The 460,133-nt window shown below is 40.7% G+C and overlaps 3 protein-coding genes and 1 long non-coding RNA gene across 12 annotated transcripts; 2 read left to right on the top strand and 2 right to left on the bottom strand.

Annotated features, from left to right (window-relative positions):
* Positions 1-13,598: 13,598 nt before the first annotated feature.
* Positions 13,599-79,457, bottom strand: immp1l (inner mitochondrial membrane peptidase subunit 1). 2 transcript variants are annotated; one of them, XM_055649263.1, is made up of 6 exons: positions 79,324-79,457; positions 48,967-49,106; positions 44,636-44,724; positions 44,365-44,491; positions 13,988-14,098; positions 13,599-13,800 (listed from the first exon to the last, which is right to left on the bottom strand). In XM_055649263.1, exons 2-6 carry the CDS (start codon positions 49,069-49,071, stop codon positions 13,738-13,740), a joined length of 495 nt encoding a protein of 164 aa, XP_055505238.1. In that variant the 5' UTR covers positions 49,072-49,106; positions 79,324-79,457; the 3' UTR covers positions 13,599-13,737. The 2 variants fall into 2 exon arrangements, with proteins under 2 accessions (XP_055505238.1, XP_055505239.1); XM_055649264.1 differs by having other exon boundaries at positions 79,377-79,422.
* A 106-nt stretch (positions 79,458-79,563) lies between these two features.
* On the top strand, positions 79,564-249,359 carry elp4 (elongator acetyltransferase complex subunit 4). Of its 3 annotated transcripts, XM_055649260.1 has the most exons (11): positions 79,664-79,753; positions 82,971-83,006; positions 87,817-87,984; positions 104,094-104,215; positions 117,897-118,046; positions 123,031-123,173; positions 145,241-145,325; positions 146,870-147,058; positions 166,332-166,440; positions 167,466-167,572; positions 248,858-249,359. In XM_055649260.1, the coding sequence occupies exons 3-11, from the start codon at positions 87,840-87,842 to the stop codon at positions 248,987-248,989; spliced, it is 1,182 nt and encodes a 393-aa protein (XP_055505235.1). In that variant the 5' UTR covers positions 79,664-79,753; positions 82,971-83,006; positions 87,817-87,839; the 3' UTR covers positions 248,990-249,359. The 3 variants fall into 3 exon arrangements, with proteins under 3 accessions (XP_055505234.1, XP_055505235.1, XP_055505236.1); XM_055649259.1 differs by lacking the exon at positions 87,817-87,984 and having other exon boundaries at positions 79,564-79,753; XM_055649261.1 differs by lacking the exons at positions 79,664-79,753; positions 87,817-87,984 and adding an exon at positions 80,060-80,126.
* A 22,517-nt stretch (positions 249,360-271,876) lies between these two features.
* Positions 271,877-306,254, bottom strand: pax6b (paired box 6b). Of its 6 annotated transcripts, none has more exons than XM_055649255.1 (12): positions 304,785-306,254; positions 293,586-293,649; positions 293,256-293,310; positions 290,540-290,670; positions 290,097-290,138; positions 289,752-289,967; positions 288,818-288,983; positions 279,719-279,877; positions 276,650-276,732; positions 275,763-275,913; positions 273,252-273,617; positions 271,877-272,079 (listed from the first exon to the last, which is right to left on the bottom strand). In XM_055649255.1, exons 3-12 carry the CDS (start codon positions 293,263-293,265, stop codon positions 271,994-271,996), a joined length of 1,410 nt encoding a protein of 469 aa, XP_055505230.1. In that variant the 5' UTR covers positions 293,266-293,310; positions 293,586-293,649; positions 304,785-306,254; the 3' UTR covers positions 271,877-271,993. The 6 variants fall into 6 exon arrangements, with proteins under 6 accessions (XP_055505230.1, XP_055505229.1, XP_055505231.1 ...); XM_055649254.1 differs by lacking the exon at positions 304,785-306,254 and adding an exon at positions 297,444-297,732; XM_055649256.1 differs by lacking the exons at positions 293,586-293,649; positions 304,785-306,254 and adding an exon at positions 297,444-297,730 and having other exon boundaries at positions 273,252-273,402; positions 273,502-273,617.
* A 10,033-nt stretch (positions 306,255-316,287) lies between these two features.
* LOC129705622 (uncharacterized) lies at positions 316,288-345,746 on the top strand. Its single transcript, XR_008724926.1, has 3 exons — positions 316,288-317,436; positions 340,934-341,011; positions 342,841-345,746. It is a non-coding gene; the product is annotated as an uncharacterized LOC129705622 (long non-coding RNA).
* The last annotated feature ends 114,387 nt before the right edge of the window (positions 345,747-460,133 follow it).

Genomic DNA, 460,133 nt, shown 5'->3' with positions numbered 1-460,133 from the left:
ACTGTGACCCCCCCCTTGTCCTGGACTTCCCCAACATCAGGAACAATCTTCCTGCATCTAGCCTGTCCAACCCCTTAAGAATTTTGTAAGTTTCTATAAGATCCCCCCTCAATCTTCTAAATTCTAGCGAGTACAAGCCGAGTCTATCCAGTCTTTCTTCATATGAAAGTCCTGACATCCCAGGAATCAGTCTATGCCTGTCTTCTATGGTAAGCCAGTTCTGAATCCAAACTCTGAAGTCACCTTGGATCGTAGGCATCAATCTATATCAGCCTACTGCAAGGGAATTTGTCAAATGCCATTCTAAAGTCCATGTCAACAATATCCACTGCCATACCACATCAATCATCTTTGTCATCTCCTCAGAAATCCTCAAAGACAAAAAAAAATTTGGAAAGATGTTCTAATCCACTGTCACCCACTCTTTTTACCCATCAAAGCTGCAACAATTGATTTGCCTTTGCATAAGAAAAATTAATCAAAATTGAACGATCTGAAAAAAATATAATGTGATGAAGTCATTCAAATTATCTCATGCTGTATCCATATTATGCCAATATCAATTCAGCCTACTAATTACTGACTCACTGATCCGGAGAATTCATATTCCGGAATCTGTCCTGTTGGGAAAAGTAAGAACTAAGCTCACGAAAAGCCGCCCTCAAATCATTTCACATATTCAAATTGTCTCTTGAAATGTGCAACGTAGACTGTTACATAGATTACAACAATACAAATTTAATTTCCCTTATATCGTATAGGCTAGTTACAGCAGTATTTTACAAGATTAGATATGGCTGAATGTGTTTCATAGCCAATTAAAATTTTGAGCAGTACACCAGGTAATGTAATGAAATAAGATAGCCTGTGTGTGCAGCGAACAGTGCAATACACAGCAAGAACAAAGGAGCAGCCGTTACCTTTTTTCAATGTTGAATATAAAAGTTGGGATATTCTGATACAACTTGAACATGCCTTTGCAAAGATTTATCTTAATCCTCTGCATCATCTAAATATTACCTTTTAAACTAATTTCCGATTAAAGTTTAGCCCATTTACCCTCACTATTTTGCTATCTATATGCCTATACTGATTCTACATCTTGATCTTTTGAACTAATATCACTCCACACCAATGCTGTATTCTCATTTTCTGATTCATTATTAAAATGCTTAGGATATTAAGATCTTCAGAAGTCTTTAATGTATTCAATAATCAGCCTGCCTTTTCCTTGTGTATATTTTAAACAATAATGAAGGAATTTTGAAAATTTTAAATAAACCATCAAAATCATTAAGATTGCATTGACACTAATTAATACCTTTACATAATGGTTTTGCTTCACACTGGTACAATTACAGCACACACCTGGCCTGATGGCTGAGGAAACGTGAATTGAAACTGCTTTTGCATCAGTATGAATTGAAACTACATTGCAGTTTAGTTTAGAGATACAGCATGGAAACAGGCCCTTCGGTCCGCCGGGTCTTATAACCATATAACAATTACAGCACGGAAACAGGCCATCTCGGCCCTACAAGTCCATGCCGAACAATTTTTTTTCCCTTAGTCCCACCTGCCTGCACTCGTACCATAACCCTCCATTCCCTTCTCATCCATATGCCTATCCAATTTATTTTTAAATGATACCAATGAACCTGCCTCCACCACTTCCACTGGGAGCTCATTCCACACCGCCACCACTCTCTGCGTAAAGAAGTTCCCCCTCATATTACCCCTAAACTTCTGTCCCTTAATTCTCAAGTCATGTCCTCTTGTTTGAATCTTCCCTATTCTCAAAGGGAAAAGCTTGTCCATATCAACTCTGTCTATCCCTCTCATCATTGTAAATACCTCTATCAGGTCCCCCCTTAACCTTCTGCGCTCCAGAGAATAAAGACCTAACTTATTCAACCTATCTCTGTAACTTAGTTGTTGAAACCCAGGCAACATTCTAGTAAATCTCCTCTGTACTCTCTCTATTTTGTTGACATCCTTCCTATAATTTGGCGACCAAAATTGTACCCCATACTCCAGATTTGGTCTCACCAATGCCTTGTACAATTTTAACATTACATCCCAGCTTCTATACTCAATGCTCTGATTTATAAAGGCTAGCATACCAAAAGCTTTCTTTACCACCCTATCTATATGAGATTCCACCTTCAAGGCCAGTTGCCCAGTCACACTAGCTCTTTGTCATCCCACTTTCCCACCACTGTCCAACACACTAGGAATGATTTACAGACCCCAATTAACCTACAAACCCATATGTCTTTTGAGATGTGGGTAGAAACAGGAGCAGCCAGAGGAAACCCATGCAGTCACAGGGAGAACTTGCAAACTTCACACACGCAGCTCCCGAGGACAGGATCAAATCCAGGTCTGGTGCTGTGAGATAATCCACCTAGTGCATCTATTTAAATAAAAAATCATGTTTTGAAATATTTTACAAGTTTTGTTTGGGTTTTGGCTTTTATCATTATTAAGTGGTAAACACAATCAGTTGCATTTGTTGAAGCCTGAAGAATTGTCTTGAAATGCACTTTATCATGTAAAAATGCAATCAGTTTTTGTATTTCTATGATTCTTGGATTTGTGTGGCACAACTCTTTTTCAAGACATATTTAATTATAGAAGTAGACACAAGTAGGTCAGTCTTTCAAAGATCTGTTTAATGATTTATTTCTAAAAATATAATCAGACTTTACATTTATGTGGTAATTCCACATTTTATTTTCTCTGGTACATTAGGACATTACAGTAACATGAAAATCCATTCACATTTGGATGGTTTAAGTATTCAATTATTTAAAAAAAACATCCATTTGGGGAATTTTGTTCTTATATCATAAATTTTAATATGTAAAATCTTATTCATAAGATTTGAATATGTATCCTGACATCTGAGCTGTTGGCGAGCTATAAAAATTAGAAAAGGGTGTAAAATGTGGATGCAAGTAAAGCGTCTGTGCAGCATCTTCAAGGTTGAAGTCCAACTGAGGACCAGTCAGTAATGTGGAAAGAGCGGCAACCCTGGATTGATTGCTTTGAGGAAATGGAATCTATTGCGATCAACCTGCCAACTCCATATATACCAGGAGGTGCAGATCCAGAGCCTGTAGGATCATGAAAGACCCCTACCACCCCAGCAACGGACTGTTCCGGTTGTTGCAGTCAGGCAAGCTCCTCCCCTGTCACTCAGCAAAAACAGAGAGGCTGAGATGGAGTTTCTTCCCACCGGCCATCAGGTCTGTAAACTCTGATCTCACCAGGGCGTAAACACTGTTGCGTCTTTTTTAAATGTAAATACTGGTTCTGTACTGTTGTTTTGCACAATCCCGCAAGCATTGCGACTTTCATTTCACTGTACATCTTGTATGTGTATGTGACAAGTAAAATTGACTTGACTTGGTTTACACCGAAGATAGATATAAAATGCTGGAGTAACTCAGAGGGGTGGGCAACATCTCTGGAGTAAAGGAATAGGTGAGGTTTCCTGTCAAGACCCTTCAGCTCAACGGGTCAGGCAGCATCTCTGGAGAATAGCAATAGGTGACATTTTTCGGGGTCGAGATCCTTCTTCAGACTGAAGGTCTTGACCCGAAACGACACCTATTCCTTTTCTCCAGAGATGCTGCCTGACCCACTGAGTTACTCCAGCATGTTGTGTCTATGCTCATTCCGATTATCCGGACAATTTATTTCAATTTGCTTGTTATCCCTAATCTCTAGTATAAAAAACAGATATTAGGTTTTTATTCAGTTGGGCTAAAATATTAGATACTTATCATATTATGTAAATTATATTATGTATATTATAAATATATATTGCATTATATATACAAATATTGTATATTATGTAAATACTGTTCTTGTCAAGTACACAATTTAATCAAGTTATGTATATCATATTTAAATCAATCTCATGGATTTAACTGATAATATTGTACTCTTGAACTTTGCCACCACATCCAACTTCAGTGGCAGACGGTAGGAAGAAGGTTAATAGATGCTGTGCAGCACCAGATTGTCATGGCTACACTGCTATCTCTCAAAATCCTGTGGGATTATGCTAGTAAAGCCTGTCGATTGGCTGGAAGCTTTCACTGTCAGTCTCTCCTGAAGTGGCCCTTTGCTCAAAATTAATCTAAAGGGAAATAATTTGATTCCATCAACAGCTTTGGTGCTTGTGACAGATCAAACACATCTCCCTCAGCAACTTTGATCTGTGCTTGTTCCTTACTCTATTAACATCTGGGTGCAATTTGTCAGGTAGTAATAGATGAATGCTCGTCAAAGGAGTTAATTAATGGAGTGTGTACTGTTTGTAAGCATTATGTGAAAGAGGAGTGGTTTAGAAATAAAACCACCCACATCCTTGGATATATTCACAATACAGTTCATTTTAATTAGACAAAAGATAATAATTTGAAGAGTTTAAGTCTGCCTTCTCGATGTTTCATGAAATAACATGGACATAACAATAAAGGTAATTCTAAACAACTGAAATTATTATTTTTTCATCACTTAACTATTACTAATGATAAAGGGGAAACAGAATAGATGAGACTTACATTATATTTTTGCATGGACAGCACTAGATTTTGGCAAGCAGCAGGTAACTAAGCAGAGTGACAACTGATTTATATTCTTGTCTGAATGCCTTTGTGGATTATGAACATCAAGTGCAGAGTTAGCCACTGGTGCTGCTAATGGGTAACGAGAGTCCTGAGTCAAGAGTGTTTAATTGTCATATGTACCAGCAATGGAAAAATAAAATACTTACTTGCTGCAGCACAACGGGCCCATTAATGCAATGACACACAAATGAATATATAATAAGCACTAATACAATCAATTAATAATCAGAAATAGTAGGAGCCCAGACCATAATAGTTCAAAAGCGAAGTCCAGAGTAGATCATTGTTGCTGAGCCAGTGATTAGTGCTGTGCAGTGTTCAAGAGTCTGATGGCTGCCAGGATGAAACTACTCTTGAACCTGGAGGTTCTCAGGCTCCTGTGCATCTTCCCAATGGTAGTAGTGAGATGAGAGCAAAGCCAGTGTGGTATAGATCTTTGATGACAATAGCTGCTTTTTTGAGACAGCACTTCCTGTAGAGCAGCTCAATGTTAGGCAGGTCTGTCCCTTTGATAGATCTGGCAACGTTTACCAATCTTTGCAGCCTCCTTTGTCTCTGGGCTTTCGAGTTACTAGACCATGGTGCAACCAATCAATATCCATGTTCACCAGAGAAGCAGTCTGACACACTGAGTTACTCCAGGACCTTGTATCTTTTTTGTTACCATTTGCTCTCATTTAGTTTATCAGTCTCTTGTGTTGCAACATATGAAGCCTTCTCAAAGTCTACATAACATTGGTTACTACTAGGTTGTTCTCCTTTATCTATTCTGCCAGTTCAAGCTCAAAATTCGTTAACAGGTTTATGTGACACGATTTCTCTTTCATATATCTCTGTTCTTCTGCGGAGGTTGGCGAATCTCTGGAATTTTTTATCCCAGTGGAGGCATAATCATTGGGGGTACTGAAAGTGGTAGATAATTATTTGAAATATCAGAGAAGTGAGGGTTATTGGAACTGGCACAGAAGAGGAGTTGATGCCAATGAGCTTATTCCTGTTCCTTTTATTCTCGTTTGTGTTCTACCCAATGCTATTATTATTTTCTGAAGTGCACTCTTAATAATTAATTCCAGCCTTTTCCCTGCTCACTGGTCTGTAGTTTCCCATCTATTCTCTTGACCCTTTCTTGAACTGGGGTTCCAATGCTTCTTCCAATCTTCAGGAATTGTTGAATTTCTAGAATTTTGAAAGATGCCAACCACTCTGAAACTGCCACCCCCACCCCAAGTTTTAGAATGGTGATCACATGGTTCCCTTTCAGTCCCTTTTCATCCTCAAATGCCAGTACATCCTGACATTCATCTCTTTGATGGTCCACATTTACACCAGACCTGCAGCTCTTCACTATTTTCTGCGGACACAAAATATGCGATTGATTTTCTTGCCAATTTCTTATTTCCCAATAAAAAAATTCTTGTCTCAGTCTTTAAAGGACCCATATTAACTTTAGTTAATCTTTATACTTTTGCATATGTGTTGAAATGTTAGTCTTTATGTTTCTCATTAGCATACTTCCTCATTGTGCTCTCCCTTTTCTTATGAGTGCTGCGGTCCACCTTTTTTAAATTCTGAGATTTTCCTGTCCTCAGGCTTTTTCCTTTGATCTGATACTAATTTCATCATCTCGATACCCAGTAGAAACCTTTACATTTAAATACAAAGGAAGTATGAAATAACAATAGAAAATGCTGAGAATATACAGATTCTGTTTGCAGTCCATTTCCTATGAGTGATGAATTCAGAATTAGGTACTCCCAACCATGAATGTTATTCTCAGGACTCTCAGCTTGATGAGGGTGTTAAAGATTAAAATGAAGATAACGGCTCAAAACTGAGCCAGAAATGTATTAATAAAGGTTCCACTTTATTCGGTGGCTCTCTTGTGAAAAATACAAGTTTTTCAATAACTGAAATGTTATTTTGCTGTAACTTAACGTGTTAGGAATTTATAAGCAATAAAAAGGTAGTGATTGTTAACAAACGCCCTGGTGTTATATCACTCAGCTACAACATCTGTTTTATAGTGTCGATTGGAAGGCCGTCAAAGATGCATGAGGTGCAACAAAATAAGCGTGGGTTATCGGAAAAGATCAAGTACATACCTAAAGTAGCATCTTTGCAGACTAATCTGTGCAATCTTAGTATATGAAGAAAGGTCTCGACCCAAAATGTCACCCATTCATTCTTTCCTGAGATGCTGCCTGTCTAGCTGAGTTACTCCAGCATTTTGTGTCTATCTTCCGTATAACCAGCATCTGCAGTTCTTTGTTACACATATTCTTAGTATTTTCTATTTTTATTTCAAATTTTCTTTGTACTTAATTGTACAACAAGCAACTGGCGTATCATCACATTTACTTGAATTGTTTGATGACCTACAAAATGCATTCTGTAGTCAAGAGAATTAAAGGAAATGGCAATTTACTTATAGAGAAGCATGAAGACTTGTTCTAAATATTTATTAACAAAGTAATTTCTCCGTCCCTTCCCCACCCTAGTTCCCCGACTAGTTTCACTGTCTTCCTGATTAAGTTTACTATTTGTATGCCTTGTTGCCACCTTCCCATCGGCCAACAATGAGCCATTGTACATTTCCTTGATCAGCGTCTGCTTTCATCTGAACTTTTCACACCTTATATGCTTTGTACCCTTCCATATCTCTAGTTTCTCTCTCCCCTGACACTCAGTCTGAAGAAGGGTCTCGACCCGAAACATCACCAGATTCCTTCTCTCCAGAGTTACTGCCTGTCCCGCTGAGTTACTCCAGCATTCTGTGTCTATTTTTCTAAATGGCTGCTTGTGTTTCATATAATTCTTAAATCACTAGCGAATGACAGGTACGCACAGCTTAAGTGCTAAGAGCTCAGTATTTGGTTTGTTAGCAAAACATACATGCCAGTTCCATGGTATTGCTTCAGTTTTATTTGCCTTCTGCTGGCCTAAACGTTTTAGATGGAGGCACACAGGCAACATATGACAATATTACAGGGACATGCGATGCGATCCATTTTGGGAGGTCAAATGCACAAAAAAATGTAGATTAAATGACAGGAACTTTGGGAGATATGAGGAGTTTCTGTGTGCAAATCTATAGGTCCTTAAAAGTGGCAACACAAGTGGATAGGGTGGAAAAGAGGATGCAGTAAATGTCATTCATATCCAATAGGAAAACTAACCAAAGGATTCCCCCGGAAGCCAAGAGAAAACTTAGTACAACAAATCATCAGAATGGCAAGTGTGCTCAGTTAGATTACCAAAGCTATAACGATTATATAATCATTGGTGATTTTGTTTTTAAAATGTGTAAAATAATAAAGCATATTGCAGTTAAACAATATCTTCACAGCTGTCGTTTTCAACTGTACCTTGCACCCCAGAGTATTCATCTCTCTGTTCTCCCTCAGAATCCACAATTCTGACATCATTAACCTTTAAGTCAGCCTTGTATTAACACTTACAGTAGGAAATGATCTTGCCATCGAATTAAACTCGAGGGAGGTTACAACATCAGGATTGTTCAAGTTCACACCTATGTATTAATTAACACACTGCTTCCAATCGAAACTCTGTTTCACATATACTAAGAACTTAAGTGCTAGTCTGAGTGTTGACTGTATGACTAATATGAGGATTTAAAGACTGATAAAACATACAATTAATGTCGTATTAATATATACTACATGTAATTCTTGAAGATCAGTTTATTACCAGGGCTTTAAATATTTTAAATGGGATGTGTACATTTTGGCAAAACATTATTGAAATTTACCTGGACCTTTTCAAAATGAACTTGAACATTTCAGTTAAGTAGTACCTAAAAGTGTACGTAAGATATTCAGATTCAGATACAGATTCAACTTTAATTGTCATTGTCAGTGTACAGTACAGAGACAACAAAATGCAGTTAGCATCTCCCTGGAAGAGCGACATAGAATATGATTTCAATAGACATATTCTTATTGTTTAATTTCTGTTTTTGGTAAAAAAGTGAGTTAATTTGAAAGATTGAATAGAATGGCGAGTTCCATTCTGTCACACCTTACACAGGAATTACATTGCAAATAAGAGTCTTGGCAAGTATGTGGATCAAGCACCGTACATTTCTTCAACTAATTTGCTTTGTTCATTTCAAACCTTGTGTAATGCATGAAGTGCTATTCCGTCTTGAATTGAGTATAATGGACACAGGCCCTATTCCCCAGAAAACCAACGGAGAGGGGTACCAAAATGGGCGTACAAATTTGATTGGGTAATCCTAAAGATGTTATCTCCACATGGTTGGTGGGGGAGCAAATTAAGGGCTATAAATTTAAGATGGCACTAAATAAATCAAATAATTTGGAAAATGCTGCTTTTCCCAATGTGCGCTTAAAATGTGAGCAGTCCCCCCACATGAAATGATGGAGGCAAATAGTGCAACTGAGTTTATAAGGAGGACATGCAAGCATATGATATGGGCATAAATATTAGCATGAACAGTTGAGGAATTACCTTGTTTGTAGCACGCATCCAGTGTGAGAAAAAGCATTTTCAAACCATAAAAACTGAACAGAAATTAACCATTCAGAAATATCAGAATTAACCATGTTCTTTGTTACCTTTCAGAGGTGTCAATGACACAGAAATGGCCAGTTGATGCTCAAGTCCTTTTGGAAGACATGAGTTGGATTGAAGGTAAAGATTAATGTCAGGGCTATTTTGGTTCGGTTGGTTGCACTGTTATTCCTGAATTAGAGGAACATAACCAAAGATGACAATCAAGCTGATTATTGGGCGATATTGAAGTTATCTGATGGACAATAACTTGATAGGAAAAAAAACAAATGCTGGGGTAAATCAGATTAGGCAGCGTTTCTGGAGGACATGGATAGGTGATTTGGGTCAGCCGCTTCTTCAGACCGATTTTTGTGGGAGGGGAGGTGGAAAAATGGGAAAAATGGTGGGGCGGGACAAAGCCTGGGAAGTGATGGTGTCATTGCAAGAGGCAGGTTAGGAAGAGGTGTAGTCCTGATAACTGCGAGTCAGTGTGTTTATCGTAGACGTTAGACCATAGTCTGTCCCCTGTGATGAAGAGAGGTCGAGTAAGGGAAGAGAGGCGTTAGAGATAGTCTGTGAATTTGTGGACAGGGTGGAAATTGGTAGTAAATTTGATTACATTTATGTCACGGAGAAGGAGTTGGGGGGATAATGCCAGTGAATGTTTGGAACATGGACTCTTCGAAGTAACCAACAAAAGGGCAGGGTCAGCTTGGGCCAATGCAAGTGCCCATGGCTACACCTTTAACTTGTTAAAATGAGAGGAGTCGATAGAGAAGTTCTAGAAGCAGGGCCAAGCATTTTAGCAGCAGTCAAAGTACACAATTGTGCAGATTGAGAGATTATTGTTGGTAAAAAGCACACCAAGGCTGTGAATATTTAGTTTAGACAGAAGTCTTAATGAAGATTGTGTGGTGAAAACAATATACTGCAGTTCAATTTAATTAATGAGATACACATCTTTATTATAACCATATAATTCAGCTATGTTATCTAATATGCTGCCTTTCTTTCACATCTATAACTTTTGAGATATTATAAATATTGATCTTTTGATCCTTAATTTAATCACTCCACTATTGGCCATGCTTTCATCTGCCGAACCCTCTGCTCCAACACACATGTTTCCTAAACTTCTGTGACTCTACATCTATTTTCTGTTATGCTCCTTTCCTTCCTTCAAAATGATCCTTTTAAAACCTGCTTCTTTGACTACGCTTTTGGGCATTTGCCTTAAAGTTTTATTTAATTTATTTAGTTTTTTCAGTGAAGGACTTTGGAACATTTTAGTTTGTAAAGAAGTACAAGTGGCTATTATATATATATATATTTTTCAAAAAAAGGTATTGCAAATGCACTTCCAAAAATGCTTATTACTTATTTTTGTCTTTTCAAGCTGACCAAAGCTACACCTACAGTTGCCGATGCGGTGGTGATTACATTCTTCCTGTAGAAGAGGCAGAAGAAAATATGTTTCTCGTCTGTTGCAACACTTGTTCTCTAAGCATAGAGATCTTGAACAGAATTTGAAATCTCTTTTCACTGGTGCTTTTCTTTTTTTAAACTATTTATGCGGAAGATAAATGGCCATAGAATTTTCAGCAGCTATGGAAAAGAATGGACACTAGCAAAGCAAACTGTGATTAAATGAACTACCAAGCTGCCCAGCTGAATTACATTTTACATGGTTCATTCAGTCAAATCAAAACTAGATTGCAAGATTCAATACAATGGCAGCTTATGAAGTTAGAATGATGTATATCCGTCCGTGCTTGTTCCATGGAAGGTTATGAGAGCTTTCCTGCCAAACACTGAATTAATTGCAGCAGCCCTTTTTTTTTGTTCAATATTTTTACTTTCTGAAGAACACACAGTGAATGTGCACATAGACTCTCCTTGGAAAAGAGGTGGAGCGAGGGACAAAAAGAGCTGGAAGTTCTTGGAGACAGGAGGAGTACTCCTGCCTGTACCCTTCATCCTCCAACCAACCAACTCCAAAGTCAATAATTTAATACTGAATAAATGTATACATTGCTATTGATTGAAGGATAAGTGATACTATTTGTTTTTTTTATTTGTTGGATGTTAAAAGCATCATTCTTTTTAAAAGATCCGCATTTTGTTACTATAGCCTTAATTCACAATGGAGCTTCCTGGTTTGGAGGTTCTCAGATGTTCAAGACTGTCCTAATCACTGTCGATCTACCTGTTAGGTAGATTAGAACATTTATGACCCTCATTTCAGGACTATACATAAATCACAAACTGAAAATCAGATCTGTTTTCGAGCTGTTCTGTGCAAGACAATAGTACTTACTACTACTTTTCTCCTCATTGCATTTCCTTGCTTCCCCTTCTGCCACGACCAAGAACTAACTCTAACTCTAGCTCACACTACACCCACGTAAAGAAGTTGTAGCATCACTTGATTTACCCTCCTTAACGTAATCAATGTAAAATTCACCATAGTTGAGTGAGGCCATGTTTGACAATTCATCTGAGTGGATAGATTGTTGAAATATTTTATTATGGTAAAACAATATGTTTTGATAAAATATATGAATACAAAATGAAATAGTTACTCTGACTCCACTCCATTATCAAAAGTAAAGTAGTATAAATAGCATTAGCCATTCAACATCTTATCTAGCCCTATATGATAATTCCTAAGCTGTTTCTTTTGAACATTTATCCATCAGCTTCAACTGAGCAGCTATGGTACAGTGCAGTACTGCATGAGTGACCTGAAGCATTCCAGAACAAGTTCTTTTAAGGACTGTGAGCTGCTATTTCTATTTGGAGCTTCAATCTACAACATTTGCAAGAAACGATTATGAGAACCTAATTTGGCATTCATACCATAATATTACTTCATCTGGCAACAGATTTCTCTCTCTACCAAGTAAATGAAGTTAACCCAGGACCAAAGCTGATAATTAGGAGATCCACTAAGTTAGAAATGGCTTGAGGTAGCCCATTCAACTCAGCACTAACCTCTGTATGATACTTTATCTGATACCTGCACGGGTTTCAGCCAATCCTGTAAAGTTCAGCGTGGAAAAGTGAATCTTCCACTTGCAAGTTATCAGTATGGTGTTGAATTCACTTTAGATTAAGGTACCTGTATATTCAACATGGCAGAATTGGAATAAAAGAAGAAAATGCTTTGCCGAGCATCAAAATAAGAGAATGATCAATTTAAACGTAAACCATTATTTTGTTGATCTCTGCTTTGATGCCTTGAATAGCAGTGGCATTTTTAAAGTGAATGCAATGGTTTAAATGTAATTGAACCAGAGGTCCCACACGTGGACTAATTAATTATTCAAAGAATATAAATTCAAATTCCACTACTGCTGTGAATTTGAGTTCGGTTTAATAAACAAATTCAGAAAATAAGGTGTTTTCAAAATTCATGACCATGAATCTTTCAAACTTTCATTAAAAAAAAAAACAGGTTCACTGGAGCCCCTTCCACTGCCCTTACACTGATCTGGTATGGATCAGGCTGGTAATTCAAATGCTCAAGTACAAAAAAATCTTGAACTGCAGAAGATGGTGAACCTTACCACTATCAAAAGGAAGTGCTGCTTCAAGAAGCTAATATTATCAGACTCACACCACCCAGACCATGTTCTCTTCTTGCTACTATCATCAGGAAGGTGGTACGGAAGAGAATCATTACCTCCAGGTTCAAGAACAGCTTCTTCTCATGAATTGGTGTAACTACTCTACTTTGTACCATTATGGTGCTGTATGTACTTTGTTTTTTTGCACTATCATAGGCTGGTTTACCTAGAATAACTGATAATATCTATTGTGTAGGAAAAAGCTGCAGATGCTGGTTTAAATCGAAGGTAGACACAAAATGCTGGAGTAACTCAGCGGGACAGTCGGCATTTCTGGAGAGAAGGAATGGGTGACATTTCGGGTCTGAAGAAGGGCCTCAACCCGAAACGTCACCCATTCCTTCTCTCCAGAGATGCTGCCTGTCCTGCTGATAATATATATTTATTGCAGTTACGTGTTTTTGCTTGTAAAGCTCCAGCATGTAAGAATTTAATTGTTCCAAATCATATCGAGTGCAGATGGCAACTAAACACCTTGATGATATAACTTGTTCCTCAACTGAACTTTTCATTGTTGCCTTACAAATTATGAGATAAGAGGCATACAGAAACTATGGGCATTCACCACCCTTGCCTACACTCTGAGCATCAATACTACTTGTGATAGCATTATTTAGCATTCCTACTGACTGGCTGAGATTATCTCAATCATGTTCATCTTACTACTAGATTTGACAACCTGGCTGTGTGACTTCATCTTTCTTCAGATTTGCATTTCCCGAATTCATGACCACAAAGACCTCAACATCCCTTCTGTAAATTATTATTGGAAACATTACAGAATATTGTACCTTGTTTGAAAAAAATAACTTTATTTATCCACAAAGTACTTGTAAAGTCTCTCATTGCAAAACACCTTCTGGTCTTGAGTTGGATTAAAATTAAAAAGTCAGTATGACTAAGAATCAATCTGTTGCTGCACACTTCCATCATCGGGAGGAAGTATGATTTGGACTTTCTTGCAGGTACCCAAAATCACGTGGAGGCCAAATCTAGAAAATACAGATCCATATTAGTGTAATGACTCACAATGTTATTATTCATCAGTTTAGCTTTACTACTTCAGTATAACCAGTGTAAGATTACAACTCTATGCGATTCACCAATGAAAAATATGGAGATTATAATTGGAAAGAGCTATTCTAATGCAAGCAAAATGTCTTCACATAACAAGTTTACCTTTAAGCATACTCGTCCCCGAATCAGTGCATAAGGAACAGGTCCATAATTCCTCGAATCTGTGGAATTCAGCAAGTTGTCACCTTCTAACCAAACATGGCCTTTTGGCACCTGAAATAAATATTTAAAAAATATTTTTGGAGGGTTTAAGATGCTCAAGAAACAAAAGTCAGGCAAGAAAATAAAAGGACCTTATTATTTTTTAAACACTATTATAACACCTTTAACACCAAATTGATCCTTACAATTGTCTCACAACTGGCTGGCAAAAGGTGTATTCTCAAGCAGAGGAAGTTATGGCATGTCCAAATTAACTGCACACATTAGTGCTATCTGCCTGCAAAATAATAGCCTATATTGCTGATACAACAGAACTCTCTGATGAAACGGCTGTCGAATGTGTCAAGGAGGTTACTCTAAAAACCATTTAATTCTCGAGGAGCTTCTGCCCTTTTTTAAATGAGTGTAAAACCTTTCCGGTTATTCCCAATGAAGGTGTTTCATTTGCAGGCCACTCAGTATCGACTAACTTGTCATCAGTTTTTAATCTTCTACATCTAGGAAGGATTTTGCACTGAAATGTTTTCTTCAAAAATTGCTAAAGTTTCTTAAGATATAACAAGGAGTAAATGTCCAGCCATGCTAGTATATTGATGTGATTTTATTTTCAATGCTTGAGTAAACATATATACCCTTTAATTTCAAAATAATGCAGTCCATTCAAGCTTAACGTTGTTAAAATCAAATCATGTAAAGATAGAAAATGCTGGAAATTTTCAGTAAACTAGACAACATCAGTTGAGAAAGAACCACAATTAGGTTTCAGGTTACTGATGATTAGCCCTAGAATGATGATTAACCAACTAGAAAATTGTTACTTGACTTTCTAGATATAATTTGCATCGTTTTTTCTTCCTTTGTCCCTGTCAAAGTGAGACCATCTGAAATCACTTAATCAAAGTTACTATGTGGAATTGCCTGGATATATAGGGAAACAGATTTCCTGCTGCTTAGGGAATCTAACGACAATTAGAGACGCATTTAGAGCAATGATAGTGTGAACAATATTCAAAGAATGATAAAAGTTTGACCCAATTCTGCAAACAGATAAAAGTTGAGTTAATAATTAATTTAAATTAAATTAAAATTTGATACAAATAGTTTTTTTAAACAGAATCCTTTAGGGATACTTAGACAAGCCATAACATCACAAAAACAACCGAGCAGGTTCAAGGGGATAAATTATCTAGAACAGTTCTTATGTTTCTCTTGTTTGGAACACAACCCTTTGACTTACTCTGATAATTTCAAAAGCATCAGCATGGATAAACTAAAAGAATGGAAAAGTAATTTATATCTTTGTGCAGTGACTTTGCAATTTATTTTTCAGTGGAACAAGTTACTGGCAATTATTTATCTCAATCTGAAGCTATAAGACAACAGATGGGGTAATTTTTCGTATGGTGGGTACCACTTTCACATGAAGATGTAAACTTTAAAAACATCTACATAGAACCAGCAGCCTAAAAAATGTGATTTGTTATATATCTATCTATATATTACTAAAACTTTCATCTTGCGTGTGAGTTTGCCTGTTTGTTTACATGCTCATCATGATCTGACTACACCAAAACGGTACACGATAGCGCCACAATTTTTGAACCACCTTATTCTGTTGTGTAGTGTATAAAGTTTTGTTCAGATAGATGTTATATTTTACAAGTTATTTCACATTTTCAACTTTAAAAAAATAGCAATTTGAGAAAGATTTCTTCCCTTTGAAGCTATGACTTCACAATAGGACTGTAGCCATCCCAGATTACAGTGTTGTTATCCCAGGACACCCAGTCCTGCCAGCCCTAGCAAGTGCAATTGTAAGCAAAGATCCTATAGCGGAGCAAGATAGACCACTCCTGCAAAATCTAATAGACTGACATGTAATACGCAATTGAGCGTAACTTCCGCCATTTCAGTAACCCCAGCCCTATCCTTGACCCAACCCGACTTCAGTTATGCGTTCAGTTAAAACGGCACATACCTTGTACAGGGAGGAACTTGAGATGCTGGTTTAAACCAAGGCTGGAGTAACTCAGCAGATCAGGCAGCATCTCTGGAGAGAAGGAATAGGTGATATTTCGGGTCGACTTTTTCGATAGCAGCCATGACCCGTTACTGAGCGATTTCACCCTCCTCCCTCCTTTACTACAAAAACATAAACACTTTAATTTCCCCGGACGGGTGGCGGGGGGGCCCGAATGCTGCAAAAAATGTAATCTTTTGTTGCGTGTTTTAAAACATTGCGGGACCAGGGTTTGTTTTTAATATAATGCTGGAGTTACTCAGCGTGACAGGCAGCATATCTGGAGAGAAGGAATGGGTGGCGTTTCGGGCCGAGACCCTTCTTCAGACACTTTATTTTTAGAAAACTGTGTTTGACCTACAAAATAAATGCAACATTCCTGTGAAGGGGGAATAAACCGAGATGTACAAGTGTCGGGATCTCTCTCTCTCTCTCTCTCGCAAACACATCCTGTGCTTGATTTCGCAGCTTTATCCTGCGCTACTTAATCCAAGGGCGAGCGAACGGCTGGACAGACGGACGAAAGCAAAAATCATAGAGCGGAATAGATGAAATTTCGGGTCAAGACCCGTCTTCAGACTGAGTCAGGGGAAAGATGAACAAGAGATAGAGACGGTACCAAGGACAAATGAATGGAAGATTATGCCTATATCTCCCGTTTCCCTTTCCCTTGACTGTCAGACCCAAAATGTCACCGAATCCGCTCTATGACCGTTGCTTTCGTCCATCTGTCCTCGCGTTCGCTCGCTCTTGGTGCCGGCGCATCTCACCTCAGACTCCGCCGAACAAACATACACTTGTTGGAACCAAATTACAACATGTTTTAAAATCTTTAATTTAATCCCAAAAGTGATTTTTAAAAATCGGAGAATTTTCAAAGACGTTTATCGCATTATATCTATGCAGGAATGCTGATGCAACCGGTTGAGAGTATTAAGAAATAAAACTAAGTAAGTAAGTTTATTGGCCAAGTATTCACATACAAGGAATTTGCCTTGGTGTAACATGTTTAAATGCAAACATGCTTAAATCCAAAGGGCAAATGTTAACGATGATCTCAGAATGTTCATCACAGTTAAAATTGATGTTACACGGACTGAGGCAGGGAATTTCAGCAGTAATTAAATGAAAAGAGTGTGCCTTGGGTGATGCGTTGTGTTAGTGCTTTGACAAGCAGCATTTTGGCCTGCATGAACTGAGTTCTCAGTTATAGACAGTCCCATTTTCACCTATGATGGCCAGTGGAGATATCAAACAAAAGTAAACCCACAGCATTTTTGCTTGGCTGTTGATTCAAAGTCTTGCTCCAGGTCACCTGAGTGTCTTGTCAGCCAAGGAACTGTTTGTGTCAAAGCAAGAGTTTGGGAAGGAGGGAGTTTGGAACCAATTTGAGGGAATAAAAGTCGGAATATCTAAACTATAATTTCATAACAGGAAATTATTGCAAGAAGGATATGATTTGGTAACATTTAAATGTTTTCAACAAGTGTTCCATTTTAAATTTGTTAATAGCCATGTTAAAAGAACAGGTTATAGGGTCTTGAGTTCCTATAGGAGTCCACCATTATTGTTGCCAACAATACCATCTACTTTTTTCAACAAAACACAGAGTGCTGGAGTGACTCAGTGGATCAGGTAGCATCTGTAGAGGGAATGGATAGAAAGTCAGAACGTCCCAACTAAAACATCGCCCATCCATTCCCTTCATAGATGCTGCTTGACCCAATAAGTTACTCCAGCATTTTGTGTTTTGTTCAATCCAGCATCTGCAGTTCCTTGTGTTGCCATTTACTTTTTTTTTTTAATGTTTTAAGAATGTAAAATAAAATATTTGAAAAGCAGATTCAAATTAGGCCTTGGTGTGATATTCTATAAGCAGAATTCTATTTACAATTTGTTATAGGACCAAGACATGATTTTTTTCTAGTGGAATGTGTAAAGCTTATTACAGATTTTTATCCCAATAAATTTCAGTTCAGTATTTAATAAACTTGATCGGGAACATGCTTCTGTTAAATTGGCCTAAAACTGTAGGGCAATGGAACAGCGGTTAATTTACCAGACCAGTGGTTCGGAGACCTAAGCATCCAGAGAGCTGAATCCAAATTCTACCACAACAGGCGTAAAATTGATCTTAAACTGATAATTTGAATTGTCAAAGAAACACCAACCGGCCTCGGTAAAAACCTAGCTCCTAAAAACCTGACATCAGTCTGGACAGATTGATACGTATGTCATCTCTCTGAGAGAGACTGTGAATAAAGTGGTGCGGTGAATAAGGGAATGGAATAGTGACTGTCTACCTGAATTCACTCAATTCTGGTACAGTGTTAGCAGACTGATTGAGATGCAGATTAGTTTGTTATGATATACACCAGTGTGCAATGAAATTCCTTGTTCACATGAAGCCCAGAGTAATCAGTAATGACAAATGCAACAATAAATGAAATGAGTGCAAAAGATCAAAACTAGGCAAGATTGCAGTGCAAGGTCTCAATGCCAGCCGATTGAAAGGGAACAAACATAACTTGTATCTGTGAAAGGACAGAGAAAAAAAAAACTACACACTAGTTAATATGGCACATTGGTACAAACGTGTTGCTCATAGATTTCTGAGCATTCACACAAATAAATGGTAAATAGCTAGGACTTCCACCTAGCTGCATGTTGAATGTACACACCACCCCCTCATCCCTCCTCAACTAAAGGGCCGGTCCCACTGTACAAGGTAATTCAAGAGTTCTCCCGAGTTCTCCCCTGATTCGAGCTTGTGTAATGTACATAGCGGGTATGTAGGAGCTCGTGGATGTCACGTAGCGGCTTGTACGAGTAACGGTAGGTATTCGGGAAATCTGGTAAACTCGTGACGTTTTTTCAACACTGAAAAATGTCCATGAGTAAAAAAAATACTCGTGATGAAAAAAATTGTTACTTTTTACTCGTACGAGCCCCCTACGTACCCGACACGTATATTACATGAGCTCGAATCAGGGGAGAACTCGGGAGAACTCTTGAATTACCTCGGATAGTGGGACAGGCCCTTAACTCATGCAATCCATTGCCAAGTATTGTCCTAGTGCCAAAGAGAAAAATGTAACCCTTGCCTTTTCAGGTATTTTAATATATCCAAGAACGTATATGCAAATGGGTGTAGATATCTCCAACATATTTCTTTTGGGTAAGAGATGTTGATCATTATAACCCTCTTCAAATATATACAGCCTCTTTTATCTTATATGCAGATACCATTTTCTGCATCATATTGTCTCCATGTCATGTTAATTGCACAGCAAAACAGAAGGGAAAATACTATTTGACATAAGCATAAACTGCAAACCGTGCTTGTACTTTTAAGGTAGCAGAAAATTTAAAAAATCACATATTCCAAACTAAATGCCTGAAAGTTTGCACTTTTTAAATAATAATAAAAATTACATCTGTTGGAAATTAGCAAATGCTTTGCATTCTAAAATAAGCCATCGTGTTTCACTGATGTTGCCACTGTTTCTGGTGCCGGCTAAGAATCACGCTGTGATATCTGCACCAGATTTTATTGATAATTTACGCCTGTGAAAGTGGGAAGGCTGAGCCTCATTTTGTCATTAATGTGCACTCGCAGGCTTCTGAAGTGTTTGCTGCAAATCATACTGCACACATTAGAAGTTTTGCATCTGAACAGAAATAAAATCATTTGAATATTTCTAATTAATATATCGGAGACAAATTCATCGTGGAAAGGATCAATTGGTTTGGACACTTCTGCAGCTGTAATTAGAAAAAAAATGTTAGTGTGTCCAAGAGTCTGAGAATCAATATTTGCATCATTGCTCAGTACTGCAGCACACAAGAGTGATGTTAGTTAATGCAGTAAACTGTGACTAAACAAAAACAGCAGGGATGCAATTCTGAACTGCATGCCACAGAGTTCTATATTGGCACAGTTGGATGCTTCCAGTAGCAAAATGCGCGGCACTTATCCCATTTAACACTCCAAGCATTTTGTAGTCTTTTCAAATACTTTCAAACGCTACATGTTTAAATTAACAATATAAGGGTCCTGTTCAACTAAAATGGACAACAAAGAGACCATTCGGTGCAACAACGCCACCATATTTATGCACATCTTACCCTCTACCTGCTCTTGACTCTAACTTCACCGTTGAACTGAGAAACACTGCGCTGTTGGACGTGCTATGTTTCAGATAAGGCATTTAACCAAGCGTTGTCAACTCTTTTGGAGGAACATAACACTATTTCAAATACGATTAGGGAGAGATTTCCCCCTTGTCCTGGGTATTATTTACTCAACAAATATTTTTAGAACAGATTATCTGGACATTATTACAGCGCCTTTAATGAGAGTTTGTTATGCACAAATTGACCTCTTCACTTCCTACATTACATCATGCTTCCTTGGGTGTAAAGACATTGGACATCTTGATAAGAATGTGACAGCTGATACATAATGTAAGTCTTTATTTCGTCCCTTTCTTTCAACTAATCTTGTCAACACATCCTACCAAGAGCTACCCCTGCTGATTCACTGTTCCATGGACACAGATTTGGTCCTGACCTAGTGTGCTATTTGGAGTATGCACATCTTCCTTGGATTTTTGAAGGTGCTCTGGTTTTCTCCTACATTGGCAATTCCCATTAAGTTAACAGGCTACTGCAACTCACTCCTTAGGAAAGTGGTACAAAGAATCAAAGGGGACTTAAGTGGAAAGTGAGAGAGAATAAGTTGCAGGACTATGGAAGAGGAGGAAATGAGACTTATGGGGAATTTGCTCTGCTAGGGGCCGGCATGGATTCCATGGGTGGAATGTCCCCTCCCCCCCCGTGCTCCTCAAGTACTTATGTACCTAGTCCTTAACTTCATCTATGCTCATTACCTCAACCAGTCATGTGGCAGCAAGTTGCACATTCTCACCATTCTATGGGTGCCCAAATTCCTTATTAGACTAATAGCAACTAATCTTGTATTGTGAACCAATCTATAGTTCTGGAATCTTCCCCAGCTCACGGTGGTGCAGCAGTAGAGTTGCTGCCTTACAGCGAATGCAGCGCCGACCCGGGTTCGATCCCGATTACGGGTGCTGTCTGTACGGAGTTTGTACTTTCTCCCCGTGACCTGCGTGGGTTTTCTCCGAGTGGTTTGGTTTCCTCCCACATTCCAAAGACGTACAGGTTTGTAGGATAATGGGCTTGGTATAAATGTAAAAATTGCCCCTAGTGGGTGTAGGATAGTGTTACAGTGCGGGGATCGCTGGTCGGCACGGACCCGGTGGGCCAAAGGACCTGCTCCCGTGCAGTATCTCTAAACTAAACTAAAAACTAAACTGTTCTTAATGTACCCAATATGTCATAAGTTCTGTTGTCAGGGTTCCACAGTTCTGTTGTAAGTTGGATTCCAGCAGATCTGTCAGCACAAGTTGACCCCCATATTTATCTCACTAGGTATAGCTCCATTTGCCTTATGGGAGGCATGTATTTCAACTAGGTTTCGGGTATACGACTGCCACTGGGATAAGGGAGCTGGATTTGGTCTAAGATGAGTGTCAAAATGTGGAAGCCATTCCTCATATTCCAATGAGAACAAGGTCAATAATAAAAGAGTCTTTGAGTGTTTATGTAGTTATATTTGTATTCCCTTATCAAACATTCTTGTTTATTAACAATTAACAGTCTAGAGTAGGCTCCGACAATGAGAATACGTCGCATCTGCTTGCTCTGTCCTACGGAAAGCTAGTTAATGAAAAAGTTTCCAAGATGAAGCATCAAGGGTTAGAGCAAGATGACAAGGTCATTCATTTATTAGACTTCAAAAGGGGGTCATTAGAATGTTCATGAAAGATCTGGCCTGCTGTCACAGGCTCAGCATGAACGGGGCAGCCATATAATGATCAGAATCCTGGGGCTTGCACCAAGGCTAGACCTGCCAGTGGGCCTGTGAAGAACCAAATGGTAATTGATTCTGACATCAATTATGAATAATCTCATCACTTTATCAGCTTAGGCTTGTCACAGCTCTAATTAAGCCACAGTTCTCCATACATGAATACAGGAACAACGCATTATATTCTAATAATGGCCATCAAGAACCAGCAATAGTCTATTTTCGTGTTCTGCAACTTAATGATCTAGACTTACAAATGACAAGGACCTCTAATTACCTATATGTGATGTATATTATCATTGCTACAAATCAGAGGTTAAATACTGCAAAAAAATTGAGCGATGAATTGGGTCCAAAGGGTAGCACCACTGTTAGTATTAGACAGTAGCCTCGGGCTCAGATGTAGAACAAAATACAGTAGCTTTAACTTAATGGGAATGCTGTAATATAAAAAAAGGTTTCTTATCCAATCATTCCTATTAAGAACGCAGCACTAATTGTCCATGTATTGATTGGTGTAATGTATGCAAAGTACCTGAGAAATTAAATAATTTGCCCATCTTCAATATAAAGTATTCACTGTGGTAAGTGGACATATACTGTCTTATTGAGGTCGGGGGCAGGGATCTACTCTATGGTAATGAGGGAGTAAGGACTTCCCTCTCGATCATTCTAATCATGAATCCTATCTCTCCAGGAATTTATTCAGTGCCAATTGCAAAAGATCACACTGAGATTAACCATAACAATAACTTCAATCGATAAAGCATCCTTAAATTAGTAAAATGCACGGAAGTGTAATATGGGCATCACCATTACCATGTACAACATAGGTATATAATAGGACAATAAGCTTCAGTTGATGGGTTGCTTTGGGGAAGAAATAGTAGAAACACACAGAGCTGAACATATTGGGATTGATCATGGAGGAACAGATATATTGGAAGGATAGTATAGCTGGGAGTTGTAAAGCGAGGCAAGAACGTGGAGGAATTTCATGAGAAGTGTGTAAAGTTTTACTGCCTCATAAGAACATTATTATTTGCAAACTTGTTATTGCAAGATAAAGTTATTAAAATAAAATGTGAGTTGTGGATACATTGAAACTACTTTCAGTTTTCCTTAATAACCTTATCATTACTGATCCTTATGGCACCCATCATTAATTGTCTTCCAATCTAAAAATGACCTGTTTATCTCTATTGCCTGTCATTTAATCAATCCTCTGTCATTACTAAGATGTCAGCCTGATCTTGTTTGTCCAGAATCTAAGTCTTCTGTGTGGTACTTTATCAAACGGCTTTTGAACATCCAAATACACCACCCAAATTGAGGGATGACCTTACAGAGGTTTGTAAAGGTTATTAGTGACCTGTATATAAGATAGAATATTTTTCCCCAGGGCAGGAATGTCTAGGAATAGAGCACATAGATTTAAAGTGAGTTGAGAGAAATCTAAAAGGGATCCGAGGAATATTCTTAAGCATAATAGAGAGTATAGAATGTAGAACAGTACAATACAGGAACAGGCCCTTCAGCCAATTATGTCTATGCCAACCATGATGCCAATCTAAACTAATCTTATCTGCCTGCAGATGGTCCATATCCCACTATTTCCTGCCTGTTCACGTGTTTGATTTAATTCCTCTTAAATGTTGCTTAAATGCTGTTTCTACACCTCCCCTAGCAATATATACAGGTACCTACTACGCTGAGTGTAAAAAAAAATTTGCCTTGCAAATCTCCTTTAAGCTTTCCTCCTTGCATCTTAAAGCTATGACCTTTAGAATGTAACATATTAGTTGACTATGACTGTAAACTCTAACTATGCCTCGCATAATCGTATATCCTTCTCACCTCTCAGCCACCAAAGAAAAGAATCCAAGTTTATCCAGCCTTTCCTTATAGCTAATACAGAATCCAGACATCATCCTGGTGAACCTCTTAAACAGAGTCAGAGTCAGAGTCAGAGTCAATTTAATTGTCATTTGGACCCCTGGAGGTCCAAACGAAATGCCGTTTCTGCAGCCATACATTACACACAAATAGACCCCAGACACAACATAATTACATTTTACATAAACATCCATCACATAGCTGTGATGGAAGGCCAAACATCCACTCCAAAGGCTCCACATCCTTCCTATAATGTGGCAACTGTAACTGCACTAAATATTGCAAATGTGGACTAATCAACGTTTTGTACAGCAACAACACGACTTCCTAACTTTTATATTTAATGCCCAAGCCAACAAAGACATTCATGTTGTACTCCTTCTTTATCAACCTATTCACTTGTGTAGCACTTTCAAGGAGTTATGAACATGCAGGATTGTGAATATCTTGAAGGAGCTGACAGAGGAAGTGATGGAGGCAGATACATTTACAACATTTAAAAGATGCTTGGACAGGAACTTGGATAAGTAGGGCATTTAGAGATATGGGTTTTGTGCTGGTAAATGGGATTAGTTTAAATAAGTATTAAAGCAGTAATGGTCTATTTCCGTGGTACGATTCCATGATTTTTAAATAACGCTAGAAATGCAAACATCCTCTCAGCATCCACCCTGTCAATTCACCTCAGGATCCTGTTTGTTTCAGTAAGATCAATTCTCAATTCTCAAAAAATATGAGTAATATTGATTCATAATGAGATGGTACATAATACATATTTTGAGTGAACATAGCACAGCGCATGAACAGTCCCGTCAGCCCACAATATCTGTGCCAAATTAAACTAATTTTGTCTGCCCTCCCATGAACCATTTCCTGCATATTCATATGCCGATCTAACAGTCTCTTGAATGTGCAAACCAAAATACTGGCCATCTACATGATTGCAGTTAATTTATTACTGCTTTGAGAAAAAAATCCCAAGATTAATTTGTGAAGAACCTTTGATACATTGTGCTTTATTATTAATCTGCATGAAAGCCAGGTTTTAAAGTAGTTACACAGACTTAAACCAAAAGTAAACAATGTCCAAGGACAATGTTGACAGGTGCTTGAGAAATGATTGTTCAATAAGTGTTGAGTGCTATATTTTCCTGTGAATTGAAACTCAGTGTGTTTAATTGGTGCCCTAAAATCTGCTACCACTTGGAGCAATCTTCATCTTTCTTTGTTCACATCCGAGGCAATTTTACAATAAGTAATGGAGTACACTTAACAAATAAAGCAGATTCAAGAGCAGAGGTAGGTAGCTTTGACTGAAGGAGAAAAACTGCTTATTTCGCAGAACATAGAGGATAGTTTCTGTATTGGGTTTCAGCTTTCTACATACTTGTAATGATTTATTAATATTTTTATGCATTCATCGTTTTAGGGAAAAAAATGCAGACATTAAATCTGAAAATTTTAAAAGTACTGTCAGAATTTGTTAGGTCATAATTTGTTAGGTGTAAACCACGAGGGTTTCTTGAAACAGTATGTGGGTAGTTTGCATACTGTTAGAGAAGGGACTATACTGGACCTTGTATTGGGAAACAAGCCTGACCAGGTGACTGAGCGAGAATTTTGGGAAGAGTGAGTGCAACCCCATACGTTTTAAGATAGCTATGGATAAGAAAAAGTCTGGTTTTGCAGGTAAGTACAAGGGCAAATTACAACATTATTAGGCAAGAGCTAGGAAGAGTAAATTGGGATCAGCTGTCATTGACTCAGTCTACATCTGACATGTGGGAGACAATTAGAGACCAGCTGATCAGAGTGCAGGACTGGCATGTCCCAGTCAGGAAGAGAAACAAGGATGTCAAGGTAAGCTCACCTAGGTTGATGAGAGAAATTATGAATTTGGTGACGAAGAAAAAGGAAAGAGATGTATGAAAAATTAAAAAATGTATATGAAATGACTGAGCTGCCAGCCCACCAGGCCTGAGTGACTGAGCTGCCAGCCGACCAGGCCTGAGTGACTGAGCTACCAGCCCAAGAATCCATTCAGTCCATAATGTCCACACTAGCCCTCTGGAAACCAGTCCCTTGGGTCCACAACACCTATACTTGTGCTCCAGAATGCCCCCTCCTCCACTAACCACCAATATTGGAATTGGTGGAGAGTTGGAATATTGCTTTGGGGGACCTGCCCTCCAATTTGAACATGGGACCCAACGAGTCCCACTTAGTCTAGTCTATATACTAAAGAATGGATTCCAGTATTAGCTCAAATTACTTGCCTACTGTTTCTTGCTTTCTGTCTCTCTTCTTGCATAGGGTGGTTACATTTGCAGTTTTCTAATCCATTTGGACCCATCCTAAATCTATGGATTTTTGGAAGAAAACAATGAATACATGATTGATTCTCTGCAGCTATGTGTTTTAAACCCCAAAGCAGGCCATGCAGGGAATTGTCAGCCTTTAATTCCATTAGTTTACCCTGTACTTTTACAATATTGATGATTGTTTAAACTCCCCTCTTGTATTATCCTCCAGATTTCTCATGATTTAGTAATCATGCATTGTACATTCTCATCCAAATCATTGTAATAAGCAGCAGTGAGCCCAGCACTGATCTCTGAAACACACGCCGAGTCACATGTCTCAAGCCGAAAAAACAACCTTCCACAATCACCCTCTGCTTCCTTCCAAGAAGGCAATTCTCTATCCAGTCGGCTAGTTCTCCCTGGATCCCATGCAATCCAACCTTCCAGAGCAGCTTCCAATGTGGAACCTGATCAAATGCCTTGCTGAAGTCCAAATAGGGTTTGCCCTCGTTAACCTTTTTGGTTACATGTTTAAAAAACTCTCAGATACCAAAGACGGTGCCGGATCGGCCGCGGAGTTTGAAATTCGGAAAAAAAAAAAAATGATCCGCTATCAAATTTCTCCACTATCATTTATTGCTATCAGGCCATCCACACTAATCCCCTCCGTCCACACAAGGTTTGCATCCTTCTGTGCATTGCATATTTAACAACCTGTCTGAATATTTCGTAAATGTAATGAGTGAATCTGATTCCACTATCTTCTCTGACATCGAGTTCCAGATAACGACCACTCTGTGTTAAATTACTTTTACCTCTAATCTGCTTTATAACTGTTCTCTCATCTTAAACCCATGTCCTCAAATTTTTGATACTCCTACCATGCAAAAAAGATTTAATCTAACCTCTCTATGGCTCTTATCATTCTATATACCTTTGCCATGTCACCATTCGGCCTCCTTCGCACAAGGGAAAATAAACTCCGCTTAAATGAATAATTAATAAAGTATCCCCTGAAACCACATTAAGGATTCCCTACATATATAATGCAAAAGCAGCACCACCTTGCTGGCCAATTTATTGGGGTGCACCCTGCTCAATTTAAATTCAAGTTATATCTGTGATTTCAACCTGCATCCTGATATAGGAACATAATAATCCATCACCAAAATGTAAGGTGACATTGCTTAAATAACTGAGCTCTTAATCACATAAACACACACGTGAGGCTTCATCACTGCTTCCTGGAAGCTATTACTACTTCAGCAGTTTCCACCCACGCAGACAACAATAGTTCATTTTTTATGTTTCACTCATTCAAATGTACAACATAATTACAGTTAGGCTACAACAAAGATTTGCATGCTCGTGGCAACAATTGAATCAGCATCTGAATGATAGATACAGTGGTTTATCAAACAGGTAAAATAAAAGCATAAATTACACATGTTTAATATATTTCTTTGTTTTACTTGTATTATCCCCCTATAACTGTGTGTGTACACTTAGAATAAATTAGAATTTACAACACAAGAACAACCGTTCTATCGCAAGGGTCTCTGCCAACACTTAGGCTTTATAGAAGCTATGTTCCCCCAACTTCTTGCTACATGTTATATTAAAGAGACCAGATGATGCAGGATTCACAAATGTCACATCTCAGATGCATCTTAAACTTGTGGGTAAAGACACGTACCATTTTTTTTTTAACATCACAATAGGAAGGCCACAGAAACATATGCATAAAAAGAGTGTTCTATTATCATTTACTATTTCCAACTATTGTATCACATGCAAAAAATAAATAAATGTTATTTTTTGTGGATGGCAGTTCTCCAAGTTCTTGGTGCAGAATTATTCCTGTGGATTTCCAGAAAATAATGATATTATTATTATTACATCTACATATAGTAAAGGTCTTACCCCCATGTTCATACTCTGTCACCGTTTTTATTATAAATTCCTTTGCCTACATTTATCATGAAAATCACTGATGTAAATGTCAGACTGTAATTACACCCTTCCACCAACTGTGATGCTGTGCCATCTCCATTTGACTGATGTTGCGTTCTGTTGACATATTCCAGCAAAGAGCTTCTATCACATATAAAGAAGCTTGCAGTTACCAGTAGGGTTGCCAACTGTGCCGCATTAACCAGGCCATCCCGTATATTGGGCTAAATTGGTTTGTCCCATACAGGACCGCCCTTGCCCCGTAGTTGACAGCTACTACTCGGGTCGAGTGGACTGTCGTGTCGGAGTGCCGAGTCTGGCCCCGCCTCACCCGTCCTGACATGGTGCAGCCCATGGAGTGCAGCAGCAGCACCTCGCCCGTCGCCCCATCGGTTGGCAGCCCGGCCAGCTTCTGACCCTCGGACCTTCGCTCACTGCCAACACCACCACCCCTCCTTCTCATGGCCGATCATCGGTTCATGAGTTGGATGGGGTGCCGGAGCCCAGCCAAAATCCTCCGCTGGCCCTCGGGCTGGGCTTTGTGTGCAATCCAGCACCCATGCCAACTCACTATTCACCCAGTCAGTCAACGAATTGCCGTCGGGAATTTATCCCTTATTTTGACCTTTTGTCCCTTATTTGGGAGTGAGAAAGTCGTCAACCCTAGTTACCAGTTGTCTTAATAAATCTCTCAAATATTTCAAAGCATTTAGCATTCAGTGAATCTCATTGTGGAATACTGTTAAGGAATAACTAAGAGAGGCATTTTGAACAGAGGCCTCTGCTGTCCTTTACACAGCAACTCAGGGAATTTATTTTTGGTGGGAATGTTGAGGAAATAATGTTGGCCAGGATCAATGAGAATTTTGTACCTTTCTTGAAATACTGTCACGTGAACTTTTAAATACCAGAATAGATAAGTTGGGACACCATTTAAAAAACTTCATTTAATGCAACAACTCTTTCGGGTTTGCTTGAAGAGTTATACATAGTATAAGCTTAATCAGCAGGTTTTCAGTCCACAATTTACTTAGACGATGGCAATACCCACTGATCATACCTGGTGTAATCAGCAAGTGTATCATTGATTGATAGATAATTCTTACCTTTTCATTTATTTCACTTCAAATATAATTTACTCTTCCTGATACTTGTTTTTTGTTCAATTACATCTTTTTAAAAAGAAAAAATACTTAATAGCATGCAGATTTGTATAGACCACTGGTTATAAATCAATTAACTTTCAAAGTAGTTTTATTCACTGAACCTGTCTATAGAACCAAGATTTATTGTTTCAGTAATAAAATTAGGAAGATGCTCCATGAAATCAAAGAGATTTGTTTACATAACATAACATTAAATAAAGGACAGGAATAGGCCATAAGAATCCTGAAATTTGTTTGCTCTTCAATCAGACCATCATCTCAAGTCCACAATCCCGCTAGTCCTCTTCATGTCTGATTTCCTTGAATCTATCTTAAAGTTGAAAGTAAATCATTACTCTGCCTCAGTAGGTGTCGAGCCTAAAAATTCCAAAGATTCACAACCTTTTAAGAAAGGTCTTTCTCACCTCATCTTAAATCAGCATGAACCTGGTTCCAGATTTCCCTCAGCTGAGAAGGTATCTCAGCATCCAGCCTGCAAAGCCCCCTCGGGTTCATATGTTTCAATAGGATCACCCCTTAGTCTTCTGAACTCCAGAGAGGATGAGCCTAATGTGCTTAACATTTCCTCATGAGTTAACCCATTCATAACTGGAATCAATTTCGTAAAGGATCTCCACGCTGCCTTCAAGACAAACATATTATTTTTTTAAATAAAGAAACCAAACTATAGGAATTAATCCAACTATGGTCTGACTAAAATTTTTGCGCAGCTGCAGATAAACACCTCTGGCAATACAAGAAAAAAAAACTTATTTTTTTTTCTCAATTATTTGCTATAGTTGCATCCAAATATTCTGTGTTTCTTTTACAATAACAAAATCTCTCTGAATACTAGGATTCAACATTTAATATACTTTCTATCCCTACAAAAGTGGATAATCTCACATTTCTCAACTTTATATTCTATCTTTCATTGTTCTGTCCACATGTTTAACTCTTTATATCCCTTTGCAGATGCATTCCCTTACTTCTGTCATTGACATTTTTTAATAGAATACATTTGGTACCTTAATATAAATCACTAATATGCACTAACAGTTGTGGCCAATCCGGTCGCCCCTCCCCCACTCTGCCACTGGATCGTTGACTTTCTGATTCACAGACCACAATCAGTGATGATAGGTGACAACACATCCTCCACAATAATTCTCAACACTGGTGCCCTGCAGGATGCGTTCTCAGTCCCCTCCTATACGCTCATGACTGTGCAGCCAAGTTTGCTCTAACTCCATACACAAATTAGCAGATGATACCACTGCAGTGGTTCGGATGATGAACAATGTCGAGACCGAGTTCAGGAATGAGATAGAGAACTTAGTAACAGGACATCTCCATGTATATTAATGCTTTGGACGAGGGGATTGAAGGCTTTATGACCAAGTTTGTGGATGATACGGAAATAGGTGGAAGGGCAGGTAGTGTAGAGACTTGGTCAGGTTTGGAGAGTGGGCAGAGAAGTGGCAGGTGGAATATAGTGTAGCAAAGTGAGGAGTCGTGCATTTTGGTAGTAGGAATAAAGGCAAATACTTTTTTCTAAATGGGAGAGAGATCGGAGGTGCAGGATTCCCCCAAAGTTAATCTGCAAGTCTAATCAGTAGTAAAGAAAGCAAACTCAATGCTAGCATTTATTTCAAGAGGGCTTGTGTACAAAAACAAGGATGTAATGCTGAGGCTCTATAGGGCGCTGGTAAGGCCACATTTGGCATTATGTGCGCAAATTTGGGCACCATATCTGAGGAAGGATGTGCTGGCTCTGGAGAGAGTCCGGAGGAGGTTTACAAGAATGATCCCAGGAATGAGTAGGTTAACTTATGATGAGCGTTTGTAGGCACTGGGTCTGTACTCGCTGGAGTTTAGAAGAATGAGGGGGGACCTCATTGAAACATAAAGAACAGTGAAAGGCTTCGATTGAGTGGATGTGGCGAGGATGTTTCCACTAGTCAAGAGTCAAGAGTGTTTTATTGTCATATGTCCCAGATAGAACCATGAAATTCTTACTTGCTGCAGCACAACAGAATATGCATAGTATGATATGTCAATGATTAGTGATGTACAGCACTTTGTTGCAGCTATGTTTGTTTTTAAAGTGCTCTATAAATAAAATTATTATTATTATTATTATTATTATATGACAAACGAGAGCAAAGAAAAGCTTAGTGTGTGTATATATATGCACACTCACAACACACATATATATATATAGATATATATATACACACACACACACATACATACTCAAAAAAACAAACAGAACAATGCAACAATAATAATAGTCTATTGTTGTTCAGAGTCTATATGAGGTTGTAGTGTTTAATAGCCTGATGGCTGTAGGGAAGAAACTGTTCCTGAACCGGGACGTTACAGTTTTCAGGCTCCTGTACATTCTTCCCGATGGCCGTGATTAAATTAATGCGAGGCCAACCTGGTGTGGGTATCTGATGATGTTGGCTGCCTTTTTGAGGCAGCGACTACGATAAATCCCTTTGATGGTGGGGAGGTCAGAGACGGTGATGGATTGTGCAGTGTTCATAACCTTTTGCAGTCTTTTCCGATCCTTTTCCAGTGGGAGAGTCTTGGACGAGAGGTCATAGCCTCAGAATTAAAGGATGTTCTTTTTGGCAGGATACGAGGATAAATTTAGTTAGTCAGAGGGCAGTGAATCTGTGGAATTCTTTGCCACAGAAGGCTGTGGAGGCCAAGTTAGTGGATATTTTTAAAGGCAGAGATAGATAGATTCTTGATTGGTACAGGTGCATGAGGTTATGGTACTACCAAATGCCTAACTTCCTTGCAATTATTATTCAAAATTCTCCTTAACTTCATCTCTCCCAATTTGTGTAACTTCCTCCAATCCTGGTATCAAGTACTAAATTTAAGCAATCCATCACTGGTGGCCATTCTCCCAAATGCCAGTCCTAAAATTTACATTCTTTCCACTTTTTTACTGCTCGCCGGTCCTTTACTCCATAAAACATCCTTTCCTGATCCACTAGTTTGGTCATTTTCGGAATATGCCCTCATATGTTTCATTATTTCAAAAAATATGTGAATAAAATAAATTTTATACAAAAGTGATTACTGCTGCTCTAAATTTGATGAATCATTTCAAATAATTTACCTTCATTCTCATGAAACAATTAAAATCTTCGAGTGCTGGATTTAAAATTAAAATCTGGAGCAATTTCAATTCCAGCAAATATGGTGAAAATTCAGAAATTCACCATTCTGGCAGATTAATTCTTAAATACTCATCACCAATTCTTGCAGCAGACAATTTTGGCAATCATTGGTAATCAGTTGATATAGATTCTGAAGCCTAACATTACTACTGTTCATTTGCAAGCACTGTTGGGCAATAAGATGTTTTAACCATAAAATCTGCCTAGACTGGTTGTCTTATTTTTGGACCTACTAAATAAAATGGTGAACTATGCATGATTTTGGAGAGAGTACAAACATCAGCAGCTGAAGAAACCAAATAGAATTTGCCAACTTTCACAGACTATCAACAAGTTGAGCCTTTTTGATTAAACTAATCTCTTCCTTCTTTAGCGCCATTTTTTGCTCACCTTTTATAGTTTTATGCTTTGGTTTCAAGAACAGTACTCATACGGTGAATTCATCTGTATTTTTTTAATTAAGTAAAATTGCAGCATTATTGCCTGAAGCAATTTTCTGAAAATGTTAGATTACTAAAAAATTAAGATGTAATTATCGAGATTAAGTGTAAGAAAACTAGTAGTTACTTTGCTGAGTGTGTCGTCTCAAATGTTGTGATGGTTTTTTTCTCTGTGAACTGAGAACCAGCCATATTTTAATTTCAATGCCGTTCTTCAGAGCTTATCCTGTGGTTTATATTGCGAGCAAATTTGAAACTCAATCACTAGCTAAGCTGGCCTACAAATAGTATAAATCAAATACAAATCTGATCAATTTATAGTAGGTTCTTTCACAGATGCTGCACCAGTCATCTTCAGGTAACTGATGGCAGAAAATCAAGTTAAACTCGGGCATGTTCTTATACAACAAAACATAATCTCTAAGCATAAGAAAGGAAAATGCTCCCCTTTCATGGTTATCACCACTGAGATCTGAGACAGTGCCTTCTACTTTGGTACAACACCACAAATGTAATTGCTTTATTGCTTGTGGGTGTTCTTTGAACAAAGGAAAGATTTGTTTCACCCATTAAAGAACAGGTAACTGAAGTAAGCAAAATAATGAAAGGAATTAAAATAACAAACAATGTGACTATACCAGAATGAAATTCATGCCTTTGACTAATTAAATGACAGCTAATTTTAAGAAAAAAATGTGATCAGTCCATTGAAATGTACTGTATTCCAGTAAAACTATCTTCCGTAGACATGATTGTATTTCAATGTGCCACATAGTTCATAGACTTGTGCAGCAGGGGAGCAATGTGGGCCATTGATACTGCAGTGGTTCTAGCAAACACCAATTCAGTTAGTCCACACCAATGATCTTTCTCCAGCAGATATAACAGTATAATTATTTTCTTTTGAGTATTTAGCTAATTCTATTTTGAAGGTGAGTGTTGAATCTGTAAACACCATGCTATCAGACATTGCATCTGAACTCTAACCACTCACAGAAGAAAATCCTGTCTTCAAGCTGTCTCTAATTTTTTTGTGAATCACCTTAAACCAGTGTCGTTGGTATTTGGCTCTTCAGCAAATTTTTATTTATTTGCAGTTTTTAAACTGTTCATGTTTTAAGTACTTTTCTTAAATCTCCTCAATGCTTTCTGTGCTCTAAGGCGACACATCCATACTGTTATAAATAACTACTTTTCCTTCCACCCCAACCTTTCCCATGCCTCATCTTGATTGAAATAAGTCTCCTCAAGATATCACCATTCCATTTCATGCCTGACAAACAGGGAATTCAAAATTCTGCAGACAGTAGCTTGATTTATACCAAGTCACATTCACTTATTATCTCAGGACTTGCTCCCAGTTAAGGAACACTTTACTTTTCCATTGCCTCATATTTTTCCAAAGCCCTTTCTGGCTACAGCCTTCTGTGAAACATCTAATGCTACAACCCTCATGGATATCTTCATTCTACCATTTCCATCTCCAAATGTAATCAAGCTACAGTTAAGCAGGTGTGCCTTCAGTTTTAAACTCTCGGATTCCCTTCCTAAACCTCTCCACGCTTTTCCATAAGAACCTAATGGTCTTATAGAAAAGAACCATACACAATGTGGTATCAAGTTTACAGCAAAATACAAAGTGTGCAAGAACTCAGTGGGTCACGCAGCATTTGTGGAGGGAAGTGGAAAGGTGACGTTTCCAGTCGGTACCTTTCACATCTGAAGAACTTCCATCCCTATCATCATTATCGACAAATACCAAATTATCATTTATGACATTGGAGCAGTTAACAAATACCTAAACTACTCTTAAGAAGATTAGATTTAATGACACAACAGAAAATAGAGACTAACCGTTTGAGGACCTGCATACAATAAAATTTACTATATCACTCTATCACATCTGGCATAGATTCTTTTGCCAGATTATTTGAAAAGTGATGTTGATTTTAAATGCAGAAATTTACATTTAAAATATTTCATTATTCATGATAAAAGTAAATTTTCTCACAAATACTGGACTATAATATGACGTTTGGAGCCTGCAACTTGAAAATTATGCTGTGATACTTGCCTGTGAACACTTAATGCATTCATATCAAATTCTCTTGTCTGCTTTTTTAATGGCAGTGTTAACAATATTGCACAGTCTAATTTCCAGGTTTAGGAATCACATTTTTCGTATTATCCATATGGCGCCTTCCAGTGACACTCAGAATAAGTATCTTCACTCATATCAAGATACTGATCCACTGTGATATCATAGGGTTAGCCTGTCAGACTCACAGCAGACATTTAAAAGAATTGCACATATTATCATATAATTGCAAATATATCAATGGAAAATAAATCATTTAAAGAGAAAAATACTTCCAGAAAGAATGCATCTATTGACTATTACCAACAACTCATCAACAGTGCTTAAAGAACTACAAAGCTTTTTTATTATTTTTTTCATATCTTAAACTAAGTCTGGATCTGCTGTCCAGTGGATATAAAAGATCTCATTTGAAGAACAGAGAGACCTCCCCGCGCCCTTTGTATTATTTATCCCTTAAACTCATAGCTAAAGCAAATTATCGCTTTTGTGTGCAATTTTGGCTGTCATATTTCCCACATTACAATAGTCTCTATACTCTGATAGTATTTAATTGACTGTAAAGCACTTTGGAATGTTCTTCAATCGTGAAATATACTATATAAATGTGTCTCTATTTTGGAAACAAATATTTCATTTCTCTTTGTAATTTTATTTATTATTTTGCATTCATTTTTAAAATCTGTTTATTGTTTTACCATATTATTATTTTTAATACATTCTATTCTTTTCTTTGAGATTACACTTGTATTCTCTTCTCTCTCTCCTGATTTCTTTCATTTGTGTTAGCTTAGTTTATAAATACAGCTTAGAAACTGGCCCTTCGGCCCTCTGAGTGCAGGCCAACCTTTGACCACCTCTTCATACTAGTTTTATGTTATCCCACTATCTCATCCACTCCTTACACACTCGGGGCAATTAACAGAGGCCAATTAACCTACAGTCCCGCATGTCTTTGGAATGTGGGAAGAAACTGGAGAACCCCGAGGAAACCCGCGCAGTCACAGGGAGAGCATACGGTGGCGATGGGGGTAATGCTAGGTTCGGCAGTGACCACACCGACACTTGCAGTAGGGTAAACACATATGGTATATTTTATTTACAGTGGTAAGAAAGTCCAAGACCACATGGTGGCACTGCCCCACGCCATCAGGGCGCATGTGCGGAGGCTCTGCTATTTTGGACTTTCCCAGCAGCTTAGTCATTCCAGGTCTTGAAGGAATAGGCAGGCATAGCGATCTCGGACTTCCCCCTGCAGTTCACCCTTGCCTCAAAAGGAGACGCTAGCAATCTCAGGTTTATCGTGGTGACTCAGCTTTGGGCTCGAAGAGGCGGAGTTGGCAGTCTTTGGATTATCCTGGCAGCTCAGTCTCTCGTTGTCTGTGGGCAGGAAGAGGCACTAGGGCCTCAGGCTTCCTTTGGCCACTCAGTCTTAGCCCCAGTAGAGGTGCTGGCTACCTAGGGCTTCCTCCTGGCAGTCTTGACTACATGGTGACACTGGTGGTCTCGGGCTCTTCCCAGTGGTCAGTCTTCCTCAAACCTGCACAGGGGAACACAGCTCCCCACTTTCTCTCCTTTCCACTCTCTCCCTGATTTCTTCCTTCTTCCTTCCTTCCTCCCTGTCTTCCTCTTTCTCTTCTGCATCTCCCCTCTCCCATCTTCCTTCTGGCTAGAGTGCCTGGGGTTCATTGGGAGTAGGCTGACACGGTTTAGGTAGCCAAATCAATAGCAGCTAATTGGACCCAGCATTGGACCAATGATTTTGGGAATTGGCCTCTCCTAGCCTGTCAGCCATTGATAGTGATTAGAGTGACATCCAAGGGAGGGTACGTGTCACAGTGCAAATTCCATACAGACAGCACCCAAGGTATGTTGCTGTGAGGCAACGACTCTACCAGCTAAGCCACTTTACTGCTTGATGCATGCTGAAGATTAAAAACAAAGACTGTCAGTCTGGGAAATTCAATGATTCAGGAAATTAAATTTGTTCCTTATTCTGCATGTTATGCTATAATGAGCTGTAGAACATCCATAAGAAGCAGAAATAGAGATAAACTATTCAGCCTCTAACAGGAGCTGGGGTAGACCATCCAATTTGTTTCCGTTTGATTGATTAGCATTCCCCATGCTCACTTTCCTACCCTTACGCAAAATCCCTGGATTCCTTCACTGATTAGAATGATTAAATATAACCAGAATCTCTGCCCCAAAGCTCTCCATCGCAAAAACTCTTATTCTCTGAGAGAATAAATACAGCTTCTTCTCATTCTTAAATGGGCAATCCTAGACCATGCAATTTGTTGGTAGACAAAAATGTGGAGAAACTCAGCGGGTGAGGCAGCATCTATGGAGCCCAAAACGTTGCCTATTTCCTGCGCTCCAAAGATGCTGCCTCACCCGCTCAGTTTCTCCAGCATTTTTGTCTACCTTCGATTTTCCAGCATCTGCAGTTCCTTCTTAAACACCATGCAATTTGTTTCTGGACTCAAGATAGATACAAAAATACTGGTGTAATTCAGCAAGTCAGACAGTATCACTGGAGAAAAGGAATAGGAAGAAGGGTCTCGACCTTAAACATCACCTATTCCTTTTCTCCAGAGATGCTGTCTGACCCACTGAGTTACTCCAGCTTTTTATTTCTATCTTCAGCTTAAGCCAGCATCTGCAGTTCCTTCCTACGCATTGTTTCTGGACTCTCCTTATAGAGAAAACATCCTCTCTGCACTTACCTTGTCTCGCCTGAGAATCCTATGTTTGAATAAGATCATCTCTCTTTCTTATAAACTCCAATGAACAGAGAATAAATCTATTTAACTTACCCTCACATTACAACTTCTCCATGCAAGGTCAACATTCCATTAACCTATCTGCTGCAATTGTCTGTTATCATTTTGTCTTTTATGAATGAGTACCCTAAATCCTTTTATGCAACAGCTTTCTCCATTTAAATAACGTTCTGTTCTTTCAATCTTCCTATCATAATGAACAACTTTACATTTTCCAACAAAACACTCCATTTGTTAACTGTTTGCCACTTCAACTAATCTATATCTCCATAAACTATTTAAATCTGATCAATGGTATATATCAAAAACCATAAGAAGCATTGCAACTCAAATGCACTGAGAAGTATAAATATCAGAAACCAACGTAGAAGAATAACATTTGGTTCCTTATGTCTTCTCTGCCATTCAATAACATTGTGTTGATCCTATTTCTTGTCCACATCATGAGAGGGTGCTGAGAAGACCGCCAGACCAAAGGACATAGGAGCAGAATTAGCCATATCAGCCCATCGAGCCTGCTTTAGAATCAACCAATTATTAGATGATCTGCAAGTCCTCTCTATCTTTGACTCAAAGAATGGCATCCTCATGTGTCATGTTCCACTGGGTCTTCCCCTTCCCCTTAAAGCATGTGACCCCAACTCCTCCCCACCCACACTATTGTCCTCATACCCCCTCCTTCCTGATCACCCACCCACCCCCTACCAGACATCGCCTCAGCCTCTGTCCACTCACCTGCCTCCGGCCCCAACCTCCATCGTTCACCATCCTCTCTGATATCAAATGGTCTATCCTCAACAGAGACCTCACCTTTGTTCTCCTCTGTCCCCACCTCAATGAGTTCCAGGTCCGCCACGATGTAGAGCTCTTCTTCCGTCACCTCCGCATCCAAGCTTTTTTCATGGGAAGGAGTCCTCATCCCCTAGTGATGACTCCTTCTCCCATCTCCAACGGACCCCCTCCTCTTGGACTCCCCCTCATGGCCATCTACCTGCTTTAGACCTTTTTATTTTAAACTGCCGGTGGGACATCAACCACCTCAACTTCTCCACTCCCCTTTCTCACTCTAACTTAGGTGCCAACTCTCAGACACCTCCTCCTACTTATCCTTGGACCATGACCCCCCAGACGAGCACCAGACCATTATCTCAAACACCATCACAGGCTTCATCACTTCCGGCACCCTGCCCCCCAATCCCGCAGCCTCCAACCTCATCGTTCCCCAGCCCCGCAAGGCCTGATTTTACCTTGTCCCCAAAATCCACAAACCTGACTGTCCTGGCAGATCCATTGTTTTTGCTTGTTCTTGTCCCACCGAACTTATTTCCACATACCTCGACTCCACCCTATCCCCCCCTGGTCAAATGCCTCCCTACCTATGTCCAAGACACCTCACATGCTCTTCGTCTCCTCCATGACTTCCGTTTTCCAGGCCCCCATTCCCTCATCTTCACCATGGATGTCCAGTCATTCTACACCTCCATCCCCCATCAGGAGGGTCTTAAAGCCCTCCGTTTCTTCCTCGACCGCAGAACCAAGCAATCCCCGTCTACAAATACTCTCCTCCGCCTAGTCCTGGTCGATGCGCTGGTCCTTACCCTCAACAACCTTTCCTTTGACTCCTCCCATTTCCTTAAAATCCAAGGCGTCGCTATGGGCACGCGCATGGGCCCCAGCTATGCCTGCCTCTTTGGTGGGTACATCGAACAATCCTTGTTCGAGGCATACCGTGATCCTATCCCCGAACTCTATCTCCGCTACATTGACGGCTGCATTGGTGATACCTCCAGCACGCATGCAGAACTCACTGACTTCATCCATTTCACCACTGACTTCCATCCGGCACTCAAATTCACCTGGACCATTTCCGACATCTCCCTACCATTTCTAGACCTCACTATCTTCATCGCAGGTAACAGACTACTGACCGACATCTACTACAAACCCACTGATTCCCATGGCTATCTGGACTATACTTCTTCCTACCCTGCTTCCTGTAAGGACTCTATCCCCTACTCCCAATTCCTCTGTCTACACCGCACCCAGGATGAGGTGTTCCAAACCAGGGCATCGGAGATGTCCTCATTCTTTAGGGAACAGGGGTTCCCCTCTTTGACTATAGATGAGGCTCTCTCCAGGGTCTCCTCTATATCCCGTAGGTCCGCTCTCACTCCCCATACTCCCACAGAGTCCCCCTGTCCTCACCTTCCACCCCACCAGCCGTCACATACAACAGATAATCCTCTGACATTTTCGCCACCTTCAATGGGATCCCACCACTGGCCACATCTTCCCATCTCCTCCCCTTTCGGCATTCTGCAGAGACCGCTCCCTCCGTAACTCCCGGGTCAATTCGTCCCTTCCCACCCAAATTGGAGGAACAGCACCTCATATTTCGCTTGGGCAGTTTACACTTCAGCGGTATGAACATTGACTTCTCCAATTTCAGGTAGTCCTTGCTTTCTCTCTCCTTCCCCTCCCATTCCCAGCTCTCCCACAGACTACCGTCTCTGCCTCTTCCTTTCTTCTTCCCGCCGCTCCCCCCCCCTCCCTCCACATCAGTCTGAAGAAGGGTCTCGACCCAAAACGTCACCTATTCCTTCGCTCTATAGATGCTGCCTCACCCGCTGAGTTTCTCCAGATTTTTGTCTGTCCTCATGTGTCTTAATCACTTGTTTTGAGCATTTTGAATAAAACTCTTAGAAGTGGTAAAACTGATTGCTAACGGAAATAGAATAAGCTGAAACAATTCGTTAAGCAATTAATCTGTTGGCACGATGTTGCAGATTGTAGAAATATAATTAATATAAGGTAATGGTAAATCATGTATATGACGTATGAAGTAAACCAATCAAAAGAATGGTTTTAATCCATTACGGGTGTCTCAACATATCCAATTACACTTGCTGACAAGCAGGGTGTATGTACGATTTGTATTAACTGATATGCACATCAACACAGCACTCTAAGCTGTAAACACCACAGGCAGCTGCTTTGTTTGATATGGAAAATGCTTCAGGGTTAAGCACTATGTATAACCCTTGCTATCCTCCTGCTGCATTCCTCACATCCAACCCCAAAAACTAACAAAGTAACTCATCTCCATATACAATTATATTGGCGACAGAAAATCAGAATGAATGAACTGTGCCATCTCGGCAATGAATTCTACTTTAGTACAAGAATAAACAAACTTCTCCCACATCAGCGAGTGCTAGGGCATTAGCAATTTGCAATGATTGTGAAGAAAGTATTGCTGTGAAACAGATGTGTAACTCAAGCTTTTATCACTTTGAGTGACAAGGCAGACAATTTTGTGTTTACAGATCCTAGATGAATAAAGTGACATTAGGCACTCCTCCTGTTTAAGTGACATGCAGGCTTATTCCACCAGCAGTTTATGATGCCGGGAGTAACTTAATCTGGTGACTCTGAATGAAAATGGGAAAATGAACCTGAACCTTTGCAACATTGACCATATGGCTCAACACGGCCTAAAGCCAAAGCAAATGGTATTAAAAGCGAGGGCAAATAGAAGCAATGTGTTTGGACAAGAAGGATTTTAATTATAATCCCTGATTAAATATCAGTGCTTTTAAAGCCAATAATATACTGATAGCAATAGATTCTCAAATTAAATATTAACCCCATCTGGCTGCTTCAAATAACCAGGGTTTCAATTTGATATAATCTATTTACTTGTTGAAGTAAGATTTTAGCATTGAAGGGCCATACAATTAATGACCTGCACTAAGCAACTACAATAAAGACTATAGAAACAGCCTTAAGATCTGTTGCCCAATTACAGCATATTTTGGTATTAAACTGGGATAGGACAGATGCACCTTAAATCTGGTTACTCACCTAATTCATTGTACAATCGTCTTAAAGGTTTCTGAATCTGAATGAACAATCGTCATTGGTGTGCAACATGTAGAAATAGTAATTATTCAAATCAAGATGGTTTGGTTGTTGGAGGTCAATCATCCCAGATCCAGCTGTTGCTGCAGGGGTTCCTCAGGGCCAGGTACAAACATCCTCAATGAATAAAATAGTCCATGCCTGCATGTAGCAAGACCTGGACAGCATTTAGCATTGGCAAAATATTGGCAAGTAACATTCATGCCAAATTACCCTCAGTAATCATCACAGGAGTCACCAGTGACCAGATAATCAACTAGATCAATTGCATAAAAACTCCATCTACAAAAACAGATCAAAGGCATAAGGGGAATAAATCGGGTAGATGCGCAGAATCTCAATCTGAGTGGTAACTTTTCACACAAAGGGTGGTGGGTGCATGGAACAAGCTGCCAGAGGAGGTAGTTGAGGCTGGGACTATCCCAACGTTTAAGAAACTGTTAGACACGTACATGGACAGGGGAAGTTTGGAGGGATATGGACCAAGTGCAGGCAGGTGAGACAAGTGTAGCTGGGACATCTTGGCTGGTGTGGGCAAGTTGGACTGAAGGGTCTGTTTCCACACTGTATCACTCTATGATTCTACTCCTGATATCATAAAACTTTTTCACCAGCTACATGGTACAAATAAGGAGTGAGATGGGACACTTTCTACCTGCTTGGGTGATTATAGTTCTGCAATGTTCAAGAATCCCATGCAGGACATGTAGCCATGTAGCCCTTGGTTGGCATCCCATGTACCATCCTAAACATTCATTCCTTCCACTGCCAGTATAACCTGCCTTCAATGAGCACCATCGACAAAATGCACAGCAGTTACTTGCCAAAGCTACTGTCAGAATTGTCCAAATTCTACAACCTCTACCATCATGACAGTTAGGGATTTCAGGTACAAAGAAAAATTACCACCTGCAGGTTACCCACCAGGTTTCATACCATCCTGACTTGGAAGTATAGAGCCATTCCATCATAGTTGCTGGGACTAACTTGTGGATCTCTTTTCTTAACACCATTATGCAAGTACCTTGCCAGCAGGCTGCAGCAGTTCAAGACGGTCGTTCAGTATCGCCTTCACAAGGAAATGGGTGGTGGGTAATAAATATTTGATGGTCTTGACAGTGATGCCCAAATACAAAATAAATACATAAGAAACCCCGATTAATTAATATTACTTAATATTTAGGTCCAGGATCTTTTATAATTCTGATTTACGTTTTTTGGCGCTTATTTTAAAGAAAGACTTTGAGATGTTCAGTTTTCTTTGAATACGGATATGGATTGACACCAAAGAAGGATAAAATATTCAATATTATAAACAAGTAGAAATAAGTATTGAGTATAATATTATCAATATTATAAACAAAGATGAGGGAAAGATATTAAGAGGTTTACATCTTTAAAAGTAGTTAAAGCAATAGCTCTAAATATATGTTCTTAAAACCCATAAAATTATGTCCCCAATAAAAGGGAAATAAGTACTTTCAGGAGGATGGGTCTTGATGAAGTTATTTCAGGACAACCTGCTTAACATTCAAGATAGACACAAAATGGGAGCAGGAGTGATCCACTGAGACTCAAGCTTGTCCTGCCATTCAATATGCTATTATTGGTCTATACTGGCGCAACTCCTCTTCTATTCCAGGTTTCCACAACCTCAATACTTATTTCTACTTGTTTGTGACTCTCTTACTAGTGAAAGCATTTTAACATCTACCCTGTCAAGCCGCTTCGGGATCTTATATGTCACCGCTTGCTCGTCTAAACTCCGAGGACCAAGCAAAGGGAACACATAATAAATGGAGGAAAACTAACAAAAAGTCGGATCAGTGATTGCATACCCACAAATCCTTTTAAACAGCAGATAAGTAAAGTATCAAGAAGGCATATAGGATACTTGCCTTATTAAGAGTAGGGAAGTCATCCCAGAACTGCTTAATACACTAGTCTGGTCACAAACTAGAATACCAAGTACTGCACAGGCCACTGCATGACTGGAATGATGGGATTATTCTATAGGTATTCATTAGGAAGTTTCCAGTTCTGGAGAAAATTTGTTTTGTTATGAGAGACTGAATAATCAATACTGAAGGGAGTATCAAAACATTATGAGAGGTATGTGCAGGATGAACAAAAATAATTTAATTTCCCTTAACCAAAGACAATAACTAGGAAACATAAATTTAAGGTATAGGAGTAGAGGGGAGTTAGCCAAAAATGTTCACCCAAATAGTGATGGGAGACCTCTGCCTGAAGCAATGGGAGAGGCTAAAATCCTCAACACTTATAAAAGATATCAAAAACACTTATAAAATATATCTGGATTACCACTTCGAGACCTGGGGTTAAAAGATACTGACGAAAAGCTGGGGACCATGGAATAGACCAAATAGTTATTTTAGTCTGAGGAAGAGTCTTTCCCCGAAACGTCGCCCATTCCTTCTCTCCATTGATGCTGCCTCACCCGCTGAGTTACTCCTGCATTTTGTGTCTACCTTCGATTTTACCAGCATCTGCAGTTCTTTCTTACACAAACAGTTATTTTAGATCAGCATAGATTTGATCACTCATTTGTGATAGTGACAAAACAAGATTCAGCTGGGTTCACATACTATCAGTCACAGTATGTTTAGCAAAATAACTCATACATAGTAATACTCACGTATCTGTGACTCTTAAAAGCATCTAGTGGACCACTAGTACACACTTTGTCCCCTTCCAGACCAATCACTCTTTTGCAGATACTCATCTTGGGGTCATTAGGATTTTTAGCAATTATTATATCTCCTCTGCAGACAAATATTGAATGAGGTTAGAGGAAACATTTCATGTGCAGATTCAGAACAGTTAAAGTCAATAAATTGACCCAAAGATAAGGGTTAGAGTTAAAGTGTGCAATATTCAGATATTTTTTAGAAATTCCTGGAGCTTACTTTTCAATGCGAAAAAACTGACGACTAATTTTCTCCGAAATGATCACATCATAGGTCTTAATTGTAGGCTCCATCGAAGGACCAGAACACTGGGAAATGAAAAAGATAATTCCGCTGCTATTTTGTTTAATGTATTTATTTGAACCTAAAGAATCACTCGTAAAACATGAACAAAAATATATTGATAATTAATTACAATTGTGTATGTATTCCTGAAAGCACACGAAAAAAACTTTTATTAATGAAGGAATTAATGTGATGTTCATCTTTTATTATCATTGGAAAAATCGCTCTGCATTTTAAAAAAATGTATCCACAAAAAGATCTTAATCTCCAATCTTCCCCCAATACAGATCTGAAACTGGCCATTAGGTTCATCATGACATTTTCGGAAGATGCTATCCTCAGATCTTCTTTCTACCTTGGTGAAATAATTCATCTGTACCATAGCCTCACAATATTTTATATTTGACAAGCATTTGATAAGGTCCCACATAGGAGATTAGTGGGCAAAATTAGGGCACATGGTATTGGGGGTAGAGTGCTGACATGGATAGAAAATTGGTTGGCACACAGGAAACATAGAGTAGGGATTAACGGGTCCCTTTCAGAATGGCAGGCAGTGACCAGTGAGGTACCGCAAGGCTCAGTGCTGGGACTGCAGCTATTTACAATATATATTAATGATTTAGATGAAGGGTTCACAAGTAACAGCAGCAAATTTGCAGATGACACCAAGCTGGGTGGCTGTGAGGAGGATGCTATGAGAATGCAGGGTGGCTTGGACAGGTTGGGTGAGTGGGCAGATGCAGTTTAATGTGATAAATGTGAGGTTATCCACTTTGGTAGCAAAAACAGGAAGGCAGATTATTATCTAAATGGTGTCAAGTTGGAAAAAGGGAAAATACAACGGGATCTGGGGGTCCTTGTTCATCCGTCAATTAAAGTAAGCATGCAGGTACAGCAGGCAGTGAAGAAAGCGAATGACATGTTGGCCTTTATAACAAGAGGAGTTGGGTATGGGAGCAAAGAGGTCCTACTGCAGTTGTACAGGGCCCTAGTGAGACCACACCTGGAGTATTGTGTGCAGTTTTGATCACCAAATTTGAGGAAGGACATTCTTGCTATTGAGGGAGTGCAACGTAGGTTCACAAGGTTAATTCCCGGGATGGCGGGACTGTCATATGCTGAAAGAATGTAGTGGCTGGGCTTGTATCCTCTGGAATTTAGAATTTAGAAGGGATCTTTCTGAAACATATAAGATTATTAAGGGTTTGGACATGGTAGAGGCAGGAAACATGTTCCCAATGTTGGGGGAGTCCAGAACCAGGGGCCACAGTTTAAGAATAAGGGATAAGCCATTTAGAATGGAGATGAGGAATCACTTTTTCACAGAGAGTTGTGAGTCTGTGGAATTCTCTGCCTCAGAGGGCGGTGGGGGCCGGTTCTCTGGAATCTTTCAAGAGAGTGCTAGATAGGACTCTTGAAGATAGCGGAGTCTGGGGATATGGAGAGAAGGCAGGAACGGGGTACTGATAGTGGATGATCAGCCATGATCACATTGAATGGCTTGAAGGGCCGTATGGCCTACTACTGCACCTATTGTCTATTGTCTAATACAGCGGTTACAATAACTCCTTATTATATTGAAAGATCACTAGCCCAAATATAATTTTGCCTCTGTGGCCTATTAAAATTGACTTTCTTAATTTAAAGGGCAACAATGTGTTCAACATTGACACGGTGATGGACCAATGAAATATTTTGTTTCAGGAAAGGAATTTTTATTTACATTGGCCTTCAAACATCAGGAATTAAGTTAACCTTGCTGAGCGATTAATTTAACCTGCTACAATCCACGTGGTCTCCCGCTGTCCATTTTGAAATCTATTATCTTTACTTCGTCTGTCCTAAATGTGACTCTGAAATGGCGTAGTAACAGATGCAGATTATGGCAGCATAGAATTATGTCCCTGCACTAGTAAACCAGATGTGTTGATCTATGTTCAAGTATTACGTTTAAAATTCATTAATGAAATAAATCTGGATCAAAAAGCTAACATTAGTAGTATCAATGGTACACTAACATCCTATTTGGAAGGAAATCGTCATCCAATCTCTCCCACGCTTAGCCCTTTACCCAATATGGTTGACTCTTAACTGCCTACTAAAAGGCATTAAATCTGGGTTGTGGCTTTATTTTGGCCCATCCATGACATTCCATTATGTTCAGGGCCTTTCTGTCAAATCGTGGATTAAGTGGCAAACAAAATTGCCTTCCACATTGGATTGACATGATTTTGGGCAAGTAGTGATCACAGTCAGTAGCAGCTCATGGCAGGAAAATCCAGCTTTTATTTAAGACTTTTCCATCTTAAAAATTCTGTGCCCTAGCCCTGTAAATTCATAATTCTCAGAACTCTAGTGATAAAATATTGCATATGCCTCTCAAAATTGATTAAAATTGTCCATCAAACAACAATGCAGCTATTTTTCACAAATATTGAGGAAATGCAAGACATTTTGTTCTGAGGTATTAAAATGTTTAATACTGAATAATGTCGGACTATGAATTTGTTATTGCTGCAGTATTAGGTCATATGCCATGAAGGTAAACCTCCTGAACGAGCATAATTCACTGACACTATTTCCAGTATAAGCAGAAAATAATGTTTACACCTGGATTTGTATAATCATTCTTGTATTAGACCAATGCTAATTCTTAAAAAATTAGCTTAATAATGAAAATATTTAAAGTTGAAATTATAAAGAACCATTTGGCCAATCACAAAACTATATTTGGAATCTTCCCAAAGAAATGGAAAAAAATAATGGCTGCAAAAGAATATTAGAAGGATATTTCCATCAGGAAATAGCATGATCACCAAGATGAAGAATAGTTTCTCCCCAACAACTATCAAGCTCTTGAAAACTACACAACACAAACTTCTACTATGAACATATAAGGACTGCCTTTGGTTACACTAAGGACGGCAGGTTTTTCTAATAGTATTGTAATTATTCATTCTTTAGATTTTAAAAAAATTCTATATTATCTGTGTGCATTGCATTTAATGGCCTGTTATGCTGCTGCAAACAAGAATTTCATTGTTCGGTACATATGACAATTGAACACCCTTGACTCTTGATATTTGCCACAACTTCTATAGATACACCACAGAAAGCATACTGTTGGGTTACACCACAGCATCATTTGGGAACAACTCTCTTGAAGACCGCAATAAATTGCAGAGACTTGTGGATGCAGCCCAGTCCATCATACAGACCAGACACCCCACCATTGACTCCATCTACACTTCACCTTGGAAAAGCAATCAGCAAAATTAAATAAGTTTCCCATCTTGGACATTCCTTCTTCCACCCGCTCCCGTGAAGCAGAAGATTCAAAAGCTTGAAAGCGCGCACCACCAGACTCAGAAACAGCTTCTTCCCCTCTGTAATTAGGCTTCTGATCAGTTCTACAAGCTCGGACACTCTCCAATTCAACTCTACCCCATTAAAGACATTGAACATTGTCTCTGGAACTGGTGCACTACAATGTTGGGAACTATATTATGCACTTTGCATCTTCTTTTTGCTCTACCCATTGTACTTGAGTTTGGCTTGATTATTTTTATGTATAGTGTTATCTGATTTGATTGGATAACAAAGCTTTTCACTCTACCTCGGTACACGTGACAATAATAAATCCAAATCCAAAACTAAATCATGTGACTACTATAAGCAAGATTATTCCATTCCCAAGAAAAGTCCAAATGTGCAGACTTTGAAACGGGAAGGTGGTTTATTTACTGATCTTAGCCAGGATAAATCTTTATCAAACACCTAAAAACACCAAAAAGGGCAAGGTAAAAATCTTTACTTCATTCCACACCAGCAAATGTCACATTTAATCGTTTCCCAATCTTATGCCTGCCTTTGACATATTTTTGTAATAGCCCATTGTTAAAGTGTTGGCTGGTGTGGCATGCCGGAGAGAAAATGAAATATCAATCTTCATGATGAAAAAATTAAGTTGCTTTTACCCTTGTAATAATCTAAGCATAATGTTAACATTTCAAGCAAATTATCAACAAAACAAGTACCTGTAATATCAAACTATAATTTAAAACATTTGCTATATTGTCACAAATTGTTTTACAATAATATTTATTTGGTTCAAGCTGCAATTTGTGACTGAGCAATATAAAAAATGTTCTAAAAATAACTTACTAGGCTCTACAAGTGGTGTGATTGATTTTCTGGAAGTCTAGATAAAATATTACATAATATTACAACAGGGATTGCAAAAGAGAGAAAAAAAAACATACCACGACAATTTCTCCTAAGTATTCAAAAGTACAGTGGGCAATACAGCCATACTGAATAGTGAAGCCTGTAAATCCCAAAACTTTGCCAAAGAATCGTCCTAGCATATTAGTTCTCTTCGACAGACGTCCCCCTTAGAATCCTGCAAGAATGAAGACAATGTTGTTATGTCACTGCCAAACATATTTAAAAAATATCAAGTATTAATTGACTTAATTGTTAATGTAAAATTATCTGTAATGCAAAATTGCTTGGTTACAGTATAAAATACATACAATTTCCAATACTAAATGCTAACATTTTAAAGAAAAGAATTACTGATTATATTAAATGAACACACCAGGGTAAATGACTTGCATCAGTGGAATGAATGTATGTATACGTGTGTGTGTGTGTATATGTGTATGTATGCGTTTTTCTACCTTCGTCAAAACGCTACGTGCTAGCGCTTAAATTTTTACATATTCTGACACATTTTTCCACTCCACGTCGTAATCAGGTTCACTTAAGATTTCATCCTATATTTCACAAGTATTTAAAAAAAAGGCAAAAAGCGGTTCTCACACAGCCTTTTCCCATGACTTTCCACTGATGATGTCACAATGCCACTCACAGTGCACCAATCACAATGGCCTCTCAAGCTGCCGATGGCCACAATGACATCACAATGGGACGTGTCACAGCTTCTCACAGACAGCGTTTTTTCCAGGAGCTTCAATAATAATCACAATGGGCTCTCAAGCTGCCGAGTGCCATACCTCTGTTCCCCGGGTTACTCCCCCCTCCCCCCCTCCCCCCCCCCGGGTTATTCACACCCCTCTCCCCCTCCCCTCCCAGGTTATTCACACCACCTGCCCACGGGTTATTCACATCCCACACCTCCTCCCACCCCCGGGTTATTCACACCCCACCCCCTCCCCGGGTTATTTACACCCTGCCCCCTCCCGCCCAGGTTATTTACACCCTGCCCCCGGGGGTTACTCATGATTAAAGTTTCAAAAAAAGTCAAAACCACCTTTTAAAACACCAGCTTCCAGTAACGTTACAATGCCCCCCCCCCCAACGGTACAGTGAAACAGAATATTCCACCACTATCCAGTGACGTCAGGGGGAGGGCCTCATTTCAAAAACAGCTACATCAGCTCCCCAACGGGTCTGCACATACTCTAGACTAGTACATAACAAAAACTCTGATCTTGTGCTCTTCCGGTTTTGCGTTTTTTTCTAATTGCACAAAAGTGGTACAAGATAGCGCTATGAATATTTGCCACCTTACTCACCATTCTCCTGTTCTACAAGAGCAACAAGTTTTGTTCCGATTATGGTATATTTTAAAAGTTCTTCAGGTTTAAAAATCTTAAACATCGCGTATGTGCAGATTGGTCTCCTTTCCTGCGAGTCCCCACCACGCAGATTGGTCTCCTCTCCTGTCAGCTGCCGGGATGGCGACGCCCCTTCCTGCACCATCGCCGCACTGATTGGCCGGGTTCACTGTCTCAAATTAAGTGTCAAAGTCTCATGCTTCCCATACTCCTGATGAAAAATATGTCGCCTGGGTGTCTGAACTGGGAGTTGTAATTGGGACGTGAGAAGATTGTAAGATTACGGAGATTGGTGATCAAAACCAGACTTGGGACAGGGGAAGGGGATGGGGGCAGAGTCAGGTTTTGGGTTGGGGAAGTTGGGGTAAGAAAGAAGTAAGCAAGGATGTAAGTTTTATTGCACACGAGAGGAGACGGCATGTAGACCATACGTGTGACATACCGTTTGTAGTGCTCGATTAAATTTCCTGATTAGTGCAAATCAAGTCAGAAATTATCTTGCACTTCAGAAAAAAGAATCAATATTCAAATGTATAAAACTGGAAATGAAGTTGTGATATGCAATCACATATCTGGGCAATTTGTTTATGATGATTATTGGTGATGTGCTTTGCTCATTTGCCTGCCCCATGTACATACAGTGCCATCCATAATGTTTGGGACAAAGATCATTTATTTATTTGCCTCTGTACTCCACAATTTGAGATTTGTAATAGAAAAAAATCACGTGGTTAAAGTGCACATTGTCAGATTTTAATATAGGCCATTTTTATACATTTATACATTTTATACATACATTAAATTACAGCTGTGTTTATACATAGTCCCCCCATTTCAGGGCACCATAATGTTTGGGGCACATGGCTTCACAGGTGTGTTTAATTTCCTCCTTAATGCAAGTACATGAGAGCTCTTGGCACCTAGTCTTTCCATCACCTTTGGAAACTTTTATTGCTGTTTATCAACGTAAGGACCAAAGTTGTGCCATTGAAAGTCAAAGAACCCATTATGAGGCTCCGTCATCACGTGAGCCTGATGACGGAGCCTCAGCTTAAAAAGACCATGTGCACTGGTAGTCTCTCTCTCTATCTCTCTCGTCCCCCTCAGACTGGTGGCAGCAGTCTGGTGTTGGTTTAGTTTGTTTGATTGCATAGTGTTCTTTATGTAACTCTTCATTTATTAACTTATTTTGCTTGGGAAGGATGGGACTGGCATTATTGTTTTCGTGGTTTTGTTTCAGGTTTATTTTCACACTGAGGCAGGTTTAGAGTCTCTGGTCCGACGGCCCATTGAGTGGTCGGCCAGAGCACCCTTTATCTTTTGTTTGCTAGCCCATCCGACCCCTCTTTGTTTGGTTGATCCAGGTTTAGTTCTTTTTGTTAGTGAAAAATAAATAATTTTTCCATTTGAACCTGGTTTTGTATTATGTTATTGGCCTTTGAGGTATTTGATTTTGGCAGCCGCAACGCACAGCAAGATGCAAGACACTGGTTAGCCGCATATTTATGATGGCCAGGTTACAATTTGCCAAGAAGTACTTAAAAGAGCAACCACTGTTCTGGAAAAAGGTCTTGTGGACAGATGAGACGAAGATTAACTTATATCAGAGTGATAGCAAGAGCAAAGTATGGAGGAGAGAAGAAACTGCCCAAGATCCAAAGCATACCACCTCATCTGTGAAACACGGGGTGGGGGTGTTATGGCCTGGGCATGTATGGCTGCTGAAGGTACAGGCTCACTTCATTTTATTGATGATACAACTGCTGATGGTAGTAGCATAATTAAGTCTGAAGTGTATTGACACATCCCTTCTGCTCAAGTTCAAACAAATGCCTCAAAATGATATTCATTCTACAACGACAATGATCCCAAACATACTGCTAAAGCAACAAAGAGGTTTTTCAAAGCTAAAAAATGGTCAATTCTTCAGTGGCCAAGTCAACCACCTGATCTGAACACAATTAAGCATGCCTTTTATATGCTGAAGAGAAAACTGAAGGGGACTAGCCCCCAAAACAAGCATAAACTAAAGATGGCTGCAATACAAGCCTGGCAGAGCATCACCAGAGAAGACGCCCAGCAACTGGTGATGTCCATGACTTCCACCAGTCATTGCATGTAAAGGATATGCAACAAAATACTAAACATGACTACTTTCATTTACATGACATTGCTGTGTCCCAAACATTATGATGCCCAGAAATGGGGAATTTATGTATAAACACTACTGTAATTTATACATGATGAAACCAAAATGTATAAAAATGGCCTTTATTAAAATCTGACAAAGTGTACTTTAACCATATGTGATTTTATCTATTACAAATCTCAAATGGTGGTGTAAATAGGCAAATAAATAAATGATGGGTCTTTGTCCCAAACATTATGGAGGGCACTGTACATGAATGCTTATAAGATGCATCAAATACATCTATTTCTCTCTCTCTTTCTCTCTCATAGAACATAGAGCAGTACACAGCACAGTACAGACCCTTCTACCCATACGTCTGTGCCGAACATGATGCCAAATTAAACTTCTGCCTACACATGATCCCTATTCTTCCATTCCCTGCATACCCATTCTATGCGCCTCAGTTTTGGTATCCACTGTATTATGTGATACTTTGTCAAACTTTCTTAGAATTTATATTGGCCCACATCTGCTGTTATTCCTTCACCAACTTTCCCAAATACTTCATCAAAAAAATAATCAAATCTGACCTTTTTTTTTTAACATATCTATGGTAGTTAACCATAACTAAATGTCCTCTCCAAACTAGCCCTTTCCATGGTAGTTGCTATTCTGGAACATTACAATTACCAATATTGGATCTCATCTTAATAAAATTAATCATCTTTCAATAAATAGGCTCCACTTCAAATTGTTATATTACATTACAAAACTCCCCTAGACAGTGCTTACATCATGAAAGTCAACTACAATATACAATGTAAAAACAAGGCATTGTAGATGCTGGTTAACAAAAAAAAAGTGCTGGAGTAACTCAGCGGATCAGGGAGCATCTTTGGACATGCATAGCAGACTGAAGAAGGGTCCCGACCCGAAACGTCACCTATCTATCTTCTCCAGAGATACTGTCTAATCCGCTGAGTTATTCCAGCATTTGTGTGTCTTTTTTTGAAATGCTATGACAACATAATCTAAATCTAAGCCACCAGATTGTTCTTTCCCCATAGCCTTGTGTAATTTTCTAACCAAAATAATGATTTGCTCTTCCCTTAAAAGTTGGGGTCTTTATCTCAAATACACCTGAAAGCAAATCCTCCAATAAGTCTCCAACTGCCTTCTGTCACAAGTTTAAATTTCTTTTTCAGGGTATATATGGAAGGATTCTTTTCTCTATCATAATTGTTCACAGTTGCCTCGTGGCTTTGTCGACTCCAGTGAAAATTGCTTTACTAACACATCATTCATATAAATACATTTTCTGACCCTTGATGCTTTACACTTTCTAGGCTTCAATGTTCTTTCAATAATGGGGTGTACAAAACTGTAAACCGGCCAAGGTAAAATTGGTTTTCATCAGAAGAACAAAACAGGCAATTGCAAATATTTTCCAATTTATTTATCCACTAAAATCCACTGAAAAGAAACAGGGCTGCCAATTCATTATCACCAGTTTTGCGTTCCACCAAGTTCTCCTCACGCTCCACATTTAAGCTCAATAATCTAAATGCGGGCTACCTATTCTCTGTACAAACTCATAATTAATTCCAGTTTAAAATGGCAATAACATGTGAATGCATCTCACTCTCCCTCTTCAGTCCCCTATTCCCCTCTTCCATTATCCCCCCCTCTCTCCACCCTCCACTAACCCTCCTCTGCTTCCTTCCCTCACCCACTCCCTCCCTTCCTCTCTATTCCCCCTCCCCTCCTCCATTACCCCGCTATCCCTCTTCCTCACACTCCTCTTCGTCCTTCCTCTTCTTTCCCATTCCCACTCCCTCCCTCTCCTTTCCCATACCCTCAGTCCCCTCTCTCCAATATAACCCCTCATCTCCCTCTATCTCCCTGCCCCCCGTTCCTCACACCCCCTATCCCCCCCCCCCACTCTCCCTCCTCACCTCCCCCCACACACCCCCTCCTTCCCCACTCTGCCTCCTCAACTCCCCCCACTTTCCTCTCCCTCTCTCTCTACTCTCTCCTCCGCCTCAATCCCCCTCTATCCCCACTCTCCCTCCTCACCTCCACCACTTCCCCTCCCTCTCCCCTCTCTACCCTCCCTCTATCCCCCCCCCCCCCCCCCCCCCCCCTCTCCTTCCTCACCTCCCTCACCCCCGCATTCCCCTCTCTCCCCTTCCTACCCCCCTCCTCTCCCTCTATCCTGCTGCTCCCCCACCTACAATGAAAATCGAGATGTTTTTTAAAATGAAACCTCCCCCCTATCCCCCCCACAATGAAAAACGTTTTTTTTAATTAAATTCTCAATTAAAATTGTGTTTTTTCTTTAAAATAAGTCAAACACTAGCAATGTTACAAATTTTTGAGATTTTAAAAATCAAGTCTGCAATTTATCCCATCAGATAAAGCATAAAAAGAAGTTTAATTTGACACCTAATTCACTTTCATATCTCAAGTATTTAAAAAGTTATGGCCATTTTCATACTCAGAAATTAGCATCTTGTTCCCTATTGATTTTCTATGGACATTACAAAAAAGCTGTGATCGTGGACAGTCAAAAGCCCATAACCTTCTTAAAAATTAAGAGAACTGAATGAAATTTTCAGTTATCATAGATTGAAGCATTCTGAAACATATAAAATAATCTTACTTGGATGACCTAAAATTAAAGCATATAATTAGTTAGTTACCCAATTGTAGCTAATTCCAACTTCAATTACTAGATCTAAACATCTATCCATTTCTTAAGAAATGATTAACATTTTTAAATAGCCTAAGTGTCCAAATAATATTCACAAAGAATTCACAATAAAACATGATTTTTAAATCTCATTTACATTAATTTATAGGCCAAATGGAAGGAATTTAGTGTTCAATTGCTGTAAATTAATGGCCATTTAAATCAGCTTTCGAGTGGGATCCTGTGGAACGCGCTGGTTTAGAACGTTCACATTGCGGTAAATTTGTGCCCCCAAATGCCCAGAAAAATACTGCGGGATTTAATGGGGACCCAAATTAGCTACTCGCAACATAAAACTTTGTATCAAGGGATCTTAAGAAGCGCTTTTTAATGTAAAAATAAACAACCTACCTTCCGTTGTCCCCTGTATGAGATCCGACCCGTTGTCGGCGGTCGCGGGTTTAGAGGTTAATTTTTAACTTACTATAATAATTAAATAAACCCGTAAAATGTAAAAATAGCTCCAGCGAGCGAAACTTCAAGCGATTTTTCATCAGCAACTGAGGTAGGCTGAACAAGCTCGATTTGAACAGCCTAGGGAAAATCGCGTTTTAAACCCGCCCCCCTTTAAACGGCGCCATAATCACACACACGGGCTGGGACAGATCAGCAGCGACGCTTAAGGTAGGTTTTGCAACATACCTACAAACACAATATTCGCTGTCAATGAAAACTGAAGCATTTGATTAAAACACAGTTTTTTTTGAAAATCATGATTTTTTTATGTAAATGAGATTCGGGATCCCATTGTGATGTCATTGTGACGTCAAACGGGATTCCATTGTGACGTCTAACGCGGCTTATGGACAGGGCATGTGGAAAAGTGGTTTGAAATGTGATTTTTTTAAAAGTTTAAAATGTCAATAACTTGTAAAATATACCATCAATCTGAACGGAACTTCTTTGATTTACATCACAGGACAATGATGAGTAAGGTAGGCCAAAAATTGTAGCGCTATCATGTACCGTTTTGGCGGGGTTTTGGGATCTCACGCGCACGCATACAAACAAACAAGGTGAGTCTTAGTAATATACAGATTAACTCATTTTTTAGACTATTTCATAAATCTCTAAATGCTATTTGTCTTTTTTATATCTTTATCAATCTGAACATAATTATAGGTAATTATGGATTTTTTTTTCCATCTCCAAATGTTTATTTGTTGTTTCACTATTAAATTACACAAGATATGTGTGTTTTTACAAGTAGCAGAATTACCTTCCACTTCCAACTGCCTCACAGTCTACATCCTCTTGTAAATATTTAACAGTTCTAATAAATAATATTCCCCTTTGGATGCTTAAATATTTTAGAAATAGACCAAAAACGGCATTACAATAAATGCTTGGATGCACCATTTCTAACTCTCTCCAATGCAATTAGTAGGGATCATTAAAACAAATGCTTTATTAAGAAGTTAACATTATTTGTATATTTATGATTCAAGTTGACAAAATGAGAATTAACAGTTTATCTTTTTAACAAATTCTTCAAAAACACATTGAACATATATTTCAAAGACAAGTGCTGATATATATCCAGCCAGCAAGATGCCAAATAACTTTAGAAATCAACCATTTACAGAAGTATTGATTTCTCAAAAAAAAATCAAACCGGATATTAATGTTCCAAGCTAAAGTTGTGCAATGATTTGTATCAGGTGACTTCTCAATTCAAAAACAGCCGCCCATTGAATGAGGCAAGGTTTAACGTTAAAGTAAAAAGCAGAACATGCTAGTAATACTGTGGGACAAGAAACAGAGTTAGCATTTCAGGTTGAAGACTGTCAGAATATTCCTAACCACCTACACTAGGGATGATTTACAGTATCTGAGTTTTGATTATAGTTTTCCAGGTCATTTCTTCTTCAGAAGAGATCTCAAATGGTCTGAAAATCTGAAACCCTGTCTCTTGCACCAACTCCTGACAGACATTCAAATATTTTTATTTATACCTTCATTAACACATGGTGTACTCCGGAGATTACCATCCTCAAGGCCCTGCTTTTTAATATTTTAACTAACTCCCCATATTCACTCCGCAGGATCTCATCCCTTTTCTTTCCCATGTCATTGTGCTAAAGTACACAACAACTTTTGGCTGCTTGAAGTCCCCCTTGAGAATATATTGCAGCCGCTCAGAGACATCTTGGACTCTGGCAGCACACACCATCCTAAAATTTCATTTGCTGCCACAGAATCTCCCGTCTGTCCACCTAACAGATGCATCTCCTATCACTATGGCCGTGTCTGACTTTTCCTTCCTCGCTATGCCTGTCACCAGAGACCTGACCACTGCTGCTCCTCCCGCCTGACCAATCATCCCCAACAGTATCCAAAGGAGCGTGCCTATTGTCAAAGAAAATAGCCCCAGGGGATTCCTTTATTCTCTATCCTGCTGGTCATCCGTCTATGTTTTTCCTGCACCTTGGGCGTGACCACCTCACTATAACTCCTACATAAGGCACTCTCACACACCTGGATAATCTTCAAATGGAAGCTTCAAATTCCAGATTGTTGTATTCTTTAACAATAACATGTTTTATAGCTAGAATCAGAAGGGGTTGGCTTCCCAATCTATATTTCAGTCTCCCATATCTTTGTGTTTAAGAAGGAACTGCAGATGCTGGAAAATCGAAGGTACACAAAAATGCTGGAGAAACTCAGCGGCCCGAAACGTTGCCTATCTCCTTCGCTCCATAGATGCTGCTGCACCCGCTAAGTTTCTCCAGCATTTTTGTGTACCTCCCATATCTTTGTGTTTTTGGAAAAGACTAATGTAGTGCTAACTAACGGTAGTTTTGTGCTAAGCACTTGTATTAGGGAAAATCACGTGTTCAGTGGAGACTAGTGTGTGGGAAGCTTGAAACCCTCATTGTGTCAATATTGTGGATGAAGTTATAACAAATTCTGCTTATCCCACGTGTCAAAAATTGTTATATCTTGAGTTTCTCAATTCTGATGAAATGGGATGAACTGGGATCTTTGGGTCCAATAGTGAAAGACACTGAGAATGGAGTGATTTACATTAGAGACCTTGCTTAGAAATTGATCCCGCATGGATTAAATTAAATTTACTTGTGTAAGCATGTAGTGGCCAGTTATTCTCAATATCTACTGTTTGGTTCCATTTCAGAAACAAACAAGAATGAGCAAATACAAAATAGAAATGAATTGCTAGATATATGAAGGCATATGCAGCTTAGTAAAAGATAGAACTATGGAAGGGGATGACAAAACCCTTGGATGTGTGAAGGGAACTTGAAGGTAGTGTATGCAAAATCATATCACCTTAGTCCTCCCCACGTTGGCCCAATTACATGCCCAATCCTTCTCCACCACCAAATTATGTGACTGACCCCTGATGCTGCCTTTTCTCCCAATTATGCTGCATCCCTTCTCATTTTTTCACCTAATAACGCCCTGTACCCCAATCTCCCTGCACCTGATATTACTTGCTCATGATCAACTCCATCTTATTTACATCCCCAGTAGTCTCGCTCCACATACATTTTTCTGTGATTCTCAGCTTAAGCACAGTATGCATATAATGTCTGTATTCTACTCAAGGGTTTATTAATGATTATTGCATAAAATAAATATATTATGTGCAAAAATACATGTTATCTGCATGCCCCAAGCACAACTCATTACAATTAGAACTTTGGAACCAAACTGGAATTTTTATTTTTAAATTACTCAAACCCAACGTGTACTGAATTAAGTTTTAACCAAAACCACTCCATTCACTATAAGATCCAAAATCGAAAAAAAAATCACTTTGAGCCTCCAACTGTGAGTAAAAAGATGGGAAAGGCTTATTTCCCAGGGCCAAGCAGTGATGTTGCCATGTGGAACCCTATATTGAAGGTGTCATCAATAATCGCATTACATTTCCACTAAATCTTACAGACATCAGAAATGGCACCAAAGCTGCTTTCATCTCATTCCTTCAAAATGACTTACAAGTCGCTTTACCTGAAAGAAATAAAATCCACATGCAGCTGCTACTTTAGCCACCAGTGGATGCAGTGAGAATGGCAAATGTGATCTAATTTCACCGTGCCTATGGCCTCTATTCCCTATCCAATAATACATCTGTTAGAAAATCCTGCAGCGACAAATCATCTTTAATCCTACCAGGGACCTCATGTTGGTCTCGTCTTCTAAACACTGCAGCAGGTTCTGGCTGATTCTGCAACTGATATTTGCAAGTGTCTGGGGATGCTCTCAAATCCCAGTTCCGCCAGGAGGAATAAGCTAAGGATCACAAAGCATGACCCCAAAAACCCTGATATGACTATATTGTGACCCAAGGGCATTCATTCTAGGTGAAGATTAGAACTTTGCATAATAAGATTACACGGCAAGTGAACGATATCAAGGGACAATCCATATGTACTTGTCTTGCTTTGTGTGGCTAGGCTTTGCTACACACTAAAAAAACATGTTTCTTTCTGTTGGAAATGATAAGGATTCACATAAATTAGTTGATCATTTCAAGCTTTAATGCATCTCCAATTATATCTCATTTACTGACCGCTCTTTTGCCAACCAGATCATCGTTCCCTTTTATTACTTCACTGTTGTCATTCTGATTTCAACTTACATTCACAAAGATAAGCTATAAATTTACACCTGAGCTGACTTTACAAAGGATTACAAATGGCTGTGTACACAATGCTGCAGAAAAGCCAATGAGGTCTATTAATCAGAAAACTTGTTTTTCCTAAATTACAATTATTCATTAAAAGTGCTTACACAATTAATTTCCAATACAGAAAATGTAAAGGCAAAATATTTTCAAACAAATTCAATAAAAAAGTATTTCAGAATTTTAAAAATCTTTCTAAAAACACATTGCAGACAACAAATGTGTAACTCGTCTGAAACAAAATACTTTTGCATAAAGAATTGAAATTGATTTTTTTAAATAAATACTCATCATCTCGTAAAGGTTGGATTTAGATATCGCTCCACAGGTCATCAACTTTCCTCAAAATTCATCAAAACCATTACTAAACAAATTTAGTTTCAATCGAATAAAAATCCTTTAAAATAATCATCTAAATTACTTGAGATTCTTTATTTCTTGTAGTTACACTTTCTTTCAGGTCTTCTGTTGAATACGTCCTGAATTGAAGGATAAATATCATACCATAATCATCAATTGGTACTGTGCATTTGCATTCACAGAACAGTACATTACAGGAACAAGCCCTTTGGCCCACAATGTTTTTGCCGAACATAATGGCAGGTTAAACTAATCTCCTCTGCCTGTATATGATCCATATCGCTCCATTTCCTACATATTAATGTACCTATCCAAAAGCCTCTCAAATACCACTGTCATATCTGCCTCTAGCACCACCCCACGTTCCAGGCAACCACCATTCATCATGTATAAATCTTGCCCTACACAACTCCTTTAAACTTTGTTCCTCTCAGCTCAAAGCTTTGTCTTTAGTCATTGGCATTTCCACCCTGGGAAGAAAGTTCTGAATGTCTAGCCTATCTATTTGCAGTACGATCTCTAAACAGTGAATGTCACTCCAATCATTGATACCTGCAGATAGCCATAGTGGAAAAATCGGCATCTTTCAGTACATTTAAGTTAATGGTACTGGTTTTCTTTCATAATTAGAAATCTGAATTGGATTTATTATTAAAAATGGATTTCCACTATTAATCACCGTCCACTATAACTTCCTATTGCAAGTGTGCCTTTGTTTTCCTCAGATGTACAAAACCTAATGCTACTATTGTTCAAGACGTTGGTGATGCTGAATTTGGAGTGAAATTAATTTTGGTCACCCTGCTACAGGAAAGATGCCATTTAACTGGAAAAAAGTGCAGAGAGAAGGACAGCACGGTGGCGTAGCTGATAAAGCTGCTGCCTCATAGCACCAGAGACCCAGGTTCGATCCAGACCTCGGGTGCTGTTTGTGTGGAGTTTGCGTGTTCTCCCTGTGACCACATGAATTTCCTCCGGGTGCTCAGGATTCCTCCCACATTCTAAATACGTGCAGGTTTGTAGGTTAATTAGCCTCTGTAAATTGCCCCTGGTATGCAGGGAATGATCCAAAAGTGGGATAACAGAAAATTAGTGTGAACGGGTAATCAATGCATAGTGTGGACACGGCGGGCTGCAGGGCCTGTTTCCATGCTGTATCAATGTACTAAACTATATTATTGGGTTTCGCTGAGCTGAAGTCAATGTATTCCTTGGATTGCATTATAGCTTAGTTTTTAGTCAGTCAAATACTTCCTTTAAGTAATCTACTTAATCCTGAGTGTCGATCAGCATGTTATTGGTGTTGAGTGCCATCTAACAATACTATCAAATGCACATTTAATCATTTTGCAATCATTGAGAGAATACCAAATATGCAATATTTGAATTCAAAAACATAATGTATTGGTAAAATTCCATTCCAAAAGTTAAAACTTTTTTTGCTAAACTCATGTCATTTTCTAAACTTATATATTTTTCTCATTATTGATTTCATCTATCGATTTTAACACTGATGCTAATACTTTCATGTTTAGCCAAAAATTCAACAAACAGCAGCAATACATGACAGCTTACAAAATTGGACAAATAAGCCTGCAAGTGTCTCAATCCAAGACATTATGTAATAGAATTGTATTCGTGTTACTGATCAGTTATGACAGGGAAGTCTACTGTTTTCCTTCCTCCTTATTTAACAAAAAAAAACCTTTCGTCTCATTCTCATAAACACGAACAGCAATATCTATCCATTTTTAATCCCCAGACTTCAAAACTCATGAATAAAAATTAATCATTTTACTTGAGCATCCAAAATATGCTGAGCCTATTAGACAAGAACAAAAGCATATGCACAAAAGAGTTTTAATAAATTTCAAAGCCTGTCAGAACAGCACTCTCATTTAAATTATAAATTGCAAAATATTCAATGAAGGATCTGGACTGCAGTGCCACTAAGCAGATTACACAAAACCCTGCGTTCAGTATGATAATGTGTTCAAGGCCTCCCAGATGGGAGTCTGAAATAAAAAAGGCTATCACTGTAGCAAGGGAAAACTCCTTGTGATCTCCACTCTCTACACTGCAGATGACAGCCAAATAGTATGTTGATTATTCTGTTTGTGTTGCTTAGCTCATTTAATACAGGATAAAAGTGATGTGATCCATTGTGAATTCAATAGGTTCTGCTGTGTTATTACTCTTAATGTAATTAAGCCTCCGATTTCAACTTTATGATACACCATACTACAATGCTAAGAGAATTTTGGAAAGCAGAAGTAGCATTTAGGCCTGGCACTGACTAAGGACAAATTTGAGAGCGTTTAAGTCTAATGAAAGAGATTGTACAATGTTTATCCAGCAGTAATTGCTAATAAGATGCTGAGGAACAAGATTTGATCATCACAACAATTAAAGCAATTTGGTAAAAAAAAAATTCTTATAAGAAATAAACTTGTTTAACATCTAAATTCTAAATGGTGAGGGTAGACATTGTCATCAAATCATTAAACAATGATTTTTTACTTGATTGGATGAGTCCTAAAATCACTACCAACATATTTCAAAAATTCCACCATCTGTTAAGTGATATACACACAGACCAGACATGAAATATCTCAGTAACCAACTACTGCTAAATCTGAAGTAACAATATCATAATCACTAATCCTATTGTAAAAGCATCATCATGAATTAAGAACATGCAGTCTCAAACTGTCAGTATCAACAATGATAGCTGCTGTTAATTGGAAATAAATTCAGCATGTAAAATAGAAAAAAAACACTCGAAAAATTTAACAGACACTAACTAGAAACTAATTATAAAACTACAAGCACTTCATAGGATTTAAGATATGATTATAAACTAAGCTTGGTAGTTATAATTTAATCTGCACTCAAATTAGATTACTACTCGTAATCATTCACAGATAAATATTTTAACTATATTGTGTGATAATGTTCAATAAGAAAGGCTTGCAAATTCAATTGCAGTGCTTAGTTTTGCTTCCATTATATTTATTTTCGTTGTATCATACAGGATGGAAACAGGTCTTTTGATCTCTTGCCAGCCAACATGCCCATCTAAACAAGTTCCATTTGCTTGCATTTGATACATATTCCTCTAACCCTTTCTTATCATGTACCTATCCAAATGTACTTTAACATGTTTTTATTGTACATGCCTCAACCACATATTAAATCTTCCCCCTCAGTTTAACCCTGAGCTCTCTAGTTCTTGATTCACCAACCCTGAGAATAAGATCCTATCTATGCCTTTTGTGATTTTACACACCTCTGTAAATTCATCTTCTCAGTCCTCTACGTTCCAAGGAATAAAGTCCTCCCCTGCCATCCTCTCCCCATAACTCAGTCACTCAAGTCCTGGCTAAATCCTTGTAAATCTTTTCTGCATCCTTTCCAATTTAATGGCATTTTTCATATAGCATATACAAATCAGAACACATTACTCCAACTGTGGCCTCACCAACATCTAACACAACTGCAGCATAACATTCCCAATTTCTATACCCAATGCCCTGATTGTTGAAGGCCAATGGGCCAAAATACCTTCTTCATTGCTCTGTCTACATGTAATACCACTTTCAGAGAACTATTAACTTGTATTCCAATGTCCCTCTGTTCTACAACTTCCCCAGGGCCCTACTGTTCACAGTGAAAGTTATAACCTCTCATTTCATTATAATTTATTGCAGACTTTAAACATACAGAATTCTCTGTAGCTGCACTTATACAGATCTGCATATGTAATTTGCAGAGTGTTATTTGCACTGCAGTAGTAATCTCCCAGGTAAATACTTTATCTTCACTTTTGCACTTGGGTAAGAGCTTATTTGGACAATATTCTCTATCTTGTAGTAGTTGCAATAAATGGAATTTACTACTGGATAACTGTGGCACTCATGGTTCCCCTGAATGGCAGTCTTTGTCAGGAGAGATTTACATGCAGACAAATATTATGGGGTTAAAATTAAACTCCGAAGTCTCATCTGCTGTTTGACAAAAATACTGTAAAATGCACAGACTGACTTTCCACATTACAAATTATCAAAACAGTGTTAGATATAAAGTCTCATGAAATTTAAACACTGCAAAAATAACAGTGAATATCAAAAGCCATTAACAGTTTTACTTGAATATTGGGTTTACTTTGAAATGGGAATCTGCTATCAGTACCAGTGACACTCACTTCCAGATATAACATACTCTTGGGAAATTTGTTAATTATGATTGAGTTAACAATAAACCATAGTTTATATGGCCTTGAAAATCAGAAGCTTATTGTGGAAGGGTTATCTGTCAATTTCTTTAACCTAGAAAATTTAGAGCTAAAAGCTGTTGTCAAATAATGGAATACATTATTTTTAAAGATATTCTGTGTCAGTTTTAATAATGATTGGCAGGACTTCGAATTTCATGACTGTGCTTGAAGTTCCAACTCCAAGCACCAGATTCTGGTTTATATTACACTGCAATACTGAATGAGCACAACTTTGGAATGGAACACTTTATTGTCACATGGGACAAGGCACAGTGAAATCCTTGCCAGAAATGAAGAGCAGTTTGCTCCTGTTGCTTAAGTGGTATGTGTTTTTTCAAGAACAATCTTTGTGGCAAACAATATTTAATAAATATCGCTGAGATTTGACTAACAAAACATTTTTTAAGAGCCCTACATAATTCAAAAATATCTCTAAAACAAGTGCCTCAGAGCAGGGAACACTAAGTTAGAGAATAGTTTAAAGCTGCAGCAAGTAAGATTTCAATGTTCTTTTCCCGGTAAATATAACAATTAAATACTCTTGACCCATATATCATTTTTTCCACTCACAATCTCACTTAGATTTGTTTCACTGGCAAATTTGGAATTATGATATCTGGTTCTCTCAGCTCAACAGTGATTACATATGAACTGAAAAAATGAACATGGGCACATGAGTATCATGAGCACATTATTTTTTTTACAAACTCCACTCATAAATATATTTTATTTCCCACAGGAAATCCAATATCAAAAGTTCCTACTATTTTCAATTTTAGTAATCATGGTCCTGAGAAACTTTATCAAGGTCTAAATATGCCGTGTTGAAGGTTCTGCAACCCATTTGGTATTTTTAATTCCCAAAGTTAACTTGGATAATCAAATAAGATCTCCTCTTGCTAAAGTCATTGTGAATCAGCCTAAAACTATAGATGGTGGAAATCGGAGATAAAACAGGTAGTCAGCAGGTGATGCAAAATCCAAGCGTCAAGAAGCAAAACTGTCATTTCATACTGATGAAAGAAATATATTTAAAAATGCTAGCAAGGACAGTTGCAGAGAACAAATATAACATTTGTGGAGACCAAGAGGATCCAAGTAACACAAATCATAAGATCATAAGTGATAGGAGTAGAATTAGGCCATTTGGCCCAACGTTTACTCCGCCATTCAATCATGGCTGATCTATCTCCCTCCTAATCCCATTCTGCTGCCTTCTCCCCATAAACTCTGACACCCATACTAATCAAGAATCTATCTATCTCTGCCTTAAATATATCCACTGACTTTGCCTCCACAGACTTCTGTCGCAAAAAAAATCCACAGATTCATCACCGACTAAAGAAATTTCTCCTCATCTCCTTCCTAAAAGAACATTCTTTCATTCTGAGGCTATAACCTCTAGTCCTCAACTCTCCTACTAGTGGAAACATCCGCTCCACATCCACTCTATCCAAGTCTTTCACTATTCTGTACGTTTCACTGAGGTGCCCCCTCATTCTGCTAAACTCCAGCGAATATAGACCCAGTGCCATCAAACAAATGCTTCCTAAGAGAGGGTGGTTAATGCTTGTTAATCAGAGCTGATCTGTCTGGTGAATTTGTGAATGAAGGGTGATCAATGAGTGCAGAAGAGCAGGAAAAAAAGACAAACAAACAATGCTGTAATTGTGAGAAGCAGGTGTAGGCCATTTAACGTAATTAAATAATGTTGCATCTCCTTTGGGTACATCAGAAAATGCCATGAGATGGGGTGTAATTGGTGGAGATGAAGGAGCAGATGGAATTGACACCACAACATTCCAAAATGAAGGGCGGGCAAGTTGAGTCAGGTGGTTGAATTCTATTGAAGGTAATGGAAATTATGAAGAATAATCTGTGGAATATGAAAGCTTGGGTGTTAAAGAAGGGGAACCCAATTCTCACTCTGGGTTGGAGGAGAGGGGGTGAGTTGAGAAGTACAAGGAGTGGAATAGATGTTCCTATTCACTGTCAATACGTTTGACTCTTATAATCAATATCATTATTTTATCAGCTAAAAATGTAAGATTGAATGGCCTGTTGATGAAAAATAAGATTTATTTTGTCTTTCTCTGAATTCCAATTGTTACCTTTTGTCACTCTACTGGGATCTCCTTGGCATTTTGTCCTATCGTACAAATCCAATACATTTCATTTTGATTCCCCTGTACAGGCCTTTCATTAAAGCAATTTAATTAAACCTGGGACAAAATAGACTAGTTGGTTTTGAGATTGTAAAAATGATTCAAACAAGTATCTTTCCATGTCTATCAGAATATTTTTGCAATATTATAACAGAGTATTGTTAACAGCAATTTGAATAGTTAATAGCATTTCCAGAATCACCTTCTGTAGATGGAAGTAACTAGAAGATTAATTGTAGACAAGCAAAGAAAAATACTTCTCTCTTATGATGCTTAACTTTCTTTCCCTTTGTGACCTGAACTGCAATATATCAAGTTTACCTGCAGTTTCATTCTGAAACCACAAGGTGCTGGCCATTCTACATTTTTGTTTGAAAATCATTTGAAGTGCCAGTGACCCTGTTTGCACTACATCTACAGCATCAGATTAAAACAGAAACTGCCTTGCCCATTCTAAAGATTGTGTGAACACACTTTCTGCACCCTCAGATAGATTCCATCTGTCTCCTCTCCAGGTTTGATTTAAGCCTGTTAGTCTATCTACACCCTCTGCCTGCAAGACTACCCTTGTTAATGCAAGGGTGTTACTGTGTGTTTAACTGATGAATAGATTCAAGCAAGAGTTATCTGTTCATCATCAATTACATTCCAAATACAACCCGTTAAGACCCTGCTCTTTTTCTGTTCCCTTTAAAACCTAATTTTTGGCCTTTACATGTACATTTATGAATGGGCTGACAGAAGATGGTGTGTCTGGTACTGAATTTGAAGCAATGGCATATTATTAAGGGGCACATTAGCATTTGGACTTTTTTTTAAATTAATTTCGATTTTCATTGTATAAAGGAAATCCATGTTGTTTGATTGGTACACAATGTTCAATCAAACAATTGCTATCTCGCCTGATTAATTCCACAGAAAAAAAGCTAATTGATGTCTTGGAAGGAAGAAGTACTTATTCTTAGTGTTAGTAATCTCAGAGAAAATGGGCCAACGGAAAGTGGGGTGGAAGTTAAATGCAGCAAGAGGCAATGGCTATGCGATAAAGCAAAACACAGGACTGAAATAAGGTCTGAGAAGGAGAATGATTGTCACTGTGTGAAACGAGACCTGCTGAATGTCATGGCTTTAATGACATTGGCCCAGAGCCTGCTCAGCTAAACAGGAGCTAGTCACAATTTTCACATTTGCTACCAGCCAAGAACCTAGATTAAAAGGTGTTACACTTTTTTTCCATTTTATTAATGTATTGCAGACAAATATTATTAGGAAAATGGATTAACGTACTAAATAAAAAATATAACATATCAAATACAATGGGCAAATGTTATAGTACAATACAGGCCAATTGAGAATAGTATTGACATTTTTAAATTAAGACACCACAAGGCACTGCAAGAAATGGTATATATTTCTGAAAGTAAAGGAGCAAATAAAGAAAGTAGGTTAAATGAACAATGCCATCTGCACACAAATCCTCAAGAACAAAGGATACGTATTAATATTTATCAACATTTTCTCTGTTAAATGCATAAGATATTTTAATTAGCAAAGACAAATTTATAATTTCACGAGATTGATCCCTGGGATAGCAGGACTATCATATGAGGAAAGATTGAAAATATTAGGCTTGTATTCACTGGAGTTTAGAAGGATGAGGGGATATCTTAGATAAGCTAGATGCAGGAAAAATGTTCCCAATGTTGGGCGAGTCCAGAACCAGGGGCCACAGTCTTAGAATAAAGGGGAGACCATTTAAGACTGAAGTGAGAAAAAACTTTTTCACCCAGAGAATTGTGAATTTGTGGAATTCCCTGCCACAGAGGGCAGTGGAGGCCAAATCACTGGATGGATTTAAGAGAGAGTTAGATAGAGCTCTGGGGGCTAGTGGAATCAAGGGATATGGGGAGAAGGCCGGTACGGGTTAATGATTGGGGACGATCAGCCATGATCACAATGAATGGCTGTGCTGGCTCGAAGGGCCGAATGGCCTCCTTCTGCACCTATTTTCTATGTTTCTATGTTTTCTATCTTTCTATAACAGCAAATCAGACTTGTCAGAGTCAGTTGTGGATGATGGTGAACAATTGAATAGCTATTGGGACAAAGTGCCTCTCGAAACAAATATTTTCACTTCCCAAGTGCTATATTGCAATGGCCAGAACTGTATGCAGTATTCAAGAAGTAGAAGGACTCAATGCCGTGTTCATGAAATCCTTCAAATCCACAAATATGCCATTGTTTCTCCGACTACAATTAATCAGTTTTGATGAACACACATCATCTCGTCTGTCAGCAGATCTAGAAGCAAACGCACTACTTTGAGCTCCATCAGAGCAAGCAATTTTTAGGAAGATCAAGAAACATAGCATCCACACTAACTCTTGCAAATCTCCTGCAGAAGGGCTCTTCAAGTGGTTTGAAGCACACGGTAACTCGTCAAGCACCTCAAACATTGTGCTGACACATGAATAAGGTGGTGAATGAAGCATTAATAGTGGAAGAAGCATGCAAGAGCCAATCAATCTTCCCACCCATAACCATAGAAGAAAGTCATTCTCAATGCTGAGTAACTGCCTGTGAGGAGGAAGAAAAATGCATATTGGCAGTGCACATATTAATGGCATCACATGAAGCCTTCAAGGTATAACAGCCAAAATGATTCAACATTTGGTATCTCAACAGAGCAGTAGGGGCATTTCCTAACCAATCATTCAGAATCGGCTATTACAACAAATGCAGGCATCACAAGACAAATTTAAGTTGTTAAACTATTATATTGTTAATAATAGGACTTTATAATTTCTCATAATTATAATTTAAATTGTTAGGACTTTTTTTTCTTGGAGCATAGGAAGCTGAGAGGTTACCTTATAGAGGTACATAAAATCATGAAGGAATGGATAAGGTGAAACGCCTCAATCTTTTCCATGGATAGGAAAGACAAAAACTAGAGGCCATAGTTTAAGGTGACAAAGGAAAGATTTAAAAAGGAACTGAGGGGTGGCCTTTTCACAGACATTAGTGTGTACATGGAACGAGATGACATAGGAAGTGATAAAGGCGGGGACACTTACAACATTTCACTTATGCAGGTTCATCTATTCAAAAGGTTTGGAGGGATATGGGCCAGGGATATCAGCAAGACACAGGCAAGTGGGACAAGCTCGGTTAACCAATTTGGTCAACATGGATGTGTTGGGCAGAACGGCCTGTTTTTGTAGTGTATAGCTCTCTGACTCTATGCAAAGTAGTAGGAGAATGCAGATGAAAAAATAGAATGTCCCAAATTATTAGTTGCGACTAAGCGATCAAAGACATTTTTAGCTTAATTTTTCCAATGAAAATCATGACAGAATACAAATAAATTATAAATCCAGTTTATTAAAACTGTTTTTGATGTCACATCAGTGCAAAGTAATGGAAAGGCAGAACTGGGAATGTATTCATATTCACAATTTATTGATGAGATTGAGTGAATAAATTGCCATTTTGTTGCACTCTAAATTGAATGTTTTTTTAAACTATTTAACAACAATAAGGTTCCAATATCACGCAGATATTTTACCATGAGGCGAATTCCTCAAAAACATTTTAGAGCCTCGATAAACAGATAAACTAAATTTTCACTGTCACTTATGGCACTGCTCCACCTTTTATTAAAGCAATCCAGAATTTTAAAAATGTACATTGAAATTAGAAATAAATTCTAATGTCACTTTAATGGAAAATCACACGGGCCTATTTTGAAACATTCTGTTCTCTTCAGGTTAGATCTTGTATCACTCAAAAATACTCAAGAGCATAACCTTCAACCTTTGTAAAAGGCAACTAATCATCTAAAACATGTCTTGATTTAAGTTGGGAAACAAATCGCTTGCTACAGTTAAATATCGTTATTAGACTTTACATTTTACATTTAACAATTTACATAGCACCTTTAACATAACAGGCCATTGCAAGGTATTTTAGATGAGTATGCAAAACAACATTCGACACCAAACAAACAATAATAAATTAGGCAAGTGGATACAAGGAACTGCAGATGGTGGTTTACAAAATTAGGCAAGATGAGTAAAATCTTCATCAAAGGGATGGGTTTTAATCAATATCTTAAAGCATGAAAGAGATAAAGTATTGTGGAAGGGTTTAGGGAGGCAATTCCAGAGAGAATCCCATTATGAACAGTATAAAGGCGGGGAAAATTGAATCATCTTCTTTGAGATCGTAGTTTCTAACACATGCTGGGAGATACTTCTGAGTATCCCAAGAACCAAAATACTTTGTTTCACTGTGCAGCATGCCACAGAATGAAGTTGGAACACATGATAACCCACTCTACTTTCAGGTGATGCCACAGCTAATCTGATTTACAGAGTATAAAACTTTAATCGGCAGATGCAAATACCATCACATACCAGGAATGAGGAGGAAAAGAGGCTTTGTAGTACAATGGCAGATGCCACTAAGAAGATTAGGAGCACAAATAGCACTGATGGCAGTGTAATTCTTTCCCCTTTAATTATCAATCATTGCAGAGTTAATAGAAGCTTCTCAAAATATATGAGGATTAGGGTATCCATGATATAATGTTTCCAATCATTTATTAGATACATATTCAGCTGAACACTGTAAATACTCATTGTAATTCATGTTATAAACTGGATAGATCATCAAAACATTTTTAATAACTCAACTTGCTGATCCTGACCTATATGTGTGTTTCATGAACATAATTCTTTAATAATGCAGCATTTGCCAGTGACTGTAAAATTCAAAAGGCTTCAAACGCTAAGGCCGTCAACATTCTTTTTTGTTCAGTTTCCAGTGTCCTTGTATGCAATTCAAACCAAGTACCATAGGTTTCAATTTTCTGCCATTTTTCAAAATCACAATCTATGAATGTGAATGAGCTTGTGGGCTGCTGAAGCATTACTGCTACAGCAGTTAGCTATCTGTCATCTGTGGAAATGTTCTCTATTTATTTTCCCACTGTTCTTACTATATTTAAAATTGTCCAACTATTCGTGACAGAGGCACATTATAAAATTCAAAGCTTTTTTGCAATCGCTCGAATTTCTGTCTCAGTGGCTATTCTGCATGCATATTTAGCAAAGCACAGTTGTAGACACATAACTGGATCATTAGTATCTTTCAGAACCAGGGAATGTGGCACGCCTCTCTTTCTTCAGTCCTTTGTCCCACATTTTGGTCTCTTAGGATTAACAATCTTGTCACTACTCCAAAGCTTAAATTGTCATGTAAAGACAACCATCAGCATTTCCTCAATTTTCTCAGCAATCTACCAGAGACACAGGAGCAGCTTTCCAGCCATCCTTTCAGTCAGATATGATTCGTAGTCTGAGAATAAAATAAAGAAAATTACATTAAAATATTGGTCGAGAAGATGATATTGGGAAAGTGGAAATATAACAGAAAATGAAGAAATTCAAGTAATTAAGAATCTCCAGCTTGAATTGCATCTTTTGTTTGGCTAGTAAAGTGTTGATTCTCTGCCATTGTGCTGCATGCTGTGCACTTTCAAATTTGTAGCATGATTTACGTGTCCACCATATTGGAAAGATGACAGCACGTGCAATGTAGAATACGGAAATCTTAATGTCAATCAGTGCACAATGCTGATTTGACACAAGTGCTGCCTAATTGGACCTCAAGGAAGCAGCTAATGTGCTGTTAACCTTGCATGGAGAACCAAATATTTAGCAGCAGGACCGCAATCCCTTTGACACTTCTTTAAAATGATCATCAATTACTTCCAAGTTTGTTGATGATTTATTCAAAATGATGGTTGGAGTAATTTACAGATTAATCTTCCTCTCTGATAATTTGAAATTGTGTGGGTTTTGCTATTAAATAGGTAAATATATTTCTTCTGAAAGGGAGAAATAGTAGCAAGAGATGTCAATTATCATAAAAAAAGCAAAAAGAGTTACCAGAAAATAAATTACACAGGTGCATGACAGCAATAGGCACAACACAATTTTTAAGCAAAGCAGACATAATTGACACCAAATAAGATACAAATCCATAATCAAATACGAGGAATGTGCATAAATCCAAGGTTGCTCCAGTAACGATGGATTTAAGGATCTTCCCTTATTTGATAAACCTCAGTTGTTCTAAATAAAATTATTTCCCTCACTAAAGGAGATGTGCAGGACAACATCTTTCCAGAGTGTGGTGCACACCTGGAATGCACTGTCAGTGATGGTGATGAAGGCAGATACGATGTGACATTTAGGAAGCTTTTAGATAGGTATATAGACATGCAGGAAATAGAGAGATATGGATCAACTGCAGACAGAGGAGATTAGTTTAACTTGGCATCATGTACAGCACAGATATTGTGGGCCGAATGGGCCTGTTCCTATGCCATACTGTTCTATGTACTATGTATGAATAAAGGGAATATCCCAGATAGGATGAGTGTAATGGAGCAGTTAAGGTCAAATTAAGCTTAATTGTCTGTGTGATGTGTTGATTATGGCAAGGCTGCAAAACATTCCTAGCAATCCAGATTCTTATAAAAAAGGGAAGCCAAAATTATGAGGCAGAAATGGCTAGTTCTCATTCAAGCAGAGTGAGTTATCTGAAGTCAGACAATTCCTGCAAGTTGCAAAATGCCTAGACAAAAGATTATTCCTAAAGCTTGCATTCAGCTATGTTTTAACAGAACAGGAGATCAGAGACAGATGAGTCTGGGTGGAAATGGGATGATCAATTATTAAAGTTGCAGGCAACAAGAAGCTCAAGGTTATTCCTGAAGACTGAATGTAGGTGCTCCACAAAGCCATTACCTGATCTGGTTTGGTTTCCCTGATGTAGAAGAGACCACGTTGTGAACTTCAAATATAGGAAAATTAAGAAAGTTATCTTACTGCCAAACATGAATAACAGTATCACGGGAAATATTGAAAAGAAAAACACCAACACGAGAAGGGATAACTATAAGGTGAGAGGGGGAAAATATAGTGGAGATGTGCGGAGCACGTTTTTTTTTACACAGACAATGGTGGAGGCAGATACCATTGTAGCTTTTACGAAGCTGTTAGATAGGCACATGGATTTGCAGGGATTGGAGGGATGTGGATCACTTGCAGGCAGCTAGACATGTTCAGCATAAACATTGTGGGCCGAAGAGCCTGTTCAGGCTATAATGATCTATGTGCTATGTTTGGTCCTTGTTACAAAATAGCAAGAAATAGAAACATAGAAAATAGGTGCAGGAGTAGGCCATTCGGCCCTTCGAGCCTGCATCACCATTCAATATGAATATGTCTGATCATCCAAAATCAGTACCCCGTTCCTGCTTTCTCCACATATCCAAATGTTTAATTGGAAGTAAACTATGATTATTGATTGCCCCTAGCAGTGAAAATGACAGGAATCCAGACTTCCTAGATGAAAATATGAAGCAACATTATATTCCCATTCCCCCATAAAATCCAAATGTATCTGAAGAGAAAAAAAAAAAATCACTCCGTTGCAAACCGCACTGGTTACACTGGAAACTACTGGAGCATCATCTTCTCATTGCTTATTTTGTTTGATCATAAGATGAATAAACATGAACAATTGTTTTTGTTCTGATAAACGTCATATGTGTTTTTCACAATACAAGCGATCAAATTTCTAAGCTGGATATACTTGCCCCCTAAAGGTGCATTTTCACATAGTCAATGTACAACATAATGCAACCTAATGTGGTTCTCTACAGTGCACATTCACTTTTTACAGCCTTTTATTTATGCATTAAGAAAATGGAATTGTCCAGTAATTTGAATTAAGCAGCTGGAATAAACGAGCACTGGAAGCTTTTTTGAGCTTGTTTGAATCATCCAGTGATTCAAATTAAGTGATTTTGAATTGACAAGAGTAGTCTGTATAATGAATTCTAAATGTCATTATCCTTTTGCCTGTGGTTCTGTATTTTTCAATTTACTGTTGACGAGTGACAAGATTAACATCCCTCACCATAATGTACAGAACTATATAATTACAAATGACCTCATTGCAAGTGCCTTGAAACATGTATTATAGCATGTGGTCTAAAGCAATCCACAATTACACAAACTTATTTTATAACGTAAATGATCATTAAAGTAAAATACAATCTTATGAGTTTTACACAATTCTCCTTAATTTTGCCTTATTTGAATATATTGGTTTCCTTGATTCCAATATAATTCCTTTTTCTACCTGCAGTCAGACAAATGGTCATGGGGAAAGTAAATCGCAAGGAACGCCATTTTTTTTTAGAAACTTATAAATGGTCCTTTAATATCTACAGTGCAATTATTAGACACTGTTAATGACTAGGAAGGCGTTGCATGAGACATTGCCTTACTGGTTACTTTACACCTTTTTATAAATGATGAAGGATTTCAACAGAAAAATTGCTGAACACTATGGTCTTCTTCAAACAGTACCATGGAATTGCTTACAAGAATTGTGAAACTGCAAGATAAATTTCAATGTAATGGCTCATGCATGGACAGTGTTATGAAGAAGGTTTAACAGTAAAGGTTTAAACAAATAAGTATAAAGAAAACTGAATACCAAATAATACTTTAATAAATTAGTAGATCTCAAATAGCTCTGCACAATACGAGTTACATCAGAAACTAGACTTGACTAGTCACATAATTAACCTGCCTGAGGGAATCGGAGACTGGATATTCTGTGATGAATGACCAAACACACCCTGACTGGTCACAGTACAGCACAGGAACGTGCACTGTGGGTCACGATTTGTTAATCGTGTTGCTTAAATGGCTTTTTATCTCAGTACAAAATATGGTATTTGAGATGGTTAAAAGGATCAGAATTTTCACCAGGAAAATGGGGACAAAATCAGGCAAAATCAATTGTTCGAGATTGGGCTCACTTGAATGATGTCATCTGCAAACTTGTAAATAGAGTTAAAGCATAATTCCACCGCACAATTCTGAGTGTATAGGTAGTTAGCAGCGGACATTGCAACCTCTCCGGGCACTGGTGTTGAGAACTGTTGGTGATACTAGTACATAGGCACCACTACAAAATTGTCACGTCAACATATGTTTATCGCATAATACAATGGCTGATAAATTATCCAATAGCGTGTTTTTCTACTGTTATTTTCGTTAACTTTAAAATCAGGTTATGGGTCAGTAATGGATTGTCACATAAAAATTGCAAATGTTTGATGGCATATTCAGCTACATGTGCTGGGATCTTTGTTCTTCATAGTGTATATAAATGACTTGGACATAAATAGGGTTAGTTGGTAGGTTTGCAGAAGTCAACAAGATTGCTGTAGTTGCAGTGAGGGAAACTGTCAAAGTATATTTCTTCTCTCCATCCCATTCCTTCGCTCCAGAGATGCTTCCTGACCCGCTGAGTTACTCCAGCATTTTGTGTCTACTTTCAAAGTATACAACGGGATGTAGATCAACTGTAGAAATTGGTGGAGAAATGGCCTATGGAGTTTAATCCAAGCACTTTGGGAGGTCAATTGTAAAGGGAAGCTATGCAGTTGATGGCAGGACTCCTAACAGCATTGATGTGCAGAGAGATATTGGGATCACAGTCCATAGTACCATGAAAGTAGTAACACAAGTAGATAAAATGGTGATCAAAACATATAGTATGCTTGCCCTCATTGGCAAAGGCATTGACTATGAGTCAGGAAGTCATGATGCAGCTGTGTAAGACTTTGGTTAGGCCACATTTGAAGTATTAGATGGAGTTATGGTCTCCCCATTATAGGACGGATGTGGGGTCTTTGGAGAGGGCACAGAAAACGTTTATCAGAATGCTGCTTGGATTAGGTGGGATTACCTGCAAAGATTAGGTGGGATTACCTGCATCCCAACAGGATGTTTTCTACAGTGCATCTGTAGAAGTTTGTAAAAGTCATTTGAGACATGTCGAACATCCTAAGCTTTTGAGGAAAGAGAGGCTTCATGTACTTTTTTGGCCATAGCTTTAATGTGGTTGGTCCATGACAAATTTTTGGTGATACTTACATTGGGAACTTGAAGCTCTCAACCATCTGCACTTCGCCACTATCGATGATGACTGGGGTATGTACACTACCTCAGTTTCTGAATTAACAAAAGTAGTTACTTTGTCTTGCTGACACTGAGGAAGAGGTTGTTGGCTTGATACCTTGCTACTAGGCTCTCTATCTGTATAAATCTGTCTGTATAATCTGTTATCACCTAGCCCACAGCCATCAATAGGCTCCATCTTTCCTTGATCATTGTTATTTCATGAATATCTTTCATTCATTTGTTCTATATCTCTCTATATCACCATCTATATCTCTTATTTCCCTTTCCCCTGACTCCAAGTCTGAAGAAGGGTCTCGACCCAAAACATCAACTATTCCTTTTCTCCAGAGATGCTGCCTGACCTGCTGAGTTACTCCAGTGTTTTGTGTCGATCTCCTTCTCTTCACTGTTTGAGATCGAGCTCACTATAATGATGTCATTTGCAAACTTGTAAATAGAGTTAAAGCAGAATTTGGCTGTACAGTTGTGAGTATATAGATAGTAAGGAGCTGAGATTGTATCCTTGCGGGAAACTGCTGTTGAGAATTATCACAGAGGATATTTTGTCACCTATCCTCGCTATTGATGGTCTATGGATCAAGTCAAGGATCCATATGCAGAGGGGGTGCAGACTCATAGGTCCAGGAGTTTAGAGACCAATTTGGTTAGGATGATGGTGTTGAAGGCAGAGCAAAAGTCAGTTAATAGGAGTTGGGTAAAGTACTTGGGGGGGGGGGGGGGGGGGGGGGGTTAAGTTGGGAAGGGATGAGTGAACCGAGTTGTGGAGGGAATGGTCTCTACAGAATGGGATAGGAACAGGAACTAAACCATCCCCTCCTCAAGTACTTTACCCTGCAAACAGAGGAAATGTAACACCAGTCCCTGTATTTCGTCCTTCACATCCATTAGTGAGACCATGCTGAGATTAACCAACTGTTTTAGTGAAGACTTGTTCATGGTCCGCCTAGATTTGCTGGTTGCTAACCTATTTAATTTCCTTTCACATTCCCATATTGACCCTTCTGTCCTGGGCCTTTTCTATTATCAGTATGCCACCACATACAAAACGAAGGAACAGCATCTCATAATCTGCTTGGGTAGCTTACTACGTAATAATATGAACATTGAATTCTCTAATTTTAGGTAACTCCCCCTCTTATTTTGCTACCTTTCTCTCCTGTGCCCTCCTACCCCAGCCCACATTAATTTCTTCCATTATCCTGCCCTCCCTTTGTTCTCCACTCCCGTTCCCATCCACAAGGCTTTGTCCCACTCTTTTCAGGCTTTCACCCCCCCCACATCCCTCCACCCCCCCCTACACAATAAGTCTGAAGATGGGTCCCAAAACAAAATGTCACCTATCCATTCCCTCCTAGATGCTACCAGACTGGCTGAGTAACTCCAGAAGATTATGTTTTGCACAAGATTCCAGCCTCCGTAGGTCCTTGTGTCTACAGTGGATCAAAGCTCTCTGGGAGATTGGAGTTAATGAGCGCCATATAGTCAGTTATAGAGCATGGAAACAAGCCTTTCAGCCCAACTTGCCTATGCCAACCAGGATGCTTCATCTACACTAATCCCACCTGCCTGCATTTGACCCATATCCTTCTAAACCGTTCCTATTCATGTACTATCCAACTGTATTTTAAATGTTGTTATAATGCCTGCCACAACTACCTCCTCTGTCTGCTCGTTCCATACATCCACCACTGTCCATGTGAAAAAATGATGCTTGGCTTCCTATTAAATCTTTCCTTTCTCACCTTAAACTTATATCCTCCAGTTCTTGATTACACTACTCTAGACAATAGACTGTGTATTCACCAGATCTATTCCTCTCATGATCTTATACAACTCTTTAAGATCACCCAGCCTCCTGCGCTCTAAGGAATAAAGTCTATGCTGCCAAACCTCTCCCTGCAGTTCAAGTCCTCGGGTCTTGGCAACATCCTCAGAAATCTTCTCTGTACTGTTTCCAGCTTAATAAACATCCTTCCTACAGCAGGGTCACCAAAACTGAACATAATATCCCAAATGTAACCTCATCAATAAAATGCATTTCAATACTTTCACAACTGATTAATTTCAGGTGAAAAGACATGCAATTCCATGAAAAATGAGAGATGTTATTAATCTTATTTTTTTTTTAAATTTGCCTTTTAAAGACTGTTGATTTTCCACCACGGACAATAACTAAGTTAATATTCAGTAATAACTTATCTACTTGTTAACGCACATTCAAGCTAAATGTTTAACTATTGTCACTCCACAATTGCCTTAAATTGGCATATTTTCAGACCAGTTCCAAACTATGGCTGTCCAACTTTCAAATACTGAAAGTGAACATTATTACCTATTGCATTTATTTCCAATGGTTTACCAGTCCATGTATTTTCTTATGCACGAAATCTTAATTTTGTGGATTCATTTGAGATTCACATTTGTGCACAGACCGGTGCACTGTGGGATTTGTAGTTCATTAGTATCCCATCATTCATTGCCTCGGGCATGCACAATAGGCCCCGGCCGACCTCCACTGACAGTTCATAACCATTCAGTGCATGGTTCCAACGTATTTAAAGCTGTCACTTGTAAACACACCCAATCACAGTGCTTTCGAACGCTAAAAGAGAGAAAGTACCTTTTCCTCCAATACGTCAGATAAATAATACTTTTAAACAAATTCAACCGTACTTTCCCTGAAAAGACGCCGGCAGTACCGGGCCGGGTGGGGGGGGCGCAGCGACGAATCAGAAGAGAGCTACGATGCGCTACTGACGAGTCCGGTTTGTAAAAGGTGGTCTGATTGGGCGGATTGTTCACGTGACGCTCGGCGGTTCGGTTCTGCCCCCCCCCCCCCCCCCCCCCCCCCCCCCCCCCCCCCGCGGAACCTTTCACCCAGAAGGCAACGGGCGGCGCCAACGGCCGCGGGAAGATGGCGACGCGCGCGGGCACGAGCTTCCAGAGGAGAGCGCGAAGCAAACGGGCGCCGGTGCCGGGAACCCGGCCGTCGCTGCATAACGGGCAGCTGCTGCTCTCCACCGGGGTGCCATCCCTTGACTACCTCATAGGTCAGTGTGCTAGACCAAGCGGCAAATAACCAGAACATGGCACAAAATGCTGGAGTAACTCAGCGGGACAAGCAGCAGTCAGACTGAGTCTGAAGCTCGGTATAGGATCTTTGGTCTGAAGCAAAGATTATACTAGAGCAGAGCTGCTCTATAATCTTTGGTCTGAAGGGTCTCGACCCGAAACGTCACCCACTCCTTCTCTCCAGAGATGCTGCCTGCCCCGTTCCGCTGAATTACTCCAGCAATTTGTGTCCATCTTCGGTGTAAACCAGCATCTACAATTCCTTCATACACAGTTTAGTTTATTGTCGGTACACAAAAATGCTGGAGAAACTCAGCGGGTGCAGCAGCAGCTATGGAGCGAAGGAGATAGGTAACGTTTCGGGCCGAAACCCTTCTTCAGACTGAAGATTTGTTTATTGTCACTTGTACCGAGGTATAGTGAAAAGCTTTGGTAACCTGCTAACCAGTCAGCGGAAAGACAATAAATACTTGGTTACACTCGAGCCGTCCACAGTGTCCAGATGCACGATAAGGGAATAACATGTTGTGCAAGATAAGCCAGCAAAGTCCGATCAAAGTGTTTAAGAGGGAACTGCAGATGCTGGAGAATCGAAGGTTACACAAAAAAGCTGGAGAAACTCAGCGGGTGCAGCAGCATCTATGGAGCGAAGGAAATAGGCAACGTTTCGGTCCGAAACGTTGCCTATTTCCTTCGCTCCATAGATGCTGCTGCACCCGCTGAGTTTCTCCAGCTTTTTTGTGTAAGTCCGATCAAAGCTAGTCTGAGGGTTAGCAATGAGGCACATGCGTTCAGGACTGTTCTCTAGTTGTTGGTAGGATGGTTCAGTTGCCTGAAGACAGCTGTGAATCTGGAGGACATGTGCTTAAACCTAGAAACTCTTAAAGGTTAATGTTGCAGTGAGATTCTGGTGGAACATTCAGAAAAAAGCCATTCAGCCTATTGTAACTCTAGTCTATATATCTGTAATCTCCCTCTCCCCTGACTTTCAGTCTGAAGAAAGGTCTCGACCTGAAACGTCACCCATTCCTTCTTTCCAGAGATGCTGCCTGTCCTGCTGAGTTACTCCATCTTATGTCAATTTTCGGTAACTGGTCCATCATCAGCCCTGCAATGATTAAAGTTCAGCATCGACACAGGATTACGAAGTGGACACAGTATCGAAAGAGGCAATTGGGGCTGAACCAGATCCTCTCTGAGAGGTCGCTCTCAGACTAGAGCAGACAGTTGGCAAACTTTCTAGCATTTGACCCTGAGATGTCATAGACCTCCAGCTATTGACATGATTTCTAAGACTGTCTCCGTAAGACCACTTGATTTTGTTCCTGCATCGTTTCCCGGCATATGTTACTTCTAGCCTTTTATTCCCAGGCATCTTCACAAGCTGTAAAGTTGATTTTATCCTAAACCCTGATGAACCCAAAATTGGCATGCTAGTAAACCATCACCTCGGCATTCACAGACTTTTTAATTCAGTTTTAAGATTTCCATTGTTATTTTCACATCCCTCTTACCTCTAATCTCCTGTGGTCCCACAACCCTCTGATTATTATATATTACAACTCTGGCAGCACAGTGATACAGCTGGTGGAGATGTTGCCTCGAAGCACCAGGGACCAGGTTTGTCCGGAGCTCAGGTGCTGTCTGTGTGGAATTTGACTGTGCCTTTGACTGAGTAGGTTTCCTCCGGGTGCTCTGGTTTCCTCCGACATTCCAAAAAACATGCAGATTAATTGACCTGTATAACCTTGTCCCTGGTGTGTAGAAAGTAGATGAGTAAATAGGATAACATGGAACTAGTGTGAATGCGTGATCAATGGTCGGCATGGAGTTGGTATGCTGAAGGGCCTGTTTCCATGCTGTACCTCTAAACTAATCTACACACTCGTAATCTGGTTCCCTTGGGACTTCTATGATAGCAGACCAACGTATTTTACAGACTACCTAATATTACTCACTTTTTGTGTGCTTCATATTTGAACATTGCATTTTTTAGTGAGTGATTGGATTCAGTAAACGGAATAGGAAATAAAATACTCTGACCTTGGACGTCTCAGTTAGTATATTTCATCTTATTAAAACAAGTTGAAATATACAAGACCCTGGAGGGTCTCAGTGGATCAGGCACCACCTGTGGAGGAAATACAGGTTCAATATTGACTTCACATTCAGATAGTGAACACTTGCCAAAGACTTTGCAAAAGGTATAAAGGTGGTAGCTATGTTATTCCCATATTGAAATCCATTCATTTTTACGATAAAGATCTCCCACATTTACTAGATTACAGACCTTGGTATTTACTTCCTCATCTAATTATTATTTATTCATATTATATTGGTCCTTTTCCAGTAATATTTCTTCTTGTATTGGTTTATTATTGTCACATGTACTGTAAAAAAATAAATATATATATATATTTTGTGCTATCCAGGCAAAACATACCATATGTGAGTACCTTGGGTAATGCAATTGAGAAAACAAATGGAGTGCTGAATATAGTGTTACAACTACAGAAATAACATTAAAAAAAGGAATGCAACATCGTGGATTGGAAGATCAGAGATTCATCCGTAGTGGCCGTTCAAAAGTCTGATGACAGCAGGGAAGAAGCTATTCTTGAATTTGGTGGTTTGCTCTTTCAAGTCTTTGTACCATCTGTGGAATGAGAGAGGGGAGAACAGAGATGACGGGGGTGTGAGTGGTCCTTGATTATGTTGGTTGCTTACTGGAGGCAGTGTGTATTGATGAGTCGGGGGGGGGGGGGGGATTGTTGTAGACTGATTTGTGTTTCTTGCAGTCTTGGGCAGAACAGTTGACATACCAAGCTGTGATGCATCACAATGTAATGCCTTCTATAATGCATCTTTAGAAATTAAGAGCCATTGGAAACACTAAATTTCTTTTGTCTTCTGAGGAAGTAAATGTCTCTGAAGCCTTAGTCTTCTGAGGAAATCAATGTAGTTGAAACAGAACAAATTGTAGTAATATAGTGCCCCATTGTGTATTCTTTTATATTATTTTTTCCCATCAGAAGAAACCTGTGGTATCATTTTTTCTTTACTTTTGACTTCAAATGTAAATATTGTTCCTTCCCATCCATCCTTTGTTCCCCACCTCCCAAATCCACCCCAGTCATGAGACTGAATGTTGAGGGTAAAATTAAATGCATTAATAATTCTAATTTTCTTTTTTAGGAGGAGGCTTGGCTGTTGGAACTCTTCTCCTGGTTGGTAAGTGATATTAGATTTTTTTTTAAAGTATTTCACCGTTATTGCTTTTTTCAAATTATTGGATTGCATAGTATTGAATTGAATGCCTTGCTGGGCACTTTTTTAGCTCAATTAAGAGGCAACAACTTCGGAGTTTTGAGTTGGATATATATACCATATGAGATAAGATTTTCTTCCAATGAATTCCTCAGCTACCGTGGTGAAAGTGGAACTCTCATCTCCAGATCAATGATCATCACCTCTGGCCACTTGTCGCCAGCAATTACTTAAACAATCTTGCAGCCATGTGTCCCTATGTTAAGTTTTGTCACAAGCAACTATTTGTACTTTAAAAATTTTAAGTCATAAAGTATGAACAAACACAATTTGACATTTGGCCACGTACTTAACCAGATATTAGCTGGCCAAACTTTGTCCAAAATTACTTTTTTTAAATAAAGAAATAGTGTGAGGCTTAGCGATAGAATTCCAGAACTTGAGGCTGCAGCGGGTGCAGACTTGGCAGCCTGTAGTCAAACAATGATTGCAACCAATGTTGCATTAAAATGTCATTGACTTTTGGAAATTGGCAGTCCTGAATAAACTGCCATTATTTCTTTTTTCAGATCAATTTTACTCTTTACCATTTGTTGGTATTCGGTGTGCAGTGCATTCAGAAAGTATTCAGACCCCTTCACCGTTTCCCTTTTTTTGACGTTACATCCTTATTTTAAAATTGATTCAATTCATTATTTTTAATCATCAATCTACACACAATACCCCATAATAAAAAAGCGAAAATAGGTGTCTCAAAATGTTTACAAAGTAATTAAATAGAAATAACTGAAATATCACATTAACATAAGTATTCAGATCCTGTACTCAGTAATTTATTGAGGCACCTTTGGCAGCGATTGCAGCCTCAAGTCTTCTTGGGTATGATGCTACAAGCTTGGCACACCTATATTTGGGTAATTTCTCCCATTCTTCTCTGCAGATCTTCTCATGCTCTGTCAGGTTCGATGGGGAGCGTCGATGCACAGCTATTTTCAGGTCCCTCCAGAGATGTTTGATCGGGTTCAAGTCCGGGCTCTGGCTGGGCCACTCAAGGACATTCACAGACTTGTCACAAAGACACTCCTGTGTTGTCATGGCTGTGTGCTTAGGGTTGTTGTCCTGTTGGAAGGTGAACCTCCACCCCAGTCTGAGCTCCGGAACGGTCTGGAGCAGGTTTTCATCAAGAATCTCTCTTTACTTTGCTCCATTCATCTTTCCCTCGATCCTGACTGGTCTGCCAGTTCCTGCCGTTGAAAAACATCCCCACAGCATGATGCTGCTATCATCATGCTTCACCGTAGGTATGGTATTGGCCAGGTGATGAGCGGTGCCTGGTTTCCTCCAGACGTGAAGCTTGGCATTCAGGCCAAAGAGTTCAATCTTGGTTAATCAGACCAGATAATCTTGTTTCCCATGCCTTTTGGCTAACTTCAAGTGTGCTGCACGTGCTTTTACTGAGGACTAGCTTCCGTCTGGCCACTCTACCATAAAGGCCTGATTGGTGGCGTGCTGCGGATATGGTTGTCCTTCTGGACGGTTCTCCCATCTCCACAGAGGAACTCTGGAGCTACGTTAGAGTGACCATCAGGTTCATGGTCACCCCTTGACCAATTCCCTTCTCCCCCAATTGCTCAGTTTGGCCGAGTCCTGGTCGTTCCAAAGTTCTTCCATTTAAGAATGACGGAGGCCACTGTGCTCTTCGGGACCTGCAATGCTGCAGAAATTGTTTTATACCCTTCCCCAGATCTGTGTCTCGACACAATCCTGTCTTGGAGGTCTACGGACAATTCCTTCGTCTTCATGGCTTGGTTTTTGCTCTGCCGTGCACTGTCAACTGTGGCACCTTATGTCGACATGCGTGTGCCTTTCCAAATCATGTCCAATCAAATTAATTTACCATTGATGGACTCCAATCAAGTTATAGAAACATCTCCAGCATAATCAATGGAAACAGGCCCAATTATGAGTGCCATTGCAAAGGGTCTGAATACTTATGTAAATGTGATATTTCAGTTATTTATTTTTAATTACTTTGCAAAAAAATTTAAACACCTGTTTTCGCTTCTTCATTCTGTGGTATTGTGTGTATATTGATGTTTTAAAAAAAAGAATTTAATCCATTTTAAAGTAAGGCTGTAACGCAACAAAATGTGGAAAAAGTGAAGGGGTCTGAATACTTTCTGAATGCACTGTACAGATGCTACATAAGCAGCTTTCTGTTTTATTTTGGAATTCCGGTAACTGCATTATATTATAGCCGACATATGCAGCATTGATTTTTCTGCTCTCTTCTTCCTCCATTTATAGCACCGCTAGAAAGAATGGTCTCCTAATCTGAGGAAAGACATTCTTGTCATAGCGGGAGTACAGAGAAGGTTCACCAGACTGATTCCTGGGATGTCAGGACTTTCATATGAAGAAAGACTGTATAGACTCGGTTTGTACTCGCTAGAATTTAGAAGATTAAGGGGGGATTTTATAGAAACTTACAAAATTCTTAAGGGGTTGGACAGGCTAGATGCAGGATGATTGTTTCCGATGTTGGGGAAGTCCAGAACAAGGGGTCACAGTTTAAGGATAAGGGGGAAATCTTTTAGGACCGAGATGAGAAAAACATTTTTCACACACAGTGGTGAATCTCTGGAATTCTCTGTAACAGAAGGTAGTTGAGGCCAGTTCATTGACTATATTTAAGAGGGAGTTAGATGTGGCCCATGTGGCTAAAGGGATCAGGGGGTATGGAGAGAAGGCAGGTACAGGATACTGAGTTGGATGATCAGCCATGATCATATTGAATGGCGGTGCAGGCTCAAAGGGCCGAATGGCCTACTCCTGCACCTATTTTCTATGTTTCTAATAGGTATGATTAACCACCCTTTCCTAGATAGCACCATCAGCATTAGTATCATCTGGATTTGCTTGGTCTCTGCCTTATTCAATTTATTCTCCACACATCTCCACATTCGCTGCAATATATAATATGCTTGCTTACTTCCTTTTCTAGTTCTGATGAAACAGATACATGGAACATTAGCATTGTTTTCTCTTTCCACAGATGCTGCCTGAGTTGAGTATCTCCAATGTTTTCTGCTTTCATTTCTAAAAAGTACATTGGTTCGCAGTATATGTTTTTAACATTGTTCAGATGAAATTCTTCAAAGGTTTCGTGCTTTTTCGATAACGAATATAAATATTGTATTACTATATTGGCTGCTTTATACTATAGTGGAAAATTATGTTTTCTATTGAAAAAAGAGTCCTCTAGTCACCTATATTCCTAGCGCAATAGAACATTTATAATAGGTCAACTTCACTGTGCCACATAGAAATTTCGTTTGGCCAGCAGACTGTAAAATAAGTGCTGTAATTTCAACTATTGAATTCATCAGGAGAATTAATCCTAAAGTAAAGAAATAATTGTTTAATTTCCAGTTCATTATGTTAATAGTTTGAATAAACGTTGATTGATTGAAAGATACAGCATTGAAACAGGCTCTTCGCTCCACCAAATCCACACTAGTTCTATGGTATCCCACATTCACATCCACTCCCTACACCATTTACAGAGACCAATTAACCTACATAGTCTTTGGGATGTGGGAAGAAATCGAAGCACCCAAAGGAAACCCACTCGATCACCGAGAACATGCACACTCCACACAGATGGCACACAAGGTCAGGATGGAACCCGGGCCTCTGCTGCTGCGAGAGAGCAGCTCTACCAGCTGTGCTTGTACTGTTTTTTTGTAATTTTTCTCTTGCAATTTGTTTTGCATTATACATCATTATTGTAAAGCAGAATTCAAAATATAGCTGCTTGAATAGAAAAAAGACATGCTTACTTTTGGGATTGGTGAGGAGAAATTTAGACAGTTTTGAAAAAAGAATGTAAGCTATTTTTCTGGTGACTGCTAAAAGTTATTTATGCATGTGAATGATCCACAACCCACAGGCACCAAAGTCTCTTTTCCACATGGATGTCAATTGCTGACTTTTGATGCTTTGATAACACATTTATTCTATGGCTGACTGGACTTGATTTTGAATGTGTTTGGAAACACGCCTGGTAGATCAGCCCATTGCTTTAAGTGATTATTCACTGCATTGCAGGCTTTTTAATTCCACTGTAGTGAAGTATTGCATCACTGGCATGTAAAATTGCTTGCAATGTATACGCAAAATCATCCATATTTAATAGGTTCAGTTTATATAAATGAAAAGGGTATCATATCTTCAGTGTTCAACCAACATTCATAGAAAAGCCTTGTGGATTTTACAATTTGCAAATCAATTCTGATGTTGATTTTTAGGTCACTGATTTTGTTTTTAAGAGTTTAATAATGCTGAAACAATATACTCCATCCTTGAGCACTACGGTATAAATTTATGTGGTCCTCCATTTGCTCAGTTACATACCACTGGAAGTAAATGCTGGGTAGAGGTCAATTAATTATTCACAAAACTCCTGAGAAAGAAACTCATATTTTGTAATTCATTGCATTAGTGGGTACTGAGATAGTCCAAAAAGTAGGTCTAGTTCTCTCACAATAAGTGGAAATGAAATAAGCTGGACGAAAGAGGGTTAAATGATGTGACTGATTATGCTGTTCAGTTTGCACCAAATAATCAAAATGAAAAGTAAACCTCAATATTATTGGATGCCCATAAAGTTGAGAAAGAAAGACATGATTCCTTCCAACTTGCAAAAAAAAAGGACAAAAATACCCTGTACATTTTTCACAGAAGTTTGTTGAATCATTTTGTTTTGTCCTAGATTACCAGACTCTTTGAACTTGAATGAACATTAATTATGAATGGTCTCAAACACACCTCGTGTTTTGCTATTCTTGGTGCAATGGCATTCTGCTGTATTGTGAGCTCAGGTGCATTGCAGAAGGTCAGAGGGAGCAATGCTTACCTTTTCATGAAACATTAGACTTTCGTGAGTAAACTTCCTCTTTAATCAATTCCAATATTTGTCAAATTAGTTTCTATGGAGGAATTATTGTGTTCAACCTTCCAAATGCATGAACTAGTTAATTAAATCAAGTAACAGTGAATTTGAGTGTTATTAAAGTTAACTTGCTTGAATACTATAGGGAGTTGTACATATTTAGTTCCGGAATGAATCCAAAATTCAGCATTTTAAAAGCTACATGGTATTTTGAGAATTAGTTTGGCAACATACTTGGTCATTCTCTAATTTATAATCACAGAGAAATACAGCATGAAATCAGGCCCTTCAGGCCCTCAAATATTTCAATGCCATTTACCACATTTGTGCTACCGTTAACCACATTGTGCTACCGTTAACCACCCATCCACACTCATATTTCATTAATGTAATTTTAATTCTCCCCACATCTTTCTCAACTCCCTCCTTATTTTACCACTCAACTACACATTAGGGGACATTTACACTGGCAAAGTAACCTACTATCTTGCACAGGATTTTGGATATAGGAGTAAGCCAAAGCATCATGCAGATTTATTTATTACCATAGCTGGTTAGAATTGGCCTCAATGCATTGTATTGATGGTTACATTTTAACTATGTTATGTGTCTGTTTCACCAACTCTTACTCAATTATTCTAAATGAAATCACCATAATTATAAGATGCCTTCACTGTACCAAAAGCTTATGGTGTGGCAGTTAATATGGTGCATGTTCTTGCACTCATAATTCCAGATGAATGATTGTTGTGGAATTGAGGGGGCCGACAATAGTGAGACAGCAGACTGAAACTTAAAGAAAATTCAAATATTTCAATGCCATCACCAATCAAAATAAAAATTACAGTTCTGTCATATGTTCCTAAGTATCCATTCTCCTGTATCGCATACACTTGTATAATAACATTATAATCAGAATTACTACCACTTTCCCCTCCAATTACTGCTTTAAATCTGTCAGATTCAGGTGCTTTGAAGGAGTACGATTATAGTTTAGCATTAACAATGTCTGTTGTGAACTGAAAGGACAAATTAACTTACTTTCCAAATTCATGAATTAGAAATTTCAATTTCAAGGTTAAACTGGAGAAGCTACGGTGAACCTCCCTGCCCGAGAGCAGAGAAAGTAAAGAGGAGGTTAAGGTATTTCCATTAATAGGTAATTCAAAAATTCAGCCCAAGAAATCCATAGTATGCGCAAGATGCAAGGTTTATTTTTACTTTTAATTTTTTGAGATCTGGGTGGAACTGGCAGGCTAAAATTGATCAGATTATCAGTACAATATTTGATTATGATATGGAAGGAAGCAATTCCAGTTCTTTAAGTACAGAAGAATCCCATTCATCACAAATTTTCCCTGAATATTCCCATTTATATAACATTTTCCCTGAATATTCCCATTTATATAACATTTGCTGGGCATCTGGAGTATTTTTTGCAGTTCCGGCCCCATTACAGGAAGGATATGCAGACTTTGAAGAGGGTGCAGTAGAGTTTTGCCAGAATGCTGCTTGGATTAGAGGGTATTAGACATAGAGGTTGGGCAAACCTGGGTTGTTTTCTCTGAAGCTTCGAAGGTTGAGGTGAGACCTGTTAGAGATAGATACGATACGATAGAATTTTATTTATTCCAGGAGAGAGATTGATCTGCCAACAGTCATAAAAAACACAAAATACATGGTGAAATTAAAGTGATGAGTGGAAATTATTGGGGATGTGCAAAGATTAGGAAGGGGGGAGAAGAGTCAGTCTCGGTCTACCCCAGGGGGAGGAATTATACAATTTGATAGCCACAGGAAAGTAGGATCTCCTGTGGCATTCTGTCCTGCATCTTGGTGGAACCAGTCAGTTGCTGAAGGTACTCCTCTGGTTGACCAGTGTGTCATGGAGGGGGTGAGCTGTATTGTCCAGGATGCTCCGCAGTTTGAGGAGCATCCTCCCTCCAAGATCACCTCCCATGAATCCAACTCCACCCCCCAGGACGGAGCCAGCCTTCCTGATGAGTTTGTTAATCCTATTGGCATCCGCGGCCTTTGTCCTGCTGACCCAGCACACGGCAGCAATGTAGATGGCACTGGCTACCACCGATTAGTAGAACATCTGCAGCATCTTACTGCAGACGTTGACGGAGCGGAGCCTTCTCAAAAAGTAGAGCGGGCTCTGTCCCTTCTTGTACAGGTACTCAACGTTCCTGGACCAATCTAGTTTACTGTCCAGGTACACTCCAAGGTATTTGTATATAAAATTATAAGAAGCAAAGAAAGGGTAGGTAGTTTTTTCCCCGGAGTGATAGTGTCAGAGGGAGAAATTTTAAAGCAGATATACAGGTTAATTTTTGTTGCACAAAGTGGTGGGTGCCTGGAATGAGCTGCCAGGGTGGCAGTGGAAGCAGATCTGAAAGTGCCATTTAAGAGGCCACAATAGAGCAAGCTGCTTTGATCATAAAATTAATGGATTACTGTAAAAGCCCATCTACTTCAGTAATTTCTTTAGGCAAGCAATGATATTGTCAAACCTGATCCTGGCTATTTTATTCCAATGCATTGCAATATGTATCATATGTTTATGAAACAAAAGCTTTTTAAGAGCTAAAGAGACTGCAAAGTTGAAGACTTGTGCATGATAGGATACAATCTAAAAGTTTTAAATTGACTTTTTACAATGCCCATGCAAAAATGCTGCGGGAAGAGCCTCGTGGTTCCCTCCTCGTAATTATACAAGAGTCTTGTGCTTTTTATTTACATTCACAAGCAAGGTTCCTAATTTGACTCCATAAACCAAACATGCACACGCCACCATAGATGTTGGAAAATATTGCAAGTTACTGCATAGAATCAGTTATCAAGCCACATGAGAAATTGTGAGAAAGAAAGTATTAGACTTGAAGCAAACAGACAGGCTGGTAGAATTGACAGTTGGATGCAGATGAAATTTAACACAAAAGCACGTGAAAGCAATATTGTGTTCCACTCAGCAGAATAATATGCAGTATAAACTAAATAATATAATTATGAATGTGACAGACTTCATGAAAGACAACTCGTGTACTCTTAGCCTTATCCAATTCTGGACACCACACTGCAGGAAGGATATGAAGGCTTTGGACGTGATTTACCAGTTTGATTTGAGGAATGAAGGTCTTTACTTACCTAGATAGACTGGAGAAACTGGGATTGTTCTTCAGATGTGAGAGAGAATCTGACAGTTATTTAATATCATCAGATATCTGGAGGGAGGTGACAGAGAAAAACTATCCTAAGTGTACAAGGGTTAAGAACAAGAGGATTTAGAAAGGTGATTGGCAAAAGAAAACAAAAATAATGGAAATAAGTGTTTTGGCAGTGTGTGGCGAGAATCTGGAATGCACTTCCAGGGAGAGTAGGAATACCAATTTAATTGTGTTGCTCAAAAGGTAACAAGATGGAAAGCAGAACATTACATGTCTGTGGGAGATGAAGTGGGGCAAAGGCCTGCTAACATACGATGGCCCTGTTGAGTTAAATAGTTCCAGAACCATTCAAATGAGCATCCACAATTACTTCTCATTGTTTGTCTTTGCAATGTAGAAGAATTTGAGAGAGGGGGTCTGAGTTGACAAAATAGATGTCAAGACATTGGTTCCTTTGTGGAATGTATGAAACAATGGGCATGCCGCCAAGAAGAGAGGTCAGGCATTTCAGATGGCAATGGGAAATATCTTCCTCAAAAGGTTTGTAAATATTTGGAGTGGGGTGGATGCTTAGCTATTGAGTACTTTCAAGGCTGAGGTCAATAAAACTTTGGACATGAGGGGATTAGTAATGTTTTGCTGGTCAGTGGTAGTGTAGGCTTAGCCTTTATATTGTATAGCACGGATGGCTCAGAGGGTTGGATAGCCTCATCATGTTTTATTATTTGTGTCACAGCACTGAATTTCTGTCCCTTAAATATAAATCGAACCCTCTAATCAATCGGTCTGTTTGTGGTTGGGTGTTCCATCAAGAATGATAAGCAATTCATATTTATTTCTGAGAAAGGCACACCTAAATTGTTTTGTTGCATTTTCTTCAATTTATTTTCTTTTTGACCTACAAATCCCAGCTCTACCAATTGGAGGCATTTTCTCCAGTGCTATTGGAGAAGGAGCAGGTGAAAGAACTAGTATGTTTTGACTCCATCTGAAACAGAAACACGATTGTACTTGTAATGACGGCACTCATTGGATTTAATTATTCATAAAGTGTGATGCCATGTTATACAATCATTCCAGTTCACCCTACAGGGTTAGATGGATTGTTTAGAGTAAGAGAGAAGAAAAAAGTGTTGTGTTTTTGTATGATAAGATCAGACATGCAGTAGAGGTTTTAAAAATAATAATAATTCAATTTTTTTATCCAAAAGTTCATTACATGACACCTAGGCTAAATAATCTATGATAATTCTGTGCACATTATTACAATTATTTAAACTGAAAGAAGCAAATAGCTGCAGACTATTTGAAATTAACATAGAAATGCTGGAGAAACTCAACAGATCTAATGAAAGATATTAGTTTAATTTTTCTTTTTGCATAGCTGCTGTCTGATTTATTGAGTACTTTCAGTTTTGCTTTTCACTGTTGTATGTGTATATATATATATATATATATATATATTTATTTATTTATATATATATATAAAATGAAATATTGTCCTACACAGTGTATTGGGAGTTTAAGCAAGAAATCACCATCATAGCCTTGGTTATACAGCTCACCTGTCACGGGTGTATGAGCAATATGAATTAATGATACTGTATTATCACATGTGACATGTCACAATGAAATTCTTTGTTTTGCACATCCAAGGTGTACAAAGAGTGCCACATTAAGGATGCCAAGAAAGTTACAAAGTATTCCCTTTTAACACAAAGTATTTAGTTCTCGGCAGTCTCCCCTCGCCGCATCCTCCTTTGTTTTTCCTCTCGGCAGCCACTCCACGGCAAGTCCTCCTTTGTCCTCCCTCTTAGTGCCCCCCCCCCCATGCCGGGGGTCTCCTTTTGTTCTCCTTTTTGGTGGTTCCCCCACGCCAGGTCCTCCTTTGTTCTCGGCAGCATGTCCAACATCCGGCACCCATGTAACGCATCTGACCTCCGATACCCGCCGCCGACCTGTCCTCAACCTGCCAGTGACCCGTAGTCTCGACCGCCTTCTCCCGACCTCGTCCTCGACTGCCGGCGCCATCCTCGAACCCCGTTTGCCACCAGACCTCGACTTTCCACGACCGCGGACGCCATTCTCAATTACCGCGGATTCACTCCAGACCGCTCCAACTCAGTCTGGCCGCGGGGATCCACCTCCCAGCTTCTCCGCAGCTTCCTGTGTGCAAGTAGAAATAGATACCTGCATAGACTCTGTGCCATGCTCTGAAATAAGATCATGGCTAATCTGATCTAAGCTTCAATTTGACTTTTCCTGCCTGTTCTCCATTATATATTTTGTATATAATATGTCATATATATAAAGTTCCCAAAGCACATTTCTTCTGAAGTATTTCTGGTTTGGGTACTGTTGCGGAATCTACCACACCCAATATGCATGCAACACATTCACACAAACAGTGTGATAATGAGCAGTTAAGAAAAAAATATTGTAGAATAAATAATTGGCCAGAATATTGGAGTAACTCCCATGCTGTTCTTTGAAATAGTACAATAGGATCTTAACCTGAGAGGGACATAATTTCCTCAGTTGCATTGCTGAATTACACTGCCCTTCATAATGTTTGGGACAAAGACCCATCATTTATTTATTTGCCTCTGTACTCCACAATTTGAGATTTGTAATAGAAAAAAATCACATGTGGTTTAAGTGCACATTGTCAGATTTTATTAAAGGGTATTTTTATACATTATGGTTTCACCATGTAGAAATTACAGCTGTGTTTATACATAGTCCCGCCCATTTCAGGGCACCATAATGTTTGGGACACATGGCTTCACAGGTGTTTGTAATAGCTCAGGTGTGTTGAATTCCCACCTTAATGCGGGTAGAAGAGAGCTCTCAGCACCTAATCTTTTTTCCAGTTTTTCCACCTCCTTTGGAAACTTTTATTGCTGTTTATCAACATGAGGACCAAAGCTGTGCCAATGAAAGTTAAAGAAGCCATTATGAGTGAGAAACAAGAATAAAACCTTTAGAGACATCAGCCAAACCTTATGCATATTAAGAAGAAAGAGAGTACTGGTGAGCTTACTACTCACAAAGGGACTGGCAGGCCAAGGAAGACCTCCACAGCTGATGACAGAAGAATTCTCTCTATGATAAAGAAAAATCCCCAAACACCTTTCCGACAGATCAGAAACACTCTTCAGGGGTGGATTTGCCAATGACAACTGGCCGCAGAAGACTTCATGAACAGAAATGCAGAGGCTACACTGCAAGATGCAAACCACTGGTTATCTGCAAAAATAGGATGGCCAGGTTACAGTTTGCCAAGAAGTACTTAAAAGAGCAGCTACAGTTCTGGAATAAAATCTTGTGGACAGATGAGAAGAAGATTAACTTGTATCAGAGTGATGGTAAGAGTAATGTTTGGAAGAGAGAAGGAACTGCCCAAGATCCAAAGCATACCACCTCATCCAGGTGAAATCCAGGTTAGCCGGGAAGTGGTGTTAGGTAAATTGAATGGATTAATGGCCGATAAATCCCCAGGGCCAGATAGGCTGCACCCCAGAGTACTTAAGGAAGTAGCCCCAGAAATAGTGGATGCATTAGTGATAATTTTTCAAAATTCTTTAGATTCTGGAGTAGCTCCTGAGGATTGGAGGGTAGCTAATGTAACCCCGCTTTTTAAAAAGGGAGGGAGAGAGAAAACAGGGAATTACACCAGTTAGTCTAACATCGGTAGTGGTGAAACTGCTAGTCAGTTATTAAAGATGGGATAGCAGCACATTTGGAAAGTGGTGAAATCATTGGACAAAGTCAGCATGGATTTATGAAAGGTAAATCATGTCTGACGAATCTTATAAACTTTTTCCAGGATGTAACTAGTAGAGTGGATAAGGGAGAACCAATGGATGTGTTATATCTGGACTTTCAGAAGGCTTTCGACAAGGTCCCACATAAGAGATTTGTATACAAACTTAAAGCACACGGTATTGGGGGTTCAGTATTGATGTGGATAGAGAACTGGCTGGCAGGAAGCAAAGAGTAGGAGTAAACGGGTCCTTTTCACAATGGCAGGCAGTGACTAGTGGGGAACCGCAAGGCTCAGTGCTGGGACCCCAGCTATTTACAATATATATTAATGATTTGGACGAGGGAATAGAATGCAACATCTCCAAGTTTGCGGATGACACGAAGCTGGGGGGTAGTGTTAGCTGTGAGGAGGATGCTAGGAGGCTGCAAGGTGACTTGGATAGGCTGGGTGAGTGGGGAAATGCATGGCAGATGCAGTATAATGTGGATAAATGTGAGGTTATCCACTTTGGTGGTAAAAACAGGAAAGTAGACTATTATCTGAATGGTGGCCGATTAGGAAAAGGAGAGATGCAACGAGACCTGGGTGCCATGGTACACCAGTCATTGAAAGTAGGCATGCAGGTGCAGCAGGCAGTGAAGAAAGCGAGTGGTATGTTAGCATTCATAGCAAAATGATTTGAGTATAGGAGCAGGGAGGTTCTACTGCAGTTGTACAGGGTCTTGGTGAGATCGCACCTGGAGTATTGCGTACAGTTTTGGTCTCCTAATCTGAGGAAGGACATTCTTGCCATAGAGGGAGTACAGAGAAGGTTCACCAGACTGATTCCTGGGATGTCAGGACTTTCATATGAAGAAAGACTGGATAGACTCGGCTTGTACTTGCTAGAATTTAGAAGATTGAGGGGGGATCTTATAAAAACTTACAAAATTCTTAAGGGGTTGGACAGGCTAGATGCAGGAAGATTGTTCCCAATGTTGGGGAAGTCCAGAACAAGGGGTCACAGTTTAAGGATAAGGGGGAAATCTTTTAGGACCGAGATGAGAATATTTTTTTTTCACACAGAGTGGTTACTCTCTGGAATTCTCTGCTACAGAATGTAGTTGAGGCCAGTTCATTGGCTATATTTAAGAGGGCGTTAGATGTGCCCCTTGTGGCTAAAGGGATCAGGGGGTATGGAGAGAAGGCAGGTACAGGATACTGAGTTGGATTATCAGCCATGATCATATTGAATGGCGGTGCAGGCTCGAAGGGCCAAATGGCCTACTCCTGCACCTATTTTCTATGTTTCTATCTGTGAAACACGGTGGTGGGGGTGTTATGGCCTGGGGGCATGTATGGCTGCTGAAGGTACTGGCTCGTGTATCTTCATTGATGATACAACTGCCGATGGTAGTAGCATAATGAATTTTGAAGGGTATAGACACATCCTATCTGCTCAAGTTCAAACACATGCCTCAAAATTCATTGGCCGGTGGTTCATTCTGCAGCAAGACAATGATCCCAAACATACTGCTAAAGCAACAAAGGAGTTTTTCAAAGCTAAAAAATGGTCAATTCTTGTGGCCGTCAATCACCTGATCTGAACCCAATTAAGCATGCCTTTTATATGCTGATGAGAAAGCTGAAGGGGACTAGCCCCCCAAAACAAGCATAAGCTAAAGATGGCTGCAATACAGGCCTGGCAGAGCATCACCAGAGAAGACATCCAGCAACTGGTGATGTCCATGAATTGCAGACTTCAAACAGTCATTGCATGCAAAGGATATGTAACAAAATATGAAACACGACTACTTTCACTCACATGACATTGCTGTGTCCCAAACATTATGGTGCCCTGAAATGGGGGGGCTATCAGTTTTTTCTCTCCTCCCCCCTCTGCCCCCCTTCCCCCTCCTTTAAATGACTTACCGTACACTGTGCTTTAGCCGTCTTAATTACAGCACTAACCTTCCTGTTCATCGCTGTGTGTGGCTGTATCACCTTGGCTTTGCACCGTGTGAATTTCACTCAGCACTACCCCCGCTTCCCCTGTCCCCCGCCTGCATAACAGGCTGGTGAAGGAAATTATGTGTGGGTGTTCCACTCGGACAGTTGCCGTGTTTTCAGGCGACTGCCTGACAGTCGCCTGAAAAATCGCCTAAATGGGACAGGCCCATAATGTTTATATTGTGCCTTTTGTGCTCCCCAAGTGCTCTGAGGTACATTTGTAGTTCTAGAGTTGGAAATACAGCAGCCAATTTTGTGCCTGGCAAGCTCACACACATCGATTTGAAAATGACCAGATAATCCATTTTGGTAACATAAAGAGTAACAATTCTGGGATAACAGTGAAAACCTTTTACATCTATCTGAGAAGTTGATTTTCTTGGTTTCTAAATCAGCAGATCATGAAGTCAAGCACTGTCAATGATTTTGGCAACAAAATCTAGGTGGCTGTTCTGTGCATTACTGAGGCGGTGCTACTGTATTTTGGATCCAACATTAAACTAAGAAACTAAGAACACAGTCTTAAGTCTGAAGAAGGGTCCCAACCCGAAACGTCACCTATCCATTTTCTCGAGAGATGTTGCCTGGCCCTCTGAATCACTCAAGCATTTTGTGTCTATCTTAAACTAAGACTTCATCCAGCCTCTCAGTTGGATACAATGGGCCCATCATAATCATGTCACATAATTAACGTCAGTCAACATCACTGAAAATATAATGCTTCTGAAATCTGCCTGCATGCAGATCAGTTGCCATCATTCTTGTACTACAGTGATGACTACATTTAAAAATAGCATTTAATTGCATGTAAAGCAATTTGCAATACCCTGAGGTTATAAAGGCTGCTATATAAATGTACACTTTTTTAACTTGCCTTTCAAAGTGGCTGTGTTGACTTACTGCTCTTTGTTTTGTTTTTTTGCTGCATCATTAGGCATGTACCCAAGCTTTTCTTGTCTATGCCAGTTTTTTTAGTTGCCCATGCACGACTATGAATGATTGACAAAGAGTTTGGTACCCAGTCAAGTCCCACTATACGCATTTATTGTAGCAGATAAAGCTGCCAATCTCCTTCATTCACAGATCTCTTGAGTTCTACAGCTCTTGTTCAGTAATTTATTTTTAATTTGGGCAAAGAGCCAACCTCCTACCAGGTCACTGTGGTTCTTGCACTAAGCAATTGCATTGCACAATGATAATTCAGACAGGCTCATACACACTCAGACTTGCGCATTAATGTTTGATCTATTTTTCTTCTCCATGCGCGAAACTGCATGGTGTTCATTTTATTATTTTTTGCTACTGCCAGACTGAGGTGAGGCGCTGCATGCTTGGGAGCTGGAGATGCTAATGTTTGTGCTGCTATTGTCAGATCTTTGAAGTATGCTGTGAAAGTAAAATAGTTGTATATGGTTTGATTATCGTTCTTGTTCTAAATCTGTGCAATTATAGAACTTAGTACAGCACAGCAATGGGCCTTTCAGCCCATGATGTCCATGCTGACCATTATGTCATATTAATGCTGCACATGATCCGTATCCTTCCATTCCGGCATATTCATGTACTTTTCTAAAAGCCTCTTAAACATTGCTATAGTATCTGCTTCCATTACCATTCCTGGAAGCACGTTCCCGACACCTACCACGCTGTTCCCGACACCTACCCTCGTTAAGACCAAAGTTGGATCCGTGAAGACTAAAAAGGGTGAATTTATTATAGGGAACAAGGAAATGGCAGATGAGTTGAAAAGCTACTTTGGATCCGTCTTCACTAAGGAGGACACAAACAAACTTCCTGATGTACTGGTGGCCAGAGGATCTGGGGTGACGGAAAAACTGAAGGAAATCCACATTAGGCAGGAAATGGTGTTGGATAGACTGATGGACTGAAAGCTGATAAATCCCCAGGGCCTGGGTCTGCATCCCAGGGTACTTAAGGAAGTGGCTCGAGAAATTGTGTTCGCATTGGTGATCATTTTCCAATGTTCTATAGATTCAGGATTAGTTCCTGTGGATTGGAGGGTAGCTAATGTTATCCCACTTTTTAAGAAAGGCGGGAGAGAGAAAACAGGGAATTATAGACCAGTTAGACTGACATCGGTGGTGGGAAAGATGCTGGAATCAATCATAAAAGATGAAATAGCGGCACATTTGGATAGCAGTCATAGGATCGGTCTGAGTCAGCATGGATTTACGAAGGGGAAATCATGCTTGACTAATCTGGACTTTTTTGAGGATGTAACAAGGAAAATGGACAAGGGCGAGCCAGTGGATGTAGTGTACATGGACTTTCAGAAAGCATTTGATAAGGTCCCACATAGGAGATTAGTGGGCAAAATTAGGGCACATGGTATTGGGGGTAGAGTGCTGACATGGATAGAAAATTGGTTGGCAGACAGGAAATAAAGAGTAGGGATTAACGGGTCCCTTTCAGAATGGCAAGCAATGACTAGTGGGGTACCGCAAGGCTCAGTGCTGGGACAGCAGCTATTTACAATATATATTAATGATTTAGATGACGGGATTACATAACATTAGCAAATTTATAGATGACACAAAGCTGGGTGGCAATGTGAACTGTGAGGAGAATGCGATGAGAATGCAGGGTGACTTGGATAGGTTGGATGAGTGGGCAGATGCATGGCAGATGCAGTTTAATGTGGATAAATGTGAGGTTATCCACTTTGGTAGCAAAAACAGGAAGGCAGACTATTATCTAAATCGTGTCAAGTTGTGAAAAGGGGAAGTACTATGGGATCTGGGGGGTCCTTGGTCATCAGTCAATGAAAGTAAGCATACAGGTACAACAGGTAGTGAAGAAAGCGAATGGCATGTTGGCCTTCATAACAAGAGGAGTTGAGTATAGGAGCAAAGAGGTTCTTCTGTAGTTGTACAGGGCCCTAGTGAGACCACACCTGGAGTATTGTGTGCTGTTTTAGTCTCCAAATTTGAGGAAGGACATTCTTGCTATTGAGGGAGTGCAGCGTAGGTTCACCAGGTTAATTCCCGGGATGGTAGAACTGTCATATGTTGATAGAATGGGGTGGCTTGTATACATTGGAATTTAGAAAGATGAGGGGGGATCTTATTGAAACATATGATTATTAAGGGTTTGGACACTCTAGAGGCAGGAAGCAAGTTCCCGATGTTGGGGAGTCCAGAACCAGGGGCCACAGTTTAAGAATAAGGGGTAAGCCATTTAGAACAGAGATGAGGAAACACTTTTTCACACAGTTGTGAGTCTGTGGAATTCTCTGCCTCAGAGGGCGGTGGAGGCCGGTTCTCTGGATTCTTTCAAGAGAGAGCTTGATAGGGTTTTTAAAGATAGCGGTCAGGGGATATGGGAAGAAGGCAGGATTGTGGATGAACAGCCATGATCACATTGAATGGCGGTGCTGGCTCGAAGGGCTGAATGGCCTATTCTTGCACCTATTGTCTATTGTCTATTAAAAACATCTAATTAAAACTTGCTTACATCTCCATAAAGCTTTCCACCCTCATCCCAAGCTATATCCAAGTGATACTTCTACTTTATGCGAAAGGTTCTTACCGATTACTCTATCCATGCCTCTCTCAATTTTATAAACTCCCAGGTCTCCACTCAAGCCTCCGATGCTCTGGGGAAACCCTGAAATCTCAGGGTTTGTCCAATCTCCTCTACTCCCCTCTATGATCCACCTGTGCATTGTACTAAACCATCATTTGCAGATGATACAACTGGCCTCTCAGCAACAAAGACTCTACAGGGAGGAGGTCCAGCACTTAGCAGCATGGTGCCTTAACTGGGCCACGCAAAACATTAACGGGACTAGGTGGAAAAGGTTCCTGGGAGTCAACATCTCCGATGACCTCTCTCTTGGACTCACAATAACAGCGTCTCTTCTTCCTGAGGAGACTGAAGAAGGTCCATCTGTCTACATCTGCATCACAGTATGGTATGGCAACTGCCCTGTCTCCGACCGGAAGGCATTGCAGAGGGTGGTGCCCAACGCATCACCGGTTCCACGCTCCCCTCCATTGAGTCTGTCCAAAGCAAGTGCTGTCTGCGGAGGGCGCTCAGCATCGCCAAGGACTGCTCTCACCCCAACCATGGACTGTTTACCCTCCTACCATCCGGGAGGCGCTACAGGTCTCTCCGTTGCCGAACCTGCAGGTCGCGGAACAGCTTCTTTCCGGCGGACTCACTCTACTAAACAACCACTCGGTGACTGCCAATCACCACCCCCCCCCCCCCCCCCCCCCCCCCCCCCCCCCCCCCCCCCCCCCCCCCCCCCCCCCACCCCCCCCCCCCCCCCCCCCCCCCCCCCCCCCGACACGGACACTTATTTTTTTTATTCAAATCGTTTGCTATGTCGCTCTTCAAGGGAGATGCTAAATGCATTTCGTTGTCTCTGTACTGTACACTGACAATGACAATTAAAATTGAATCTGAATCTGAATCTGAAAACCTTTTCTGTGACCACTACAAAGACTCTACATCCTTCCTGTAATGGGCCAATGAAAACTACAAAGAAAACTCCAAATGCATCCTAACTAAAGTTTTATAAAGATGTAACATGATTTCCTAACCCTAACACCCAGTCTCCTGACCTATGAAAGTAAGCATACCATACACCATCTTTACCAGTGAATCTATTTGGGTTGCTACATTAAAGGAATTGTGAACTTGGATCCCAATTTGATGTCCTAGCACAGAAGGTCCATCATTTCTGAGAAGGTTTTTTCTTCACACCCATGATACTCCTCGTCCTCTGAGGATCTTAACTTAGTTTCATTTTCATCCTCATTGTTTTGTACAATAATGTGAATTCTGGTGTACCAATGGAATATATAAATAAATGCCGTTGCCATTTTAAGCTCAGGATTCAACAATTGTTTGTTTGCTTTGATTATAGCTGAGGGAGCAATCTAGACCAGGATTCAAGGGAAACTTATTGCTGTATAAATCATCTCATGTGATCTTCACTGCCCAGTAGCATCTCTGAAATAAACAACTGGCAAATGGTTAATGGAAACAATTGTTTATTTAACAGTGAAAATCTGCTTTAATTCTCAACTAAACCATCAGATGTACCATAAGCGCAAACAGCTAATGGTGAACTGAAAGCCACAATCTCTTGATTGAGTACTGTTAAATAAGCTATGGTAATAACATTACTAAATTCATTAGTACACAGCTTGATAAAGCAATTCTATTACTTTCTTATTGCACCTAGTGTTTCCCCATTTACTAAATTTGGCTCCCTGGCCATCACGAAAAGAAAGCACAGGTTGGGTCTACCATGATTATGTAGGGAATGCTTGGTCCTTCCAATATTCTCTTAATCTCTTGAGTGTCTGTTTTGCCATGCATATTCATCTGCATTGGGCTAAATGCACGTTTACAATATTTAACAGCAACCCCAAAGTAAACTTGCCAAATTTCCTTGTTGATAGGGAGAAAATACGCTCTTTTGTAAACTGATTTTGTGCAATGTAAAAGAAGCAATAGTTTCACTTCTTGTTCCCTGATATAACATTGAATGCTGGTGCTCCCATTGAGTACCGTTGTGCTATTTTCTATTGAATACAAGTAATGTGAATATCACATTGACAATGTCCGATCTAAAACCAAAATGCTCTTTGCAATATACTAAAGTTGCATTTTATCTAAATTGTCGATATGATGTTTGGATTTTTAAAAATCACCCAGATTTGCTATGAATCCTCCAGAGTAATTTGTGGACAAATGGCTTAAGGCAAAGCCCAGTTCTAATTAACTATGTCAAAATATGGCTATATTAAAATATACCTCAATATTTTGATGAGATCAATGTTGAGAACTACAAACATTTAGTTGCAACATTTTTTATGACTCGTAAACTTGTCGACCTTTTTAAAGCAATTGTTGTTTCGTTGAAAGGAATATCTTTAATGCCAGTCTGTAAAAGGAAAGGACTACAGCAGAGCCCTCTAACCCAAAAAAGTGTCAGACCCTTGTAGCAGCTTTCAGTTGTGATCTATTATTGTTAACTTTGATATCTTCAAACGGCCTAAAAGAATACCATCTGAGGGCTTACTTGGTCCTCTGATTTCTAGGTCATTAAACCTTTTTTTAAATTCAATTACTATAGACAATTCATAAAATGACAAATTGTAGAGCTGTCATTTTCTTTATAGAAGCTGCTGACAGTCATCAAAAATATTGTCAGTACGTTTTTGTGGAGTTTATTTTAAAAGATTGACTTTGAGTTGATTGTTAACCTTTCTAATGCAGAAGCAGTGTTCTGTCACACGAGGGGAATGCATCATTTTTAAGCATATTCTGAGTATTCCAAAATAAACAAAAAGTGTGAGGCTTTTGATTTCACTAAATCTGCATTCAGACATTAAACATGTATAAATTTCCAGCTATTTTTTCATGTCGTAATCCAAAAAAATCTGTTTTTAAATTAACAAAGGATATTTGTTGCTCTAATGAAAATTAAATGGAGCATATCTAATGAACAGTTGGGTACAATTTATATTTCACAAATGGAATGACCTGATAACTCGCAAGCAAGTCGGTTTGCACAATTTACCAGACTAAATAAATAAGATAATAGAGATGAGAAATACTTACAAAATTTAATTGTGAATACTGCCAATATCACTTTAAAGTTAATTTTCAATTGAATGATCAACGGTATATAAATGCGGGAGAAAAAGTGTAATCACAGTTTAAATATGTTAGAATTGGTGGAATTACCAAGATTTTAATTGGAGATGAAACAAAAGAAAGAAATACAAGTAAATTTATAATACAAATTAAAATTTTAGACAAAAATTTTATTGACAATCAACTTTACAAAGAAAATGTTTACTTGCTTTTTGACTAGTATTAAATGCCAAATTTACTCTGCAAAATATTGATGAAATCATTCTTGTTGTAAGACTGCTTTCTGTTAGTGTCAGACTTTCTGATAGTCAAATTATGGGAAAGTAGTTTAAAAGTCAGATGTATTGCTGACTTTTTGTTCCAGATAAATTGAACTTGAGCATCTATACCTTACAGAAACTATAAGGCCCAGTTTGACAATTGTTTGGCAAGGAATTATTCAGCTTTTCCAGACACGTATATCTGTAATTTTAATGCTTGGAATTTTATTTATTAATACCTAACCAAATTGTTTTATGTGCTTACACTTACAGAGGAAGACAGATATGAAAGCTACTCACGGATGTTACTGAAGTATTTTGTAGCAGAAGGTATTGTTTGTGGACATTCTCTTCTCATAGCATCTGCCAAAGATCATCCAGAAGAAATATTACAGGTACTGCTTTGGGTAAAAAAATGTTATAAAATAGCATTTAGCTTTGAATATTATGTTAGTATATCTTGCTTCTAAATAATGATGATCAATTTCACTTGGTATCTTTGCATCACCTCGTCTGATTTGAATAGAGTTATCAATAAAATAAACAGGAAGTATGTGAGAAGATGCTGATAGTCAACATTTTAATTCCTCGCTGATAACACACTAGATTTAAAAAAAAACAGTGAGTTGTAAATTAAACAGGAACTTAAATATCACCAAAGAATCAGTAGGTTGGAGCTCAATACCAGCTTATTGAGTTGTACTCTTGAAATAATACTTTTATTAATAAAGCAAAGGGAAACAAGGGATAAAGTAAAATACTTTACCCCATTGTTCGAGAGGAGATGTTTGTTGAGATGTTTGTGAATAATTCTTAAAGCTGGCAACAATATTGTTAAGTAATCCAACAATTTGGGTACCCAATTAGTTATTCCTTTGTTGCTGTTTAGTAAGGTTTACTCATTAGGTTGGATCATATAGATATTTATAAAAGTTCTTTAGAACTTCTTGGATTAATAATTAAAAAAAAATCAAACCTGCACTCTTCCGGGCCAAATATATTAAATGTGGTGCCCTGTGGAATTAAAAAATCATCTTTCACAGCGTCGAGTTTTCCCAGAGCTCTTTAAAGCCATTAAAGTACTTCTAATATGTAGCCAATAGCCTATCTGAAATGTACGTGAAAAAGAGTGTGATAATCATGTTGTTTCATTAGTTAAGGGGTAAAGCTATTCATCAGCATTTTGGGGAATAATTCCACTGCTCTTTCAGATGATGCCGTGTTATCCTTAATGTTCACTTAAAGGGCAGCGGGAACTTCATTTTCCAGTCTCATTTGAAATATGTTGCCCCCAATCAAGCAGCTCTCTGTCTAGAGAGAGAGAGAGAGAGTCATTTTCTGTGTTCAAATATCTAGATGATGATTTAAACCCACATCCTTCTGACGTAGACAAGAGTGCTACCAGCTAATCCACACACACAACTCTCATTTTGTGAGATTATGAAAGTTCCTCATCATGCAGTTCATTTAAATTATACCGTTGATTATAATTGTATAGCATTGATTAGACAGAGAGTGCTTCTTAATTCTTCAATGATACAATTCTGTCATAATACAGCATAATGTCAGGTCCATTGTCAAAAATGTCAGTAATATCATTCATTCTGTTCCTCAAAACCTATACGGTGTCTATTTTTAGATTCAATTAGCCAGTAAGTTATTATAGATGATCCTGGGTGTTGTGCACTGTGACTTTGAATGTGCAATTGCAAAGATCATGTTGCCTCTAAATAGTATCTTTCATGACTCAAGAACATCCGAAAATGCTTTGAGTTTAATGAAGCACGGTCACAGTAATAAGATAGGAATGTTTGCAAATTAATCATCTAATGACATTATGTGCAAGATATTCTCTAACCTCAGTAGCCGTGGAGAAGTTCTTGCTAATCCTCTTAAAGTACTACAGTATGTGTGATTATATTATTCTCATGAGTTAAGTTGGATGATCAAGGATTATGACCCTGTAATAATGTTGAAATAGTGATATATTTTCAAGTCGGGACGATGAGCATTTTGAGAAGAACTTAAAGGTGGCTGTGTTCCCACAAGCCTAAAATATGAAATTCTACATCTTGGAGATTCGAAAGTTCCTGTTAAATAATTAAGGCAAGAATTAACTTGGTCTAGTTTAGAGTTACGGAGCGGAAAAGGCCCTTTGGCCTACCGAGTTCGTGCCGATCAGCGATCCCCACATATTAACACTATCCTACACACACTAGTGACAATTTATAATTATACCAGCCATATGTCTTTGGAATGTGGGAAGAAACCGGAAATCCCAGAGAAAACCCATGCATGTCTGGAGGAGAACGTACAAACTACGTACAGACAGCATAGTCTGGATCGAACGGGTCTCTGGCCCTGTAGGGCAGCAACTCTACCACTGCGCCACCATGCCGCCGCATTTGCAAAGCAGTTTAAGGCAGCATGATATAGCTAAGCCTCTGATTATTGATTATCTGCCAGTATGTTGAGTTTTAGTGGGGTGTGACTTTAAACTGTGGTAACAGAATTTAATGTAAAATGAAACATGAGAGATTGCAGATGCTGGAATATGGAACAAAAATAATCAGCTGAAATAACTTGGATGGTCAGGTAGTTGAGGAGAGAAATAGCAGATGACAGTTGGGACCATTCTTCAGACTCTGAATGTAAAGGGAAAGTTGTTTGCTTTGTTGGAGATGGCCAATATCTGGCACATTCATAATACAGATGGTATTTGTTAACAGGTAAACCTAAATGTTAGTTTAAAGCAGAAAATGCTGGAAATACTCCGCAAGTCAAGGCTCCATCATTGGGAAGAGGAAAAAGATGCAATGTTTCAGGTCAGCGACCCTTTGTCAGAACTGAACAGGAGACAAAGGAAGCTAACAAAGCTGCAGGGAGGGTGGGGCACAGGTATATGATAGGTAAAAACCGTGTGACCATGGGGATAAGTTGTAAACAAATCATCTGATCAAGTAATGAAAAGTTAGAGTGGGAACGTAGAAAAAAGAATAAGATAGTTGAGAGATGCAGAGTGTGACGACAGGCCCAGGGGGTCAGGTTGTCTCTACATCGGAGAAATCAAACACAGATTGGGTAATTGCATTCGGTCTAAGGGCGACCTTGAGCTTCCCGTCACCAGCCACTTTAATTTCCCATCCCATTCCCACACTGACCTACTGATCTGTGGCCTCCTGTTTTGTCATAGCAAATGCTAATGCAAGCTTGAGGAACAGCATCTCGTCTTCTGCCTGGACATGTTGCAGCCTTCTGGGGACCTAATATTGAATTCTATAATTTCAAGTACTTGGGTATCTCAGGCTATGTCAGTCATCCATCTGTAATATTGCTCAGCTTGTTGTTGTCTCGTTCCTTTTATTCTCTGGGAATGGAGGACATGACCATTCTGGCCCTGTCCTCTCACCTAGACAGAAGATGGAGAGAGTTGCAAATGCAATGGTCTTTTGTCTACGTTCCCACTCTCTAACTGCTCCCATTTATTTATTGGCCAAATGACCTATTTTACAACTAATCCTCATGGTCACCCCAGTTATATCCTTTCAGAGACATGCTCTTTCCCAATCTCCCCAAAGCTTTACAAACATATTTATTTTTCAGCTCTGATGTCAGGTCCATAACCTGAAATGTTGACTCCGTTCTTTTCTCAGTAACGACATTTCCAATGTCTCCAAGATGGTATCTTCAAAGTGGCGGCTGTGGATGGTGAAGGGGAAAATTGCCAGCAGCGGACTGTCAGCGGTCACCTCCCAGGAACTCGGAAAAGCACCCCAAAAATCCTGTGATTAGCTCGAGAACTGGGGCCCGACGGACTGTCTTTGTGAACAGAAGCGGAGTGGCGGCTGCTAAAAGAGAAAGAAACCACAGTTACGGTGGTCTGGTTTCGTGATGTTGGTGGAGGCCGCAGAATGCCCTGCAGCAGCCAGATGAGCGGGCAAATCGAGGGCTACTTGCAGCAGATGCACGGAACGGCGATGGAAATAGCTGATGGCATAGTGCTGGGTCAGGCTGACCTCTATTTCATTGTTGCAATGTCCCCATGATGCCAGGATTTAAACTAAGAAAATAAGAATTGCATAGCTCTTAAGGCCACAATTGAATATTTCAGAGACTTGAGACTTGCAAGATGGCGCTGGAACGTGGCTACTCCTGCATGCTGTTCCAGGAGAGGATCTATTGTACTTGTGTAAAGTGTGATTTGATATTATTCTGAACAAGCTTTTCACTGTATTTCAGTACACATGAAATAATAAACAAAACTATATTTCATGTCCTGACCCTTCATCTTCTTCAGAACATTCTTCATAAATGCTGCTGACTTTCCTCGTGCATCCAGCATTTTCTGTGTTTGGTTTATTTTACCAGCATCTGCAGTTGTGTTGGTCCAATCCAATCACTGCTTGTTTGCTGGCTCCACATTCTCCATCCTTATTTATCAGGTACTTAACAAAATCTCACGTCAATTCTCTCTTGATATGTTTTCCAAAGCAACTAACAAGGCTCGTCAGACCAGATTTTACTTTTAAAATCCATACTACCATATATCGTACTCGATTATTTTTGGCTGGGATTCTTTTATTTGTTCTCAGCAGTGCTGAGCTGACTAGTCCATCTCTCCCTCTGGATGTGTATTATGCCCCTTCTTAAATATAGATACTGTGTTGGCTATCAAGTGCATCTCGCACTGTGACTTTTTCTCACGTTTTAAATTTGGCAACAATGCCTGTGCTGACTTTCCATTCTTAATTAATAACTTTTAAAAATAATTAATGCAATCCATCTGCTTACGGTGAAGGATTTACCAGTCTACAAGATTAATAATTGGGAATTCCATTCTGCTGTTGGTTCTGTTCCGCATCATCAGTTGAGTACGCAAATCAATTCTGAAGCCATCCCGTTCAATTTACTGTATAGGAAAGAACTGCAGATGCTGATTTACACTGAAGATAGTGACAAAAAGCTGGAATAACTCCGTGGGTAAGGCAGCATTTCTGGAGAAGGGGAATAGGTGATGTTTTGGGTCAAGACCCTTCTTCAGATTGAAGAAGAGTCTCAACCCAAAGCATCACTTATTCATTTTCTCCAGAAATGGTGCCTGATCTGCTGAGTTACTCCTGCTTTTTATGTCTATCTTCCATTTAACCTACTGACAGTACAACATAGCATGATGGAGAATGGCAACTTGCATATTGGAAGATCACAAATATAAGGAGAAAGGATAAAAACTGGGAACTGCACATCAGTTAGCCTGACATCAGTACCAAGAAAAATGCTAGAATCATTAAGTGGTAGAGGACATTTAGAAAATAATAATTATAGATTATAGAACAGGGCTGGGACAGTGACAAAGAGCTGCTGCCTCACAGCACCAGAGACCTGGGTTCAATCCTGACTATGGATGCTGTCTGTACAATGTTTATACGTTCTCCCTGTGACCCCGTGGGTTTTCTCCGGGTGCTCCAATTTCCTCCCACATTCCAAAGACTTGCAGGTTTGTAAGTTATTTGACCTGTAAATTGCCGTTAGTATGAAGGATGTGAAACTGGGATAACAGAACTGACGTATAGGTGATCGTTGGTCTGCATGTACTCTGTGGGCTGAAGGGCCTGTTTCCACGCTAACTAAAACTAATACTAAAACAGTACAGCACAGGAACGGGCTCCTCGGCCTACAACAGCCCACAAACATGATGTCAAGTTAAACTGATCTATTTGCCTGAATACGATCCATTTCCCTGCATTTTCAATCAATCATAAACCTCTTAAACACCACTATAGTATCTGCTTCAACCACCCCTGGTAGTGCATTCCAGGCCTCTACCACTCATTGTGTACAAAAAAACCTGCCCCTGCATATCTCCATTAAACTTTCCCCATCTCATTTTATAGCTATGCCCTCTAGTGTTGGACATTTCTACCTTGGGCAATAAGGTTCTGACTCTATTGCTACCTCTCGTAATTTTTTATACCTCTATCAAGACTCCGCTTAACCACTGATGTTCCAGAAAAAAACAATTCGAGTCTATTCAACCTCTCCCTGTAGCTGGAACCCTCTAATCAGCATTCTGATAAACCCCTGCTCCTTCTCCAAAGCTTCCACATTTTTCCTGTAATGGGACAACCAGAACTGTGTGCAATACTATAAATGTGGCCGAACAAAAGTCCTGTAGAGATGCATTATGTCATCCTGACTTTTATATTAAATGCCGATAGCAATGAAGGCAAGCATACCATATGCTGCCTTAACCACCCTATCAACTCGTGCTGCCTCTTTCAATGAAGCTATGAACTTGGACGCCAAGATCACCCTGCACGTCAATGCTGTTAAGGGTTTGCCATTAACTGTATACTCTCTCCTTACATTCAACCTCCCAAAGTGCAACACCTTACATGTGATTGTGTTAAACTCAAGCTGCCATTTCTCCACCTATTTCTGCAGCTGGTCTATGTCCCACTTTATCTCCTGACAACATTCCTCACTGACTGCAACTCTTCCAATGTTGGTGTCAGCAGCAAACTTACCAACCCATCTGTTTATAATAGGATTGAGCAGAATCCCCATCAATTTATGAAATGGGAAATCATGTTTGACAAATCTGATAGTTTTTGAGGTTGTGACCAGCAAAATAAATATGATGAGGGCAATGATTCAAGATTCAAGAGATTTTATTGTCATGTGTCCCTGATAGGACAATGAAATTCTTGCTTTGCTTCAACACAACAGAACATAGTAGGCATGACTACAGAACAGATCAGTGCGTCCATATACCATTATATAAATATATACACACATGAATAAATAAACTGATAAAGTGCAAATAAACAGATAATGGGCTATTAATGTTCAGAGTTTTGTCCGAGCCAAGTTTAATAACCTGATGGCTGTGGGGAAGTAGCTTTTCCTGAACCTGGTCGTTGCAGTCTTCAGGCTCCTGTACCTTCTACCTGAAAGTAGTGGGGAGATGAGTGTGTGGCCAGGATGGTGTGGGTCCTTGATGATACTGCCAGCCTTTTTGAGGCAGCAACTGCGATAGATCCCCTCGATGGAAGGGAGGTCAGAGCCGGTGATGGACTGAGCAGTGTTTACTACTTTTTGTAGGCTTTTCTGCTCCAGGGCACCCATGTTGCCAAACCAAGCCACGATGCAACCGGTCAGCATGCTCTCTACTGTGCACCTGTAGAAGTTAGAGAGAGTCCTCCTTGACAAACCGACTCCGAAATCTTCTCAGGAAGTTGAGGCGCTGATGTGGTTTCTTATTAATTGCATCAGATTTCTCTGACCAGGAAAGATCTTCAGAGATGTGCACGCCCAGGAATTTGAAGCTCTTGACCCTTTCAACTATATAAACGGGACTGTGGGTCCCCATCCTACTCCTTCCAAAGTCCACAGTCAGTTCCTTGGTTTGGCTGGTGTTGAGGGCCAGGTTATTGTGCTGGCACCATATGGACAGTCGCTCGATCTCTCTTCTATACTCTCACTCATCCCCATCAGTGATACGTCCCACAACAGTGGTGTCGTCAGCGAACTTGATGATGGAGTTCGCACTATGACCGGCTACGCAGTCATGAGTATGGAGTGACTACAGCAGGAGGCTGACCACGCAGCCTTGAGGTGCTGATTGGTATCGAGGCTGACACATTTCCACCAATACGAACAGACTGTGGTCTGTGAATGAGGAAGTCAAGGATCCAAATGCAGTATATTTGGACATCCAATCCTTTGATTTGCTGAGCACAAAAGATTATTAACCAAAACTAGAGCATGGGAGTTTGGGGATGAGAGGAAGGGTGATATCTTGCCATTAGTTAAGCGACAGAAAATAGAGAATACAAACAAAGGAAGCAGTGGGGTGCCACAGAGATCAGTGCTGGAGACCCAACTTTTCTGAATCAATGTTTAAAGATTTTAATTAGGACAGCCAAGATTGCTGATGATGTAGAGTTATTTGCCAGTGTGGGTTGTGAGGGGAATGCAGAGAGATGATTTAAACAGACAAAGTGAATTGGTGAGGATATAGTAGATGTAGTGTAATGTGCAAAAATGTGAGGTGACCCATTTTGATGGTTAAAAATAGTAAGTTGGTATATTATTGAAATGCTGAGAGACTGGAAAATATTCTGAGCAATCCGGGTGTGCTCGGACGCAAGTCACTAAAATAGGTTCAGCAAGCAATTAGGAATGCCAGATTACTGGTTGACTGCAATTCTAGACATGAGATTGCACCTCAAATATTGCGTAAGAGAGTGCAAGGAGTATTATTGGGAAAGCAGATGAACTTACAGCCTGGATCAGTACTTAGGGCTATGATGTTGCCATTGCAGAAATGTGATTGCGAGAGGGACACAACTAGACAGGGTTTCAACGTTTCAGATGTGAGAGAAGGAAGGGAAAAAAAGGTGAAGCTATTGCTCCACTAACCAGGGAGACTCTCATGGCGGCACTCGAAGAAGACATATAGGAGGGTTCATCTGCTGAGGTGATATAGGTTGAGTTTAAATATAAAAAAATGTGCAAACACTCTAATGGGATAGATTGGCTGCCTAATAGAAATTGGGAGAGAGAGAGAGAGAATAGATATGTAGACAGATTACCAAAGCAACAGGGTTTTCTTTGTGGGTGACTTTAACTTACCCAATATTAACTGGAACTTGCTCAGTGCGAAAGACTTAGATGGGGAGGAATTTGTTAGATGTATCCAGGAGAATTTCTTTAAATAGTGTGTGGACAGTCCAATCCGAGAAAGCAACATACAGGACCTAGTGTTGGGAAATGAGTCTGGCCATGTGACTGCTATTTAAGTGGAAGAGCATTTTGTGATCACAATTCCATATGTTTTAAGATTGTTTTTGATAGGGACCTTGTGGAAAGGTACTAAAATGGAGTAAGGCAAATTATGTTATAAGGCAGGAACTTGAGAGGATACTTTGGGAGCAATTGTTATTGGGTTAGTACACATTTGACATGTGGGAGTCGTTTAAAGACCAGTTGATCAAAGTTCAGGACCGGCATGTTCCAGTAAGGAGGAGGGATAAGTAGGACAGTAAAGGAACCTTGAATGAACAGACATCATAAATTTGGTCAGAAAGGAAGCACATGCAAGGTTTAGGAAGATTATATCAGATACGGTATTTAAGGAATATAAAGCAAGGAGGAAATAACTCGAGCAAATGATTAGAAGGGCCAAAAGACGCCACAAAATTGCTCTGGCGAATCGGGTTCAAGAAAATCACAAGGCTTTTTATATCTGCACTATAAACAAAAGGGTGATGGGGGAGAAGGTTGGACCACAGAGGATAAAGGAGGGAATTTGTGCTGGAATCAGGGAATGTAGGCAGGGTAATAAACAAGTACTTTGTATCTGTTGTCACCAAGGAGAAAGATATGGACGTCAATGAGATCTCTATTGAGAATGGAAGGGCAGTTTGAGATTAAGGAGGAGGAGGTGTTGGGGCTCTTGAAGAACATAAATCTCTATGACTTGATGGAATCCATCCCAGGTTATTGAGAGAGGTAAGAGAGAAAATTGTGGTGTTTTGACAAATATCTTTGCGTCTTCTCTAGCCACGGTCGAGGTCCCGAAGGACTGAAGAGTAGTTAATGTTGTTCCTTTCATTAAGATGGGAAGTAGAAACAATCCAGGGAATTAAATGTCAGTGAGCTTCATGTCAGAGGTAGGGAAACTATTGAATAGTATTTATTGGGATAGGATTTACTCACATTTGAAAAAGAATGGGATTATTAAGAACAGTCAATGTTGCTTTGTATGTGGCAGTTTATGTCATACTAATTTGATCGATTATTTTGTGAATGTGATAAAGGTAGGATGTTGTCTACATGGATTGTATTTGATAAAGTCCCCCATGGTAGGCTGATTCAGATGCACGGGATTAACACTGACTTGATTGTATAGATTCATAACTGGATTACTGACAGAAGACAGGCTGTGTTTGAGAGACAATATTCAGGCTGGAGATCTGTGACGGGTGGTTCCACAGGGATCTGTGCTGGGACCTCTGCTGTTTATGATATATGTATAAATGACTTGGATGTAAATGTAAACGAGTCGGTTAATAAATTTGCAGATGACCCTAAGATTGCTGGGGTCGCGTACTGTAAAAACGGCTGTCGAAGAATGCAGTGGGAATTAGATCAGCTATAGAAATGGGTGGAGAAATGGCAGGTGGAGTTTAATCCAAGCAAGAGTGAGGTGTTGCTCCTTGGGAGGTCAAATATGAGGGGAAAATATGTAAGTAATACCGACCCTTAACAGCATTGAATTTTATAGTGTTTTAGTTTCAGAGATACAGCGTGATAAGAGGCCCTTCGACCCACTGAGTCCAAACCAACCACAGATCATTCGTTCACAACAGTTCTATGTCCTTCACACAAGGGGCAATTTACAGAGGCCAAGTAACCTGTCTCATGTCTGGATTGTGGGAGGTAACAAGAGCACCTGGAGGAAACCTATACGGTCCCAGGGAAAACGTACAAACTCTACACAATGGTTCAATGGTGGTTCATTGGTGCTTTTATTGTCTAACACTGTGCTAACACAGTACAAATCGAGGACCAGAGGACAGATTTAAGGCGAAGAGGAAAAGATTTCATAGGAATCTGAGGGGTAACTTTTTCCGCACAAAGGGTGGTGGGTGTATGGAAGAATCTGCCAGAGGAGGTAGTTGAGGCAGGGACTATCCCAACATTTAAGAAACAGACTGATACATGGATAGGACAGGTTTGGAGGGATATGGACCAAAAGCAGGTAGTGTAGCTGGGATATGTTAGCGGGTGAGAGCTAAATGTAACTGTTTCTTGAAAACATCCAGTGAATTGGCCTCCACTGCCTTCTGTGGCAGATAATTCCACAGATTCACAACTCTCTGGGTGGAGAACGTTTGTCCTCATCTCAGTCCTAAATGGCCAACCCCTTATTCTTAAACTGTGACCCCTGGTTTTGGACTCCCCCAACATTGGGAACATTTTTCCTGCAGTTACAGCAAGTGAAAATCTAGCAGCATGCTCTCTCCAACCACCCCCATTTGAAGGCCACTATCTTCCACCGCTTCTACCTAATGCTTGGTACCTACTTCCAGCTGCCCCCGGTTGTCCTCTAGGATGCACCGAGCCGCTGCCTGGTCCATGCCGCTCACCAGGGTGAATTCGGCACAGAGACTCTCACGGCAGCGGCGCAACGCTTCCGACGCCTCCGACTCTTGCACTGAGGCTGCTCCATGGCCGGAGCTGCGGTGAGCGACTCGCCAGCCCGCCAAACACTCGCCAGCCCCGGCTCCCCGTACACATCTGCCGCCGCTTCTGCTTCCATCCCTCCTTCCACCCCGGCTCTCCAACACCCACGACCAGGTTGCTCAGAGCATAGCAGCGCCTCCCAAAGCCGGAGACATTGAAAGATGTCTAGCCAAAAAGGTGGGGGGGCTGCAGCCCCCCTGGTTCCGCGGCCCATGAATTGGAATGTTCTTCTATCTGGTTTGTGGGTTATCTCACCAAATTCAGGCACAAATTACCAGATGTCAAAACAAGATTGATTTTGCTTGATAAAAAACGAGTTCCACCAGCAGTATGTTTTTCGCTCCAGATTCCAGCATCTGAAGTATCTTGTGTGACGGCTGGGCTTATTGTGTCTCTTGTGTCCAAATCTGATATTCATATTGAGTGGTCAATCTGGTTTTAATCTTGTATTTAACAAAGTATCAGGAATAGAACATTTTTTTATAGTCAATAACTTCTCTGTGCTCTGCCACAAGTGCTCCATCATTTGAAAAAGAGTATTACTTCACTGTAACAAATTTACGATTATTTCAGTTACCCTGACAATATTTTAAGAAACATTTCACATAAAGTATATTTAAATTCCCGAACAGTCATAGTGGAATTTGAACTCTGATTTCTGAACTAATGTAATAATGTAATAATTCTGGAATGAAATTATTGGTGTTTATAATGAAAAAAGCTGATAGCAGAGTTGGATTTTTATTTTGTTCTTGATGGATATCTTTTGAGGGTAGGGAAAACTCATAGAGTTGGTTACACACTAACACAATGTTTCAATGAATTACATTTCAGGAAATGCAAGCATATACTTGTTGAATTTACCTTTATAGAAATCCAACTTGTTTGATTTTTAATAAATTAGCTGCTAATCCCATGCTAAGATTATCATGCAGATCAACTGATGTTTAAAGGTCTTTCATTCATTACTTTGCTGAAAAGCTGTGTGTGACTGAAGATCAAAGTTCTTTTCTCAGTAGTGCTGTTTAAGAATTATGAATTACCCCACTCATAAGCCAGTGATCGAAGTTTAACTGCGACATAATATAATCTTTTCTCCTTTATTGTAAATGGAGTAGAGTGGTATGCAATGTCTTTATTTCACTTAATTCGCAAGCAATTAAGGTAGCTTAGAAGGGTGTGAGGTTAAGCCTCGTTAATTGTGGGGTATTTTAAGTTTTATTAGGCTCTGGAGAATTTTACTTGTAAGAAGGGTCATGTATCGGTAGTGGTGCAATTCTTTCCTGTAAAAACAAAGAAGGCTAATGAAGGAATTCAGATGGGCCATTTAATAAATAGATTTAGTTGTGAAAGATTTGTACAGGAAAGTAAATGCAAAATTAAGTCAACAGCCATATATCAGTCGGGCTAAGATCAACAGTTAGATCTTATAAATGTCATTAAATAAGATTCAGTAAATTATATTCCAGACTGAGCAATGTACTTTGTCAAGAATAAATTTCAGCTAAGACCTGAATATTTTCCTAAATCCAACTGCAAATGCTTAAAATCTGAAATGAAACAACATTTTCTGGAAATGTTCAGCAATTCACGCAGTTTATGTTGACAGGGAAGTAGAGTTAATGTAAAAAAAAAAGTTTAGCAACCTGAAATGTTGTTTTGTGTTCTCTGACATGCTGAGTCTGTCCAGCATTTTCTGTTTTGTACTTTGTAAAAGTACTTTGCAGTGAGCTTTGTTATTTAAAAAAAAAACCAACCCAAAGAATTACATTTGTTATGAAAAGCTACTTTTTTTTTACATTTTGTGTGAGCGCATTTGGATCCATTTTTCATCTAACATGGCTGTGCCATTAATTTTAAGAGAATATAGTCAAATAGCTATTATGTTGGAGTAGATGAATATGTAAGCACATTGAAGTTGATGTACATTGGAAATTATTATAGTGTTGTTGGAGCATTAGGATGCAGGAGCTACATTGTCAGAGGGGTATTGGATTCATCTGTTTGTTATATTGAAGTTGACTAGTGAGAAATAGTTAATTCGCTCTTCAGATTTGTTTGCTGTATGCGTTGGTTTGTTCTGGTGCAGTACAAGGGTACAGCAACAGGTGCCACTGATTATGTCAGTAGCAAAAGCTGAAACAATAGACAGCCCTGGGAGTTAGGTGAATGTTTAAACAGGAATTATCCTAATGATCTTTGCCAGCAAAATGATCTGTAAGGATCACTGATTGGCATTGGATAATCAAGGTTAATGAAGACAACACTGCCTGAAAACGTTGCAGGTGTTGTTAAATTGTGTTATTTTGAAGGCAATGGCTTCTGTTGCCAATGTTTTGTTTTACTGAATTTCAGGGCACGGAAACTTTTTTTAAGACTCTTTGAAATTGAAGAATGCAGTAGATTAAACCAATGCAAAGTTTTTCTCTCCAAAATTCGGAAATGCAGTTCACTGTCTAGTTTTATATATTTATAGATTAGAGTGAGGACTAAAGCAAGAGTGAATATGTTAAATCCTAGAATTACTTCATTTATGAATGTTTCTAATTCACATTACATTCCTAGACCTTTCAGTAATGAGATTAAATTGTGACTGACCTTATTGAGATTGTTTTCAACTTTATTCACGTTCTTCTCTAATATTTCAGGTTGCGAAAAAGATTACCTTTATTTTGGAAGATTGCCCCTCCCCTGGAGATTTTCAAATTATATTGAAATTGTATTGAATTTTCCAATGTATTTAATATAGATAAGTTTGGTTTATATGCGTTTTGCAACAAATATTGTGATTTTTTTTTAATCTTTTTTCATTTTCGGAATTAATAGGAGCTTCCTGCCCCTCTGCTTGATGATGTGATAGAGATTAAAGAATCTAACAAAGAGACAGAGGACAATTTGGCGGATATCACTTCTGCCGCCGGACTCCAAGATTCCATGTCAATAGCATGGCGATACCAAAACTTGCCAGTAGTACAGGTACAGTTTTGATTTCTTTAAACAATGAGCAAATGAAAGAAAGAAATCAAAAGGTGTTGTTAATTGAGTCAACAGGATAAGGGTCTCGACCCGAATTGTCACCTATTCCTTTTCGCCAGAGATGCTGCCTGTCCCGCTGTGTTACGCCAGCATTTTGTGTCTTTCTTCAGTTTAAACCAACGTTCCTTCCCACAAAAGATATGCCATTGCCCCAGGCCCAACATGTGAAAATACCCAAAAACTTATGACTATTCAGATCTGATTTGTTCACTAATTTAGTTATAAATTCCATCATTTTAAACTAATTGAAGGTTTCAAGCTCTACCACCCTTTCAGGCAGTAGGTTCCTGACCCTTATCATTCTTTGGGTGGTTTTTCCTCCCCAGTCCATCCACCGTGCACCCAAGCTTTCAATCTCAGTAAATAGACACAGATCCTCACTCTTTTCTCTGTCAAAGCCTTTTATTTTATGTACCTCAATTGAAATAAATAATAAATCAGTCTCATCTGCACTAAAATTCTACAACCCTCACACTATCTTTGGGAATCTCTTCTGCATCCTCTCTTGTGCTTTTCATGATCTGCGATTGATTCTTTGTTCTGATTAATTTTAAAGAGAAATACCATCTTTCCCTAACTGAAGCACTTTGTGGATTTTGGGTAACTTTTAGAGAGATTGTTTCGTATTTTCTATTGAAACTTTTGATTTAAGCTACTTCAATTGTATACTCAGTCAGTAGATCATAAGTGGGAATTGTTATTGCTAATGTTAGAGCTATACACAAATAATGAAAACTGCCAATTCCACATGACCTATATGAAAAACTGTTAATCTTATAGAATCATTCCCACTGCTGCTGTTCCATACATTTTCGAACCAGCCCTCCCAACATCTTCAAATTTCCTCAACTACTTTGCTCCCTCCCCACCCATTAAAAAAAACTGTGATCAGTCGGGTGAAAGGAAACAATCCCTGGCAAATACCATCTTCCACATATTGAGAAGCTCGACTAGAAATAATCATGGGACAAGTAAGTGAATGTGGATGCCTTTCTTTCCAACTTTAATGTGGCAGCAAACCGGCCCCTTTTCAGGCTGGAACAGAATGAGACACTGTGTTAATGTATTCCACATACTTGAATTAATAATTTAAATTCACTTTACAAGGCATTGTTGTGTTAATAAGATTTAATAAACCAGGTTGTACATTGGTAAGCATTCTTCCAAGGTCAAAGATCAGGATACTAAAAGCCATTATATGACCATTCTCTGGGGGCTGGTGGAGAATAAAACACAACTTTTAAAAATGTTCAAAAATACAGTGCAAGAAGGGCTAGGGCAAGCATAATTTATCTTCAAAATCACATTTCATCCCTGCTTTGTGCTGGCTTTAGTCCATTTCACAGTGTGAAATTACTGGTACATATTTAGCAGAGGAGTACTGCTTCTACAAGCTCTATTCAAATGTAAATTGCTTTTGGTTTCTTGGTGTATTATCAAATAAAGCATACCAACTAAATAATCTGCTTTGTTCAGACCTATTAATATAGCAGCATGTTATAACATTAAAATAAAATGTTTCATCTAAGTTTTTAAGTGAATAAGTTAATTTTTTTTAAAGGTTTATTAACCTCTGAAGCACTCTGATCTTAACTCGAAGGATGCTGGGTGTTTCCACAAGGCTATTGCAAATAATTGAATACATGAAGTTCACTTCAAAACATTCAATACAATTAACAGAGAAATATTTTTACACTGAATTGTCACAGGATCTAAAGAAAAGTGTTTGGCTTTGTCTCAGTGCTTCTCAGAAATGCCTCTTAATTTTACATCATGCTTTCCCTTCACCATCCGTACATTTTTCCATGGAGTGGAACTGGCTGATGTCACCTCAAAAATATGTATTAGATTTTACAGTGTTTATGAGATTATTGTGTCATTATATTTTTCAACTTTGAAGCTAGATCTTTGGTGTTTCACAGTGCACGAGATTACGTAAAGATTTCAACCTAAATGGTTTATATCTTTACCCACTTCATAATAAACTTTGCCCAGCCCACATCTAACTGTTTCATTTAAAAATATTACTTTTTACTACTTCAATACATAATTGTGTCTAATGTTTTGCCAGATATGTACTGTCGAGTCTTCATTTTTTAATTTTTTTCTGGCAAATGTAAGTACTTTTTTTCCTGGTATTTGAAAAAATACCTCATGGAGGTTTTTCGGACACAAGTCATGGGGTTAAAACGTAAAAGGCATATTAGTTTGTATTTATTCCATCTAAAATCCATGTACTGCCACAAGACCACGAAACCCGCTACTGAATCAAATATGGTTGAACAAGATTTGACAGAGGTAGTATGATCTGTCAATTGGAAAGCACTGAATCAAGCAATTGACTTGCTTATCCATGTGCTAAATGAGTAAAGAAAGCACTTGAGAATGTATCAGCTTCATTGTCATAGCAATCTAATCATTGTGAAGATAACGTACTAGTGACATAAAATGACCGCAGGCTCTAGCCCCCTTAAGGCCCACCAGCTAGTTCTCCCACGCTTGTAAGTCCCAGTTATTTCTACAGATAGTTGCACAAATCAGAAGCAATGTCAGGTTTAAAATTTAAATAAGCTCTTGAAACGTGAATGATTCATTGGCATTTATTGCAAAGGCACTGTACTGTTATCTTGCAGATGGCTCCATAATGCAGGGAGAAACATCCACTAGTAGCCTACTCTGCAGGCGCTCTTAAAAACCAAAAAAGTCGTTTTATCTCAGGTTACTAAAGTAACTGCAATTCATCTGTAAACAAAATTGTGGGATGCAAAAGCTTCTCAATGACATGTTTGTGTACTTGGGGCAATATATAAGCTGTCACAGCATGAAATCAATTTTCTGCCTAGGTTCATCTTGAATCTGAGATTTCTAACACATTAGTGTTGCAATTAGAAACATTTAGCAGCAGACAGTAGACTGAAAGCCAGCAGTCTGCTATCTGACAGCTACTGCCTGTTCCTCTCTTCCAGTCTTTCCATGCTGAAGCAGAGGGGGACAAGCACAAGTTGTACTGCCTTTAATAATAAATTTATCAACCTTGCAACTTCTAAGCAAAGAAAAGCTTTGCCGTAGCCATTCAACTAAGCCCGATTACTCGCAGTTAGTTATTTCAGGTAGGCCTTGGCAAGCTTCCCACAGGGCCTGGGAATTTGTAAAGTGAGGCCCATTCACAATTCTCCAACACAGAACATGCTTTTATTACATACTGTTTTATTATAGTAAGTTCTGTCCCCACCCAGCTTGTAGAAGCAGTGCTCTTTATTGTGAATTTAAAAAAAAGAGAGTTATCCTCCACCTTAATCCATATAGTGTTGTGGATTAAGGACATCAGTGTGCCCTGGGATCCTCTGAGTGGGTCCTGGAAATGTTGTTTCTTCTCTTTGCTGTCTTAGAAATCACTACTGGGGCCTCAGTGAGGATTTGCATCTGAAATAGACTACCTGGTGCTTTCCTGAATGAAGACATCAGATCAAGGTTCAGTTAGTCAGGGCCTTGCTAAAATGTTGAGGAGACTAGGATGTACACAATGAAAAGATGAGCTCTAGCAGAGAATGCAATAAAAACATTGTGATGGGTAATCCAGATAAAGGCCAGATTATACAGCCCAAAGGACAACTGCAATATAATTTGTTTTCAGAGCTTGCACTACAATAAGTCAATGTTCACTCTGCCGGGTTGTATATAACAGCATTTCTTGCTGAAAAGCATGGATGTATGTTCTGTATTGATACTGCAATAGTGAAGAAATAAGTATGAATTCAGAAGATAATGTTATTCAGAACCTACTACAGGTAGTAGAATCTACTGGTAGAATTACCATTAAAGTAGTTACTTATTTCTCTTTCACATTATTTTTACTTGAAACACTTAAAACAATACGTATCAATTGATACAAAACATTGCTTGTCGCCTAATGTACGATTTCTGTCTTAAAACTCTGAATATCCAACACAACCAACTATTAGGTTTTGTGATTTTATTTTTGAAGACTTATGCCAGTTGCTTTAAGAAGCTCTCTTGATGCTCAGGGCCGAGTCACATCCGTAACCCATCTTGTTTTGTTGCATTTGAGATGCAGGACAGCAAGTTCCATTAGTTTATTCACCTACACAGGATTGTGTCTCATCTCTGCCCACACTTCTGCCAATGGGTGAACTGGATTCAAGGAAGCTCTTACATTTATATTGCATATTTCACAACCTTATAACATTTCCAAGATTGCTTTGCAGCCAATGAAGTTGTTTCTGTGGTGTAATCATGAAATACTGTCGGAAAGGTGAGAGTTAATTGGTGCACCAGGAGGTGCCATAAACTTACGTCAGGTGAGGATTGGCTATCTAAATTGTTCAAACTCTCTGAATTCATTCCGAATAGTGCTGCAGAATATTTTTCATTCACCTGAAGGGGCAGACCAGCTTCCTTTCATTTCTAATTTAGAAAATCTTTTCTTGGCCAGTTTAATCCAGATTTTTTTGCTTACCGTATATCTATGGAGCAGGCTGTGAACCCACAGTATTCTCTTTCAGGCAAGAATGACATCTTCTAAAATTACACCCATCGTGTTTGGCAGTTGTGTATAACAATCCTCAGTTCAGTGACATAATTTGCATTTTCTGCTCTGGCAGACAGAGTTCTGCTAATTCCACCCAGAATATCACCATTTCTGGTCTCAACCCAATGCAAAGCAATCTCAAGTAAAACCAGTAACTGTTCTACATTGCCATGATTACTATAATGATTATTAGTTTTTTTGTGGTTCTGATATTGTGAAACCAATATTCAACATAATGGAGTATTAGCATTTATACAAATGGCAAGCTAAAAAGGTGCTTCTAAATATTCCATCATGATATTTCCCTCACATTCAATTAACTACATTTTGAATGATTTCCACATGACTTCTAAAGTGTTGCTCTTCACTTGACAGACAGCTTTGACATCCTCCTCAAGATTTGGCCATTATTACGATGTTTCTAAAACAATGAGTCCCGAACTTCAGCACTCAGTCAACTGCCACAGCTTTTTCCGACCTGATGAAGTTCCCCTGGATTTAGCAGCTGCTGAATTTAGGTAGGTGCCTCACTTGAGCTCTGGTGAGAGCTTTATGTTGCCCATTATGTTATTATGTTGCCCAAAATTTTCCAGAGAGTTGATACTTTCAAGATGCTTTTCTTGATACTTTCAAGAGAGAGCTAGATAGGGCTCTTAAAGATAACGGAGTCAGGGGATATGGGGAGATGGCAGGAACGGGGTACTGATTTGGGATGATCAGCCATGATCACATTGAATGGCAGTGCTGGCTCGAAGGGCCGAATTGCCTACTCCTGCACCTAATGTCTAAATCTCTAAATTGATATTAAGTGCAGCAGATATAGTTGTTTCATGACCATGTTATTGCTTTAACACAATTGCATTCAAATATGTCTTTGTACTTGTAAAAGGTTTTTATTGTATAGTAAGTAATCTGTTGTCGATACTCTGGGTATATAGGCCAGATTTTTCATATTACTTTTCTATTGTTTTCTATTTATAGCTTTGATAGAGTTTATAGGACTAAACGGAGTTTGCTTTAAATTTGGAATCCATAACAATGTTAATGTATTTTTAATTAAAGGGAATGTTGTTACAAGAGCTGGTAGTTTTAATGTGAAATGTAACTTTGTAACAAATTACCTGTGCTCTCTTCTGCCAGTCTTAAGAATTGCTTCTTACCTTGTGTGACTGGCCAAGCAAGTAAACAATTATGCCTATCACCAATTTGCTTAATACCAAAGGTCGAGGAACGTTATAATTGTGGATGGCCACGAAGGCGAGCAAAATTGATTTGATGATATCTAGTTTCAAGTGTTAATGGGGAGTAACTTGAGGAAGAATTCTGCTCTAGTGAAGCTGCGATCTTCTGAAGATCCTTACTGGGAGTGACTTGTTTTTAATCTATTTCCTATATACTGAAGTCACATCAGCTACCACTTAACAGTGAGCATAGAAGTAAAATGCTGGAGTAATCTGATGAAGGGTCTCAACCCGAAACGTCACCTATTCCTTTTCTCCAGAGATGCTGCCTGACCGTTGAGTTACTCCAACATTTTGTGTCTATCTTCGGTGTAAACAAGCATCTGCAGTTCTTTCTACCACTTGACAGTGGCAGTTGAGCTTTTTTTTGCCCAATTTATCCTGAGGTCATCCAACTCCCAAATCATTATATATTGAAGGAGGGATTGGGAGGAGAGGAGCAAGCATAGTTGGAAATAGATAACAATTGAGTCACCACTACAATGTTTCACCAGTCCACTTTGCAGTGTACAACTTGATTAGCATGCTCCACAACACTCATTCACTGTCCTTAATTTGCTTGTTGATTTGTGTTTCATCGAATAACCACTGCAACCTGCCTCTTCATTTATCGCCTCTATTTATTAGGAGCCTTTAAGGTTACATCTTCTGCAAATTGGCTGACTGCCAGGAGCTGCCTCAGAGTGCATTTTTCCCAAAAGATGTTTGTTCATTAGTTTTGATGGTATTCAAATTATTCTGTTACCGCTATTATACAGACTCTAAACTGAAATGAGGATGAAGATGATGCAGTGCAAAACCAGAATATTTAATCTATATTGTCATTGCACAATTTTGAAAGTGTATGTTGTGCTCCGCAATTGTGGAAGTAATGTAGCAATAACCTGAATTTGTAGCGCTTCTTCAACCTAGTCAAACATCAAAAGATGCTGAGTTCTTCTGTACATTGATCTATTTCTTTTACCTATGGCCACTTACATGAATTGTCAAACAAACTTAATGCAAGCTGAATGCAGGGCCCGTGCAACCAAAATTCCTAGAAGCAGAGCTCATGGTGAATAATTTCCAAAAGACAAATTGTATACTATTGCAATTTTACTCAAAACAATTCATAAATTACATTTTATCTTTGTGAAGTATACTGAATCGATTATCGTTTAAGAAGGAACTGCAGATGCTGGAAAATCGAAGGTAGACAAAAATGCTGGAGAAACTCAGCGGGTTAGGCAGCATCTATGGAGCGAAGGAAACGGGCAACGTTTTGGGTTGAGACCCTTCTTCAGACTGATGTAAGGTTGGGGGGGTTGGGGCGGGAAGAAGAAAGGAAGAGGCGGAGACAGTGGGCTGAGGGAGAGCTGAGAACGGGAGGAGAAAGCAGGGACTACCTGAAATTAGATAAGTTAATGTTCATACCGCTGGGGTGTAAACTGCTCAAGCGAAATATGAGGTGCGGCTCCTCCAATTTACGGTGGTCCTCACTCTGGCCATGGAGGAGGCCCAGGACAGAAAAGGTCGGATTCGGAATGGGAGGGGGAGTTAAAGTGCTGAGCCACCGGGAAATCAGGTAGGTTAATGCGAACTGAGCAGAGGTGTTGGGCGAAGCGTTCGCTAAGCCTACGCTTGGTCTCACCGATGTAGAGCAGCAGACACCTAGAGCAGCGGATGCAATAAATGAGGTTGGAGGAGGTGCAGGTGAACCTCTGCTGCACCTGGAAAGACTGCTTGGGTCCTTGAATGGAGTGAAGGGGGGAGGTAAAGCGACAAGTGTAGCATTTCCTGCAGTTGCAAAGGAAAATGCCGCGAGAGGGGGCGGTATGGGTGGGAAGGGGCGAATTGACCAGGGATTTACGGAGGGAGCGGTCTCTGTGGAAAGCAGACGGGAGGAGATGGGAAGGTGTGGCCGGTGATGGGATCCCATTGGAGGTGGCGAAAATGTCGGAGGATTATTTGTTGTATGTGACGGCTGGTAGGGTGGAAGGTGATGACAAGGGGGACTCTGCCCTTGTTACGAGTGGGGGGGATGGGGAGTGAGAGCAGAGTTACGGGGTATAGAAGAGACCCTGGTGAGAGCCTCATCTATAGTAGAAGAGGGGAACCCCCGTTCCCTGAAGAATGAGGACATCTCCGATGCCCTGGTGTGGAACACCTCATCCTGGGTGCAGATGCAGTATAGACGGAAGAATTGGGAGTAGGGGATGGAGTCCTTACAGGAAGCAGGGTGGGAAGAACTGTAGTCCAGATACCCATGGGAGTCAGTGGGTTTATAGTGGATGTCGGTCAGTAGTCTATCGCCTGCGATGGAGATAGTGAGGACTAGAAATGGTAGGGAAATGTCGGAAATGGTCCAGGTGTATTTGAGTGTCGGATGGAAGTTAGTGGTGAAATGGATGAAGTCAGTGAGTTGTGTGTGGGTGCAGGAGGTAGCACCAATGCAGTCGTCGATGTAGCGGAGGTAGAGTTTGGGGATAGGGCCCTGGTACGCCTTGTGCGGGGCTGGGGAACATTGAGGTTGAAGGCTTGGGAGGGCAGGGTGCCGGAAGTGATTTAGTCCATGATAGTGCTAGAGATAGTGGCCTGGCGCTCATCTGTGGGATCATGGTCCAAGGATAAGTAGGAGGAGGTGTCTGAGAGTTGGCGAGTGGCCTCAGCCTTGTAGAGATCACCGCGCCAGACTACCACGGCACCTCCCTTGTCGGCAGGTTTGATCACCCAGTCTGGTGAATAGATTATCAGTACTTTTTACAAAGAACACAGAACAGAACAGCACAGTGATAGGATCTTTGGACCATGATGTCTGTACCGAACATAATGTGAAAAGTAATTTCCTTCTGCTTGCACATGATCCATATGTCACCATTCCCTGCACATTCATGTGTTTATCTAAAAGACTCTTTAACGCCAAGATCGTATCTACTTCCACCATCATTCTTGGCAGTGTGTTCCAGGCACCTGCCACCCCTTTTTGTGGAAAAAAAACCTTGCCCCACACATCTTCAAAATTTTCTCCCTCTCTCCTAAAAGCTATGCCCTATAGCATTTGACATTTCCAGCCAGATAAAAAGGCTCTGACTGAAGAAGGGTCTCGACCTGAAACGTCACCCTTTCCTTCTCTCCAGAGATGCTGCCTGTCCCGCTGAGCTACACCAGCTTTTTGTGTCTGACTGATCTTCTGACTGTCTACCCTTTCTATGCCTCCCCGTAATTTCACAAACTTTCATCGGGTCGCCCACTCAACATCTAACACTCCAAAGAAAACAAGTTTGTCCAACCTATCATTATAGCTAATACTCTCTAATCCAGGCAGCATCCTGATAAGCCTTTTCTGCACCCTCCCCAAACTCTCCACATTATTCCTGTAATGGGAGATCTGTACACAATACTCCAAATGTGGCCTAACCAAAGTTTTGCATAATGCAATATGACTGACTGATTCTTATACTCAATACCCTGAATGTAAGCATACCATATGCTTTCTTTACCACTCTATCCACTCGTGTTGCTAGTTTTAGAGAGCTGTGGACTTCGAGCCCACAATCACTCTGTACCCCAATGCTGTCAAGGATCCTACCATTAACTATACGTTCCCCTTACACTAGACGTCCCAAAATGCAACACCTCACAATTGAACTCCATCTGTCATTTCTTCGGCCATATCTGTAACCAATCTACATCCTGCTTTTCCACTGTCCACAACACCACCAATCTTTGTGTTCTCTGCAAACGTATGAATTTAGTCAATTATATCATAAGACTACAATTGTTAACATTTCTGCTCCTTGTTATGTTTATATTATTCATCAGTTAAGTTGACTATGTAAAAAAAAACGCCCAGGAATTAAAAATAAAAATACATTGTAGGATTTAAAAAATAAAAATAATATTCACATATTTGCATTGTTGAATGTATTTGCAGGCAGCCTGGTGACCTCATTCAATGGTGAATCTCTATTCGTCCTTCCTAATTAATTAGTGGACGGCTATGAAACAACAAAATCCTGCTTTGAGTCTGTTTTTTGTTTTTTTGTGATTTAACAAGCAATTTGTTATAGGGAGGTTAATTATTAATTAGGAGCTGGATATTGGTTAGGGATTCAGAAGCAGCTTATGTTTACGTAGTGAAAAATGTCCCAAAACACTTCACGGAGGCATAATCAAAACATAAAGGCTGTCAATGGAAGAGATTTGGGGAGCAGCACCCAAAAGCCTAAGTGGTCCAAGAAATTCTAAGAAAATTGAGTTTTTTTGAGAGGATATTCCAGAGCGTAAAAGTCGGGCTCTGGATGGACTGATATTAATGGTGGTCAAAGGTGATTGGGGTTTCTGAAGATTTGGGAGCCATTAGGTGGTAGGAGGAGATTGGTGGAGAAGGATACCAGCATACATGTGGAGAAATAGTAAAGTCTGGTGAGGGGAAACTACATGCATGATGTTTTCAGAAAAATACTGAGATAAATTAGGTGGACACAAAATGTTGGAGTAACTCAGTTGGTGAGGCAGCATCTCTGGAGAAAAGGAATGGCCGATGTTTTGGGTCGAGACCCTTCTTCAGACTAATTCAGATAAATTAGAATGGATGAGAGAGGGTAGAGAGTAAAAAAATTACTGTCAGTGAAAATGCTTTTTAATGAAGAGGCTATGCAGTCTGCACCCTGCTTAGAAAACAGAAATCATAAGCTGTCTGGTTCAGGGCAAGTGGGGAAAGGATAATGATGAAAGTGTGACTCCATCTGGAGCTTGTTAAGAATTGTTGGTGGCGATTAATTGCTTCAGGATCAATTATTCCATTTAGTTGTCTTGCAATTTTCCTTCCCAGAGGAAAGTTTCTAGTATATCTTTATTTGAAAGAAAGACATCAAGTTTTTCAAAAACAGACTTACTCTCTAATTTTCTGAAGTTTCTTTAAATTACTCTTGAAAATAGATTTTCTGGATTATAGTTTTGTTTAATGGGGAATTTTACTTGTTAAACCTTCATTGGTCAATGTACCCAGTTTGTAGAAACTAAGATTTACTTTTCACTGCAGTATGAATAATGTACGCTGATGTTCATCTGTTTTGGTGCCAACTGTGGCTTGTTAGAAGAATGGTTTAGGAACTGGTACAACACATTGAAGCATCATCCTTTTAACTGTGACCTGTATTCTATCATTCAGCTCAAATAGAAATGAACAGATGATGTTCTCCATCATGGATGTCATGAATAAAAGAACATTAGGCTTTCTCTCAATTCAGCTTACGTAGGCACCAATCCACTGCACAAGAATTGGCAGCAATCTAACAATCTTGTTGATACAAACGGCCAGGATACGAAATCATTTTGATAGAGTAGCTGGATTGTTTTATTCTGAGGTAAAGAGAAAGCAAATAAAACAAATATTTGAAAAGTATTTGAAACAAATATTGAAAATCAATTACAATCACAGAGATTACATTCCCAGTATAAATCTTTATAAACTCGAGTCCTTTTCTGAGGATTGGTATTGTGAGTTTGTCCTGTAAGTGCTTGGAAACTATTCATATTAAATGACTCATGCCATTCTTAACAACAATCCTTATTTAAGTGAGGGGGATAGGAATAAACAGAATCATTATGAGTTCCTTTCACAATTCATTCTTGTGCTAAAATGGCAGAAATTCTGCAGTATTTCAAACTTCATATTGTGCTTTTACTGAGAAAATAATAATTAGAAAGATTCTGTGTGATTTAACATATAGGAAATCATCTGTTCATTGCAAAACTTACATATGTTGGAAATGAATTCTGCCCCTCTCCATTAACACATTTTATCCCATATATTAACACTTAAAATTCTCCGTGGGAATGTGGGGTGGTAATCTAATAAAGAAGGTGATAATTATATAAAATGGAGATGTTTCATTTTGAAAAATTATTCACACTTTTTTTTTACCAAAATGTTAAGGACACATTTATCCTCTAACTATTAACAGTTAACATTCACCAAAAAATTGTCAAATTGCTTTATTGGTGGTTAAAATATATTCAAGTAATTTTGTTTTTCTGGAGGTGAAGTGTGTTCACTGTGGTTTTTGAGGTAAATGTTTGTAATTGTTTGCACACTGCATGTATGTATTTCATAATATTAAAATTGATGGGACCACAAAAATAAAATGTACTGAGAAGATTTAAAAATGAATCAAACAGGGCAGAATTGACATAAGGGAGATTGGCATGAAATCAGAATCTTTTAACAACACGCAGAGCATAAAAGTTAGTCAATGGAACAGAGGAAACAATTAGGGACAACATATAAGATATTGTAATGGAGGCAGAAAGTGTTGCTAATGTGCCAACCAAGCATGTTGCATCTGTCTTAAGTAGAGAAGAGAATATTGCTAATGGAGGAGGTGGTTACAGTATTGGGTAGGATAACAAGGAGGTGCTTAAATGATGTCAAAGGGAGAACAATAATCACTTGGTCTTTTTGGGATACGTCCTATGTAACTTTGGAGAACAATAATAGAAGTTTTGGTTTAAATTTTCTATATCTCTTTTTTATGTTTGGTGATCCTTTTCCCCCCATATATGAAAAAAGAGAGGATTAAACCTGTCAACTGCAGCCTAATGTTGGTAGTATTGTAAATTTTAAAGACCAGAATTGGGATGTGATTTTGGATTAAGATCTTTGATGAAATACTGTAAAGGGCTGATATTTGGATTTACAATGGTAAATTATGGTAAAATAAACCTACTAAAATTAATACCCAAGTAATTAAAGGCATGTGGCAGCATGGATACAAAATTGTCTAGGGTATAGAAATCAGAGAGGAGTTGTGAACTATTGTTTTTCAGACACAAAAAAGGTGTGCTTTGATGTTCCCTCTGGGTCAGTAACGGGGACACTGTTGTTTTTGATTCATTTTAATGATCTGGAAATAATTGAGACTACATTTGGGCATGTAATAAACAATGAGGACAATGATAATTGGCATTAGAAAGACATGGATATAGACTGGTGAAATGGATAAACATATGTCAAATGAAATTCACCAACACTTTAAAGAGAGATTTATTGTTAGAATGAATATGAAAACACAATTTTATGAAAATGATAGTATTTTAAATTGAATGCAGAAACAGAGAGAGCAGGGAACATTTGTGTAGAATTTCCTGTAAAGGCTTTAAAAAAAAAAAGCATGTGAAGTCCAAAGCATTTTTAATGTAGAGAGACAAGGCTTTATAAAAAGGTGATCAGAAGAACCTCAGCTAGAGGTGCATTCAATTATAAGCATCAAACAATAGGAAGACTATTATTTTTTTCTAAAGGGTGTAGATGGAATTTACCAAAGTAGTACAAAGAAGAAAGAGCAAAACACAAAGAACTGGAGACAGTATCTGTGGGAACATTAGGAAATGGGCAGGTCGGGACCCTTCTTCACCTGAAACATCATCTAGGTATTCCCACCACAGATGTTGCCTGACTCAATCTCCAGCACTCATCTTGTGTAGTTGCATGTGAAATATAAAGATACAGCATGGAAACATGCCCTTTGGCCCACTTTTCATCTTTCACCCTATGCACCATTCCCTCTAATTTTCTGAATGTGTTTTTGTCTCAAGTGGCTCTGGTTCTTCAAGTAGAACTTACTCAGTTGATCAGTATACATAAGCCTTAATATTAGCGGTACGGATGGGATTAGGGCAGTAAATTGAAGTTGATGTAGTAGTTCATCAGTGACTAGTAGGGCCGGGTAAGAGGCTGCATGCCTAATGCTATTTTTATGTGTTTGCATTTAGTTGTGGAGCATATATATCTACACACGTGTGTATATATATATATACATACACACGCACACACACACACACGCACACACGCACACACGCACACACACACACACATATATATACATATACATCTACATCTACATTTAACCAGGTGCAAGGCTCAGGGCTTCAGATTCAATTTCTTAAAAAAGGACGTAATTGAATTTGCCACAGAACTTCGAGGGCAGATTTATAACTTCCAATGTGACCATTGATCTTTGCACCACAACAATGAGGAATATATAAAAAAAACAAAGAACTTGTACCTTTTGCAATATCCATGTGACCCAAATCATTTTACAGCCACATGACTATTGCTGTGATTCTTTATGTATAGGAAGAGAGCAATCAACTTGCTTCTGTGCTGGTTCCAAAAACAGGAATGTCCAATTAATAGTTTTTTGTTGTGCGAGTTGAAGGTGAAATTGGACAGGACAATGAAACTTTCTGTCCCTAAAGTCCGTCTCAAATCCGTCAACTTCAAATTAGAGGCAGGGGACATTTGACTTCAAGTAAATACTAAATTGCTTTATATCTTATTACAGGTGAATGGGTGTTTGTTTTATAATCCCCCAAAGAATAGGGGAATTATAGAAATGTATAAAACTTTAAAAATGGAAATGTAGCCGTAGAAAGTGAGGTAAAACCAAAAGGGATGATCTCTGAGAGAGTGGAATGTATAAGAGGATAATCTGGCAAGGTAAAGGACAATGTGAGAATGGGAGGTGTACATATAATTTGAGCCCAATAAAGAGAAAGCTAAATATGACAGTCATCTTAAAATGTTCCTCTCATTTTTAGAAGGCTGTGCACTCCTTTAACAAAAGATAAAGTGCTGTTTAGTGAGATTCCTTGAGCTGTATTAAAATTATTTGGGAGGCCAATGTCTGTTGGACAATAGCAATAGATTGAGCCGCACGAACAATACGAAAGGTACAAGTTCTTTCAATGTCTGAAAGATCATGCTGGGAGTGGGATATCTCATATCACAGCTGAAACATTAAAATTAAGGTGTCCTTCAATGTGTGTTTAGGCTCTCTGGTGTAAAGAAAGCTGCATCATAAGCAGAATATATCTTATTAAAATTGCAAGTAACACAAATAAATATTTGTTTCTGGGGGGAAGTTTAAAAATGGTCAAGTCAAGTCACTTTTATTTCTACAGCACATTTAAAAAACAACTCTCATTTAACGTTTCAATGGTTAAACAATGGAAAGTTGTTCCTGTCTAGGAATAAAACTCAAACATAAGTTAATTTACTTCTGATCACCCATAGTTTAAATAATTATATGAAAAACCATGATAAGATGGTGATGGTCAACACTTTTGTCCCTTTCAAAATACCCAAGATAAAGTAAGCTGAAACCTACACGCAGGAGTAAGCCCTTTGAACATGCTCTACCATTCAGCACGATCATGCTTCATCCTCTTTCTCGGTGCCACATTCCTGCTCTTTCCCCATATTGCTTGACACCTTTTGTGCCCAGAAAACTATTTATCATCATCGTAAATATAATCAGCCCTCATCCTCCTTGAATCAAGACTGTCAAGTCGTGTCAGGAATTTGAACTTTTCCATGAGATCCCCTCTCATTTTCCTAATTTCCAGTGAATACATAACTAGTCGGCTAATCCCACCTCACAAGACAGCCCCACCTCTTAAGAGAGTCATGATATTGCAGGAATCAATCTAGTGAACTACCTGTATGGAGACCAGAAATGTGCCAAATAGTCCATGTGTGTTCTCACCTTTGACGTATATTTGCAGTAAATTATCCTTGATCCTGTAATCAAAGCTGCTTTCTCTAAAGGCCTAAGTTCCATTTGCTATCTTAACTATCTGCTTCATCTGCATGTTCGCATTCAGTGACTGATATACAAGGACATATTAAGTATTTCTCATTTGAGGTTCCCATTCTTTCACTATTTAAACAGGATACAAGAGTTTCAGGAGAGACAGGGGTGGGGGAAAAAGAGGAGGGGGAGGGGGGTTGCATTGTTGGTTAAGGAGGATGTCATGGCTGTGTTCAGAGGTGACATTATGGACACTTCATCTAGTGAGGCTATATGGGTGGAGCTAAGGAACAAGAAAGGGATGATCACCTTGTTGGGGGTGTACTATTCCTGAATAGTCAACGGGAATTAGAAGAACAAATGTGCCGGGAGATTGCAGGTCAAATAAGATAGTTGTAGTAGGGGAAATATAGACTGGGGAAATCATAGCATGAAAGGTTTAGATGGGGTACAATTCCTCAAAAGTGTTCAGGAGAGATTTCTTAAGCAGTATGTGGAGGCCCCCACACGTGAGAGAGCAATGCTGGGTCTAGTATTGGGAAATTGGGAAAGGCAAATTAATGAAGTGTGTGTGGAGGAGCCTTTTGCGACCAGTGACCACAGTTCGATTAGGTTTAAGAAAGTTATGGATGGGGATGGAGCGGGTCCACATGTTAAAATGCTCAACTGGGGTAAGACCAACTTTGAAGGTATGAGAGAAGATCTGGCTCAAGTTGACTGGAGCAGGTTATTTGAGGGGAAAGGAACATCGGTCAAGTGGGCTGTTTATAAAAGAGTACTGAAGAAAGTTCAGGATGTGTACGTCCATGTTAGAGTGAAGGGAAAAGCAGGCAAAAAGTAAGGAAACTTGGCTGACAAGGGAAATTGAGAAGTTAGTCAAAAACAAGAAGAATGCATGGGACAGGTATAGACAGCTGGGTTCAAATGCATCACTGGAGGAGTTTTGGGAACTAAGTGACAGTAAACTATAAAAGGAACTCAGAAGGGCAAAAAGGGGCCAGGAGATAGCTCTGGTGGGGAGCATTAAGGACAATCCCAAAATATTTTATAATCACATAAAGGGGAAAAGGGTTACCAGAGACATAGTGGAACCTCTCAGGAATCAACGCTATCTCTTCTGTGTGGAGCCACAGGAGATGGGTAAGGTCCTAAATGAGTATTTCTCCTCTGTATTTACTGAGGAGAAAGACAGGGAGGAAATTGGAGCAGTTACTGGAAGTGTCTTGAGAGCAGTCAGGGTTACTGTTGAAGAAGTACTGAAGGTACTGTCGTGTGAGGGTAGATAAATCTCCAGGGCCTAATCGGATATATCCGAGGACATAGCGGGGAAACTAGAGAAGAAATTGCGGGAGCCCTGGTTGAAATTTACGAGTCATCCTTAAATACAGGAAAGGTGCCGAAAGACTGGTGTTGTGCCTCTTTTCAAGAAGGGCTGCAGGGAAACTACTGGGAACCATAGGCCGGTGAACTTAAAAATATGTAGTTGGAAGGTACTGGAGAGTATTCTGAGCGATAGGTTGTACAGCCATTTAGATGGGCGAGGGTTGATTAGGGATAGTCAGTATGGTTTTGTACATGGGAGGTCATGTCTCACAAATCTAATTGATTTTTTTGAAGATGTGACCAAAATGTTTGATATGGGCAGAGCTGTAGATGTTGTGTACATGGACTTCAGTGAGGCGTTTGACAAGGTTCTGCATGAGGCAGCTCTGGAAGGTTAAATTGCATGGGATCCAAGGAGAGATAGCTGAATGGATAGCAAATTGGCTCAATGGAAGGAAGCAGAGGGTGATGGTAGAAGGTTGCTTCTCGGACTGGAGGCCTGTGACTCTTGGTGTGCCTCGGGGTTTGGTGCTGAGCCCGTTACTGTTTGCCATCTACATCAATGATTAGGATGAGAACATACAGGGCAAGATTAGCAAGTTTGCTGATGATACAAAAGTTAGTGGTTTTGCAGATAGTGAAGATGGTTGTGAAAGATTGCAGCAGTTGAATAATTGAATAATTGTGTTCAGTTCTGGGCACCGTTTTGGAAAGATATTGTCAAGCTTGACTCCTGATGCATCCACAAAATATCTAGTAGATTTTCAAATCTAATTTATCTTTCATTAATCCATGTTGATTTTGTCGAATCCTGTTAATATTTTCTAAAGTGGCCACGTTCTGAAGAATGGTTTTAGAAATTTTCTCTGAACTTTTACACGTGATTTTGGAGTGTTTATACCTCCATTTCAAGTTAATGTGACAATGGTTTTCTTTGGGAGTTATGACCAAATAATTCTTAACATGCAATCTACAAGTGTGTTTCTATTGCATTGCATTCTATGGCATTGAAACAAGGGCAAAAAATCTAAAACTTTAGTTGTGAATTATATTTCCAATCCAACTTGATCCAATTGAATTATATTTCCAATTCCAGCCAGGTGTAATGCTTTGGAGATGGCCAGGCTTACAAAACATCAATTATACCCAACATTTTTTATAAAATATATCTGCCAAAGCTTTCTGGCAATGTAAGGGCATAGCGATTTTATGGCATCAGATCTTTGCCATTGCAATCTGGAAACTGGTCAGTAACCTCCAATATTTCTAACCTCAGAGTAGCTCCAACTAGAAACACTTCAATTTTAAGTGCGAAATTCTGAGCTAGCATTATACATTTAATTGCACTGTAGCTACAAGTGATTAACAGCTTAATTGTTGGTTATTAAATATTTATAAAGGAGCTTCCATGATCAATTTTCAGCAAAACTGTTGACCTATGAACAATTAGCAAATGTTGCAGTTGTTTGTATTTAAGGAATATTGTTAACTGATTATTGCAGTGTTACAGCAGCTTTTATTAAACGTTAGTTAATTATTTGTAACAGCAATATGAAGATTTTGTTAAACAACTGTTAATTATTTATTATGGTGGTATTGCTGAATATCTTTGTTGAAAGGTAAGGCAGATATGTAATGGAAAATATTAAATATTATTAATTCTGCTAGTCATTTTGAACTGAAATATATATTTTTATGAAATATGTATTTTTATGAAATTTGAAACATATTTCCCTCTCTCACATACAGACAGTGTAATTTGACTTTGTACTACTGACAGGCTTTTAAAATTGTTCCATTTACATTGGATAGCCATCCAAAAGATTGCTTTGTAGCATGAAGTTGGCAATAGTCATATTGTCAATTTCATCCAAACTCCAAAAGCATTTGCCAATGAGATTAAATTTCTAACACTTCTACTTTTAGGCTGGATATTAAAAAAATGAAAGGGCTCAGAATTTCTTGAATCCCAAAATGGTGTAAGTATCACATAGTATCCATTATTAGCACTAAATATCAAAGAAATCTGTGAATAAATAACTTTTATGTTTTATACATTGCTGGTATTTCCTAGATCAGTACTGCTAATTTTGGAATTCCTTCACCTAACCCGTTCATAACCTGGTAATATTATTTATCAATATTAATTTTAAATATGTTTTGTGTAGTATGTACAGAAATATCCAATTCTGCTCAACAAGTTCAAGCTTGTAGTCATGCCCACTCATACGCCCTTCCTCTCCCAACATCTATTTGTATCTTCTTAATTTAGTTTCTCCTTAAACATACCAGGCTATTTCTCTCAACTACTTTCTCGAGTAGTAAATTTCAAGATTCAAGAGAGTTTATTGTCATGTGCCCCGATAGGACAATGAAATTCTTGCTTTGCTTCAACACAACAGAATATAGTAGGCATAAATAAATACAGAACAAATCAGTGTGACCATATACCAATGAATATATATATATATATATATATACACACACATAAATAAACAGATAAAGTGCAATGGGCAATTAATGATCAGAGTTTTGATTGAGTTGAGTTTAATAGCCTGATGGCTGTGGGGGAACAGCAGCTATTCCTGAACCTGGATGTTGCAGATTTCAGGCTCCTTACCTGCAGATAAGACAGGGAATGGATGCTGACATTTCAAAATAAAAAAATCTTGACCCCAAATGCCTTACGTGCATAGCCCCAATATTTCTTAGCAATGTATATAAAGGAGATCCTCATGGGATTGGTGGTAGTGGCCAACCACCTTGATGGAGATAGGTTTAAATTTTTAATTGGGTTGATTCTCAAATGTTCATCAAGTTCATTGCTAATTTCTCTGAGCATGGTTCAAAACATCTGGCAACTGGATGAAATCACATTGATAAGGTATAGCACAGCTTTAAGGAACTGGTACTGATTGCAATCTGCTTCATCCTTTCTCATCTCTTTTATCAATTTCCAATATATTCTTACCAACAAGATTTCCAGTCTCCCTACACCATTAATAATATCAAGAACTTTCTGTATTCAGCCACCCAAACCTCCTCAGATTGCATTATGACACGCAAGGATATTTACCAAACTTTCTGACATTGACTGTCATTTAAAATAATTGGCAAACATAGAATTTTGCTGCAGTTATCTGTAATAAAGCAGATAAGGATATTTTTATATCATAAACAAAGTCCTGCTTGATACACGTCTGAGTTTAAACGGAGAAAAAAACTGGAAAAGGCTCACCAAGGCAGGCAGCATCTGTGAAGAAAGAAAGTACATATGTTTCAGTTTGCATTGAAATTATTCATCTAATCAGTAATTAAAAGTTGGACAGTAGATGGAGAAAGATTTACAATTGTGTAATGGTGGCTTATACATTCATGTTAATGGTTGGATCATAAAAGCGTAATCTTGTCACCATTTAAAGGTCAAACCATATGTGAACTCTGATTAACTTCATTAAATTTGACTTTTTTTGTTCTGTTTTTGTAAGTTTTATTTAAAGAATGTTAAGAACATAATTGGGAGAATTAGATGGGAGGAGCTACCATGCCAAACAGCGAGATAGCTGAATTAAATCTGTAGAAATGCAGTAATTAATTCACGATGCTTCAGTAACCCTGTCATTTTAACTCTCTTGTTTGAGCTTTCTTGTATTGTTGAAAACAGTGACTCCTCCAAGCCATTTGGTCTTAAATGTCATAAGTACTTTCTCATTGAAACAAGTATTTTCAGGAAGAAATCTTGTATTAAAATTAATTCCAATTGTCACTAAAACTACTTGAGAGCTTTCTTCTTGCTATTTTTTCTATAATTCTCCAGAAACTGCTAATTCCTTGGTGGAGCATTACTCTACAAATTTATGTCTCTCTGCACTTCTTTTCCAAGTTTTCTTTTTATATGTGTGGCCCCTGCACATAAATTTTACATGAATTTTGACCATAGAGGCCTCTACAGTTGAGCCCTGACCTCAGCCAAGTTTCACCCTTATGAACCTGCAGCATTGAGCCATTGAATAGTGATAAAGCATGTGCCTAACCTGAAGACGCTGAGGCTAATTGTGGTGCCCCAGCTGGGATTAGTTAAATCAGTACTACTGAAGATCCATCCTAAATTTCTTGGAATGTTTGACACATTGTACAAGTACAGATAGGTCAACCTTGTACAAGTACAGACAGTTTGCAAAACTTTGTTTTGTATTCTATCGAGAAATCATATCAAACAAGCAAATGTTTAGCCATAAATTGCAGTGCTCTTTGTTTTACCTGCCAGTGGTTTAATGTTACACAAATGACCAATGCTACTTGAAACATAATGCATTCATAATAAAATCATGATGCTTTGCAGTGATCTGGTTCTAACATAATGGGATCTCATGCATTAAAAACAATTAGTTTTCTTTTCTTTTGGCAATTACATTGATCATTGCCTCTTGACGACTGGGTCCTTTTGCACTGAATTTGCAACCATCTGCATGATTGTTGACTATTCTGCCCCTTAAATTGAGTTTGTAATACAGATTGTTTTCTATGACATGATTTGGACTGAAAATATTGGAACCATTTTATTTATAAATTGTGTAAAGGTAACTAAAAAGTGTCTTGATTACACCTCAAATTGGTATGGACATAGATTATCATTATAGCCACATCTTAAACTAAAAACAGTTAAATCAGCTAAAAATCTTTCTAATGTGATCTATGAAAAGATAATGACTCTATTTGTCATGTTCTTGATGCTCTGCTTTGGGGAACTGCTTGGAAACAGCATAGTGGAACAGCATAAGACTTGTTTGTTACCAGGATACCAAGCTGCTTGCTGTCGTTTTATCAGTTGACAGTTTACTCAAAATAAAGTGTCACGGTAATTTTTTACAAAAATTTCAGTTATAATTAAAACGAACTGAGCAGCTGAAAGAGTAAATTTTACATTATTGGCAACATTAATCCTATCTGTAAAATTAATATCTTAAAATGTTTCTTTTTCACACAGGTTTGCAAGTTGTCTTCTAACTGTATCTATGTATCGAGTCTTGTGCAATGTGTACATTTCTTTTGTTATAATTTATTGACATTACATAAAATGTATACCCAGAAATTACTTTCTGTCCAACTGGCCTAAACCAATACATTTGCCATCGTAAAGTAATTCTAAGAAACATCCTTTTCATCGTTTACCTCCTGTGTACATCTGCTTTCTCGTAACGTGCCTTTGATAATCACTTCAATTACTGTTTGTATTTGACAGTTTAATATTGTAAGCCATTGCTGGTTAAAAAGATTTCTCACTCCTCAGACTTTTATTTTAAAATAAATTATGCTTCCGTTAATTATGATCGCTAGGTGATCAGCTTTGTAAAATAGGAATCGATATGGATAGTAGGGAGCCTTGGTTCTTGGTTTCCTGGTCCTCCAAAATATTCCAAATGTAATTTAAACTGGAGGTGGTGGAGGGATGACTTAAGCCAGAAAGGGTTCTTGGGAAGGAAGAGCTACCTTAAATTTAGTTGCATCTGGTTGTGTAACAATGGTAGGGTGAAGACTATTCCACACTTTAATTTTTCGGGAGACGAATGAATTGCTGTACACATCTGTCTTGGTAGCTGGTACCTCAATTGGATCGAATGCCCTCGTCTGCTCCTGGTTTGGGTTTGTTGTAGGTTTTGTAATCTATGTCGAGCTGGCCATTTAACATTTTGTAAATACAGGTCAAACGGTATTTTCTAATAATGAGCCAGTCGTTATTAGAAGGTGAATTACAAGTATGGTACTATTATGCATATTATAAGGCAGGTTTTGTACCTTAGGTGTATAATGGAATCAGTACTGAAAGGTTAAAGATAAGAGGGCCACTTTTAAAGGAGATGTGCGGGGCTGTTTTTAGGGTGGATACCTGGAACATGCTGCGCTATGATTTTTCGCCAGCTTACTCACCGTTCTCCTGTGCTGCAAGTGCAACAAGTTTCGTTCCGATCGATGATATATTTAAAAAGTTATATATTTTAAAAGTTATTAATGTTTTAAAATAGTAAAAACTTTGTATGCGCAGATTGCTTTTCGTCACCACCATGCAGATTGGTCTCCTCTCCTGTCAGTCAGGAAGGGGCATTGCTGAACTGATCCTGCAGCACAGCCTCCACTTCCTGTTCTGTGGGCAGCTCTGGCTTGGCCGCCCACTCGCCACCCTCACCCAGTCCCCCGCACAGCGAGCTCGGCTCCGCCAAGGCCCAGGTCCACGAGTGCTTCGGCCACCTACAGCCAGGGCCGGGCGGAGTATGCAAACCAGGCCGAGTTCCAGGCCCTGGCGCTGCTCTACGTCCTGGGTAGGTGCTGGGGCAGGGAATGGGAGTGAGTGGAGGAGGATGAGCAATTTTGAACAATTACTTACAATTTCATTTGATTTCAAACAAATGTAATGGCTTACAACAAATGTGCAACTGATATTCTTTGTTAACCCACTCCAAGGCATCCATTTAAGGATACACTAAATTCACGTGTGATATTAAGTAGATATAGTCTTGTTTTGTAGGTGATGCAATGTGTATTAACAAAGTGGATATCTGTGATGAAGGTAACTATTCTCAGAACAAAGATTGAAAAATAAACATTCAACAAACATAGGTACATATAACATGCAGTTTTCTTAACAGTTTATTTTATCAGAAGACCCGATGGTCATTAATTTAAACAGTTCCCCAGGACTGAGATTAACTTGCTTCCACACCGGTTCTGAAAATGCTGATGGAGCCATTGTGGAACCCTTAATCTATGCCGCAGTTGGTTTAGGAGATGCATGCAGTGTGTGAGGAAAAAACAAATTGCTGGAGGAACACAAGTCAGGCAGCATCTGTGGAGGGAAATGGACAGTCAAAACCCTTCATCTGGACTGAAAGAGTAGGGGGAAGATGAACAGTATAAAGAGGTGGAGGATTTTGCACGAGCTGGCAAACGATTGGTGGATCCAAATGAGGAGAGGTCAATTGGCAAATGGAGTCAGGTGGGGAGGGAAACGTGGAAACACTGACAGAGGCTGGGAGTGGATAATTGAAGACAACAAAGAGCTGCAGATTATGGTGCATAAGAAAGGAAGAGTTGAATGTAATAAGGGAGAAATGGGCAGATTGGAACAATGGACGGAGAGAAGGGGACCTAGTGGGAACAATGTGTAGGTGATGAGTGTAGAGGAGGGGAAATAACCATTGTAAATGGAGGCTGATGGGGTGATTGGAAAGGGCTAAATGGATAGATAAGAAAGACAGAAAGGGAATGAGAGGAATTGGGTTACCTGAAGTTGAAGAATACTTTCTTCATGCCTTTTGATTGTAGACTATCCAGGCAGAGGTGATGAGAACTAGTACCTTACACCACATTTATGCATTGGTTTTCAGTATTATAATGTATTTTTATATTTTCAATAACCATGGGACACAGATTCACAAAGGTTGGTGGGGATGCTATTGCATTTTTGATTAATCATGTTATATGGCAAAACAGACTAAGATGAACATGCATTGTATTTATCAAAGAGTATTATTCTTGGGGGGTTTTTCTCCATGCAGCTGGTAATCTCTTTCCATGATCGTGTTCAGTGTAGACAGTTTCAGAAGCGTGGGTGCCGGATATAGATCAATGGGACCTTCCCTTCAGAATCAAATGCAGTTAGGACCTCAATTCTGGGGATGTTGATCAGGGATAGGATGCTGACATTGGATTGCTTCACATGCCAGTGAAGTTTGACAAGACAGCATTGACGGTATCTTCGGTACCTGCTATAGGTATCCATATCTTAAAGCCACTCAGGAGGACAGATCACTGCTGTCTTCTAGGCTATAGGTTTTGTGCTTGCTTAGAGGTCTTAAACCTCAAACACTCCTTTCCTTATTTGGCCAAAAGCAATGTGAGGGCACTGTTTGTCATCAGTGTCTGAAATCATTGGGAAATGACTCCTACGATATGGGAAGTGTATTTTCAGGGTTTTAGTATGCACCTATATTATTGAAGGGCAATGTTCTACAAATAGGCAGTTCAGTAGAAGATCTTTGTTTTACATATGTTAAGTATAGGACTTATTCTCCTGTATGTTTCAGTGATCCAATTGACAATAACTTGAAGTTTGTGCATAATCCTGCTTTACCTAGTCGCTGCACTTCAGTGACTGAAGTTGGAGTGGCCATGGTTCCGGAGGATAAGTGTTGCAAGGTGAATAGTTTCATGCTAGTCCTCCTCTAAATGGGTTGATTCCCTCCCAACACCTACCCCCACCTTAATATTGTAATTTCCAGATAATCAGTACACAGGCTCAACTCCACTTGATCTCTTGATTTGATTTTCTAATTGGTTAACAGTTTTAAAATAATGATTATCTAATCTAAAGAACCTCAGGATTCTTAACTTGCATTTATTACTTAGCACAGGCTTATTGTACAGTGCAAACCAAGACTTTTGGCACGGTATTTTTAGATCAATTTGAATTGACACTTAAGTTTTCATAACCAAACTGCAGTGGCTGTTCTTTTCTGATCCGACCTCATCTCAATGACATTTTCACAGGTAATTGGAATGTTAGTTATCGTTTGGGTAAATGGAGGTGAAAACATAAACTTCTCAATGATTGATGTTTTTTTCTTGTAAATCCGTTTGAAACATTGCAGCATTATTGTGTCCCTTATGCTCACCTTGGGTCTGTTAATCTTAGTAATACCATCAACTTTTGATATCTGCTTGATGAGTGTGAAGAAGATTGGGGGAGAACATCATTGCCAAGCGAAGGAAAGAGCAGATTTATTTTCCAAGTATGATAAGAGCTAAGCAAATATTTCTGCTATTTCCATATGTTACATGTTACTAACATAGCCTAAACATGTTCACTATTTTCTCTATCCACACATTTGAAGGTTTTAAGTTTCTCTTCACTTCAAAAGAAATGGATAGTTCTTGGGACCTGGAACTGACAAAAATATAATTTTAATTTATGAATGTTAAATTTGTGCCTTTTGTCTGAGCTATTTAATCATTTAGTTACCAATATATATATATTCATTTCATTTACTGTGTTCTATTTAGCATAGATTCTTTGTTTTACACTTTAAAACAATGTGTCATTTGACTTTTGTCATTTATTTTATACATCAGGTTATAATATGTATGTTGTTTAACTTTATACATCTATAATTTTGGAGCATATTTTTCTCCATTTATGTAAATTTTTGTTCCGTTGGCCTTCACCTGGATGTAGTTTAAAATGGATATTTGCATATCACTCTATTTTAATTTTCTTGACTGAAACCTGATAACATATTTTGGCACAAACAAGTTTATTATTGATGGGGGAAAAAAACATTTTGCAAAATGTTTTTATTAAAATTACAAATTTTCAACAAGATAAGCTCAGGTGACTAGGACTTTGATCAGGTGTGCTTGCTGTGGCAGTTCATTAACGATATGTTAATTAATCTATGATTTAACACAGAAATGCTGTAGTGGTTTCATCTTTTAAGTTGCTTCATTAAATCATTAATTTTCTAGGAGGTAAGTGAGCCTGACATAATTAAGGCATCCTTGTCTCTGCAGAATATCCCTTTCATATGGTGTCAGGTCACTGAGGTAGTTAATACAAGCGAATGAATGCTGCCTCCCAGGGTGCATTTTATTTATATGGCTGTGCTGTGAACTCAATTTATTAGTTCGGTTTATTTTTCACTTAAGCAGTTTAGAATGAAATTAAGATTTTGCTCTGGCTTGGGACCACTGATTATAAATAGAACTAGTACTGCAGAAACCTGATGTAAGGCAAAAGACATGTATTTTGTATTGCACTAAAATCTGAGCACTCGTAATTTAGGCAAATCTTCGTAATTAGTCCGCAAGTTAAATAAAAAACACTCCGGCTAGTTTTTCATTTGTTTTTAACAAATCTGTAATAGATTCATATTGGGTCCACGCAAAGTATACCCTCATTTGCATCTAATGGATTGGTGGTTTTCCAATTATAATTGTAACCCAAAGCAAAATATTAATAAAATATTAATAATGTTATGTGCTTATCATAAGTCAGCTATATTGGCATTGAACTGAAAGTTTCTCAGTTTGGATAAATGAAATTCTTCTGGACTAATGTAGACAGGGTAAAGATCACAATTTTCCTTCAGGTTGCTTTGGAGTAAAGACATGCACTTTGATATTAGAGTCATAGAGAGATATGGAACAAAAACAGGCCCTTCAGCCCATTGAATCCACGCCAACCGTCAATCACCCAAACGCACTAATTCTACATTAATCTCATTTTTTTTCTCCCCACATTCTCATCAACTTCCCCCCAGATTCTGTCAATAGAGAATGGCCATGTACAAAGTAGTGGATTGAGTCCCATCGTTCATTAGCATAAAACTACCAACAGGGTGCTAAAGTGATGTTTTAAATTTGTGACTTCCTTTTCACACTTTTTTTTGATAGTAACATGAACTTGGGTTACGTCAAGCTGCTTCGAGCCATACAGAGAGTCATCCGTGAGGAAGGATTTGATGGATCCAGTCCCCAGGTATGGTGCACAAGCCCTTCGTGTCTTCTGTAATCAAGTAACTAATGTTGTTTTCATAGCGCTCTCCAGGGTGCAGCCGGAAGGGCTTGGAATAATCAACAATGAACAAGCTGTTTCTAAGCATAGATGAAGTAAACAAGCATTGCAAAGACAGAGTATGGGTCATATGTTAATATGCATTTGCCTCACGTTTTGAGCTTTCCTCAACTCTATTGGGTACAAGCATTGATGTGCATAAGCAGTGTGCTCTGGCATCATTAGTCACTGAGCACCTAAAAAGGAGCTGTCCATTCGAGAAAGTGGCTTAGCCTGACTTCACATTAAGCTACATTGGGCGTTTTTCATTGATATAATGAAAATATCCATGTTGTAAAACTTGTAGCCTTGACAAAACTATGACCAAGAAAATCTTTGTTTTGTTACAGAGAAAAATCTGATAATTTAAGTTTGTAGGAGGCTGTTCAGTCACCATTTCATCAAAATGTTAACTAAATTGGCTGAGCCCAAGCCTCTGACTGAAGAAAAACTTCATAGCAACTTTAGCTTTACTAATACTTGTGTCTTAATTTAGCTTGTTATTGCTCAGCTCGCAATCTCTACTGAGATTTCGACACAGATCTGGACAGGCTGCCTTTCCCTGTGGAGGCAAAACCCCTTTGGGGAAGTAAATTGGTCCCTGACAGACACCTCTCCCCTTCCCAGTAGTAACCATGGCAACAGGCATGTCTTAACAGTTCCCACAGTACAGTGTGCCGAGCTGTTTCTGTAGCAAGATGACAGGTTTTCCAAAGCAGGGAATGTCAAAAACGGACAGCATATATGGTGAATCCATATGTATGTACACACACACACACACACACACACACACACACACACACACACACACACACACACACACACACACACACACACACACACACACACACACACACACACACACACACACATACATTCTTTCACAAACTCATCTGATTTTCTCAATTATGTGTATTTTATTGGATATATTTTTCAGCAATTAATTTGTGCACATTTCCTTCTGATTTTTATCTCAGTTTGACTCTTTGTCACAACCAGTCGCTTATGATCAAACAAAAATTTGCACAATGCTTTTTGTGTGTCTAGGCAACTGGTCTCTCCATGTAAGTAAAAGTGTAGAATAAGCTATCCTTTTTGGTAGCATGAATCGTTTGTGATACCACAGGCAGCTTTTGTTAACAGAATCCTAGCCCAAACCAGCTGGAAGTCTAGCATACGCTGATCCTTTCTTGGCACTTTGCTAGCAGCTATGTAGGCTTTTGCAAAAGTACAGCTCTTATTAAGGTTCTACTGGTATCCTTCCCTGTTGATATGCCAAGGAAACAAGCTGTTTTATGAGCCGTTAGGCAGCTGGAAAGCAAGTCCAGACAGAAATTTCAAAGACTCGTCACCTGTCCAGTAGCTGTTGTAGATCTTGTAAGTTAGAATGCAAACTGGGTAGGAAGGGTGTCATTTATAAGCAACCCCCTGCTGTTTTGTCACATTCATTTGCACCTCTCTTCCTGCAGACTAAACAGAGGAACATCCTGCGAATAGGAATCCACTCACTTGGCTCAGTGTTATGGGGAGACGATGTTGGCCTTAATGAAAACCCAGAATCTGCATACAGTCTCACGAGATTTCTCTATGCACTCCGTGGACTTCTCAGAACATCTCTTTCTGCCTGTATGATTACTGTGCCAGCATACCTTATTCAGGTTAGACTCCTTAAGTGGAATAGTTATTCAAATTATCTTTTCTGTTTAGTAGGAGTGATAAGACCATATTTCCTTCGAGCAAACTTGCTTATTTCATTTTGAGATTTCTCAGCATGGTTTTCCAGCAACAATGCCTGAGAAAAAGCTAATTATTTCTAGTTTTTTTTTCAAGTTTTATTACCCTGCCGTTTCAAACTGCAAGAAAATGTTGTCACCATTTCATATACTGAATATGTTTCTCAGCAGGGTACGGTGCAAAGACTGAATGTCACTGTTACTGCACAGGATGATGGTGGGACGAGATGAGTCATGTCTGGGGAAAAAAAGGGTAGTTTGAACCAGAGTTGTGAATAACCTTCTGGTCATAATAAACCAGAGTAAACCATGTCCTGCATGGACATTGGTCGAGCAACAAAGTGTGCACTTTATATTTGATACAGCGGAGTAGCTGTAAATTGTTTTTAAATGAACTTTGAAATTAGGGTGATAAAATAAATACACAAAATGCTGGAAGCTCTTAGAGTGCCAGGTCACATCTGTCAGGAGAAACACCAAGTTACAGTTTCAGGCCTAAGACCCTTTGTCAGAACTTTATCATTTTTCCAGCATCTGCAATTTTTTTTAATTTTCACTTTGGAATTGGAGGTTTGTTTACACTGTCCCAAAACTGTTTTTGTGATGATTTAGTGAAGTTCGGTGGATGTCTGATAACAAAGCCTGATTTAAATTGACATTATGGACAAGTGATCTCTTAAGGGCCTGTCCCACTTACACGACCTTTTGCAGACGACTGCCGGCACATGTCGCTGTATGGTCGTGAGAGGTCTCCAAAGAGTCGTAGCGTCTTCCTGGTCGTCGCTGAATTTTCAACATGTTGAAAATTTCGGCGACCTATGACGGGTGCCGGCAGTCGCCTGTATAGGTCGCGTAAGTAGGACAGGCCCTTTATGTTCTCAACCAGGAATGGCACCATTTCCCTGACTTTCTTGCAGCAATAATAAATCAGCGTATCAAAATATCTTTTAAAAAGAAGATACAAATAAGGTGGCTATAATTTTACGTTTTCTGTGGTGGATAACTTGGCTTGGCAATGGCTTCAGAATGGAATAACTTTTTAATTAATTCTATTAACGCATTAATAAGGGAATATGCACATAGCCACCACATTTAATTGTTACAAAGGCTTAATGTAGCAGATAATTATTGAGTATATTCATTTATTTAAAGTCCAGTATGTTCTGGCAGTAAATGTTTTTCAGCTGTCTTTTAAGGTAAATGAACTGTTCAGAAAGTGGAGCACCACCTGATCATTTTTGAGGTGAATTAAAAAAAATCATTCACTTTAAATACTTTGAAAAACACAACAATGTCTTTACTTTGATTGATAGCATTTTATTTTGTCTGTTTTCCATTGAGACAATTTGTTCAAAATATAGACAATACTGATAAGCTCTCATTACTGCTCATCCCTAGTTCTCTGAGAAAGAGCCACCTCTGGAGCCTCAAAGGAATCACTGTATACACATCTCTTGGTTCTCAATTACATGCTGCCCCTGAACAACATCATCCAACAATAATACGACAGGATGGCTCAGTGGCACAGTGGTAGAGTTACTGCCTAACAGTGCCAAAGACCCAGGTTCGATCCTGACTACAGGTGCTGTCTGTATGAAATTTGTACATTCTCCCCATGACCTGCATGGGTTTTCTCCGGGTACTCCGGTTTCCTCCCACACTCCAAAGTCACACAGGTTTGTAGGTTAATTGGCTTGATATAATTGTTAAGTGTCCCCAGTGAGTGTAGGATAACATTAGTGTGCGGGGATTACTGGCTGGCACGGACTCGATGAGCTGAAGGGCCTGTTTCTGCACTGTATCTCTAAACTAAACTAAAAAAACTAAATAATACGACTTGACACTTCAGTTGAGTGCCTGACCCAAATTTTTTACTCCTGAAACCACCAATTTCCATGGTTAAAATATAAGGAAGATGTGGTGGGGCAGACGGGCATTTACTGGCGTATAGGAATCTCTTAGAGTAATTGAGTGTGGAAATAGGCCCTTTGGTCTAACTAGTCATACCAGCCAAGATGCCTTATCTAAACTAGTCCCATTTGCCCAAATGTGGCCCATATCCCTCTAAACCTCTCCTGTCCATTTAACTGTCCAAGTATCTTTTAAATGCTGTTATATGCAGTGAATTGCTGGAATTATCTATGCTAGAGTATTGTGGAGGAAAGCTCATTGGCAATTTTCAAAGAAGAAATAAATACATTTCAGGGAATTCCAGCATATGAGGAACTGGCCCAGAAAGTGTATGCCATTCACTCTTCATGCCTGCTTTGATATTCATTGAGATTGTGACACAATTCTCCTGAATTATCCCTTGGTTTCTTTAATATCTAAAAAATTATCAATCTTGTCCATGAGCATATGCAGCAACTTGGCCTCCTCAGTCATCTCAGCCAGAGATTTCTAAAGATTTATTTCTCCCAGGATAAAAAAAAATATTTTACTGATAAAGAAACTGGTAATCCCAGATTTAGATGCCCTGATCAGTGTAAATATCATTGCCAGTCAAGCTTCCTTTTATAACTAACATGCATAGAATCATAGAGTGGTACATTGTGGAAACAGGCCTTCGGCCCAACTTGCCCACACCGGCCAACAATGTCCCAGCTACCCTAGTCCCACTTGCCTACGCTTAATCCATGTACCTGTCCAACTGTTTCTTAAACAATGGGATAGTCCCAGCCTCAACAACCTCCTCTGGCAGCTTGTTCCATACACCCACAGTGTGAAAAAGTTACCCCTCAATTTCCTATTAAATCTTTTCCCCTTCACCTTGAACCTATGTCCTCTGGTCCTCGATTCTCCTACTCTGGGTAAAAGACTCTGTGCATCTACCCGATATATTCCTCTCATGATTTTGTATACATCTATACAATCTCCCCTCATCCTCCTACGATCCATGGAATAGAGACCAGGCCTACTCAACCTCTCCCTATAGCTCACACCCTCTAGTCCTGGCAACATCCATTAAATCATTTCTGAACCCTTTCAAGCTTGATAATATCTTTCCTATAACATGGTGCCTAGAACTGAACATAATATTCTAAATGCGGTCTCACCAACATCTTATACAACTGCAACATGACCTCCCAACTTCTATACTCAATACTCTGTCTGATGAAGGCCAAAGTGCCAAAAGCCTTTTTGACCACCTTAGCTCGACTTTCAAGGAACCATGCACTAGATCCCTCTGCTCTACCACACTTTCCAGAGGCCTACCATTTACTGTGTAGGTCCTGCCCTTGTTCGACATCCCAAAATGCAACACCTCACACTTCTCTGTATTAAATTCCATCAACCATTCCTCCACCCACCTCGATCCAGATCCTGCTGCAATCGTTCACAACCTTCTTCACTATCTGCAAAACCACTAACGTTTGTATCATCATCATAATGGCACCAAAGGTCTAATTTCTAAAGCTGCCATGATACGAAGAAGGAAAATAAGCTGGGACATAAGGAAGCTGTGGAAGAATATAGTTAAGTAAACAAAAATCTGAAAAAATGACTGTAATGTGAGCATAGTAAATTGTCAATTTTTACATGAATTATTAGAAACAAAAGACATATTCAAATTGAAGAAACATAAAGAGCTCTGAGATAAAGTATAGCATAATTAGAAAACAAGCCAAATCCAGTCCTGTGTGTAGGAAAGAACTGCGGTTGCTGGTTAAATTCGAAGATAGATACAAAATGCTGGAGTAACTCAGCAGGACAGGCAGCATCTCCGGAGAGAAGGAATTCGACCTGAAACATCACCAGAGACTCTCCAGCGACGCTGCCTATCCTGAATTACTCCAGCATATTGTGTCTATCTTCCAAATGCAGTCCTTGCACATATTATTTTCAGACATTGGTCTCACCAAGGTTATATCCAATAAGAACAATATATTTTTGTACTAAAATCCTTTTATGTAAAGCCCAGCATTCATTTTGACCTTGATTCTTTGCTACACATGTGAATTTGCATACAATTTTATACAAAAATACCTATGTCACCTGAATTCAAACTCAGTTCGAACTCTATAGTATGCCTTGGCCACTAATTCCAGTGTAGACTACAACATTTACCATACAACTAATATCAAGTGAACTTGTGTATAGAATCTTGTTTTTAATCTACATCCTTCCTTAAATTGTGGTGTTACATTTGCTGTCTTGCAAGCTGCAGAAGCCAATCTAGATTCATTCATTAGCCATGCCGGATCATTTGAATATGACACTGAATATGACACTGACCACAGTTTGCTGATGACACTGTGGTGGTGGGCCTGATCTCAGACAACGACGAGAAGGCCTACCGGGAGGAGGTGGCTGGTCTAGCACTCTGGTGCCAGGATAACAGCCTCCTCTTGAACATCAAAAAAACGAAGCAGCTGATCATGGACTTTAGGAGGGCACATCATCCGAGGACGTACACTCCATTGGGGATAAATGGGGATCCTGTGGATAGGGTGAACTCTTTTAAATATCTGGGAGTCCACATCTCCGAGGATATGACATGGACATCACACGCTTCAGCACTCGTGAGTAAGGCAAGGCAGCGCCTTTACCACCTCAGGCAATTGAGGAAATTCAGAGTGTCTTCGAGGTTCCTCCAGTATTTCTACGCAGCGGCGGTGGAAAGCATCTTCTCCGGGAATATTACCATCTGGTTTGGGAATTGCTCTGTCAAGGGCAAGAAGGCTCTGCAGAGAGTAGTGCGTTCGGCCAAACGCATTATGGGAACTTCACTTGCCCCCCTGCAGGAACTATACATCAGGAGGTGCAACTCCAGAGCCAACAATATCATGAGAGACCCCTTCCACCCCTGCAACGGACTGTTCCAGCTGCTACGGTCAGGCAAACGCCTCCATTGCCATGCAGTGAGAACGGAGAGGTTGAGAAGGAGTTTCTTCCCAGAGGCCATTCGGACTGTAAACACATATCTCACCAGGGACTAACTCTACTGAACGTTTTTCCTTCCATTATTTATTATGTAAAAGAATATGTGTGTTATGATTGCGTTTATAGTTTGTTTGGTTGTTTGTCTTTTGCACAAAAGTCTGCGAGCATTGCTACTTTCATTTCATTGCACATCTCGTATGTGTATGTGACAAATAAACTTGACTTGACTTGAGTAATGCATTTACTATCTCCTTAAACACCATCTCCTTCAAAATCCGAGGATAAATGCGTCAGGTTTTAATATCATTGAATGGCATTAATTTTCCTTATTAATAAATTTTGAATTTATTTTATTTCCTCATTCCAGAGCTGCTGTTCTCCAGTATTTCCGGGACATTTGTAATGCTGCATTTAAAACCAGACACAAAATATTTGTTTTATTTCTCAACCATTTACTTGTTCCCCAATAGACTGAACAAAATCACTTTCAATTTTTGTAGTAAATTCTGATCATTTTATGATCACGGTGCTTTAAAGGCTCCTTAAATCCATGAATACTAATAAATCCTTGTTCATTATGCTACTCGATTTGAAATAACCCTTTCCTGCATTGGTACCTAACTATCCTGATCTAGAAAATCAGCTCTTTAACAATGATTGAAATTATTCTTCACAATTTTACTGTTCGTTTGGTTTGCCCGATCTAAATTAAAGTCCCCTCTGATTATTGTGTTGTGTTATATGACAAAATTCTTAAGGGGTTGAACAGGCTAGATGCAGGAAGATTGTTCCCGATGTTAGGGAAGTCCAGGACAAGGGGTCACAGCTTAAGGATAAGGGGGAAATCCTTTAAAACCGAGATGAGAAGAACTTTTTTCACACAGAGAGTGGTGAATCTCTGGAACTCTCTGCCACAGAGGGTAGTTGAGGCCAGTTCATTGGCTATATTTAAGAGGGAGTTAGATGTGGCCCTTGTGGCTAAGGGGATCAGGGGGTATGGAGAGAAGGCAGGCACGGGATACTGAGTTGGATGATCAGTCATGATCATATTGAATGGCGGTGCAGGCTCGAAGGGCCGAATGGCCTACTCCTGCACCTAATTTCTATGTTTCTATGCACCTTTAGTTTCTTGATTTATGGTATACTCTGCATTTACACTTTCTTCGGGCCCATATACAACTCCTCTTGCTTCTTCTTGGCTACCAGCAAAGTGATACTTCCTCTTAAATGCCTTTATCTCTTTCATAAATATTTGGGCTATTTCATCTTGCCTGTGCTTTTAAAATGCACTTTTCTGGCCTTTCACTATGCATACAAGTAAACCTGAGCTGTTAGCAAACTCTGCCCATGTAGAGTGCAGCAAATCATTGTGTTCACTGTAAAATCAACACGTTGATTTTAAAGTTCTCCTATCTGTTTTCAAATTCTTCGGTTGCCCTGTTATCCTTTCTCTGTAACTGAATCCACCCCCACAAATCTTTCTAATTTTGTTTGATCCTCCAGGTTGACCTAGCGCATTCCTAATGTCTTTGGCTGCCTAGCTAAATTAGAAATCCCTTCCCTAAACATCTGCATGTCTCACTTTCAATACCTGAAGGCAGAAACCCTTATCACATTTACAAAAGTATATCTATGAGCACCTATGGTCATGAGTAATAGGAGCAGAATTAGGACATTCAATCATGGCGGAAATATCTCTCCGTCCTAACCCCATTCCCCACTCTTGATGTGCTTATAGGGTTGGTGTCAGAAACTAATGAGCAAATCTAATTTAATTTTCAGTCAGCATCGTTACAATGGTCTAAATTGCCCCTTTCTGAGCAGCGTCTCCATAGTTCCTGTTCTCCTTAACACCAATTGCTTTCTCTCTTCCTCAGTTCTGACGAATACTCTTCAATGTAAACCGTTAACTGGCTTCTCTTTTCTCAGGACGAGCATGGGTAGGGCATCATGATTGGCATTGACGAGTTGAGCCAAAGGGCCTCTTTTGTGCAGTATGACAGAAATGCTGCTTAACTGGCTGTGTTTATCCAGAATTTCTGTTTAAAATTCCAGTATTTAAGAGTTTTATTTTTTCTATCACTGTTAAATTCACTGTGGCTTCTCTTCCAGGCATGTCTCCCTTAACGAAGATGTCTTCCTTGCTCCAATTACATTTTTTTTTCTCTTTCCACAGATGCTGAGATCTTCAAACATTTCTGTAATTGTCTCCCTTAAAACCCACCTCTTTTACAAAGGTCTTCGTGCTTTGTGTCAAATTTGTCCTGAATTGTTTTGATGCCTTGTTAACTTACTGCTTCATGCTAACTGCTGTGTACATCCACATTATTGTTGCTGCTGTTTCAATGCTTCTGATGATGATGATGACCCCTTGATGGTATTAGTTCAGAAGTTTCAAGGCATGATGTGTACGTTTCGTAATTGATAGCAATCCAGTGAAATTGGGATTATTGGCATTCTTGATGGGAGATGGGACTGGGATCTACAATAAAAGGAGGGTTAAGCGTCGAAGAAAATCACTTTTTTAGTATAGAATCTGGCCACCCAATTTGAGTCACGTTGGACATGATCCGAGTTGGTGGACTCAGATTAGTATATGGTCTGATAGAACGTTCAGGATTGGATTGGATTTCATTGGTCTATCTGGGACATATGACAATAAAACACTCTTGACTCTTGACTGAGCTGTTAAATATACCTTGTTTGACAGATTGGGATGATTTGCTGAGTATTACCACATGTAACCTGCTTTTAATCAATATTTGGTATTTCATCCTCCTACTGATCAATACAATGTTTGAGATTGTTATTTTTACATTTCAAATGCTCCTTTTCAATAAATCAAGGCCCAACCGGGTAATTAACAGGGCATGCCATAGATTGTCTGTTTCAGGAGTTGAATGACACAGCCAGCCCAACATTGCCGACAAAGAATAACTAAGGTTTTTAATGCTAGGGACGTTAACCAAGGAGAAGATAGTGATTTTCATTTGATTATGTATGTAAATGGTTCATATTTTCCAAGATCTAGCTGTGATTTTTTTTTTAATTGTCAGAGGGCAGTGTGGTACAGTGGGAATTGGTTGATGGGGGATCCTGCTCTCACAGCTGTTGGGTCTAAGGCCCATCGCCTCATATGCGTTAATTAATAATTGGTGAGGATTTTCCTCATTTTTTCACCTCAGTGTTGCATCTTACCTCCAACAAACTTCCCCTTGGGATTTGAGCTGATTTTTCAGAACTATTGGAAACTGTCCAACCAATAGCAACTGCATTCCATTGCCATGGTCATTTGAACCTCAGTAGTCAAAGTGTGATATATAGATGATGTATTTCATCATCTTGTGCATAACTTATTAATAACTCAACGGGTAAACCACCAGGTCTTCTGTGCTATATGGTACGGGATTAAGAGGCTTTTGGATAAGCACAAGGATATGCAGAGAATGTAGCAATATAGATCATGTAGGCAGATGAGATTAGTTTAACTTTATTTATTTATTTTATTATTTATTTCGAACAGAATAAAAAAATAAAAAGCAAGTGTGAAACAGCATACAAAAAACAAAAACAAAAATATTTATAAAGTGTCATAAACAATATCTATAAATAAATGAAATCGTATGTGTCCGAAAAGGAGCAGGAAGAAGCCAAAGCTTATTAATTCCCATCCCTTATTCAACTGCTTGTAATTATCTTATACAAATTTAGCAGCTATATGTACACCATATGTACACCAGCCACTATATGTACACCAAATTATTTACATTTATACACTAATCAAATATTTACAAAGCCATACAAAAAATAAAAAAATTAAAAAAGAAAAGAAAAAACCCTCATATTCTATACAGTATCTTAGTCATATATACAACTCATCACTCTATAATCACCCTTCCCAATACAATCAGTATAACAAATATCCCACTCACAATCACCTATCCTCATCCCAATATCCTTTTAAACAAGTGTTTTTGTACATCTTTTTAAACTGAATTATGCTTGTGCTAAGTTTTATCTCCTGTTCCAGACCATTCCACAAATTCACACCACAGATTGCTATGCACATACTTTTAAGAGTTGTTCTGACATTGAGTTTTTTTTAAATTATGTTCCCCTCTCAAATTATACCCACCCTGTCTTTCCATAAACAGTGTTTGTATATTTCTTGGAAGTAAATTATTTCTTGCTTTGTACAAGATTTGCGCAGTCTTAAATTTAACCAGATCGGTGAACTTCAGTGTATGTGACTTTAAGAATAATAAATTGGTATGTTCAAGATATCCAACGTTAAACTTGGCATCATGTTTGGCCTGTTCCTGTGTTGTACTGTTCTATGTTCTCTCATGTCAAGAGTCATAGTTGCGGTTTCCCATTTCATCCTTTTTACCAATGTTCATAAGGCTATTCGGCCAATCAAGTCTACTCCACCATTCAATCTTTCCCTCACAACCCTGTTCTACTGCCTTCGCCCTGTAACCCCTGACACCCTTACTGATCAAGAATTAATGCTGACATCCCAGATGCTGATTGGTGCTCAAAGAACCATTTGGCAAATACCAAATATGAATGTAAATATTTATACAGTTCATGTTCCTTCCACACTTATTTTGGGATGCTATTGTTGCTTTACCTCGGTGCAGTTACAATCTTCACCCTTTATAAGCAGCTACGTTCTGTAACTTTCTGGGATAATCTACTTTTTCCCCTATAGATGCTTGCCTCCATAGCATTCTGGAAATTTTTGGCGAGAATTGAGACCTGTGCCTGGTGTAGCTTACATTTTAACCAATTACCCTTACATAAACTTAAACTCAGAAGCCAGAACTCATCATTTTCATCTGTTAACACTAATATGAAGATTATTCAAAACATGTCTGAATTAAAATGAGATTCTGAGAATATTCTCCAATAATATTTAACAATGTCATTTTCAATTCATGTCTGCTTCTGAATGTATTAAATCAGCAGTGCATTTGTAAAGGACAAGACTTCAGATTGAAGTCTTTTCCGTAAAATAACATGCCATCTATTAATGTGACATTAGCAATAAGGTGATGTATTTCCTTGCGGCACTGCACTTCACAACAGTCTTCAAGTCAGCCTCTGGGTTCACATTTCTTTCACTGTAAAACAACAACTATGACTTGGGAGATTTTCTATTTTTTTGCATTATCAATTACCAATGTTCATAAACTATTTCCGAGCAGTGAACGCAGTGAATGAGTCTTTGTTCAATTGCAGAATTTACTGGAATTTATAATAGGGCTAATGTGATACTCTTTGACATTCAATGGAAGTTTCATTATCATCATTTTCCAGTTATCCACCAGAATGTTTATGAAACAATGTTCTGCATGAGATAATTACATATAAGACTACCTTGTCTTTTGGCTCTCATAATTTTATACGTTTATATTAGGTCTCCGTTCAGCCTCTGATGTTCCAGAGAAAACAATGCAAGATTGTCCAATCCCTCCTTAGAGCTAATACCTTCAAATCCAGGCAGCATTCTGGTAAACTTCTCCTGCAGCCTCTCCAAAGCCTCCACATCCTCCCTGTAAAGGATCGACCAGAACTGCAGACAATCCAAATACAGATCAACCGCAGATGTATAAAGTTCTCATTGCATTATGACTTCCTGACTTTAAACTCAATGCCCCTACCGATGATACTGTACGCCTTCTTTTCCACTCCATCTACTTGTGTTGCTACATTTTGGAAGCTATTATGGACTTAGACCCCAAGATCCCTGTCACAGTCAGTGCTGTTAAGGGTCCTGCTATCAACTGTATACTTTCCTTTTACATCTGACCTCACAAAGTGCAACATCTCATACTTGCCTGTACTTGAACTATATCTACCATTCTGTGTGTGTCCCCCCATATCTTTAACTGATCTATATTCTGCTGTATCCTTTGACTGCCTTCTTCATTGTCCACAATTCCAATTTTTGTTTCTTCTGCAAACAAGCAAACCAACCCATTTAAGCAGTAATCATAAACCCAGTTAAGGAGAAATACTTTGTGATGTATTCTTTTTTTCTCTTCAGCAAATAGAACTCTAAATAGTTTACGTCTGCCACGCTAGGAAATAACTCAGCAAATTAGTGATTTTTATTTCATAATCTTCTAACATATACCAAGAGGTGACAGTTTTAGATTTGTTCAAGAAAGCACAGTTTCTGTTTCTGCCTTTATTTTGGTATATTTCCATTGTTTCACTGTTATTTTTTTTTTTTTTAAGAAGTTTACATATTTGAAAATTTATTGGGATGGATGATTTTTGAATGGAATTTACATTGAAGTGCAGTCTGTATCTGGGTAAAAGACTTTAGGAGGAGTTTGGACTGCAATGTTGGAATTACATTTCTTTGGATAGGGTAGATGGAATGGCCAAGGTTTCAAATTTACAGGGCAGTCATAACATGGATGAGAAATTTTTTCAAAGGAAAAAAAAGAAACCATGAGGATTGTGGAGGCTCAGTAATCCAGTATACCCTGGGAAAAGATTAGTATATTTGTTTAACATTAAAGGAATCAAGAGGTACAGATTTAGAATGGGAAAATGTCAATGACATAAAAGATCAACCCTAATTTATTGAATGGTGAAGCAGGAAACAGGACCTAAATACCAGACACACACACACAGACACAGACACAGGCACACGCACACACACACACACGCATGCAACAAGTCATGAACTCTACCTGAAATGATTAAATGATTATTTTCGATTGATTGAATTGTTTATATAAATGTAGTCCACTTCACAGAGCTATTTTTTCCAGCAACAATGCAACAACTATTTTCTTGGATAGACAGCATGATCTGTGAACAATTTCTGCCTATTCCGTAATCCAAAAGCAAAACATTGCAGATGATAGGAATCCGAAATAAAAACAAAACTTTGAAAATATTCAGCAGATCATTTCTGATGAAAGACAAAATATTGAATTTGATTTTCATTCACTGTTGTCTATTCTTGTGCATTCCAAGAAAATGGTTCTGTAATAAAAAGGAACTGCAGATGCTGGTTCATACCAAAGACAGACACAAAATACTGGAGTAACTATGTGGGTCAAGCAGTGTCTCTGGAGAAAATGGATCGGTGACGTGTCAGGTTGGGATCCTTCTTCATACTCTGACCCAAAACGTCACCTGTCCATTTTCTCCAGAGATGCTCTCAAAATAATTGAAAAACATTGCAAGTCAGCTAAACGATGTCCCAAGTCTTTGATGACCATGAAACATGTCAAGAGCTTTAAAGAATCTGAACACCCTCAAACACTGGGGGGGAAAAAACAATAAAATACAATTAACAAGAGCACAAAAATCCAATTAATAAGAAGTAGAAAAATGTATTAAAATCCTGGTTCTCATCGGCCATTCTTCTTCATTGGAATTAATGGGCTGTTCCTGCTTCAGGTTTATTAAGCAGATTTCCCAGCATCGCCACTAGGCTATAGCCTCAAGGTTACGCTCCACTGCTGGACCCTGTGGCCAATGTCAAGAGTGCAGTCAAGAGAAACCTCAGCACAGACTGGAAGCCTTCAATGGCTTACAAGGATAATTGCCAACTCTTTTGGCATTACACTTTCTAATATTTTACAACCTGCCCTGGCCTAACATTATGATGTATGCTCAAAACCTGTACTTAGTCTAATATTAATTAAACACATGGCTAACATTCAGCACAGACTGGAAGCCTTATGGCTTACAAGGGTAAAACTATTTTTGGCATTACACTTTCTAATATTTTACAACCTGCCCTGGCCTAACATTATGATGTATGCTCAAAACCTGTACAAAATAATTAGTAATTAAAGTAAAAAAACACCTTAACTTGATGGCTGCTTAGCTTAATATATATATATACAAATAAAGTACATCAGAATTGGACGGTGTTATTTGGTAGTTTCTAAGTTGTGTTCCAATCCTCTCTAAAATTAACTTAGATTCACTTAAGATTCAGTTGATACTACTGTTTGAGTGGCAGTGACTGCACTAATCCTAAGACGTTGAACTGTTTTGGTTCTCATGGGGTTTCTTAGAAATTCAGAGGAAGTGCTCTAATGTTCCTTATGAAGGGAAAAGACATATTGGAGACATGCCAAGCAAATATTGTGAACATTTAATGAGTTCTTTAAGGAGTTTTATTCTATCTGCAAATTATCAAGTTCCTTTTAAAAAAAAAAAAGACAAGAATTCAAAGTATTGTCAAAGTGACTATTGGCAAAGTCAGTGAGAAACTGATGTCCTGGTTACTTGGAGAAATCTGTAACAAATCAAGAAACTACAAGAGTGAATAACCAAATAAAATCCATATAAAGGGACTGTTGATGGGCATTCAAATTTACTTTTGAAAATACGATGGTTGCAGGAACATTCTACATCAAATAATCCATAAATGTTAAGCTAATTTAAATGCACCAAAAATTGAATACTTCAGACTCCAGCTGTGCTCACTATTGGTTGCATGGACAGCTGTTAATGTTGCTGTAAATGTAGATACATTATTAGCCTCAGTAAAAATAACTATTTCTGCATTCCACTGTTGTATCAATGTTTTGAAAGGGCAGATGTATTTGTTAAGAATTACTGTGTTTAGTTTTACAAGCAGAAGTTTCTGATAGGCAGATCTGTTTTGTAAAAAATGGTTAAATTTTCTGACCGTCTCAATCAAACACTAAACTGCAGAGTGAGCTGTCATTAAGTGGAGTGAAGCTGGCAAGAATTTTCATGCAGTCAGTGCTACTCAGTTCCCAGAGTCCCTGCTGTGCAGTTGTTTAACTCTCCAAGAAGCCTGTTAAAGAGTCCCTGAGAGCATGTGTAAAGCCCTCCATGTTAATAGTTAATTGGATAGGATGGCAAGATGAGAGGACAGCTGAACATGTGGGCCTCTCAGTCTCAAGCACTGGTGGACTTTTAGTTTAATAATAGCAGCTGTTCACATTGTTGAACAACTTTGTTTTCTTCAGTTCCACAAATGATGAAAAGAAGAACGATTCCTCAGAAACTTGCCTTTTTATTGGAAAGTAGAGAGCTCCCCTGCTGCTCCTGCTCTGCCACAGCTTCAAACAACATCACGTGCTGCTAATTCTCCAATCATTGGAGACAGTGTGGGATCTCATAACCGTGCATCTAGCATACTGTTTTATTTCCTTTGCAATGATTATGACAGAAAAAAGAAAACATGTAGGGAAGGCGCTATCAGTGTCAACATTATTTGTCATGGAACGTTACTTGAATATAAATGGGAAATTAGTTAAAATAAGTATACCCTTTCAACAGATAGCTTTCTTTATTGCTGGTTACAAGACTAAGCATCTATATCTGGTACACAAAGAGAATTCGCATAACATGAAGTATAGGATTGTTCATTCAAGTACTTACTTCAAAGTGTTGAGAGATATAGATTCCATATTCAACTCTCTTTTGGAACCTGATGGGTGCCCATAGAACTGACAGCAGCAGTTTTGAATGGAATTACTTATCCGAATGGGGTCATAGTCAGATTGCAAGTGTCTGGGACTGATTTCAACCCATGTTTATTTAATATTATTTATTCTGATATGCGGATCAAGTAAATGCAACAACATTATGCTCACTAGATATTGTGTTCCTATTATTCAGTCATTTATTAATTCTTTGAAATTTCCACAATGTTAAAAGTGCAGACATTTTTAGAAGCACCTGTAAAAGATTCCCCGGGATTAAACTTAGTTGTGCAACATCATCCAATTAATTTGTCTAAATATACATAAGTGAAATAGAGTTGGACAAAACATATCTGGGAACAAGGCCTGGTGTTTTAAGGTCCACAACTAAATGATGTAAGCCTGAGTCAGTCAACTTCTCATCATGGTGTGGGAATAGTCATCTGTTCAGGCATATGGAATCTTTGGCTTCCATACTCTACAGTCGGTAATTACACAGAATCTCGGTCATTGGTAAACTATTCAGAACAAAGGGGACAAAACAACCTCTGGATTTGCCCCATTTAGAAACGCAGCCACAAGGCATGTATATGAAATTGTATACATATGGCACTGACTTTCAAGTATTAGGTTTGTTGATTGTGTCTTGTCCGTGTCATCATTATACAACATAATATGGACATACAAATTTTGTTTCTACTGGATATTTGCTTAACCATGAATTGAAAGTCATGATAGATAGGAGCAGGATGAAAATTCTATTTTCTTTGTTTTGCCTGTTTCCATTTTTAACTTTCATTTTAGTATTTTTACTGCACAAGCATGTGGCTTTTTTCACAGGCTGAAGTGTGTATTGCAATATAGAACTCTTGAAATGTGCTTTAGAACGTTTCTCCCCCATCTGAAAGAGAAGAAAGAGCCTGAAAGCTCTTATCTACAAATGCACCACTTTATATTAATATTTAATTAGCAGGCAAATTGTACTGTGTGTCTGAAAGCTTCTGAAGAGTTGTTAGTGCCACAATTGACCTAAAAGTTTAATAATAACTCACTCCATAGAGCAAATGCCAGTTCAACATCGGGAAACACTGCAAGCCAATTCCTTTGAGATGAGAAAGCAAACCAAATGGCAGGCGAGAGTTCCTGGGATGGAACCTTCTGGAAAGCAAGGAGCTGGAGTAACTTTGAAGCCAGGCTTTATATGAAAACAGTGGGGAAAAAGCTGATCCCTCCTGCTCTGGGAGATGCTGGTTTAAGGCCAAAATCTCATGAAACAGAAGTGCAGTTAGATCCTGTAACAGAAGGCACTGGTAGCCCTAATAACCTGGCAAGCAAAGGAGGGGGCAAAGAAAAAGGCTGCTTCTGGGAACAAAAATCAAAGAAATGCTTCATTGTAGCTGTAATTAAGAGCACTCACTTGTATTTTTCCTGTGTCCAATATGCTCTTTGTATCCATCAAAATACAGAAAACTTGCATTACTGTCACATCTGTGTATTATTAGTTTTCACATTCGGCTGACTTGGATGTCTTAATTATCATGCTCATCACTGAATTGGTATAAATCATTGTGGATAATAACATATTACTTAAAGAATTCTTGTGCAGAGATGAAATGATTTATTTAGAAAGTAGTGAATGAGCATCACGGTGGTATTAATGCCCTTTTTAACTTAATTAATAGCAACTTTATCATTTCACATATTGCTGGTAATTAATCCCTAGAAACAGAACATTGACTTAAATGTTAGCTTGATTGAAGGAGTGAAGTGGATGTTTCCACTACAGTAAAGGGCTGTTTTTATCTGAAAGCCTAAAGGAAAGATTTTTTTTTTAATTCCTTCAGACTGGGAGGGGGAAGGGCAGTGCAGAATATTATTTAAAGAATCGTAGAATACTAATATTACTCATGTCAGTGTACACAAGGCTGCTCAAATCATAACAGGTGACAATCTGGCCAGCAGAGGGAGTAGTCTTCTGTATACCAGCACATTCCCATCATTCTTCCCACCTGCCCCCTCTTCCAGCCAGTCTCCCATCTGGACCGAGGCCTGCCTGTCTGCTTCTGATGACAGGCTATAATTTTTCTCCCATCAACGTGCGAACACTTGGTACAGGATTAGTATAAGCTCATTTGGAAGTTTCAGTATCTGTAGCCAGCACCTTCATTACAGGAGTCAGCTGTTTTTATTGCCTCCTAAATTTTGAACAGCTTTTGTGTATTTACTTGCTTACGTTAGTCTGAATATTTTCATCTCACCCTGTTTTGTTTTAACAGTCTTGAGTTTACAAGGTTTAAATAATTGATTTGTCTGTTTATTGACCCATGGTCCATTTAGAGTTATACACTGATGGTACCATCTTGATGGTAATTTTCTGTACATTCACTTAGATCTTGATAACACGGGGAATTGATGACATTAAATTGAAGATGGCATCATCGACTATCTTCATGTTAAGTCATTTCACATAGTTTGATAACATTATTTATGGAGGAACTTTTCCACAGCCCAAGCATAGACTGACAATAAAAAAATCGCTAATCATCGTTGCAAAAGTGGGAAATGTGAAAAGACTCAACCAATTAATTCAGTTGGGAGATTTTGACAATATGAACCCAGAAAATGAATTGTATCTTTTATCATAATTGGTTATCAAGTCAGAGATTTATTGATGACAAATATTCTTCTACTGAATAAATAGAATGTTGATGGTGCATAATATTGGCACTGTGATTGTAAGACTGTAAATCACCTGGGTACCTACAATCTGAAGAGTGTCATAGGATTCACAGATTTATTATGGGGGGTTTTCTCTATTGACTTTTGAATTATGAATCATTTGTGTAAACTATAGATTTTTTTTAACACCGAAGTATAAAGTTTTATTTATTTTCAATGCTTGTGCAACACCCTGAATATTGTCATTTATTGCTAACTCTGCTTTCACCTAAGTACATTAGAGCACGTTAGAATTTTTTTCCCTAAAGAAAAACAACTGCATAATTTTGACTAGCCTTTCAAACAATTAATTTATTTTGGAACATATGATATCCCTCAATAATTTTTGATCTCTCTTAATATAAACCAGAATAAAGGGTAAACTATGTCCTCTTAAAAGGCGATGTAACACTGCCTTTGGGCATGAACTTATTAATAAGGATAGTACGGTATTTTCTGGTAATACAAAATGGTGATTAAGTGAGTAGAATTACATGTATTGCAAGTTGATTATTTTACAAATTGACTTATCAATGTACATGTCTTATCTCCCATCATAATGCACATCCAGCTTTAAGCTATCTTTGTAAATGATGTCCATTTGTACAGCTTTACAGCTTAATGTAGTTGCAGCACTGGATTACGTCAAATACTATAATTCATGACTAACAAAATGTTGTATGTGCCAATATTATATCAGGAATGTGCATTGAAAACATTGTGATTTCCGTTACAAAGTACTAGATGATTATATAACAGAAAAATTAGCTAAACCCATTTTATAACCAAGAATCATTTATCTGCAGACAATTTAAAACCTTGAAAAATTATTGGCTGTGTGAATCTCTTTATATTGAATAAAGCAGATGTTATTTTCCTTTTTTTCGTTTTTTCGATCACCTATATAAATGAAATAGTTTTGTGCATACCTCCTTTTAATGTTCTCGTGTTGACAATATGACCCTAAATTATACTTTAAATTATCTTCTTTAACCATGATAGCCTTGGTCTTTTTGTTAATCAACTCAATGCATAATCTTTCAATACCTCCAACAGCTTTTTCCTGTGCAGGCCTTCCCTCTCTCGGGGACCTTAAGCTTGCCTTCTGCTGTATTCCTGGAGCTCTCACCCTTCAGCTGGGCCTTGCCTACCAATATATTTTGCACATGAGGCACCTCAGTACTGGTTGCCAGCACTGCTGCCTCCAGCCCAGCCTCAGCAATACCATGTCCAGTTAGTTCTCTTATTTCCCTACTTCCCCCAACCTGAGCCAACAGCAACTCAAAAGTCCATGTATAAAATCAAATCATGCTGAAACAATAAAAAAATAAAAAAGATAGGAGCCAAGGCTCAAACAACTTAAATGGAAATAGTATAAGAAATGGGAAACGTTTCGTAAAAACCAAAATAATATAAAGTAGCCTAAAATGTGGTCTGTCTTAATAGATAAAAGGCAGGCACAGCATAAAACAAAAAGGACACAGTAAGAAACAAAACAAGAAACGAATCCTGCGAAATTAAGTTATATTTTAAGATGTCAGCTTTCGTAGAGCCTTCAATTATTTGTACATTTTCTTCCTAATACGTAGCATTACAGGAGAGATAATTTTACATGAACATGAAGATCTTTAGAGATAGATTAGCAATAGCAATCCATCCTAAACAGTAATAATTTAATGCAGGACACTTTGTACGCTTTGTGTTTTCTTTTATTAAAATGCACCAAGAAACGATGCATTGAAGGGCAATGACTTTGCAGCTTTGAAGCTGTTTTCCATTTACAATTGGTGTATAGCAGATGAATTGGCATGAAAGAAAGCATTATGCTGTCCATAAAATCTACTCAATGGAAGCTAACAGTGAAAAAAAACTAACAGCAGTAATGTGACTTTTAATGCAATTGAAATATTTAAGTGTAAAATAATAACTAAGTATTCACTTAATTTCATTACTTCACATAAATCAACATACTATGTATTTGTAACTAAAATATTTTTACCACTAAAATTTTAATCTAAACAAAGATGAATTCGGGAACTATCTAATCATTGATAAGCTTTAAGTTACCTTTATTTATTTATGGGGTTAGCCTCAACTTATTCTGTTCTTCTCCTTTTTTTAAATTCTTTAAATCTATTTTCTTCTATCCTCTACAGAACAAAGCAGTTATAGGCCGTGTGGTAAAATTATCAGATACTGTGATTGGTCTTGAATCATTTAATGCTTCTGAGAGAGAAACCAATCCAATCTACAAGGACTATCATGGTAAGTCTAATTGTGTCCAAAGTACCCAAGTGATTTATAGATATTTAACAGTTTGCTCTTTAATTAGTTTGTCTGCCATAAGGTAGTAATTGATTTCATTTCAGAATCTGCATTTTGACTGTCTCCCAATGTAGCAATCTATTGGTCAGACTGTTTATCTTTTACTGTGCATTAGGACTGTGAAAGTAACATGGCAACTACTCGCATGTTGTCAAGCCAAATTACCAAGACAGTGCTCAATCAGATGTGCATCATTGTAGGCAGGCTTTTGGGAATACTCACGCAGAGGAAGCCAGGCAGCCACTCGGCCAGTGAGCTTACCAATTCCCTTAACCATGACTAGACTGCACCAACTCAGCCAATGTTCCTGTCACAAAAGATCAGCTTAGATTTGAGCTCACACCGCTCGAAGCTAAAAGCAGACCTCATGTATACACCAGTTCCTAACGGTCATAAATGAGCTTCATTTCCAAATATTCATTTATTTTACACATCCATTCTGAATTTTGTGCCCCTTTTAAGGGCTATTTACCACAACAGCATGTGACAATTTGTCAATGGCTGAAGCCTCAAAATACATTTAATTTATAAAAGCTGCAGTCAGTCAAGGTTTCCAACCCATAAGCCATGTTTTTGTGGCTGCTTACTGGTGCATTTAATAAAATAAAGATCATTCAGCAATGCTTTTGGGCAGCAAGCAAGGTGATAGCCACATTTGCTTACTGTAAATATAAGAGAAAATATCACAAATGGGCCTCCGTTTTGACAACCGTCAGAATTCTTTTTGTGGATGTCATATCTGTACCTAAATATAATTAGTTTTACTTGAACAAGGATTTTTGTTTATCTTATTCTGCTTGATTACTTGGGCATAATCACACTGCTTGCTTCATTGCTTCTGATGGCGATCCCTGGTTTAAAAAGGGACAGTGAGGAATGTAATTGTGGAGAGTTCTGCTATCAGCTTGTTTAATTTATGCAGCTGCATGATAGCATGTTTTTTCTTAATTTAAATTTTCCTTAAGGTTTATTCCATGTTCGTCAGCTTCCTCGGCTTAATTGTTTAATCTCTGATGTGCCTGATACAAAGGATCTTGCATTCAAATTGAAACGAAAATTGTTCACTATTGAGGTAGGAAACACTGAGGTTTACTTTATTTTATAAATCTACCAAAGAATAAGTTGTTTTGCAAGTTAATAACAAAATGAGCTATGTCTTACATTTGACTGTGCAGAAAGTTATTTTTCATAGAAGCTATTATCTTCCCAAAAGGAAGAAGCGTTTGGGGTGGGGGAGGGCAAAGAACTCTTTGCTACACTTTCAGTTTGTGGGTCAAGAATTTTTCTGTAACTCTTGTGAATAAACTAAGGCAAGGATGTGCACTATTATATGTCTGCGGGTCATTTGTCAAATTAATTGCTTAGATTGACTGGTACTTTATTCCATCTCTTTGCTGTAGATCTGAATTAAAATATCTTTGCAATAAAATACAGTCTGGCATCATTAATAATTTTTGCTATTCATCATTTGCAATACCTAGCATATGTTGTATTGAACGAAAATAATAGAAATCTCAATGTAGTAATGTTAATATTTACAAATTCCTACTACTGATCACATGCTTGCATTAACTAGGGCATTACACCAGCACTTTGTGTCTTTTTTTGTAAAGCAGCATCTGCAATTCCTCATGTCTACATTCGTTTTTAGAAAATAGTTTAACATGCATTGTGAGCTGAATGATAACAGACATAATATACTGTGAACATATTTTCTGCTGTAAATGCCGCTACAATTATTTTCCTCCGTATTATTAACCTAAATGTGGCTGGCCTGGGAATATTTAAAAAATGATTATAGAGGTTAATTCTCCTGTTCTACCAGATTCAAACTTCAGCAGTGATCCAAGATATTTGTAGTGTTTGTAATCCTGACGTGTTAGGAGTGAAATGAATCCATTCCCTCTTTCCTCTGTTACTAAATAGCAAATGCATACAACTGTTAACCAATTAAGGCTGAAGTATTAATTAACTAAGCATGAAAAGGTGAGTGCGTATTTGAGGAGTGGCTTTTTGTGATGTGATAATTATTTCTTCTCTAGTCCTTGTGTAGAGTCTTCACTGGAGATAAAATAAGTGGGCAGCCCTGACAAACCATATTATTTAATCTCCTGTCAAGTGGAAAGCATTTAAGCAGGCCACTTGTCTTGGCTATTTCAGCTTATACAAGGGAATGCAGCACAAATAAATTAGCATATTTTGTCTTATTCACTCGCTGCTGGTCAATTTGGGTTGGCATCGCTTTGGTGTTTGGTACTTCACCCTGGAGTGACCACTGTGGCCCTTCAATGACCCTCTGGCCTCTTAACTAACCACTTGATAAGGCAACTGTTGTCACCATCCCTCTTTTTCTTTCAGTTTTTCTATCCTTTTTTGCTTTCTATGCTCCCACCTCTACAACCACCCAATCCACCCTTTAAAAAAAATCTATTAATCATTAAATACTCAGTCCACTGACAATTAGGATGCCCTTTTCTTAATTAATGGTCATCAGTGGTTTTCATTATTTAATTGCATTGAGAATGGTTAATAGTTAATCGGGTGGGCAATTGTCTGATTGGGTCACTTTGGGAGCAGTGCTGAAGATGTTTTGATTGGGATTCCTCTCTGTTATACCCACTTAGCAACTCACGTAGCAGTCATAAAATTAAGTGTCTGTCAGGGATAACTCTTTTATTTCTTAACGCATTAATGTAATTTTCCATAAAATTAGGATTCTTAAAGAGTTTCATGTTGAATAACATACATGGGATTTTTTTTTAAGTTGTAACGTGCATTTACCCAGCTTAGTTGAGGTACTGTATTGAATTAATTTATAAAGTTCAAATCAAACATTTGGCTTCTACCTTTATGTCCTACTTGCAAAATTGATTTAAAAAATGCATTTAGGATACTTTAAGGAGTATTTTAAATCTACTTTTTCAGATTTGTTGACATTGCTGAATCTTTATTGTCAGCTTAAATTCCAGTGAAATTATTTAAACAAGACCCCCCCCCCCAAATCATGTGGTTGCCTCAATAAATTTGGTAGGACCAAAAACAAAGGTGACTTAAAGCAAACAGTTGATTAGTCTCTGCACACATCCCAAATGTTGCTGAGTGCAAGTTAATCAGCTACTCTGCTGCACTTCCCCAAACTTACTTTCAATGGAGATATTTCACGCTCAGCAATAAAAACGTTGAAGCATGCTGGTGTTCTCCAGAGGAAAAGGTAAATATTTGAAAGTGTTAATTTATTCTGAATTCCTTTACAAAAATTGCAAATACAATTTGATTATTTATTTCTTTCGCACAAGCTGCAATCTAGATCAAATAAAACTGAATGCTAAAATGCATCCCTCAGTTTACCAATACAAATACAGTTTCCCAACGTACTTATTATTCTATCCATGTAGATTTAAACCTATGGCAAAGTACTAAAAGGGAGTTGTTGACTCATACAGGCCAAAAAATATCATGTATTATAAGAGATGTATCTTATGTTTGTCATTTACGATATCAGGAACCAAAGCGTATTACAGAATCAATTTGTGATGTAGAAAATGAGGCAACCAGTTTGTGCTTAGCAAGCTCCACGACTACAATGCAAATGTAACCAGATAATAGAGCTTTTATTATGAATTTTTTGGGTAGCATCTTAAATAACCATTAACACTCCACTATTAACAATAACACTCCGTTAACAAATAATCCTCCAACATTTTCGCCCAACAAATAATCCTCTGACATTTTTGCCACCTCCAACGGGATCCCACTACTGGCCACATCTTCCCATCTCCTCCCCTTTCAGCTTTCCGCAGAAACCGCTCCCTCCGTAACTCCCTGGTCAATTAGTCCCTTCCCACCTGAACCATCCCCTCTCCTGGTATTTTCCCTTGCAACCACAGGAAATGCTACACTTGTCGCTTTACCTCCCCCCCTTGACTCCATCCAAGGACCCAAGCAGTCTTTCCAGGTGCGGCAGAGGTTCACCTGCACCTCATCCAGTCTCATCTGTTGCATCCCCTGCTCTAGGTGTCAGCTGCTCTACATCGGTGAGACCAAGCGTAGGCTTGGCGATCGCTTCGCCCAACACCTCCGCTCGATTTGCAATAACCAACCTGATCTCCCGGTGGTTCAGCACTTCAACTGCCCCTCCCATTCCGAATCCGACCGTTCTGTCCTGGGCCTCCTCCATGGCCAGAGTGAGGCCTACCGTAAATTGGAGGAGCAGCACCTCATGTTTCGCTTGGGTAGTTTACACCCCCAGCGGTATGAACATTGACTTCTCCAATTTTAGGTAGTCCTTGCTTTCTCCTGCTTTCCCCTCCCCTTCCCAGCCCACTGTCTCTGCCTCGTCCTTTCTTATTACCGCCCCCACCCCCACATCAGTCTGAAGAAGGGTCTCAACCCAAAACGTCGCCTATTTTCTTCGCTCCATAGATGCTACCTCACCCCCTGAGTTTCTCCAGCATTTTTGTCGACCATTAACACTCCACATGTCTTTAAAAACCTATAAATGTTTGCACATTCAACACAGAAGTGCAGTTTTACTTTAGAGAGCTATGCATTACCTCTTTCCATACATTCCACCACATACACTGAAGGCATGTTACTAAAAGGTCCATTTTGTGACTAATGAGCTTTTGTTGTATAACGTTATAAGATCACTGCAAACTAGTTTATTTCACAAGTTTCTATTGCAGACTGCTGTTTTACTAAACATAAGGTTATTAAGGGATTATGCAAGTAGTGCATTTGCATGACGAGAGAAAAGTTTTTGTAAGTTTATTAAAAAAGGGGAATGAAATGTTGAACTAAACATACATAAGTGAACAGAGTATTAAAAGACCGAGGGAAAAACAACAAAAAAGTCTGCCTGTCTAATCCTATTTCTTTCCACTTTGGAATCTTAATTAGGAGGAGATAAAAACCATCATTTGACTAAATTATTGTCTTGAATCTGTAGCAAAAGGTATAATCCGCAATTGGGCCAATTAGTGCACCCTGTAGTTAGCCATGCTGAGGCAGGCAATGTGATTAGAGCTGACACCAGCCTAGTTCCCACTGCTGCTTTGCCAGGTATGATGGTCAGACTTCAAAGGGCTTGAGGCATCAGCAGGGCAAGGTTTGGAGGCCAACTTTTGGTCCGTCTGTTAATCTCCCTGCTAAACTGCAATGCCCCTCGCACAAAACGAGCTTACACGACACAATCATGCGGCATTAAAGTTTCAGTTGAGTTATGCCAATTGCCTTTGATTTTCTGATGATTGACCAAAGGATGCCTATACAGCTAGACACATACTCAAACTTTCCCGATTAGGTAAGCTGAACGCTATCTAAAACATTTTTGCTTTTTTTTTATTATGAAGGCCAAGATAATAGGTTTTACTTGACATCTGTGATGAGATCATCAGGATCCGACTTACCACATTTTTCTTATGATCTTCTAATAATGTTATGGAATACCTTTGGAACTCCTCCTGCCTAGGTTGCTTAATTGTCTCTCACTTTTGTATTTTGTTTCCTGTTTAGTTATTGGTTGGTAATGTCACAATGTTTCCATTTTAAGAACAGCCTACAGCAGCACTGGTGTTGATGTGAACAAGAAAAACTGCCATTCCAATGACTTTCCCTAAGGCTGCTGCAGGCTTCCCTAACTTGTGTCTCTTACACATTCCAACTGGCTTTAAACGGAGCAGAACATGGAAGCTTCTGACACAACCTGACAAAGTAGTCACTGCCATATTACTAATAGAGATTGAATTGTATATATACAGCTATACAAATTTTTGGTGGTAATGAATTTTAGCTGAAAACTTCAAAAAATTGGGCCTTAACCCACAGCTTTGTTCTGATTCGTAATTTAGCTACTTGTATCAATCAGCATATTTGTCACATAACCTTTAATATTTAGAATCCTATTCAAAATCTCCAATGTGGTTTTGTTTGAGACAAAGAGAGCGCAAGCGTGTTAGCTGTATTGAAGTTTTATCGAAAGTTTCTTGAGTTATCAGATGATATGCATTATCTCAGCGTGTTTGCTGGTACGTTTCCTGACATAATGCATATTATTTGATGGACCAAAGGACTTTTGATGCCACAAACAATGCAAACAAGCATACCACTCTCCTTCATGCATAAGCACATACTCGCTCCCTAACTCCTTTGCTTACGTGCGCATGCACACATGCCACATTCTCAGGCGTGTTATTGACGTTTTGACTGAGGTTATAAGTATCCAAGATAATGTGGCACATGTTTGTTGTATTATATCCACAGAATCCTGCCTTCCTCTAAACTCCTCAATATAAACTGGAGTGTTTAGCTATGACGTATGCCATTGTATGTTTTCTAATTACAGAATAGTTAACACATTAGCATCATTCAAGTATCTTCAGAGATCCTGATATAATTTAGGCTGAGCTGCCTATACCACAACTCAGCACCCTTAAGCAGAAGGGGGAGGGTAGTGGAATTGTACCAATTTATAACAGCTCCTTTCTCAGTTTTGTTCACCTATAATTAAGGAAAGAATAGTCATCTTAATAAGGTAACTTTTCTTTTTCTGTATTTTGGTTATTTTATCTTCTGTCATTCATTAGCAGCAAGAGTATATGTTGGTCTGCATAAATGTTCCAAGCTTAAACAGTCATCGCAACACAAAGAATGAGGGAGCAGAATGAGTCAGAAAATGATGGGAGAGTTTGGAAAAATACAGCTATAAACAAAGAGCAGGAAAGTGAACAAACAAAAGAGACGAAGGCAGATAAATAGTTGGATTGAAGTAAGAAACAAGAGTTTAAAGTTTGTAACCAAAAATAAATTCAAGTGACATCTACTCTCAGGTACACATTGACATTTCATCACTGATTTGCAGAGGAAACATCTGAAATGGCATAAAATTGAAAACAAAATTCCTAAAAAAGATTATTTGCCGTACCCCATGCCATCTTTTTCTCAAGTGCAGGATCTTATCCCTTGTTCCTAGTCCTGTAAAATTCTGTCTCTGCTGAGGGCCAGATATACCAAAGATACGCATATTTATTTATGCTTTGACTCTGTTCTCACAGCAGCAAATGTTACCGTATTTTCCCACTTTAGTATTCTAGTTTGCATTTCTATCATGGAGAACCACTGCATTTAATAAGAAAGAAATATTTTCATTCATTATAGAACCTTTCATTACATTTACCACCAATTAGTTACAGTACATATTCAGGTCCTACTCTTTGGAGGCACTGTGTACCATCAACAAAACATTGTTATGGGAGATGGCAATATCTTCCAAACTCCATCAGCACTTCACACAGCTTGAAAAAAACAGCCACCATCGCCGTCCTTGATGGTGGCTTTTTTTTTCAACTTGTGTGTCGATCCGGTCATTCCCTCTTCTCCTCTCTCCCGTCAGGCAGAAGATATAAAAGCTTGAAAGCACATACCACCAGATTCAGGAACAGCTTCTTGCCTGTTATTGAATGGTCCTCCCATAAATTAATCTTCCAACCTACCTGAGTGTGGACCTTGCACTTTTTCTTTGGAACTGTAACGCTTTAATGCTTTGTGTTCTGGTATTTTTCTCTTCACAATACCTGTGATACTTGTGTACAGCTTGATTTTACCATGTATGATATGATTTGCTTGGATAGCATGCAAACAAATCTTTTCATTATATCTTGGTACATGCTAACTCGAGCAGAAACACAGCAGCATTGGATGAGAAATGGTAGACACAAAATGCTGGAGTAACTCAGCGGGACAGGCGGCATCTCTGGAGAGAAGGAATGGGTGAAGTTTCGGTTCGAGACCCTGGATGAGAAATGAGTGAAATAGGGCACAGTGAACAGACTGAACTTCTAGATGAATTTGGACATTATTATGTTTGAGGTCAATGGCATGCATTGAAATGCAGTGGCGTTTGCTAGCCAATAAACATGTGAATCACCACCACTTGATATTTCCAATAATAAGTCTGCGTTGAAATTACACAGCATTATATTTTGGTATCAATTCGGTATGTAGATTGTAAAGAGCCAACGATAACGTACCTGAAAATGTACACCTGATCTAGCATGTGTTGTTGACAGCAGAGTGAGAGGTGATTATCATGATCAATATCACTTTTTTTCCAGTAAAGGAAAGGATAAAATAAAGTAGAGAAATAAAGTTCAGATTTCAGCCCAATATGTATTGTTAGGACTGGAAAATGTTAAAGAAGTAGCAACCAAGTATAGATGCTGGGAAAGTGGTGATGAAGGAGTGGGTAAGAGTAATGCCCCTGCCCCACTTAGGAAACCTGAACGGAAACCTCTGGAGAATTTGTGCCCCACCCAAGGTTTCCGTGTGGTTCCCGGAGGTTTTTGTCAGTCTCCCTACCTGCTTCCACTAACTGCAATCTCCGGGAACCGCACGGAAACCTTGGGTGGGGCGGAAAGTCTCCAGAGGTTTCCGTTCAGGTTTCCTAAGTGGGACAGGGGCATAATAAGGAAAGAATAAAACCTAAGATTTGTATTGCAATAAAACGCAACATTGGTGATTCTAGACTAGCAAACTTTCCAGATTATTGGATGTTACTCCAAATAATACCCTCTATTTTACACAGCCATACAACAAATTTCCCAATGAATCCAATGAACTAAACTGGAGTGATAAATGTACAAGCACTCGAGTCCTTGGCTGTATTTGTAACTAATGGTAGGCCAGAACCAACCCAGCTCCACCCACACACCTTATCCCCAGCCCTGGCTACCCTCCAGACCCTTGGCTTTGGCCATAGACCCTATGCATTCTACGCTTTGGCTTTGGCCATATTCTACCCTATGGCTTTGGCCATAGACCCTATGCAAACCCTATGCATGTATATGCATTCTAGAACCCCAGCTCCATGAGTGAACCAGATGATGGACCATTAGGATTTCCGAATAATCAGATGCCAGATTATCTGATTTCTACTGTAACATGGAAGGTATGAAAGACAAAGAGGACTTTGTTATTGTTGGGATCTTACTGCCAAGGATCATCATTTATTGCCTATCACCAATTGCCCTGGAAAAAGTTCTGAAGTAAGCTGCAATCTTGAACAATTGGGCTGATTCTAATTTAATCACTTTATTTCTATTTATTTTAAACCTGAATGATGTCAAAAATGCTCTCAAACTAAAACTCATTCCATGTATCCAACCATTTCCTAGAAACTAAATCCAAAATTTCCCCTCCTTACTCCTCTGGTTAGTCTTGCTTGGTAATTGGTTTAAAGGGTTCTTCTGTAATCTGCAGCTTCTTGAAACTGTTTACACAGACAGTATCCTGGTTAATATTACGATAAATTAAATTCCCACATGTTACTACCCTAATGTTTTTGCATTTATCAGAAATGTGTTTACAATTTTGTTTTTTTATTTCCTTCAGACTGCTTGCGGTCTGTGGTACATCTTTATTGTTTCCTTTTTCTTGATGGTCGTTGTAACATTCCTGAGATTTGAGATTCTTTATGCAGCCTGGCCTATAGATCACTCTTGACCTGGAGCAATGTGGTTGAGTCTTAAAGGTCCTTTGAAATAACCAGCAAGCGACTCTGTTGGAGGACATTTAAGGTTGAGCAGTACATGCTGACCTTGCCAACGGTACATAGGTCCAGAAAAAAGCATTAAACAAAAATATTGTAATTTCCTTATTCATGACTGCCCTTTGTTGTGCTCTCCTCTGTCACATCTGAAACCTCTGGAACCAGTTACAATAGCTTCCAGTGCTAACCCTCCATCTGCCTCATCTCTATAATAGCTGTGATGTCATACTTCTAAGCAACGTTTAGTGCGCTCATCTGCCTTATTCAGATGCTTTTTGCCATTCTGCGGCACGGTGGCGCAGCGGTAGAGTTGCCGCCTGACAGTGCTTGCTGCGCCAGAGACTCGGGTTCAATCCCGACTACGGGTGCTGTCTCGGTGGAATTTGTATGTTCTCCCCGTGACCGCGCGGGTTGTCTCTGAGATCTTCGGTTTCCTCCCACACTACAAAGACATAAAAGTATTTAGGAAAATTGGCTCTGTATAGGTGTAAATTGTCCCTAGTGTGTGTAGGATAGTGTTAAGGGGCTGTCCCACTGCGGCAACCTAATCTGCGAGTTTAGAAGAGTTTGCCCTCGACTCAAACTCGCAACATGGTTGACACGTGGTCCTAGGAGGTCATTTGAGGTCACTGGAACTCTCTTTCATGCTCAAGGGGAGTTCCCGCATACTCGTGACCTCAGTTTGGTGGAGGAAAATTTTTCAGCATGTTGAAACATTTTCTGTGAGTAAAAATTGGTCGGCATTCTTTTGAACTCGTAGTGCAGTGGAGTGGGGTCGCTATGTAGTTACAGGCAGTCGAGGGCAGCCGTAGGCAATCTCCTTCGCTGACCGTGCATTTTAATTGGCTCATTGGAGTTTTCAGGAACAAGGAAAACCGACCGGTAATTTAAATGCCCGCTAAACTTTATTATGTTGTCTGGCTTCTTAAAAGTGTCTCCACTCCTTTTCTCCCACCCTACTCTCCCCTTCTCTCTCCCTCTCTCTCCTTCTCATTCTCCCCCCCCGCCCGCTCCGTGCTCTCTAAAGGACTTGCGGTACACTGTGCAGCCATCATTTACCTTCCTGAACATCGCGGGTGTGAATTTCAGACAGCGCTCTCCCGCATTCCCTGGCCCCCACCTTTGCTCTGTGTGTGTGTGTGTGTGTGTGTGTGTGTGTGTGTGTGTGTGTGTGTGTGTGTGTGTGTGTGTGTGTGTGTGTGTGTGTGTGTGCGTGCGCGTGCGTGTGCTCGCTCGCTGTTTCATCGCTGACTGTTGATCCAGCTCGAGGTTTTCCAGGCGAGTGCCCTCGAGCTTGAAGGTCGAAGACAGTCGCTGTACATCCGCGTCAGGGGGACGGGCCCTTTAATGTGCGGAGACCTCTGGTTGGTGCGGTCGGTGGACCAAAGGGCCTGTTTCCGCACGGTGTCTCTAAAACTGAACTAAAACAAAAATATTGGCATTAAGCAGATCAGACATCTTTTTTGTTCCTTTTCATTTAAAAATATCGCTTTAGTTTTCAACCTTCCATTTGAATCTTTGCTCAGCTTTCGAATTCCCTTCCCTTTAAATCCAACGTAGCAGTACTGGTAAGATGACGTGATGATATTGGCTCTTACTGGCCTGTACAGATTCCACGTTCCACAGCGCTGGTTCAATTGTCTGGGAATGCAAACCCCACCCACCTGTATTAATTCTCTAGCTATCTGTGTTATTCACCTTTTTTGGTCAAGGCTGGTGCATGGCATGGATCTAGGACTACCTTTAAAGTGCAACTTCTAAATCTCTTTACAAACTCTTTTTTTACCATTGTTTTCAGTATTGATGACAACCCTCACAGCTTAGTTTTCTCCTCCAGAATGAACGTAGAATATAGAATTGTATGACACAAGATAAGACCCATCTGCCCACAATGTCTGTGCCAAACATGATGCCAAGTTAAACTAATCTTATCTGCCTGCACATGATCCATATCTCTCAATTCCCTATGTGAGGGAAAGAGCTGCAGATGCTGGTTTAAATCGAAGGTAGACACAAAATGCTGGAGTAACTCAGTGGGACAGGCAGCATCTCTGGAGAAAAGGAATGGGTGACATTTCAGGCTGAGACCCTTCTTCAAACTGCATGACTTTGTGCCTATTTAAAAAGCCCCTATCACCTGCCTTCACCCCTGGCAGCATGTCCCAGGCACCCGCCACTCTGTGTAATGCCCCACACATCCCCTTTAAACTTTATCCTTCCCGCCTTAAATCAATGCCCTGTAGTCTTTGACATTTCACCCTGGAGAAAAATGTTCTGACTGTCTTCCTATCTATGGCAATTGTAAATTTATATATTTCTATCTGTTCTCCCCTCATCTTCCAATGCTCCAGAACAAACAATCCAAGTCTGTCCAACCTCTGTAGCTAATACCCCCTAATCCAGGCAGCATTCTAGTAAACCTCTTCTGTAATCTCCAAAGTCTCTTCATCCTGTAATGGGGCGACCAGAACAGCACGCAATATTCCAAATGTAGCCAAACCAGTCTTATAGAGCTGCATCACAACATCCTGACATACTCAATATCTCAACTGATAAAGGCAAGCATACCATTCACCTTTTATACCACTCTATCTACTTCTGTTGTCACTTTCAGGAAGCTATGGACTTGAACCCCAAGATACCTCTGCATGTCAATGCTTTTAATGATCTTTAATACTTTCCCCTTGCATTCGACCTCCCGAACTGCAATACCTCAGACTTACTAGGATTAAACTCCATCTGCCATTTCTCCACCTCCATCTGCCATTTCTCCGCCCCATCTACGATTTCTTTGCCATAAAGCCATAATGTTCGACAGATGTGCTGTGATATCCTGATTCTGACATCAAGCAGAAATGCATCATTGTAGAATAACATAAGCTATTACAGAAATGACTGCCTACACCTCTAAGTGCAAAATCCCGTTAACTATTGCTTTCTTGACCTTTTACTTTGCTCCATGTACAACCGATCCACCCATGGCATTATGGCCTTGGCCCTGGCTACATTCCCCAAGGGAATCCTCTCCCCCATCATTATTCATAACTGATTACTGGTTAGAGAGCAAGATGCCCTCAAGGGTCTCCTGAACAACCTGCCTGCTCTTTTTTTTTGTCTGTGGTTGACCACGTATTATTCTGTTTATTCAATGAAAAGGCAGGTGTAGTCAAGAGAGATGTCAACACGAGTTGTTCAACATAAGATCAAATTCAGCCAGGCTGCGCAGGAAGTGAGTGGTGATGGATGCAAGCTAGTCATGCCTTTGTTTGTGGAAAACACATAAACTGTCCTGTTCTGGATGAGGGAAACTGTTGGAGGAGATTATTACTTCTCAGAAACTTTATTTTTTAATGCACGTGGAAGGCATCAGAAAGTTTCAAAGGCTGGAGGGAACTGAACAAGAGGAGAAAAAATAGTTAAGGCGAGAATAATTAAAGTCTGTATTTTAAAAGCAGGCTGACACATTGTGTTTTTCGTAGCAACACTTTTGGTGAATTATCAAAAAAATTAAACTTCAATGTTTGTGTGGAGAGGGGTGGTTGCAGGGACAATGATGTTTGAGGCCTTGGCAACCAGATTTGCTAGAGTAGGTGAAGTCTGACAAAACGATGGCTTAAAGTTCAGTGACCAGAGAATATTAGTGTGTGGTGTTGGGTGTTGGTATTCAGCCTGCTCAACAGATATCTGCTCAACAAATATCAATGTCTTTGTCTGTAATTTTAACAACATTGTCAAGATTGAACCAGAAAGGATATGAAGTATAGCTAATTCAGATGAAATCAGGTCAGAGAGAGGAGGGCACCAAAAAAATTCAGATGGTCAATACCACAGCAGTGTTCCTCGCAGAATGGCATAGAGCATGCACTTGGTATCCTAGTAATGATTAGAAATGTGACTCTATAAATGAAATAATTGGAATGACTACTGGAACATTCTATGTTGAGTGGTTCACTTCCTGGTGAATGTTACCTGTTGCTCAGCTAACTCCCTAAAGCCATTTCACCATGTACAAAGCTTAGACTACACCAGACTGAACCAGTTTGGCATATCAAGGTCAAAGCAGTTTGGCACATCAGGAGTCCAGCTAATATTCAGCATAATGTTAGTTAGCTAACACTGGCTAAAATTTGATATCATCCATCACTGATGTGCTGTTAATACATACTGTACCATATAGTATGTACCCCAGCAAAAAGCATGCAAATGCAAGCTTTGAAAATTGTTAGGGAGCTGATGGGACTCTGTGTTACTGATGGTGGTCATCCCCTGGCACTTAAGAAATAAGGATATTATCTGCCACATTCCAGGCCAGAACTTGCTTCATTAATAGAGGATTTGCAACTGGATAAACACTCATTACAACATCGAAGAAGGCTATTAGTTCCATGCCATCAGTTCCTGCAGAGCGATTTGCTCTTCCCCATGCCATCCTCGACACTTCTCCTTCGTTTTACTGCTTCGCAGATGGTTAAAGGCTGAACTGTTGCAATGCAGGCTGCAATTAACTTCATCAGCTCCATCCGTATTTGTTGAGCAGAGGGTCCTGTGCTCCACAGTTTCCAGGATCTTTATTTTTGGACAATGTTGTACAGCACCAACAGATTACATAGAGCAAACACACTGATCCAGGAGTTTATGAGCATTTCAGTTCAGACACGTCTCAATATTCCATAGAGCAAATCAACTTGGCTGAAGACTAGCATGTAGGAGGTGAGGAGGTCAATTGGAAGACAATATGGATTATCTATCCATTCTGTTTCTGGATGAACTTGGTTACAAACTTGTATCCATTCTTTTATTTTCTCAGTCATTATTTGAAATTCTTTAAGTTGTTGCAGACCAGGAATATTGTCAGTTCCATTCTGAGATTTTTATCTATTGGCAGTGATAGAGGACTTACACTTTATCCCAGAATATCTTTGTAATGAGGATGTAGCTGTTATCAAATATAACTAGGATTCTTATACTTGATAACCATATAAGGACCCTGAATGTCAACCTGAACAAACCATTCATGTCAAGGAAGTTGGTGACCAGATTCAGCCATTATGCTGCAAGGATGATGTATTATTGATGGATAGTCCACAACATTTGGAAGAAGTGAATGCAACTGAAGAAGAGAAAAGCAAATGTAATTTAAAATCTCGTTCATTCTAAAGTGGACCAATAGTTTTTCGGAAAATTAATTTACAGTGGGATGCTGTCAAAATTGTCTAAGAAATGTCATTGTCTCTCGCCCTTAGCTAAGAAATAAATGTAATTAAAGTATGCAAAACAGACAGAATATTTTATAATTGTACATAGAATTCAGGAAACTTTAAAGTTCTTTGTATTGTGAGCTTCCACTGCATTTCATTTTAACACTCCTTACCACTTCCACTTTGACCTGTCTAACCTTGGCCTTCTCTACCGAGAGGCCAAATTGGAAGAAAACTTCATTTTTCATTTGTGCAGCCTATAATCCAATGGTATGAATATTGAATTTTACTATTTCAGGACACCCAGTAGTTCTCTTCAACCTTTGATCATCTCTCCCGTTCTCCTACCTGACTGGTTCCATTTACCCGTCATCCCTTCTCCATCTTGTTCCATCTATCACCTACATTGCCTCTGCCCCAACCTCCATTCTCATAATGCTACCTACCAGCAATATTTTCTCTTCCATTCAGTCCTGATGCATGATCTTCACCTTAATGTCAATTTACACCTCATGCTTCCATGGATACAGCCTAGCCAACTCAGATCTTCCATTGTTCTATTTTATTTAAATTCCACATAGCATGGCCTCTGCAAAAATATTACTGGTTTTGTAGTCCGTGGATCTCAGGGAGGAAACAATGAGCTGTTGTTTCCCCTTCCTTTTGCTTGCACTTCCAAGTGGAAAATGTATTTGAGTGTTAAAGTTAGCATTACTATGGAAGCTGCTGATATTTGGTGCCTGTTGAATGAAAAAGGACCACTTGGAGGAGGTAATGCAAGCTATCAGGAGGCTGTGGGGCATGATTCTGAAAGAAATGTATGCCTTCAGGAAAATGGGAAGTGTGCAGCGACGTGAATGCTGAATTAGCGTGCTAGAGGGAGTCATGAAAATGTAGAGTTAAAAGCATTAACTTTACTCCCTATTGCACATGCTGATTGAGATTCAAGTAACATTGTGACGAGGATCCATTGCAATGTAGGTTGAGTGTTTGAGATATTGTTTGGTACCTGTTTCAAATATTTCAGTTGATTACTGCTTCATATGTTGAATCTTACGATTTATTTGCAAAAGTCTACATTGACTGATGTTAATATTGTGAGCATGTTAGATTTTTTTTGAGGCTTGAAAATTCATCACCCAACCAAAATGAATAACTAGTTATTCTATCATGCCTAGCAAAAGCCCAGTTCTTTGCAGATGATTTCAAACAAGTGCAATTACTGTAGAGCTGTTTAATTATCTGGGCTGGGCTGATACATGGAGGAATGTTCATCCATTCTGTTACAACACTGTAGCCACAGGCTATCTCTGCTTGTCTGCGTTTACATCTGCACAAAAACTATGGCTAGAAATAACTTTCCCACACCTTCGATCTGGGTGTTTCTTTTACTACATTAGAAATTATTTTTGCTGTCAGTCACAAATCAATAATGAATGTTTCATTAAAAAATATGAAACCCAAGAAGTTCAAATTTTAACATGCAATGTGATTTAGACATTATATCTGCCAAAAGTGATTTTGTTGTGGAAGTTGTTCCCGCCTTCTGTTTTGTAGGAGATTTCATGCTCCCCTTGTAAACAGTAGATGATTTAAAACCTGTTTCTAAGATAAACTTTCCCATTGTCATTAATGAGGATGGATAATACTGAGTGACAAGTGCATTTGGAAAAGCACAGAAAGAGCTGCTAGGTTTGTCAAAGCATTTTGCTTCAGGCATTGGACTTAAGGCCTTCTCTGCTTTTGTTAATTTTTAATATGTTTTATTTTTAGAAGACCGAATGCAAAGAGAAAAGAACAATTATTCTGCACAAGCATTTTTTAACCTCATGCAAGAAATATGATTTTTAAAGTGGCAGATGAATTCTGCAGTTGCTTTATTGAAGGATTTTTGCTTTTGAATGAGTAATATAGTACACACTGCTTACTGCATCCATCCTGCCCCTTTGCAACTTCTAGGATCAAGGTGAAAAGAATTAGGGCACTAATGCACTTAATTTACATTCACTCAGTCTAACATCAGTGAGGGGCATTAAAATTGAATGAGTAAAATATTCAACATTTATGATTTTATTTTCCCTCTGAAACAATTCCAAATAACAACATCACTATCCATTTCCTTTTTTAAAACTGCAATTGGTCACTTCTTTTTCGGCATGATTCAACGTTGCCTGGCTGGCAACCAAATTGTGTCTCCGTATGGCTTCTTGACACTAATAATGACTGAGTTTCTGTTCGTTTGCGTGCAAGATTTCCCAAGCGGCAGTTTGGGGCTGGGATAAACTATCTATCATGATTGCATACGACTAATCTGCTTCATCCAACCCACCCAATGATTGAAATTGCATTTGACAAGTCACCTCTCCTTGGCGTGCCTGTGGTGCGCATAGCTGCAGACCATCCCCGGAAGGACATAGCAACTACTCCATATGCTGGGATCGTTTTATTTTTATCAAGAGACCTTTAGCCAACAGAGGCAGAGAAGGAAAAAAAGCAGCCCCATTTGTGGTGCATCATGTCTTTATATTTAAAAAAAAAAGTCACTTGCCCACATGTCACTATAAAATGCCATAAATAAATTCTGAAAGCTGGTTCCAGATTACTGAATCAGAATGTTTAAGGAGGTGACGAAAATCACCCAAATTAGTTTTAGCCTATTAAACCTTTCATGTTCTATATCAGAAGATATAATGTGAAGTGCTGTCTTAGGTTTGCAATACAGAACATGCAAGAATAATTCAGTTTTAAAAGCTTGCAAAGTAAATATTTAGGAAAATGACAAAAAAATGTTCATCCAAGTCTGCCGATTGTAACATGAACTCTAGAATGGTTAGATCACTTGTAGAAATAATTTTTAATGAAACAGTGATATAACAATGCTGTCAGCAGTTTGACTGGCAGTGCATTGTGTTTTTAATTTACTTGATAAAATGAATAAGCTTTGTTTTACATGCATTGAGACTTTAATTTTAACATTGGTTCGAATGCTACTGCTGTGTATTATTCCATAGAGAGCTTGAAATTTAATTATCTATTATATGTTAAAGCATAGTTTTCTCAGTTGTTAACACACACATGTTGAAGCATCATGAAAATAAGAGCAACCTTCTTTATTTTCACTGTTAGTATCATGTTCACCTATGATAATTATGCACGTGTATAGAGTAGAAAATAAAACTGTCATTTAGTGTACTGCAAGATCTCTAAATTAACAGTAACCAGATTACACCGCATCTGTAGGTTGAGAAACAGTGCTAACAATTCAGATTTATGACCTTTTATCAACATTTTAATCATTGTGATGAAAAGTCTTCATCTGGAAAGATCAACAACGTTTCTCTCTTCACAGATGCTGCCTGGACTGCTGAAAACTTACAATTTTCAGTTGTCTGTTGCATCACCATCATTCGCAATGTTTTACGTTTTAATGTCCAATTAATTTATTTGTTGTGAAACCCATGCATCTGTCAGCAATTTCTGATGGATCAAAGGTAAAAAAGATTGTTTTATTCTCCAAACATTATCCTCCCTTTTCATAGAGTGATAAATTACAATTGGCCTGACTGAGATTGATCTATTTTTGTAAAGTGAAGGATGCTAAGAGCTATGGATCAAGGCAGTGTATATAATTAAAAAGTAGAATAAGGTCAAGGAGGCAGAATGGCTCAATTTCTATCTTTCTGGAACCTGGTTTTAGGAAACCTGTTTCCAAAGTAGATTTTTATTTGGCTTTGCAAGCCTCGAGCTATTAGTTGATCTACCTGATTCAGGCATCACTGAACCAATAGAAAATCAGTTTTAATCCTAATCCATGTGCACTCTTTCCTCAATCAGCATAATAGATGTTTTACATTCCTTTTCAGTCAGCGGTGATCAATATAATGAAGTCATAATAACAGAAATAGTTATGCATATTAGCGGCGCAGAAGTAGCAAGTTTCTAAAATGTAAAACAATTGTTAAAGATGAAATGTATCCCAATGGTTGTGACCTGGATTTAGTAGTTATCTTGAAATTGTAGGAAATTGAAATCAACACCTTTATTACCAAAGATAGATACCAAAAGATGGAGTAACTCTTCGAGTTTGGTAGCATCTCTGGAGAAAAAGAATAGGTGGCATTTCAGGTTGGAACCCTTCTTCCAAAGATGGTTCTACCTTCTACCAAATGGGGAGGATTCTCTGAATGGTTTTTCATTAAGCAGATGGTAGATAAGTAATAATGTTACTGCTTTTAGTTGTAAGGATATAGAGAAAGAAGGAACTGGCAATGATATAGCAACAACACATTATCAAGATGTTCCAAGGCTCTTGAATTCTCCTTGGAAAGTGGTTATTGTTCTGATGTCCCGAATCAATTTGACCAAATTGACCAAAACATAAACAGGATTAAAATAAAACGCTTTCCTCGGACGTATAGGGAATTGCTGTTCTGTTTCTCAAATAGTGCCATGTCCACTTGAGAAGAAAGGAATCCAGTTTTATTTTCATATGGAACTGGAACCTACAATATGCATATTGATTGATATACACTTGGTCCTATTACATTCTTTCTCCGAGCTGCAAATGCCATCTTGGGGCCAAACCTACCCTGACACTTGCACCGACAGATCACCATGATCTACTTATGGATGTATCCCTTATTGAGGCTAGAAAATTATGAATATACATTTCTGTATATTAACATATATTACCCCATATTTGTGTACAAAACTCAAAATGATGCATTAATCAGGAAAATGTATGAACACAAATGTGAAGATTCTTATTATTGCCTCAATACTGAAACCAAGAGTGTTTTGGGATTTGTATGTGCTTATGATCAGATGTTTGGACAATCATATAAGTGGTAGTATTCTAACTGGACAAGCATTATGAGACTTGCCAGTGTTCTGAAATGTTAGGATTATGGATGTGGATTGCAATATGGAATTTAGCTTGTTAAACAGCAAGAGTATCCATGCAAACAATTAATGTTCCTGTACCATCAACTTGTGCCTAAAGAAGTGGCATCTTGTGAGTACAGAAGAAGATGTAGAGAGGCATCAAGGAAAAATAGCCAGGCTGACTAATTACGAAGGAACATGCAGATGCAATACAACGTGGAACAACTGCAGTTATCCGTTTTGATGCTTGAACAAGAAAGTAGAGTATTTTTTTAAATGGAGAATGATTGGTTAATTTGATGTTCAAAGGGATTGATATGGTTGTATACAAGTCACTGAAAGAAAACATGTAGCTTCAGCATGCAATCAGAAATACAGATAGTATGTTGGCTTTTTTAAAAAGAGGATGTGAATGCCGGAATACATCAATTTGCAGCTTTTGTGAGACTGCATCACGATGTGTATAGCATTGGTCTCCTTATCTAAAAAAGGACAACTAGTGCATTGACAGAGTTTACTGGGTGATGGTATTGTCATGTTATGAGACATCGATTAGACTAGACATGTATTCTCTACAGGCACAATAAACTGCAGATGCTGGAAACTTGGGGAAACCAATGGTTGAGGAACTCCGCGGGTCAGTCAGAATCTGGGGAGAGAATGGACAGCTGATGTTTTTGGCCTGGACCCTTCTCCAGACTCCTGAAGAAGAAGGGTCTGAAGAAGGGTCCTAATCTGAAAGTCACCTGCCCCTTCCCTCGCTGCTGCCGCTGCTTGTCCTACTGAGTTATTCTAACATTGAATTTTGTTGATATATTCTTTGTGTAGACTTGGAACAATGAGGGATCTCATTGAAATTTACAAAATGTTTACTGCAGCAAAATTGTGTTGTCTAAGAAGATCAGGAGTGATCTTGTTACATTTGGGATTTAAAGGCTCAAAGGAGCAGATGGCCAACTCTTGCCCTATTTCCTATGTTGTTACTTTCTCCCAGTGGGAATATAAGAGAACATGCATTTTATATTAGTCTAACAAAAATGGACCTTAGATTATTTTTTTGGGGGGGCACTTAAATATCCTGAGGTTTTGTGTTTGTCAGTCACCAGCATCATTTGTATTAGGTAGAATGGTGCTCATCTCTTGCTGGAGGTTCCATTGGAAACCATCAGCTATCTCTTCCTTTCTGCTCAGCTTGTTTAGATGTTCAAAGCTAGTGCGATGAAAAACAAAATTCAGAGGTGAGTTGCAGGTTGGGGATCCAGTGTCAGATTTGCCACTGAGTATAGGGACAGAACACATAGGCCATGCATAGCCACTATGCACTTTGGCCTTGCAGGCATACATAGGCAGTCAAATCCATTTGAATAGCATAGCCGACCCTGAGTGAAAAGGTGAGTGCAGGTAAGTGATGTTCTACAGAATTTGCTTTAACATGTGGGGTTTGTTGGAACCATAGCTTTGCAAGATAACAACATAAAATTTTGATATGTGTTGATGTGATATCTAGAAATATCCATTGTGTTTAAGTGAATGGGGAGATTATTTCAGCTTGAATAGTAACATTTCTATTGGCTCCCAGGAGCCAGAATATTGTTGAACTGACATCAGCTCAGTTGACTAGAAGCCACTTAGATGTTGAGCCAATCCCCCGACACTGCTTCCCTGCATGACAATAGCAATAATTATGAAGGTATTTTTACATTTGTGATCAATATTTATTTTGTGAATCTAGCTTGCCGGTTTTCTTCCAAATAAAATTGCTTTATATTGCATGATATCCATGATGATATTCATTCTTTGCCAGGCTATGGTAGGTTGAATAGCTTTATCAGGTTGCTGCCAACTATGCAAGACTTGTGTGTCAGAACAGCAGCAACAGCACTTTACCCAATATAAAAACTACTGTGTGTTCCAGATGTAATAAATTCTTAATGGATATTCTGTAGAACTTCACTTAAACAATGAATATTTTTCATTTCATGCCTTTGGATGCAAGATATTTTGATCATTTTGCTAATTCACATGATAATCTGGGAATCTCTTTTGCACAAATCACAAAAAGTCCACCAGATATTGCAACGTTGTTGATGTGTCAAGTGGCATATTGACTATTACTGCAAGAGAGGTTCGAGTTTAGAAATAGGGAAGTATTGCATTTGGAAACTCAAATGTACTTTTTTTTTTTTCTCATAGGTACAAAAAAGTGGAAACGTGTGGGACCACTTACACAGGGGCTGTCACACTAACGCACGCTTCAGCGACCGACACACACACAGTGGGTGTGTGTGTGTGTGTGTGCGCGTGCGCGTCCGTCCCGCTGGAGCTTTTTCAGGCGAGTGCCCTCGAGCTTGAAGGTCGAAGACAGTCGCTGAGAAGTCGCGCTAGTGGAATGGGCCCTTTAGTGGCATTGAAGGCAGTCTGATAAGATTTACCAGGCTAATGTCTGGGATAAGTGCATTGTTCTTTCACAAGCATCAAATCAAATTTGATCTCATTTTGGAATTTAGAAGATGACAGATGATCTTATTGAAATATGTACAATCCTAACGAGGCATAACAAGATTGATGTCAAGATGTCTCCATTAGTGATAGAATCTTGAATAAGGGGACATGGTTGTAAGTTTAAGAAGCCTCTTTTAAAACAGTGATGTGGGTTATCTCTGTTCCAGGAGATTTGTGGGGGGTAAATCTCAAAGTTATGTAAAGAGGAAGTAGACATTTTTGAAAGGTTAGGGAATCAAGGTCCAATATGAGGAACTGACACAGATGTGGAGATGAGCCTTGGGGTAGAACAGCCATAATCAGATTGAATGGTGGGTTTGGCTAGAATGGCTGAGTAGCCTGCTCTTATTTTCTTATGTCTTCTTATTGTTAATGATTCTGTTATTTTACAGCCTTGCTGGTTACACCTATAATGAGCAGAATTTAAAGTTGTTTACATGAAATTCCGAATGTAATCTAAAAACATGTATCAGTCGTTGTAAATGGGAGTTTCCTGCAATTCCAGATATTATTTGTTTGCCACCAAAGGGTACTCAAAGTAAAAAGTGCCTATTTTGAACTCCTGGCGTTCCTATAGGAAAAGTTTAATAAATATGTTTCCAGATGCAATAGTTTAGTATTGAAGTGGAATGGGCCCTTTAGTGGGAAGCTATTCCCTGGGAAACGTCTTTTCATTTTGCACTGTACAACTGTTGCTTGCAAGATGACAATATAGGTTGATTGATTGATTGAATATGGCAACTTAATGACTGGATGCAAGGATAAGTTTTCTTCTTGTTCTGGTGTCTAGAATGACGGATTAAAGTCTCAGGATATGGGGTAAGACAAAGAGGTGAGTAGAGGAAAGAAAAATTCATGGACAGTTGACAAACCTACACAATGTACTGTCATAGAGAGGTCTGGAAGCCATGTCGCTTATATTTAAGGAGGCAATTAAATTTCTTAACACAAAAAGCGTGAATGGGTATGAAAAAAGATTGGCAACTGAGGTTGCGATAGATGATCTACCATGATTGCATTGAATGATAGACCAGGATTGAAAGACCTATCCCTCCTATTTTTCATTGTGCAAATCTTGAAAAGGAGTAATGCTTACCTTTGGGAAATGTTTCATGTACCAGTGACATAAACTCATCATAAACCAACAATTAGTCACGAGTGTTGCAATCAAGTGGACCACCTGATGGTCTCTGCAAGATCTCCCAGATCAAAGTTTTATGATTGTATCGCAGCTTGAAAATAATCAAAACCTTTTTATTTTGTGCATTATTAATTAGTCATCAGTCTAAATGATACATGAAATGCTGACTTCCTTAATTTAACTGAGTGTCTCAATCTCGCACATGATCAACTCAATTTTATTTGTTTCAATCTTATTTGTTTCATTAGCTAAATAGTAATTACTGGAAGCAGCAGAGGATCTGGAATTTTTTTATATATTTGTGTTTCCTATGATATATTTTAGCTTAGAGTGAGCACTGCATCGAGGTATAACAGGTCTTCTGATTCAGATTGCCAGTTTAATGTCACAAAAGAGCACTTTTCCAGGAAATAGTTTAATTTGTCTTGGGGCAGTGACAGAAAAGGGATATCAGATTGTCAGTCTCGATCAGTGGTTCTCAACCCACAACTCCACCAGCATACAACAACAGCCCAAGTGACATCCTGTTAAAAACATTTTTTAAGTGTGTGTGTGTGTGTGTGTGTGTGCCCTGCATTACGCATTGAGAGTTGATAGTGTGACTCTCTATTTAAATTGATTGAGAGCCACTGGTATAGGTGAAACAATCAGACTCACTAAAACAAAACAATGTTAATTTGACAGTGATCCAGTCATGGATTTTTATGCCTTGAAATACTATTTTACTATCCCTCTCACTTTCCTCCCCCATTCACCCAAACTCTGTGACCTTCCATTCTGCCTAAATTACTTCTAAGTTATTTAACTTTTTCTCCAGAAAAAATAAATTGGGGATGCAAGATTACGGTAACAACAAAAAATGTATAAAATATATATTAATAGGCCTATGTATTTTTCTGTCAGGAGTAAGCTGTGCATAGTCATCACTGATCTCTGAATTAATTCAAAGTTATCTTTGCTTCCCACAGCTAGAACCTATGAAGAAAGGTACCTAGTTCCCGGTGGCAAACATACATTCCATTATGGGGAAGAAGACTAAAAAATATGCATATTTACAGCTGGCTGTAAATATTTTGAATCAGAACATAAGAAATAGGAGCAGGAGTAGACCATTTCAAAATTCATCAATTCTTGCTGATATTCTCCCTCAATGCCATATTCCGGCACTATCAAAAAATCCCCTGATTCATTCAAGATTCCTACAGCGGTCTTGAATGAATTCAATGTGAGAACAATTGGTTTAGAGACTTCCAAAGATTCACCATCCTCTGCATGAAGAAATTTCTTTCAAATCAGCCCTGGCTGGTCTAACCCTCGATCTGACACTGAGTCCCCTGAATCCATTTGTGCGATGTAGGAATTGTGTTTATTTTAGTGAGTTCTCTTCTCAATCTTTTAAAGTCTCAAGAACAAAAGCCTAGACTACTCAATCTCTATCATATGGTAAATCCACCATCCCAGGAATCAATCTAATGAATCTTAACTGCTCTCCCACTTGCGCAATAGTTTTTCTAAAATAAGGAGACCAAACTGTACATACTACTTCAGGTACAGTTTTACCAAGACTCTATATAACAACTATAACTGCGGCCTTAAATTATTCTGTAAAAAAGACCAACCTGTCATTTGTGTTTCCAACAACTTGCGATTACTGAATGTTTATAACATTCAGAAAAATTCTAAAAAGGATCCAAACTATTAATTAGACCAAAAAATTGTGAGAAACAGAATGAAGAGAGCTACTCGGCGACATTCTACAGAAGATATGAATCTGAAATAAAAACAAAAAATTATATAAGTCCGCAGCAATACAGGCAGTGTGTGTGGTGAGAGAAACACAGTTAGCATTTCAGGTCAACAGAGAAAGCAGAAGGCCACCATTAAACATTTTTGAATAAGCTCCTAGAGTAATATAACATCAAAACGGGCTCTACAGCTGAACTTGTCAATGCCAGCCAAGATGCCCATCTAAGCTAGTCCCATTTGCCCACATTAGACCAATATACCTGTTTGCTTTTTGTATCAATGTACCTGCTCAAATGTATTTTCAAAGTTGTTATGGTACCCAGGTCAACCACCTTCTCCGACAGTTTGTTCCATATATGCACCACCACCATGTGAAGAAGTTGACCCTCAGGTCCCTTTTAAATCTTTCCCTTCTCACACTAACCTATACTCTTTAGTTTTGGATTGCCCTTCGCTGAGGAAGGGACTGTATGCATTCCCCTTATCCATGCCACTTATAATGTTATGCACCTCTATAATGTCACCCCTCAATCTCCTACATTTCAAGGACTAAGGCCCTAACCTGGCGAACATCTCCCTACATCTCAGACCCTTGAATCTTGGCAGCAATCTTGTAAATCTTTGCACTCTTTCCAGATTAATGACATCTTCTAGCAGGGTAACTCACTGTGCACAATATTCCAAGTGTGCCTAACCCACTTGTACAACTGCAACGTAACTTCACAACTGTACTCAATGCCCTGATTGATGAAGGCCAACACCTTCACCACCCTGTCTACATGTGATGCCACTTTCAGCAATCGTGTGCTCATACTTCCAGATCCCTCTGATCTGCAACATTCCCCAGGATCTTACCATTCATTCACTGTGAAAGTCCTCACTGCGAAAGTCCTATCCTAGTTTGACTTCACATAACGCACCAACTTTCCATTCCTTGGCACACCCACCCATCTAATCAAGACTATGCTATAATTTTTTTGTCAATCATCGTCACCGTCTACGATACCTCCAATCTGTGTTATCTGCAAACTTACTAATCATGCCTTGTACATTTTCATCCAAATGGTCTAAATAATTGAGGTTCAACAAAGGGCCACAGAGCAATCTCTGGGACACGACTAGTCACAGGTCTCCAATCCTAAAAGCATTCTTCTACCATCACCATCGCCCATTCATCTACCATCACCATCAAGCCAATTTTCCCTGGATACCTTGTAATCTAACATTCTTGACTAGCCTACCATACAGGAACATGTCAAAGGCCTTGCTAATGTCCATATAGATATTGTTCCTTGCTCTGCCTCAATCCTCTTCGCTACCTCAACAAAAAACTCTAATACAACTGAGACGTGATTACCTACACACAATATGACTGTCCCTAGTTAGTCCTTGTTTATCCAAATGCTGGCAGGTCCTGCCCCTCAGAATCCCCATACTGATCTAAGTGGACCGATTCTCTTCCTTAAGAGGATCTGTAATCTCCCTTTATGGGAACTTAATTGACCATACATGCCCACATTCATTTAAACAAGTGAAGGAAAAGGATGAACTTGTTGGCAAAATTATACTAATAAACTTGGGGTTCACCTGTTTTAGCAATATTATTTGAAAACTAAATATTGGCTACATCATCAGGGGCAATTGTACCACATTTCAAATGGTGAGCATTCAATTGTTAAAATATGAATGTTTATTTACCAATCAGTCTGAAGAAGGATCCTGACCCAAAACATCATCTGTCTATTATGTCCACAGATGCTGCGTGACCCAGTGTTTCTCCACCACTTTGTGTTTTGCGCAGGATTCCAGCATTTGCATTTTCTTGTGTCTCCAATTATTTACGATTACTTGATTCCATGAAGAGGCCTGTAATTTTAACCCTCCTCCAATCGTGCATTATCTGTTACTTTCACCCATTAAAGGAATCATCCCTCTCCCTCTCTCCCTCTCCCTCTCCCCCTCCCCCTCCCCCTCCCCCTCTCCCTAGAAATTCTGTAGTCAAATGCAAGGCCGATGAATAGATGGAGCCTTCATTTGCAGCAAAGAGCAAAGGCCAGTCCAATATAATTAGGATTTCATTAGCAGAGATTAATGGAGGATTGGTCATGCTGGAACAAACTCATGGAACTTTCTGAAGAAGTAATAGGATATATAAAGGAAATATAGTTTGTGTGGATTTTTAAGACATGACAATGTTCAAACATCATATCTTCAATTCTTGACTGAAATTGACTCATGGACGTCCTAATGCAAGAAACCTGACCATCCCTTTGTCTCTACAAATGTTGCTTAGCCCACTGAGTTCCTCCAGCTGTTGTTTTATGCGAACTGGTAAAAGAGATTGACCAGATATTATAGAACTTTGCTTTATTTCCTATGAAATCAGTAAAAATAAACAAAACACGAGATTATGCAAGTTGATTGAATATTTGCGAGGATCTATTGAACATACTCTCAAACAAACGATTTGTTGGGTTTGCTGGTTTCGTCAGTTTCTTGAAGAGTGAAATGAATTCATCCACATCTCTGGTTCAATATTGTCATATAATCTCGTTGGGAGAAAATTGCAGATTTTCTGGCGTTTGTAATATTATAAATAGACTGCTACTTTAAATGCATGTTGAAAGGTATTAGACCCTAAAAACTATTCATTGTTACATAAAGCCATATATGCTGCAAATGTACTGCATTTACTGCAGTATGTACTGCATTTACTCTTGTGTATTAGTGAGTTTTTGCAATGCCACATCACCAAGCACAACATTGTTATCAATCCTTCTAAAATCTGTTGTTAGATGATTTGTGAGATAAAGTAAGATGTCTAATTGATAGCAAAGACAGTTATTGCTAATTTTCCCAAAGGAATCTGTCATGAATAACATTACAGATATAATTATGCATTATGATATTAAACAGGAAGATTATCAATGAAAGCAGGCTTTATCTTTGCAACGAACTGGATCAGTAGCACAATTAAGGAGGAATTATCCTTTGCCTATTGAACAAAATCTTATTCTGTGATGGGCAAAGCTTCCTTCAGCATCTAAATATAATTAAAACTCTCATCTTGTTTGATTTGCATGTGTGTGGGGTTGTCCCCAAAACAACGCCAAAACAGTACATGATGGCGCTACAATTTTTGGCCCACCTTACTCACCAATGTCCTGTGATGAAAATGAAACGAGTTTCTTTCAGATTTATGTTATATTTTACAGGTTATGGAAATTTTAAACTTTAAACTTTACAAAAAACACTTTTCCACTTGCCCTGTCCATCAGCTGCGTTACAACGACGTCACAATAGGATCCTGAATCTCATTTACATTAAAAAACGTGATTCTCAAAAAAACCCTCAGTTTTAATCAAATTCTTCCGTTTTCATTAACAGCTAACATTGGGTTAAGGTTATTTTAAAGAAAAAACACGATTTTCATTGAGAATTCCATTTTTTTTTAATTGCAATTTTCATTGTGGGGTGGGGGGGAGCTTAATTTTTTTTTAAAACGTGGTTTTTCATGTGGGGGGGGGTGGGATAGTGGGGGGGGGTTTCATTATTTAAAAATTGCGATTTTCATTGGGGTGGGATTGGGGAGGTGAGGAGTGGGGGAGCAGGGGGGTAGAGGGGGAGAGGAGGGGTGAAGAGGGGATAGAGGGAGATGAGGAGGGTAAGGAGTGGGGGGTAGAGGGAGAGGAGGGCAATGGGGGAGGTGAGGAAGGAGAGTGGGATAGGGGGGAGGAGAAGGGAAGGAAGAAGGGGAGTGAAGAGGAGGGGGAGGGAGTGCTGGGGATGAGGGGGAATGGAGATGGATAGGGGTAGAAAGAAGGATGGCCAGGTAATGGAGGTGGAGGGAGGGGGTGTAATTTTACAAGTTATTGCCATTTTGAACTTTAAAAACGTCGCAGTTGCGCTCCCACTTGCCGGCCGTGCCTGCACAGTTGGAGGAGAGTTTGCCGTGACTCGCGTCACAACGGGGATCTCAGGCGTCACAATAGGAATCCGTCAGCCACGCCTGAGCAGTTGACGGGCAATAGCGTTGCCACCACATGAACAATGCCAATGACTTTCATTGCAAAAGGATTTGAGTATAGGAGCAGAGAGGTTCTACTGCAGTTGTACAGGGTCTTGGTGAGACCACACCTGGAGTATTGCGTACAGTTTTGGTCTCCAAATCTGAGGAAGGACATTATTGCCATAGAGGGAGTGCAGAGACGGTTCACCAGACTGATTCCTGGGATGTCAGGACTGTCTTATGAAGAAAGACTGGATAGACTTGGTTTATACTCTCTAGAATTTAGAAGATTGAGAGGGGATCTTATAGAAACTTACAAAATTCTTAAGGGGTTGGACAGGCTAGATGCAGGAAGATTGTTCCCGATGTTGGGGAAGTCCAGGACAAGGGGTCACAGCTTAAGGATAAAGGGGAAATCCTTTAAAACCGAGATGAGAAGAACTTTTTTCACACAGAGAGTGGTGAACCTCTGGAACTCTCTGCCACAGAGGGTAGTTGAGGCCAGTTCATTGGCTATATTTAAGAGGGAGTTAGATGTGGTCCTTGTGGCTAAGGGGATCAGGGGGTATGGAGAGAAGGCAGGTACGGGATACTGAGTTGGATGATCAGCCATGATCATATTGAATGGCGGTGCAGGCTCGAATGGCCTACTCCTGCACCTAATTTCTATGTTTCTATGTTTCTATGACTTCAGTCATGATTCATATTACATGGGTATAGCAACTTTTTGAATTCATTCACAGGATGTGAGTAATGTTTGTAAAACATACAAAAAAGTGGAACTCAGCCAGACAAGCATCATCTGTGGAGGTTAAAGGTGTCTGTCAATGTTTTGAGATGCAGTGATTCAGCCCAAAATGTTGATCTTGAACTTTTGCCTCCACAGATGCTGATAGACCCATTGAGCTCTTCTAACGTTGCTTTTTGTTCAAGATTCTAGCATTTGCTGTCTCTTTTATCTCTTCTATATTGCTTGACCTGAGTTGCTGCTCAACCTTGTAAGAGGACAGTGAAGTGTCAACATTTTTGTGGATCTGGAGTCACACCTAAGCCAGATTTCTTATCGGTGGCTGATATATTAATAGCATGGCAGGTTTTATTCCCCTCAGGACATCGACAAGGTGCGATTAATTAACTGATTTTGAAATCTCAGCTTCTGTGGTGGGATTTGAAGTCTGCCTTGGGATCATTTATTCAGAAAATCATAAAAACTGCATATGCAGCAAATGCAGAGTAACAAAATATGCCGGAATCACACAGCAGGTCAAGCAGCATCTGGAAGGAGAAGAGGTATTAAAAGGTTCAGTCCATCCCTGTGTATCTTCAGCCTTCTCTAGTTTTATTTTACTAAATTAAGCAATATGTTATTGTACCCTGGGTGATAGGCAGTTTCAACCAAACAAGATATCTTGTTATCAGCATTATATGATATTATAGGTACTGTATAGAAGCCCATTGTTTCCATCACTATATGAGTTCTTAAAGTCACAATGTGCTGAACCTGCTTAAGGTCCTCTGAAATCGCAAAGTTTACATCAAGAATATAAATCAGAAAAATCCTAGTGGTTCTGTTAACTCATCAATCCGAGGGAAAACATGGTGAATGGGGTGGAGGAAGAAAAAGGCTGCGGTTTGACAGGAATGATCAACTGATGAACATGACCAAAAGCGAGGTTCTACGGTATCATTGTGAAATGATTTCTATCACGCCACAGGCAAAATTCAGGGAGGGTAGGGAGGACTGTCAAATAATATTTACAGCTGAGTGATAGGTCATTAGTTAATTAAAGAGGCTAGTTCATAGTTGCCTCATGAGTTTAAGTGTCAATATGTTTTAGCAAAGAATCCAAAGCCAGTTAGATCAGTAATATGTAGGAAAGAGTGCACTAGAAAACAAGCTCCAGCTTTGGACTTAAATGTCCCTCCCAGAGTAAATGTTCTTGGTCAATGCTAAAGTGAAACCCATCTTGGAATTCAGCTTCTATATCTGGAATGTAGAATCATGAGGTTCATTGCCACCATCAGACAGAAAACAATAATCTGTCATTTCAAACACTGCCAAAAGTTTGTCACTGGCATCCTGTCATTTATGGTTTGATTTGTGAGCTGATGAGAGGCGGAAGGGAAGGCGTTCACTACCTTACAAACTACCGATCCACCTGTCTTACCAGTAATCTTGTCCCCTTCTGTGCAAAAGTCTGCCATTCCCACATTGGTCTCATTAGCCCTGACAATCCTTGAACCTGGAGAGAGATCACGTCATCCTCTATCTTGAGAGACCTCCAAATAAAGAATTACGTTGAATGATGTCAACAGTGGCTATAGGCAATTGCAATATTTTCATAAATTTGAAAAAGAGTTTGGCTTGGCACTGCAAAATAGTCTATATCCTTCCCTTTGAATATATGACCAAAAATCTTATGTTTGAGATATTATTGCCACTGCTGTGATCAAGCAAACAAAATAATCTTCCTGATTTTACTGATTATACATGAAACTTTATTAATAGTCAATCCTTTCATGTAATTTAGAATCTGCAAAATGATGTTGTTTATTCGATACTAAAAGGTGAATAAGTGGCAGTATTTTCTCAGTTTATTAGCCGCCCTGATTTAAATGCACTGTTCAAATAGTTTCCAGAAAAATGCTTGAATATTTCGTGAATATATATAGCGTGAAAATGATCTTCAGACGAGCTAACATAATGACCTATGGCCAGCACAGTGGCACTGCTGGTAGAGACCCAGGTTCGATCCTGACCACGGGTGCGGTCTGTGTGGAGTTTGTACTTTCTCACTCTGGCTTCATAGGTTTCCTCTGGGTGCTCTGGTCCCACCCCCCACCCCTCCACATCCTAAAGATGAGGTATACGTAAGTTAATTAGCCTCTGGAAAAAAAGCTCTCAGTGTGCGGGGAGCGGATGGGAAAGTATGATAACGTAGAACTAGTGTGTGCAAGTGATCAATGGTCGGCATGGACTCAGTGGGCCAAAGAGCCTGTTTTTATGCTGTACCTCCAAACTCTAAATAAAAGTAAATAAGAAAAGCATTTTTGAACTAGAATTGTTAATAGTAAAAATTCTGGAAACAAAAGAAAATGGGGAGACAAGGCAGATAATAAGATTTGACTGAAACGAAAACATGGAGCTGAAATGGGGTTTTTATATTATTAATATCTATAAGGTTGTGATTATTCACCAGGAGAAAATAATAGAGACAGTGGCATCTAGTAACAGATTTTTTACTGTTACCCTTCCGATGTTAGACTTCTCTGAATAATATAAAAAAGACACTCCTGGCTAAAACTAAAGGTAGAAACTTATGATTCTGCAAATTTACTCGTTATTGTTGAAACTTATGAAATCCTGATGATGAGTCTTGAGAAAACACTTACTCTTTCGGGACGGCGTAGAACAAGGAATCACCTACCTAAGACACAGATAAGATTCATTTATTTCTCAGAATGTCATGATCCTTTTGGACTCTGCTTCCCCCAACCTTCAAGGGAGAGAGTCATTAAATATTTTAAAGTTAGAGGTAGATAGATTCCTGATAAGCAAATGGTTCAAAGTTTTGTGGGGGGCACATGAACGCAGTATTGAGGTTACAGATAAATCAGGCGAGATCAAATTGAATGGCAAGGCTGGCTTGGAGGACTGAGTAGCCAACTATTGTTCCTAATTTGCATGTTTGTATATAACAGAGTTCTGCAGCACAGAAATAGGCCCTTCATCCCACCACTTACATGCCAGACTTTTTGCCCATCTATATTAAACCCATTTGCCTTTATTTGTACCATTTCCTTTTAGCCTTTACTTCAATGGCATCAATGCTTTCTTTGTTATCACATGTGCCAAAGTACAGTGAGATTCTTTTTTTTGCATACAGATCAGTGAGATTATTGGCATACATAAGTACAATTCCTGGTTAGTACATCATGCAAATTAAATAGCTAACTAAGTCTGTATGCAATTATCACCATGTTTTAGCACCATTTCACAGCCCCACCTGCAGCTGGCAAGAAAGGTATGTTGCAGATGTCACCTCCATTCGGTCATCCCACAAACAGTCGTCCTTCTCCTTGCCCAGCCACCTTCAACCTTCATGCCCTGAGGGGTGCCTTCCGCAGCAAACCTTGAAGGCACAGGAGATAAGACCCCCCTCCCCCCCATAGTTCTTCCAACCATCCCTTGTCTAGCGTCCGCTATTGTCACCGACTACCTCCAACTCGTCTCCAGTTCCAGGGTGTACAGGGGCCGGGCTCGGTGGCTTCCCTCTCCCGGTTCCACGGCAGGCAAGCCAGGCCAGCTGTCGGAGTATGACTGTAGCTCACTAAGGCCTTCAGCGGGCTATCAGCTTATCTATTACATGTCTGTCTAAATTCCTCGTAAATATAGTAATTGCATGCGAATACATCACCTCTTCCGACAGTGCGTTCCAGATATCGTCCACTCCCTGTGTAACATGCTTACAGTTCAGATCCCCTTTAAATCTCCTTCCTCGTATTGTAAACCTGTGCCCCCTTGTATATCATATGCTATTCAAATTGTTTTGAAATTTTAAAACTCCAAGTGATTTCCTCTGCATTTTAAACAAAAATCGTTAACTATACTGCTCTTATAAAAGGTTTTCACATAATTTTTTTTTACTAATTTCACCCTAGCTCATGTAAAGGTTGTGATCGATTTAAGTTAGAAGGAACTACTGATGCTGGTTTAAACCGAAAATAGACTCAAAAAGCTGGAGTAACTCACGGATTAGGCAGCATCTCTGGAGAGAAAGAATGGGTGACGTTTCGGGTCGAGATCCTTCTTAAGACTGGTTAGGGATAAGGGAAACGAGAGATATGGATGGTGATGTGGCGAGATAAAGAACAAGGAATGAAACATATGCAAAAAAGTAACCGAGAGATCAGGTTGGTTCACACGGGCTGAGCGGAGGTGTTCCGCGAAATGATCGCCCAGTCTGCATTTCTGCATTTGGTCTCGCCAATGTATAAGAGTCCATATTTTGAACAACGGATACAGTAGTTAAGGTTGGAGGGAGTGCAAGTGAACCTCTGTCTAGCCTGAAAGGACTGTCAGGGTCCCTGGACAGAGTAGAGGGAGGAGGTATAGTGACAGGTGTTGCATCTTCTGCAGTTGCAGGGGAAAGTACCTGGGGATGGGGTGGTTTGGGTGGCAAGGGAGTTAATCAGGGAGTTGCAGAGGAAACAGTCTCTGCGGAAGGGGGAAACAGGTGGGGATGGGAAAATGTGGCTAGTGGACAGGATCCCGTTGGAGGTGGGGGAAATGTTGGAGGAATATTTGTTGTGTGCGACAGCTGATGGGGTGGAAGATAAGGACTAGGAGGACTCTGTCTCTGTTGCGACCGGGGGAGAGGTAGCAAGGGCGTTGCTGCAGGGTACCAAGGAGACACGAGTGAGGGCCTCATCTATGATGGGAGAGAGGAACCCCTGTTCCCTAAAGAATGAGGCCATCTCAGATGTTCTAGTATGGAACATTTCATCTTGAGTGCAGATGCGGGGTAGACGGAGGAACTGGGAATAGGGGATAGACTCTTTGCAGGAAGCAGGGTGGGAAGAAGTGTAGTCGAGATAGTTGTGGGATAGTTGTGATCAATTTACTTCTGTTGTTCGTAACTCTTAAAATTACTTGTTTCCTTCTAAATCTACACAGAAATAACTTTAGAAATGATTGAATCTCATGAAGAAAAGTGTTTCAGTGACAAACGCAATGCATCATGCTAAATCCTTTATATTACTAAATAGATAGTTTTGTCAAAACAGAAGTGCTTCGCTCCAGATTGAAGCATATCATCACTAGAGGCTGTTCAATACAGTAAGGATGTCATCATGCTGAATGTTTCTAACCAATTTATTAAAAGAATATTCCTACTTTACCATTGACTGTATCACCAACGAGCACTGTCTCAAGTCCATTGAGCCATAGGATTGTTGAGGAAGGTATCTCAGTTATCTAATTGTCGTTAGATTACAGCGATACCATGGAAAATTACAAACTTCTACAGTACCCTGTGGCATTTTGAAAGAAGGCTCAATGATAGGGATCATTTGTGGTACCATATCATTATGATGCCACAAAAAGCTAACCTTTTGAAATGGATATCTATGGATTTGACTTCCTTGACTTATTTAAAGTACTTCTTATACTTGAACTGCACCGGCAGTTTGGCAGTGTTGAGTACAGGTGATTGGTGATGTTGAACTTCTGCAGAAGGAAGTCAGCAAATGCACTTATACAGAGAAAGAAAATCCTATTTACTCTTGATTGAAATATGGGCCGTGCAGTCTTAAACGCCAGAAAATGAAACATTGAGGCACAAATTTTGTTTATTTTTAATTAAAAGAAAGGTTTCAATTTGTTGCCGTTGAATATAAATAACAATGCATAAAATATAAATGCACAAATTCTAAATCTGTGTATGTTGAATTACCTCATCTTTCACCGGCTCCTTGTTGTGCCGAATCACATGGGATTTGACTTTGAGTTCTTGTATGATTGCTATTGTTTAGGGACTGATTATTTCAAAGTCATTCATTGGATGCTTAATACAATATTTGACATTTTGAGTCAGCCACCTGTGTACAGTCTTTATAATGAGTGTAATAAATGCCTTCATTCAAACTGATTGGAAATATAAATGATGATTGTTGGTGATGGGACTTTTCTACATTCCATCTAAATCCTACTGCTAAAGAAAAGACTACGCTTTCCAGACTCGACCCAACAACCTTATGATTTAGGTAACACATTTCCCTTGTACACAGGAACCCACTTACATGCTGTATCTATTTTAAGAAACAAGTGATTTAAAAAATAATAATTCCTTCCCTAATAAAGATTTTCGCATGTGAACTCAGGAGACGTGAGCATTGCTGGAAAAGAACGCAAATAGCGCCCATGAAAGTAAATAAAATCTGCAGGTGCTGGAAATCTGAAATAAAAATAGAAATACTGGAAGGATTCAGCAGGTCAGGCAATATTTCAATTAACGACCCTTTATCTGATTTGGAAAAGTTTTGTCAAAATACAAGGTCTTGATCTTTACAAACGAGTTGTCTAACCTGCTGGATATTTACAACATTTCTGTTTTCATTATTTACCCAATGTCTATGGTGAATTGCCTCCTGCATTGCTGGCAGTTGTGATGTTTCTGGGGCAATAAACAGTGATACGTTTCTAACTCAGATAGTGAGTGAGTGAATTGGATGGATACCTGAAGATGGTCGGAGATTTTGCTGAGTAGCCTTGATCAGTTGCTAATGTGCAACTTTACCAGTATACAACCAAACTTGATCCTAATCGCTCGTAAATTCTATGTGTGAATAATTGCTGCATTGCCGTCATAATGGAATCCCCTTTCTGAGCCTGAAGATCAGAACCATCTTTAACCTGCTGTCGGTTTTGCAGATCAGCAATGGAGAGTACTTATCTTCCACTATTAATATGCTCAAAATATCATAGTTTTCAAAACAAACTTTGTAAACCACGGTGAAGCAGCTAAATGAAATGCTATTTGGTTGACAGTCGACCTTTAATACAGTATCAGTTTTATTTTTGACGTAGTCTTTATGTAAGAAGAAAAGTGGAAGCTAGGGAAAGTTTCATAAGTAGAACCTTTCTAAACACTCCTGTGCTGAAGAATAATCAGTGATCTGGGAATCTGACATTGAGCTGCTGATTGGTCCTGTCCATTTAAGGACATTGCTGGAGTATGATCGAAAAGGGAGATCGCCTAAATCAGTGGTTCCCAACCTTTTTTAGCTCATGGCCCCCTTGGGATCTTTTAATTTTTCTGTGGCCTCCCCTGACATTATTAGCGGAAAAAAAGTACTTCAATATTATAATACCTTCCATAAAAATATCAGTGTCTATTAATTGCACATATATTCTCTTTTATTCTATTCCACAAACATCAAAAATATTTCAACTACGTAGATTTAAATTTATTAGAACTGTAATTTAGGAGGCAACGGTGTGGTACCTCTGTGGCCCCCTTCATTGAACCTGTGGCCCCCTAAATCCCATTTTTTTTCTGTGGCCCCCCTGAAATTTGCCATGGTCCCTTTAGGGCCATATGGCCCCAGGTTGGGAATCACTGGCCTAAATCAGTGCGAAAGTCAGTTTATGGTTTGCCAGATTCTACAAAAGAGGCAAATGTTTTTGCTAGAAAAAAAAAGACACAATTAACGTTTTTGCCTCCTATATATTTTTGTCAACAAGATGGGAGAAATAGGGATCTTAGTAAATTTCTAAAAACATTCAAATAAATGTTGTAATTTAGTTGAAGGCAGGCCTATTCATGTGATTTGGAAATCAGAAAAACTGATTTTGTTAGGGTAGTGTTCGGTTGGAATGCAATTATATATTATTATTATTATTATTGTGGTAACATTTGTTCTGTCCTATTACAAACAGTGCATCTGTCCAATTTTACAAGTATTTCATTGCATGGTGCAACATACTGCTACTGAATATATATACAGAAAGGATTTCCTTGTAAAACTCAATTCAGTTGTTGAAATTTATACCGTTTTCCGCATTATAAAATCGTATTTTATGTAATTAGATTAAAGGATGCCTTCTTTGATTGACTTGGAAAGGTTTCTTTTGAGATTTTTTTGCATGCTTAATGCAGGCCTGTCATTAATCCCTAGTTTAATGGTGAAATATATTGTATTGGCTAACAGTTCTGATTATTTTATTATGCAGTTTCACACAAGATAGTCCATTTGTCTTGCACAGTTTAGTTAGTGATATATAGTAAGCTTTAAATATTTATAGTGAAGCTATCATCGGCTATGTGCAGTGAGATATAACATTTATTGACCTTTTCAACAAAGAATAATGATGGGAAGGATCAGTTTCACTGATTATGGCTCATTTAGCTTGTGGTCTCTGTCGGATAATGGTTTGGAAATGAGTTTTGAAGTGAAATATTAATGGTATGCAGTGTATTAAGCTGATTTAGAAACTTCCTCCCCCTACCTTTTCTTAAATGTCATTGTTCATACTTAATTTAAGCTGCAGTCAGTCCCTTGGCTTTGGTAACTGAGTTCAACAGTTGAGTGTAGTCTTACCCTGAAGGGGAAAAAGATTGAATCACAGAAACCAGAGTTGAATCAGTGGGCAGAAAAGTGGTTATTGAGTTGTAGTTTTCATTTCAATTATTAATAATTACCTGTGTTATTACTCATTGACAAGAAAAAATATTTCTGTAAGCAATGATCTCTGAGGCAGAGTTATTACTCGGGAAATTCTAATTTTCTAAAGGACCTGTCCCACTTTCACGACCTAATTCAATACCTTTTTTACTCGTGGACATTTTTCATCAGGCTAGAAAAAGGCCCCGACCTACTTGATGTTACGAGTACCTACGACCAGCATCACGGCCTACCTACGACCTCCTACGACCTCGTGACGACCATGCTGCGAGTATGAGTCAAGGGCAAACTTGGCAGATGTCATGAATTAGGTCGTGAAAGTGGGACAGGCCCTTAAATAACTCCAAAGAATCGCTACACTCATTGCACGCCTGGTGGAGATAAATAATTTGTAAGTTTAGAACAAGTGTTAAAGATACACTAGACTAGTCACACGGGAGGCCTATTCCCCCAACGCGAGGTGGGGTTCTGGGGGCGGGCCGGGGGGGTGTGGGGGGGCGGGGCGGGGGGTTGTGGTGACATGGGGGGGGGGGGGGGGGGGGGGGGGGGGGGGGGGGGGGGGGGGGGGGGTTTTTAAACCTCGCTAACTTTTACGACATTCAACCGATCGGAATGAAACTCGGTGCAATCGCAGCATGGGAGAACGGTGAGTGAACTGGTGAAAGATTGTAGCGCTATCGCGAACTGTTTTTGCACAAATAGAAAGACCACACAAACTGGAAGATAACAAGATCAGAGTTTTAGTTATGTATAGATAGATAGAGCTTTACAGCATGGAAACTCCCCCTTTGGCCCACCTTTTCCATGCTAACCAAATTGGCATATTGGGCTAGTCCCATTTGGCCCTCTCTGTCCCTATATCTGTACAAGTCTATGGATTTAATTATTATTCTGTTCATTTTTTGACCAAGTATGTCAGCTGTTTACATTTAAATCTATTCGGTAGTCTGTTCCTGTTAAAAATTATCATTGGCTGGGTAACTCGGATGACTTTACCACTGAGTGTAAGATATCACGAAACATACCTAACAATACGTTGACATATTTAATTGGTTTTAATGCGAGCCAGCAGCAAGTTACAACAGACCAGATGCAGCAATGTTTGTAATTTAAGGAAAGGCAGATTCTGTGATTAAAAAAGAGATTTTGCAAGTAAAAATGACATGCTTTTTGAATTGTTACAATTGCATTACCTGTCGAACAACAGTTTTAAACTCTGAATTCATTTAGAAACTATCTTAGTTAGTCTTCATTAATTGTTAGGTCGATGATTACTATTACAGAAACAACCTGTTGATGTTTTAGTATTATAAAACCAACTAGGTTTAATAAAATTGAAGATGTACAACAGATAGCATAATATCTACAGATGTACTTTAAAAAAATTAAACATTTATTTCCCATTTGGAGACATTGGGTGAAATTTTATTTTCAGATTTTGTGATGTCCCTTTTGGAAGTGTGTTTTCATTATCTTACTCCATTTTTTTGTTTTGAACCATGCAGAAAAGTTAGTTTGTTTTGAATTTATGAAATTGACCTGAAATTGACAATTGGAAATTGGAAACTGCCAATCTAATTTGTGTGTAGGACAGTACTTTTGTTCACTTCCTTAGCACCAAAGAAAAAGGTAATGTAACAATGCAGGTGACAGTGATTAAGATGTAAATTCTTTCCAATTAGAATGAAAATTCTTACATTTTAAATTAAGACATCAACTGTCAGTATGCCATATGATATCTTATTCTACTTTGGTTGAATGAAATCTTTAACATGCATTGATAGCAATGAGGCAGTTTAGCAATCCTTTTGTCCTCTGATTCTTGTAATATTCTCCCTTCATGTTCCCTTTTCACATTGCTTTTGTTTATTTTCCCCTGCATTTGATATTGTTGTGCCTGGGGATTTTAAGGAAATTTAGAATGAAAATTGAGTTCATTTGGTGCCAGTATTTTCTTGTGCATCAATTACTTCTGCTGAATTTTCCTGAATGCAAATCAATCTGGTCGCATAAAAGCCGCGCATGTATTTGAAATAATTAATTTTCCTTAAAGTGCTGGATCAAGTCCAATCAACCTGAATATAATCAAAATAATAGGTAAGAAAACTTAATTTAATCAGTACTTTTTTGTTAAATTAGAAATATCATTTAACAGAGCAAGCTACTAATTTGTTTTGTTTTTTAAACCTTAACTCTTGCATAAACTGGGTACATCAGTGTTTAATACCCAGTGTAATTGGATGGTTATATTTCAAATGTGCACAAATTTCAAGCTACATTTTTGTCCATTTTTACCAGGCAGCGATGAATAAATTCTAATGCATTAATTTCATTAATGACATTCTTGCATTAAATATATAATTAGAATTCCATCAATTTTATGATTGTTAGTTACAAGAATGGTTGTATGATTATAGTAAATGCTGAAAAAATATTTCTGCCATTTAAGTGGATTTTAGTGTCCAATGGAAAGGCAGCAGACAATGTGTTACCTTTCACTTTGTATGATGGAGGTTTGTATCAGAAAATATCAATGTTACAATGTCCTTTATGGTTTTTAATGCTCTTAGATTGATATTTTTGTAAAATGAAATGCTTGAAGCCTTCCATCCAATATTTCAGTTACCACACCATAACCTATAAAAAACTCAAATTAAATCAATGCATTACCGATTCACATTTCTGAAATTATCTTCCTAAAAATGTGTTTATTGGCTTCATGTTAAATTGAAATGTATGTAACCTCCAGGGGAAGGGTCACATATTTAATTTTATTGAAAGTTTTGGTGGAAAAGACTAGCCTAGCTTTTTCTCCGACTACATTTGGAATATTACACCACAGAATAAACCTAGGTAAGTGCCTTAAAGGGACAAGCCACTACAGGTAGTTGTCAACCATTGTCACCTTGCACCAGAACTCTGACTAATTGTAAACTGTGACAATGTGCAAAGTAAATGAACTTCATAAAGTGTCATATAGAGACACCACAGTACTGCAAAGTCCGTAGTGAGTCAGTGGTTAGGTTATGCACAGTTGTTCATGGACCACTAGTCACTGTGTGCCATTCTGAAAGGGATCTGTTAATCCCTACTCTTTGTTTCTTGTCTGCCAACCAATTTTCTATCCCTGTCAATACCCTACCTCCAATCCCATGGGCTCTAATTTTTCCCACTAATCTCCTGTGTGGGACCTTATCAAAGGCTTTTTGAAAGTACAGGTACACTCCATCCACTGGCTCTCCCTTGTCCATTTTAGTTGTTACATCCTCAAAAAATTCCAGAAGATTTGTCAAGCATGATTTCCCCTTTGTAAATCCATGCTGACTCGGACCTATCCTGTTACTGCTATCCAAATGCGTGCTATTACATCTATAATAATCGATTCCAGCATCTTCCCCAACACCGATGTCAGGCTAACGGGTCTGTAATTCCCTGCTTTCTCTCTCCCTCCTTCCTTGAAAAGTAGGATAACATTAGCTACCCTTCAATCCACAGGAACTGATCCAGAATCTATAGAACATTGTAGAATGATCACCAATGATCATTGGAGAATGATCATCTGTTTCTGTCTTCAAGGGATCCACATTTGTCTTAACTAATTTTTCCCTCTTCACATACCTAAAGAAGCTTTTACTATCCTCCTTTATATTCTTGGCTAACCTTACCTTCGTACTTCATCTTTTCTCCCCGTATTGCCTTTTTAGTTACCTTCTGTTAATCTTTAAAAGTTGCCCAATTCTCTGTCTTCCCGCTCATCTTTGCTATGTTATACGTCTTCTCTTTTATTTTTATACTGTCCTTGACTTCCCTTGTCAGCCACGGTTGCCTCTTACTCCCCTTAGAATCTTTATTCCTCTTTGGAATGAAATGATCCTGCATCTTCTGGATTATTCCCAGAAATATCTGCCATTGCTGTTCCACCGTCTTCCCTGCTGGGGTTCCTTTCCAGTCAACTTTGGCCAGCTCCTCCCTCATGCCTCCATAGTCCCCTTTGTTCAACTGCAATACTGACACTTCCGATTTTACCTTCTCCCTGTCATATTGCAGATTAAAACTTATCATATTATGATCACTACCTCCTAATGGTTATTTTACCTTGTTCCCTTATCGTGCTGATTTTGCCAGCATCATCTGCTTTGTTCTTCAGCTGTGAAAACCAATAACCGCCCATTACCATCCTAGTATATTTTACATATTTCAGGGAACTTAAATATGCGAGACATATTATTTTATTGAAATAATTAATTCTTTCAAAATGTAAGTTATTAATAGATATCAGCATTTGGCATATATAAATGAAAATTTTGCCAAAATAAATCAATCTGATTGCAGTTTCCTTTAGCAATACATGCTCACAGATGTACATAATATTGTGTTTAGTGCAGAAACAAAAGATAATGACTTTTTAAATACATTAGATTAATGGGAAAGCTAAAGTATTTGTTTCAAACATAAGTACAGGTTTGAGCACAGGAATCTTCGTTTATCTTGATTTCTCACAAGCTTGCAACATTCTAGACAAATTCACAACCAATGAATTACTTTAAATTATGATTACACCTTTAAGATAGTGAAATATGGCAATCAGATTATACACTGCAAGATCTTACAAACAGCAGTTGAATGCATGAGCTACATTTACTTTGCTGAGGATGATAGGGGTCGTTGTTAGCGAGGACATGTATAGGTGTCACTTGCTCTTCTTTTGGTAGCATTAACATTTTATGCACCAGAGAGTTATTTTAGGACTCTGCTGGAAGCCATGTCAAAAATATTAATTTTGTCTTAAGCTTTCTAACAAGCCTAAAGCCCCTATCCCACTTTCACGACCTAATTGGCGACCTCTGCCTAGTTTTCCCTTGACTCATACTCGCAGCATGATTGCCACGAGGTCGTAGGAGGTCTTCGTAACTCTTCCTCATGCTTGTGAGTGGTCTCCGCGTACTCCTGGCTTCAAGTAGGTCGCGTCGTTTTTTCCAGCCTGATAAATAAATGTCCACGAGTAAAAAAGGTCGGCATGGAAAAAAATCATGCTTTTTACTCGTAGGTGGGTTGTAGGTAGGTCGTAGTCGGTGGTGATGGTGGTCGTAGGTAGTCGTCGGTAGTCGTAGGTTGGTATCCAGCCCGAGAAAAAAAATGCAAACATGACATCATTTTATCATGTGATCATTTTCCACTTGTAGCTAGTCATAGTTGGTCTTAGGTGTGGAAGACTGAGGTCGAGGGGGGTTGAAGGAGGTGGTAGACATAGTCGTAGGAGGTACTTGAAAATATGTACTTGAAAACAAAATCAGTTACTTCAGAGTGACATACCAACTGGAATTTAATCATGGAGTTCAGATTTGTTTACATGGAGTTATATTTGTTTCATGGAGTTTATATTTGTGATTTAATGCAAGAGTGTAAGCCTGCAGTAAGTATCCAGAAATAGATTAAAGCAGCAATATGCCCAGAAAGTCCAAGCAAAATAGTGCTTGATGGTTTGTCTAATTTAGATGTAAGACCCTGGAGATTTGGAATGAGTTCTGTAAAATTTGCACCACAGAAGATAAGCCATGCTAACTTTAAATGTACACAAAGCCCTAATTTCTGATAAAACATGACAAGCATCAAATAAAAGGCAGAAGATGTGCAAAGGCGTAATAACCAATCCATTTTGAAGAGTTTACAGTTATATTTCAGAACAGGAGTTTGTTTTTTTCCCCCTGAATTACATCAATTGCATTTGTCTCAAACTTCTTTTACGGTAAAGATTTTCATATATTTACTATTCTCCAGATAAAAAAGTCTTCTGAATCTGTGGTGACTGTATAGACAGATGTAAGACAGATTCACTTCAAATGAGTAACAAAACTTAGCTTTTGACAGTGATTTGTAATTTTAACAACATTTGTGGGATCAGTTATGAGCTATCCCTTTTCCAGACAAGAAAATTATCGCTTTTTCATCCTTTATTGAAAGACACAACCTTGCACTTAAAATCATAGCGTTGTCGAGCACAGAACATGACTATTGGCCCAACTCGTCCACGCCAATCGCGATGCTTACCCACACTACGACAACTAACTTGGCCTGAATCCTTTCCTATCCAAGTACCTGTCCAAATACCTATTAAATATTCAAATTGTATATACCTCTACGACTTTCTCGAGCAGCTGATGATATAAAAGTGAGTGGTTTTGCAGATAGTGAAGATGGTTGTGAACGATTGCAGCAGGATCTGGATCCATTGCCCAGGTGGACGGAGGAATAGTTGATGGAATTTAATACAGAGAAGTGTGAGGTGTTGCATTTTGGGATGTCGAACAAGGGCAGGACCTACACAGTAAATGGTAGGCCTATGGTAATGTTGTAGAGCAGAGGGATCTAGGAGTACAGGTACATGGTTCCTTGAAGGTCGAGTCGCAGGTAGATAAGGTAGTCAAAAAGGCTTTTGGCCTTCAGCAGTCGGTGTATTGAGTATAGAAGTTGGGAGGTGATGGTGCTGTTTGGTTAAGACATTTGTGAGACCACATTTAAAATATTGTGTTCAGTTCTGGCACCATGTTATAGGAAAGAAGTGGACAAAAGTGCTGGAGAAACTCAGCGGGTGAGGCAGCTTCTGTGGAGCGAAGGAATAGGTGACGTTTCTGGGTCGAGACCCTTCTTCAGACTGATGTGTGGGTGGGGAGGCGGGGCGGGAAGAAGAAAGGAAGAGGCGGAGACAGTGGGCTGTGGGAGAGCTGGGAAGGGGAGGGGAAAGAGGGAGAAAACAAGGACTACCTGAAATTGGAGAAGTCAATGTTCATACCACTGCGATGTAAACTACCCAAGCAAAATGTGAGGTGCTGCTCCTCTAATCTGCGGTGGGACTCACTCTGGCCATGGAGGAGGCCCAGGACAGAAAGGTCGGATTCAGAATGGAAGGGGGAGTTGAAGTGCTGAGCCATTGGGAGATCAAGTTGGTTATTGCGAACTGTGTGGAGCTGTTGGGCAAAGTGATCGCCAAGCCTACGCTTGGTCTCACCGATGTAGAGCAGCTGATACCTCGAACAGCGGATGCAATAGATGAGGTCAAAGGAGGTGCAGGTGAACCTCTACCGCACATGGAAAGACCCCACCCCACATCAGTCTGAAGATGGGTCTCGACCAGAAACGTCACCTACTCCTTCGCTCCATAGATGCTGCCTCACCCGCGGAGTTTCTCCAGCACTTTTGTCTATCTTCGATTTTTCCAGAATCTACAGTTCTTTCTTAAACATGTTATAGGAAAGATATTGTCAAGCTTGAAAGGGTTTAGAAAAGATTTATGAGGATGTTGCCAGGACTAGAGGATGTGAGCTATAGGGAGAGGTTGAATAGGCTGGGTCTCTATTCCATGGAGCGCAGGAGGATGAGGGGAGATCTTATAGAGGTATACAAAATCATGAGAGGATTAGATTGGGTGGATGCAGAGTCTCTTGCCCACAGTAGGAGAATCGACGGCCAGAGGACATAGGTTCAAGGTGAAGGGGAAAAAAATGAATAGGAATCCGAAGGGGTAACTTTTTCACACAAAGGGTGGTGGGTGTATGGAACAAGCTGCCAGAGGAGGTAGTTGAGGCTGGGACTATCCCATCTTTTAAGAGAGACAGTTAGATGGTACATGGATAGGGCAGGTTTGGAGGGTTATGGACCAAGCGCAGGTAAGTGGGACTAGTTTAGCTGGGACATTGTTGGCCGGTGTGGGCAAGTTGGGATGAAGGGCCCTGTTTCCACCCTGTATCACTCTATGACTATGACTCATTCCATATAATCATCACCCTTTGCATGAAAAACCTGCCCTGTCTTACTTTAAACCAATGTCTTCTAGTTGTAGACTGCCTCTCCCAAAGAAAACCCCTTACCCTATCTATGCCCCACACAATTTTATAAACCTCTAAGGTCACTTCTGAGCTTCTGACATTCCAGTGAGAATAAACCCAAACTATCCAATCTCTCCTCATAAACCATTCCTGACAACATTTTTGAATCGCGTACCACCATCTACTCCAGCACTACCTCTGAAAGGGATCTGCATAGTAGGTCATCTTTGCGATGTGAGAGGAAACCGGTGAACTCGCAGGGAGTAGGTGCAAACGCCACAAAGACAGCACCCAAAGTCAGGATTGAACTCAGGTCTCTGGCGTTGTGGGGAATTAGCTCCCCCAGCTGCACCTCCAGGCTGTGTGTGGTGATGACGACTAAATGTTTTTCTCAATGTGTTGTTCACACCAGAAAATATAACTTATTAGACTTATCATGGCCAGATTCGTGAGCACCCTCGGGTTGTTTTTGCAAATTTGACATGCAGTAAGTCCATTGAAATAATCTCAGAAGACCCACCCAAAATGGATTTAATTGCAGACAAAATCATCATGCAGGTTTGCTTGTTGTGACTGGACCTGCTGTTTAGTTGGTGGCAGTTATCATATTCACCGGATGCAATCACTCAGATGAGAAGAAAGATTGGCAGTTTCGGCCCTACCCTGCCTTAAAGGCAATAATAATTTAAAGTGCCTTCAACACCTTTCTTATTTAATGCCCTTGATTATTAATTATGTTTTTACAGATGTCAATTCAAATTCATTGTACTACTTACCAAAAACATGTTCTGCTTTGTCATCATTTAACAAAAAAATAGGCATCAATATCAACCACAATAGAAAAGTATAAAATAAGTTATCAATTCTTCACCCCTACATTTTCTTTCTCAGGAGATTGCAAAGCAATCCATTCCATTACATTAAAAGTGACTGCAGTGCACAAACTTACAAAACACTTCTTATAAGTATGGTGCAGCTATCCCCAGAGAGGTCAACAACGGAAACATCATTTCAAGCAATATTAACAAAGGGAATAAGATCCAATTACCAGTTTCTCATCTGCCTTTTTGGATTGCAAGGCATAGTTGTTTTAATTAACACAGCATTGAAACATTTTGCAATATCAATGCTTGAGTCAGTTGCATCTCAGTGAAAATTGACAGCTTTCATGACCTTTATCAACCATTTCCTTGGTGGGATTTCAGCTCTCAGTTCTGGGGTGTTCAGTCAGTACCATGGCTGTTATTAACAATGATGACGACAGGTTGTATAGACTAGTTTTGTATTCCTGTGAGTTTAGAAGATTAAGGGGTAATCTAATTGAGGTGTTTAGAATGATTAAAGGAATTGATGGGATAGATAACGATTTCCTCTGGTGGCAGAGTCCAAAGCAAGGAGCTTAACTTTAAAATTAGAGTTGGCCACTTGGACACAAAGAAGAATTTCACACACAGGTCGTTGGAAATTTGGGGCTCTCTCCGTCTAAAGTGCTGCATATCTTGAAAATGTTCAAAAATGAAACTGCAATATCTTTGTTTATCAATGCTATAGAAGGCTAAAAGACAATGTGTGTAGTTGAAATCAAGGTAAAGATAAAGCAGAGTTGTTTTAATTAATTTTACAGATTACGTAGATCCCTGCAAACCCAGCATTTTTTACTCATCCCCTAATTGCCAATGAGAAGGTGGTAGGAAGTAATTTAAGAGTCAAGAGTGTTTAATTGCCATATGTACAAGAACGCAACAATTAAATTCTTACTTGCAGCAGCATAACAGGTCTCATAGATAAACAATATATGAATGAAAGTTCAAGAAACTTTAAAAATGCCTTAACTGCAATAAACGGCTGAACAAGCTGGAGGTGTTAAATGATCTACACAACTCCATTTCTTATTATCCCGAGACAATAAAACAACATGACAACATTCTTTCTGGAAAGATAGAGATGTTATTCAATAAGACATACCAAGAGACACCAAAACAAACACTTGGACAAACGGAAAAAAACAAAAAAAGTTGAAATAACGAACACGCTGCTGGCAGGGCAGCCGACTCGCAGCGCCCCCAACCGACCAAGATTTCCACATGGTTTCTCTAAGCTAAACTAAACTCAATGAAGCTGCAAAGCGTGCAGAGAAGATTTACGAGTGTCTTGCTGGGACTCGAGTGCCTGACCTAAAGGGAGAGGTTGGGCAGGCTAGGACTTTCGTTCTTGGAGCACAGGAGGCAGAGGGGTGATCTTTTGAGGTGTATAAAATCAATAGGGGAATAGATAGGGTGAAATGATTCAGTTGGGTAAAGGCTAAGCTGACACCAAAGGCAAGGGTGAATTTCATTATCCATTTCTGTCCTTACTGAAAGGTAGTATCCACAATTTTGGAACTAGTTTATGTTTTCAAGAGTATCGCCATGAACTTTAATTGTTGGTGGTAGTGTGATGAAAAATAAGGTGTGAGTGTGTGGGATTACATATGTTGTGTGTGAGAAAGATTAAAATAAGGTTTGGGATAACACAGCCTTGATTAGCTCAAGCCATCACTGCTTGGCTGAGATTATTCGTTTGCATGCCATCATAATACAAGCTGCAGAAAAATTAGTGGTAGTTGCTCTTCTAGACTGTACCTCTTACGTGACCATGTTAAAGTATTTTCTTAGGTTGAGAAGGGCCATTAAAAATGGTTTGTGCTTCTAGTTAAATGGCCAAAGCCATGGAAAATGATAGCTATTCCTCAAATTGGTTTGTTAAGATTTCTTGCACAAAACTGAGAAGGTGGGTAGAACCCAAGTTTATGTTCATTCAAAAGGCAACATTTCCCACAGAGCACCCTCCAGTCTGTGATTAGGTGCACATTCCTTGTTGTGGGCTTTGAAAGTAAGATTTCAACCAATGAGTCAAATCTAATACTTTATTTCGTTTCTTAAACATGGTTGTGTGTCTAGGTTACATCCCATGGTCAGCAGTAGTGTATAATATGCATAATTCCAGCTAAAACTGGTTAAATAATTTATGGTCAATGTTCTGAATATGGAGATTTAGATCTTTTGCCAGACAAATTGGCTTGTCACACTGCATAAAGTAGAATTCTTAATTATTTTTTAATTACTGTATGGACATAAGAAAATGTCTTATGGTTCATAGACTTTAGCCACAGTCAAGCATGTTTTATCTGCTAAAGGATGGAATATTGAACACTTTCAGTGCTGCAGTGTTGTGTAATCCGTAAAAATATTGACTCTGAAGAATCCCGACCCAAAACGTCGCCTATCCATTCCCTCAACAGATGCCGCCTGACCCACTGATTTACTCCAGTATTTGTGCTTAAAACAAGATTCCAACATCTGCTGTTCCACGTATTTGCCGTGCGAATTATTTTGTCTGTTTTACAGTTGATGCTGCAATTTGCACACTAGAATGCCGAAAACTAATGTCTTAGGAATCCTTGCTATTCACAAAACCTTAATGGTATCTTCCGGAAGGCACTTGCTGCATTGTTCTTGTTTTTCACATTAAGTTTAAAATAGGTAAGAATGTGACAGGAGTATTTAATTAGCCAACTCATATCTGACGTCAGTAGTTGATGATCTGGAAAGCAGTGTGTTCTGACATTTGCATCCGGCACAAGTTCTGTCAGGTACATGTGTCAAAAGAGATTATGCAAGACCGCACCTTTCCTGCTACATGCAAAATTGAATAGACAGAAATGACAAGAAAAGTCGACCTGTACCATTCAGCCTGGTCAACTGAGTGACGATTGTAGTGTTGTGACTAAATACTACTTCCATTGGAAGGTGATTCTTATACAAGTATGCGTGTATCATTGAACAGCATATCCTTTAACTTCCCATTTATATGCTGGAGTATTGAGTATTGTGTACAGTTTTGGTCTCCTAATTTGAGGAAGGACATCCTTGTGATTGAGGCAGTGCAACGTTGGTTCATGAGATTGATCCCTGGGATGGCAGGACTGTCATATGAGGAAAGATTGAAAAGACCAGGCTTGTATTCACTGGAGTTTAGAAGGATGAGGGGGTTTCTTATAGAAACATATAAAATTATAAAAGTACTGGACAAGCTAGATGCAGGAAAAATGTTCCCAATGTTGGATGAGTCCAGAACCAGGGCCACAGTCGTAGAATAAAGGGGAGGCCATTTAAGACTAAGGTGAGAAAAAACTTTTTCACCCAGAGAGTTGTGAATTTATGGAATTCCCTGCCACGGAGGGCAGTGGAGGCCAAATCACTGGATGGATTTAAGAGAGAGTTAGATAGAGCTCTAGGGGCTAGTGGAATCAAGGGATATGGGGAGAAGGCAGGCATGGGTTATTGATTGGGGACAATCAGCCATGATCACAATGAATGGCGGTGCTGGCTTGAAGGGCCGAATCGTCTCCTCCTGCACCTATTTTCTATTTTTCTATGTTTTCTATCTTTCTATAACAGCAAATCAGACTTGTCAGAGTCAGTTGTGGATGATGTTGGACAATTGAATAGCTATTGGGACAAAGTGCCTCTCGCGAAACAAATATTTTCCCTTCCCAAGTGCTATATTGCGATGGCCAGAACTGTATGCAGTATTCAAGAAGTAGAAGGACTCAATGCCGTGTTCTATGTTGAAACATTTTTCCAAGGCAGCACATTGGCACAGCTGGTAGACGTGCTGTCTCATAGCACCAGAGACCCAGTTTTGATCCGGAAGTCAGGTGCTGTCTGTGTGGAGTTTGCACGTTCTCCCTTTGACCACGTGGGTTTTCCCCGGGTGCTCCAGTTACCACAAGGATCCCAAAGATATGCTGGTTTGTAGGTTAATTGGCCGCTGTAAAAAAAATTCCCCCATTGTGGAGGAAGTAGATGAGAAATTGACATAACGTGGAACTGGCGTGAATGGGTGATCATTGACTGGTGTGGACTCAATGTGTCTATTTTCATGTTATATCGATGGAGTTTTCTCCTTCAGATTATAGCAACACCCACGTTTTGGTAATGGCAATTCGCCCTCGCAGATTTCGCAAATTACGAGCAAAAAATGAGGGCTACAGAATAGAAAGTTTGCTCCTATGAAAACTATGTGGAGAAAAAAAAGTGAATAAATAAACACAGTTTTTAATTTGCAACTTGCATTTCTCGACACACGCACCGTCAAAACGATAGATTGAATCTGTACTTGACCCTACAGCCTGTCATTTTCTCACAATGTTTTGAAGCCTGCTGATCCAGAGTGTCAAGAGTATGTTTAATTGTCATATGTACTGACGATGGAACAATGAAATTCTTACTTGCAGCAGCTTAACAGGCCCATCTAAGCAGTACAGATAATAATCAAAATAAATTAATAACAATACGAGTTCAAAAGACTTTAATGCAACCAAAGACAGTCCATAGAAGTTCATAGCTGCTGAGGTTAGTGTTCAGGAGTCCGAAGACTGTTGGGAAGAAATTATTCCCAAACCTGATGGCCATAGTTTTCAATCTCCTGTACAACCTTTCCGATAGTGAGAGCGAAATAAGAATGTCGCAAGTGTGGGTCTTTGGTGATACTGGGGGGGTGGGGGATGAGTCAATCTAACCCATGACAGAAGGGGGAAGAGTTGTATAGTTTGATAGCCACAGGGGAAAAGGATCTCCTGTGGCATTCTGTGCTGCTTCTTGGTGGAACCAGTCTGTTGCTGAAGGTGCTCCTCAGTTTGACCAGTGTGTCATGGAGCAGATGAGCTGTATTGTCCAAGATGTTCCACAGTTTGAGGAGCATCCTCCCCTTCAAGACCATTACCAGTGAATCCAACTATGCCCCAGGATGGAGCCAGCCTTCCTAGTGAGCTTGTTGATTCTGTTGGCGTTTGTGGCCTTCGCCCTGCTACCCCAGCACACAACAGGGTAAAAGATGGCTCTGGCCACCACCGATTGATGGAACATCTGCAGCATCCTACTGCAGACGTTGAAAGGGCAGAGCCTCCACAGAAAATACAGATGGCACTGTCCCGTATACAATGCCTCAACATTCCTGACCCAGTCCAGTTTACTGTCCAGGTAAACTCCAAGGTACTTGTACTCCTTTGTAAGCTGCACATCCACACCTTTGATGGAGACAGGGGTGTTCCTCTCCTCCCAAAGTCCACCACTAACTCCTGTTGAAGCATTGCTTCAATAGTGGGGAGGTCAGTGCCTACGATGGACTGGGCATTGAATTTACCACTCTCAAAGCTTCTTCATTCCCAGCTGTTCTAATTGCTGAATCAGGCTGCAATGCATGCAGCCAATATGCTATATATTGTATATCTGTAGAACTTCAATAGTGTATTCATCATCATACCAAATTTTCTCAATCGTCTCAGAAAGTACAGGCTTTGACGAGCTTTTTAAGTAATTGCATCAATGTGCTGAGCCCAGGACGATAATTCTGGTTGACTCTCTCCACCATCGATGTAGGCAGATTCCTGGATTCTTAGATTTTTTTAAAGTGGATTTGCACCCCTTGCCATACCGCACAGTCATAGCAAAGTTCCCGATGTCTAACAATACTCCCAAAAAGTCCAAAAACAAGAGAGAGAAAATCATAATGAGAAGGAGTGGAATTAGAACATTTAATCTGTCATGTGCTTCACCCTCCAGAAATGGAACTGGATAATAATATTGCTTCATCATCAGCCAAGATATGAACCTTGGCTCCTTTTATCTTTAGTTTTATGTTGCATGAGCTTTTAATCTCAGCATTAACCTATGGCTCCTGAGCTGCTAAATGTATCCTTTAGAAGGGGTTTAAATAACAAGTACTTATTGTAGGCACTTTGTAAATATTGTCAATTTAACCTGAATATACCCGCCAAGTCATAATGAATCACCGAGGTTAAAAGTCACTATAAATTGACTCATTATATTTTATGACACATAGTTATGGATTTCAGAGAATCCATTATTGGTGTCAATTAAAATTACATGAAGAAAAGCACAATAGCAAGCTGGTTGTTATTGGACAGGTTTTTTCTGGCAGAATGTCTCTAAGGCTTATACATTGCAATAACAATAACAACCCCTCCTGACCAAGAACATATAGCTGGCCAGAGTAAAATCTGTCTAATCTTACAAAATCATCATTATATTTTGCCACCATTGATGTATTTTTAATAAACTTAATAGGATCTTTATCGTGCACATTTCTGTCTCTCTGAGGTTCCAGTTGTTTTAGGATTGAATGAGTTCATCCCAAAGAATGCAACATTGTGAATTTCTTGAAAAGCCTCTTTTTGGGGTACTTAGGTAAATTTCACTTCTTAGATGGCTTTTAAGTCATTGCACAGACCTCTGTATTTTTCTACCTTTCTAAGTCCATTGTTGAAGAATGGTAATTAGAGACTGACTCACTGAGGCTGAGTGATTATTGAGATCTCTCACGCGTACAAAAGACTCAGACCCGAGCTCCACCTGGGCAAGTGATTAATGGAGATTTCCCTCCGTTCAATATACACTTTCCCAAAGTTATTTTCTGTGTTCTATTATTCTTTGCATAGCTTTTCAAAATTTTTAATTGTAGTCAAAGGCATGAATCTAATGATAGTAATGACATTGACCAGTTCCAATTCAACATTTTGAACTTTTTAAAGTTTTGCCTAGTTCTTTGTATTTGAGATGGGTTAATCTTCTATGGTTTAGATCTATAGTTTAAAATGAAAATTAGCTTTAAATGCTCCTTCTCAAACACCTAGCCTATGAGGTTACATAGAACAATATAACTCAGGAACAGACCTTTCAGCCTACAATGTCTGTGTCGAACATGTTGCCAAATTAAACTAGTCTCCTCTGCCGCCATATGATCCATATCCTTCCATTCCCTGCATATCCAGGTTTGTATCTAAAAGCCGCTATCACTTCTGCCTCCACCACCACCACCAAACATAAATGTGCGTTCCAGGCACCTACAATTCTCAGTGTCAAAAACTTGCCCTGCGCACCTCCTTTAAACTTTCCCCTCTGACTTTAAAGCTCTGCCCTCTTGTATGTGACATTTCCACCCTCAGAGACAGGTTCCGACTACCCTAAACATCAGGATAACATCATGAAAACTCTTGGGAGCATCAACTGTGATATTTATCTAATGTGTGATCACACACCTGAATGAAAAGCTGTAACTCCATTTGGGAATGTTCTGAGCTGACCCTTCCCTTGTGCAGAAATAGTATTTTAGAGCAGTGAAGGAACAGATTATTAAAGCACAGCAGGAGTAAATGATTATAAAGTAATGAGTAAAGGTTATAACAAAATGTTTATTCATCGTTGTTGATAGAATCAGCATTTATATATTGTTGGAAATTTTTCCATGTGTTTGCTTAATTTATACAAGAATGAAGAAAATGACAAATTTTCTAAGAAAAAAGATCAGTTTTTGAAGTTTACTTGATGGATAGAAGGAACCTGAATGTTATTGCAAATTTGAGTCACAGGTTAGATGCATACTTGTAATGTGATGGTGAGTTACATCACTGTCATTTTGCCCTCTAAATTATTCACGGTTATTCTATCATCATCCTTGAAAACTTAATGCAGAGAAATTAAAAATTTATAGTTTGTTGCTGCTTAATGCCATGTTATGCACAATCGGCCTGCTCTTAATGGAAGATTGAACAACTTGTTGCTTTATTAATGTGTGTGGATTCTCTCCTTTTCTCTCATCTCACCCACTGAGATAAAAACCCAGAGGGACCAATGCTTCAATCAAGTAATCACTATTCAGATATGCATTAATAGTGACACAGGGAACTGTAAATGTTGGAATCTTGAGCAAAGTGCTGGAGGAACTCAGTGGGTCTGGCAGTTTTTGACTGTGTTTGTGGTGTTACTCCATACATATGAACAAGCCTGCTGGCCTTGATTGATTCACACCAGTTTAAGTCATATTGGTACTGGTTTATTATTGTTATGTGTACTAAGATACAGTGAAAAACTTAAGGCACTGTCCCACTTTCCCGAATTACTCACGAACTCTCCCGAGTTTCCCCCTTGATTCGAACTCGGAGAATTACAGTAATAGCCGTTCGTAGGTACTCGGGTCTATTCTTTTAACTTGTGGACATTTTTCAACATGTTGAAAAAACGTCCTGACTTACCTGATGCCCCGAGTTCCTATGGCTGGCATTACGAGCCGCTACGAAACATCTATGGACTCCATCAGGCTCCTACGAGCTCGTTACCGACATTACCCGACATTCCCCGAGTTCGAATCAAGGGGAAAACTCGGGAGTTCGTGAGTAACTCGGGAAAGTGGGACAGGGCCATTAGTTTGCGTGCTATGCAGTCAACTCGTGCTATACATGAATACAGTCAACCCATACACAAGGACAGGCAGTACAAAGAGCTAAATATCAGAGTGCAGAATATAGTGTTACTGCGTTATAACGTTACAGCTACAAAAAAAAGTGCAGATATAAAAATCCCAGGACTGCAATGAGGTAGGTTGGGAGATTGGGACCACACCCTGATCTTATGAGAGAGCTGTTCAGTAATCTGATAATAGCATGAAAGAAACTGTTCCAGAATCTCATGGTATGCTCAAGCTATTTTATTCTCTGCCCAACGGGTGAGGGGAAAAGAGAGCATTACCTGGGTGTAAGTGATTCTTCATTATGTGGCTGCTTTGCCGAGGCAACATGAAGTATAGATGGAGGCAATTATGCGGAACTGGTTTGTGTGATGGTCTGGGCCACATTCTTAAGGGGTTGGACAGGCTAGATGCAGGAAGATTGTTCCCGATGTTAGGGAAGTCCAGGACAAAGGGGTCACAGCTTAAGGATAAGGGGGAAATCCTTTAAAACCGAGATGAGAAGAACTTTTTTCACACAGAGAGAGTGGTGAATCTCTGGAACTCTTGCCACAGAGGGTAGTTGAGGCCAGTTCATTGGCTATATTTAAGAGGGAGTTAGATGTGGCCCTTGTGGCTAAGGGGATCAGGGGGTATGGAGAGAAGGCAGGTACGGGATACTGAGTTGGATGATCAGCCATGATCATATTGAATGGCGGTGCAGGCTGAATGGCCTACTCCTGCACCTAATTTCTATGTTTCTATGTAACAACTCTGTAATTTCTTGCCAAACCAACTGTGATGCATTTGACAGAGTTTTCTATTGTGCATCTGCATAAGTTGGTAAGAGTCGTTGGAGACTTGTTGAACTTCCTTAGTCTTCTGTAGAAGTAGATGCGTTGGTTGTTCGGGGTCCCTGGGCCACAGCTTAATGTTTTTAATTCATTTCCATCAGAATTTCTTTTGAAGTAAATGTCTTAACTTTTAATATTTTATGTTAATTCTCTATATCCAAAAACATAAAAGCTGGAGGAGAAAATTCTTATAAAACATAGAACAGTACACCACAGGAAGAGGATCATCAACCTGAACATGATGCCAAATTGAACTAACCTCTGCCCGAACATATGCCATATCCCTCCATTCCATACATATCCGTGCCTATCAATGAGCCTCTTAGGCTGTGTCCTAAGCCCCCTGCTGTTTAGTCTGCTTACACATGACTGTACTGCTAGACTCAGTAACAACAACAAGTTCGCTGATGACACAACAGTGGTGGGTCTCATCAGCGACAATAATGAGTCGGCGTACAGGATGGAGGTGGAGCTGCTCACAGGATGGTGCAGATCCCACAACCTCACTCTCAATGTGGAAAAAACTAAAGAGATGGCGATCGACTTCAGGATGGCGGGAAAACAACATCACACTCCGCTGCATATTGATGGAGCTGCTGTGGAGAGGGTCAGCAGTTTGAAGTTCTTAGGACTCCACCTGGCGGATGACCTGACCTCTACGACCAACACCACAGCAGTGGTCAAAAGAGCCCAGCAGCGGCTCCACCCTCTCCGGAGACTAAGGAAAGCAGGTCTCCCTACTGCTCATCTAAGAACCTTCTACAGGGGCACCATCGAAAGCATAATGACCTACGGCATCACTTCCTGGTTCGGGAGCTGCAAGGCTTACGAACAATATCAACTCAACAGGATAGTGAAGACCCCCAGCAGGATCATTGGTGCCCCACTCCCTTTCCTGTTGGAGATATACAAGAAGCGGAGCATCAGTAGAGCCATCTCCATCATCAAAGACCCCTACCACCCATCACACCACATCTTCTCCATTCTGCCATCTGGGAAGAAGTACAGGAGCATTGGCTGCAAAACCAGCAGGATGCTCCACAGCTTCTTTCGACAGGCAATAAGACTGATTAACGGACTGTGTCCCCTCCCCAAATATCATTCACAAACACATGCAACCTCGTCCATACTTTGATAGTTAGGCACCTGTCAAAGTAAAGCCACTGTCGGTCGGAATGTCTGTTTTTATTCTATTGTAGATTTTAGGCCTACTTTCTGTTTTTAGACATGGTAATTTTAATTTGTTTTTAAAGATCTATGTATTTATCCTTTTTTATTAACTACACTGAATGGAAACTGATCGAGCAACGTTTTTTCGTTTCCTCTGTGTATGCGAGTACTCAGTGAAAATGATATTAAAGAAATACTGAATACTGAATTAAACACTACTATCACATCTGCTTCCACCACAACCTCTGGAAGCACATTCCAGGCATCCACCATCCTCAACGTTTTAAACAAAACTTACCTCACACATCTCCTTTAAACTTTCCTCCTCTCGCCTTAAAGCTCTGCCCTCTAATATTTAGCATCTAAACCTTGGGAAAAATACTCTGACTGTTTATCATATCAATGCTCTTGTAGTTTAATACACTTTTATCAGATCTCCCGTAAGCCTCTGACACTCCTGGGAAAACAATCCGGGTCTTAATATTTAATTAAAAACCAATATTTTTGAGGAATTTTCAATCATTTATGTTTGAATTGAAAGCAAAAGTTTAATTTTGCAACAATTTTATTTGAAGGTAGTGGTGGGGAACTATCTCAGTGCACTGATTGAATTTGTGTCAGCTATTAAGTACTACATGAAGAATAACGTGTAGTTCACAGTGTAGCAGGTAGAATTATAATAGAAACATAGAATATAGGTGCAGGAGGAGGCCATTCGGCCCTTCGAGCCAGCACCGCCATTCATTGTGATCATGGCTGATCGTTCCCAATCAATAACCCTGCCTGCCTTCTCCCCATATCCCTTGATTCCACCAGCCCATAATATTGAATTCAGGTGGATAAAGTGGAGAAATATATTTATGCGGAACTCTGAACTAAATTATCAGATGAGAGAATAATATGCTGTATGAATTGAACTTGCAACATTGTGCCTTAACGTAATCATATGTTAGAAATAATATATTTTTCCTCCCACCCACTTACCCCAAATAAACACTTTGCTCCTTAGCTGAGGATGTTCCTATGCGTAATGAATCATATGAATACTGTTTAAGTGTTGAGATCATTCATGCCACAAAAGATCCTCCTGGTGATATTTGTTGATCTCAGTCTCTCACCTCAGCTTGCTTTAATTTTACTCCTGGACTCCTTTATGCCTCCCTCCCCTCCACTTCATTCATCCATTTCTTATTCCTTGTTCGAGCAATCCATTCATTCCAAAAGTAATCTGCAGTAAACTTACAGGTGTTACTGACACCCCTGCAGTTCCACTCACGGAAATGATCTTCATCATACATTTATACCTGCAAAGCTGAGGAAAAGCAGTAATCTGTTACTAATGAAATGAAGTTGCAATCCGCAAGAGTTAGTATTTTTATATTGCTGCTGTTAATTTGTCATTAAACAAAATTCTGGCTGCAAGTGGATATTCACTAATTTGTGCTTTTAAGAAAAATAATCCCTTGGAAAAGAAAGTTGCTACCCTCTTTAAGAAAGAACTTCAAGCCAATTGTTTGTAGGTTTGAATGGCTGATGGTGCTTTAAAGTGCTTGGAAAAACAAAGCTTCACAAATCGGAGGGAATACGACACTTTTATCTTTATTGTAAATCCCCCTGGATCCCTTTAAAATTACTGTTGACTAACAAGTTGTGGCTCTTTTCTCTGAGGCGGTGGTTACAAGACAACTACTTGAGACAAGAGAGGAACATTTATCCTTAAGGCTTCTCATATTTAGTCAAGCAGAAAGGCTGTGCATGGGGAGAAGGTTCTTTATCAGCATTCCACATATTTTAATGAGCTACCTCACAAATAATATAGGCTTTTCCTTTCTAGCTAAAGCTTCCACTGAAAAAAGGATTTGTCCTAATTAAGTAGGGAATGCTGACAGATAGTTTTAGGAGCGCATATGTTACTGTTCACTTGTTCTCGACCAACTTTTTTTTTCACTGAAAGTTGAAGACTCTGGTTGGACTAGCACTTAACTTTAGAGCAGGGGGTAATAGATTTGCATGCTTTGTTATTTACAAGCTTTAAAAAAAATGTTTATTTCCTTTTTTCAAAGTAATTTGTGGTTTAGACAATGGCCACATGTAAGCACCCACTCGTGTTAATGTTCCTTAGGTGAAACTTGAGCATCTTGGTGTGCAAGACAATGTTCTGATAATGTCTATTTTATACCTAGGTGGACAAACACAATTAAAGACTGGTTACTCATTGTCCCAACACCGTTTGAAATAGTCTCAGAGTACATCTTTTGTACCAAGCTAGCTGAGTGTGCTTAAAGACAACCTTTGAAAGTCTCTACCGAACAGTATAATCTAATGATTTCACTTACACCTCCCTTATTTAACACTGTCATGGAAAGTAAGGAATACGCCATTCATAATTTACATGTCATTTGCTGCTTCATATTGTGTGAAATTTAATTACACAGCTTAAATCGTAGCCAGTGCTCATTTGTCTCAGGGAGAGCTCACAATAAGGCATTGATGTGAGTCCAGCATTCACCCACAGTCCGCCTTTTATCAAATCACCTTCTGGTGCAGCCATCGAGCCCGCACAGTTGTTCTTTTCACTCTTTTGTGAGGAAAATGAGAGAATTTGACCCCCATTTTCATTTAAAAAATCCAGGGCATCATATAAAAGATGCTATTTGAAAAGATTTTATTCAGTGCTTCACCACAATGGAATATACAGATAAATTTTCCGAAGGTGATTATGGAGCCCGGATGGGTCCCTAAAGCAGTAATAGTTTTATAGAACTTCTATTGAATTGGAAAACGTAAAATACTAAAACTCCCCACAGGTGCTGGTTTTATTATATATTTTTTTCAACAAACACTTCTGGTGCAGGGGAACTCCATGTCACAGCTACAAATTACTAATCAAATGTATTATTCACAGTTTTCGTCCATTTCTGAAACTTTACCGTTAAATCAAAAGGACCGCTTTTTAGTAATTGCAGGGCTGTTCGGCCTCCTGATGGGCGCTTCATATAACAGTAATCCACAGCTAGTAAAAGTTGGCTCTCAGCTGGCACCTATCCCATTCTTCAGCACAAGACTGAGAGATTTAAGAGGATGAAGAGGATAATTATTAGATTCAGGAACAGCTCTCCCACCAAAATCTGTGTTGTATTCAGTTAAAATAAAAACTGTTTATATTTCCAGAAGTACCATTATTGTATTAATACAAGGACTGAAAATTTGCAAGGAGCAGATTGCTTTTGCTTATCGTGTGCTCCCGATAAGTGGATTTGCCTATTTGGAAAGTGTACAGCAAAGTTTTAATGTAAACGGTGTCTAAAATAAAACATTTTCTGAGCCTTCCTCAAATTTCTCAAGATTTTATTCAGGAAATGGCTGAGCCAAGCAGATCTGGAAAGCAGCAGATCAAATCCCCACGTTGGTTTGGCATTGGTTCATTCTTGTCGTGTGCACCCAGGTACCGTGAAAAGCGTCTCTACTCAAGTTAGCTAATTACAATCAATAAAGGTGATAGCTGTGCAAGTGGTGATGGATACCTAATTGTGTAGGAAGGAACTTCAGATGCTGGTTTACACTGAAGATAATCACAAAATGCTGGAGTGACTCAGCAGGATAGGCTGCATCTCTGGAGAGAAGGAATGGCTGATGTTTCGGGTCGATGCCCTTCGTCAAACTGAGTCAAGGGAGAGAGAAATTGGATATATGGAAGGGTACAAAGAGAATGTTTGATGTGAAAATGACAGATCAAAGTAAACAATGATCAAGGAAAAATGTAGAACGGTTCATTGTTAGCTATGGGGAAGGTGACAACGAGGCGCACAAACAATAAAATTAATCAGGAGGACATTGTAACTAGTCAGAGAACCAGGGTGGGGGAGGGACAGAGAGAGAGGGAAAGAAAGAGTTACTTGTAGAGAAATCAATATTCTGGGTGGGTGGGTGGGAGGGAGAAAATTGCCATTGTAATTACTTCTTGTCACTTAAAAAAATGTAGAGTTAGCATTATGGATTGATGGAAATGGAATGAGATGCCCATTCCAACCAAATAAAGTACCATACCTCTATGGTAACCTCTAATATTCCATGTGAATAATGGGGCGGGTACTATATTCCAGCAAGGTGAAAAATAAGGAACAGCTTCTTTCTGCTTTTTATCAGACTATTGACCTCTCACAATCAGATTGCCAGACCTCTCACAAGCCAGGGATGTAATCCCAATCTACATTGTTGTAAGGCTTGCATTTTTTAAACTGCAATTTCTCTGTAGTTGTAACACTATATTCTGCAATCTGTTTATTTTCTGTTTGCACTACCTGCTGTACTTGTGTATGTTTGATCGTACTCATACATGGTAATAGTTGCCTGGACAGCGTGCAAGATGAAGTTTTTCACTGGAGAAGTGGCAATAATAAACCAATACTGTTACCGTGGCAAAATAAGGAATTGAGTGAATGCTCTGGTTTTGGGACCAAGAAAAATCACCTAAGGTTCCCAATGTTGGGCGAGTCCAGAACCAGGGGCCACAGTCTTAGAATAAAGGGGAGGTCATTGAAGACTGAGGTGTGAAAAAACATTTTCAACCAGAGAGTTGTGAATTTATGGAATTCCCTGCCACAGAGGGCAGTGGAGGCCAAATCACGAGATGGATTTAAGAGAGAGTTAGATAGAGCTTTAGGGGCTAGTGGAGTCAAGGGATATGAGGAGAAGGCAGGCACGGGTTGTTGATAGGGGACGATCAGCCATGATCACAATGAATGGCAGTGCTGGCTCGAAGGGCCGAATGGGCTCCTCATGCACCTATTTTTTATGTTTCTATGTTCCACAATTTTTAAGAATATCAACAAATTAAGAATTCTTAGTGATACTCTATTGGAAAAATTGCACCTTTTGGTTTTCAAATGTTGCCATTATATATTTTGGTTTGCACTGTTTGCAGGTACTATTGCAACATTTAAGAAATATTTAGACAGATATATGGATAGGAATAGTTCAGGGGTATATGGGCCAAACACACACAGGTGGTACTAGTGTAGATGAGACTGGTTGGTCACTGCAAATTGGGCTGAAGAGCCTGTTTCCATGCTGTGTGGCTATGAGACTGCAATTTATCAATGGTTAAACAGCATTCAAAAGGTCAGATGTTGCTTTGCTATCAACTACCTGTGCTTCAGTACATGGGAAGATAATTTTAGATTAAATTCATTAAGACAAAGTGACGTACACAAGAGAATTTTGTCTTATGGGAAAAGATAGCTTGACTTGCAGAGGTGTTTGCCAATTTGACAAAAGTGCTTCGGCACTCATTTTGAAGCTTTGTGAATCCATAGAGATGACATTGTTACACCTGAGATATCCAGTAACCAAGAAATTATTAACCATCATGCAGAAGACAACACCTAATCAGTGACATCAGAACATTTGATCTCTTGTGTGTCTGCTTACAGCCAAAGAAGGGGGAGACCTTAACTAATAAGGGAAATTTCATAATGAAACATGCGATCAGGGAGGATATGCTAGAACAGTACACATCACTGCTTATCCACAGCCTGAGTGCCTCACCACATTATCGGGAAGAATTGGTTTTGCTGGAGAAGGTATAGAGTAGATTTACTAAGCTGTTGCCAAGACTTGAAAATTTTAGCAATGAGGTAAAATTGGAAAAGCTAAGGTTGTTTTCTTTGAAACAACGATAGCGGAGAAGAGACTTAATGAGGCAAAAATTAAAAGGGGCCAAAAAAGTATCAAAAAACCAATTTACCCAGGCTGAGGTGTAAAAAAAAGGGCATTAATATAAATAATTGGTGTGAAGTATTAAAGGGATGACACCATATCAATGGGAGGTACACAAAAATGTTGGAGAAACTCAGCGGGTGCAGCAGCATCTATGGAGCGAAGGAAATAGGCAACGTTTCAGGCCAAAACCCTTCTTCAGCTCCATAGATGCTGCTGCATCCGCTGAGTTTCTCCAGCATTTTTGTGTACCTTCGATTTTCCAGCATCTGCAGTTCCTTCTTAAACACAATATCAATGGGACTAGGTTGCAGGGAAATATGTGGGGAAATGGAATTGCCAGGATTGCCCTGGGAGCAGCCACACAGTTGATGCAGCCACACAGCTGATGCAGCGGAAGTCTAGTACTTGCTATCTGAAAGAGTGGTAATGACAAGAACCAACGTCCCATTTAAAATTACTGGGATTGTTTTTTTGGTAAGACCATAATCTATCAGCCTCGAGACCGGGTTGGTGTCTAAAGCTTGATAGACCATTTTCTGAATGGTGGCGCAATTGCTCTTTTGTGACAGGTACAGACATGATGGGCCAAATAGCTATGACCTGTTCATGAATTTTCTATGACTCCATAATATTGTTGGTAACATGGGAGAATGCTGCATAGAACTGAATACCTTTCAGAAATCAGTGAAGTGCAGTCATGGTCATTTTGTATTTCCCTACGAAATGAAAGGAGGCCACTCAGCCCATCAATTGTGTAGCTGCTCCAGGGCAAACCTGCAACCTATTCTCTCTCAAATGGACATCAGCCCACCCTTTTTCTGCTCATGCACTTCCATTGGGGTCCATTTGCAATGGTCAATTATCTGACCAGCTGACACATGTGTAGAGTGTGAGTGCAAACCAGAACCCCTAATGAAAACCCTTGCAGTTACAGACTGAATGTGCAAACTCCACACAGGCAGCGCCAGAAGTCAGGATAGAACCCGTGTAGCAGTATTTGAGACAGCGGCACTACCTGCTGCATCATTGTGTCATACATTTGCACCAATTATTGGTTCAATCCATCCAGTTGGTACCATTTTTATTAAAAACTCAAAGGTTCTCTCCAACCAAATGAAGGCACTCATGCAACTGACTTTAAATAACCAATAAAGCGTTGGCTAGTTCTATTCATATCTCTAATGTAGATGGCTGGTTGCAATTTCCCACTCAACTTTACAGGATACCTTTGTTTATTATTCAACACCAACTAAATGTTATCATAAAGTTCTCTGTGCCTGTGTGAACCCAAGGACTTGCACAGATAGAATCCTATAAAGTGGTTCTGCCGCATCCAGTCATCAGTATATTGGGCAAGTAAACCACTAACATGGAGGAAGGTTCAAGACTATAACCAAATGCAAAAGTGATGAAGCCCAACATGAGAATGCCAAAGGTGAGGCTGAAGTATTTGCAGTTATTTTCAGCAAGAATCCCAGAATAGATGATCAATCATTTCTTCCTCTAAAATCCAGCCATTGCACGAGATAGCCTTTAGCCAACTTGATTGTTGCTGCACGATATCAAGAATCAATATAACAACATTGGATGTAATATTGTATTTATGTGGCCATTTGTTTCAATAACCAACTGTACCCTTCTGATTAAGAGGAGTGTGGCTCTTTACCTCCACTCTATCTGTGTGACAGTTTGACAATCATTTCTTGGAAACAGCACACACAAGCAAGAAAATGTGTTCAAGTTGATGGCCTCAGCATGATACAAGTACGAGGAGAGCATTTCTACAGCAAAAAGGATATCCTGAAACACCACTGTGTGGTGATTACACCACTGCAGAACAAGGAACCAAACAAATTCAATATAACCATATAACAATAACAATTACAGCACAGAAACAGGCCATCTCGGCCCTACAAGTCCGTGCCGAACAACTTTTTTCCCCTTAGTCCCACCTGCCTGCACTCATACCATAACCCTCCATTCCCTTCTCATCCATATGCCTATCCAATTTATTTTTAAATGATACCAATGAACCTGCCTCCACCACTTCCACTGGAAGCTCATTCCACACCGCTACCACTCTCTGAGTAAAAAAGTTCCCCCTCATATTACCCCTAAACTTCTGTCCCTTAATTCTGAAGTCATGTCCTCTTGTTTGAATCTTCCCTATTCTCAAAGGGAAAAGCTTGTCCACATCAACTCTGTCTATCCCTCTCATCATTTTAAAGACCTCTATCAAGTCCCCCCTTAACCTTCTGCGCTCCAGAGAATAAAGACCTAACTTATTCAACCTATGTCCTAGGTGCGTTAACACCCATGTAAGGATTATGAGAATGGTGCAATAATTAAAGGGATTATAGTAGATAATAGATAATGGATATTTATAATGTCGTGCTAGATCAGTTGAGGCATGTAAATTTTAATTTTCCAGTGATACGATTAATGTGAGAAGCCGCATTGGTCAATATCAGAGGAAATGTAGGTTATGTACTGATGAGATTATTTTCATTCTGCATCTGCACTTGGTACCCAGTCTAAATTTTAAAAAATCATGCATGGATACACTAGTTCACCATCTCTATTTCTGACAATTGTATGGTGTACAAATTGCCTCCTTTATGAACCATGTCAAAACTGACAAAACCCATTTTAAAGGGGGCCTCGTGCAAGACAAATGGCTTTTTTGATCAACTTAACCTATATTTGAACTTGTAGATGAACCAACAGTTTTTTAATTTATTGTTGCTGTCTGTTCTTTTTGAACAAAAAATGTTTCTCCAAGATTAACATGGAGTTAGGTGTGCGATGATTAGTACATGTTCAAGTAAATACCCTCATATTAGCTGCTCATTTTGCTGTGAGAGTTGAAAAGTTTTTTTAAGACCAAGGTTATCCTCATAAATGTGCAGTATTTCCATTGAATGTGTAATATAATAATTATATTAATACTAAATAGGTTGAATTCTGGTTTCTTAGTAAGATAGAATTGACGGTGGATGTTAATTTTATTAATCTTACAATATTTTGGGTTACTGAGTACAGCCAAACATTCCAAATTTAATTTGCAATTGTAACTCCAAGACATATTGGTGTTTCAAAATAATTTATTAGAGAGAGGTTGCCATAACTTGCCCTTACGTTTCCACTTTTTAGACTGCAGTATATGACTCAAATTCCTGCATGTGGAATGGAAAGTGGAGAGACAAGATTCAATGGGTCATTATGAACATTGAATCGAATGATATATCTCCTTAAGTAATTAAATCAAAGGGAGCATTAACTCCATTAATCGTGCAGACGGCATGAAAATTGGTGGCTACGTTGATAATGAAGAAGGTGGTTTAAGGCTACATCGGGGACATAGATCAGCTGGAAAGTGGAACGGAGCAGTGGCAGATAGAATTAATCCAGATATGTTTGAAGTAATCTGCTCTTGGAAATTAACCTCTGGTAGGACATATAGAGTAAATGGCAGTGATCAAGGGAACATTAACTTAGAGAGGGATCTTGGAGTGCAAATCCAGAGGTCCCTGAAGGAAGCAACGCTAATGGATAGGATAGTGAAAAGGCATGCGATATTACTGTTCAGACATCATGCAATTGCTGTATAAAACATTGAATAGATAGCTCTTAGATTATTTTGTACATTTCTGGTTCACTAGGAAAGTAATAGCTATAGAGAGAGAGTGCTGAACTAGTTCATCAGGATGTTGCCTCAAGTGAAGGGCTGTTATAAGAAGAGATTGGAAGGCTGGGTTTATTCTCATCAGGATGTAGGAGGCTAAAGGGGTGACACGATAGAGGTTTATAAAAATTATGAGAGACACTGATAGAATAGATGGTAGACTATTTTCCCAAGGCAGGGTAATCTAGAACCCGAGGGCACAGGATTAAGATGAGAGAGGAAAGAAATTAAAGAAGATCTAAAGGGAATTTTTCTCACGCAGAAGATGGTAAATATCTGGAACGAGCTGCCAGAGTAGGAAGTGAAAGCGGATACAATTACAATGTTTGAGAAGTGTTTGGATCCTTGGATAGGAAAGGAATGGAGGGCAACAAAACATCGGGATTGGCATGGACATGCAGATTCTGAGTAAACAAGCAGCAGAAAAAAAATGTATAGAATTGTTCAAACAGAAGAAGACCGTTCGGATTTTACCAGCAAAAATGGAACTAAACTATTCTTCATCCAAGCTGTTCCTCCATACCATGTGGGTTTGGCTCTTCAAATGCTTATCCATGCATCTTTCGCAATATGTTGAAGGCTTCTGCGTCCACCCCTCTTTCAAGCACTGAGTTCCAGACCAATTTTTTAAAAAGGTCCCTTATCCTCCTATGATTATATGTAATATTACAAGTCATCTGGCCGTGCCAAATGTCTTCTGGTCATAGTTTGCTGACTTTTTAACCCAATAATAATTGTAGGCGCTGTGAGTTTATCATTGCATTTCCAATTATTTCTGGGCCATTAAGTGTATCAATGTTGCCTGGATTTCCTTACCATCTCGTCATTACCTATCTCTTGCCTCACATTTTGAATGACAGATGAGGCGTTTAAAGTTGTTCGTTAGCTTGATGCAGTTACATGTTACTAGAGACTTCAGTTCTTGATGCAGATGGTTCACAATTTCAACTGTTTGATAATGTAAGAAGCAAAATCATGTCTAAAGGGCCTGTCCCACTTTCACAACCTAATTCACGACCTTTTTTACTCGTGGACATTTTTCATCAGGCTAGAAAAACGCCCCGACCTACTTGATGCCACGAGTACCTACGACTAGCATCATGGCCTGCTATGACCTACCTACGACCTCCTACGACCTCGTGACGACCATGCTGCGAGTATGAGTCAAGGGCAAACGCGGCAGAGGTCGTGAATTAGGTTGTGAAAGTCGGACAGGCCCTTTATTCTTCCTTTCGTTTAAAATATGTGTAGTGCTGCATTTAAATAGAAAAATAAAATATTGGCGTTTTAAACCTAAGGTACTTGTGGCGCTTTTATCATTTATTTGCTAAATGTATTTTGATTTGCAAAATATGTGCATTCAACGTTACTGCAACAGTACTGTTTAAACATGATTTTAAAAATCCTATCTCCTCACACTTATCTGCCTTGCTAAAGTTCAGTTTGCCGGCAAGAAGCTTGGGAATCTTACTGTAGACATCCTGTCAAAAACTGTGGGGCTTCAGCATTTCAGTCCAACCTATTAAAACTGAAAGCACCATTTATATGCATTTTCTGCAGTGTTTTACACTGCCTTACTGTCTTCATGCTACCTCTGGGTAAAATTCAGCTCTGCTGAAAACATTTAAATTAGACAGACTGCTAAAGGGCTGTTTGGGGTTTTTTTTATTTATTTTTTTATTCGTGTATCTCTGCAACTCAAACATAGTCCTGTGTCCTTTGACCTGCTCAACAGAATTTGTCTTAGTACCTTTGGGCTGCTGACCTCCAAAATGAAAATGAATGACTACCAGGAACTAGTGTGATTTCTTTTTTCATTCATTATTGTGTAGTGTATTAACTTTTATTTTTTTGGTAAATTTAAAGATAGCAGAGGATTCTTGATAGCGTATTAAATGTTTAATCAATGCAATAGGTATTAAGTATAATTCATCAAGTTTCTCCATGAGGTTTTCTAAATTGTGACAGGACTTCGACAAAGCACTATGACATTGTTCAGATGCAGGTAAAGAACATAGATTTTTATTTATGTTATTATTCTTTTCCTGTTTTTAAATAGTTCTCCGGGCTCAAGAATCATAAATGTTCATCACATGTTCCCTACACTGCTACATTAGAGTTCCTATTGTTGATAGAAATGATAAACTGGCTGTGCTTCTTTGTAACTAATGGAACTATATGGAAACAATGGGGAAATAACTGCAGCGGGTAGCAGTTGTGCTTCGAGAACATCTTACTTCTCCTTTTAGACAACAGACTTTAGAAATGCCGTGCGGAAACAGGCCCTTCAGTCCACCGAGACCACATGGACTAGTGATCACCCCGTACACTAGCACTATCCTACACTAGGGACAAATTATTATTTTTACAGAAGCCAATTAGCCTAAGAACCTGTACGTCTTGTGGAATGTGGGTGGAAACTGGGACACCTGGAGAAAACACATGAGGTCACAGGGAGAACATGCAAACTTCATACAGGCAGCACCTGTAATCGGGGTCGAATCCAGGTATCTGGTGCTGTAAGGCTGCAACTCCATTGCTGTGCCACCCCAAAACAAGCAGTCCTTGTTCACTGCTAGTATTAAAAATAATGTGCCACCCTTTGAACCATAGCATCTTCATACTTAAGGGGTAGGATGCTTCTAGAATAATAGTTTTCAGTCTTTTGCCAATGACTGATATTTCTGAAATGGAACGGTGGCCTACATGGTGGTTCTGATGCCTTAAAAACATAATGCAATATGAGAGAGACAACTATTTAGCTTATCACTGACAAATTTAAGATCAGACAGTATGTTGTGACTTTGGTGGTTTTATATTTAGCCTTTGATTACCTCAAAGTCCATAGCTCCCTGAAAGTGGCACCACATGTGTTTAGGATTGTGAATGGGACATTTGGAATGTTTTCCTTTTAGGCTGAGGCATGAGATATAAATGTTCGGATGCCATGTTACAGCTGTGCTAAACATTGGTTAGATTGCGCATAGAATATCGTGTACAGTTCTGGTTGCCACACTATCGGAAGGATGTAGTAGCAATAAAGAAAATGCAGAAGAGATTAATCTGGGTGTTATCTGGAATGAAGGGCTATAGTTATAAGGAGACTGGGTTTATACTTTCTGGAGTGTAGGATGTCAGGGGTGACATAATGCAGCAAAAAAATTAATTTTACTTTCAAAGAAATTCATTGCCAAGACGTAAATCACAATTGTATAATGGTTTGTCTTTTGGTACATGGAAAGATTCTAGATCAGTGGATGATTTTGATTCTCCCATAATCTGCTTGGTTAATAACCCAAATAATCATCTTTGCCTTAAGCATTTCATGGAAAAGTTGATCATTTGAAAATATCTGGTCACAAGAGAACATTGTGCAAGACTGAGATGTATGATTCTAACATGATGGTTTAATTGCAACAGATAAACTAAAATATTAATATTCTAAATTCTAAATATTCTAAAAGAGAGTGGTGAGTCTCTGGAACTCTCTGCCGCAGAGGGTAGTCGAGGCCAGTTCATTGGCTATATTTAAGAGGGAGTTAGATGTGGCCCTTGTGGCTAAGGGGATCAGAGGGTATGGAGAGAAGGCAGGTACGGGATACTGAGTTGGATGATCAGCCGTGATCATATTGAATGGCGGTGCAGGCTCGAAGGGCCGAATGGCCTACTCCTGCACCTAATTTCTATGTTTCTATGTTTCTATCAGACTTTGTTATCTTCATGGATATATGAAGTAGACATTTGAAAGAAGAAAACATTTGAGAGCATTTAGATAATTAATGAACTTATGTGATTTGATTTAACTCAATGTAATGCAAGGATGTTTTAATACTTTATTCGTAATAACAATGCCAAAGCAACTTTTCTCTGGAGCATCGAAAGCTGGGGGGGGAGACCTGATAGAGGTATATAAAATTATGAGAGGCTTAGGTAGGGTAGACAGTCGGAGACTTTCTTGTGAGTTCAGCATTGTTTTCTTGTATCTTGCCTCGTCACGATGAATGCAATAGCTCCTTATTTCCAACAAGAAGAATCTCAATGTTCAACCAATTATTTTGTTATGAAACTCTGATCTCAGATTGTCTGTAATAAATGAACAGAATGGGTTGTCAAAGTTGTAGGTACATGGAACTGCAGATGCTGGGAATCTGTTGCAAAAAATAAAGGAGAACATCCAGAAGAAATCAGAGGGTCGGGCAGCATTTGTGGAGGGATATGCCAGTCGAATCCTTCTTCTAAACTGAAAGAGTAGAGGATAATTAGCAAATATAAAGAGGTGGGGAATGGGTGAGGCAAAGGTCAGTAGCCAGGATACAGGTGAGAGCCTTGCTTGGTAGATAATGGTCAGATGGGGGAGTGAAGGGTAGAGATTGCAAAAGAAGCTGTGAGGTGATAAGCTGAGAACAAAAACCTGCAGATTCTGGAATCGGAAATAAAAGGAAGGAGAAAATTGAATTTAAGGAACTGCAGATGCGGGTTTAAACCGGAGAGAGACACAAAAAGATGGAGCAACTAAGCGGGACAGGCAGCATCTCTAGGGAAGGAATGGGTGACGTTTCGGATCGTGATCGTGACCCTTCTTCAGAGGGTGGTGACTGATGGGAACAGTAAACAGAGAGGAGTGGGGACCAGTGGGGGAGGGGGAAAGGAAATCCAGTGGGGGAAGTATCTGGGAAGGAAGAAAATAGAACCAGGTAGTGCAGCAACACGTCCAAATGCAGCTAGCTCCCACACATATTTCCGCTTTTGTAATGTTAACTCGGCACTAATTATTAGTCAGCAAATAAGGCAGATTCTATTGCTGTTTATCCTTTTTGAGAGAGCAGAGGAGACCTTGGTTTAAGGGCAACACTGTCAACAGTACTTCAAACCTGGGCATTGCAGTGAAACGTCTGGCTAGATTTTTTTAATTCAAGTCTCTAGAGTAAAACCTTTAACATTCTGGCTCATATCCAAGAATTCTACCAAATGAGCAAAAACTGGCATATTCCTTCATGAGATTACATATCTTGGCTGAATTTATACTGATAATCCAATATATACAAGGTAGACACAAAATGCTGGAGTAACTCAGTGGGACAGGCAATATCTCTGGAGAGAAGGAATGGGTGACGTTTCGGGTTGAAACCCTTCTTTAGACTGAGCTTTGTCTATATGGATAACACTGAATCAAAGCAGCATGTATATTCCAAACAAATTCTGGCTGATGTTACATTTTTTTTGCAGTTGTATCTATCCAGAATAATGCAGGTCCAGAAATAATGCGGAATACAACTGGAAAGAATGGTCCTAAAGGGTAATAATGAATTTTGGAGCAATTTAAAATCAATTGTCACTTAATACCCTTGTAGTTTGAATCCTACTTCAGCTCTTCTTTAGTGAGTACTTACAGAACAAATGTTCAACATGTAACCTGAAGCAAGAGGGACTTGACGTATTTGAAGGGTTACAAGTTCAGGTATTACGCTTGACTGATTTTCCAAATAAGCCAAGATGCTGTTAGCCTTTTTTTATTACTCAGGGCCTAGAATTCAAGCAGTTTCTGGAAAACAGCACTTAACCATACAAACTAGCAGCAGGTTTTACAATTCGTCATCTGGTTATCTGCTTATTCTGTAGCATAACCGAGTCATTTTTCAGAGAATGATCCATAAGCAGGAGTATACATCTGGCAGTACTGTACCTAAGCTGCTGAGATGGGTGGCACAGATCACACATCCTATCTATCACAGAGCAATGAAAAGGGCCCATTGGCCAACTGTGGTCATGCTGGCAGTCAAATAGTTATCTATTATTAACCCTATTTCCCAGCACTCATTCTGTAGTTCTTACCATTTCAATTGCTCATCCAGACACTAAAGTACTGTGGGAGAATCTGTCTTCATCACCCCATATTCCAGATCTCAACCATCCTTTGGATGTAAAAAAAAATGTTTCTCAAATCCCCTCTGAAGCTCCTACCTTTTTTCTTAAATTTTGCTAAACCTGAAACTAGGAATCTCATATACTTTCTGAATCATCTGATTTACTTGTGCTGCTATCTTCAGAAATTATAGGATCATAAACCTAGGGAACAGGCCCTTCGGCCCGACTCATCCATGCTGACCAAGGTGCCCCATCCATGTTTGGCCATTTCCCCGCACCTGGTCCATATCTCTCTAAACTGTTCATATCCGTATATCTGCCCAAAACTCTTTTAAATATTGTTATTGTGCCTGCCTCAACTTCTCACAACTTGTTCCATATACTCAACAACCTCTGTGTGGAAAAAATGGCCCCTCAGGTTCCTATTAAATCTTTCCCCTCTCACCTTAAACCTGTGCCCTCTAGTTCTTGATTCCTTGAACTATATAGTACACCAAGATCCTTGTGTTCCTTCGTAGTTCCAAGGAATCCATACATTCACTGTTATTAGTCTTATTAGCCCTCCCAAAATGCACCATCTCACATTTTCAGGAAGAAATGCCGTCTGCCATTGTCCCTTTGGCAGAATCATTCTATAGGTGAACACTATTCTCCTTACAGTCAAATTTCATGTTGGCTGTAAACATACACATACACATCATACTTCCTGTGTTTGCATCAAAATATTAATGTTACAAACTACAAGTGTTCCAGCACCTAACTATGCAACATACCACTGTTCCCAAGCTTCCAATAGCAAAAATAAACTTTCCTCATCAAACCTCCACCCAAAGCCTACTCCCAAAACCAAAATAGGGATCCAGTTCTTAGATTCAATGGACCCTTTACCGTTCAGACCAGTTTCCCCATTCAGGTCTTTGCCAGAGGCCTTTTAGCCCAATTCAACCTCACTATCCTCATCAATTCACTTAATTACTGCAAAAACAACAGTCAAATTTGTTGGACACAATCTCCCCGGAACAAAGTAATGTGGACTATCCTCGATTTATCCCTGCTGCTCCGTGCAAATGAATCTTGTCCCTGTATTATTAAATAAAACACACTTATACAGAAAGCTGTTATATTTGTTTGTTGTTCCAAGTGCGTTAATTGTTCCCAGTTGTTCAAGTATACATTTTGTAAATCGCCACGCTTAGTGGAGTTAGCAAGTCACCAATTGTGCTCTATTTTATGCTTTAGAATTGGTCATAGGAAGGAAGGTTTTGTTAAAGCCTCCTCCTTCACGCTCATTAAACAAGGCAGTGAATTGGGATCACTCGCAAGCAAAAACATATAACATTCAAAATAGTGACTTTCAGGTTGTAACCAGTAACCTCACAATAATAATACAAAATACCATAGGAAGAGGTGAATAAGATGTCTCTAAAACATTAGCATTTCTCCATAACTATGAGAATTCTTTACCACAGAAACAGACTATTGACTGACATCTACTACAAACCTACTGACTCACATAGCTATCTTGACTACACTTCTTCCCACCCTGCTTCCTGTAAAGACTCTATCCCCTACTCCCAATTCCTCCGTCTACACCGCATCTGCCCAGGATGAGGTGTTCCATACTAGGGCATGAGAGATGTCCTCATTATTCAGGAAACGGGGGTTCCCCTCTTCCATTATAGATGAGGCTCTCACTAGGGTCTCCTTGATATCCCGCAGCTCCGCTGTGGCTTCCCCCTCCCCCCATTCGTTACAAGGACAGAGTCCCACTTGTCCTCACCTTCCACCCCATCAGCTGTCGCCTACAGCATATAATCCTCCAACATTTTTGCCACCTCCAATGGGATCCACTACTGGCCACATCTCCCCATCTCCACCCCTTTTTGCTTTCCGTAGATACCGATCCTTACGAAACTCCCTGGTCAACTCGTCCCTTCCCACCCAAACCACCCCCTTCCCAGGTACATTACCCTGCAACCGCGGGAGATGCAACACCTGGCCCTTTACCTCCCCCCCTCGATTCCAACCCAAGGATCCAAACAGTATTTTCAGGTGAGGCAGAGGTTCACTTGCACCTCCTCCAACCTCATCTACCATATCCGCTGATCCAGGTGTCAACTTCTGTACATCGGCGAGACCAAGCGCAGGTTCGGCGATCGTCCAGCGGTATGAACATTAACTTCTCTAACTTCAGATAGCCCTTGCTTTCCCTCTCTCCCCATCCCCTCCCCCTTCCCATTTCTCCCACCTGTCTTACTGTCTCCGACTACATTTTATCTTTGTTTCCCCCTCCCCCCCCTCCCCGTCATCAGTCTCAAGAAGGGTCTCGACCCAAAACGTCACCCATTCCTGCGCTCCATGGATGCTGCCTGACCCGCTGAGTTACTCCAGAATTTTGTGTCTACCTCAGAATTCTTTACCAATTGAACGAAGTGTAGTTGCATTTTAAAAGTCTAACTGATGCTGAAAGGCCGTTGAGTGGCATAAATTATGGAATGTTACACCACAGAAAGAATCTTTTTAGTCCCTCGAGTGTGTGTCAGCTACGAGTGGAGCAATCCCATTAGTCTCAAATTAATTTTCCTCGAATACCTACCCTGTTGAAATCCCTGTTTGCTTGGTATGATTCTCTGCATAAATGTTGTTTTGCACTCATCCCTCTAGCATCCTGTGGGTGAAACTTTAAATCTGTGCCGCTGGCCCTGGAAGCATTCACTTTCCTCTGTTTACCTCATCCAAACCAATCACGATTATATTACCTCTAACAAATCTACTTTGCATCAAGGAAATAATGCCTACTTTTCCAATCTCACCTTTTATCTCAAATCTCCCACCCCTGGGATCAATGCAGTGAATCTTTTCTGCAACGTCTACACATCTACATATTTTTCCAAGAATGGTGTGCAGAATTGGATGTGATATTCCAGTCATTGCCTTCATTTCTGTGTTAGATATGTTCTATGTATGAATCCAAGGTTTCCCTGTGGTTTACTAATCACCAGCTCAACATGCCCTATCACCTGCTAAACAAAATGTGTTCAACCATGTTTTTCTTTTCCTGCACAACCCTTGGGAACTTGATATACAGTGCCCTCCATAATGTTTGGGCCAAAGACCCATCGTTTATTTATTTGCCTCTGTACTCCACAATTTGAGATTTGTAATAGAAAAAAATCACGTGGTTAAAATGCACATTGTCCGATTTTATTAAAGAGTATTTTTATACATTTTGGTTTCACCATGTAAAAATTACAGCTGTGTTTATACATAGTCCCCCCATTTCAGGGCACCATAATGTTTGGGACTCATAGCTTCAAAGGTCTTTGAAATTGATCAGGTGTGTTTAATTGCCTCCTTAATGCAGGTATAAGAGAGCTCTCAGCACCTAGTATTTCCTCCAATCTTTCCATCGCCTTTGGAAACTTTTATTGCAACATGAGGATCAAAGTTGTGCCAATGAAAGTAAAATAAGCCATTATGAGACTGAGAAACAAGAATAAAACTGTTAGAGACATCAGTCAAACCTTAGGCTTTCCAAAATCAACTGTTTGGAACGTGATTAAGAAGAAAGAGAGCACTGGTGAGCTTCCTAATCGCAAAGGTACTGGCAGGCCAAGGACGACTTCCACAGGTGATGACGGAAGAATTCTCTCTATAATAAAGAAAAATCCCCAAACACCTTTCCGAAAGATCAGAAACACTCTTCAGCAAACAGGTGTGGACTTGTCAATGACCACTGTTTGCAAAAGACTTCATTGTTGAATACCTGCCAAGGTCTCCAGTTTCATCACCAGGGATACTTTCAATCTCCTGTTGTACCACCAATCATATCTCCGGTAAAGGGAGAAAATGCAGGAATGTACTGTACACTTGCAGGTCGCATCTGAAAGCCCACTCTAAAGTACCCGGGTCATGATTGAGACTGACCATCAACCCCTAATCAGCATTCTGAACAAACCGATGCACGCTTCTCCAGGACGCCTGCAACGTATGTTGCTATAGCTACAGAAGTGTAACATTGTTCTAACCTACAAACATGGCAAGGTCATGCACCTGGATGGCACCCTGTCACGTGCTCCACGGAAGGCCTGGCAGAGCATCACCAGAGAAGACACCAAGCAACTGGTGATGTCCATGAATCGCAGACCTAAAGCAGTCATTGCATGCAAAGGATATGCAACAAAATACTAAACATGACTACTTTCATTGACATGACATTGCTGTCCCAAGCATTATGGTGCCCTGAAATGGGAGGGACTATGTATAAACACTGTTGTAATTTCTACATGGTGAAACCAAAATGTATAATAATGGCCTGTATTCAAATCTGACAATGTGCACTTTAACCACATATGATTTTTTCTATTACAAATCTCAAATTGTGGAGTACAGAGGCAAATAAATAAATGATGGGTCTTTGTCCCAAACATTATGGAGGTCACTGTACCGTCTGTGAATACAGATTTTGATAGTAACTTATTTTTTAAGCTATTTGGGGTCATGGGCAACTGCCAAGACGTTTCCAGTCTGTTTTTTCTCCTCCTTTCTTCAGGAAGCTTAACGCAATGGATACTCTCCTAATGTGGCTGAGGTTGAGTACCACGGATCAGCAGTGGAGATTGATTAGTAAGGGCGTCAAAGGTTAAGGTCAAGGGACAAGGCAGAAGAATGGGGTTGAGAGGGAAAAATAGATCAGCCATGATCAGATGGCAGATTCGATGGGCCGAATGGTCAGATTCTGTGTTCTTATGTCTTATGGTCTTATCAGCAGCTTATCCAAGAGTCAGTGACTCATATCTCAAGTATTTCATTGCACACATACAGGTGGAAATTGGAAGTCTTGTTTAATTTGAACGTCGGCGACTGAAAGTGTATGTAAAGGCACATGTGAGCCGCGGGCTCCTGCAGTGAACTCTGTCATTTGAACTGAACTCTAATTAGAACAAATAAGCAGACCAACTGCAATACTGGACCTTGGTTTGCTACATATTAGGAATAGTTATGTTATGGGTATTATGTCACCACTGTAAGCTGATATTGAGACATGGTGATGAAATTGATAGGTTTCTAATGTGTGAGCTCCTGCCACACCATGCAAGTCAACTAATATATTTTGGCTTAAGCCTTGAGGCTGGAAGTCAAATGATCTTTAAGATATCCACTTGTCAAGTAGCTGTCTTTGTTTTTTTGTAAACAGAAAATGCTTGGAATTCAAACAATGAGGACGTGGCTATGCTTTTATTGAGCTTAAGATAAAAATCAATGTTCAGGGACTAGCATTCCTCCACTTGTGATGCTTAGAGGAAGCTCAGAAAATCAAGCGTATTCATTGGATTCACCAACTAATTACAGGCCTGTTCAGGCTTTAGGGTGCGAGTGATGTGGCGTGATTGTCTACCACTGCCAGAGGGGTCGAACCTGATCGAGTCAACCAATAGTTTTTAAGACTTGTAATATTTTTTATTATTGTATGTTGTGTTGGTAAACTTGTTTTCTTTGGACAGAAATTATGAAGCAATTCAAAGGCGTGCTTCGTGCAAACATGGACGAGTGATGCAATGGACACTGCTTTGTCTATTTTAAAGTGTATTTTCTTCACAGCGATGCATATAGGGTTTATACTCGTGGGTATCAGCCTAATGCCACGTGAAGCCGAGTTAGACCATATTTTTCACATCCATCTAGATGCAAAGGCAATTAAGTTGTACTCACTAAAAATATTTAATACTAGTGAAATGATAAAGCAGGCATAGCCTACATGTGGTATTGCTGAATTTTGAAATCTAGAAACTTCTCAATTTATTTCAATTTTGTCATTTCCGGTAAATCAGAATTTATAATTTTTAATATTGCGTTCACTGTCTAAATGTAAAGAAATGTACAACTCCGTTTTGCAAGGGGCCGATTGAACCAACCAAGCATTTATTGATGAACTACTGGTTATGGCAGGTCTATCACAAACAAAGTTGTTATGGCAGCACTTTGAATTGTTCTATAAATAACACAAAAGGGAATTTTGGCTCAGCTGCCATTTTTCTCCACTGTACAGTCTTGGTATCATCATAAAAGCCTCTTTAGTTTCTTCAATCAAAACATTGTTAAGACCCACCTCTTTTCATCAAGCTTTTGGCCAGCCGCCTTAGCATCACCTTCCAGCCAAGTCACATTTTTTTTGAGATGGAATATGTTGCATCTTAGGACAATTTACTGCAAGGAAAGTGTTGCATAAATACAATTGTTGTTTTGTGTTAATATTCTATATCATTACCACCATTTGATAACACTAATGTTATTGTAAGAAACATTTTTTTTAAATGTTGGATACATTGAGTGGCAGGAAGAAACCTTTTTGTTAGAATAGCCCATTTGTAAGCTGTACTGCATGGAAACGAGCCCTTCAGCCCACCCTGTGCATGCTGACCAAGTTGGCATATTGGACTGGTCCCATTTGCTGTATTTGGCCCATAGCTCTTTAAACCCTTCCTACCCATATATCTGTCCAAAGGTCCCTGCGTCTCAAGATTGTAAGTAAAAGCAATTGTTTAGTTAATCATTTGGAATTGGCGGCACCTCGCGGCAGCGGCCTCTGTAAACCATCTGTCTGTCTTTTTTTTATTTTAGTTCTGTTGAGTGTATAGTTTGGTTATAGTTTATATATTGTTTTTAGGTGTGTATATGTGGTGGGCGGGGGAGAACTTTTAAATCTCTTCCCTGTACGGGGGACCCGACCTTTTCCCTGTCGGGTCCCCGTTGTCGTTGGGGCCTAGCACTGTGGAGCGGCCTCCAACCGGAACGACCTGGGGGCTCCAGTCTCGGTGCCTGCGGACTCACCATCGTGGAGCTGGCCAACTTTGGAGTGTGGAGAGCTGTGGTGGCGCGCGGCTGCGACCCGACTTTGGAGCTTCGGAGGCTCCAGCCGCAGGCCCGGTGGACGGTAACATCGGGAGCTCGCGGGTAAATGGTGGGAGACCGTTTTTCGGAGCTCCCACAATGGCAACTTCTCCCGCCTGAATTGCGGGGTTGAAAATGACCTGGAGCGGTGCCTTACATCGTCCGGCACGGCTTTAACGGCTGCGGGACTTACCATCGCCCACCGAGGGCTCCAACATCAAGACCCGGAGCAGGGTCTTACATCCCCCGGCGCGGCCTTAACGGCCGCGGGACTTGCCATTGCCCGCCGGGGCTTTAACATCGGGAGAAGAATGGAAAACAGGGGAGAGACAATGACTTTGCCTTCCATCACAGTGAGGAGGAGATTCACTGTGATGGATGTTTGTGTAAATTGTGTTAATTGTGTTTCTTGTTAATTGTTTCTTTTTGTTGTATAACTGCAGAAACCAAATTTTGTTTGAACTTCATTTGAGGTTCAAATGACAATAAACAGTATTGTATCGTATTGTATTTACAGGGAATAAACTAGAAATGTTATAGATCAGTGCGTTCTATTTACATTTTGGAAAAGGTACCAGAATGTGAACAAGGCATTAACCTTGGTGGATGGACAAATCTTATATAGTCTTATATATCATCATACACAATATTTTTGGCATATTTTCTTACTTCCCCCAGAAGTTATTCCCACAATTGACCATGTGGAAGGAATGAGGCCCCGCTCAATAATATCCAAGCTATTTACTCATCGACCGACTGATTGCTTAAAATTATGTTTCATTATTCATCTTCTCAGAAAATGGTACGTCAATCTCTGGGATAATTGCATGAAAATAAAAGCAGAAAATGATGCAATTACTCAGCAGGTCGGGCAGCATCTGTGGTGAGAGGAACAGAGTTAAAATTTCAGGTCAATGACCATTCTTTCGAAATAGTGAAGTTCACAAAGCAAATGAGTTTAAGTTATAGGAGCAGAATTAGGCCATTCGGCCCATCAATTCTACTCCACCATTCAATCATGGCTGAAAATGTTTAAAGTAGCAGAGAGGGAAGAGGGTGATGGAAAGAGTAAAGAATAAAAAATATATTTTTATTGAGTCCCCATGACACAAATGATGGTGGTGCATGTTGAGTAACAAGATGAGATGGTGTTCCTCAAGTTTATTTGGAACAGACAAGCAGGTGAGAGTGAGATGAACTTAAATTGAGGATCACTATATGAGCTTGCATGGAGTCATTGTACAAAACCGTAATCTAATCTGCATTTAGTTTGTCCAGTACGGAGGAGAGAACATTGTAAGCACCTAGTGCAGTACAGGAAGTCATAGTTGGTATGGTCCTTCAGAACCTTAAAAGAAGTGGAGTTGGGGAAAGTAATGTGGAGTGTAGTGGGAGAAGATGTGACAGTGTCATTATGCTGAAGGTAGCAGAAACTATGTACATTGAATGTGGAAAAGATTGGAGAAAATAATGAGGGCAAACGGAACCCTATCTTGCTCCTGGTCGAGAAAGAAGGGATAAGGGCAGAAAAGTGCTGAAAATGAAAATGAGTTGGAAACCTTGTGAACTATGGTGGAGAAAAAGAAGGAAACGTATTGGTAGCCATATTGGGAAAGGTGTTATGATCAGCCAACGTGACATCTTTCAGTGACTTTTGGTCCTCATGCTATCACAGATATTCCCTTTGACCCCTCCATCCCTTCTTTGAAACTTTATAATATTTCTATCTAACATTTCCTAGTTCTGATGAAACAGATGCAGCACAACTAAGTGTTTAAGAAGGAACTGCAGATGCTGGAGAATCAAAGGTACACAAAAAAGCTGGAGAAACTCAGCGGGTGCAGCAGCTATGGAGCGAAGGCAACATTTCGGGCCGAAACGTTGCCTATTTCCTTCGCTCCATAGATGCTGCTGCACCCGCTGAGTTTCTCCAGCTTTTTTGTGTACCAGCACAACTAAGTGTTAGGCATACATTTGTGTGTACGTTGGGTGAGTTTGTGTCCACCTTATACCACAGATGAAGACACAAAGTTATTCCATGTTCAAAAGGAAGACTGGTGAATGACTTGGACTATAGATCCTTCCACTCCACTGCAATTCACTGCCTGCCACTTATTTGATCATTGACAAAGATGTATGTCATCTGTCAGTCCTCCTTGATGGGAATTATAGGGTGATTCAAATGAATAAATGAATGTTATAAATATAAACCGATTTGAATTACTGCATGCTCTTTTATGCAGCATTAAGATTTTGTGCTTTATTTTTTCACATGGGGTTTAAAATGTTTATGAATGATTAATTTAGGATCTGCTTAGCCACAAGATTTCATTGCAGAAATGTTCTGCTGTGACAGTCGACAACAAACTCACCTCTCAAACTGGAAGGTCCACATCCCCTTCCAGAGGTTTGAACAGATGATCTAAGCTAATACCAGCAAACTACAGTAAGCACTCTGCAGAGAGTCCTTGCTTCCCTCTCAAGCAAATGTCAAAGATCCTGCAGCATTACTAGAAGAGAAATGTGATTTCCCAGCAGTGACTCAACTGACACACATGTAGTCGTGGGACCTTAAAGCAGAATGATTCACTGGAATATTTCCCCCATTAAAACGATGACTGCACTTCAAAGATACATTGGTTCTTAAGCAAGTGAAATGCAGTGTGTAACTGCAAATTATTACTAGAAAGTGCTATTGCTTTTGTTCTTTGACGTCAACTTTTCTGGAATGAAATTAAATAATCATTGATTTTTCTCTGCAATTCAGATTTTTATTATTATTGTGGTGATTTATCTGAGGTAGCCTTTACAGATTTTAAATAGTCTTTTTCTTCCTTTCTCTCCTTTTAACAGAGACTGCATTTGCCTCCAGACTTGTCAGACACAGTGAGCCGATCAAGCAAACAAGATGTGGCAGAATCAGCCAAACTGCTGAGCTCAGGATGTGGTGGTGTAGCCAGCGGCAATAAGCACCTGGACTTCTAGTGACTTTTGTTGAGCCATTTCACTCTGTATTCTCATCATATGTAAAGTGTTATTATAAATCATTAGTGTATGTAAATAAAAGCAATAAATGTTATTGTTTGGTTCATTAGTAAGCACATTCTCTCCATAACCCTTGTAATTGGCACACATCGCAGTGATAATGAGTTGACCATGTGAAGGATTTTATCAAATAAAACTCCCTCTTGTTTACAAGTGAATCAAAATCAGGCCATAAAATATTTATTTGTGGTCAGAGGACAGAAAATTGCAAAGGAAGCCAGGTTGGATTTGTTGAATTGCTATATGTACAGGATTTTGCAAACCTTTGTCTATGCATTTTGAATAAACAACATCTTTATCTTTGCGCATACACCCATTGCTGCTCATTCTTTGCAAGGCGGATTCTAAGAGATGTGACAAGCTGCTACCTCATTTCAGGTTCTTAAGGAACTATATATGAATATGTGTTAATAACTAAATTATAAAGAAATGAATGTGCAATAAACTCAATCCATTTGGAGCTTCCCAGCACAATGCAAACTTTCTGTCAAGAGAAAACTAATTGAATTCTTACTATAGCAAATTCTGCTCTTCACATAAGGGCTCAAGATATGTTGTGGGAATATTATCAGGCAAAACATAACAGCAAGCCACTGACAGAAATGCTGGGACTAATGAGCCAAATGTTGGTCAAAGACATAGGTTTTAAGAAGACCTATGAAAGTAGGAGAGAACTAGATGTTCAAGGAGGGAATTATTGAGTGTAGAGGTCAGGTAGTAGACTCGCCTCCATAAATATTGTTGATGTATGAACACAGGTTTCGAAAAGAGCAGAGATTTCAGAGAATTCAGAATCATTGTTGATGTATGAAACCCAATGAAAATTCCAGTTCTCCAAGTTCATAGCATAATCAATAAATAACATAACTACACAATAAATACAACGACAAAGCTAAACAGCAGAATGCAGCAATGATTGTGGTACAATCTGAGTAACATATAATAAAATGCCAAAGTGAAGTTGCAGAGAGAAGGTAGAAGAGAGAAAAGGGAATGGCCAGAATGGCAAGCATCCTTGACATTACTTATGGCCTTCCTCATGCAACACACTGTGAAACTGGACTGCATTAACAGAAGTGATGAGCCTGTAATACACTGGGATGTGTTCACTATTTTCTGCTGGTTAAGGAGGTCAAGATCAGAGTAGTTGCCAAACCAAGTTGAGATCCATCCCGCCAAAATATGTTCATAGTGCACCTGTAGAAGTTTTGAGAGAATCCTCCTGGACAAGCTCAATCTTATCAGATGTCTTAGAAGATAAGTCAAAGTCAAAGTAGCCTTTTGTTGCCTTGCAGTCCTACATATAGTACAAAATGACAAAAACACACAATAAACACAAATTAACATCCACCACAGTGAGTTCACCAGGCACATCCTCACTGTGATGGAAGGCAAAAGTCTTAAGTCTTTGTCTCATCCCTTCTTATTCTCCCTCTGCGCCGAGGCGATCCAGGCTTCAGATGTTGTGACCCCGCCGGGCGATGGTAAGTAATGTCCGTCCCGCGGCTGAATCCGAGCTCCGCGAACGGGCCGGTTCAATTCCGTGGCCCGGGGTGGTCGAAGCTGCCGAAGCTGCGGCCCTCCAGTCCAGCGGACGCAGCTGTTGTTGCGGGAGCTCCGGAGAACAGGTCCGCAACCTGTGACCTGCGAGCTCCCGACACTGGGCCCGCGGTTGGGTCAGGTGGCCGCTGCCACCGGAACACTGCCCCAGCTCCGAGGCCGGGTGGCCACTGCTGCTGCCCCAGCTCCGAGGCCGGGTGGCCACTGCCGCTGACCCAGCTCCGAGGCCGGGTGGCCGCTGATGTGCATTCTTGATCCTGCATCAATGTGAAGGAACCAGGTTAGGTTGCTGGTGACATGGGTACCAACAAACTTAAAGTTGTCGACCATTTCTACAGCAGCTTAATTGAAGAGGACAGAATTGTGTTCACCTGTCCTTAGAAGAACAACTAACTCTTTGGTATGCTGGCATTAAGGGCTAGGTTGTTGTTCCGACACCATGACACAGGGTTCTCAATCACTTTCATGTAGTCCATCTCATCGTTGTTGATCCAGCCAAAAACAGTAGTAGCATAGGTTAATGTAAAGATCAATTTGTTGCTCTACTTAGCCACTCAGGTATGGGTGTTCAGGACTAGAACGGAGGTCTGAGAACACAATCCAGAGAGACACCAGTGTTGAGGGTTAAAGTGGAGGAAATGTTATGATCAATTTATAACTTGATCAGGAAGTCCAGAAGCCAGGTGTTGTTGAATGCCTCAAGCCAAGGTCCAGACGTTTAAGGATGAGTTTATACAGTAACATGGTGTTGAAGGCCGAGCTGTAGTCAAAGAAGAGTATCCTGACATAGGGAATCTTACTGTCAAGGTGATCCAGAGCTGAATGTAGTGCAAGGGAGATGGCATCTTCCATAGACTGTATGCAAATTGTCCAGGGGACTGGTGTTGGTGTGGGCCATTACCAATCTTTCTAAGCACTTCATTATGGTTAATGGTGGAGCTACTGTGTGGTTGTCATTAGGACTTGCAGGACTATTGGAGGTGGCATGCAATGAGACAGACAAGGCCACAGATAAATTGATGGCACTAATATTTTAAAGCATTAAGAGCAAAATTATTTAAGTAAAAAGACTAAAATGTTGCAGTTCCATTTCTGAGGATTGACAAGCAATTAAAAATAAATAATTTGTCAACAAAAAAAAATCAGGTCAGAATAAGGTTTGGTTAGTTTATAGGTGCTATGTTACAACTAATACTGAACACGCCGATTCCCGATTAAAACATGAATAGACGTGAATGGATTCAGATTCAGATTCAGGATTTGATACACAAAATAAACTTTATCTGTTTGCTTTGGGATAGCAATGCATACACTTTATGGTATTATCTTGTATGATTTGTTTCCTCTATCTGTTTAACTTCATCCAATGTAATGCTAAATAATAGACTTGTAAAGAGAATTAATACATTTTCAGTTCTGGGATTGAGGATGGAACGAGCAATTTATGCATTAATTATTCATCCTTAATTCCTTTGTACTATGAAGGTAATTAAAAGTCAACCACATTGGTGGGTCCAAAGGTGCATTTTGACTGGACCAGAGGAGGTGGCAAGTTCCCTTCAATGAAGGAAAGTGAGGGGAGGGGTTAGGGGGAGGGGAGATTTATTAGGCACATGATGGGCAACTATTTACACAGAGGGAGGTTGGGTATGTGGAATGGGCTATCAGAGGAAATGGTTGATGCAGATACAATAACAATATTAAAAAGAGGTTTGGACAGGGACAAGGATAGGAAAAGTTTAGAGGGATTTGGGCCAAACATGGGCATGTGGGAGCAGCTAGGATGGGCACATTGGATAAGTTCAGACCTATGGGCCTGTGTCCGTGCTGTATGATCCTAAAGGAAAATAGTGAACTAGAGTGGCAATGGGATAGCAAATTAAAGTTGCAATTAAAATTGAATTAACATTTATCAGAAAAACAATTACCAATCGGCATTTGTATTTTGCATTGTTGAGAAGGACACATTGTGACCACCGATTAATTTAAGCAGAGTGGAAGAGTTGGAAAGACTGGCTCCAACTTGGCAGGAAGGGAAGTGATGAAAGGCGTTGGCTGGGAAAATGTTATTTGATTGTAAATGGTAGGCAGAGGGAGTGGAGAGGACAAGGGAGTCACCAAGGGAGCAATCTAAAACAATGACAGGGAGCAGAGGGATTTGTAAAATCTTAATGGAACTATTTCATGGGATGCTAAATCTGTCAAAGCAGGAGAGATAGAGCAGACTACGCTTATGCACCTTGAATATGGGAAAGTGATTAGTGATGTCTTTAATATATACAACTTAGAGGCCTCAACAGACTAGATATAAGGAGTGTGTTCCCCTTTTTGCCGAGTAGAGAATTAGATGTCACTCTCTCATAAGGAGTAATCTATTTAGGATTGAAATTAGGAAACATCTCCAGTTACAAGAAGGGTTGTGGTGGTTTATCAATAATTGCACTCGAACTAAGATCGATTGATTTCTGCATTTTAGAAAAAATGAGGGATTTGGGGTTAGAGCAGAGAACCTGTGAATTACAGAGCAAGTTTCAAGGTAGAAATGGACTGCTCTTGCTCCCAGCTCTTATATATTTAAATGTTAGTATTAGTAAAAATGATGATCAAGCTGTCCATTTGCTGTAAAGACCCAGATGATTCATTAATAATTCTTTTAGTGAAAGAAACCTGGCACCTTTCCCCCACTGTGACCTTTATGTGACTTCAATCCAACACCAATGTGAGTGACTCAGTGATGCCCTTGCAAGAAATATGGTAATGTCACCAACCTCACAAAGCATCAAGTAATACACAATAAATGCAGAATTTACGAAGGATGCCCATAACTCTGCATATCAATGTAGAAAACAATCAGAGCTCTTTTGCATATATGCATATCAACTCAAACAATTTACCAATGTTGCCGAAATGCAATCCGATGTTACAACATAGAAAGAGTGTTATGGCCAAATCTTTTCCAGTTCTGGTATCATTAAATGATTACCAATGTTATTGCACTGATTAGTTTTCTCTTTGCAGTTAAATTAAGTGAAGTTCGGAGATAAGCCACAATCTAAGTAGCATTTGGATCATTGCAGCAATTTACATTTAAAGTATCAAACTGTCTCAAAACATTTGTATATGTAAATTGGAAAATAAAAATTCTGTTGGTAATAAGTTAGTTATGAATGTTTATCAATCTTCAATCACTCTTTAAGGTATCAACCAAACTAGTGATTGTACTAATGTTAAAACCAAAATTGCTGGCAACACTCAGCATGTCAGGCAGCATCTTTGGGAAGAGAAACGTTTTAGGTTCAAGACGCTGCGACGCTCTGGACTAGTGGAGCTAATTTCTACCCTTTTTTGTGCCCCAGGGATCTGCTTGTGTGTTAAAAGATCTGAACAATGCACTTTTTTTTGTTGCAAATTTATAAATCCAAATTCTTTATTTAATCTTAGTTATTTTCTGGATGGCACTATTTTCTAACAATACAATGCTAGCTATTATCCCAACATCCTTTTTTCTATCTCACCATGTCCTTTATTAGCCTCCTCGAAGACTGAACAGGCATCACTGTCAGCCAGAATCGTCTTCAGATTAGTGTGCTAGCTATAACTGTCATTTACGCTAGAAACCCATGTCAAAACTGTCCATCATTACCTATCCTTAGCTATTTATGTATGCCTCCTAGTGCAGCCTCACATTTATTTTATTTAACAAGAGTTGATGCTCTTGATAAGCTAGTGCAGGTGTTATATCTAAGTGCTGTTTTAGAATTTCATTTTATTTAAATTCAGCAGTAAATGATTAGAGTCAGATTAATGCAATTTCTTTATTGCATTTCAGTTGGCATCTGCTGATTCTTTAAAGGCTATCTGATCATCCCACTCTTTCCCCATTTAAGCATTTAACTAAATGAAAAAATTTCTGAAGAAAATACAGTACACAAATAATCTATAGATGTTCTAAGAACATGAGTGAAGTACGTAACTCAATACACATATAAATTCAGTCTGAGTGATTGCTCTAGGTTAATACACAAGTTTTGTTTGAGAGATTTATAGGCCTCTACATTAAAATAAAATTCAGATCCTTTTCTGTTGTATTTAAGGAAATATCTTTCCAGGATAATGTGAATGTGCCTTTTTTATTTTGCAGATAATGAAAAGAACTATTGTTTAATCAAACAAAGATTACCGAGCTATTCTTAACATCCTCTGCAAACACTGTGTGACTTTAAGTATATTGTACATCTATTTTCTGCATTATCTTTAGAGCTCACCCTTAATTTGCCTCCAGCTGAGAGGATGCTCAAGATGCTAGCTGTTAAGCCAAGTATGGTGATCACAGTCTGCAATGAATTGAGTCATAGAAACATAGAAAATAGGTGCAGGAATAGGCCATTCGGCCCTTCGAGCCTGCACCGCCATTCAATATGATCATGGTTGATCATCAGTGTAAGATGGGCTTCATCTAGAATAATGCAATTGCTCCATACCCGCACACATGTATATATAAATTTCACATCAGAAACAGAATAGCACAGTCTAAGAACACTCCCTTTGTGTTACAATGTCCATGCCAAACGATGCAAAATTAACATAATGTCTTCTGCCAGCACTTCTGATCCATATGCTGGCAGAAGACCATTTGCTGGCTATTCAGAAGCCTTTTAAGTACCACTATCATATATGCCTCCACCACCATCCCTGACAGTGCATTCCAAGCACGCACCACACTGTACAAACTTGCCCAGCACATTTCCTTTAAACTTTGCCACTCTCACCTTAAACCTATGCATTCCATTTTTGACATTTCCACCCTGGGAAAAATGTTCTGACTGTCTAGCGGGTCTATGCCTCTCATAATGTTATATATATAGAAGTGGATACAAATCTAAATTTTAAAATACATTTTGACTGGGTAGGAAGGGTTAAGAGGGAGATGGGACAAATGCAGGAAAATTGAACTATCCCAATGTGCCAAATTGATTGGCATGGACAAGGTGGGCTGAAGGGTCTGTTCCAGTATTGTTGGCTCTATAGTCCTATATGAGAACCTTGTCCATTACCATTGATAGCATTCAAATGGCAAATTGGTACTGATGATTTGGTACCTTATCTGTACAGAGGGCAAAACAAGGACAAACCACAATGAATATTTCTTTGAATAGATGAGGATCAACTACAGGCAAGGAGCAATTAATTCATTTAAGGAGCAATCAAATGAAATTGTGATTGGTAACCTTGTGTCTCGCATTTCCCCTTGCCTTGATTTTCAACTGTTCAGGCTTAAACTTCCACCACAAAATATCACTGCCAGCCTGCCTTCAAGTTTCTTCCAAAAATGATCTCTGACCAAGCTTAGTTCTTAGTTCTTTCCTTACTTCTTCCTTGTGCTTGTTGTCAATAATTAAGCCTTTGTGAAGACATTTGGAGGGTTTTGCTACATTAAAGACATTGTTGAATATCAAGCAATTGTTTTCTGGAAGATTATGGTCAAATGGGATGATGTGCTTTTATCATCTGCACCTTATTAGATGTAAAATACTGTGGGGCATCCTGACAAGAATATAAATGGTACTATATAAATGCAAGCCCTTTTCTCTGCCAGGAGATAAGCAAGTCATTTTAAGACATTTAGTGATGTTCTGACAGACACATTAATATTCCTGCCATGTTTGGCTTTCCTCAAGTCAGTTGCTTGCAATATGGATAATAAGGTTAGAATAAAAGGTTGTAAGTGCCATATTATTTGCTATCCTTTTAAAGTGATTATGACAATGTTACAATTATATAACAGATGCTATTTCAGGGAAATGAGCCGAATAAAAAAACACAGCCAACACTTGAAGTGTCGCTTTTTTATTGAAAGAAACACAAATGCAGTTTGTCATATGACCTTTTGTAAAGAAAATTTAGTGAAACAAAAGATCATCTAGAGCAAACCTAACCACCTGTCTTGGGGAAAATAGTCAAATTTATTGCTGCTTCCACTGTGTATTTAATAGATTTTACACTGCTCCCTAGCAACCAGTTCACCAGATAACATTTTTTTAATATGTAACAACAATAGACTCAAATCTCCTCACAGAGCACTTAGCATCAAAACAGGCAATGTTACAAGAGGAAGGGGTTTGATCATTTAAAAACTTTCCATTCAATTTTACAATTATTTTATTTGTTCACTGCATCAAGATTAGAAAACAACTTATCTAGCACCTGAAACCACTCTCACCTTCCCATAGTTCAGATTCTTTTTTTTTTTTGGCTTAACCTTTGATGTATCTCATAATCTTACTGAGAATGAGGGCTAAATATGAAATTCAGCAGCAAAAGAGTGATACATGCATGATTTCTGCAGTTTTTGGCTTGTGGTTCAGATCCAGCAAGCTTGTTTGCCTGTCATTAGGTTGGTCATCTTACAGCATGTTCCAGCTGGAAAATGAGGCATTTCTTGCCTCAATTCTACGAAAATATTGTCAGAATCTTTCCTTACTCATATTACCGATGAACAGTAAAATTCTCTGAATGACTAGTCTGCACAGGTCAAGTGGGATATTTCTCAACATGGAAGAATATTATCATCATATTTTACTGACGTACATGTGTATATCGAATAACGCAGGAGGTAAAGTTCCTTCTGAATCCTGCACTGTTTGCGTGCTGCAGGTATTACTTTGATACTTCGCACACACCAGACGTATGCACCATAGGGAGATCTTGTTGTCAAGCAGCATGGATGCTGATTTGACACCAGCATTGCCATTTTGGAGCTCAACACTCCAGCTAATGCCTTCTCTTAATCTCACACAGCTGAACACATATTCCACAACAGGAAGGAAGCCCACCAGAGTGATATGGTGAAAAGCAGGTGAGATCAAAAGGCAAAAGACATTAAAGGCATATATTAGGATGCATAACAGTAAAAGATGATCGTACGGGTGTAAATGGGAGCAGTTGAATCTTAAATTGTTGATGAATCCAAAAGCCATCAACAGATACTGACCATCAACTGATTCTGAAACCCCTTGTACCTCAGCCGGGCCTATGAGCTGAGCAATGATCTCAGGCCAGCGGTGATGAGTGCTATCTCATCAATGGGGATAGGAAACCAAAGACATACTCTGCCCTCTTTAGCTTTCTTGCTGTTGCAGACAAGGCAAAGAGCGTTAGTGAATCCATGCGAGGTGTGAATGATGTGGCCATCATGGGTGAAAACTGAATGCTGTGGAATAGGAATGTGAGGCTGGTGACAGTGGGGAAGTGAAGGTGAGCTGAACGTAGAAACATTGGATGTGAATCCTAATTGTTGGAATTCCTTTATGAGAGCAATGGGGGGGTGGTGTGTGGACTGGGTGGCCAATGCCGTCTTCTACAGTGTTGTGTGCTGGGGTAGCAGGACGAAGGCCGCAGATGCCAACAGGATCCACAAACTCATCAGGGAGGCAGATTCCGTCCTGGGAGTGGATTTGGATTAATTGGACCTGGTCTCGGAAAGGAGGCTGCTCCTCAAATTGGACACCTCCTCAACCCCTCCAACACACACTGGTCAACCTGAGCAGCACCTTCAGCACAGACTGGTCCCACCTATGTGCAGCACAGAACACCACAGGAAATACTTTTTCCCTGTGGCTATCAAACTGTGCAACTCCTACCCCTTCTGTCATGGAGTAACCCCCCCCTCCACATCTTTGCACATCCCACATCGTGGAGTTTTCCACTCGATAACTTAATTTCATGTATATGCAATATTACATATGTGCTGTGCAATAACTGGTCACTTATATGTCATTGTTATTATAATGTACATGACACTTTCAATGCTGTGTGTGGTAGCTGTATATTTTGACTGGTGGCAGACCAATTTACCTCCGGGATAAATAAAGTTGTATCGTATTGTATCGTATGTGAGACTAGCGATGTACCATGTGCCTTTACGGCTTTTGAAGATGGTACCTGGGAGTTGAATAAATTAATTTGTGTTGCACTTTGGCCATGTCGAGTGGGACTTGACTCCAGACATTGACCACTAGCCGGAAGAAGTCTGAAAAAACGGGGGTTCCGACTTGAAACATCACCTATCCCTTTTCTCCAGAGATGCTGCCTGACCGGTTGAGTTAGTCCAGCACTTTGTGCCTATCATTGAACACTACAGCCATCTACACCCAAAGTTCTTCTCCTGGAACCCTTTGGATGGGTCTTTCTTTCCACCATTCACCGCTGAAGTACAGTGTTATTCTCCCAAATGATTACATTATTATGTCTTTATCCATGTAAGAGTGGGGTCAACACAATTTTCATCGCATTATCCATTTGCTCGGTCCATCACAGGTACCGACCTCCCCACCATCAAAGGCATCTGAAGGAAGCACCGTCTCAAAATGGCAGCCTATATTATCAAAGTCCCACGCTCTCATTTCATTACTACCATTGGGAAGAAGGTACAAGAGCTTGAAAACCATGACCACCAGATCAGGGTTTTCCGATGAGTCACGCAGCATAAGATGGAACTGGAGGAACTCAGGGGGTCAGGCAGCATTTGTGGAGGGAATCATTTTGTGTTGGAACCCTTCTTCATTAGTCTGACAGCTGTGGGGAAGAAGTTGTATATCAGTCTAAAGAAGGGTCCTGCTCTGAAACATTAGCTATCCATGTTGTCCAGAGATGCTGCCAGACGCTCTGTATTACTCTGGCACTTTGTGTCCTGGTTGTTTTTAAGCCTGGACATCCGAAGTTTCCAGCTACTGTATCTTCTCCCAGAAGATGGAAGAGAGAAAAAGGAAATGGCCAGGGTGGCAGGCATCGTTGATCATACTCCCAGCCTTCCTCAGCTAACGTACCGTGAAGACGGGTTTGATGAAAGGACATAACAAGCCTGTGATGGACTGGGTTAATAGTGTTCACTACTCTCTGCAGGTTCAAGCAGTCACAGGCAAGGTCAAATGGAACTAAAGGGGAATAAATCCCCAGAGCCTGATGTATCCCAGGCTATGACTGGAGGCAAGGAGATTGCTGGATCCCTGACAGATTTTAAAATGTGTAGCCTCCAGGTAACATGCCAGATGTCTGATGGAGTGAGTAAATGTGGTGTTTTTATTCAAAAAAGGCAGCAGGAATAATGCAAATAATCACAGACCTGTAAATTAGTGGTAGGGAAGTTACCATATAACCATAAAACAATTACAGCACGGAAACAGGCCATCTCGGCCCTACAAGTCTGTGCCGAACACTTATTCTCCCCTAGTCCCATCTACCTGCACTCAGACCATAACCCTCCATTCCTTTCCCATCCATATGCCTATCCAATTTATTTTTAAATGATAAAATCGAAACTGCCTCCACCACTTCCACTGGAAGCTCATTCCACACAGCTACCACTCTCTGAGTAAAGAAGTTCCTCCTCATGTTACCCCTAAACCTGTCCCTTACTCCGAGGGATAGAATTTATCTATACTTGGAAAGATCGAGATTAATCACAGATAGACAGCATGGCTTTGTTAGGATTAGATCCCATTTGACTAAACATTTTGAAGAGGTGATGAAAAAAGTATTTTAAAAAAGTATAAAAGTATAAAAGTATCCTTTATTGTCATTCAGACATTTGAATCTGAACAAAATTGTATACCTTGCAGTCATAACATAGAATAAAATAACAAAACACACACTTAACACAGTTTAACATCCACCACAGTGAGTCTACCAGGCACCTCCTCACTGTGATGGAAGGCAAAAGTCTTAAAGTCCTTGTCTCTTCCCTCCTCGTCTCCCTCTGCGTTGAGGCAACCAGGCTTCCAGTGTTGGCCCCCCCCCCCCCCCCCCCCCCCCCCCCCCCCCCCCGCCGGGTGATGGTAAGTCCCGCGGCCGAATCCAAGATCCGCGATCGGGCCAGTTCAAACTCCGCGGCCCGGGTGGTCGAAGCTGCCGAAGCTGCCTTGATAAAGGCAGCCCAGTTGTTGGTGTCTCTATGGATTTAAATAAATTCTTGACAAGCCTCATATGAAAACGGTGAGGGCTCATGAAATCCAAGGCAAGTTACCATACAAGATCTAAATTTGGTTTGCTATTCGCAGGCAGGGAATGGTGGAAGGCTGTTTTAATGACCAGATACCTGTGACCATCAGTGTACTACAGTGATCAAAGCTAGAACCCTGTTGTTATATACATCAGCAATTTGGATAACAACATAGGAGGTGTGATTAACAGGTTTGCAGAGGAAAATTTGTGGTGCTGTTGATAGTGAGGAGATTAGCCAAAGGTTTCAGGGTAATACTGATGGTAATAAAATGGGAAGAGGAATGATGTATGAAATTTAATCCTAGTAACTGTGTCCATGTCTAAGGATACCTCAAGGTGGCAACACAGATAGATAAGCTAGTGAAATAGTATAGTAGTCTTCTTTAGCCAGCGCACAGAATATAAGAATGTGGAGGTTTTGGTACAACATTATAAAATATATGGTAGACAAAAATGCTGGAGAAACTCAGTGGGTGAGGCAGCATCTATGGAACAAAGGAAATAGGTAATGCTGAACCCCTTCATCAGACTGATGTGAGGGTGGGGGGGGGGGGGGGGGGGAGAAGAAAGGAAGAGGAGGAGCCAGTGGGCTGAGGGAGAGCTGAGAAGAGGAGGAGAAAGTAAGGACTACATGAAATTAGAGAAGTCAATGTTCATACCGATAGGGTGTAAACATTATAAAAGAAATGTTAGACCACAACTGTGAACTGTGTGCAGTTCTGGTCACCACACTATGGCAAGATCGCACTGGCGATGGTGCAGAGGAAATTCACCAAGATGAATTTTGGTGCATGTTTCAGTTATACGGAAAGGCTGAGTTTGGAGTGAGGGAGACTGAGGGAAGACCTGATGAAGGTATGTGAGAAATTAAAGTACATGGTAGGATTTTCCCAAACCAGAGGAACCTAAAACTTCAAAACATAGATTGAATGTGAGAGATTTAGAAAGGATCTGAGGGGGAAGTTGAGGGTGGTTGGCACCTGGAATGCACAGCCTGAGCGAATGGTGCAGGCAGGTACTCACACATTTCAGAATTATCCAGACAATGATTACCAAGGCATAGAAGATTGGGACTAAGTGCTGGAAAACAGTAGTCATGCAGACACATACTTGATGGTCAGCCTGGATATGATGGATTGGAGGGCCTATTGACTCGAGAAACGGCTATGCAGTAATGGGCACCAGATATGTCCAAATACACTGGTGGTGAGCATCATTGTGAATCCACCAGTGCCAACATTAAACTCCACTTATTTTGATGGGAAATGAATGTATATCCTGACCTAGGTTTAATTGATAAAGGATCTGTGATCCCAATGATTTAGTGGGGGAAGAAGAAAGCAATGGGAATTGTAAATTCATGACTGTTATTGTATTTTAGCTAGTTTTATTTTTTACTGTTTTAATGCTTTGAATTGCTTATTTCATTTATTTGTTTTATACATTTCTGAATATTTGGAGAGATTTTAAACTGGTGATTTTTAATGTAATATTTAATATAAAATCTGAGCAAGTATGTTATTATGATATCACCAAGTTCTCGAAGAAGAGCACAAGTCTCTCAAAGAACTACAATTAAGATATTGGTCTTTGTAATTATGGATCATTAATGGTTCAGCATTACAAAACCAACCCAAAGGCATCGCAACCTAGAAAAGGTTATGTTTGAGGTTATATTATGGTAATCCTCCCAATTCACTTTTGGTAGAATAGATAGACACAACGTGCTGGAGGAACTCAACGGGTCAGGTGGCATTTCTGGAGAAAAAGGCTGGGTAACGTTTTGGATTGGGATCCTTCTTCAGACTGAAGTACGATATGCACTGCCACATCAAGGAAGAGAAACAAGCTAATTGAAGGAGGTAGCCCCGATCCAGTCATTGATGTAGCGGATAAAGAGATGGAGAATAATGCTGGGGTACGTTTGGAACAAGGACATTGAACAGTTCTTATTCCAAATTTACTCTGGCATGTTTCCCCAACTCTTTCTCCACTACACCGACAACAAAATAGAGAGAGTACAGAGGAGATTTACTCGAATGTTGCCTGGGTTTCAGCAACTAAGTTACAGAGAAAGGTTGAACAAGTTAGGGCTTTATTCTTTGGAGCGCAGGAGGTTAAGGGGGGACTTGATAGAGGTTTTTAAAATGATGAGAGGGATAGACAGAGTTGACGTGGAAAAGCTTTTCCCACTGAGAGTAGGGAAGATTCAAACAAGGGGACATGACTTGAGAATTAAGGGACTGAAGTTTAGGGGTAACATGAGGGGGAACTTCTTTACTCAGAGAGTGGTGGCTGTGTGGAATGAGCTTCCAGTGAAGGTGGTGGAGGCAGGTTCGTTTTTATCATTTAAAAATAAATTGGATAGTTATATGGACGGGAAGGGAATGGAAGGTTATGGTCTGAGCGCAGGTATATGGGATTAGGGGAGAATATGTGTTCGACACGGACTAGAAGGGTCGAGATGGCCTGTTTCCGTGCTGTAAATTGTTATATGGTTATATGGTTATATGGACTGCATCGGGGCTGCTTCCTGCACCTGAACAGAATTTGTTGTTTTTTATCAACTTTACTGCTAACTTCAACACTGCCCTCAAATGCATGTGGACTAACTTTGACACCTCTCTTCCCTTTCTCTATCTATTATCTCCATCATAGGGGACAAACTATTGACGGACAAAGTCTGAGGAAGGATTCTGACCTGAAATGTCATCTGTCCATTTACTCCACAGATGCTGCCCGACTCGTCGAGTTCCTCCAGCACTTTGCTTAAATAAAATAAAATATTTTGTTCTTTGTTTCCTAAAAACTGTGGCATTGAATCTGTAGCTAAGGTAAATAGAATGACTGTGTTTTATTGGATGCATGTGTGGGGAATTTCAATGAAAACGTAGAATTATTATTCGAGTGATTAAATACTTCAAAGTTTCTGTAAGTATTGAAATGACAGATGGTATGGTTCTGATCAATTTGAAGATTGAAATCACATAACACACATGCAGTTAAATCATATGTAAATTTACCACATGGGGTGGGGCCATTCGGCCCATTGTATCTGTCAGGACCCATTGCTAGTCCAATCATAAACTACTTCTCTAAACTATCCCCTTGAAACAAAAATAATCACTAACGTTGAGTTGATGTCAATTAATTTGACAAAGAGCTTGCAAAGTGTTTTTTTAGACAAATTTTATTCATAATTTGATTGACAGGTTTGATTGATTGACAATTATGATTGTTATCAGGCAACGGAATCATCCTACCACGACCAGAGAACAGTGCTAAACGACCATCCACCTCTTTGATCACCGTCAGACTATCCTTGGTCGGGCTTGGCTGCCTTTACATTGCACTAGACGTTATTCCCTTATCATGTATCTATACACTGTAAATGGCTCGATTGTAACCATGGATTGTCTTTCTGCTGACAGGATAGCACACAACAAAAGCTTTTCAATGTACCTCAATACACGTGACAATAAGCTAAACTGATTTCTCAAATTGCTTGATTTAAATTACAAAACAGGGATTGCTACCTCAGGTTGCACATTGTTCACTGGACAAGCAGAGCTTTGGGAAGATGAAGATTAAAAAGGCTGTCAAACAGGAAAATGAATTACAAAAATGCCTTGACAAAATGTGCACACTGGACCATCTAAAGCTGATTGAGTTTTTGATACTCCAGCCAGCTTGCTTCTACATGAACGATGCACCTATTGATATTAAAAATAAAGGTTACGTGCCTCATCTCAAAGTATATTACCACAAAACTGAACTCTGCCAAGTACACAATGTTACCTTACAAGATTGAAATTTAATATTAGTTTGTGATGAACCCAGTTAATGGAGTGAAAATTGATTTTCTTTTTTAACCGAAGTTCAGTGGTAAACAATTGAAGTCATTCAGCAAGTTTTCTTGGTTACTTTTAAGAACTATTGTTGCAAGCTTCATAACCCTGAGTTCTTAATTAATTAATTACATTTGATTGATTGCCTGGTTTGTTCCTGGGGGTTCAAGTTGCTGAACCAGTCGATGATACACCCAGTCAATATGCTATCTACCAATACACCTGTCGAAGTCCTGATTGATTGATGCTGCTAACAACATTCTCATTGTGTTTGAACCTCATGGTACATATGCATATCTCACTAAATTCAACTGGACTTTAAAATCTTGCATTTAGTTTTGTTTTGCATGGATGCAGCATGGAATCAGGTGCTTCGGCCCACCATGGCCACATGGCCATTGAGGAATTCTTCATACTAGTTCTGTGTTATCCCACTTTCTCATTCCACTCCCTACACATTAAGAGCAATATTAGAGAGGCCAATTAAGCTGCGATTCAGCATGTCTTTGTGATGTCAGATGAACCAAGAGAAAACCCACGTGGTCACAGGAAGGATGAGCAAACTCCACACAGACAGCACCCGTGGTCCGGATTATGTCCCCTCAGTGACTGCACGAGTTTCTTCTGGTTGTGTTTCTCCTCAGCACAAGAAGGTGGTGTTTGGTAGGATAATTGGCCGCTGAAAATTGTCCACAATGTGTAGATGGATGGTAGAGTCTGGAGAGGCGGTTATGGGAATTGGGGAGCATAAAGTCAGATCAGTGCAGGATTAGTGTAAAACTTCAACACTGACTCAGTCTATATTACTCCATGAACTATGACGACTGAATAACGTCCACACACTCATATCCACATATCTCCCTCAACAATCAATTCTGTTGCAATTGAAGACTACACTTTGATCTAACCCTCCCAGAACCTTGCCATGGTCATTGTGTATGTACCTGACTTAAGCCTTCCTTGCACCCTCTCACTGTGCCAATTTATTGATGTTCTGAAATGTCTGTTGTTACAATGGAAGCACCAGGAACAGTTGGGTGATGCACACTACACTACAGTGGAGATGTAGAAAGCTTCAGCATCATCCTATTAATACATTTGTTACAATTCCTACCCCCAAAGCGCAACATTATTTTATTAGAATATTGTAGGATATTCATAAAAACTTAGTGTCCCATTTCTACATTTTAACTTAGTCCAGCCAAGCTTAGCCTTCACACACTAAATCTATTTTTGAATAGTAGCCTTATTGGCTACTATTCAGAAATATCATAGAACATAGAACAGTACAGCATAGGACAGGCCCTTCTGCCCACAATATCAGTGCCAAATGATGTATCAAATTAAACTAACCTCCTCTCACTGCACATGATTCACATCCCTCCATTCACTGCCTATTCATGTATCTATCTCAAAACCCCTTATATTCCACTATTGTATCACCCCTGGCATCGTGTTCCAGGCACCCGCCAACCTGTGTGTAAACAACATGCCCCTCACATCTCCTTAAAATGTCCCCGTCTCACCATAAAGTTATACATTCTAGGCTTTGACATTTCCACCCTGGGGACTAGGGTTCTGACTATCTACCCCATCTATGTCTCCATAATTTTATATACTTCTATACAGTATTAGCAATGAAAAGGTAGTAGGCACGATAAAAAGATAAAATTCGAATAAGAAATGCTGGAAATACTCAGCAGGTTAGGCAGTACATGAGGAGAGAAAATAGTGTTAATATTTCACCTTGGTGATATATTAAGGAAATATATTCTTAACCCAAGTACCATAGTTAGATAGGATTTTAAAATGTTTTAATTATTAAGTTAAATTATTTCAGTCAAGTGCGTTCAATGGAAATTTTTCAATTTGAAATTGTAACAAATGTTATTTATATCATTTCAGTGGAATCCACTCAGAATTCTAATTTCCATATGAATTATATTTCAACATGGGAATTTAAAGAAACACAAGCTTTCCTTATTAATTGTTGTTAATGTCTTGCCGACATTAAGGCAAGAGTGTTAAGGCAGGACATGGCAAAGTGCTAATTTAATCTCCCCCCTCTGAATTTTATCCCCCTATTAATCCTTATGGTCCGCACTTTTGTTTATTTAATTGTAATTTTAGTCTGAGAGTGCCTACTCATTGCTTTGTTATTCAAAGAGCATCTAACCGGTTCAATGACTGCCTAGTTTAAGAATTGCATGCTGAGAGTACTAAATTGTCGGTCGTTTTTGGAATTGACTTTCTTCCTGTCTATCTGTCTCTTGTTTATCTGTCTGTTCCTCTCGACACTCCAGCTGTGCTTGTATTATCTCGCTTTAATTTCAAAAATCGCCCAGCACTGTGGTTGCAATCGGGACTCAGATTAACCGAGTGGCTGTAGGTCACATTCCTCTGTTTACTTTTATTAATATAAAATGTAAAGTCTCTTATCCCCCCCCCCCCCCCCCCCCCCCCAAAAAAAAAAAACATGTTGCCCTGACCAATATTGTTGGACATCTCTCAAGCGATGCTGTTATTCTGGTCATTAGCACATTATTGTTTGTGGAGACCTTGTCCCTAACTACAGGTCAAAACTACCTAATTGCTTGTAAATCGCTTTGGAATATTTACATAACCACGCTACATCCAGCATCTTGTTGCAGGAAATATTCGACGAACCGTAACTAACTTCCATGTTCACCCGAGTTGAACTACAGTGCTAATGCAAAGGTCTGTATCCCGGCAGCCAACGTCCTTATGGTAGGCTCAAGGTTTATCCTGCTCCATATTTTAATCCCATTAAAATTGTCACTTTTGTAGTAGACCATTTTTGGAGTAGACTTTCGCAGGTTGACAGAAGAATGGTCCTACCTACCTCCCTTTCCTCCTGTCCCCATCCACCTACATCCCTTCCTCTAGCCTCACAATTCACACTTAATTTCCGTATCTTACAGCCCTTTGTCTCCTTTTCACCACTGGCATTTGTGTACCCATCTGCTGATGTCAGAAGAATGATCTCGACACATATTCCTTTTCTCCAGAAATGCTGCCCGACCCGCTGAGTTGCTCCAGCATTTGGTGTCTATCTTCGCAGTAAATCAGCATCTGTGGTTCCTTCCTACACATGCTAAAGGAGCCCTCCAACTTGCATCCACGTATCATTTGCTGGTTTTGTCCCGCCCCCACCTCTCCTTCGGCTTTCTCGCCACCACTAAAATCAGTCTGAAGAGGGATCCCGACCTACCCAAAGATGATGCCAGGCTGGCTGAGTTACTCCTGAGTTGTGACGCTCTAGTTCCTTCTCGCCCTCAAAACATTACATTTCACCAACCTAATGTATCCGCCCCTTACTCCAACACACGGGGGCCCTCAATGAGACAACATTCTGTGCGACTTGAACGGTGTGTTCGTGATGGCCCTGTCCCACTTAGGAAACCTGAATGGAAACCTCTGGAGACTTTGCGCCCCCACCCAAGGTTTCCGTGCGGTTCCTGGAGGTTGCAGGTGGTTGCCGGAGGTTGCAGGTAGTGGAAGCTGGTAGGGAGACTGACAAAAACCTCCGGGAACCGCACGGAAACCTTGGGTAGGGCGCAAAGTCTCCAGAAGTTTCCGTTCAGGTTTCCTAAGTGGGACAGGGGCATTATTTAGGCCCCAAGATTGGCAGGGTTCAAAACTACCACCCATAACTCAACTTCCAATTTGTCAAACAAAGACTCCCAGCAATGATAAATCCCACCCGGCCTGGACTAGTGGACTTAGGTCGGGATTTTAAACGTTTTCACCCTTTCATTCTAACAAAACCAGGATTAAAACTGGAGGTTATGTAAAACGAAATAAATATCTGGTGTTTATTTATTATTGCCACGTGTACCGAGACACAGTGAAAAACTTTGTGGAGCCCAGGGTGAAGTTTATATTAGTATTTAACGGGAATGGTGGATCTTAAAGTGACCTGCGCCTTCATATTAAATATATTTAAATTTCTGGAGATAAGGTTTGTCCGAAAGCGGTACACAAAAAGGTGATTAAGAAGGAACTGCAGTTGCTGGAAAATCGAAGGTACACAAAAATGCTGGAGAAACTCAGCGGGTGCAGCAGCATCTATGGAGCGAAGGAAATAGGCAACGTTTCGGGTCGAAACGTTGCCTATTTCCTTCGCTCCATAGATGCTGCTGCACCCGCTGAGTTTCTCCAACATTTTTGTGTACCCACAACAAGGTGATTGTCAGTTTCCGGAGTGCCTCCTGCTCAAAAGAGAATCAAATGTAAAATCTTACTCGAGGATACAATCGATATTTATAAACTGAAATCGCTGTAACCAGTCAAGTCAGACTTTGCAGCGAGGGAAAAAAACAAGACTTAATCAAAGTACTGTGTGAAAGTTTTATCCCAAGTATTCACAAACATTGCCTTCCCGCGGGACTTTCAACATTGTCTCTATAATATTTCGATTTCCACTTTCCGCGGGATTGTGTTGGGTTTTTTTTTCCCCCTATGGTTGAGGCATCTCCTGATTCAGCACATTCTGTAACACATAACATTATACATTTGTTTCCATTTAATAATTACCCCCTTTCCGTACGAGTTGAATTGAAAAACATATTTCACGAAAAGAAAAAACCTGAGTAAAAAACAAATTGACCACACAGAAAAAGACCTCATACGCGTTGCCGCGCTTTGGACAAGAAAGCTTTACCTAAGTGACACCTGGACTGCAAAAAATCTTCAATTAATTTCCCATTATGTTTTGCAGTTTTAACATGGTACCTTTCAGGCATTAAAATGCTCATAGTGTTTTACATCTGTTGTTTTACAGTGTATATAACCAACAATTTTAATTTTGTGTTTTAACAAAAATTATCAATTAATAGTATTGATATTGGTTTATTATTGTAAGGTTCACCGACATACAGTGAAAGAAAACTTCGTGTTATATATATATATATATATATAACATTAGGAAGATCAGGGGTACGATCCAGGCTCTTGTTGGTCAATCGAGCGATAGTTACACCATTGTTAACCCTACTTAGACATTTTAGACGTTTTGGACTTTTAGTTGGGTTGCCACTCACCAGATCAATAGATCTGAACAACACTGACTTAAACCGCTCTTGACTTTTGACTAATGCAGGTTTCGAGCAAACTTGTTTCACGCCGAGAGATCTGACCTTCTTTAACTGCTTGAGGTTGGGAATTGGCGAATTTGTTCCCAAGTCAATTGGCTGCGAAAGGGAGAACGTCTTGGAATTAATTGGTGCTGGGCTGGTGCCACTTCACCATCCCGTGGACAGGGTGTCGAGTTGTTGGACCTCAATGGGTCTGCGAGGGTCGAGCGCCCGAATCCCGGGTTGTTCTGCAAATTTCTATAAGATTCAAACACGTTTGTTTCAATTAAAACACGATGGACAAATTGCACCATAATTTCCAGTAACAATTAATGATTTGGCTGGATAGCTAGTGCCGAATATGTTTAATATGCAGCTTACCGGGATAAACAGTCTGCACATTCATCTCGCCAATCCCCATTAGGCACAAGGGAAGGACATTCAGCCTCTCGAACCTATTCCTTTCCATTGAACCATAACTGCCTTTCCTCGGCCTTCATCAATTCCCTTTACCACGGAGACGCAAGGAACTGCAGATGCTGGAATCTTGAGCAAAGTAGAGTGTGCTGGAGGAGCGGGTCAGGCAGCATCTGTGGAGGGAATAGACAAGTGGGCCCGTCCTTCGGGCCTTACTGACACATGTCTATAAGTCACTTTTAAATATTCCTCTTGACCTCGCCTCAACAATTGTTTGGAGAGAAAGTCCCTGACTCGTTTACCTCCTTGTAAACTTTGGCCTGGTTTAGATTTATTGTAATGTTTCAAACCAGAGCATTAATGATTTGGCTGGGTAGCTAGTGCCGAATATGTTTAATATGCAGCTTCCCTCGCATTCAGCCCTCTGATTAATTGTTTACAGGTTAATGGAAAAGTCCGGAGAGGAAACTTGCTCACTTCGCCTAATTTCATCCAGTTAAGAACCTTGCCCGTGTTCCATCCCACAGCAAGTGGATTGAGATCAGACTACAATGACAGCTGACGCCAGCTACTGCATAAAGAACGACATTATTCATAATTGATAATTTAGGGGTGTCACCCTTCAATCGACATTTTAATACTTGTACAAAATATGTACATTTTTACAGGGTTTTTTGTTTCTGCTAGTAGCTGTATTCTGTATGAACAACAAAAAAAATTACAGTATTTAAGCCAGAACTTAAAAAAAAAGCGTACTGCGTCTACAATGTGAATACCACCAGCTACATTTATGAACTCACTCAGCCAAGAATTATTGTAAAAGTCCAACGTCTGATCGGTTTATGAATTCCTTGATAACTCCATTAACATAGCATTTATTTTACTTTCCATAAAAAAAATATCGCTGAACAAGTAAAGATAGCCTTTCCAAAGTAAGGGATCGATTCACTCCCTCTGAATTTATTTAAAAATTAAAAAAAAAATCAACACAATACTGCGTTTAACTAGGAGGCAGGTGATGACTGAAATGTATGCTTTGGTACGGTTTGCAGGTGTCTCTTGATCGAAGCTATGATATGTATCCGACGTAACTGAAACACTTATAATGTTGTAAATCTCTTGGTAACCAGTTTAATTTTGTCGGGAACATCGTTTCACTTGCACGAAATAAACTTTGAACGTGACAGCTACCTATATACAAATATCAGAACAACTAGCTTGCACGGTGTTAACGAAGAAAAAATAGAAAGTTGTTGACTATAATGATGCGTGGGGTGGATGGAAATCATCTCTAGCGTATTCGGGTGAATATAAACGAAATTAACTTTATTATAGAAATCATTCTGGGAGATTTCTAGGGAAGACACATACTTACATTTCGACATAACAAATGGATTATATCGAAGACACAATCTACCTTTATCTACCAAATTGTCCACTTCCTTGAAGTTCTTTTACCTTTGAACATAAACTTATTTGTCAACGACCTTGGGCAAACCCAAACAGATAGAGTTCGCTTATACACAACTAAAGTTGGCTTCCCTTCCCCCGCCCCATCCCTCCCATCCCTCCCTCCCATCCCCAAAATAAAATTGACCAATATTTAGTGTAATGCAATGGTACGAGTTGGTAACATCGAAGTCCATAAATCTAGAAACGTCATGGTAAAAGCACTCGATGGCGGTCTAATTCTTGACTGCTATGTTGTCCATGGCGTCTTGTAATTATCCCATGAGCCACGTATACCAAAGGTCCATCGAGTCACGTTGTTCTTGTTTTAAACATACAGGAATGTCCATTTACAAATAATACACAGAGAGAAGAATTTCGGGAGCCGGGGGGGACAATGAGACGTTTGTTCCATCGACTTCACACGTCCGCTACAAGACGTCGACGTGAGTCTTCTCAAAGTTGAGTGTATTGGTCGCAGTCCCAGAACAAAGATACCTTCAGAGTCACTTCTTGGAAAACAAATACTGCTGGGGGTCCGACTCTCAATAGTCTCTGTCCATCCACCCTGCCCTTTACTGCAGTCGCGGCCAGTATTGGGACATATCCGGCTCACTCCCCGGCACTTGAACAGGAACAGACACACCAGGGGAAATAAGTCCTGCAGGAATCAAATCAAAAACCCACCGTTAAAACAGCACCCAACAACAACAACAACAACAACATCAACAACAACACCTCCCACCTCCCACCTCTTCATTTACGCCTTTTATTCTGCACGCGATGATTGTGTTTTTTTTTCTTCCCATTTTACAATAACAATTGTGTTGTGTAACGGGATAATATTGAAACGCCTCAAAACAAAATCATCAGAAAAACAGAAGTATTTATTATCGGTGCGTCCTTATTCCCCAAATAATTCCATTAAAAAAAACACACAACTTGTTTATTATCTGACTTGAGTGCACCGTCCCTCGGGGGGTTTAAATATAATAATGTTTGCTGCACTTGTGTAGGAGGTTTGCTGCTATTTTAAGTAACAGCGTCGCAATCAAACCGGGCCTTTATTTTGATCTGTGCATTTACTAGGCGTACAGAACCCTGCATGCCCTTCTATCCCCTCCCTTTTACCTTTAATGTTACTGAAGGACATTGTGTGCACTGGCCACACACTTTCCTCCTAAATAAAACTGTTGTGGTACTCCTGTTTTAGATAACCGGTTAACTCTTATATAACCACGCCAGGCAAAACCTCCCCAGAGGAACAGCGCGCCTCATATTCCGCTGGGGTAGCTTATAACTCAAAGGTATGAACAGTGACTTTCCCAAATTTTAGTAACACCCGTTCTCCACACTCTCTTTCCCATGTCACCCTCACCCCATTTTTGCCTTAATTTCCCCACTTATTCCCCCTTCTGCTCCCCCCCCCCCCCCCCCCCATATCAGGTACCTTCCAACCTATCCCCACCCCCCATCCTCGAGCTGTACATATCATTCCTCTTTTCTCCTTTTCTGATCTCTCATTGCCCCCTCTTAATCTCAACCCTTTGTCGATTCATTTACCAATCAACCCCCTCACCTGTATCCACCCATCACATGCCAGGTTTTGTCCCGCCTCTATCCCCTTTCCAACTTTCTCCCCCTTATTACAATCAGTCTGAGTAACACCATTTTGTGTCTGTCTTTGGTATAAACCAGCATCTGCAGTTCCATGTCGTTAAAATTGTGCAGGGATGGGTTCATTGGGAAACGGAGAGGCAGAAAAAGCGCAATTTCATAGACAATGAACCCGTTTATATCTGGGCCAGGTTGAAGGTTGCTGAAGATTCTCACCTGTGGAGGTGGCGCCGGAAGTGCCCATGGTCTGAGGATTCATGTGTGACTGCATGTGAGGCGGCGTGTACGTGTCATAGCTGCGTCCATTGACTGTCGGGCTGGTGGGCAGCATACAGGAATATGACGGCGTTTGGCTGGATACGGGCGACTTGTCGAAAAATAAATGGAAAACACAAGATCCGTTTGTGCATGCCGTAGAGAAAGCATTGAATGGCTCTTGACTCTGTTTGCTCTGCTCCATACTTACTTGCATAGACAGGTTGTTTGCCATGCTGAAAGTGGGCATAGGTGGCAGCGCGCTGTAAGTGTTAGTAAGAGACGTGTCTGCCCGGCCAAGCATTGCGCCCGGGGCAAAAGAGGAAACTGCAAATGGAACAAGAGAACAGGCTAGAATCGGGATACATTCTGTGCCACAGCCACATCAAGCTCTTATCATCCAATGCACGCATTTTATTTAATACACTGAACAGTGGGAAGAGAGGCCCAGTCCATGTCCTCGTCTAGTATATGCGTCTTATCATTTTACTAGTTCCTATTGCCATTCCCCACCCAATCCCTCGGCAGTTTCCCACTTACAAACTCTTTACAACTCCCATTCATAGGAAGATTTGGACAATGGCTGATTTGTCTTTAAACTCAATTTACCTGCTTCGCTTAAAAAAAAATCTCAATTGATTTACGCTACAGTCATCTATCCAAAGATAGACACAAAGTACTGGAGTAACTCAGTGGGTCAGGCAACATCCCCGGAGAAAAAGGATGGCTGATGTTTCGGCTATGGACCCTTCTTCAGATCTATCCACCGCAGTTAGGTCAGTTCCAATTGACCCGCAAACGCGGAAGTTGAATAATTTTCAGGGAGAGTTATTTTTGGGTCAGGGCTAATGGATTTTTTTTTTGCTAGCTCCGTCGTCTGAATTTAAACCTAAATAATCCCCCCTGTCCCTTCTCTCCTCCCCGTTCGTGATCCAGTTCTCCCACTACTGCCAAAGATCTGCTGGAGATTATTTACCCTCTCTCCTTACAAAGAAACGTAGAAAATAGGTGCAAGAGTAGGCCATTCGGCCCTTCGAGGCAGCACCGCCATTCAACACCATGGTTGTTCATCCACAATCAGCACCCCGTTCCTGCCTCCACCTCATACCCTTTGATTTCTCTAGCCATAAGAGCTCTATCTAACTCTTTTGAATGCATCCAGTGAATCCGCCTCCACTGCCTTCTGAGGCACAGAATTCCACAAATTCACAACTCTCTGGGTGAAATGTTTTTCCCGCATCTCTGCGACCTCTAGCCACTAGAGATACATTTAGTTGCAGTTGCTGGAATCTTTAACAAAACACAAAGTGTTGGAAGAACCCAGCGGGTCAGGCAACATTTGTGGAGAGAATGGACAGATGATGTTTCGGGTTGGGAGCCCCAACCCGAGATGCTGCCGGACACGCTGAGTTCCTCTAGCACGTTGTGACTTGCTCTAACCATTGAAAATGCGTTGCCGAACTCGCCTTTGGCAAATGTAATCACAGCCACTAAGTAGACGGGACCGTTCTCCTCACCAAACGCCATTCTTGATTTGACAAATCTCAGCGGGTCAAGTCTGTCCCTTCCTAATAGGACGAGTCCACCGGGTTTGTCTTTTGAACCATGGAGGGGGAATGAATACAGTTTCTCCGACGCATTGTAATAACGCAGTGAAATTTACAACCCTCGCACCATAAATCGCATGGGATTTCAGAGATAATTCCCCATGTAATATTGCGGCACTGTAGATTATTTGATAGTGTGTTCACAATGTGACCCAGTCCTAACTACCTTGATAGAAACAGATTGTCTCCCTTATCAGACAGCTTCCCCATTAAGGACAACTCATCTGTCCCTGGTTTAACACACTGAGAAAAATTCTAGCTTCAACGGAATGTTTCCCATTAGCCCTGACCCAATTAAGGCTACAATTCCATGTAGAACATATTTCTTTTCTTACGATGCCCTCGGGGGGTCTGTGGACAAATGGGCCGCAAAAGCAGATAACATTTTACCATGTTCTCTCATTATAATCACTGCACTTTCCAGATCTTGGGGAATCATAATTACAGGATCTGAATACTCAATTGATTACAAGTGTGTGTGTGTGTGTGTGTGTGTGTGTGTGTGTGTGCGCTGTGTGCGCGCACTTGAAATCTTTAAATTAAATCGACAGTAGTTGGCGGTTTAGAAAATGTTGGCGTTCCTTAAAAGATATTAAACTTGATGTAAAGCTTGCTGATTCTTAAATCATTCGCTACTTTAATGACTTTGCACTGGGGTTTTTTTTTTGCACTTTTTCGTAACTGGATGACTGATGGTGTGGTGTTTAGGTCAATGCAGCTCCAGGGCTGAATTTAGCCGTGGATTGAAGATGGCCACAAAAACACTGGAGTAACTCTGCGGGTCAGGCAGCAACTCTGGAGAAAACGAATAGGTGACGTTTCGAGTTGGAATCCTTCTTGGGTTGAAGGTGACCATTGAACTCACCAGGAGTGGTGGGCTGCGGGATAGGCTGGTAAACACTGGTGTTGAAACTGCTGCTGATGGGGATGTGACTCGGCGTGTTGCTAGCTTGTCGCCTTTGATTCCTCAACTTTTCCTCTCGCCTCCATTTTGCTCGTCTGTTGGAGAACCAAACCTACCAAAACGGAAATGGAACAGAAATCTTAATCAATAGCAATTTGAAGGAAAAAAAATATTAGATACATAGATAGATAGAAAATAGGGCCAGGCGTAGGCCATTCGGCCCTTCGAGCCAGCACCGTCATTCCATGTGATCATGGCTGATCATCCACAATCAGGACCCCGTTCCTGCCTTCTCCCCATATCCCGTGATTCCGCTACCCCTAAGAGCATCTAATTATCTTTTAAATGTGAACCAGCCTCCACTGCCTTCTGAGGCAGAAAATTCCACAAATTCACAACTCTCTGGGTGAAATCGTTTTTCTTCAACTACCCCTTATTCTTAAACTGTGGCCCCTGATTTTGGACTCCCCCAACATCAGGAACATGTTTCCTGCATCTCACGTGTCCAATCCCTTAAACAAAAAAATATATATATTTCTATAAGCTTCCCTCTCATCCTTCTAAAATCCAGTGAATGCAAGCACCGTCGTTCAATTATTTCATCATTTCGGGAATGATGAAAAGTCCCGCTATCCCGGGAATTAACCTGGTGAACCTACCCTGTAGCTTCTATCACTCTAAGACTCCAGATCCACATCAGACAGAAATAAAAGTCCCAGGTCCAAATCCTGGGAAATATTGTCACGACAATTGAAAAGACACTGATTTTTATTTGCATGCAGCATGTTTCAATACCAATGACCATAGTAACAGGCTGGGTCACGGCCAAAAAATAGATTTTGGTGTACCTGTATCCTAGCTTCAGGTAGATCAATTTTGGCTGCTAATCGTTCTCGGGCAAACACATCGGGATAATGAGTTCTTTCAAATTCTGGAAAACAAGATGTTTTTATTTGTTTACAGATCTTGTCAAATATGTGCAAACATATGAACATACAATTAAAGGGCCGGAGTGGGGTGCTATTTCATAAAGTCATGACTGACGTGGCTTTAACATCAATTCCACATTCCAGCCGATCCCTAGCAAACATTTCATCTTATTGCTGATCACGTGCCTGTATAATTCTGTCTTCAAATATTCAGTCTCTTCTTCCATCATCCTTCGAGGAAGAGAATACCAAAGTCTTGTGGCCTTCCAAGAGAACAGGTTTCACATGATCTGTATATTGACTCTGCGTCTCCTTGTTCTGAGATATTGACCCCAGTTTACCATTCTCTCTTGAGAGGAAACAATTCTCTCCACTTATCATGACCTCCATCTTATCTTCAATCAAGTCACCTCCCCCTGTTCTATCCTGTCCAAATGTTCTTTGTAAGACAACATTTGGGGAGGTACATGCATCATCAGCATTAAAACGACATGTGGACAAGTACATGGATAGGAAGGTTTTAGAGGGACCAAAACACGTGTAAATTGGTTTAGCTCAAGGAAGAATCTTGATCAGCATGTCTGCGTTATGCCGAAGGGCCCATTTCCATGCTGTATAACTCCCAGATCTTCCAAATATAAAATAAAACTGGGTGGTAGGGAGCATCAAATATGATTGTTTACTTTTCAAACACCATGCTCCACTTTTCATTTATTCCCTTGTCACTGTCTCTCTCTTTCTCTTTCATACGCAACCTCACTATCTCAAGGTCACATTCTTAGAATGTTCTCTATCAAGTTATTTCATTTTTATGTGCACACCCACACTTCCATGCTCATGATCTTACTCTTTCACTCATACATACTTTCATAAACAATTTGTCTGCTGCAAGTACGAATTTCATTGTTCTATCAGGGACAAATGACAATAAAACACTCTTGTGTCTCGACTCTTGACTCCTATGCTGTCTGATCCACAAACACGCTCACCACCAGTCTCACACTGCTCTTTTGCTAACCCCCCCCCCCTCCCCTCATGCTCTCTGCATTTTTATCTCTCTCGCTTCTCCTTTGAAGTCAAGCTGTGTCTATCCACATGCAACAAGACCTGGGCAACAATGTTTGGGCTGATATTCATTAATAATATTTGTAATGCATAAGGAAAAGGCAGTGATCATCGCCAACAAAAGAAAGCAAATACCACACTATGGCCTTCAGTAGCTGGATCCCCACCAAAATGGATATGCAGGGAATAGAGGGATATGGAGCAAATGCAGGTAGATGAGATTAGATTAATTTGGCATCATGTTCGGCACAGACATTGTATGTCAAAGGGCCTGTTCCTGTTCTGTACTGTTCTATGGTCTACCGTCAAGGGGAGCTCAGCATAGAGAAGAACATTAGTTGCATCAAATATGAAAATACTGAAGCTGTAAGGACATTCAAAAGCTGGTATTCTGCCATGAATGTCACCTGATTGATATAATGTTACCATTTCATACATCGCTTCCTCCATCATCAGCGCTTGTTGCTACTATATGTGCATTAAACATTAAATTAATATATGCACTGCAGCAACCCATCAAAGCTTATATGGCTGCAACTTCCAAAGCTGCCATATACAGTGCATTAAATAAAGGCAGCATGCTCATGGGAATATCACAACCTCTAAATCACACACCATCCTTACTTGGAAATATATAATTGATCTTTCATCACTGTGGGTTTAAGCCCTTATAATTTCTAGCAACGGCACAATGAGAGAGCTTTCATAAGAACATTGAAAAAATGAACAGGAGTTGATCAGTCAAACCTGCCCCTCAACCCCTTTGCTATCAGCCATGCAATGAACCAACAAAATACCTTTAATGTTTTATGTACAACTCAACATACCTTGATTCCCTAAATGTGTAAAAAATCTATCAATTAGCACACAGATTTGGATGTTGGGTATAGATTTGACCACCCAGCAATACGGAAATATGCAATTAATAATAATATTTGCACTTTTAACATAATAGTGCAAATAATATCCAGGACTCAACGGCCTGTGTTGTGGGGAGAGGTTGGGCAGGTTAGGGCTTTATTCAAAACACAACAGGCTGGAGGACCTCAGAGGGTCAGGCAGCATCTGGTGGAATGGACTGACAACATTACAGGATGGTGACCTTCTGACTTCTTTAGACCCTCCTAAAGTAGAACGTTATGCTTTGGAGCTTAGAAGACAGTGGGGTGACCTTATGAACTGTACAAAATAAGGGGGGGGGGGGGGGGGGGGGGCATAGATAAGGTAAATGCATGCAGCCTTTTTCCCCAGTGAAGGACACTCATAAATTAGAGAATTGAAAGGGGAGAGGTTTAAAATGGACCTGAGGGGTAACTTCCTCAAACAGAGGATGGTGGGTATATGGAATGAGCTGCCAGAGAAAGTAGCGGAGGCAGGTAAAATTACAATATTTCAAATACGTTATAAATGTTTAGAAATATATTGGCCAAACACGGGTAAATGGGACTTAAATGGGCATTTTATTCAGCATGGGCGAGTTGGGGCAAAAGAGCGGTTTCCATCCTGTATTTCTCTATGAAACTTTATTACTATATGGTTGTCGTTATCGTGGCCTTCTCAAGGCCAAATAGGGACGGACATTAAATGTTTGCCTGAAAATCTGTGTAGAAATGTAAAAAATCATTCTTATGCACCCTCTCACTCTCTTTCTCTCTCCATCCCGCTCTCTCTCCCTCCCCTCTTTCTCCATCTCTCTCTATCTACCCATCTCCATTTCCTTCTCTCTCTCCCTCTCCCTCTCTCACTCCCTCTCCCCCCTCCCTCCCTCCCTCTCCCTCTCCCCTCCTCCTCTCTCTCACTCACTCACTCTCACTCTCACTCTCACTCTCACTCTTACTCTTACTCTCACTCTCGGTATTAATGTCAAGCATTCACACAATTAGTTTATCCACTGCCCTGTCCCTCCACTCCTCATGGCTTTACCTTTCTCCAGAGCCTCGATCTGTTCCTGGGTGAAAGATGTTCTGTTCCTCTGCAGCTTCCTCTTCAGCTGAAGTCTCATCTGCGCCTCGTCTGAATCATCGCTGTTTGAGTTGATAGAATTGGTATTTTCGCCGCCTCCTTCCTGTTGCTGACATCCATCTGTATTAATAACGGAAGCAAGAATTAAAGCCATTCTTACGTGGTGACTGGAGATATCAGTGTCAATAACGGATCACGACTTAAGTAATAGTCTGTGCAGGAAGGAGCTGCAAATGCTGGTTTACACCAAATACAATACAACGAATTCGACCTATTTACCTATAGTTTTATTATTTCACATTTAAGAATAAAAAAAACACTGGTTAAATAATTCATTATATATTATTTAATCGTTTTTATACATTGTACTATCAATCCTTCGTTCCAATATTGGTTATTCCCATTATCAACACGACTAGATGGACATAATGGCCTTGCCCAATACAACGTACTCTATTACATTCTTAAATCACCAATAAACATGTCATTAGTTGATGAAGCTAACGTAATATTGATGGGAGTGGGGAAATTGCAACTTCAAGCAGGCATGGTCTTTTGCTTTAGAGGTACCAGCATCTCTGTAATATTAGATGGACACAAAAACCTGGAATAACTCAGCGGGTCAGGCAGCAACTCTGGAGAAAAGGACGAAAAACCTTACAGCTGACATAGCGGGTCCAGGCTCTTCTTCAGACGGAGAGTCGGGCGAAACGGAAACGAGAGATGTAAACGGTGACATCGAGAGATGTTAGAACAACTGAACGAAATATTATGCCAAAAAGTAACGATAATCAAGGAAAGGGTCTATTGTTAGCTGTGGGCTGGGTGGAAACTACCCGAAACGTTACCTATTCATTTTCTCCAAAGATGCTGCCCGGCCCGTTGAGGCACTCCAGCTTTTTTTGTGTGTCTTTAACTTTTTTGTTAAACCAGCATCTGCAGTTCCTTTCTACACTCTCTGCATTATTACAGGGATCTGGATGGGAGCCGGCAGTAACCTCATGGGTCAAGAGGGCATCTGATTACTGGAACCAAGTGCGAAACCACTCGCGGTGTTTGGCACCGAACGGGCTACAGGGACAGGTCACGGCAAGACTTTTGGACCTTCTGATAACTTGATAAATTTACCATAGAATCAACCACGATGTTCGGAGTCGCCAGTCCTCGTAACCCTCGGCGTCTCAGCTACACTTTTAGTGAATATAGTATTTGATTGCTGAGCTCCGTGCAACGGCCAGTCCAACTCCAGTCCCAAAATGACACTATCCCGATACTGTAACATGTAGACTACCATTTGAAACGACAATAGCACAGTTTCCTTCTCAAACTAGTATTTCCCATGAATAGAGACAGAAAATGCTGGAGTAACTCAGCGGGTCAGGCAGCATCTCTGTGAGAACAGGAATGTTACGTTTCGGGTCGAGACCCTTCTTCAGACCGAGAGTCTGGGAAAGGGAAACTAGAGTTATGAAAACGGCTCCGATGGCTAAAGAGCCCACAATAGACCTCAAAACGTCAACTATTCCTTTTCCCCAGAGATGCTGCCTGACCCGATGAGTTACTCCAGCATTTTCTGCCTATCTTCGGTGTAAACTAGCATCTGCAGTTCCTTCCTACATACTAGTATTTACCGTATATTTTAATCAAACCTCTCTTCGCCAAGTCACCCAGTAACTTTATAGACGGTACATTCCAGAAGTTCAAACTCCGGAATTTCTCTCTTCGTTGATTTAAGTAGAAGTTTGAAAGCTCATAATCTAGACCTCTCACTGCTGAGCCTGGCGGCAATTATATTATCAGTAATAACAGCCTATAATTTTCTTATATATAGAATAAAGGACAGCTCGTGCATGTGATACATAAGTACTTTTTAAAAAAGGAACAGAATTGTGACGAGCGCTATAATAAATCCAAATTTTAACACTTTGGTTAACTGAAGCGACCCAGATTGCTTAGATTCATATTTGATTGTAATAGGGCAGGACTGTACTCAATGCCTAAAGATCCAAACAAGCGCAGAGAAGTGCATCTGTCAGCACATACCTCACATTATTAAACTCCGGCAACAAAGCAAGCAGAATACTGTAAACATATGTCAATATTACTGCTCAATCACATCTTTGCAAGGTTTATGAGATAACAATTTTCATATGATTCATGGTTGATCGAACCCTTTTAAAGAGCCGTTAAGGCTGAAACACAGCGAGAATTATTGTGTCATGTGGCCATCGAAGTCAATGGTTTACGATGCACCCCGATTTCCACACACACACACACACACACAATCCCTAATTAATAAAATAAAAGTCTATGATTCTTATTCACTTGCATTTTAAACGTAGCCCATTTAGGAGCTCACGAGAACCCGCGTTTCACAAGTCAAGCTACATAAAAATTCCGAGAGTTAAGGAATTTCCTTTAAAATAGAGATTGTCTCTATGTTCTTGACCACCATATGGGCGGTTTTTTAAATGTCTTTTGCAGTGGCCGCCAACTCTTGAATAGCCTTTCAGGCCGACAATGCCAGCATGGGGACGGAAACCATTAAAGTCCCAGGCCAGAAGGTTTGGCAAATTTTCTTGGGGCAGAATTTTGAGAATACAATCGCTAGTTATCGCGGGAAGGCAACAAAAGGATTCTCTTCAGGCGGGCAGTTCTCCACATTGTCACACAAGCATCACAGTCAACAGACTTTTCAGTGAAGTATGTTAACCTTTGTACGGCACTATCATTAATCACTGTCCTCCGATTTGGACTGTTCAACGCGTATACATTCTATAGGAGGAGAATGGGCCAAAGCATTTGGGACAACAGTGTGAATGAGACTCTCTCTCTATGCGCCAGCCTGTTAGCTAACAAGGAAATAAAATCTTCTTTAACCCAGGTTGCAAAATTAACCTTTACATTTATATTAATTGTTGCGTCCCCCAAAACGTTGCAAGGTTGTTCTTGTCATTTGTTTTGGCCGCATTCGGTAATTGAAACTATTCCTCTGGAGTATGTTCACCGGGATGGAATCAACGTTATTTTATGCCTTTGCAGGACGCAATGTGACATTTTTATCGACCCCATTATCCCCTGTTCAATGTCCACATCTATAACACTTTGCACCTGCACAACTTCCCTGGGTGGACTTGCGGCCGACACGATTTTCCCTGTTTGTCTTCAACTTTGCTTTCTATTTTAAGTTTTTTTTTCGCCCTCCCGTTGCTCTAAGTGTAGGAATCTGAACGAACTCGTGTTCTTCAACGAATTTCCAAGCCTCCAAGCCTACACGCCCTACACCCCCCAATTCCCCCCCCCCCCCCCCCCCCCCCCCCCCCCCCCCCCCCCCCCTCACTCCCCACCAAATATCCAGATTCCAGTAACTCGTTCACCTGACCTTCGTTGGCTTTACTGATTTTCTACCACACCCCGGCTACACCTCCTTCCTAACATATCGAAGAGAAAGCTTGGGTTTGTGCACTACAAACCAAGACTGCCGATGAATATCGGTGAATTATGGCGAATGGAATCTGGACTCTGCTGTTAAGCCTCAAATTGAAAAGTAATATATAAGCGCTCCCCACCATCACTACAACATTTCAACTTGCATCTTACATACTATCACCATACTTAAAAATCTACATGCTATAGACCAAGCAATATAGATTAAGCTTTCCATGCCCAATATACACTGTATTTGAATACAGGTGAAGTAAAACACGATAATATTGTCAATGTCTTCGGACATAAACCGATTATTCTCGATTGTCTTTGATATAAAGGCGGCACAGGAATTTAAAAAAACACACACCAAACGGCAGACAATTAAGTCATCTTTCTTTTATATCTCTTTTTTGGGGAGGGCGGTTTGAAATCTCCGAAAGAACCAATTGAATACCGAGGTCCCTGGTGCTGTTACTCCTGAGAGCTAATCCGTAAAAAGAAGGATAAATGTGCGTCCCTTTTATCCCACAGCCAGACCAACTGACGCTGGGGTTAGGATTTGTTTTTTACAATAAGGCTCTGGGAAATAAAATCATTCCTTAGTTTCTCAGTGTCTTAATCATTCACGCGGAAAACAAGCAAGGAGATAGCAAACGGATTGCGGCACTCTTCAGCGCACCAGCACAGATGAGAAACACACTGGCTTTCACTATAAACCTTGTGAAAGAAAAGTGCCTAAATCCTGTAGAAGGCTTTAAGAAAAAAAAAGATTAAGAACAAACTGTCACAGCGATGCTTAAACCCCCTAATTCGCTGGAGAATGTCGCACTCCCTGGACTAAAGGACAGGGTTGATAAAGATGTCTCCCTTAAACTATTAACACACTCGATATTGCTATTATTTTTTCCCCACTGCCGGTTGACATAAATCGTCCTGAAACCATACTCCCTCTCTGAGATCTAACCCTGACTTGTGCTTCGCATAATGGACTTTTAAAAACCTACTCAAACATCGAGGCACGGGTAGGATCTGGAGCATTAAGAAGTAGTGTGGATATTCTTAAAGGAGTCCCGTTTATTATTTGGGGAATACATCTGCTCCGTGTCGCTTTATTGGTCAAAGATACAAAGGTCGTCGTTCAGTTGGATCGAGGGGAACAATTCGTTGGAACTTGGACATTAAAGCAATTATTCCCTCCTCGTGGTCCCTATATTTTTAAAGCGGTATCGAATTAAAAACTACTGTGGATAATATTGCATGCATGGTTGAAATAATCATCAACGCCCGAAATCATGTTTAACTTCATGTAAAAGTTCGTTTGCAACATATTTCCGTAACACGTGGCTTGAAAATAATATTAATCGCCATATTTTTTTCACTAATCGTCGGGTCGCCTGGTCATTGGGAAAGCGTAAAAATAACATTCCTCTGCAAGACTGTAATGAAGGTTCAGACAACTTCGAATACTAGTCGAACCAAGTTGGCCAGAAGGACGGATACTCTATGGAATATTTCATAACGAGGAAGTGAAGCGAACTTGTTTCGTGACTTTATAGGCTAACTTGTTTCCATATTCATGTTTATTTCGTTTATTTTTTATGGATATTCTGTTTTGGGTTCAGTTCCAATATTTTCTCGAGTTATTTTTCAGACGGTGGCTCGTAATCATCTCGGAGAGAGGTGTGATTACAGATTTCCTGTTGGGGTTACAAGTTGCTCTGCTAAGGGAAAGTTAATGGTCGGAATTGATAATGCGATTAAGATTTTTTTTTTTTTTTAATGGCGAAATGTAGAGTTGCCCTAATCCAGCCCAATGATATCTTGTAACAGATGATGGGAAAGCCTTTATCTGCTGAAAACAGCTCGGAGATACAATCGGCTGTCATTGGTAATATAATCCCTCCTCGGTTTAATGTATAATAGAACACGATGATTACACTTCGAGATCAGGGAATGACAAGCTGAGACTAGTATCTGAAGACACATGGAACTGCAGATGCTGGAATCATGAGCAAAACACAAAGTGCTGGAGTAACTCAGCGGGTCAGGCAGCATCTGTGCAGGGAATGGACAGATTGGGTTGGGGCCCTTCTTCAGACTGGTAACTGACGGACTCGCAATATTGTAGTATCTTTCAGATGACCTGCCTGCCTCGACACCAATCAAGTTCTCGTAGACACAAGCAACTGCACATGCTGGTTTACAAATAAAAAAAAGGCGCAACGTGCGGGACTGACTCAGCGGGCCAGGCAGCATCTCCGGAGGACGCGGATAGGCTACGTTTCGGGTCAGGGCCCCTCTCTTGCCAAGAATCTCGCTTGCGATGGCAAATTTGCACAACCAACAGTGCGACAGCGACCGGCCGGCCAATCGATTGTGTTAAAGCGATTGCAATCATGACATTGCATACATTACAATGCTTCAAATAGATAGAAACACGATAGAGGGAAAACATTTTGTTTTGTTTTTACAAAACTATGGGCAGAGTGGAGGCATATCCTTCAGAGAGAACAAATGATATCTCAATCTGAAGAACGGTCTCGACCCGAAACGTCACCCATTCCTTCTCTCCGGAGATTATGCCAGTCACACCGAGTTACTGCAGCATTTTGTGTCCATCTTCAGTGTAAACCAGCATCTGTAGTTCTTTCCTACACATATCTCTCTCTGCTGTCGGCTCTGTTAGTATACGTGGTGTGAGGAATATTTCCGAGTTCCCAAACGTTATGCAGATTTTTGCTCTGTTGAGGCCCGAAGTAGCCCATTAGGTTCTGCCGTGGAGTATATTTATTAAACAGGCAGCCAGGGTTCGAACGGAGAGCAGTCTCCTCTGCTCGGTATGAAATCTCCCCGCGGCCTGCATGGTCCTAACTACTTAAAACAACTGTCAGACAAATCCCACCTCCACCGACATCATTACCGTGTAATTGCAGTAAACAAGTTTGGATTTCCCCAGCTATCCCTGGGGATTCCAATCAACATAATTCACCAAAAATATCCAGACAGCCTTAGCAGTCACTTCGCGTTTATGGCCCACCCTTGCAATCCACGGGAAACACACCATGGGACGGAATAAATGGTGGTAATTACTTATGTCCGTGATGTTAATCTTGACCCATAGAATAACTATTCTATAGTGGTTCCTATATGGCATTAAAAAAAGGAAGTATCTCAAAGTCTCATTTTATTGTAAAAAAAAAAATCGCCTTATCTAGCAATTTATTGAAATTACACCAGGACCAGTGACCCATGACATCCTGCATGTAATTCTCAGCGGGTCGTACAGTAAGCAGCATCGAAACGGGGGTTTAAAACAAAAACCCAAAGTTATAGATTTTTTTTTAAAATTCTTGATCTAACGTGCGTTAGGTTTGCATCGCCTTCTCCCGAATCACCACCCCGACACTTCACATCTACAACTCCACATCTCAAGTTGTTCAGAAGTTTTGGAGTCTGGACTTCTGAAGCGCCCCTGTGTTGCAATACATTGGTTGTATAGTTGCGTCGATGGCTTCATTAAGAGTGCTATAACAAGCTGGGGATATTTTACAGAAAGCAATCCGCTGCTGTGTATCTTTTTAGTGCCCTTCTTATATTGTTTGCTTCTCAGAAAGCTGACACGTCTAATTGGCAAGTGGGGCGATATGGTGTCCAGGGGTCTCACGTGCAACATTTCTACAGCTGTCCCCTAGAACTAGACGCTTATTCATGTTGCTTAATGAGAAACAAAACGCTCTCTAATGAGCAATTACATAGCGACAGAATTGTTCCCATAACAAATTCTTGCGTGTGGCAGAAACATCCTTTGTACAATATATTCCGCACACTGTTGCTGAATCTGTGAACAAAAAGCAGGTTGTGGTCGAAATACCTCCTCCCCGAGCTGATGACTGCCACTCCCAGGCTCACTAATGACACACGGGATATACGGGAAGGGGGGGGGGGGGGGGGGGGGGGGGGGGGGGGATATGTGCCTCACTGGCCGCTCTCCCTTCCCTTCCCCGTTGCCCCCCTCCCCGGCAACATCACATCCAATTACACTGCACAATATCTATCTCGCCGCTATCGCGATAATAAACATCGGCTAACCTTCAACATCAACGGTTGGCATCAGCCGCAGAAAGTTGCGGGCAAAAATGTAAAGTCCAATAACTTGTGAAACTTTGAACAATTGAACCATTGAACTTGTTTCTTACAATGTTTCTCAAAGTATTGGGCAGTAATTAAGTTAAAGGAACGCAATTGCAACATACATTATAGTTTGTTAGAAACTAGTTTTTTTTTGGTTTGCACAATCTCTGGCATTGGAGCAGTTTCGTTCTTCATTGTCTACAGGGTTATTGTGCGACGAGATAAGATTACTTAAATAAATTTGTACCAGGCATTTGGTTTCTGCCAAATGTGATCTATGTTGTTCTTAACCTTCCGGCAAAGTATTCAAGGTTAAGGTCATTCCACAATTAAGATATTTTAAATTAATGTCTTCTTCTATCCTATCCGGGGATATGCTGCCCTCGTACACCCTCGTTATTCTTTCGATTCCCTCTCTGTTAATGGGCTTGAACGTGTTTGTTTCTTATCAGCATTGTCACGCACTTTAAACCTGTTTCTAAATGAAGATTGTTTTTATATTGAAGGGGTAAAAAGATAAAAATGAAGGCGCTCAGTGAGTTAATCAGACCCCTCGTAATAAAATACGTTATAGTTATTTAATGTCAGCGTGAATCTGTTGTTTCTTAGGATTATATATATTTTTAAATTAGGGCAAAAGGAGGAATGTTGCAGCCAAATGAATGGGTCAACTCTGGGCGAAGCAACGCCCTCGGTCATTGGAGATCCCGGGATATGAAGCTACGCCGCTCATAAAATTCTTGTCCGAAATTGTGGAAGGGATGGATAGCAATGGCGACATTATATGAGCGAGTTGATCCGCTCAAGGCAAGGGGCGCGCGTTTACACCAATAAAAGCGCGAAACAGACACAAATTGTTATTCGCATTTACCGGCCCCGCCGCTCAGAACGGGGAGAATAGTCAGTGGGGTCATTTGCTAATTTTATGCGTTGGTCCGTTTCGACGTTCAAAAATCGCCATTGTACGAATTAATCTATGGGTTTGAGGACAATATAGAAAATACATCCTTTGATTTGATTTCTATCACTTGGGTATCCGAGTTTCTCCATTCACATTGACCGAATGTAATACATTTGCTCCTCAAATGAAAGAACAGAAGGTCTCTGCATTCCACTGAGCCTTGGCAATGAGAGCAGCTGAGAAACACATTCCAAAGATGATTTGTCATTAAAGGGCCGTTGAACAAACTTCAACAGTCTGCTTTAGCCTGCACTGAGGTCACCAACTGAGATGTTCATCATATAGCTGAATACTTGGCATTGTATTTCTTTCCTTATCTGTTACACCTGGAGCACCTTGTACTTTGGACTATTTAGCCGCTGATAGGACATAGAGCATTGATCATAGAACAATACAGTGCAGGAACAGACCCTTCAGCCTGCAATGTCCGTGCCGAACACGATGCCAAGATCAAATAGTCACGCCCAGGATCCATCCATATGCATCCGTTCCCTGTTAAAGGTTGGCCTCTACAAGAGAGTCCACGCTGTGTCTCTTACCTTGGTTTGGGTGCCCTGGTACGGAGCTGCCTGGGTACCAGCCCGGTCGGGTACCCCATGCACCTGTCTGCCCGTTCAGCATCCTCAGCTTATCATACATTCCATCTGCTCCCATTTGTTGCTTTTCGCTAGCCAGGTTGCGAAGGACTCGGTTTATCGATGACACCTGAAAGCGAATCAGTCACTCTTGATAAATATCGGTTAAAAAAAAAAAACAGTTTGGGACGGTCAAACATCAACGATGAAGACGATTAATTTGAAGATTTGAACTAAAATTAAAAGATAATTTATATACAAGAATTATTGTTAACTAATCAATATCACTTGATCTATGAAATGCGTTTCATATTAAGAACACAAATTCTTCAGATTTTGTTGTTAAATGAAGCATAATTACTTAACGATTTACGTAACTAGACAGCCATGTATATCCTTTGATATATATATATATATATATTTTTTTTTAATTCGCAATCACCGCTGACCAGGTTTAATTAATGTGCAAAATTATAACTGAATCTACAGCAATTGATTTTGAGTGTTGCACGGTCGGCCTTTTTACGCTCCCTCATCAATTAACTCACAAGTTTAAAACAAATCTTGAAAATAATTACTGAAATCATTATTGTAAAACTATTATAAATTTTGCTATAATATAAAATAAATGCACTCCACGTCTTTGGGTATTTAGCTTTTAAAGAGGATGGTTTTATAAAGATTGGGTTAAAGTGATCTGTGAGGAAAGAAATCAAAAGCATCAATTTCTGTAATAAAACCGACGTCTATGAGATCTCGATTCGTGGTCTCGTTAATGAAATCACACATATACTAAAAAAAAAATCCATGTCAAATAGGGTGTTTTTATGTGTGCACTCGTTAACGGTAATAAATAAACCATTCCCTCCGTTAAAAGTTAATTAAATGTTGTACTCACACTTGGTATATTGTCGTTAGTACAGACCCCCTCAGAGAGCAATCTGTCTCGAATTTCCCAGGCGAAGATCGAGGGGCACTCGCGTTTGTACTGAGCGATCTTAGACACAACTTCAGGAGTTGCTACCCTTGGCTTACTCCCTCCGATTGCCCGAGGTCTGATGGATCCTGTTTCATAGTATCTGCCCAGGATTTTACTGACACAACCGTTGGACACCTATAAGTGCATAAGCATAAATGGAAAGCAAAAACATCAAATAGTGTTTAACACATGAAATGGCTCTTTTAGTTTGATAGTATATATTTATGTAGATATTTAGATATAGTTAAACAATGTTGAGCTTACTTTTCGATTATCCACTACTTGGACTTTTGCATCAGTATGGGTCTACAATACAAAAATATACCTTAAATGGCAATGGGAAACGTACCAATATTGCATCAATTTGGCGTGTGCCAAAGTTATGAAAAAAAGTTTCAAACTTAATTTTGTTTTGCATCAACATTGGGTCTACAATACAAAAATAAACCCTTAAATGGCAGGGGGGAGTATTACCATTTTACGATCAATTCAAGATAATTTCTTGCTCGTTTGCCAATTTCGAAAGAAATTACTTTGAAGGTACGAGTGTAATTTGTAGGAAGCATTTTTGGATTGTAGAATACCCCTTTCTAAAAAAATGTTTCAACAATCTGATTGCATATGCAATAGGAACACTGACATCTCGCATGCAGCTTAGAGCGATATGAAATGACACAAACTACAAACATGACAGATGGAAGGTTTACCTGCAGGATTCTCGAAATATCGCAAGGCCGGGCTCCACTGTGGGCAAGTTCCACTATTTTTTGTCGAGTTGAATCAGGCAGTGGTCTACCATTAACAAACACACCGCCGAGCTGGTTCACTCCACTGTGACCTAAGGGGAAAGCAACAGCGAACATACTCAACGGCCGAGACGATATTCAGCAAAGTTCGCTCCTCACACCGGCCTTGGTTAATCCCGCCAGATATCCCAATTGCAAAACAAAAACTGACCTATAAACGCGCTCTTTCCCTCTGAACACAGAAACTGCCAATCAAAATACCTGACTAGCAAAGAAGGCGTCGATTCAATTGCCCCAAACCGAAAAAAAAAAGCAACATTCTAATCGACCCAAACAGCGCGTTGAAACCAGTGAGCCAACAAAAGCAACATTTTGTTTCGCTAAACCGGACGAGAGAGCACTTAATCGAGCGATGCAACCAACAATTCACCGCAAATTCTCGTTGCAAACTCGTCTCAACCCAACATTGCAAATAGAAGCGCGATTTTCATGAAATCACAAGTGAAATCCAATGCACCGACCGCAAGCCACTGCATTTGCCTATCAGAAACAGAAGTGGGGCAGTAATTGCAAGCCCGTGAAGACTCCGGACCTGGACCTCAGACAGCTACTGTGTCCCTGGAGGAAGCTCGTGGAGAACCTGTTCTTCTCTCCCTAGGAACGCCTGCTAAATTGGTCCAAAAAGCCAAGCCACTTAGCCATAAATAAGCTCCGAATATAGGAGGGAAAATGATGAGCCTTGCTGACATTTGTCTCCAAAATCAAGCTAGCTGCACGTCAACTTTGAGCTTAATTTCTAGAAATAAGCGGAAGTCTCCTTGGATAGCGCACGGAGGATAATTGAAAAGATCAGCCGCAAACACTTGTGGCAGGCATGTCACTTCATGACACGGTTCCACTTTGAAAATCGTATCGTCACGACAAATAGTATCATGATAAAACGTCCCTTTCTGTCCGCATTTGTATATCATTCATAGCGTATTGCACCACGCTCGTTGCCCTGGAAGGACAGCTTCATTTTAAGGTTGCTTTGGGGCAAGGCGCGGTCACGACACCGGGAACGCGCGCCCTACTTAATTTTATGCAGCTTCATGACACAAACACACAAACCATTTTACTTTTTGCAAGGGGACTTCGTAAGATTCGTACAATACCCATTCCTAACTCTTCTGTGCCTTGCATTGATTTGCTACAAATGAACAAAATCCTGCTTTAACGCTTAATCCACCAATATATAGACAATTTCACCAAACAATCAAATGTAGGATACAAATATACAATTATCCTTGGGAAAAACCTATTAAAGTCTAAAGGAACTCCCAGTGACTATTTTCACATACATTGGTAGCACGAGTGTTTTAACGATAATATCGGCAATGAACTCCATAAATAAATAAATAAATAAATCCACAAACCACACAACCAAACTGAACACCAGTTCTGGAAAGACCTTGGCATTCTCAAAGAACAGCAATAGGTGTGAATCTTTCAAACAAAACCGGCAGCCTCAGCTACCTGGGGTACTGACGCCCAGTAACATGTGGGTGTATCCAATTCTCTATCAAAAGACTCTCTGTATATTAAGTGGTATGCCTTACACCGACTAACACATAGCTAAGGCCGTTGCAGTATCTCACTCATTCCCTTCCCCCATACTCCACCTGCTAAGTTCCGGTTTTTATTGTTTTTTCAAAGAAGGGTATATTCGGTTTGTATAAACAGGACATTTTGATTTTTTTTTTAAAGTGCATCTTAATCACAGTATTAATCTCCCTGCTTGGACGGGCAGCAATCGCCCAGTGGCGAAGATAATGCGTCCTGTATTCTATTGCGAGTCATCTAAAACGAAAACATATGGTGGCAATTTGAATGCTATGCAGCATATACACCCAGGAGTTATTAACACAAAGCCCGAAGAGCCCGGCGCGACCTTTAGACAAACTGCAGGCTTCACCCGAACGATATCTACTCAGCGATTCGCACAACAGTTTACTCGATAATACACAAACATCCCATTTCAATTAATCCCATTAAGATTAACCTCAAAAAGTGTCCGGGTTTATTACATTTGCACCTACTTTCTCGGTGGGTATTTCGATGGCACTTTTTGGAGGTTTTCACAACTCGTTTTTATCACCCATACATGAAAATAGTCCGTTTTCCAGGTGGGATGGGATGAAATTTGGAGCAAATATTGGCGATTAAATGTTGTAGATAACTAATGGGACGCGACTGTGATTGGAGTTGAACAAAGAACACACAAGCATTTGAATCTCCCAGTTCCGTCCCATCGTGGAGAAGGAATAAAATAGGAACTCGAGATATCAAATGTCCTTACAAAATAAGTAATCGTAGGCAACTGACGTGATCAAATGTCATTTTCTATTCAATTGGTTGGTAAATTAAGATGGTAAGTTTTGTTGGCGTTTAACAGTACACACATTCACAGCGGATAGTCAGAAACCCTGCACTCACGTTAACTTTACCATAGGTATCCCAACAACGTATACTTTGCCGAGCAGACGAAAGGTCTTTCTGCACAGCAATTTATACAATTGTTATTAATTATGAGAGTCTTTAACCCTTGAGTTGCGAGGAGAGCGGCCTCTTCCACGCATGAACATTAATATTTGATCATTATTGGGTGATTGATAAAGGTTGACGAAGCGTCACTTACTGTTCTGCATGTTGAATTGTTACACCAATGTCCCACGTGGCTTGCTTACAGTGTTCTATTAGTAATAAAAAGTATGTGTTAATCAGTTAATGTCACAAACTCTACAATCGTTCAGAAATCTAATCTAAAAAATGTCCACTCACAGAACAAATGTAAAAGAAAAAAAAAAGCCAAGAGTGCTCACTGTAGAATCAGAAAACGGCAAATTATAAAGTTTGTTTTTTAAGTTTAACGCCAAACGATCGTTTTCTGATATTTAAAAGGTTGCTTGGAAATTTTGCTATTTAAATTCTGCTCGGATAATGAAAATAGTAATCAAGCGAAACGTGCCTCAAAGCTGTGTTGGCAATCAGTGGCCACAGACATCTGTTTACCACTAGTTAAAGTCTTCCCTCTATGGAAAAAGCAAAAAAAAAGTTTGTTATGGCAACCAGGAAGTCGTGTTAATGTAATATAATCGATGCAATTTCACTATTTAAATTTCATTAAAGCACTCGGTGAAAATTCCGCAGTTTATAGGTGTCTGGCCCTGACTATGAGAAGCGTAAAGTTTGTACCGGGGTCTGGCCTTTTTAAGATAGTGTACTATACTTACTGAACGTTTTTTTAAATTTTGAATATTAGGAGGTGCGACGGATTTCCGCTGGAATTCTCCCGTGCACGGGGAACAGTGAAAAGAGCCTTTTTTTTTAATTCAATTCAAGAACCACGACAGATGCACACTCTTAGCCTGCACACACGGGGTTCCTGTTTCTTGATTCCGAGAGCGTTCGGGCCGCACGCTCGGCCTAATGACTTCAATTTGTTGCTGGTGAACCTGCCTGGCGCAATAACATTGTGTAATAACGACACGAGTGTGGGCGGAAAGTGGTCTCATTTTAATACCTTTAAAATATATTTAAACTCAAGTGCTGGCGCCCGGTTTGGAAGGGAAAAGAAACTCCCGAGGGGTTGTGTTACGGACATTATTTACACGTTGGTCCACGCAGTTTGGACAGTCTTGAGTCCTCTGCTTTCTTTGCAACCTCAACAAGAAAAGGCCTTAAGGTACTGTACACCATAACGCACTTTTGAACTTAGTTACTCATGATTAACTTTCTTCCCCGGTCTTTAGATCTTCTTTATACTGAGGTATTCTGACACACGCTGTCTACCTTGCCCGGCTGCTTAAAAAGCAGTAACGGGAGGGGGTCAGAACTGATCGACAAAGACTACAGAATGTGAACAATGCTCTTTATTCTGCTTACAGCCCATACCCATCGAGCATGCACCCGACACCCCCCCCCCCCCCCCCCACCCCCCCCCCCCCCCCCCCCCCCCCCCCCCCCCCCCCCCCCCCCCCCACCCCCCCCCCCCCCCCCCCCCCCCCCCCCCCCCCCCCCCCCCCCCCCCCCCCCCCCCCCCCCCCCCCCCCCCCCCCCCCCCCCCCCCCCCCCCCTCCCCCCCCCCCCCCCCCCCCCCCCCCCCCCCCCCCCCCCACCCCCACCCCCCCCCCCTCCTCCCTCGCTACCCCCTCCAGAAATAAAGCAAGTAATTTCTGTTATGAGTATCTGGAGGTAATTGTGTTGCTGGTACGGGTTGTAAAGGGTTGTAAAAAGATACAACAGCTCCGCGGCGCGCTCAATTGCGCAGAGACAATTATAATAAAGGTCCCATTGAAGGGGTTTGCTAAAAGCGGGGTGCAATAACCAAATGGACCAGCTTTCATTTTTTTTTTTTTTTTGCCTTCTCTTTTCCCAAATACTGAATTCTGTTTCCTTTACCACCCTGAGCATGACGCGCACCCCCCTCCCCCCCCCCCCCCCCCCCATATCCAGCATCCCCACTATTCTATCTCAACTCAAATTCCTAAACCCTCGCTTTTTTCTCCTCCCTCCCCTCTTCTTTCTATTCATTAGAGATCGCTGGAATATAATGTATAGACTAGCTTTGTTATCTATTCCTGCACGCACACACTCACGAGAAAAAAAAAAATAACTTCAAACAAATACTTTCTCCCAGCATGCCGGCTCCCCTGCGTCAATATTTACAACAGCGAAGGGTGACTACCTGATTACCCAGGAAAGTCAGCGAGAAAGCGATGCCCGGCCGCTTAACTTCCCCAACTGAACCCAACAGAAAAACCGTCGTTGACCAGGACACTTCAACAACCTTCATTAGTCTTTCCTCGGTTTAGGAAGTGGTTGGTGCAACATTTGCAACATTTGATCAACATATACACAAATAAATTGCTATCTTTTAACGATGATGGATTTTTCTTACCGCAGGGCTGGAAATGCCTTCCTAATTAGTCGGATTGCAAAAAGCAATTTATCACTCCCCCGAAAATTTCACACGCTGTTTTACAGCCTTATCAAATTGTATTTTTAAAATAATAGAAACCAGCTGATATATTACAGTGTGGTATTTTCAGCCCACTGTTTACTACTGTCGACTCAGTGCAGAGAGAGAGAAAAAAACACAAGTGCTGATCAGGCAATTGTTTATCAAAGGCCCAAATACAGAGCCCCATCCTTACCCCCTTTCATTTTTACGCCGAACTGAGGGCGGCAGTCCACCGATTGTGGTCTTCCTCCGTCTGCCCCGCTGCAAATTTCGACCCAAACAGTAACACTGTTTTGGCTGCCCAGCCGTTCACGGCTGGCCGAGGGTATATGTTATGAACTATTCAATTAAACACCACAAGCGCACTAGAAAAGTCATAAAATCCCCGCGATACCTATTTCCATTTCTAACCTTTTAAAAAAAAAAATCGCTCTTGGAAATTCTGCCAAAGAACAAGGATCCTGGCACTTCGGTTTAGTTTAAACCGGGATTTATTTACCATTTCCACACACGCTGCTATTTTCCTGTTTTGTTTACTGTTAAGACGCATGCACTAGAAATACTTCTACCCATTTACAGATAAACCTGTACTGATCTTTTTACGACGTGTTTATTAGATAGCGCGGCCTGGTGAAGTCCATGTTAATTTATTTGGATAGCGAGTAGTTAGTTCAGAGTGAGATTTGTAAACTCCTGCCCTTTAAATGCTAAATGTCTTCCAGGCGCCTTGCATTGAAACTGAATTTGAAATTATATGTTAGATCTAAATGAGCTCTGAATTTACGACATCCCGAAACAATATATCACAAAATGAGATTGTTTTTTTTTCTTTCGCCGGCCTGTGCTATCTTTTAATTGTCGGCAAATTAATTTCTCTAAATTAAACAAATTTCGCAATACGCAAGTAGCGAAGCGGGCGATATTTATGCAATAATTTCAGGGAGCTGCAATAGAGAAGGGGGACACTTTGTTCGATTTTTTTGCGTTTTAGCAGGCACAAGTGCAGGCTGGTGCTAGCTGGCTGAACAGTAATTCCCAAGATGGGAATGAATAGTAATATCGAGGTTTTAAACAAACCCAAACGTTGGTACAGAGTAAATATGAGTTGGAAACATTGAGGAAGCGGCCCTAATGAATCTGCTGATTGCTTAATTCAAACTGACACAATACATTATCGGGTCATTGCTTCTGCATCAAACAGCTAGCTTTGGCCTAGAGTGAATTATTTTGTTCTTTCTTATCATTAATAAACATAAACTACTTATAAACATGCAGATAAAGTGACGTTAGACAAACCCACGTTATAGTATCTCTGATCCATTGCCGGCACGCTGACAGAGAGCTTGAGTTACATTCGCTGAAGGAGATTTTACTAAATTCTCTGGTTCACCTCTGAGAAATGTATTTATTTTATTGTTCAAATAAACGGATGCGTGGCGGCCGTCCACGGTTAAAATAAATCGCCAGCTATTAGTACAAGCCCAGCAAATGTACACAAATGAATATTTCCTCACGTTGATTGGGAGATTAGGGGGGAATAAAGCACTCCACAAGTTAAGACCGGCGAGCGATTGAACGCCACGGCGGTAAATTGACCTAAATTCCCATTCAATTTCCTACAGATTCCCCAGCTTTTGATATTTCTGCACGAAGAGTGCTCATGTGCCCAAAGCCATATTTCAAAACAAGCTGCCAACGACACAAAGCTGGTTAAAGTGTCAAATATGTTGACTAAATCGAAGTTGTGCAATAAATCGAAGATGGGAACTTACAGGAAATGTATCTTTCCTCGCGATTGAGGATTGTGAAAACAACATATTCAACATTCAATAACCAGCACGCAAGGAGAGCAAGTAAACTCACCTTCATGGGGCATTCCGACTCCTTGTCACCATGTCCTGCAAATAGTTAAGATGATGGGCGACTTTTTTCTAGCCTTGCCAATAAATTATAGTTTCTCCCCCACACACACACACACACACACAGCCAGACACACACAGACACACACACACACACGCGCGCGCACATGCACACACATGCACACGCTCACATACACACACACACAGGAGTAAATTCTTTCGAAAGAATCAGATATTGACAATGAAATCTGCTGTCACGGAGGAGATGGGGAGTTCTTCAGGCACACAGTGGGGGGGGGGGGGGAGAGAAACGAGAGAGAGAGAGGGGGAGAGGGAGAGAGAGAGGGGGAGAGAGAGAGAGAGTGAGAGGAGAGAAGATAAGAAAAGAGAAGCAGTGAGGAGTGTGTGTGTGTGCGTGAGAGAGAGAGAGAGTGAGAGGGAGAAAGAGGGAGGGAGAGAGAGAACACACCTAGCTGATTGCTGATTGTGCTAGTTGTATTAATGTATGTCTGAATTCGGGAGGTGCGCTCGCCTCGCCTCCACTTCACTGGCCCATTAGCAGAGAGTGACCTTTGTCATCATCAGCAAGCCAAACACTTCCTCCCTGCGCCTCTCCAGAGCGGGAAATGCACGCTTTGAAACCCACTAATCACTCCACGCGTTTTTTTTTGCTTTTGCACCACATGCAAATGCACACAAATAAATATTTCCTTATGTCGAGCAAAGCGGACGGCGGTTATGGTTGGCCCTCCTCGCTGTCGCGTTGGTCTCAATAGGAACACTCTATGGAGATAGTTTGTGCGTGTAAAAGTTTTTTGTCACAATATATGGAGAATCCGTGGCAGCGCGTGGCCATTTATATATACAGACAAAAAAATGCCCATCAAAACACAATGTACACATCCCCCGAACAACTGACAAATCCCACCGCGGTATTTTAGACCAATTGAACATTTTTTTCACCCCATTAAAGGGGAAAGTTTTTGTGTGGAACGGAATGATAACTAAAATTATTTTAAATATCAGGAACCAATCGCTTTGACAAGCATGGTTCCTACATGGATAGACTTCATTTAAAAGGATTTCATCTGTACACCAGGGTGACCTTTGTAAAGTAAACACGCTACTTGGCTGTGGGTATATTCTACATGGGCGCTGTTAATTATTATTTCTTTCTTTAAAAGTAATGCATGGATCGATGATGAATTATCACAGACACCTATCTCTGGAAATGTTCTACGCAGGGAGGGGAGAGATCCCAAACCCCCTTGACAGCGCTGATTAAATACACATTTACTTTGTGGATTCGCGACCTGGTAAATAGGCCTTAAGTGTCACCAGAGAAAACACTCACAATCCTCTCCCACGCGCCCTTTGTTAGCTCCGTGCCCGCTATTAGCTTTTCGGTGCCCAGTGGCAAGTTAAACCTCAACTTTTCTGAAGGAGATGGCCAACGTTTCAGTGAGAAAGGGGGGAGCAGCGAGCACATTTACCATTCTCTACAGAGCAGTGTGCCGCCTGTGTTAGAGCTAGCTGTTCACCGCAAGATCTAATAATTTAATTGATTATTTCCAATCGGCTTTTGGAATTTTAACTGGCTGCCAAAAATCTCGGGGAAGGCAAGTAAATGGACAGGACGCTGACCACACACCAGAACTACATTTGTTGAAAGCCCAAGTATTACTGCACACCTCAGTAAACACCAAAGAAACCCCCCCGGCGCCTGGTTTGAGGTTACAGAGGTAACACCAGTCTCGGCTTGGGGTGTCTTCATTATATATCCAATTGCAATGGAGCGAGGAAGAGAGAGTGGGAGAGGCAGAGAGTAGCAGACAGAAGTCCACACACTCAGAGGAGAGAGAGAGAGAGAGGGGGGGGGGGGGGGGGGGGGCAGAGGGAGAATCAGTGTGGGAGAGGGAGAATAAGAGACACAGAGAGAAAGAGAGATAAAAAAACAAGCAAGCAAGAGAGAGAAAAGAGGGCGGGGGTCTTAAAAACGCGGAAAGCATAAAATGAAGTCGTGGACGCATACACTTGACTTCTCTTGACATGTGAAAAGTGCTAAAAGTCAGACCTCATCAATAAAGTATCTTGAAAGTGAATAAGAGCACTGACAACCATTGCATTCCTAACTAAAGTACAATGCGGAGACAAACGACTCTGCCAAATGCTTAGCATGAGTCTGAAAAGGACGCCTCAATGGGATCTAGATAATGAGCTAGCCAGACCGTCATGCACTGTCATCTCGAGTCGTGCCGAGAGCTGCCACTCTCTTAATATGGATCCAACACAGTCTATCTTTCCTCCAATATTGCGGGATACCAGTGTGTGGTGGGGTTTTTTTTGTAAACCACGTCCTTGTCGAGGTAATCTGCGAACTGTTGGCCATCCGGAGAGTGGAAATGAATGAGCTGGGGGTGAACGGAAATGAAAAAAAAAATGTTTTTTTTTTTCAGGAGAGTTATAAGTCACGCTGTGATCGGGTACAGAGTTTGTATGGGAACGTCGTCCTTTTTACAGCGAGAGTGGAATGAGAGACATGGGGGTGGGAGGGGGGTGTTTGTAACTTCTTACAGTGGATCGCCTTCTCCGTTCTATTATGCAAAAGAAAACAGCACTCGTTTCACATTCAAGAATTTCACTCTCTGTAACACAAATATATATATTTGGGTTACACGGCCCCGGTGGCGGAGTTTCCGCGAATCGTTTGCATTCTCCCCCCTGCTAAACTGTAACCAACGCCGAAGAAGGGGAGAAAGATACAGGCGAAAGTATGTTAAAGTTTTGGCACCAGACGCGCAAACAACTGCAGGCGTTGAACAGACAGTAGTAAGAAAAATAAACTTTTGCAATTCAAATCTGCAACAATTCATTCGCCAACCACAGATATCCAGCGATGGAATGAGGGCCTGGCCACAGCGCGCAGAAACTTGCCGGGCTGATAATTTATTCCAGTAACAGACAGAAGTCCACACACTCAAACTCTTCCGAGTTTCGCACCAGACTTCAAACAGAAACTCCACAGTCGCGACAAAATAAATGCACATGACTTTTTGTTAAAATGAAAGAGAGGGTACAAACCCGTTCCTTGTCGATCGGCTGCTGGAATGGGGACAGCTTCGAGATCTTTGCAAATTAGCTGGAAACAATGGTGCATTAGTCAGACTGTGATTATTTGTAGGGTAGAATCCGCCCCGCCGTTCTTTTTAAGACAATTTTAAATTAATCTTCACCTTTTTTGTTTTTAAATTGCGGACGTTTAATAAAAAAATGCTCGCTTCTTCGGTTCTGTAACTTGTTGGGACGAGAGATTTCGTTGCTTCTCAAGAAACAAAAATTAGAAGAAGATAAAGTCGGTTCCTTTCTAAAATCCGCAGGAGACGATGGTGATTTTTTTTCTCTCTCTCTCTCCCTCTTTCGTTGCAAGCTCAATTAGCGCAGTTGGGATTAACACGCACTAATACGGGCGTTATTTCCCCCCGGGGCAAAATGTTCTTTGTGGGCCCCGAAAAAAAAAGTTTTAAACACACACAACACCCACACACACAAAAAAAAATATGCAGAGGGAGAGAAGTGCTGAATGCAACTGACGTCATTCTGTAGGAGAAAGGGACTTATTAAAGCGCATCGGCTACAGAGCCTGGGATACATTGGCTAACATGGATTTATCAAGGAGTTAGAAATAGGCGCTAGCAGCCAATGGGAAAGCACAGTAGACAAGGTTTATCATTACAATAAATCTCCAATTGTTCTGGCTGTACATTTCCTCATTGCCTTTTGTGCGGCGTTTTAAAACATCATCCCTGCAATCATATACACACATACATTTTTTTTTTTAATCAACCAGGCCCGTGTGGCGTGTACAGTTGTTGTATCTGAATAAGGTCCTTCCTCTTAAAATGTGCAGAGATTAAAAAGTTATTACCTGATCCAAAACTCTCCTATCTGTGGGAATGTTGAGGTTGGGTGTGAGGGAGAGGATGGGAGAGGGGGAGAGGGGGAGAAGGGGTGGGGAGGTTGATTCTGGAGAGAAAGAAATCCCCTTCGACTCCCCTCTCTGGAGTTTAGGGGAAGAAACGGAGTGACGCCATTTTACTGAACATGGCTCTCCCCAGCTTTTGGAAGGAGGGAAAAAAATGCAGTTTCAAAAAGTCTGTTATATTGAAATATTCTGAGCTGCTTTACCGCCGAGGAGGCATTTAAATCAAACCATCCAAAGGCATCAGTCGGAAGAAGCACCAATTAATTTTTATGTAAATCGCAGGGGGCTTTAATAAAAGTTAAAATGAGAATCTCACGCGGAAGTTCTGCTTTATTTTTGATGGGGACACCGATTTACAGAAGATAAATCGCCATGCCGACTATTACTTTTGTTATTACTAGGCCGCGGGCTCTAAGTAATAAAGGTCACTTTAATTTTGTTTAAAATTGCCCAAAGTGTACAAGTGGAAAGAGAAACCCGTGGACAAGAAGTATGTCAAAAAAAAAATCCATGCCTTGTTAAGAGCGAGTAATCTAAAAGACGTTCTTCTCTTCACCTAGTCCAGTGAGGAGAAACGGACAAGAAAGTTGCCTAAACTCTGGAAGTAGGAATATACCTCAAACCAAAGTGTTCGAATTTATGTTTGTCTGGTCCTTGAATGAAAAGAAATATGAAACCAACGTTACAAATAGATTCTGTGAAATCCTGCAGTGTGAATATGGGGAGGCCATTGAACGGCGGAAGGGTTATATATTTTTTGCGAGGCCCAGCTATGATTTGAAAGTTTGTCGTAACAGCCACGCTGGGGTCGACCACCCCTTCTCCGTCCGAAAATAAACAGTGTTCCTAATTCATATCCAAATGAATAATGGAATCCATAAGTATGAACACATGCAAGGAAGAGTGAACGGGCACCCTGTTTAAGCATGCCGCTTTGGTACAGAATTAATCAAATATTTGTTTCTTTTTTATGATAGTTGAGACTATTGGTATTTTTTTGTATTTAAAAAAATCAATGAGGATTAAGATGACCACGACTACACAACAAGAGCCTCTTGCCTGCGATTTAATGAAACTCATCATTACCATTAATGCAGGTTGCTGCGATTGAATACCTTTTGGCTGAAAAATAGTGTATAAAATCACCCAATTAAAGTAATTATAATAAAACATGCTTCGCTTATCTATGTAGACATAATGGCAGAGGTTGCGTCAGCTCATAGACTCTACACAAACCCCCCAAAATGACCTTGTCGAAAAGTATATTAAACCATCTGTGCAATGCGTTAGAACAGGTCTTCTGACAATCCAAGTTTGAATCTCGCTAGAATTCAGTGACTTTCTGGTCCATAATATAGTACAAAAACAAAAAAGACTGGGGAGAATTGACTCCCCTCCCAAGGCCTTGATGACAATATATGGTCCCAGCGGAGCTGATAAATTGTTCAAGCAACGTTTTTAACTGTAACCCCCTCCCCTCCTCCTCCGACCCGCGATCCCACTCAACATCAAGAAGTCCAAATCACTTAATGGTTCTAGTACAAAAACTGACCTCGACTCATTGCATTAGCAAACCAATCTACCAAATTCCCTTCACAATCCACAGAATACTTAAAGTCCTCTTGTCTGGTCCACTCGGTAAACCGTGGAGATGTACGATTCTGACAACTTATCGCGGCACCCGTGCCTCGCGGATACTTTATGCCTGCCTGTGTATTGAACACAAAATATTTTCTCAGCTATAACACCGACACACAAAGTGAGATTAAGCCTATTTCTCTGCGCCTATACTCCGGAGAGGCTTGGCCGTCTCTCCCTGCTCAGTTTTCTGGTGTCATTCGAAAAGGCTTCATGAATATTGAAAACAAAGTCGATGTTATCCGACCCCGGGAGGAAAGACACCCCAATATTCCATCAGTCCCGGAAACTTATCATACATGGAAGATCTACGCGTTTCATTAATACCTCGGGAGAAATACTGGATCAGAAATTATCACATGAGGTCAAGGAGAGAGTCTCTTTGAGAACATATTCCCGGAGAAACATATTATGTTTAAATGTGTATTAGTCTCTTTTGGTTATTCGGGCAAAGGGGGCTTATACTCGGGTAATTATGTTACAGGCCTAATCTCGATATGGCAGCTGGATAAACAGTATCTCAGATAAACATCTCTAATTAGGGAGGAGGGTCTGTAATGCAGAACGCTCGATTTATTACCGAGGTATGGCCCACTGCAGTGAGCCCCTTGTACAGTAGCACTTCCATCCAATACCTTGCTCCAGCCGTGTCCACGAGAACGACCCTCGGCTACTTATCTCTCTGAATGATTTATGATCCTTACAAGGGGGGAAAAGTGAGATGAGCACAGCGAGCAAAGTGGAGCCGCTTAAGGTGAGTTGGTCTGTTTTTCTTTTGTTTAACCCTCAACTATACTTCACTGAAGAGTTACTAAAGTTCTAATTTTGATTGCCACAAAAGGGGCAATTAAGAAGTAGAAACCTCCACTTAAACTGGGCTAATGATTTACCTTCTATGACGTTTTCTTTACATTTCCGAATGCACCTTTGATGTGCAACCACGGTTGATGTACACAACTGCTTATGATCACCCGATCTATGGAACTTTGATCTACATCGAGGTAGTACAGAGATTCCCCTAACGTAAACCCGACCCTGAAAGCTGTTAATAATGTTCGGTCCGAACGGAGACCAGGGATCAAGTCCTTTTCTTTAGCTGTCTCTCTCTCTCTCTCCAGGAATTAATTCTCTCGTTAGGCGAGCAAAGCGCATTATTTAGCTTTCCTTACTTTAATTCTGAGGTGTGCTAACACAGGCTGGTCTTTAGAGTACACGGGCCAACCATGTATATCTCCTAGCACGATCTAAGCATTTCAAAGAGCGGGGTGGGTGATGCAAACGGAAGAATTGACAAGGCTAGAGGTTTGTAGCGTCTCCGCGCCACCTGTTAACAGGGGTTGAGACCAACTTTGTTGCCCGTCTCTTCCCTCACTCTCTCCACTCAACCCCTCCCCGAACTGAACGGTTGTAGCTTCCTGAAGCATTACATATTTTAATTATATCCGCCTTGACTGATTGCAAGTGGCACCATGCCCCCTCTGTAAAAGGTCCTGCACTCGCTAATACATCGAAATTTCCTTTTTTTAAAAAAAGGCTCAGAAGTTAAAATCAGCCCCGGTACAGATCTGAACTGGAAAGATGTTAGAGGAAGATTTGTAAACAAAAATAAATACAAGCGATCAAAGGATGGGAACGCACCCTGGCTTAACAGAATGTAGAACAGATAGGGGAGGTACTTGCAACAGCGAGTAGCGGCGAGGTAAAGAGAAGGAAGGTTCACAGTACCTGGATCAATGGCGGTGATCAAAAGGCTCTCATTGTCTTCCGGTGAGGTGGCTTGGAAAGAGTCAGGAAAGGGGGTTTTAGTCGCCTTATTTTTTCAGACCGGGCTCTCGCTCAGAGTTTAAATGTCACGGGGACCACGGATCGGCTTTTCGTTCAACACAAACTTTCCCCCTTAATATCAGTGTCAGCTTGCCGCTGATTGGACCGGGCGCCTGCGTGACGCAATGACACCCTGTGCAGACACAAGGAGCCGGGCTCGTTTTAAGTGGAAACGCGACTGGGTTGAGGAACCGTCCCACCCTTCCCCGCCGCTCCCTCCTCCCGTGTTGTGAAATATGGAAAAGACCGGAAACACTCAGGGAACGCTGATTCCTCTTTTGTGCCAAACTTCTAATGCCCCTTTAAGAAAAGAGCGGCCTCATGCTGTTTCCCCTATATGGCAATTTATTCTAAAGCAACATTGCAAGTAATGACTATAAACTTTTCATACTTCAGAGTACGATTGGTGCTGGTAGACGGGAAGTCAGGAGAATACACTCGTGTTGATGATCATAGAAGTATGATCCGAATTCCATGTTTGACATAGAAACATTAACATCCAGTTCTGCAATAAACACATTGGCAAATCTTCAAATGCCAATTTTCAATACTGTAACGTCGCAATGATCGTATAAGAATCGGCCAAGTTCTGCAGGTGCCTCGTGGCCGATTCCTTTCTCTGTACGTGTCATCCAATTTATTTTGTGGTACACACACGTACCACCGGGTAAAGAAAGTGATGTTTATCTGGTGTGAAGTATGAGACACCAGCCACCATATAACAATTATTCACGCAATTAAGTCCCACTGCCTGACATTAAGTGGGGAAAGATTCGCCAGGGCTAATAATTACTTTATATCATTTATCATTCACCTCAGTTCTACGGCCGGTTTCTCCGTGATTTAGTTCGAAGTCACCAATAAAGTCAACATTGATCTATTGGCGCTCGGTTCTGTTTATTGAAAGGGTTCAGTCAGGTAGAAAAATCAACTTTCTGCGTCTGCCTGGATACCTTCATTAAAACGGTAACTAGCCTCGACTCAATGGAAATAGATCGAACGTGTAAGCCCTCAACCAGCTTACCTGACCCTTCTTCTTAACCACTGCACCGTCTCCACACGGGCCATGAAAATATCTTAAATACTTGTCAACAGCAATGAAATCAGGGCTCACACTTCCTGTCTAATATAATGCGCTGCTAAGTGACTGATGCTTCAGGTTGTATTCCACGGAAGATCACGAAATGCAGGGGACACTGGATAAAGAGCTCCGAGTGTCGCTCACCTCCTTCCAAATCATGACATTTATGGCTCCCCGGTTTGTTACAAAGGAATATCTGAGGTCATTCGGCCTCAACATATAAAAACACAAACACACGTGTCCATACAGATCCAGAGCGCGTGGTCTGTATGTCCTTTAATGTCCGTTTTCATGTACATCTGACACATTGCATGTGCCATGCACATTTCATACATACATGTACATTCTTCCAAATAGACACACGCTCTTATATAGGTACAATTAAGTGTACTGAAGTATCTGTGTGTGTGTGTCCGTCCGCTCAGGGCTTGTCTAATGGGTGTGTATGGGTACATTTGCACATCTTTAACGATTTCTATCAGCCTGTTCGAACATTTAATTACCCAGGCATCTCGTTCAATGCCAGTATAGTTTTTTTTAACTGATTTTCAGATAGGCCATTATTTACACATATTTTGCAGAGTAAATAATTGATTAGGATCTGCCCCCACAAAGCCACGGTTTACCGCTCAGAACTAAACATTCAAAGAAAATAATCTGCACGCCTGCACCGCTTTTCCTTTCTCTATTCCGACTGAGTTCGATTATCAACCCGAAAGTTGCATTGAAGGGTCGGAGAACAAAAATGACCCCTTTGGGTATGTTACCGTGAAACAGGCGATTTGCTTTTTTAACCATACGTACCTTTATCCATCTGTATCTAGATAGTTGTGTGTGTTTTTATACAAAAGGCATTAAGTATATTTTATTTTATATATTTTATTTTATATATAAATAAAATATACACACATACATTAAATAGCAGATATGAATAAAATATACCAGCATGTCTATAGTTGAAGGGGTATTTGTGCAACCGGTTTACGGGGCTTTGCCTGTGGTATACTAACACGCGAATATCCATTTTCCAAATTGGGCAGCAGAATAAGCTATTGTCCACTTCTTTTTATAGAAGGTAGGATGTTTTGTCACGTTGTGGCTTTCTGTTTTATGTCAGACTAAGTGAAGTAATGGGTTTTAAAATAAATGTGTGTGTTTACCATGTCAGGAAGGACACAGGAGCAAGCAGTGTTTACCTCCACTCTGGCGATGACTTGACAATATGTTGGCCAGTATGGCAGGAAGTCAGCGGATAATGTTTCAACAGTTTTATTTTAATGAGAAACTGTAAGCGAAAGGTGCCTTGCTAATGATGCGACCTTTCGCTATTAGGCGCGCTGTGAAACCGTGCAACCGACCAGGGCTCTGAAAGGAGGGGCTGGAAATGGCGTGTTGTCCCCTTATCTGTCCCTCGGCAAAGGTAAACGGAGCTAAAGCAGCCAGGTGTTGCCTCTTCCTCTCCAAACCACACAACTCTTCAAAACGAGTTCATCCGTGAATCAATCTGTGCAGCCTGACCCGTCGCCGAAGCGCAGGGTTGTTTACATGACTTACATCACGAGCATTTGATGAGTTTATTTTTTTTGTGTGTGTGTTTAACTGTGGTTAGTGTCAGAGGGAGTGGATGGTGACTTCGAGTTAATGTGGTGTTCCAAATATGGGTTACTTCATCTGGGCGGCTTTTGTGCCAAGTGACACGATCTGAGGATGGCTGGCATTAGGTGTAACGCGGGGTACATTTGAAGCAAGTATAGACACCAGTGTCTCTAATTAGAGCCTCGCTACACTAGGTGATAGAATACTTTAATATCAGGAACATAAGTAAGATTAGGCCACGTGTTCTTGATAGGAACGTGGTAGATAGGTAATTAACAAATGAGATTTTTCCCCCTTGTTTATTAATTGAAAAAGAAAGGTTTTATGTAGTACAACTTCAAACGGCTCCCAAAAGCAAGTCAGAGCGAAGAGATTTGGAAGTATAGACACCGTTGCTGTGATTAATAAGTTTCTACACTGAAACGTAAACACAAGCCCTCAGACCATAAGGAGTGGAACTTTACTTTTAAGTGGGAGTGTGTTTTTGTGAATTTCATAGTCCCAGAGGGGGGCAATATGTTGAGTAGAAGGTAATTGTCTTCAATTCTGGTAGCATCAAGAATATAAAATATTTGGAGTCAATTGAGTATCATCACTCAATTGCGCAGCTGCGGAAAGCACCTTTATAATACGCCCGTTAAAATATTTACCTATGTGAAACTGCTGAGTTGGTTTTGGGTCCGATTATTAAATAGAAGATATTCAACTGTCAGAATATGATCAGAACTTTAGTAAATAATGCTTAAGATGTCACATTCGTATTTGGAGTTTCTTTATTTGATATCACTTAACTGACAAACATACTAGTTATTCGCTTTGCATTTTACGCGGGATATTGCTATTTTAAAACGCACCCTACATAGACAATGATATCTTCGTTTTCAAAATGTAGGTGTGATCCATTATTGCCCCTGATAATAAATTAATATGCCGCTTGGGTTCATGCGCGATTTCTGACTCCTTGTACAACTTCAAGAAAAAAATAAAGAACTGGAAGTTGTATTAATGGGCTGCTAGGACTGATGTATGTGACCATGCACGATGCTTCTGCTGTGAGGCCAACAAAAGAAAGCCGCTGTCTCTTTAATTATGGCATTCTTAACATGAGGTGCAGCATTCGCTACAGAAATTTAAATAATTAACCTGCCTATTCACGCAGTTTAAGCAACATCGTGAAGCTGGCCCGCGCAAGCTAAAATCGATTGCCAAAGAGCGGGAGATGACTAAACCGCGGACACAAGCACAGAGGGATTTTTTAAACAAAATCCAATTTGCCGGAATAACTATGGAAGCTGGAATTGAACGAAAAGGTGTGACGGGAAGCGAGAAGCGCCACAACGAAATACGGAGCAGGTGAGATAACGTGGATTGAATCCATTGTAAGATTTCATGCCATTGCATCTTTACACAACACAGCGGGCAGCATCCAAACTAAATGAAGGAGCTGATTTACAGCATTGAAAGAACAATTAACTCCATCAGCAGTGTAATCCGCATGCACCCTCTCCCCTTCCCCACCAACATCCCTCACCCCCAACCAGCCCTCGTTTAGCACTCACGACCTTGAATTTGACTGGACTGTTCCTCGCTGGGTGGGGCATTTCTGAAATCCCTCCAGTTAAATAAAGCAAGTAATTTCCCCCCCCCCCCCACCGCCCCGAAAAATAATACTGTAATAGTTATTAATGTAAATATAAACATATTCCGAATAATGGCAACGCTGTTTGTTTCAGAATCATTTAGGCACATAATGAGAAACGTCCTTTAAATAACTTTTCTTTTTCTGCCGATCTATTTAGTTTTCTGAGCTTTAAAACAAAAATTGAGTCCACACAATTACTATTTACTTTCGGGTTGGGAATCCATCCGTTTGCTGCAGACTGTCAGCTGAGGGAATTCGCGGTAGAAATTTCAAAGTGGGGAAGGCGCTTCAGGCACAATGAACACCAGGGCACTTTCTGCGGGGGTCGTGTCCTTCAGGGGGAAGCAAAAACAACACAGCTATAACGAAAAATAAAACGTGGTGACTCCAACTGAACAATTCTCCAAGGTTCTTGGTCGGAGTCGATGCCACTGGTGGGCACATTTGGACACGTCTTACAGTAAGCTGTCTGTCCCCCGTCATTCACAGTTCACCTCACTGTGGCCGCTGCACCAGGCCCGTTTCAAACACGCGTTGCTTTGAATCGGGCGTTTGCAAAGATTTTGATGTCTAACTAGGTGACCCCCCCACACCACCCCTTCCCCCACCCTCTCCCGCTTGTTCCTAATAGCCTCACAAAACGTTTATCAAATGTGAATTCCCCAACGTTTACAGCGCCGATCCGGAGTCTAGACAGCACCGGTTATTTTAATATTAGCAGCCGGCTAGTGGTTACTGGAAATTTATATTAAGCCAAAAGCGCCTGGAAGGATTAGTGTTAGTGTGTACAGCGATCCGGTTACAAAATGCTGCTCCCGATTATCGTTCCAATGTTATACCTTGTAGTTAACTTGGATATACACCGCCCTGTCTGAACAATTCGTCCGAAAAAGGAGAGCTGAAGTGAACCGTTACTCAAGTCCTAAACAAGTTTATTTATTTAGCGATTAATAAAACCCGCTGATTTAATTAAAAAGACACACGTCATGCATAAGCACGTGTCTTTAAAAAACTGCATTCTGTGTGCATGCATGTCAACATAGTATAGTTCTCCCTATTTGTAACTTCGAAAAGGCCAGGAGGACCTGGTTGGCGTTGATGAAACACTCAGAGATTTCTGGGGTTGTCTAGGGTTGCGATATTCCCAGGTTCTTGCTGCGAGTGTGGCTGCGGGTTTAACGTTGTTCCTCTTTTTTTGAGCTGTGGCTTTGAATACGACCCCCCCCCCCCCCCCCCCCCCCCCCCCCCACACACACACACGCAGTAAACAGACGCTGAGAAGTAATTGTACATAGCTGACATATGTCAATCCAATTGGCAAGTCCACGCTAAACAAGCATCGAAAAGATAACGTTTGTGATCGAACGCCGGGGATCCGGGTGATTTACTGCACGGATTCTGGTTCAAACACACATGCACACTCACATAAACACAGGGGCATAGACAAACACATACTGGCAGTCACGGTGGCGCAGCGGTAGAGATGGTGCCTTACAGCAAAAAAATGCAGCGCCGGAGACCCGGGTTCGATCCCGGATACCCAACTCTGTACCGAGTTTGTACGTTCTCCCCGTCACCTGCGTGGGTTTTCTCCGAGATCTTCGGTTTCCTCCCACATTCCAAAGACAAACAGGTTGTCCAGTATATAGTCCCTGGTGGACTCTCCGGAAGGTACACGCACATGGACACATGCAGACACACATATAGACGAGCGCAGACACACATAAACAAATATACACACACACACACATACAGACACACACAAAAACATAAACACTCACGCTAGGAACTCCCATCCACAATACATAGATACATAGATACATAGAAAATAGGTGCAGGAGTAGGCCATTCGGCCCTTCGACCCTGCACCGCCATTCAATATGATCATATAAACCATATATATTAAAATACAATAAATCCCCAACTATCTGAATGACTATTGCAATCCTTAATCTTTATATATTGTTATTAGTCCAAGTGGGGACGCGTTATTCATTTCTATCTAGACTTCGTTTCACGTGGCTCTGCTGTATTAGCTGCATGATGTTTTTATTTCTCCCCCCCCCCTCCCCCCCCCCCCCCCCCCCCCCACCCCCCCCCCCCCCCCCCCCCCCCCCCCCCCCCCCCCCCCCACCCCACTTCACCCCCCACCCCCCTCCCACGCCGAGATTTCGGCCGAAGCATTAGCCGAATTCCCCGGGGCTGATTGAATGCAATTTGCTGTATGTCGACAGCTACGTCCTGTATGTTATAGATTCACTGTTTCCCGACGTGACAAGGGCTGAGTTCGATCTACAATTGTAGTCGAAAGCGCAGTGAGCCGAGACAGAGCCTCCATCATTAAAACCTCCCCCTCCTTTAGGAAATAACAGGATGATTCATTTACACATAAACACTCATAAATATTCCATTAACAACCGGAGAGCACCTGTTTAATGAAAGCCGTGGCGGTCTTCTCCGGGCTTGGAAGAGGCATTTTTTGCTTCCTAACTCGAGTATGATCAAATTTAACTTTGACCATAAATCGGGAATGACAAGTGAGTTGTAACAAGGGGACTTGCACTCAGTCCTTGACCCTTATAATTGGATTAAATATAGACGGAGACACAAAAATATATATACTAAGATTGACACCTGCCAACTGAACTTTCACGTGATTGATAATGATGCTTGGTGTAGGAAACAATAATGAAATAAATTGCATGGATAAAATTACTACATTTGTCATTTCTCTGCCAGGAGAGAGAGGGAGAGAGAGAGAGAGAGAGAGAGAGAGAGAGAGAGAGAGAGAGAGAGAGAGAGAGAGAGAGAGAAAGTGAAGGACGGGATGGGAGAGCGATGAAAGTGAGTGAGAGAGAGTGAGAGAGAGAGAGTGTGTGAGTATGTGTGTGTGAGAGAGAGAGAGAGGAGAGAGAGAGAGTGTGTGAGTGTATGTGTGTGTGTGAGAGAGAGAGAGAGAGAGAGAGAGTGAGAGAGTGAGAGAGAGAGAGAGGTAGAGAGGGGTAGACTGAGCTAGCGTGTTTGGCAGTTGTTACTTGACCAGACAACAAATGAATTAAAAAAAACACTTTAAGCAAAACTTTCAGAAAGCGCTTCAGATTCACTCATTCATTAAGCATCAATGGTAAATAAATTGGCATGTTCTAAACTACCAATTAATTAGACAGCTAATAAAACCTCCCATTCTTCCCCCCCACCCCTGCCCTCCATCCACGTCGCACCCACCGGAACCGGTAAAGCGACAATCTCCCGTTAACGGAAAATGTTTCAACGAGGTGGGTAACTTTAGCTCAGGACCTGTTACTGTGGGTCTATTTGTTCCCGCCACGCTTTCTGGACCGATCCGTTACTTCTACCCACCCGTCGCTCGTTGCCATGACACAGCTCATTGAAAACTATAGATGCCAATAACTTTAGTTTCATTATTTTGACTGTTATGCGGACCGGCATTCCCCACTTCCACCGGACAAATATCTAAAACATTGTTAATAAACATCTATGTCGCCTGTAAATGCATCTAAGACTCTCAATTCCACTAACTGTAGAGTTACAAAAATCGCTGACGCCAACGTAACATAAAGGATCTTCAGTGTATTTGAGTATATATGAGTGAATATTGGCCCCAGAGATACACAAACCTAAGGCAAATAATTGTAATGTGATACTCAAACGATTATTCTGATAACTAAGGCAGACAATACGAAAAACATGTTTTATTGTTAGTGGGAATGGGTGACGTTTCAGGTTGAGACCCTTCTTCATATCCGAAACGTCACCCATTCCTTCTGTCCAGAAATGCTGACTGTCCCGCTGGGTTACTCCAGGATTTTGTCCATCTTCGGTGTAAACAGCTTCAGCAGTTCCTTCCTACACAATTCATTGTTAGTGCGTTAACTTCATATCGCCAGAGTCAACCAAGTCGACTATCTGATACATTGTCTGACGTATTTAAAGTCGGAGGGAAAAGATTGAACAGGAACCTGAGCGGCAAGTTTCCCCACACAGAGGGTGCTGGGTATATGGAACGAGCTGCCGGAAGTAGTAATTGAGGCGGGTAAAACAACAGCAACTTTTAAACGACATTTGGACAGGTACATGAATAGGAAAGGTTTAGGGATAATGGATTCAAAGTGGGCCAAACTTAGATGGGGCATCTTGGTCGACGTGGATAAGTTGGACTGAACGGCCTGTGTCCGTGCTGTATCTTCGTACCGCATGATGTACTGAGAAACATATTGTTCTATTGGATCAAATGCCTCATAGAGAATGGCATTTGAACTAAATCGCTGAGGTTACCAGAGACAGTCACAAAACCATAATAATGTTGTAGCCGACAACCCAACGGTATGAACATTGGATTTCCAATTTCAAGTAATACTTCCTTTCTCTTTAATGTGCATGCAGATCATTTCTCCAACTGACCTGTTGAGTTACTCCAGTTTGTTGTGTCTATCTCCAACTATGTACCATGTCCCCCTCCACCTATCCCCCTTCTCTTTGTTTTTTTGCACTTCACTCTTTTCGCCTTGAAACGTCACCTACTCATTCCCTCCACAGATGCTGTCTGGCCTGTTGAGTTATTCCAGCTCTTTGTGTTTTGCTCAAGATTCAAGCCTATGCAGTTTCTCGTGTCCCACATTATGACCCGGGTGATAGTTGAGAGCGCCTCCCTACAGTATCAAAAGTCAAAATGGAGATGAAAGAACGAAATGTACTGTTGACCACGGGATCAGTTCAAGAATACATTGGGCTTCAATGCAAAAGGGAAGTACGGCCACACACTTTAGCTTGTCAATTTGTCCACGCTGAGATCCATACACACTAATACGAAGAGCAAGACGCCACAGCCCTCAATACTTTTTAGACTCTAGATACCATACAATCGGACACCATGGCTGTTGGATTGAAGTTCCAACGTTCATATTAATTATGCTAGCATTTGGAGTTATATTCATGTCCATAAGTGATAAGAGCAGAATTGGGCCACGGGGCTCATCAAGTCTACTCCTCCATTTCATCATGGCTGATCTATCTAATCTGTGTTGCAATAGTCAGTATATGCTTGCACAATGGGCACAAGAACGTAGGGGGCTGGAGAGAAAACAGTACTTTTTCTGCGACAATTCAATTAGACGATCCAAATACGAAAACTGTTAGAAAAACTACCTTGGGCAAAGTTTCTAGTTTCACATGTATAAAAACAGAAAATGCTGCAAAATGCTCAACAGGTCAGACAGCGCCCGTGGAGAAAGAAAACAATAGTTTATGTTTCAGGTTGAAGTTTCATTCAGCTGAAAGTTTCACGTTGATAATTGTGTTTTAGTTCGTGTTTTCAGCAACTGCAGTGTTGGTTTTCCCCATCGACTCTCCATTGGGTACTGTACTTCAAAACCGTGTCATGTTCAAAACTATACCGCTGATGAAGTTGTGCAGCGGAATGTCTGTAAAATGATATAATGAACAAGAAAGCACTGCAGATGATACAACGGGAGAACGATACCAGAACTGAAAGGGTGCAACAACAGATCATTCGGGCTCTTTATTCTGGGGAAGTGATCTTCTTTTGATCTTGTCGAGGTGTAAAATCACGAGAGGAACAGACCGGGTAGACGCACAGAGTCTTTCGCCCAGGGTAGTGAATCGAGAACCAGAGAATATAGGTTTAAGACGAGAGGGTGGGGGGGGGGGGAGGGGGGGGGGGGGGGGGGGGGGGGGGGTATAATAGGGACCTGAGGGATAACATTTTCACACAAAGGATGGTGAGTGTATGGCAATAGCTGCCGAAGGAGGTAGTTGAGGCAATGTTCAAGAAACATTTAGACAGATACTTGGATAGGACATGTTTAGAGGGATATGGCCCAAACTCAGGAAGGTGGAACGAGTGCAGATGTTGGTCGGTGTGGGCAAGTTGGGCCGAAGGACCTGTTTCCACGCTGTATCATTCTATGACTCTTAGTGGGACTAGATTAGATGGGGCAGCAGAGGGTTTCGGCCAGAAACGTTGCCTATTTCCTTCGCTCTTTAGATGCTGCTGCACCCGCTCAGTTTCTCCAGCACCTTTGTCTAACTTAGATGGGGCATCTTGGTTGGCCAGGTAAATTAGCCGAAGGGGCTGTTTCACTGCTATATGACCGTTTCAGAGGTGATCTAATAGAGCCCATGGTAATTAAACTCCGTTGCGCTGGTGGAGAGGATGTTTCCACTTCCTGGGAAGACCAAACTAGACACTACAGGTATAAGGTTATCATTAATACATGTAATAGTGAATTTGGGGAGACCTGTTTATTTAGAGGCTAGGATGTGAAACTGACTCGCAATGAGAGATTGAGCGAAGACGATTATTGCATTTCGTTCAAATAAGTAGTTTGTGCGGAAAAGAAGGGATAAGATCAAGAAAAAAGGATGGACAATAAGCCACACCTTGCATTAAATTCAAGAGTCAAGTGCTTATTTGTCCTAAATACCGTCAACAGTACAATGCCATTTTTACTTTCAGTATCTTAACAGGCCAGAAAAAGTAACAACACACAGATAATATATAACAATAAAAATGCAATCAATTAATAATTTTCTGTAATTCCATTAAATTTGTACACAAAAATAGTTGGATCAATGAACTGCATCCGGCACGGGCAAGGGGTGCTGACATCACGGACTTGCGACATTAAATTAATGTAATTCGGGTTCAATCTCCCATTTAGCATTGAATGACCTGTTAGTTTTCAAATAGCGTTCCAAAGTTCTCTGCTTTTATCTGAAATTTAAAAATAAAATCCAAGATGGACGATCACGTTATCCCAGAATTTGAAAATAAGAGGCAGACGCGAGGAATATGAAATAAAATCAGAAAATGATGAAGACACCTGGTAGCTCAGGCAGCATCTGTGGAAAGTGAAACAGCGATAAGGTTTTAGGTCGAAGAATTGACGGAGAAATGTTAACTGTTATTGCCCCACCTGCTGAATATTTCCAGCATTTTCTGTTTTGTTTTAATCGAGGAAATATCTCATCCAGTCATTAGATACTAAACCATTAAGGGGTAAAACCGCAGGGAGCAAGGGAGATAAAGATACAAATCAGAGATATATTGTGACAAAAAAAAATAAGGCGTGTATTTGTATAATTTTAAGCGGTAGCAGCCAAATTTCAAATTGGAGATTGCAGATTGCAAATTTCAAATTAGGCCTGTTGTGCTGCTGCAAGTTAGAATTTCATTGTTCGTTTTCAGGATACATGACAACAAAACACTCTTGACCCTTTCACTAGATAATTGTTACTGGTGAGAGTAGACCTTATTGTGGCATGCGATTGCCACATTAATCTGTATCAAGCGAGCAAACCAAGTTCGATGAAGATCTGAAGATAGACACAATGCTCAACGGGTCAGGCAGTACCGCGGAGAAAAGGGATGGGTGACGTTTCGGGTCGGGACCCTTCTTCAGGCTGACTCCTAGTCTGGAGCAGAAGGGTCCTGCCCCGAAATGTCACCCATCCGTGTTCTCCAGAGATGCTGCCTGACCCGCTGTTACTCCAGCACGTTGTGCCTATCTTTGGTACAAACCAACATCTGCAGTTCTAAACCAACAATCCACATTTCGAGGAAGATCTAATCCGGTCAAGACTACTCATTTAGTTAATTACGTTAATTTTTCTGACACAAACACTGCAGCAAGGATAACTTTTTTTTTTGCACTAATCACGTTCGAGAGACGTGTAGGAAGGAAGTGCAGATGCCGGTTGCCACCGTAGACACAAAATGCGGGACAGGCAGAATCTCCGGGTAGAAGGAATGGCCGGGTGACGTATCGGGTCGAGACCCTTCTTCAGGAACGTCACCCATTCCCACTATCCGGAGATACTGCCTGACCCGCCGAGTTACTCCAGCATTTTATGTCTATCACATGAGAGACACTTCAGGTGATTCCGGTACTATTAAAGCGTGAAGGATCGCAGTTAGTATTTAGTGATCCAGATCTAGGGATGCTGCCTGGCCCGCTGAGTTACTGGGGTTTGTGGCATTTAGGGAGCGTTTGATACAGATTAATTCTGGGACAGGCAGTGTCGGGCTGGGGCTGGGGCCGGCGCCGCCCCTCCTCGCTGGCTGCGGGCCTGGGCCGACACTCCCGCGTGCGGGCGTCTGGAGAGAAGACCCTCCTTCACTTCCGACACATTAGACTTTTGCGCCGTGGTTGGGATGGGCCACTCTCACAAAATGCCAGCGTACGACAAGGACGGTAAGAACAGTTCACTCAACGCAAACTTTAGGGCATTTGTTCCTTGCGCCCGCGGAAATCTCGAGACGAGGGAGTTCTGAAGCTGCATTCACTCGATTGAGGACATTTTCTTGACTTTCCAAGAAGCAACGAGCCATGGCTTTACCAGTGGTTGTCTGTCTAACTGAAAACTCTATTCCCCCACCTCTCACCGTCTCTCCCTGTCTCCCACTCGCATCTTCTCCCTCTCTCTCGCTGTTACACCCCGCTCTCCCCGCTTTGTTTATTCTCAAATGACCTTTGAAAAATCCCATGATTCCTTGCGTTTTTCGGAATACCGAACTGGCCTATTCAAATGAATTCCATTGCGTGAATGATTGGCCTGGATATGGCGCTAGGAATGTTTCCTTAGTACGTTAAATGGCGGCCTGTGGAACAACCATAATGTTTCTGTCTACTCAACTAATCAGCTTCCATTTGAGTTTTTTTCGCTATTACTTTTAGTGATTACCGCATGGAAATAAGTCCTTGGCTCACCGAGTCCATGCCGGCCATTGATCACCCGTTCACACTAGTAATGTGTTATCCCACTTTCTCATTCACTCCTTACACCGTAGGGGCAGTTTTACAGAGGCCAATTAATCTGCAGACTCACATGTCTTTGTGATTGATGTATGAGGAAACGTGAACCCCCACACACACACACCAATCCAGCATGCTTCACTCCTATCTGCAAATCCCACCTTTCTCCTCCCCTCTGCTCTCATCTTCCCACATCCCGATGCCTGACCTTACATTCCACTCCTCCTCTTCTTTCCTCGTCATGTACAACCCATCCCAATTCTTGACAATGGTGTCAGTTGCGACTCAGGGAACGCACTATTATCTCTGAGCCAGAAGGTCATTGGCTCAAGTAATCAACCATGGATCTAGCTACATTCTTAGGTAGAACTTCAAAGGAGTGCAGTGAAAATCTTTGCTGTGCTCTGGTCAATAACTATCTTTTAGCCAGTCTCAAAGAGATGTTTTAATATTTACCATATTCATGTTCATGGGACCTTGCTGATAAAAAATAAATACAGCAAAGCTTTCTATATTGCAACAGTTTAAAACTGTTTTTTGGATGTTCTAAGCTCTAGGAAGTTATATGTTCGAAGATGGATTCCGACCCAAATCATTGTCTATCCATTCCCTCCACAGATGCTGCTCAGCCCACTGAGATCCTCTGGAACTTTGCGTTTTACTATACCTTTGTTTGTTTTCTGTAGCTTCCTTGGTCACAGGAGGATAATGATTCAAGTTCCCTTCCAGAGATTCAGAAACAGAAGTTAGGCTCTCATTCCAGTGCAGATGGAAAGAGTTCTGCACCATCTAAAGTGTCACTTTCCACATGAAATATGGATGCAAAACAATTCTTGGGACTATTTTGGACAGCATTGGTCCCCAACCCCATTGCATCAAAGGTTCTACATTGTGCTTCCATTCTCTTCACTCCACGGTTCAGTACTGATTTTGCCAAATGCTCATCCCTCAAAACTTGCTGGTTGGCAGGTTAATTGGCCATTGTAAATTCCCCTTCGCGTGTCGGTGAAATGGTCTAGTCAGGCGAGGAATTGACGGGAACGTGGGGAGAATAAAAAATAGGAATAGTGAAGAATGAGCGCTCGCTAGTTCATGCAGTTTAAGGCCATGTTTCTGTGCGGTGTCTCGTTGACTCAGTATTTGCTGCTAAGTCATCATTGCCAAAAGGAAATAGGTTATCCAGTCATTATCACATCACCCTGTGTTGGATTTGGATGTGTGTGAGTTGATCCCCATATACCATTGTAATTTTGAGCACTCTTCAAAATTACTGCATTGGTTAAGACTGTGAATGACAAATCAGAAATCCAAGTCGTCCTTTCATACTTATTGATTCCTTCAACTACAGGTTTAGTGGGTGTAAGCTATTCTCTCCGGTTGACATCCTTCAGACATCCCCCCCCAGAAACGTTTGTGCGGTAATTGAATAAAGATTACAAGCTTGTGCACTTCAAGTAAAAGCAAACACTTCATATTGTTACCAAAGGATTTTCATATGCTATTCTTTGTAGCATTAATTAGTGCCTTATTTACTCTGTTTAGTTGTTCGTGGAGTGATAGGCATTTCCTCTTCGCTACTGGCAGATGTGCTGTAGTTGTTGATGTACTGGGCTGGTGTTTTGCTATAGATACCCAGTTTCAGACAGGCATCTGGATAATGAAATGCATAAAATGAGGAAATTCTGGAAACACTCAATGTCAGGCACCATCTGTGGAGATAAAAAAAGAGTTAAGGCTTTACGTCACTGATTTTTCATCAGACCCAGAAGAAGTTAGAAATTTATCGAAGGAAGAGATTTTGTGCTCTTTTGTGTATCTCCGTAAATGGTGCCTGACCCGCTGAGTTACTCCAGCACTTTGTGTCCATCAGACACGAACCTCGTTGGTTTTGCTTTCTCATATAATAATGTCCGTTTTGCAGACATCAGAACAGCAATTGGACACCTGGCCCTTTGAGCTGGCTCTGCTATTTATCAAGATTGAAATTGATCTTCCACCTCACTTACCGTCGATATCACCACCTGCCAAACAACCTCACCCCCCCCCCCCCCCCCCCCCCGCCTCCACCCCTCACCTGTACCCACATATCATTGCCAGGCTTTGTGCTGCCACCACCTCTCTTACGTCTTTCTCCCTCCCTCCCCTACCCAAAATGTTACCACTCCATGTTCTCCGGAGATACTGCCCAACCTGCATAGCTGCTCCAACATTTAGTGTCGTTAGTGAACTAGCATCTACAGTTCCTTGTAACCATTTAACCGTATAACCATATAACAATTACAGCACGGAAACAGGCCATCTCGGCCCTACAAGTCCGTGCCGACAACTTTTTTTCCCTTAGTCCCACCTGCCGGCACTCATACCATAACCCTCCATTCCCTTCTCATCCATATGCCTATCCAATTTATTTTTAAATGATACCAACGAACCTGCCTCCACCACTTCCACTGGAAGCTCATTCCACACCGCTACCACTCTCTGAGTAAAGAAGTTCCCCCTCATATTACCCCTTGTAGTACCATTTCATTTGATTTCATGAAAACTTCTCACCTGTCAGGCATTCTCCCGCCCTCACCTCTCTTTTCCAGCATTTTCGTCCAAATTACATTAAGTCTTTTGACTCAAAATGTCACCTGTCCATTCCCTTCACAGATGTGACGAGACCTGCTGAATTCCTCCAGCACCTTTGCTCAAGATTCCAGCATCTGGGTTTTCCTGCTTTTCAAAAAAATGATCTCGGCTTTGACTGAATCCAGCCCCTGACCCTCCAAACCTTTCTGGGATAGAGAATTCCAAGGTTCACCATCTCTGAGTCTGACAATCTTAGTCTAATGAACAGTAATCTCAGTTTTAACCGGCCAACCTCTCATTCTTAACTGGTACTCCTGGATTTGTCAGCCCAGGGAAGACACCCTCCCTCAATCCAGACTTCCAGCTCTTTAACAGATTTATGTTTCCATAAAATGTCCTATCATTCATCTAAGCTCTGGGAGAATACAACCCCAGTTGACTCAGCCTCTCTTACATGGCAATCCCACCACCCTGGAACCAATCCCATCTACATAAACTGCATTCCTTCCATGGCATGTGTATCAGATGAAGAGACCAACATATGTTACCCCAGTTATGGTCTCACCAAGGCCCAATATAATTGCAATAAGTCACCTTTCTGCTGCTGCCAAGCCTTCTCATTATAAAAATGAACAAACTGCTTACTCTCTTCCTCACTGCTGCACCTGCATGTTGGCTTTCAGTGACACAGCCAAGGTACCTTGAACAATAGAACTACCCATTCCCTTACCATTTAACAAATACTCCGTTTAGATTTTAGCGGTTTACAAACAGTTGGTATTTTTCAAAGATAAATTTCACTGACCTCATTGATTTTTGCCGGTTCCAGAATTGGTCCTACAGTTAAATGCAGAATCCACTGAGCACACGGGTGACATTTAACTTATGAACATGGGTCTCTTGCTACACAGTGGATTAGACTCCAATCAACATTCATAACTTTGCCTCCCACACATCTGTGATCTATGGACATCCCAAAGCACATTGCAGCCAGTGAAGTGCTTTTGAGGCATAGGCAGTGTCGACAGTCAGACTCTTCTCCTCAGGGTGGAAATATCAAAGGCTGGAGGGCATTGGTTAAAGGTGAGAAGGGGAAAGTTTATAGGAGATGTGAGGTGTGATTAGAGTGGTGTGTGACTCAAACATACTGTACTTGCAAGGGTGGTGGTGAAGGCATTTAAGAGGCTTTTAAAGAAGTACATGTATATGCAGGGAATAGAGGGATGTAGATAACATGGCCTTAACTTGGTGTCATGTTTGGTACGTTTGCGATCAGAGTCTGTTCATCAGCTATACTGCTCTATGTTCTGTGTTAAGCCCAAGTCTCACAACCAGCAATGAAGTAATTACCAAATAAACTGAATTTTTTGAAAATCATTTAGGGCTCCATATTGGGTAGAGAGCCAGAACTGTCTTGACACATTGTTCGTTGGAACAATGTCATAGGATCTTTTATATACAACTGTTCAGTTTAGTTTAGTTTAGTTTATTGCCATGTGTACCAAGGTGCATTGAAAAGCTTTTGTTGTGTGCTAACCAGTCAGTGAACATCTGAGATGAAGGAACTGCCCAGTGGACAGACTATACATGATTACAATCGAGTCATCCGCAGTGTAACAGACACATGATAAAGGGAATACCATTCAGTGCAAGATTAAGTCCAGTGTGGCCCGATAAAGGTAGTTCGAGAACCTCCAATGAGGTAGATAGCAGCTCAGGACTGCTCTCTAGTTGGTGGTAAGGTGGTTTAGTTGCCTGATAACAGCTGGGAAGAAACTGTCCCTGGATTTTGAGGTGTGCATTTTCACATTTCTGTACCTCTTGCCTGATGGCAGATGGGGAGAAGAGGGAGTAACTGGAGTGAGACACACCCTTGATTATGCTGGTGGCCTTGCCGAGGCAGTGTGAAGTGTAGATGGAGTGAATGGAAGGGAGATTGGTTTGTGTGAGAGAAAGGTTAGGGCACCAATTTCCAATAGATGACACATTCTCATGCCGCACAAGAGAGACAAGCCCAACTGGCTGGAATGACCATTGATTCTGTACCTGAATGGATCTGAGATGAAGGAACTGCCCACTGCTGAAACATGTGGTCTGACAATAACTTGGATCAGATTGCAAACTGGAGTCTAACAGCCATGTTATGCAGTAGGCAGAATGATGGCCTACTGGTAATAAAAAGTGTTATGTCCTTTGAAGCTTCTGGTGTAGGTTGGTAGATTCTGAATGTTCTGGGATTTGGAGGGGAGGATTGCAATTTTCATGCACATACAAAGGTAAAATGAAAGACTCTCAGCACTTTTTTTAAAGCAAGTTCAACAATGTGAAGATGCATATTTGAGGCAGCCTCAAACCTCAAACCTACACAGAGTTTGATGGTTTCTCTGATAGAATATCAAATCATTGCATATTGAAGCCAGATTAGAACTTGATTCTGGTTTTTGACCTGAGTTATACTGTCAGTCTTAGTTGCAGTGAAGAAGAAGTCACGAGATAATGATGCAAAAACTGACATCATAACCACACGCTTGGTGCACTTGCAAAGCAGATTGTCAGTCTCACAGAGAAGGTATATTGACAGATTCACATGAAGAAGCACTCAAAATTGCTTCATATCCTTTCAAAAGTGCCATTTAACTGAAGCCCAGGCACAGCAGTGTATGAATTGGGAGTGTGTGGCCGATGACAGAATGGGGTTGTGGGTTTCAGGTATTAGCTATTATATTAACAGATCCCTGATGACATCGCTCATGGTAAGTTTGTACCATGGTGGAACAGTAGGATGTGACTGTTGGTGGATGGCTTATTGCGTCACTTTGGAAAGAAATTTGCCTTCAGATAATTTCTTTCTTTATTCTTTCCTGAGAATCAAGTAAAAATTGTATCTCATGCTGTTGTTTAATTCATCATCCGGGGTCTGAAGGTAGTTGGGCAAAGCCATATCTCTTGTCCATCCCTAGCTGCCATGAAGATGTTCTACCAAGCCACCTTGAACCATTGCAGTCCTTCAGGTGAATGTACACCCTGAGTAGCGCTGATGGGTAGGGTTAAGGATCCAATTACTGGATTAGATCCACCACTGGGCCTAATCCAGGATTTAGATCCAATGATGGTGAAGGACTGGCGGATATACCTTTTCCTTCTGTTTCAGGCTTTTGAATGGTCCTCCTGTAAGTTACGGTACAGTCCGACTAATCCCTAACCTATTGCGAACATTAGACTTAATCTATGAACTGCTCGCCACAAAGCTGAGAACTATATTTCGCTCTCTGTATTTAGATCCAGTGATGGTGAGGGACTGGCGATGCAGCTTATTCTCCTTATTCCCCTCTGTTATTAGGCTTTTGAATGGTCCTTCCATAAGCTGGGGTACTATCTGATTCATCTCTACACGGACTAAGTCTAATGCTCTTTGTGTCTTCCCCTTTGCGCTACCTATTGTACTTGAGTTTGACCTGATTGCATTTATGTATAGTTTTAGTTGATCTAAACACAAACACAATCAAATCCAACTCAAGTACCATGGGTAAACATAGAAACAGAGAAACATAGAAAATAGGTGCAGGAGTAGGCCATTCGGCCCTTCGAGCCTGCACCACCTTTCAATATGATCATGGCTGATCATCCAACTCAGTATCCTGTACCTGCCTTCTCTCCATACCCCCTGATCTCTTTAGCCACAAGGACCACATCTAACTCCCTCTTAAATATAGCCAATGAACTGGCCTCAACTATATTCTGTGGCCGAGAATTCCAGAGATTCACCACTCTCTGTGTGAAAATCTTTTTTCTCATCTCGGTCCTAAAGGATTTCCCCCTTATCCTTAAACTGTGACCCCTTGTCCTGGACTTCCCCAACATTGGGAACAATCTTCCTGCATCTAGTTTGTCCAACCCCTTAAGAATTTTGTAAGTTTCTATAAGATCCCCCCTCAATCTTCTAAATTCTAACGAGTACAAGCCGAGTCTATCCAGTCTTTCTTCATATGAAATTCCTGACATTCCAGGAATCAGTCTGGTGAACCTTCTCTGTACACCCTCTATGGCAATAGGTATGGTAGTACTCTGGGGAAGATACAGAGAGCAAAATATAGTTCTGATTGCATAGTAGGCAAAAGAAAACCTTTCACTGTATCTCTGTACTTGTGACAATAATAAACCAAAACCTAAACGTAATTCAGGATGGTGTGCATGTTGGAGGGACACCTGCAGATGGTGGTGTTCCCATGTGCCTGCTGCAACAATCCCCGACAATACAAATAAAATCTTAACTTAAAATATGACGCGGAAGGTGGTTTTGATGGAGTCTAAATACTTAAGGCCCTCCTGTGCCACTTTTTTGTGCATTAAACGTGTACAGTGACTCGCACTAACACAATCAGACCGTCCAAAAATATTCTCCAAATTGGGAAATATTATCGAACACAGTAGCAAGGAAAGTTCACAGCTTCAGCGACATGGTTCTTATAATGTGACTGACACCTTTCATTTAAGGAACTGGACAGATTAAGGGTGGCACCCTGGCACAGTGGTAGAGTTGCTGCCTAACAGTGCTGGAGATCCGGATTCGATCCTGACTGCGGGTGCTGTCTGTATGCAGTTTGTACGATCTCCTGTGACCACATAGGCTTTCTCCAGGTTTCTTCACACACTCTAAAGACATACAGGTTTGTAGGTTCATTTGCTTCGGTGAATTTGTAAATTGTCCTGAGTGTATAGAATGGTGTTAGTGTGCAGGGTGATCGCTGGCCGGCGTGGACTCAGTGGGCCAAAGGGCCTATTTGCATGCTGTATCTCTACAGTCTAAAGTAGGTTCCCATGCATTGAGTTGTCCCAAGCCACCATGAAGTGTGGGCTGATTACAGCAAACAAGTCCCATCAATGTTTAAAGGCAGATGTGGTTAATGAAGGAAATGCCATTGATTAGTTCTCCAGAATGCAGAGAGAGCAAGAAATATTGTATGCAAGAGTTGATGTGATGGTGCAGACCCTTTAGTATGCCATCTTGTTTTGGGTGCACAATTCTGCTATTACTTTGTCTGTGAAAAGCGACGGTTGTATTTTGCCGCCTGCTATTAGTGAAGAAAATTTACCCCCCCCCCCCAGAATATGATGTAATCGGGGATGTGAATGACGAAAGGAAAATGTCAGCCATGTTGGGGTGAATCACTACCTTATGTGGCCAGGCCAATTTCCAGATTAATGCGATTTGACCTGGAAATTATCACTGCTACTGTTTAGCCCGAGGAAAATAGATTTTATCTGCAATTCATGCTTAAAAACAAGATGCAGAAATGGGTGCAATTAAGTCCAAAGAAGCATCCCGACCCGAAACATTGCCTATCCTTGTCTTCGAGAGATGCTGCCAGGCTCACCGATTTATTCCAGCATTTTGAGTCTCTTTTTAAATGTGTTTCCTAGGTACCTATGTATCTCTTATTTGAGAAGGGACCAGTGGTAGATTAGAACTGATTTGCACCTAACCCCACGTTGGGTTGGGCATATTTCACGGATCTTTTTAGGAGATCATGTCTAACTAACACTGGTCCACTATGACAAGAGGAATGGTACCAAGGCTCGCTGGGTCATGTGTGTCTGGTCCTGATCTTTAGTTGAGAATAGAATCGGACTGCTCCAGGTATACCAGAACCCACTAAGCACAGCTGGCCAATCGAATAGAGAGCAGACTATCCCCAGCTTAATTTGAAAATCCTTCCCTTCAACTAAACTGATGTCATGTCTGCAAACTTCTGCAAGCCTAAAACTATGTATTCTCACATGCCTTAAGAAATCCCCGTGGATCAACATCTGAGCTCTTCCACCTCAGCTGTCAAAGTACTAAATTCCTATCTCATCCTCTCTACCTTGCTGTACATTCTTTCCCCCCAGGGCCCTACTTAAAAGTGTGACCAAGTTGTTAGTCTTTTCTAAAGCCTTTGTTGGTTTGTATTGATTGAGCTCCTGTAAAGCTTCTTTGAAAGTTTGGTCTTATCGAAGGCATTAAATAAATAGATGCTCAATGGAATTTTCCTTTATATGGATTGTTTTATTTTGCACTAGTATTACTGTTATTAATTTATTGTATTTTTTATTATTTTGTTTATCTGTCTGTACTTCATTTACGGGCCCATTAAGGTGCTGCAAGTCAGAATTTAATTGTTCTGTTTTCCGTACCTTTACCGATTAAACGCTCTTGACTCTTGAGATCAATGGTGAGAATTGTGTGGTGTACCCAAAGCAATGTCACCAAAATATTCCGACAGATTAAGGTACTTCCAAAGTCGATATATATCTCCCCGCTTTCCATAGTGTTTTCTACATATTAAATTGTGGCTGCTTGCCATTCTTTAATAATGATAGAATTTGAAAGACTGAACTACAAGATATATAAATATACTCATGCCATGTTGACTTCACGGGAACTCAAGAAGCATGGTGAAAAAAGAGTGGTGCAGTGTGTGAATTAGATGCCACATTATATATAGGGGTACTATATAGTATAAAATAAACGTTGTAATAACCATATCATGTCTTTGCTTAATTGAGTTGCAATGTGAAATGTATAATCAAAGTCTACATCCACAAACAGAATGCAGATGTGATGAATTTTTTTGCTTTTGTGTCACGTATAGCTGTATTATTATGTTTTTTGCTACCCTTCAATTCGATTCCTTTCTCCTCTAAAGGCAGTGATTTACAATGGGTACAATTCCATCAGTTGTCCCATTACCTAAACTATTGTACCCAAGCATCTTCCTGCAGGTGACTGCATTTTTAGTTTCAGAACGGTTCGTATTAATTCGCAAAACCCGCTTTGAGCTAAACCCGGGACTGTACTCACATAAAGGCCACACATTTACATGTCTGATGGCTGGAATATCAAATTATTTTCCTCTTTCTGTCTCAGAGTCACCAAGGATAATTGTAATTACACAACATCTGACCTGGCTGGGATGAGCCAGCTCAGCTCAAAGCAGGAATCAGTTCTGAGGGCTTCTTGCCTTTGTAGTCAACCACATTTCATGTGATACAGTACCCACTGTGCTATTGGGGAGCTCAGATAATTTGAGGTTTAGATCATTGTGAAACAGCGAGATTAAAGAAACTGAACCAACTCCAACTGTGGATAAAATATGTGGGATGGGAGCCAGATTTTTAAGATAATTAAGGAAATTGCTGAGGCAAACGTAAAGCATTGAAGAGGCATAGGAGAGAATAATAACCCAAGGGAATCAAGAGTTAAACCTAACTTTTAAATAAACTTTCCTTGTAATCACTGACTTATGGAATAGACTGCCACCTAGTGCAATTATAATGAGTCTGGTGATGCATTCTGATGGGAATTGGACTGAAGCGTCAAATAATTGTAACAGATAGATCTGGGCAGAAGGACACAGAGAAGGATATATGAAACCAATCAAGGCAAGAGGCAGAGTTTTGTGTTGAATAAAAGATAAAAGCAGTCACAGAGATTTTTGGGTTGGGATTATTTCATGATGAGAGTTGGACTTGTGAGGCTTGTTTGTTCATAATATATCAATGATGACAATACCCATTTTTTCTAATTAATGCTAACAGACTTCCAGCCAAGAAATACAACCAACCTTTTCAGTTGGATAAAACTTTAGACAACATCATCTGGAACTCATTAACCATTTTTTTCCGTTGTCACTCCATTTTTGATCTTGGTAGTATAAAATATATCAAATCTATGGTTGGATAAGTCTACAAATATTGGAAAATGAAGTTTGCAAATGTAAATACAGATAATATCGACAAATGAAACCACATTTGCTATGCAATCGATAGTGTATCAGTTTGAATTTCTGTTTGAAAGTAAAGCAAGTTACATGTAGTATTAGGTATCTATTTCCTACATTAATACAGATTAGTGCACACTTCCTACATCATCATGCTGAAATGTCTCTCCTTACCAAAGTGCTCCATTCAGACCCATATAATCCATATTGGAACATGTTGAAAGCCTGGTGAAACAGTTTGAGAATGGAGATTACATTAGTGTTACTCCAACATGAACCCAAAACTCATAACAGTAACTGCTATTTTACCTCTACAAATGAATGTTGACGTCATTGCAATTGGTGTATTCAAATTCACCGCAGCATAGCAATATCTACAATATCCATATTATGTTAGTCCTTTGTAAATGATGACTTGATATTCAATGGTGAAGTGTTACAGCAGAGTTATGCCACGATAGTTTTTTGTATCACAGCATAATTTCATGATATAGGAATAGTCAGTACCAGAAGACCATTTTGGTTCCAAAATATAGAATCATTATTAAAGGCTTTTTCCTCCACTTCATTTGTAAAAAGGCAAGATCATTTTGCATCTGTTTACTTTCACCCTCTGCTCTCATTTCAATTTGGATTTTCAAAATCTCTCGCGAGTAGCAAACTGCAGAGACTGCATGAAGCTGAAAGTGAATGATAAGCTTTTGAAAATATCGGAAATAAAAAGAGTACTGAAGCGGTTTACTGAGACATCAGACCCCCCCCCCCCCCCCCCCCCCCCCCCCCCCCCCCCCCCCCCCCCCCCCCCCCCCCCCCCCCCCTGTGGTATTTGCTTATTTACTCATTGACAAAATATCGGGTCATCTGTCCGTACATGTACAGTACCAATGTAGCTGATGTCCAAATTTTGTTTGATAACAGCCAACATAATCAAGGACCAAAGATAGACACTAAGTGCTGGAGGAACTCGATGGGTCAGGCAGTATCTCTGGAGAATAAGGATGGGTGACATTTTGGGTTGGGACCCTTCTTCAGACCACTCACACCCAGGTCATCTACTGATCTCCGCTCTCCCATTGGGCAGTAGGTACCAAAACTTGAAAGCATGTACCATCAGATCCAAAAACAATTTCTTCCTCAATGTTATTAGACTCTTGAGTGGACCTCTTATAAGCTAAGGATGTATTCCTGATCTACCAGTCTACCCCGTTTCAGCCCTTGTGTTCTTTATTTTATTTGCTTTTTCCCTGTTGCTGCCACATTATATTCTGCATGGTTTGATTGTAATCATGTATGGATGATTTACCTGAATAACACACAATGTAATGTTTTTCACTGTATACAAGTTGCAGTAATAAACCAATACCAATAATGCTCTTGCACAATGCCTTGAGAAATTGTACAACACCAAATTTGCTGTATAATGGGAAATTATTCCTGTAAAGTCCAGTTTGTTTTAAAAGTTGAAGCATAAAAGTTCTTAAAATCTTCAACATTGCTTTCAAATTCCCTCCATGGCCCCTCTCTATCCCTTAATCTGTAATGTTCTCCAACCCAGTAAATCTTCCGATACCTATGCTCCTCTTATTCAGACCTTTTGCTCATCCCTGTATTCAATTGTTCCACCATGGTGGTCATGCCTTCAGCTGTCAAACTTGCACAATTCCCTCGCTAAACTGCTTTGCCTTTATTTCCTCCATTAAGATGTTCTTTAGAAATGATTTCTTTGACCAAGCTTTTGGCCAAGCTCCCTAATAGATAATTATGCAGCTGAATGTCAAGTTTTGTTTATCATGGTATCGGGAAGTGTCTTTATAAATCCAAGTGGTTGTTGAGAGAGAGAGATAGAGATAGAGGCAGGGAAACAGACAGACACACATACAGAAAAGGACAAAAGGGGGAGAGAGATAAAGGAGAGAGTCAGGCAGAGAGAGAGAGATAGAGAGAGAGGGGGCATGCAGACAGGGAGGGAAAGAGAGAGAGAGAGACAGAGACAGGGAGAGTGGGAGAGTGAGGGAGAGGAGGGAGAGGGAAGAGAGGGAGAGAGAGAGTAAGAGAGTGGATATTGTGGTTTAGTTCATGCTGTACATTCCTTTTATAGAGGCTACATAAATATTTGCCAGTCACAAATGAGTTCTATTTTATGACCAATGCCAATCATTCCAGATTTGTGAGTTTCTGAGTGGATGATGAGGCCAATACTAGAACCATTACTCTTCCACAGATGGGGCAGGGACATGGCTGAAAGTGCAGTAGGTGGGTAATTTATGAGGTAGTGCAGTCTTTCTTTCATATGTAAGGCTTCTGTGAGGTCCTGCTGCATAAAATGAATGCCCCTTCTCCACTTCAGCATACATGGTTAATGAGGATATTGCCTTTCTTCAAAGAGATTTTTGCCACATCCTTGCATAATTTTCTCCGTTTAGCTGGTAATCTTTTCCCTAGACAGAACGCAGAATAGAGAACGTAATTTATAAATTGTCATCCCTTCTGGTTCTTGTCATTATACATTAGGGAAGCAGTTGACAAAATGTTGCATCCTTCACGACCAAGTTCATGTTGACCGAGCGATATTACAATCTTTTCCTCCAATAAACAGAATGCACTCCCGACGTTTTAGTTCAATGATGCCAGGATGTCGTTCTGTGGCTCCGTAACAATAACCGGGTTTTGCAAATAATAGAAGTAAAAATGTGTAGAAATACCCAGTAGGGTGGCACAGTTGCTCAGCAGCTTGAGTTGTTGCCTTAATGCCCCTGTCCCACTTAGGAAACCTGAACGGAAACCTCTGGAGACTTTGCGCCCCACCCAACGTTTCCGTGCGGTTCCCGGAGGTTTTCGTCGGTCTCCCTACCTGCTCCCACTACCTGCAACTTCCGGCAACCACCTGCAACCTCCGGGAACCGCACGGAAACCTTAGGTGGGGCGCAAAGTCTCCAGAGGTTTCCGTTCAGGTTTCCTAAGTGGGACGGGGGCATTACAGTGCCAGAGACCCAGGTTTGATCCTGACTACACCTGCTGCCTGTACTGAGTTTGCACGTTCTCCCTGCGACCGCTTGGGTTTTCTCCGGGTGCTCCGGTTTTCTTCCCCATTTCAAAGACGTAGGTTAATTGGCTTCTGTAAATTGCCCCTAGTGCGTAGAACAGAATTAGTAGACAGGGGATTGTTGGTCAGCATGGACTCGGTGGGCCGAAGGACCTGTTTCCACACGATACCTCCACACTAAACAAAACAGAAGGTCAGTAGAAACGAGAAACAGAGAAAGAATATTAATATTTCAGTCATAAACACTCAACAACTGCATGTTTTAGTCATGGACTGCATTATCTTAAGGTGAGGGGAGAAAAGTTTAAAGGGGATCTGGGGCAATAAATTGTTACACTGGGAGGGACAGCAGGTACCGCAGCTGGAGCAGAGATGCTGCCTCACAGCGTGAGAGACCAGATTTTGTTCCTGACGTTTGGTGCTGTCTGCATGGAGTTTGCACTTTCTCTCTGTGATAGTGTGGGTTTCTTCTGGGTACTCCTGTTTCCTTCCACATGTCAAAGCTGTGCGGGTTTGTTGGGCAATTGGCCTCGGTAATATTTCCCCTGGGGCATGTAAGGTCTATGTGTAAGGGAGTGATGAGAAAACGGGATAACCCAGAACAAGCGTGAAAGGGTGATTGATGGTCTGTGTGGATTCAATTGGCTTGTTCCATGCTGTTGACGAAATTGAACTAAAATTGATGGGTGCCTGGGAATGCACTGCCAGGGCAGATACGACAGTGGCACTTAAGAGGCGTTTAGCTAGGCACGTGGATATGCAGGGAATGGAGATATGCAGGCAGAGGTCAGTTCAATCTGGCATCATGTTCAGTACAAACAGTGTGAGCCAAAGGGCCTGTTCCTACACTGTAATGTTATATATTCTATGTTCTATGGTATAGTCATAAAAACTCACATACTGCTTATTTTAGTGGAAGCTAAACTCTTTCTTAACTGTCAACATAATATTGGTCGATTTTCAATAATTTCTTGATATCAGCAAATCAATATGAAATACCACCTTCATTGCAGTATATTCAGTCCAATGAATAACCCCAGTTAATTTTCATTTAACACTGTCATCTATTTCTTGCAACAGATTAAATTTAATTTCCTAATATTGTTGCAATTGTTGTGGAGGGTAATATTAAAGTCGAAGAAAGTCTGAGTTTAGCAATATATCTTGTGTATCTTTACACTAGATGTCTTTTTAAATTCAACATTATTTATCATTTTATCCCAATATTGCAGAAAACCACACAAGCCATAATTAGTGAAGCCACAGGAGAGTTTTGACATTTATTCTCATGGCAGTGCAATCCACAAGTACCCCTTGTGTAATATATGCATAGAACATTTTGTCTTTTCAAAGTTGAGATCTATTGTAAGCACAAAGTCCCCTTTGTAGTCTAAATGATCATGTGAGGATTTGGGTTAAATGATTAAATGAATAAATTACCTGAATTATTTTTTGCAGCAAACACAAAACTAATTATAATTTCTATCTTAATTCATTAGTGCCACTAAAACTAAAATGACTCATGCCTTTCAGTGTGAAATGACAGCATAATTCTGAACATTTTGAATAGAAACATGGCACCCTACTGATCAGTCAACATGTTTAGTTTAAGATATTGATCTTCATATTCAAATGTCCAAGTGAACTTACCTCTGTATCCTTCTTCCAGTCGGGGAATCTCTTAATTCATTACGTTTTCAATTCCAGCTGCCTTCACAATCCACTATTTTGTTTACCCGATCAATGTTTGGTTGTGTCTTTAACTGTTTAGTCCCTATGTTCAGAACTTCCCCCCTCTTAAACCTCTCTGCTTCATTACTCTTTTTAAAGATCCCTCTAAATCTTAACCTAGTATTCACTTGAAGTTCAGCCTGATGAAGAGTCCTGACCCGAAAAGTCACCTTTCAGTGTTTTCCAGAGATGTTGCCTGACCTGCTGAGTTACTCCAGCAATGAGTGCCTTATTTTGTAAACCAGCATCTGCAATTCCATGTTTCTACTTCTTAATATTTCCTTAGGTGGCTCTGATTCGATTTTTGATTTGTGATGCCTTTGTCAACTACCTAAAGATGTTTGCCATGTTAAGGAGTTTCTACAAATTAAAATAAAACTGCAGATGCTGAAAATGTGAAATAAAAACTACAAAATACTGTACTCAGCACTTCTGACCAGCATCTTTCGAAATGTAAACAAACGAACAGAAAATGTTAAATATGCTCAGGAGGAATATGAACTCTGTTTTACTTTCGACTGACACTGACTGGACCTATGGTGTGTGTCTACCATTATCAGTTTCTATTGTTTATGAATGGAAGTTATTGTTATAGACTGATAGAGTCATACAGCATGGAAACAGGCCCTCATGCCCAACTCATCCATGCTGACCATGACGGCCCAACTAAGTTAATCCCATTTCCCCAATTATGTTCTTCTAACATTATACATTCTTTTCTATTGTTTATGCAGGAAGATTGTTTGTTATAGACTGATAGAGTCATACAGATAAGGGGGAAACGAGATGAGAAGCCCACATGCTCCAACTCTCTCCATGCTGAGGCCAGTTCATTGGCTATATTTAAGAGGGGAGTTAGATGTGGCCCCTAAGGGGATCAGGAGGTATGGAGAGAAAGTTACGGGATACTGATTGGATGATCCCCATGATCATATTGAATGGCGGTGCAGGCTCGAAGGGCCGAATGGCCTACTCCTGCACCTAATTTCTATCTTCTAACATTTCCTATCCATGTACCTGTCCAAATGTCTTTAAAATGTGGTAATTACACCTGTACAACCACCATGTTAATGACATCTTTCCTATAGGGTGGTGACCAAAACTGAACACAATACTCCAAGTGCAGCTTTACCAACATCATGTTCAACTGTAATATAACTTCCCAACATCTATACTCTGAAGAAGGGTTTTGGCCAGAAACGTTGCCTATTTCCTTCGCTCCATAAATGCTGCTGCACCTGCTGAGTTCCTCCAGCATTTTTGTGTACCTTTGATTTTCCAGCATCTGCAGTTTCTTCTTAAACACATCTATACTCACCACCCTATCTCCTTCAGGGAACTATATACTTGTACTCTTAGACACCCTTGTGTTACAACACTCCCATGGCACTACCATTCACTGCAAAGGACTTGTCCTGGTTTAGTTTCCCCAAATACAAATACTTATTTGAATTAAACTCCATTAGCCATTCCCCGGCCCATTGTTAATGATATATTTTAGTGACATTACAATACTTTGGCACAGAATGTTTTGATTAGGTATTGAATCTGTAGACTTTGCTTGGTTGGGTTCCTTTTCAAAATTCAATTGCATCTGTTTGGTCACTTTTCTCCGTAAGACAATATAGGTTAAGGCATTTATTAAATTAAATTTCACATCCCCTCACAGGTAGCAGGCTGAACCTCTGAGTTGCTGTTGCAGTACTCTCACAATACATTACCATGCAGAGGACCATTGAGCTTTAAAAACAAATATTTTAATATATCACATTTCAGAGTATTTCCACAAGTGCAACCAAGTCTGCAAGGACAATGGTAATGCAAGCCAACTAACATATTTCATTCCTCCTGAGCAGATGTGCACCACATAAAAAGCATTTTCATGAACTGAACTTACACTTTATCCTGTAAAAGACAAAGAGATTCAGAGCCATGTACTATAAACAAATTATGACGATAATTTTCTTATAATGGTGCTGAAGTTACTGACCTGAAATTACCAGGCACCATTTACTGTGCAGCTGCAATTCTTCATGAGTAATTAATTTAAAGGGAAACTCCAATCAGTTCACAAATGATACATACAAAATCGTAATGGAAAAAAATCGACGGATTTTATCCTGAATGCTGAATATTTTGAATGAATTCTTTTTCCTTTTTTCACTTTCAGTGAAGATATTGATTTCACAATGAAACGTTCTCTTTAAACGTTATTAAACATTTTCTTTACAATATATTTATGTATTGGTAATCCATTGCTGATTATGTTTGCCGGACTCAAAAGGGAAATTTTGTATTTATCTAATGCTCTTCACATTGTAAAATATTCCAAACATCCCAGAAATAGAATCAGATTTAAAATTACTATAGAGAAACACATTGAGATATGTGACTGAAAGCTTGGTCAAAGAGGTAGGTTGTAAAGAGTATCTTAAAAGAGAGAAAGGTGGAAATGTTTTCAGAAAATTAATACTTTTCGATTAGATCATTCACAATCTCAGAATATCCCAAAATGTTGTAAAGCAATTTGGTACTTTTTGAAGTGTAATCACCCTTTAAATGTAGGAATTTGCACAAGGCATGCATCCACAAGAGGCGATGTGTCAATGATCAAGTAATCTATTTATTGTAAGTGTGGTTGAAGGATTTAATATTGCATATGATGCTAGCCAGAATGAGTAAATTCTAGGGTCTAGTGGAGGACACTGAGGATGCAAAAGAAGCCAACCTTTTAGGAATAAATTGCTCTGAGTGAGGGGGTTACGGGAAAAATGAGAATATATGCGTGAGCATATTTAAATCAAGGCATTGGAGCATTGGGAGATAGAGTCAATCTTCAAGGATTGGGGAGGAACGAACAGGATTCCATTGAGTTTCAGATACAGGCAGGAGAATTTCAATCTCATGTTTATGGAGGTTGGGAATCCAGCTCGGAAAGAAATGGAATAGTCAATGGAATAGTTTGGAATAATAAAAGTATTAATAAGGGTTTGATCTGCAGGTGAGCTGATGCAGGGGCGGGGATAGATTGTCACTGAAGTGGAAATCAGCAGTCTTTACGATCGAGAGAATACTGGGTCAGATGTACTGCCTATGGTCAAACATAATGCATGCCGCTAAACAGCCTGGCTCAGTTTGAGACAGTAGCCTAGCAATGGATAGACTTGATGGCCGGGAAGGATGGTTCTGTTCTTCCCAGAGATTAACTGGAGGGGACGCAGAGTTGGTGTTGAACAAAGTGAATGAATGAAATGATACGGTGATGTGAGATCCAGGGGAGACAGACATTCACCTGCACCTCTTCCAACCTGGTCTACTGCTTTTGTTACATTGGTGAAACAAAGAGTGGGTAACTGACTGTTTTGAGGAGCAGCTGTATTCTGTCTACAATGGTTATCTCAAGCTTCTGGTTGTCTGTCATTTTAATTCTTCTTCCCACTCCCTCATTGACCTGTCTGTCCTTGCCTTTCTCCCTTGCTTTACAGTTTAGATTACCCAAACTCCCAGTATTCTTCTCTTCCTCACTCACCTGTCCATCTTGTTTTCATCTCCCTTTAATCATGTCTCCCCTTCCCCCCCCAACCTCCATCCTTCCAAACTGGTTCCATCAGCCCATCCAATTCTCATATCTGTTTTCTAAGACTTACCATCCCTCCCCCAACTGGTAGCATCTGCTCATTATCTTCTCCTCATCTCATTCCACCAACTCAATCGCACCACATCCCCTCCCTGTACTGTTATGGACTGGCAATCATCCCTCTTCTCTCTCAGTGTTGATCTCCACTCGATACATTTTACCTCACAGATGCTGCTTGACCCATGGAGTTCTTCCTGTGTTATTTTGTTTTGTTCCAGATTACGACATCTGCAATCACTTTTGTCTTTCAAAGAAGGTTTATTTTATAGTAAAGTAACGCAGTTTTGTGCCGTTATGTTAATATTTTGCAATATTGTGCAATTATCCCTGAGTGCAGGAGGATGAGGGTTGATCTTATGTGGGTGTACAAAATCATGGGAGGAATAGATCGGGTAGATGCACAGAGTCTCTTGCCCAGAGTAGGGGAATCGAGAACCAGAGGACATAGGTTTAAGGTGAGGGGGAAAAGATTTAAAAGTAACCTCAGGGGTAACTTTTTTTACACAAAGGATAGTGGGTGTATGAAATGAGCTGCTGGAGGAGGTAGTTGAAGTGGGTACTATCACAATGTTTAAGAAACATTTGGACAGGTACACGTATAGGACAGATTTAGAGGGACATGGGCCAAATGCAGGCAGGTGGAACGTATGGATGGGATATGTTGGTTGATGTGGGCAAGTAGGGCTGATGGGCCTGCTTTCACGTTGTAGACCCTATAACCCTATGACTCTAACAGGGACCAACACCAAATATTTTATGCTGTTTACATTTTGTAGAGAAACTAAGCTCAAAGTGATATTATGTTCATCTCTCATTCGTATAGTCTGTCCTGTTGGACATATCCTACAGCCCTGCTATCAGGAACACGTAACACAGGCAGAAAAGTATAACTAGAATTGAATTGTCACTTTAACTCATTTGATCTTATCAAATGAGCAAAATCCCCCTTATCCCTCAAACAGATGCATCGCAGATGCAGTATAATATAGATAAATGTGAGGTTATCCGCTTTGGCGGCAAAAACAAGGGGGCAGATTATTATCTCAATGGGGTTAGGTTAGGTAAGGGGGAGGTACAGCGAGACCTGGGCGTCCTTGTACACTGGTCACTGAAAGTTGGCTTACAGGTACAGCAGGCAGTGAAGAAAGCTAATGGAATGTTGGCCTTCATAACAAGAGGATTTCAGTATAGGAGTAAAGAGGTTCTTCTGCAGTTGCAAAGGCTCTGGTAAGACCACATCTGGAGTATTGTGTACAGTTTTGGTCTCCTAATTTGAGGAAGGACATCCTTGTGATTGAGGCAGTGCAGCGTAGGTTCACAAGATTGATCCCATGGGATGGCAGGACTGTCATACGAGGAAAGATTGAAAAGACTAGGCTGGTATTCACTGGAGTTTAGAAGGATGAGGGGGGATCTTATAGAAACATATAAAATTATAAAAGGACTGGACAAGCTCGATGGAGGAAAAATGTTCCCAATGTTGGGCGAGTCCAGAACCAGGGGCCACAGTCTTAGAATAAAGGGGAGGCCATTTAAGACTGTGAGAAAAAAACTTTTTCACCCAGAGAGTTGTGAATTTGTGGAATTCCCTGCCAGAGGGCAGTGGAGGGCAAATCACTGGATGGATTTAAAAGAGAGTTAAATAGAGCTCTAGGGGCTAGTGGGATCAAGGGATATGGGGAGAAGGCAGGCACGGGTTATCGATTGGGGACGATCAGCCATGATCACAATGAATGGTGGTGATGGCTCGAAGTGCCGAATGGCCTCCTCCTGCACCTATTTTCTATGTTTCTATGTAAACACTTTATCTGCTACTGAAAATGATCTTATGCTTAATTTTAATGAAGGATCTCACACATTAAATAATAAACTCTATTTTTCTTTCTGCAGATGCTGCCTGACCAGCTTAGTATTTCCAGCACTGACTAGTTTTACTGTCATTCCTGATTAATTTTACTGTTTGTATTCCTTGTTGTCAGGTTCCCCCCCAGCCAACAATGAACCATTGTACATTTCCTTGAACGTTGTCGGCTTTGATCTGTCCTTTTCACACCTTACATGCTCTTTGTATCCTTCCATATCTCTAGTTTCCTTCTACCTGACTATCATCATGAAAAAGGGTCTCGACCTGAAAGATCACCTATTCCTTCTCTCCAGAGATGCTGCCTGTCCCGCTGAGTTACTTCAGCATTTTGTGTCCATCCTGGTGTAAACCAGCATCAGCAGTGCCTTCTTACACATATTCTGATTTATGTCAGATATGCAGTATCTGCAGTATTTTTCTTTTATTGTTCTGGCAATACACTATATTCTTCCTGAGTTGGGAATTTTCAAATATCTTCAGTCATGACAAATTATATTTTGAGACATTATGAGGTATTGCAATACAGTGTTATTATCCTCCTGACAGGAAAAGTAATAACATAGTCTCAATGTGTAGGAATGAACTGCAGATGCTAGTTTACACCTAACATAGACATAATATGCTGGAGTAACTCAGCGGGACAGGAAGCATCTCTGGATAGAAGGAATGGGTGATGTTTTCGGCCAAGACCCTTCTTCAGACCGCATCAGTCCAGCATTTTATAAATATCTATAACATAGTCTAAAATGTATTTCAACACTGGAGACACAAGATCAGAATAAGGACAAGAACAATGATTGCACATTTAAGTTAAATCATTTAAAATTACAAACTAGAGCATTTTCCGACACATGCAATTGACACTACATCAATAACTTGACATTAGACTTTTTATAGACTTTTTAAATAGACTTTTTAAGACTATTTAGGACAAATAAGACTTTACCAGGGATATTATGAACAAGAACTGGCATGTTTTAAGAAGTATCTTAAATCAAGGTGGGGGAGTAGAGCTTTATGAAGGATATTCTACAGCTGAAGGAATGATCGTCAATAATTGATTTTAAAGAGTTGATCAATAACAAGGATGCAGTCTTAGTAACAAACTGTTGATGGAATAAGGCAACGGCCTGAATAAAATCAATTTCATCTGTTCTGACCAGCCTGGAAGTGCATGTGGGATCATACATTTCCTGAAGGTGTTCTTCCTGCGTTCTCTCCTGGTATTGCTTTTAAAAAAAAACTTATTTGTGTCTATATCCCTGGTTTGCAGAGTATTACTAGGTGTTACGCCTTTGAGCAACGCCTTGGGTCTCCGAGTTATTATATCGCCGTTTTTAGTTCACGAAATATTAAATATTCTAATAGAATGTCATAGGCCGTAAATTATACAATTCATGAACCGAAGCGTTTTCGAGCAGTTTTCGCCTCGTTTTCTCTTAGCCCCGTGAAGGTATAAACTGACGTATGCTTCTGTAAAACAATATTTTTTTTTTAAACCCTCGCCAGCATCCCAGTATCCCAGTGATGTTAATTCTCCGTCTTGTCTTTAATTACAACGGGACCTTCCCACCTTCAAATTAAGCTTCATAAGTAATTTCGAGCGCTGTGGCGAGACAGCCAGGTTACGGTGCACCGAATTAGTTTTAGCTCGCCTGTACTCCCTAGCGAGTACATCTATTAACATTATAATCTCAAACACTGTTTTTCATGTATACACTATTGTCACTAAATCAACTCCTTAGAGTCTACAGAGACACTGACCCATGGCAATTCAGCGAAAGTGTAATTATCTCTGTGTAACTTGGGATAGATTTAAGAGATTACATTTCAACTAAATCTATATCAATGCTAATTTTACAAGACTCCAGGTGCTAGCCACTAGGAGATGGCGTACTTGTCCAACAGCCTGCTTTAGAAACGAAAGGAGCTTGCTGTGTATCGAAGCAAGAGAAATGATGGCCCCTCAAAACAAAAATTACACATATTTTTTTCGCAAAATAGGTTTGTATAATGCAAAGTACAACAAAAGCACGCATGCTGAATTAACATTACACAAAAGATTTCCCCCCCAAATCTCTTCATATTCTCCCACTGCTCAATGTTTAATGGCTAATCGTTAATGATAATCAAAAATAATGGAGCCACTGATCGGAATTAGAAGGTGTGAAATGCTCTAATGCCTCGACAGTTCGCGAATATAATATCTAAAGAGTGTTTCTATTCATTTTTCCCCACAAATGTCTGAATTAAAATGGCTCCTTGTGCGCCTGGATTCAAGCCACAATTCTACATTTGTTCTGTATTATTATTTTTTTCTCTTTCTCCAGAGGGAATTAGAAAGTCTTGCTGTTCTTTTAAGCATAGGCTGGGATTCGACAACTTCGCTTGAAGCCGCGCCGTCCCAGGTGAGTGAATCGTTATGAGCAGGATATTAAAAAAAAAATAGATGATTTGAAAGGATTCAGATCTTTAACACGCCTGTGTATCGACATAATGAATTTTTTTTTTAAAGCCCCAAACCCTTCATTGTAGGTCGAAAGGTTTGGAAACAGCAAGCGACGGCTTTGCAATATATCTAAAAATAACTTGTTACAGTATGAGGCTATGCATTATTTCGGAAATGCATTATTTTCATTTAAAATTATATTTGAATGCCTCCGATGGTCAATAATAACTAATAACGCATTATGTCACAAAAAAAACAAACAAATAGAATGAGATAATACGCGGAGTGAACATTTCATTGACTGGCTAATAGATATCGTGCTGGAAGCACGGGAGGAGAAGGCAAGAGTGCGCCATGCGTGAGTTAGCAGCAGAGATTTATCAGCGCAAAAGGGATTTTTTTTCCCTCTGTATAAATAATTGACGGAATATTTGAAATAATTCAAGAAAGGGAAATAAGACGAAGTAAATCGGGCCAATAACAGCGGCAAATCGCCCGGAAAGAGAAGCCAGGAAGAACAGGCAATTTACATTTTGTGGCTTTTCAACTATATGACAACAATGATAACGGAAATATCGTGAAGATAATTGAAAAGATTACTTCTCGCGTTTTTAAAAGTGAGGCGATGTAAACAAAGCGACAGCAATTGCAAAAATCCGTAGCTGTGTATAATTTAGATTTACATTACACTGTTGGATTGCTTCGCCCTCTCTTCCTTAATCATCATGTTTTCTACAATATTCCGCCACGACAAATTTAGAAGGTTGAACTTATTACATTATTCATCTTAAGTATTGTTCGGGGTCGCACAAAACACGAAGCGGTTGACATAAATGTTTTTGGATGTGGTAATTCAATCGACATTGTATAAAAAAAAGCGATGGGAAATTGACATCCTGGCTTCTTGAGGTAATGGGGACCAATATATATATATTCCTTTAAATCGACTCATGAAATCTTAAATCAGCTCCTGTTTGTCTTAAAATCCCATCCGATAATTGACTTGCTTAAGACCTTCTCTTAATTATGCTTTTAGTTAAGGACAATTTAAGGCACGCTCCATATGAAGGCCAATAATTGCAAATTGCATTACAAAACCAACAGATGTAGCCAGCTTTCAGCTGATAAAGGTATCTGAATGAAAATCAACCAGAAAAAGGAAAGTTGACGATAAATGAGTCAGTGTGTCCAAGTACCTTGAGAATACAGGGGACATTTCATTATGCACAATGTACAGAGACTTTAAGTCTTCTGGCATGATTGTTTTCATATTTCTTTGACATATATTGATTCGGAGGCAGCTGCAAGGCTTTGTCACAAGAGAGAAGGGCAGTCAAAATATATTAGCTTGATGGCATAACTTGAACAGGAATTCTGTAGCCAGATATATGACAGTCAAGCACATGACCAACTCCTGGCCATCCTACAGAAGCGAGGATTGGGAAAGCAAATCCCTTTTCTTTGTATCTCTGAAGAAGTGCATTGTGCTTTTCCATTAAAAAATATATACGATATCCTGAAATGTCAACATATCGATGTAATCTTCTCGGATGGGGAAGCCTTGAGTTTTCTTTGCAGATTCAAATACTCGTAATTTAAAAATATATAACATATTCAATAGAAGGAGGTGCCGGCACCTTGTTAGAGGTAGTGCATTACTCCCACTCTGTCACTCGCTAACCTTAAAGATGTCTCCTTCCCCCTAACTCTTGCAAATAGCACTTGTAAATTTTATACAATTAGTCTACGCTTACTGTCTGTTGTTTTTGTTTCTTCTCTCTCTTAAAGGAAGAACATTTTGAAAAGCACTCGATTGAACAACGCGAGGGGAACACTTGCCAAGAGACTGACCAGTTTGGCACAAGAGAACGTGAAGAGCAATAATTGCAAAACAGATTGCCCAACCAACAGATGTAGACGGTATCTGTCGGGAAAGGAGAAACAAAAGCCTTCTGAATGAAACATGGGGGGGAATGGGTTCAAATAGATCATAACGAAAATTAGACAGTGTGCCAAATTACCCAATCGGAAAACCGATGCCAGGACATGGATTTCCATTCCGATGCAAACGTACTTCAAATCTAGGTTGTGTAGGAAGGAACTTCAGGTGATGGTGTATATCGAAGATAAGCATTCTGCGTCTATCTTCGGTTAAAATCCGGGTTATGGGTTTACACGAATTATTCTCGCAACACAAGGAACAGCGGATATTGTTTGTCAAACAATTAGTAAACGTTTAGTTTATTTGTCATTTGGGGATTCTGTGCTGTTTTGCACGTGCATTGGTATATACAATATTCATAGAATTGATGGGGATGTCTTTCACATATCAATGCGGTGTACACATTGTCCATGGCGTGTGCGAATATTGCACTGTAGTTATCTGTAAAACATCTGAATAAACCAAGTGCATCTAAATTATTTTTCAACCATTTCATAGAGCACGGATAACTGAAACATCAACCCCCATCTCCGAAAAGTGAAACCTGTGCAATTTATTTTTGCCACCCACAGCGATGCACCTTGTTCGTTTCTTCCATTTCACAATTGTTAGGAGGCGATATTGCAAAACAATAGTTCGCTTCTTGCATTTAATGTCAATCTATGTTGAAATTGCCGTGTCTGTCACGTTAAAAACACCACACACACAATAGCTGGCCAAAGAGATCCGAAGTGCCCCAATAATGTGAACATTCCTTTGATAGCGTGGTCATTTTCTGGAAAGCTCCGGAGGTGATGATGAAAGGTAGCTTTCTTCCAGTGGCTTGTTTTGGTTCGGGATTCAAGCTGACACAATAGTGCACGGTCTAACAGGGAATGAAATCTCAGTTTGATAGTCATGCTGCAGAGGTATTGCGATGAAATGCAATTTAACATCCAAAACCAATTCTGTGTCGGAAACACAGAACTAATCGTCGCCGCCCTGCAGCCCACTTGAGCAGGAGCCTTGAAGAAAACTCAGGCGGAAACTTTTGAATCAGTTTTCACTCGTTTACTTTTCCCGACGTAGCGAATTTGAGATTTGGGCATGTTATATCTATATTGAATGTTGACTTTTCAATTTCACATATCACTGCCAAACTTAAAGTGATGCATTGAAAGTATTGGTTATGTTTTAGGCACCAGATCTCGTTTCGAAACGCTTGGATTAGGAAGTTAGTTAACAAATGATATGTGCAAATCGAATTACTGTTCTTCGTCATAATCAAAGTGATACTTTTCAGAGAGACTAGAAGGCGAATAACATGACTCCCATCACCCTACTAACATTATACAATTTCAAATCTTATGTCAATGTTAACACCCTAGTAACATAAAACAGTTTCAAACTGATACTGTACCTAGTGTTAACATTCAGTTCTTAGTTTTCAATGAAGACTTTAACCATTAGTAGTCCATTAGCGAAGTGTTTCTATTGATTTTTTAAATGAACTCTCAGGCTAATCCCAACATTGCAATATGACACTCCAAGGGATGAATTCAGGTCTCAGAATTATTAGTTGATGGAAATGTGGGAAAGGGAATTTTTTTAAATACTGAGACTTTACATTCCACGTGTACACGCCTTAGACATTTCTAAGCAGAGGACACAGATCTGTGAAACCTTAATTTAGTGATCTCGTTTTACTTTGGTCGTTTCAAGTTACAGTAAAAACACATTGAACACTAAAGATTGGTTGGGATTGAACAGGTTGGGAATTTTATTACACAAAATACATTATATAATGACATTGTTTCCATAATAGGGCGAAGGGAAAACACCACCGATCACAAATCTTGAAGGTGGCACAGTATCACACTTTGTGTGGTGTGACGGTCAGGAAGTTTTCTTGACAATGATCACAATTAATTTGCTATTTCTCGTCGTTGGTCACAGTGACTGCTCGGACCTCACAGATACAAACGGGGAGAACTCAGAACAAACCTCAAAATGACGAGCCGTCCGTTATTGGCTCACTTGACAGGGGAAAAAACGACCCTATTATCTGTCACATTACCTTCAAAATGAGCTAATATCATTCTTTGCTTTGGAGCTGAAATAAGCAGTGGGGTACCAGAAGTGGTCACAAAAAAACTATTTTGATTGCATAACAGTGGTCTCTCTTTTTTTTTGCTTGCGCTGATTCGCATACAATGACGAAGGACATTGAACTTAACCATAGAACATCGAGATGTTGCTTGTTAATGCCTGTCAGGTTTACTAAACACATCTTTTCATTCATTATGAACACGAATTTAACGCACCGCGGCCGTGTTCTGTGGCCTTTTATTTCAGTCCGGTTACATTTCCAGTGAATGGCAAGGAAGTGTAAAATTCTGCCTGCGATAATTAAACTGTTGCTGTCTCAAATAAACTGTCGATATTTAACCATGATAGACGCCATGGATGTTGATTTAACATACGATCATATGGTGGTTACATTCATGGCGATTTGCGTTATTCCAGGTATTAATGCAGTAATTACTTTATAAACACTTGATCCCAAATCCCTTTATAATATTATCCACCACTCATTATAAACAGCGACATAGATAAGAACACGGCTTATTGTATGAAACAGCTACGAAAGTAACTCAAACTGAAATCTGTAAAATAAAACACGTCATATTAACTTTAATTCACCAATTTACCATACAATATGTATTTTGAGCAGACTCTACGATCGGAGCTCTCAAACGCCAAAATTATCGAGTATTCTACTTCGCAAAAAAATGCCTTAGCGCGAAAAGGCAGAAATATTTCCAAGAAAATTAAATGTTTTAAAACCAAAATCGTTTTTTTTTTAAATTATATTTGAGTTTGTGATAGTTGCTGTTCTTCCTAAGTATAGGACCCTCGCATTCTATCTTTAAACACGATTTAATTGCGATCTGTAAGAGCACTTATCTTCCATATAAACTTTCGTGCCCGAATACAATGCAACATTTTTAAAGTTGCAATGCGCTTAAGTTCGAAAATGCAATATCAATGTGGGGACGAAAGTGGATCGGTTAAATGCTGTTGGAAGGTGTGCTTCCCGAAGCCGAGCATCAGGTTATTGTGCTGGGGGGGGGGGGGGGAGGGGGGAGGGGTTCAGAGGGAGTGGAGCGAAAGAGGGAAACAATTGATCCCAAATATGAGCGAACGAGCTGGGTTTATTGTGAACGGATTGCTTTAATCTCCGCGCTCTCTCATTCCTTTCACCCGCTGACGCTGCTGAAACTGTACACCTCGCTGGAATGTCGAGATCGGAGCGAATTCACAGGATCTCGCACTAAACAAACACTCAGAGATTCTGGAATTGGTAACATGTTGATTTGAGTAAACGCTATTCCATGTGTACAGTGCTTGGCGTTACATATTGCCTTTCAAATGTGCAGTCTTGCACACCATACATTGGCATCGAGGAGATCATTTATTTACACGGTTGCAGAAAACATTTAAACCATAAGTGGAGTCCCAGTGAGCGGAGAGGTGGTTACCGTAGTTTTAAATAAACTGCACCACTTAAAAAAAAAACATTGATTACATTCTGAAGACTAATCATTCTTTCTTAACTTCTTGCCCCCACCCCCCACCCCCCACCTAACTTCCACGCAACATTTGTCACGAAAGTTTCTGCGGCTGTTATGATACACAATCCATTCCCCATGACATTCTGAGAGTGAAAGAATTATCTCGCAGAGAGGGAGAGAGAGAGGATTGTCGATGATACGCAAATGTTAGGCTGTAAAAGTCACATCTTCGCTCTCTCGTGTCTTCTGTTCCGAGTGTGGGTAACAGATGGCAAAGTCAGCCACTGACAATCTTGAACACATTGTGACTTGCAACCGAGAGTGAAATATTCAGTGGCATTTAAAATTAAATAGACTCTAATGCTTTCGGTAATACTAATTACGTTTTCATTCAACTTTCGCTCAATAAATCAACATTTAAAGATGGGATGATACTCCATTGGTAAAAAGAGGGCTATTCCGCCCTTTGTGAGTCGATGCAAACAATGCTTCCATTCTCCCTCACACACACAAAACACGATAAGACTCCGAAACATCTGTCCAGCTTGCCATTTGAACGAAAGCCAAACCAAAGGACACTCGCCTCCCCTTTTATTTCGCCATTGCAACCAGGTTTTTTTTTTGTTTCTTTTCTTACAATGTGAACTTTAAAGAGAGGGCGAGATAGAGGGAAAGAGAAATCCAGAATCCATATTCCCCAACGGGAATGGGCATAGTTTATTTATCCTCGCCACTCTTCGCGACCGCACTTGGCAAACGACGGGAGGACTAGCGAACGTGTTATTACTGAGTTCTTTCCCGGGAGCTGCAGTTTTTTCTATACCATGCCACGTTGTGTTGGTGAGCCACTATACAACGGGATGCAGCCGCACTATTTTTGTTCTCTCTCTGAAAGCCACAGGGAAATGGACTCCATGCTTGACTAACAACAGTTTTTTTTTCTTCCCACTATACATATGTAAAGGAAAGCCCAATAAAACGCACGGATAAAGGCTTTCGATGCTAAGAAACCTCGTCCAGACAAAAAGCTCCACTTGTGATTCTTCAAAGCTTCCCCCAAAGCTACCAGTACACTAAAGAACTCCACAGTCAATACCTCTGATTGGAAAATAAATAGCTTGTGGATAAAAAAAAAACAGCCCCATTGTCACGCCGTGAATGTGGGTTTACATACAACAGCTTTGCTGGGGTAGGAAGGCTGAGAGTGAGTCGAGAAAAAAACAACACAATTCTTGGTTAGGACGGGCCTAAAGCAAGATAAGTTGCACATTTTTTCGGAAATAGAATTGGAACACCCCAGAATTTTTTTTTCCAGTGTCCCTCTGCCGACCCTTAACGTAAATACAACAAGTTGTTAGTTGTTAAAAGTTTAAGCGGTATTGTTGTGGACGGCTGACACTGTTACAAGCAGGATCTTTTTTTAAAGCGGCCGATATATCCAGGATGTTTAAGAAGGAACTGCAAATGCTAGAACATCGAAGGAGGATAAAAATGCTGGAGAAACTCAGCGGGTGCAGCAGCATCTATGGTGCGAAGGAAATAGGCAACGTTTCGGGCCGAAATCCTTCTTCAGACTCATATCCAGGAGACTGGATTAACTTTTCTTGGAACTTTTTAATAGCTTTGAGCATTCACGTACAGTTAAAAGCTCACAGCTCCTCGGGTGCATCACTGCCAACGAGTCAGTTGCACCGTGGCTACTGGTTCAGAAATTTGCCTCGCCCGGTTCATATTGTAAACTACTCTAACGCAGGCATTTGTTAATGAAGCTACATAGGTTTGTTTTGATTTGCAAGATTTTACAAGTAAAAATGATGAACTGTTTTTGCTCCCTAAAACCCAGCCATCTCCTGCATGCCATTAGCATATAAATTAGTTGCACTTGCAGACACTGCTATCTCTCATAAAAAAGTATCTGGAAACGTAAAAAAATATAATCAGAAATTGCTTGCATCTTTAACAACCTTCCAGGACTGAAAGGCTGCCGGTTTGTTAATGAACACCCTTAATGAGTTAATCCTTAATTCATCCCTGACGTTGAACAAGACCAAATGAAACCATTTTGTCTGTCACACTGAGAATTTTCCTTTTTGCCAACCAGCTATAGTTCATAGATAACAACTCCAAGCGGATTATAATAAGACAATTTAATTGGTATCCTGTAAAAGACATCACCCCGTTTTATGTGATTTCAAAGCCAAGGATAGCATTGTTTAACCCGGCCACATGCAATTTATAGTTCTTTTAACACTGTCTTTATTAGTGCAGTCAGGGCCATTTCCACAGCTGCAGCCCGAACCGCTAATTGAATCTAAAGAGAGTTGTAGTTTGGTATTTGCATCTTCAAACTCTTTTTTTCTCTCTGCCTTTAATTCACACAAGTAGTTCTAACAATATGCGGGTCAAGGACTATGGTGGTGCTTCAAGCCCGTTTAGTTAAAGACATGCTAATTGAAGCACACCTGTCATTGAACACGATTGAGTTTTGGACAAACTCCTCCCGCTTTCAGCTCGGCCAAATGATTAGCACAATTTAAACTAACGTGGGTTTTTTTTTCTTTCTAGCAAAGCTGGTAACTCACCCAATCACTCCGGTGGGCGAGAGGTTGTCACGCAGTTTAGCATGGAGTGGGCGAGACGCCCTCTTGCGGCCCACCATGTTACCAGCAGATGTAAATAAATCGGAATTAGAATCCTAAAAAAGTTAGAGGATTTCGCACTGGGAAAGTAGGAAATAGACGATCATATTGCAACACAAAATGCTTTGATTAAAAAATAAAGAAACGTTTAGCTCTCAGTAGATTGACAAATTCAGTTGAAATAGTTCAACCATGCTTTGTTATGTGAAGACACTCAAGTTTGTACATAGAACCAGGAACAAGACCCTTCGGCCCACAATATCCGTGCTGAACTTGATGCCAAGTCAAAATTAAGTTTTAACTCGGAAGATAGACACAAAATGCAGGAGTAACTCAACGGGTCAGACAGCATCTATGGAGAAGAGAATAAGTGACATTTCGGGCTGAGACCTTTCTTCAGACTGCATCGAGAGAGGGTGTTGCGGAACTCCAATCGGAGAGAGGGGAACGAACGTCTTCAAAGTAGGCATACCTTGAGGAGATTTCGCAGTGGAGCAGACAATTGGAAAGAACTGCAAATGCTGGTTTACGCCGACCGGCTGAGTTACTTCAGCATTTTGTGTGTATCTTCGGTGTAAACCAGCATCTGCAGTTCCTTCCTACACGTTAAATATTAACTCGATTGATCCAAACGCGGATCAAACTACACTCGGATAGCATGCATCTTCAATGATGAGTTCAACGTCATTGACTCGTGGTACTTTATTCTTATATCGATTGATTTATTGAAAGATGCCACGTGGAACCAGGCTCTTCTACACACCGAGTTAACACTGACCCGTTCACATTAGTTCTATGTGTTTAAGAAGGAACTGCAGTTGCTGGAAAATCGAAGGTACACAAAAATGCTGGAAAACTCAGCGGGTGCAGCAGCATCTACGGAGCGAAGGAAATAGGCAACGTTGCAACAGCATCGCTTCATAGATGCTGCTGCACCCGCTGAGTTTCTCCAGCATTTTTGTGCACATTAGTTCTATCCTAGACCATTTTCTGCCTATATGCTAGGCCAAATAACCTACAAATCTGCACATCTTTGGGATGTGGGAGGAAACCGGAGCACCCAGAGGAAACCCACTCCACACATCAGCACCCGAGATCGGGTTCGAACCCGGGTCTCTGCCGCCGTGAGGCAGCGTCTCTACCAGCTGCGCAATCCATATTATCACAATGATGGCAAAACTTTTGCTTACTTGAGACAATCACCATCTTGTGGAAAAACTGAGAAACATTTTCAGTGGATTCGCCCCAACAAGTCTTGTTCATTTTGTTTATTGACTTCCCTCTATCATCTTTACTATGGATGTCCAGTCCCACTCCCTCATCTTTACTATGGATGTCCAGTCACTCTACACCTCAATTTCTCACCAGGTTGGTGTTAAATCCCTCATTTTCTTCCTCGACTGCAGAACCAGCCAAATTCCATCTACCAACACACTCCTCCACCTAGCGGAGCTGGTTGTTACTCTTACCAACTTATCATTCGACTCCTCGCACTTCCTCCAAATCCAAGGCATAGCTATGGGCACTCGCATGGGCCCCAGCTATGGCTGCCTCTTTGTAGGGTACATCAAACAATCACTGATCCAGGCATACACTGGCCCTATCCTCGAACTCTACCTCCGCTACATGACGACTGCATTGGTGCTACCTCCTGCACCCATGCAGAACTCACTGACTATCAACTTCACCACTATTTTCCATCCTGCACTCAAATTCACTTGGACCATCTCCGACAACTCTCTACCATTTCTTTATCTCACTATCTCCATCACAGGAGACACACTATTGACTGACATCTATTACAAACCCACTGGCTCCCATAGCTATCTAGACTACACTTCTTCCCACCCCCTGCTTCCACCCCTACTCCCAATTCCTCCATCTACGCCACATCTGTGCCCAGGATGAGGTTTTCCATACCAGGTCATCGGAGATGTCCTCATTCTTTAAGCACTGGGGGTTCCCTCTTCCATTATAGATGAGGCTCTCACTAGGGTCTCCTCGATATCCCACAGCTCCGCTCTTGCTCCCCCTCCCCCCAGTCGTAACAAGGACAGAGTCTCCCTTGACCTCACCTTCCACCCACCAACCATCGCATACAACATATAATCCTCTGACATTTTCGCCACCTCCAACGGGATCCCACTACTGTCCACATCTTCCCATCTCCACCCCTTTCTGCTTTCCGCAGAGACCGTTCCCTCCGAAACTCCCTGGCCAACTCATCCCTTCCCATCCAAACCACCCCCTCCCCACGTACTTTCCGCTGATACAACACCTATACCTTTACCTCCCACCAATCCCCCCCCCCCCCCCCCCCAATCCATCCAGGGACCACAACAGTTTTTTCAGGTGTGGCAGAGGTTCACTTGCACCTCCTCCAACCTCATCTACTGTATCCGCTGTTCCAGGTGTCAACTTCTCTACATCGACGAGACCAAGCGCAGACTCGGCGATCGTTTCGCTGAACACCTCCACTCAGTCCGCCTTAACCTACCTGATCTCCCGGTTGCTCAGCACTTTATCTCCCCCTCTCATTCCCAATCTGACCTTTCTGTCCTGGGTCGTTCAGTCTGAAGAAGGGTCTCGACCCGAAACATCACCCATTCCTTCTCTCCAGAGATGCTGCCTGTCCCGCTGAGTTACTCCAACATTTTTGTGTCTACCTTCGATTTAAACCAGCATCTGCAGTTGTTTCCTACACATACCTTCTGTCCTGGGCCTCCTCCATTGTCAGAGTGAGGCCCAGCGCAAATTGGAGGAACAGCGTCTCATATTTCGCTTGGGTAGTTAACACTCCAGCGGTATGAACATTGACTTCTCTAACTTCAGGTAGCCCTTGTTTTTCCCCTCTCTCTCCATCCCCCCCCTTCCCAGTTCTCCCATCAGTCTTACAGTCTCCGGCCTCATTCTATCTCGTCCCACTCACTCTCCTGACATCAGTCTGAAGAAGGGTCTCGACCCGAAACGTCACCCATTCCTTCTCTCCAGAGATGCTGCCTGTCCCGCTGAGTTACTCCAACATTTTGTGTCTACCTTCGTTTATTGACTTGCAGGTCGGATCGTGCCCAGCAATTAATTCTAAACAATTTCTTACTTTGGACTCGCCAATCTCTCTTTATTTACATCACTGGGTCAGATTTTGACGTTTGTTTCGAACCGGTGGGATCGATGACATGGACGCGCTAAAATGACTTTCCTCGCGTTTCCTTAATTGCAATAAAAAATACATGTTATGAAAAATTCGGTGGGATCTATGACACGGAAGGTCGGGGTATGTTGAAATTACTAAAATATGTTTGCAGACCTTATTTTCAAAACTAAAAAAAAGACTACAGGCATAGCTTAAGTGAGGGAAGCATGCAGCTGTTAAATAATCCACGTCTAAGCGAAACATCGGTGTGGAAAAGCTTTCAATTGTCAGAGTAACAGCCGATGGAACAGTTATTAATGCAGTTGTAACAGGGGGAGGCCGCGCCGCGTTTTGAACAGGGACATGAGATAATCTGCGCAGAAATACAGGCTCCGCAGGCAATTAAAACAAAGCAGCGAAATGATTGGGGGAATGATTAATTATTAATGTTTGGCATAATTACACAGAAATGATGCAGCTTTAGTGAGTCGCACGGTTAGACCGACCTAACAAGGTGCAATTGACATTAAATTGCTCTACGGTGCAATACTCGGGCGCTGGGATATTTCTGAAAGTCGCCATCAATGTCCGTCTTCAAGCACAAATTAATCGTAACATTGGATAGACACTAAATGCTGGAGTAATTCAGCTTTCTTCAGACCCGATCCGAAACGTCACCCATTCCTTCTCTCCAGAGATGCTGCCTGTCCCGCTGAGTTACTCCAGCATTTTGTGCCTCTGTTCGGTTTAAACCAGCATCTGCTGTTCCTTTCTACACATTAATCGTGGCATTAGTTGGTTGTTCAGCCATTGTGAAATCGTTTCTGAGTTATCTATTGTCCATTCTTCTAGATAGGTTTCGGTATTAAGTGCGGCCGCTATTGAAATGAAACTGCCGAGAGTTTATGTGTAGGAAGGACCTGCAGTTGCTGGTTTAAACTGAAGATCTTTGCACTGAATGCTGCACCCTTTAATCTGTGCATTGTGGACGGCTTGATCATATTCATGTATAACATTTTCTTTGACTGGATATCTAGCAAAAAAAAGTTTTTCTCCGTACCTCAATACAAGTGACTATAATAAACTAAACTAAACTGAACTATCTTGCACCAAACTCCAGTTACGGAGGGACCAACATGACCAATGGATGAATTTTAGTCCACCAGCTCATGAATCATTTTGTAATTGCAAATTATTCCACTTTGCTCTAATAGTATTATTTCAAAAGTGGCAACGCTTATCTGGAACTGATCAAACAAATTCATTGTGGGATTCAGGTAGGGCTGGTCAGTATGAGCTACCTTGTCAAATGGAGTGGTCATATTCCTGAAGAAACAAGGAATTGAGGATGCTGGTTTACAAAAAAGGGTTGGAGTAACTCAACGGGTCAGGCAGCATCTCCGGGGAATATGGACAAGGGGATTTGTCACTCAGTTTGAAACGTCACTTATCCATGTTCTCCAGAGATGGTGCCTGACCCACTGAGTTAGTCCAGCATGTTGCGTTTTCTAAAGTGCTTAATTCTTCATTCGAAACTGCATTCTGCTAAGTGCAAGGAATTTTGGTTCTTTATCACCGAATGATTGCTTCTAATGACCTGAAGTACATACATAAGGTCAATGTATCAGAGAGTGAGCAGTGAGACAAGGTCTCACAGAACCCCTGACAAGGAGAGGTGGGGGCATACTTTGAGGAGATTTTGCAGTGGGACTGTAAAATTGAGTTACGAGAGACTGTCAATGCTGGAATTTTGAGCAAAACACAAAGTGGGAAACCCAGTGTGTCAGGCAGCATCTGTGAAGAGAATGGACTGATGACATTTTGAGTTGGGACCTTTCTTCAGACTGGTGTCAGTGGATCTCAATCCTGGAACTCCCTATGCAACAGCACTGTGGAAGCACCAACAGCAGAATTACCCACACAGCTCAATGTGGTTGCTCACCAACATCTTCTAGGGATTGGCAATAAATGTTGGCCTGGCCAGTAATGGCCAGTCACTGAAAATGAATAAATAGTATAAAAATTATAACTGGAATGGATTTGGTAGGTGTTATAATAGTTTACTTCTAAATTAAGATTTGAAAAGCACTGTTAATAAGTAGCATGGCTATTACAATGAAGACTTTTAAAAGGTAATTAAAAGGATATTACACTTTACCTTCCTCTGAGAGCAATTAAACAGACGAGATTCTCTAAATTAAACCAAATGAAACAAATGATATACTGAGTCAGCTATGATAACAAGAACTCTTGAGATACCGATTGCCAGCTTTAGATTTCACCTTGAAGAATCCTTGGGGCTGCAAAACTGCAGACGCTGGATATACGAACCAAAACCAGAAAATGCCAGCAAGATACAGTGGTTTCAGGATGTTGGTGGCATCCGTGAAGAGAGAAACAGCCTCAACGTTTCAGGTTAATGGCCCTTCACCAGAACAGGAAAAGTAAAAAAAAAAGACATTTTTCAGTTGCAGAAAGATGGAGGGGTGAAGAGAACAGAAGGAGTGTTTGTGATGGATTGCTGATATTCATTACTTTCAACACCATTAATAATTAAAGATAGAGAAAGTAAAAGTTTGCATCCCTTTGGATGCAAACTGAAAATGCAACATTAAAGCTGCTTACCCGATATTGTTAAATCCAAAGATAGCCACAAAGTGCTGGAGTAACTCAACGGGTCAGGTAGAATCTCTGGAGAAAAAGGATAGGTGACGTATCCGGTCCAGACCCTTCTTCAGACTGAAAGTGTAGGGAAGGGAACTGGAGTTAGGAAAAGCCAGAACAAAAAACGGTCGGCAACAGATGACCAATGAAGGTTGGTGCCCATAATGGCTCGTTACATAGAAACGTAGAAACATAGAAAATAGGTGCATGAGGAGGCCATTCGGCCCTTCTAGCCACCACCGCCATTCATTGTGATCATGGCTGATCGTCCCCTATCAATAACCCGTGCCTGCCTTCTCCCCATATTCCTTGACTCCACTAGCCCCTAAAACTCTATCTAACGCTCTCTTAAATCCATCCAGTGACTTGGCCTCCACTGCCCTCTATGGCAGGGAATTCCATAAATACACAACTCTTTGGGTGGAAAAGTTTTTTCTCACCTCAGTCTTAAATGACCTCCCCTTTATTCGAAGACTGTGGCCCCTGGTTCTGGACTCGCCCAACATTGGGAACATTTTTCCTGCATCGTTCTTGGATGGGGAAGAGATGAGAATGAAGGGATACAAGGATGTGAACAGTGGAACTAGTAGGACGTCCAGGGTGGGTGTGGGGAAGGAGGGAGGGAATGCAGGGGTTGCTTGAAATGAGAGGTCAAAGTTCTTGCTGCTGTGTTATAAGCTGCCCAAGTGAAATATACGAGATATAAAATAAATTCAACACTGAGTCGCAAATGTTAGTATGTGCTCAGACGGAAGACGAGGTGTTATTTCTCTGTCATTCTGTTTGGTAATTTCCGAGTTTTCCCTGTGTGGTTATCCAAGATTTTGATGTGATATTCATTGCAGAGCTCACAGGGCACCATTCAAGCTCCTGGGGAATAAGGCCCAACATCCTCATCCATCACATGAATATGGCATCTAATTTTTGTATCTTGACTTTCATGGAATCAACACACAAGATACCATTTGGACTCCCTTTGGATGTAAACTGCACAAGTTCTGCAAGAGAGTGAAAAAGTAAAAAAGATTGTGAAATAAGCAAGCAAGACATTTATGCAAAACATAATTTAAAAAAATGGTGTATTGATGGTGTTTTATTTGTAAATCTACAAAAAAGGTGAAAATCTTTTGACACAAAATGCTGGAGTAAGACATGACCCATGTGTTATCCAACTGTTTAAACGTCTCTAAAACTATAAAATATTTAATAAACTAAAATTTAATCTTTACAAAAAGTATAAAAGCAATAAATGAACTAAGACGTTTAACATCGAGGAAAACATTAAAATATTTAAAAGCGTTTAATAAAGCCGTTAATTTTAGTTAATAATATACTGTTATATACTTACAAAATCTCCTCTCATTTAAATCTATGAAGTTGTTACTCCTGCACTATATCTAATCCGGTACTTGTACATGCGGAAGATAGACACAAAGTGCTGAAGTAACTCAGTGGGTCACACAGTATCTCTGGAGAAAAAGGATGGGCGGTGATTCGGGTTTGGGGCACTTCTTCAGACAGAAAGTAGAACAGGTGGAATTTAGGTAGGAAATGGTTGGAACAAAGCAGGGCCGGCAACAGATGACCAAGGATGTGTGGAACCCATAGTGGCCCATTGTTGGTTGGGGAAGAGGGGATAAGAAAGGATGCAAACATTGGAACTAGTAGGCTACCTAGGGTGAGAGAGGGGGGGAGGGAATCTTGGAGTTACTTGAAATTATGAAAATCAACGTTCATACTGCTGGGTTGTAAGCTGCCCAAGCAAACTATCCTTTTCTCCCAAGATACTGCCTGACCAGTTGAGTTACTCCAGCACTTTGTGTCTATTTTCCGTATAAACCACAATTCTACAGTTCCTTTCTACACACCTGTACATGTGGATTGTTTTACTTCTTAACTTCTGTGAAGTTGCAGAAACCTTGAGCTTCCTGCCCAGGGATGTAATAATGGAGGCAAATGTAAGTTCAGGATTTTCACCTTTGTTTATGGTAGTAGATCCATCTAGATAGTAGATCTGGAATTATCTAATAGTAGATTCATCTAGGTAGACTAGCATCAAATGATTCATCAAACACATTTTTCTTTCTAGAAAACTTTAGTAGCATCATATCCCAGAATGTGTATTTCCTTCTGTGAGTGCTTGCAGATTATATGCTTGAGTAATGAAGTTGTGGAGGGGATCTCTTTGACTTGCAAAAAACATTTAAAGGACTGGGTACATGTCGATTGGCCAACTATTCCAGTGGAACAGGTTAGATAGTATTGGCAATATAAGTTTAAACATTTTAAGACTGGGACAAAATTACGTCATATGATTATTTAGTTTTAGTTTAGGTTAGTTTCAGTATCTTTGGTCCCTTCACGCAAGTCATTAATATAGATTGTAGGCAGCACTGATTCCTTTGGTACCCCACCAATTACTGATTGCTAATCCAAAATGATCCATTTATCCTGACTGTTGGCTATTCCTCTAGTTATGTCAATATCTCCATCTCCAAACTCATGACCTCATATCTTGTGCAATAACTTTTTTTTGCAGGGCCATATAGTTGTCTTTTGGAAATCCAACTATAATACATATATTGGTTGTCCTCTATCTACCATTTTGTTACATCCTCAAAAAACGTTAACTAGTTTGTCACACATGATTTCCCATTCAGGAAACCATTATAACTTTTCTTAATTGTGTTATGATTTTCTAAATGCTCTGTTATTATTTCCGAAATGAAGAACTCCAGCATTTTCTCAATGGCAAGGTTAGGATTACTGGCTTATGTGTTTTTTTTTATTTCTCTCCTTTCATCGATAGGAGCATCACATCTGCTTTGCAAAGAAGCATCAATGCACTCAGCGATATTTGTGTTCTTGGATGCCCAAGGCAGACAAAACATCATCATACATTTTTTTGGAAAATTTCTTTAATGGTAGATCTATTTTGTTGGGAATAAGAACTTCGATCATTGTGGATCGAGGATGGAGATCACAGGATGGAGATCTTGTTTTTTCATCAGCAGAGAAATCCACAGCTCGATTTGCATTCAGTAACAGAATTACTTACATTGGGTCTCTTTGTCGGAGCAACCTTCACTGATGGACTGACTCCAGGCTTTCTTAACAAGCAGCATTATACATATAAGAGTTAACAAGTTAATCTGTGCAAGAGCCATCTAATTATCTCAAGTATGCAGTGGTCTCACCAAGTGTGTCATCTCCCAATGACTGTGGTCAGCACGTTCTTTCCGACCATATTTACAGTTTTATTGTACTTGTTTATTGTAACTATCAACAACTGGGGAAATTGTTTTTTTTTTTTTTTTTTTTAATCTCAGATTTGAGTCAAATTAATGAAACAAAAATATAATGACTTTATAGACTAGATTTAAAAAACACTGAAGAAAATCTCATTTTCTATTCTATTCTATTCTATTCTATTCTATTGTGAGTCCATCGTTTTTTTTAATTAGTAGCCAAACATAAGATGGTGGCAGGGAAGACTAAAGGCTTGAGACTTTCATTACAGTTTTCCCACTTTTATTGTATTGCTAGATGATTGAATCAGAAGATGGGTTGAATGTTTGGTTCATTGAATCTTAAGATGGGGAAGTATGTCTTTAGAGGAGAGGCTGAGCAGACTCGGCCTATCTAAGATTCAGGAAAAATGTGAACTAATTTCATTAGAACATAGAATATAGAATAGAATAGTCTCTTTATTGTCATTGTAACATGAACAATGTACAACGAAATTTAAAAATGTCAGCCAGTCAGTGCACCATTCAAACATTTCTAAAAGCTAACGATACATACAAGATACAATATTAAAAGATAAACAACTAAAATAAATATCATGAAAATAGTACGCATAAACACCCAACCCTCCATCCTTCTGTCGATGGATGGAGGGTTGGAGAAATAGACAATTCTTAGGGGGCTAAGTGTAGGCATGATAATTCTGCTGGGTTTGGTGTCTGGAACCTGGGTTCACAACCTCAGAACAAGGTTCAATAGTACAGGGTACTTCAATGGCAGTTTATTGTAACATTTACTGGGGTACAGCAAAATTCCTTTTTTTGCATACAGTTCAGTAAAATGTATTACCAGACCTCAGCACAATCTTAGTTAAGTACAAATAGTACACTGAGACAAGGGTTGCCACGTTCTGGCACAAATTCTCCATGATTCAAGTCCAGGTTGTTATAAATGTAGAGTTCTTAACTTGGTCATAAAGGCTCCTTGACCTGGCGTGTAGTAAGGTGTTGGTCATTCAGGGCTGAATAGCAACATTTTTTCATCCAGAGAATAGTGAGAATTATCTCCTCAAAGGTATGGGTTTTTAGTTTATTGATGTGTATAAAAGACAGATATTGTAAGATTTTTGGATATTTAGGAATCAATAATTATGAAGTTGGTGCAAGAAAATGAAATTACGGTAAACAATATTCTTATTGAGTGACGGACAAGTGGCAAGGAGCCAAATGTTCGACTGATATATTACTTCAGATGGAATTATGTTCCTTTGTGAATAAACCAATGTGACAAAAATGCTGGATTTAAAATGCCCTGTTTTTGTTTCCATTTCATGACAATATGTTCATGATTGCCTTGACTTGACACCATTCCACTAACTGGCACATATAAATTTCATAAATGGTTGATGTTCAGCAAGCTCAGTGCATTGTAAGCTAACAGATAATATAAATATAATACTAATAGCAAGGATTTATAATTATAACCGCTATCACTTTGATACGAGTCTGAGGATGTTATAACTTTAGTTGTTTGTTACTACATACTATAATTAAGTATTGGTGTATATAACATTTACAGTGTTTGTTCTGATGCATTATGTTGTGTGTCAGAGCATCAGCCTGCTTTATTTTCCACTATTTCGTTGTCAGACAATTGTGCCATTTTACATCTGATATTAGGACATAGAACAAACAGTGTGGCACAAGAACAGACTCCTTGGCTGACAATGTCCGTACCGAACATAATGCCAAGTTAAACTAATCTTCTCTGCCTGCACATGATCCCTATCCTTCCATTCCTGGAATACCCATGTACTTTGAAAAGTCCCTTAAATGGCCTTATCTTATCTGCCTCCATCATCATGCCTGGCAGCATGTTCCAGACACCTACATCTCTATGTGTAAAATACTTTCCCGCACATCTAGTCTAAGTCTAAAATCTAAAGACATCTCCTATAAACTTTGCCCAACTCATCTTAAAGCAATGCCCTCTAGTCTTTGGCATTTCCGCACTGGGAAAAAAAGGTTTTGACTGTCTACCTTAACTATGCCTCTCATAACTATATATAGTTCTACCAGGTCTCTCCTTAGCCTCTCAAGCACCAGAGAAAACAATCCTAGTTTAGTCCATCTCTCCTTATAGCTCATGCCATGCAACCCAGGCAGCATAGTGGTAAACCTCTTCCACACCTTCTCGAAAGCCTCCTCATCCTCCCTGTAATGGGGGAAACCAGAACTGTACACAATTCTCCAAAATAAGTACAAGAAACCTGAATATCACAAAGAAAGAAAATAGCTTTCATTGCTAACACAATCCCAGGATGTTCAATACACATTGCAGTCAGCAAAACAAAGTTCCCAATATGTTTATGATGTGATGAAGCATAAATACTATCAGTCCAGGAATTTAGTTGCTTTCAGTAAAATGTGCATGAAACCTCCAAAATATAGTGTAGTTAAAACCATGGACAAGGAAATAAAACAGCCAACCTGCTCACGGCTATGAGATAATTACCAGATTATCCTTGTTTCTTTCTCCATTGGTGATGGTTGAGGGATAATTGATGGTCTTGATACTGCAGAGAATGTCCAAACCTTTTCCTAATAATGAGGGATCTTTGGCCTTTACCCAAGAGGACTGGAAGCAATTTAACGGAAAACAGATCATGTCACAAATTGAAGGGTGGTGTGGATAATGCAGATTACAATGGTCAATGGCTTCTCAACCGATGCCATCTTCAAAATCTCATGTATGAATTGAATTCTCTTATTACAGTAAATTCTGACCAAAACGCTGAGCAACGCAGCAAAAACAGTTAATTGTATTAGTAACGTTTTCCTATGCTATAAGGTAGTTAATACCCAAATGTTCAGTTTCTTCAAAAGCTTGAAATATCTAATTATAAAGCATTCCTGAACATTATCAAATTAATTGAAACAGAAACATAAATAATAGAAGCCTATGGCCCCTTTAATCTGCTCTCTCCTTCAATAAGATTCAAGATAGATCAGCCACGATTGAATGGCCGAGTAGACTTGATGGGCCGAATGGCCTAATTCTGCTCATGGATCTTATGAAGATTTTGGTTTCTTCTATATCTCATTCATTCAGATATCAATAAAGCAGCTGAATAAGGCACATTTAATTCATAATGTTTTCTTCTTAAGAATGTAAATGTGTTTACAGCTTAACATTTATTTGTGTGCTAGCAAAGAAAAGGAATGTAACCTAATTGTCTCATTGCATTTAACCGGATGACATATTTCAACACTGTTTCACCCATATGAATTTTACGATATAAAATTCTTAGTATTCAACACTATTTTAATCGTGGTGAGCATTTGTTTAAAACGTTCCTAATCATGGCAAATTTTAAATAGAGTGTTTCTATTATTATGGAACTTGTGACTATCTTCCAGTTCAGTTAACTCAATCCGTTAAGCTGGATCTAATGATTTCACAATATAGCAGACACGTGCTTTCTTAAATGCCAGACCAAGTTGAGGGTTCATTGATGCCCATCAGAGCCACCAGTGTTCCATTTACAGATACTGCTTGCACATTCAACATTGACAAAAGTGTTCAACGTGAAATATGTTCTTCCTGACAGGTCACGGTTGCCTGTAACCCCAGGAGTACTTGGACAGGGGTGGGCATTGATATGTGTAAGAACAAGCAAGCCTCATGTCAATGTCATTAGGTTTTATAACGAAGGAATCAAACTGATTGTAATATGTGTTTTTTTTCTGTCTGTATGTAAGCGTTACGTATAATACATTATCTCTTACATACTGAAAACAGAGCAGTGACGTATAGAGACTCCATATGTCATGTTTATGATGCATAGGAAGGAACTGCAGATGCTGGTTTAAACTGAAGATAGACATAAAAAGCTGGAGTAACTCAGTGGGTCAGACATCATCTCACCTGATGTCACCTATTCCTTTTCTCCAGAGATGATGTCTGGCCCACTGAATTACTCCAGCTTTTTGTGTCTATCTTCATGTTTATGATGCAATTAAGCATAAAAAAAAACAAATTCAAAATTAAAAAATACAAATTCCAAAAATACAAAATTTATTTTATTTCGGTAAAATGTCTACAAAAATTTCAAATTTTTATCAATGCATCTTTGTTCAGTCAGGTGGACAAAATACCTGTAATTAAAAAAAACATGAACAAAGGAATCAATTGAGCTGCATATTATCGATCATCTAGCATTCAGTAAAGCCTAGACACAGTTAAGGGCATGAGGGGGAGGGAACAGAAATGTGTTATTTAGGTGAGATGACGTTTGGGAATGGGGGGAAAATGGGAGGTTTGTGTCAAATACACAAAGAGGCACAGGCCCAATTTTGTCCTATATACGTTTGTGTTGTGTACAGTATTGTGTACAGTTTTGGTCTCCTAATCTAAGGAAAGACATACTTGCCATAGAGGGTTCATACAGAGAAGGTTCACCAGACTGATTCCAGGGATGTCAGGACTTTCATATGAAGAAAGACTGGATAGACTCGGCTTGTACTCGCTAGAATTTAGACGATTGAGGGGGGATCTTATAGAAACTTACAAAATTCTTAAGGGGTTGGACAGGCTAGATGCAGGAAGATTGTTCCCGATGTTGGGGAAGTCCAGAACAAGGGGTCACAGTTTAAGGATAAGGGGGAAATCTTTTAGGACCGAGATGAGAAAAACATTTTTCACACAGAGAGTGGTGAATCTGTAGAATTCTCTGCCACAGAAGGTAGTTGAGGCCAGTTCATTGGCTATATTTAAGAGGGATTTAGATGTGGCCTTTGTGGCTAAAGGGATCAGGGGGTATGGAAAAAAGGTTCCTGAGGAGGATACTGAGTTGGATGATCAGCCATGATCATATTGAATGGCGGTGCAGGTTCAAAGGGCCGAATGGCCTACTCCTGCACCTATTTTCTATGTTTCTATGTTCTATGTACTTCATGTCAACAAAGTCAAAGAAGGTCAATGGATAACAACATACTGGAGTAACTCAACAGGTCAGATAGCATCTCTGGAGAAAATGGATAGGTGATGTTTTGGGTCAGGACCATTCTTCACGTCTGTTACTGTGCTGTATGGCTCAATTACACTAATCCTGTAACTTGGAACTCTAATGCCCTTTATACTGTAGTTTAGTTTAGTTCAATTTAAGTTCATTTTTCATGAGTTGTTATTGAAATGCTTTGGTAACCTCAATATGGTACAATCTTTCCATTTCCTGTATCGGAAGTTGCCTTAAAAAATCAGGTTAGTCATGCAATAGCTGCCCTTAGTAAATCTGAATATCCCTGCTTCATCCATAACCTTCCAAGTGTTCAGTTACTTCATCCAATATTCTTAACTTTGGAAGTTTGCACATAATAAGTTGGAATGTTTCAATAAATCCATTCCTTTTTCTCAAATGGAAAAAAAAAGGATATTTGTCACCCTTCTAAAATTCACACGTGGATATCTTGGTCAGTCCACTCCTTCTCCTCCGCAACCTCCATCAATGCTCTGGGCCTTGCGACTGTTTTATATTTACTCCCATTAACTTTTTCAAATCCCTCAGCAGGTAATCCCACAGCTCAACTTTCACCTCCTTCAAATAATAAAACAAAAGAGAAAACCCTTGTTAAGGATCTCTGTAATCCCTTTCCTCTCAAGTACAAGGCCTTTGTGCTGAATGATCCTTCCCCTCCTTTGATGTTCGATTTACTTCTTGGTTAAAAGTTCTTAGTTTTTTGTTTCTTAACATTGAGCTCCAACTTTCATAGGTCTCTGCCTTAATAGAATCATAGAGTCATAGAGACTTACATTGTGGAAACAGGCCCTTTGGCCCAATTTGCCTACACAGGCCAACATTTCCCATCCACACAAATCTCACCCGCCTACATTTGGCCCTTATCCCTCTAAACTGTCCTATCCATGTACATGTCTAAACGTTGCGATGGTAGCTGCATCAACTCCTTCATCAATGCATTTTGCATTCCTGCATCAACACAGCTCATTCCATACACCTACCAACTTTTGAGTGAAAATGTTACCCCTCGGATTCCCATTAAACCTTTCCCACCTCACCTTAAACCTATGTCCTCTGGTTCTTGATTCCCCTACCCTAAGTAAGAGACTCTGTGTGTTTACCCAATCTATTCCTCTCCTAATTCTGTACACCTCTATAAGATCATCCCTCATCCTCCTGCGCTCCAGGGAATAGGATCTTAGCCTGTTGAACCTCTCCCTATAGCTCAAGCCCTGGCAACATCTTTGTTAATTCTGATCTGATTTTGTTATTTCTATATTTCTTTTGTGATCAACTGCCTCACATTTATTTTTAAAATGTTTCAATGTTTCTATCCATTGAGTACAAGATGTTGACCCCCCCCCCCCCTCCTTTACCTAGAGACGGAATATTACTCACCTGTGATTTATTAATTTCCCATTTAGATATCACCACTGTGATATTTGTTCCAGCTGCCTTTTTTTTCCAATCAATTAATTTGTGTCAGATCCCCTTTCATCCGAAAGCTATTAACTCATTTCCAGTCCAACATCCTCACTATTGACTCTACTCTGTCTTCAGCGAGTTTAAACATGAACCTAATTAGATCCTGCCTCTCTTTCCCCAAATGTTGTTTCACCTCCAGGTCAGTTGCTTGTCTTTCTGTATCGTCTCGTACCATATCCCAGCATGGCAACCTCCCACTCTGGGGTATGCAGAGTATTGTTTAAACATGGGTTTATTGAATCATTATTGAAACCTGCGATCATTCCCATCTACTTATGCACACTGCCTGAAACTTCGTAAACTTTTAAGTTAATAGCTGTCGAACTCACTGGAATGGCCCGCTGTGCCATTCAGTTCAATGCCAATCACGGGATGGGTGTTAAATGTGGGCTATTGATGCTGGTGATATTGAAATCCCGAAAAATGAATTAAAAAATAACTTATTTCTAAGTTTGTTCAAAAAATTAAATTGTTTATTTCCATGTTCCGCCAATTCCTTATGATATTGAACAATGCCATTTTGACCCATTGAGTCGATGCCACTCATGAAACCAATTTCATGAAGGGTCTCGACCCAAAGCATCGCCTGTTCCTTCTCTCCAGAGAATCTGCCTGCCCTGCTGAGTTACTCCAGCATTTTGTGTCTACCTTCGATTTAAACCAGCATCTGCAGTTCTTTCCTACACAAACCAATTTAATTCCCTGACTAACCTTTCCTGCAAACCTATTCTATGTTTCCACTGGCTACAATTTATCCATCTACTTAATTAGCTAGCGGAGAATGTCCTTCCCAGGGATTGCTGGAGAACTTGGAATGATTTTTGCATTCCTGGCAAAGAAATGGAAAGGGAAGAGTTAATATGGATGGCCTTCTGTGGTTACTAGGCAACCCCAACTAGAGGGAGCTGCAGAGTTATTTTTCCAGTCATTGAACTGACTGTTTTCGCTGTTAAGATCTGCTGCAAAGCTTTGTTTCATCTTTTCTTGCTTTGGAGGCTTTTCAAAGTAAATAAATATGAACAGTTTTTCATTTTTGCTGCATCTTTAGATTTACTCCTTTACATCTAACCAAGTCATAGTTAGATGCACAAACCTCATCTTCTGAATCTTATATGTGGCCAAAACAGTTTATAAGGTTCAAGGAACAGGGGAGAGAGTTGTGTTTAGACGGATAAGAGAAAATGTTACATTTGGAAATCTTTGTTCAATTAAAATCTTGTTGTGTCCTCGTTGACACTTTATTTTTTATTATCTATAAATCTTAAAACCACCTTCGGAAAATTAATCTCCTAAAAAGAGGAAGCAAGCATTCCATCAATCTCAAGGAAATCTGCTAAGGTTACTGTGTCACCTGAGGACCAGGAGAGCCCAGGTTTACTTGCCCTCAATTATCCCTCCCTGAAAGAGGTTGGACCTTGGCTCAATCCTGAGCTTCCTGCTGATGACCAGGCTGAGACTGAGCATCTCAACACAAGGGGATAATCAGAGGTGTGAACCAGTGGTCTGCAGCTCTGCAGTACAGTCCTGTCACCTTCCGATGAAGTTGCAGACGAGTGCACTGGAGTCGTTGACAAGAACATCTCAGTATGCGTGAGATGTAAAGCACTGGGATGGGGAACTCTCGAACCCAGAAGGATTGCAAAGAAGCCGAGAGAGAGGGACAGATTGTAGGTTATACATCTACCTGCAGTTAGAACTGTTCGTTGATGTTTAGGGACACACGATTATATTAGGAAGGTTGCTGCTTGCAGTATATTACAAGTTGTTTTCTCATTCTTTGGAATACAGGTCCACCATCGACCAGGCCCGGTTCAGAAATAGCTACTTCCCCACAGCCATCAGGCTATTAAACTCCTGAACCAAAACTCTGAACATTAATAGACCATTATCTGTTTATTTGCACGTTATCTGCTTATTAATTGATGGGTGTATTTATTTATATAATGGTATATGGACACACTGATATGTTCTGTATTCATGCCTACTATATTCTGTTGTGCTGAAGCAAAGCAAGAATTTTATTGTCCTATCTGGGACACATGACAATAAACTCTCTTGACTTGACTTTCCGGCAACTGCCGATCCAGCACCTCCTTTAATCCGGACAAAATTACAAGAGCACATTTGAAATTCCCCCGGGAAGTTCCCCCAACAATGTGGTGCCTAGGCCGGGTGAGGCGGCAGATCTGAATCTCGTCAGGACATCCGCGGCTGATCGGCGGGTCGAATTGGCCCCTTGTGGCTGGGGCTCTGGAAGTCTGGCTGAGCCGAAGCTGGCAGATCCGTTCCTGTCGCCGATTTCCGAGGCTGACTTTGTAATCCGGTATCTCGGCCCCCCAGCAGCCTAGGCGGATCATTCTGCTATCGTTCAACTCTTCTCAGAGGCCATGTCCTCTGTTGGTCTGGCAAAACTCACGATACAGCAAGGGTTGGGTGTCGCAAAATCAGTGGTAGATCTGCATTTAATGTACATGTTGTACTTTATGAATTACTTTCTATCATTGAAGCATTTTACATAAATCACCCCAGCATATTTGGGTCTATTTTGGCCATGATTTTGCTGGGTTTCATCACCAATTCTGCCACCATTTGGTGCCACTTCTCAGTATAGGGCTCTTTCAGACACTGGTGTTGATCCTAATGCTTAATTATTTTATTTTGTGTCCTTTATTTGTATTGCTTGTGTATTTTTAAAACGAGTTTGAAGATTAAAACAAGGGCAGAGAGTGAGAGTTGGGTGGGATCGAGCGGACAAGATTAGGAAGAGATCTGTTGATAAAGTTGTGGTTTGAAATCAGTGATTGGGATTTTGATGGAATTGCTGGTATTCTGCATGGAATTGTCAGCATCTCGTAGCATAGAATGGTTGCAAATTAATAAACCCAGAATGAATAGAATCATTGAATGGTACAACACGGAAACAGGCCCTTCAGCCAATGCTGACCAAAATGCCCCATCTACGCTAGTCCCACCTGCTAGCATTTGGCCCATATCCCTCTACACCTTTCCTAGCCATGTACCTGTCCAAATGTGTTTTAAATGTTATAGTACCCGCCAAGACTGTAATACTTAAATGTATTTAAATATACTTCCCCTCTTTCTAAATGGTCTCAGTTCACCAGGAACATTTAGGAAGAGTCAAAGTACATCTAAGCATTATAAATTTATTAAAAACACATATGACTTACATAAAATAATTAATATACTAATATAATTTAGTTTGGTTTGGAGAAAAGTTCAGAAGTTCATAGGTCAAAGGTGCAGAATTAGGCCATTCGGCCCATTGAATCAATCCCACCATTCAATCATGGTCAATCTATCTTTTCCTCTCAACTGCATTTTCCTGCCTTTGCCCCATAACCTTTGACACCCTTAATGTGTCAAAGGTTACCCACCACTTTAAAAATACCCAAAGACTTGGCCTTCACTGCAGTCTGTGGGAATGAATTCCAGAGATTCACTATCCTGGAAACAGGGCCCTTTGGCCCACTGAGTCCACACTGACCTTTGATCACCTGTTTACACCACTTCAGTTATTCCACTTTCTCATCCACTCCCTACACATCAAGGGTATTTACAGAGACCAATTAACCTACGAATCAGTACATCTTCTGGTATGAGGGAGGAAACCGGAGCATCTGGGGGAAACCCACAAAGTCACAGAGAGAACATGCAAACTCCAAACAGACAGCACCCAGGGTTAGGATCGAACTCGGGTCTCCAGCGCTGTGAGGCAGCAGCTCTATTAGCTGTGCTACCTTGCCACCCACATGAAAACACCGGAAGCACTTACTTTCATTGAAGTTTGGCGCCTCTATCTTAGTGAATAGAACCACCGCAGAGTGGTCAAGTTAAGGTGTCAAGTTGAGTGGCCAGTTCTGATGTTAATCTGCATCTCCAGTAGTAAGATTGGGAGCCACCTTGAGTTAATTGCAGAATTTGGTATTGAGCAAGAGGTCAGATGTTCAATGCAGGCAAATGGGATTGGCATAGACAGTCATTTTTGCTGGTGTGGATGAGTTGGTCTGTAGGGCCTGTTTCTGTTGTATATAACTATGAATTTATGAGTCTATGATACGTGCATAGTAACTAGGGTCTCTACCATTAACCTGACATGTGCAGAATCCAAACAGAGATCGATAGCTGTGTTTTGTCACTAAAACGTGCTCACTGTTTTCGGTTTGTAGAAATGCAGAGCAACTTTTCAATGGGTTCTTCCCCACATTTGGTCTTTATACTTACCATCTTGGTGAGATTTAGCCTTATAATCCAAGAACTGACCTGTAATCCTGAACTATTTTAGAGAGATACAACGTGGGAACAGGCCCTTCGGTCCACCGGGTCCACAACCAGCAGTGATCCCCATACACTAGAACTATCCTATACACTAGGGATGATTTACAATCTTTACCGGAGCCTATTAAACTGCAACCCTGTACATCTTTGGTGTGTGGGGAGAAACGGGAGCATCTGGAGAAAGCCCACGTTGTCACAGGGAGAATGTACAAAATCCCTACAGACAGCACCCGTAGTCAGGATCGAACCTCTGTCTCTGGTGCTGTAAAGCAGCAACTCTACCAATATGTCACAGTGCTGCCCCATGGCATAATATAATATAATAACTAATATAACTGATATATCTAATACATTAACTAATAATAACTATAATATAATATAATATAATATAATATAATATAATATAATATAATATAACATAAATATAATAACATAAATGTAATAATGTATAAATATAATAACTTGAATATAATAACTTATGTCAGCCCAATGTCTCTGTTTCTTGCTGAACGTGAACCATTGTGTTCTTCATGCTGTGCTCACTCAACTTCGATTAGATTCTTCTTTTGCATGGTGAGTCAACCTGCCTTTGTAGGTCTCCATGGAATTGGCGGCTCCCCATACCTGACACAGAAAAACCACAGTGAAATTAAATGTCATGCTTGATTGTGCTTCCACCTAATGTCATGAGCAATCCGGACCTTCCCCTTTTGACTCTTAAAACAGAGAACGTAGAAAAGTACAGCACAGGAACACGTCTTTCAGCCCACAATGTCAGTTGCCGAACATGACATCAATCTAAACTAATCTCATCTGCCTGTACGTGATCCATATCCCTCCACACCCTGCATATCCATGTGCCCATATTGAACCCCATTAAATACAATGGTCATATCCGCCTCTACTGCAACCCCCAGTAGCATGTCCAGGCACCCACCACTCTATTTGCTATAAGGAGAGGCTGGATAAACTTGGTGTTTAAGAAGGAACTGCAGATGCTGGAAAATCAAAGGTATACAAAAAAGCTGGAGAAACTCAGCGGGTGCAGCAGCATCTATGGAGCGAAGAAAATAGGCAACGTTTCGGCCCGAAACGTTGCCTATTTCCTTCGCTCCATAGATGCTGCTGCACCCGCTGAGTTTCTCCAGCTTTTTTGTGTACCCTGGATAAACTTGGATTGTTTTCTCTGGAACATCGGATGCTGAGGGAAGACTTGTTGGAACTATATTAAATTATGAGGCATAGATAGAATAGACAGTGGGAACCTTTTTCCAAAAGGTGGAAATATCAGACTTGAGGGCTGAGCTTTAAGGTGAGAAGGGCAAAATTTAAAGGATATGTGCGGGGCAAGTTTTGTACACAGAGAGTGGTGGGTGCCTGGAATGTGATGCTAGGGGTGGTGATGAGGCAGATGTGATAGTGGCATTTAAGCCAGATCTTGGGAGTGGGAGCCCAACATTCAAGCAGCCATTTAACGCGAGCATAAATTACTGACCCACGAAACTATGACACCAGAGCTGTTGCTTTTGGAGAGACGGAGAAACCATAAAATGGTCTGTTTTAGAATGAGTACATGCTATTCCTAGAGACTAATTAAAGCGGATTTCCATCATTGCAACAATTGGGTTTTCAAAAACAAACAGGGTGACTTTCAGAAAAATGCAGTGAGTGGAGGATAGTTACGCAACATAAACTCTGTGGAAAGTCAATCCCAATCACTTGCAGCTGGTTGGTGTAAAGATGTAGAGGGATATGGATCAGCACAAGCCAATGGGACTTGCATAGATGGGCATCTTGGTCGGCATGGCCGAGTTGGGCTGAAGGGACAGTTTCCATGTTGTATGACTTTATGCCTCTATGTGATTGAGTAAAGTGCGTTTCTCTGTCCGTACAACTCGTTATCACCTAGCCCACAGCCAACAATGGACCATTGTGGGCTCCACTTTGAACATCATTACTTTTTGCATATATATCTTTGTTCTATATCTCTCTATAGCACCATCTATATCTCTCATTTCCCTTTCCCCTGACTCTCAGTCTGATGAAGGGTCGCGACCTGAAACGTCATCTATTCCTTTTCTCCGGAGATGCTACCTGAATTGATGAGTCACCCCAGCTTTTTGTGCCTTTCTTTGTTTAAAATTAGCATCTGCAGTTCCTTCCTACACATATATGCGAGTCCCTGTGCTGAATGTGTAAGACTGAAGGTGTTTTGGTCCATGTACTATGATCTGGGAAAAGGTGAATGACTTAGTGCGTTAAGAGAAAAAGATTAGAAAAGACAAATGTGGGTCCCTTGAAGACAGAAACAGGTAAAATTATTATGGGGAACACGGAAATGGCAGAAGAGTTCTGTCTTCACGAAGGAAGATACAAACAATCTCCTAGAATCTAGGGAGACGGAGGAACTGAAGGAAATTTGCATTAGGCGAGAAATAGTATTGGGTAGACTGATGGGGCTGAAGGGTGATAAATCCCCAGGACCTGATGGTCGGCATCCCAGGGTACTCAAGGAGGTGGTTCTAGAAATCATGGATGCATTGGTGATCATTTTCCAATGTTCTATAGATTCAGCATCAGTACCTGGGGATTGGAGGGTAGCTAATGTTATCCCACTTTTCAAGAAAAGAGCGAGAGAGAAAATGGGGGATTAGTCCCAATCAGCATGGATTTATGAAGGGGAAATCCTCCTTGATTAATCTTCTGGAATTTTTTGAGGATGTGACAAGTAAAATGGATGAAGAAGAGCCAGTGGATGTAGTGCATCTGCACTTCCAGAAAGCCTTTGATAAGGTCCCACACAGGAGATTAGTGGGCAAAATCAGAGCACATGACATTGGGGGTAGGGTATTGACGTGGATAGAGAATTGGTTGGCAGACAGGAAACAAAGAGTAGGAATAAACAAGTCCCTATCAGAACGGCAGGCAGTGGCGAGTGGAGTGCCGCAAGGCTTGGTGCTGGGGCCACAACTATTAACAATATATATTAATGATTTAGATGATGGGATTGCAAGTAACACCAGCAAATTTGCAGATGACACAAAGCTGGGTGGCAGAGTGAACTGTGTTCAGGAGGTTGCAGGGTGACTTGGACAGGTAGAGTGAGTGGGCAGATGCATGGCAGATGCAATATAACGTAAATAAATGTGAGGTTATCCACATATTTTGGCGGCAAGAACAAGGAGGCAGATTACTATCTCAATGGTGTCAGATTAGAAATAAGAGAAGTGCAACAAGACCTGGGTTTCCTTGTACACCAGTCAATGAAAATAAACATGCAGGTACAGCAGGCAGTGGAGAAAGCTGATGGCATGTTGGCATTCATAATGAGACGATTTGAGTATGGGAGTAAAGAGGTTCTTCTGCAGTTGTACAGGGCCCTCGTGAGACCACATCTGGAGTATTGTGTGCAGTTGTGGTCTCCTAATTTGAGGAAGGACATCTTGCTACCGAAGCAGAGCAGGGTAGGTTCACAAGGTTAATCCCTGGGATGGCGGGATTGTCATATGAGGAAAGATTGAAAAGACTGGGCTTGTATTCACTGGAGTTTAGAAGGATGATGGATTTTATGGAAAAGTATAAGATTATAAATGGACTGGACGAGCTAGATGCAGGAAAAATGTTCCCAATGTTGGGGGAGTTCAGAACCAGGACAACAGTCTAAGAATAAAGGGGAAGCCATTTAAAACTGAGATGAGAAAAAACTTTTTCCACACAGAGTTGTGAATTTGTGAAATTTTCTGCCATAGAAGGCAGTAGAGGCCAATTCAGTGGATGGATTTAAAATAAAGTTAGATAGAGATCGAGCGGCTAATGGAATCAAGGGATATGGGGAAAAGGCAGGCACAGGTTACTGATTGTGGATGATCAGCCATAATCACAATGTATGGTGGTGCAGGTTCGAAGGGACAAAAGGGCTCCTCCAACACCTATTTTCTATGTTTTCCAATATCAAAAAGTGCTTTGTAATTAATTAAATCTATCCAATAAGGAATCATGATTGTAATACAGAACCAATTCACACGGACCTGAAATAGTAACATTAATGTAATTTAAATTTATTCAGAAAAGGAGAAATATTGAGAAATAATTATTTTGATCTTTTTTGAAATATAGCCATTGGACCTTTCATCTGTACCTGAGAGGGGTCAATATCTCATTGCTAATACCATACCACTGACTGTGTAGCACCCAGCCAGAATGGATTCTAGAATATGTTGAAGGAATCTAGAACCCGGAAGCTTTGTGCAGGAATCTGGAGTGTGACCTGAACACACATCGCAACGTTCGATTCAGAGAGATGAACATGCCATCATAGAGCCATCGAATGATAGAATATCTCACTTTTTGAGAGGTTTTGATTGTGAAAAGGTGGCTCATAAACAACATTTCAGATAGATTTCAAAATACAAATTTTAATTTGCAATTGAATCGAACAATCGCAAATGCTGGATTGAAAAGCCAACTTAGAAATCTGACAACTTCTTCCGCAGAGTGCAATATTAATGAGATATGGTGCATGAAAATGATAATAATTTGATTAAATGTTTTGCTTTATTGCATCCAGGCAAGTTGTTGCAGTATATCTCTGTGTAAAGCCCATCAGCTATTCCCATGAAATGTTGAAACAGAGTTGTACAGATCACTTCACAATAAGGAGCTTTACATAAATTGTGCAGACTGAGATATGATCTGGATTATATCTCTTTAGTCCATGCCCATGTATGTATGGAAGCACATAGAGTAAGACAGATATGCATGCATTCGCACACCTGCATGCACACACAAATATAGATATACAACACACAGATACAAAGACAAACATGCACGCACAAGACCTGGAAAGCACATACAAGCACATATGTAGCCTCATACACGTACAGCCACACACATAAATGCACACACATGTATAGACACATTGCTCCATACAGACACACATAGAGATATCCACACATGCACAAACAAACACAATACATGTATATATGTATTTACCTATATATGTACACATATATATAAATTATATATATATATATATATACACATACACATACACACTCACACATATCACACAGATACACACATCAATTGAAGATTGATCAGATTACTCTTTGAAAAATAATTTTCAGGCAGGCATTGTTAAAATAAGAACAAATGTCTTTGGAAATGTCCCTGATTTCAAAAGATGATTATTTCCAGTTTGATTGTGAGCTGGAGCCCGTAGGCGTTCTGAGATGGAGGATATTTGACATGACAGGAAGATAGATGTCATCAACCCTTTCACCATTAATATGGTAGTCACAACAAAGCTCACTGTGGTTTTCAGAATTGTTAGTAAAGTCAGCTGTCTGAGGCAGGTTGAGAGAACGAGAATTTGCTAAAGTCTCTTTCAGTTAAACCTTTCAGGGCAAACCCCACCAACACTCCCCTGCACCGGATTTTGGTTAAATTAACAGCGTCTCAATTAGATCATCCATCATGTTTGAATATTTAACGTATTAGCACTCAGAGGCAAAGGTTAAATTCAAAACCCAAAGGAGGGGAGCAAGTCCTCAATAAATCCTGAGTGTGATTTTTAACCACTTGTCCATGCAGTTTCCATTTAAAGTACAAACCATCCCTTAAGTCCCAACGTGACAGAGAGAGGACTTGTTTGTCTTGCTGCTATCACCTTCCTACATGGTTGAAATCATAGTGAAGATGCTCACCTCTGTCCTCTCAAACATGTCATGAAAATTTGCTTAGTTCATTAAAATATCACCATGAAACTTTTTTACCCAGAGAGTTGTGAATCTGTGGGATTCTCTGCCTCAGAAGGCAGCGGAGGCTTGATTCTCTGGATGCTTTCAAGAGAGAGTTAGATAGAGCTCTTAAAGATAGCGGAGTCAAGGGATATGGGGAGAATTAAAATTGAATCTGAATCTGAATCTGAAGGCAGGAACGGGGTCCTGATGATCAGCCATGATCACAGTGAATGGCAGTGATGGCTCAAATGGCCGAATGGCCTACTCCTGCACCCATTGTCTATTGTCTATTGTCTATTGAAGATATACTGAAGACTTATCATCCCATTGGTTTATCGATATACAGGAAACATTTTAGTAAAGGGATATTTAAACTTGTAAACTCATTAATGTTAGCAGTTGTTCTCTCTGTATTTTGAGGTATTTTCCAGCTTTTGTAAATAATACCGTGAAAATCATTCCCTTTTATTTTTACTATGTCGATTATCTATTTATCTGTATTATGCTTAAGAAAGGAAGCAAGGATTGAAATACTGCTGATTATGTAAGAACAACTGGCTGTGATGTTCAATAGAAAATGTTCCATGTTATCTACAACATTTTCATAAATTCATGGGATAGGAACAGAATTGGGCCATTCGGCCCATCGAGTCTACTTCACCATGGCTGATCTATCTTACCCTCTTAACCCCATTCTCCTGCCTTCTCCCCATAACATCTGTCACCTGGTAAAATGACCGGAAAAACTCAGCGGATCAGGCAGCATCTGGGGAGGGATGTGTGTTTCTTAGGTTTGCAGTATTTGTAGCTTATTGCGTCAATGTGGTCAATTTAAAACATTGCTGGCAAAATAACAATCAGTTAACAGTTTTTGATAACAATCCGTTATCAGTCTGAAGAGGGGTTTCGGCCCGAAACGTTGCCTATTTCCTTCGCTCCATACATGCTGCTGCACCCGCTGAGTTTCTCCAGCATTTGTGTGTACCTTCGATTTTCCAGCATCTACAGTTCCTTCTTAAACATAAGTTTTTGAGCTTTGCTCTCTTAGGAAAGTACATTGTTAGTTGGTGCTATGTAATGAAATACTTTCTTCCATTTTTGCCAACAAGCTTGAATTTGGCAATTAATGCCAATGAATATAAATAACACTGTTTAAATAACACTCCAGTTTTTCATTAACTTCTATGACTAGGGGGATAAAAAAACAAGTTAAATCTGTTTATGAGAACTGTATAGCTGAGCATTTGAATGTTCCACAATGGAAAGGCTGTTGCTTATTAAGTAGAAATACTTGAATTAATATAATGTGTTCCACAGTCCTGGGATGTACAAAGGCATTATTCAAACAAGAAATATTTTTGAAGTGTAGTCACCGCTAGTAGTGTGGGAAACGCAGAAGTCATCCATAGCAAGCATCCACAAACAACAAATTGATAATGACTGAATCATCTGTTGTTGTTTGGTGTTGACGGAAGGATAAATAGTGGCCAGGGTTCTTGAGAGAAAGCCGCAGTTCTTCAATAATATTTCTCTAGGCTTCTTTTACATCCACCTTAATGTCAGACAGGTTTAACTTCTCATCTGAAGATTAAACCACAAAATTACAGCACTCCCTTCACACCGCACTATAGAGGCAGCCTGGAACTATCGAGGTAGATCACTTTTTTGCATGTGTTATACAAATTATCAACGAGACTGAATCAGGGCTTTCCAGCAATTCATAAAACATTGGTTGTCTGCTTTGAGTTGCTGGTTGTGATGGAGGAGACTTCCAATATAGTAATATATACTAGACTAACTGCAGACCCCGTTTGGTCTGCTCCCCCAACGCAATATTCCAACACTCACGCATAGCCCCCAACTGCGCAGGCGCAGCTCATTTCCCCTAATCCCACACCCCCCCGCTCTTCACCCTCCCTCTTCTTACCCCTCTCCTCCTCCCCCCCCCCCCCATTCCTCTGCCTTCCTCTCCTTCCCCCTCCTCTCAGCCACTCCCGCCCTCCCTCCATAACCCCTCTAACCCTCCTCCCCCCCCCCCCTCCAATCCCTCTATCCCCCACTACTCACCTCCCCTATCCCCCCCACTCCTCACCTCCCCCCACTCCCCCTCCTCTCCCTCAATCCCCCTCATTCTCCGTCCTCACCTCCCCAGGATCTCTCCCCTCTCCTCTCTCCCCTCCCCCAATCCCTCCCTCACCTCTCCCTCACTCTCCTTTCCCTTACCCTCAGTCACTCCCTCCCTCCATAACTCCTCTCCCCTCCTTATCTCCCTCCTATCCCTCGAGGCCCCACCGCCGCAGCAAGACCCCACCGCCGCTGCGGCCCCATCCTCATGAGGCCTCACCGCCACGGTCTCGATGCCCCCCGGATCGCCGCGTAAAACCCCAACCGGGATGAAGCGGCCGACGGCGCCCGTGGCTTGGCACCATGGAGTCCGTGAAGTGGGCTCGGCCGCTTGCCCGCTCGGCACCATGGAGGCGCCCGCAGACACAGCTCCATCTGGCGGAGCATTAGTGATACTCACTCCACTCCTTTAACTTTATATTCTCCTCACCGGGCGAGGCGGGCGCTGCCTGTGACTGACAACGGGCCCGGCCAATCAGTACGGCGATGGTGCAGGAAGGGGCATCACTGTCCCGGCGACAGACAGGAGAGGAAACCAACTTGCACATGCACGATTTTTAAGATTTTTAAACCTTAATAACTTTTAAAATATACCATAGATCGGAAAAAAACTTGTTGCCCTTGTAGCACAGGAGAATGGTGAGTAAGGTGGCGAAAAATCATAACACTATCACGTACCATTTATGCACAAATAGAAAAAAACGCAAAACCGAAAGAGCACAAGATCAGAGTTTTAGTTATGTAATAGATATTATATACACACACACATAAGCATGTATGTATATAATTTTGTGTAAATCACATTTGGAATATTGTGTATAGTTCCTGCTCTTCATTACAAAAATGATGTGTTGTATGCAGAAAGAGAATCCTGGAATTGATGCATTTTAACTGGAGATTATAATCATTGGTACAGATTCAATGGGCTGGGATGCCAGTCTGTGAAAGATGATGTTGGGTCTAAAATTCTGACATAGTTTGATGGAGATGTACATTTTATCTCAAGCAACACATAAAGTGCTGGAGGAACTTAGGGGACCAGGCAGCATCTGGGGAGGGATCCATATCAGCTATTTTACTTTTTAACAACATGCTGCAGCCACTGATTCCTCATTTTCTTTCTTAGATGCTTGGGAATGAGAAGTTAAGGAGATTTAGAGATAATTTTCAAAGAGCCAAAGACCTCAAGCTTTCTTGGCAAAAGCAATTTCTTTTTTAAAGGAAGAGATTTCACTTTTCTCAATACCTAGCAATGGGGTTATAAATATAGTTGAGACATGAGAGATTGCAAATGCTGGAATCATGAGCAAGAAAATATTGCTGGAACAACTCAGTGGGTCAGTCAATATCTGTAGAGGGAAATGAATAATCAGGTGGGGACCCTTTTTTCATACTCAAGGATGTTGTAGAAGAGTCCAGACCCAAATTGGTGACCCAGTTCCCTCCTCAGATGTTGCCTGTTCACCAACAGCTTGTTTTTTTGTCATAAATATATCAGTTGTTTGTAGATGCAAATGTTAGAACTTTTTGAATGTGTTTGTGCACATATTGGGTTATACACTACGTTTAAAGTTTGAATATCCGTTTGTAAGTTTCCTGAGATTTGACTAAGCTGCAGAATACTGGGGTTACAATTTGCTTAAAAGTTATGGTCACAACCCTTTGTGTGCAACCCAAGAATGAAAATTACATATCATTTCCATTGAACATTGACACCCGATCGTGTGCAGTTTACTGATCCTGGAAAGTATCTAACTCCACCCAAAATTAAACAGTAAAGGGAATGGCCAAGTTAACCACTGCAAGGTTATGGTGGCTCTGTGATTCAATCAGTAAGATACGTCAAGGAGCAAGTCCACAGTGACCCATTCTGCAGGTTGTTTTTCTGCCTCAACGGAAAAGCATCTTTTCGATGTCCCTTCAAGCAGTTACACTAGAGTTTATGATTTATGATATTTTAGGATTACAAATAACGAGTCTTATGATTGTGGACTTCAAAGTGCTTGTACGTTTTGGTTCCAACATCGTGGAGCTGCGGTTTGGGAGAGCTTCCAACGCGGGCGGCGCTGACCATCTTCGCGGAGTCCTGGGACTCTTTGCAGAGGGCCGCCAGCATGAGTCTCCGCCCGGCGCGGCCTGCAGACTTTGGGAGCCGCGGACTCCAGCAGGAGGTGGCCGACTCTGTTGTCCAGGCCGCTGAGGACATCCCCCAGCCCCGACGTCGGACTTACATCACCCCGGCGGTGCGAGCCTGAACATCGGGCCGCCCGGAGCGGCGACTGCGGAGGGCTCGGGGAGGTTGAACATTGGGGAACATTGGAGGAAGAGACTGACTTTGGTGCCTTCCCTCACAGTGGGAAACTTTGATTCTGCTGTGTGGGGATGTTTTTATGTTGAATTCTATCGTGTGTTGTGTTCTTTATTTTTATTGTATGGCTGTATGGTTATCTCATTTCACTGTGCCATCTGGCACATGTGACAAATGAATGTATCTTGTATCTTGTATCTTGGTTGGGTCATCAGTGTTGAGATATCCATGTTGTCACGCCTTCATTGTTGCATCCAAATTGATATATTCATGTTAGTAAGTCATTGACTTAAACACTGGCAAATTCCATTTTCAAACTTCACAAAAGGAAATAAATTTCTCAACAATCGGTGCAAAGCAATTAATAATTGTTTTCCTCAGCATCGTAGCTTCTGATTTTAAGCAACTTATTTATTCCCCCCCCAGCAAGTACATACAGTATACACTTTCACTTGTAGATTGGGTTAAAGCTTCTTTGTTGAACAAATTTCTAATTTTTGGTTGCATTAAATAACCCAATAATAGCCATCCAAAAGAAATTGAATTTTAATTCAGCTACATGCTATGAGGCTTTAGAGCGCAATTAATGTTGATCGTACTTTACTGGGAAGACATATTCTGATATGATATATGTGTGATTATGATAGCTACAATCTCATTTTAACAGATATAAAATAATATTGCCTGGTGCTGAAGTACTCAGGCATTTAAGAGGAGTTTTATTTATGTCACTCTGGTCTAAATGTCAAGTACATATCTAAAGCGCTACAGTTACATTAGATACGTAAATGTTCACTCCATTAAAATGTTCATATCATTTTGGAAATATTGGCTCCATATATATTGGCATCTGGGAATGACTTTGGGCGTCCTTATGAGAGTCGGTAATTATGACTTTTAAGAAATATTTGCCTTTATGTACCCTTTAATTTGATTCTCGTTGCCTTACCATTGTGGCCTGATCCTGATAATGTATGGAATATTATTCTTGTGAAATGGGCAGATTGCAAGAGCCTATTTGAATGGCAAAGCCTTGCAACATCGTGAGAAGGCACTGGTTTAGCTACAGCAAAGAGCAAAATGAATTAGATATGCATCAACAACCCTCGCTGGGATTCTTGGAAAACATAGTACCTGTACCTTTCCCTGTCCTCTTGGGTGTAGTCATATGGATCACATAGTTAATTAAAGTTTTTTTTTCCTCTCTCTCCAAGCTAAAGAACGTTCCATCAGGCAAATTTGGAAACAGCTGGTTAGTTTTTGTTCCTGTACTTTATTCTGTGATATCAGTTGAGCTAAGTGAAATCTTTTTTTATGAAACTGGGCAGCCTGTGCTACCTGATAGCTACTAATTGCTGCAAATACATTTCTGAATTGCAAATTTTCTGCACTGATAAAAACTTTGATTGCCTGTCAGCTACACATAAGAGAAGATCACGAGTGCTAAATGAGGTGTTCCACGCATGGATAATAATGCCTGATGAATTATTCAGCAAAGAATGCTTGAATGAAGCAAATGATTTGAAGGGTTACTACCAACTGTAACAGTTCAACACCCAAAAGAACAAAAGTACCATCCTGAAAATTAAACTAATGATTAAAAAATGCTTATTAATTCTACATTTACAGTAAAAAAAAAGAAATGCCATTCTGATTCTAAAGGTTAATCATTATTTTTTTTTCCACTAATGATCTTGTTCTCGTGAAATGCATTAGAGAAACCTAAAACAATTTTCAGGGTGTATTGATTTAAGTACCAGTGGAGGAGTATTCTTATTAATGGTGATTGTGCTTTCATACACCAGGGGTGGCAAAATACAAATCCATTCTACCCTCAATTCAATTCTTTTGGAATTCTTTCATCTATGAAAATAAGGTAGAATTAATCAACGGACGGCATTAACAGAGGTGCGTTATTCTCTTGGAATCTATCCAGCTGGAACTTAGCAATCGAGACAAAACGGTGGATCTGTCACTTGCTTCCCAGCAAGCAAAAGGCCAGCTGAATTAATCACATGTAACCAGGGATACTTTAAAAAGTTTAATATGAATATCTTAATTTGCCAAACTCATTCCTTTCGCAAATGAAATAAAGATACAAGGGCCCTTTCCCCAGTTTCCACAGTTTGTGCTTTCTCCTTTCAGTCAGAAGAGTGTGGGTTCCAGAGCCCCAGGGAGTAAAATCCAGCACTTGGGATGTGCTACACAATCTGGTTGGAGCAGACGTCCCTCTTTGTTGGATAGAAAAGATCCCACGGCACAATTTTAAAGAATAGCGGGGGAAATGCTCAGCAGTCACTAGTTCCTGGGTGGACAGGAATGTGGAGTGGAGTTTGCGATCAGTTTGGCTATAATCTTATTGAACCATGTGCAGGCCTACTCCTGCTTTTAGTTTGAACGTTCATTTATCTTGGGGGCGGCACTGTGCCACAGCGGTAGAGTTGCTGCCTTACAGTGCCAGAGACCCAGGTTCAATCCTGACTACCAGTGCTGTCTGTACGGAGTTTGTACGTTCTCCCCGTGACCTGCGTGTGTTTCCTCTTGATGGTCCGGTTTCCTCCCACACTCCAAAGACATACAGGTTTATAGGTTAAGTGGCTTGGTGACATTTTCAATTGTCCCTCGAATGTGTCAATGTGCGTGGATCACTGGCTAGTGTGGACTCAGTCGGCTATTTCTTGCTGTATCTCTACATTAAACTAAAATCTCCACCAGTCCCATAGGTGTCCATTAAAGTATATAAGATCCTGAGAATTTCTAACAGGGAATATAAAGATGTTTCCCCTTGTGGGAGATTCCTGATAAAGAATCACTGTTAAAAAGGATTTTCCATTTAAGACATTCTTCTCTCCCCATTATTTTTGTCACCTTTTCTCCCCCTTTGTCACCCCTTTGTCTCCTTTTCATCTTTTGCCTTTGTCCATCCATCTGTTAATCAAACCCCCCCACCAGTATTCACACATCACTTGTCAGGCTTTGTCCCACTCCCACCTCTGAAGACGGGTCCCGACCCAAAACATCATCTATCCATGTCCTCCAGAGATGTTGCTGCGTTACTCCAGCACTCTGTATTCCACACAGGGTGCCAGCGTCTGCAGTTCATTGATTCAGCATTTTCCTCTGGCGATCTTTGTAACTTTCTTCTTTAAAGGATTGTGGAAGTTGTCTTTTTTTTTTGTTAAAGGCAGAATTAGGTAGATACTCGATAAACCAGGAGATGAAACATCACTGTGGTACATAGAGTTGCAGAGATGAAGTTACAATCGGACCAGCCAAATCAAACTAAATGCTAGAGCAAACTTGGGAGGTTAAAGCCCCTGTCCCACTGTACGAGGTAATTCAAGAGTTCTCCCGAGTTTTCCCCTGATTCGATTCAATTTTTTGTCCATGTATATCATCTTCAGTTAGAACGTAGAAAATAGAACTACAGCAGAAGAACAGGCCCTTCGGCCCACGATGTCTGTGCCTGCACATAACCTATATCCCTCCATTCCCTGCATATCCATATGCCTATCCAAGAGCATTTTAAATGCCATTAACGTGTCTGCTTCAACCACCACTCCTGGCAGTGTATTCCTGGCACTCACTATGTAAAAACCTTGCCCCGCACATATCATTAAAATTTTGCTCCTTTCACCTTAATGCTACGATATCAAATATTTAAAATCTCCATCCTACGAAAAAGATTCTGACTGTCTACCCTATCTATGCCAGTTCTTCCAGTATCTTTCTTCAACAACAAGGACCACAGTGGTGAAGTAATTGCACTCAAATACAATGGACTCTCATGCCAATTTCTTGTCAAGGATTAGAATCAGATTCAGATTACTTTATTGTCATATAGATGCAGACTGCAATGAAATTCCTTGTTCACATAAAGCTCATAGAGTACACAGTATACATGGTAATGATTGATGCAACCATGGTTACTGAGACTGCAGAGAAATTGCTTGTAGACTAATTGATGGTGGTGAATTGATTTGATTATCATCCTGATATCTTTATCATCAGGTGTGAAGAGGACCATAAGTTTGCAGGATAACTGAATTGGAGGTGACGGCTGCAATGGACCATTGTGGTCAGCTGCAGTTAGGACTGTAAAATGCTCTCAAAATGGCATCTCTTGCATATGGACTCAGTGGGCTGTTCTGTGCATACTGTACTGGCATTGGTGATTGTGCTATGTACGGGGATAATCTTGCTGAACTGTATGCAAAAAAATGTATTTCATTGTAACTGGTACACACGACCATAAAGAAACTATTGAACCATTGAACCAAATTTTTTGACTGCAGGATCGAGTGAAGGCCATTCATTCTCATCAACGTGCTTCACCATTTCAATGTATACATTTCCAATCTGAATTTTACCCATCTAATCCCTGCATGATGTAATTTTTCCTCTTCCTTGGGTAGCAGTAAACACTCAGCACCAATAAATACTGCCGGAGTATTGTAAGTATGTGGAAACATTTCAAGGTATTTTTCAAGTTTTCAATTTTTCTCCAAGCCATATAAACAGATAACTAAAAGCTTGGTCAAATTGGTCATCTTAAAAGAGCATCTTAAAGGGGCATGAGATGGAGAGGTTTTGGTTTGGTTAGTTTAGTTTAGTTTAGTTTAGTTTCGAGATACAGCATGAAATCAGACCCTTTGGCTCACTAAGTCCACATTCTGTTATCCCACTTTCTCACCCACTCTTTACACACTAGGGTGTTAAGTTTTATTTAACCTACAAACCCGCATATCTTTGGGATGTGGGAGGAAACCAGAGCGCCCATCGGAAACCCACGCGGTCACAGAGAGAAATAACAAACCCCACACAGACAGCAACCGTGGTCAGGATCAAACCTGGGCGTCTAGCGCTGTGAGGCATCAGCTCTACCAGCTGTGCCAACGTACTGCCCTTTAGGGAGTGGATTCCAGCCCTCTGAGTCCACTTGGATGAACAGCGAAACTAAATGGGCCATGATCTCCTTCCTTTGTCTGGCGATTCTTAAAAAGAACTTGATGTGGCACACACCTTTTGGAGAGCTGATTCCTCACCATAATTGGTAAGTGGCACGGAGCTTGCTTTCTTTATTTATTTTTTTTGTCCTCTTTGCCCGTGTGCAAGCCTTTGTCTCAAAACAGCGATATCATTTTCTGGATGAAATTGAAGTTATCCATGCAGAGTTTATCCATGTGTATGGCAGGAGAAACAGAATAGGCTCATGTTAACCTTTTCAAGAATGTACATGAGTTGGAATAAAATGCCTCCAGGATGCCATTAACCTATACTTACCCACTATGTGTCCTGTTGCTGTCTTTCAATCATACTTGTTCTTTTCATAGTTGCCTCTTTTTTTTTAAAAGAAAACCTAATCCTGGTTGTCTGTTCCAGTTAAAATAGCAAATGATCAGAGAGCAATAAAAAAAGCTACTGCTTGATAGTTAAACTATTTTTAACTACTAGACAATGTTTAACTGATTATGTTTTTTGAGGATGTTCGTTATAAGGGAAGAATAAAAGCTTTTTGGAATGATGTAGACCAAATATGTGTAAATTATCTTATAGCTTGCAACAGATTCAAATGTTTTGCTAAGCTTGGGGAAGGTTTGGAAGAGGGGTGTGCAAGTTGCATCCATTAAAGAACTAGCTATTTAACAGGTTTCTGGTGCAAATGCCAATTAGATGGGCACATGGATATGCAGAGAATGGAGGGATATGGATCACATCCAGGCAGATGAGATTAGTTTATCTTGGCATCAGGTTCAGCACAGACTTTGTGGGCCGAAGGGCCTATTCTTCTGCTGCACTATGTTCTAAATCCATAAATTTCCCTGAGAACGGGCAGGAACATCTTTATGCGGAAGTACGACTTCTTGATGCTGACATTATTAAAAGCTTCTGACATCAATGCACTTTAAGAAAGGAACATTTTATGATCTGATATGTGACTAATTTGGGGACTGATGCCAAGCGTGAGTACCATCCTTAGGAGGGGTAGGTAATACTTGACCTCTGGTTGCGAACAGTTTCCTCTTCTGGGGTTTGCCTGTCCTCCTCCTTAACTCTGTTACACACTAATTGATAGAGCTCATTTGCTTTGATTAACAAATAACTCCTTTTTCATTGTTTTCTTGTGATAGATGGTTGAAAGGAAACTAGAGGAATCTGCATTTTTACAATAGGACAATGGTGACATGTCAGCTGTTCTCTGCTGTCTGCCAAGGGACGTCGGGCGGTTGTGAAAAGCACGATACAGCTGTCATTCCAGGCATTCTTGTCTTCATCCGGCAATTCCCATGGTCCGATAAAAACTGCTTTGCACCACAGCCAATTCCCAATGACACACGTTGCCCGTTGAAAAGACTATCTGGTCAGATGATCTTTGAAATAAGGAGTGAGAATGCGAAAGTGAAAAGCGAATTCCTTGTTCCTGCCAGAACAAAATCCGACAGTCAGAACCTTTTTTCCCAGATTGGAAATGTCAAAGACTAAAGGCATAGCTTTAATTTGGGAGGAGCAAAGTTTAAAGGAGATGTGCGGTGCAAGTATTTTTAAACAGAGCTGGAGTTCCTGGAACATGCTGGTGATGGAAGCAAATGCGATAGTGGCATTTATGTGGGTTTTAGATAAGCACATGGATATGTAGGTGATGGAGAGATATGGATCATATGCTGGAAGAGGAGATTAATTTAACTTCGGCTCATGTTTGGCATGGACATTGTGGGCCGAATGGCCTATGCTGTACAGTTCTCTGTTCCATGTTCTACAAATCCTCACAATGCGTTTGAGTTACCAAGTCAAGAATGAATTTTACTGAGCAGCTTTGCCCTCGTCTCACTGCTACCAACCAGCACAACACTAACCTTACCTCGTCGATGGAACGTGATGGACCACCTCTTGCGATACCAAGGATTTCCAGCAATATTTTATTTTTTGTAATCTTTTTCCTTTCCATTTTCTTCCAGAATGTATGTATAATTTATATTTTTTGTGTGAGTCTGTGATGCTGCTACAAGCAAGATGTTCATTGTACCTGTCCATCACTATACCTCTGCATTTAGTTTATTATACCTCCATCACCATACCTCTGCATATGAGATTACCCTAAAAGTGGTGAGCAGTGGAATCCAGAACCAGAGGGCAAATGCCTACCTTGGTTTGAATGACCAAAATGCACCATTTCACATTGGTCCGAATTAAATTATATCTGCAAAACACGAAGAATGAAAGAAAAATCAATAGACAATAGACAATAGACAATAGGTGCAGGAGTAAGCCATTCGGCCTTTCGAGCCAACAGTTGGAGGCAGACCTGAAGACCATGAACAATGGTCTCAGCCCCACTGCAGGTACCAGGGGGATAGTGTGCTGGGGGCTATGGCTATGTGTGAGGGATCTGACAGGAGGGGTCTATCTCTCAACCAGCAAGCAAAATCTTACCCATCTCTAACTGGTCCTAGAATTGTCGCTTGTTGAAGCCATTTCATATGACAATTACACGGCAACTGCATGTTGCGGTTTTAGTGTCGTATACATGCCAGCCTGGTTATAGACGGAAGATTTCCCTCTCTGCAGGACATAAGCGGGCCAGATATATTTTCATGACAATCTGATAGCTTCATGCTCGCTATTGCTGAGACTAACTTCTTCGAGCAGATTTCAATTTAATTACTGGAATTTTAATTCTCCAGCTGCCGCTGGTGGGAATTATTTGTGGATCAGCAATCCAGGTCTCGGAGTATCTGTCTCACAACGTAACCCCTGTATTAGTTTGCTCCATGATATATGAGATGGCAGAACTGGTGGAGTAGAGATATGAGAGTTGGTGAGCTGGAGGAGGTTACAAAAAAAAACCAAAGTGGGATTTGAACATCAGGACCAGGATTTTACATTGGAGGTGATGCTGGATCAGGAGATAGTGAAAGACAAACACTGCTGGGTGGGAGGAATGGGTTAGATTCCAGGGTGGAACTAATGTAGGATTTGGAATGAGCAGGGGAATGGGATTGATTGGAAAAAGCTGACTGATTCAATAAACTAAATGCCTTTCATCCGTGCAGTAAAGAATCAATGATTCTACAACTAGACGGGCAACAACAAACTTATTGAATTAGGAAAAAAAACTACAAACACTCTGACTCCCAGAGCTACCTGGACCATTACCTCCTCCCACCCTGTTTCTTGTCAGATTCCAACCCTTTCTCCATCTCTTCCAGTCCAGGTGAAAGGCCTGAAATCGATCTGAAAGGTCGAATGTCGATTTCCCTCCACTGATGCTGCCTGTTCCTCCAGCAGATTGCTCAATGCATTTAAATATGTGTATTGAGAAAATATGACCACTGCTCTCTCCACTAGGATACAAAACCTCTCTCATACACCTGCATGGTTTTCGAATTGCATTGAATCTGTGTTGGAAAAAGGAAATGATAAAATGAACAAATGTTTAAGAAAATATTTTGCGTCTTGGCGTTTTCCATCTGTGGTGACTTCTCACCAGTGACTGGGTCTTGCGGCTATCTCGAGATTGCTTCAGACAGATTGGTCTCTAGTTTGGACAGATACATGGATGGAAAGGGGTTTGAGGCCTTTGGGCCAAATGCAGTCAAACGGGACTAGCCCAGAGTCCAACTTGGCTGGCATTGACAAGTTGGGCAAAAGGGTCTGTGAGTCCATGACAATGTGCTCTTGCATCAGTAATTTTGGTAAAGCTATTGGTCTATTATTGTCACATATACAGTGAAAATCCTGCTTTGCCTGCCATTCGGGCAAATTGTACCATAAGTGAATTCATCTGGTAGTGCAAAAGAGAAAATAAGCATAGTGCAGAATACAGTGTTACCTCTACAGAGAAAGTGCAGATAAAAGAGTGAATGGCCTCAATGAGGTAGATTGGATGAACAGGAATTCATCTTTCGCAAATGAGAGGTCTGCTCAAGAGTCTGACAACAGCAAAAAAGAAGTGGCTCTTGAATTGCTGGTACGTGCTTGAAGAGGGGAGAAGAGAGAAAGACTGGGGTGTGAGTCATCCGTCATTATGTTGGCTGCTCTACCAAGACGACATGAAATATGAATGGAATTGATGGGGGTGAAGGCTGGTTTGCATGATGGACTGGGCTGCGTCCACAACTCTGCCATTTCTTGTGATCCTGGGCAGAGCAGTTACTTCACCAGTAAGTCTCAGAAACAGGAGGCACAGTTACATTCTGCTGGAGAGAGCAACGAGAATCAATGGATCTGGTGGAACTTGTTTCAGACAGACTGGGGAACAGCCTCTTATCCCAACAATGCAACAACAAGCTGGATTTTTAAACAATGCCTTCAATTTAGCATATACTTCACACAGTAGACATAGCAAATAAACGTGGTACCTAGAGACACAAAGAACTATAGATGCTGGAATCTTGAGTAAAACACAAAGTGCTGCAGTAACCCAATGCGTTAAATATCATCACTGGGAAGACATGGATAGGCAATGTTTCAGATTGGGATGAAGGGTCTGACGAAGTGCCCCGACCCAAATTGTCGCTTATCTATGTCCTCCAGAGATGCTGCCTGACCCGCAGAGGTACTCCAGCACTTTGTGTGGTACAGAGAGATATTGGGAAAAGTAGCCAAAGGTTTGGTCAAAGCAGGAAGTTTTAGGAAAACTTTTTAAGCTGTATAGTGATGCCTGAGCAAAATCCAAGGTTTATGGTCTTGGTCATTAGCACCACTAGTCTAGCAATACTGTTCTAATCCCAGGAAGCAACCATGAGCCCAGACCCAATCTGGTCAGGCAGCATCGTTGGAGAACATGGATAGTTAATGTCACTTATCCACCTCAGTTTAGTGTTTTGTCAGATAATAATAATAATAATAATAATCTTATTTATAGAGCACTTTAAAAACAAACATAGCTGCAACAAAGTGCTGTACATCACTAATCATTGACAAAAAAGTTAATACACACCAAAAATAACAATCAAAAGAAATAGTAGGAAAAGACATGTAAAATAAAGAAACATCAAAAACACCACAAACAGAAGCAAAGCCTCAGGCATGGTCAAAAGCCAGGGAGTACAAATGTGTTTTAACACTGGATTTGAAGATGTACAGAGGGACAGTGAAAAGCTGGAGAAACTCAGCGGGTGAGGCAACATCTATGGAGCGAAGCACTAGGCGACGTTTCGGGTCGAGAAACCTTCTTCAGACTGATGTGGGGGGGGGGGGGGGAGGGGTGGGAAGAAGAAAGGAAGAGGCGGAGACAGTAGGCTGTGGGGGAGCTGGGAAGGGGAGGGGAAGGAGGGAGAAAGCAAGGACTACCTGAAATTGGAGAAGTCAATGTTCATACCGCTGGGGTGTAAACTACCCAAGTGAAATATGAGGTGCTGCTCCTCCAATTTGCGGTGGGACTCACTCTGGCCATGGAGGAGGCCCAGGACAGAAAGGTCTGATTCGGAATGGGAGGGGGAGTTGAAGTGCTGAGCCACCGGGAGATCAGGTTGGTTAATGCGAGCTGAGCGGAAGTGTTGGGCGAAGTGATCGCCAAGCCTGAGCTTGGTCTCACCAATGTAGAGCAGTTGACACGTAGCGGATGCAATAGATGATTCTTTCCGCCCACCCCCACATCAGTCTGAAGAAGGGTTTTGACTCGAAACGTCACCTATTCCTTCGCTCCAGAGATGCTGAGTTTCTCCAGCATTTTTTTGTCCACCTCCGATTTTTCCAGCACCTGCAGTTCTCTCTTAAACATACAGTGAAAAGCTTTTGTTGCGTGCTAGCCAGTCAGTGGAAAGACAATACATGAGTACAATGGGTTATCTATCGTCTCCAGTGATATTGCTTGACCCAGCGAGTTACTCCAGTACATTGTGTCTTACAATTGGAATAAAGAATGGGCAACAAGTATTTCAAATCCAAAAAAAAATTTGCTCTTTGTGCATATTTCTGGTGCAGTGAAGGATACATTTCTCGCTGGGATTACTGCATTCACAAAAAGCTGCTGTTTGGCTCTGATGGGTGGAGTCAATTCATCAGCATGCTTTTCAAACCAGTCATTGTTATTGCCAGTTCGAAAGCATCAATCTAAGTAACACAACCTGAAACCAATGTAACTGTAATTCACGATGCTGTTATTTCCTCTGTGCCTGCTAAGTGTCTTCACTGGTTAGACAGTGAATGCGATTTCCTCACAGTTGCTGTCATTATCGAAGCCGTGCAAGATAATATATAAAACGTACAAGAAGTGACAAATTATCCCACAGGAGTAAAGCCCGTAGGTCAGTGACAACACTTCAACCTTGCTCTCCTGGTGGGTCTTCACATGTAGTTTACTTTGCTCATGGTATTTAAAGGTGTACTGGCCCTCTCAGAACAGTAGCCCTCTGGAGATCACCTGGGCAGATCCAGCCTAAACGCTTTACTTCCTTTGGTTCTCTCTCTCATTTCATCCCAGCGTGCTCAGACAACATGGAGCTGCAACAGTCTGCTGTGTAAAATCCGAGCCATCGCTCACAAAAGGAGAGGAGAATTTCGACTCCTTTTTGCAGGTGTATTTTGGCATTTTTCTTGGCCAAATCCCTCCAATCTGAGACACTAACCAGCAGTGCACATCTCCAGTAACGGTAGTAGCTACGTACCGCATGCGCTATATACACGTAGAACATAAAAGGGTGCACCACAGAAAGAGACCCTTCGGCCCACCATGTCTGTACTGAACATGATACAAAATTATATTACAGGCACTGCCCGATTTGCAAAATGGTTACGTTCCATGAACCTTCCCGTGTCAGATTTTATGCGAGTCGGAATCATCATCCCCATCCCCTGCCTGAAATAGTTCACTGAGATTGTTAACTGTCTCAGCACCGCCACCGTTGCCTGCTTGTTCCTGATGTAAACTTGAGTGTTGTGAAAATTGCAAACTGCCTTGGTTGCACTCGGGACTAAGTACGGAATTGTTTACGTAAGTGCCCATTTACGTAAGTCGCCTATTGCGTTAGTCGTGGAGTAAGTAGTAAGTAAGTAAGTAAGTTTTATTTATATAGCACGTTTTAAGTCAACTCGCATTGACACCAAAGTGCTTTACATAAAATAGCTAATAAGTTTCCATACCATAGAAAAAGGTTAACAAAAAAATAAGGAAAATGGACACAACACATTATAGAGTTCAACACAAACGTCCCCCCACAGCAGAATCAAAAATTTCCACTGTGGGGAAAGGCATCAGAAAGTTAAGTCCTCTTCCTCTGAGGAGCACCCGAGGTCGGGGCCCATTTGTGGCCGTGCAGCCAGTCCGATGATTTTCAGGGCCCTCTTGCCGTGAAAGTGGACATAAATGTGGAGGGAATGAAGGGATAAGGAGGCATAAGCTTTTACAGACACTCCACTACGAGTGCCCCAGTCTCGGGTCTCCGGGGAGGAGGCAGCCGCTCCAGACTTTCCAAGCCGCTTGAGGAATTGTTTCACCTGACGCTGCTTGGAAAGTCTGGAGCGGCTGCCTCCTCCCCGGAGACCGGACTCGGAGTGGAGTGTCTGTAAAAGCTTATGCCTCCTTATCCCTTCATTCCCTCCACATTTATGTCCCTACCTAAAAGTCCCTTAGATGTCACTGTCATGTCTGCCTTGCAGCATGTTCTGCACAGCTATTATCTCTGGAAAAAAACACTTGTTCTGCAGATCTCCTTTATCTTATCCTCGCAGGTCTGGAGTGTGGTGACGCCTAACGGAAGTGGCTCAACTGCAGTCCGTCTGTCTTTTTTTAATTTTTGTCCCGTTAGATGTATGTTTTTGGTGCTAATTTCTATTATGTTTTAACTGTGTATATGGGGGTGGGGGGGGGGGGGGGACTTCCCGACTTTTTCTCTGTCGGGTGTCCGGTGTCGTTGGGCCTAACATCGTGGAGCTGGCGGTGGCCCCAATCGAAACCAACCTGAGGCCTCCAGTCGCAGAGCCTGCGGACCTGCCTTCGCGGAGCTGGCCGACTTCAGAGCACATTCCTGGTTACGCAATACATTTCTCTCGTGATTAGGACAAATAAATAGGGGAAATCGATTCACATACAGCCGTGATGAAAGTTGAATGAAAAACAGCAGTTCTAAAGAGTGATCAAGGGCTATTGGGGTTGCTCATATCTTTATAGGTTATTTATATGATATTTGTTTTGCGTTTGTGTGCGTAGTTTACACAGTGGGCCCTTGTGTCAAGACAAATTGTTGGAATAGGGAGAGAATGAGGGAAAGAATCAAAAGAAATTAAACACGAACCACACAACCAAGGGGGAAATAAACATTGTGGTTTCCTAACCATGTGCCAAAGGCTGGTAATGGATTGGAAATAATGGATGATAAAATATCAAAGATAAGCTGCCAACTTGCATGAATCATTGGATGTCATTAATAGACGGGGGCAGATACATCTTTCTTACTCTGTCGCCTGTTGGTACTACAAAACGACACATTATCAGGCTTATTTTATTGATTCTGGTCTAAAAATATATATCTTGCGAACAATCCTTGACTGCTGAAAGATTCGTTAGATTTATTATGGAATGTACGGCTGCCAAAACGCATTCCACTGGGAGGGTTCTGGAATTTGCAAAGATTCCTGTGCCAAGCAAATTTATTTTAGGTCAGCGCAACAGTGCTGCAGTGGGTGGACAAGTTTGGGAGCCTAATTAGGGCAACGTTAAAGGCCGCTCCTCAATCACGAGATGCACTGGGTCCACTGTGCCTCACTCCACACCTGTTTGACCAGAAGGCTGATGTCTGCCCTGATGTCAGGTAATACTGAAACTCCATAGTTCTTCCCCACACATTGCACTTTTGCGCCTCGGCCGACTCAATGTAGATCAACTCTTAATCTCAGCAGATGGGACGGAAGCCGAGCACATCAGAACATGCCAAAACATGGTAGACTTTTGGAAGTCTGTATTATATCTGCTGCAGATAAATGATCTAAAACAAAATATGCTTGCTATTGAACACTTCCTTTCCTTTCTAGTACATCGGTCAGGTTATTAAATCAGAAGGAATTAATATAAATATAGTAAGCAATAATGGATAATTACCTGTACTGAAGCAGCCTGGGAGGTTGTTTGAAGGTCAGGTAGTATGATTATCCCTCACCCTCTTTATATCAGCAGCAATGAGGGGACCTTTTGTATTGTATATCTTTATTGTCATTTCCTGAGTATTCGCATACCCAGAGGAAACAAAAAAACGTTGCTCAACCAGTGTCCATTCAGTGTGCATTTAAAAATAAATAGAAATAAAAATACATGTATCATGAACAAATTTAACACTCTACTAAACATTCAACAGGCGTTCCGATCGGCAGCGGCACAACAGTGGCTCTGCTGCAGTGTGTCCAGGTTGGTGGTTGGTGCGCGATACTTGGCAGGGGGCAAAGTCCATTTAGCAGTCTTATAGCCTGTGGGAAGAAGCTGAGGAGCATCCTGCTGGTTTTGCAGCTAATGCTCCTGTACCTCTTCCCAGATGGCAGGATGGAGAAAATGTCATGCGATGGGTGGTAGGGGTCTTTGATGATGGAGATGGCTCTGCTGATACATCTCTTCCTGTATATGTCCAGCAGGAAAGGGAGTGGAGCACCAATAATCCTGCTGGCGGTCTTCACAATCCTGTCTAGTTGGTGCCGTTCGTACGCCTTGCAGCTCCCGAACCAGGAAGTGATGCCGTAGGTCAATGTGCTCTCGACAGTCCCCCTATAAAAAGTCCGTAGGTGTGTAGTGGGGAGACCTGCTTTACGTAGTCTTCGGAGAGGGTGAAGTCGCTGCTGGGCTCTCTTGACCAGTGCTGGTCAAGCTTGACCAGTCCCATATTTTGCATTTTTATAGCACCGTCCACAGCTACAGGCTATCACAGGCAAGGGAGATAGACACCAAGTGCCGGAGTAACTCAGGCAACATCTCTGGAGAAAGAGAATGGGTGCGTTGTGGGTCAGGACCCTTATTTAGACCCAACCTGAAATGTCACCCATCCTTTTTCTCCAGAGATACTGCCTGACCCGCTGAGTTACTCCAACACATTCTGTCCATCTTTGGTATATAGCAGCATCTGCAGTTCCTTGCTACACAGACAAGGGAGTATTTGAAATACAGTCACTATTGTTAAGTAGGGATGACAATAGGCACAGAATAAGCTCCCACATACAACAATGTAATAATCATCCTGAACGACCCGATGTTCTTCATTAGAAGTGACGTTGGTTGAAGGGTGCAGGTGATTACAGAGAACGCACATGGTCCTCATCAAAATACTGACAGAAGACCCTTTAAAACTATTTTCAATTGATGTGTAGAAAGGAACTGCAGATGCTGGTATATACCGAAGATAGACACAAAGTTCTGGAGTAACTCAGCGGGTCAGGCAACATCTCTGGAGAGAAGGAATGGGTGACATTTGGGGACGGAACCCTTTTTCAGTCTGAAGAAGGGGCTTGACCCGAAGCATCACCCATCCCTTTTCTCCAGAGATGCTGCCTGACCTGCTGAGTTACTCCAGCACGTTGTGTCTATGTTTAGATTCAATGGATGCTTGATATTTTAATGAAGACTTTATCTTGGGGGAAAAACATCCCTTTTTGGCATGGGACAGGTGGTCATAATGGTCATAAGTGATAGGAGCAGAATTAGGCCATTCGGCCCATCAAGTCTACTCAACCATTCAATCATGGCCGATCAATCTCTCCCTCTTAACCCCATTCTCCTGCCTTTTTCCCCATAACCCCTGACACCCATACTGATCAAGAATCTATCTATCAATGCCTTAAAAATATCCATTGACTTGGCCTCCACAGCCTTCTGTGGAAATGACTCATCCCCCTCTGACTAAAGAAATTCCTCCTCATCTCCTTCCTAAAATAACGTCCTTTAATTCTGAGGCTATGACGTCTGGTCCTGGACTCTTCCACTAGAGGAAGCATGCTCTCCACATCCACTCTATCCAAGCTTTCACTATTCGGTAAGTGGTTGGGTGAAACTTTATCTGTTCCACATGGCATCCCACTAGTTAAGGGCAAATGCAAGGAGGTCATTTGCTTTGTGCACCATATCATTACAAGTTAAGTAAACCATAGACAAACCCACGTTTAACCATCAATGTCAACATCAAGCAGAATATGTTAAACGATTAACTTAATGTTTAGTGTGCCCAGCTGAGCAGGATTGTGAGTTGTGAAGTGCTTAGGCTTGTGCTTGTATCTATTTGACTTCAGCCAAGCAAATGCCTCTGGTCTCAGCTGTTCTATCACATTTTACCCCTAGTCACTAGTTTACAAATTTCTTCCAAAGATGTTCAATGTCAAAATGTCATTTCTCACTGTACTTGGCAATGGCACTGGATGCTGTGTGTAAATGTTGACCATCTGCTGTGGCCTGCTCAGTCACTGGTGCCTAATCACTCTGTCCCGAGGACAATTTCGGGTTACCGATTAGAATTTAATGCCGACCCTGGAATGATATTGGTTAATGTGTGGGAATACTTCCTCCTCCACCACCTTTAGTATCTGTGATCAATTTAAATGTTTTGGTTGAACAGGCATCATATTTTTAACCTTCTTTCCACCCAATTTTTGGAATGCGTCCTTCCTGGGATCTTCCCTGTCCAGCAGTTTTCCAAAGGAACATGCACAAGTTGGTGAAAGGAATTCTGTGCACAGAAACCATTGCTGGTGACTTAGAATTTTAGATGGAAGGAGAAGGCAACGAAAAGACATTCTTCGATCTGCCTCTGAGTTCAGATGCTGGAGCGTTATGATATTTGTCAAACAAAGGGAAGAGACAGTGGTAGAAAGGATGATCCAGTTCAAAAGCAGCTACCAATCACTCACAAAAGCATAGAAGTAGAAGACTGAGAAATACAAACATCTCATGGTGAGGATCCAGGAACTGACTGGAGGACAGAATGCCCAACAGTTCAGTGGGAGCCAAAGGAAAGCGGGCAAAGGATAAGATGGGTCCCGACCCCAAAATGTCACCTCTCCATGTTCTCCAGAGATGCTGCCTGACCCGCTGAGTTACTCCAGCATTTTGTGTCCTTTAGGTTTTAGATGGCTATGGGTCAAATGCAAGGCAAATGCTTCAGGGCTTTTGGCCAAAATGTGTCATGTTTCGCAATCCGTCTCAATCCATGTGCTAAGAATGTTTATGGATCATCAAACAGACCTCACCTAACACAAGTCATTTCCTTCATGAAAGCTCGGTTAAGATTAATGAAGCTACAACAACACAACTAATGATGTAGGTGGCAACTATTAGAATGATAGGACTGGTCGTTTCACTTTGTTGTGGAGGGACTCCATGCTTGGTGAAGAGGAGTAAAACACATTGCTTTGTTATCCACATTAAGCCTAGAATTTCAAGATCAGGAGATGCCTATGCGAAAACTAGGCCATAACATCAGCACTCAACCAAATTTGACTGGCCACTGCGCCTTGACCAAATTAGAACAACTCCTTGCACGGCCGTGTGAAGGGCCTGTCCCACGAGCATGCAACCTGCATGCGGCAAACGCGACCAAACCGGAAGCGGGGGCCGCGCGGAGGTCGAGTGAGTGACGTGAAGTTCAAGCAAAGCCCGCGGGAAGTTTGCGCTAGGCGTACGCCATCAAGACGGTTCGTATGCCGTCGAGACGGTGCGTACGGCCTCAATGCGGCTGCGGGCCGGCAGGCCGTTGCTGCGCGGTATTTTTGAACACGGTCAGTTTTTCGGAGACCCGTGCGATATCGGGACCAGCCCCGCACAACTCCATACAGCTCCGGCGATCGAAGTGGGACCGGCACCGCAAGGCCGTTAGGCTCAAGCAACCACGTTAGGTCGCGCTTGCCGCATGCAGTCGCATGCTCGTGGGACAGGCCCTTTAGATAGCTGGATAGATAACCACACCTACGAAACCCTTGGAAAGCACTCAACCTAAGTGTCTTTAATAGCATTCACTTGCTCACTAATTCTGAGATGTAATCATGGAATATATAACTTTACAATGGCATGCATCATTCAGGATTTGGAGCTTTGGTGCAGAATAGATCATTTGATTATTTGCACATGAAGGGCTTTAACAGAAACAAACTTAGACAAAATTCTCGACAATTATGGTTGCCAGTGATGTTTGAACTGTGTATCTATGGACAGGGTAGGGTGAATATCGGAATAGATCATATTCCATTGAAAACAATTATTAGAGACATAGTTATACAGCACAGTTGTATAATTGCCCATCTACACTAATCCCATTTGCTGGGATCATGTCCATACCCTCCTATTTCTTCCACATTTAAGTGCCTGCCCAAACGTCCTTAAAAAGTAACAATTTTATCTGATTCCACCGCCTGCTCTGGCAGTGAGTTCTAGATATCAACGATTCTATATGTAATAACCTCCTTCCAATCGTATTTAACCTATGCGCTCTTTTTTTGATGAATAAATGATGCCGTCTACAACCCTATCCCGTATCCTTTATAATTTTATATACCTCTATCAGTCTTCATTCAGTCTTACCTCATTCACTCCAGGAAAGCAAGCCCAGGCTATCCAATCTCTCTGCATAGTTAAAATCCTCTCATTCTTGCAGCTTCCTGGTGAATCTCCTCTGCACTCTCTCTAGCACAACCACATTATTTCCTGCACATAATACTCCGAGAGCAGCCTAATCATGTTTTCTAACGTATCAACTTACAGCACGGAAACAGGCCATCTCGACCCTGCTAGTCCGTGCCGAACACGTATTCTCCCCTAGTCCCATATACCTGCGCTCAGACCATAACCCTCCATTCCTTTCCCGTCCATATAACCATCCAATTTATTTTTAAATGATAAAAATGAACCTGCCTCCACCACCTTCACTGGAAGCTCATTCCACACAGCCACCGCTCTCTGAGTAAAGAAGTTCCCCCTCATGTTACCCCTAAACTTCTGTCCCTTAATTCTCAAGTCATGTCCCCTTGTTTGAATCTTCCCTACTCTCAGTGGGAAAAGCTTATCCACGTCAACTCTATCCCTCTCATCATTTTAAAGACCTCTATCAAGTCCCCCCTTAACCTTCTGCGCTCCAAAGAATAAAGCCCTAACTTGTTCAACCTTTCTCTGTAACTTAGTTGCTGAAACCCAGGCAACATTCTAGTAAATCTCCTCTGTACTCTCTCTATGATCTCCTCTGATCTATGAAGGCAAGCATGCCACGTGCCTTTTTCGCCATCCTATCTACCTGTGTTGACACCTTCAGGGAACTGTGAACATGAACACCAAGTTCCCTCAACAAGAACATCAACATCCCCAATGCCCTGCCACGTACTGTATATGTCCTACCTCGATTAGACTTGCCAAACTGCATCACCTCACACTTCGTAGGGTTAAATTCTGTATGCCAGTGCTCAGTCCAACTTTCCATATGAAAGTAGCCTTAGACAACCTTCCTTGCTGTCCACAACATCATCAACCTTTGTGTTATCTGCAAACCTATGAATCATACATCCTGCATTTACGTCAGAGTTGTTTATCTACTGTATAATCACAAACAACTGATCCATGTGGGTACAGGTCTGGTCACAGATCCCTGACTGTCCCCTCCACTGATCTTACTTCATTTATCATCTGCAAAGGGTTGAATCCCTTCACCTGCCGCGCTACTACTGTTTTCCACTCCTTGACGAATTATTCTCAACCCACTAAGTAACACATGTGATAGACTTTCCACAAAATGGAAGGGTTTCACTGAATCTACATTTTAGCCTTGTTAGCTAGGGACAGTTTACCGATGGAGGAGGCAGAGATAACTCCTGCAAAGACAATAACGGGCTGTAGGTATAAGATGCTACTTCCTCGTACAGATACAAAAGGCGGCACGGTGGCGCAGCGGTAGAGTTGCTGCCTTACAGCGCCAGGGACCCAAGTTCGATCCTGACCATGTACAGAGTTTGTGCATTCTTCCCGTGACCCGTAGTCGGATAGTGTAAGTGTGTGGGGATCGCTGGTTGGCGTGGACTCTGGCCATTCTGTCCAATCCTATCCATTCCCTCCACAGATGCTGCTTGACCCACTGAGTCCCTCCAGCACTTTGTGTTTTCCTCAAGATTAAAGCATCTGCAGTTTTCTGTGTTAACTTATTCTGTGCATAAGAGTTGACAGAGCAGGGTGGTTTATCATTTGTTCTGGTGAACACTCATCTTTAACTCAATACCATTAAAGCAGATCTTTTGGTCATTTCCCTCGTTGCTGGTTTTCAGAGTTTGTGTGCAATTTGTTACTTTTCAAAAAAGCCTTCATAAAAGCTTCAAAGTGTTCAGGCATGTCCTCCCTTCCTGACGCTATGTAAATGCAAGGTCTTTTATCCTCATGCTGCCCTTCATCTTACAGAAGCAGCAGATGGCTGGATGGTCCTGGGATATCCATAGATGCTGCTTGGCAGAGCTCATTTACAGTTCGAGGGACTAATACCCATTGACAGCTGATACGGTGCAGCTTTAAAGAGGCTGGAGTTGTGCAGTTTAAGTATGTAACGAAAAACATCATGGAATCAAAGTTACAAATTGAACTATAGAACATGAAACAACTCCCGAGAATATTTTATTTTCAAGAACAGGAACAACACGGTCTTGGGAGACCAAAGGTCACAGTTCAGATTCAGTTCTAACAAATGTACCCCTTCCTTAAAGGTCACACCATTACTTTATGAAAATTAATATATTAACATATAAGATGAGAATCATGTGGAGTACTGTAAAATGAATAATATATTTCAATGTCCAATGAACTGTTGTTGGAATTTTGAGCAAATTAGAAAGTGCTGGAGGAATGGGTCAGGCGGCATCTATGGAGAGAAAAAGATAGACAACTTTTCGGGTCGGGATCTAATTAGTCTGAAGAAGAGACTGGACCTAAAGCATGGACTGTCCATTTGCCCTCCACAGATATTAAGGCTGACCCACTGTTCCTCCAGCACTTTGTTTTTGTACAAAGAGGCTGTCAAAAGAAATACAGATGGCCTTTGCAGCGATATAAAATGCATTGGATGGTTTGGATAGATTAAAAATAATAGGGTCTGCTCAATCTAGCAGTACAACAAGTTAAGTATAGACATTTGGAGAGAGAGAGAGAGAGAGAGAGAGAGAGGGAGACTGGGACATCAGATCAGACACAAATACAGAGTTTGGACATGGAGAGAGAAATACAGGGAAAGCTAATGTGGGAGAGAGAAAGAATGAACAAGAGTCAAAATGTGATAAAGAGGTTGAAATTAAGAAAAGGGATATTGTATAAAGGACAGAGGGAAAGGGAAATATAGGGTAAGATAAATATATGTATTATATATATATATATATATATATATATATATGTGTGTGTGTGTGTGTGTGTGTGTATGTATATATATATATATAGAGATATATATATATATATATATATATATATATATATATGTGTGTGTGTGTGTGTATATATATATATATATATATATATGTATATATGTGTGTGTATGTATATATATGTGTGTGTGTATATATATATATATATGTGTGTGTGTGTGTATATATAGAGAGAGAGAGGGAGAGAGAGAGAGAGAGAGAGAAAGGGGGTGCGGGAAATAGAATTGTGACAAAGATCTTCTTAGAGAGAAAGATAGTGACTATGAGAGGCAGGAGAGAAAGAAAATAGAGGGATGAAGGAGCTATATAAGGATAGTTAGAGAGTATGAAAGAGACAGAGAGAGGTAAAGATATAGAGAGAAAACAGGATGGTTTGGTTGCGATCACAGCAAAGGTCATTTTGCTGTGTGCAGACCTTGCCAATACCATATGCAGCAAATGAAAGTGCAACTCTCAACAAATGTAGGTTCACCTGCCAGGCAGCATATGCTTTGCTGCGATGAAACCCAAAGGGCTTTGGTTGGAGCTGAGACAGATGTGGTGCTGACCCCTCCAAAATCCAATCACCAACAACCAGAGCATATCAGTATAGTCGCTGGAAAGCACAGCCATAGGACTACATGAACAGTGAGTGTTCAACTGAGAACATGAAATAAAAGGTTTAGTGGTAATGTGGTGTGAAAATAATCAGATCAAAGGTATTCATATTGCATTCCTGTTGTGCTGAAGAGATTTAAAGTTGTATTCCAGATTGCTTTGTTCCCTCTTGTATTCCTTTATATTCTTCACAATATAGAAGGAGATTATTCTGCTGGTGTTCAGGGCAATCCCATCATCTCCAATCCTCCCTGCTTATTTCCCTGTAACTGTACATTCACACTTGCCTGTTAATTCCTCCATACTAGGGACAATTTACATCGCAAATAACCTATCGTCCATCTATGGGATGTAGGAGGAATCCCAGGGCACCTGAAGGAAACCCACGTGGTCACAGGAATAAGTACAAACTCTATGCAGGATCAGGATTGAACCCCAGTTTCATAAGTTCATGTCATAGGAGCAGAAGTAGTTCATTCGGCCCATTGGATCTACTCCGCCATTCAATTATGGTGGATCTATCTTTTCATCTCAACCCCATTCTCCTTCCCATACCTTTGAGGATCTTATAGAAAGCTTACAAAATTCTTAAGGGGTTGGACAGGCTAGATGCAGGAAGATTGTTCCCGATGTTGGGGAAGTCCAGAGCAAGGGGTCACAGTTTAAGGATAAAGGGGAAATCTTTTAGGACCGAGATAAGGAAAACATTTTTCATACAGAGAGTGGTGAATCTCTGGAATTCTCTGCCACAGAAGGTAGTTGAGGCCAGTTCATTGGCTATATTAAAGAGGGAGTTAGATGTGGCCCTTCTGGCTAAAGGGATCAGGGGGTATGGAGAGAAGGCAGGAACAGGATACTGAGTTGGATGATCAGCCATGATCATATTGAATGGCGTTGCAGGCTCGAAGGGCCGAATGGCCCTACTCCTGCGCCTATTTTCTAAGTTTCTATGACATCCGCGCTAATCAAGAACATGTCAATCTCCGCTTTAAAAATACCTGATAACTTGGCCTCCACAGCCATCTGTGGCAATGAATTCCACAGATTCACCACCCTCTGACAAAATAAATTCCTCCTCATCTCCTTTCTAAAGGTACATCCTTTTATTCTGAGGCTGTACCCTCTGGTCCTAAACTCTCCCATTACATCCTCTCCACATTCACTCTATCTCGTCCTTTCACTATTCGGTGATTTTCAATGAGGTACCCCTTCATCCTTCTAAACTCTATGAGTAGAGCCCCAGGGCCGTCAAACGCTCATCATACATTAACCCAATCATCCCCATATAAACCTCCTCTGTTCCCTTCCAATACCAGCACACGCCTCCTCAGATAAGGAACCCAAAACTGCTCACATTGTTCTGACCAGTGCCTTATAAAGCCTCAACATTACATCCCTGTTTTTATATTTCAGTCCTCTCAAAATAAACGCTAACATTGCATTTGTCTTCTTTAATACCTATTCAAATAGCAAATTAACCTTTTGTGAATTCTGCACCAGTACTCCCATGTCGCCTTTGCAACTCAGATTTCTGAATCCTCTCTCCATTTATAAAATGGTCTACACCTTTATTCCTACTCCCAAAGTGCATGACCCCACCCTTTGCTGCCCTGTATTCCATCTGCCTCTTCTTTGCCCACTCTCCCAACCTGTCCAAGTCCTTCTGCAGAGTCCCTTGCTTCCTCTACACTACCTGTCCCTCCATCTATCTTCGTATCATCTGCGAACTTGGCCACAAAGCCTTCAAATCCCTCATCCAAATCATTGATGATAGAGTAGTGGCCCCAACACCGACCGCTGTGGAACACCACTGGTCACCAACCAGCAAAAGCCCCCTTTATTCCTACTCTTTGTCTTCTGCCATTCAGCCAACCTTCTCTCCATTCTAATATTCCCCCTCTAATACCACAGACTCTCACCTTGTTTAGCAACCTCACGTGTGGCCCCTTCCCTTTAACTTCACCCATACATTTCAAGTTTGTTGACCCACCTATCCACTATTCAGTTTAAAGCCCTATCTACAGTCCTGGATATGCAGTTTGCCAGGACCATGGACCCTGCAGGGTTTTATAGTGCTGTGCTGGTACTTCTGGCACCGTCTCTACCAGCTGTGCCATTATGCCACCTGATATTGTCCCAGCCATCATAGTACCCATTGTGTCGAATCTGGATGTGAGGAATCACATTTAGAATTTGGAGAAAATACTCAGCAGGTCAGGCAGCGTTTGAGGGAAAGTGAGACCAAGCCGATCTTTTAACATCGATTACCGTTCTTTAGATTACAAACAAATCAATTCATGTTTTGCGATCCACAGATGCGACCTAAAATGACCCCATTGTCTACTTGTGAAACTAGAACCTTGTATTCAAAAGAGGGTTAACAATCCATAATATTCTCAACTTTCTCTGACAACTTCTGTCCATGTTTGATGCGGTCAATAACTCTGGCTTTGCAGGCTGGAGATACTTTATTTTCTTCCGATTTAAGATGAATTGTTACCATGGTGGCGGCTGTAACACAGTATGCCGATAATTTTAGCTTATACATAAAAATGTAATCTCCACCACCCATATCAGTACATCGGAAAGGTTGCTCCTTATTTTAACCGATGCTGGAAGATGAGGGGAAGTTAGGGGATCGAGTATAACTTAGCTGAAAGAAAATTAAATGACAGTGAAGTGTTAGATTTTTCAAGCTCAGTTCAAACGACATTGGATGCTGCAGCAGACTGCTGCTGCAGAAGGTGGCTCGAGTACTCGAAAAGTACTTGATGCAATACAAGGCTGCAGCTGTACCTGAGTTTGTCACCACGCCAACCTGATATTTGCCTGTCTGTTCCTTACTCCTTCCCGGTCATATCCCATCTGCTTCTGAGCGTATGATGTGCTGCATGTTACAAATTTAATCTCTTTTTTTGTTGTTGAGCGTTTGGGGCAGGAGAGAGGTGGCAGGGAGTTAAAGCAATTTATCTTACAGAGCAATATTGGAACCAATGTTTGCAGTCATGTGCACAATATGGGATGCGCGCGCACACTTTCTTACCTATCCACACTAACACATTCACACATGCATTCAAATATATAGATGTACAGATACACATGCATCCACATGTGCACATGCACACAAATATGCACACATGTTATCTTACGAAATGCATATATGAACATTCACATAATGCAAAAATGCACACACTTGCACGGAATATATACAAACATAAAACACAAATATACACAGTCTCAAGTCAAAATATATATGCATGTATGGCCCTCACGCATACTTACACGCGCATATGTGTATTTGCACACCCACACATATGAACTTACAGATTTACAAACACATGTATACAAACTCACACAGACGTAGACTAATACGCACACACACACACACACACACACACACACACACACACACACACACACACACACACACACACACACACACACACACACACACACACACACACACACACACACACACACACACACACACACACACAGGCACACACGTCATACTTCATCAAGTAAGACAAGCAGCCTTTTTCCAGTTGCAGTGCGCAAGGTAAATAAGCAAAGAGAGATCTCTGCAAATGGGACATCTGTCCCAGAGTCTTCCAGCTGCATTCAAGGGAAACTAACATCTCAGCCCAAGGGAAGTTGCTGGATCAGAGAGCCAAAAAAGTGGCAGATGCATTTAAAACAAATATCAAAAAAAAGAACAAAGGAGCTTGAAGGTACAAGAGGCAGGTTTAACAGGAGGACACAAATGCGCAGGAGGCACAGATGAGAGAGTTCTGGTTCTGGTTGAGTGAGGAAAGGGGGTGTATGGAGAAAAAGAGAATGCATGAGAGAGTGAGAGAGAGAGAGAGAGGGAGAGAGAGAGAGAGAGAGAGTGAGAGAGAGTGAGAGAGTGCAAGAGAGTGTAAGAGAGTGTGAGAGAGAGAGAAAGCAGAGAGAGAGAGGAGAGGAGACAGAGAGAGAGAGAGGAGGAGAGATAGAGAGAGAGCGAGAGAGAGAGTGAGAGAGAGTGTAAGAGAGAGTGTGAGAGAGAGAGAGAGGAGAGAGAGGGAGAGAGAGAGAGAGAGACAGAGAGAGAGAGGCAGAGAGAGAGAGAGGCAGAGAGAGAGAGACAGAGAGAGAGAGAGAAGAGAGGGAGAGAGAGCATTGCTGAATTGGGAATATGGGATATTTTCCGTGTAGGCTCTTAAAGACTGTCTATAAATCGCGTGTTTAAAAGCATTGACCTTTTAACAAAGGAGAGAGTGAATCTGCTGCAACACAAATTATCTCTGGTAAACACTGCTGCACACTTAATACGTGCGTAAAACTTACTAAATTGTCCTTTACATGGCAGTGTACTCTCCCTGCATCTCGGCATACACTGAGACACAATAACAGGCTGCAATTACAATTTAAAAAACATTTACGTTCAGCAGAGATCAAACTAAATGGCCCACATTACCTGTGTCGGTTGAAACCTGCAGCTAAGATTAGTCCACATCTTGTCTGTGACCCTTCATGTGCTCAGAATCTGTCCAATCTCCCTGTACACGTGATTTGTGGAATCACCAACAAACAAAAAATATATCAGGCTCTTTATTCAATTAATTTCTTCAATCACGAGGGTGCGTTGAGGGGGATAACTGCACACGGCCTTTCATAGGAATCAAAAAACTCGAGGGCACGGGCTGTAGGTGAGTAGGGAAAGATTTAATAGGAACCTGATGGGAACCTGCTCACACAAGAGAGTGTTGGATTTCTGGAACTAGCTACCAGAGGAAGTGGTTGGGGAAGGCACAATACCAACATTTCAAATACGTTTGCACAGGAGCGTGGAGTAGGAAAGGTTAAGAGGGATATCGGGCAAATGCAGGCAAATGGGATAAGCCTAGATAGGTCAGCTTGGTTGAGTTGGTCTGGTTCCATGTTGTACGACTCCACAATCCCATAACCTTCACTTATTGGCCTTGTCACCAGCAGGAATGGAGGGGGACCTCAGTGAAACGTACCGAACAGTGAAAGGCCTGAATAGAGTGCATGGGGTGAGGACGTTTACACTAGTTGGAGAGTCTAGAAACAGAGGGCATAACCTCAGAATTAAAGGATGTACCTTTAGGAAGGAGACGAGGAGGAATTTCTTTAGTCAGTGAATCTGTGGAATTCATTGCCACAGACGGCTGTCGGTAGTTATTTTTAGCTGAGATTGACAGCTACCTGATTGGTAAGGGTGTCAATGGTTATGGGGAGAAGGCAGGAGAATGGGGTTGAGAGGGAGAGATAGATTAGCCATGATTGATTGGCGGAGTAGACTCGATGGGCCGAATGGACTACTTCTGCTCCATTGACTTATGAAGATGAAGTTATGAATAGTTCTCTGAACCCAGTCCAGAACTCTCAATTAAGCTATTTTCCAATTTCCTGAAGAGGCACTACTGTAGCAGTATTTTCCTCGAGACTTCACTAAGGAAGGCCTTCTGTCTGAGACTCTTTTCCTCCTTTCCCATCATTACCATTTTTGCATCTGACGTGTACCGAGGTACAGCGAAAAGCTTTTTGTTGCGTGCTATCCAGTCAGCGTAAAGGCAGTGTTTAAGAGGGAACTGCAGATACTGGAGAATCGAAGGTTACACAAAAAAGCTGGAGAAACTCAGCGGGTGCAGCAGCATCTATGGAGCGAAGGAAATAGGCAACGTTTCGGGCCGAAACCCTTGGTTTCGGCCCGAAACGTTGCCTATTTCCTTCGCTCCATAGATGCTGCTGCACCCGCTGAGTTTCTCCAGCTTTTTTGTGTAACCAGCGTAAAGGTAGTGCATGGTTACAATCGAGCCGTGATCGCAAGCCAGCTCATCAGAACAGCAGACCAAAACCTTTCTCTAAGGAGTAGCTTGAAGGAGGGTCTACTGGGAAGAGAAAAAGAGGTCAGATGGTGGGGAGATTTGCAGCAAAAATTATAACTCCTTGGGACAGAGCAGTTGGAGGTGAGGTTGCCATTGGCAGAGAGATGAAGTGGCAGGGCCTGTTTCTGCACTGCGCTGTTCTATGTTCTATGATATAGGATCTGCAAGGAAGAAGCACGTGAAATATGATGCAGAAAATGTGAAGTCATTCACTTTGGTATAAAACATTGAAAGAACAGAACAGTTTTTTAATTGGAGTCAAATAATCCGGGGGAAAATTCCGGTAAACCTCTTCAGTGCCCTCTCCAAAGCCTCCACACCTTACACTCAACTTCTCTTTAAATTAAGTGAAGATAATGTGTCTTCCTGCAATTATACAGGACCCTGATGTGTCAATAGCTTACATTTTGTGGGCAGTTCTGGTCTCCATACCTTGTTTAAGAATATACTCCCAATACAGGAAGAGTGATGACGGGTCATAGAGAATAGAAACATAGAAAATAGGTACAGGAGGAGGCCATTTGGTCTTCGAGCCAGCACCACCTTTCGTTGTGATCTTGTCGTCAGATGGATTCCTGTGGTGGAGAAATTATTTCATGAAGACAGCTTTACATGATTGGACTTTTATTGTCTGGAGTTTAGAAGGAGGAGAAGTAAACTCACTGAAACTTACAAGATGATGGATGTTCGGAAGATATTTCCCAGGAAGGTTTGTCTCAAAGCAGAGATCATGTTACAGGATTGACCATTAAATTCAGAGATGTATTGAAATTTCTTCACCCAGAGGGTAGTGAATCTGTGGACTTTTTTTTCCACAAGGGGACTGTGAAGGCCTGGTCACTGAGTTTTGGATGTTAGGGGAATTCAAAGATTATGGCACTCGTGGTGCTTTCTAAATGGTTAGAAATGAAAAAGACAATGATATGAATGAACACCAGAATGAGGACAAAGAGTCGAACAGCCTCCTCCTGCATCAATGTTCTAAGTCCTTATCTTCACAATTCAGGGATAGTTTTGATAAGGTGAATGAGGGAAAGCTCCTACTACAGATAGAAGGGACAGCAAACACAGGACATGCATCTCGGTTGGAGAGACTGCCGAGAAGGGAAGTCACCATTTTTCCATGCTGTGAGTTGTTCTGGTGTGGAATATCTTGTCTGGAAGGATAATGAAGCAGATTGAATTATGAATTTCAAAAGGCAATTGTTTAAGTATTTGAAAAGTATAAAACTTTTGGGGCTCTGGGAACTGAACAGAGCATTGGGGATATTTGGATAATTCCTTCAAAGACCAGTAGAGGCGTGAGTGGCCAAATGGTCTCTCTCTTCGTGATCACGTTCAATCCTGTATACGGGTGCTGTCTGCGTGGAATTTGTACGTTATCCTTATGACCATGTGGGTTTTCTCTGGGTGCTCCGGTTTCCTCCCATATTCCAAAGACATGCAGGTTTGTAGGTTAATTGGCTTCTGTAAATTGCCCCCTAGTGTGTGCATGACGGGTAGCAACTAGGGGAGAATAAAGTGGGAATAATGTTGGATTACTATAAATGGGAGATAGATGCTGGGCTGAAGGGCCTGTTTCCATGCTGAATCTCACTCACCCACCCACTCACTAGTGTGCTGTATATTACATGATTACAACTGCAGTAGAGATGTTTTTGCAGCAATGTCCAGAGATATTACCAAGCTTGTCTGCAGGAGTGTGTGGGGTGGGGGGCAAGATGTGGGAACAGGTATTACTGGAGTATATCAGAGTGTTCCTGCAGCTGCAGTCAACATGTGGGACACATCATCAAGTCGAGCGCCATTGACTGTGGTGCAAAATGGAAACAGCTTCACAGCAGCGCCCGGCAGTCAGCAACACCGCAAGTCCTAAATAACATCTTCATTAATCAAGATCTAATCATTCTGAGTTATGGAAATAGAAACACAACCTGCAAATTGCCTTGTATGTCTGACTGACTACGACACAGGTGGTATCTTTGAGGTCAGTTCAAGTGCGACCTCGAACGGTTGAATCCAGATTAAATTAAGCAAGCCTCGCGGTTGATTTATGGACAGCGTTTTATTGTTGCTGAAGGAAATAAAAATAATTTTCATTGGGAAATCACAGTAGGCATGCTTGTTATCAAGGTCTGAGTTACAGCACTGAGATATTTGCACATTCTACACTGCCATCTATTGGACAAGGAAATCAACTTTAAAGAGGCTACCTGAACAATGGAAAAGGTCTCTCTCTTTAAGGCACTAATATGTCTCATTAGACCACGGTCAGTTTGCCAGGAAATAGTTCACAATTTATAATGTTCTTCGGAATGAATACTTATCAAATTCAAAAATGTCATCCCGACTCGAAGATTGGACTTCACTGTACACCATTTGATCATTCGTTATACAGCTACTGTACATTTTTGAAGTGCTTTATTTCTATCAAGTGTTTTGATAATTCATAAAAGGCTCGGTCTCAATGTCTTTCTTCCTCTTGGAGAATCAATATGATCTCTGCCCCAGATTGTAAAACCATTAAAGCCTAGAAGTCACTGCTGGTAATATTAGCGGATCAAACCTTTCTGTGTACTCCATCAACCATTATTTTAATAGATGCATTAACCTATTTATTTTAAATGGGAACGCTGTACAAACATTTAAGCTTTCTCCCACCAGTGTTGGCAACATTAATTTCTAGCCTTTAGTGTGCTAATAGACCATTTATTTTAGAATTTTAATTGCACTTCCTGAGCACTTCTGCATTAATTATGCTGTCGCAGGTGAGATTAAAATACTCTGCTAAATTGAATCTTTCAATGAGGACAGCCTTGCTTCATATTCATGGGCACGGATAATTTTTTGACAATTTAAAAGAATTCAATCTGTTCTTTTTTTACACACATAGGTCAGCAAACCGAAAGCAGGGTCTGGTTGATAGACCAATGTTAGCTTTGCAAAAGACAATTAAAAAAAACCTGAATACAGACACAAAGTGCTGGAGTAACTCAGCGGGACAGGCAGCATCTCTGGAGAGAAGGAATGGGTGACGTTTCAGGTCAGGAGCTGACTCTTGACTGACAGTCAGGGGAGAGGGAAACTAGAGATATGGAAGGGTAAGGTGTGAAAAGCCGACGATCAAAGCAGACGATGATCAAGAAGATGTCGAATAGTTCATTGTTAGCTGAGGGGGAGGTGGCAACGAGGCATACAATCAGTAAAATTAATCAGGAGGACGATGAAACTAGTCGGAGAACTGACAATGAACCAGTCGACATTTCCCTGATCGTCGTCTGCTCTGATCTGTCTTTGTCACATCTTACCCTATTTTCATTGGGAAATCACAGTAGACATGCTTGTTATCAAGCACGTTATCATAATAAACATACGACTCTATTACCCTAAGTGGGAACCCTCTACCCACACCACACCGATGTCCCGCTGAGTTGCTCCAGCATTTTGTGTCTATCTTCAGTATGAACCAGCATCTGCAGTTCCTTCCTGCACAATTAAAAAAAAACTGTACTTCTTGTACAGTTTCTTGTCTCTCGTTGGTTTTATTTGGTTCACAACCAAGAAATCATTTGAACCCATATTTCTAATTTAGAAAATATGGTAGCCATTTAGTACAGAAAACGCTCCTGTGGGCAGTATTGTGAAGCCATTGTGAAGCCCAGAGATTGATGCTAGCAATATTATTGTATTAAACTTCACAGTGCAATCAAATGTCCATTCTCCTAAAAAGGTGCATTAAGCCATTCAATTTAAATGGGGATGTTGTACACACATTTCTCCCACTATTGCGGATTAGAAGTACTCTGCTTTTCTGTAATCATCGAACATAAAACAGTACAAGTGCATGAACGGGGCCAGCCAATAATGTTTGTGCCGAACATGATGGGAAGTTAAACTGATCTCATCTGCCTCTACAAGATCTAATTCCCTCTATTTCCTGCATTTTCATGTGCCTACCTAAAAGCTTCTTAAACACCACCATTGTATCTGCGTTCACCACCATCCCTGGCAATGTGTTCCAGGCCCACCAGTCTCTGTAAAAAACATGCCCGCATATCTCCACTCATCTTATAGCTGTGCCCTCTGGTGTTGGATATCTCCACCATGGGAAAATGGTTCTGACTGTCTACCCTATCTATGCCTCTCATAATTTTATATACTTCTATCAAGTCTCCCCTCAACTTCTGACATTTCAGAGAAAACTATTCAAGTCTATCCAGCCTCTCCCTGTAGCTGAAATCCTATAATCCAGGCTTGCCCATCAATGTTTGGCAATAAATGTTGGCTTGCAATCAACTCATGCATCCCATTGATGCTTCTAAAACACTTGGCAGAATGCCTCATCACCAGGACTCACCAACCATCACTGAGAAGGTAGAAACAAATGCTGGAGAAACTCAGCGGGTGAGGCAGCATCTATGGAGAGAAGGAATAGGCAATGTTTCGGGTCGAGACCCTTCCATCACTGAGACGTTGGTTAACTGGCAACACTCCCATCAGATCCTTCCTTCCTTCTCAGTCGCTTTCTCACCTGCAGTGCACGTTGCCTTCAAGACAGATGCAATGAGGGCGAGAGACGATTGCCCACCTCTTTGTGAACTATAGGACTGGGACAGGATCCTTGTTGAGGTTCATCCCAAACAGCTCTATAACAGAGTACTCTCCAATCCACATGCAAAACCTTTGTGGGGAATTATCTGTAGTCCAAGATCCTGCTGCCACTAGACATTGAGGGGATAAGTCCCATGTAAAAGCTTCACAAGCACCTGAAATTTGAATTGTCCAATGGTGCTTTGTACACAGAGGGTGCCAACACTACCAATTTAGAGAACCCCTAACACGATGAAACTGAATAACACTTGAAATGTGAAGAAGGCTATGCATTAACATACTGTAAGGTGGAGACCACAGGTGCTGCTGTATGGAGTTTGTACGTTCTCCCTGTGACTGTGTAGATTTCCTCCAACTGCTCCGGTTTCCTCTCACTTTCCATAGGTGTGCAGGTTTGTAGATTGTTTGTCTTCTGTTAATTGTCCCTAGTGTGTAGGATTGAACTAGTGTATGGGTGACTGCTAATCAGCATGGGCTCGGTGGGCCCAAAGGCCTGTTTTCATGCTGTATATCTAAATTAAAATAAACTAAACTAAACTAAACTAAACTAAACTGAACTAAGCAAATCTAATCAATATTCACCAGGGACCAGAACCTAAAGCTTAAAATTATATATAGGAAGGATCTGCAGATGCTGGTTTAAACCGAAGATAGACACAAAAACCTGGAGTAACTCAGCGGATCGGGCAGTATCTCTTGAGAAAACAAATAAGGTAATGTTTCGGGTAGAGACCCTTCTTCAGATTGAGAATCAGGGGAAAGGGATACGAGAGATATAGACGACGATGATATGGGGAGATATAGAACAAAGGAATGAAAAGATAGGTGGAGGCTCCACCGTTCCTTGATCATCGTTGCTTACAATTATAGCTTAGCTGTTCATGGATAGTGTCGGGAAGCTCTACTTTATTGAAAGGTTGGAGGCAAACTGAAGCTTTCTCCTTTAAGGAACTGCTGAGGCGAAGGAACAAGAGGAAATTTCAGACCCAGGAGCGTGAGCTTTTCGATCATATGCATGTATTAAGAGTGAGAGAAGGACTGGGTAAATCTGCACTGGTACATATCAGGCACAACCTGATTGATAGGCAGCGGAAGAGGTGAACGGCCTGTTTCCATGGTCCAAGGGTGAACACTAAGAAAATGGATTGCAGTGATAGATATAGTTAGGCTTTCTGCCCTAAAAGTGCTTTGCAATGTTTATTGTGAATGACTTAAGTGGCATTATTTTCTGAATATTGAAGCAATCATCGTCTGGATCTTGGTGGTTTTGCTTGGTTAATTATTACACAAAGTAAACAGGGTACATCCACCTTAATTGCTTAACATGGCAGCTGCTGAGAATTTCAGTTGGCAACTGCCTTCTGTAACTGTGCACATAGCGAATCGCAAAGTCACTGCCGAAGCGAACACATGGGGCTGCCAAATCTGCACCAAAATACTTCATTAAGGGAACGTGTTTAATAACAAAATCTCACACAGTGTTTAAACAGATCACTGCCAAGCTGTATCGTTCCCCCCTCAAGCAGAATGTGCTACTGCCTAGGCTCTGAGACGGTTATACTTCAGAACAGTAAATTCGCTTCTAAGATTATACTTTGTTCCTGAATAACGAACATGTTTGTTGTCCCCGAGTCGGAAATTACGCAAAAATCATTCGCTAGGGTAACCATGCCTCCATAGTACTGTAATAGATGCATCAAGAGAACACAAGATTATTACAGATCCACCACCAATTTTCCGACACCCTCACTTCCCAAGCCTTTCTGGGTTATCCGTTTTGTCGGACCAACAAAGATCATCAACTCGTGGGACCAAGACACAGTCGGCTGCAGAAGCCAGCTATGGGAATGGATCTGCCGGCCACAGGGGGCAAACTCGAACCGCCGATCGGTGTGGAAGTCCCGATGAGGCCAAGATCAGCCACCTCATCCTGCCTAGGCACCATTTATGGGGGGCATCTAGGGGAATTTGTCTGGATTATAAGAGGGGCTGGACCATCAGTGCCAGAAAATCAGTGGTGGACCTGTATCAGACTTATGATCAGTTCTTCCATAGGCTACGGAATAGTCATGATTTTGCAACCTACCTCATTGGGGACATTGGACTTTTTATTTGGAACTGTCATGATATGACGATGAGAAACTAGCTTCTCCATCTGATGTCTTTCTCTTGTTGTACTTGGGTTTAGCTTGTTTGTCCACGTGTATAGCAATATCTGATTTGATTGAATAGCAGAAAAACAAAAGTCTTTCACTATATCTCAGCACATGGAGCAATGATAAACCTAAAGCTAAACCTAAATTGGATAAGAAAGAATAATTGCTACAAATGGAGAGACAGGAAATGACGTACCTTCCCAGGAATTATGTTTGTACATTTGTTGGATGTTTGAATTTAATAATATTACTAATAATAATATTTGTTTTTTCAAAATACTAGAGCTATGCTGTACCAGCATGTACCATCACATATACCATGGAGTGGGGGTCCATGTGCGTTTGTGACCTTTTTCCCAGAGTGAAAATGTCGAAGACTTGAAGGCATAAATGAGCTGTGCAGGGTAGGTTTTTTACATTCGGTGCCTGGAATGCGCTGCCAGGTGTGGTGGTGGAATCAGATATAATCGTGGCATTTGAGATTTTTGGATAGGCGTATGGGCATGTAGGAAATGGTGGGAAATGGTCGAAGGGAGGTCAAATGGGGATCGAAGGAGGTCGACTTCACTCTCCACTATTTGGTGTCCAATTTTCCCGAAGCTAGTCGAAGCTAGTCTTCAACATAGTCAAAGGAGGTCGAAGGAGGTCTTCAACATGACACTTTTTCAACTCTCCTAAGCTCTTCTAAACTCACCAATTAGGTCACGGTAGTAGAACAGCTCATATGCGTTTTTTTGGCGACTGCTGGTACCCGTCATGGTCGTAGCAGGTGTGACTATGTCCTGCTGAGGCTATGACGGGTGCCGGCAGTCGCCAAAAAATCACGAAAGCGGAACAGGCCCTTTAACACAATGGTCTCAAGTTATTCTCATTCCTTCAAGTTCATTAGTTTAGTTTAGTTTAGTTTAGTTTAGTTTTGTTTAGAGATACAGTGCTGAAACATGGCCCTTCGGTCTACCATGTCCACACCAACCAGCAATCCCCGCACACTAACACTACCCTACACACACTAGGGTCAATTTACATTTATACCAAGCCATTTATTCCTGCAAATCGGTACCTCTTGGGAGTGTGGGAGGAAACCGAAGATCTCGGAGAAAACAGGGAGAACGTACAAACTCCGTACAGTCTAGCACCCAGAGTCTGGATCGAACCCGGGTCACTGGTCCTCTACCACTACACCACCATGCCCAGTTCATAAGCGATAGAAGTAGAATTAGGCCATTCTGCCCATCGATCACCTACTCTTTTATTCAACCATGGCTGATCTATCTTTCCCTCTCAAACCCATTCTCCTTCATTCTCTTTGTGCTACTCTATCAAATGGAAAAAGCCAGGGGGCAAGCAGTAAAATAGATTGCCAGAATAAAGAGAATACACTGGAGATACAAGATACTCAGGACATCTTGCAGCTTCTGTGGAGGAGGAAATAAGTTTGACATTTCAGAATACAGATGGATGGTTATTAATGTGAAACATTAATTCTGTTTCTCTTTCCACAGATGTAGTGTGATCCAAATAAATGTGAGGTGGATTTTGGTAGGGACGGCATATAATTTGGATGACATCCATAGAAAGCATCCTATCCAGATGTGTCACAGCTTGATATAGCAACTACACTACCCAAACCCCAAGGACTTGCAGAATTGTGGGGGCAGCCTAGTCTATCATGTCAAACCATATTCCTTGGAGTGAAGGAGGATGAGGTGCAACCTTATAGAGGTGTATAAAATCATGATGAGGAAAGGGCAAATATGCAGAGTATTTTTCCCAGGGTTGGGCAAACAAGAATCAGAGGACATAGGTTTAAGGCAAGAGGGAAAATATAAGTGGAACCTGGGGGACATCTTTTTCACTCAGAGGATGGTTGGAATATGGAATGGGTTGCCAGTGCGACAAGTATTATAACAGCATTTAAAATACAAATGGACAGATACATGGATAGGAAAAGTTTAGAGGGATATGGGCCAAATAAGGGCAAATGGGACCAGCTTAGATGGGGCACCATGGTCCGGCATGGCTAGGTTGGGTCGAAGGGCCTGTTTACGCGCTGTATGGCTCGATGTCTATGCTTCTTTCGTGATACCCACAACTTACTGGGTAGAAAAAAAATGTCTTCATCTCTTTCTGGATCTATCATTTCTGCTTAATTATACTGTGCAACTATAAGTTTATGCTGTCCCTTTTTAGGTGTTCACAACCTCGATGATTTGTGGCATTCAAGCACAGTACTGTTATTAGCTATCAACCAGTAAGCACGTTCTGTCTTCCTGTAAAAGTAGATTACAGGGTTAAGGTGAAGTGGATTACATGTATAAATCCACGTTACAGCTTCTCAATCCATTGGATAAGTCTCACTAATGTAACAAATTCCAGAACTTCATTAAAACAAAACTCTCTTGATTGATTTATTATTATCCTATGCTTTGCAGAACAATGTGATTTTCATTGCTCACTTACAGTTGGTTTCTCTGCATCTATGATGCATCTTTCTGTACTATTTTGCTATCATGGTGTTGTACAGGTTTTGTATATCAGTCATGGATGGCTAGGCAGCAATCTTGCCTCTGAGGCAAGCAGCTTATGAGGTTGTTGGTGGCACAGTGGTGCAAATGCTAGAGCTGCTGCCTCACAGTGCCAGTGATCAGGGTTCAATCCTGTCCTTGGATGCTGTCTGTGTGGAGATTGCATGTTGTGTCTGTACCTGTGTGGGTAGTGTCCTTTTACATTTCAAAGATGTGTGGGTTTGCAGATTAGTTGGCCTCTGTAAATTGCTCCTAGTGTGTTGCGAATGGACGCAAAAATGGGATAACACAGAACCAGTGTGAACAGGACATTGATGGTCGCCATGGATTCGTTGGGCCCAAAGCCCAGTTTCCATGCTGTATCGTTCAATCAATAAATCAGTAAATAAATAAATAAATCAGCAATCAATAAAGCAATCAATCAATCGATTGATCGATCAATCAAATCTTTCTCCAGAGAGTTAAACGCCAGAGACAATTCAAGACTCTGGTGCAAGTGCATCCAATCGCTGCTGAAACCATTGCCTTTCTGATGAGATGATTGGAGAGTCTTCCTGCAGAGGCTTCTAAGTATCACTGAAGGACAGGAAAGGGTTCTCCCACAATCCTCAACCATTGTAGGGAATCTCATCCTTGGTCTACGTCAAGGGAACCATTATCCTTTAGCTCCTTGGTCCCCAGAAAATCTTGAACCTCCATGCAAGGCCAGCGATAAGTAGAGGTCTGAAGTGATGCCAACACATCCGACCACTTTGATGAGTGAAGTTGTGGAGATCAGACATACAGAGAATCAGGATGCACTTCACACCTGGCCCTCAGGTCCAAACCAGGGGATGTTAGCATATAAATCCCAATTACACTCATTTGCCCAGTGATGATAGCCCTATGTCACTGTTTACTTACTTCAGTATATTTTAATGGTTTAAATTGTTTGTAAATGATTTCCTACTGTGGGTGAGGATTCATAATGGGAGATCTTTGCTGTCCTTATGGGATACTTAGAACCTCTGGAGGAGGGGGGCAGGCAACACTTCCACCAGGGACTGGATTCCCTCAAAACTGGCACTAGCTTTGGACAAGATCTCACGTTCAACTCTCCAGACAGTGGCATCCATATTTAAACAGAACATAAAATCCTCTGTTGTGATGCACTTTAACACAGCCAGTCTTTGGTTTACTTATCCTAATACTGCAGCTCTAGCGTTGTGTGAGAAGGGCTTTCAGAGGATTTGCTGTAACCTAGCTCCTGTAAAAATGGACGGTGCTGTTGCTTCAGATTTTAGGGATACAACGCAGAAACAGACCCTTTGGCCCACCAAGTCAGTGCCGACCAGCTATCATCCCATACACTAACACTATCCCACACACTGGGGACAATTTTACAACTTGCTGAAGGCAATTAACCTACAAACCTGTACGTCTTTGGAGTGTGGGAAGAAATCGGAGCGCCCGGAGAAAATTCACATGATCTCAGGAAGAGTGTGCAAACACCGTAAAGACAGCAGCCGTAGTCAGGATCGAACCCGGGACTCTGGCGCTTTAATGCAACAACTCTACTGCCGTGCCACCGTGCCACACTATGGTCTCCTCCTCAACTCCGCTGCTGTTGACTAATTTTCTATGGATGTATTTCGTTACTGCAGACTGCCTTTTCAAGGGACAGGAAATTTGACCTCGGATGGAAGAAGATAGGAGTTTAAATAGCTTCTTCCTCATTGCTGGTGGTAAGAATGTAATTGTTCCATTTCAAGACATATGACAATAAAATACTCTTGACCCTTGACTCTCTCTTGACTATTAGACTCCAGAGCCAATCTGAAGAAGGGTTTCAGCCCGAAACGTTGCCTATTTCCTTCGCTCCATAGATGCTGCTGCACCCGCTGAGTTTCTCCAGCATTTTTGTGTACCTTCGATTTTCCAGCATCTGCAGTTCCTTCTTTAACACCTCTTTCACACTGCCTTCTTGGAGGTGCTGCCATGCACTCTTACTCTGAACTCTACCTCATTAAGTTGTTCTGTTATTGTACTTCAATTCTTTTTACTCTACTTTGGATCACATTATAATCTCGCACCATTCCGCTGTTTTGCACCTGTCGTTGTATGTATTGTATATATATATATCTTTACTGTATGTATACTTTTTATTCTGTGAGTTTCATGCACACAAGGAGTTTCATGCCGCCTTGGTGCATGTTGGAATAAACTAAACTGAACCTGATTTCTCCTCAACTCATCTGGGCCTGCCCTTTACACACTTAAGTGTGCATTAACACACTTGGTGGCAAAGTGAAGCTAAGAGAATGGTTTGGCCATTTAATTGTGTAGATGGGCCTTAAATCGGGGCGGAGTGGGCTAAAGGCTAGGTGGGGGGAGGGGGGGGCAGGGAAGGAGAGGGAGAGAGATGGAGAAGGGGAGAGGAGAGGGGGAGAGGGGGAGAGAAGGAGAGGGGGAGAGGGGGAGAGAGAGGGAGGGAGAGGGAAGGTGGAGGTGTGGGGGAGAGGGAGAATTAAAACCTAATGATTATTGCAGTCCACATCGCTCGCTCTTTGAAGTCAGCTGTTATTTGTCCCTCTAGTAGGATGGCTTTACTGTTCAGCTTTTTCTTTGTCTCTGCACATTGCCCCTAATGGTGTTTATTTTGTTCCTGGCTGCTGTTTCAGCACCTTAGCTCTTGATATTTGTTCTGAGCTGCCGGCTGTCAGTTCCGGTGGCATACAATGAAGTTTAAATGCTGATCTGGACTTTTCATTGAGAGCCTTCCTGTGAGTTAACCCCATATTTCTGTAAGTTGTTCATAATTCTAATCAGTGGGGAACATTTTCACTCCTCAAGACACCAGCTCAACGAGGGGTAAGACACCTGCCCATATGGGTCGGTAGAAAACATATCGGAATACTGCAAGTTTGCCATGCAATCAACATCACCAAAGTATGGATTTTCTTCTCATTATCACATTGCTGTGTGTCAGATCAGATTGTGCGTATATATAGACATAGAACATAATACAGAACAGCACAAGAACAACCCCTTCATCCCACAATGTCTGTGCCAAACATGATGCCAAGACCAACTTTTATCTACCTGCACATGATCCATCTCCCTCTATTCCCTGCATATCCGTATTTCTATCCAAAAGTCTCTTAAACGTCACTATCGTATCTGCCTCGACCACCACTCCTGACAGCACGTTACAGCCACTCATCACCCTCTGTCTAAAATAATTTGCCCTGCATGTCTCTTTTAAACTTTGCCCCTCTCACCTTAAAGCTATGCCTTCTATTATTTGATTTTTGCATCGTGGGAAAAAGATTCCGACTGTTTACGCTATCTATAATTCCCATTATTTCATATAATTCTGCCACATCTCCACAAAACCTCTGGCTTTCCAAAGAAAATAATGCAAGTATGTCCAACTTCTCCCTGTAGCTAATACCCTATAATCCAGGCATCATTCTAGTAAACGTCTACCCCAAAGCCTACACAACTTTCCCATATTGGGACACCCAAAACTGCACGCAATACTCCAAATGCAGCCTAATCAAGGTCCTGTAGAACTACATCATGACTTCTGAATCTGCAGTTTTTTTGTTTCTACAGTTTATGAAAAAGTTTGTTGCTTTAATAAAAGACTAATACTACAAAACTGTTGGATTGTGGTAAAAACCTATGCGTTCATGAATGTCCTTCAGGGAAAGAACTCTGCTGTCTGGACTGTATGTGACTCCAGACCCACTGGTGTGCTTGACTCTTAACCGCCCTTTGAAATGACCCAAAAAGCCACTCAACTGAACAAGCTTCACCTCGGGCACTGCAGTAGCTCAGGGACTCAGACCAACGCCACCTTATCAAAGGGATGAGGAATGGGCATTGAAAGAGAAGGCTGAATCCTGTGAAAGAATATATGAAAACCGCCAGGGAAATGCATTGTATATTCATATACAAGGGATATAGTGCTGGTTGCAAAGTGAAATTGACTTAAGTAGGCATGGCCGTGGATGATTTTGGGTGGAACATATTCAGCGTAGAAGTACACATATGGTCGATTCCAAAGTTGGCAGCAATTGGCAATGATTTCTGCAAGGTGGTCAGGTGAACAAGGAAAATGATTAAAAAACATGACAATTATATTAGTGCAGCCATCATGTAATCTGGGAAAATACTGTGCATGCACAAAAATTATTGCTGTAACAATGCACTTTAAGTATCGCAGTGTGGCAGTGTGTGTTTATGTAGCCTTTGACAATAATGAACCAATACGGATACTAATAGATTGGGAAGTGTTGATGTTTGAAGAGGCTTGGGTGTTCTTATACACCAGTCATTGAAAGCAAACGCAGGCAGTGTGGAGTGATTTAGTCTAGTTTAATTTAGAGATACAGCAGGGAAACAGGCCCTGAAGTTGATAATAGCTCAGGACCGCTATCTCATTGTTGATAGAATGGTTCAGTTGCCTGATAACAGCTGGGGAGTAACTGTCCCTGAATCTGGAGGTGGGCGTTTTCTCACTTTTGTACCACTTTAGTGCCTGATGGGAGAGGGGATTAAAGGGAGTGTCCGAGGCAAGACTCGTCCTTGATTATGTTGGCGACCATGCCGATGCAGCGTGAAGTGAAGGGAATAAATAATAGAGTGGAGCGATTCTAATGAATGCTTGCAGATCAACCTCTGGGACCATCAGGCAAAGAGATGCCTGGCATCTGCGCCATCTTGGTGATATTAATGCTTCACCGACTTCCTTTCTCGAACAGACATTGCGTACATATCTTGATGTCAGTCTGATGAAGGGCCTCGACCCAAAACGTTGCCTATTCCTTTGGTCTGATGTAGGGTCTCGACCTGAAACGCCACCTATTACATTTCTCCAGAGATGCTGCCTGACCCGCTGAGTTACTCCAGCATTTTGTGTCTACCTTCGGTGTAAACCAACGTCTCCAGTTCCCTTCTTAAGCATATCCTGATGTTCGTCAGTGTCATGGTTACAATGTGCCTTCATGAATTTGTAACGGCACACCAAGGGTTAAGATGACACCCCATACTTTGGATGCCATTATTCAAATCTACCACTTCCATGACAATCGTGATATTGTAATACATGCTAATGAATGCAAATGAGTTTGGCATCATATATGCCCGGCAGCATTCTCTCCAAATATGAACATCCCAATCTTTGCCGTACCAGTTTTGCCAAACATCAGGATTTTATTTGTGTCGCTCTGGAGCCAAAGCGTTTGCTACTAAAATTAAAAAGAAGAACAAGCGCGTGGGCAAGGATCGGAGAAAAAGGCAAACAAAAGCATTCACGCCTCGTCAAACCGCCCGGAGATCATCACAAAAGAATCAGTGACCTGAAATGACTTGTGGGAAAAACAAAATTGAGTACACTGCTCGAAGGGAAAAATAAAGGATGTCACCATGGTGATGTGTCACCGAAGAAAAGTCTAACTGGGCCATAGGATAAGATGCCAAAGATGTTCAAGAATGCACCTGCTGTCAAAATATATTCTTCCACTTGTTCTTGATGCCCAATGAAACTATAGCTTCGATGCACTGTCTGTACAAGAAAGGAACTTGGTAAAACATTGTCATACAAGTATAACTTCTACAGAGTGCACATAAACAGATTCACGATTAGACTTGGATAATATGGATGGGCGACGTATAGTGAATGAAGTTCTGCCTGTTAATAGTTGACGCTCCCAAACAGTGATTCATAATTACTAATTTCCTTCGACCCAATTACCCTATAAAACTGTCAATTTGTCCAGCTTAAAGCACCAAACTAAATCAAGATATCTTCCCCTTATATTACTGCAGGTATTCAACCATTCTGTTCCTCAAATGTCTAAATGCCTTTCATTATTTTAACATAGCTCACTCATACACTTGCTTCAGAGGTGGACAGATGTTTCCAAATTAAGAAGGAAATTACATGTAGAACCTATTGCCCATCCTTTTACGGGTATATAAATGCACTTTACAATCAAGAAAGTACTTTTGAGTGAAGTCAATGCTGTTATCTATAGATCTATAATTTTTTTGGAGAATGAAGGGTGCTCGCGAAACACATACTGTAATGTCCTTAGGAGCCATGGCAGAGCAGATGTCAAGGGGAGAGTCTCAAAAGTATTCATCGTTATAGGATGACACAAGAAACTGTTGAAAAAGTTGAGCAAAACCCAAACTGCTGAAGGAACTCAGCGGCTCAGGCAGTATCTGTTGAGGGACTGGAGAGGCAATGTTTCAGGCTGGGATCCTCTTTCAGACTCATAGTTATAAGGTTGTGAGGCAATCATTTAAAACTGAGATGCATCGGAACTTCTTGCAGAGGGTGATAAATCTCTGGAATTCTCTACCCCAGAGGGTTGTGTTGGCCAGACTCTCGAATGAACCTCTCGTGTGTTCGGGATCAATTCCCAATCTTTCAGTCTACCTTGTTGTGCCCCTTTGCACTTCTTTTTATCTGCACTTTCTCTGTCGTGTAACACCTTATTCTGCACTCTATTTTCTCTTTTGCACTACCTGATGTACTCATGTATTGAATGATTTAACTGGATAGCACGTCAAACCAAGTTTAACCCTAACCCCTACAATAATAAGCAAATAGCAATACCAGTTCTTAAGGAAGAAATAAATAATATTTTGAAAGATCATGGAATAAAGGACTATTGAATGGTTGGGCAAGCTGGAGGCGCCAAGTGGCTTCTACCTGTGTTTCAATTTTCTTGCGTTTCTATGTTCCCCTGTTAATGCAGAAAATTTGGCAGCCAGTTGGTGCACAGCATCTATTCCAAACAGTGATGTGAAAACCTGTTTACCGAGCAAATTTACCTGCACTCTTTGAGGCTGGTACTATGTTGATTTGAGAAGGTATTTGGGATCATTGTCAGAGCATTTTCTCTCTTGCTGTAGCACACCTTCTGAACTGCGCTGAAGTGTCAGCCTATAAATATCGGAGAGGCTCAGTCAGAACCTCCTACTCCTCTCCCCTCCTTCATATACTCCTCTCCCATCCCCGAGTCCAGTGTCTCCCTTTTATCCCCTCTCTTTTCCCTCGACATTTCCAATTCCACCCAGATCCCTCCCTCCATCGTTACATTTCACTCCTCCTCTTCTCCCCTTATCTGACCCTTTTTGTCTCCTAGCCTTTGTCATTCACTCCACTCCTCCACCCCCCTTTTCTGTATCAATCTATCACTTTCCAGTCTTTGTCCCACCCCCACTCCCCCCTCTTTTCCAGCTTTCTCCTCCCAACTCCCATCAGTCTGAAGAAGGGACCTGATTCAAGGACTTAACCACAGAGACTTTACAGAAGAGAAGTGGTGCTGAACCGATATTGTCCATTTCCCCCACAGATGCAACATCGCCCATTGTGTTGCTCCAGCACTTTGTATTATGCATAAGTAAGACCTTCATTGATCCATTCCTGGTGGCTATGACAATTACACACTATTGACTCTTGGCAGACGTATTTTTATTTTTATTTTTATTTTTACGAGTATGAGTGTGTTCACTAAATCCCTACACCAAAATGTGGTGAAGAACAGCCACCCTACATTAAAAGAGTTTAAAGGCAGGCACCATCCAATCCTCATACGTGGAGCGAGAACAAATAACGCCCTCATGTATAAGTATACAAAAAGAATTTCACTGTGCAGCTGCATACATGACAAATAAAGCTCCATTGAACTGTTGAGAACAAGTCATCCCAACCTTGAACAACTGGATGAAGAGAATGAGAAGTTTATAAACAAATTGGATGAGTGTTGTGTTTAAATATAACAAGTGAAGAGGGGTAAACATACTCAGTAAAGGGGCTGTCCCACTTGGGCGACCTAATTGACTAGTTTAGAAGAGTTTGAAAAAATGACATGTTGAAGACCTCCTTCGACCAACTTCGACTAGCTACGACTAACTTCGGGAAAATTGGACACCGAATAGTGGAGAGTGAAGGTAACCTCCTTCAATCTCCTTCGACCTCTCTTCAACTATGATGAAGACTATCTACGACTACCTTCTACGACTACCTTCGACTACCCTCGACTACATACGACTAACATGCCGACCTACTACGATTAAACCTACGAGTAAAAAAAGTATTGATTTTTTCCATGGCGACCTTTTTTTACTCGCGGGCATTTTTTAATATATTGAAAAAAACGCCACAACCTAGCTGAGGCCTCGAGTACGCGGCGACCACTCTCGAGCATGAAGGAGAGTTACGAAGACCTCCTGCGACCTCGTGTTGACCATGCTGCGAGTATGAGTCGAGGGCAAACTCGCCAGAACTCGCGGATTAGGTCGCCCAAGTGGGACAGGCTCTCAAGGTCTTTTATTTAACCATATTAATTTACAATCAACGAGGCATGAAGTTTCTGATCGAGAACATTATCCTGTGTTCCCAGTGGGGAAGCAGTGTTCACAGTGAGAATGGATTAGAGATGGAGCTGCAATGTTGCAGCTTAGAGTTTTTGGTCCATTTCTCCCTGCAGGCCTGACGCCATGTAGGGAAGTCAGTGTCTGGACACAAAAGGGAAAATACTCTCATGTTGTGTTGTGAATTGCTACACCTGTGTGATTCTACAGTGAGCATGCACCCAAGAGCAAGCACTTGCTTTTCATAGTACACAAAAACACAACGAGTAATCATTTTTCATTTTTAGAGATACAGTGCGGAAACAGACCATTTGGCCGCCGAATCTGCGCCGACCAGCGATCCCCGTACATTAGCACCATCCTGCACTGTAGGGACAATTTACAATGTTTATTGAAGCCAAATAACCTATAATACTGTACGTCCTTAGAATGTGGGAGGAATGTTTACTGTTTTAATGTTTAATGTTTTATTCTTACCAGTTTACTATATGTCGTGTTGTTGCTTGCGAGCAGAGCACCAAGGCAAATTCCTTGTATGTGTACATACTTGGCCAATAAACTTATTCATTCAAAACTCAGAGGTCCTGGTGAAAATCCACTTGGTCATGGGGAGAACGTACAAACTCCGTACAGAGAGCACCCATAGTCAGGATCGAACCTGAGTCTCCAGCACTGTAAACACTCTACCGCTGCGCCACTGTGCCGCCCTATTCTGTACAAGGCCTGTGTTCCTGTGCAAGTGTACAGGTAAGAAATTACAGGTAAGAAAGCTCACTTTCACCCGTCATAAGGTGCAGGTTATGGGGGAAAACAGAAAAAGCTTGCATCCGAATTGTACATTTCACGATCTCTGGACCAATGCATTTCACTGCCTTAAATATTCTCTCAATGGTTGAAGGTTGGACCGAGGGAAACATTTAGTTTAACTCAGGCCACATCCAGTAACAGTTTAATAAACTATTCTCCTGTGATATTTGTCCCGAGTAGCCTTAGGGTCATGATCACCATTATGTTTAGTCGCTAACTTGCCCAGAGCCTTTCAGGGCATTGCCCTTGTACACCCGGTGGGGAAGAGGTTTTAAATAGACATATTGAGGGGTCAATTGGAGGCTAATTACTGCTGTTGTTAGATGTTTCGTGAGAATCACAGCTCCTTGTGTCCTCTCCTGAGGAGGGTAATAGAGGTACTTGAAAGGAGGAAAAGCAAGCAGGCGATAAATAGAGCTATTTTCTTCTTTAGGAATGTTAAGCTACAAGTTGTTTGCATTTGCAACAAAGTCTGATGGCAAAACTACAATGGGCAGCCTTCGGACTTCCATGGATATATGTCAGTTAGCCATTTGGTTTTCAATATTATTTTCCCAAGTTTTATTCGGATTTGTATTGGACACAATTACACCATCATTAGTAAGCTGCTGAAAAGGAAATGTTTTAATGCATTACATGAGAAACGTCCATACTGTTTTGCAAGATTAGTTAGAGGGGAGAGTCAGAGAGTCATTGAGCTGTACATTACTGAAGCAGGCCATTCGGCCCACCTTGTCCATGCCAACCAAGTTGGCGTACCGGGCTAGTCATATTTGCCATTGTTGTGTTCATCCTGCAAATGAATTAAAAGATTATTTTAACAACATGTGTTATAGTTTGTGTTTCCATGCCACTCCGAAAAATGCTAAGAACACAACCCTGTCCATTTTCGATTCCACATTGAAGGAATGGACCAGTCCTTCTAAACTAACTATAAATGAGAAAAAAAAGGATTGGTTGCTTTTATCTCATATGTATAGAACATATCATAAATATTTCGAACATCATCTTTGCTACAAATAAATAAAATGACCTCTTAAAAGTTGAAACGATGAATGACGATGTTGGCATGTGTGATTTGTTAGCCTCTTTGATGAGAAGATAAAACCAAACCTGCATTGGCCACATGTCCTGCACTCTCAGCAGCAGAGAAGGTTTGTATATCAAAGATAGGCATAAAATGCTGGTTAGTTGTTTAAGAAAGAATTGCAGATGCTGGAAAAATCAAAGATAGACAAAAATGCTGGAGAAACTCAGCAGGTGAGGCAGCATCTATGGAGCGAAGGCATAGGTGACGTTTCGGGTCGAGACCCTTCTTCAGGAAGTGCTGGAGTAACTCAGTGGGTCAGGCAGTATCTCCACCCGCTACCAATACTCGAATTAACAACAAACTAACTTTTGGAAATTTGTGATGAAAACTTTACATGTTTCTCATTTCACAAGTTCCATTTATCATTACAAATGTGACCATTCTCTGCATGTTCGGCTGGGTGAACTCCCACCCGGGATTGATTAGATTTTAAACTTCTCATCCTTTTGTTCCAAAACCTCTTTAGATGCTATTTTTTTCTCCACCCTACAATTCTCAGTGACCTTTACGCACCAACTTTGACCTGTCGTGCTTTCCTAATTTTCAGCTGCACATGCCCCAAGTTTTAGAATTCTGGGTCCAAATCTCTTCCCCTCTATCCCTCTCTCTCCCTTTCACCAATCGCTGCCCTAATTTCCTTTCAACTGGTTTGGCATATTGCTCTTGCAAAATGCCTTCAGATATCTTCTGACATTAACTGCATTATATTAATAAAAGGTGCAGAATTGCTGTCCTTCCAATTAAAATTGTCCTGCTATTCTGTTTTATGATATCCGTCTTGTGACTGAAAGAATGAATTACTACACCTAACGATACAATCAATGATATCGGCAGCAGGTGGTGAGTGATATCACACACCCATATGACACAGTGTCAACTGTTTTAAGGCAGGTATAGAGCTTCTGTATCTTATCACACCACCATGCTCTCATCCCGCCATTCCCAATGGAAAGAAGGTACTAGACCCTGAGAATTGTGACCTCCAGGTTTAAGAACAGCTTCTCCCCATCAACCATGAGGCTCTTAAATGAATTGTACAACCTTAAGCACAACCCTACTTCCGCAACAAATTACTATTGACTTTGTGCGTAGAAACATAGAAACATAGAAAATAGGTGCAAGAGTAGGCCATTCGGCCCTTCGAGCAAGCACCGCCATTCAATATGATCATGGCTGATCATCCAAAATCAGTAGCCTGTTACAGCTTTTTCCCCATATCCCTTGATTCCCTTAGCCCTAAGAGCTAAATCTAACTCTCTCAAGGAACTGCAGATGTTGGTTTATACCCAAACATAGACACAAAGTGCTGGAGTAACTCAGTGAGTCAGGCAGCATCTCTGAAGAAAAAGGATGGGTGAGGTTTCGAGTCGAGTCGGAAGAAGGGTCCTGACCCGAAAAGTCATCCATCCTTTTTCTCCAGAGATACTGCCTGACACACTGAGTTACTCTATCACTTTGTGTCTTCTATTGACTTTTTATAGGTTGCACCACGTACTTTGGCTTTAGAATCGGGGTCTGGTTTGCCTAAAATAACTGACAATTTATTGGATATTTATTTGTTGTGTTGTTGCATGAATGTGCCCTTAAAAGTGCAGTCAGTAAAAATTCCATTCTTCCATGCCTGGTGCTTTTGACAATGAAACACTCGTGATTCTTGACTCTTGATGCTGTACTGGGGTGAGCTTCACTGCTCGAGGCTGTCAGAGTGCATACAAAATGTCCCATGGAATTACTTTGAAGGCCAGAGGAGTTATCTCGCGTCTCAACCACAACAAAAATTCACGACCAGCATTAAAAAAGACAATTAATCTGGTTATTGTGTTAGTGGATTCCTCTTCTGCATGATTTAGCAGCTGCGTATCGCATTCCATGAGAAACTACACTTCCAAAGTGTTGATAAGCATTCAATGACTTGAAACGGTAAAGTCTGTCTGTTTCTCTCTCCATTGGCAGCGGTCATTCACACAGAATGAATTCCTGGCCAAATGCAGGCTCCGATTAAATCCAGGATCCCTGGGTGACACTCTTCCACTTTGACAAGTAAGTATGATTGTCCTTAAAGTATAGAAAGGACAACCTTCTGGAGACTTTGCGCCCCACCCAAGGTTTCCGCGCGGTTCCCGGAGGTTGCAGGTGGTTGCCGGAGGTTGCAGGTAGTGGAAGCAGGTAGGGAGACTGACAAAAACCTCCGGGAACCTCCGGGAACCGCACGGAAACCTTGGGTGGGGCGCAAAGTCTCCAGGCATTTCCGTCCAGGTTTCCTAAGTGGGACAGGGGCATTACTGAACTGGTAAAAAAGAATTTCACTGTACCAAGGTAAATGTGGCAATCCAGTACCATTGGACATTAAACCATCAATAGATGCCATCGCAATCATCAGTGCACTCCATCGCTGGTCCACAGTGGCGGAGCCCAGTTTTGCTGCATGCTCTAAACATTGCCACTTGAATACTGCCTAAGATCCCAACTCTCTTTCCTAGCCTGTAGAATGAGGGCTTCCATAAAAAGGAATAATTTTGCTTTAATGTGTATATATTTTTGTGATTTCTAAATAAGGCGACGCAGTGGCGCAGCGGTAGAGTTGATGCCTTACAGAACCAGAGGCCAGGGTTCGATCCTGACTATGGGTGCTGTCTGTGCGGAGTTTGTACATTCTCCCTGTGACCACGTGGGTGCCCTCTGGGTGGTCTGGTTTCCTCTCACATTGCAAAGACGTGCGGGGTTTGTAGATAAATTGGCTTCTGTAAATTGCTCCTGGTGCGTAGGATCCAAAACTGTGATATCATTGATCAGCGTGGACTCAGTGAGCCGAAGGGGCTACTTCCATGCTGTATCTCTTAGAAAAACAAAATGTTTTTTATTAAAGTATTACATTTTAAACATATATTTTTTGATATTATTAACCTCAATTTTAATAGTCTTTAAATGTCTCAGGTTTAAAATGGTTTACAACCCTCATAGTTATGACATGAGACAACTCTAGCCCCAGCACTGCTGTCTACCAAAGCCTGTCAGCATTTGGTGGGTGGAACCTCACACTTCTGGAGGACCAGTTGCTCCTGAACTCCCAACAACAGGTACCTGACTCCCAGCTTTCTGCATCCAAGCCAGGTGGGTTGTGAGAGAAACAGGCCAGAATGGTGCATCTCTGGCCGTGAAACAGGTCAGGGAAGTTTGGCTGCATGCAGTATGTTCGAATATACTTCATTTGGTAGGAAGGAAGGAAGAAGGGTGAAGAAGGATCTCGACCTGAAACATCACCTATATTGGATGAGAGGGGATCTCATTGAAACATGTAAGATTGTTAAGGGCTTGGACACGCTAGAGGCAGGAAACATGTTCCCGATGTTGGGGGAATCCAGAACCAGGGGCCACAGTTTAAGAATAAGGAGTAAGCCATTTAGAACGGAGGCGAGGAAACACTTTTTCTCACAGAGAGTGGTGAGTCTGTGGAATTCTCTGCCTCAGAAGGTGGCGGAGGCAGGTTCTCTGGATGCTTTCAAGGGAGAGCTAGATAGGGCTCTTAAAAATAGCGGAGTCAGGGGATATGGGGAGAAGGCAGGAACGGGGTACTGATTGGGGATGATCAGCCATGATCACATTGAATGGCGGTGCTGGCTCGAAGGGCCGAATGGCCTACTCCTGCACCTATTGTCTATTGTCTATTCCTTTTCTCCAGAGATGCTGCCTGACTCGCTGAGTTACTCCAGCATCTTGTGTCTCTCTTAAATGTACTTCATAGTTAGTTAAGTGTACTGAAGTGTCTCAACTTCTGAAATACAACACTTTTCTTCCCCCGACAATCCTGAAAGACCTGCACTCAATTGGTTATTATAAAATACAATATTTATTTTTATCACCTCTTCCTTCTCCCCCATAATATATAATTCCTGCTATTTTATCTTTTTTTTTCCTTCTAGGAAATTCAAGATTTTATAGTCATTGGTGTCCCTGTTGAAAGATTGCTTTCATTCTGTTGGAGTGCTGTGGGAACAACCCAGGGCACCACAAATTCAGAAGCCTGTTAAATTATTGAACCATCAATTATCTTTGACCTGCGCCTTGTCCTAGCTTTCTAAAGGATAGTCAAAGTCACCATATCCCCAAGGTCTAGTCGGTATATTATTCAGCAGTTTTACTTGGAATTTAAAAGAGCAAAATCTATTCCTCATTTTGCTAAAATTCATCATAAATTTGAATTGTAGCTTTGCGTTTGAAAATAGTAATATCTCCTTCAGAATTCTCAATGGTAATCACTGATATAACGTCGAACAGTACACAGTGCAGGAAGGAACTGCGGATGTCGGTTTATATTTAAGATGGACACAAAACGCTAGAGTAACTCAGCCGGTCAGGCAGCAACTCTAGGGAAAAGGAATTGGTGACGTTTCGGGTGGGAACCCTCTTTCAGACAGTCTGAATGACTGCGGCTTAGTTACCGCAACATTGTGTGTCTATCATAGAGCAGAGCAGCACAGGAATAAATTCTTCGGCTCACAATGTCTGTTCCGAGCATGATGCCAAGTTAAACTAATCTCCTCTGCATGCACATGTTCCTGGGATCACACCAGACTGATTCCTGGGATGTCAGGACTTCCATATGAAGAAAGACTGGATAGACTCGGCTTGTACTCGCTAGAATTTAGAAGATTGAGGGGGGATCTTATAGAAACGTACAAAATTCTTAAGGGGTTGGACAGGCTAGATGTAGGAAGATTGTTCCCGATGTTGGGGAAGTCCAGAACAAGGGGTCATAGTTTAAGGATAAGGGGGAAATCTTTTAGGACCGAGAGGAGAAATACATTTTTCACACAGTGAGTGGTGAATCTGTGGAATTCTCTGCCACAGAAGGTAGTTGAGGCCAGTTCATTGGCTATATTTAAGAGGGAGGTGTGATTAGATGTGGCCCTTGTGGCTAAAGGGATCAGGGGGTATGGAGAGAAGGCAGGTACAGGATGCTGAGTTGGATGATCAGCCATGATCATATTGAATGGCGGTGCAGGCTCGAAGGGCCGAATGGCCTACTCCTGCACCTATTTTCTATGTTTCTATGTTTTTATGTAAAAGCCTCATTAATGCCACTATCATATCTGCCTCCACCACCAACTCTACCAGGCACCAGGCACCCACCAACCTTTGTCTCCTTTAAACATTGCCTCTCTTACCTTAAAGCTACATCCTCTAGTCTTTGACATTTCCACTTTGGGAAAAAGGTTCTGACTGTCTACCCTACCTATGCCTTTCATAATTATACAGTAATTATACGGAATTAAACTGATTTATGGACTGGGTGATGGGTGAGGTGAGAAATGAAGCAGGTATATCATCACTTTTTGTTTTTTTATTTTTTTAAGTTTTTATTTACTCACTCTTTGACTACACGCACTTGGTAGTTTAGGGGTTATATTCTTACACGTTCACTTTCTCTTTCACTTTCTTTCTTGCTCTTTCTCTCTTTTTCTATTTCTATTTCACCTTTGCTAAAATTAAAATGGAAGCTGCACAATAAATGTACTATGTCATATGCCCCGGTCTATACTTTTGTACAGATTCAGATTCAATTTTAATTGTCATTGTCAGTGTACAGTACAGAGACAACGAAATGCATTAACAAAACTTGTATGCATTTGGAGTCAGGGAGGAAACCAAAGATCTCGGAGAAAACCCACGCAGTTCACGGAGAGAACGTGCAAACGTACAGACAGCGCCCATAGTCAGGATCGAACCTGGGTCTCTGGCACTGTAAAGCAGTAGCTCTACCGCTGTGCCACCGTACACTGCCTCTAATAAGAATATAACTAAAAAAATAAATAAATAAAAATATTTATACAGTGCATGCTGCTATCAGGCCTCCCCTCAGCCTCAACATTCCAGAGAAAATGATCCAAGTTTGTCCACCCTCACCTCATAACTAATATCGTCTAATCCAGGCAGCATTCTGGTTAACCTCTTCTGCAAACTCTCCTTAGCCTCCACATTCTTCCTGTAACAGGGTGACCATAGTGTACACAATAGCCTCCCTGAAAAAAATAAGAAAGATTTGCATTAATATAGCACCTTATCAACCTCATAGTGAATAGTGAAAGGCTTTGATAAAGTGGATGTGGAGAGGATGTTTCTAATAGTGGGAGAGTCTAGGACTAGAGGTTATAGACTCAGAATTAAAGGAAGTTATTTTTGGAAGGAGATGAGGAGAAATTTATTTAGTAAGAGGGTGGTGAATTATTTGCCACAGAAGGCTGTAGAGGCCAAGTCAGGGAATATTTTTGAGGCAGAGATAGATAGATTCTTGATTAGTATCGGTGTCAGAGGTTATGGGGAGATGGCAGGAGAATGGGGTTAGAAGGGAGGGAAAGATCAGCCATGATTGAATGGCGGCGTAGACTTGATGGGCTGAATGGCATAATTCTACTCCCATTCCTTTATGACCTATGAACCTCGGTATGCTTCAGAGTTTACCAGGCAATTAAGTCGTTGTTAAGTATATTCAATGTCTGACCAGCTGAGTTACTCCAGCATTTTGTGCCTATTTTCAGGTTTGGAGGTTAATTGGCTTTGGTAAAATAAAAAACATTCCCTAGTGTGTAGGATAGTACTAGTGTACGAGGCGATCACTGGCCGGTGTGGACTTGGTGGGCTGATGGGCCTGTTTTCACGCTGCATCTGAAATCCAAAGTCTAAAATCAACGAGGCCGTGTTCCTGGGGGCAGAACTGTCTCAATTATACGGTTCATGCAAACACTTCTGTTGATCCATTTGCTGCTTTAGAACTCTTCGACAGAACCATTTTGTGCTCACCGTTTGAGTGTAATAATCAGTCTGTAATGCAATAACAGGGGTTAGTTAAATAAAATGTGAAAGACGGTATTAATGAACTCCTAGTTGTCCAAAACTGAATTTAATTTGCCTTTGTGGGCTGCGTAATTTGCAATAGAAGAATAAATTACAGATGAAAACCCATCATATGTTTATAAATACACTAACATTAGCATTTTTCTTCATCATAAATCTATCTTCGACAACATTTAAGCTCAAGAACTGGAGCTCTGTAGAACAATGATATATTTCTCTCTGGCAGCCAAGAGTAGTGGCCCATTCATTGCCTTCACAGTTATTCAAAGTGTACTTCCTCTGTTGATGTCCCCTCATTTAAAATCCATTTTAATTGAAAGATGCTCAGTGCAGACACAGTGGTACATTTACTCATCCTGGTTATACATCATGGAGCACTAGGAGGAAATTGTTTAATCTGGAGGAACAGTTCATGGTGGTCACCATTGAGCAGCAGAGTAATTACAAGATCAGATCTGCTCAAATGGCACTCAGAGTGTTCTGTGACCTATCATCTCCTAATCTGCATAGTGAAGTATGGCTTCATAACTGTAAATTGCTGATTTAATTAAAACCAGGACCTTTCTGTCATTTAATTACAGGGAGAAAGGTTATTGCTTAAATGCAATTTTCCAAATGTGATTTCTTAACAGTTATTAACTGCTTTGCCATCATTTATTGTTTCTGACTTTCAATTTTAAAATGGTCTTGTGACAGTAGTAATGACTTTATGAAGAAGTCAATCTCGTGAGCAGAGCACTCCCATTTGTTTCTCAAACTAAAACAGACAAAAGTTGATGCGAAAATGTCACAGGAGGAAACTATAGCTTTCTAACACAAAGCAATAACCTTCCTCGCTATCTATTCTGCCCAGGCCTTTGCGATTTTAAATACCTCTAATAGATTCCCCTCTCAACCTCCTATGTTCCATGGAGGACAACAGTAGTTTTCCAGTCTATTCACTGAAATCTCTTTAATCATTTGTGAATGTCTCCCAATAGGTGCAATGGGACTTTAGAAAACTGTAGTACATGACTGGCTTCTTCTTTAGTTTAGTTTAGAGATACAGCATTGATCCATTTAGTCAGCTTTGAAACAGGCCCCTCATCCCACTGAGTCTATGCCGACCCGACCATTCACCCGTGCACACTAGTTCTGTGCTATCCTACTTTTGTATCCACTCCCTACCCACTAGGGGCCATTATACAAAGGCCAATGAACCTACAACCTACAACCCACGTCTTTGGGATGTGGGAAGAAACCGGAGTACCCAGAGGAAACCCACATGGTCACAGGGAGAATGTGCAAACTCCACACAGTGACCGTCCCTGAGGTCAGAATCAAACCTGGGTGTCTGGTTTTGTGAGGCAGCTCTACCTGCTGCCCCGCTGTGCTGTGAACAGTCTTGTGACAATTAAAGCATATCGTATCACGCAAATCTATCGACTAATATCAGTTGCTGAAACAAAAGCCTTCATCTGTTATTTAAAGGAATGGTGGACATGTTGACAGGGTGGTAAGGCTTTATGAAGGTTCATCTGCAGTATAAATGAACCATTTGGGCCGTATTACCTTTTTTCTGATCTAGTGTCTCAGCCAGAAGCATCGACAATATCTTTCCCACCACAGATGCTGCTCAACCCACTGGGTCCCTCCAGCACTTTGTTTACTGCTTCAGATTCCAGTATCTGCAGGCTCTTGCTGTATGTCTCATTGTCTATTTCTCTGCTACAAAACACTTGTTGCTTTTATATGTTAAATCTTATGTTATAGCTTTCTAATTGTCAAGACATGAGTTGTTTCCCTGGGTGGAAATGTCAAAGCATTGAGGGTGTAGCTCTAGGGTGGGAGGGGCAAGGTTTGAAAGAGATGTGCAGGGCAGCTTTTTTTACACAGTGAGTGGCGGGTTTCCTGGAACGCACCACCCGAGGTGATGGTGGAGGCTGATAGGATAGTGGCATTTAAGAAGTTTTCATGTAGGCGCAAGATATGCAAGGAATGGAGGGATATAGATCACATGCAGGCAAAAGCGATCAGTTTAACTTGGCATCATGTTTCGCATAGACATTGTGAACTGAAGGGCTTGTGCCTATGCTGTTCATTCTATGTTCTATGGGGTAGGAAGAGAAAGGCTTCTCACCTCAAGGTCTAATGACTAATGAGCCACGTCTTGAATGAGTGCAGCAACGCTGTTCTGGCTGTCGCCCGCTTTGACAGTTCGTGGGGTTGCATCGTATGATCCCTACATAAGTCATTGTTGCTGCCCTCCACACACAGGGATGAGCATAGGCACAATCTTAATAACATGAGGCGCTCCATGATCCTAATGTGTTGGGAAAGTGCAATTCAATGAATGATATTTTATTGTCACATGGACCGAGGTACAGTGAAATGCTTTGTGTTTGCATTCAATCCGGCAAAATCTTACAGCAAACCTCACCTGGGCAGTACACAAAGAGTCGCCATGTTTCTGGCATCGAATTTCAGAAGGAAAATACTAAAGGGACGCTTTTTTTTGTCTTGTTTCTTTGCACAGTCTACGTTCTTTAGAAACGTTATGCTTTATTTGTTTCTGTGTGTCGTCTGGGTCTATGTGCCCGTGAACCTGCTGCAAGCACAATTTTAATTGTACCTGTACCTCACTGTACTGGTACGTATGACTATAAACTTGACTTGTTTAACATGGAACCATATAAATTTATAAACATATAATGGTCTTTCATTTTTCTATTCCAAATTACACATCTCATTAAATTGTCTGAAGAACAGTCTGGACCCGAAACGTCACCCATTCCTTCTCTCCAGAGATACTGCCTGTCCCGCTGAGTTTTTTGTGTGTATCTTCAAATTAAATTTAGCTTTGGACACAGAGGAGTTCATTAATACTGTCCTTCACATTTTCATTAACCAACCCCAGTTTTTGCATCACTGACTGACTACCACATCCAACGTGGCAGAGATTTGATAGATCAATGTGCCCAGGTACTGCCTAAATGGTGTATAATGCCCCTGTCCCACTTAGGAAACCTGAACGGAAACCTCTGGAGACTTTGTGCTCCACCCAAGGTGGCCGTGCGGTTCCCGGAGGTTGCCGGAGGCTTTTGTCAGTCTCCCTACTTGCTTCCACCACCTGCAACCTCCGGCAACCACCTGCAACCTCCGGGAACCGCACGGAAACCTTGGGTGGGGCGCAAAGTCTCCAGAGGTTTCCGTTCAGGTTTCCTAAGTGGGACAGGGGCATTACTGTATGCCTCTATTATGCTTCCATTAAGGATGGGCAACAGGAGCTGTTACTTCCAATGAAGTCCATACCCTGCAAATGATTTCATTAAAAGAAAAATCAAATCAAATTCCTCTCCACCTCCTTCCTTTTGAAAAAAAAACTTCCCAATATATATGGGTGCATTGAGCAAAGATTGCATTTGGAAACACATGAAACTGCAGATGCTGGAATGGTGACCAAAATACAAAGTGCAGGAGGAATTCAGCAGGTCAGCCATCCTCAATGGAGAGAAGGGACAGACAATGGTTCGGATCGGGACCCTTCTTCAGTGCAGAATATACTTCCCAGTTAATTTCAGAAAAGACATTTTGAATATTTTTTTAACCAAATGTAAGTGGCAATTACTGTTGTTCAATATTTATTGCAAAATATTAAAATCTATTTTAATGAGATGAATGCAATAACTTTACACTTCTGCACCATCAAACTAACAAAATGTACCAATAAGCATGTAAGCCATTGAAATTCTTGTAAATATGTAAAATATTTATGAATATTGCAGCATGCATATCAGGTGCGAGTATGGAACATAGGTTTAGCAGGACAGAAATATGAAGCACTCTGCTTTAATATTAATGTATTGGAACTGTATTCCTTCTGCTAATAAAATTTAACAGTCATTATTTCAATGTTTTACATCAAGTACTTTTCAAAATAAATTGAACATTCTTAATGAGGTGATGTTAATGTTGTGTGCACAGCAATTTGCTACATGCATATTATTATTTTATGGACTTTTCTCCCCAGCAGAAAATGATTTTTCTCAAATAGTCGGGTACAATCTCACTTCCTCCAGAGCATGAACCTTCAGAGCCTTGACTGCAGTCTATTCAGGCTTCCTGAGAAGTATATGAAAGGTGCCACATAAATACAAGACCCATTGTCTCTGTTTTTCCAGCATTTTTGTCTACCCATTCTTTCTCTCTCTCTCTCTCTTTCCTTCCTTCCTGATTTTACTCTGCCTTTTGTTCTTCAGTTTCTTGCTTTCTCTCTGTTGTTCATTTTTTCGGTCTTTCCCTCTAATTTTATTTTTGTGCTTATTTTCTAATTCTTGCGTGCTCTAATTCTTTCTTTCTTTCTCCCTAATTACTTCTTTCCTACCTGCTTTCTCATTCTTTGTATCTTTCTTTCTTGCTTTCTCTCAAATTTGTTCTTCCCTGTTCAGTTTAGAGGTACAGGGCGGAAACAGACCCCTTCAGCCCTCTGAGTCCGTCCGCGCTGACCAGCGACCCCTGCACATTAACACTATCCTACACACACTAGGGACAGTTTACACTTATACCAAGCCAATTAACCTACAAACCTGTACGCATTTGGAGTGTGGGAGGAAAATGAAGATATCGGAGAAAACACATGCGGTCACGGGGAGAGCGTACAAACTCTGTACAGACAGCACCCGTAGTCAGGATCGAACCCGGATCCCCGGCGCTGCAAGCCATGTAAGGCAGCAACTCTTATCGCTGTGCCACCGTGCCGCCCCATGTTCTCTACATTTCCTTTTTTGTGCTCATTCTTCCTTTCCTGTTCTCAAATTCTTTCTTTCTTTATCATTGATTCGTTCATTGATTTTTTTTTTTCCTTTTTCTCTCTCTTTCCATCTTTCTTTCACCCTTTCTTTCCATGGCAGACTATTGTTCACTTTAGTCCGGCTATAATAATAGTCCAGAGAATGGAAGTGTTCACTGTCCATTGACACCAACATCAAATGTGACTCAGTTGGTTGCACTCTTATCTCTGAGGCTGAAGATTGTGGATTTAAGTGACTTTTGCACAGAAATCCATGTTGATCACCTACTGTTCTACTGATGCGTACTCTGGGTGATGGGTGTATGGAATGAGCTGCCGGAGGTGATAGTTGTGGCAGGTACTATCACAACATTTAAGAAACATTTAGACATGTACATGGATAGGATAGATTCAGAGGGATATGGGACAAATGCAGATGGGGCAAGTGTAGATGGGACATGTTGGTCAGTGTGGGCAAGATGGTGCGTGTGGCCTGCTTCCTCACTGTATGACTCTATGATGAGATTGATGTACTGTTGGAGATGTTTGCTCAGTAACTCAACACTGATCAGTAACGCTGCATTGGAACTGCATATAACATACAGGGGTGACTATGTGGTAAGTGTGGCTCTGTCTTAGAATAAAGGAGAAGCCATTTAAGATTGAGGTGAGAAAAAACCTTTTCACCCAGAGAGTTGTGAATTTGTGGAATTCCCTGCCACAGAGGGCAGTGGAGGCCAAGTCACTGGATGGATTTAAGAGAGAGTTAGATAGAGCTCTAGGGGCTAGTGGAATCAAGGGATATGGGGAGAAGGCAGGCACGGGTTATTGATTGGGGACGATCAGCCATGATCACAATGAATGGCGGTGCTGGCTTGAAGGGCCGAATGGCCTCCTCCTGCACCTATTGTCTATGTTTCTATGTTTCTATGTCCACAATGGGCAGAGATGAATCGGACAGTAAATTAGCTTATGGAAGGACTGATCAGAAGAAGCCTGATAACAGAGGGGAAGAAGCTATTCATAAGTCTGGTGGTGCACACCTCCCAGCTTCTGTACCTTCTGCCAGACAGGAACAAGGAGTAAAAGGAATGACTGGGGTGGGGCTCCACCTTCCACTGTCTGGGAATTTCTGCTTGCTTATTGGAAAAGGTACAGTGGCTGTATCTTGGTTCCCTCTGCAACTCCCTGGTTAACTCATCCCTTCCCACCCAAACCACCCAGGTACCTTCCCCTGTAACCGCAGAAGATGCAACTCCTGTCCCCTATACCTCTTTCCCTCGACTCTGTCCAGGGACTCCGACAGTCCTTTCAGGTTAGGCAGAGGTTCACTTGCACCTCCTCCAACCTCATCTACTGTATCCATTGTTCAAGATGTGGGCTCTTATACATCGGCTTGACCAAACGCAGACTGGGCGATCGTTTCGCGGGACACCTTCGCTCAGCCCGCCTGAACCAACCTGATCTCCGGTTACCAGACACTTTTAATTCTCCTTCCCGTTCCTACACAGACCTCTCTGTCCTAGGTCTCCTCCGTTGTCAGAGTGAGGCGAAATGCCAATTGGAGGAACAGCATCTCAGAGAGTTACATTTAGCTCTTAGGGCGAAGGGAATCGAGGGATATAGGGAAAAAGCCAGAATGGGGTACTGATTTTGGATGAGCATCCATGATCATATTGAATGGCAATTGCTGGCTCAAAGGGCCAAATGGCCTACTCCTGAACCTATTTTCTATGTTTCTATATTTCACTTGGGCAGCTTACAGCCCAGTGGTATGAATATTGATTTCTCTCACTTCAGGTTGCCCCAGCATTCCCTCTCTCTCTATCCCTCCTCCACCCAAGCCGCACGCTTCTAATTTTCACCCTGCAAACAGCTTACAATGGCCCGTATCCTTTATCATTGCTCCTTTTTTGCGTATCTTGTATTAATTGTTCTTTATCTCTCCACATCTATTGTCTATATCTCTTGTTTCCCTTATCCCTCACCAGTCTGAAGAAGGGTCTCGACCCGAAACGTCAACAAATTATTTCTCTCCAGAGATGCTGACTGCCCCGCAGAGTTACTCCTGCTTTTCATGTGTATCTTATGCTGTGTATTGCCAGTGGCAGATTCATTAACACTCCTCCCCAAAATCCAGCTAACACGTATATTTGCCTGCACTTCCCCTCCTACTCTAGTGGAGATTTTAAGTGAATGAATTCACAATGAAAGTGTGTGTTTTCAGTCTTATTTTGCAGAGCACAGATTCACTGTGATCTGCAACTAGTTGAGCTACAATATGTGCTCCGTCAGGATCCACCATCAGCTACTAAAGACCTTCGCTGCCACCAACAGGTCTAAGTATTCTTCCCTCTCTGCAACATTTTTCAGAAATCCACCGTTCATGACATCGGGCAAGCAATTGGTGAAGAGATGGTGAGAAAAGACCAGGACTGATCGTGGCCAGCCGCGAATGACCTCAGGCAGAGCGGAGCCTGGTAGGTCCATTGTTGGCTAGGGAAGTTGTGATGATCTCAAGAGAAACAATGTGGAGAACTGTGGAAATTACTAGGGTGGAGGAAGGGAGTCCAAGGGGGGAGGGGGGAGGGGTGTTTAAGATAAAGTTACTTTAAAATAATACGGCTCTAATTTTTGGTGATGCTTTAGACTTTAGAGATACAGTGTGGAAACAGGCCCTTTGGCCCACCGAGTGCCTGCTAACCACCGATCACCCCGTACACTAGCACTATCCTACACCCTAGATATCATTTACAACATTACCAAAGCCAAATAACCTACAAACTCGTATGTCTTTGGAGTATGGGAGGAAACTGGTGCACAGGGAGAAAATGCATGCGGTCACAGGGAGAATGTACAAACTCCACACCGACAGCACTCGTGGTAACGGTTGAACCAGGATCTCCGATGCTGTAAAACAGCAGCTCTGCCACTGGAACACTGTGCCAGCACTACACTTCTTTCCCACAACAGGGGAAAAAAAATCCTTCTGCATCTCTGCGCATTGTCAGTACCTCAATTAGGTTATCATTTCATTTTCCATACTCAGAGCAGCACAGTGGTGCAGCGGTAGAGCTGCTGCCTCACAGCACCAGAAACCCAAGTTCTGACTATGGGTACTATCCTACAGAGTTTGCATGTTCTCCCTGTTGGTTTGCTCCGGTTTCAGTTTTTCAGTATTTCAGTATTTAGTATTTCAGTATTTCATATTTCATTTCCTCTCACATTCCAAACACATGCAGGTTTGTAGGTTAATGAGCTTCTGTACATTGCCCCTAGTGTGTAGGATGCGGAAGTGAGATAACATAGAACCGGTGTACGGCCAGCTTCCACGCTGTATCTCTAAACTAAACTGCAGAAACAGAAATCTCCTGTATGCATGGATAGGACAGGCTTGGAGAGATATGGACCAAGCGCAGGCAGGTGGGACCAGTGTAGCTGGGACATGTTGGCCGGCATGGGCAAGTTGGGCCGAAGGGCCTGCTTCCACATTGTATCACCCTATGACTCTATGACTAGTCTATTTTACCACTAATATTAACCTGCATGTTACATTTGCTATCTTTGTACTTACTTTATACTGCCTTATCACATCATGAACTAGTCATTACTTAACACCTCAGTTTACTAACATGATTACTTGGTCGCATTGGAAGATGGCTACCGAGACGTATTTAGTATTTCCATTGTCTGATGTCAAGGAAGTGACAGACAGGCACTTGGAGTGACATTTGCTGATTTGGTCTCATTTGCCCATTAGGCGATGCAGGGCCTTGATGGTGTAAAGCTGAAGATTCCGTTTTTTATATTACGTCAGGGAGCGATGATATTCACTCTTGGAAGCATTTGTAAATCGGAGCAAATTCGGGAAACTGCACTGTAGCAAAATCCCAAAGTGCAACACTGTGGAAAGCAAATATCACCTTTAAGATATGACGGGTAACTGTTGACAAGAAAATTATTCCCACATTTGCATAACTGTAGAAAAGGTTAACTTAAAATTAATTTGCTCGATCACAATTACCGTTTTAAAATTTAAAACCTGGGAGTCCTTGATTCATACTGGGCTTGTTTAAAGTGAATCGCATAAAGATTCATCTTTTACTGTTGGTTCTTATAAGGACTTTTTTAATGTTTAATATTCAGACTGAAAACTTTGAATATGTTTAACATTTTAACTGCTTGTCAAGGTCACCGCTGTCTCCTGTCACATTCATAATTACATGTTCTGATAAACTTTCATTAGTGTCTCCACGTCCCTCTTTTATACAATTGTAATACTGTCTCCCAGTTCGGGAAGACAAGCAACATTTTACATCAGATCATTTGACCAGTTGACAGCCATTGTGCGATGGAGCTAAAATGTGAGGAATTCGGAGACGGTGAAGGAAAGAGAGAGGGAGGGAGAAAATCTGCAGTATTTTTTTGGAAAACAGTTTGGAACACACACACACACACACACACACACACACACACACACACACACACACACACACACACACACACACACACACACACACACACATGGACACACACACACACACACACGTACACACACACACATGTGCATACATATACACACACGCACACACACATACACACACACACACACACACACGTGTGAGCATGGATACACACACACACACACACACACACACACACACACACACACATACATATACACACACATACATATATACACACACACACACACACACACACATATACACACACACCACACACATATATACATGTACACACACACACACACACACACACACACACACACACACACACACACACACACACACACACACACACACACACACACACACACACACATGCAAAAACAAGTAATGAGGTAAACTGATTCACTTTATTCATGATTTATTCCCTACTGTAATTACAAATAACTGCATGGCTGTGTTTAAATACATTGCCAATTAATTTATAAAGTGAAGTACTGTATATGACTTTGTGGCATGAAGTGCAGCATCTTGTTTTGACGTTGTATCTGCGACGGAGGTGGAGGGATTAAAAACCACAATGCAGTATTGGTGCTTTACAAGATCACTCTGCTTAGATGTAATTATTCCTCTCACGTTAGTCCACAGATCTAAAGGAAAATGCAGATGTAATTTTTTGGTTCAGCAAGCTGCAGATATGTGAGATAACATCATGTTGCTGTTTATCTCAAACTGATACCAATTGTGACCTGGAATTATGTTTTATTGTCTGGAACTCCAAAATGCTGACACGAACATAGATATCTATCCAGGCATCAACAAAACTGGTGGAAGACACAATGGGGAGAAAGGTTGTTGTATTTAATGGGGATTTTCAGTGCAGGATGTGAATAAAGCAACTGTTTAGATACTAATGGAGTAAATATTACCTTCATTTAAATAAATCTCAGATTCTATTGGTATTCATTTAGATTTTTATTGTCAAATGCACCTAGATACAGTGAAAAGCTTTGCTTTGCGTGCTACCAGTCAAATAATACTATACATGTGTACAATCGAGCCATACACAAATACAGCAGACAGTGCAGAGAAAATACCAGAATGCAGAATATGGTGTTAGAGCATTATAAAGTTGCAGCTACAGAGGAGATTTTTAAAAAGTGCAAAGGTTGCAACAAAGGCGGTTGGGTTATCATTATTACACATTTATTTTACACATTTTTAGCGTATATTAATATTAATATATTATAATATCAATATAAATCTTATAATAGTGGGGGGGGGGGGGGGGGGGGGGGGGGGGGGGGGAAACTGCTACTGAATCTGGTGGCATGTGCATTCAAATTATTGTATCTTCTGCAGAAAGGGAGAGGGAGAGGAGAGAATGACGGGTGGAATTGATCCTTGAATAAGTTGGCTGCTTTCCTGAGGAAACGTGAAGTGCTGATGGAATGATGCGAGGGGGAGCTGGTTTGTGTGATGGGCTGGGCTACATACACCACACTCTGCAATTTCTGTAGTCTTGAGCAGAACTGTTGCCAAACCAAGTTATGATGCATCTAGATAGGATGCTTTCCATGGTGCATCTGTAGAAATTAGTAAGAGCTGAAGACATGCCGAACTTTCAAGAATATTTTATAGTGAGCCTTAGTTGAAAACAACTGTGATAACAACCACAATTGATAGAGTAGAAACAAGGAACTACAGATGTTGGTTTACAAAAAAAAGACAAAAGGTGCTGGAGTAACTCAGCAGGTCAGGCAGCTTCCCCAGAGAATATGGACATGTGACATTTTGGGTCCTTAGGGTCCTTAACTGCCAGTGTCCTAAGGTCCTTTCCTTAAGTGCACAGTTGATGACGATGGATCAGTCAAATTAAATGCAGAGGGATATAGTACAGAGTTAATTTAGTACAAAGGGATCTTGGGGTCCAAGTCCACAGCTCTCTTAAAATGGCAACACAAGTAGATAGAGTGGTATATGGTTTGGTATAGGCATATGGTATAGGAATATGGTATAGGCATATGGTATGCTTGCCTTCATTGGTCGGGGCATTGAGTATAAGAGTCAAGAAGTCATGATGCAATTCCATAAAACTTTGGTTAAGGTGCATTTGTCTTATTCTCTTTTTCCTATTTTCTTTTCTTCAACTTTCTTCATTCATTCTTCTTTTTTCTTCTTCTTCACACACTATATATATCTCACGTCTTTCTATCCTTTACTATCTAATTTATTTTTCTTATTCTTATTCTTCTTTATTATAACAAAAAAAAAAAGCTGTACATAAAATGTATTATGAAAATATACATTAGGCACTTTGGTGCCATATGATTGTACTTACTTCTAATAAAATAAAATATTTAAAAAAAAAGGTGCATTTGTAGTATTGCGTGCAGATCTGGTGACCCCATTACAGGAAGAACGTGGAGGCTTTGGCGAGGGTGTAGGGAGGTTTACCAGAATGCTGCCCGCGTTAGAAGATACTAGCTATAAGGAGAGGTTGGACAAAATTGGATTGTGTCCTCTGGAGTGCCGGAGATTGAGTGGTGACCTGATAGAAGGATTTAAAATTCTGAGTGACAAAACAATCTTTTTCCCTTGGTGGAAATGTCAATGACGAGAGGCATAGCTTTAAGGTGAGAGGGGCAAAGTTTAAAGGAAATGTGCAGAGCATATTTTTTACACAAAGGATGGTGGGTCCCTAGAACCTGCAGCCTGGAGTAGTGAAGGAAGCAGCTACTATAGTGGATGGTGGCATTTAAGATGCTTTTAGATAGGCATGTGGATTATGCAGGGAATGGAGGGATATGGATCTTGATTATTGCAAATTAGATTAATTTGTCTTGAAGTCTGGAGAAGGATCTTGACCCGAAAAGGCACCTATTCCTTTCCTCCAGAGATGCTGCCCGACCCGCTAAGTTACTCCAGCATTTTGTGTCTAACTTCGGTGTAAACCAGCATCTGCAGTTCCTTTTTATACATCATTTAACTTGGCATCATGTTTGGCCTTTTTCTATGTTGCACAAAGTAGAAAAAGGCTGTTCAGCCCACAATGTCAGCGGCAAGCAGAATCCCCAGATAAACGAATCTCGTATTCTACGTCCCAAGTCTATGTTCCACGTAAAGATGGTCATGGGGCCGAATTTGGGAACCGGAGCAATTTGGAGGAGTGGAGATAGAAGGGCAAAAGCATGGAGGAAATTGAACAGAGTTGTGACGGTTTTTAAACTGGACCAATACGTCATCAGCAGTGGCTGATGTTGGTCTGAGAAACGGTATTGTTAACTGGATGGGAATTAGAGCAAAGACCATGAGGTTTTGTAGACATTCATAAATTCATAAATTCTAGGCACAGAATTAGGCCATTCAGCCCATCTACTCTTCTCCGCCATTCAATCATGGCTGATCCATCTTTCCGTCTCAACCTCATTCTCCTGCCTTCGCACCATAACCTCTGACACCCGTACTAATCTAAAATTTGTCAATCTCTACCCTAAAAATATCCATTGACTTTGCCTCCACAGCTGGCTGTGGCATTGAATTCCACAGATTCACCACCCTCTGACTAAAGAAATTCCTCTTCATCTCCTTTCTAAAGGTTAGCACACATCAAGAAGGTTTTAGCCATGGCTTTATTGAAGCCGGGGGGGGGGGGGGGGTGCGGGCAGCTGTTGAGGTTGAAGGATGCAGTTGGGGAATGGGGAATGGAGAGGGAAGGAGGTTTGCATTGAATGCTGGGGTTAGATGTGGGATGGGGTTTGGCACTGTGGATCCCTCTTGCTAAAGTACACAGTGAGGCAAATCCATGGAGAACATCAGCTAATAACCTGCACATCTCCCTCCTCCCAAAGACTCTGGGTGACAGCGGGAAACAAAATCCAGTTAGCAAGGAATTTGCTTCCCATCACCTTTCCCAGCCGTACTACTGATCAAAAGGGCCCAGCGTATCCTGAGCAGTTACATGAAACCATGAGAGATTACAATTTAGGACTTTAGAGATACAGCCTGGAAACAGGCGCTACGGCCCACTGAGTCCGTGCCGACCAGCGATCCCCGTACACTAGCCCTCTCCTACATGCTGGGGACCATTTAAAATTTACTGAAGTCAATTACATAGAAACATAGAAAATAGGTGCAGGAGTAGGCCTTCGAGCCTGCACCGCCATTCAATATGATCATGGCTGATCATCCAACTCAGTATCCCATCCCTGACTTCTCTCCATACCCCCTGATCCCTTTAGCCACAAGGGCCACATCTAACTCCCTCTTAAATATAGCCAATGAACTGGCCTCAACTACCTTCTGTGGCAGAGAATTCCACAGATTCACCACTCTCTGTGTAAAAAATGGTTTTCTCATCTCGGTCCTAAAAGACTTCCCTCTTATCCTTAACCTACGAACCTGTACATCTTTCAAATTTTGGAGGAAACTGGAGAAAACATATGTAGGTAGATATAGGTAGAACGTATAAACTCTTTACAGACAGCACCCTTAGTCAGAATCAAACCCAGATCTCTGGCGCTACTAAGGCAGCAACTCTACCACTGCGCCATCGTGTCAACCCACTGTGCCGACTACCTGTTCCTATTTTTAAAATGCGATAATAGAAATAAGCTACTGGGCATGTATGTTAGCATGTGGGGAGGAGGATAGTGAGAAGCAAGGTTGATTCCAGACAGTGAATCATTGTTTACAGAAAGAGCTAACCCCCCGAGGAGATTGTACTGTGGAAAACAATCCAAACATTCCAGACATCTCCTGCCAAGGTTAAATCAGCAGCTCTCACTTTATTATGATGAACCTTTCAAAATTGAAGATCTCAATCCTTGGAAACTCTCCAGTCTGATTATCAATTTATATCGCAACTACAAAGTGCAGCATTGTAATTACAACGTGTAGCTAGCCTGCATTTTTCTGTTGCATTCTTTCGGATTGAAAGAAATAAGAGGAGAAATTCCTGGTTGTATTCTCCAGCTGCATCATGAAAGGCAGTCTTTCATTTATGTAGCGTCTTTCACAAACTCGAGATTCCGAACACTCTACAACTTATCAAAGCCCTAGTGAACATTTGATATGCAGTCTGTGGCAGAATTGATATCGAAGAGAACAGGTTACATGCAAACATCTCACATTAAAAATGATCGCTTGACAATCCCAATGATATACTGGTGTGTACACGCCTAGTTGTTGTTGTCCCATAGTTTAATTGTATAAAGGCATCTTAGATTCTCACGTGGCATTTGGGATTGGGTTTTTTGGTTAATCATTTAGCTTGTGTGTTTGTTAACATGTAGATAGTTTATTACTGAATATTGAGTTAGTTTAGTTGCTGAGCCCACACACCAGCGACCCCCACACATTAACGCTATCCCACACACTCTAGGGACAATTTACATTTATACCAAGCCAATTAACCTGCACACCTGTACGTCTTTGGAGTGTGGGAGGAAACCGACGATCTCGGAGAAAACCCACGCGGTCACGGGGAGAACGTACAAACTCCGCACCGACAGCACCCGTAGTCGGGATCGAACCCGGGTCTCCAGCGCTGCAAGCGCTGTAAGGCAGCAACTCTACCGCTGCACCACCGTGGCCGCCCTAAGTTATTGTCCTATAGCATAAGTGTGTCTAAGCATTTACATACTATTTTGGCTTTGGGTTTAATTTCCTTGGTTGAGCGCTTATCCTGGTGTTATAGCACAAGCACTGTTTTAACAGTAATCATGGTCTTAATTTTGAGGCATTTTTGATTTAGATCTTAACATTCTCCACGAGACAAGCCGTCACTACATCTGAAATAGCCCTTCCCTTTGTTTTGTACAAGGTATTAAGAAACAGGAGACCAATCTTCCTTCACACCTGCTCTCCCATTCAAAATGTTGGCCTCAACACCCTTTCCTGTTCTTTCTCTACACCTCCCATTTCCCTTCTGGATTACATTTCCATCAATCTCCATTTTAGCTAACTCTACTTTCACATCTCCTCTGGTGCAGAAAGTTCCAAGGATTTGTGATTCTCTGAGAAAAGTTCCTCCTCATCTCTCTCTGGAATGGGCGACCCTTTTGTTATAAAACTATGCTGCATGGTCCCCCCCCCCCCCCCCCCCCCCCCCCCCCCCACTGAAAAACATCTCCTCATTCCCCCCCCTGAAAAAACATATCCTCATTTATCTTTTTTCAATAACCTCACCTCTCTTTCTTTAAAATCCTGGTAGATTTGGCTTAACCACCTCAACTTCATACTATCAGTCCCATCATCCCAGAATTAACCCACTGAATCCTGTTTAGATTAGTTTAGAGATACGATGTGGAAATGGGGCCTGATGCCCACCAAGATCACCCGTACACTAGTTCTATGTTATCCCAGTTTTGCATTATACACACTAGAGGCAAGTTACAGAAGCCAATTAACCTACAAACCTGGACATCTTTGAAAAGTGGAAGGAAACTGCAGCATCCAGAAAAACCTCACGTAGTCACAGGGAAACGTAAATACTCTATGCAGACAGCAGCCGGAGTGAGGATCAAACCCCGGTCTCTAGCGCTGAGAGTCAGCAAATCTACCGCTACTGTCATAGAGCTAGAGAGTCATACAGCATGTAAATACTGTAGACTTGTCAGCCCAACTTGCCCATGCCAAATCATCTATATTCATACCACTTCCCTGCATTTGGCCCATATCCCTCTGAACCTTTTGTATCCATGTGCCTGTCTAAATGCCTTTTAAATGTTGCCATGCCTCAACTACCCCCTCTGACAGCTCATTCCATATTCCCATCACCCTCTGAGTGAAAAACGTTGCCCCCCAGGCTCCTGTTAAATCTTTCCCCTCCATCTTGCTTCAAGAAACCATGTTCAATTTCATTCGCTGCACTGCTTTTTCATTTAAATGGAAAAGATAGAGTTTCCACAACAGCGGGCATTCCTAACGTACACAACTGGATGGAATAAGAAGCTGAGCCACATCTGGAGATAACAGCTGGGTTCTCCAACAACTTATCCAAAGCTATAGTTTTGAAAAACAATGTTAGAGTCATAGCATGATAAAGCTATACAGCACAGAAACAGGCCCTTCAGCCCACCTTGTCCATACCAGCCAAGTTGGCACACTGGTTGGCTCGAACCATTTGCCTGCATTTGGCCCATAGCTCTCTAAACCCTCAAGGACAAAAAGTGCTGGAGTAACTCAACGGGTCAGGCAGCATCTCTGGAGACAGGGAGAGGTGACCCTTCTTTAGACTCGAAACGTCATCTATCCCTGTTGCCCAGAGGTGCTGCCTGACCTGCTGAGTTACTCCAGCACTTTGCGTCCTTTTGTGTACTAACCAGTGTCTAGTTTGTTTTTGCTCTCTGAACCCTTCCTGTGGGGCTTCCTCCGAGAATAATCTTATCCACCAGCAGGTGGTGCTGGTATCACCGCAGGAGAATTCCCATTACAAAGTCAAAGATAGACTTACGTTACCATTGCACCTTCCCTGTCCCTTCCAGATCACCCCTATGTGCTTCACACTCAGTAATAGACTTTAGAACAAGAGCCACTGCTGCAATGGTGGAAAGAAGCAGCCAATTTTCACACAACAAGCTCAATGTGAGATTCAGCTCAGGTCAGAGAGGATCAATGTTGAGAGGAAAACAAGAACCAATGTCTGTTTGAGTGAAACATTTCCTTTCATAATTACGAAAATCTTAAATATAAATTCAAATGATGAGGAATTCTAAATATGGTCTGCAAACACTCTTAGCCAACTACCTATTCGATTTAAACCTTGCGCACAGCCCCAATGTGGTAAAAACAATTTAATGCACAACTCTGAAATAACAAAAAATTGGAATTCATATTAATATTTATAATTAAATTATCAATGCAACTTTCGTAACAAACACATGGCAACACTACAGCAATTATGCCAGGATGGGAGTACGACCTCACAGAATGTATGCTCCTGTCTTTTCTGGCTGTTCTTATTTCAACCAGCAATCTTCTCTCATTTAAACTCATGCATAAATTTCATTTATATGCCAGTGTTTTAATCTGTTTACCCCACCCCCTGCAGTTAATTACTTTAATTAATCTTTTTTTTTTGCTCTACACAGCCATAAAATTATACATGGAAAGTCATAAGTTCAGCAATAAATAATCCTTATTAGCTTACCCTTTTCCAATCAGTTTGATAGATTTGCTTCTGGTGCATGTCAGCCCGGTTGCATTATGTTTTTCTTTTCCTTCCGACCACACAAACTCCTGAAACCAACAGATTGGCATTTTCTGTCACCTTCCATAAACTTCCCGCCTGTGCAGCGTTAGGTCATCCAGAACAAAATTAGTTTGTAAGACGTTAGTCTATTCCATGCTACAGTGAGAACGGTGATAAATCTTATGGAGAAATATGGATGCGAGGTACTGGCTCCCACAACATCACCAAATGATCAGCCTCTCTTATGCACTCAAAGAACAACCCTCATTTAAATACCACCTTCTTTATATTAAACAGTGCAATATGGGTGGCACAGTGGCACAGCTGATAGAGCTGCTGCTTCACGACACCAGTTACCCGGGATCCTAACCTCGGGCGGTGAATGTGTGGATCTTGCACATTCTCTCTGTAGACTGCATGGGTTTCCTCCAGGTGCTCCGGCCTCCTCTCACATTCCAAATAAAGTGCGGATTTATATGTTAATTGGTCCGAGTGTGTAGCGAGAGGTTGCAAAAGTGGGATAACATAGAACTAGTGGACTCGGTGGGCCAAAGGGCCTGTTTTCATGCTGTACCTTTTAATCGATCACTCAATATTTGACCAGCCTACTAATTTTGTTCACTGCGAAGGCATGAGGGTACGAAAGGCACTAAGTAAAAGCAAGACTTCCTTTCCTTTTAGCAAAATAGCCCATTAAGAAATAACACTGAGCCACATAGGAGATATTAAGCAGGAGGAGCAAAGGTGCAGTCTACAAGGTTCGGCTTGAGGGACCATTTTAGGACTAGAGAGATGGTGAATTGTAAGGAGGGATTTTCTCAGCACAAGTGCATTGGGCACCAACCACTCTGCACATCTCCATTAAACAATGCTCCTCTCACCTTAAAGCTATGTACTCAAGTACTTGACATTACCACTCTGGGGAAAAGATTGTCTACCCTGCCTTTACCTCTCATCATTTTATACACTTCTGTCAGGTCTCCCTTCAATCTCCAATGCTCCAGAGAAAACAATTCAAATTTGACCAACCTCTCGTTATAGCTAATACCCTTTAATGCAGAAAACATTGTAAGCTTTTTCTGCAACCTCTCCAGAGGCTCCATTTCCTTCCTGTACTGGGCGACCAGAACGACACAATACCCCAAATGTTGCCTAACCATGCAGTGTCCTAAAGCAGCATCATGACTTCATGACTCTTACACACAATGTCCCGACCAATGAGGACAGGCTTACCATATACGTTCTTAGCCAGTTCAGCCACTTTCAGGGAGCTATGGACTTGGACCGCAAGGTCCCACTGTTCATCAATGCTTTTAAGGGTCTTGCCATTAAACGCCGCTCTTACATTTGACAAGTGGAAGTTAGTTTAGTTTACTTTTCTTTAGTCTAGTTTAGTTTATTGTCAATTATACGAGGTACAGTGAAAAGTTCTTGTTGCGTGCTAAACAGTCAGTGGAAAGACAACACATGATTACAATCATGCCATCCACAGTGTACAGATACATGATATTGGGAATGACGTTTAGTGCAAGGTAAAGTCCAGTAAAGTCAGTTCAAAGATAGTCCAAGGGTCTCCAATGAGGTAGATAGTAACTCAGGGATGCTCTCTAGTTTTTGGTAGGATGGTTCAGTTGCCTGATAACAGCTGGGAAAAAACTGTTCCTGAATCTGGAGTGGGTGGGCAGCGGCCCCTGCAGTCCGTCCGTCTTTTTTTAATTTTATTGTCTTGTTGAGGGTACAGTTTGTGGTGGGTTTTTGACTGTGTATGTGTGGGGGTCAGGGGGGTGGATGGGGGAAACTTTTAGATCTCTTCCCTGTACGGGGACACGACCTTTTCCCTGTCGGGTCTCCGTTGCCGTTGGGGCCTGGCACCGTGGAGCGGCCTCCAACCGGAACGACCTGGGGGCTCAAGTCACGGAGCCTGCGGAGCTGCGGACCTACCATCGTGGAGCTGGCCGGCTTCGGAGCGTGGAGAGCTGCGGTGGCGCGCTGCTGCGACCCGACTCCGGTGGATGGTGACACCGGGAGCTTGCTGGTCCCTGGTGGGAGACCGCTTTGCGGGGCACCGGCAACGACGACTTCTCCGGCTCAAATTGCGGGGTTGAGAGTGACCTGGAGCGGGCCTTACATCGCCCGGCGCGGCTTTAAATGGCCGCGGACTTGCTAGCGCCCGCCGGGGGCTCCGACATCGGGACCCGGAGCGGGGCCTTACATCGCCCGGCGCGGCTTTGAGTGGCCGCCTGGGGCTTGCTAGCGCCCGCCTGGGGCTTTGACTTTGGGAGAGGAATGGAGAGCAGGGGAGAGACAAGACTTTGCCTTCCATCACAGTGAGGAGGAGACTCACTGCGATGGATGTTTGTGTAAATTGTGTTGGTGTGTGTCTTGGTTCTTTTCTTGTATGGCTGCAGAAACCAAATTTTGTTTGAACTTCATGTGTCCTCGATTATGCTGGTGGCCTTGCCGAGGCAACGTGACGGAGACAATAGAAGGGAGGTTGGTTTGTGTGATGATCTGGAATGCATCCACAATTCTCTGCAGTTTCTTGCGGACTTGGATGAACCTGTTCCCAACACATGCTGTGATGCATCCCGATAAAATTGGAGGAGAGGGAGCAAAAAGGCAGGTCTGTGTACCCTACAGTCTGTTTGCCTTGGAAGATGCTGTGGAAAGAGTCGATGTATATCTTCTCGATCCGTCCAGCAATCCGTCTACAATGAAATTTTAGTAAGATCACAGCTTTCCTTGCTGGTGCTGAGTTAATATTTCTCACGAGCACAAGAACAGATCATCTGGTTAATTCTGAGATCTTGCTGTGTGCAAATTGGTTGCCCTGCTTTCTGCAAAAAAGTCCACATGCCAATTCATAGGTTATAAAATGCATCGAGTCACAAGAAATGCTATATAAACCCAGCCGTTTCTTTCCCTTTTCTTCCAAATTAGTTTATTTTGGCATCATGGTCGGCACAGACATTGTGGGCCAAAGGGCCTGTTCCTGTGCTGTACTGTTCCATGTTCCTCAATATGTTGCTCCACCCCGAGATGAAACGGACAAAGACAGGTTTATCAAACAATTGTTTTCCATGAATCTAATGCTCGGCACAAAGATTTAGAAAGAGTTAACATAAAAAGTCGGCTTTGTAAAATAGCTTAAACATCAAAGGTCAAAATAAAGCCATAAATTCCTTTTCTGTTGAAGAATAAGTCACCAGAGATTGTGATCAATTATTGTAAACTCTGCTCCGCACATCTCTGCTCCACCTTGGCCAGTGCTCATGAAAAAGGTTTTTTTTTGGAACTTGGCAGCAGCTCCTGGCTTGTGTTTCTATTCTGGGACCGTGACATCACAGGGGATTACAACCAGACTGAGAAGCTGCTTTGGGAGGTATTGCACAAGTGCACTTGTCATGCCCATCATGTTGGTCAGAGAGAGACCAAGAGAGAGAGAGAGAAGGGATGAAGCAGCAAGAACCCAGGAACGAAAAGAGTGTGGTAGACACTACCCGGCCCATCACAGGTACTGGCCTCTCCACCCCCCCCAACCCCATCGTAGGTATCAATAGGAGGCGCTGCCTCAAAATACACACATTTATGGGAGGCATAGGTAGGGTGAGTTAGTCTAACTTTCTTCCCAGGGTGGAAATATCAAAGACTAAAGGGCATAGCTTTAAGATGAGAGGGGCAAAATCTCAAGGAGATGTTTGTGGCAAGTCGTTTACACAGAGTAATGGGTGCCTAGTACAAGCTGCCAGGGGTGGTGGTGGAGGCAGATGCAATTGGGGCATTTAAGAGGCTTTTAGATAGACACATGGATTTACAGGGAATGGAGGAATATGATCACCTCCTGGTCAGGCCAAGATTTGTTTATCTTGTTCAACACATACATTGTGGGCCGAAGGGCCGATACGTGTGCTGTTTAGTTTAGTTTAGAGATACAGCCCAGAAACAGGCCCTTCGGCCAACCAACGATCCCCGCACACTAACACTATCCTACACTGACAAGGGACAATTTACAATTTTACCAAGCCAATTAGCCTGCAAACGTGTACATCTTTGGAGTGTGGGAGGAAACAGAGCTCCCGGAGAAAATTCACGCAGGCCATGGGGAGAATGTGCAAACTCCGTTCAGACAGCACCCGTAATCAGGATGGAACCCAGGTTCCTGGTGCAGTAAGGCAGCAACTCTACCACTGCACGACTGTGCCGTTGCATATTATCAGAGGATCAAGAGGCGGAAGGGTCTGGTCAACATCCTCTGCGGGCATCTCATCAGAAATTTGGCACGTCTCACATCGAAGCATCGGCTTGGATTCCACGTGGGGCTAGGACTTGAACCATTGACCTATCTGCGTCAATAAGCACAAGTTCTTTCCTCATGTAAATGCAAATGGGAGCATCGTGGCGGGTGAGGGAGCGCTGAGTCAAGTCACCGCGGGGCAGTGGGGAGGGCAGCGGGAACTGTGAGACATGATACATGGCGTTGAGAATGAGGGCAGCAAATGTCAGTGCCGTGGGGCATCTCTGCGGGACAGAGCTGGCTCTGGGGGATGATGCTGCGGCTTCTGAGGGCTGCCCCCCCCCCCCCCCCCCCCCCCCCCCCCCCCCCCATGATGCCCAGCAAGGTGCAAGGGCTTTTCACAAGATTACTCCAGGAACAAGTGTCATTGCTCATCCATGTGAACAATCAGAATGTCACACAGAGCCATTGCTGGGAGGATAGACAGAAGCTCACAATCTCCTCTGTGATTGAATCTTCACCAAACCACAGACGTGTGTGAACAGGCAGCCAGAATTTATTCAGGTATTCAGTTCTGCCATCGAGTGACGTCTTCAAGCGGTCAAGGAACAAGAGAGAAGGATATCATTTGGCATTTGGCAGACCAGTCATGGCTGCATGGGACATTAGGACAAGGCAATGGGACCTATCCTATATGCATGGCCGCGCGGATAGGCCTTGGGACAACATTGGACTGGAGAAATATAGAAAATAGGTGCAGGAGAATGCCATTCGGCCCTTCGAGCCAGCACCGCCATTCAATATGATCATGGCTGATCATCCAAAATCAGTACCCCTGTTCTTGTTTTTTCCCCATATCCCTTGATTCCGTTAGCCCTAAGAGCCGTATCTAACTCAGGCAGCATCGCGTCCCATTCTCATACACCAACCTACTGCAGCCTCAGGAGGTGCCGCATGCCAGAGGCCTTCCCGCGGCTGCGAGGCTTGTCGGTCAATGGGACCGTGAACCCACCCAAGGCTCGTTGGTCTCGGAGGGGGGGAGCTGGAGATGTCGGGTGCTGGGAGTGGGCTGGTCGGAGCATGAACATCTTCTTCAGCGCCTTCAAGATAGGCTGCAGGAGGCATCCCCGGGACACAAGGATGGCCAGGCGAGGAGAGGAGAGGAGAGGAGAGGGACGTCAGTTCGTGGAAACAGCTCCAGTACATCGAGCGCGTGGGCCGACTGGACTTCGGCCTTTGAATAATGGCACCAAAATGGCGGCGCCCGCATGTGTAATACACGCAAAACGAATTTCACTGTGCAGTTGCATCTGTGACAAAAAAAGCTCCAATGAACTATTGAACTATATAACAGGCCCCTTCAGTGGAGTGTAGAGAGAACACACCTGTCATCCAAGCCATTTTATTTCTGCCAGAGAGTGACATTTAAGTGACATTAAGACATAAACTATATCTCTATAGTTTCTTCATTCAATGTCCCCCACTCTCTGCTCTCTCTTACCCCCTATTAAATCCTCACTGTCCCCTCTCTCTCCTTCACTCACCCCTCACTGCCTCCCATTCCCCCTGTCTATCCCCCTCACTCCTCTCACCCCTCCCACTCACTCCACCTTCATTGCCCCCATTCATTTCCCATTACTCCCCTCCCAGTGCCCTCTCATTTCCCGCCATTCATTACCCATTGGCCCAATTCCTCCATCTCAACCGATGCCTACCTGGGCTAGTCCCATGTGCCTTTCTGTGGCCCATATCCCTCTAAACCTTTTCTACCCATGTTCCTGTCCAAAAGTCTTTCAACCAATGTAATTGTACCACTTTCTCGGGCATCACGTTCCACATACTCATCACCTTCAACTGTGAAAAAGGCTCTTTGTATCTTCCCCCTTTCCCCTTTTTCCTTAAATCTATGTTCTCAAGTTTTAGATTCCCCTACCCTAGGATATTTGCAGGTAGACAAAAATGCTGGAGGAACTCAGCAGGTGAGAAAGCATCTATGGAGAGAAGAAATTCCTCTCAGTAGGTGAGGCAGCATCTATGGAGAGAAGGAATTCCTTCTCTCCGTAGATGATGTCTCACCTGCTGAGTTCCTCCAGCATTTTTGTCTAACCTGCAAATATCCTGACAAAGCCTAACAAGAATTTTGTATGTTTCAGAGATCACTTCTTAGTCTCCTGATTCAGTGTAGGCACAATCTGGTTAGGAACTGCTCATGGAACAAGCCCTGGTCCAAGATTTAATCCAGAGAACTTTCACGGACCTCCCTCTATGTGCATTTACAAAGGGTTCTACATTTCTCCTCGCCCAAAGATGTACCAAAAATTGCCCAGAGATTGGACGCCAATGTGCTCATTCTTTTCATACAAATTCCGGAAAGATTCACTTTCTGCACGTTATGTACCACCAGCTATCTGGGCCAGGCTGATTAATGACAATCAGGAAATTGGCCTGAGTATTCCAGGGCTTGACTCACCCGGCACCAATCCCATGCCTTCTCCATTGCCAGAAGAAATGAGAGGATTTGGGAGAAACCCATGACTTGTTTTTCCTTCATTATACCTTCAAACTCTTCAGTGCAAATACCTATTGCCTCAGATATTTTTCCTCTGTCACAGGTTCTGTGTATAACCTGCAGGTCAACACCTATGAGTGTCTGGCCAAATGTTGTGCCTTCCACCACAGTGATGAATGCTGTGGTGGATGTTTGTGTTAAAAAAATGTATTATGTTTTTATGTGTTCTTTTTCATTGTACTGCTGCTGGCAAATTCATTTCACTTGCACTTTATGTGCAAGTGACGAATAAAACTGTAATTGATATTGTCTTAAAAACAGCAGATGTTGGAAAGACTCAATGGATCAAGCAGCATCTGTAAATGTAGTTTAGTTTGGAGATAGAGAGCGGAAACAGACCCTTTGGCTCACCAAGTCAGCGCCGACCAGCGATTGCCGCACGCTAACACTATCCTACACCTACTAGGGTGAATTTACAATGATACCACGCCAAATTACCTAGAAATCTAGGTGGCGTGGGAGGAAACTGGAAATCCTGGAGAAAACCCACACAGGCCACGGGAAGAACGTACAAACTCCCTACAGACTAGAACCCGTATTCAGGATCCAAGCCGGGTCTCTGGTGTTGTAAAGCAGCAACTCTACCGCTGCGTCACCATGCCGCCCCTTGTCCTTGCCGACCAAGTTGGCAAAAGGGGCAAGTACCATTTGCCTGTATTGTCCCATCAACCTTTCCAATCCACATCTCTGTCCGAATGATTTAAAAGTTATAATTGGGTCCACATCTATGGCTTTTTCTGGTAGCTCATTCCTGCTATGGAATACCCCGAGTGAAAATGTTGCCCTTGAGGTCCTTCTTAAATCTCCCCTCCGACCCTAAACCTATGCTCTCTGGTTTTAGAATGCTGGGAAAGGGACTGCTAGCATTTACTTTATCCAGGCATCATGATCTTGTACACCTCAGTAAGGTCCTACGCTTCCTACACTCCAAAGAAAAAGGGTCCCTGCCTATTCACTCTCTCTCTGTAACCCAAGCCCAGAGTTGCTGCCTGACAGAGACCCGGGTTTGATCCTGTCTACAGGTGCTGTATGTACAGAGTTTTACGTTCTCCCCGTGACTGCATGGATTTTGGACGGGATTTTCGGTATTTACACACTCCAAAGACATACAGGTTTGTCTTGTAATTGGCTCTGTAAGGTAGTAAATTGTCCTACACTCCAAAGAAAAAGTGTTAAGGGGCTATTCCCTCTCTCTCCTAATCCCAAGCCCAGAAGACTGTCTGCCTTACATGACCCATGAGGGCACTCGATCCTGAAAAACTCGAGCTGTGGATACAGTGAGTTTGTACGTTCACCCCGCGCACTGCACACACACACTCCGGGATTTTCACACATCCACCCACACACACCACACAGACATGCAAAGGCGTTTGTAGGGTTAATTGGCTCTGTATGAAGTTCACACCCGCGATGAACAGGAAGGTAAAAGACGGCTGGCACATAATGGTAAGTCCTTTAGAGAGCGCGGAGAGGGGAGAGCACTGGAGAGGAGGGGGAGAGAAGGGGGAGAGAAGGGGGAGAGAAGGGGGAGAGAAGGGGGAGAGAAGGCGGGAGAAGGGGGGGAGAAGGGGGGGAGAAGAGGGGGAGAAGAGGGAGAGAAGAGGGAGAGAAGAGGGAGAGAAGAGGGAGAGAAGGAGTGGAGCCACACCAGACAGCTTTTAATAAATTTTAGCAGGCATTTAACGTTACCGGTTGGTTTAGAAACATAGAAAATAGGTGCAGGAGTAGGCCATTCGGCCCTTCGAGCCTGCACCGCCATTTAATATGATCATGGCTGATCATCCAACTCAGTATCCTGTACCTGCCTTCTCTCCATAACCCCTGATCCCTTTAGCCACATGGGCCACATCTAACTCCCTCTTAAATATAGCCAATGAACTGGCCTCAACTACCTTCTGTGGCAGAGAATTCCAGAGATTCACCACTCGCTGTGTGAAAATTGTTTTCCTCATCTCGGTCCTAAAAGATTTCCCCCTTATCTTTAAACTGCGACCCCTTGTTCTGGACTTCCCCAACATCGGGAACAATCTTCCTGTATCTAGCCTGTCCAACCCCCTAAGAATTTTGTAAGTTTCTAAAAGATCCCCCTCAATCTTCTAAATTCTAGCGAGCACAAGCCGAGTCTATCCAGTCTTTCTTCATATGAAAGTCCTGACATCCCAGGAATCAGTCTGGTGAACCTTCTCTGCACTCCCTCTATGGCAAGAATGTCTTTCCTCAGATTAGGAGACCAAAACTGTACGCAATATTCCAGGTGTGGTCTCACCAAGACCCTGCACAACTGCAGTAGAACCTCCCTGCTCCTTTACTCAAATCCTTTTGCTATGAATGTTAACATACCATTCGCTTTCTTCACTGCCTGCATGCATGCCTACTTTTAATGTTTTCAAGAAGTGTGAAGAAGGGTTTCGGCCCAAAACGTTACCTATTTCCTTTGCTCCTTAGAGGCTG

The sequence above is a fragment of the Leucoraja erinacea genome, chromosome 18 (genome assembly GCF_028641065.1).
Source record: "Leucoraja erinacea ecotype New England chromosome 18, Leri_hhj_1, whole genome shotgun sequence".
Lineage (NCBI taxonomy): Eukaryota > Metazoa > Chordata > Chondrichthyes > Rajiformes > Rajidae > Leucoraja > Leucoraja erinaceus.
The sequence above is the reverse complement of the archived record's forward strand: the minus strand, read 5'-3'. Positions and strand labels throughout refer to the sequence as shown.

Excerpts from the sequence above, each read along its gene's own strand:
- pax6b (XM_055649252.1), bottom strand. The coding sequence starts at position 290,695 with ATGTTCGCTGTTGCTTTCCCCTTAGGTCACAGTGGAGTGAACCAGCTC. Across the intron at positions 276,733-279,718 it reads GATCGAGGCTCTGGAGAAAG|AATTTGAAAGAACTCATTAT; the intron begins GTAAAGCCATGA and ends CTTGTTTTCCAG. Across the intron at positions 272,080-273,251 it reads TTCCGGCGCCACCTCCACAG|GACTTATTTCCCCTGGTGTG; the intron begins GTGAGAATCTTC and ends TGATTCCTGCAG.
- immp1l (XM_055649263.1), bottom strand. The coding sequence starts at position 49,071 with ATGCTAGGACGATTCTTTGGCAAAGTTTTGGGATTTACAGGCTTCACT. Across the intron at positions 44,725-48,966 it reads ACTTAGGAGAAATTGTCGTG|TGTTCTGGTCCTTCGATGGA; the intron begins GTATGTTTTTTT and ends TTCATTTCCCAG. Across the intron at positions 14,099-44,364 it reads CTTTTAAGAGTCACAGATAC|GTGCCAAAAGGCCATGTTTG; the intron begins GTGAGTATTACT and ends TATTTATTTCAG.
- elp4 (XM_055649259.1), top strand. The coding sequence starts at position 79,618 with ATGGCGACGCGCGCGGGCACGAGCTTCCAGAGGAGAGCGCGAAGCAAA. Across the intron at positions 83,007-104,093 it reads TGGAACTCTTCTCCTGGTTG|AGGAAGACAGATATGAAAGC; the intron begins GTAAGTGATATT and ends TTACACTTACAG. Across the intron at positions 147,059-166,331 it reads TGCCAGCATACCTTATTCAG|AACAAAGCAGTTATAGGCCG; the intron begins GTTAGACTCCTT and ends TATCCTCTACAG.